Source organism: Mustela nigripes, chromosome 6, assembly GCF_022355385.1.
Source record: "Mustela nigripes isolate SB6536 chromosome 6, MUSNIG.SB6536, whole genome shotgun sequence".
NCBI classification, from domain to species: Eukaryota; Metazoa; Chordata; class Mammalia; order Carnivora; family Mustelidae; genus Mustela; species Mustela nigripes.
The window spans coordinates 54,831,629-55,306,015 of record NC_081562.1 but is presented as its reverse complement, the minus strand read 5'-3'; the positions used below and the strand labels follow the sequence as shown (position 1 = coordinate 55,306,015).

The window sequence follows — 474,387 nt, the reverse complement described above, 5'->3', positions numbered from 1 at the left end:
CAATTGCACTACTGGGTATTTACCCTAAAGATACAAACATATCTTTAGGGTAAAGATCCAAAGGGTCACGTGCACCCAAATGTTTATAGCAGCAATGTCTACAATAGCCAAACTATGGAAAGAACCTAGATGTCCATCCACAGATGAATGGATAAAGAAGATGTTGTATATATACACAATGGAATACTATGCAGCCATTAAAAGAAATGAAATCTTGGCATTTGTGATGACATGGATGGAACTAGAGGGTATCATGTTTAGCGAAACAAGGCAATTGGAGAAAGACAACTATCATATGATCTCCCTGATATGAGGAAGTGGAGATGCAACATGGGGGGTTAAGGGGGTAGGAGAAGAATAAATGAAACAAGATGGCATTGGGAGGGAGACAAACCATAAGTTATTCTCAATCTCACAAAACAAACTGAGGGTTGCTGGGGGGAGGAGGCTTGGGAGAATGGGGTGGGGTTATGGACACTGGAGAGGGTATGTGCTATGCTGAGTGCCGTGAAGTGTGTAAACCTGGCGATTCACAGACCTGTACCTCTGGGGATAGAAATATATGTTTATAAAAAATTTAAAAAAAATTTTTTTAAAAATGTCCAGAATAGGTAAAATTCCAGAGACAGAAAGTAGATTAGTGGTGGCCTAGTGCTGAGGAGTGTGACTGGGGAACACAGGAACTGCTTTTGAGTATGGAGTTTCTTTCTGGGAAGACAAAAATGTTCTAAAACTTAGACTGTACTGGTGGTTACACAACTGTGTGAACACACTAAAGAACACTGAATTGTATGCTTTAAATGGATGAATTTTATAGTTCGTGTATTGTCTCCTAATGGAGCTGTTAAAAAACAAAGTTTCCCTGTGGATGGGCAGTAAAAGGAGCATTTCTTGTGCTGTATTACTTGACCCACTAAAAAAAAAAAATAAATAATAATAATAATTGTTATGTCCTCTTGATGAATTGACCCATATTATTATTAAATGACAATTACTAATATTAAATTCTTTGCTCTGAAATTTGTGACTGATGTCAATATAGCCACTCGATCTTTCTTTTGATTAGTGTTATCATAGTACTTTTCCACCCTTTTACTTTTAACATAATGATGTCTTTATATTTAAGTGGCTTTTTGTAGACTACATATAGCTAGGTCTGGCTTTTTAAATCTAACCCAGTAATCTCTGCCTTTTAATTGGGATATTTAGACATTTTCATTTATCACAAATATTGATATGGTTTGATTTAATATACCAACCTGCTATTTGTTTTCTTTTTGTCTTGTCTGTCCTTTGTTGTCCTTTTCCTCCTTTTCTGCTTTATTTTTAGATTAAGTATTTTTTATAATTCCAGTTTATCACCTTTGTTGGGTTTATTAACTATAAATCTTCTGTGACTAGTAGGCGTATATATACATTTCAGTGGCTTTTTAGATTTATAGCATACATTTTTAACTTACAAGTCTACTTTCAAGTGAAATTATACACTTCATGTATAGTGGGGACACTTAAAATTGTACCTTCATCTCTTCCCAGCCTCTGTAGTATTGTCATATATTTTATTCTATGTATGTTAAAAACACTAAATATATTATTTTTCTTTTAAATGATCCATTATCTTTTATTTTTTTAAAAGAGAATTTTTATATATTTTTAAAGATTTATTTATTTATTTCACACAGAGAGAGAGCTGAAGTAGGCAGAGCAGCAAGCAGAGGGAGAGGGAGAAGCAGGCTCCCCGCTGAGCAGAGAGCACAATGGGGCTCAATCCCAGGACCCCAGGATCATGGCCTGAGGTGAAGGCAGACACTTAACCAACTGAGCCACCTGGGTGCCCCCGCCCATTATCTTTTAAGTAAGAGATTTAAATAAGGACGAGAGTCTTATATTCACTCACATATTTATCATTTCCAGGGCTCTTTCTGTAGAAAGATTTCTATTTAGTATAATGTTCCTTCTCCCTAAAGGACATCCTTTATAATTTTTTTGTAGTTCAAATCTACTTGTATGACATTTTTAGCTTTTGTATATCTCACAAAGTACCTTCGTTTTTTTAAACATATTTTTGTTGGGTATAGAATTTCGTGTTAACATTTTTTTTCTCTGCTATTTTGAAGATGTTACTCTATTTTTTTCTGTCTCCTATCATTTCCCAAGAAAAGTTTGCTGTGTTTATTTTAGTTTCTCTGTATGTATCTTTTTTCTCTGGTTTCTTTTCTTTTTTTAAGAATGTATTTATTTATTTGAGACAGAAAGAGAGCAAGCAAATGAGAGGTGGGCAGGGGCAGAGGAAAAGAGAGAAGCAGACTCCCCTCTGAGCAGGGAGCCCAATGTGGAGCTTGATCCCAGGACTCCAAGATCCTGAACTGGGCCAAAGGCAGTCATTTAGCAAACTGAGCTACCCAGGTGTTCTTTCTCTGGCTTCTTAAGTATTTTTTCTTTATCACTGGTTATGAGCAGTTTGTGAGCTGCCTTATAATGTGGAGTTGCCCACATTTTTTGGTGTGTGTGCTTGGTGTTCATTGACTCTTTTTTGGCTCTGTGGGTGTATAGTTTTCATCAAATTTTGAAATCATCACTCCAACTACACCTAAATTAGGCCAGTAGAAGTCATCCCACAATTCACTGTTACTCTGTTAATGTTTTCTCCCCAGCCTTATTTCTGTGGCTATGTCTTTCAGTTTTTTATCTATTCTTTTACAATGTCTTTTTGCTATTAATTCAATGCAATGTGTTTTTCATCTCAGAGTTCTAGATTTCTTCTGATTTGAGTCATATGTATAATTTCTATGTGTTCTTCACATGTTCAGCCTTCCCTCCAGTTTATTGAATATATGGAATATAGTTATAGTAGTTTTCATGTCTTGTTTAATTATATCAGCTGTATCATTTCTGGGTTGGCTTTTCTTGATTTTTTCTCATTATAGGTCTCATTTTCCTGCTTCTTTACATACTTGTAATTTTTTATTAGGTGTCAGACATTGTAAATGTTACCTTGTTGGGTGTTGGATATTTTTGTGATCCTAAAAAGATTCTTGAGCTTTGTTCTGGAACACAGCTAAGTTACTTGATCATAGCTTAATCCTGTTTGGTTCTTGCTCTTCATCTTTGTTGGGCAGAACCAGAAGAATGTTTAATCTAAAGCTTTTTTTTTTTTTTTCCCAATACTGAGGCAAAAATTTTCTGGGTTTTCTACCTACTGCCATGCAAATTTTGAGGTTTTTCTATTCTGGCTAGTGGAAAAGGGGGCTACTCCCAGCCCTGTGTGAGCTTGAACATTGGAGAGCGTTCCTCTCAATCACACACGTGCTGATCAGTAGCCATCTGAAAACTTGAGTGGATCGTCCATAAATCTCTAGACATGGGATAGAGCTTTGAGTGCCATTCCCTTCTGTCCATTATTTGCCCTGCAGACTTGAGCTCCCTGACCTTCCCAGACTCTAAGATTCTATTTCCTTTACTCTGGGAGACTGCTGAGCCCTATGTGGGTTCCCCTCCCTCCAGAATAGCTTGGAAACTCTTATCTGCAGTACTCCTGGGCAGTCACAGGGCTTCCTTTATTTTTCATCTCTTCAGGACCAGTCCTTCATTACCTGATGCACAATGTCTTGAAAACTGAAAACTATTCTTTCATATATTTCATCTGTTTTTTTCCCCCCAGTGTTTTAAGCAGGAGATTAAACTCAGTTACTACTACTTCATCTTGGCTGGAAGCTGCAAATAATATTGGAACATTTGGAGAGTTTGTTAAAATGACATGTATCTTGGGCCATACTCCAATCTCAATGATTTACAGGTGATAGCAGCAAGACAAGGGTACATAATTTTGCAGTTGTACATTAAAAGTGTCCCAGGCATTAGATAGACAAAGTTAAATTAGACAAAATACTTGTTTACAAAAGTTTATAATCCAGTGCAAAAGACTAGTTCTTATGGCATAATGTATTAGGTATACTGTCTATAAACAGTGTGTTATGGTGCATGCTTTTGAGGAAAGGCATCCAAGTATAGCCCTATGGCAGCCAAGGGAGGCTTAGCAAATGTTTCCTAGAGGAAATAAAGGAGTGAATTTGGAAAGATAGGTTGGAGTTAATTCAATCAGTGGAAATAAGGGGAGAGAGGACCAGGAGGCAGGGACATGACAAGTGGAGAAACTATTGTTATGGGGGCTTAGAGGTACAATGTTGCAGGATACATTTGGGAAACTGCGAATAGTGTGGAATGTTTGGATCAACATGGGAAAAGAGGCAGTCTCCAGTGCTTCCTTCTGTAAAAGGAAACTCCTTTATCCCTAACATTTATGATTTTCTGTGCGTGTGTATGTTGGGGGCAAAACTCATTTTAATTAAGATGGGTAGAGTAGTGAAGCATGCAATATTAGATAGGTCCAATTTTCTCACAAAGCTGAATGTATGTCTGATTAATTTATCCATTTATTTGTTCATCAAAGGTTTATTAAACACCTGTTTTACATCAGGCTACATCAGGGCAACGGATCCAGAAATTTTTAAGATTTTAATTTGAAAGTATTTTTAAATTGTTTTAATAATTATTGTCTTAAATAATTGTTAAACAATTGTGAAACATATTTCACTTACCATAAAACCTCATTCTGAACAGGATCAATTTCAGAAAAACAATCAGTGACTGCTTTGAGAGGAAATTTTCATCTTAGCTGAGGGCAGCACATAATACTGATCATAAGTGAAAACTCAGCACTAAATACCAAGCACTGTTGTAAGCACTTTTTATAAATTAACTCATTGATCCTTACAGAGATCTTAGTACTATTACTTTTTACTTCTTTTAACCACTAGGTACTCTTTTGGCAGTGGTCTTTCCACGTATTTATTTTACCAGTGACTATGTGTTACACTACCACAAAAAAAAAAAAAAAAAAAAAAAAAAGAAAAAGAAAAGAAAAGAAAATTTCAGAGACCTTAAGAAATAGAGGTGGAGTCACTGAGATGGTTAAGCATGGTAGGAGTAATTATTTTCTGCCAAATGCGAGTGTTTCCAACTGCCAAAGAATTGTTCTAGGGAAATGAGTCAAATGGCAGATATGGCTGTATCTCCCCAAACTAGTGCAGTGAACTTGATTCTCTTTGAACTTTGTCTACCGACACGAATAGCAACATCTTCCTAAAGGTAGGCTTGAAAGAATGCCATTATTACGCCATCCCAAGTGTAGTTTAAAAATAAATAGTACTAGAAACCAAAGAGTAAGCACATGCACGATTTATCATTTCACCCTCATGGAGTCCGCAAATATCTGGAACAAAATTTCCCTAAGGTGGCCAACAGAAGCAAGATGATAGCTTCTGTTCTGAATGTTTGAACAGAAAATTACCACTTGTCTTCCTAGACTTCCTCCCGCATTCAGTGGAGGACCTGAAAAACATGGTTGTCATGGGCCACGCTACATTCTGTGAGCTGGAGACAGACGATGACTCTCCTGATGCCTCTGGATTCACAGGAACAATGATTTGGGAAACCTCAGTGCTCCCTTTGCCTTGCACATTCATATTTTCTCCCACATTCTATGCTGAAACCAGTGTAGACAGGATCCCAGCTAAATTATGTGTATTCCAGATGACAACTCTTCTGATGCTTCAGTCTACCTCTTCATGTGATATTCCAAGTACTTTTTCCTAGAGAGGAACAAGAGAAATAGACACATAACATTCCAAGTCTGACTGACGATTGAACTGAAAACAGATAGCTGTGAATTCAGCTTTCTTATCCCAGGCATGACCCAGACTTCTGAGACTATGGTAGGATTTGGGGGAGGGTCTGGGAAGATGACCAGCATCCTTGCTATTCTGGAAGGAGAACATATGCTAAGGAGTTATGTTATACATCCACGGCTAACAAGCTAGATGGGGAAAAGCTTTGATGCTGTATTTAAAATTCAAAAGAGTACATGCTAAAAGGTTGAAGACTAAATTTACTGTAAAATGGGTGAGGTTGCAGTTACAGAGTAACTATTTGAACAGTGCTTTACAATGAGGAAAAATGGCCGAGTGAATTAAAATCTCATGGCAGTTTGTTTAGCAGGCTTTTTTTTTTCCCCACCCCCCTTTAGCAGGCTTTTTAGATACGGTTGCTACTCATTTGATTGATTCGTTATGTTAGGAGAACTGGCTGAAAATCTATGATGTATATAGAAAGAACAGGTATAAAATACTTAAGAGGCATAAAATACTTAAGCCAGCCCATAGATCTACAGTTTAGTTGGGAAGATTAGATGCACCTGTGTGAAATGCAGAATATTGAGATAGTCAGGAATCCTGGAACCCTTGGGCATGGGAATCATTTTCTTCCTTCTCCACCACTATAAGGACACACCCTGGAGAGCCACCAAAATACCTGAGGCCAATGGAAGTTCCTAGATGCTTGCCACCCCAACATCATCTTTCTTTCCTATTCATGGACACTAAACACAGGTCTCAGTCCACATCTCCTCCTCATTCAATAGCTCCTATCAATGTGTAAATATTTTTTTATCAACATCCTCCTTTATTTTTTGCAAGTCCTTTTCTATCGGCTCTGGGAAAATTAGTCCTTTCTCTCTCATTCTTTTTTCTCCCTCTCCTAATTTCCAGCTACATGCTCCAAATTAAACCTAAATGTGGCCAAGACTTAAAATAGGAGTTATGATGGCCTGGAAAAGTAAACTAATAAATTACAAGTAATTTTTTAAAATGCCATAAAATTCCCAAACCTTTGAGAATGGCTTTATTATCTCAACCAAAAATCCATGTATTTTCTCTACGTAGATACTGTTTTCCTCTCTAGCACCAGCAGCCAAATTAAAAAATAAGTAAATAAAAATATATTCTTATATATTTCCTCTTTTTATTTGCTTACTAGAATTAGAACCACCATTTTTCACAACAGATGTATTGAAATGTACCCACAGAATTCATCCTTTTAAAGTATATAATTCAGTAGCTTTTGGTATATTCACAGAGTTGTGCAACCAACCACTCTGCCTGATTTTAGAACATTTTCATCACACAGAAAGAAACTCCTTATTCGTTAGCAGTCACTCCCCATTCCCTCTCCTCTCGTCTGTCTCTATGAACTTGCCCATTCTGGATATTTCATAAAAATAGACTCATATAATATAGGGTCCTTTTGTCTAACTTCTTTCACTTAGCATAATGTTTTCAAAGTTCATGTGTCTGGGACATTGAGGGAGGCACGTGATGTAATGAGCACTGGGTATTATGTAAGACTGAGGTTTGGGAATTTTATGGCATTTTAAAAAATTACTTGTAATTTATTAGTTTACTTTTCCAGGCCATCATCACTGACCTCTACCTCTGAAATTAATAATACACTATATGTTAATTAATTGAATTTAAATTTTAAAAAATTGAAAAAAAAAATAAGGTTTATCCACCTGTTCTATTCCTTTTCATGGCTAAAGACTGTTCCATTGTAGGGGCATACCACTTTGATATTTCCAGTCATCATTCATCATTGATGAACATTTGGGTTGTTTCCACTTTTTGGCTATTATGAATAATGAATGCTACTAGGATCATTCATGTACAAGTTTTTACAGGAACATTTATTATCAGTTTTCTTGGGTAGATACCTAAGAGCAGAATTGGTAACTCTGTTTGATGTTTTGCGGAATTGCCAGATTGCTTCCAAAGGGGAAACACGGCTAGTGGGTGTGAAATGATATCTCATTGTGTTTTGTTGTTGTTGCTTTTTAAGTAGGTTCTAAGCCCTGCGTGGAGCCCAGTGTGGGGCTTCCACTCATGACCCTGAGATCAAGACCTGAGCTGAGATCGAGAGTCAGACACTGAACCAACTGAGCCACCAGGGGCCGCTCATTGCTGTTTTGATTTGCATTCCCCTAATGTTGAAATGACTATGTAAATCAAGCATCTCTTCATGTGCTTATTGGTCACTTGCATATCTTCTTCAGAAAAATGTTTATTCAAATCCACTGCCCATTTTAAAAATTGGGGTTTGTCTTTTTCTGTTGAGTTGTAAGAGTTTATTACATATTCTGAATACAAGTTCCTTATCCAATTTGTGATTTGAACATATTTTTTCCCATTCTGTAGGTTGTCTTTTCACTTTCTTGGTAGTTTCTTTTGAAGGAGACAAGTTTAAAATTTTTTTTTTTTAAGATTTTATTTATTTATTTGTCAGGGATAGAGGGAAAGAGAGCAAGCGAGCACAGGCAGACAGAGAGGCAGGCAGAGGCAGAGGGAGAAGCAGGCTCCCCACCGAGCAAGGAATCCGATGTGGGACTCAATCCCAGGACGCTGGGATCATGACCTGAGCCGAAGGCAGCCACTTAACCAACTGAGCCACCCAGGCGTCCCGACAAGTTTTAAATTTGATATAAGTCTGATTTATTTTTTCTTTTGTTGTTTGTGCTTTTGGTGTCACCTTTTTATAGAACACTTTTGGCCTTCCAGCTCCATTAACTAACTAAACAGACTTTTGAGAACAGGCTTGTGAACCCAGTTGGTAATTACAATCTCTTTGGAAAAATATACCTACAAGACCAACAAGGATGGTTCTTTCCTGTATATAATTATGGTGCAGACATGAGGCATTATAAGAGTTCAGAGGCTTGTGAGGCCCTTAAGCTAGAATGGTCAGGAAAGTCTCTGGGGCAGGGAAGGGACTTGAGGGGGTCCTGGAATATAGAACAGATAAAGCCAAAATAAAGTCAAATTATCTATCCCTCTTTTAGCTTGAGCTTAGAATACTTGAGAACTTAGTTGTTCAGATCAGTCACTGAAGGCTACCATATCTGGTGCAAATGAGGAAAATAGGAAAGGAACAGAAAACTAGGTAACATCAATAGGCAGCCATAATACCAATAGGCAGCCACTGAAGACCATGCTGGTGCCTTCCCCCCTTTATCAAGATCAGCTATATTTTCCTTCTGGTAGCCAAGATACAAGCCTGTCTGAAGGCTGCAGGGCCATGCAGGGCCATGCATAGAGCAGAATCAAACCTGGTACTCTTAGACCATTTTGGTGGAAGGATGACTAAGGATAATGTGAGGCAAAGGCCTGTCATTCCAGGGAAGGCTTTGAACAGACAAAAAAGCCCTGAGCCTACTGAGATTTAAAGCGATAGGTTAAAGCGTTTTGAAGAGGTTAACCTTACGAGGTTATGGCAGCTTGGAGGAAATCCCACGGAATGAGGATCAAGGATGGCGGAGGGCTGAGTCTGAAGCATGGGGGTGAAGTGGTCTGTTCTGCCTGAGAGCAAGGAGTTAGACACAAATGTGGGGCGCCTGCCTGGCTCCGTGGGAAGAGTTTGTGACTCCTGATCTCGAGGTTGTGAATTTGAGCCCCACACTGGGTTACAGAGATTACTAAAAAATAAATAAATAAACTTAATTTAAAAAGCAAACAAATAAACAGACACAAATTTCACTGTTTGCCTTTTGGTTTGTATGGAAATGTCCCTGTCAGAACGACTGGGTCCAAGCAGCAATGAGCAAATATCGTGAGCGCCATCTCTCCCTCTGCCTGTCAGCATCTGAGAGAATAAGGAACTGTTTGCCTCTCCTTGTCTCACTGCCAAGACTTCTGCTGCCTCCACAATTTGTAAAAACAGAAATTATATCTATCTAAACATTTTATATCTCACTATCTCTGCATTTCCTGTTCTATTTGACCAGTGACTCTCCTCCAACACACATACCCCTGTCCCCTTTGGGAGTCCAGTAAATATTTATTGATGAGGAAGATAATCACTAAAAATATGTTCCCATCACTGGGATCTATCTCTTGCCACTCAACTGTTCTAAATCCGTGAGAGCCGCTTCAAAGATGTGTTCCCTTCATGTAAAAAAAAAAAAAAAAAAAAAAGAAACAAAACAAAACCGTAACTTTCCATTCCGCCTTCTCTGAATCTGGGAAGACTGATTCTGAGACAGGATCCACTTACCCATCCACCCTGCTGCTGGACCCAGGGTGAGAAGTTGTCTTTCAGGTACTTGGTTCCAAAACCCAGAACCCTGTTCATGGGGTGGTTGTCGATGGCAGTGAGCTTGGCCGTGACATCTATTGCAAGGGCAGCCTTAAAGCCCCGAGCTCTGACCTCTGATTCTCCCCTGGTGTCCACACCCCTTAAGAAGTGGTCCGTGATGGTCTTGAAAACAGGGTAGGACAGCTGGTCCTGGAAGTTGTTCATTAAAGCCTTGTTCTTCTTCAGCTGTGTACAAGAAGAGATGCGATCAGTGAGCAGCCTGGCCCCAGGGAGCAGACCTGAGCTCTGCGGTGGCCACGCGCACACTCAGTGAGAAACCCTTGATTCCAGTCATACAGAAATTTCTTAGTGAGCGAGGACTCCATGTTTCCTTAGAAGTCCTCTAGTTCTGTCTCTGGGGAATGCTAAGCTAAGCAGGTTCTCAATAAATATTGTTTCTAAAAGGAATATTCTGGGGGTGCATCTGTTGTTATATAAAGATTCTGGTGGAGCAATGTTCTTGATGTGAGCCCAGCCCAGTACCCCCAACTTTTGTGATACACAAGGGGCCTGTCTGAATTACAAATCTGAAGCAAGAAGAGCTAGTGTTCTCCCCAGCAAGAATGGACTGCTTTTGACCAGGGACCCAGTGGAAGCAGCTCGATTCAAACCCCAGTGGGTAGCTGGAAGCCTGCGCTTGCCACAACAGTAGGGAAATCAAATGCCAGAAAGAAATATCTTCCACAGAGGGCCCTGGCCTGTCCCAGCCTTGCTCCTTCGGGTGGCCCCTGCCTCTGCCTGGCCTCTCAGGCAGGGGCTGGAGGAGGCCTCGTGGGCTTTTGGGGATGAATGGCTCCTGCAGCATGGATGGAGTGGCTCTCCCCATCGTCACTGTCCTGGCCTGGTAGGAACCCCCACCCACACAGCAAAGTCAGACCGTCTGTGTGTTCCTACCCATGTCTGCTACTGGGGAAACAATTATGTTCTCTACATAAAGAATGTAAAGTATCACCCCAAATCATCAACAAAAGGGAGATTTTTAAAAAGTAGTGATTTATGGGGTGAAAAGGAAAGCATTTCTCTCCCTCTAACCATGGAGGTCGGCTTCCTGCCACCTCCCGTTTCTTGCCTCCAGGACTCAATGCAAGTCACCATTTAGGGAGGCTGGGAAGGAGGAGGCCATGAGAAAGCCACAGAATCTTCAAGCTGTAAAGAATCCTCAAGGATTAGAGTAGGTCGTTCCCAGTTCAAGTCCTGTGCTGCTGGCTGGTCATTGGCATCTCCTTGAAATTTTCAAGAACCTCATTCCTTGTGAACAAGTCGGTCTTGAGTGCTAGAAAGTCCATTCCTAGAATGGGGCAATCAATCGTCCTGTGATTCCTATCCACTGATGTTAGTTCTGGAGAAACATAGGCAGGCATGTTCGATGTTCTTTCTCTGCACTCCTGTTATCCTCTACTTGTGGACCTGTAGCTCACACACCCTGTTCTCTTTTCTTTATGCTATGTCCCTGGTTCTCTCCGTTTCTCATTCTGTACCACCCCGATCACGGTCTGCTGGGCACACCCCTGACAGATGGATGGGGAGAGGAACTGCTGAGCATGTCGGGACAGGGGAAGTCTGGTCGGCCAGTTAGTGCTTTTCCCCTCCTGCACAAGCCCCAAGAGGCCAGACTTCCTCCCACTGATCCTGGTAGGACGAGGAGATGGGTCCACAGGCCAGTCCCTGACCAACACACCCTAGAAACTACTCGACAGTCTATGGGGAACCACACGAAACTCCCCTCTGATGACAGTGCGGTCCTGCTCCCCAGCTCTGTATCTGAAGGCACTCTCACTCCTTCCAGACTGGAATGATGTAGTCTCGACTTCTAAACAGCAGGAAGGCCAAGTTCTCCAAATAACACTTTACCCGCCTCCCTGGCCAAATTGCTGAGAGAGACCTTGAGCAGAGAACAGCCTGACCACTTTCGGGGGAGATTTCGGGAAGGACTCCAGCCTTGGAGCCAAGCGTGGGACATTAATATCCAGACTGCGGGGCGAATGCGAGAGTCTGAACTTCCCCAAGGATCAGTTACATGGGGAACTAGATTCATAATTCTATTCAGCAAATTTTAATTTATTGGTGTCTTTTCTTGCAATAACAAAGTTACATTTTTCATTTTCAAAAATTCCAGGGAGGCTCCAGAAGGTTTACTTATGTTTTCCAAAGTGATTCATTTTTGAGATGCTGCCAGCATGAAGAATTTTCACTCCAAGGGAAATAAAATTTAGGACTAAGTGGAAACCAGAACTTGCAAAGGAATACAATCTGGAGTACGATTCCATTCTCTGTCCCAAAGCGTGGGCACAGAAAGAAATCACTTTAGTTCAAGAAGCTCCATACCTCTCTTTCCAACTGATCCCCTGAATATTTCAGCAGCTCAACAATTTTCGCTATTATCTCTTCTTCTCCATCTGTTGGGGGGGAAATTCCCGTTATTTATTTTTTTTAAGAAAAAATATAATCTTAATTTTTTTTTTTTCTCCCCAGGGACAATACGGGTAGCCAGCTTAGGGACTGAGGGAGACACGTGCTTCATAATTCTTAGCAACTTAACTCTTACCCCGCCTTGTCTGACAAGGCACAAACTACTCCAGCTACCATCTCCTACAGACCCCTCCTTTCCTTTCTTCTTTTTTCCCCTCAGCGCCCCACTTCTCACCACGAAATGCATCATATACTGTCTTGGCCTGGTGGGAACCCCCACCCACACGGCAAAGTCAGACCCTCCTGCACAAGCCCCATGAGGCCAGACTTCCTCCCACTGATCCTGGTAGGACGAGGAGATGGGTCTACAGGCCAGTCCCTGACCAACACACCCTAGAGACTACTCAACAGTCTATGGGGAACCACACGAAACTCCCCTCTGATGACAGTGCGGTCCTGCTCCCCAGCTCTGTATCTGAAGGCACTCTCACTCCTTCCAGACTGGAATGATGTAGTCTCGACTTCTAAACAGCAGGAAGGCCAAGTTCTCCAAATAACACTTTGGCTTTGAAGATGTTATTTCCACTGCTCAGGATCCCATCTCTGAAGATATTCAGGAGAACTTTCTCTCTGGTCTGTAGGGCTCTCCTTAGTAGACGGTGATTTTTCCATGTGGACACCATAAATTCCATTTGGTTCATATTCCCCCCTTTGTGCTGCTAGAAACTGTAGAGCCAAATTTGGGGCTCCCATGTGAGAGAGGATACCGTCTTCCTGGCCTGCATTTTGGGAATTAAACTCATTCCTAAACCCATCTTCTTTCCCCGCGAGTGTTTTCATTTTCCATTATCTTTCAAGTGGGATTTATTTTCTCTTACTAACAATGTAAACTTTGCTGTCTTTACAACCAGGTGGGGTAGAAATAAATAAAATGATTAAGTTCTCCCACCCCAAAGGCTAAAATGGCAGGTGGAGAGAGAGCCGGCTACAGTTTCTGTGGTGTAGATGTTGGAATGGGGGAGTGAGGGGGAGCAGAGTATGATTTTTCTCATCTCAAAACAAGCTACCCACACGGGAAAATGGCGGTTGCCCCGGAACAGGATCCAAACAGAGAAAAGCTAGTGACCGATCCAGTGGCACTTATCATTCATGCAACCATCTCTGAAGTCGTGGACTGCTCATGTTTGTTCCAGATAAGAGGGAAAGGGAGGCCAGGACATCGTCTGGCTACTTTCCAGCCAGCCAGTCCGATCCCAAGAACGAACAGCGAAAGGCAAGGTAGGCAGAGGTCTGAGACTCAGGTCCTGTGGGAGAAGCAAGAACGAGGGTCTTCATAGCCCCTGTGGAGGTTTTCTCTGATGCTGCGGCCCCTGTAACCGGGGCCCCAATTTCTCATGTACTTAGGGGACAAGAGCCTTAGCTTGAGCCTGGCGTGGGGTATCACTTCATGTCACCCAGACAGCCAGGGGATTGCAGGAAAGTGGAGACACCTTTCTTCTCAGTGCACCCAGAGGGAACCCCTCTCCTCCAGCTGCTCACTCTGAGCCCCGCAGCACAGTAGGATGCAGGCAGACCCAGCGCTCTGCTTCCAAGGTGGGGAGGTGCCGACACCAGCTCCTGGCATGTGGGCACACTGACCACCCAGGGGGCCACCTCTGCCTCAGCCCCTCTGCTGCAGTTTGGGGAAAGGGAGCCTGGAGCAAGGACAGTCGTCCGGGAGGGAAAGTAGGACAGAACATCTCTTCCTGGGGCACTTGGTTGTGCTCGCTTCGCTTCCAGGATTCCTGCCCCTCTGATGGGAACTGCGGTCCCAGCTCCCACTCTGGTTCTGCTGGCAATGGACCCCGTCTTGGTCACTACCTCTGGGTTCTGCTTCGTGTGCTGCCCCAGACCTGGTGACTGACGATGCCTTGCTTTTCCCCAGAACTCCCGGCAGTGTTAGAAAACCGCGTGCGGTTCCATCACCAAGTAGACCATCGCCCTGGCGTTGCTCACCGGACTGAGTTGAGGACTGCTTTGCCCTCTGTGGGCAAGGTGCCCACTTTCTACTTCCTCCCCTCCCTCAGGAGGAGGATTCTCTTTGTACTTTGCAGTGACCCTGGCCCACTGCTTCAGTGTGTGGCTGGCGCGCTCCACCTGTCCGGGGCTGGTCTCTCCAGGGCTAAAGGTGGGGGCCTCCAGCACAGTGCTGTCGTGCTTTTGGTCCAGGGCAGCAGAGAGGCCTCAGAAATCTCTGCCGGTTAAATCAGAGATGCCCGTGCTGGCTACAGACATTGGCGCTCATGCACCTCTGCTCACCAAACCCTCCACCTGACCCAAGTGTGCGGAAGGAAGTTCCTACCTTTCTTAGTGCTGGTGGCTTGAGTCTGGAAACACTGGCCCTGGCGGCGGAGGAACTGATGAACAAAGCTCCCTTTGGACTTGCAGCTTTCTACCAGGTCCTGTTGCTCTTCGGGCGGCCAGGAATAAACAATTTCGGCAACGCGGTGGGCAATAGAAGCAACTTTGGGGTCCGCAGCTGAAACCAGACCAAACAGGGCTGAGTGGCCCTTCCCAGGAGAACTCTGCCTAGCTCACTGGTATCCACAGTCGCCCCAAGTGAAAAGGCCCGCCCAGAGGAAGAGGAAACTGCTGGGCCAATAGGGTTCTTAGGGGGTGTGTGGAGTATGGGGGGGGGGTGTGGGCTGTGGGGTGTGGGGGGAACCCATTCTTCAGAAAGCACTGGGAGTTGCCTGGCAGAGGCTGGGGTAGGGGCGGGGTGCACCAAGGAATGATTGCCGACTTGAAACAATAGCCCTTCTGCACCCTCTTTTTGAAGTCTTTTAAAATTAGGGTTCCCTTTCCCTTCTGTAAGGGAAGAAACACAAAAGAAAGTGCTTAGTTCTTTGTTTGAGGGAATTCTCATTATGCTTTTATTATTATTATTATTATTATCCTTTATACCTTGGAGAGTGGGTCCCTATGTGCAGAGGCGGGCAGTTAATAGTCTGACAAGCCTTTGGGGGTTGGACACTGGGAAAGAGAAGAGGAGAAATATCCCTGTTCTCAGGCCATATTCATCACTCAAGCCCATTATCAAGTGAACACTGACGTCTCCTTGCTCTTGCACATACGGTCATGCGTCTTCTCTCTCCTCCCCGTCTAATGGGAAACATCCATTTCATGCCAAACCGGTAAACCAGGATACATGAAGTGCGCTGTGATCCATGCCTTTTAAGCATTTATCACCCAGGAAGAGAGTTATGTATTTGCACACGTAACTACGGAATAAAGTGTGTGAGGACAGTAAGGTTCAAGTGGCAGTCGGCCCCTGAATGTCCTCGCCTGTAAGGGACCAGTCAGCTCTGTCTCTGGTCCAGGATGGGGGCTGGTGGGGGTGGGCAGGTGGTATTGCCGAGTCATTTGGGATGAACATTTTCATTGGTGATTTGTCACTAAGTTCTTAAGTTTTAGAAACCTGTGGAAGCTCTGTCTCTGACGCCATATGGAATGAACGGGATATTTGAAAAAATGCTACTATTCAGTTCACACACTTAAAGAAAGGAACAGAGTGGGGGTTTGGCTAGAAGGCTGGCATGTCCAGGGGAACTCCTGGTTTGTACATCAGGGTGGTGAGAGAGGCAAAGCCTGGGTCCCAGGAGGGATAGTGTCACAATCGTAGCTTCGATATCCTGTAGGTGATTTCTGACCCTCTTGCCCTAGATGCTTCATGGGTGCTTTGGTTCTTTCCCTTCACGCTCTGGTCATCTCTGGAAAGCCATGGGAATGAATGCTTCATCCACAATGCCTTCCTTTAAAGAAAAGTATAATGGTTTTCTTAAAAAGCCACATTTTTCATGCTTGGCCCATCGGCTTCAAAAACAGATGAGAGAATCTACAGAGAGAAGACAGAGTCAAGGAGAAAAGGACCAATGCTTCACAATCAGACCAAATATACAATTTTCACCTTACTGCTGCCCAAACAGCCTCCTCTGGAACACTGGCTGTGCATGACCCCCAGCAGGGAGATGGGAAAAGGCTGAATCCCAAAGCCAGTGGGAGCCTTCCCTTGTGTCCGCAGAAGGTGGGAAAGGAAAGCTTGTGTTTTCTTCCTCTGTAACCCCGGGCAGCCTGTCTGCAGGGGTCAGAGCGGGGCCCATCTTGCACTCAGAGGAGGCAGAGAAAGGCCTCAGAGGCGGTCCGTCCTCATCCCCCAGCCCCCATTTCTGTGGCAGGGCAATCAGGAGACCACTGGAGGACATGGAAATAGGCACTCTGACTCGCCTTCTTATGGCGTATCCACTTCTATGAACTGGGAGACGCGGGGTGAGGGAAACAGGTGACTTATGTGTGGGTAAGAGGATAAGCAAACACCTTTCGACTCGGAGGAACCGGCTCTCGTTGAGGCTCCCATTTTAAAAACCTTAATTTTAAACACGGAGCAAAGAAACGATTCCCTTCTTCTTAGAGCTGATTTCCTCTGATGGGCCGGGAAAACGGGATGGGGGAGGGAGAGGACGGGAAGGCCGCCCCTCCTGTGGGGTCTGTCTGGGGGAGGGGTCACGGTAGCGCTGAGGAGAGAAAGAGAGCACGGCACCGTTGAGAGGCTGCCAGTCAGCCTTTGGCCTGAGGCATTTGTGTGTTTTTAATTAAAAAAAAAAAAAAAAGGAATTTATTTATCTGAGAGAGAGAAAGAGAGAAAGAGAGCGAGAGCGTGGGTGGGGGAAGAGGCAGAGGGAGAGAGAGTCTTCAAGCAGATTCCAGGCCGAGTGCAGAGACTGACCCAGGGCTGGATCTTATGACCCTGAGCCCAGATCAAGAGTTCCACGCTTAACCAGCCGAGCCACCCAGGCACCCCCGGAGGCATTTGTTTCAAATAGAAGGGGTAGGGCATTTCTCTGTGATTGAGACAGCTGTTTCCTTCCTGGTATTCATTTCTTCATTCTTAGAAAGACCCCCCCCCACCCCCACGAGCTGTCACAGGCAGCTGAACAGACTCCATTTTCCAGCTTGCCTTACATTCAGGAGTCGCCAATGAGATATAAGAAAAGTTGAGCACGGGTTTAGGAAGGCTTTCTAAAAGGGAATGGAATTATCTAGAAAGAAGACACCCTTTTGTGCCTCCCAACCCCCACTTGCTTCCTCTTTTTCCAGCTTGGAAATGTACAGTTGATGGCTGGAGTCCCTGCAGCCACCTTGGAATACAAGGGGATTTTGAGGTTGGAAGCCACTAACCAAGGGATGGCAGAGTAAGACTCTCTTAACAATGGTTGGAGCTGCTGCATGAGCCCTGGGCTGCCAAACTTTCGTCTTCTCTTATGGGTGAGAAAAAATCATCTCTACATTGTTGAAGCCACAGTTATTTGAGTTTTCCATTCTGTGTATCCGAACCTAATTCTACCTGTAACATTCCACATGTAGCAAATTCTAGCTGTGGACAAAAGAAGGGTTCAAAGTCAAAGAACCTGGTTTTGTATTGACGCCCATTTTTCTACCTCCTAAGACCTCTCACTTCTAGACTTTGATCTTGGGACATAAGATTACAGTTCTCGATGGGGCCTGGTGTCTAAGTCCTGGACATGGCAGCGAGGTCTGTGAACCCAGGTGACATGACTGCTACGCTCTGATTTATACATGGCAAGATAGAAATAGAACGTGAGGCTTTCTTGAGTCATGTCCAATGTAAAACCACCTAACCACCCACGTAATTCACCAAACCAGAAAGCGGGCAAGAGAAAGGTGGGCAGGAGGATACACTGAATGTTAAGTGTCTACAGCAAGGGCTCCCTAGGAAGGAATCGTTTCTGCTATTTCTGAGAATCTCTATATAAAGATTTTGAAATTTTAGTAAATAAAAGAGGTTGAATGACACTTTGGCACTATGGAGATAGAGTGTCTTTTAGCTCAGGAAACCAGAGGATTAGAGTCTGTAAATGCTCTGTCTGCCTCTCAGTGAAGTCCAAGGGAGAGCAGAGCAGAAAAGCCTACTGAGGTGTCTCCAAACTGTTAAGGCCCAAGAACTCGGCTACCATCTCCAGCAGGAGCTTGCTGTACCACTGGGGGTAGGGGGGGGGGGGAGAGGAGACGTTCCCCAGGAAATCTCACCCCTAACTTCTGTTCTAAAATGTTATTAGTCTGTGGGACTTACAAAAGTTTGGGAAGTAAAAGTTTCCCCTATCATTGTGAGTGATGGAAAACTGCCATATGTGGGCGGATTCCCCAAGTAAACCGGGACAGTCACACATTCTAAAATTGAGACATTACTGCCACCTGTTGACTAATTATTGACACGATAGCCCAGCAATCAAAGCCCACAGGAGAGGGAGTTTCTTCCAAAATCTGGGCAGCTGGCCCTGGGTATTATTGAAGGGGAAGAAGATGCTTGTGCCCAGGTTTGTGGATGAAGGGCAGCTTTCTCTGCTGAAGCCCTTCATGAAAATGCTTTATTCAATATAATGTATTTTGTTCCACTGAGGAAAGGTTTTGTCAACATGCTTCTCAGCTGGGGCACCTGGGTGGCTCCGTAGGTGAAGTGTCTGTCCTTGGCTCAGGTCATGGTCCCAGGATCCTGGGTTCGAGTCCTGAGTGGGGCTCCCTGCTCAACAGGAAGTCTGCTTCTCTCTCTCTGTCTCTAACTTCCCCAGTGCTTGTGGTCTCTCTCTCTCTCTCTCTCTCTCTCAAATAAATAAATAAATAAAATCTTAAAAACAAAAAACAAAAAACCCAGGAGTGCCTGGGTGGCTCAGTCCTTAAATGTCTGTCTTAGGCTCAGGTCATGATCCCAGTGTCCTGGGACCATGCCCCGCATCAGGCTCCTTGCTGAGCAGGGAGTCTGCTTCTCCCTCTGCCTTCTCTCCCTGCTTGTGTTCCCTCTCTTGCTCTCTCTCTCTCTGTCAAATAAATAAATAAAATATTTAAAAATACAACAAAATGAAACAAAATTTAAAAACCACAAAAAAACCCCTACAAAATGCTTCTCAGTTGTTGGGTTTTTGTTTTATTTTGTTTTTAATAGTCCCTTATACTTTGGAAAGTATTTTTGTATGTAGCTACCTGATCTTTCCATCCACCACCCGAAGATGTAGGGAGGGTGGGATACCCCAACATACAGTTGGAAACAGAGGTCCAGAGAGGTGGGTTGACTTACCTCAAGAAGAACGGCAGCCTGAAGCCCCCTTCAGGGCTCTTCCTTCCATCCTGGTCTCTGGCACAGGTGATCAGGACGTGGGGCAGCAAGCCTATCTCTAGCCAGCAGAGCCAGACACCAGTCCTGCCACCCTTCACTGACAGCCTCCCACTTCCTACTCAATCTCGAGAAAAGCAGGGCAATTATTACTGAATATCAAGAAGTTGGGAAACTGAGGCACAGTGGAGTACCCTGCATCAGGCCACATTACCAGCTGGGAGGAGATGAAATACCACACATACAAGGAAGGGAAAGATTTTCCTGTGGGAGAGCAGCGGCCCCCAAAGCCTACCTTCCTGCTCTGTGCGCGGTCCCACGTTGGTGAGGGACCGCGACCACTGCTGACTCTGAGGACCACCCTGACGTTTCACGGTGGCACCCTCCGGAACGAATACGGCTGAGCTCTGTGCATCTTCCTCCTTCTCGATTACTCCAAAGAATGTCCTCCAGGAAGACTTTTTCTTGGCCAGGTCTAGGGGCTTCTCCCTGGATGGAGAATTTCTGCAAGGCCATGACACCTGTGTCCATGATTCGTTTGCTGACCAACCCCCCTGCTCTTTGATGGACAAACTTCTTGTTCTTAGCAGCTTTGGCGAGAAGATGGCAGGGGTGTTCTTGAAGACATGGTGTTTGGTGTAGAAGGCCAGAATTTTGAATTCTATGCTGTTTGTGTCATCATCGTCCAGGGGGATCTCCTCCAGGTCACAGGAACTGGCGGTGCACATGGTGGGCCTGGAACAACAAAGTCCACAGTGACCTCTCCCCTGTGGGTGCACTGCTCTCTGGGGGTCAGGAGGCACAGGCGTGGAGCTCCACCAGCATTTACTGAGAACCTACTCTGTGCAGGGAGGCAAGGAGTCCTCAGAAATGGAAAATCCAGGATTCTCTGTGAAAGATGAGGACAAGAGAAGGTACACAGACAGCTCCGCACAGAGAGAGTGGGCGAGGAGCTGAATCAGAGGTGCAGATAGCCTGTGTGGGGAGGAACAGACAGCTCCCAAGAAAGGGCAAGCCAAGTCTCCTCGACAGACTGGAAGGGGTTATGCAGGTGGGTGGGACAGGGTGGACAGAGGGCAGACTCTGGTTAGTCTAGAATGTGTGTGAAGAGTGGTGAGAGAGCTGGCAGAGCATGCTCTTTCTGAAGAGCTGGGGCTGAGGGTTGTGGAGGGACAGGAAGTGACATGGCAGTAGGGCCGACCATGGGGGCCTTCGACTCTGGGGCTGAAAGCTCTGCATGGTCTTAGTGGATCTGTCGGCACACCTCAAAAGGAGACCTAGACCATGGGAAGCAGTTAAAGAGCTTCTTGGGGAGGGTAGGTGGGCAAAGAGAGAGGCTGACTCAGCAAAGGGAAATATCTGGGGTTCCTGACTCTTCCCACTCTCTTCCTTCTTCCTTTATCCTCTGCCTTGGCTTGTTGAGGTCTGAGTCCCACAGATCTGCTTCAGGTAACTGAACTTAAGTAAAACTTGAGGGCTATTGTGTGAGGTGGGGGTCATGACTGCTTTGCTCCCTCCTCCCTTCCGTTTCCTCATACCCACTTCCTCTTCCAGGACTTGACCATCTGACAATCTTTCTTTTCTCACCATCTCCCAATGTCATGGTCACGATGCACCACAGTGAAACCTTTCTGTCTGGAGTTACTTCAGTATCTCTGGAAAGCATATGCTCCTTCCCGTTCTTCCACCTCCGTCCCCCTCCACCCGACATTCTTCCCCTCTCCTGCCATGTGGTCTCACAGGCCATCAGTTTGCCCCCTCCTGGTGCAGGTCTTAGTCACCCCCATTAGGATCCTTGCCCAAGTTTGTCTAGGTTTATTCTCTTCTCCTCAACACAAGATAAGCCCCACAGGGCAGGCATGTCGGTATGTTTTACCTCAGCCATAGGCCCCCTGCCTACAATAGGGACCACAATCATTTGACAATGATTGGTGGAATTTTTTTGCTATTCTGAGAGACTGGGCTCAGTTCCTGGCTCTGTCACTCTACACCTCAGTTTATCATGTTTAAATGGGGATGATAACAGTACCATCTCATGAGCAGTACCCATCTTATGAAGATTGAATCAGTTAATATTTGTAGAGCATTTAGAGTAGAACTTAAGTGTTTGGACAAGTGCCTGATTAAGTCTTACAGTAAAGAATATTTATGAAACTCACTTTGGGCACCACCGTTTTAATTAAGCTCCGAGAGGATTATGGATGGTATGGGGGAGTGCAGTATTTGGAATGAGAAGTTGGGTTGAAGAACTGCTTTTTTACTTACTGGCAAAGGGATTGAGGCAAATCACTAACCTCACTGAGGTGTAGTTTTCCTATTTATAAAATGTGATTCATATTATCTAACTCATTGACCATGGAGGAGGACAAATTACAAACTGTGAAAATTCTTAAAACAAGTATTGATCTGTACAGAGTAGTGGTTTATCTGTTGGTTTCTTGAGTTAGATAATCTAGTTCACATCCTGGCTCATCTGTTTACTAGCTGTGTGACTGGGTGTATTTCTTAATTTATTTGGGTCTCCATTTTCCCATCTGCAAAATGGGGATTAAAAAAAATCTGCTTCATCAACTTTGTATGTGGATAAAAAGAATTAGTGTGTGTAAATCACTTAAAATAGTGCATGGCAGATGATAAATGTTCCAGAAATATTGGCATCCATTATTTATTACAATTATATTATTGTAATAGGTTACTTTTTTTGTTAAGTAAATATTAGCGTTTATAAAAGCGAGCTCATCAGCGAGCTATTCAGTTAAAACTAACTAGTGACATACAAATATTAGGTTTAGTACAAAAGCCACGCTCTTCCTATGTTCCTATATATACATATATACACACACATATGTGTGTGTATATATGTGCATATGTATATAGTATGTGTGTGTACAAAGTATATAAAGTATATATTCTGTAAAGTATGAAGACTGGGACTGGGACCTGGCCGGCTTTCCCAGCACCCAGCACAATGCCTGACACATGGTAAGTTCTCCAAGAATATTTTTTCAATGAATGAATGAAAAATGATTATAGAGCTTCCAGATAACATACAGGACATCCTATTAAATTTGAATTTCAGATAAACAAATATTTTTTAGTATAAATATGTCCCCAGTATTGTACAGATCATGTTTTTTACATGAAAAATATATATTTGTTTTTTTTATCTGAGATGCAAACTAAACTAGGCATCTTGCATTTTTATACGCAAATCCGGCAACTCTATGAATAAAAGATGTAGCTTAGAAATAGTGAGAACTGAGACCCACGTAAGCGGCTCCTCCCCGAGGGAGCAGGGGAGAATGAGCAACCTGAGACAAGCAAGAGAAGGAGCCAGAAAGGGTGAGGCTGGAACAGGACAGCTGGTCAGAACTGGGGCAGCAGCCGGGGTGTGCAAGGACCTGTGCCCAGGAAAGAGCCCAGAGCTGGCCTGTGTCAGGACAGAAGTGAGGTTTTAAATGTGAAGCTTCCTTTACAATTGGGCAGCCCGGGACAGCTCTAGGCAGGAAATACACTCGGGGTCTGCAGGAACTCCGTCCTGGGTGGGAGGGTGAGCCCACTCTTCAAGCCGTACTATCTATGCTTCCAAAGACACCCGCACTCTTCTAACGTGGTGGGAAGACTGAAAATTGTGTGTGTGTGTGTGTGTGTGTGTGTGTCTGTGTGTGTGCGCGCACGTGTGCACACATGCACATGTGTGATACTGAAGGGGAGAGGAAGGGTCTGACTTCTTTAAGAAACAAGTTTCTTAATGAATGCTGATGCAGGAGCAACATCAGAAAAGGGGAAAACCAATGAGGTCAAGATGGAGCACACGGTCTTTCCATTTTGTGAAAGAGGAGATTTTTGTCCTGTGCCAGGCATGGAAAGGAATGGAGTACTTGGCCCCCACTGTTGGGGGCCAAAAATGAGAAAGACGCAGAAAGAACTGCAGGGCTCATTCCTCTGGAATGGCCCGGATGAGGCAAGCCCACCGTGGGGTGCGGTGTGGGGGTGTGCTGGGACCAGGGCCTGGAAAGCACTGGGCTAGTACCAAACAGTGGACAAGTCAAAGAATGGGTTCCAACACTTGAAATGCTTTTAGCAAGCGTAGGGTTTTCTCCCCCTACTGATCTTCACTGTACACCAAGGGAGAGCTACTTGTTAACTTTGTAGCTAAGTCTTACTTTAAAGCAGATGGGACAGTTTATCTCTGGATAAACTAGTGGGTCCCTACTGCTCTCTGCCATGCCTGTTGAAAGTAGAAGTCCAACTTTTGGGTTTATGGAAACTTACACCATAAATGTTATGCACATATATGGAAAAGAAGCCCGGCTTCCCCCACCCTGACCCCCCCACCAGTGGATCTGACCCAGAGTCTGGGGAATCTGCTGCCGAAGAACACCTGTGAGGCTTATGCTAACACTGTGACTCAGGGGACACAAGCCTACGCCTTCTACCCTCTGTTCACATCCTCACCAGGAACAGACGACGGCAAACCTACTTTCAAAGGCAAGGTCACCAGGCTTTTTGGGTTGGCCTCTATTCCCTCTCTCATGGATCCTCTCCCTGCCAGCCTCCTAAGTGGCCGAAGTACCCCCAGGGTCCCCGCCACCTGGCCTTGGGGCCACCTATGGAGCTGGGAAGGTGGAACCTGCTGGCAAGCTCCTTCAGCTGTTATCACCAGCCCCGATTTGGGGATTTTTAGCAGTGGATTTGCTTGTTGAGATCAGATTTCACCTCTCTTCCCTGTGGCAGGTTATGGAGAAGCATGCGTGCTTTGGGGTTCCAGCAGAGGCTGCCACGATGAGTGCCCAGAGCAAATTGGGCAGCATTTGACTCAGCTGGCTGTGCCCAGGCCCGGCGGGGTGCGGGGCAGGGGGAGGGGAGTCACAGGCACAAGCTCAGCAGAACAGCTGACTTCCACTGCTCTGGACAGATAGGTGAGGCTCAGCTGTCACTCATGCCCATAGACATTCACCCCCAAGGGGGTCTCCCAGACCAGACTGTCAGCTAAATTATGTCTGGCTGCCCTGAGCCTCCGGTCAGAACCCTGGGGCCCTTCGGGACCTGTCTGTCTTTTTTTCCTTCCTCCCCAAACTTCAGACTTCCTAGTATCTCCATGTCGCTCCCCAGCTTGTCATTTCTGAGAATGACCCATTTTTTAATCCTAAGGGTGAAATGAGGTAACATGTCTTAATTTTTCCCACCAGAGAAACTAAACTGAGAGTGCCTCAGGGCACATTAGTGATTAAGATGAGGGGCCTGGACTCAGAGAGGAGGGAGCTTTCTAGAGGGGAGAGAGAGGGCTTGCCCATTTTAGCTGGGGCTTGTCCTCAGGGAAGCCAGTGGGGGTCAAGCCAGAGCAAGACTACTTTCCCACCAGGTGCTCGGAACTCTGGGTGCAAAGCCATGGATTCCTGCCCTCAGCCCCATCCCGGCTCTGGGGGACGGAGTCAGCATCGCCACGGGTTCTTGGCCACCCACCTGCGGTCATGTCATCACACACGCTGTCATACACTCAATGATAGAGGGCTGCATAATATTAAAAAACGAACCAGTCAGTTATGGATGCTTAACTGCACTCTCTCAAACCTTCTGTAGCAAGGAGAAACGAAAGAGAAACCTCATATATCTTTTCTCTCCTTTTCCTGGAAATAATCCCATATTCTTTGCTGTCATTTTGCTTCCCGAGACTAACATGATAAGAAGTTTCTAGTAAACCCGGTAAACCTCTCCTCTGCTTAGATTTGCCTCCTTAGCAAAACCAGGACTGAAGACCCAACCAACCGTGTCCTCCTGAGAAGGCTGAGAACCAGGACTGGCCCTCCTTGGTCTTACCTGGGAATGGGGCTGGCACAGGTTTCCCCCTCTTCAGGGAAGGTGGCTGCAAGGAAATTTCTAGACCTGAGTCCTTCTCCGTGAAACTTCAGAGGAAACTTTCACCAGGTCTTCTTGGCTTCTCATGTGACCAAGACTTCCATGGGCTGTAGCTTCCTCAGGTTGAGGACCAAGGCTGAAGTAAGGCTCGGAGAAGGATGACCACTTCCTCGTTAAGTCCTGCCCCCAGCTTTATCACTGAAGGAGGGGCCGACCTTTGCCCATGTAATTTGACTCGAGAAATAGTTCTGCATCCTTTATCAGAACCTAACGCTGCCCTTCAGGACGATTAGGTGGGTGTTTCCCTGATAGTTCTTTTCATTCTGTACGTTTCATCAGTTTAGCAAACGTTTACTGACCACCTAGTAGAGAACAGCCTTGGCTACGTATTTAATCTTAGCACGGAGAGGTAGGTGTTAGGATTCCTATTTTATGGATGAGGAATCAGGCTCGGGAAAGCAACATCTTTTGCTAGTGGTCCCTGTCAGTGGAGCTGACAGCCAAACCCTGGCCCTCCTAGCTTCCCGTTATGTATTTGTTACCCCTCCTCTGTAATTCAAAGATGACATTCAAATGGGACCACTGGAAAAGCCTTAAAAACAGGCTTTAACCCCAGCTATAGAAGCCACACAAGTTCATTTTTTCCCCACAGTTTTAAAGATGGAGTTCCCTATGTATATGAAAGAAGAGAGTTAAAAATGATTTCACATTCTACCCAGATTGTTGACTGAAAGAGACATTTATGGCTATATGTGTGATCCTGAAAACTCAGGAGCTGGCCAGGGGAACATGAAGATGAAGAAGTGTGAATGGGGAAAAAGGAATTAAGGCTAATTGCACAAAAGTGAAGGAAGAACTGGCCGTTTAAATATTAGGCAAACAGATCCCTGAGAAGCAAACGGACAGGGGTTATGGGAAAGTCAGATCTTTGGGGACTCAAGAATGTTAACCCAGCAAACTAGTATTTACAGAATATGACATGTGCATGCCAGTCACCTCAAGGGGTAACAAAATACTAAGAATGGTTTTTCTTTTTAGAAAAACTTAGTCGTTTTGGGGCCCTGGCATGGCTCAGTCAGTTAAGTGTCTGACTCTGGATTTCCACTCAGGTTGTGATCTCAAGGTTGTGAGATCGAGCCCCGCGTGGGGCTCTGAGCTCAGTGGGGAGTCCGCTTGAGCGTCTCACTCCTTCTCCTTCTGCCCTCTCTCCTGCTTGTACCTGTGCACACACCTGCACTTTCTCTCTCTCTCAATAAATAAAATCTTAAAAAAAAAACCTTGTTTAAAAAAAAATCTATTCATTTGAAACATTTCAAGAACCAACAAATGCCTATCATCAATAACTAAATCAGATAGTAGGGGCTTGAGTTGTTATTGGTTTTCAGAGTTGTATCACTTAGTGACATTGGTCGCAGAAACCATTTACAATCCCACAAGGTCTTGGCAAGGTTAAGTACAAACACAAGAAGGGGAACTTGCACAGGGAGGCAAGCTCATCAAGGATAGAGACCGTCCATTAATCATTACTTGGCCAACTTCCATACCCAAAAGCTAGCACATAATAGGGAAGGGATTTAGTACATGTTATATATTAAAAATTAAAAAAAAAAAACACAAAAAACCAAAAAACCAAACCCACTTTTCTCCTGATTCTAAAAATACACATAGTGTTATAGAAAACTTGTAAAATGTAAAATAGCATATACATAAATTAAGCCCATCATGATCCTGTCAGTTGGTAAATGTTATTAAAAATTTGGTGTATTTCCTTCTATGACAATAACGTCTAACTACCTCTCGAGCGTCTGCCCTGTCCACTCCCTTCCCTTTCGCACCACTTCCTATTATGCACTGATGGGGAGGCACCCTGGCCCTGGACAAAATGACCCTTTGCCTGTCTAATCACAGCCAACTGGATGAGAGGCGGATTGCCTATTACCCAAGCTGGGCCAGTTCAATTCCATAAGCTGGAAATTTGGAACTATGTTACTGGGATTCCAGCCAGTCTCTTCTGGGTGTTTTCACTGGGAGGTCATGCTTGGGTCCCACACAGCGGAGGAGTAAAAGCTGGCAGACAAAGTGATGGAGGAACTAATCAATCAAGAGAGAACTGGGGAGCAATAAGGTCCCGGGGAGTAGGAGACAGTGCTGCCTGGTTCCTCAGAGCTCTCCACTTGCCACCTGGGGGTTGGAAGATACCTTTTACCAAAGCATTTTTTTAAAAAATTCAGCTAATTAGAGTGTTTATTTCAACCAGAAGGATTCCTGAACAAATACAATGTACATGGTTTTACATAGTTAAGATGTTATCATAGCTTTGTGACTTTCATTTCTTTAAGTAAGCTGCGTGCCGAATGGGCTTGAACTCATCACCCTGAGATCAAGAGCCCGGTGTTCTCCCAGGTGAGGCAGCCAGGTGCCCCTTCTGACTTGCTTTTTGCATTTAACCTCTATCATAAGGTTATCTCCACACCAACATATTTTGAAATAGAATTTTAAATGGCTGCGTTAAGTCCAGGGAATGGCAGCACTAAAATTATTCCGCCAGGCAGCTATTTGCCAAATGTTCTGTTTATTTTCATGTGTTTGCCACTACAAACGATGTTGCCGAGTATAGTTTTGTCATCTTTGCCCGTATTTTGTATTGTTTCCTGAGGAATGATTCCTAGGAGTTGAATTATGGATGATGTTTTTTTTTTTTTTTAAGATTTTATTTTTTTATTTGACAGAGATCACAAGTAGGCGGAGAGGCAGGCAGAGGGAGAGGGAGAAGCAGGATCCCCGCTGAGTGGAGCGCCCGATTCGGGGCTTGATCCCAGGACCCCAAGATCATGCCCTGAGTCAAAGGCAGAGGCTATAACCCACTGAGCCATCCAGGCGCCCCAATGATGGCTATTTTTGAAATTGTTACATTTATTTTCAGTTTGCCTTAATCTTAGATTCTGGAATTTGTTTAAATTATTATGGGAACTATGTCCAAGGGAAAAATCCCTATGTGTTTGGAGGTATGGATAAGAAGCTCACCCTCAGGAAGACGCTGGGGTTTTTGCCCATCTCTGTAAGTGAGCATCAAGTGAATACCAAATAAGACTTGAAAGTCCAGATGAGTCCAGACTTTGGAATGGACACCATGTTATTCTGGGGCTGACTCTCATCTTTCTTTCAATCTCAGTGATGAAACTGGATGAAATGAAGCAACAAAGGAGCACAACTGGTTCAAATGAAACATTTGAGGGGAAAAAAGGAGCAGAGGAGAAGCACCATTTGTTACAAAGTCTATCTGTGAAGGGGTTCAGACTAAAGTACTTCAAAACATGCCACTTTGGCCCCCAGGAGTATTTTGAGCTGAGAGCAATTAAGAAGAAGCCGACACAAGAAAAAGTCTGCCTTCTGCCTGATTAAGAAGGATGATTCTGAACCACAGGAGACTACACCAGACTCTTCCCAGCCTAGAGCTGGCACGAGAGGAATCGACAGAGAAACCTTACTACAACAACTCTAATCTCCCATTAGTTTCCCCATATATTTACCTGCCCAAGGTTTACCATCCCCAAAAGCCCCAAAGCCCTTTTACTTTGCCACTTCTGTACAAATTTATTGTCCCCCCTCAGCTTTACTGAGGTGTAACTGACAAATAAAATTGTAATACGTTTAAAATGTACAACATCTTGATTTGATATATGAAATGTATTTGATACATATGAGAGAATCTTCATCACAGAGTTAATTAGCACATTCATCACTTGAGAACACGTTAAGTTCTCTTAAATTTTGATATTACGATACAGTCTTATCAGCCATATAGTCACCATGCTATACATTAGATCCTCAGATCTTACACATCTTATAACACACTTTGTAACCTTTAACCTCCTATTTCCCTACCCCCAGCTCCTGGCAGCACTCTACACTGTCTCTGTGAGTTTCTTCTTGTGTTTCGGATTCCACATATGAGTGAGGCCATGCAATATTTGTCTTCCTCTGTCTGGCTTATTTCAATTAGCATAATGCCCTCCAGGCTCCTTCATGTTGTCACAAATGGCAAGGTTTCCTTCTCTTTTAAGGCTGAAAATATTTTATGTCTGTTTCTTGAGTTAACTTCACATCGTTTTCCATAGTGTGTGTTCCCAGTTGACGTTCCCACTAGCAGCCCAGGAGAGTTCCCTTCTTCTCCACAGCCTCAAGGGCATTTACTACTTCTCGCCTTTTTGATAAGAGGCAACCTAGCAGGTGTGAGTTGATACTTATCATGGTTTTGATTTGCATTTCCTTGATGATTAGAGAATACAAGCACCTTTTCATGTGCTGATGGCTGGCTGTAACTCTTCCTTGGCAAAATGTCTGCGGAGGTTCTTTGCCCATTTACAAAACTGGCAGTTTCTGTGCCATTAAGTTGTGTGAGTTCCTTGTACAGTTTGGATATTAACCCTTTAGTGGACATTTTCTTTACAAATGTTTTCTCCCACAGCATACACTGACTTTTCATTTTGTTGGTGGTTTCCTTTGCTATGCAGAAGCTTTTTAGTCTGATGTAGTCTCATTTGCTTATTTTTGCTTTTGTTCCCTTTGCTGTTAGTGTCAAATCCAAAAAAATCATCACCAGGACCAATGCCAAAGAGTTTAATTCATGTTTTCTTCTAACAGTTTTACAGTTTCAGGTCTTACGATCAAGTCTTTAATCAATTTTGTTAATTTTTGTGTGTGGTATAAGGTAGGACTCCAGTTTCATTCATCTGCAGGAAGATATCCTGTTTTCCTAACACCATTTATTTGAGAGACTATCCTTTCCCTATTGCATATTCTTGGCTACTTTGATGAAAATTAATGGACCTTATACACATGGGTTTGTTTTTTGTCTTTCTCTTCTGTTCCATGGATCTATGTATTTGTTTTTAATGCCAACACCATACTGATTTGATGACTACAGTCTGTAATATAGTTTGAAATCAGGAAGTGTGTTGCCTCTAGTTTTGTTTTGTTTTTCTTGCTCAAGATTGATTTAGCTCTTTAGAATTTCGTGTGGATCCTTACAAATTTTAGGATTATTTTCCTATTTCTGTGAAAAATGCCAATGGGATTTTGATAGGGATGGCACTGAATCTGTGTATGACTTTGGATAGTATGGACATTTTAACAGTATTAATTCTTCTCATCCATGAACATGAATATCTACCCATTTATTTGTGTCTTTTAAAATTTCTTACACCAATGTTTTATAGTTTTCAGGGTATAAATTTTTGTCTCCTTGGTTAAATTCATGCTTAAGTGTTTTATTATTATTATTATTATTTTATTAAAAGATTTTATTTATTTGACACACACAGATCACAAGTAGGCAGAGAAGCAGGCAGAGAGAGAGGAAGGGAAGCAGGCTCCTCGCGGAGCAAAGAGCCCGATGCGGGCTTGATCCCAGGACCCTGGGATCATGACCTGAGCCGAAGGCAGAGGCTTTAACCCACTGAGCCACCCAGGCGCTCTGTGTTTTATTATTTTTGATGCTACTATAAAATGGATACTGTAAATGGACTGTTTTCTTTTATCATTGGTTCATTGTTAGTATATATAAATGCAACTGATTTTTGTGTATTGTGTTTTGTATCTGAAATTTATTGAATTCATTTAGTAGGTCTAACAGGGTTTTTTTGGCGGAGTCTTTAGAGTTATAATATGTCATCTACAAATAGAGATGATTTTATTTCTTCCTTTCTTGTTTGGATATCTTTTACTTCTTTCTCTTGCCTAATTGCTCTGGCTAGGACTTCTAGTATTATGTTGACCGAAATGGCTAGAGTGGGCATCCTTTTTTTTCTCCTGATCTTAGAGGAAAAGCTTTCAGTTTTCACCACTGAGTATGATGTTAGCTGTGGGTTTGTCATGTTTGGCCTTTATTATGTTGAGGTGTGTTCCTTGTATAGTCAGTTTCTTGAGAGTTTTTGTCATGAGATGAATTGACTTTAGTCAAATGTTTTCTCTGAGGGCACCTGGGTGGCTCAGTGGGTTAAGCCGCTGCCTTTGGCTCAGGTCATGATCTCAGGATTCTGGGATCGAGTCCCGCATCGGGCTCTCTGCTCAGCAGGGAGCCTGCTTCCCTCTCTCTCTCTCTGCCTGCCTCTCTGTCTACTGTGAACTCTCTCTGTCAAATAAATAAATAAAATCTTAAAAAAAAAATGTTTTCTCTGCATCTACTGAGATGGTCATACGATTTTTATCTTCCATTTTGTTGTATGGAGTGGTCGTATTGATTTGTGAATATTGAAACATCCTTGCATCCCTGGAATAAATCCCACTTGATTATAGTGTATTGGTTCTTTTAATGTATGATTGAATTTGGTTTGCTAATATTTTTTGAGGGTTTTTGCATCTATGTTCATCTGGGATTTTGGTCTTTAATTTTCTTCTCTTGTAGTATTCTTGCCTGGTTTTGGTATCAGGGTAATGTTGATATTATAAAACAAGTTTGGAAGTATTCCCTTGCCTTCTATTTTTTGGGAGACTGAGAAGTATTGGTATTAATTCTTTAAATGTTTAGTATAATTTACCAATGAAGCCATCTTTATTATCTTTGTGGGGAGGTTTTTGAGTACTGATTCAATATCTTTACTAGTGGCTCTTGGTTGTCTCTCAGAAGTTTGTGATGATCTAAGCTTTGTTCTTAGTGGCGCCCAATAGCTGAGGGTGTGCCAAAGCCTGTCAGTGTCCCAAAGGGTAGAATCATAGTTTGCACCTAGATGCTGGCTGATTGGAAGCCAAACCCTTAGGCAGCAGCTGGGAAAGTATGTAATTAGAGTTCTTCCAGTAGAAACTGGGAGGTGGGCTTTTTTGCCTGCTTCCTTTGCACAGGATCTCAGTGTACAGCTGTGATGGTGGGCACCCCTGCATGCATTTAAGAACTTCTTCATTGGTTGCTATAGTCCTGTGGGATCTGTGAATACAAGCCCTGTTGGCTTTTAGAACCAGGTGATCTGGGGGTCCATCCTTTGGCTGGCATCTGCAAAAGCTGGGGTGCCAGATAAGTTCCTTCCAGGGAGATGCTGGTGATTTGGAGTGGGCTAGAGGGAGAAGGCAGAGGCAAGCTATGTTGGCTATCAAAGCTGGGGGATTTGGCAGCCCATTCCTCAGGTGGCAATCTTAAAAGTTGGGACACTAGATATGTTGATAAGATTCTTCCAAGGAGATACCAACAATTTGGTTTTACTATTGGAGTCAGTAGGAGGGAGGAGGCAGGGGAAGTGCCCATCAGCTCTTTCAGGCTCTGGGAAGGATTGCAGTTAGCACTTAGATGTCTGCTAATTAGAAGCAAGACCCTTGGGCAGCAACTTGTAAAGTATAAACTTTCCTGGGTAAGACTCTAAAGTGAGAAATTTTGCCTGTTCCCTCTGCTCAGAGCCCTAGGGGATGGCCACAGCCAGTGCTTACATGCCTATTAATAATGGCTTCTTTGTTTGCTATAGTTGTGGAGATGTATTGTTCTTCTGTTAAGATGCTATATAAGTCCCAAGTTCTAGCCACCCCTTTGAGTTACTCATCACTGAGTTTCTCCCATGTGTATGTAAGTTGTATGTGTTAATAAACTTATATTTATTTTTCTGTTGTTAATCTGCCTTTGTCTAATTTGCAGGGTCCCAGGTGAAGTTTTCACCCTCCTCTAAGTTATGGTTAGAATGTATGAGTAAGTTGTAAGTTGTGGTTAGAGTTATAATATGTCATCTACAAATAGAGATGTGGTAAGTTGTGGTTAGAATGTATGAGTGAAGACAAAATAAAGGAATTAAAGTGATAGTCTTGGGGAGTTGTTATGACCAGAAGGAAGATGGATGGTGGTTACAGAGATCACACTGGCACAGAAGCAGAGTTTAATTGGGACAGCAGACTTAAACTAACTTGACTTTCACTAAACATTCCCAACAAACAAAGAGAACCTTGTACTTGATGCTAATGTCATCTCTAAAGTCAAAGGAAGCAATGGTGATAAATTTTGCCTACACTTGAATGTTATGCGTGGGAGAGAAGAACTGGTTAGTCTACTAGAAGCAATGGGAAACTTGGGAGAAAGAATTAATGTTGACCCTGGTGTAGAATTTAGTGATCATGAAGATAGAATTCTGGCCTAGCCAAGCCTGCCTTGTAGACTAAAGATAGGCATGCTTTCATGGCCACAGGCTCCAACAGGCATCACGGTGGCATCTGTAATTTACTGAACTTTTATCAGTGATTAACTCAGCTATGTAATAATTACTAGTTATGCCCATCTTACAGATGGGGAATTTGAAGCACAAAGAAACTGAGCAAAATTGCCCAACATAACACAATCAAAAGTGGCGAAGTTGGAATTTGAGGGAGCCTAGGTGGCCAGGCTTCAGAGTTCAGGAACCTAACCACTGAAACTGACTGTCTTCTTCATACTTACTGTATAGACCTATCCCTGATCACTGATGTTTTTCAATCACCTTTTTAATATTTTTAAAAATATTTTGTTTATTTATTTGAGAGAGAGAGGAGAGAGATGAACAGTAGGGAGGAGGAGAAATAGACTCCCATCCAAGCAGAAAACCCTATGTGGGGCTTGATCCTAGGACCCTGAGATCATGACCTGAGCTGAAGGTAGATGCTTAACCGACTGAGCCATCCAGGCTCTCCCTCTTTTTTTATTTTTATTTTTTAATTTTTTAAATTTTTTAAATTTTTTTATTTTCTTGAATCACTTTTACTGCTGTTGAGCTGTATGGGGAAAAACAAGAAGATTTTTAAATTGACCAAAAGATATTATTGCATATCTTTTCAGTGGAATGCTGGAGCCCTTGGAGATTTTTTTTTTTTTAAGATTTTATTTATTCATTTGACAGAGAACACAAGTATGCAGAGAGGCAGGCAGAGAGAGAGGAGGAAGCAGGCTCCCTGCTGAGCAGAGAGCCCAATGCGGGGCTTGATCCCAGGACCCTGGGATCATGACCTGAGCCGAAAGCAGAGGCTTTAACCCACTGAGTCACCCAGGTGCCCCGCCCTTGGAGATTTTTTGATTTTATATCTATGCGCACCTTTGCAGGCTTTCCATCAATTGGGTTATTTTACAACTCAGTAAGACCAAAGCTGACTTAAAGAAGACTGATAGTAACAGCAAAGTGTTCTTTCCATTAAAATGCAGATGGTTTCCCAGAGGAATGGGGCTCTTGATTGTCCGAGGGTATTGACCTGTTTTTCCAGTTTGCCTCTGTTTGTCATTGATTCCAGTATTCCTTAGCTGACTATAAATGGGTCACAGTTTGAGTTCTCCCTTGAACTGGTTGTAATATTATATCAGTTCCACCCTCCATTAATAAGGTAAATACAATATTTGACATGTTCTTTTTTATTATGTAGGAGTTGACAAAGGTTCTCTTTGACCATAATCTAACCAGACTCATTCTGAGCTCTTTATTGACTAAGCCTCAACCTTGGCCCGTAAAGACTTGAATGGAGCTCTAACATAATTTCCAAGAGCACATGGCCTCATCCGTACCTTACAGTGGCCTAGCTAAGCTCCCTTAGTGTGCTTGCCCAGCAAACTCAAGAATCACAAAAGAACTTACTGTTTTTTCCAGCCAACACCTGAGCACAGGGCCCCTGTCTGCTGTCTCTGTGGGAGGGTTGGAGCCCAACCAACCCAGATGGTTTTGCATGGACCCAGCTTTCAGTCTGTTTTGAAATTTTTCACTCTCTGCAGCTCACTGGCTCTCATTCTCCCTTTGAAATACCCATTCATCCCTGAGCAAATCCAAGTTTAGTACAGCTCACACTGGACTCTTTTCCCCATGGCAGTAGTATTCTACTGTTTACAAGCTGTCCTTACCACTTTACCCACGGTTTTTTTTTTTTTTTTTTTACCTTGGAAGAAATTATCTCCTAACATTGGTTAAATCAATTCATTCTCTGCACCTCATGTTTCCGTCAGACTCTTCTTTGATTGTCTAATTCATTGAGAGGCATTTGGATAGAGATCTCAGGGTGTTAGCATTGACTGTTTTTAACAGATTTATTGACCCATTTAGAAATAAGACAGTATCATAAGGGCTCTGGCTGTATAGGCTAATAGGTTGGAGCTGAATCCTGATTCTGCCTCTTATTAGGTAGGAAGTAGAAGGGAATCATCTGGAGAAGGAAGCCAAGACAAGACATTTGATTCTGAGGCTGAATGGAAGTTCTTGCATGAGCTCTCACTTTAAAAGAACACGTGTAAAAGGTACCCAAAGGAGTTATTGTTAAAAAGTTACTCTGTCACTTGTTAAAATGATAAGGTAGACAATATTCAGGACTAGGTAGAGGGACCCTGCGTTGAGGTTTTGCAGTAGGAGAGGGGGACTGGGCTTAGCTTTGAATCTGGCTGGGAATAGTGGGACTTCCTAGCCAAGGAGCAGGGTGGAGGGGTCAGTGGATAGAAAATTGCAAGAAGAAGAATCAGGGATAAGGAGGGGAATCTGGCTAAACCAACCTGATAGGATTCTTGCTGGAGGCAGGCCAGGGTGGCCAGACGTTCCCTGGGGGATGGTTGGAAATGAAGGATCTGGTCAGATATCAAGGGTGGGGGATTCTGGCTAAACCAACTTGGCAGGATTCTTATAAAACTGGGCTCTTGGGGAACAAGCCCAAGGATGGGGCCTCTTTGGGCCAGAGGAGCCTGGCTGGGGTTCAGTCAAGAACAGAATCTTTGTCAGTGGCTAGGACAAAAAGCAAATACAAAGGAGTGGTACAGGCCTGGAGTGCCAGCCTGCCCTGAAGTTCTTGAAAATATTAATGACAAAAGATGGGGCACCTGGGTGGTTCTGTAAAATGGGAAGGATCAAATTTGTACTTATCTCAGAGGGTTGTTCTGAGGATTCAGTGGAATGTAAGTGTAAATATATGATGCTTCCAAAGGTGTCTGGCTCATAACAAGTGCTATTCTAAGAAGGACATTGTCAGTGTCCCAAAATGACATGGTCACGATGGTGAAGGGTGCTGTATCAGTGTGACAGGAAGAACAGTGAAGGAAGGATCCTCCTCTTTTCCCCCTCCGCCACCTGTTCCAAACACTCACACCACTCCCTTAATATGAGCAGGGATCATAGTTTTGGATTCTTGCCTAAGTTGGAATGTTCTGATTCAGACCTTTGGGGTCTCTATCACTACACAGTAGAGATCATTTAGTTTAGGGCCCTCATTTTATCTTATTTTATTTTTTACATATATTTTAAAGATGTTTATTTATTTATATGACAGAGAGAGAGACACAGCAAGAGAGGGAACACAAGCAGGGGGAGTGGGAGAGGGAAAAGCAAGCTTCCTGCTGAGCAGGGAGCCCGATGTGTGGCTCAATCCCAGGACCCTGGGATCATGACCTGAACCGAAGGCAGACGCTTAACTCCTGAGCCACCCAGGTGCCCCTAGGGCCCTCATTTTAAATATGCTCAAGATCAAGTAGGAAATTAAGGACCAGGGTCCTCCAGCCCATGTCCTCTGTTTAGTTCACTCCCCACCTGCCTCCTTCCGTGCATTTGCTTGCCAAAATCTTTCAAGTCCCAGCTCAAATCCCACTTCTTAGAGGCCTCTTCAGATCCCCCAATGAGAACTAGTCTACCCTTTCCCCAGAGCTACACCATAGCAAGTTCTGAACATTTTTAAATGATACTTACCAGTTTTCTTTGTTTTAGAGTTCATTATCCATGTTTCTGTGTTCATCTTGTTGACCTGAAGAGCAAAGAGACAACTTACTCAGCATGGGCCCTGAGCTCTGCTCACATCAAGACCATCAGGAAATGCTCATCAACTTAGTCATTAAGGTTGTGTAATGTGGACCATTTATCCTAGAAGGGTGACGATTTAAGGGGAATGGAACTCGGTCTCAGGGAGAGGGAGGATTAGATTTAACTACTTAGCCCCGGAGAGCAGAATGAGGACTGGGGGCTGGGAGTCACCAGAGGGCGGATATGATCCAGCTGATTGGAGAGAATTCTGCACATGACAGTGCTTTAATGAGGACATGGGAGTCTCATGAGAAGTGAGAGCCCATCAGTGAACTTATTCAAAGAGAGGGATCCCACTGTCAGGGATGCAGTAGGCAGGAATATAGGCTACATCCCTGAGCGTCCTTGTTAGCTAGCTGTGTTTCAGCAACACTAAAGATCTTGGTGCAGTGTTAGGGTCCACGTGAGTCCCAGACACAGCAGATGGGAGGGGTGCCTGGTGCACTCACTGGTTTGAGACCGAGCCTGGCAGACCTGGGTCCAGGGATGGCACTCAGGTGCCTTCTTGGCTCTCATGAGCCCGGTGTGCTAAAGGAGACTATCTCCACGAAAAGCCAGCTCCTCTCCCCACTTGCTGTGTTTCTTGCAATATCCCTTCCATTGCGTTTTCCTGTCCTGCTCACTGCTGTCCCATGCACTCAGAAGGTCAACTTCATGCTGAACATTTACTACAGTGAAAAGTCCTGAGTGTCTCCTGGTTGTATCTTGAAACCTTGCAGCTTAGTGTCGGGTCACTGCATTATTCAAAACGTATCAAGCCCTTCCACCTGGAGGCCCCAAACCCGTCCCTTCTGGGCTTTTAGACTTGAAGGTACAGTTTTTCTGTTTCTTCTTGCCATTCCATTTCATTTTCAAATTATGGTCCTAGCTATTTCTTTCCTGTCTGGGTCCTGGATAGACTTCTGTAAGCTTCTGGCTTACAGAAAATCAAAAGATTTTCATAGGCTTCTCAGCATTTAGTAGGTACCCCTCTGGTGTTGCTCTCAGGTCCCTGTTTTCCCCGTTTTTTTTTTTTTTTTTATTTGACAGACAGATCACAAGCAGGCAGAGAGGCAGGCAGAGAGAGAGGAAGGGAAGCAGGCTTCGCTGCGGAGCAGAGAGCCCGATGCGAGGCTCCATCCCAGGACCCTGGGATCATCACCTGAGCTGAAGGCAGAGGCTTTAACCCACTGAGCCACCCAGGTGCCCCTGTTTTCCCCGTTTTTGAGCCTCCTTTCCAAGATGTCTCCCTAACTGCTGCAGGTATTGATTGTGACAGTCCATTAGGCCCCATCCCCTAAGGTCTACCTGGTTTTCTTTACAACACAGTTTTGCTTCCTACCCTTGGTCCTGAGCTCTTCTGCCATCTTGCCTCATTCATAAGGCTCTTGCTCAGAGAGCCCAGGTCAGTAGAATATCTGCTGTTCATCAGCCTGATTCATTTACAGTCTCAAAGTATCTGCCTGCGTAACATTCATTTCTAGGCAATACCAAACTTAAGAGTGGGGTTCTATTTCCAAAGTTCGTTTGTAAGGGCCTTGTTTGGAACTCACATTTTCCCCCTGCAGTAATGTTCCTCATGGTGATTAGTTTGCCAGGCCCGTCCAGGAGAGCCTGTTGAACGTGCAGGATTAAAGCTAAAACACCAGGACCATAGAATTGTTAGGGGTAATAATAGTCAGACAGAATATAGTCACGGTGTAGAATGGTGTTTCCATGGGGAAGTATTTTCAGAGTTCTCACTCGGAATGCTGGGGTGCTTTTAACGGCCTACAGTTAGACTAAGCATGCCCCTTGCTTCCATCTTAAAAGAAAATAAAGCCACTGCCATTTATTGAGGAATTACTACGCAGCAAGCAGCGTAAACTCATTCTGTGAATTACATTGTTTCATCCTCACATCAACAACAATGGAGCCGCATAGGTACTGCTATTATCCGTCTTACAAATGAGGAAATGGGAGGCTGAAAGAACTGATCTTGGTGACTTTGGACAGGGATTCTAATAAAATAAAGTCTGGTGAGTGCTAGGAAAGGCACAGGATTCTAGAAGATATAGTGGGAAGAGAATCAGGTGCGGGTGGTGGAGAAAGTAAAGACTGAGGCTGGGAAAGGTGGAGGCACGTGGGAGTGGTACGTGTCGAGGCAGACTGTCAGTGCACAAAGGTCTTAAAGGTTGTATATTCTCTTCCCCAGTGACCTCTCTTTGGCCAAGAAACACTGAGATCCGTAAGGCCCTGGAAACAACACAGAATAGCCACAGACTGCCCAGAAGAGGAAAGAGTGGCCAGGGGTGGTTTCTGTCCTGGAGGTGATCCTGGATGGTGGGGTAGAGTCCTTCATGGCCCTAGCTGCTCCTCTCTCCCGGTGCCAATGCCTGTGACCTTGTGGTGTCTTTCCATCATTACTAGAATGATCTGCCTTGCCTTTGATTCTGGGCTAAGTTGTAAGGCTAAGCCTTTACAATGTCAAAGCCAAGACTGAAGCCCAGGCTTGAGGGAGGTTTGTCCATTAGAGCTTGCTTTCTTAGGTACTGTTCAGTAGCCATGAGAATATATTCAGGCCTGCCTACTGAGGATGAGAGATATATGGAACAGAGTCGAGTTCTCCAGCTGGCACAGAGAAGACTAGCCTCGATCCCCTAAACTCCTACACACACACACATGGAAGGCCAGCCAAGATCAATAGAGCCACCTGGTCTATATTAGCTGAACCTTGAAAACTTATGAAAAATAAGGCTTTTTTGGTTCTTGTTTTGAAAAACTAAACTTTTAATTTTGAGATAAATGTAGATTTCCATGCACTTGTAAGAAATGATAAAGATCCCAGGGCCCCTGGCTGGCTCAGTTGGTGGAGGATGTGACTCTTGATCTTGGGATTGTGAGTTTAAGCCCCACGCTGGGTGTAGAAATTACTTAAAAAAACAGAAAATATAAAAAATAAATAAAATAAAATCTTTTAATAAAAAGAAATAGTAAAGATTCCATGCACCCTTTATCCTCAATGGTGACATCATGCAAAACTATAGTATAGTATCCTAACAAGGATATTGACATTGATAGAGTCAAGATACAAAATACCTTGATCATTATAAGGATCTTTCATGTTGTCATTTATAGCCACATCCCCTTCCCTCTGGGTCCTACTCCCTCCATAACCCCTGGCCACACCTATTCTATCCTGTTTCTATCATTTTGGCATTTCAAGGATGTTACATGAATGAAACCATGCAATATGTAACCTTTTGGAACTGGATTTTTTTTCACTCAGCATAATTCACTGGAGCTTTACCTATGTTACCACATCTGTTGATAGTTTATTACCTTTTACTACTGAGTAGTGTTCCAAGGTCTGGGTGGACTACATTTGTTTAATCATTCATCTGCTGAAGGACATCTGGGTGGTTTCTAATGTGGAATTATTATGAATAAAGCTGCTACAAATATTGGTGTACAGGTTTTTGTGTAAATATGTCTTCATATCTCTGATATAAATGCCCAGGAGCTAAATTTCTGGGTTATAATGGCATTTTAGTTTGAAAACAAACAAACAAAAAAAAAAAAACAAGAAAAACACCTGCCAAATCCTACCATTTTATATCACCACCAGCAATATATTAGCAGTCCATTTTCTCCGCATCTTTGTCAGAATTTGGTATTGTAATTACTTTTTATTTTAGCCATTCTGGTGGGTATGGGATCATTTTTCATAGTGGCTTTAATGCATATTTCTCTAATGTCTAATAATGAAGTGTTTATTTGTCATCTCTATATCTACTTTGGGGTTAGGTCTTTTCATGTGTTTTGTGTGTGTTCTAACTGGATTGTTCGTTTTTTTTTACTGTTGAATTTTGAGAGTTCTTTTTAAAAAAATTCACATAACGGGGTACAGATCTATGAATCATCAGTCTTACATAATACACAGCACTCACCATAGCACATACCCTCCTCAATGTCCATCACTCAGCCACCCCATCCCCCTCCTCAGCAACCCTCAGTTTGTTTCCTGAGATTAAAAGTCTCTTATGGTTTGTCTACCTCCTGGTCCCATCTTGTTTCTTTTTTTTTCCCTCCCTTCCCCCATGACCCCCCATCTTTCCTCTCAAATCTCTCATATCAGAGAGATCATATGATAATTATCTTTCTCTGACTGACTTATTTCACTTAGCATAATACCCTATATTTTATATATATATATATATAGAGAGAGAGAGAGAGAGAGAGAGAGTATATATACCTTATATATATACCATATATACCCTATATATACCATAATACCATAATACCTCTCATGTCATTGCAAATGGCAAGATTTTATTTCTTTTGATGGCTGCATAGTATCTATATCTATATATGTGTGTGTGTATATATATACACACACACATACATACATATATATACATATACATACATACATATATATACACATATGTGTGTGTGTGTGTGTATAATCACAGATTCTTTATCATTCATCTGTTGATGGACATTTAGGTTCTGTCCATAGTTTGGCTATTGTGGACATTGCTACTATAAATATTGGGGTGCCTGTGCCCCTTTGGATCCCTACATTTGTATCTTTAGGGTAAATGCCCTGTAGTGTGGCTGCTGGGTCATAGGGTAGCTCTATTTTCAACCTTTTGTGAACCTCCATACTGTTTTCCAGAGTGTTTGCACCAGCTTGCATTCCCACCAACAGTGTAGGAAGGTTCCCCTTTCTCTACATTCTTGCCAACACCTGTCATTTCCTGACTTGTTAATTTTAGCCATTCTGACTGGTGTGAGGTGATATCTCACTGTGGTTTTGATTTGTATTTCCCTGATGCTGAATGATGTGGAGCACTTTTTCATGTATCTGTTGGCCATCTGGAGGTGGTCTTTGCAGAAATGTCTGTTCATGTTTTCTGCCCATTTCTTGATCAGATTATTTGTTCATTAGGTGTTGGGTTTGATGATTTCTTTATAGATTTTGGATACTAGCCCTTTATCTGAGATATCATTTGAAAATATCTTCTTCCATTCTGACAGTTGTCTTTTGTTTTGTTTTGTTTTGTTGACTGTTCCTTTGCTGTGCAAAGGCTTTTTGTCTTGATGGAGTCCCAATAGTTCATTTTTGCCCTTGCTTCCCTTGACACTGGGGATGTTTCTAGGAAAAAGTTGCTGTGGCTGAGGTCAAAGAGGTTGCTGCCTGTGTTCTCTTCAAGGATTTTGATGGATTCCTGGCTCACACTGAGGCCTTTTATTTGAGTCTGTTTTTGTGTATGGTGTAAGGAAATGGTCCAGTTTCATTCTTCTGCATGTGGCTGTCCAGTTTTCCCACCATTTGATGAAGAGACTGTCTTTTTTCCATTGGACATTCTTTCCTGCTTTGTTGAAGATTAGTTGACACTATATATATATATATGTATGTATATATACACACATGTATATATACATACACATACATGTGTGTATATATATATACATATATATGTGTATATATGTACATGTGTGTATATATACACATGTGTATATATACATATATATGGTATATATACACACATATATGTATATCTATTCATGTATACATGAATAGAACAGAGCCACACAATTGATATTTTGGGTGTATTTTAGTCTGTTATAAGAAACTGCCTCCCAAAATTTTAAAGAAATATATACACAAAAATAAGGGTAAATATGATGAAGGGATGGAATATGACTGTAAAGATGAAAATTTAAAAAGATTCTAAAAAAGAAATTGGTAAGATGAGAAGTTGGTTGAGAGAAGATTAAAAAAAAAAAGAGGAAAGAATACAATCAGGCTGTAGACTAGAACAAAGCCATGTGCTCCATTTAGGGTATATTTTGATCTTTTAGAAGAAACTGTATCCCAAAATTTTAAAGAAAGAAAAATCTATATGTATACAAAAAATAGGGTTAAATACAATGAAGGTATAGAATATGACTATAACAATGAAAATTTTAAAAGATTATAAAAAAGGTATTGATAAGATAAAATAGTTAAAAAACGTTAAAGTAAGAAAGAGGAAGAATAAAAAAAGAATAAGAAAAAAATAAAATTAAAAAAATTTAACTTTGAAAGACAAAGAATCATGGGAAAAAAGCCATGAATTCTATGTGTTGCTTTCCCCTAGCTCTGGATCTCCACAGTTCTCATTGATGAGTAAACTCAGTCTTGGTTGGATGCACTTGCTGATCTTCTGGGGACGGGGCCTGTTGCCATGATTCTCAAATGTCTTTGCCTGAGGTAGAATTGCACCGCCCTTGACAGGGGCCAGGCTAAATAATCTGCTCGAGTTCACTCTCAGGAGCTTTTGTTCCCTGAATGCTTTCCATAGAGCTTTGGAGGACGGGAATGAAAATGGCGGCCTCCCAATCTCTGGCCGGAGGAGCCGAGAGCTCAGGGCTGTACTCCTCTGTACACCCTTGGAGAAAAGCAGTCAATCCTTCCTATCTCCCTGGTCTCTGGCTGCGCTCCGAGCTCACCTGGCCTGTGACTGAGCATTTCTGTCTCTGGCACAGGGCCCCATTTGGAGTCTCCAAACTCAGCAGATCCCTGCATTAGAGGAGGAAGGTGAGTCTCTCCAGATCTGCCATTTGTGGGGTCCCTGCTCAAAGAGCAGTAGCCCGATAACACTGTGGATCACGGTTTAAGGTAACTCAGAGCTGAGTGCTCGCCCCTTAGCTCCATCTCTATAGCAGGTTTCCCTGCTTTGATACCTGTAAGCTCTGCTACACTCAGACACCCCTGATCCTTCTGTGACCCCATGGGTCCTAAAACCACACTGTCTCCATGAGGGTTCCACCCAGGCTTATCCTCTGGAGCAATGTCCCTCAGTAGAGCTGACTTCTAAAATTTCTGATTCTGTGCTCTACTGCTCTACCACTTGCCAGGAGCCAGCCCCTCCCACCATGGTCTCTCTTCCCATATGTTGCCTTGGATTCACTTCTCCACACGTCTGACCTTCTAGAAAGTGATTGCTTTTTGGTTCCTAGAATTGCTGCTCTTCTTCTCTTTGATTGCTTGTTGAGTTTGTAGGTGTTCAATGGTTTGATAACTAGCTGAACCTCTGGGACCCAATGATACTTAGGTCAAGGCCTGAGCTGAGATCAAGAATCAGACACTTAACAGACTGAGCCACACTGATGTTCCTGTACTTGTCTTTTTATCTTTTTTTTTTTTAAGATTTTATTTATTTATTTAACAGACAGAGATCACAAGTAGGCAGAAAGGCAGGCAGAGAGAGAGAGAGAGAGGAAGAAGCAGGCTCCCTGCTCAGCAGAGAGCCCGATCCAGGGCTTATTGCACAGAGTAGAACTTGCAGCATCATGTTGAATAAGTGATGAGAGTGAATATCCTTGTCTTATTCCTATCTTGGGAGGGGAAAGCGTTCAGTTTTTCACCATTAAGTATAATTTTGCTGTGGGCTATTTGTAAATGCTCTTATCAAATTGAGGAGTTTCCCTTTTATTCACATTTTTTTCTGAAAATTTTTATCATGAATAAATGTTGAAATTTGTCAAATGTCTTTTCTGCATCAATTGATCATGTAATTTTTCTTCCACAGTTGTTGATATGGTTAATTATACATATTAACTTTTGAATATTGAAAAAGCATTAAAAAATTTTTTTTTTAATTTGATGGTGGGGGGAAAGGGAGCGAACATGAGCCAGGGGGAGAGATATAGGGAGAGGAAGAAGGAGAAGCAGACTCGTCACTGAACAGGGAGCCTGACACGGGGCTTGATCAGGAACCCTGTGATCATGACCAGAGCCAAAGGCAGACGCCCAACTGACTAAGCCACCCAGATGTTGATGAAAGAGCCTTCTGTTCCTAGGATAAAACTCATTTGACTCAGGTCAGGATCCCAGGGTCCTGGGATCAAGCCCCACATCGGGCTCTCTGCTCAGCGGGGAGCCTGCTTCCCTTCCTCTCTCTGCCTGCCTCTCTGCATACTTGTGATCTCTCTCTCTGTCAAATATATAAATAAATAAAAATCTTAAAAAAAAACCTCATTTGATTATGGTGTATAATTCTTTTTATGTATTGCTGAATTCTATTTGATAATATTTTGTTAAGGATTTTATAACTATACTCAAGAGGAATATTGCTTTATAGTTTTCTTCCTTGGTCTGTTTTTGGCATAAATCAGACAAATTGGGAAGTGTTTCTTCCTCTTCTATATTCTGAAGAGATTGTGTAGAATTGGCATGAATTCTTTTTTTTTTTTTTTTAAGATTTTATTTACTTAATTGAGAGAGAGACAGAGAGCACAAGCAGGGGGAAGGACAGAGGGACAGGGACAAGCATATTTCCCGCTGTGTGGGGAGTCTGATGTGGGGCTCAATCCGAGGACCCTGAGATCATGACCTGAGCAGAAGTCAGATGTTTAACCAACTGAGACACTCAGATCCCCAGCATTAATTCTTTAAATATTTAGTAGAATTGTTTAGTGAAACCATTTGGGCCTAGGGATTTTTTTTTTAAATTTTAAAAATATTAATTCAATTTCCTTATAGTCTTGTGGTTATTCACATGGCCTGTTTAATTTTGGGTGCGTTGGGGTAGTGTGTAGTGTGTGTGTGTGGGTACGTGTGTGTGTCTGTGTGTATTTAGGAACTGGTCTATTTCACCTAAGTTGTCAAATTTTATGTACGTAAGATTGTTTGCAGAATTCCCTTATTGATGTCCGCAGGGGGCATAGTGATAGCTCCTGTTTCATTCCCAATATTGGTAATTTGTGTCTTCTCCCTCTTTTTCTTTGTTAGTCTTGTTAAAGTTAGTCAATTTTATTGATCTTTTCAAAGAACCAACTCTTTTGATTTTCTCCATTGTTTTCAATTTTATTGATTTTTGCCCTTGTCTTTATATTTCCTTCCTTCTGCTTGCTTTGAGTATATTTTGCCTTTTCTTTTATCTAAGTCCTTGAGGTGGGAGCTTATATTACTGACTCGAGACTTTTCTTCTTTTCTAATGTATGCATTTAGCGCTATACATTTTTCTCTTAGCACTGCTTTACTGTGTCTTTCTTTCTTTCTTTTTCTTTTGTTTTTAAGAGATTTCATTTATTTATTAGAGAGAAAGTGAGTGAGCATGAGTGGGATCAAGGTCAGAGGGAGAAGCAGACTCCCCAAAGCAGAACTTGATCTGGAGACCTTGGAATCATGACCCGAGATGAAGGCAGATTTAACAACTGAGCCACCCAGGTGCCCAATGTATTACATTTTCATTTTCAACCGGTTAAATGTACTTTTTGATTTCTCTTGAGACTTCTTCTTTTTTTTTTAAATTTAAGATTTTATTTATTTATGTGACACAGAGAGAGAGAGTGCACAAGAAGGCAGAGTGGCAGGCAGAGTGAAAGGGAGAAGCTGGCTCCCTGCTGACCAAGGAGACCAATGCAATATGTGGCTGAGACTTCTTTGATCCATGAATTATTCAGAAGTGTGTTGTTTAGTTTCCAAGTATTTAGATATTTTCCTAATATCTTTCTGTTGCTGATTTTTAGCTTTGTTCCATTTTTTATAGTTCCTTTAAATTTGTTGAGGTTCTTTTTTTTTTGTCCAATATATGATTTATCTTGGTATGTGTTTATTGGGCATTTGAAAAGAATGTGTATTAGAATATATGTTCTGCAGTCAGGTCAGGTGTTCTACATTGGCTAATGTTGGAGAGTTCTTCTACACCCTACTGATAATTTACTTTAGTTGTTATATCAATTGTTTAGAAATGCTGGAGTTTCCAGCCACAATCATGAATTTGTCTATTTCTTCTATCAGTTTCTTCTTCATGTATTTTGCATCTCTGTTTTTTTGCTGCATACACAGAATTGCTATGACTTCTGAGTGGATTGACTTTTTTTTTTTATCATTTTATAAAGTCCCTTTCTGTCTCTGGTAATTTTCTTTGCTCTGAAGTCTACTTTATCTGATATTAATATAGCCCATCTTGCTTTCCTTTTATTAATGCTTGCATGACATATATTTCTCCATCCTTTTACTTTCATCTAAGTTATTATGTAGATACTGATATTTATCTATATCATTATTTGAAGTGAATTTGTTGTATATAGCAAATACAGTTAAGTAGGTCATATTTTATTTTATTATTATTATGTTCAATTAGCCAGCATATAGTACATCATTAGGGCACATCATATTTTAAAATCCACTCTGCAACCTTTGTCTTTTAGCTGATCTGTTTTAACCAGTTGTATTTAATGTATTTATTTTTGTTTTCTATTTGTTCTTTGATTTTTGTTTCTCTGTTTACTTTTTTCTCCCTTCTTTTGGGTGAGTTGAACATTTTCCCATATTGATTTATCTATAGCATTTTTGAATCTATCTCTTTGTCTAGCCTTTTCAGTGGTTGCTCTAGGTATTATACTATATATACACAACTTATCATGGTCAACTGGTATCATTTTACCAGTTTGAAGCATAGAAACCTTTTTACTCTTCACATCTGTTTCTTTTCTTTTTAAAAATTATCTTAAATATTTCCTCTACACACATTAAGAACTACATCTGTGTTATAAATTTTGCTTCAACCATCAAACATAATTTTGAAAACTCAAAAGGAGAAGGAAAGACTATTGCATTTGTCCATATTTTTGCTTATTATATACTCTGTTCCTTGCTTCATGGTATTCCAAGTTTCTTTCTCTTGTTTCCTTTCTATTTAGAGAATTTCTTTCCAACATTGTTTTAGGATAGTTCTGTTGGTAACAAATTTTCTTAGTTTTCCTTCATCTGAGAATATCTTGATTTCTCCTTAATTCTAGAAGAATATTTTTTGGAGGTATAGGATTTTGGATTAACAGTTCTAGTCCTTTGCCACTTGAAAAATATTTCACCACCTCATTTTTTTTGCTATAATAAGCAAAAAAAAAAATGGTTTCTGGTAAGAAATCTGCCATTCTAATTGTTTTGCCTCTGTTTTTCTCTGGCTGATTTCAAGAATTGTCCTTTGTTTTCAGTTTTCAAAAATTTGGCTATGATGTGTCTGGGTGCACATTTCTTTGGATTTGTCTTGTTTGTGGTTTGCGCAGCTTTTTGAAACTATAGGTTTACGTCTCTTGGCAAATTGGGGAAGTTTTCAACCCTTATTTCTGTGATAATTCTTTATTTTCTCTTTGCCTTCTTCCTTCTCTCCTCCTGGGACTCGGACGTCATGGATATATGATCTTTTGTTTCTTTTGTTATGTCCATGGGTTGAGGAATTCCTGTATAGTTTCCACTGACACCATGGTGGAGGTGATTTTATAAATCTGGGTGATGGTGAAAAATCCAGACCCTCCACTAGGCCTCCTCAGCAGGAAAAAGAGGGGCTTCTCTTTACTGCCAGGTGGAGAAGAAAGCCCAGGCTCCTTCCATGGTCTGTACCAGGGATTTGTTCAGTCCGAGGTCAGCCTTGTTTCCAAATGCCAGGTAGAGATCTGGAGAGACTGAGAGCACAAGCAGCTTGAAACATCACTGTTAAATGGATCCTACACAGGCCAGTGAGTCCTAGCTCTGGCTCATTGCTGTGCCAATGACCCTGCTGCTGTCTTTCTCTCTTATGAGATAAGCCCTAGGTGCATTAATTTTTTCCTTATGGTTAGGTGAGGTCTTTTTTTCCTCAATGTCTCTTAACTTTTGAAAATGCATTTTTCTCTTTATAATTATCTTGAGGTTGTTTATACATTTTCACAATTTGGTTTCCTTTAGCAATCAGGTTTTTTTGTAGGTATTCAACTAGTTCTTTAATGTACAAGCCTAGCTCACTTTACCCTGACCCTCCAGATCTTGTAATATTGGAAGATCTGAATTTACTCCTTAAAACCCTGTGACTTACAGAACACAAACACAATTCGGATTTGTTTTACCTTCTTTCTCTTTATATTTACTTTGGAGAATCCATAGGGACTACCAACCAAATGTGGGTTTTCAGGATAATGTTTATCAAATGTCTAAAATTTAGCACATATTTATAAACTTGCTAAAGTATATTCTTTTTAAAAAAACTTATTTTATTTACTTATTTGACAGAAAGAGACAGAGCAAGAGAGAGAACATAAGCAGGGAGAGTGGGAGAGAGGCTTCCTGCTGAGCGGAATCCCCGGACCCTGGAATCACGACCAGAGCTGAAGGTAGATGCTTAATGACTGAGCCACCCAGGCACCCCAATTAAGGCATATTCTTACTGAAGGCAGGTGCCGCATTTATAATAAAATAGTTATGAGGTGTTTTTTGGGAGGAAAAGTATTATGAAATTGAGGAAATTGAAAAATATATATGTAGACTTTAAAAACATACGTTTATCTGAGCTCCATCTCCATCTTTCTTTCTCCATCCAAAATTACAGTGGAAAAAAAAATAATAAAGTGGCTTAAACCCATAAAGACGAAGAGAATTGGAGGGGAAATAGGAGTAGAGAAGAGATGTATTCACACCTGGGAGACAAAAGGTGTTTTGAAGGATAGTAACCAACTTAGTAGATAGAAATGGCTGAAACCCAAGTGCCTGTGGAAAGGAAGATTGATGAGCAGCAAGAGATTTGTTCCCTAGAGCTCCTTGAAGGGTTCTGGAATTGGAGGTACTAGCCAAGTGGAAGGAGCAAGGATGAGTCATGGACTCGAGAAGAGGGAGATGAACATATTATGCCTGACCCACACCTTTGTGGGACAACCTCTCTCTAATCACTGTAGATCAGGGAATTCCTTCTCTGAAGGAAATGACCAGAGTCAGTGGCTCTGGGCCATGCCAGCTGGTGAGTCCCTATCATCATTCTGTTCCCACTGTCATGCCAGGCTTACTACACAGACCTAGTTCACCAAGCCCATCATGCTGGAGATCAGAGTGAGAAGTCCATGGAAAAATTCAATGGCTCCAGAGTAAATACTCACACATAATGACAATTAGGAGGGAGGTGTGTATGTTCTAATGACAGAATGACTCAACACCTGATCACACTTCTGGCCACCAGGTGACAAATCTGATCCAACCACACAGCCTTTCCACACAACTACCTGGTGTCTCATTTTTAAGCCAAGGATCATCAGACTTTTGAGAGACACCACCGAAATAAAAGACTGAGAATGAAGTGTAGGTATGGGAAGACTATCAATTAGAAGAAAAAGGAAATGTTGTAAGGAAGGGGCAAAAATTTTAAAGAAAAATTATAAGTATCTTTAGAGAGATGAGATGATATTGCAGCCATGAAATAAGAATGGATGTCGATAAAACAGACAAAAACAGAGAAAAGCAGAAAACACAAGAATGAAAAAGATTAAAATGATCAGGGATGTCTGGCTGGCTCAGTTGTTGGAGCATATGACTCCTGATCTTGGGGTTGTGAGTTTGAGACCCATGGTGGGTGTATAGACTACTTCAAAATAAAATCTTGGGGTGTCTGGGTGGCTCAGTGGGTTGAGCCTCTGCCATTCGGCTCAGGTCATGATCTCAGGGTCCTGGGATTGTGCCTCTTTTGGGGGGCTCTGCTCAGTGGGGAACCTGCTTCCTCCTCTCTCTCCCTGCCTCTCTGCCTACTTATGATCTCTGTCTGTCAAATAAATAAATCTTAAATGAATAAAATAAAATCTTAAAAAAGAAAAGAAAAGAAAATGATTAGGGTAGAAATAAAAAAATTCAACAGAGTTTGGGAGATGGAATTGAGGAATTCTTGCATAGAATAGTAAAAAAAACTTGGAAAATAGGACACTGGATTGGCTCATTCCTCTTTTACAACCCACTTTTCTCTTGTCTCTTTTCCATTCCTAGAGTTCCTTGTAGTTAGATTTGCATTTTGACACATTTCTGATCAATGAGTTGTAAGTGTAAGTCTGCAGGGGATTTCTAGACATGCCACCCTTCCTGCTTCCTCCCTTTCCTTTTCATTTCTGCCTTGAATGTAGAAGTGATGCCTGAAGCTGCAGCAGTTATCTTGTGGCCATGGCTGAGAGGCCAAGAGAGTTCCAGAGATCTTTGCCCTGAGATTTGTAACCCTCTGAAATAGTACCAGTCTAATCACCTCTTGACTTCCTGTGTGAATAAAACAAAACAAAACAAAACAAAACAAAACAAAAACAAACCCTAATGTGTTAAGCTGTTTAATTGGATATTCTTTTACTCCTAGCTGAATCAGATTCCCTAACACAGAGAGAAAAGTTCAAGGAAAATATCTGGAGTACCCGAGTGGCTCAGTCAGCTAAGTGTCCGACTCTTGGTTCTGGCTCAGTTCACGATCTTGAGGTTGTGAGATGGAGCCCTGTGTTGGACTCTGCACTGGGTGTGGCACCTGCTTAAGATTCTCTCTCTACCTTTCCCTCTGCCCTGCCCCTACCTGTCTCTAAAAACAAAACAAAACAAAACAAAACAAAACAAAACAACTAGACTATCTGTTCAAGTGGTCCAATATTCAACTGTTAGGAGTTTTGGAAAGAGAAAACAGAGATAATGGGTGGAAAAAAATTATCAATGGAACAAAAGAAGAAAATATCCCAGAACTAAGCTTTCATATCTTGAAACAACACATTAGCCCAAGTCCCTAAAAATCACCAGGATGTAGAATGGAAGTACTTCACAGTTTGCTTTCAGATAAATGGAGCAGAGGTCAGGAGACTGGCTTTACTACAATAAAAGAATGTATCGTAAGAAGAATTAACATTGCATAGATATTTGAAAGTTTGTCAGTAAGCATTAAACTAAAAATATTATATTTGAAGAAGATAGGAATTGTGGAAACATGGTAGTATCTCAGATATCTGTTTAACAAAGTGATTTAAGTTTGGGTGTTTGGTCCCTATCTGGAAATTGCCATGTTTTGTATCAAAGTTTGGCTATTTTGAAAGACTATGCATTTTGAAATTTTACAGACATGATTCTGATCCCAGTTGCGTGGTGAAGACAATTTCCTTAACTTCTGCACCTGCTTTCTCATCAGCCTGTCTACCTTAGAGGTTATTGTGGGGACTAACGGGAATTCTTCACTTAGAACTCCTGGCATGGACCTGGGGTTTCTTTTTTAAAGTTCTTACTTATTTTTGCAAGAGAGAAACAGAGAGAGGGGATGAACAAGGGGAGAGGGAGAGAGAGAGGGAGAAGCAGACTCCCTGCATGTGGGGCTCGATCCCAGGACTCCAGGATCATGACCTAAGCCAAAAGCAGATGCTTACCTGGCTGAGCCACCCAGGCACCCAGAACTGGCATTTCTTAAATGTTAATTTCCCTTAATGATGTTTCTTAAATTGAGATTCTACCTGTATACACGCACCACAGCCTTCCATTCTTCCCTCGTCTTAGTTTGTAAGAACTCGAGTTACCCAGGTTGAGGATTATCCAGTCTGTTTGTTCCCTAACTGGGATTCCCCAGCCCTGAGAAAGTTGTAATGAGGGTCTGTGAGTTACCTCCAATATTCTAAAAGTACTCCAGAAATCATACATGTTCTGGGTATAGAAAAAGGAGCTTTCAAGTGCCTTGGCCTTTGTCTAGGATGTAAACTTATTGTGGTTACTCCAGTTGCTTCATGATGACCAGAAGAACCAGTGGGCATTTATACATTTCACAATTAAAGACAGAAAAGTTATTAGTTAAATTTTTAGAGCTGTCATTTGGAAGGCAATGTCTTAAAAATTCATGGAATTTACGGGGAAAGCCGGGAGGAGGGTAACAACTCTTGGGCAGGAAGGTCCACAAAGATTAAGTAACTTGTTAAAGTTAACACAGTGGGTTAGCAGCACTGCCAAGCCTAGAACTGATTTCTCCTGATGTCTAGTTGATAGCATGTTTCACTACTAACAGCTCTCCAGACCATCTTATCTTCCCCCCACTGTATGTATGGTGACAGATGTTAACCAGACTTACTGTGGTGATCATTTTGCAAGGTATACAAATATTGACTCATTATGTTGTACACCTGAAATTAATATGATGTTATATGTAAATTACACCTCAATAAAAAAAAAATACTGCCTCAGAAACTTGAAACTCAGGATGTTCGATTCTCCTATATGCTTGGACCCCAAAAATCACGGGAAGGAAGAAAGAATTCCTGACGCTTTGTCATGATTTACAGGCACAACCAGAAATTTCTCGTTTCCTTTTGTCAATTAGAGAAATTTATACCTTAGAAGATTTTAAATGCTTGGCTACTTCAGAGAAAAAGAAAGTTCTGTCGCTTATCTATATTGTTTTTGTGCCTGTGAGAAAACAAGGGGTTTTCAGCCAAGGCAAATCAAAGTAGCTGATAATCCCATGAGAGAATTGAGCAGGCAGTGAGTGCGGAATATGTACCTGCCTGGAATCTTGTGCCTCCGATTAACAAGCAAAGCAGGAAGAAAACTGCTTGGATGAGCTATGACCACAAGGTGGCGCCACACACACGCTTGTCAAAGCTAGCAGTTTTTTTTTCAAATCTGGGGGATTTCCCCTAACTTACTGAAGCAGGAAAAAACAAAAACAACAAAAATACGGGTAGGTCCAGTACTTTTCAGCTTGGAACAGTGGGACTGAAAGGAGATGGTTAAAAGCCCCAAAGAAGTTGCCCTCTTTAATTGCGTGGCAGAGAAGGCACTTGTGTCCTTAGAGTTCGCTGGGTAAATAAGGAGCCTGCTGACTCCTCAAGGGAGTGCAGACTCAGGAAGTGACTGGCTCCAGCAGGAAAAACCAGAGTTACCCTGTGAGGGCAAATCACTCTAGGATTAGGGCTCCAGCCTCCTTGGTCCTTTGGGTGTACTCCTTTAGGCCTAGCTCTCTGACCTTAGGGGAAAGGCAATTTCCATTTCTATACCGGGAGCTAATTTCCTTTTGTTGTTCCCTTTAGTTTATTTTCCTCCCAAGAATTGTGAATTCTCAACTGGTTGGGACCTGGGAGGAGGAGATGGATGGAGCAGTGAGCCAACCGTGCCCTTTCTTCCTTCCCACCCTTCCCTACATAGGAACCCCCCCACCCCACCCCTCTGCCCCCGGCATCTCAACCTGCCCCTTTCCTTCAAAGGAAAAACGGAAATAGTACGTCCATGCCCATTGACATCATGGATTTTCCTGCCAGTCCTGATTTAAAATATCTTGAAAGTTTGCTTTCAAAGGACTGCTTTGTGCTTAAGGAGAAAATAAAACCCTATGCCTCCTACCCTAAAGCTTTTCCTGGTACCACAGAAAACCACCTGAGCTGTCTGCCTCTGGCATCTTTGACACCAGACCAACATAATAACACCCAGGCCAGTTCCTGGCATCTCTGCTGATTTAACAATGACTCCACCAGGTTTCCTCACCTGCAGCAACAATCCCCCAGCGCCCCTACTCCCATGGCATGGACTCACACCCAGACACTGCTTGGCTGCTGCTTCAGAGGAATCAATGTTCCAGAACATTGGTTCTCATATCTCAGCATGCATCAGAATCACCTGGGGTGCTTGTTAAGACAGATTCTTGGGCCCCACTTTCTGGTTTAGTAGGTCTGGGGTGCAGTAAAAAAAATTTTGTGTTTTTACCAAGTTCCCTTGTGAGGCAGATGCTACTGGACTGGGGACCAAACTTCTAGAGCTGCTTTTTCAGAGAACAGAGCTGGAAGGGGGAGAAGGAGCAGCAGTAAGAAGCCCAAGGCTGTTGTTTGGGCTGGTCTTTGGCCCCTGTGGCGGAGTCAGTTGGGAGAGGGCATGTGTTTCAGACTGCGGAGGCACCAAGAGGGCCTGACCTCTTGAGATGCTGTGAATCTTTATTTTTTTTTCTTTCTAGACTAGTGGTTCTGAAACTTGGCAGCACATGGGATCCACTCTGGGAACTTTAAGAAAGAATCCCTGACAACTGGCCTCCAGTCCCAAAGATCTTGCTTTAATTGGTTTGGAGGGTACTTTGGGCATTCGACCATTTGAAAGCTCCTTAGGTGTTTCTGATGTGCAGCCTGGGTTGAAAAACCTCTGTTCTAGGCTCTCCCCTCATATTTCATATCGAATCTGCCATGAATGGAAGTACCAATCATTGGTCCTGGAAACTTCCAGATCCCTCACCTACCTCCTTACCTCTGCCCACCTTCAAGCTGGAATACTCTTGCAAATCTCTGACTTTTGAATTCCTATGTTTCCTTCAAAACCCGGTTCAAGTATGTCTTTCATCGTGGAGACTTTCTTGGATTCCCCTGACAGTTAATTGCTTCTTTTCCTATCTCCTTAAATACTTTGCAAGCACTGGAATTACAACCTTTTTGTTTGTTTGTTTTACTGTATTGTAATTATTTGCTTTTCTATCTTTTCTCCTCACTCCATCGTATACCCCTTGGGAGGCTTAATAAAAACCACAACTGAGTGAATCCCTTGGTTGGAGATAAAGTTTGAGGTGCAAAAGGACTGGAGAAGGAAGTTTACTAATTTTGACTCTGTTCAGCAAACTGAGTGCCTACTTAGGGTGAAGTTCTGGTGGGTGTCTGGGAGGCGAAGCCAAGCGAGCGGAGTGAACCTTGCCTTAAGGGATTTCTCCTCAAGTCTGGCATCAGTTTCTGATATGCACTCTGCTCTCAATTGAGAGTCGCTGAATTAGGGTGAGACCCCGGGCTAGGTGCTTTTAAAATCGTGGACGCGACCATTTCCGTGACAATTCTGCTGGCTAGTATTGCTGTCCCCATTGTATGGATGAGAGAACTGAGGTTGAGCAGGTAAATGGCAGAGGGATGCAAGGACCAAAGCCACTCTGCTTTCTGATGGGGTTCTATACCTCTTCCCTCCGGAGGATCTGGCTGTTTCTTGTAGACACGGACACGGTCTTAGTAATTTTTGTACCCCCAGCACTTGGCACAGGGCCTGGCATCAGCAGGTGCTCTGTGGATGAGGGCCTACCTGAACCGTATGACCCTCCGCCACGTCTCTCTGTCATCCAGGGGGACATGGTGTTGGTGCTGACACAGTTAAGTGAGATGCTGCTGTTGCCACTCCAGGGGGCTTCACAGCGGTCAACAACCAGCAGCTGGTTCACACATTGCGTGAGAGCCCTGTCGCCGGCAATCTTCTGCCTGCTAATCACTGTGTCACAGTCTAAGCGTTCAGTTACCTGCTGCCCAGGTCAGGATGAGAACTTCCGGTTCCGGATCTGCCATCTTTGTTTTCTTCCGCCATATTCTCCGGTCTCGGCGCAGTGGACAGAGTCGCTCTCTGTTTTTTTTTTTCAGCTGGGCCCTCTTCGTGGCAAGTGTTTGTATGGGAGATAGGTCAGAAGCATGTCTTCTGCCTTCCATGCGTCTTGAACAACAGCACAGTAAACCGGCTCCACTTGCCTTCCTGCGGGGGTAGATCCCAAGCGGAGTTCATGGGGTTGGCTCCATAAAGCCATGGAAGTGGCACCCGTGGGCTTTATGGAGCCAACTGCATGCTTCACTGCTGAGAGTGCTTGCTACCCGGCTGTGTGAGCCCAGACAGATCGGTGTGAGCCGCAGCGTGACCGCTGGGAACCCGTTCTGTTAGAGGTCTCCCATCCCCCACTTCTCCACTTCCTGTATTACTACCCTCCCCTCCATTCTAAAACCCACTGCCCAAACCTCTTCTCTCTTAGGAGGATTGCTTTATAACAGAGTTCCACTTTTATTATTTTATTTTACATACGCAACAGATCTGTAAGTTAGGTTGGGTCTAATTCTGCCATCGTGCCGTTTGCTCTTTTAGCCATCTACTCCCTCCTTCCCCCTCTCTTGTCTTTTATTGGATTAATGAAGTATTTGTTAGTGTTCTATTTTATCTCCTCTATTGGCCTTTTGGGTTTTTTTTTTTAAGTATTATCTTAAAAATTATTTTTATTTTTCTTTTCTTGATTTTCTAGAGAGAGAGTGAGCGAGTGCAAATGCAAGGAGAGGGGAAAGGGCCCCAGGGAGGAGGAGAGAGAAATTCTTCAGCTGACTCCGCAACTCAATGCAGAACCCGAGGCAGGACTCAATCTCATGACCCTGAGATTATGACCTGAATGGAAATCAAGAGTCTGATGCTTAACTAACTGAGTCACCCAGGTGCCCCATCCTCCATTGGCCTTTTAGTTACAACTCTTTGTTTTATCTAGTGGTTAGTGAAAATATGCGTCTTTAGCTTATCATAGTGTGACCTGAATTAATATGATAAGACTTCATGTGAAATGTAAGGATTTTTTTTTTTTAAGATTTTATCCATTTATTTGTCACAGAGAGAGATTACAAGTAGGGAGAGATGCAGGCAGAGAGAGGGGGAAGAAGGCTCCTGGCCGAGCAGTGAGCCCGATGCAGGGCTCGATCCCAGGACCCTGAGACCATGACCCAAGTTGAAGGCAGAGGCTTTAACCCACTTAGCCACCCAGGTGTTCCAAATATAAGGATCTTATAACAGTATGTTTCTATTTGCCTCTCTCCTCTGTGATGTCAGTATGTGTTTTGCTTCTGTGTATATTACAGAACCAGGAACACACTGTCATTATTTTTGCTTTAAAGAACCAATGTATTTTAAATAAATCAAAAGAAAAAAGTGTTGTATTTCTGCCCAGTATAGTTACCATTTTTGGTACTCTTCTTTCTGTATTGTAGGTCCAGGTTTCTATCTGATATCATTTCTCTTTGGCCTGAAAAAGTCCCTTCAACATTTTTTTTTTTTTAATTGGAGAGAGAGAGCATGAGTGGAGTGAGGTGGGGAGGCAAATAGGGGCAGAGGGGAAGGGAGAGAGAATCTTTAGCAAGTTCTACGCCCAGTGTAGAGCCTGATGCAGGGCTTCATCTCATGACCCTGAGATCATGACCTGAGCCGAAACTGAGAGCTGGATGCTTAACTGACTGAGCCACCCAGGCAAGAGTCCCTTTAACATTTTTCATTGTGTAGATCTGCTGGTGATAAATTCTTTCAGCATTTGTTTATCTAGACATATCTTTATCTTGCCTTCCAATTGTGTTTGTCTTGTTTAAGATATGTTGAGATTCTTGAATCGGTGGGTTGGTATTTTTCATCATATTTGGAAGTCATTACTTTTTTGAAATATTTCTTCTTCCCCAATTTCTCTCTGATTTCCTTCAGAGACCTCAGATATGCCTATATTAGATGGGCTAATATTGTCCCACATGTAACTGAAGCTCTGTTCTTTTTTTCAGTTCTTTTTCTCTGTGTGCTTCAATTTGGTTACTAATATTCTGTCTTCAAGTTTACCAGTCTTTTCTTATGCAGTGTCCAATCTGCTGCTAAGCCTGTTGTGCATTATTTCAATTACTGTACATTATTAAATTATACAGTTCCCATTTTGTTCTCTTTTGTAGTTTATCTGATAAGATTATGTCCATCTACTCATTCCTTATGTCTGTTCTTTTCCTTTAAATTCTTGAACATACTCATTTTTGTCATTTTAAAGTCCTTGTCTGCAAACTCTATCTGTATCGCCTCTGGGATTCTTTCTTTTGAATCTTTGTTTCCTTCTTGTGACATGTCATCTTTTTTTATTACATGCCAAAGCTTATAGATTTTATTGTCTTCCTTTTAAAAGTGTTGGGTTTGTCTTGGCAGGCAGCTGGCTCCTGGTAGGCCAACTTGATGCCGCTGAGCACCAGCCTTTGGCTTTGTTAAGATGGGTCCAGGGCAGCCCCCCTCCAGAGCCAGGTGGCCCAGCAACTATGGTGCAGCTTCTCCTGAATCTCAGTTGAATGTCCAGAGCAATAATTATGTTCTCGCCACTCACTATAGCTGCTGAGAATATCAGTGTCTCTCCCACTGTGTGATCTCTGTCAGGATGCAGCTCCCTAGCACTTGTTTTTCCCTGGGCCTTGGTGTTTCATTCTGCACATGTGCAGCCAAAGATTCAGGTAGTCCCCACGTGGGTTTCTGAGTTTCTTCTCTGTGTATCTTTCTCCTCTCTAGTACTCTGCCCTGTTGACTTCAGCCCCTTGGGGAACCCACATTTTTTTTTTTCCCTCCTGCCTTGGCTTGGGTTCTACCTCCCTGTGCTGTGGTTTGGAAAGCCCCCAGGCAGAAGGCCAGAGTGAATGTGGATTTCACCTCTTTTGTTTTTCTTCTCACAAGGTTCCCATCACTATACCATCTGTAGTTTAGTAACTGAAGAGAGCTGTCTCATATATTTTGTTGAGTTTTATTGTTGTTTATGGTGGGTGGGTAAGTCTGATATCCCTTACTCTGTCATGAGGATGCTGCAAGTTACTCTGTAGTTAGGTGGATGTTACTACTCTATTTTATAGTGGAGGAACCTCAGGTTTGGAGTCTATAAGTGCCTTGCTCCAGATTGTACCAGAACCAGCTGAGTAAGTGGTGGTGCTCAGATTGGAGTCCATGCCCAGATTCTAGAGCAGGGTTCTTGATCTCACTTCCTCTTTTTGCTTCCCATTTCCCTTTTCCATCTTGTTCCTCTCCAAAGAGAAGATACAGCAGTCTCTTATGCTCAGATCTTCAGTTCTATCATATTTCACATTATTTCTCATTTTTGTGGCTTTGAACCTTGCTCTTCTTTATCTGGCAAATTCCAAATTTTTGATATTCACCCTCACTTGGTGCTTCTGTTTATGTCAGACTATCTAGCCATGTTTTTTTTACTTATTTTCATATTTCCTCAGTCCCAAGCACTGTGCTTTCACATAGACATCTTTTCATTAAGTGTCGACTGAGCTGAAGAAGAAATTAGTTTTATGTCATTCATTTTCCACCCTTACCTGCTGTGTGATATTGAAAACAGTACTCAGGGAGACCTAGATGGGGAGCAGAAGTCTGTAGGTGTCAGAGAGAGGCCCCAGAACCTGGCTGCCTCTCCACACGCAGCCTGAACGGAATCCTCTGTGGATATGGGTTGTCCGCTGATGATTCATGCATTTCTTTATTGTTCTTGGCACACTAGGATTAGTCCACTGTCTTTTCTCTTCTCTCTATACCCTTCTTCTCCTGGGAACACTTCTATACATGTCCCTTTTATTATCCATCTTGATCATGCCACTAAAGTCTATCCACTTCATTTTACCATTACATTTTTCCTACGTTTCTAGTACAGTCTAGAATTTTGTATGAAATTTCCTTATTCTTGCTCTATCTTTCTCTTTTCCCCTAGTTTCAAGCTCTTCTAGAAGCCTTTTTGTGGTACTTTAAATTCCACCTTTTCTATTCTGATTTCTTCATCCTGGTCCCTCAGTTGATTGCTTCTGCTTGAGGGATTCTGGGTTTCTCTTTTAAACCCTTTGATTTCAGGGCCACTTTCCTTGACACTTCCTCATATCATTTTCTATCGTGTCCACCACTGCCACCCTGGAAGGATCAGAGGCCTGCCCTCCCCTTGATCTCTCTTCTTTTACTTTGTTGTCTCTTCTTGTCCCATGAGGAATTTACCCTCTTCTTTATACCTCTGCCAAATGTCTAGTTTTTGAGAAGTGAATTTTGGCTATTACCTTCATCAGTAAAAATGGGAGCATCATTTATGTCGCATGTCACAACCTCTGTGCTTTTTTTTGGGTACATAAATAATGTCAACTCCCCTGGCTCATTTCCATTTGATAACTGTGTAGCCAACTGTTGGCATGTGTGTTTAAATAAACATTTTGTAATCTTATGCCCTTTCAACCTGGGTTATTTGTTGGCGCACTTACTTTAGATCATTCATTTCTTTTTTTTTCCCTCAAGAACCAGTGGAAATCTTCCTTTTCTCCCCTGACCCATACACATCTTGTAGTGCTTTGGAAGGTGGTTATTTTTACAGATGGTTTTTTTTTTCTTCACATTTCTTTTGGGGGTTATAAGGATTTATTTGGGGGGATATGCATATCTATGAGGTGGATAGTTTTGTTTCTTCAATTCATAAGCATCATTATGTATCATCAGATCAAGATTCCAGAACTATTTAGAAAATTCCCATTATAAACTAAAAATAAAAATCTTATTCCTTTAAAATTGTCTGGTAAGGAAACCCACAGATCTGGGTCTTCTTCATGTTTCTGTAGAATGATCTGCTCTGAACGTGTAATATCCAGACTACTACTTGTGCAAACTTTTGTCCTGTTTATCTTTCCTTAGAGTCCTTTAAGTGGTGGTTAATTCTTGCCTTCTTTTTAGTGGCAATTTCATGCTTCTACGTTGAATTAGTGTTTATCCTGTTTTTGTGAAATTAATTAGTCTTTGAAAACTTTTAAATTTCTTTTCCTTTGTTTCCTTTTTTTCCTGCCCACTCCTCCAGGACTTGGGATCATGTGTAGTGAGTTGGCCAAGTCTCTCTATCACTTTCAATTAGCTGTTCCTCCTTCTCTAGTTCCTCTTTCATGCACTTCACAGAACTTTCCCCCTGCAGTCAAGCTTCTTCTTCTAGGTACCTTTTCTCCTAGATATCTCCTCAGTGCCCTGATCACCTTGGCCTGGCTTTTTTCATCAATCCCCTTTTATTTTTTTGCCACCACTAGCTGAAATCGATCTTTTTTACTTCCCCCTTTCTCCCTGATGCTCTGCTAACCTCAAGTCCCAAGTAGCTTTCTTAAATCCATTTGAGCAGATGTTCCTACCATACCTTTCATTTGCACCTTTGAAGCCAGCCCAGTTGGTCCAGTGTCCATGTTTTTATGACCCATTCCTGCACAGTCTGCCCATCCTTTCTCCAACAAAATTTACATAGCTGGCTATGGTTTTATTCTCAACACCTGAATGATTGATTTCATGTTACACTCAAATGACTTCTTGGGATTTATCTTCTGTAGGTTTTTATCCTGTATAAAAAGCATAGGAGAATATTTCAAGTTTTCTCACAATAGTCAGTTTCATATATCCTCAGTCTAAATCCCATAATGGTCAACTCTTACTGGCTCTACCAAGATGGTTAATACCTCACCAAATCTCATTAATTGGATCATAATGTATTTATGAAGAAGGTCTTTAGATCAAACCTGACCTGGAATCACCAGAAAGTTCCTATAGTATCTTGACCCCTTTTTACTGATAAAAGTCTCTAAAATAAATCCAATTTCTTTGGTGGTCAGTCTAAACTTCATACTTCTTACTATTTATTTCTAGGGAGGTCTGCAAATCTATACTTTGGGTTGAAAATTGAAAATCGGGTTTTCTACCACAGGTCTCAAGACCACAGGGGACTTTAGAAGACATTGAATACAAATTGGCAGGTTAAACTTGTCAGCTGAAGGACATGATCGTTGACCACGGAGCTGTGTCATACTCAGAGGAAGAACTGTGGCTCTCTGATGTGGGACCCTAGCTATGGGCCTTTGCTCTCAGGGGTCTGCGTGGTGTTGGGCATTGGAGGAATGGACTCAAGTCTGATTGTGTTGTCTCCTACCCATGTGACCTTGGATTTGTCCCCTGACCTCTCTCTGGCCTCCTAATATTATTCCTAATACTATCTAAGATTACTACTTATGTCACTTATTACAATATTGTGTTAATGTTACTGCTAATGTTTTCTGTGATGTTCAAGTGAAAGGTACTTGGTCATTTTTTAAAGTTCCACACCAATCTTATTTTTCTATAAAATTTGTATGGAACTTTATTATTTTAAAGTTGAGCCATATTTACACAACAGATAAGGAAACTGCAGTCAGAATAGGCTAAGTGAATGTTAAAGCAATTAGCAACAGAGGTAGGAATGGACCCCAGGCTCCTGCCTCTCAGGGAAGGGAGTGGAGGGAGCTCAGAGGATTTTTGGAGCTTCTTTGAACAGGTGAACAGGTGAGTAGGTTCTGAAAGCAAAGGACAGTAAGACACGACAGTAAGAGGCTATTTATGTGTGTCAGGCATTGGGTGAGGAGAGCAGAACACAGAATGAAGTCTTTCATAAGTGAGTTACTGCTTGGCCCTATTCCCAGAATGCCTACTAAGCTGAGACTGCCCAAGGCAAGGAGCCTTCGTTCTTCCACAAATCCTTAGATATTCTTTTAACAAATGAGTTTGTGTGGATGGTAGGGAATGCTAAGGAGTCGGAGGAGGTGAAGTTTTCTTCCCTCAAACCAGAAGAAGTGCAGTCAGTGGGACATGCTGTGAGGGTGGGAAGGAGGGAGGGAGGCTGGAAGCAGGGCATGGGGAGAGGCAGCGGTAGGCCGGCAGCACGGTTCCATCCTTGGCACCATCTGGGCCTGGCCAGGTGGATAGAATACCCCTCTGTCTTAAGGGGATGGATTCTTTGATGTCAGCCTCCGTCTCTCCCTTAGCATGTTCTAAAGGTAGAGCACCTCTTTTTAGGCCTGTGGGCTGGCTGCTTCTAACGTCCTCTAGTTAAGACTTTCCCTGGAAAGTGATGGACTGAGACATGGACAGACTCAGGAAATAGGAAGAGGAGAGGCTAGAGCCCCCACAGTTTGGTATTTTTTGTGTGGACCACACAAACGTTTGGTGTCTCTGGAAAGATCCAACCAGTCTAATACCCTAATTCAAGGCTATCCCTTGAAATTCCCTGAGAGAAAAGCACAGGAACCGATGCTGAGCTCTGCCTTGGGCTGGAAAGGACCAGGGTCCTGCTCTAGGCTTCTGGCCATCATTACTCTGGCGGGACTAGAGAGAACTACTCTGGGGGCTGAGTGCCACAGTCTTTAATGGGATGGCAGGCTCAGGTCCAGGGCTCCAAGCCCGCTCAGAACTCCATGCCAGGACTCTCCCCTCCCTCTTATCTTTGGATGGCAATCACACAAGACCAAGATGTTAAACTGTCACTAATTTCCTGACCAAGTCATCTGGTATATGGCAGGGCCCCAGGCATCTGATTCTATGACTTTGAACCACCTTGACCTTATTTGTAGGTTCAGACCCTGAAAGCACGGCATGTAGGATCTGCTTTGCCCCCCACCACCAAACCTTTGTCTTCTGGTCCTTCATCCCTACCACTTTATTAAAACAAATCCCCAAAAATCCCCAAAACTAAGAAACCAACCAAACGACATTGACAAAAACCAAATGAAACCCCCCTTTAGAAAAGGAAACCCCAAACATCATTCTCATCAACCACTCCAGGGGGAGGCTAACTTTCTGTCTTCCAGAAAATGATAGAAACATGCTCTTCAGAAAGCACCCAGCACATGAATCACGGATCCTCCCACGACTTCAACTGCATGAAAATAGACACTTCATCTGCTTCCATTCCTAGTTTTCCTGCCCAGAAGTCATTATTCTTTGGTGACATCAGAACTGGTTGTTCCAAGAAGTGGTTGCTGGTGAGGGCAGCAGGAAGTACCAGCTGGTTGGACTCCTAGGCAGGCTGGTTCTGAAATGTCCCAGGAGGGCAAATGCTGATAGCCAGGACACACCCTTAAGATGATCCAGTTGAACCCCTATCTACTTTTTGTTTAGAACCAGAGAGGGCAATTTATCTGCTTCTAGTCACTCCATGAGTGGGCAGAGAGATGAGAAAGAGACAGAGTGTGCCGTGTCCAAAAGTTCCTCCAGATTTGACAGTTGACAAGCTTTGGATCAGGCTGCTGCCCTTGTTATATAGGTGGGTTCGTGCTCAAGGGAGCGGGACAGCTGAAACATCACTTTGCAGGGGAAAGAGCACAACGCAGGAATCAAATAGATGGATTCTCAGCAGGGGCTCCCCTGCCAGCCCCATATCAACAAGGGCTGGAACTAGACCAGGGATCGGCAAACTGCCCCAGGGGCTCCATCTGGCCCTCTGCCCGTTTTTGTACAGCTGGTAAACTTAAGAAATGGTTTTTGTGTCTTTAAATTATTGAGAAAGAAATTTAAAAATGTAACATTTTCACTACACATGAAAATGATATGAAATTCACATTTTAGTGTCCATAAATAAGGTTTTATTAGAATGCAGCTGGGTCCGTTCTTTTACACATTGTCTGCGGCTGCCTATGGGCAGTGTCTACTTGCTGTCCCTTTACAGAAAACGGTTACTAGTCCCTGGACTAGATGACTCTGGAAAGACCTTGAGGGTCTCATATTCTAGGTAAGGTAACACATTTGCTTTTGGCAACACCCCCTCCCCAACTTTAGCCAGAGTTCTCCTTGTGAATCTCCAAGTGTTCCTCCCACTTGCTGTTGGGGTTGGATTCAACCCGAGGGAAGCAGAGTTCCAGGAGGCTCTGGCTTGAAAGCCTGGGCTCTCATGAAAAGTAGGGGGACAGAGAAGAATGAGAGGAAGGTGACACTGGTCATGGAACAGAAAACCATGTCTTAGTTTAGTCATCAGGCTTGTATTTTGATCCACTGAAAGCTGAGCCGGCCGAGTGTTGCACTTCCCTTCATGTTTCTTTCTTTCTTTCTTTTTATTTTTTAAAGATTTTATTTATTTATTTGACAGAGAGAAATCACAAGTAGACGGAGAGGCAGGCAGAGAGAGAGAGAGAGGGAAGCAGAGAGAGAGCCCGATGCTGAGACTGAGAGCCCAGATGCGGGACTGAGCAGAGAGCCCGATGAGGGACTCGATCCCAGGACCCTGACATCATGACCTGAGCCGAAGGCAGCGGCTTAACCCACTGAGCCACTCAGGTGCCCCTCCCTTCATGTTTCTAAACGCTCAGACTCACAGCAGAATTTCTGGCAGGCTGGAGATGGGGACTAGCCATTGGGAAGGGTCTTTGACAGAGTAAACACTGAGGAGGGGAAAGGCCTTTTTCTCCCGAGTTCCTTCTTCTCCTCTTAGCCTTCACGCGGTAGACCAGGTCAGGAGACCGGAGTCTGGGGAGGTTCTAGCCCCGCAGCCTGGAGAAGAGCCCTGGTTTAGGCTCTGCCCCTGTGGTGAGAAGGGTCCTGTGGCCCGGCTTCTCCCAGCCTCAGACCCCAGCCTTGCTCCTTCATGGCCTGTCTTGAGTTTGTTGACCGTGTTCTGTGCCTGGAACTGCAGGGCAAGCTGCTCCACTTGGGGCTGTTTCTTTAACCAGAGAAGCCACGCCGTTGTGGAAATGCTTCCAACTACAACTTGTGGGCAGCTCTTACTACACGGCTGCAGCTCAGCTCCCATTGTCATAGGAAATTCGCCACAAAAAATGGCTTGGGAATTTCTTCTTCTCTCCTGTGATAGAAGATATGAAGATAGAGGGATTGTGCATGTGCATATGCGTGTGTGTGTGATGGGCACAGGGCGCTATCACCACCCCTGGAGGAACAGCCAGTCCCAAACTCACAGAGTTTAGGGCAGTTTGGACCCGGTTTCCATTCAGGAATCTCTCCTACACTTCATCTGACAAGCGACACTGAGTCTCAGTACTCCCCCTCCCCGCAAAGTGCTCCTCTCTCTTTGATGACTTCTATCATGTTCTCCTCATCCCTGACCTAGCCTGTCACACAGGCCTGGACCTCTCTGGCTGAAGATCTGATTTGTCACAATCCTCTCCACCCTGCTTGCCTTCTTGAAGACCCCTCCCAGGAGGCATCTAGGTGTTGCAGAAGGAACACGAGCTTCGCCAGAGGTTTGAATTTTGGGCATTGAGCTGTGTGACTTTGGAGAAATTACTTAAATTCCCTGTGTCTAGATAGAAAAGGAAAACATGGAGCACCTGGGTGGTTCAGTGGTTTAAAGCCTCTGCCTTCAGCTCAGGTCATGACCCCAGGGTCCTGGGATCAAGTCCTGCATCAGGCTCTCTGCTCAGCAGGGAGCCTGCTTCCCCCCCCCTCTCTCTCTCTGCCTGCCTCTCTGCCTGCTTGTGATCTCTGTCTGTCAAATAAATAAATAAAATCTTTAAAAAAAAAAGAAAAAGAAAAAGAAAACATGACTTTATAGCATAGTTGTGCTGATGAAATGAGATAAACGTGTAATATGTGTGGTACAAAGTTAGCCCTCACAAAAAGGATTTACATCCCATCCCTGCCATGTTGGCTTTCTTTTCTGCGTTTCTTTAATGTAGCTTCCAGAACAGAATGCAATAGTCCAGATATGGTTTGAACAACGCAGAGTACAGTGGAGCCATTTCATCCCTATTTAGGACAACAATCTTCTTCTTCTAAGGCAGCCTAATGTGACCTTGGCTTGCGTTGTTGGTATTGTTTGAGATGGCCTCACTACTGGAAGAGCAGTCCTGGGTTGGGAGTCAAGACATCTGCATTCTTTTCCAGTTCTTCCATTCCTTTTCCTGACAAACATTAATTGCGCTTTCATTGTGTACCATGGACCAGGGGTATAGCAGTGAACAACACAGACAACCGCACCCCAGTGAGGGAGCAGGCAGAGTACAAATGGTGAAATGTATAATACAGTGCCAGGGCAGGATAAGAACAATAAATAAAAACAAACCAAATCAAACAAACAAAAAACTGGCTAAGGGAATGAAGGACTCCTGATGCTAACTCGTTATAGACTCAGTAGAGCAAAGAGATCGAAACAGATCTCTTCAAACAATGCTCAGAAGAGCCCCCTGGGTTTGGGAAGGTGCCTTTGGGGTCTTTACTGGTTGAGGTCAATTGCTGGGAAAGGGTGCTGTCTCATCAGACCTTTGCCTCTACTTCTACACAGAGCAGTACCAAAATGTCTTCACCTGGCCTCTGTGTAAAATTCTCATCAACAAAAACATTCTGTTATTAAAAAAGAAAAAAGCTCGAGATCCCCTATATTGGATAGTCTCTGTGTTCTCTGCTAGCTCAAAGACTGTGAGAATTTCTAGAATTTTTTCATTTGAACTGCGGCTATACCAGATCTCCCTCTTTGGTCTAGCGCGTGGTATAAAATAGCATTTACATCTATTAGTGTGAATTTTTATCTTCTTAGTTTTGGTCTATTGATCTGGTAGGCTGAGATAATTTTGCGGCATGAATTCTAACATTCATGTTTCTTCTGAAATCTTATTTGCTTTTTATATCTTCATCCAGGATGTTTATATAAAAATGTTGATTAGGATGAAGCCTGAGGCAGAGACCTTTGGTTCTTTAACAGACTATGAGGTTGATCTAACCATAATCAATGGCCTTTGAATTTTCTATGTTCAAATGATTATAGACCTGAACATCATAGTCGCCAGCCAATATTTCCTCTTCTTACCTCAATGCGATCTCATTCTCTGTACATATTTCAGGGCTGCTATCTATCAAGGTCTGGGATTGACCCAGGGGAAACAAGATAAATAAGACACTAGGGGTTCGCAGCTAGTAGGCGAGATGGAAATGCAAACCAATACTCATGGCCAGATAATGAGGGCCGGAGGACGACAGGAATCAGGTAGCTGAGAGGAAGTGCTCAGCTTTGCCTGGAAATGTCCAGGGGATTTTTTCAATTAAGAAGTCATCTCGGGATGATCTCGTTCAAAAAAGGAACCCATGAGAAACGTCCAAAGTCAGATGAAATCTAGATAAGTGACACCGATGGCAACTTTCTGATCTAGGTACTCAATACTTGTTTCTTGGATCTAATTTTTAAAAGGGGGAGCCATTATCTAATAGATCAGGGGGATGAAATCGAGGTCGGAGGGGATGGAGGCATTAGTTGAGGGCTGTAGGGAAGCTGACTCGGGCAGGAGTGGTGAGAGCACAAAGGAGACATCAGGGGCAAGAGAGTCGGGGCTTGTTGAAAAAATAGAGAGGAGGACTGAGGGAGAGTGAGAAGTGGTTCAGCATTCTGGATTTTTCTATCTGAGGCACCTTTTGGTGCTATTACCCAGGACCATGAGGAGGAATACGTTCCAGGTTCACAGACTTGTGAGAGATTTGGTGGAATATTATTTTTCCCATAATCTTTTCCCTTCCAATTCTTTGATTTCAGATTTCCACCACTCACTGCTTACTTAGGAAAGGATGGCTTCTGCTGCGTGCCAGGAGCGGAGGGAGAGCAGTGGAGATTTCCTTTCTCCCCCTAGGGACGCTTAAACGGCAACACGCCCTCTTCAACTTGACCTGGCTGCATCCTTCCTAAGCTTCTGCTTCAGTTTCAAAGTGGAAGGAGTATTTACCTGTCACACACTTCTGTTAGGGTTACTCATTTATTCCGGTCTGCCAGGAACTTTCCCAGTTTTAATAACAAAGTTCCCATCTACGATGAGCCCCTTTAGTCCCAGGCACATGGGACGGACGGTAGGTCATCTTAGATGTACTTGAGGTGCGAGGCATGCATAGCATGTGCACAAAACATCCTAGGTGGCCTGGGGTAGGAAATGTAATTTCTGGAACACAGCATTGCTCGTAAGTCTTACCTGCCCCATGAGAGGTCCACGGGGGTGCGAGGCAGCAAGGAGAAGCCAGGGTGGCTGTGTGTGTTGTCCCCATCGAAGTTACCCCAGAACAAAACAAAACAAAACAAAAAACAAAAGCTTGAGCAAAGCTGTGGGTGGGCTGCCAGCTGACCCTGCTGAGCCAAGCTCCGCCCCCCACTTCACTTTTCTGAGCACTTAACTGAATGGAGAAATTGAACAGAGAAACCCAAGAAGACACAACAAAAGGAGGAGCTGGGCTCTCCGTCTCTCACAGAAGCTTCCTGGGAGCTCTCCCCACCCTCCCCACACCTCCCGGTAGGCTCCCTGTCCTGGAGAGACCACTTACTGCTGTAGGAAGCTGAGGGAACAAAACAGCCAAAGACAGAGTCTCCTATGAAAAAAAAAATGTGGGGTCCATAAAACCAAATGACCATCGATATCTGGAGACAATGGTGGGCAAAGAAGGCATGTGCGGGGTTTTATGTCGCCTGCACTTACACACGCTCTCCCCGGGGAGGGATGCAGCACGGTGACATCCCGACTCTCTGCACTTCCTGTATGAAGCATAAGAGAGCCTTTGGCAAATCGACTCCGAAATTTATCGTTCAGCCCCAATCCAGCAGCCCCCTGGCACCCCACCCTCTACCCCCAACAAAGGTTAAAGAGTTCCCACAGAGTGCAAGAAAGGGTTATTGAAAACAGCAGGGTTTTTTTTTTTTTTTTTTCCTTAACTTCAGCACTTCTGGTAAATCTCTGATCCAGCATCTAGTGGTTAACCACTGATACAGGAAATGACATTTAACGTTTTTATCACTCAGCCAGAAATGGAAGAACAAGGCAAGTCTGTGTTTAGGGAAGATGGATGGTTGCCCACCACCTTCATCTTAAAGGCACACCATCTCTTTTTCTGATCGCTGGGGTTGTTGGCGGCTCACCCGCCCCTCGGCCCACTGGCTTCGCTGGCAATCAAGCGCGAATGTCTGGAGAACAGTCAGTCACAGCCTTGCCGCTGAGGATGGGGCTCCAATTGTTGCAGCCACGAAAAGCAATCAGTTCCCCTTTCTCAGGAACCGTTGCATGTGGGGCCGGCAGGAAATGAGTGTGGATGCCGGGGGTCCAAGGCACTTGGAACCACAGCATCAGCTCCAGGCGGTGGTGGGGAGGGGGGTGGGTAAGGAGGGAAGCACTGGGCCTGGGGCCACCTCTTCAAGGTGAGACTTTGAACGGAGCCTCCAACGTAGCTAAGTGGAGGACAGTCCTTGGAGGGTTTTTAACCCCCTCCGAGGCAATCAACAAAGCAAGTGTTGAACACCACAAACCACAGCGAGAGAAATGACAGTGACATTTGGTTTCACTTGCAGTTTCCCTGGGTCACTGGGTTCTTCTCCATTTCTCGTTGCCCTTTTGGGACGAGGGGCTTTCAGTGTAGCTGCTAAGGGGATTCCTCGGAAGGGCATGAAGGACAGCCACGAGAACAGGGCTAAAGCGCTAACACTGGTGAGTAGGACTGGATTCATGAATTTTACAAGCTCAAGTCCTGCAGGTACTCAGGGCTGAAACCAGCAGGGTTTGAAACCCAGTGTCTATGTTGCCAAAGCCATTTACTACCTAAGCCCCACCTCCTTGCCCAGCCTCTGCCACACCTGCTGGGCAGAGAATCAGGAGCCTGAGGGGTCTGACCCTGGACGCCCTGGTTGGGCTGGGAGGGAATCAGTTACTGCGTTGTTGGCAAAGACCACTGTATCCCCATAATAATTAGGGCTCAAATTCTCTGATAAAATCTCCCAGATCCCTTCCTTCTCTTACTAGAGACTAGCATGATCCTGTTTTTTCTGACCTTGGCTAATTGAATTTAAAAAAAAAAAAAAAAAAAGGAGTGACTTGGGCACAAAATTCTCCCGCTCTCTGCTGTCCTCTCGCAAATGCAACTCCATCAGCACAAGAAGGCAGGATGGTTGAGTGGGTGAGCTCAGAGAACATGCCAGGTTGGTGTTTGCTGCCCAGTGCCCTGCCCAGGAAACCACGCTCAGTATTTGTTACCCAGACACATCTCCGGTGCCACACAGCCCCTTTCTTCTCTGCACAGAGGACAGTGTACATTCGGAAGGACACGTTTATTTTCAGAGCTCTTTAGGTTTCTTTACCTCTTCGCAACAAGGTCACAGATGGGTAAACTGAGGCTCTCAGGGGCAGTGAGTGGTCCTCACCTCGAAGACTTCTGGAAAAATGCAGAGCTGAAATGCAGGTGACTTGCGGGGAGTGGTCAGTGTCTTCTGGTGGGTGATATACACCCGGGCCTTGCATGTTCTCTGAACTCCAGGAATTCCAGTCAACCCAGTGGTGCCCATCTCTGGCCACCTGCTAGAATCAGAGGCAGGAACTTACAGAACACTCATGTATGGACCCACCTGAAGAGCTCCTTGTTTAACTGGCACTCACTTTTTAAAAAAGATTTTATTTATTTGACACAGAGAGATCACAAGTAGGCAGAAAGGCAGGCAGAGAGAGAGGGAGAGGCAGGCTCCCTGCTGAGCGGAGAGCCTGATCAGTGAGACTCGATTCCAGGACCCTGAGATCATGACCTGAGCCGAAGGCAGCAGCTTAACCCAGGCGCCCGACATTTGCTTTTTTTGATAAGGTCCCTTGGTGATTCTGATGCACGGAGTAGACAGTCACTGATCTAGACAGAGGTGCGATCAGCTAAATAAACAAACATCAAAACTACAACGCAGATTACTGTATGCACTGATTTTGACAAATACAAGTTGCTATGGGATCATGGAGTCAGGGCCCCTTCCCCAGCCTTGAGAGAGTTGGGGAGATTTTGTGAAGTAGGAAGCCTCAGAGCCTCAGAGGCTCAGATTTCGAGAACAGGAATTAAGCAGTTGATTCTGGGCCCGGGGTGGAGGGGGTGGGAGAGGAGGGTAAGAGGATTTCCAGAGAGACCGAGAAGCATTTTTCGGGTCCAGGAGTGAAAAAGAACAAGACACTCATGTGGGATTGCAAGTAGTTCACTGTGGCTGGAAACAGCCAGGTGGGAAGCCCAGTGATAAAGCCAGAGGAACCTGGATGGCTCAGTTGGTTAAGCGTCTGCCTTTGGCTCAAGTCATGGTCCCAGGGTCCTGGGATTGAGTCCCACATCGGGCTCTCTGCTCAGCAGAAGCCTGCTTCTCCCTCTATCCCTGGCTGCCACACCTCCCTGCTTGTGCTCTCTCTGTCAAATAAATAAATAAAAGCTTAAAAAAAAAAAAAAAGCCAGAGATGTGGCCAGGGCTAGCACCTGAAGGGTATGGAAGGCAATAGGAAGAACTTTGAACTATATCTTGAGGGAGAAAGGGAGCTAATGAAGAGTTATAATCAAAGGACTGGGATCCGTTTTGCTAGAACCAGCTAGGAGAACTAGCTGTGGTTGTGTGAATACCAGAATCCGACTGTGTGAACACTAGATAGGAAGGTAACTGGGTGGAGGTAGGAAGTTAGAATATGCTTCAGTGAGAGCTTCCTGAACTACGTTTGTGGTTATGGGGATAGCAAGAGGAAGGCGGATTTGAGAGATAAGACAACACAGAATCATTTCAACGTGGGGAGTGAAGTGAGATAAAAGTCAAGGATAATTTTCAGGCTTTTGTCGAGGGCAGTGGGGTAGATGGTGGTGCTGTCCCCTGGGCTGACCATGTGGGAGGCTCTCCATGCAAATGAATGGGATTAGCCTGCCAGCGGCTCATAGAGAGCCCTAGAAGCTAGCCAGGACGGGATAAGCCTCGGCTGGCAGCTGAGGGTGGGGAGGGGGGTCTATGGGGCTGACTCGAGTCCCCCCAGGTGACTCAGAGCTCCTGGAAGCATCAGGAGAGGGTATATATCTTGGTGAAAAGAGTAGGGCATCTGCTGAATTCTTCATAGCTTGTCAGCCTATCCAGATTCTGGTGTAACCTGTCTCCCTCACCCCTCCCCGCCCCCACACACATTCGAGATGCTTAATGCCCCAGCTAGACCAACCCCAGACACTGTCCAATGATACTCACCAACTTCCATTTTCTGTGACCTCTGGCTTCATCTCTATTTTCTCCTTTAGAGGAAAACCTTCTGACCCCCCCTTGACCCCCATATAGGAAATCTTCTTTTTTTTATTTAATTTTTAAAGGATTTTATTTATTTATCTATTTGGGGGAGAGAGAGAGATTGAGAGCGCGAGCTAGCGCACAAGCAGGGAGAGCAGCAGGCAGAGAAAGAAGAAGCAAGTCCTCCATTGAGCAGGGAGCCCAAGGTGGGGCTCAATCCCAGGACCTGAGCCAAAGGCAGAGGCTTTACTGAATGAGTCACCCAGGCATCCCTAAGAAATCTTTTAATGACACAAACACCTAAAAATATCCTATGTGATCCTGGTCCCTGTAAGCTCCCTGTAGACTCTATGTCTTCCCTCTCCCAGAAGTTTGTTCCCTCTAAAGACTCCCCTTCATTTCTTAATGCACATGCTTATGTGTCTCCACTTCCTACAGCCCGCTGATGCCCCCTCCTTTCCCCTGCTTTGTGGGCTGTCCTCGTCAGTTTGGGCTGCTATAACAAGTCACCATAGACGGGGCGGCTTAAACAATCAGTGTTTATTTCCCACAGTGCTGGAGGCTAGAAGCCCAAGCCCAGGGTGCCACCATGGTGGGGCTCTGGTCAGGACCCTCTTCGAAGTTACAGACTGCCAACTTCTCTCTGTGTCCTCACAGAGAGGGAGACAGAGCTCTCTCGCGTCCATTTTATAAGATGGTAATCCCATTCACGATGACTCCACCCTTGTGATCTAATTACCTTCTAAAGGCCCGCCCTCCCAGTACCATCACATAGGGGCTTAGGATTTCAACACAAGAATTTGGGGGGACACACATTCTCAATGTAGACTACACCCTTCCTCCTGTGACCACCCCTTTTGATTCTTTGTCTTCTGATCTCCCACCCTGTGCCTCCAATTTTCATGCTTTTCTTGGGCTACCTGCCCATCCTGTTATTCCACAAATGCATCAGAAAGTTCTGCAAAGATGTCCGAGTCAGCTCCTATGACTTTTACATTGATTATTATGATTGCTTAGTGTCAAATATGACGGCATAAGGGAAGGTGCTTTGTAAATGGTAAATCACCAAATATATGTGAAATGATGAAAACAGTAACAGGCTTCGAAGGTTTCTGCTTGTTTAAAGCATTAGAGACAAAGGTTGAAGAATAATGAGAGTATATCCTAAGCTGCCCTGAAAACTGAGGGACTACTGAATTGATCTTTCATAATTCAGATTCTAAATTGAGATGAAATGGAGGAATTCATATAAAATTTCGTTTGCCACTGCTGCTCTCCTCATTCATAAAAAAACTTCTTCTGCAGACCATATACAGGTTTGTTTTTTACTGTTGTCCCCGCTACTTGGAGTATTTTAATCCAACACACATGCTTTGAGTGTCTTATTACGTTCACTCATTCACTGATTCATTCACACTATATTTACTGAGTTTTACTATGTGGCGGACAATATACCAAGTAGTAGAGATCCAATGGTGGGCAAAAACTAGATAGGCTTCATGCCCTCATGAACTTATATCTTAAGGGTGAATATGAGGAGGAACAGTTAAAATAGTCATAGAAAGAAACTGTTAATTGCTAGGTTATGCTGAGCACTGTGAAGAAGACCAGGTGCTCTGAGAACCCATGATGGAGGGAGTTGACCGAGGTTGGGGGAAGACTTCTCCAAGAAAGTGGTGCTTCTGCTCAGATCTGAAGGATGAAGAAGTGTTAATTGAGTGAAGCAGGGGGTTTGACGCACAGGCCAAGATGTGGAGAGGCTTGAAGGTGGAGGGTAATAGGGAATATGGCATAAGCAGCTGGGAATGGGCAGACGGTGTGGGCTCTGTGGGGGTGTTAAGGATTTTGGTTTTGTTTTTAATCTTAAGGAGTGGAAATCCTCAGAAATATTTTAATTGAAATGGTGTGAGGTTTGCATAAAGGTAAATAAAAAAAATCCTAGGTCCATCCTCCATCCTCAAGAGATCTTGGTTTATGGAAGGAATTCAGTTCATGAACCACTATGAAGCCATGGTTTCAAAACCTTGATAGAGTTATATACACAGAGCTATGGAAACATAAGGAAGCAAGGTTTATTTCTGGGTGAGGAGCGGTCAGAGAAAGCTACAGAAAAGAGGTAATATTTGAACTGGGGGTTGCAAAATCATAGGAATTTTCTGGGTAATAAGAGGTGTGGGAAGGGAAGCAGGGAGAAACAGCACATTTTGGGAAGAATACATTGCATATGCAAATACCCAGGCACAAAAGAGTGATACAGATTTGCATAAAGACCAGTTATCTGGCGGGGATGGAACCAGGGTGCTCTAGTAGTCATTAGGTATATTTAGCAATATTCCACCTCTCTTTCCTTTGGGTCATGTAATAGCCTTCACTTTCCACCAGGCTAGAGTTTAGATGCGGCTAATGGAAGTAAGCGGGGGGACATCTCTTACTTCCATGTAGAAGATTTAAAGCTGGTGCCTTCTTTGCTACATTCTCTTTTTCTTTGACCATTAACAACGTTCCAGAGAGTAGATGCTTTGTCAGACTGTGTCCTAAATGAAGCCAATGACAGTGGTGAGAGAACCATCAGCTAACGTGCTAAGGACACAAGGATGAGCCAGAGACAAATCTCTGTTGTAAGCCACTGGGTTTGGGGACCCATTTGCTTCTGTACCATAACTTTGTTTATCTTAACAATACGAGGGCCTTTCAAGAACTGTGAAGGGTCTGAGGTTTTATATTGCTTGCAAGCTAACAACTACCGTGCCAGAATTACATGGATGCTGGCAGAAGAGATGAGATTCTGGAGTCAGAGATCAAGGATTTTGTTCCTCCCAGCACAACTAGAATCATGAGCTTCATTGTTGCACTGGCTTTCCTTCTTCTGCAAGTCCCATTGTGGCAGTGAAGAATGCCCCAAATGAATGTTATTCTTGGTGGGTTGTGTCATAGATGAAGAACCCCAAGCTTAGGAAACTCCAATCTTTTATAATGGACTGCCCAACCTTTGTCCTGGAATTCTTTGTTGTACTGGAAAGTAAACAGACCTTCTCTCCACTCTGGAGGGAATCACATTCTGTTTTCCAAAGCAGCTCACCACACTAATGTTCCAGAAAGGATGCTTGGAACAACACTGCCCAGTTCTTCTGTTTGCAAGGAATGCAGAAATGTGGGAGACCCATAAAGAATTGTCTCCTAGCAATATCTTTGGATAAATGGAGGAAAATTAATATTGGAAGACATTTGGAGCCCAACCAGTAAGGGTTTTGTACTTTGAACTTCATCTAGTAGGCAATGGGGAACCATCAAAGGTTCTAAAATGTAGTATGGAGAAGAGAGAACGAATTGAAGAAGGAGAATACTAGAATTAAGAGAAATATTAGGGTTAACTGTGTAGGTTTGGGAATTTTAAGATCTGAAGGGAGCGAAAGCCACAGGATTGGGCTCAACCTGGATAAATTCTCTAACATTCAAGGCTCAGATCAAAGAACATCTTATTTAGTAGCTTAAAAGAATTATTTTTATTATTATTATTTTTATATCTTTTATTTTATTATTATTATTATTATTATTTAAATATTTATTTATTTGAGACAGAGAGAATGTGAGTAGGGGGAGGGGCAGAGGGAGAAAGAATCCTCAAGTAGACTCTTCGCTGAGCATGGAAATTGTTGCTGGCCATACTCCCAGGACCCTGAGATCGTGACCTTAGCTAAAACCAAGAGCAGATGCTCAATGGACTGAGCCACCCAGGTGCCCCTAACAGAATTATTTTTAAAAGCAGAAGCTTTTTGTCAAAGAGGTTGAGTGCAGACTTCCAACCAATAAAGACGGCTGCAAGGAGGTATACTTTGGTTAAAGCTATAAAGGGAACTCTGGAGCCCCGCTCCTTGCCTCCCCACTGTCCCAGCAGACACCCAGGGACTCCTCTCTGGAGCCCTTGGGAGCCACAAACCACATTGCAAATCCACCTTTCTTTTCCCAGTTGGTGCAGGCAGGATTCATTGTTCCTTTCTCTCTGTTCTCTCAATAATTTGATCTTATCACCAGGGCAGTGTTGATCACCTTGGCATGTGGTTGTGGAGAGCATTCCTAGTCCTCATGTGTGTATTTCTTTGTGCCCAGCACAGAACCCATCCCACTGGAAGGCTCTTGACCAATGTTTAGAGTGATGGTAAAAATATATCGATGAAACCAATAAACAGAGAACTACAGTTTTGGGTCAAGCTTTGCATTTTAAATTTAATGAAATATGGTAGACAATTCCTGAGATCCAACCCCAGGCAAATAAGAACCAAGGACATAATAAAAGAAAAGGATAACTCTTTCCGTAGTTAAACAATTTTAGTTTTAGTTTGTTTTAGTTTGTCTAGTATACCAACAAATGTTTACTCAAGGCACAAAGAGCTTTTTCTTAGAAAGGAGACCATAGTCCAAATAAATAACATCCTCCAAATTTGACTGAGAAGGGTGCCAGACCTTCCCCAAGTATGTGAGTCCAACCAGTCACCTGTGTTTTCAACAGGGAGGAAGGGAAGCCCTGTATTTACTTTGCTGAGATCTGCCCACAGAATATTTACTTTTGAAGAAACAGAATAATTAAAGAAAGGGCTGAATATGTTCTATCTAACTTTTATACTATGTGAGCTCAGCAGCCACTGGCGCCCAAGTACTTACCATTTCAGAGTTTGTAGCTGTTAGTGAACAAATCCATATTACTTCCAGGTAGAATTTCCATTCTACCATGCTGTGCTTCTGTCCTGGCCATTCTTTGTCTGTCTGTCTGTCTGTCTGTCTGTCTGAAAGCTCAGCCCTGAGTTCATGTGAAGGAGGGAGGGAGGGACAAACCCAAGATCCCCTTGTGAGGATGGATCCAGGGTCTGCGAGAGCTGAAACTTTGACAGTTTTTGGAGTAATTTCTAAGTAAAAGAATGCAACGTTAAGAATGAAAAGTGAACACTTATTTAGAATGAGAATAGAAATCATCACAACAACATTTTTAGTAACTAACTACTGGACATGCCTTTATAATTTTATTTAAACATTTATTTTAGCTATATAGTCTGTGTTTTCATATGACAACAATTTTGTTGTATTTTCTATAGAGTGAATAGGCAGATTATTCAGTATTTTATCTAGCAGATTTAATGAAAAAAAATTATTTTTATTACTGATAACTTAGAAAAATTTCTTCTAGCTTCTTAACTTGTGATTGGTAATGCCAAGAAAATGTTTAACATTGCAGAATTTGGCAAATCACTATCATGTTTCTTTCATATAGGAACTGGAAGATTTCAGGGAATTTGAGATTTTCTTGTAAGTTTACATCTTAAATACTCTTTGAATCAATCACATCCATGTCCTCATTTTTCTGGTACATTATGCATTTTATGTCATCATCATCCATGCCAGTATTTTGTGTCAAATCAGCAAGAAAGTTAAATCTTTTCTCAGTGTATTCCTATGATTCACTTTTCCTCATTAATTGGATTATCAAATGATCCAAGAGCTTATTACTTATCATTACTTCTGCTTGAAATGTATTCCTTCTCTCCTCTTACTGACTTACTGCTTTTGGTATGATCTAATTTTATTTATTTTTTGTTACAATTTGCTTCTTGATGTTAGGATAATATCTATTGATTTTATTACTCATCTTTATTGTTTTTAGCTTATATTTCATTATTGTTTTCATCTGAATATTCTCATAGTTCTTTAAGTTTAGTCATAAGGGTCTAATTTCTCCTTTGTTGTAATGTATTACAACATTACAAAACATCTTTGGATGTTGGCGGGAAAGAGGAAACAAGTTGGATTATGACCTTAACCTAGCACCCAGTTTGAGCCAGCAGGGACCTTGGGCGGGTGAGCTGGGAGTTTCACGGGGGTTACTTGTGAACATAAATACTTGTTGGAGGTGGGGGCAATTAATTTGGGTTGGAATTGCTACTGACTTGTCAAAGCAAACCAAAGAAAGGGAATATCAGGATTGGAAACCAAGATGAGGATGTCAGAACAGAAGTGAAGTAGATTCTCCTTAGTGAGTGAGAGGGATGGTTTAAACAAGAGGCAACTACTGTGGAAAAGGCAGGCTGGTCAGGAAGTCATGAGGGAATGCTAGAGGCCACAAGAGGGTGGTTAGGCTGGAGTATATTCAAGATGGGAGCAGAACCAGGATTCCTCCAGCAGTTGGAAGAGGGCCTGACAGCATTGTAGTCACTGGGGTCTTGTTGATGGTGGGTGAGGTTTTTTTTGGGAAGTCCCAGGTAAGAGAAGATTCCTTCCTTCTTCATGAGGCCGTGAGTAATGTGGAATCCTAGATTCTCCCGAGGGTCCTAATGGGCTTGGTTTTTCTTTTCTTTTCTTTTTTAAAAAAGATTTTATTTATTTATTTATTTGAAAGTTGGGGGAGGAGCAGAGGAAGAAAGAAAAGAACCAAGCAGACTCCACCCCGAGGGCAGAATCTAATGGGGGCACCATCTCAGGACCTTGAGACCCTTACTTGAACCAAAACCAAGAGTCTGGTGCTTAACCGACTAAGCCACCCAGGTGCCCTGGGCTGGGTTTTTCTAAAGAAGCAACAATGTATAATTAACCATGAATTTTGGAGTCATTTAACATCTTATCAGCTAATTCCCATTCTACAAAAATTAGGATAATAGTACACATTTTGAAGATAGATACTACAAAAATCTTATAAAATAATATGATGGTGAGCATAATAAATTCCATAGTTGAATAATCTAGAATGTATGTGGATTGTTAAAAGTGTTATAGGTTTTTTTTTTTTTTAAGAATATATTTATTTATTAGAGAGAGAGGGAGAGCACAAGCCAGGGGAAGAGGAACAGGAAGAGGGAGAAGTGGGCTTCCTGTTGAGTAGGGAGCCCAACATAGGGCTCAATCTGAGGACCCTGAGATCATAACCTGAGCCAAAGGTAGATGCTTAACCGACTGAGCCACACAGGCACCCTGATTTTGCTGTATTTTCATTAACTTAATTATTATTTCCCAAATGAAAAGAATGACCTAAGATTGAATTATCTCAGAAAGGTCTTAGAATTCTGAATTTCTGCCCTGGCCTGTTTGCTTGTACTGCCAATGCTGTGTTACATACACATACCCATACTTTAAAGGACATCATCAAAAAATAGAGCCAGGTCTCTGACCTAATTCTAGAGTTTAAAGAAAATATCTGAGTTCTGATTCCCTCAACTTTAAAAAAATTTTTTTTAAACAAGTAGATCTCTGTTACTAATGCAGTGATTCCTGATTTTGGCAATGAGTCTGTTTTAGTTCTTGGTGTATTGATGCTCATTGGTTCTAGTTTCTTGGATTGTTTTGTTAATATTGCTCAATTTTCTTTTATGCCATTATTTGAGTTTATTCTTTTGATGTGCTCTCCTGTTATGTAATCACAAGTTCAGCTGCAAGACCTCAGGTGTTCCATCCTCTCATGAAGAAGTGAGTTGACTCATTTAGAGCATGTTCTCCTGAAATTAAAGCCAGGAAGATGTGTTGGACAAAGGTGTCCTCTTATACTTCTTCACCTTCCACCTTTCCAGTGTGTGTGATAGTTTTACCTTGAGAAAGTAAGGAAATAGGAGCAAAAGTTTCTATTTGGGACATAAACCTAGGTTACATTAGACCAGGAATTGCCCACAGAATATTATTAGGCATCTTTCCCTGGAGAATGGTGAAGGAAAAGCCTTCCTGATCATGTTTGTTGTCGATATAAAGTCTGCTTTGGTTTTGAAATCAATGATGACTCATTTAGCAGTGATTTCAACCTACTTATAGAGACCCAATTCCTCCAAAAATTCCCTTCCTGAAGGCACAGGAACCTCAGTAAAATAAACAAATGTATCCAGTAACAACTATTTCTCAATATCTCTGTTTGGATCCAATGAAGGAACCAGCCCGTGAAAGGTCAGTCCCTTTTCTGATAACATGATCATGGACAGAGGGACCCTCCACATGCCGGCTGTCCTCTAGCTAGCAAGATGATGTGAAATCACTCAAAGTTGTGAGCCCTGCTCACGGTGAATTCTTTGGTACCCATCTTGTTTGGTTAGATGATACTTTAAGACCCAACCTGGTATTTATAACTTCTTCCATAAAAAGGAGGCAAGCAAAAGAAAAGAGAGAGAGAGAGAGACAGAGAAAGAAAGAAGGGAGGGAGGGAAAGAAGGAAGGAAGGGAGCGAGGAAGGAAGGAAGGGAGGAAGGAAGGAAGGAAGGAGAAGGAAGAGAAAAAGGGAGGAAGACTGGTCTTTCAATGGCCAAGTCATAACTTGAGAAGGTCATTCGCTTTATCATGCTTCATTTGTCCTGAGCAAGTAATACCAGATTAGAAGAATATTCTGCATTGTGTCCTGAGTGGAAGAATACAGTAATACCCTTTCTATATTTTCCCTTTTTTGTTTGCAACCCTCAATGCCCTATCTTTTTTAAGTGGCTGGTGCTGAGTGGCCAATTTAATTAAACCACACAGGAGGACAGGGAGGATTTGGATAAGCCATTGTGCAATAGTATGTCATTGTCACCATGGGGGCCATATGAGAATGTGGATGACTCATAGCAAAACTGATCTATGACCAGGAAGCACAAACCTCCTGCCAATGAAGTATCAACTGAATAGGCTCTGAATACTGAGAGATGCATTATAATTAATAAGAACAAAATTAAAATGACAGCAAACAACACATTTGACTTCCCACCATGATTTCTTGTCCTGGAAAATAATATCTCCTACAGAAGGTGAACCAGACTGGAAGGAGCCCCTCTCCAGGTGAGAATGTAACACCTTCCTCAGGCATGTGAATAGTAAACACAGTGCATGGAAATTTTAAATGGAACAAGGAACATGTGGCTCTCCTCACATGGATCTGTGGCTTTTTGCCATCTCATGTCTTATCAGCGAAGCTTCTATTGCAAGAGATGGAAACAATCTGAGAAAGAGTTTATTGCTGATGTGACAATCCCAGACTCCAGGGGCTACTAGTTACCACAGTGCTGTCATCACACTCCCTTTCTCTCTGTGCACAACCTAGCTCTGCTCACCTTCATCAGTCATCATTCTCAGAGGCTTTCCCTTTGGGGTTGTCATGATTACATAGCTCTAGGCCTCCCTTTTTCTCACCTTCAAACCTCGGGGTGGGGGGGAAGACATCAGGTCACTTTTCAAGAAGTCTCAGTGAAAGTCCTATTTCATCTCATTGGTGCCATTGTATTATATGCTCATTGTGGCCAAACCTGCAATGCTTTGAGTGAAGAAGTGGGTCTTCCAACAAAAAGTTGGGGCTGTTGGCAGAGGAAAGGAGAATGAATGTTAAGGAGGCAAATAACAATTGTCAATCTGTGAAGCCAGGGCTATTATTTCTAGGCCCTTGTTTTTGGACAGCCTCTGAATTTCTTATCTGGGATAAGTTCAGAACACATGAGGTAGAAAAGAAAGCATGGGCTTGGGGCGCCTGGGTGGCTCAGTTGGTTAAGCCGCTGCCTTCGGCTCAGGTCATGATACCAGTTTCCTGGGATCGAGTCCCACATCGGACTCTGCTCAGTGGGAAGCCCGCTTCTGCCCACGCCCCTGCTTGTAATCTGTCTGTCAAATAAATAAATAAAATCTTAAAAAAGAGAGAGAGAGAGAGAGAGAGAGAGAGAGAAAGCCTGGGCTCTTTCCTGAAGGCTGGTTGGCAGCTAGACTAACTCCAAACTCCTGCTCCTCTCTTCAGCTGACACTGCCTACAGGAGAAGTTTGGTATGAGTGGCAATTTTGTAACATGCTTCTTTCTGATACATGGGGAGAAGTATGGGTGCAAGGGTTTTCCTGCAATAGCAGGCATATAAGAAAAATTGGTGTTCATATGATCTTTCTTTCCCATCGGGTGTTTTGTTACTCATCAGAGGCCCCCATTTTAGCATCTAACCATTCCCAGACCAGTAAAGTTCTATGCTTTTTCTTTCCTCCCAATCCTTGTCCCCAGATGAAAGGCAGAGGAGCCACCATACAGGGAATGACCTTCTCAAGGAGGAATCTGGCAGTGGTTCTTCTTTCTGGTTGGCCAAAAGAAAGTTTTGGGCTATTTGATTTGGTGATTACAACAAAGCAGAGGGAATTGACTTTTGCTCCCTGTTCCTTGAAAAGAAACGAATAGAATAATATCATTGTTTTCTTTGAGCATTCCATAGTTTTGAGAGAGGTTTGGTCACTGTTAAGCCCATATATATATATATACACATATGGGCTTATATATAAATATATATATATATAAATAAATATATATATACATATATGGGCTTATATATAAATATATATATATATATGAAAGATATATATTCATATATATATATGAAAATGAATATATATATTTCACACGAAGACTGACCAGACTTTGTGTAGAGTTTCCCTTGATTTCTTATCTCTTAATTAGGTTCTTGATGCAAGTTCCACTGGATGGTTATGGCAGCTATAAAGACCTTCCTAATGAACAGTCATATGGCAGTTGTTGGCATCTTTAAAAGAGCTACAGGGAAGTGCAATAGGCTAACACAGTGACACTTTAAATTTTTATTGATTGTACAGCTGTTTGATCCAACTGAACTACAGTGGTGGCTAATGTGACCAAGGGGGATGGTGCTAGAATGGGAGGAACTAAGAAGATCCTATTTGAATTGTTCTCAAATCTTCATCCTATATTCACTTTTGGGAATATTTCTTCTTTCTTGCCAAGTATTGACAACTCCTTCTCAGAAAACCATAACACAGCCTTCCTGGAATTATTAAGATGTGTGATAGCATGACTTAGAGATGCTGTGTCCAGTTAGCCTCATGATGCAATAACTAGACTGTCACCCTTTTCAAGAAATAAAGGTGTAAAAATATCATCTATCAAAACTTCAGCCTGACAATCAGGCTACCTGAGGAAAATTATTGGTTGTAAATCATCCCAGAAGAGGATGAATTCATTCCATCATCTGGAGGGAGACTAATCATGAGTCTGTGTCATTCCAGAGAGATAAGAATGTATGGAACATATTCTTTAGTTTTTAAAATCTTCTATTAAATTCCATTTCCAAATTTAGAAAATTCACACATGTTCTCTATAACTAGTGAAATACTATAAAGAAAGAAGGGAAAAAATTAATCATCTCTCTCAATGTCTTTGCATTTCTACCTCTGCTCCTCTAAGGTAACCAGTGAAGACCTGTTGTGTAGCTTTTTACATCTTCCCTCAAGTTAACACACGTATGTATTATTGTGACTTTTAAAAATTGGGATCACACTGGGACTCCTGGGTGGCTCAGTTGGTTCAACATCCGACTCTTGATTTTGGCTCAGGTCATGATCTCAGGGTTGTGAGATTGAGCCCCATGCTGGGTTCCACATTGAGTGGGGAGTCTACTTCTCTCCCCCTACACCCATGCTCTCTCTCTCTCTCAAATAAATAAATCTTTTTAAAAAATTAAAAAATAAGATTACACTGTATACAATTTTATGCAAACTTGATTTCCTCACATAACAGTTTGCTACAGATACCCCTCCAGATCAAAATAGCCAAGCCACATTTTTTCATAGCTTCATTGTAGTCCATAGTATAGATCTATCAGCATTTACTCAACCTCCATTTGATAAATACTCAGGAAGTTTCTGGGTTTCCACTTTTAGATATAATGCTGCAATGAATATTCCTTTTTAAATAGATCATTATGAACTAGTATTCCTTCTTCCTGCCCCACAGGACCTAGTCTTAAAGGTGGGGTTGCTGGGTCAAAGGTCATGTGTCTGTGAATTTTTAAAAGCTATGGTCACCTTTTTTCCCAAAAAGTGTGGTAATTCCATTCCAATGGCAGTGTGTGAGAATGCTTGCTAGCACAGAATGTTACAGGTTTTTAATTAAGCAATTAAGAGAAATATTATCAATCCGAAGGGTGGGAAAAATGGCATCTCCTTATGACTTAGTGGGATGCTACTTTGTACTTGGAAAAGGCTCTCTTACCCCTTTTACTGGGGGTAAGAGAGGGGCTGGTGTGGATCTCTTTCAAGTCTCTTGTCTTGTTCCTAGCTTTTTGCTGACTATCCCCCTACACTCAGTGAGGCCTGTGAAAAAATTAGGTAGGTGTCAGCTTGCTCTGTGACTAGAGCTCACTGGTATTCTCATCTGTCAAATTAGCTCACACATAGCTAACAGTTTATGAAAATTTGAGTGGTTTCTCCTTATCTCTCTCCATGGCAGATTCCTCCTCTTGACTATGCCAGGGATGAAAGAAGCCATAGGTTATTCTTTCCTAGGGAAGTGCTTATCACTTTCTGGAATTTACTTTGTTTAGATTTGTGTCCTAGCCTCTCTGATGAGTTTTAAAGCTATCATTAGTGGTTTCTTTAGCTGGTTCTCTATATTAGCGGAAAAGGATGATCTCTTGTGACTTTCTACATTCTAAATGGAGGCCTCATACTTGGGAATATTTTTAAAAATGGTGCTACTGGAACCTGCTCATTAGCCTCTTGCTAATATGTTTGTCATTTTTAGGGTTTTGTGATAGAAGTTTAACAATACCAAATGACTGACCTTAAATCAGGAAATAGCACCGGGAAGCTGAAATTCCAGTCTTTGAAGACCCTATCACCTGTAGTCATGAAGATGGGGAGTCTTCTAAGCTGGTATTTGTCCTGACCTCAATGGCATACTTAGCAATGTTGTGTTCCTGCTGCTCACTTTCGCAGTGGCCTCTGCATGAACATCTCTACAGGCCTTCCAGGGTCTGTTGACTGGCCTACTCTAGCTGAAGGCTGAATGGTTGACTCATTAAGTAATTCTGAAATCAGCCATTAGGTCACAAAATTTTAATGAAAGTAGAAGAAGAAAAATAGCATATCCTCTTAGAAGTTCATTCCAGTCAAGCCATAGATACCCTCTAAGAAGTGTTGTCATACTGTATATCTCCCTCCCCACCCTCACCCTTGGCAAGGTAGCAAATTCTGGGAAAGTTAATAGCTTGGAATGTTGTGTTTGATAACATTATATTCTGCTTTAGTAACAAAGCTCCTTGGAGAAAGTTGAAGTTGAAGACAAAGCAATAGACTATCAGTTAAGATTAGGTTTGGCTGTGTGTGACAAAAACCCCAAGATAGCAGTGGTTTACATATGATAATGGGTCATTTCTCTTTCAGACAGAAAAGCCTTAGTTCTGGACTAAGTATTAGTGCTGGACTAAATCTTAGTCCAGAACACTGTTTCATGTCAGAGACCCAGAATCCCTTTATCTTATTGCTCAGCTATGTGGGACCTTGGGCTCATGGTTCAAGATGGTGTCACCCACATTCTAAAAAACAAAAACAGAAGAAATATAAAGAACCTGGGGAAAGAATGCAGGTAAGCTATCTCTTAGAGAAGGTTCTCTAAGGCTGTTCAATGCATTCCTACTCATTTCATTAACAATAACTTTTCCATATGGCAACACTTAGTTGAATAAGAGGTTGGGAAACACAGTCTTTATTGCAGGCAGCTATTTGTCCAGAGAAAAATCAGGAGTTGTGTTACCATAGAGGAAGAGGAGAATGTATTTTGGGAGTCAACTAGCAGTCTTGGTTGTGAATCAACTTTCTGGGGAAGAACACTATAGAGTTCCAGTCTAGTCTTGGATCTTGAAACCATTTTGAGGGGGAGAGCACTGAATATTCCAATAACTGCCCCCCTTTCCTATTAACTACGTGGGTCTATAGAACCAGAACAGTGGTATGTTCAGAGAAGAGCATCCAAGATAACAAAAGTACTAAAAAATCATGCCACATATGGAACAGCTGAAGACACTGAGCTGCTTTAGCTTAGAGGAAAGAAGAGTTGGCAATGACACAGGGTTTTCACATATTTGAAATACTGTCTTGGGGAAGGTCTGGATAGACCTGGATGGCAGAATCTAGCCAGTGGTTTGATGTTACAACTAGAGTAATATGAGTTCAACATATAGAGGGAAATTCTAATCATAAGAAGTGTCTCAGAAGGTGGTAAGCATACTTTTATTGTCATCTGCCGATCACTGATAGTTGCTGAGGACAAAATAGTCAGTAAAGAAGGCCTGATTCTTGCCCTGATGACACCTACAATTTGGTGAAGAAGACAGAAATTGATTATATAATCACACATAAATATAAAAGTACATCATAAAGGGTCTTACACTATTGGCTCTGGGAGAAGCAAGGGACCGTCAACTATTTGTAGACCTCATATAGAGATGATCTGTGCTCATGCGGGGTCTCAGCTAAATGACTTGTGGTCTCTTCTGGTTCATTTCCAGAAATGTGTTTTAGATAGTTCTGCACTGGGAAGAATGGAGGAGATTTAACTTGGAGGGCCAACTGAATTCCAGAGCTATGGAACTGTCAAAAAGGACTTTCTGAAGTTCCACACTAGGTTAACCTAACTAAACCAGATTGTGCTAATCTTTTGATAGAGCAGGTTGGTGGAACACATGTAAATTCAATGACTTGAGAACTTGAAGACTTGAAATAGTCAGTTTTGGAGATTAAAGACCCTGTAAAATTTCTGAAATTTCTGAAAAGTTTCTGAAAATTCTGAGAAGTTTTCCCACTGAGGACTTAAAAAAAACAAAACAAAACAAAAAACAAACAAAAAAAACCCCAACTCCCTTTGCCCAAGAAAACAAGCAGGAAAGAAATCATAAAACTCTTTTTCAGTTCTCCCAATGTCTAAATATATCAATATACAAAACATGATAATTTTATGAGTGAAACAAGTTATACATAATGCATTTTTATGTTCCTAAATGAACAGCATGACTTTATATCTGTAAAGGGCACTAAAAATAAGTTTTGCATATATTTCAAACCCCTGCCCCCAAATTTTCTTTGAAGAAAAAAAATTTTTTTGTTTCTCCATGGTTTAAATTTTCTGAATCTAGTCTGTTCCTTTGTTCTTGCTGCCTTGTAGCTTGTGTTCTATTCCTGTAAAGTTTAGTGGTATGAAATTAACTGTTCTTTTAGCCTAACTGATGTATAACGTTTAACTCTGTATAATGCCTCACATTTGCCTGTTAGGGTGTCTAGAGAGCTAAGGATTGGGGATGATTGTTCTGTCAAGAATGTTAGCCAAGGTGGGCTGCTCATTTCTTCCCAGCTTTAGTTTCTGTGGTGGCCTGCCAGGCACACTGACATGCAGCAAGTTTATCCAAAGGACTCAAGAACCATACAGCTAGAGAGTAATTTGTCTTCCTGACATCCCTGGGAGGCACTCAGGCAAAGAAGCCTGTTACCTCTGTGGGGCATTGGCAAGAGGATCAGCTTGGAGTCCGGACAGAGTGGTTGGGGGCCAAGAGTCTTGGGCTGTGCCATTCACTCTGTGGGACCATGGACAGGTCCCTCACCATCACTGAGCCCTCTGTTTGCTCACTGAAGGATAAGGGTGGTAGACAAAAACTCCATGGTCCTCAGAGGTTCTTCCAGTCCATGAATCTATTATCCTGACCCCACAGTCCAAAGTTAGAAGGTCAGAGGATTGATCTAAGGTTATACAATAGATTCATGGGAGCATTGTGCCTTCCTGGTTCTGAATGGCACTGCAGTCTTTTGGATAGATGTGGTTTATCCAGGTAAACATGCTGGAAAATCTCAGTTTACCATGGGAAGGAGTGAAAATCAGTCTGGGGAAAAGCAGGGTTGAGGGAAGAGTAAGTTCTTCCAGTGCCAGAAGGATTCTGTGACTTCATAGTAACCATTTCCATGCCTACTTTAAGCTGTGTCACCTTGATATCTTTTAGGGAGTAGAGTTGGAGAAGGAATGGTCCCTCAGTGTCTGGTGCTGTTTTGTTGGCTTATTTCCTTCAAAAGCCTTCCCTTGAAAGCCTGGCTTAGTTTGTAATATGCCAGCTTGCTCCTGGCTTTGAGCTATTCCTGACCAATGTAATAATGCCTGGGCTACTTTCCCTTCCATGGTGATGAAAATGGGCTGAGTTGCTGGGTGGCATTTCTGTCCTAGTGGCATAAGGGTCCTTGGGGCTCCTTTGCCCTTCCAGAAATGACTCTGAGGGCAGTATTGCCAAGAGGCTGCCAGGGAGTCTGGCCTTGTTTTGTCTCCAGACTGGTTGGCAAACCCAAGAGGCTGAGATGAACATCTGAATTTAGGAGTGCTTAATGCTGATTTAAAACTTAAGCTGTGTTCTTGGAACTAACCTGCATCTATAAACTTTTGAGTGGATTGCAATCAATATGTAAAATGAACATACGTGCTCTTTCAAAAATGACTAATCTCCACTCAACCACACTATTTCCTTTCTTGCTGCCCACATTCTAACACCACAAGGGTGGTTCTATTTATTGTCAATAAAGGCACTTCTTAGATTTCTTAGATCTGAAAATGAAAAGAAATGCCTCAGTTTGTGTATGAAGTGATGTGGGTTATTATGCATGCAGAAAGTAATTTTGAAAAATTGGAAATAACCTAAACTTCCATCAAGGAAGCATTGATAATTTATGGTAATTCACAAATAAAATACCAGGCAACACTTTAAATGATTATATAGGTATCTTTGTTGATAAAGAAAACTAGTCTGACATGTCAAATAAGGAGTTTTAGGGGTGCCTGGGTGGCTCAGTGGGTTAAAGCCTCTGCCTTCAGCTCAGGTCATGATCCCAGGGTCCTGGGATCGAGCCCCTCATCAGGCTTTCTGCTCAGCAGGGAGCCTGCTTCCTCTTCTCTCTCTCTCTACCTGCCTCTCTGCCTACTTGTGATCTCTGTCAAATAAATAAATAAAATCTTAAAAAAAAGGGAGGGAGGTTTAAACTTCAAAACTATATGTAATAGGTAATCCTATTTTTGCAAAAATGGTAGGTATGCAAATGTGTAGTATATATAATTTCTGCATCTATACTATAAGCGTTGAGAAAAGTCTGGAAGAGGGGACTCACCTAGGCATCTGTAGTAGAGGGACAAGAATAAACTCTGGTGTCCACGTGGCCTTAATATGTTTACTACATTATTTAGGTATTGTCTCTGACTTCTGATGCTCTGAAAATTTAAACAGTGGCCAATTATGGGTGATGGAATATGAGTGATTTGTTTTCTGCTCACCAGAATGATTTTTTTTCCCTACAACGAACATTTATTACCTCTGTGATAAAATAGTAAAAATAAGGAAAAGGGATTCAGGAGAACATTCTTTGCCTGGGATGTTTTGGTTGACATTAATCTGAGTCTTATTTCTAGTTCAAACTGTTGAATCAACATCCTCCCCTTACTCCTTTTTGGCTCTAAGTTTCATATACTCCATATATGATTTTGCATAATCATATCCTTTTCCAAGTAATGGGAGATGTCTTGACACATGGCAGATTGGGCAGAAACTTCCAAAAAAAGAGTTGTTCCTTCTCCATTTGGGTGGATAATACTGATCTGGAGGGCGCAAACATTGTCTGGGAAGCCAGAGGAGAAAACCAGAAGTAGCCCAAGAAGGAAGACAAGGTTGATAATGTGGAGGTTTAATCATCACTGTGGAGAACTGAATTACTGTTCTTAATCTTTCACAGCATTCAAAGAGAATTAATCCTCAACATCTTTGCTCTGGGCTTTGTGGTTGCTTCCTACCCCTTCACTCTGGGTTTGGTCAAGAAGAATGTTAATGCATGGGACTTGCCAGAGGCTTGAAAAGAGCCTGTGCATTCAGACTGCTCTTTTTATATATCAGTGACCAACCACTAGAACTTCCTCCAGGTAGCTGTTGCCCAGCGAGCCTGGGCCCCAGAATAAACCAACATGCCTATGGCCATATCTATGGTCTGGAGCCAAGTATAGCTGAACGGCAGCTTGAAGCAGAGCTCCCCAGTCTCGCCTCGTCTAGACCAGCTGCATCACAGTCAGTCTTGCAGTCTTGCGAGTATGAGACTAAATCTTTGTTGTTTTAAGCCACAGAGATTGGGGGGTGGTTTATTACGTAGGCTTATTGAGGTACTAGCTGACTGGTGTACTGGTCTGCGTTAAACAGACTCTCTTGAGTCTCTGCTGGCTAAAAGGGGATTTCTGGCTGCTTTTGCATAATAGGTATTCAAGAACTATCCAGAGATGTTATGATGATAACCTGGGAAGGAAAATAATATGGTCAACGTGACTTCCCATCCTTGTTAACCAACTGCCACTATTTTTTCTTCCAGGGAAAATGTAGCTTTCTTTACTTGGTTATAAATGCATTCCAGCCTCATTTGAGCTCTTTAAATTAAGGATTATGTTGCTAACATTCTAGCTCTCAGTCCATAGTAATTCAGTCTGCTGTTAATGCCTGACTAGTGAGTGAGTTATTACGAACCAGCCAGGAAGCCCAGACTATACCACGGACTCTGTATTGTCTGTCAACCCTACTGTTTTTCAGAGGACCTCTTTTCTCCCATTTTAGCCTCACTGTTAGTGTGGAGCTCATGGTAGACAATGGTAGCAGAAAACTCCCAGACATGGTGGCAGGCAGACTGGATGTATTTTGCTTTCTGTCCAAGAATTTTGCAATCTGGGGGTTTCCTGGAAGCCAGGATTGCGTTTCGATTCCCAAGTGCAAGCGTTATCCAGATTCACCCTCTCCTTCTGTGCTTGGCAGGAAATGTAGAACTCCCTTGGATGCTTGCCTCACGTGCCATCAATTGTTAATGCTCGTTAGATGGTGACAACACAGTTCCAGGGAGGTGGGGCGCTCTCGAGGAACACAGACTTAGAGACATGAACAGGGAGAGGTCATCTGACAGCTTTCCGTAACAAGGAAGTGAGGACCAGTCAAGGGCTCAACCCAAAGCCCACCCAGAAGTTTTAGGGCTGGAGCTGGGTGCTGGCAACGCCTCCCCACACTGGCTTCTCTTGGTTTCCATAGGTCTCTACCTTTCCTATTTTCTCTGAGAGTGAATTTGCTTATGGGGCTCACTCTTTAAATCAATGAACTTAAAAAAATTATGAAAGTCATAAATTGTCTGTGTGGGCAGTTTGGAAAATACAGAAAGGAGCAAACAAAACACGAAAATCACCTGCTATCTCACAACATAGACATCGTCACTGCTGATGTGCTTCCGTATTACCCGACCACACAGTCTGGTGTTTGGCATATGGGTCATTTCATTTAAGAATTTTGTAGGGGGCGCCTGGGTGGCTCAGTGGGTTAAAGCCTCTGCCTTTGGCTCAGGTCATGATCTCAGGGTCCTGGGATCTAGCTCCACATCGGGCTCTCCGCTCAGTGGGGACCCTGCTTCTTCCCTCTCTCTCTGCCTGCCTCTCTGCCTACTTGTAAGCTCTGTCTGTCAAGTAAATAAATAAAATCTTAAAAAAAAAAGAATTTTGTAGAAATCATTTTTATTACCCACTTCGTATTCTTTAATAATCCTCAATTTTAATTACTGAAAAACAGTCCAGTGTTACCTTTTCCACTATATTTGGATGTTTATTTTTCCTCCAATTTTTACTGTCATAATGTTGTGACGAGAATTCTTTCCTGGACGGGGAATAAGAGTTAACTTTTAAAAGTTCCAATATTGCGTAGTGAGGTGGGCACAATCAGTACATTGATGTTAACAAATGAGTTTATATTACATTTTTGATAAGCACTATGGCAGTCATTAAACACTTTCATATGTTTTGAATAACAAATTGTTATATTCCAAGGAAATAATTTGAAATATAACCAAAAAACCTATGTTCAAAATTTCCTTTGCAACATTTTGTTTTTAATAACAGTGAAAGATTATAAAGATAAATTCCCCATATCAGACATTTAGTTCAATAAATGATGGTATATTCCTCTGATTGAAAATGGTACTTAGAAGGGTTTTAAATAATAATGTAAAATGTTGGTGTCAGTGTAAAATAATGGTACAAAATTGCGTGTATTTTATGAGTTTGAAACAACACACACAGGAGAGAACTCTACTAAATATTAGTGAAAGACTGAGTGAGTGATGTTCTTCCCCTCTTCTCTGTACATTTTGCATCATCTTAAGTGTATTACTTTTATAATCAGGAAAAATTATGTTGTCGTTCTTTATACTCACATATTAGAGATGAGGTCACTTCCAGGGAAGGAAGGTATGACTGGTCTGTGAGGGTTCTACTTCCTTCCTAACAAGAAATATTCAGAGCATGGTAGAAGTCATATCCCAGCACTCTCACCCCTATAAACAAGATCAGTGCCTCATTGTGTAAGGCTTAACTTGATCTGACCTCCGGTTTTGTTTTCCTGAGTATATTTTTCTATTTTTCCCTAATTCAATTTTTCTAGCTTTCAGACATTTCAATGCTTTCTCCAGAATGAACAAAAGCATGTATGTTGGGCTTAGCCCCTAAATTTATCTCTTAATTTTTTTTTTGTTTCAGATTTCAAGTAATTTTATTTTGCAAGTTGTGTGTGTGTATGTGTGTGAGTGTCTGTACAATTTTGTTGAGATACAATTCACATACCATGCAAGTCACCTACTTAAAATGTATACTTAGTGGCTTTTAGTATGTTCACGGAACTGTGCAACCATCATGGGAATCAATTTTAGACTGTTTTCATCACCCTGCCAAAAACCTTGAACCTCTTTTTTTTTTTTTTTTTTTTTTTTTTAAGATTGTATTAGAGAGAGAGAGTCAGCATGAATCAGTGGGGCATAGGGAGAGGGAGGAGAGAATCTCAAGGGGAATCCTTGTGGAACCTGACATGGGGCTCGATCCCAGGACTCTGAGATCATAACCTGAGCTGAAACCTAGAGTTGACACTTAATGACACCACCCAGGTGCCCCATCCTGTACTTCTTAATAGTCACTCCCATTTTCTCCAGTGTGCTCAACCCAACCACCCTGGGTAGCCCACTAACCTACTTTCCGTCTCTATAGATTTGCCTATTCTGGACATTTTGTATAAATGAAATCATTCAATATGTAGCCTCTGGGACTGGCTACTTTGACTCAGCATAGTGGTTTTGAGGTTCATCTGTGTTATAGCATGTATCAGTACTTAATTCCTTTTTACTGCCAAATAATATTCTATTATAAGGATTTAATCAGAGTTTATTTACCTCTTCATCATTTGGTGGACATTAGATTGTCTCCACTTTTTGGCTATTATGAGAAACACCGCTGTGAACGTTGCATGCTAGTTTTTAATGTGAACATATGCTTTCATTTCTCTTGGGTACTTTGTAAGAGAATGCGATTGCTAGCTCATGTAATAACTCTATGTTTGACCTTTTGAGGAGCTGCTGTAGTGTTTTCCAAAGTAGCTGCACCATTTTCCATTCCTGCAACAACATATGAAGGTTCTGCTTTCACCACACTGTTGCCAGGGCTTGCTATAATCTCTCTTTTTGATTATAACCATCCTAGTGGATATGAAATGCTATCTCATGGCTTTGATGTGCATTGTTCTGATGATTAGTGAGTATGAACATCTTTTCATGTGCTTATTGGCCACTTTTAGATCTTTGGAGAAATAGCCATCAGATCTTTTGTTTATATCTTCGTTAGCTTATTAGTCTTTACTATTGAGTTGTAAGAGTTCTTTATATTCTAAATGTAAGTCCCTTATCGGGTATATGATTTGTAAATATTATTTCTCATACCGTTGGTTTTGTTTTTGTTTTTAATGTTTATTCAAGAGAGAGCGAGCACGCATGAGTGGAGGGAGAGGCAAAGGGAGAGAATCCTTACGCTGACTCCCTGCTGAGAATGGAAACCAATGCAGAACCCAACGAGGGGCTCAATTTCGCACCCATGAGACCATGATCTGATCTGAAGCCAAGAGTCGGATGCTTAACCGACTGAGCCACCCAGGTTCCTCACTGTGGGTTGTTGTTTTTCTTTCTTGATGGTGTCCACGGCACAAAAATTTTTAATTTTGGAGTCCAATTTGTCTATTTTCCCCTTTTGTCATTTGTACTGCTGGTGTCGTTTCTAGGAAGGCTTTGTTTAGCCCAAGACAGTGAAAATCTACTCTTACATTTTCTCCTAAAAGTTGTGTATTGTTGCTCTTATATTTAGGTCTCTCATACATTTCGAGTTAATTTTTGCATATGGTGTGAGGAAAGGGTGGCTATGAACTAAATTGCGGACCACAATTCATGCCAAAGCCTGGACCTCCAATGTGACCACATCTGAAGATAGGGGTTTTAGGAGGTAATTAAGATTAAAAGATGTTACAAGGGTGGGGCCCCAATCTGATAAGACCGTGGCCTTGAAAGAAGAGAAAGAGAGAGATTTTCCTCCACCATGTGAAAAGGCAGCCAGCTGCAAGCCAGGGAGAGGTCTCACCAAAATTTGACCGTGCTGTCACCCTGATCTTGGACTTCCAGTCTCTAAAGTAGAATGTAAGTTCCTGTTGTGTAAGCCACCCACACTACAGTATTTTGTTATGGTGGCCTGAGTTGACTAACAGTGGAGTCCAGCCTCCTTCTTTTGCATGTGGATATCCAGTTGTCTCCGTGCCATTTGGTGAAAGGACTATTCTTTCACATTGCCTTTTCTTGGCTTCAGTTGCTCTTAAACTAGCTCATGACTGAGAATGGAATCCAACCAAATTATCTGTGAGCAGAGGAGAAACAGTGAAATAAATAACATCATTCCCCTCCTCAGTTCTTAAGTAGATTAGGACCTTCTAGAATGTTGGTCTGAAGCTTTGTCTGTGCCAAGCACAAACTTTTCAAGCTCCCTTTCTTTGCCAGCATTTGATAGTACCTTGGTAACCTTGCATCTGTTTCTGTTGGCAGGATAAACAAGTGAGATTAGCCACATAAGACTCCAGCACCTCAAGAAAGGCTGTTCTCCTGTTCTGGAGTTCAGCTGGTGCTACTGTGAGGGGCAAGTTGGGGGAGGGAAGGAAGGAGGAGCCAAAGAGGACATGTGGACAAGTGAATACATATTTACTAACAATTTTAGTTACAAACCTATAGATTTTTACAGAAACCTGAATCCCAACCAAAGAAAGAAAAGCTTTGTTTATCCAGTTCTTTTTCTTCATAGCCCCGGGCCAAGTTTAATTCCTGCTCCAAACCAACACTGAAAGAGAGAGAGAAAAAAAAAAAAAAAAGCAACAACAAGAAGAAACCCTTTGGCTCCCTGCCGCACACAATGGATTCATTGATCTGAGAACAGACTAGTTCAATTGCATGCTTTACCTTGCTGCTGGGAAAAATACAAAAACCTCCTATAAAAACATGGTTTGTGGGAAAAGGTGGGATTACCCAAAAAAGCTTTTCTTTGTTTCTGTGGATACTCTACTCTACAGAGCTCGAGTTGTGTAGTGAACAGGGCATGGGCTTAAAGTCTGGCCTTGTAGGCTGTTCCTGGCTAAGCTACTGATCCAGCCAGTGCGGGCATACCCAGAAGTCTTCTCAGGTTACCTGCAAAAAAAAAAAGGACACAAGCACAGTGATTCCTCTGTAGGACAATATATTGGATTTCTACCCTTCCGCTTTCAAGGATTCCATGGTGAACCCCCTGGAGACACAGAGAGGAGGAATCTTCCTTCTACTCCTCCACTCTTTGGATTGGATAGAGGACTGAAAATTAAAACCAACAAGGCTGACACTTCTGTGCAAATCTCAGTTAGCAATGTGGCCGGGGTCCCCAGTGAGATGAATAATTCTAGGGGGGATTTTCTGTTCACAGCTTCAAAGCTCAGATGAAGTTTGCACAGACCTTTTTGTTCAGGGCATGGCATACCATGGGAATGGTTCAGATTTTCAAATTCTACATGCATTGGTATCTTTGAGAAGGAAAGCAAAGAAACTGACAGACACAGCCCCAATGGAATCTGTCCCCTCTTCCTGATGGAGGAGACAACCTGGCTCAAACTGCACTTGCTTTGTCAAAATACCATTTCTGGAAGCTGACATGGCTTTGGGTCACAGCCCGCTACGAGAATAGCCTTTCTGTAAGATTTAGTAGGTCTGGGTGTGCTTTGTTGCCCCTTCTTTGTGACATCATGCATAACTAGATGTGAATTCAATTCTTCTTGTTGCTTAGGAGATGGGCAGAGTCCCTAAAGTCTGAGAATGTTACAATAGGTGCTAAAGAATTCCACATTATGAAAAAATATCAAGTTGGCCCACTATTGCAGACATGCTAAGAAATGGTTAAAACCCAGGTCTGCTGGCATTAACAGTCACCCACCGGCAAACCTTTAAAAAGAGTTGAGGGTTGCCTGGGTGGCTCAGTCATTGGACATCTGCCTTCGGTTCAGGTCATTGTCCCGGGGTCCTGGGATGGAGCCCCACATTGGGCTCCCTGCTTGGCGGGAAGTCTGCTTCTCCCTCTCCCATCCACCCTGCCTGTGTTCCCTCTCTCGCTGTGTCTCTCTAAATAAATAAATAAATAATCTTTAAGGGGGGGGGGGGTTGAGATGAAGAGCCAGGAGCGAGGATACCTTTGGAGGCAGCTCTTAGAGCATTGTGCCCACTCCCACCCAGGGAAGAGGAATGAGGGGCCTTCCCTTTCCAAGAGAGAGAACTCCAGGGTAAGAGGCTGCAGAGAAATGAAGAGAGAGAGAGAGAGACTGCATGAGGTGTGATTATACGCTTAGACGACGGTGATGATCTCATTTCCTAGATGCTTGATACAGGACTCATGTCAATTTAAAGATTTTATTTATTTGTCAGGGAGAGAGAGAGAGAGAGAGTGAGTGCACAAGCAGGCAGAGCGGCAGACAGAGGCCAGAGAGAGAAGCAGGCTCCCTGCCGAGCAAGGAGCCCCATTCGGGACTCAATCCCATGACCCTGGGATCATGATTTGAGCTGAAGGCAGTGGCTTAACCGATGGAGCCACCCAGGTGTCATGATGGTCAGTTTAGACCTTGTGAGCCTGCTTTTTCTCAGGTTGACCAGGACCCCTCATGGCCTCTTGAGAAGGTCAGGCGCCCTCTCGTCTGGAGGCCCTGCTCATGCCGTACCCATGCCTTTCACTCCCACTCCCTTCTCTGTGCGGAGTCTACGTTCTTTCCAGTGTGTTTTATTCCAGAGATTAGATCTGCATCTGTGATGAACAATTTTTTGTCTCATTGCTTTTCTCTCTTTTCATGTTATTTGCTTTTCTTAACAGAGGAAACTTGCAACTTCAGTTCAAATTTCCTTTAGCAAAATTTTCCCCAAAGATAAAGTCCTTCTCAGGAGACTACTTGGAACAGGAATCTAGGAGCTTCCTCTTCCCTTCAGTGTGTGGGCTGAGTTTCCTGTTTGCCTGTAAGGTGGAGCCGGCCTATCCCCCAATGGTTCTGGGAGGAAAGGACCCTCCAGGAGGCCTCCCCCCAACTTCTGTTAGTGGAGCCTCACTATGAACTCTGATCAGCCAAGCCCGAGAGTAGCTGCATCTTCTCCTCCCCCGCCATCCCTATTTTTGCCTTTTCAGCCTCAATAACCAGATTCAGTATTGGTTCCACCACGAGCCTAGAAATCACAAGCAAAGACCTAGCCTCCTCCCTGATTTTTGCCTATCTTCTCAGTACACCCTGCTCTATCGTAAACAAAATCTATATTAAAGGTGCTAACTGTGAGCATGGCTTCGAGAAAGCTGGCTTCGAAATGGGCCAAGAGTTCCTTGTTAGGCAGCCAGATAATGGGCGACAGTGTTTGAAGTCGTACCAAGTGTCTGGTTAAAGCAGAGATGGCAAGATAAAAAAACCTGCCTTAGAAACTGGGAATTGGCAGGTGCTAGAATTTTTCCCATGCTAAGCTGCACATAAAGGAAACTAAACTGGTCTGAAGGAAGGAGAAGGGATGAGGGCAGAGAAGACTGGCTCCCAGAATGCAGCTCCGGGTGGGGTCCAATGCCAGTGGGGAGTTAGGTGGCAGAGAGCGGTGGAGCAGGAAACTGGGTCCCCAGGGCTGCAAGGAGACTCTCAACCCCACACACAGAGCTTAGGCCTGAAGTATACCGAGAAAGGAGGCTTGTTCAAAAAAGGCCTATACCAGGCAGGAAAGCATGGCAAAGCATGGTGGACAAAAACAGCATTCAAGACTCACTCGGCCTTGCAGTGGATTAGCTGGTGACCTTGGTTAAGTTACTTATCTTCTCTGCCTTGGTTTCCTCAGTTTGGAAATGGGACTGATAATAGTACCTGCCTTCTAGGTTGTTGTAAGAATTAATTGAGATACTGCCTCTCAAGTGCCTAATGGAGGACCTGACACAGATACAGTTGTCAATAAACAAATGTGGCAGTAGTAGCAGCGGTGTCCCCAAGGGTAGTGACTAGAATGAGCCATTCATTAGTCTGGAAGAGGGGAGGGCTATATTGACAAGGAGAAATAATAAAACTAAGTCGGATTTGGTAGCAAAGCTATGATTTCCCTCTTCATGGGTAGCTAGCATCCTAAAATTCCTTGCAGGATGGAAGAGCAGATTTCTGCCCAAAACCATTGGCCAATAAGTTATGATAATGAATCTGGGATAGCCAGCTGAGATGGGGGTCAAGTTCAGAGTCTAGAGTGAAGAGTTACCTTTAATTCTTGGAAGCATGTAGGTAGAGAAGAACAAACAATCTATTTTTCAGGACGAGTCCCCCATAGTGATTTTTTTTTTGCCCATGGATAAGGAATGTGGAGATGCACATTCCTTAATGCACAGACATTAAGGGTACAAGTGTCAAGCATTGTTCTCAGTTTTTACTGTCCATTAGAAGCCCCTCAAGGCCTTGTTCGGACAGACTACAGGGCCTGAACATCCACAGTTTTTGTTCTTTGTTTTTGTTTTTTGTTGTTGTTGTTTTTTAAAAATGAATGTTTTTTTAAAGATTTTATTTATTTATTTGACAGGCAGAGATCACCAGTAGGCAGAGAGGCAGGCAGATAGAGGGAGAGGTGGAAACAGGCTCCCCGCTGAGCAGACAGCCCGATGCAGGGCTCCATCCCAAGACCCTGGGATCATGACCTGAGCCCAAGGCAGAGGCTTTAACCCACTGAGCCACCCAGGCGCCCCTGGTTTTGTTTTTAATATGTTCTCTCACATCTGTTCCTCTGTTTCTGTTCTTGCTATGTATAGAGTACAATATCATTCAGGGCTGTTAAAGACTTCATGTTAAAATTATAACTTAAAAATTCAGTAGGTTGAATGTTTGACTCTTGGTTCCAGCTCAGGTCCTGATCTCAGGGTTGTGAGATTGATCCCAGCTCTGTGCTCGGCATGGAGTCTGCTTCAGATTCTCTCTCCCTGTCTCTCCCACTCACCCTCTCTGTCTCCCAAATAAATAAATAAAATCTTAAAAAAAAAAACCACAAAAAAACAACAACAATTTCCCAGGTCTCTATCTCTCTTTGTACCTTTTGGGAGCAGTCATTAAATTCACTCAAGTTTCTTTTTTTTAATATTAATAATAAGTAAATATATTTTTAAAAGATTTTATTTATTTATTTAAGAGAGAAACACAAGTTGGGGGAGAAGCAGAGGGAAAGGAACAAGCAGACTCCCCGCTGAGCATAGCGCCCCATGCAGGGCTCAATCTCACAACCAACCCTGAGTTTGATGATCTGAGCGGAAATCAAGAGTTGAACACTTAATCGACTGAGGCACCCACTCTCCCCAAATTCGTTCAAGTTTTGAAATTCTCTGATGTTACTTAAAGTTTTATGTGATTTTAAGTACCTTGAGAATAGACATGTCATAAAACTCTGTTTGTTTGTTGGCGGATTATTATAATGACCCGTAACTGATTCCATCTGAGAAAATAAAAACAGGACTTTAAGGTAAATGGATGGGTTCAGAGACTAGTAGACCTCTTGAGTTTATGAGAGATGAGTTTCCTGTACTAAATATTGTATTGATTAGTGAGGGCTGGAGATTTCAGTGGGGTGCAGGGGTACCAGGCAGACTGGGTTCAGCCACTCACCACGGACAGAATCCAGAGACAGAGAGAGGAGCTGTGGTGAAGCAAGAAAATAACTTATTTCCATGAGGTCAACATGAGGAAGAGAGTGGACTAATGTCTCAAAGACTATCTCCCACCACAGTTCTTGATTCAGTAGTGTCCCTGACAGAGTTTCTAGGAGTGTTGCTGGTCGGAGCACCATACTCTGAAAACCACAGCTATGGAGTCAGATGAACTTGGTTTTAAGTTTCCCTCTTAACTACTTTTATACCTTAGCCAACTCACACAACCTCTGTGAGCTTCAGCTTTTCCATTTGTAAATAGAATAATAATACTTACCTCTTGGACTTGTTTTGAATATCAGTTAAAAAAATATGAAAAGTGCCTAGCACTTAAAAAAAGTAACTATGAATGAGTGGATGGATGTTAGGGACTAACATAGCAGGAGTGGGAGGCTTAAAGAGCTGGAAAATCTGCGACTAAAAAGGGCATTAAGAAGCAGGGCGGGGAAGCCAAGCTGTTTCCTATTTGGCTCCCGTCTGCTCCTGCCATCATGGTGGACTTGGGAAGGGATGGGGGTTCGCAGGAGGCAGAAGGGCCAAAGGCAGCTTTGGAGCCCTTTGGGACTTGGCTTTTTTCAGCAGAATAGATATTTCTGGCTGGTTTCTCAGCTTTGCAACTCAAGGCAAAGGCACATCTAGAAGTATTTTGAAGGCAGAGAGAAACTCCACTGAAGGGTTGATCGTTTCCATCCAAAGCTCTCAGGGCTGGACTTGAACTCTCTGGAGAACACTGTGGGTGCAGGCTTTGGGCTGGGGCTTGGAGTCTCTTCTGCTCAGAATGTTCTTCTCCTCTGGCCCCACCTGTGGAACTTGTAGTCATCCTCTAAGTTTCTTTGTCTCTGTGAAACTAATGGCCCCTCACAGGCAGATACCTTGTCAGGATCTCTCTCTCTCTCTCTCTCCCACCACTGTGGGCACTTCAAAGCACAAACTTAACTTGTCTTTATATGCGTTTTGTGCTCTCCCGCAAAGGACTGGCTCCATACGTGTCTGGTAACTTATGGAGGGAGGAAGGAAGAGAGGAAGAGAGGAAGGGAGGAAAAGAGGAAAGATTTGCATCTTAAAACTGAAGTTTCTAGAATGCAAGATTGATATGCTACTCTTCTGTTGCTTCTTCCACACTTTCCTCCGTGTCTGAATATGTCAGTAATTCAAGAAATCCTTTACATATGTTTCTGCTTTTAATTAGGACTTGTGTCACCTGAATTTGGATTTCGGGTGTGCTCAACAACTTCTAACTTCTTCGAGTTTCCTCCTTGCCCTCTGTGAATGTTTTCTTCCTTTACTATTTTTCACCCGCTCAAGGCTTTATTTCATTCTCTCCTCTCCCAAGAAGAAATTAGTATATTGAACACCAAGCTAGGGGCACAATGAATAATTTTCTATTTAAATTTTACTTTATTTTATATTCTTAGATGTTATCATTACAGCACTGAATGATGCTAAGAACCTACTTGTAAGCGGGGAGCTCTCCTCTCCCCATGCTCTACCCAAACCATGAAGGGAGAAACCCTGCTAACAAATTTGCTCCCCTGGAGAACAGCTACAGCTCGTGCACCTGTCAGCGAGGGCCGCCATAACAAAATACCACAGACAACATAGCTGGGTTAAACAACAGACATTTATTTTTTCTCCTTCTGGAGGCTCGAAGTCCTTGACCAAGGTGCCAGCACTTTGGTTCCTGGTGAAAACGCTCTTTCCGGCTTGCAGATGACCCCCTTCCTGCTGTGGCCGTTCCTCTGCCCTGTATGGGGTGGAGGGAGAGAGCACTCTGGTGTCACTTCCTCCTCTTACAAGGACACTATGTCTATCAGATTAGAGCCCCACTGCTAGGCCTTTATGTAACTTCCTCTCCATACAGGCCCTGTCTCCAAATATGATCACACTGGGAGTTGGGGCTTCAACATGTGAATTTGAGGGGGACACAATTCGGTCCATAGCACCGTGGTTGCTCCTTTCTACAAGAGGAGAGAGAGTTAATTGGATGACTGAGAGCCTGATACATTCACTGGGCTAATTTTTAGGGGCCAGGGGTAACGTTAAATGGGGATGCCTGCTCCCCTGGGCCCTCTCTGTTGAGACTCAGAGAGCTGGCTTTGGGCTTATGGATGGTACTCTCTGAGCAGGGCAGTGACTAGACTCAGGCTGCCCCAGCCAGACCCCTGCTCCCTCTTTTACTGCTTTTCAGCCTGCTGCTGGGTGGGTCAGTTAGGCCCGTGCTGCTCTGCAGATCTGTCTGTCTGCAGCTCTGAGGAGTGGTACACCTCCCTCAACTCTAATTCGAGCCACGTTTGCCAATGGGACCTTATGAGCAAGCCCAGTCCTTGGAGATTTTCAGCTACATGATGGCTGTATTTTAAATTGCACCCTTCCACATCCTAGCTTTTCCCGTCTTCTGACTCCGCTCCTTTCTCTTTTCTCTACAACACTTTTCCATCCTCTAACATTCCTCCAGTTGAGCGCCAAGAATCTTTTAACACACTTTCAAATGGCTTTCTGAAAAAAGATACGCTAACTGAAGGGTCAGAGCATTGTTCTATGGAGGAAGGCAGGGTCAGATTAGCTTAGGAAATAATGCTCTTCAGCACAGTTGGGGGAGAGTCTATTAACTGTCATCCAATGCCTAAAACATGGTTTTGGAGTGGAGGCAATACAAACAGGCTCTGTATCTTTGGCTCAAGCTATGCGGGGAGATGGTGATGATGGTGGGGAATATTTACTGAATCCTTCAACGGGCCAGCCAGCATGCTGAGTGATTTACATGCATTTTCTCTTCTAAGTATCCCTGTGATGTAGTAAACACCATTCACTCGATTTTACAGTTAAGGAAACTAAGGTCCAGTGAGGTTAAGTGACGAGCGTGGAGTCCAACTCAGGTTTGACGTGTGTGATGCTCAGCTTAAGAAAAGCATATTCTAACCATTAGAGCTGGCCCGCAGTGGAGTGGAAGGATGACCACGTGGTCTCTTTGCTGGGAGCCTGATCCAGCAGAGGCTGGGTGACCATCTGTTAGGGCTGCTGCAGAAAAGAGATCGATTTAGACAATTTCTGAGTCTCTTTCCAACTGTAAGATCTTATGGAAACTTGACAGGCGGTCCTGTGGGAAAGGAATTAGGTTTGTTCTCGTAGCTCTGTTCAATAGAGTAGTATTTCGGAGGCTTTTCCATCTAGAAATCCCCAACGTCAAAGGCAAGTGAATGGAGACTCCTGGGAGGTCAGGGGCCTGAGCTGCAAACATTTGAAAAACAAATGATCTGAACTTCAGATTATACATGAAAATATGCTTGTTTGTTTTAAGGAAAAGTATTTTAAATTTTTGAAAATCTTTTTAAAAGAAGAGATGTTCAACACAAAGCTTAAATTCCTCCCCAATCCCCCAGTAAATCTTCATTTCAATTTGGCTCATCAGGAAAATATGCCATATTTATGAGTTCACAAATCCCCAGCACAAAGCCAAGTCTCCCAGGGGAATCTTTTGTCTTAGTGTGAGAAGTAAAGCAGTAGTGCTAAGACCAGTGGGGAGAAGTTATAGGGCGGCTGATGAGATTTCATCCCAATGCGAGTGGGGTCTTTCTCAGAGCTGCAGAAGTCCAGCAATGGAAGGGACTCTCAAAAAAAAGTAGTAAGGGGGCTCCTGGGTGGCTCAGTGAGTTGAGGCCTCTGCCTTCAGCTCAGGTCATGATCCGGGGGTCCTGGAATCGAGCCCCGCATGGGGCTCTCTGCTCAGTGGGGGGCCTGCTTCCTCCCCCCTCTCTCTCTGCTTGCTTCTCTGCCTACTTGTGATTTCTCTCTCTCTGTCAAATAAATAAAATCTTAAAAAAAAAAAAGTAAGTAAGCAGCAACTGAAAAGTTTCCTAGCACAGCTGCGTCAAGGGTCTGGGGAAGTTAACAGGGGACTCTGCTTTGGGAATGCTAGTGTCAGAGCAGGTTCACAGCCATGGTGAAAGGAACAGGTGAAATGTATGCTCTCTACCACTTAGAAAAGTTTTGTGGAGAAGCCATTACCAGAGTCACAACGACTAACATGGTCTTGACTATGTGCCAGGCCCTATTCCCAAAGCTTTAACATGTCATTTAGTTCTGAGTGACCTGTATTATCATCAGCCCCATTTTCCAGATAAGGAAATAAAGGCACAGGGAAATTAAATAAATGGACCCAATGTCTCACAGCTGCTAAGAAGCAGGGCTCGAATTTGAACTTGGGCCATCAGGAGTTAGGGCCAGAGCGGGCTGTCTCGGTGCCCTCCCTGTCCCCTACCACATGATGTCACTTCCTTGGTTTCAGGCTCTGACCTAGAAGGGATCTTGTCCATGGGGAGGCGAGCTGGTGAGTGGTCAGGACATCTGGACTCTAGTCCATACCCTGCCACTAACCAGGTGACCCTGGAAGGGTCACTTACTGTTCCTGTTGTTTTTTTATTTTTTTTTCACATTCTAATTCATTATTTCTGAGCCTGCCAAGGAGACCATAGTTTTTTGTTTGTTTGTTTGTTTTACCTGTCTTTTACTAAAACCCTGGGAAACTGTGCCACCTGACGTAGGAGTCTCGCTGTGCTACCAGTAGAACTGAACTATAGTAAAAAAAAAAAAAAATAAAGCAAAGCAAACAACTAAAAAACCAAAAGGCCAAAAACTGACTAGGAGGTGCCTCTTTCTCCCTTGGATTTACATTTCTAGCAGGTGGCATCCGGCCCTGGGGGGTGGGGTGCTCTAGACTCTGTAGGGAGTACGTCTTTCACTAGACCATGGGTTTGTTCTTCATGGCTCCCAGCAGCAACATTATAATAGGATTTACTGAACTCTTACTCACTGTGTATTTGCAACTTCACAAAAATACGAATAGATTGTGTCCAGATGGCCGTCTCGTTTCCAGTTTAAATGACCGCATGATGCATTGATGTGGGACAGTGGCTTCAGCTGTGAATCATTTCTGGGTTCCCCGCTGCTATAGTGAGATGAGGAGGAATTTTCGGGATCTCCCAGGGAATCTCTGCTCTAATGTGTCTCTCTCCAAAAAAACACTGGAGGCTGGGGGATGGGCGAAATAGGTGACGGTCATTGAAAGGACACTTACTATGATGAGCACTGAGTACTGTTGTATAAAATTGTTGAATCACTATACTGTACACCTGGAATGAATATAACACTGTACGTTAGCTATACTGGAATTAAAATTTAAAACTTAATAAAAGAAAACACAGCAATAATGGAGACAGAAGAGGCTCCTGAGACCACTGAGACCGTTCTGTTGTCATAAAGCCAGGATGGGTGAGGCAAGTGCTACCTAATTCTTTTCAGGCCACTCTCTCAATCATGAGAGGATCTCACAGGAAAATTGGGCCACCAGAGGAATCTTACCCTCATCTCCATTTCACCTTCTGAAGACTCACCTCCAAATGAAAGTCAAATGCACCAGGACTTGATGTTTTCAATCTGGAAAATTCGCCCGAGTGACCTGAGGGTCTTAGGCACTTGTGCTTGTAGGTGGCCAGAGAAGGCAGCATGGATCTGATGTCCCTAGAAGATCTTCCAAGTGGCTTAGCAAGACTGGAACAGCTCAGAACAAGCCGTCTGCTCACTTGTACATTCTGCAAGCACGCCTGGGGTACCTACTTGGTGGAGAGACATAGATGGATATATGTAGTTATCTTTCTGTTTCTCTATCTATCTATCACCTATCTAGCTACGTCTAAACACATAGCTCATAGTATGGCTAAGTGTATTCCATAAATAAAATTCGGTACTACAAAGAGACAAGTGCAGTATCAGAGGTGGGCTCAAAGAGCCGTGGAGTGAAGGATGGCCTGTCTTGAGCAAGACAGCAAGGGGAAAGGGCATTCTGGGAAAAGAGCATGAAGGAAGTAAGGATGAAGAAATAAAGAAACACTGAAGAGCCGCCATCACTGTGTGGCCAGTGCACAGGGTGAGCTTATGGAGTAAGGAAAAGTATTTGTGGCTGGAAAGATTGGGGCAGCTCATGAACCTGCCCCAGTGGTTTGTCAACCGGGCTTAGAGGTGGGAATGAAGGCAGTGAAGAGGGGAGAGACTGAGGGTGGATGGGGTGAATTGAGGAGCTCAGGGAGTGTTAAATGGGAGGAAATGAATATTGAGAAATTTATAAAGGGATTGTTAATAATGCTCTCAGCTACCTGCGTTGGATACATTCTGTAGGCCAAGCAATGAGGTAGGTACTCCATTCACATTTAACACTCATAGTCACCCAGGGTGCTGGGTCCTGTAATTATCTTTTATTTTACAGATAATGAGACTTGGGATATAGAGGTAAAATAGATTGCCTGAAGTCACAGATAGTGAGAGAACTGAGTGTCAAACCCTGTCTGTCTTATCCAAGGGAGAAATAATTCAAGTCAAGAAATGAAAGGAAAGGAGAAGAAAGCCAGTTTACTTGTCTCAAGTTATTTGTCTATTTCATGCGACAGTACTCATTTTTAAAAATGTTTTATTTGTCCTAGATGACCTTTCTTTCCAAAATCTTTGGTAACATTTTCTTCTTTGACTATACTTTTTCTTATTTCCCTCTCTCTGCAACCAGTCGTACAGGTATACAGTTCATTGTGAAAATCTCTTTAGAATGTGGCTGTATGGGGGCGCCTGGGTGGCTCAGTGGGTTAAAGCCTCTGCCCTCGGCTCAGGTCATGATCTCAGGGTCCTGGGATTGAGCTCCACATCGGATTCCCTGCTCAGTGGGGAGTCTGCTTCTCCCTCTCTCCCTCTGCTCTTCTCTCTGCTTGTGTGCTCTTGCTCTCACCCTCTCTCAAATAAATAGATAAAATATGAAAAAAAGAAAGAAAGGAATGTCAATGAAATGCCTCATCACCACCATAATCTGGTTTTTGCATCTATGTGATTTATCAATAGAGTCAGGTTGTTTAGTGTATGAGTCCATCTTTCTCCATGAGCAAGAGGAGAAGAAAAGTTTGTGGTTGCATATGCATGGCTAATAAAGGTGTCCTGTCATGGGACTGCTCTGAGAACAGCGTACCCTCACTCCTTCATGAGCTCCAAGTCCTCTAAGGTAGATTTAGGCTTTCATTCATAGACTTTTACTGCAAACTCCAACAAAATATGTTTTTAGGTGTGGAGGAAATGGATTGAAAAGCTCTTCTTGGTCCACACTGTGGCTCCTCTATCCTACCAGCAGCTAGGGACTTCTGCTGGTTAGCTGAGTGGAATCCAAGGGCAATCGAAGGGCAATCCAAGGGTAGAGGCCCTGGAGGAAGCCTCTTTGTTCCCCTCTCACCATGATAGTGCTCACAAGGGAAGGAAAAACTCAACATAATTCTTCTGCATCTCTTTAGAAGCTGTTAGAAAGGCCTTCTAGATTGGGTATCCTTACATGTACAGCGTTCACAAGACCATCTATATAGCAGCAGAAACAGCTGAGTTTCTCTCACCTCTAGAGCTGGGTCAGTCTGCTTGGCTCCAGGTCCTAAAGTCCAGGACAAGAGGAGCAGAGGAAGGCACTCTGACGCTATGGGAGAACCACAGAAACCACTGCCAGGATCTGAGACATGAGGCCTCTCCTTAGCCACTCATGAAGCAATGCAGCAACTCTAGAGGGGAACGACACCTGTTATAACCTAGTCTCTTGCTAGTGGACTCGAGGGGCTCTGACTGGAAGGGGCTGAGAGAGTTTGGCAGAAAACTTAGAGACAATGAGTACAGATAGCACTTTCAGGGAATTTTTTTTTTTTAGAAAAAATGGTGAAGAGAGCAAAGGAGAGGGCAGTAAGTGGCCAGCGAAGTCAATGGAAGATTTTTTTTTTTTTCAAGATAGGAAGTATGATAGCTGCTGGGATGTACAATACAGTCACAGTATCATTATGGGTATATCTCAAAAGCATAACGTTGAGTAAAAGGCAAGTGCAGAATAGAACATAAGGTATGACATAATTTTATTAGAATGTAAAATATTTTTAAAATCCCCATCATTTCTTTATGAGTATATATGTAGCCCATTTTTTTGACTAATCTAAATTGTTTATTAGATAAGAATTTTATAAACATCCCTGATATTAGTAGTATGGTGGAACTGGAGATTGTGCATTCTCCAAGCTACACAGAGAACCATGGAGGACATGGTGGCACTTGACACCCTTTCCAAGGCCATGGCTCCTGTGACCTGCAAACATGAGCCCTCAAATCTCCCTGTGCGTGTAGACTGGTTTCATGACCCACTGGGTGTCAGGATTTCCCCTTCTTCTCCCCCTTCTCCTCCTCCTCCTTCTCCCCCCACCTTTTTTAAAGTAATCTCTATACCTAATGTGGGGCTTGAACTTGTAACCCCTAGACCAAGAGTTATATACTCTACACTGACTGAGCCAGCCAGATACCCCAGGATTTCTTCTGACAGCTTAATGGAATGAGTCAATGAGGAGAACCTCAAAGAATTTGTATGTGCAATCTTCTTCAGCCAAGTAAGAGGTCAGGGCTCTCAGAGTCCCCAGTGGTACCTAGCTCGTTCCTCAGCAACAGACTGAAGGCTCCGAGCAAACTAACTGGTTAACATCATGATGGACAGGATTGCTGTAGGTTGCACTCGGGTGCACTTGAGTCCGGTATATGACATAACTTTGCCTGGACTTGTGTCCCAGGGTGTGTGCTTTATGGGTTTTGTGGAGTGGAGAGCTGGTGGTACTCCCTGTAACACCTGGAGAAGAAAACACATTACATGGGATTGATTTTTCTTCTGTAGCTCTCAAATGAGATTGTAAATGCCTATCTTGCTTACCTGGTGGTAGCAGCCACATGGAAAGCCATAGTGAATATTTTTTAAAATATTTTTTCAAATTTTTCTTCATGGGACTGGTTGCCTAAGGAGTGGAGGGATCAGGGAGGAACACACAGCATTACATGTATCTACATGTTGTATTTTTTTATACAAAAAAAAAAGGAAATAGAATAAAACATAGTTAAGTGTTAATAATTTAAAGATTTTTATTTATTTATTTGACAGAGAGAAATCACAAGTAGACTGAGAGGCAGGCAGAGAGAGAGAGGGAAGCAGGCTCCCTGCTGAGCAGAGAGCCAGATGCAGGACTCGATCCCAGGACCCTGAGATCATGACCTGAGCTGAAGGCAGCGACTTAACCCACTGAGCCACCCAGGTGCCCCAAGTGTTAATAATTTAAAGTAGATGGTGGATACACAGCTATTTATTTTATTACAGTCTACATTTCTCTCTTTACATTGAAATACTAATGTAAAACAAGCAAGTACAAGAATATCATCATCACCATCACCACCAACAACAATAAAGACATCTATTTCCCCTTGGGAAATTTCAAATATAGGTCTACCAAAATATTGGGGTATAAGTTATGAATTCTTAACATCATTTTTTCCTGCCCCTTGATGCTGTGAAAACAAAAAGTTCGTTCAATGCAAATGAATGAAAGGGTTACCAATTAGTTAATGTTTTGCCCTCTACCATCTCTTTTCCCACTTTAAGGGAGTGTTCTGGTGTATGGAGGTGATTATGGAAAGATGGAATGATAGTCTTTCTTTCTTTCTTTTTAAGGATTTTATTCACTTATTTTGAGACAGAGAAGGAGGGGGAGAGAGTGCATGTGTGTGAGCGGAAGGAGGGGCAGAGGGAGAGGAAGAGGGAGACAAGCAGATTCTTCTGAGCCAGGAGCCTGTCTCAGGGCTCAATCCCACAACCCTGAGATCATGACCTGAGCTGAAATCAAGAGTCGGATGCTTAACTGACTGAGCCACCCAGACATCCCCAGGGGGTGATTTTCTGATGACAGTTCACATCAGTAGAATATAGTGAATATACCTGTGCATTTTATTTAGAGCAATGTTGACAGGTTCACACAAATCATTTTGTAGAGAAGTAAAAGCTATGGGCCAAGGCCTGGACTGAACCACATGACCTCACCACTGGAAAACACGAAGTTCATCCTTGTGGGTTTTGTTTTGTCCCTAATAAGCATTGGGAAGCACCCACAAGAACCCCTTGTTCTATAGTCGAGCCTTTGCCTTGAATTCTCTAGAGTGCATGCACGTGCTAGATAATGCACGTTGGAGGTTGGAGGATTCTGTGATTTTCAAGGGGACACATAAGGGGACACAGGAAAAGAGGTCCACTGGAGAAAGCCTTTTATAGTTAATCAAGATGCGACTTGGAGTACCTAACTTTTAAAAACAAGTCAGAAAACAAGCTAAAATACCTCTGCGGGCATAGATTAGGAGGAAGATCTGGCAGGAAGAGCAGACACCTGTTCCTCTTTCTCTGGCCACTTATATTTTCTGAAGATATGGTACAAACCTGGTATATCTAGTGGACCAGTAGAAGAATGGTCTAGAGAAACTAGTTTCATTTCAATATAAGGAAGTTTTTTTTTTTCCTTCAAATACTAGAATGTATATGAGGGCACAAAGCTGCCCCATGTATGAGATCCAACTTTAAACAGACCAAGCTGGGGCGCCTGGGTAGCTCAGTCATTAAGCATCTGCCTTCAGCTCAGGTCATGATCCCAGGGTCCTGGGATTGAGCCGCACATTGGGCTACCTGCTCAGCAGGGAGCCTGCTTCTCCCTCTCCCACTCCCCCTGCTTGTGTTCCCTCTCTCACTCTCTCTCTGTGTCAAATAAATAAAATCTAAAAAAATAAATAAAAATAACAAATAAACAGACCAAACTGGGAGCCTCCCTGTCAATGATGTCATGAGTGGTTTCATTTGCCCCTGGGAGGAGGTTTTACGAGAAGGTCTATCTGCAAGGGAAGCGGGCTGATTCTCTGAACTGGAGGGGCTCTGTTCCCAGTTCTCACAGCACTGTCTCCTCTCCCTCCCATCACACAGGCACCAGGGTGGGCAGGTAGAGAGCATGAATGTCACAATCTCTCCACCATCATCCTGCAGGGACATTATGTAAACAGATGAGCCTACCATAGCTCTTCCTGAACTTTGGGAGAAGAGTCTGGATTCAGTAAAATGTAATTAAATGCTCATCCCTGGATACCCGTGGGCAAACTGCCTAACCTCTTTGAATGACTTGAGATAGCTAAGAAGGAAGAAGTAAGACACAATGAAGATGATGTTTATACAACCCCCAAACTGACTTTTAGGGTTTGGCTCTATTTCTTTCTGATAGGGAAAAGATTTTAGAGCCAGGCGAGCAAATCTGACTTCTCATCTGTCACATCTGATCTGGTTGTTGAAAGGACTGAGATACCAGCCAACCCTTCATGACCTGTCTCATCAGGAGCTTTAACTGTCAGACACGCAGTCCTGGCCCAGGTCCACAATGGAAGGTTGGAGCATTTTTCCTGAGCATCGCTCAGGATGGAGCCCTTTGGAAGGTACCAGCCAGATGTCCAGGCGCATCCAGCTGGTGGGACAGCAGCTGCTTTGTTGTTCTGCGAGATGAAGCAGCATTCCTAACTGTGGGGCTCAGCAGTCAGGCCACAGTCATTTAGAGGCCAAGTCAGGGCAGAGTCACATGGAGGACGACAGCACCTGTGGTGTCAGGGGAGGCTCCACTGTAGCTAAATTCTTCAGCAGTTCTAGCCAAAGTTTTAAAAATCCCTCCCCTTCCCACCCTACTCTTTGTTAATTGGAACCACACAAACTTCCACCATATGTTACATACATCTATGCCCAAGAGGAGATGGGAAGAAGGTGGCATGAAACGGTTTTCTCCTGGCTCCTCACCTTCTGCAACACCACTTCCCGCTGAGGCCAGAACCATGTGAGACACTCCTGCATGTCACAGAGGAGGACCTGGGAGCATTCAAAGATTGCATCTCCTGGAGCCTCATGGATTGATGAAGACACTGCCTCTTATGCATCTGATTAGCAGAAACACACAAGGATAATGAAAGCTAGTTTTCATTGAGTATGATTTTCAAGGCACTTCTGCACAATGTGATGCCAGTCCTTTCCACTCAACAACATCCCCATTTATAAGCAAAGAGCCTGATTGGGTAGTTGAAGGACTTACAGAAGGTGATGGGCTTCGAGACGGTGAAGCCAGAACTGCCAGGATTCTGCCTCCAGATCCCTGTTCTGTCTGTTTCCACACAGCCCACCTGCTGTCTGGCAATTTCTGATACTCAAGGGGGTTGCTCGGGTGGTAGCTGTAACCAGGACATCCAGTGGTGGGAACCTAAGGGGGATCCAGTCCCAAGAGCTAGTGAGGCCCCCTGCCAGGCTTTCAGCTCTGAGTCTACCCCATGGTCACGATGCTCACTTCCTCACTGCTCCCAAGAACAGAGCTTTGTCTCTCTCGTTTATCTGTGGATCTCTGTCACCTTGAATGGAGGTACCCCAAAAATACTTGCTGAATTAATTTGGTGCACTATTCTCTCTCCCAGAAGGTTATAAGGGAAAGCGACCTTGTTGTGGTCAATGTTGTATCCCTCCATGAAGGGGAATATGATAGTGAATGTTTTGATGGCTTTGCAGAGATAAATAAGCTTCCAATCTCGGTTCCTGCACTGATAGCCTTGGGACCTTAGGCGAGTTACTTAAACACCTCAGAGTCTTCATTTCATTCTGTATAAAATGTGGAACACAGAAGTGTTGTGAGGATTAAAGGAGATAATGAGTGATGGATGTTCAGCTTTCAGATGTTGAACACTTTGGTTTTCATCATGACCTTGAATCATAGATTGCAAGGCTGGTCATTGCATGGAGGAAAATGAAGCCACCACCTCTATGCTATATTATCCTTATGTATTTGAGGGCATTGTTGGGATTTATCCCTCATGGAATGTCAAGGTTCTTCTGCATACCACTACATGGGACATGCTTTCAAAAATTGTCCCTCTTCTCCGTGGTCATGTCCCACAGCATGAATCTATTTATTGGTAGATGTATGAGTTCCATAGGTATTCCCATCAAAATAGTTAATATTTCATGGCTTCCTTTTAAGTGGATTGTCCTGTTGACAAAGCAGAGAAAAATAAGATATATTATAACTAAAGGTATATTTATTTACCTAGGACAATGTATTTAAGTAGGACTTTTTGAAATTCCATTGGGGACTTCATACCCAACCCAAATAGCACAGATTTTCTTTCCTATTATTGCAGAATCCTAATTCACTCAAACTATCCCAGCTCTGAGGCTGTTTGGACTCTGTTGCCTTTAAGTCTGATTTTTGAGTTATAATTACTTGCATTTGCTGTGTGTCTTTATAGTTACCAAATAGCCTCATTGACATGACCCCATTTAATCATCAGGGCAAGACATAGTGAGGCAGTATTATCCCCATTTTATGGATGTAGAATGGGAGGCCTGTGGAGGTTTGGTGAGCTTGTCCAAGGTCACAGCCAAGAAGTAACAACTCTGTTGAACTGGGAGGTGAGTTCTGACTCCTGAGTTTGGCACATAACCCTTCATACTCCTGCTGTCCCCCTCCACTGTCATCAAAGTCCCTGGCATTGGCTATGACAGAGGGTATGTGTACAGCCGAGTCATTATCTATTTTCCTGTATTCCGGTGCCTCCTGGTTGTCACCCATAGTTTTTGCTAGCTGTTTCAGCCACTTCCATGCCCCAGGTCTGACTCCAGCCAACTGATCCTATTACATCCTGCAAAGGAATGTAAAGGAACAGACCTCTGTGTTTGGGCCTGCTTCCCCTGTAACTTTTCCAAAGATCCCTAACCTTTTGCCATGATTGTGGCCTCTCTTTCACAACTTGGAAGGTCCTCTTCCAATACCTGCATTTCCCTGGTGCAGCTGACAGACCATCCATGTAGGTCGAGTGATTTTCGCCTCAATTGTAATAAAAATTTGAATTATTCATCAGTATAGTAGCTGTTAGACAAATGCCCAATTATTATTCATCCATAGCTAAGTAACCTCCTGCTCTTTTTTGGAGCTGTGACAAACGCAGCCCTTCCAGAACTGGCACAGGGCTCAGATCAAGAATGCTTTGTGTCTTGCTTTAACCAGGCAAGGCAAAGCAAGGCAGCACTGTCTGCTTGTGCCTGCACCTCCTGCCTCCCCTGTCCCCCATTGTGATGCCAGCCTAATGGCCTGGACTGAGGAAGCCAGCCCGGAGAGGGGAAACTGAGACCTGCAGTATTCAGGTTGGCAGCTGCAAGACATTGTGCATGGCTCCCGGTTCACTTGGCAAAGGCTTGCCTTGTCGGATGGAACAGCCGCACTGGGCCGTTTGCCAAAGGAGCAACTGAATTGCAAACGAGGTTATGGAAAGTGACTCTTGATTAGATCAACTCTGTAGCTTTTTTTCCTCCATAAGCCTTGGCCTCCTCCCTGCACCTCCCTGCACATGGTCCCCTGTGGGCGTGGGTCACTAGGAGGGCCGATGTGAAGGAGGAGTGTCCCGGGTGCAGCCCAGCCACTTCCTCCTCTTCCCTTCTCCAGGCAAGCTCCCATTCCCTGATCACCATTCATCAGGACCTTCACACCCACCCAGATCCCATGGGGTGGGGTTCTTTCCTGGGAAGGACACCTTTCCAGGGTTCAGTGGTTTTCTACTGTTTCCCCTCAGAATTTACCAGGACGGAAATGTTGGCCAGACTCTCCAGGCTGCCATCCAGCACACTGGGGAGATGTCCCAGGTTCCCTGTATCTCATTCCCCTGGCATCCTGAAACCTTCAGGCATTTCTGGTGACTTCCATATTATACCACAGCCCTTTCTGTCCTCTGCAGACCCCAGGTAGCTCTCCCTATGCCCTGTCATAAGCATCTTGCACCTTTGATCTTAGGTGTCCAGGCAACCACTCCCCTTCCTGTGTTTTCATGCTCCTTCCTCACCCTGGCCTTCTCCCACCCACAATCATGCCACTGTGCCCTATGCACTCTCACCTCTCAGTGCTAAGCTTTGTCAAACCACTCTTCCTCCACCCTTGTCTTCCTTGTGACCGGCTCTCCCCTAAGGAACACTACACATGTAATTTCCTCCACTGTAGGTTTTCCATTCTTCCATTTCCGGATCATGTCATTTCTCTCCTCATTAACCTAAGTAGCTTTCCACCTCACTCAGAGTAAGAACTGAATTCCTTACAATGTCCCTGTGTGATTTGCCTGCTGTTATAATCCAATGACAACAAATCCTATTATTTTCCATCTTGTCCCTCTCTCCTCTCCAGTTGCACAGGTCAAACCTGATCCTGCCTCAGGGCCTTTGAACTTGCTGCCTTCTCAGGCTATAACATTCTTTCACCAGATATTCAATGTCTCCCTCCCTCCCTCTATATGCATCCAACGTATAGTAATGTCCTGGCTCACCATCATCCCACTACCCCAGGTTTTCTTACAGCACTTATTATCCTAACATACTGTGTGTATGTGTGTATGTTTGTGTCATCTGCTTCCCTCCATTAGAATATAAGCTCTGTGAGAATAGGGATTTTCTTTTGTTCACAAGCAATGGAGTACTATGGACTGAGTGCTATAGATTGTGTACCCCAACCCCCAAATCATATATTGAAGCCCTACCCATCTGTGGAAGGCTATATTGGAGATGGAGTCTTTGGGATGATTAGAGTTAGATGAGGTCAGAGTTGGTGCCATTATAAGAAGAAACACTGGAGAGCTTGTCCTCTTCTCTGCCACGTGAAGACACAGGAAGAAGGCAGCCATCTAGAAGACAAGAAGAGGGCACTCTCCAGAACCCAAGCATGCCAGCAACTTGATCTTGGACTTCCAGCCTCCAGAACTGTGAGAAATAAGTTTCTTTTATTTTAGACCTCCAGTCTATTGTACTTTGTTATGGAGGCCTGAGGACACACATCAGTGTCCCGTGGAGCAAGGGGCCAGGAGAAGAGAGCTGGGGATCTGTTGTTATTGGTTAGCTTCCAGCTGCTGCTCCCACCCTTACATGAAGTCCTTCTCATTTAAGGTCATTACCTTCCTCTTGTCCTCCTCAGTGCATCACCCACTGTCTCCCTGTAACTGTTTCATGGATGACTTTGGAATCTGGCTCCCTTCTTCCTCTTGGTCCATCTCAATTTTTAATATCCATACAGGTGATCTAGCTTTTGCAAACAGCTTCCTCCATTTCAAGGCCTCCTCAGCTCCCCTGCACTTCCCCCACCCACGGGAACTTGTTATTCCCACACTGACAGCTCTGGCCCAGAACTCTCAGACCCCTGGGTTTCACGCTGTGACCAGAATACCCATCCTCCTGACTCTCCCAACAGTCTTCTTCCCACTACACATGCTCTTTGACTTTGCAGAGACTTCTTGGCCATTGGCCCTTCTATTTCCACCCAGTCAGTAGGCTCTGGCGTTGTCACAAATGACTGTACCCTTTATGTCTGCCACTTGATGAGGTGGGTGGGGGCTGAAACCCAACCTGCACTTTGGTCCCTAAGCTTCCTGCCCCTGTGCATGGGGGCAGGGCAGCGTCCCTGGAATCAGGAGCACCTTTACCTTCTCATAAAGAACAGGCCATGCCAAGTCATGTGCACATTGCATGTACCCAGAAGGGCATTTAACAGAGTGTTCACAGAGGCACTGTGGAGGCTGCAGCAGCCTTGATGTACCCTATAGTGGACAGCTGTCCCAAATCTCTTGAACCCTTTCTATACTTGACCACTTTCTCCACAGTGCAAACACCCAACCCCCCTGGGGGCACAGAGGGGAAGGGAAACAAAACACACTGTGAAGATCCTAGCCTCCCTCACTTCTTGCTGCCAGGGGTGGTGATTTAGTTTCCACCAACCGAATGTACCTCCAAGAGATATTGACTCAACGCTGAGTTATACAGAGAAGGCAGAGCAGGGGCGTCTGTTTTTCCGGGAGCGTGGTGACAGAGGGGGTTTCGTTCTATAGTTGGCAGCTGTGGTGGTCGGCTTCTGAGCTAAATCTTTGTGATGATGGTGGAGGCTCAGTCCCTGTGATGGGCCAGTCCCACCCTGTGTGGGGGGCGACATTCCTGGATGCTCAGCCAGAGTCTGTTTCTTTATATCTCTCAGTGATTTTTTGGAGCTATCTATATCCCTCTCTTTTTCAGCCAGCTGGAGTGAATTCTGTTCTAACTAGAACACGGGCCACCATGCATACATACCCTCCTGGCCTCTCCCTTCCCCATTCCAGCCCAGGTCCTATGATCCTCTAAACTCCTTGCCTCCCCCTTTCCCCTTCTGCCCCCTGCTCCATTCTTCCTCTGTACCCACCCAGTGAAATACCTACCCCACTCTCCTCTCCCCCTATACCCAGGCAGCTGGCGTGTGTGTGTTGGTGGGGGGATCACATGGCCATGCAGACTCTCACCATTTGTGTCTCTGCCTCAGCTGGGTCTCCATTGGTGCCCAGCAGAGCTTTCTTTCCCATGTCAGGTCCATTGCCCATTCTCTTCAACAACAACTCAAACCTTCTACCATTCTCTGCATCCTTGGCCTCTTCATTCTTGGCAGACAGCCCTCTAACTTTCTATCCCCTTCACCCCTTCACCCTATTGCTCCCCCAATCTTAGCACCCTCCCCACATTTTCTCTAGTGTCAGAGTATATGGCAGCCATGCTCCTACTCAAAGGCAACCTCATTGAGATCACTCTGACCCTGTCCCCTTCCATCATCTCTGGACCTTGCTTCATCAGTCACCACCAATTTGCTCCTGCATCTTCTACCTTTCTCTTGCCAAAAAAATAACTCAAGAACATTTAGTTAGTTTGAGTATCAATTAATTAGTTTGTATGCAAGTTATTTCCTCCTATGTGAAAGAATCTCTTCTTATTAAAAAAAAAAAAAAAAAGTAGCTCTATACCCAATGTGGGGCTCGAACTCACTACCCCAAGATCAAGAGGCACATGCTCCACCAACTGAGTCACCCCAGGGATCCGTTCTTAAGCTGAGATAAGGATTTATACATAAGAGTGGGAGATAAAGAAAACACTGCAGATGGTCTATATACAGTAAAGCTTGTTTGCACTTTTTTGGGGATAAACTGGTTAAGTCATCAAAGATGGCCTCTGTCTGGGCCTCTTGTCCTTGATTAGGTCCAAAGGGAGGTGGGAGAAGACCATCTAAGTTTCTTATAGATTTTTGAGAACACTTTGAAAGTCTGGCTGAGGAACACATGTTCCAGGCTCTCTCCGCACAATGTCTGCCAGCGTTCTGCCATGCGTTCCGCTATCCCCGTGATGACTTCTCACTCCCTACTGGATCTTTCTCCTGAAACTCTCATTGCACTCAAATAATTTCCATTTTTTTTTTAAAGATTTTGTTTATTTATTTGACAGAGAGAGATCACAGTAGGCAGAAAGGCAGGCAGAGAGAGGGGAAGGGAAGGAAGCAGGCCCCTGCGGAGCAGGGAGCCCGATGCGGGACTTGATCCCAGGACCCTGAGATCATGACCTGAGCCGAAGGCAGCGGCTTAACCCACTGAGCCACCCAGGCGCCCCAATAATTTCCATTTTGAAAGAAATTACTCTCCCTTGCCCTTCCCCTACTAGTGTTTTCAGACTTCTCCGCTACCTCACCTCCTTTCGCCCCTCAGTCCAGACGTCTCTGTCTTCTGAACCCCACCACTCTACCATAACTTTCACACTAAGGTCGTTCATGACCTACCTATCAAATGCAGGGGACATTTTTTAGTTGTCTTCTTCCTGGATTTTCTTGCTCCCTTGGACTGCTTACTCCTGGGACACTTCAGGGTCCTGGTTCTTTATATGGACATCCATGATCACATAGAGTTCAGAGGTCCCTCCTCTTCACATCACAGACTTGGATGCTGGCTCTCCCCAGGATTTTTCTTGGCTGGTTCTCTTCCCTCTGGACTCTAAGTATCGTCACTGTCATTTTTACAGCTAATGACTATGTGCTGGTTGAGTCCCAGACCTGCCAAGTACTGCTAGAAAATTATACAGAAGAAGATTATAGTCAGGGGAAGGGAGAGGATTTGTTTTATCCTAAGACAGAAATGCTAACACTTCAATGGACTCCTGCCATTTATTATCCACCTTTCACTAGGCAGTTCCTCACATGTTTAAGGGAGGTGAACAAGTTTGCCAAGGTGACAGTGGAGCGGCACAAGGTGTTACTTTCCTTGAACCCCTCTTTCTGTTCTGCATGAGAGACCTCATAATAAAGACGGGGAAGTGGCTGCCTTTTGGTTCACTCTATCCATCTGTCGTTTCTTGGGTTCCTCTGTAAATATTGATACTGGTTAGACCCATTGTAGGCATTGGGAATATTCTCTGCCCCTGGAGAGTTGCCATCACTCGGATAGGTGACTGGGCCTCGGGAATGGCAGCCACCTCTTGTGTCCACAATCAGGACACCCAGAGCTATCTGTCTGCTGTTGAAACATAATTGAGGTGTCTTGCTGTGTAACATGAGATAAAGAGAATCCTTATGAGGCTTTTGTTGTAGTTTACAGTTTTTGTAACAGAATTTATCTGGAGCTCCCTGGAGGCAGCTGGAAGGACCTGAAACTTTTTGAATGGCATCTTCTCCCCAAGGAACTACTAGTGCCCCCTCAGACTGCCCCTTTCCCAGAACCAATTATCTCTGCCATATCAGGGCACTCACCCTTTTGTTTGGCATTTTCTTGTCTCGCATCATTCCCTGTACATGGCTTTCTCCTTGAAGGCCAAGGCTTTGGAGGTTACACGTGACGTATATGAGACATGCATAGTGTGAAGAGATGCAGAAGAGGGAATCCAGATCCTGAAACAGAAAGATCACGAACTCTGAATAAGGCACATCTGTGTGTGAGTTCTGTCTTGCTGTTTATAAGGTTGTGTAACCTTGAGCTACTTACTTATCCATGACTGTGCTTGGTTAACTACAGTATGAGAATGCTAATTCGCTTAGGCGCATGGTGGTTGCAAAAATTAAGTGAAAATCACAGGTGAAGCACTTGGCATTGTTAAGTGCCCCCAAATGATAGCTGTTAGTATATCATTAGTAGGTGCTTAATAAATATTTCTTGCTTCTATTGCTTTCTCCTTTTTCCCTGGAAAATTCACTCAGTCTTGTGATTCATCTCTCATATCTACAGAGTGCAAATTCCTCTTCTTTGCTCTCCATTGGCTGCATCCTACACTTGGCCATTTACTGTTGCTAGTGAATATTGATGCATGTGTTTTTATGTTTATGGTTTGTGTCCTAAACTCTAGTGTAAGGTTCTGAAGTAGGGATCCTATTTTATAGCTTTTGAATCCCTACTGCCCTGCACAGTGTCCCAATCATAGTAGGTGCTCAGTAAATATTTGCTGACACCAGTGAGTAACATTCTGCCTTAGAATATAATCAGTTGCATGCCGGGGTGAAAATACTCCCTTACCCTTCACTCTATATTCTAGGCCCAACCCTGCTCTCCACATTCCCTTAGATGTAGCCCTGACCCCACCCAAGCTGGAGTCTGCTGTGGTAGCCGAGGCTGGAACAGATTGCTGTGCAAATACTTGGCAAAGTAACAATCTATTTGTGGATAAGCAGAAATTGGCTGTATTCTCAGTAGAGTTATGAACTGTCACTATTAACACCCATGAGTCACTAGCATCATGGTGGGCTGAGTGATTTTTCTGCAGCCTTCTAAGGCATATTATACTAAAAATGCCACTGTCCATCTGTCTAATCAGTGCCTGTTCCATTGATGTCACAGATATTTAAATGAACTTTTTTCTTCATGCCCAAATACACAGTGGCTTTATGTAATTCCCAGACCCCACTTGTGGGTGAGGCTGAGGTAGCCAATAATTTTGTTGTTGTTGTTTCTTTTTATGGTTTCCAGGAAAAGAACTAGTATGCTGGGAGAAGTTAAAGAGGGAAATAAGAAATAAGCTAATCCTGCACTTCTACGCCCCAAGCCAGAGCATCAGCGCATCAGCCTCACATTCTAGAAATGGAAGCAGTGAGGACTGGATGAAGTTGCAGACGGGTAGAATGGCCCTTAAGCCAACAGACTTTCAGTGCTGGAAAACTGCACATCATTGACTATGTGGCTCCATGTCCACTTGCTGAATCACTCATAAACTTACCTTGTGACCAGCTTTACCTCAGGACATAGAGGAAAGGGAATTCTGGGAAACGTGGCTCCAACTTGGCTAGGCTGACACAGTATGAAGCCACCACAGTTAGTAAGCTTGATTAGCATCCTGGGAAAAGAAAATCCTAGAAGAGAGAAAGAGAAAATATCAGTCATATCTCTCATCTATGAAAATAACTTTACCCTTTTGTAATTAGCAATCTGTGGGTAATACTTGGCAATGGTGTGAATATCCTGATGTCCAACACAGTTTACCCAGTAGTCTCAGGATCTGCTGATGATCCTGCCCAAATCAATTTTTGCAAATTGCCTGAATTGACCCAAATGTGTTCAGTGGGAGCCCCTTTAGGCCAGGCTCTGAGACCCTTTAACATGATTCTTGGTCTTTGTATACTTTGTATACTTCTTTACTTTGAGCAAAATAAGAGATCCAAGGCCCAATTTATGTTTTTCTGGCCCCAGACCTTGGAACAGATGTTTCTTCAAGGAACTCTGGTCTCTTTTAGTGGGGAATGGTATTTAGACAAGATCTTGTTGCTAGGTGTGCTCATTGCTATATGTGTGTTATTATACCTCGGCTTTATCAATGCAAGTAATAGAAAATATATTTTTTAAAAAACTGTGGGATACCCTGGTGACTCAGTCAGTTAAGTGACTGCCTTTGGCTCAGATCATGATCAGTTTCTTACATGTCTTGATTCTAGTCTCTTATCCCTATGTACTCTTGCTTCACTTACTCCAAATATTTCCTTTCTCTTTTTCTTCTGTGCTCTTTCATGTCTCTAAGCCTTTCTGTTTTCCAGTCTTCCTTTGAATTCCTTTCCCATTCTTCACTAGAAAACTCCTATTCATCCTTCAAAGCCCAGGTCAACTGTCATCTCCTTGATAAAGTCTTTCTTAACTCCCTCAGTAGAACTACTCATCCCTCTGGGTTCCCATAGATTTTGTGACACCATTACAACCCTACAATAGCATTCATCAGATTGTGCTAAAATTGCTTATTTTTTAATCTATCCCCAGGGAGTCATTTTATGCACCTGCCCATTTCAAGCACTGTGCAAGTTATGTAGTGAGTGCTAATGAATATTTGCTTTATGAGCAAATAAATGATGAGCAGTTATTCATCACTCCAGTTTCTGTTTATATACAATTTATTATTTTCTTTCTTTCCTCTGGGCTTTCCTTTTTATAGGATGCTATTGTATAGATCTAACAATTCCATAAGTATGACCAGGCTTATGAACATTTCACAGCTTATGACCACCCAATCTCTAAATAATTTCCTTCAGCAGATGATGAGTAATCTAATTATTGAATTTTAGAGCTGGGAGAAATGTAGAAGAATCACTGGATCCCCTCCTTCTCCTCAAAGGAGGATTTGAGCTTCTGTTTCCTGAAGAAGGCAAGAAGACTGTGGTTTTAAAATCTCAACATCAGGGGTGCCTGGGTGGCTCAGTCGGTTGAGCATCTGCCTTCAGGTCAGGTCATGATCCCAGAGTCCTGGAATGGAGTGCTGCATCGGGCTCCATACTCATCAGGGAGCCTGCTTCTCCCTCTCCCACTGCCTGCTGCTCCCCCTACTTGTGCTCTCTCACTGTCAAATAAATAAATTAAATCTTAAAAAAAAAAAATCTCAACATCAGCAGAGTGCATGATTTGCCTTTCAAATACATGTTGGGCAGTGCTTGAAATAAGCCACCGTGATTTTGGACTGTGACATGGGTTGGGTGACATGGGGTGATATGGGCCGAATTTTAAGGTAACAAAGTAGGTCTTTCCAGGTCACACAAAATGCAAACACCTTGTCAGCAATATCCTCACCACCTGAAAAGTTCTTTGATGGACATAGTTGAGGGTGTTTTACCTACCTATCCCTTTTCTTTTTCCTATTTCTTGCTCTCTCACATTATTACGATTTTAATAGTCATCACTACTATTAAGTACTAAGCTCTTATGTTATTCATACTAATGGGATTCAGATGAAAATAGGGGTTCCTCCCTATTATCTAAGGATGATTTATTCAGTAATTTAAATAAATAGTACCCCCCCACCAGAATCAGTTTGTATATGTGTTTTTCCTGTTCTCTTTCCCCTCTAATATAAAGTGATAAATTGTTACTCAAGTCCCATAAAAGAAATGTCTTAGCAGTTTGGAGTGGGGCTGATGTGTGTCCTGTATTAGGGAGCACCTGTTGTCATATATCTTTAATCTTTAACCAAGTTGGTAGTGCTTACTCTGAAGAATAGTACAACCTGGAAAACTGCCCAGGGAGATGGAAATTGAGATTTGCATTTAGCTTAGGATGTAATTTATTCAAACAGGTCCTGTGCCAGACTCTAGAGAGTCCTTAGAACATGGTCCTTACCTTCATGGAGCGAATTTTCTACTGGGGGAGCAGAATAATAAAACAAATGATTGATAAAAAAAAAAAAAAATTTTTAAATGTCATGAAGGGAGCCAGTAAAAGGATACATTAAAGATAATAAGGAGGACTTACTCTTGATAGGTTGGTTGGAGATGGCTTCCCTTGGAAGTGATATTTACGTGGAGACCTGAAAGACAGGAAGGGGCCAGCCAGATGAAGAGCAAAAATGTTCCATGGATAGGCGAGAGCCTATGGAAAGGCCTTAGGCAGCAGAGACCGTGGCTCTTGAAAAGGAATTGAAGGAAAGGAAAATGGCGAGGCTGGAGCTTCATGAAAAAGGGAGAGCGTGGAATAGATCAGGTTGTGGCTGAAGAGGCAGGTGGGGGGGTCAGATCGTGCCTTGGGGGTTACCATTGGTGTTTGTATTATATTCTGAGGGTAATTGGAAGACATGGTAGGGTTTTAAGTGACCGGGTAGACCTTTTAGGATGGTCGCTTTCAGTGCTCTCAGAAGAAGAAATAAATACATATTTAAAAATCAAACAATACTAAAAAATGTATAACTGACAATACCAATCCCCTCCTATTACTTGTGCTCCACAAACTCCTTTCTAGACTATATGGGTACCTTGCTGTATCCCTTAAAGGCCTGTGTATCCTATCGTTTATTGACATTCAAGAGACAGTCCCTCATGCACAGGTTAAAGCTTCATGTACACAGCTGACTTTGTTCTTGGTGACTAGGAGGCCTCTCAGGACAAGGAACACACAGTGAACCAGCCAGATCAGTGTTGGAAGGTTACGTCTGTGGGGACACTCTGTTTCTCCAGGGAAGAAAATTCCAGTCTCTTGCCAGAGAACTTGCTTTTGACTCCTGTTGTTCTGGGAGCATGGCAGGGGACGGGAGGTGGGCTGGGTCGGCCTCCTACCGTAGAACATACAGAATTTCTATTAATTACCTGATTTTCAGCTCTGAATCTCACACTTGCCTTCCTTGGTCACTGGTGTCCAGAGGTAGAACAGCAAGCTTCAGTGCCTTAAAGACAAAGGTTCTAGTCTCCTGGCTAGTTTAGGGTAGAGTTCTGGTCACTTTTACCCTGAGGATGGGCAGATGGGGAAGAATAAAGAAATATGCTTATGAAATGGTTTTGAGATGCTCATAAGTAGAGCTATGACATATTTAGGTAAGTGTAAGCATCGGGCCCTGAGATGAAGTCTGGTCTGGATAGAGAAGCCTGGAGTCATCAGCTCTGGGGGGTATTGAGAGCCATGGAAATAGTACCCGTCATTCAGGACAATGTGGAAAACAGTGAGATGAGGCCACAAGATCCAATCCTGAGGCACTCCAGCAGGGAAGGAGGGAGCCGAGGACCAGGAATGAGGGAGTTGGGGGGAGAGTGGGTGTTCTTGGTCCAGAGTTAGGGGAGGGAAAGGCTTTCTTCACTTTGGAGAAAAGCAATAGCTGAGAACTCAGTGTCCATGGAGAGATGAGTGGATAAACCAAGCATGGTGTATATAAACAATGGAATATTATTCAGTCTTGAAAAGGAAAGGAATTCTGACCCATGCAACAACATAGATAAACTTGAAGAAGTTCTGCTAAGTGCAATAAACCCATCACAGAAAGGATAATTACTGTATGTTCCCATTTACACGAAATACCTAGCATAGTCAAATTCATTGACGTTGAAGGTAGAAATGGCAGTTTCTGGGGGTTTTGGGAATGGGGAACTGGGGGCTGGTGTTTAATGGGCTCAGGTTTTCAGCTTTGGGAGATGAAAAAGCTCTGGAGATGGGTGGTGGTGATGGTTGCAGTACAATCAGAATGTGCTTAAAGCTACTTAGCTGTACACTTCAAAATGGTTAAAATAGTGAATTTCATTTTACCACACTTAAAAAAAAAAGAAGGAAATTAGACACTACCAGGTCATCCTAAGTCCAATGATAAAATAAAAGGAAGTGATGTGGAGAAAAACAAACCCAAACTAGTAGCTGAGAAAAGGCAACAGAGCCCTATAACCCCATTTTGTTGATTGAAGGTGGTCCCCCAACCCCACCATATGAGATACAGTCCATATGAGAGTGGTTGTGGTGTGGGGAGAAAATGAAAGGGGAGAGGAGAGAAAGTGGGGAGGGCGAAGGTATGCAGAAAGACAGAAGAATAAAGTGGGGAGAAGGGGCAAAGACTGGAGAAAAGCTTCTGGGTAGAGGCCCGACAGCCAGGGAAAAGGACAAAGGCAGGCCAGCACACACTCCTGGGACAAGGACAAGGATGTTGGTCCCACAGAGCTGAGCCACACAGCTGGAGAAGGTCCAGGCAAAGTCAACTGGAGCAGTGTTTCTCTAGGCCTGCAGGGCCCCATCTGGCAAGTTGTAGCAGATGAATAAGACGTACTTTCACTCATGTGGTCACATGTCACATCAGGCTTTTCATATGGGGTGTCATTGTGGAGATAGTTTATAAGAAATATACAGGGATGTACATCCGAACTCCATCACTCCTCCAAACTCGCAAGGAAATGCATTCGAAGCATGGGGTTGCTGGGCTCCGTAGCAGAGACTTTTTTTTTTTAAGATTTTATTTATATATTTCACAGAGAGAAAATATATAAGAATATTCTCCCTCTCCCAGAGGGAGAGGGAGAAGCAGGCTCCCCGCTGAGCGGAGAGCCTGACGCGGGGCTCCATCTCAGGACCCTAAGATCATGACCTGAGCCAAAGGCGAATGCTCAACCAACTGAGCCACTCAGGTGTCCCATAGAAGAGACTTTAAAGAGACAGCCTTGATTTTTCTAAAACACTTATTTTATAACACAGATAGTCCTTCCTTCTTTGAGGAAATTAGGAAGTAAAAGCTGGCAAAAAGAGGAAAATTAAAATCTCCCCCAAATTCTACTCCCTGGAGATAACCACTGTTATCGAATTGATGTACTTCAAATTCTATGTCCTGGTTCCTTAAATCTGAGTAGGCTGGTGAGCGCGTCAGCCGATAGGGTACAGTAGAAGGGAGGCTGTGTGATTTGGGGGCGAGTCATAAAAAGCCATGCAGCATCTCCCCTGTGTGAAGGAACACTCGCTCTTAGAGCCCTGAGTTGGCTCTCAGAAGTCCAACTACTCTGACTCATCTACCAAGCTGTGAGGAAGGCCCAGCCCCATGGAGAGGTCACTGTTGGACACATTTTTATAAAAAAAAAAAAAAAGAAGAAGAAGAAGAAGAAGTCATCCTCCAGTCCCTGCCCTCTGCCCCCGCCAAATTCTTGACCTACAGAGCCTGCGAGATTCATCAAATGGTTTATGCCTCTAACTTGGGGATATGGAGATTCAGGACACAGTTCTACAGAACTGGAACACCCCATAGTTCAGTTCCCCTTCTCAGAGACAACAACCATTACCAGCTTCTTGTGTACTCTATCAAAGGTATTTTATTAATACTAAGTCACATGGTTTCCTTTCGGTATATTTTTAGTACGATATGGCAGCCTACCAGACACTTGGTCCAGCATTTTCATTTTTTAATTTAACAACGTGTCTTGAAGATTCTTCAGTTATACAGAGGGAGCTTCTTCATTCCTTTTTAAAGAACTATACTATTTTATTTTATTATTTTTATTTTTATAAGACTTTATTTATTTATTTGTCAGAGAGAGAGAGAGCAGAAGCAAGGGGAGTGTCAGGCTCCCAGCTGAGCAAGGAGCCTGATGTAGGACTCGATCCCAGGACCCCAAGATAATGACCTGAGCCCAAGGCAGACGCTTAACTGACTGAGCCACCCAGGCATCCTTACTATTTTATTTTTTAAATGAGGAGGAATTCACATTTTTATTTTATTATTTTTTGACATACCTATTCAGCTTTATTATGTCAGAGTTACAGACTTGCTGGTGGTGGGGAGAGTAACAACGATCTTTTATCTTTCTCATCAGTTTAGTTATTACTTGTCTTACTGGTTTAGTTTCTCTCTCTTTTTCTAAACTGAAGTGGAGTTGACACACAAAGTGACATTAGTTTCAGGTGTACAATATTGTGATTGGACAAGCCCGTGTGTTACGCTGGGCTCACCGCAAGCGTGGTCACCACCTGTTACCATACAGAGCTATTAAAATAGCACTGACCACAATCCCTGTGCTGTGCGTTCCTCCCCTTGACTTAGTCAATAACTGGAATCCTGTACCTCCCACTCCCCTTCACCCATTTTGCCCATTTCCCCCATCCCCTCTGGCAACCACAAGCTTATTTTCTGCATTTATGGGTCTGTTTCTGCTTTGTTTGTTTGTTTTGTTTCTTGGACTCCCCATATAAATGAAATCAGATGGTATATCTTTCTTTCTTTGTAATAGTTTCTTATATAGAGATTCCATAATTAAAATAACAAGCCCAGGGACGCCTGGGTGGCTCAGTTGGTTAAGCAGCTGCCTTCGGCTCGGGTCATGATCCCAGCCTCCTGGGATCGAGTCCCACATCGGGCTCCTTGCTCTGCGGGGAGCCTGCTTCTCCCTCTGCCTCTGCCTGCCATTCTGTCTGCCTGTGCTTGCTCTCTCCCCCCATCTCTCTCTGATAAATAAATAAAATCTTAAAAAAAAATTTAAAATAACAAGCCCTATTTTGATGGGCGTTTAGATCATTTTCAGTCCTTTAGTTTTGTAACCAGGAGCAACTGCTGGGGTGACATTTGTAATTGTGACATTGACAAGTTGTTCTCCTTGGGGGTTATTCTGGTTTTCATTCCTAATGGAAATGCCAGAGTTTGGGTTTCCTCAAAAATACAGTGCTTTGTCTAATTTTGTTTTAAATATCTTCCAAAAATTGATAGGAATGATGTTACTGCAGTTAATTATTTTATCACTTATTTTGTTATGAGTAAAGTTGAATATCTTTTCATAGGATTAAGAGTCATCTGTATTCCTTGTATTTTTTTCTTCCCCTGTGAATGCTCTGTTAGTATCCCTTGGCCATCGTCCTAGTGGACTATGGTCTCTTTACTTTTTATTCGGTGAGCTCTTTATTATATAATAAAGACATTAACCCTTTGGCTGAGATGTAAACTTTAAATAACTCAATTTTTCTTTTTGATATCCTTTTCGGGAGCAAAAAATTAAAAAAATTTGAAATGTTGTCAAATTGTTCAGTCTTTTCCTTTAAGCCTTCTGCGTTTTACAGCATTCTCAGTTTGTCAGTTAGGAGTGCAAGTAAAAGCAAAAGTCTATATACAATAGCTCAAGTACATCGGATTTTTTTATTTTTCCTATCCCATAGCGAAAAATCTAGGATTGGTGGTTATTAGCATTGGTTCAGCTACTTAACCTTGTCAGAACCAATGTCCCTTATTCTATTCTCCTAATCTTTCCCTTCTAGTACCCAGGTTATTTCTTTCAGACTTTCAAAGGGGATGGGTGCCAATATGTTTGTCCACTTTTTTTATTGGGAAAGCTAAGAGATTTTTCCAGCAGATTTCCACTTATCTTTCATTGGCCAAAACCAAGTCACATGGCCACCATTGTTGCAGAGGTTGCAAAAGTGGAGAAGAACCCTGCCATCATGACCCATTTTGGGGGGTTGGGCGTATTGCCCCCCTGAATAGAATTGGAGTTTTATTTAGCCAGTGAGAAGTGGGGAAGTGAGTGTCAAATATAATGGACAGACAACTCAGTGCCTGACACATTAGAGAGGGCTTCCCCCACTACAAGATTATAAAAATAATTTCCTCATGTTTTCTTCTAATACTTTTAGGACTTAAGTTTTTCACATTTTAATCTTTGAGGTACTTGGTTTTTATTTTATTCTTAATTTTAGAATACAGGTATAATTTTTTCCTGAGATGACTTCCCACTTGTTTTAACACTATTTATTGAATGATTCATCTGTTCTTCACTGATTTAAGATTCTACCTTTATTGTATACAAAATTCCTGTGTATATTTGAGTCAAATTCTTGATTTTCTAGTCTTCTAGTCTACTGATACATTTATGAACCAGCACCATACTTTTTTAATTAGCTAAAATTTGGCAAAATAGACTTCTTTCACTGTTTCCCCCCAGAATTGTCCTGGCAACCACTTTGTCTAGTTAGAAAAATATTCTGTTCATATTTTATGAGGATGGCATACATTTTAGGTTAATTTAGAAAGAATTAAAATCTTTGTGATGTTGAGACTTCCTGGGTAAGAATAGATATGACTTTTCATTTAAGATTTTTGGGGGATTCCCTAGTACCATTTTACACTTTTCTTGCATATTGTTTTTAGAGTTACTCCTATGTGTTTTACCTTTTGTTCTCATTTCAACGTGATCTTTTGTCCCATTATAAATTCTAAGCAGATGTTGTCTATGGACAGGAAGACTTTTGATTTTCAATATTAATTTTGTACCTGGACAACTTCAATTTCTTATTATTTATAATAATTTTTAGTGGATCGTAGTGGCTTCTCCAGGCAATTATCATAGTACCACCAAATGCTGCACTTTTCCTTTTTTCTAGTTGCCTAATTTATCTAATACTTAAGGAATAATGTGTGTGATTTTTTTAGAGAGAGGAGGAGGAGAGGCAGAGGGAGCGAAAGAGAATACTAAGCAGGCTCCATGCCCAGTGGAGAACTGTATGCGAGGCTCAATCTCATGACCCTGAGATCACGACCTGAGCTGAAATCAAGAACCACCCAGGTGCCCCCAGAATAACAGTAAATGGATATAGAAATGGTGATAGTTGACAGCCTTTTCTTCTTCATGAATTTAGCAAAGAATGTATATAAATTTATGTATATTCCTTTATGTATGTGTCTATGCATATGTAATGTTCTCAAGGAAGAATCCATATGTTATTATAAGTGTTTTTGAATGATGCCTTTTTAGAAACCCTATTTTGAAAAATAAAAGTAGGATATAAGCCTCTGAATTTTAGATTTATTGACCAGATGGGGTATATTCAGGCAGCACAGAGGAGAGGTTGGTGGAGAAAAGATATCTTATTCAGACAGTAGTGTGATTATTAAGCTTATGAGGGTCAGGGGAATGTTTTCAGAATGCAGCATGTTGCAGTAAAACATGTTTTTATTTACTGTCAAATGGGGTCCATTTCTGTATTGCCCAGATACTTAATTGGAAGACTGAATGACTGCTCATAATGGGAGGTTAAATTCATCTTGCTGTATTTTGAAGTTACCTCACATTCTTCCACATATCTGCAATGCTCAGATCTTCCTGGAAAGAAATTTTTTTTCTAATAAAAGTAACATGTACCCAAAGAATACAAAAATACTAACTCCGAGGAATACATGTCACCTGATTTGATAGCAGGCTACAATAGCCAAATTATGAAAACAGCCCAAGTGCCCATCAGTGTCAGTCAGTGAAAGACAAATATCATATGATTTCACTCATACGTGGAATTTAACAGACAAAACAAACAAGCAAAGGGGAAGGGAAAAAAAAAAAAAGAGAGAGAGAGAGAGAGGGAGAAAGGGAGACTAACCAAGATATAGACTCTTAACTATAGAGAACAAACTGATGGTGACCAGAGGGGAGGTGGTGGAGTGATGGGGATTAAGAGGGGTACTTGTGATGAGCACCAGGTGCGATGTATGGAAGTGTGGGGTCATTGTATTGTACTCTGGAAACTAATGTTACATTGTAAGTTAACTAACTCAAATTTAAATAAAAACTTTAAAAAATAAAAAGTAATGTTTTCATTCATGTTTGTTTTTTTGTTAGCATCCTTAAAATCTGTAGAGCCTTTTGTAAAGTCTCCTTTTTGATGCAAAAACAAATAAAATTTCTGATTGATGAAGGAGAAGAACATAGAGAATATAGAGGGAGAAAATACCATATTTTATCCTGGGGAAAGTTAATGTAGGCACAATAACGCTGCCTAAAGACTAAGGTCTCTCTTGATGGTCTCCAGTTTGTGGAATTAGTGCATACTGTTAATACTCTACTCTTTGCAAAGAGGCAGAATGCATGCTAAACTGTCGGGTTTGGCTTTGACACTTGGGACATTGCCATAGGGTTAAATGTTATTTGCTCTTTCCTGGAGGGAGCTTTGAATGGGCTGGATACCAACAGCAGCAGCACAGGATGAAGAAAGAACCACTGTGAGTGACTGTGCACAGGTGTCAAAGATGGAGAGGAGCGCGCAAGAGAGTCAGAATTGATAAGGATCCCTCATGCTTTACCGTCACTCAAGCTCTCCAGAGAGTTCAAAGGATGTTACCATATGGTCTGATTACCTCTCCCAGCAACTCTGGACCATAGGTAATGAGTAGAAAGGAAGCTCTCATCTCTGGTAGTTAAATCCTGGACGTTGAACAATGAGAGCCCTGTTCTTCTAGCATTCCCCCGACACTGTACAATGGAAATCCCAGTCTTCTCTGAATTCCCTCTCCAGGTGAGATGACACCAGCCAGGACTCCTCTTGCCCTCCTCTTAGTTGAGTCAGCTTTGGTTTCCCTCTTGTGTTAGAGAAAGTGAATCCCACACTCTTTTAAGTCACAATTGACAATACTGGCTTTGTGGATTCAGCGATCTTACCAGTGCCTCTCTTGATGAAGGGTGAAAAGTGATAAGTTAGAAACTGGACTTGTTGAGCTGGCTTGGCTACAAATCAATGACCCCAGGCAAACAAGCCTTATCAACTTCCATTAGATCAATTCTAATCCCTGAACTGTGTAATTCTTCCCAAGCTATGGTCATTCCCATAGCTCTACATGCAGAGAAACATTGAAAAGTAAACTGCAGGTGTCTGGATAGGAGATTTGGGGAGGGATATGTCACTGATAGATATCAGTTTTGGTGACTGTTAATAGTGATGTTCATTATATAGTTTTAGAGTTTCTGAAGGAGCTCAAGTTGTTTCTTTTTAGAAAAGTGAAGTGAGGGGGGGAAAAAGTAAAGTGAGGGAAGAAGGAAAAAGAAGAGGAGTAATTACCACGAATTTAGCTTCTGAAGAAGAGAGATGAAGGTAGTATTTATCCGCTAATTACATTTGTCATTTTTTAATTAACATACAATGTATTATTTGCTCCAAGGGTACAGGTCTGTGAATCATCAGTCTTACACAATTCACAGCACTCACCGTAGCCATACCCTCCTCAATGTCCATAATCCAGCCACACTATTCCTCCCCCACCACCACCCCAGCAACCCTGTTTGTTTCCTGAGATTAAGAGTCTCTTATGGTTTGTCTACCTCCTGATCCCATCTTGTTTCATTTTTTCCCTCCCTACCCACCACAACTCCTGCCCTGCCTCTCAAAGTCCTCATATCAGAGAGATCATATGATAATTGTCTTTCTCTGATTGACTTATTTCACTTAGCTTAATATCCTCTAGTTCCATCCACATCATTGTGAATGGCAAGATTTTGTGGTTTTTGGTTGCTACATAGTATTCCATTGTAGATATATACCCCATCTTCTTTATCCATTCATCTATTGATGGACATCTATGTTCTTTCCATAGTTTGGCAATTGTGAACATTGCTGGTATAAACATTTGGGTGCATGTGCCCCTTCAAATCAGTACATTTGTATCTTTAGGATAAATACTCTATAGTACAATTGCTGGGTTATAGGGTATCTCTATTTTCAACTTTTTGAGGAACCTCCATACTATTTTCCGGAGTGGCCGCACCAGCTTGCATTCCCACCAACAGTGTAGGAGGGTTCCCCTTTCTCTGCATCCTTGCCAACAACTGTATAGTTTTCTGTGTATCCTTGCCAACAACTATCATTTCCTGTCTTGTTAATTTTAGCCATTCTGACTGTGTGAGGTCGTATCTCACTGTGGTTTTGATTTGTATTTCCCTGATGCCAAGTGATGTTGAGCACTTTTTCATGTGTCTGTTGGCCACTTGGATGTCTTCTCTGAAGAAATGTCTGTTCATGTTTTCTGCCCATTTCTTGATTGGATTATTTGTTCATTGGGCGTTGAGTTTGATAAGTTCTTTATAGATTTTGGATACTAGCCCTTTAGCTGATATGCCATTTGAAAATATCTTCTCCCATTCTGTCACTTGTCTTTTGGTTTTGTTGACTGTTTACTTTGCTGTGAAAAAGGTTTTGATCTTGATGAGTCCTAGTTGTTCATTTTTGCCCTTGCTTCCCTTGCCTTTGGTGATGTTCCTAGGAAGGAGTTACTGCGGCTGAGGTCGAAGAGGTTGCTGCCTATGTTCTGCTCAAGGATTTTGATGATTCCGATCTCACATTAGGTCTTTCATCCATTTTGAGTCTATTTTTGTGTGTGGTGTAAAGCAAAGATCCATTTTCATTCTTTTGCATGTGGCTGTCCAATTTTCCCAACACCATTTGATGAAGAGACTGTCTTTTTTCCATTGGACATTCTTTCCTGCTTTGTTGAAGATTAGTTGGCCATAGAGTTGAGGGTCCATTTCTGGGCTTGCTATTATGTTCCACTGATCTATGTGTTTGTTTTTGTGACAGTACCATACTATCTTGATGATTACATCTTTGTAATAGAGCTTGAAGTCTGGAATTATGATGCCTCCAACTTTGGTTTTCTTTTTCAACATTCCTCTGGCTGTTCAGGGTCTTTTCTGGCTCCATGTAAGTTTTAGGATTATTTGTTCCATTTCTTTGGGGGGAAAAAAGATGGTATTTTGATAAGGATTGCATTAAATGTGTAGATTGCTCTAGGTAGTATAGATATTTTCACAATATTTGTTCTTCCAATCCATGAGCATAGAACATTTTTCCATTTCTTTGTGTCTTCCTCAACTTCTTTCATGAGTACTTTATAGTTTTCTGAGTACAGATTCTTTGCCTCTTTAGTTAGGTTTATTCCTAGGTATCTTGTGGTTTTGGGTGCAATTGTAAATGGACTGACTCCTTAATTTCTCTTTCTTCTGTCTTGCTGTTGGTGTATAGAAATGCAACTGATTTCTGTGCATTGATTTAATATCCTGACACTTTACTGAATTCCTGTATAAGTTTTAGTAGTTATGGAGTGCAGTCTTTTAGGTCTTCCACATAAAGTATCATATCATCTCCTAAGAGTGAGAGTTTTATTTCTTCTATGCTGATTCAAGTGTCTTTTATTTCTTTTTGTTGTCTGATTGCAGAGGCTAGGACTTCTAGAACTATGTTGAATAGCAGTAGTGATAGTGGACAGCCCTGCTGTGTTCCTGACCTTAGGGGAAAGCTCTCAGTTTTTCCCCACTGAGAATATTTGCTGTGAGTTTTTCATAGATGGTTTTGATGATATTGAGTATGTACTCTCTACCATTACACTGTGAAGAGTTTTGATCAAGTAAAGATGCTATACTTTGTCAAATACTTTCTTAGTGTTTATTTAGAATATCATATGGATCTTATTATTTCTTTTATTATTGTATTGTATCATACTGGTTGATTTGTGGATGTCAAACCACACTTGAAGCCCAGGAATAAATCCCACTTGGTTGTGGTGAATAATCATTTTAATGTACTGTTGGATCCTATTGGTTAATATTTTGGTGAGAATTTCTGCATCTGTGTTCATCAAGGATATTGGTCTGTAATTCTCCTTTTTGATGGGGTCTTTGGCTGGGTTTGGGATCAAGGTAATGCCAGCCTCATAAAATGAGTTTGGAAGTTTTCCTTCCATTTCTATTTTTTGGAACCATTTCAGGAGAATAGGTATTAATTCTTCTTTAAATGTTTGGTAGAATTCCCCTGGGAAGCCTTCTGGCCCTGTTTGTTGGGAGATTTTTGATGACTGCTTCAATCTGCTTACTGGTTATGGGTCTGTTCAGGTTTTCTATTTCTTCCTGTTCAGTTTTGGTAGTTTATGTCTCTAGGAATGCATCCATTTCTTCCAGATTGTAAAATTTGCTGGTGTTATAGTTGCTCATAGTATATTCTTACAATTGTTTGTATTTCTTTGGTGTTTGTTGTGATCTCTCCTCTTTAATTCATGATTTTATTGATTTTGGTCTTTTATTTTTTCTTTTTGATAAGTCTGGCCAGGGGGTTACCAATCTTATTAATTCTTTCAAAGAACTACCTCCTAGTTTCATTGATTTGTTCTACCGTTCTTTTGGTTTCTATTTCATTGTTTTCTGTTCTGATCTTTATTATTTCTCTGATTCTGCTGGGTTTAGGCTTTCTTTGCTGTTCTTTCTCCAGCTTCTTTAGTTGTAGGGTTAGATTGTATACTTGAGACCTTTCCTGTTTCTTGAGAAAGTCTTGTATTGCTATATACTTTCCTCTCAGGACTCTTTGCTGTGTCCCAAAGATTTTGAACAGTTGTGGTTTCATTTTCATTTGTTTCCATGAATTTTTAAATTCTTCTTGAATTTCCTGGTTGATACATTCATCCTTTAGTAGGATGCTCTTTAGCCTCCATGTATATGAGTTCTTTCCAACTTTCCTCTTGTGATTGAGTTTCTAGTTCCAGAGCATTATGGTTTGAAAATATGCAGGGAATGATTTCAGTCTTTTGGTACTGGGTGAGACCTGATATGTGACCCAGGATGTGATCTATTCTGGAGAATGTTCCCTATGCACTAGAGAAGAATGTGTATTCTGTTGCTTTATAATGGAATGTTCTGAAGATATCTGTGATGTCCATCTGCTGCAGTGTGTCATTTAAAACCTTTATTTCCTTGTTGATCTTTTGCTTAGATGATCTGTCCATCAGTAAGGGAGGTGTTAAAGTCCCCTACTATTATTGTATTATTGTTGATTTTTATTTTGTTTCTTTGATTTTGTTATTAATTGGTTTACATAATCAGCTGCTCCTATGTTAGGGGCATAGATATTTAAAATTATTAGATCTTCTTGTTGGACTGACCCTTTAAGTATGACATGGTGTCCTTCCCCATCTCTTATTATAGTCTTTGGCTTAAAATCCAATTTACCTGATACAAGGATTGTCACCTCACTTTCTTTTGATGCCCATTAGCATGGTAAATTGCTTCCCACCCCCCACTTTAAATTTGGAGGTGTCTTTGGGTACAAAATGAATTTCTTGTAGATAGCATATCGATGGGTCTTTTTTTTTTTTTTTAATCCATTCTGATACTCTGTGTCTTTTGATTGGGGGCATTTATCCCATTTACATTCAGGGTAACTATTGAAATATATGAATTTAGTGCCATTGTATTGCCTGTAAGGTGACTGTTATTGTATATTGTCTCTGTTCCTTTATGGTCTGTTACTTTCAGGCTCTTTCTTTGCTTAGAAGACCCCTTTAAATATTTCCTGTTGGGCTGGTTTGGTGTTTGCAAATTCTTTTAGTTTCTGTTTGTCCTGGAAACTTTTTTTAAAAAATATTTTATTTATATATTTGACAAATAGAGAGAGAACACAAGCAGGCAGAAAGGCAGACGGGGAGAGGGAGCAGGCTCTCCACTGAGCAGAGAGCCCGATGTGGGGCTAGCTCCCAGGACTCTGGGACCACGACCTGAGCCGAAAGCAGAGGCTTAACCCACTGAGCCACCCAGGCGCCCCTGTCCTGGAAACTTTTTATCTCTCCCTCTATTTTCAATGACAGCCTAGCTGGATATAGTATTCTTGGCTGCATATTTTTCTCATTTAGTGCTCTGAATATATCATGCCAGTCCTTTCTGGCCTGCCAGGTCTCTGTGGATAGGTCTGTTGCCAATCTAATATTCTTACCATTGTATGTTACAGACCTCTTGTCCCAAGCTGCTTTCAGGATTTTCTCTTTGTCACTGAGACTTGTAAGTTTTACTATTAGATGATGGGGTGTTGACCTATTTTTATTGATTTTAAGGGGGGGGTGTTCTCTGGCCTCCTGGATTTTGAGGCTTGTTCCCTTTGCCAAATTAGGGAAATTCTCACTATAATTTGCTCCAGTACATCCTCTGCCCCCCTCTCCATTTCTTCTTCTTCTGGGATCCCAATTATTTTAATATTTTATGGCTTATGGTATCACTTATTTCTCAAATTGTCCCCTTCATGGTCCAGTAGTTATTTGTCTCTCTTTTTCTCAGCTTCTTTATTCTCCATCAATTGGTTTTCTTTTCTTTTTTTTTTTTTAAAGATTTATTTATTTATTTGACAGACAGAGATCACAAGTAGGCAGAGAGGCAGACAGAGAGAGAGGAGGAAGCAGGCTCCCTGCTGAGCAGAGAGCCGGATGCGGGGGCTTGATCCCAGGACCCTGAGACCATGACCTGAGCCGAAGGCAGAGGCTTAACCCACTGAGCCACTCAGGCTCCCCCATCAACTGGTTTTCTATATCACTAATTCTCTCCTCTCTGTCATTTATCCTAGGAGTAAGAACCTCCATTTTTTATTCACCTCATTAATAACTTTTTTTATTTCAACTTGGTTAGATTTTAGTTCTTTCATTTCTCCAGAAAGAGATTTTATTTCTCCAGAAATGGATTATCTAGTATCTTCCATGCATTTTTTGGAGCCCAGCTAGCACCTTGATAATTGTCATTTTGAACTCTTGTTCTGAAATCTTACTAATGTCTGTATTGATTAGGTCCCTAGCCATCAGTACTGCCTCTTGCTCTTTTTTTTTTTGTTGTGAGTTTTCCCACCTTGTAATTTTATCCAGATAAGAAGAGATGAATTAGAGAACAAAATACTATAAGTGTAGCAATGACCCAGAAAAATATACACTAACCAAATCTGAGGAGACCCAAAACCAGAGGGAGAAGGAAGGAGAAAAAAAAAACCCAAACAAAATATAAATATAGATATAAATATAAATATACAAATATTTATATTTATATAAATATAAATAATATAAATTTATATAAATATAAATATATATAATATAATATAATATATAATATAGATAGATAGATAGATAAAATGACTTGTGAATAGAACAGAGCCACACACTTGATTTTGGGTGTATTTTGGTCCGTTAGAAGAAATTACCTCCCAAAATTTTAAAGAAAGAAAAATTTATATATATACAGATATAAGAGTAAACACAATGAAAGGATGGAATATGATTGAAAGGATGAAAATTTTAAAAGATTCTAAAAATGTAATGATAAGAAGTTGGTTGAAGGGTGCCTGGGTGGCTCTGTGGGTTAAGCCTTTGCCTTTGGCTTGGGTCATGATCCCAGTATCCTGGGATCGAGCCCCTCATCAGCTCTTTACTCAGCGGGGAGCCTGATTCCCCCCTCAACTCCCTGCCTGCTTCTCTGCCTATTTGTGATCTCTGTCTGTCAAAAAGAAGTTGATTGAAAAAAGGAAAAAAAAAAAGAAGAAAGAATATAAGCAACCTGGAGACTAGAACAAAGCCATGCACTAGATTTAGGGTGTATTTTGATCTGTTAGAAGAAACTGTATCCCAAAATCTTAAGAAAAGAAAAACCTATATGTATACAAAAAATAAGGTTAAATATAATGAACAGGTAGAATATAACAATGAAAATTTCAAAAGTTTTTTTTAAAGGATTTTATTTATTTATTTGACACAGAGAGAGAGATCACAAGCTGGCAGAGAGGCAGGCAGAGAGAGAGGGGGAAGCAGGCTCCCCGCTGAGCAGAGAGCCCAATTCAGGGCTTGATCCCAAGACCCTGACCCCATGACCTGAGCTGAAGGCAAAGGCTTAACCCTCTGAACCACCGAGGCACCCCTCAAAAGATTTTTTTTTTAAGATTTTATTTATTTATTTGACAGAGAGAGAGAGGAGGCAGAGAGAGAGAAGATGAAGCAGGCTCCCTGCTGAGCAGAGAGCCGGATGCAGGACTCGATCCCAGGACCCTGAGATCATGACCTGAGCCAAAGGCAGCAGCTTAACCCACTGAGCCACCCAGGTGCCCCACCCCTCAAAAGATTTTTAAAAAGGTATTGATAAGGCAAAATAGTTTAAAAAAATTAAAATAGGAAAAAGGAGAAATTTTAAAAAATAGAATAAGAAAAAAATAAAATTTAAAATTAAAATTAATTTTAATTAATTAATATAAATAAATAAATAATATAAATAAAAAATAAAAAATAAAATTTAAAAATAAAATTAAAATAATTAAAATTAAATTAAATTAAATTTAATTTAATTTAAAATTAGTTTAATTAAAATAAAAATTAAAATAAAAATAACTTTGGAAGACTAAGAATCATGGGAAAAAAGCCATAAATTCTTTATTGCTTTCCCTTGCTCTGGAGTTCCACAGTTCTCACTGATTAGTGAACTTGTGCTTGGCTGGATGCTCTTGCTAATCTTCTGGAAGAGGGGCCTGTTGCAATGATTCTCAATAGTCTTTGCCTGAGGTGGAATTTCACTGCCTTTGCCAGGGGCCAGGCTAAGCAATCCATTTGGATTCGCTCTTGGGAGCTTTTGTTCCCTGAATGCTTTCTGTACAGCTTTGGAGGTGGAGAATAAAGATAGAGACCTCCCAATCAGAGCTTGGGTCCCCACTCCTCAGTGTGCCCTCAGAGAAAAGCAGTCAATCACTCTCATCTCCCTGGTCTCCAGCTGCACTCTGAGCTCACCTGGCCTGTGACTGAGTGTTTCTATCTCTGGCGAACAGCCCTGCGGTGCTCCCATGCCACTCCTCCCGGAGGAAGAAGGTGAGTCTTCTGGGATCTGCCACTCTTTGAGTCCTGGCTCAAAGAGCAGTGGCCCAACTGTTCCTCAGATCATGGTTTAAGGTAACACTGAGCTGAGAGATCCCCCATTGGCTCTGTCTCTGCAGCCAGCTTCTCCACTCTGACCTGGGAGCTCTGCCACACTTAAGCACACCCCATCTTTCTGTGACCCTGCGGGTCCTGAGACCACACTGTACCCATGAGGGCTCCACCCCCTGCTTAGCCTTTGGAGACATGTCCCTCAGTGGAGCAGACATCTAATAGTTCAAATTTTGTGTTCCCCTGCTCTACCGCTTCCTGGGAGCTGGCCCCCCTCCCCGCAGTCTCTCTTCCCATATGTCACCTCGGGTTCACTTCTGCATGTCCTACCTTCCAGAAAGTGGTCGTTTTTCTGTTCCTAGAATTGCTTCTCTTCTCTTCAATCTCCTGTTGAATTTGTAGGTATTCAGAATGGTTTGGTTCCTGTCTAGCTGAACTTCTGGGACCTGATGATATTTAGGTCTCCTACCCCTCCACCATCTTGCTCCTTCCCCCTTATATTTGTCATTTTTATAGTTGTAGCAAAACAGTGCCCCACATCTTGAGATAAGGATTGTGAGTAGTGTGGTTGCCCAGATCATGACTCTGGATCTAGAGCTTCTAAGAGTGAGTAATTCACTTCACAGAGGAGATACAAAGTCTCTAGCAGGACTTCTTAGACCATTTGTTTTTAAAATGAGTGTAAAACCTAGTTCCTGTGGATATTGTAATTTATTCCCACTTAATTAAACGGTATTGGATATGAAGGAGAAAGTCTAGAAGGGAATGGAAAGGATAAGGAACAGAAAGAAGAAGTTCTAGAAATAGCAGAATCACCAAAGTGTAATGCAAGTCATCTGGAGTCATCTTATGTATGTATGTAGGGGGAGGCAAACAATAGCACATATATTTTGGAGTCAGCAAAGACAGCATGGAGGTTCCTCACAAAGTTAAAATAGAGCACCTTACGAGCCAGCAATTATACTATCAGGTGTTTACCCAAAGGATACAAACATACTGATTTGAAAGGGCACATGCACCTTGGGGTTTATGGCAGCATTATCAACAACAGCCAAATTATGGGGGCGCCTGTGTGGCTCAGTGGGTTAAGCCACTGCCTTCGGCTCAGGTCATGATCTCAGGGTCCTGGGATCAAGTCCTGCATCAGGCTCTCTGCTCAGCAGGGAGCCTGCTTCCTCCTCTCTCTCTCTGCCTGCCTGTCTGCCTACTTGTGATCTCTCTCTGTCAAATAAATAAATAAATAAAATCTTAAAAAAAAAAAAACAATAGCCAAATTATGGAAAGAGCCCAAATGTCCATCAACTGATGAATGGATAAAGGAGATCTGTAGCTCTAGCTTACTCTATCTATCTATCTATCTATCACATGCTTTACTGTCAGTCAAGCTCTCCAGGGAGTTCAAAGGATGTTATCGTATAGTCTGATTACCTCTCCCAGCAACTTTGGGCCATACATAATGAGTAGAAAGGAAGCTCTCTGGTAGTTAAATGTTGGACATTAAACAATGAGAGCCCTGTTTTCCCCAGACACTGTGGAATGGAAACCCCAGTCTTCTTGAATTCCCTTTATATATTATATTATATATTATTAATATATAATAAATAACATAATAATTAATGTATTATAATAATATAATGTAATATTAATAAGTAATATATTATATAATACATATATTATATACACATTATATATATCATGGAATATCATCCAGCCATCTGGAAGAATGAAATCTTTTTTTTTGGTAGTAATATCCTTGCCTTATTATTTTTTATAGTGACATATTTTATTGTTCATGTATTTTTCCAAGTATATAGTCCTAATTTATCACTCTTTAAAGTGCTTAACTACAACTTCAAAGATTTGTCAAGGACAGAAAATAACATTAATCCCAGTGTTTTCAAGTGTCTGATATTTTGAAAGGCTCCCATTTTATCTCCAATAATACTTTCTGCCTTGAAGTCTACTTTATCTAATATTAATATAGTCACATCAGACTTCTCATGCTTGCTGTTGGCATAGCACATTTTTCTAGTTATTGATTTTTAATCTATCTGTGTCTTTATATTTTAAGTGTGTCCCTTATAGACAGCATAAACTTGGGTATTGCTTTTTGTCCATTCTGACAATCTCTGTTATTTATTTGAAGTGTTTAGTCCTTTTACACTTAGTGTAATTACTAATTTGATTGCATTAAAGTCTATGTTTTGTACTTCATTTTCTTTTTTAAACTTTTTAAAAAAGATTTTATTTATTTATTTGACAGAGAGAGATCACAAGTAGACAGAAAGGCAGGCAGAGAGAGAGAGAGAGAGAGAGAGGGAGAGCAGAGAGCCCGATGCGGGACTCGATCCCAGGACCCTGAGATCATGACCTGAGCCGAAGGCAGCAGCTTAAACCACTGAGCCACCGCGGCACCTCTGTTCTTCATTTTCTATTGGTCCCATCTATTTTATTTTTCTCTCTTTCTCTTTTCTTGGTTTCTTTTGGATTGAAAACTGTTAATAATTCCACTTTATCGGTTAGCTTTTTTTTTGCATTTTTAATAGTGATTGCTTAAACATTACAAGATATATCCCTAACTTTTCAGAGTCTTAGAATTAATATTGTATTACTTCCTATCAAATGTAAGAACCTGATAACCATATAGGCTCGCTTACCACCTTTCTACTCTCACTTATGTCTTAGCTGGGATATGTATTACATTTCTGTATGCTATAACCCTCCACATCCCAATTCTATAACTTTTGCTCATCTCATTTTGTTTAAAGTTTTGCCATTTTAAGCACTAGTCTATCTGACTGTTTCTGGGACAAGAGTGAAAACCAAGGCTTAGTTTATAGCCTCAGTGAACTCCTTGTTTCTGAACTGTCTGTGTGTATTTATAAATTGCTGAGAAGCCTACAGGAAGCCACTTTATTGGAACACCCAATTACAGCCTTTCAGCTAATAAACTAGGTTTATTCATCCTCTTTTTAAATTTATATTGCAGTGAACATCTAGTCCCCTTCCTCTCACACAAACCAGTTCCTTGTATTTCTTCATGCAAAATCAAATATTTATGGCATGCACTTAATTATAAAACTTTGGCATCAAGCTGCCCATAAAAGTAATCTTTTTTGTGTTTTTGCATTTCCTTCTGAGACTATATTCTTATGCATTTTCTGCTTTTAGGATCTGTTTTTCCTAAGACTAAATTGTCTTCTCATGTATGGTACTTTTCAAATCTGAATGTGTGAACATTTTCCTCTCTTCTTTTTGTCTTCATATTTATGCTGTTGATTGGCAACTTTTGAGGACTGTTTTTTATTCTTTGCCTCTGATTCCTTTTTGAGGTATTCTCCTGACTTTGTGCTAAAGACAATGAACCATAGAGAAGCTTGCTAGCTATGTCACTGGGTGGTTCTGTGACTTCAGGTCAATCACTCATTTCTGTTGAGCTCCAATTTACATGAGATGATTTAAGACTCCTTCTAGTTCTAGTTCTAATATTCTTTGTTCCCATAACTTGAGCTGTCCTAGCAATATTATCATTTGTTCAAATACACAAAACACAACACACACACACAGAAAAGTACATGCAAACACATATGTACAGTTGTCCTTTCTTTTCTCTTTTCTTTTCTTTTTCTTCCTTCTTGTTTCTTTTCTTTTCCTTCCTCTTTCCCTTTCTTATTTAATTTATTTGAGAGAAAGACTGCCAGAAAAGAGGAGAGGAGCAAAGGCAGAAGCAGAAGCAGACTCCCCACTAAACAGGGAGCCTGATACAGGGCTTGATCCCAGGACCCCAGGATCATGGCCTGAACCAAAGGCAAATGCTTAACTGACTGAGTCACCCAGGCACCCCTACAGTTGTCCTCATATCCTCTGATACTTCTGCTTTTGGCCATCCTCAGTGTTAGAAGTTGCTTCCAGATTTTTCTGGATTCTCATCCCATATCTGGCTGCCTGGTCCTTGCCCTTCAAATACCAGTGTTTACATCCTTAACTCTGGCTTTTACCCATTTCAGCTAACTGGTAATCTGTACAACTCTGCTCCTGGCCTTGTACTCTGTCTCTGCCTGCTGAATTCACCAGAGTTTTGCTCCTTAGTCCCCTCAGCAGACTCTCTCCTTCCATGTGGCCTCACCTGGGATGGTGGACTTCTATTTTGCCATATCCCTGGCCCTTCTCAGTATACAAATGAACTGAACTTCATTCTTGTGGATGACAGGATTCCTGAGAAAAGACCATGGAAAAAGTCAGAAAAAATTTATGAAGTCAGTAAAGAAGAGAGGTGGAGGTGGCCCAAAGTGAAATTATAATTAAGAGGAAGTTTATTTTTAGTACCCCTCCAACTCTTTTTCAGATACAATTTCCTCTCTTTGACATCCCACATTTCAAGACACCCAGTGCTCTCCTACTACACCTTGCTGCCTTAGGAGACACCAGTGGCACCCTCCCTTGGTTCCTGGCACTCCAAATTCCAGATCACTGCCAGGTCCAGCCTTCCCCTCCAGCCAGTTACTTGTCCTGTCTCTCCTCCATAAGAGCCCTGTTCTCTACTAGCCAAATCAAGAAACGTTGGTATCAAAGGCTGACTGTGGTTTGAAGAGTTTCCTTTCCTGGATAACATGGAAAAAAGAAAAAGAAAAAGAAAAAGGAATAAGAACATCTTATTTTGAAATCAAGTTCTCCTGCTTTCTCTCTGTGTGAACTTAACCAAATCTTACCTTCCCTTGAGTATCAGTTTCCACCTTAAAATGAGGGAAAATATTTTTTTCATGGGGTTGTCATAAGAATTTACAAATATAGTGTATGTAAGCACTCTTTCTAAGTACTATGTGAGAATGAAGATTTTTATGCAGGATTCAAAAATGTTTCTTAGACTCGCCCTATACATCATGAATTGGGAAAGATTTTGGTTCCCTTGACAAAAGAGATCTAGACGGCCTCAATACTTCAGTTGCTTCTTTAAATTTTTTTTTTCCTTGAATAATGAAGGGCAAAAAGAACAAACTATGAAGAGAGAAGCTAGGTAAGATTTGGCAAGTAGAGAAAATGATGTTTTAGACAGGAGATTCCATATCCACCTATCCAGTTTCTGGAGAAAGGACCACCCAGTTGAATAATAATGTATACTATTTATTGAACATCTGAAATGTGCCAGGCACTTTATATACATTATCTCTACTTTTCAAAGAAATCTTTCAGAATGGTAGAGAAGGAAATGCCTACTCAAAGAAGATGAGTTTTCCTTTCTTTTTATTATTTTTTGCTTTTATTTTTCTTTTACTTATAATGTCCCATCTCTGCAGGGGGTAGAGCCAGATTCCAACCCCACCCCGCCTCATACCAAGGCTTGTGCTCTTTTCAACAGACAACCCTGATCTTACTTCCCTGAGGAAGCTTACTGATCCATCTCAGAAGATACACACTGCCTGGGACACCTGGGTCTTCTTCCAAATATGTTCAAAAAACAAAAAAGCAGACATGTCTCAAAATAATTTGGGGTTGACTGGTTCGAAGGCCCTTGGGCTAGACCTGTTCCGGCTGCCCGAGCAGCCTCTCTGGAACTGGGGTTTCTTTGGAGCACCCAGTAGGGAATGTTCTCTGGCAAGTCTGAGCCCATCCAAAGGTTGGCACCCAAAATTATAAAGCGAGGGAGGCTAAAGGCACAGCACATCACGACACTATAATTATTTGACTTTGGCGTAATTCCTCCTTGATGGCTGATTATGCCACACTACCTGTTTGAAATGGAAGGAGCCTTTGCAGGTAAGTGTAGAACAGAAGTGGATCTTCTTCATGGCACATGTCTTAGCCAAATGGCCTGGTCATGTCAAATTTGAGTCTGAGTCCACACCTTTCATGGGAATGAATTCAGTGGTCCTCAAGGGTGGCTCTCTCTTGCTTGTGGTCAGGTGTCCTGCCATCACTGGCACTGAGGTAGTATGTGAAGATGGCCGCGGTGGTGAATGCTGGGAGCACTGGGAGAGCATGGAGCATCTACTAGCAAGGGAACTTTATTTGAGTGTCTAAAACCCTGATTTCACCTAAGCAGGTTAAACCACAACCAATAGAAAATCTTTGGTTTGGGGGATAAAGTCATCTCTGGAGTGTTCCATGTCTAGGTTTCCCTCAGGTGGGAATCAGCTTTGGGAGCCTGTAAGGGAAAGGAAAGGAAACAGCTCCAAACTGAATAGCCCAAAGCCGATTTCGAATTCCTTGGAGAATTTGCATTCATCTACTGATTTAACTAACCAATGCCAAGCTGATGCAAATGGCATGTGGAGGCTTTTACTAGGAGGCAGAAGCTGGGGGAGAGGAAAGGCTTACAGATTGCTTTCTAATCTTGGGGGAGGCTCCTCTGGGAGGTTGACAGAGGAAGGATGTGCTGACTTCCCAGATGGTTTTGCAAGGTAATCTACCCTATTTTGGTCAAGGTCTTGACTCAGGGTCATGTGTGTCTTGAGGAGGTCAAGTGGCAATTCAGTTGATTAGAAACAAAAGGTCAACACCTCTCAGCAGTTGTCACTGGGTGATTTTCCCACTTGGAATTCCATAGAAACAGAATTACAGAATTGTGCAGTGTGTATGAGTTGGGGGGAGGGTTTGTCAGGCATAAAAAAGGAAAGGGAACTAACACTTATGTGCTAGGACTGTTACACATTTTCTTCACTGAATCACTTCAATGTTGCGTTGAGGAAAAGAATTCTTTTTTCTTTTTTAAGATGTTATTTATTTATTTGGGGGGGGGGGAGGAGCATGCATGAGAGTGAGGGTAAGAGCAGAGGGAGAGGGAGAAGCAGACTTTCCTCTGAGGAGAGTGGGGCCTGATCCCAGAACCCCAAGATCATGACCTGAGTTGAAACCAAGAGTTGGATGCCCAACTGATTATGCCACCCAGACACCCTGAGGGAAAGAACTCTTTAAGAAACTGAGCCACGCTCCTTTAGTGAGTTGCTTGAGATAGTGATTAAGTGGGACTAGACCCCAGTAGCAGGCTTGCTGTTTCTCCTGTTGTTCCATGTGAAGATTCTTTTCTGACTGGAAATGGAAGACTCTCTAATTGGTCAGGCACATTCTTCCCTTTTCTAACAGAAAAGCAGGAGTCTAGCAGTGAGCCAGGTTTCTAGCAGCATCTCATAGCCGGACCTCCTGGTTTCCTGAGCAGCCAGACATCTGGAGCTTTATCATGTGGCCCCCACCTCATGTTCGAGCTCTCTTCAAACATAATGCTCTAATTTCCCAGTCCCCAAACTGAACCCAAATAACATTGTTTTGTGCACCTATGAGCTGAGCCAGGACTTCCTTAGCAAGTGGGAGAAAAACAAAATCAAGGAAACTCTCAGACCAAGTTTAAATGGAACAAAACCTACACATTTCCTAAAGCTATTGAACTGAACAAAACCAGATCAAAATATTCTCAGTAAACCTGAGTCAAGGCAATATTTCCCTTGGGTTGAGTCCATTGCCACAAGTAAATATCACTGAGTGCTCAGGTGCTCCGCAGGGCTGAGGACTTGGCCCACTGCGGACTCTGAGGTGTGTGTGTGTGTGTGTGTGCGCGCGCGCGCGCACGCGGGGCGGGGTGCTGGCTCAGACAGCTGTGGGGTGTGGGAGGGCTCACATGATCCCTCACCTGACCTGGCCTCTGACCCCTCCTCTGTGAAGTGATGGGGTTGCCCTCATTCTCTGGTGTCCAAACTAGAACAGAATAAAACAGGAACAGCAGAAACTTTTCAGAAGGTAGCTTTTTGGAGAATTATGATGTGTGGAACTGATAGAGAGCTGTTCTGGGTGAAGCAGTGGTTGGTGGCTCAGTGGTTCCTGAGTAAAGTATAAAATTAATAGCAGGCAACTTTGTGCCAGGCATGTTTCTAAGCCCTTTCTCTGTAATCTGTCATCTACTCCTCACCACCATCCTTTTGAGGTAGGGACTATTATCAGCCTGATCCCAGTGCTACACCTGAGGAAACGAAGACACAGAGAGGGTAAGTAAGTTGCCTGTGGTCACACAGCTAGTGAGAGGAAGTGGGGTGGGACCAGGCATCCTGACTCAGCCTTTGCTTAACCAGTCTGCTCTGTTGCTCTCATACCAGGTGGGTTGGGCACTGGTCTGCCAGAGACCTAACATCAGAATGGAATAAACCAGGAGCTTGGCACCAGCGAACTCAGGTCTCTCTGTCTTAGGACTCCTAAGGAGACTGGCAAAACAAGCTAGACCCTGAAGCAGACAGATTCCTCGGGTGGACAAAACCACCGTCCTTGCCAGTGCTGCCCCATGTCTGGGGCCAGTTTTGCTCCTCACGCAGCCGGTCGCACCTTGCTCCCATAGGCTGCTCTCCCAGGCCTAAGACCCCTGCCTGAAAAGTTTGCTTTGCCTGTAGCTGCAATTGGCTGGAGTTCTGAGACCAGAGGATCCAGTGTGTAAGGTTGTTCACTAGGAATGAGTGATTTATTTTAAATCGGTTAAGCGGCTGCCTTCAGCTCAGGTCATGATCCCAGGACCCTGGGATCAAGTCCCACATGGGGCTCCCTGCTCAGTGGGGAGCCTGCTTCTCCCTCTCCCTCTGGCTGCTGTTCTGCCTACTTGTGCTATCTCTCTGTCAAATAAATAAATAAAATCTTAAAAATAAATAAATAAAATAAAACCCCTCTAATATGTCTCCCAAAAGGATGCCTGCTCCACAAATTTGAAAAAGGAAAGGGAAGCGGGATTAGGAAGTGCCAAACGGCGAGAAGTGTTTTGCCAGCACAACACACAGAAGAAATCATTTTAAAACACACTCTGAAGGTGGTTTCATGACAGCAGACATGTACCACCTCTCTATCTTTTATGTGTGAGTGACGGACCCTGCCCGCTAATGAATGACCATCTTCCAAGACAGTCGTGGGTCAAGTACAGACAGGAGACGATGTTCAGTGCCTGTGATGTCTGATTTTGTACATAACAGAGTTGCCTTTTTTCCCGGTCTGCAGCTTCTCTTTTCATTTTCTTAACGGTATCTTTTGAAGAGCGAGTTTTAATTTTGATGAAGTTCACTTTGTCCAAAACATCTTTTTTTTTTTTTCTATTATGGGTTGTGTTTGGGGGGGGGGGTTCATATTTTTTTTCAAGTATAGATTTTAAAAAAAAAGATTTTATTTATTTATTTGTCAGAGAGAGAGAGAGAGAGAGAGAAAGAGAGAGAGAGCGCACAAGCAGAGGGAGCAGCAGGCAGAAGGAGAAGCGGGCTCCCTGCGGGACTCCATTCTCGGACCCTGGGATCATGACCTGAGCGGAAGGCAGATGCTTAATGACTGAGCTACCCAGGTGCCCCATGAAGAGGTTTTTGATCATGGTGTTCACTCTTGTTGCTGCCCCAGAGAACAAGCAAACTTCTTGCAGAGCAGATTGGCCCCAGGGACCAATTTTCTAGGGAGGACTTCGCAAAGGAATACACACCAAAGAGAGAGGCTAGTTCAGTTTTACATTAGGGTCAGAATCTCAGGGCTTGATGGGCGAGAACGGATGTCTTGCTACTCAAAGTGTGGTCTGACGACTAGCAGGTGTCAGGGTCACTACTGACTTCCTTCCTTTGGAGGAAGCAAGAAGACGACTCTGATGTGTGGTTCTTCATCCACTCATTCCACGGTATATTCAGTCTTAGGAAAAGCACAGCATTGCCGTGTGTGAGTACTGTTAACACAAATTCATCATCAATTATTCTGTCAATTCTGTCAATTATACTTACAATTTATAAGACCACATGGTCTTTTTTATACCCAGATGAACAAACTGATGTTAGCCTTGAGAGTGAGGGGAAGAGCAGAGAGAAGACCATCAGAATCACCTGGAGAGCTTGTTTAAAAATTGCTAAGTCCCCTTCCCTCACCAAAGTTTTTGGTTTAGTTTATGTGAGGAACTGATAATCTGCATTTCTAGCAATTCCCAGGTGATGCTGAGTTATAAAAACAGTAGCTTCAGATGCATTACTAGCACCTCAGGAAATATATGGACACTTACTCTTTGACACTGTTCTCCCTCCATATGGAATATAGGGCCAAGTATCACCAATCCATGGTCACGGAAGACAGAGTACCCAGGACAACTTAAATATAGATATGATCTGATGGCTTTCAAACGTCTACTTCCCAAACTTACATCTGAGTTGCTAACCAGCAATTTCATTTGCTTCATTTTCCATTCTTTTCGTTTCTACCCACCTCTGAGGACAGATAGTTCTGGATGATCGTAGGATGTTTGATACTGAAATCATAAGCGCCTACTGGTTGGCAGGGGGCCCCACTGGCCAGTGTCACGGAGACATTCGGAGCATGGGGGTGGGCTCTGAGCTGGATGATGACCCTGCAGGTCACTGTGCTCCTTAGCGGAGTCCTGGGCCCTACCTCACCTGCAGACTCACATCCATGATTTAGGTAGGATTAAGGAACCGTTCGATTGTGGGAGGACCTTGGAATCACCACCGTCCTCAGTGAGCTGATAAATCTTTGGCCCAGCACAGGACCCAGGCATCTCTGGTCGGAGTTCCTGCCGGCACATCTCCCCACCTGGGGCAGATGCTCAGACTTGAACTTTCTGACCCTTCTGGTGCCGTTTGTCTCAAGACTGCCTTGCAGACAGCTCTATGACAGAGGCTGCCTGCCAATGAAAACCAGGACTGTACTTTATACCGTAATTGAGTGGAGACAGGATTTACCTCATTGGCATACCTTCCCTGTATGACTCCATTTCACATTATTAAAAACAGAGACTTGGTCCTTTTTTTTTTATAAAAAATTTATTGAGATGATGCAATTATAGGCTTTTCTTTAAAAATTATTTGCAACTCACTGGCCCTGAGAAAAGGCATTTGTTTTTTGTTTTTGTTTTTTTTTTTTCTTTTTTATTACATTCATTTGATTCAGTCCCTTATAAACCCCACACCTCATAAACAAGAGATTAGAAATTAAACAAAAAGAAAAAAAAAGAAATTCTAGATTCGTTCTGGTTTGCAGGTGGTTGCAGTCACAAAGAGAAATCGTCGAGAATGTTCACTTGGCGTGTGTGAAAGATTCGGGGAGTTTGTAGTTGTTTAGTGTTGATGCAGATGGGGCCAAAAGAGTATCAGGTTAGTCTTCTGTGGTTTTTAGACAGGCAGGGATTATTGTCACCCTCCTCCCCTACCATGGCTTCCTTAGATCGCTGCCTTCCTTCCAGACTTCTGCAGAGAAGAGGAGCAGGGGATGAAAACTTACTAGCACCGAACGTCAGGGCAAAAAAACCTGCCCTTTGTTCTTTGGGGATTTCCCCAAATCTTTTATCTTCAACTTCTTGGGTGGGAATGGGTCCAGTGGGGGTCTGGCCAGGCTGGATTCCACTCCTCATTCTGTCCCTGGCATGCTGTCTGCTCCCAGGGCACCATCCTACCTCCTGGACACTCAAGTCTCCCTTCTGGAGAAGGGAGTGAAATGTTTCAAAAATGTACTGACTTAGAGCATAGACAGTGAAAGGCGGAAACAGTAGTTACTTAGTCATTTAGGTGGATCCTGTCATAGCCATTGAAGGTTTAGCTAAAGCTACATTCTTATTTGGGCAAGACACCAGTGTAAAAAGACCCTGGGTAAGAGGGTTCCAAACACACTGTTGAGAGGAGAAAATCCATCAGTCTGTTATCCCCTTTTTCTGTGGGGATGTCCCCCTGAAAGAAAGAAAGAAAGAAAGAAAGAAAGAGGAAGGAAAAAAGAAAGGACTCAGGACATTGGTGACCCTGCGTCAGGCAAGAGACCAAGTTGCCTTGGGACAGAAAGAGAGACTGTTCTGCCACATGGCCAGTCCAGCCAATAGCCACTGACCTCCTTTGATGGAGAAGAGGCAACGTGGTGAACCCAAGATGCAGGCAAGAGAAGGTGCTAGAGAATTTCTAGCTGGAGATACAAGTGAGAGTGACCCCCCCAGATACAGATGAAGCAAGCTTTCCCTGCTCTGCGGTGCTCTTCTGCAGAGCCCTTTCTCGATTTCTGATCTAAGCCAAGCAGTCCCGGGACAGCAGCAGGGAAAGGCCAACTATTCAAGTCACAGACATACTTTTCACGTGGTCCCAGGTGAACGTGCCATCAGCCCCAGCACTTGGTGTTGAAGTAAGGAATTTCAGCTTGGATAGAGTCTACAGGTTGAGTGGACGCTCTCGGTGGGCCGGGACTGTGCCCGATTCCTCTGAATCCCTTCCAGGGTCTATCAGGTGCTTCGCGACATCCGAAGCAGGGTCAGCATGTCCTAAGGCATCCCTGGGGTCAGCAGCGTGGAAGCACCGTGTCTCTGGTGTCAGCACTGCCCACTTGTTAGCTCAAAGCAATGAGAAGGACGTTTGCCTAATTTAAGGGAGTCAACAGAAAACTCTTATTGGGAATGTATCTGGGTGGGAAATGAAGATCATATTGGAATTAGCACCTTCTATTCTTCAAGCGACTGAAGGTGTCAACCTGTCCTACGTATTCTTACAGGGTACTGCTTTAAATACAGAAATCCTTGGGGCCAATGGGAATTTCCCTCCCTAATTCAACTGTAATATTCTTCAAACAGTGAAAGCCCGGGTCCTTCTATCAGAATGAGATGTTCTAACCTTAGGGAAGAGCCCCACCATGTCCTGTCTCTGGTTACATCGTCATATAAAGGGCCTCAGTCAAAATGCACCCTCTCTCTCCAGCGCTTACACTCAACAGCCTTCACAACACACCAGATACTTGGCTTAAGATCTCCAGGTGTGAGCCAACACCGGTCATTGTAGAGACTGGAGTGACCGCTCGTGAAAGGTATCTGTAGCATGCTGGGGCCAGCTGAATCTCACCACCGTTCAAGCAGATGAGACCATACCCTTCCTTCATCAGTGGACCCTCCAGCCTCACACAGCAGGTCCTTGACTTGACCGCAAGCCCAACCTTCTGGAAGGTAGAGTTGGGGGGAGTGTGTGACAGCAGAGGAGGCTGGCTACAGCCACGTTTCTATCTGCGGTTCGTTAAGAGGCAGGAACAGAGCACAGATGAAAAGCTTTGAAGGGCTCCCTGATTCCGGTGCCTCCGACCCACAGTCAGTCTGTCCTTCCTTCTCCCCAGGCTGGGGTTCTTGTCAGTACGGGTGGGGTTGAATTCCTCCTGCCTGTGTTCTTCCAACCCCCACCTGCCTGACGTAGTCAGAAGTGGCTTGGGGAGACACCCAGGGCTCTGGCAGCCTCCCCCTAGTGCTGCCAGTGGTGATGCTGGGAGTGTGAGGTGCTCACCCGAGTTAGTAGAGGAAACAGAGGAACGGGGCAGGGAGGGGGGTGCTTTGTAAGGCGGGTCTAATCTTTAGGATTAAAAAAGACTGTCATCCTAATATTGGATTCTGAACCTGGAAATGGGAGAGTCAATCCAGGTGGCAAGACAAGGAAAAAAAAAACACCCTAAAAAAAAGCTCTCCTAAAACAGCTTTCTAAATATATCTGATATCATCAAAAGTACTATGGGGTGGCACTTCCCTCATTTTACGAGATACTGCGGACCTGATTTAGAGGTGAAAAAGAGCCACAAATGGGTCCAGTCTGAAACACAGCTATGAAAGAAGAAGAAACAAAATAGGTAATGAGTCTGAGGAGTTTCTTGTCTGCCCTGGCCTGGCGAACACCGGGAGCAAGTGGCTGTGTACATCAGGGCCCTCCCTCTCAAATGCCCTGGATCTTGTGGGGACCAGGAAAAGTTAAAAAAAAAAAAAAAAAGGCTAGGAATTGGGAAAAAAGACAAAACAAAGCAGGCGAGGGCATAAAACTGACTACAAATGGCCTCTGGATGGAACAGAGAAGACCTTCTCGCTCACTAGCCTCAGTCACCTGCCCTGGAAGCACAGATCCCCCCCTGCAGCACAATTTCCACCTAGTGTCTGACCATCAGGCCCTTTGGGGTCTTTTTGTATTTTCTGCCTTGCAGAACTTGCAAGTTAATCCCATGATGCTGGGGCCTTCTGAATGACGCAGCCGCCTTCTGTCCTGAATCTTCCGTTCCCGAGGAGCCACCAAGTCCTGGGGTTCTCGCAGCCATGTCGGGGTGGGAGTAGGGTTTGGGGGTGGGGGCAGCCCGCTGGGCTGGCATGTCTCTTCCTGGAGGACCGCAGCACCTGCGAGGTCTGGGGCCTCCCTCCAGTAGGTAGCCAGATGCCGGGATGTGGGTTTGATTTGGCAGCGCTGGCTGCAAAGGACCCAGGCCACAGATGGCCTTTGGGCGTCTGTAATGCTCAGGACTCCAGGAGAGGCACAATTCTGCTAAAAGGCATCTGAACCTCAACAGGAGGCGGGGAGGGAGGACAGACGGGAGGCTGGGAAGGAAAGAGCGAGAGGGAGAAAAAGCTCTCCTTTTCACTTTATCTTTTTTAAAAGCCTCTTTTTTTTTCTTTCTTTCTTTTTTTTTTTTTTTCTAGCCAAGACCCAATATTAACAGGCACAAATCTGATCTACGTGGCAGGCTGAAGAGGAACCTGAAACCCTTTGCAAGTGTTCTCTTTCCTGACCAGCTGGGCTTGCCGCACTTTGTGAGATTTGCAAAAAATAGATATATATAATAGATATATATTTCCATAGGAAAACAACCTCGGATGTCTTCCCCTGTATGAATGATGAAAAGTCAAACTGCATGGTCTTTAAAAAAAAACAACACCACAACAAAACAAAACACAAAAAAAGAAACACCATGAAATTAACAATAGGTGGACGGGTGAGGGTGAGGAATTACAGATGGAGAGGTTCCACATGAGGAGAAAACAGAACCAGGAGTCCCAGGCTCGTGCCCTCGGCCAGAATGCCAGCCCTGCCTTCGCTGGGTGGTTTGTCTAAGGTGCTCTGGGGACCCTCCCGCTATGCGAGACAAGTGTCACTCCCACTCCCGGGTCTCTTCCGGTTCAGCTCTCAGCCCGCCTGCTTGCCACGCCTCCAGGGCCCTCGTGGGCAGGGGACCCCCGGCTGCCGGCCCCCTGCTGAGGCCGTGGCTTGGTTCCCTCAGCACTCATCTTCTTGGTATATTTGTTCATCCAGCTCCTGGGACTCAAGGTGCTCCAGACGGTCCGTTCGGCCACTCATGATTTCATCAGGGGTTTTCATAAACCTTTGGAAGAGGAAATGGAGGGGTCCAGAGATTATACTGTCCTCACGTTGGTCCTCCCCTTGAACTCTCAACTAAAAGCAAAGGCCCCATCACCTCAAACAGCAGGAGAGCTACTGAACCCCGCCAGTAACGCTCACTTACTGGGAAGAGGTGCCCCTTTCTCTGACAGCCTGAAAATGGCCAGAGAACTATAAAACAAGTCTAGGAGACAGCACCCATGGAGGTTGTGTAGTGCCCTGTGCATGGCCATGCGAGGGAACCCTGGCACAGCCCACTGCTTCTTATTTTTAGAGAGTTAGATTTTCCAGTGACCTCTGAGAGCTGTAGATCCATTTCCACCCCAGACTGTGAGCCTGGGGAATGGTATGCAAAACCTGCATTTAACTCAAAGGATACAATTAAATGTCGAATGGAAAATTTTCATAAGAAGACAAGTTAGTGGTGCTCTTGGAAATTAGAAAGTCAAAAAGAAAGAATCCTTTTCAGTGTTAACACTGATCCACCCAACATGCTAGCAAAGAATCCCCATTAGTCTATCTTCCTCTGTAGCCGGATGCCAACGGCAAGCTTTATCTTCTTGTTGGAAATAACATCAGCAACTCATTTGACCATGATTTTCCCTGGTTCAGGAAGGCAGCCTGGGTGTAGACTGTGTAGCCTCACGAATGGGAGCACCCCTTCCACAGCTCCACTCGGGGCCCGCACACTTTCCCTCTCCAGACACTCTGCTATGCACCAGACAAACTGCCTGAAAATATACTTTTCCTCTTGTCACTCCATGTTCGAAAGCCTATGATGAGCACTTCTCAGATAAAGCCAAGGACACACACTCTTCAGTCTGCCCACCTGAGCTCTCTGTCATCTCTACCCAGGAAACTCTGGGATCCCACTTCTTTATGACCAGGAACCCTTTACTCTAACCTGGCCACAAATCATGGCTCATGCCTTCCTCCAAACCTTATCTGGCCTTCCCTCTTGGCTCCTTTCTCTGAGCCCTGCCTCCTCATCAAAGAGCCATGTAATGGCTCTGGTCCCTACTGAAATTTTCCTTCTCGAAATGCCTACACATCCTGTGAAGAGCACCAACAACTGAACACTTGACTACACACTAGGTTTCATACCAAGAGGCCTTGATTCTGTGGCAAGTCTGGCTTCCAACACTCATTTCTTAAAAAATGACCAACTCTTCTCACTAATAGCACTATTCTGTCCTTTTCTAATTGTCGAAAATCACTCTTGGAAGCCTATGAACTTTCCCACTACCGCTTCTCTTTTTCTGCCCTTTATTGCCGAACTTCTCAAGCAGTAGGATTTGTCAAGTCTGCAGTCCATCTTATCCATTCATGTCCTCATGAAAACTTCTCCCCACCATCTGAAGTCACTAACAAGCTCCTGAGGCCGAATCCACACATGGGCTATCTTTGGCCTTGCAAACTACCCCTTTCTTCTCTTGACTACTTTTCCATAATAAGCTTCTGATAGACCATATTGGGCTTGTCAAGATACATCTACTGAAAACCCCCATAAGATATAAAACACAATTATATAGAATGCAATCCTCTCCTCTCTAGAATCTTATGATGTAGTTGTGGGAAGAAGAACTTCACATGTACAATTATTGCAAATGCAGTGTGGTTTAGGGTCAAGGGAATCCAAGAAATGATGGAAGAAGATAGCTCTGTGTGTTTGAATAGCTGAAGAAAGCCTCATGAAGGGCAGGACACTTGAGAAGGACCTAGAGGGGACACATATTTTTAAAAAAGCAAAAGTGAAAGGGACATAAGTCTCTGACAGAGGGAATCACACTAGTGTTGTAGGGCAGCTGGTAGGGTGTGCGATGAATTTGGAAGGCAGGAGAGTGGACCAGAGGTAGAAAGGATTATGAATGAATCTAGACGTAAACCATAAAAGTCTAGATAGGGAAGCAATAATAATGCGTTTACTGTTCTTATACCTCCCAAATTCTCACGCAAGTGCTTGTCATTGGTAGACTCCGACCTGGAACCTGCTGGTAAGAAATCTTGGGAAATGTGGTTTCTAGTCCCGACTAAATAGAATGCAGTGGCAATGGAATGGAAGAGCCAAGGACAATCCAGCGCAATGACTAACCTGGATATGGGAAGAGTCACTGATAACTCTAATGTCAAGGCTGGTCACTTAGAATAATGGTGACGCCACTGATGAGTAAGGAGAATTCTGGATGCGGGGAGGGGGGGTTTCTAGTAGGTGAAGAATGTCTGTCTTGACTCTTTCGTGTTGTGGTATTTCGTGCACATGTACTATGAGAAGTTCTTGGAAATTGAGATCTGGACTTTCACGAGGATTTTAGAGCTGAATACGGAGTCTAACTATTAAGGGATAAGTGAAGCTGTGTAATGGGATCATTTCATCCAGGAAGAATAGGAGCCGAGGCCCAAGTTTAGGGTGAAGGATGACAGGAAAGCATCAGGAGAGCCAGAGAAAGGAGGGTTCTTTTTTACTTCATTCCATTCTCTTCCCAACTCTTGAATAGCCTCTTCTGTTGTTTTTCAAGGTCTCAACTGCTTTCCCTCTTCCTAAGTTACCATAGCTCCCACTGCTAAAATCTAAATTTTTTGCTCTTTCCAATCTATCCCAGCAGGCTCGTCTACTCATACCGAGTGCCACTTTCTACCTGTGCGCAGAGAATTCCAAATCCATCTCTCTAGCCCCATCTGAAACTCTTTTTTGTCCCACCTGCTAAACCCATAACCTAACATCATGAGTGTTGATTCCACCTTCTCCCAGCCTTTCCTGGGTCTCCCCGTGGCCATTACCACCAGTGTTAATTACCACCACTTCTACCTCTCCTGACTGCTCCTTTAGATCCCTTCTTCTTCCTCTTCTAATTCTTTCTCCTCTCTTACATAGAACTTGGAATTACAGTCTATGTGGTAGGTTAAATGGTTGGAACTCATTAGCTGTGAGGAAGTCTGGAAAGAGGAATGTCTAGTGCAGCAGCTCTCAGACTTTTCTGATTATAATGCATCGTTAAAAAAAAAACATTTTATATCATGACTCAGCACGTATACACATATACACACATACCCCCCAAATTTTCATGAATTATTAGTCACTCTTATTTCATGTGATACCATCTGATATTTTCAACTCTATTCTACCCAATTTGGTTCTATTTCATTAAAAAAAAAAAACAGTTGTGACTGACTCATTAAATCTATTTCTTGATTCATGAATGGGTCACGACCTGCTCTTTGACAAACACTGGTTCAGAACCCAGCTTATGGGGCTGGGAACCTGGAAGCCTAGATTTAATACCTCAACAATGTTACTTTGTTTGTTCCTTTTAACTTAGCTGGATGTTAATGCCAGATGATACTATTTGATCACTGCATTATTTTAAAGGTGAGTCAGATTATGTTTACTTCATTTTGGCTTTACTCTAATATACAGACATAAGTTAAAAAAAAAAAATTCCCCCTAAAATTCTAACAACCCAGCATATGGTATCCAGTTTGTAGCACGGAGGGCTTTGAGTGTCACATAGGCAGGTAGAGATCTTAACAGTCTCCCTCCTCCCTCTTATTTAAAGAAAACAGTATCCTCCCAAAAGAAGGAAAGGAGAAAAAGGAAGTTCTACCTGAACAAAAGCCTTTGTCCTGGCTCCTTCCTGATAATGTTTAGTTTGTAGTAGTGGCGCAGGGCTCGGGACATTTTCTCATAGGTCATGTTTGTTCTGTTCTGTTTGTTCAAAGGAGGAAGAGAGAAAAAAAGCACAAAGACACAGTGAAATCAACCTCAGAGAAGACGCTGGGGAGCTATTAAAATAAAAGCTCTTCAGCTGCTGCTGTGGCCCTGCCGGTTGGGGAAAGCTCCCTCTCCTCCCTCTGCTGCCTCCCAGGCCACCCCCCACCCCTCCACCCCCACCCTGTGCCCATCCCCTCTGCTTTCACACACCCCGCCAAGTCTTGGAGCCAAGACATGTCCATGTCCGAAGGTGAATCACCTTTTGTCAGAATCACCTTTAATGCCAGATAAAGTCTTGGCCCCGAAGCTAAGGAAGCATATCCCAAGGCAACCTCCCTTGTTTCCTTTCCCAAGCCCAAGCTCTGCTCTGCTCAGTGAATTTCCTGGAGTGTCCCCCCATCTGTGGGCCATCCTTTGCCTCTGACCCACAGAGAATTCCTTCTTTCTTTTTCTTTCTTCCTTCCTTCCTTTCTTTTTTTTTTTTTTTTTTTTTTGTTGTAGTGACCTTTCTCCAACTTGTGTTTCTGGTTTATCATTTTAAGGAAGAGATTTGTGGTTGTAGTTGTTTAAATTCCTGTTCTGGAAGGAAGAATACAGAGGTTCCGAGCCCTGGAGGGTCCGGGCACAGTCAGGAGCCGAGGCAGGATTTTTCTCCGTGACTCACACACTGAGGAGTCTCTGAGTGGGGCCTTGCCGTATTTGGTTACGGCCTACTTCAGGTCCTCCTCCACATGGCCCTGGGGCCTACCCGAGGGACTTGAGGCTGGCAACCTCTGGTGGGGCTGGGCTGTGCCCTCCTCTGCCCCCTCTCACTCAGCTCACCTGGGGGTGTGTCTTGCCTGCTTTGTCCCGCCCACATCTGCCGGCCTGTGGTCAGCCTAGACCTTAGTGACTCATTTGTTTTGAGTAGGATACAGATGTATTTATTTAAATATTGTTTTGAGGGGAGAGACTCTTTGCTCTGGGTCCCTGTTTTCTTTTCCTTTCTTCTCCTGTGGTAAGAACACTTAACAAGACATCCATCCCCTTGACAGATTGTTAAGTGTGTCCTATAGTCGTGGTAACTCTATGTACAAGGTACAAGGTTATATAGCAGATCTCTAGAACCTACCCATCCTGTTTCATGGAAACTTTACACCCATTGATGAATACTCCGCCTTTCCCCCCAGCCTTTGGCAACACCATTCTGCTCTTTGGTTCGATGAATTTGCCCATTTTCAATAGTTCCTACGAAGGGACACATGCGATGCTTGTCTGTGACTGGCTTATTTCCCTCAGTATAATCTCAAGATTGCTCCGTGTTGTAGCCTGTCACAGGATTTCTTTCCTTTTTAGGGCTGAGTGATATTCCAGGCTATGTATACCCCATCGTTCTTTTATCTGGTCATTCACAGTGGACACTTAGGTGTTTTACATCTATGTACTTTGACAGTTTTCCTAACTAAAAAAGACTGCATCTTTTAATTCCTGTCCCTCTTTCCAGCATGGAAAAGTAGGGGGCAAACAGTTCTGGCCTGTTTGCTTTTTAAGGGGATTCTGCAGAGTCGGAGGGTAAGCATTTCCACGGAGAAGGGAGCTTTTGCAGACATGGGAATTTCTAACCGGGCAGGACAGAAGTGACCCTTCCCTATTGCCTTGTGAGTCCCACAGCTCTGCGGAGCTCCCCTGTACCCCAGCTCCTGGCGACATAGGGGTGGCAGGGCCAGCTCGAGGGAATGAGATGGAGGGCTGCTCCCAGGGTGGCCCTATCAGACTCAGGGGGTGTGAAGTGAACTGGCCCCTGGCCTAAGTAACCAAATGGAAAGTGGTATCTTTAATTATTTCCTTCCCTTTGCAACTGTCTAATTGTTCACCTGTGAGAGATAAACTAAATAATGAGGGGCACACCGAGGAGGGAGGAGCTAGGCAATTATCCTCCTACCCAGAAGATAAAGTCTTTTTTCTTTTCTTTTTTTTTTTTTTTTTGGGCACTAGTTGGCAGAATACATAGCTGGTACCCTTTTACCTTATGGTTTCCCCATAGTCGAGCCAGTCCATTGGGATCCACTATCCGGAATATTTTGGATTCTTTGTCCTCCCATCGGATGAAGTTTTCGTACCGGCTGTCAGAAAGCAACTGATAGACGTAATCCCAAAGCAGTCTACAGTCTACAGAGGAAAAGGGCAAAAAACCACTTTTGAATAGGTTTCCTGTTAAGGCACTAAGAGCAAGAATCAGAAAATAATCAAGGAATCCCTTCTGCCTTTTGTGGATTGGTGGTCTTTCTTATTTCACGGTGAGGAGACCAGGGCCCAGAGAGACCTGGTGGATGGTGCAGGAGAAAGATGACCTTTGACCTGTAGAGGTCTAAGAGACCATCCCCACCAACTGCCTCCCTCCACAGATGGGGACGCCGTGACCTGGAAGAGGAAGCACCTTGTCCAAGGTCATGACCAACGACTTGAACTTGAGCAGAGCTCCCATGAAAGACAGAAAGCAAGCCAAAAGAGGGGTAACTCTGGGTGGGCGTGGTCCAAGGGCGAGAAGAGAGCCCCAGAGTTCCAGGCACGCAACATGGTCTGGTTGGTGGAGCTGCATGATTACTCTGGGGTTGGAGGCCGTATGGACAGAGACAAGAAGATCGCGGCAGGCTACCAAGCAGCAGAAGAAGAAGTGTGCTGCGTGAAAGGCTGTGGGGAGGAAAACTCTACAGTTTGCTACGACTGGGCGCGGTGGCTAGCATGGTTTTCAAAAGAGGACAGATATTTTCTCATTACGGCCTATTTGGGAATTCTTTAAAATTGTTTTCTCATAATGAAATCAGGGTAGAAAGGAACCAAAGTAAAAAAGAAAATCACTTTCCCCATTTGGAGGACTGACATTCTGTCCATCACTTGGTCAGGCCACAAGTATTTATTAAGTGAGTTAATACAGGCCAGGCACTGTGCTGGGCCTCGGCTTGTGGGTGTGGGTTGGCATATTAAAAAAAAAGACACAGACTGTACCCTTTTCCCTTGTTCTAGTGTTTTCTGGATGTGCCGAAATGGTATGTGGTTTGCCCTCTGGCAGCCCTGGAGAGGTGGATGGAGGCAGACGTGTCCTATCTAGGTGTGCTTTCTGGACCAGCATCCAGAGGAGAGTAAGAGGCTCTGATTTCCAGGGGTTCACTGCTGATCCTGGGTGCCTCGGCAGGCCCCAGCTGGAAGGGCGGGTAGTGAAGGATCAAGGAAGGAATTCTGTACGTGGCTCAGCATCTTCCTTGCACCCTTTCTAATCCTTGGAGGCCCCAGGTGCCTGGGATTCAAGTTCCGGGTCTCTCGCATGACACCGTGCTGACTTCCTTCTCTTGGGTGAGGCCTGGCACACCTGGAGGGCAGTGTCTAATCGAGACTTGGACTAATTCAGAGCCAACATGGTCACCTCCCAGGGAATGAAACACACCCTTCTCGGGAGCCTTTGTACAAGGGCATTGAGTCAGGTCACCTTGGGCGAGTTTCTTAAATCTCCCTGAGGTTGTTTCCTCATATACGAAACAGGAATAACATGTCTTTTATGGGATTACTGCATGAACGATGGTGCAAGTGAAGGGGAAAGTCATGAACACAACAACAACGCCATGTACCGGCTGCCATGAGCAGGACCGTGCTCATCCTCCACCAGCCTGGCTGCACTCGGCCCTGGTGCCCTCGAGGGAGGCAGGTGCCATTGCTATTGCTATTTTATGGATGAGGGATCTGGGGCTTAAAGGGCTTGGTAATTCACTCCAAGGCCACAGTGAGTGAGTGACACCTGTGGGGGTCCAGGCTCTGCACCACTCTTCCTGATGGTTAACAGATAAATACTGTAAAGTTTTTGGACTTTCCAGAGCTGAGTTGCAGTCTGTTCAGCGCAGCCTTGCTGCAACCCAGCCTTTTCTCTGAATGGCAGAAGGAAATGTGGCATTTTCGAAGAGGCTTCATCTTTCAAGAAACTAACACGAAACTTAAAATGACCATAGCCTTCCCCCTCACTCCCAATTATCTGGGTCCAAAGATTAATGGGATACACAAGTTACTGTATTTTAGAACAGGACAAACTGTTCTCTTCTTGAAGCAAAGACACGGCATACTCGGGGAGCTGAACCCCATTCTGGTGACAGAGGCAGCCGGCCATTCCTCTTACCCCCTGTCAGCCAGGGAGGAGAGAGCAGGGGGGTCATAAAACACCTGGAGAAGTCAGCGTCACACTAGTGCAGGCTGAGAAGAATCTAGCTCATTATGAAGGCACTCGTCGCAGGATGACTCTAGTTGCTAGGCAGTGAGATCGGCGGCGTGTCTTAACCCTCCTGTCCCCTCCTGGTCTCACGACATTTTTACTGCAGATGGAACACAGGACAGAGCTGTGGACTCAGTGTCTGTCCTATTGTCATATGGCAGACGTTTTAATTTCCCCTCCATCACTTCCACTGGGAAACGTCTGACAAAACCAAACATCCTTACACAAAATGCCAACAAATTAGAAGGAACAACGAAGGGGGTTTGTGTGTACAGCTCCTCTACTGCTTCTCCACAGGGAGACCACGTCCGGGGCAGAGAGGCTGGACAGCACCTTTGGATTCAGCTGGATTGGGACTGCGAGTCTCTGAGTCTCTGGAGTATTCACTTGACTAACAATAAAAAGACTGTCTTTAGCAGTTTGATATAAAGAAACCGTGCCCACAGGAAGGTGAGGAACATATGGCTACTCCCCTCACCTCTCGGCCCACTGGGGCTAAAAGCATGAGGTGGACGGTCCTTCCATCCCCACGCTCATGTGCGCTTTCCTTGTTTCTGCGGCTTCTGTCTTGCTCTGGTGGTTCACTGCATTTCCCACACATGGGAACCAGACCATTTCTCCAAGTAAGGGCTTAACGCGCCCTGGGCTACCATGCTGGCTTTTCAGAGGCCTCAAACTCGGAACTTTATGTAAATCATTTAATAAAAGAGATCTCGAAAGTTATCTGCTCTTTGGTTGGTGAATGAAGGGGAGGGCTTACCAGAGAACAGACTCTACCTATATGTTTCAAGAACATTTGATTCTTGCAAACTTTTCCCTCTCATAAATGTGAAAATAACCCCAAACAAGCTGCCAATTGATCACTCTAAATGACATTTAAACCAGCAAAGCCAACGTTAGCTGAGTAATAAAAATATGTTGACATTCAAGACATATTGGATTACTCAGTTACTAATAGAGGTAGCAACAGGAATTCTGTGGCATAAAGCAGTTGTTTCAAACTCAGAGTATAAATGACTTTTATAACACTATTGATTGTTTTGTTTCTTTAGTTAAAAATTATTCCAGATGATAAATATAAAGGACTGACCACAGAAGATTTCTTTTTTCATTTTCTTTTCTCTCTCTCTCTCTTTTTTTTTTTAACAATTGAAGTTCAAGCCATTGGGGTTATTTTGTTTTTTAAGATTTTAAGGAAATAAGAGGCAGATCCTTTTTAGTTCGCTAGATCCTCTGGAGGTTATTTCCTGCAATTTTTCAGTTCTGTTGAAATCTACATTTGCACAGATACAATGTTCTCTGATCACATATATATCATATATATACACATATATTACTATATGATAAAACCCACCAAATTCTATAGATACAAGAGTATCCTATTATAAAATGCCTGACCATGCATGTGAAAAAATTCATGTTACAAGGTATTCATTAATTTTAAGTGCATTTCTCTTAAACTAAAGGGTCTTCTGTATTAAGGCACGTGGGTATTTTAAACAAATGTCCATTATCTGGATTGTCTCTTCCATGAGAGGGAGTTTAGAAAAGGGTTTAGCTCCAGTGAAGTGCCATTTTTCAGCTGCAGAGAGAACATTCTCTCTCTTTCCTGCTGGGTGAGGTACCTTGGGTATCCACAGCTAAAAGGCATTGTAAAAAATCCCTTCCTGTGGTTAAGGAGAAATATTTTCCCTCCCACGTCTGTCTTCTACCAGACTCATTGTACATGCTACCGGAGCAGAGATTGCAAAAAGATGGGCAATTCACACATAACCAACATGGTTTCTAATGAAAAAACCATGCCAGACAAAACTGAAGTTTAAAAATCTGAGTGGGCAAATCAGGTTATTGACAAAGGGAATGTTTAATGATGGTGGTTAATCAAAATTTTGGGAAAGCTTCTGAGAAAGTAATTTTATGTTGTTTCAACTGCCCAAATGGAATTTTAAATGAAGGTCTGCCAACTGAGTTCTGTGGGTCTGATCATCAACTCATCAGACAGTAAGTGTCCCTGTTTCATTTTTTTCAATTTACTGAAAAAATTAATACATTTTTGTCAAGTTCAGCAACAAAACAGGTAAGTAAAATACAAAACAGAAAGCTGCTACTCTGCTTTATAGCAGTGGCTCTAAACAAGGGGCAATGTGTTTCAGTAGGGAAGGAAGGTATTTCGCAATGTCTGGAGCTAATCTGGGTTGTTGCCACGGGGCTAGAGGATGCTACTGGCCTCTAGTGGGTAGAGGCCAGGGATGCTGCTGAATATCTTAGAGTACCTAAGTCAACCTCCTCCTTAACCTCAGAGAATCATCTGACCTGATGATCAAGAGTGCTAAGCTTGAGAAACTCGGCTTTTAGAAACACAGGCTTTACAACATGCACAGCTCAGTCCCCCCGCCCCCCCCCCCCCGCCCCCCACATCCCCGTCGTGTCCTCAACTCTACATCAGTCATTACCTAGGAGCACAAAGTTGGGAAATCCAGTGCAGCCAACTCTGTGTCGATACCCAGAGGTGTGTTTACAGTGTGGGCAGTTGTTTGTGCTCTGCTGAGGCTTAGGAAAACAGACACCATATGTACGGGACAGCAAGATGTACAGGGAGAGTCTAAGGTGGGGAATGCAGATCTCAGCTTCCTGACTCCATGGGGGTGAGGGCAGGGCAGGGGGGCGGGCACAGGGACTGTAACTGCCAGGGAGGCTGGCCCTTTGCATGTCTGGTTTCATGAGTTGTGGAGTAACAAAACAGGTAAGTAACATCCAGATAAAAAGTTGCCACTCTGCATGAGAGCAGTGGCTCTACACGAGGGGCAATCTTGCCCCGGAGGGAAGCAAACGCTTAAAGCTTCAGCCCCCAGCTGGAACCTCGCAGGGCCTGGCCCCTGCTTGGCTCAGGTGGGGGCAGCCTGGGAAATCGCACCCCTTCCTCCTGGCAGTCACACTGTATTACAGAAATGTGTGTCCTTTACACAAACTGGAATTTCCAGTCTCCTCAAGCTCCTTCTATTATTTTCCGCTCCGCCACTGTAGCTGTTACCGTTTTATCGTTTAAAAATGCTGTCCTGAGACTTCCTTCTCTCTTAGGGCTTTTTGATTTCTCAGTAGTTCACAGTGAAAATAAACGGCAGTGACTCAGCCAGTGTGAGAAGCTGGAGCCACGTGGGACATTCCTGAGCAAAGCCTCCGAGGGGAGAGGGAGCGCAGAAGTGAATCTCCAAGGAGATAAAGAAACTAGAGCACCTCGAAGGGGTGCCCTTTGCAGGCCACAGGCCTGCAGGGTCAATGCCCCGGCCAGCTCCGGGTGGGTAGTGGGGCTGCTGTACCTGCTCTTTCCCGTCATTCTCTGCAGCCCTGTAGCAGAGCAAAGAGAAACAGGACAGAGAAGGGACCTTAGTGCTTGGTAATTAGCCGACTGGTGCTGTGTATTTACATATTGTCTCATTAGTACTCCGAAGCACCTGGAAAATGGGTATTAGTATTCTCATTATGATGGAGAAGAAAAGCAGACCTCAGGAACAGTCAGCACCTTTGCTAGGACACAAGGACTGGATTCTATTCCTGCTTATTCCCAAGTCCATGCTTTCCCAAGGGCCCACACTACTTCCTGGGGAACACTCCAGGCCAGCTGTTGACTGGGACCCTGCGTCAGGAGCCCTCTGGGGTTGATGTAGGATGTGGGATAATGTAGCTCTTCTAGCTGGTACTGAAACCCTGGGCCCCTTTGGTTAAAGGAGACATCCCACAGTACTGTCCTTTCCTTCCTCAAAACAGACACGGACATACCTGTGGGCGAAGGTGCACTTATGTAGGTCCGCCTTACCACCAAGGCCCAGGGAGGAAGCTCATCACTGTCACACTAAACCCTTTAGTCTTCTCTTTTATAATGTCTTTTTCCCCTCAGGGCTGCTCCTGAGGCTCATTAAAAAAAAAAAAAAAAAAGTCCACGAGCTTCGTTTGAAACCATGTCACCAGCACTCAATACCGCTCGGGAGGGAGCAGGGATGGAAGAAGAGGAAGAGGAAGGAATGACTTCCCCTGGTCCTCGAGTTCCCGGGGACCCACCTTCAGCTGCTTACTCTGGAGTCTCAGGCTTATTTTTCCTCAACTGATTGAAGATTAGAGGCTTCCAGGATTGAATTTCTGTGCCTACAGAACTCACCCAGTCAGTCCAACCAAATCAGGAAAGTACATCGTTTTAGTCAGGTGACAAAGAAACTGGACAGGAGACTCCATGTTTCCTTGATTAGGATCCTTTTGTTTCTGCTGAAAACGTAACCTTGAGAGATAATAAACTTATTTTTGAAAGTCCTTTTAAGGATCTGAAAGACTGCTATGACGTGTGTGGCAGGAGGGTTGGGAGTGGAGGGAGCACATGCTGGGGGGAATTTTAGGTCTTATCCGCAGCAGGATCAACCAAACAGTGGTGTCCTCACAAACCATGAAGAAGCTCGTGTTTGCAAAGAATATCGGGAGACTAAGCAAAAGTTGTGCGATAAGCACCAGAAGAGAAATCGTCTCTGTTTGGATGGGTCATGGACCTGGGACAAGCAAATCCGTTCAGACCTCTGAAGTCCCCAAGTGTGCAGCAAATGAAGGAGTAGGAATGGATTATAAACCAGTTTGCTTCCTTAGCATATTTTTGGATGAAGACCAACGAGGGGATGAGCAGACAGGAAGTTTGGTAACTCAGGTTTTAACGGAATGTTAGAACTTTAAGAGAAAGCCAAAACAACTTAAATTTTTCTTTTCTTAGCTGTCTATTGCGAAAACCAAAGTAGGAGCTTATTTGGTTTGACAGCATAAAGTCAGGGGGCTATTGCCTTAGGTCAGCAAAGATACAAAATGTGGCATTTAGAGACACTATACCTATCACCTAGGAAAATGCCTAGCACAAAGAGAGATACATGATCAGTCTGGAACAAATGAATGATTTAACTCCACCATCCAAGTATGCAAAGAAACAGTTTCTTTCACTTAGCTATATTCTACTTTTGTTTACGATGTTACTGGAACTACTCGGGACTGGTCTGGGAACAGCTTACAGTCTCCTCTCTTATATCACTTGTTATTGTTCCTTCTACGTGTTTGAGGCTCGCCTCATCCTCTAAAGGGCAAGGAATTCCTTGAGAGCTGGGACAGCGTTTTCAACTTCCACACCCTCCAATTTGCCTACGATTGCCAGCATACGGTACCCACTGTAGACACGAGTCCACAGTGTCGCAGAACAGGGGGCAGCGAATGCTTCCTGTCATGTTGTCTGCAAATATTTCGACTCTGCTGGCTGTACCATCTCTCCTGTTGGCACGCAAGAGCAGCCACAGACACAAAGTGATCGGGTGTGGCTGTGTGCCAATAAAACTTGATTTACAAAAATAGGTAGTGGCTGATTTGGCCCATGGGCCCGAGTTTCCAATCCCTGTTCTGGACTCCCAGGTCAGAAGGAAACACGTGTCTTGGAAAGAACACTGGACGAGGCTCCAGGCTGGACATTGGATGTGCCCGAATCTCCTTTCCTTCATCCGTACAACCCGCTTCTGGCTTTGAAATCACGGACCTCTAAGAATGAATGTCAGTATATACTTAAAACATGACTCAGGGCATCACCCCGTGCTAAGCCCATCACCTTATGGTGTGCGCTGCTAACAGACTCTTTGGATGTGAAACACATGGGCAAGGCACAGGCCAGTAAGACTTTTGTGGGCGAGAAAAGGGCTAGAAGGTTCACAGATGCTATCCTGACCCCTACTTCCTACCACCGCCCCCCCCCCCCCAAGCAATAGCCTCATGAGCATAACAAACAGAAAACAGGCCCAGAAAGAAGCAGTTTGTTCACTCTTACCTACACCATTGGCTTCCCAATAAAGTTTGAACATAGGGGTCTTGTTTCATTGTGTTTCATGTTAAATTTTCTCCCATAAACTGTGGCTATTCTAACTTATTAACCTCAACAACAGTTCTTCTTATCCATTGAAAAATAAGGGGATGCCTTTAGAAATAAGTTACATGTTATATTTAAATAGATCTAATCTGTGGTTTGTATTTAAGCCATTACCTCCGAAACTTCTTTATTGATGATTTTAATTTCCTATAAGGCCTATAAGGCCAATACCTAAGCAAACTATTGTAGCTTTGCACCTCTAAATTGTATGCTACATCTCAATTCTGAGAAATTAAAAAGTGAGGGAAAAACAGAATAGATGAAATAGGGAGAGATTTTTAATGGACTTGGATGCCCAAGATTTATATTTCTACCTGTTCAGGATTGCCAGAATTTTAAATTGTACATAGGAATTACCCAATGAGCTCGACCCTTCTAAACAGAATTTTACAAGAATCTGAGCTGTCCAAAATGACAACTAAAAGGGTAGGAGTGAGGGGACAGGGATATCAGGAGCCTGGAGTTGTAGCAAGGAGGGTTAGAATCAAGACCAAGTGTTGAATTCTAGACTTTTTACCCTTCCCATTTTCCCCTAAAGATGATGGATTTGGTTAAATCCGATGCTGGATTTGGTTAAATTAGTTAATACTTACATCTGGAGATTTTTCAACCTTTGAGTGTATCATTAGAGGATTAATGATGAATAATTTGAGGGGATTCTCTCACCCTGAAGGAGTTAATGCATTTCCCAAAGAAAAGCCTAGATTCCCCCTTTTGTGTGTTCTTGAGAGAGCCTGGGCATCCGTGGGTACCAAGGTCCATCACTGGGCTGGTATGATAGTTGACAGAGTGTCTTTGATGAGCCTACATCCATCACTGAGCAATTTTGACATTCAGGAATAATATTTAAAAAAAAATAGTTGCACAATTTTTAAGAAACTAATATTCTAATATTTACAAATCCACTAAACAAGGGAGAAATAACTCTGAATGTCTAAATAACATAACTTTTCTGATATATGGGCTTATCTTAGATTCCTAGGAAGTCTGTGGTAAGATGGCATGACAGAGGAGGTGGACGGGACAGAGGAGGTGGACGGCTTCCCTGGCTCGGGAAGCCAGGTTCCACGAGGGCAGCCCTACCAGCCGCGGCCAATGGCACAGCCGTGACCGTCCCATTGAGCCCATTACCCAACCCCTATTTGACCTTTGCTTTCTGTGGCTCTGTCTCTTCCATGACTTCCCCAGTTCAAATGACCTTCCACATAAGAGGCATATTGCAATACTAAGAGCTGTCCTGAGAATTATAAATAAGTAGACAGTATCTGCAAAACGTCTAGTCCTGTTGTACAGACCAAGCAAGAAACAAGACAAGAAAGGCATGTATAGACAGGAAAGGTCTGGCCTGGGAAACACAAGACAGGTCCTTTATATTCTTCACAGTAATATCCTGACCCCATCCTCTTTTTTCTAACAATCTGCGGAAATTCACATGTTTTGCCTAAGGTGTCTGTCTCTTTATAAATCCCCTGATTTTTCTTCTTTTCTTTTCATGGTTTCTTTTTTTAGATTGAAAACAAAACCAAAACCATATATACATACACACACACACATATATAAAGGCAGAGAATCCCAGTGTAGTCACCGCAGCTAGTCTTATTTTATGTACACCACCCCCTCAAAACTCACCCCCAGTGCTGTGAGGATCATTCTCAATCAAATCTCGGACACAGATCATTTCATGTTTCACAAACATAGAAGTCCTACTTCTTTGGCATTTCATTTTCTGGATTCAACATTCCTGATGTAAGTGATTTGGGACACTAAAACTGAGGCAACATTGGAGGTACACTAGGAGCCAGAGAAACATTTAGAAACCAAGAATTTAAACAAAAAAGGGACAATGAGTCAAGACAGAGGCAGTTAATGTTGCCTGTAGGACTCTGTGCTGTCATGCTGTTAGGAACACCACTCCTTCCTGGGGCTGGCCGGAGCTCTGTCCTCGGGTGCTCACTCATGGAGGAAGAGGGCACTTCTTGCCTTGCCCTGACCAGGTCTGACTTTTCCTGTCTCCGTGCCTTCCTTCCGCTACTGAACACATAACCACCTTCAGCACTGAGCCACGTCCCTGCAAAGCCTCCCTCCATTCCTCTGGTCCAAATTTCCTTCTCTCTGCTTTGCTCCCACAGCACTGAGTTATCCTAATACACAGTCAGTGCTCAATAAGTGCTCATGCACTGGATGAATGGGACACAGGACGGACTTCATTCTGCCTTATAGCTTAGTAGGTGGTTTTCACATCGGTCTCTCCCATGAAATTTTAAATTCCTCAAGGAAATAATTGTGTTAAAGCACTGCTCTGTCCTCCTACTTCCTCAAGCATTTACCTGTGCGTAGTGGGTGTTTGAGAAATGTCTCACGAATGGAGAGATGCTCCAGGAAGAGAGTTACCCTGGCCATGTGGCTGGAGGGTTAAGTGTCTGGAGAATGACTTCATGTAAATTACGGGCAGACTAGCACAAATACAACGTGTAGATTTTTTTCTCTGGTTTCCACTGGTTTCTTGTCTTAGGGAAGCAAATGTGGGCTTGTCATCATAAAAGTAAAAGAATTCGGGAGTGGTTTCCTTCGTCCAAATGACCCAGCAACACCTGCCTCCAACACCATAATCGTGTTTTTCTCTCCCACCTTCTCCCAAGGTGAAGGCTACATTGAGTTACTGCCCATAGGATGGAATTACAGGTCTGAATCGGAGACAAAGGTTCTTTATGCTGTGTCTGGTCATTAATTAGCTGCTGGAAACGTCAAGACAGGGCCATTAGCATGCTCATAAACCTTTTATTTTAAATGTTTTCGCTTAGCCATGATTCTGATGTGACTCTCCTTGTACACTGGACGTAGGACATTTGTTTCTTAACATTTCTGAGGCTCATTAACTACTCCATCCCAGCGGCTCATTAACTAGCCCATTAGGGATTTCACTTCATTCAGGCAGAAGCCTCCACTTGCCCTCACAGAGCCTTTGCGGGCGCCTAATTGGGAATGGTGTGAGGCCTGCTGCAAGGCCGGGGAGAGAGCGAGGCTTTGTCAGGTCCCCCCGGACGATGGATGGGCGGCGTAGGGATGCGCTCACCTACCTGCTATTCTCCCAATGGGCATGGCGTGCTCCTCGGGCGGGGAGACGGACACCATGATGTGGTTCATGTAGGCCAGGTCTTCCCGATGCGAGAGGTTGATGGGCTTCCCTTCCCTATGCAGCCCGTCCTCGGAGAGCCTGGACTGTTTGAAATCCACGGAGTGCCGGGGGTTCAGGATCAAGGGGTGCATGATGGGACTGGGCATCAGCTGGATCACACGGGTGCTCTCCTGCCGGGGGCTCGACGGCTTCTGGTGGGGCTCAGAGGACGGCGGGCAGTGGTTATTCTCCATGGGAGACACTGACAGGGGGTAGGACTCCTGGTGGTTGTTCTCCTGGTGGAGCCTCGGCCCCTGGGCCCTGTCGGCCGGGGAAAGGCGGCGGATCATGTTGTCCAGGGGGGACCGGAGGGGCCGCTGCTCGGGGTCGGGAGAGGGCCGGTGATTGGCTGTGACAGGTGATCTAGACCGGTGCAACAGTTCAATGGTGGGGGGGTTGTGGTGCACGTTCTCCACTGGGGGCCGTGGGGTCCTCTGGACACAATTATCTGTGGAGCAGAGGGAGAGACAATCACTGACCCCAGTGAACTGTCAGGAGAGGGACCCCACCGCGGTTCGAAAGAGAGTGAACAGTGAGTGAAGCCTGGGCGTGTGCCGGACAGACCGTTTGTCCCTCGAGACAGAGTGTCTTTTCCACTGCTTAAAAAAACAACTGAAGTGCGCATACTTGAAATTCTTTTCCTACAGTAGACAGGCTAAGAATGTCCACAAGCATTCCATTAAGCACTTACTAGTGACTTGTGAGCACAGGGATGCCAAACCTGTGTTCTTTAGCTTTGGCTTTGGTTACTTGACTCTTCAACGTGGCTTCTGGGGTCCTTAAGGGTTTCTTTCTAGAAGCTTTCACTGACTTACATTTCCACAACTAAATGTATATATTCTCTACCTCTGGGACGTTGTTATTGGTCTTAATGATACCATTATTTCTACTACTACTAAAGTAGCTACTATATCCTTGGTACTGGGTTATGTTGTTTAGAATGTATCATACTCCTCAGTAGTAGATTCTAATACCAGTACTAGTTCAAACGTGATAAAATGGGAGGCATAAAGAAATTAAGCAACTTACTCAAAGACACACAGCCAGTGAGGGAACGAGACCCAGACTCCAGTAAGATTCTAGAATCTAGGTACCCATTATAGTATCTGCCACTTTGCTATACGTAGAAGCCAAGGGGAAAAGCGATGGGAAAACCTGCTTTAAGGATGGACAGTGGGTCTCATTTACAGACTGGCAATCTTGTACTTGAAAGAAGCTTTAGGATCACTTGGTTTCTGAGTGCACAGACCCTGCAAAAGCTCAGAGACAGGCAGAGGTAAGTAAGGAGAAGGAGGGAAGGACATCTCCAACCCTGCCTCCATCGTATGCCACTTGAACTTTCAAGCTGGTGACAGCTGAGCAGGGACAGCATCGGGAACAGAAGCAGTCCTGTGGGCTGGGTTGTGGGTGGGTTGGGGGGGGCTGGCACACACGTGGCTTTAGGAGTCCCTACTTAGGGGGAGGAAAGATGAAAATCTGCCTACAAAAATGGAGTTTTCTTCAGTGCCTCCCCCTCATCCTAATGAGGTTTCTCTGGCCACATCTGTTCCCAGAGCTCTCACTAAAGGATGCACATGCTTTCAGGTCTTTGTTCTGGTCCAAGATTTGTCCATGACTCTGAGTAAAGCAAGTCAAAGATACCTCTCTTTGTCCCTTATGACAATATCTACATGAAGAACACATAAATGGACTCTAGGACTCTGACAGGGTTAGTAAACAGAGACTGAGCTGGTAGTGTCTTAAAGTTTTACACATGATTAACAGAAAAATGAGGACTCCTCTGGATCCCAGTTATGTGAAACAGTGAATGTGTCATTCACGATCACTAAAAGAGCATCTGCTTGAAGGCAAGGGTTTATTTTGTAACTGCTGTGTAACCTGCTGCCAAGAATTTAGAAGTGCTTACCTGTTGGAATAGCTATCGGTGGGAGACTGGCTTAATCAATGATATTGTATCTCTAAAAAATGGAGGATCAGGCAGGTATTAAATGGAATGAGGAGTGTCTTAATATTCCGCCAAGGACTGGTCTCCAGGTTCTATGATTAGGTATACAAAGCCAGGTAAAGTATTTTGGTATGCTACCACCTTTCTGTGATAAAGGAGAAGCAAATTCCAGTTTCCAGAATGACACAATGGCTTGTATCAAACTAACCTTCCTACATACAGAAATGATGGAATCCGGATACAATACATTTACAAAAGTTATTTGAAGGTGCTGGAGAAAACTGAACAGCATTTTATTCTTGAAAGAAGAGAACCGCACAAGAGAGATCCAAATTTATATAGCCCTGGGGGTTTTCCCCAGTCCCTGTAGCAGGGGGCAGCTGGAAAATGAACCAGAAGTTGTGTAATCTATCAGGGAATAGAGTATGGGCTACCAGAATGGCAAAAGATCAAGAAAGCAAATCCTATAAAGGGGAGAGCCTCAGGGAGAATACAGAAAGTTCCCTCAAATCCCTAACATGTGCTCCTGTACAGCATATGTGCAAGGTGACCTCTAAGGAGCTCAGTGGAAAGCAACAACTGTATGGCTGAAAGATAAGAGCAGGAACATCAACTACTGGCCATTGTACTGGAGACAGAATTGAGAATTTGAGTCCTAGCAACAGAGGCTCTGCAAACACCTCGGGATGCCTATCATCCCAGAACAGCCACACCTTAGGAGTAAAGACTACGTCCAGGTCAAAGGGATTTGCCTGAGGACTATAGGCAAAACTTAAATAGATCTGCCCTAACCAAATGTTAGACCAAGCTTCTACAAACTCAAGGTGACTGGCTAGTCGTTTACCTGCTAGAGCAAACCCCAACATTCTTCAGAGGAATATAACATAATCTAAGTCTCTACAACGTATCATCTATAACGTTCAGTATTCAATAAGGATTCTTGGGACATGTGAAAAAAAACCCAGAAAAATGTGGCCCATAATCAAGAGGAAATGCAGTCAACAGAAACAGACTCTAAGATCACCTAGATGTTGGTATTAGCTATTAGAAATAAGTGTAATCACTTGAAGGAAATGATGGTCATAATGAGGTATAACAGATGGAGACTGTCAGAAGAGAAACAGGAACTTAAGAAGAAGACTCTAATACTGAAAAACACAATATCTGAAAGGTTGGACTGGATGTACTCAACAGCAGTTTGGAGATGACAAAAGGAGGGGCTAGTAAATTTGAAGACACATCAATAAAAACTAGAAACAAATAAATGAATAGATCCTCAGTGACCTGTGGAACAATATTAAATGGTTTAATGGACATGTAATTGAAACCCAAGAAGGACAGAACAGAAAGAATGGGACCAACCCCTTCCCAACAACTCCCCACAAAAAAAACCCCAAAACTGAATAATGACCAAATGCTCTCGAAATTTGGTAGCAACAACAACAACAACAGGAAACTTAAAGATCTAAGATGCTCAGCAAATAGGGATAAATACAAAAGCTACATCCAGGCCTTCAGAGTCAAACTGCTGAAAACCAAAGATAAAGAGAAAATCCTGGGGGCACCTGGATGGCTCAGTGGGTTAAGCCTCTGCCTTCAGTTCAGGTCATGATCTAAGGGTTCTGGGCTCGAGCCGTGCATTGGGCTCTCTGCTCAGCAGCGAGCCTGCTTCCCCTTCTCTCTCTGCCTGCCTCTCTGCCTACTAGTGATCTCTCTCGCTCTGTCCAATAAATAAATAAATAAATCTTAAAAAAAAAAAAGATAATCCTGAAATCAGTCAGAGGGGGAAAAAAGATACACTGTGTACACAGGAAAAGCTATACTAGTTGTGGCTAACTTCTTTTTTAAACAGCTAGAGAGAAAGCGAGAATGCATGCAAGCATGTACACAAGAAGGATATGGATGGAGACCCACAGACTGAAAGGGAATTAAGAGATACATCAATCATCTGCAATGTATAGACCCTTGTTTGATTCAAGGAAACTGTAAAAGCACATGTGAGGTAGTTGGAGAAAATGTAAACATTAATAAGACATTTGATGATATTGAAGAACTGTTAGTTTTCAGGTGATATGATAACTTTGTGATTACAATTTTATAAAGGGTCCTTCTCTTTTCAGACCTGTACTGATATGTTTACAGATGAAACTATGTATCTGGAATTTGCTTTAAATTAATTCGTGATCCTGAAGCAGAGAGTATGGGCACAGAGGAAACAAGATTGGTCATGAGTTGATCACTGAAGCTGGTGATGGCTACGTGGTGGCTCATTAAGTAATTTCCTCTAGTTTTGCCTAAGTTTGATATTTTCCACTATAAGAAATGTTTTTCCTTTTTTTTTTTTTAAAGAACTCAGTCAACCTTGCAAGGATAAAGATTAGGATAACAAGTACTAAATTCTTCACTTAAACCCAAATGCAAATAAATGCTTACAGGATACGGTCACTGATTAGGCCCATATAGTACATTTTAATGCCTGAGATCATGAGCATGATAGAAATGACCTACCATCTTTTGGGGATGAGGGCAAGTTTTCTTTCCATGGCTATGACGGACCTTAACTCTGCTGTCCCCCAAAACGAATTTATCTCTTCTCTGTCACAGAACACGATCATGATAAGCAACTACCTAAGACAGCTGTGTTTTCAAGTTTTGTGCATTTTCTTCTAAATGCTATTTACAGACTATCTCCCTTCACTTAAAAGCTTATTAAGGTTTAAAAATGCTTAAGGTTGATGAAGACCATGTACCGAAAAACCCTATTTCCTGAATCCATTTCCTGTCTTACAAATTTCAAAACAGACACAGGCGTTGGCCAGGAGTCTGGTCACGTGAAGGCTCTCTTTGATGTGTCGGGCTTCAAGGCTCAGGGTATGGGTGTGCACTCGGGGCAAGCCTTAGGAAGTCGGGGTGGACTCTGAGAGGAAGGATCTCCATGCCAAGGGTAAAAGAGGAACTGATGTAACGTCCTGGAGAGATTTCACTCTCTGTTCCTGCCCAGATCTTTGGGAACAATGAAGGAAGGAGACAGAGCTCTGGATGATCCAACTCAGATTTTACTTTTGACTCAGGGTCCAGGCAGGAACAGGACTTGGAGAAGCTTGATTTATTTACTTCTCTGCAGACACCACTCAAAGAGGAAGTACTTGATGAAGTTGATAACATTAATGGTAGAGAACTGGATCCAAGGGTATTTAATTCCAGGCTCCTGGTGGTCTGGGCACAAGCACTGTCAAGGCTGAAAGGCCTGCAATGAGAGCTTCCCGGCTTTGTTTCAGTTTGCAAAGCATGCGCCCACGTACGGAGTAGGCGCTGACGTTCCTACCCTGCTGCCCCTGTTATTAGAAGTTGGCAGCAGCATGTGGAAACTTATGAGACCAGAGCCGGCAGGCAGAGAAGCTCCGGACACAGGAAATGCACTGAGCGGACAGTGGGTGCATTAAATCCCCCAGATGTAGGAGTCTTCTGTCTAAAACAAGAAGATTTTTTTGGTCTGGCCTTGATGTCTGGGTTTGTTCTTGGTGAATTGCCCAGCTGGAGAGCTGGGAAATTATCCACATTGCCCTTGGTCTGAAGGTCTTGATATGGGAGGGAAATGCGCAAGAAAGAGGGAGGGTAAAGCCACGCGTGAAGTAGTCAGTGTGGGCATGGAGAGAAGTGGGGAGAAGGACCTCGGACTACTAGGCAACCCGTTCTGGTTGAAAGTGTTTTCTAACCCCCAAACCCTTCTCTTTGTGGGCCTCTTTTAGATACGAAAAAAAAATCCTTTCTTGCCACGAAACAGCCCCAAATAAATTAGGGCTTTCAGTGTGAGGATTGCAAAAAAGGATGCCTTTTCTTGTCTTCTTTCCTTTTGCTTATTAGGAAAGTTTGTCTATTTGAAAGTCATCAAAATTTGACCCAATTTAATCAGGTTGTAAAGAATGAATAACTAGTAAACTTAAACCAACAAAAACTGCCTTTGGTTAAAATCGTGGGCTTTAAGTAGGAAATATCCAGGGTAGAGCAAAGGCTCAAGCTTCTAACTCACAAAGAAGGATCACATTTCCCAGGATCACATTTCCACCACCTCGCTTTCCCTAAGGCCATGGATGGTGGGAAGAGTAGTTAGTCCGGGAGATGCAAATCAAGCCAGCAGGTAATTTACTCATCGGCCTCAGTCCACCATGTTCCACATTCTTCTGGAAGGAACCACTTCCCAGCATGAATTTGTAAAAGATTAGTGGGAACCACAAACAATACAAAGAACTAAATGCTCTAGGCCTTCAGCTGCAGTTCAGAACAGACTTTCTACACACACTTAGGTCCTGTCCCCAACCTGTGATGGGGTGAATTGTGCTTCCGGCCTCATCCCACACCCCTCAATCCATATGCTGAAGTCCCAACCCCCTTGTACCTCAGAATGTGACTTTATTTAAAATAGGGTCATTGCAGATTTCATTACTTAAGCCAAGGTCATATAAGAATCAGGTGGGCCCCTCATTCAATATAACTGGTGTCCTTACTTAAAGAAGAATTTGGACATGTAGACAGGCACAGACTGCATGGTTGGAAGGGGAATGTTTTGCCACACAAGGATAATATTTTGTAATATGATATCAAGGATATCGCAGTCTAATGGAGAAGGCAGACACATTAAAAACAAAACAAAACACACACACACACACACACACACACACACACACAAAAGGCAATAGGTGCTGAATTAAGAGTCCATCACAGGGAGTACGCCATGTGAAGGTGAAGGCAGAGATCCACCAGTCAAGGAACACCAAAGATGCCTAGCAAACCACCAGAAGCTAGGAGAGAGGCCCAGAACGGATTCTACCTCCCAGCCCTCAGAAGGAACTGACCCCACCCTTACCTTGATCTTGGACTTCCAGCCTCTAGAACTGTGAGACAATACATTTCTGTTTAAGCCCCACCCCCTTACGGCCGCCAAAGCACGCTAATACACCCCCAGCTCTGCCCCACGCTCCATTTCCATGAGGTTCCACTGAGACCCTCCAGTGACCCTCTGCCTGCCCATTCGGCCCACGCACTTCAGCAAGTTGCCAAGGTCCCTGCATTCCCTGGAGGGCCCAAGAAGAACAGCACCGGGGCCTGCAGTCTACGATTCACAGATATATGAGCTCGTCACCAATAAACCCCAGGTGAGCTCCTGGTTTTAGAAGCACTTGCTGAAAAACGGGCTGAAGGCAACAAAGTGGGTGACTTGCAGGACTCTGCATCTTAATCTGTATTCCTGGGGTGGGGGGCGGGCGGGGGGAAGACAGCCTCCCGGTGTTCTAGCCTCGGCCAACAGCTCAGTGCCAGAGAGCCCAGGAGCAAGTCTGCCCGGCCTCGGTCTCAACAGGGGCCGCGCAAGAGAACTGAATGAAGAAATCAATGGGCCCGATTTCAAATGAGCCAGTTAGACCTGTGGGGTAAACCTTGTGAATCATTTATAAGGAGGGGCTCAGGGTGACAGAGATCAGTGGGAGCCCTGGAGAGGGGAAAGAGCGAGATCACAGAGGGCTTCCTGTTCTGGAGGTGAACCCAAACTGCCCCAGGCCCCTTATCTCAAAGGGCTCAGACAGCACTTCCCCAGGGGAACCAGGAAGTTTCTTGAAAACTTCCTGGCTACCTGGGGAGAGTTAGTCATGCATATTAGGGATCTCTGGCGCTGAAACTTCTGGCTTCAAGGAGCTAGCTAGCGCCTGGGCTAAAAGCAGCCTCTATGGGACTGGAGGAAGCCAGAGGAGGCAGGAAAGTGAACGGGTCCTCCCTGAAGCACACTGAGGCCCCCTTCTAATGGATGAAGAGGCTCTGGCCATCAACCCAGGGCCCCCACACTTTCCCATCACAATGAAATGCCACATCTGGGGACAAGGGTCAGAGGGTAAAAGGTCATACTGCCCCAGACTCTGAAATACAGGAAGTGAGGCAGGAAGAAGAGGCCCTAGAGAGGCGTGGAGGAGTTAGAGTGGAGTAGAAGTGGGGAGCGAGGGGAAGTGGTGGTACCTCGTGCCCTGGGGAAACAGGAAGTCAAGATTAGGGCCTGGTCTTAGTCTGCTGGAACCTCATTATCTCCAGCCAGATCCAAGAATGCCTGAATTGAAAGTGGGCACAAAAGGTTAATCTTAGGGTTCTTGCGTGTGAGAGGAGACACACGTCTCCCAAAAGGGTCATGGAGGGCCTACCGTGTGCCAGGTACTGCAGGGTACCAAAGCATAAACACTGCTCCTTTTCAAAATGGCTGGGCCCCAAGCTGGGCACTTTTGATGTTTTCCCACAGAATGGAACAGAGGGACCTGGTTCATCCATGAAGGAGAGTCCTGGTATCACGGCCTGGGTAGGCAGCGGGCCCATCCGACTTCCAGGACGCACACATGCGGTGTTTGCACAAAGTGCACTTGGTCACGAGAATGGGAATAGTTCGGAACACTGGGATTGGAGGTAGGAAATAAAACCAACCACTGCACAAAAACGTGAATATTCTTAACACTCCTGAACTGCACGAAAGCTTGAAAGTGGCTAAGGTGGGAAATGTTTTGTGTCTTTAATCACCATTCAATATTGTTTTAGGTTTAAAGACAAGACGAAGGAAAAAATCTCAACCCAACAATGGTGAGAGATACCAAATAATGGTAAAGAATAACATTTAGTGAGTACTTGCTCTGTGACAGCTATTGCTCTGAGGGCATTTTCCATACTAACGCGATTCTTGTATCAATCACATTCAAAAAGTACTGACATTATCCTTCTTTTCTGGGTAGAAACTGAGACACAAGGAAGTTAAGTAACTTGCCTAAAGTCACACAGCCAGTAAATGGGGGAGCGGGGATTAGAACCCAAAGCGTGTGTGCGCGTGTACACACACAACCCCCATTATGCTCTCTGGTTCCATCGTGCATTATAAGACTAACATCAATGTCAAAGCCCGGCCAATGGCCTCCTTGACTTTTTGTTTTTTTTTTTTTTTTTAATATTTTATTTATTTATTTATTTGACAGACAGAGCACAAGCAGACAGAGCGGCAAGCAGAGGAAGAGGGAGAAGCAGGCTCCCAGTGGGCAGGTAGCCTGATGCGGAACTTGATCCCTGGACCCTGGGATCATGACCTGAGCCAAGAGCAGACGCTTAACTGACTGAGCCACCCAGGTCCCCCTCCTTGACACTTTAATTGTCAATATGATCCCAGCAAGACTAGAGATTCAAGGAAGTTTTTACAACCACCTGTAACAGGTTGCCTGGATCAGCTCCAAACTTTATCTACTCTGGTGTCTCTTTAGCAGCTATACTGAAGGATCAGCTCCCAAGGAGTGACCAGCACCCAGCTGGTTCCCAAGGGGGAGGACAGCCTCTGCTCTCAGAAGCCAGTGCCAGACTCTGAACTCACATTTCTCATGGGCTGAAGTATTTTCTTTACCGTAAGTCCATTCATTCAGAGGCAGTCACAGATTCACAGTGGGTTAATTCACTCCGAATCAGCATGAGTTTTTGACACTATGAATGGCAGACGTACACTGGTGTCTCCAAAGTCATCTTTGATGGGGCACCTGGGTGGGTCAGTTGCTTAAGCGTCTGAACTCTTGTTTCGGCTCAGGTCATGATCTTGGGGTTGGGAGATCGAGCCCTGTGCTGGGCTCCACGCTCAGTACAGAGTTGTGCTTGGGACTTTCTCCCTCTCCCTCTGCTCTTCCCCTGCGTGAGTTCTCTCTCAAATAAATAAAATAAATTTTTAAATTTTATTTATTTATTTGACACAGAGAGAGAGAGAGATGGAGAGAGCACAAGCAGGGGGAGTGGCAGGCAGAGGGAGAGGGAGAAGCAGGTTCCTTGCAGAACAGGGGAAGCCTGATATGGGACTTAATCCCAGGACTCTGGGACGATGACCTAAGCCAAAGGCAGTGGCTTAGTCAACTGAGCCACCCAGACACCCTGAAATAAATAAATTTTTAAAAAAGTGATAATTGACCTTTTTGCTAGTCTGTTTAGATTTGCCAGGTTCCAGTACCATGAGGCAGAAAAATTATAAGCAGGTTTGCTGGCATCTGCCATACCACACCCTGGTCAGGGGACCTGGCTTGGCCTCTTAATCTCCCCAATTCCATTCACTGCTCCGTATTTTGTCCTGTTTTCAGGGTGTTTGCACAAAACAGATGAACAAAAATGTTATTTTGGTTGGCTCATTCCTGCTGCAATGGAATGAACATGGGCATGAGAGCTAAGTGGACCCAGGGCTAAGTCTCAGTTTTGCTACTCGGTAGCTGTGTGATCTGGAGGCTCTTAGCTTTTGTCTCCTCATCTGTAAAACCGGGATAACAGTACCTTCTTTATAGGGTAGTTATGAAGATGAAGTGATCTGGACACCTAAGAGCTTAGAACAGGGCCTGGCACACCATAAATATTAGCTATTACTTTGTTCCTACGAAGCAAATCCACACACCTCATCTTCTTTAATTATCTCATTAAAATTGTGTAAGATTTCCTTCCTCCAAAGCAGTCTTTGGGCACTTGGATTTGGCAGTAGAGGGGATTGGGGATGGAGGGGAAACATTTCCCTCAATAAAGCAACCCCAAAGATGAAAATCCCTGGGCTATCGCAGAATGCATGGCACCTCCTTGCTCCCCACAAAGAAATGACTCCTCTATTCTCTGGGCCATTTCCATGTATGGCTGGATAGAGAACTGAGGTCTGCTGTTTTGGTGCTTGAAGGTTCTCACTATCATCTCACTTATGATTTCCATGTCCACCAAGTGACAGAGCTCCCCGCCGAGCAACACATGTGTCTTCAAAGGGTATCCACTGTTGCAGAAACAATCATGACACTGCGTGTGTGAATATTTCCAAATGAAAGTGATTAAAAATCACCTCCCACTCTCTTAGATAGACACATGAGAGGGTGTGTCTAGAGAGCTGATGTATATTATAAGGGGGTCCCCCACAGGGGTCCTGGGATGAGAGCATAGGATCAACACGACTCTTGTTCCTTCGCTCTATGGACTGGAGCCTGTCCAGTCCGACAGGATAACTCTGTGGAGCTGGCCCCATTTGGAGACTAGCTCAACTGGAAACATATTTTGTATCGCTCAGTGAGCTTTTAGGGAATCATATGCAAGTAGCTTTAACACCAGTAGGGCTACTGGAGATCGAATATATACTTAGGGGCCAAACCTTTCTTGTAATTATTCCAAAGGAGCTAGAAGTAACTGATTTTAGAATCTAAGGTGTCAAAAGCAGTTGATATTATAACTGTGGGTGACAAAATATATTTATTTTATCATCATTTGCTGATCTGTAATTTCTAAAGATGTTTTACCTCCTCATTTTGGTGAAAGAAACAGTATCATTTTTTGGTTTTGTCTCCTTCCTATAAAACTATCTACCTAACATCTAACTCATTCATATTATGCAGATAAAATGAGGCATAACAATAAAAGAAAAGGAATCCACTTGGATTTTGGTCATGAGATAAAGGGATGGTGCCAGTCTTGGTTTGACCACTAACAGGGGTAATATTACCAGCAGGTCCCAGGAAGGTGAGACAAGGGAGGACGGAAGAGATGTTTCACCGATTCTGAGCAACACCAAGCGAAACACACTTTAGATTTTCCGGATTTTAGTTGCCCAAGGCCCTAATGGTAGGTAGAGAATGGGTCCATTCATCTTCCGATCACCCAGAGAGACCCAGACTTTGGAGGGAATGTAGGATTTGGGAGTGTAGGAGATCTGAGAACATTTGGTCTAAGCCCTGTCTCACAACTGGGGAAACTGAGGGCCAGAGAAGAGAAAGTCTGCCCTTACGCTTTGTTCTGGCAGAATAGAGGATTCGAGCCTGGTTTCCCAACTTCCAAACCCCATCCTTTAAAAAATATGATCGAAGCTGACTGTGCCTGCCAGGTGGTCTGGGGTGGTTCTGCTTTGTGCCTATTGCCTGGCTTACCTGCTGGAGGAATCCTGTCTCCCTGCCACAGTGGCTCGGTATGGGTGAGAGATTCCAAGGCTGCCTTCCTTGTAGAATACTGCATTCTATTCTCAAAAGTCAGTTAGGGAAGAGGGTGCCCATGCTGGTTCTCCTAGACCTGGGCGGTCAGTGGACGACTGCTGCACCCCAGGCACCACACGGTTTCAGAATCGTGTACAACACAGAGATTAACGACTGTTTACAAAAGAAAGGGTAACTGGCTTTCGTGGGATAGCCCACCTCACCCTTCAGAGTCTGGAGGGGAGCCTCGAAGCCACGTCCTGGCTCCGGGCACTGCCACACGGCTGCCTGAGAGGACGGTGAGATTTCAATGTCAGGCACTCACAGGGGCTGCGTGGGGAACTGCTGCTAGATTCAACAAGATATGTTTGGACTGGGATCTCAATTACCATTGTGAAATGATGAAGGTCTGAACCGGTTAAGTCAGTGGCCGTGATGAGGGGCAGTCGCGGGGAAGGGGGTAAATGAGGCTTTGTCTTTGCACACGTCCCTCCGCATGCCTCACTGGGCCAGGCCGCCGAGGGGCCACGTCTGCTCTCCTCTGGAATGTTCCTGCTCTCCTTCCTGTCATATTAGCTCTGTGTCAGGTCAATGAGGGGCCACGTCTGCTCTCCTCTGGAATGTTCCTGCTCTCCTTCCTGTCATATTAGCTCTGTGTCAGGTCAGTGGCAACACACTTTTACAAAGGACTGTGCCCCCAGTGATGTGGAACAGACCCCAAGGGACAGCATATTCAATGTGTATAATCTCACGTTACAGATTTTTTTTCCCCCCAGGATCTTTCTGTACGTTCACAAATGTCCATATTAGTGTTCTACCATTCACAAGGAAGTGGCATTAATTCTACAGACCGGTCACGTTGAGCTGGATAGTTTTTCTTTTTGGTGGAGAAAAAGGAATGAGGTGGAGGTTTCTGGAAGTAGGGACCTCGTACTGGCTGATTCTCCTCTCTGAAGGGTCCCCTTGTCATCACGGGTAGTCGGGTGACAGGTGGCCTGTGCATGTCACCTCCGTGCCCCGCACAGCTCTTCTCCGCTGATACCATCCAACAAAGACCTAAACTTCCTTTCTCACGTGTCCACCTGCTCACCTGAGAGAATGCGCCGTGTCTAAACAGGCATGGATTCTCCGGTCTTGAGTCCTGGCTGATGGCTTTAAAGAATGGTCTCTGAGAACATGCTACTTTTAAGAACCGGCTCTGAGGCTGAGCTCACTGGTCCCCAGGGTGATGAAGCCCTTGACTTTGGTCTCATTAGCATCATCCTTTTACCTACGGAGTCACCGCCACTGACATCCTAACGCTCGAAAGCATACAAAGCTTGTTACGGCACACGAAGCAGCACATCTGTATTTACTTGGTCTGAGGGTAGCTCTGAGAGTCAGCCTGGCTTTCTCTATTGATTAGCTCCTGCAAACGAGAACACCAACAAACACCTACTTCTGAGTCAATTCAAGGCGGAAGCATGTGCAGTGAGAGACCGTAAGCTTCCAAATGCATTTGGGAATAAAAAGAGGACTAGGAATTCCAAATGGGATTTTTTCTTTTTCTTTTTTTTTTAAAATAATGAGTACAGGAGAGAGAGACAGGAGGACAAGAAAAAAAAAAAAAAAAAAGCCCAAGCCCATCACACACCTTTTGTATCCAAGGAGGCAAGCTACATAATATGATTCTTGCCTTAATGTCAAGCTTCAGTAAACCCACCTCCTCTTTTCTGGCATAGATGTTGGCTATTATGCAAGCCGGAAATGTACATGGCAGGAAGAGTAAAAGAACAGAGAAACCGAATTGGGGGATGGTGGGAAGGGGAGGCAGCTGCTAAATTAAGCAAGGGTAAAGCCGGGGGAAGAAAGGATGAGAGAAACAGGCAGGGAGCAGGCAAGAGCCACTCGTTTATTCTCCCTCACGAAAGCAAGGGGGCCTGCTGTGAGCCACTTGGCACAAGGAAAGGATGGCGGTCGCCCGGAGTCAGGCTCTCTTTTGTGAAGTGTTAATTAAGAAAACAAATAACTTCTCATTTTTTAATTTGCCAACAACAAAACAAAACAAAAATATGGGCCCTGCTCTTGAGGAGGCGCAATCAATGTAAGGAAACACCCCAAGGAACCAGGCTTGGAGGCCCCGAGAAATCCGGTCCTAAGAGAAAGGACACATTGAAAAGTGTTACTCTGTGTCCCCAGGTCTGTTGTTTAACCCAGCAGCATGCAAATGATCATCACGCTTCTCGGAGGCACGAGGCATCGCTGCACCAAGGAAGATTTTGAGAACCTAGATCTGCACTCAAACACATGCTTTGGAATGATGTCCAGAGGCACTGTTCAAGTCTGGTCTTTTGTTTCTGTTTCCTACCGGTGTCTTTAGGACTGCTGGGGCTTACCAGGCACATCTGACGTAGGCACCTAGGCTGGGCACATTGTAAGAAACCGCCTTTGGTGCACAAAGCAGGAACCCCTGGTCCACCAGAGTTCACGGGCTTTGAGTCTGTCTTGCTCCCCCAGCTTTTATTACACTCTACTCACAAATTTTCAAAGACCCCCCTCCGCCATTACTGTCCTTCATCAAAGCCCTCTCCATTCTGGGTGCAATATAACCGGCTTGGACTAGCTTTGCAAACGCAAAATGTTGATCGCTGTTGAAATGGGGGAATGGCTCACAGGGGTTTATTTATTTCATCCTATCTATTTGGGAGAAATCGCTCTTGTTTGACAGTTTCCAGAACAAATGTTGTGGGTGGGTGGGGGCGATAAGCCTGATAACCCAATTCATCTGAGGCCTCTCTTACTTCAGGGCCTCACTCCATCCTACCTGTTCTCTCTGCTTGAAGGGCTCCCCACTTCATCCTTGCTCACCAGAACTCTGCTGAAGCCTCCAGAACCGCCTGCTTCATGAGGCTGACCCTGATGCTTGGGCCGGGACCTAATTTTCCCTCCCACTGACTTACAGCTATGCTCTGATACTCAACCTTGTAGCTCATTTCTTTAGGACAAGAAGAGAACCAAGAGTCCCTCTCTTCCATCTCGGCGTTTCCCTTGGTGTCTTCTATATAGCGAGCACTCAACACATGTGGGTTCAAGGACAAATGAATGACGTGGATAAGAACAACTTATCAAATAAACAACGGCATCCCTTGGATTGTCTAAACCTCACGCAAGGAAAGGAAAGCCTCCTCTGGTACCTTCTTCATGGTTTTGATGCAGGATGACTTCTGGCTGTGTGTGTATAGAGTTTCCAGGATGGAAGAACGGTGAGAAAAGAATGCGAGGTTTTCTCTGCTTCAGAATATGCTGAAGGAGTTCATAGAGCACATCACCTGGAAAGAAAAAGGAAAGAGAATTAGAGCAATGGCAATATTTCAGTGAACAGACTGAGCTTCGACCCTCTGGGTGGTGCTGGACTGAAGACGTACGGCGAGCCAGGTCCACGTGCTACCCACCCCCCTGAGCACACGGGGGACACTCAGAGGGTTGGAGGGATGTGATTGTTTTTTTTCACTGGACTTTTGAAACTGTGCAAGTAATATATGAAAAAAGTTTTAAAAACTTTTTTAAAGTTTAAAAAAAAACCAGAAAGAAAACAAAAATCACCCATAATCCTATCGCTGAGAGAAAAAAGTCCTATTCCCACCATCCATCTATGGTTTTAGAGTTAGAATCAGGCTTGTCCTAGTTTTGTATCTCTCTTTTTCCTGCTCCACTAGCTTCAAAATGAGGGCCCATCACGGGGATGCACCAGACTTTACTGGACATTTCAATGATTCCAATTTATTGCTATTATTCTTGTGAAAAAATATTCTTTTCAATCTTTGCTTGCATTTCAGATTAACTAAAGAAGGATTATGCAGTCACTAGTATGAACATTTTTAATGTTTTAGAGAGCTCTTCCAACAGAAAAAAAAAAAAAATTGCCTTTTGAACCCACCCTAATCCCAGGCAGGAAGAGAATGAGGACAAAAAAAATGCACAAGTCCGGTCAGAGGAGCTAACTAGTGAAGATACCCTCTAAAGAACTGGCACATTCTGGGATGCTTACCTCCTTTAAAAATACACACAGGCATTGTTCCAAAGCTCTACCGTCTCCAGAAGATCATCTCTAGATGTCAGCCCCTTGAGGAGGTTCGTAGGGGCTGGTCTGAGCTAGGGCCCTCTGTTCTGATATATTTGGTATTTAAAGTGTCCACTGAGTAGTTAATTAGGGGGAAAAAAAAAAGCCCAAACCACAAAAAAGTCCCCCCAAACCTGCCATGGTCTTGTCCCACCCCTCTGGCTTAGATCCAAGTTCAAAAATGCAGGTGGGTGATTAATCTTTAAAATACCACAGGCTTTTCTGACTGTCCCCCTACGCCCTTCCACATACAGATATGCAATCAGCAATTGTACCAAATAATGGGCTTTTGTCTCTAATTTTAGCCATTTTAACAGATACTTTAATTAAGAACTTAATTTAACTGCATATTTTGGGCTATTGCTAAATTATTTTTTTCTTTTAAATTCTGTATGAACCTGAGAAACGCTCCATATTAATTCTTTTCTTTCTGCAGACCCCTTGTACCGAATAAAGTTCAAGGATGTTCTGTTCTAAGTGATTCTTTAGATGCCTTGGTATCTTTATTTTGACTTTGTTCCTTCCTCCACCTTCGAGTTTGGGTGGTATTAAGTATGACTTAGTGACACTATTTATTATTAGGATTCAATAAAGCAGAAGACTTTAAAGAGCTGAAGGCAAGCATGTCATTTGGGCATTTCCTGATGATGACATGAGGGAGAGGATGCAGAGGGGTTCCGCTCCAGACTTGGAAGAATGTTCTAGGGAAGGTAGAACCGTGGCACACACGAGTGCATTTTCTGAGCTGGGAAAGCTTGGAGCACTTCTAATCTGAACCTAGTAGTCATGGTAATGTCGTCTCTGACGAGAGGATACAGAGCCTGAAATACAGTCCTATTTTAATGATTCATATTTTAATCGCTTACAAAAATAAGTCCCTAATCAACACTTTGTTTCTTTTGGTGTAGTGTAATGTCTTCCTGAACTTTCCTTAATTTACATGGCCTCACACCCGCTGGGTTTTATCCTGTGGGTTTGAGCAATGCTTTATTTCGGTAGTACGCAGAAAGAGAGAACGCAACACTGAAAAATGTGTTCCTGATGATTAGTATTACTAAAAAAAATGGCCAGTAATTAGTGCATCCATTTTGGAAGAGGAGGCCAGGAAATATAAATTTAGTGTCTGTGAGGGTGTTCAACTTTGCTCGCTCAGAGAGGCAGGCTGATGTGGGGAAGACACAGACTTGCAGATGTAGGCCGCTCTGACCCTCTGGGCCTGGTGACCTTGAACATGTCCCTAACCTCCCTGTGAAATGCAAAGGCCATCTACCTTCCAAGTCTGCTGTGTGGGTTCAACGAGGGAGTGTGGTGAAGCCCCTAGAGCAGGCGTGCTTTCTGCACGTGTTACGTGCCACCCTCTCCTCAGGGGTCACTCCTGGGGCTCCGGAAGCTCCGCTGTTTGCTGAGTCAAGTCCAGGCAGGTCACTTCTGTTTTGTGTTTCCATTTCTCTAAGCACATCCAGAAAGCGAGGCCACAAAGCAGAATGGGGAAGAGTCTAGGCTCTGGAGTCAGACTAGGGTCTTAGGCATGTCCTTTCCCCTCTGGAGGCCTCAGTTCCTTGGTCTACAAAACGGCCATGTTAACAGCATCTGCGTTATAGAATCCGTGTGAGGAAGGGATGAGCTCATCACAGGGCTTAGCAATCAGCAAGAACTCAGCAAACAGGAACTGTTTTTGTGACCTCCGCTCTCCCTGCCATCATCACTGTTCTTATTGATATTATGACAGCATGTAGGACAGACCTGTAGACCCTTAAGGTAGTCTCTTAAGGAGAACAAAGGAGTGTCTGGGTCATGGTCATTGTTCTGTTCCCCCTGCAGAAAGGTCAAAGGTTAATCGAGGCCATCTACCCATCTTGGCTTCTCTGCACCCCTCCTGCTGAACTCTTCCCCTGGGCCTGGTGGGCAAGCCCCCAGAAAGGCTGATAGGCGACCCCCTCCCCCGGACTCTCTCAGTGCTGGCTCTCTTCTGCCTCTCATCCCAAAGCTGGCAAAGGGAGCCGGGCAGACAAGGTTCATGTCTCAGTGTGCAAGAGAAAGCAGGGGAGGGGTGAACCAAATGGAATTCTGCCAGTTCCTTCCCTAAACCATAAGCCCGGGATGAGAACTAGTGAGATAACATTCCTAAGTGCCACCTAGGATGGCTGACTAATGGGTGTGAGCATGGGCAAAAGGTCCCACGTCCCAAGCCAGGAAAAAATTGATTCTGAAGACTGTAAATGATGGCCATAGATGGATCAGTCCATTCACAGACATATGTTTCCTCGGCAACCAGGGGCTCAGTTGGGGAATGTGGCTGGCTTACAAAGGCATCAGTACTATGGGGGAGAAACCAACTTACGGTGCACAGCCTGGGTATGTGTGGTTGGCAGTAATAGTGTGTGCCTGATAATAGCTTGGAATCTTAGGAAGGATTCTAGAGGTTACTTAGATCGACTCGAACTTGTGTTCAGTAGAAGTCCCCTGCCTCCCCTTCCCTTGCCAAGAAGTAGCTTTGGCTGAGTACTTCCAGGGATGGGCGGCCGGCCACAAACACAAGCAAACCATTTTTGGACGGCTCTAGTTGATAGGAAGTTCTTCTGTTGAGTTGGAACTTGGCCTCCCCTGCAAACTCGTGTACCTCAGTTCCTAGTCTTGGCTCTGGAACAACACAGAGCATGTGTCTTGTCTACAACAGTTTTCTAAATAAATAAAGACGTGCCCCCTCTCCCATCCTCTCCCATCTCTACTGCCTCCTATTCCCTCCAGCCCCAAGGCTGTTCTCTGGGTACCCTTGAAAATGTTCGTACCTACACGGAAGAGCGCATCTAAAAAGTAGTATTAACAAAAAGATCTCTGGAATAAAAAAAGATTAAAAAATAAGTTACATTTATTTGCTTGCTGAAAATAAAGAGCATGAGCCCTAGCACTGTATATCTAACTTAGCTGATGACCACTGGCTTGAATTCAAAAGGCACTTGTCAAAAAATTCTTGGCCCATTTGATTTGTGGTAAATCGTCTCTGTCTTCCCATAAAAGCAATATCTACTGCTAACTGCAAAAGTTGCAAGGGAACCAAGGCTCCTGTTTAAGGGACAAGACCTATTGTTGGTTTCTCTCTGTATCTTCATGCACACGTGCATGGTTCACGTTGACACATATATGTACAGAGTGGGGGCTCCCAGGAAGCTAGTGAGTTGCAGGGCTTTCACCCGCATAGACTCCTGGGAAGAGCCCTAAAACCATCCGTGTCCCCCAAATTATAAGCTTCAGGCCCCATGAAACCTAGCTATCCCCCCGGGTGCGTGCACACACACGCACATGGATGAACACGCACCTCTACAACACAGAAACCCACAGACTAAACACACGTGTAATTCTGTAGTGGTGATCCCGATGTGAAAAGCCAGGCATCCACTCTGGGAATAAGAAATTCTATTATTGTATTGTGATCTATTTCGTCGGATAGTTGCAAGACTGAACAAACCTGCCACAAGTTGTCTTATCAATGTTCCTGGTGTCTCTGAAGACTGAGAACAGACAGATGCTGTTGGAAGGGGTGGTGGGGTTAAGGTTTCTTTCCTTCTGAGGAAAGAGCCCGGGCTCTGGGGCAAGAGGTCCCAGGTCCCCCTTGTCAGCTGCAAGCCCTCAGGCAAAAACTCTTTCTCTGTGAGGCTTAACTCTACGCTTAGTGAAACATTCTTTTGTCTCAACCGAGAATAATACCACAGACTTGGCAGGGCTGATATGAAGATCAAGTGAGATGATATGAACAAGCACCAGCCCCACGTCTGCGATAATGTGGGCTCAATAGATGGCACCCCCTGTGATCTGGTAATTATTCACAGACGTGTCTCAAAAAATCTGGAAACCATTTGCTTTGCTTCAACACTTTTGTATTTAAAGCGCCTATACAAGTTTCATGAAGTCACATTCATATGTATTGAAAAAGTGTTTTCCCGGCTGACATCATTTCACATAGACATTTCTAGCTCAGTCTCTCTCTCTCTCTCCTAGTTCACAATTGTATCTTCAACCCCTTTCTACGGGATTCTTCCCTCTGGCATTTAAACATTGTCCAGTTTTTCCTGTTTTCTGCACACACACACACACACACACACACACACCCATCTCTTGTTCCCATCTTTCCCTCCAGGTACTCCTCCTGGTTCTCTGGTCCCAGCACAGCTAAGCTCAGCCATGGAGCTGTCCAACTCTATTCTTGCCACTTCCCTCTGCTTCTACTGCTGACCTCCTTGTGGTCAAACCAGAGGGCAATGGTCAGTACTTGGGGACTCTGCTTTTCAGCAACGTTCATCAGTAGTGTTCACTATCAGCCTCCTTCTAAAATACTTCATGGCTTGGGACATTCCTACCCCTCCTGGTTTTCTTTCAACTTCCTCCAACCCTGTAACAGTAAGGCTCCTGGTCTCCCACTAGTCTTTCTCTCCGGTAATCTCATCTACTCCCATGGCCTCTGTCAGCCCATCCACGCTAAATCTACTCAGGCCAGGCATTTCTTCTCAACTCTAGAACCTTCAGTTATCTCCTAGATACTTCCCTCTTGCATGACCTACAGATACCACACGGTTAATATGTTGAATGTGAAAGTCTTTACAACCCACATGGTATTTCCTAGTACAGTGAATGCCCAGTTGTTCAGACCAGAAACCCAGGAGTCATGTTTACTTAACTCCTCTACTTCTCTCATCTAACATCTAATCAGTCACCAAGACTCTCAGACTCTGCCTTCTATATGCTCCTGGCATCCTCCCTCTCTCCCTGTTGATCCCATCTTACTTCAGGTCACCATCATTGCTCTTGAATGCCAGCCAAGTCAACTGCCCACAACCACTCTTCCCCTTTGCCCTTTGTTGTGCCAATCTCTGCTTAAAACAGTTCTATCTGTCTATATCATAACCTTTAGGTCCCGAACATGATCTGCAAGCCCCTGTATAACCAATAACTATTGATGAATAGTCATCAAGCCACAGCATATTCTCCAAGATTCTTTAGCAAGTCCCATACTGTGGGTGGCTTGGGCACTTCCTGTTTTTACAATTACAAATAGGATTGCTAAGGGCATCTATCCCCACCCTACCCCCGCCATTAGACAGTGTCCTTGGGATACTTTCTTCAAATGGAATTATCAGTGAAAGAGTCTGATCACTTTTAAAGTTCTTATGCATTCCCTGTTCTGTCGAAGGCTGGACCTATGCATGGCATCACCTACAGGGCTACCCGGGGCCCCTCCCCTGGGGTTTCACTATGTTTAACTTCTCAAGTTCAGTAGGATGAAAGCAGAATTTTAACATTCTTAATATTTGCATTTCTCAGGTGATGACTTACTGTGCACATAACCTCATGTGAAGATTATCTGAAGTAATACATTCTTAAATTTGCACACTCTTCTCTTTTCTCTCTCTCTCCTGTTTTAATTCAGATTTTAATTTCCTTTTGACCAAATTGTTAACAAAACAAAACAACAGTGCGAGGGTGGGAGAGATACGTTTCAGATTTGTCATCATATTCTCTCTGCTGGGTCCTTTCTGCCCATGGTAGATGTTCAGGATGAAGTCCAAGGCCTCTGGTCCTTCCGGTAAATTCAGCAGTGAGAATGTCAAGGCAGGCACTGGCCCAGGGAGATCCTGCTGGTGGCCATGACAGGCTCCTCCAACTGGGCAAATGCTTGGTTTTCCATCTCTGTTTAACCTTATTTTCTGAAAATTCCATTCAATTCACTTTTGCAGGCTGATGAAATGACAGGCCTTTTTGTTAAATACAGAGTGCCTCTGTAACTACAAACATAAGCTAGTCTTCTACTTAGGAATAAGCATCTGGGGTTTAGCTTGATATCTGTGTCTGAGACACAGAGATCCTGAGAAAAAGGGAGCTGGTTGTGGGAAAATCTGAATATTGTCTTTAAGACAAGAATAAACCAGTTAGGAAAGAGATACCGTAGGACAACTGCCTTTAGCTGGATGCGGAACATAAAGAGACACTATAGAGAAACAAAACAATAAGCCTGTGAGGAAATAGGAATATTGTAAAATAAGCATGCGCCATATTAAAGGAAGTATGTTTCAGACATTATAATATCACACCGTACGGCAGAGGGGTTGGTCATCACCACCGTTTCACCAATGGGAAAAGCGAAGTGCTAAGAAATTAAATGACTTTCTGTAACTGACCTATCTAAGCATTTCTCTGATGTGTGTACATTTTTTTCTTCCTTTTTTTTTTTTTTTTTTTTTGCTCCATTCACAGACAATGGAGAAGAAAGAGCCAGTGCTGGGTATCTCAACCAAGGGTCATGCCTGCTGCAACTCCCACACTCCTCTGTGACCCATCCCCTCAGATTCTGCACCTTGATTCTAAAATAGCCTGTTGACCAGACATTCAACCCAGCAAGTGCACCTACCATTGCTTAATAGAAATGAAAAAGCAAGTTGGTCCAAGGAGGAACTTTAAGAAGATAAAGATCAGTATTTTTCACTCAACCTTGAAAGAAAATTTCAGTATATTTGAAGGTCACAAGCAAAGCATATTCCCAAAAACAAAGATTTTGGTGCATTGGAGAGGGAAGAAATAATTCGCAGAATTACATTCTGGCATGTTAAATGACTGATTTACTTAGTAAACCCATTATACATTTTTTGTTTTTTTGAAGGAACTTTGAAAATGGGCTTATTTCCCATGTTTTGGCAACAACAAATAGTCTAATATGAATTAAATTAAGATAACTTTTGGATTTTGTTGCTGTTGTTCTCATAAAAAATGCGCACATAAATCCATTCCACCTCAATGTCTTATACTGGATAACTCTAAGTAAGAATTAATATCAACACTAATTTGTCTGTTCTTTCTTATTCATGTGTTTTCTCAAGTTTCAAAGTAGTCAAATAATCAAATACCCCTTTGAATTGAAATCATCCCAGGCCATTTAAGGTACTAACTGCTTAGTAGCTCAAAGAGTAGGTAAAATTATCCTGTACACGTAAAATTTTATAAAGTTACAGGCACTTCACATTTATCCTTTAGCTTTGCAAATGTTATGAATTCACCATCTTACATCTTTTAACAGGGAGGATATTCCAAAGACAATATCCCATTTATCTTCAGCCTTAAGATCTTCAGTTTGGAGATAATATAATTACTTAAAGCACATTCTGCATGTTCCCTGCTTTATTATAGAGTTGAAAATGGAGAACTTATGTCCTGGAAATGGATGAGATAAGTGCAGTTTGTCAAACTGGCCAAAGAATGTGGAGTTCAGAGAGGCTACCATATTTGGACCTAAGACATATTAACATTTCAGGTAATCATAATTCACTGGGTCCCCTTCCTTCCTCTCTACATTTGAAATGAGTTGTGTTGAGGAGAATGTTATTTCCATATACAGAGAGCATAATTCTGGGGAAGGCCAGGCAGGAAACAAAGCTGGGAAGAAGCTATAAACATCCATTCATGGTGACGGGGCAACCAGATACTTTTGTTTTATTTCAGCAGCCCCATGACTAGTGCGAAGCTGCTGCTGATTCATCTTGGGCAGTAAAAAAGATTCAAAGAAAAACAGAAAGAACTGGGTGAAGTATAAGTTTTACAGGGCATACAGGTTGAAGGAGATCAAAGTATTTATTCATTGCCTATGGGTTAGGAGGTTGTGCTGTTGAACAGAAGCTGAACACTGTTTCATGCTTGAAGCTGGGCTGAAATGCTAAGAGTAGAAGGAAGGTCAGGATCCATATGGTAGAAATTCCCATTTTATGGAAGAAGAAAATATGGGCCAATGAAGTATTGTGACCTGTGGAGAAGCCATGTAGAGAACCTGGGCCTCAGGACATCTATGACATCAAATGCTCAACCAGAAAGTCCACGTCAGGAAAAATAGTGGCAAATGTGCATCTGAGAGCTAAAAAAGATTTTCTATCTATACCTTGTCTCTACCTAAGGGGAATGTTGGCAGGTAGATCATGCCTTCGTTACCCTGCTATGTGGCCACATCACGAGACGGTCTTCTTAACTCTTTCTTGGCTCTGTTTCCAAACCCTCTGACAGCATCCCCCTGTTCTATGGTTAAGTTTTCTTGCAGTCACCACTGGCAGGTATCACCTTGAAATTCTGTCCATGCTTTCTGGTAGATGCATTAATTAAATCACCTTCAGAATACATTTCTCTTACTCCCAGCTCAATGTAGTGGGAATAATGCTCCCATCTACTCTTCTCCACTCTGGCCTGGCTCTGGTCTCAGAATTCCAACTGCAGAACAGAGCATGTCTTTTTGAATGCCGTAGCATCCCTTGGCCAAAATGAGTCTTAGCCCTTTCTTCTCATGAGCTCCTCATCTTAGCTCATCATTCTGGCCCTGAAGTCCTATTATTTTACTCTCCTTGATCTTGTTCTGGATTTCAGTTTCTCCAAATTAGTACTGTCACAAGAACATTCTAACTAGGTCTCTTGTTTTTAGGGACCCTATGTCCACCCCATGCACCGATGGCCAAGGTCTGCTCCAAAGGGAGAGCTCCAATTCTATTATTCCCCTGATCAAAACCTTCTAGTGGTTTCCTACTATCTGCAAAATAAAATTCAAACTTCTTGACTTGGGCTTCAATGGAGTCATGTGTTGGGTCATCATTCAATCAATATTTGTTGAGCACCAACTGGATACCATGCACTGTGCTAAATGCTGGAAGCAAGTCAGCTTAACAAGACACAGCCCTTGCCCAAATAACTTCCTACTCTAGGAGAGGGACGCGGAATAGAAAGCAATCACGTTTAACATGGGTGTGTGTGTGTGTGTGTGTGTGTGTGTGTGTGTGTGTGTGTGTGTGAAGAGCCATGCCGGAATTAGGGTATGCTCTGTGATAAGAGGAACAGCACCTATCCCAGGCTGGGGTGGGAAGAGGTGGAGGAGAGGAAGGCAGGGGGCAGTCAGGAAAGCGGGGATCGAATCAGGGAAAGCTTTCCTGGAAATGGTCAGCAAAACGTCAAATATGAAACGGCAATCAGACAAGCTGGGCAGGGGTGATGAGTGATGAGGTACAGTGTTTTAAACAGAGGATCGAGTTTGCATGGCCTTATCTCTAAACTCCATTCTCTACACCAATTGATACAGTTCTTCTTTAACACCTTTACTTACCTCTGCCTTCAGTTGCCTTTCCAGGCTTTCAAAGTCTGGCTCCACCACCACACCCTGGAGATTTTGTTTGACAAGCCAGCCAAAAATCACCTCTGCTATCCCTGAACCTCCTCAGCCCATACTTTTATAACTGGAGCATGGATTTGCTCAGTACATACTCACCAAGTGAATTTCTGCTGCCTCTTAACTGGGGCCTAAGCACCCCATGACCAGCCTAGCGCACTGACTTCATCTGGCCTCCCGCCTCCTGCCTCTTCCCTTCATCAGATGGACTACTTCACCATCACTAAGCTGATGCTGCTCCAGGGACCTGGAATGTTCTTCCCCGGACCTCCTCAGTTCTACCCATCTTTCCTACACCACATGAACTCATTCCTTCTTTCATAAGCTCCATCGTAACCTGACCTCTCTTCCCGCTACAGCTTCCTTTACCTTTAGGTTCAATGTAATCCTCTCTCTCTAATTGGACTGTGGGATCCTGTCCACCTTCCGCATGGCCCACTCTGGCAGAGACCCGACAATGGCAAGAGACGACTGGGAAGCTGTTGCCCATCTTTGCTTCCAGCTTTGAGCGGAGAGGATCTGGTTTCTAAAGTGGGCAGAGGTCACTAGGGAAAAAAATAAATCAGCAACAAAAAGGAGTACCTGAGATATGTTGGGGGCGGTGGGGAGACTTATAGACTCATAGAGGAAAGCCAGGTGAAGGGCAAAGTCAAATCCTATCAAAATGCATCACTGTGTCTTCCCCTGTTTGCCTTACATGAATGGTTTTTCTGGAACACACTAAAAAGAGTTAAGAGATTCTTTCCTCCAGAGAGGTGACTTTGCCCCTTTAAGTATACCTTTGTGTTTTCATGAGAACAGACAAAGGAAGTATTTTTGCTTTAAATTAAAAGGAACTATTTCGTTTCCTTTGAGGTTAGTTTTATTTATGTCTATGGTCGTTCTAGTTTTCTTATTCGGAGACGACAGAAAGAATCAATGATTTGAGACAAAATGTTTCAGGTATGTCTTCCACCATTCCCTGGCAGAACCTCAAAAGTGATCTGTTTTTCAGAGATAATAAACTTTGAAGTTTCAATAACATCTCTACTTTTGGGGGAAACTTCCCTTTATCATTTCCTCCTATCAACGGTCTGCGGCAATTGGGAAAAGCGGGGGAGACACTGGTCTGTATCCTTATCTCACCCCCTGTGATGGTGACGTTTCCTCGTGACGGTTAGTTTATTAACCTCTGGCAGGCCTCCAGGAGTAAATAAGGGTTGAACATCGTTGGAGCTATGCCAGGAACTCATGCAGGATCTTTGCCCTTTGTCAAGACAAAGAGAGTCTCTGCCGGACAAGTTACATCAAAATGGGCCACAATGAGACTAGAGAGAAGGAGGGTCTGTTGGTACTTGATGAACTAGCCCCTCAGGGGGTATAAATCCCAGACCAAAGGTCCACGTTCACATATGGAGTTCCCAAATAACTATTTTCTAAATATCCTAATGTTTAAGAAATGAAATTAGAAAGCATATTTGAAGTCTTACCTAGGTCCGCAATACACTTTGCAGGTACAAAAGCTCTTCACTGAATCGAATCTTCCCATGGAGTTTTAGAGGCCCTTATTTTGACAAAACTGCCTAGTTACATGAGCCTGAGAAGTCTTCCACATGCACTTTGCAGGATTTCTATAAGCTACAAGATGCAACACTTCACACAATTCAGTACTTCAAAGGGTGTCACTTGAAGCCCTTTGAGTTTATTTCTAAGCTTGCCGTAGCTCCTAGGATCTCCACCTCTTCCCCCATCCTTACCTCCTGTTCCCTCATGTCTGTTCTTCCCACTCCATCTACCTTAGCAGGGCTCAAGCCCCTTCTCTTCTGTCTTTGGTTTTCACTGAGCAGCTCACCACCCAAACTCACTCCTAAGCACCTCTTTCAAACGTTTCAGAATCAGAAGCAACGCAGAGTGAAAGGGCTGGAATGCATTCTCTTCTTGATTTGGTGGCCACAACTAGATCCCTTAAGTCCCAGTGTCTGTAGGTCCTAAGTAGGTTTCTTCTCCCAACCTTCAAATTTTCCCCTTGATTTGGAAGTTCTTCCTCTTTTCCCCTCAGACTGACTTATATCAGCAGGCTCTTTCCTCTATTAAGCTGAGGTCATCGTCTTTGTGTTCCTGGTGGCCTACTGTGGGGATTTCTTGGGCACGGTGAGTGGTAGCAAAGACCAACCAACGGCTAACAGATTGTCCCTGCTGAGCACGTGTCAGGGGTCCAGACTCTCACCTGAATGAGGAGATCGATAGCGAAAGTCCTCTTTGGTCAGCAGCAGGAGAGCTTTGCCATTCATTTCAAACGTGTTGCTGTCAATTGGTCTTAAAGAAAACTCATTTTCAGCCCACTTGAGCCACTGGGCTACGTCATCCCTGCTCCAGTAAACTGGCTGCAAGCCTGTTGGAGAGAGAGCAAGGCAGAGAGAGGGAGGGAGAGAGAAAGAGAGAGAGAGAGAGAGGAGAAGGTCTTGTCAGTTAGACAGTTGGAATAAAGGGAAAAGCTTTGTGAATGGTTAATAAAATTGAGGGTCCATGTCTGAAGAGCCTTTATGTTCAACTCTGAATCCCAAGTTAAAGCTCAAGATTTATAAGTACCAAAGTGTGGTATCCAATTAACTATTTATTTAGAGGCAAAATAAGACAAATCCTTTTTTACGTCTTCAATGGACCCTAGGTCTTGGTGCCGGGTCCTTCTTTGTCCAGCCCCTGACGCTGTCTTGATCCCAGGGATGCCCTAAAGCTGAGGCTCTTCGGTGGCCTGAAACACGCACGGGACTCAGAGTCATGACAGATATCAGTGTGCTTTGGAGGGGACCTTAGCATCACAGTTGAGCTGATTGTCACCCACTGTCCTTTTGAAGTGAGAATGTTCCAGAGCTGGGCTTGACCTTTGAGAGCTGCCAAATAATGAAGTGTTCCCTGAAGCTTCTTCCAGGAAGAACAATTCACTTAGCCTCTGGGAAACTATCAGGCTAGCCTCTGGGAATGAGAGGGCAAAGTGAGGATAAAAGGTCTTCTGCCTTTTCATTCTACTTTTTTGATGTTAGAACTTCCTGGCGGGGGTGGTACTTGGACTCTGAGTAGGACCAGAAGTGGGCCAAAGGGAGGGCTGCAGCTTAGGTTAAGAGGGTAGCTCAGGCTGGATCTTTCTGGATGCCTGTGAGTCTATATTTTTATTTCATTTTGCTGTTATGAGAAATCTTTGATATATCATTCAAGTGTTTTAGAACAGTGGTTCTCAAAGTGTGATCTCGGGACCCCTCAGGGTTCCCAAGACCTTTTCAGGGTGTCTATGAAGTCAAAACTCTTTTCATAACAATATTAAGAGGTTACTGACTTTTTCCCACTCTCATTCATTCAAAAGTATATAGTGGATTTTCTAGAAGCTATATAACACGTGATATTGCAGTGGACATGAGAATCCAGCCATTTTCTATGATGCCAGACATTAAAGAGACTAGCAAAAATGAAACACAATGCCACTTTTCTCGCTAATTTTTTGTTGTTCTGGAAGATATATTCATAAATAGATACTTAATGCTAATATAAGCTTAACTTACTAATATAACTTAACTTACTAAGTATTTTTTAAATTCTCAGTTTTAATTTCCAATACGGTAAATATAGATAGATAAAATCCATATGAGTGAAGCTCCTTGGGGTCTTCAATAGTTCTTAAGAACTGAAAGCAGTCCTGAGACCAAATGATAACAAACGTGTTGGAAGAGGCTAGAAGCTCAACATAGCTTCATTCTTTAAAACTATATTGCATGAATTAATAGTTCAAATACAATGGAGTCAGGGTTTGCTAAGAGGAGATTCGGTCTCCCCAGTAAGTTACTTAAACTTGCTAAGGAGACTCGAGTGTGCTATCAAAGAGCCCTTTAGCTGGATCCTGGAAAGAGTCACCTTTTCATCCTTAAGCATCAGAAAGAACTGTCTGGTCTACTTGGATGGGCTGCTTTTCCTCCCTGGTGGACAAGGGAACAAATAGCTCAGATCTCTTGGAGAAGGTCCAGGGCCTCTGGGCATGACTATTGGCTCTGTCTTCCAGGTGGCTGCTCCCCTGCAAAGTCTAGTTTTGAAGAACGGCAGCTGGCTTCCTTGAGCTCTGGGGAAGTCCTTTCTAAAGCAGGCTATCGTGTAGGGCACCAAGAAAGAACTATGGGCGCTGGGCTCATCAGAGAAGGGCATTTAAGAGTTCTTCTTGTTTTGTACATTTAATAGTTTTACATTAGAAAAAAAAAGTGTCATCATAAAATAAGAACATGTAGCATGCTCCTGCTCTATGATCTTGAGACTAAAAGACAGCCACTAACGAGTTCAAGGTTTTGTTTCTGCCTCTTAACTGTGCCAAGAAGTAATGCCTATTCAAATGGTCCTTGGATATAAAAGGTTCCCCCACTCTTTCCAGTGACCTTGAAAACATATCTGGAATTGCAGTGAAATGGGAGTGGCCCTGAGATGGTTCTGCAAGATCTCAATTTCTGAACCGGTAAAAATCCTTAATGTTTACTTCCTATCATCAGAGGTGTCACCTTTGAACAGGAACAGCACAGTGATTAGTGACTTCTTACTAGAACGTTCCCTTTCCCCTCCTTCACACAAACAGCATGGGTACAACCAGATACTGGGATCCAAGTGTGAGGTTCCAGTGAAGCTTGGCCTAGGAAGGAGCCTGGTCGTAGGTGGGCCACAGAGCAGAAGATGCTCAGTCAGAAACAGGAAAAATGATGGGGTAGCTTATTGGAAGTGTGAATGCCAGAGCAAATACAGAACCGAATCCCACTCAGGAGGGGAAATGAGAGTAAAATGCTGAAGTGTCTGCAGAGATTCACTGAACCGGAGGGAGGCGGGTGAGAAGGGGGTGGGGGACACAAGTAGTAATTTGAGGTTCTTTATATTCTATGGAAGAAAATACTCATGAGTAATCTTTTCCCTAAATACAAGAAGAGTCACACACTCCAAACAGCCTTGCTGGTGAAGGGCAACAGTTTCTCTTTTCACTTCCCATTAATGTCTCCCACAGCCCAGTCCCTGAAGCCTACGCTGCGGAAACCCCCTCCCAGGGAACCGACCAGAGTGCTGCTCTGGGCCGTGTGCAAAAGGGACCCATCGAGTCACCATCAGTCCGGTGAATACCAAGGCAATCCTAGCAGGTTTACAAAAGTGACCCCAACAAACCTAGCCACCTGCTCAAGGCCTGCCAGGACACTGATCAAAGTCACTACTCTTCCTTTAGCATAAAGAGAAGGTAGATACATTTGCCGAGCTTCTGGAAAGAGGCTTGATAAACTATGGTGTTCAAAGTCAAGTTCTACTGCTGTTTCCTCTTTAATTCACTAGAACGACTGAGGAAAAAGAAGCCCCTTTTCCTCGAACCTAATATCTCTAAGGCCTGGGAATTACAGCATCTAAATGGAACAGAGCCGTGGACCCAGAGGCAACTCTGTCTAATTAGGACCATTTAATTTGCTTAATAGTCATTTATTAAGCACATCTATCATCTAGCACTCTTGAAGGACTTTATAAATATAAGTTCATTTAACTGCATTGCTCACAGCAATCCCACGAGATAGGGGTTTGGATCAGGGAACTCTGGCTCAGAGTATGGAAGGGATTTGCCCAAGGTCATAAGGTCAGGGTAACGAGAGGGGCTGAGATTCGAACCCAGGCAGTCTGGTTTCAGAGTCTGTGCTCTTATCCCTCACGTTATGCTTGCACACGCATTTCCCACCCGGAGTCAGAATTCAGATTGATTTTCAGTATCTATTAGGGATTCAGAGAAGACTGAGTCAACTGAAACCTCCTCATCCCAGACTTTGATCCTGGGAGGCCTTCTCCAGTTACCAATAGACTAAAAATAGAGCAAAAAAAAAAAAAATTGTATATCTCTGGAGAAGTAGATTTATAAATGGGAAGAGGAGGGAGGTGTAGGTGGCCCTCTGCTTTGAACACATCCAGGAATAAAGTGCTGCCCTCATTGGCTACTCACGGCTCACTGGCACTGGTCTTGAAACTTGACATGGCTCACCACGGCTAACCTAACAGAAGCTGCACAGGCAAGGTGAAGGAGAACTCTCACACAGAACTGCCCTTATGGTTTTCTCTTGCGACGTTAACTCAACAAACCTGAATCATACTGATGTTACTTATCATTAGTAAAAGGAAGAGAGAGACCCTTTTCCTGTGCCTCTGTCACACTACTTCCTGTGCACATTATAAACCGATGAGAGCATACTAAAACCTGCATTTTTTTTTTCTTTTTTTAGATTTTATTTATTTATTTGACAGACAGAGATCACAAGTAGGCAGAGAGGCAGGCAGAGAGAGAGAGAGGGAAGCAGGCTTCCCGCTGAGCAGAGAGCCCAATGTGGGGCTCCCCAGGACCCTGGGATCATGACCTGAGGGGAAGGCAGAGGCTTTAACCCACTGAGCCATCCAGGTGCTCCAAGACCTGCATTTTTAATGTCAGTGCATTTCAGAGCAATTTGAGAACTTTGTAGAGAAGAAATGAACTGCTGTGATTAAGAAAATTCCCAAGAATTCTACTGCATTTTTTTTTTCAAGTAGGTTGAGTGAAGTTCATGGTGTCACACCCTTTAGTGACATCCAGGCCCTAAATCTCCTTCTAATGGTTCTTCGAATCCATGGTCAGAGGAGCAGCCACTTTCATCAGCACATTGTTAGCCCGATTTCAAGCTCTCTGAGTTACATTTAGACTAATGATGGAAAATGCACGGGGAGTCTGGAAGCTGGATTTAACCCCCACAGCTCCCATTAGTTAACAGCTGATTTGGGGCAGTTTCTCTCTGGCTCAGTGGCTTCCTCTGTAAAATGAGGGACTCAGAGTACATGATCTCTGTTGCTTTCTGGGTTAACATAGTCAACACCCTCCCATGGCATCTGACTCCGAAAAACCAAAGAATACAAACAGCTAGGACCTTTTTTCTACCGAACTACTCCCTCCTCACGATGACGACCCTGAGATTTTGAAACTTCCTGAAAGATCTTCTGAGTCTCGGAAAACAGATTAAGTTATTTTAAGTAGAGTGTGGTGCTTAAGAGTGTTTTCTTCTATTACGGTTCTTGGAAAAGTTCTAAACCGGCTCAGGCAATAATAAACATGACATTTTGACTAGGTGCTTTCACATGTATGACTTCACGTGATTCTCACAAAAGCTCCGTGAAATCTCTCATGTTCTCATTTCAGTTTAACGGAGGAGGAAACAGGGGGCTAGGAGTCACGAGGCGATGGTACCGGTCTGAATGAAATTCAGTTCAAGCTCTTCCGCTACAGAATGCATTCATCAAAAACATCCTTTGTCCCAAACTGTCTGTGTAAACGGGATTTTGATGCTGATTCTGTGGCTGATAGGACAGAACTGTAAAAGAGGAGAAGAACCCTGGGGAAGGAGTTAGCCCAACTGCCACCCATCTTTATGAAGCCGGGAAAAATGAAGAGGCTGAACCACGATGAAGCTGGCCCAGGTTCTGTTTCCAGCTTCTCCATGCTGTGTCATAACTTGATTCAGTGACATAGAACAATTTCTGTAACCCTTGACATGAATGAGGAAAAGTTATCACTTCCTTGCTTAGTCATCTCGCCTTCAGATTAAATGTCCTAAACTGGTCTAAACATAACCTCTCTGCTGTAGTTTTTAGACCCTCCGACCCGCCCACCTCTACCACACAGCAGATTTAGCTCCCTCCCTTTAAACATAGTACCGGGGAGTTAGACCAGAACCCTCTTCCCCCAGGGAATATGCTTCTATTGATAACAGTAGCTACCAGTTGTTGGGCACTTAGTCTGAGTATTTTCTACAAAGATTCTTATTCTCGCGTTATAAATGAGCAAAAAAATGCGGCACACATCACCGGGCATGGTGGATCCAAACCCACATGGTCTGGCTTCACGGTCCCAGCTCTTCAAACCCTGCCGCACCACTTCTCAAGGACCTCATAACCACAGCAAATCCTTACAAGAGCTTACTGTGTCCAGGCACTGGTCCCAGTGCTCTCTGTACAGAACTCACTGAATCCCCACAGCAATAATGTATGATAGAAACAAACACTATCCCCATCTACAAAGGAGAAAACTGGGGCTCAGGGAACTGAACTGACTTGGCCAAAGTCACACAGCCAGGAAACGGACAAGCCAGCTGTCCGTATATTATTAACCACCTGCCTCTCTGTCTAAGCTTATCTGGTACTTTGGCAGGACATCAAATTAAAGTCCTGACTTAAAAAAGAACCAGAGAACAGTTTCGGTGGTTGCGTGAATTTCCACGGTGGATACGCATGCAGGCACGGAGAACCAGAGCACTAGTTCCCAGCTGTATGAGCTCAGACAAGTTACTCAACCTCTCTGTCTCTCACTTGCCTCGACTGAAAAATGGGGACAAATTCCAACCCATGAGTAGGTACTACGGAATCACGGACAATGTGCTTATCAAATGTGAAGAGGCCACAGAGTTAGTAGAGAATAAGATTATACAAATGACAATACGAAACACATAGGACGCTGTGTGGAATACGGCAAGCATCTAATACATACTAGTTACTCTGAACCACTGTTCTCATTTTTGCTTGCCCTTCCTGGCACATACATAGCTGGTGTTTGGAACCCAACCGTACGAATGCACGTCCATCAATAGTAGATTTCATCTTGTTACTTGTACCATCATTCCAGCATGCTGCAGTCTCCCAAGACTTGGTTCTATTTCTAGTAACAACCACACTTCACAGCTTCGCGTCATCTGCAGCTTTGATATGTGTCTCACCTCAACAGGTTCCTGACAAAATGCTGAGGAGGTGTGGGCTGGGGTGGGAGCACTCCGTGGACCCACCAGCCACCTCCTTGCAGACAGACACTCATCAAGTTATTGGCTCCTTTCGGGCGCAAGTGTTCAATGATCAACCCACGTACACGCTCTGGTAGCTGGATTACATTCTGCCAGCTCTGCCAAATAGACACCATCTAAAATTCAATGAAATGCTTTCTTCGTGTCCATAAATATGTAACTGTAGCCTCACTGGAGAGGCTAGAGGGGGGAGAGAAGGCGCGGGTGCTTGGCTCTGAACGGACAACTTTTTCCTAAGTGCTCACAACATGTATGTTTCAAAATCTGTCCTGAATTTCATCTGGAAGTCAGACCCTGCTAGCTGTTTTTAGTCGGCGCCTACACCCTCTTTTCCTTTTCGATTGTGAATGATCAGGTGAACAGTGGCTCAGATTCTTTCTTTCGGTACCTCTTCGGTTTCCTACAACCCTCAGGGTTCACCGTAATGGCCTGCAGTGAGCTCGGCCTTGTAAGCCCTGCATTCTCCTATGTCATTTGTCCAGGCCAAGAGTCTTGAATTTATTTAGAACAACTTAGATTCACTTTTACATCAATTCTCCCATATTGGGCTTTAATTCCCTTATGTCAGTGTTTGCCATTCTTGTTTCAGTCTGACAATCATCCTCCTTGATGGGAGAGAAAGAAGAAAGAGAAGTTGAACAGTTTGGTTTTCTCTTTGCCTCTTGTCAGTGTCACTCCATCCGCCCCAATCAGCATGCTAGTACTGTGCTTATTGTTGTTGTTGTTTCTTTAAAGATTTATTTATTTATTTGAGAGAGAGCAAGGGAGAAAGAATAGAGGGGAGGGGCAGAGAGAGAGAGAGAGAGAGAGAATCTCAAGCAGGCTCCCCGCTGAGCACAGTGCCTGCTACGGGGCTCAGTCCCACGACCCTGAGATCACGACCTGAGTTGAAGCCAAGAGTCAGATGCTTAACCAACTGAGCCACCTGGGCGCCCCGATGCCATCCTTATTCTTAAACCCACCCACGACATTCCTTGTTTCCTCAAGGAGCTTCCATGGTGAATTTTCAGCTCACTTAGTTTTAGCCTTCTAGGTCTAAACGGCTCTTGTACGTTTTCCTTTTCAGTAAGTTTGTCTTCCATCTAGTATACACATCCTTTAAAATTTGAGCTTAGCAGGTTGGTACACACAAAAGAGCGGGAAGACAAACTGGCTTCATCTTTCTGACAAACAATTTGGTGGTAATGTAAGAGCTGTATCAATGTTAACGTCTGAGAAGCTACCTTAAAACTTTAGAATACAGAGAAATTGTTCATGCACAAAGATGTTCACTGAAGTGTTCTTTTTACTAGTAAGAAACTGGGAACATCAGTAAGGACTAGTTAAGCAAACCACAGACAACGTCTCTGATAGAAAATTAGGCGGCCAATCACTGAATGTTTTTAAAGAGTATCTGTTTGTATGGAAGATTATCTGTTTGTATGATAATCTCAAACAAGGCACAGAAAAATATCACCAGGAAACATCAAAATATTAATGGCCAACGGTTACACCATAGAATCACAGGCAATGCTTACTATCTCCTTTTCATTTTATTTCCCAATTCTTTATATTAAGCCTGCATTACTTTTTTAAGAAACCTATTTAAAATTTGAGCTTCCAGAGAACGTCCCCACTACAGCCTCATCAGCTCCTTCAGCTGCCTTCCTCCTCTCTTGTCCCAGTAAGTGCAGCTCATGTCAGAAGTTCATTTTTTCTCTTCTTTGCTTTTTTTTTTTTTTAAAGATTTATTTCCTTACTTGAGAGAGAGAATCTCAAGCAGACTCCCCATTGAGCGTGGAGCCCAGTGTGGGACTTGATTTCTCAACCTTGAGATCATGACCTGAGCTGAAATCAAGAGTTGGGTGCTTAACCGATGAGCCACCCAGGTGCCCCAGAAGTTCACTCTCAAAGGCACCCTGATTCTCTGAATTGTGTGTGAGCACTGTGGATCAGGACACCACAGCTACCTCTCCTCTAAATGTCTGAAGGCACATGTCTGAAAGATCATGTCTTAGATTTCTCTTTTCCGATTCTAAGATGATGTTTTCCTTCTCAGCAGAAGTTCTCATCATTTCTACTCTGCCAACTGATTCTTCCTCATTTGCCAGACCTGAGGCCAAATTCCAAGTGTTCCTTATCATTTCTTCTACCTTCTGGAGATAGAACTGCCGATTGTTAGATGCACCTGTTAAGAGTTAAAATGTGCACGCATGGAGCTGATGGGGATGGCTCAGTGCTTCTCACATCACACCTGGCGTGCAGTGGTCCCCCAGTGATGGCAGACCATACAGAGATCCCCAACCCACCTCTGGGCCAGCTGCGCAGCCTGTGACTGCTACCCCTCCCCGACCTGACACCATTCTCATCAGGCGGGCTACTCTAGCTCTGAGAAACTCTTTGCTATCACCATTCGTGGCCACATCCGTGGCATCCCACATCTATTCTGTGAGGGAGTTAAGGCTACCACAGCTGTACTTGCTGATGCAATTGAAGCTCAGAGAGACAGAGGGACTTTCTCAAGGTCACAATGGGCGTAGGACCAGAACTCCAGCCCCAGGTCTTCCGTATTAATCCAGTGAGCTTTGTCCGGGTTGAAGGATGCAATGATGGATATAAAAATCCCTTGCAAAAAAAAAAAAATCCCTCTGCAACACACAGTAACAATGCAAGGGCAGTAGGGATAATCAGTCATAAACTCAACTTCTCACGGCAGGTTTGATTTAGCCGTAGATCCAGAACTTTGAGCAGTGCCCAGAGGGCCCTCTCTACCCTCTGCAAAGGGAGTTGTGGCAAGTAGGGTTTACCTTAGGATAAACCCTCCAAAGTAAAACCAAGAATCATCAGAGCCCTTCAATCTGCTTCTCAGAGCACTTTCCAGGAGCCTCTTCTGCCTCCCTTCCCTCCCTGACGGCCAGTCCTCCAGGCTTCTACACTGGTCTTCGTCTTGGAGGTAACTCCGAAAAGCCCAGCATTCTCAATTCTCTGGGTCTGCCTTTAACCTTGGAGCTGCTATTTGATCAAAACTGCTTTCAGTACACAAATTCTGTCACTAGGGAATTAAAAGTTCCAAAACATTTCCTATTTTTGTCCTCAAGGTTACCCTGTTTCTCAGCACTGAGTATTTAAATAGAGGTTAGAAGGTTCTACTTATGTCTTTTGGCCCAAATCCCAAAAGCAAGAATACTATAGGTTCACGTTTAGATCCAAAGTCATAGTCAATTCCCTTGAAAATACTTTTATTATAGACTTCATTTGTGATTTTTTTTTTTTTTTTTTTTTTTTTTGCTTTCACTCAGTTTTATCCACAAAAGGGTTTTATCAGCAGACCTGTTGACAGCAAAACTGGCCCAGAGCCTGCCACTCATCCTCACAAACATGACTTAGGAGTCCTTTCCATTTCTGCTGTTGGGCAGCAAGCCCAATGTGGTGAGAGGCATGTAATATTTTAGATAAAAGCTTGGGTTTTGGACTCAGTCCTGAGTTCAAATACTGATCCTGCCACCTACTAGCTCAGTGGTTTTAGGTAAGTTATACCTCTAAACCTGTTTCCCCAGATGTACCATGAGGCCAAGAACAGTACTTAACTCCTTTGGCAAATTTAAGTATGAAACGAGAGAACCCATATAAAGACTGGTCTGGAACACTCCAAGTGCATTTAGAGAGGTTGAGTAGGACAGATACTGGATAGCAGGTTAGTTGCACTTTGCCACACCTGTCCAGGAGACCAAAGTGTTTTCTGCAGCCCACTGGGGCTTCAGAAACCAGAGCAAGGGTTCTCGCAGGCGGTGTGAAGGTTCTGGCAGGAGCTATGGGGCCAGGACAAGGCTTTGAGGAGGGGGCACTGGCATCGTCAGTGTGCATCATGGGTTGGGAGGATGGCTCAGGAGGAGATGAGAGAAGGGTCTGGAACAGATGAGAGACTGGAGGAAGAAAGCCCATTGAGGTCCTGGACTACAGTGAGGCAAGTGAAGCGCTCATTTTGGGTGCAAAATTTAAGGTAGTGCCCCAAACTTAGTAAGAAAAAAAATAATAACATATATTTTGGGAAAATTTTTAAATTTATTTTAATGCATTATTAATTGCATTGAAATTAATTAATATGTTATTAATTAACATATTTTAACATTAATATAATTTAATTAACATTAAAATAATAATATTAATAATATGCATTAAGTAATGCGTATTATTTTAATGCATTATTGAAAAAATCAGAACGAATGCAAAAAAATCAGAATGAACAAAATATCGACATTTTAACTAAAGTTCTATTGAAAACAGATGATTGCGCACGTAGTGTCAATAGAGAGGGGCACAGATTAGATTTTCTTACATTTCAGAGATAATGGACCCCTTTGAGAATTCAGTGAGAGCTACGGACCCTCTTTTGAAATGCACAGGCACAAGCACGCAAATATTTTCCTGCAATTTCAAAGTTCGCAGACTACCTCAAGTTTATGTAGGGACTCCTGGATAATAGGGATAGTTTTCTTCAGCCTGGCAAATACAAAGGTGCCTGACAATAGGTACTGGCAATTCAGGTAAGAATAACAAATAGCATGGAGGACATGGGGAGTTAGAGAGGAGAAGGGAGTTGGGGGAAATTGGAAGGGGAGGTGAATCACGAGAGACTATGGACTCTAAAAAACAATCTGAGGGGTTTGAAGTATTGCGGGGGGGTGGGAGGTTGGGGTACCAGGTGGTGGGTATTATAGAGGGCACGGATTGCATGGAGCACTGGGTGTGGTGCCAAAATAATGAATACTGTTATGCTGGGAAAAAAAAAAAAGAGCCAATTTCGGTGTGAGAAGAGAAACACACATACATCTCTCCTGATATCTTGGTGGGGGGGTAGAGAAGAGAGGCAGGAAGGATGTCCTCGTCTCACTCCAAAGTGTGCATGGGGCAATGGAATGGGAAAGGCGACTTTTGGGGGGGGGCCACTTCCTTAAGAAACGTGCACAGTTGCCCCTAGATATGGAATGCCCCTTCCTCAGGTATTTTAGAAATCGTGGCTAACATATCACAAGTTTTTATTCCTACCAGTGAAGAGTAATCACTGCAAATTATTTTAAGTTATGAACAGTGAGGCACCTGGGAGAGGAGAGACTTCACTGAAGGAGAGATGGGACTGAAGGACGGATTTCTACAGGAAAGAGGCAATTAAGGGCGGCATTTCTGACACGGCAGGGCAGAAAGATATTGCTGATCTTTATGCACACTTTTCAAGAGGGTCCATTTTTAAGAGAGGAAAAAAATATTGGAAAAGAGATACGAAGAGTTGAAAGGCTCCTCCAGTAGATTTAGGGGGCAAACTGAAACTGCTGGGAAAAGCGGGTGAGAAGGTTTTCTAATCAGCAGTGGCAACGGAGGCGTGTGGAGAACAGAAGGATCTCGTTGGATTTGCATGACCCACACCACACAGATGATCTACCACGGGTGTCTGAATAAAGAAGAATGCATGTCCTTTCTTTGCCCCTCTTGCTCTTTTAAACCACACAGGAAAATGGCTTGTGCAGGCCACAGTCCACAGAACAGTCCTTTGCAAAGTGTAACAAGAGCAGAACTCATTCTCATTCCGGACGGGGCCTGATGGGCCCTGTCACTGGCATGGGAGAGGCTTTCTTTTGTGCAGTTCAGCTGCGCCTGGTCCCTTCCCTCCCAAGTTCTCTTTATTCCAAGGAAACTTAAACAAGCAGGCTGCCTTTTCTCAGGATGGAGACAGTCCCTATTATCACCGAGTCCTGTGGGGTGACCAGGAGGCTGGGAGGGAGGGGTGGGGGAGGAGCCAGGAATAGGGAGCCTGAAAGAAGCCTTTAACTTTTTCAAGGCTCACTCCACAGGCCTCGGAAAACACATCCTCGGCCCCAAAGGCAGAGGAGAGCAGGGTTCGAGCAAGCTAAGGGACTTGGAAGACAGTGCTTTTCTGGAAAATGTCCTCTTTTCAGGGGAACTCTGCCTCCTCCTCCTCCCCCACTTCTTCCGTCACTTCCTCCCTGACACTTGAGAGAATGATTCCAAGTGTTTCCAAGGTCCCATCGGCTGCCTTTTGGGGCCCCATCCGCTCTCCTTCCCCAGGCCGCCTGAGCCACAGAGGAATGGGCACAAGGAGGGGCCCCCAGACGGCACAACAGAGGAGGGTGGAACCGTTTCAACTGCCTCTGGACAGCTCAGGAAGATGTCAACAATCAAACTTGGGAAAGCAGCTTCTATTTAAAGAGAACGGTGTAGCATGTGTGTGTGCCTGTGTCCGTGTGTGTCACAGACTCCTCTCCACTTCTCCCCTTGTCGCTTCTGTGCTAAGGATCTTCATGGGGAATGGCGGTTGTATAGTTATCCATTAAAAAAGTTGTCATCTTTCTTCTCACCCGTTCAATTCCCTGGTATCCGAGGTGTGACGGTTACTAATCCTCTGGTTTTCAGGGCTTAAGACGGTCACTGGGGAGTCGGGAAAATGAAACAACACAGCAAAAGCAACCCCATGCCACCTTCCAGAACAGCAAGCACACTGCAGTCAAAAGGAGACTCTCTCTTGCTGCCCAATATACTTCTCTGTGTCTCTGCCATCTGTCTTATCCACAGTTCAGGTTATTCCCTCCACTGGACAAAGGCATGAAGGCTTCTGGGAAGAGGAGGCTAGTGGAGGGAATGCCCTAAGTCAACAGGATCAGTAGAATCCGTTTACACCTTACGTTGGTTAGGTAGTCAGATGAATGTGTCGGAGCCATTAGCGAGGACCCTCATGTTTTAAGGACAGCAGGGCGGTGGGCGGGGGGTGGCTGAAGCAGCCAGGAGGCAGAAAAGTAGAGGCTCCAAAGGGAAGGAGATTATGTCCACTTTCACCTACAGATGTTTATGATATAGGACTCTTTTTTAAAGATACTCTTTATTTTTTTAAACTTTTTTAAAAATTTCTTTTCAGCATCACAGTATTCATTGTTTTTGCACCACACCCAGTGCTCCATGCAATCCATGCCCTCTCTAATATCCACCACCTGGTTCCCCCAACCTCCCACCCCTGACCCCTTCAAAACCCTCAGATTGTTTTTCAGAGTCCATAGTCTCTCATGGTTCACCTCCCCTTCCAATTTCCCTCAACTCCCTTCTCCTCTCCATCTTCCCTTGTCCTCCGTGTTATTTGTTATGCTCCACAAATAAGTGAAACCATATGATAATTGACTCTCTCTGCTTGACTTATTTCACTCAGCATAATCTCTTCCAGTCCCGTCCATGTTGCTACAAAAGTTGGGTATTCATCCTTTCTGATGGAGGCATAATACTCCATAGTGTATATGGACCACATCTTCCTTATCCATTCGTCCATTGAAGGGCATCTTGGTTCTTTCCATAGTTTGGCGACCGTGGCTGATTAAAATGCTTTAAAGTATAGGAATAGAGGGAACATTCCTGAACTTCATAAAATCTATCTATGAAAGACCCACAGCAAATATCATCCATCCTCAATGGGAAAAAGCTTGCAGGCTTCCCGTTCAGATCAGGAACACGACAAGGATGCCCACTCTCACCAATCTTGTTCAACATGGTATTAGAAGTCCTAGCAACAGCATTCAGACAACAAAGAGAAATAAAAGGTATCCAAATTGGCAAGGAAGAAGTCAAACTCTCTCTCTTTGCAGATGACATGATTCTTTATATGGAAAACCCAAAAGACTCCACACCCAAACTACTATAACTCATACAGCAATTCAGCAATGTGGCAGGACACAAAGTCAATGTACAGAAATCAGTGGCTTTCTTATACACTAACAATGAAAATACAGAAAGGGAAATTAGAGAATCGATTCCATTTACTATAGCACCAAGAACCATAAGATACCTGGGAATAAACCTAACCAAAGAGGTAAAGGAACTGTACTCGAGGAACTACAGAACACTCATGAGAGAAACTGAAGACACAAAAAGATGGAAGACCATTCCATGCTCTTGGATCAGAAGAATAAACATTGTTAAAATGTCTATACTGCCTAGAGCAATCTACACTTTTAATGCCATTCCGATCAAAATTCCACCGGTATTTTTCAAAGAGCTGGAGCAAATCATCCAAAAATTTGTATGGAATCAGAAGAGACCCAGAATCGCTAAGGAAATGTTGAAAAGCAAAAATAAAACTGGCGGCATCACGTTACCTGATCTTAAGCTTTACTACAAAGCTGTGATCACCAAGACAGCATGGAACTGGCATAAAAACAGACACATAGACCAGTGGAACAGAGTAGAGAGCCCGGATATGGACCCTCAACTCTATGGTCAAATAATCTTTGACAAAACAGGAAGAATATACAGTGGAAAAAAGAGAGTCTCTTCAATAAATGGTGCTGGGAAAACTGGACAGCTATTTGTAGAAGAATGAAACTCGAGCATTCTCTTACACCGTACACAAAGATAAACTCAAAATGGATAAAAGACCTCAATGTGAGACATGAATCCATCAGAATCCTAGAGGAGAACATAGGCAGTAACCTCTTCGATATTAGCCACAGCAACTTCTTTCAAGATATGTCTCCAAAGGCAAAGGAAACAAAAGCGAAGATAAACTTTTGGGATTTCATCAAGATCAAAAGCTTCTGCACAGCAAAGGAAACAGTCAACAAAACAAAGAGGCAACCCATGGAATGGGAGAAGATATTTACAAATGACAGTACAGACAAAAGGTTGATATCCAGGATCTATAAAGAACTCCTCAAATTCAACACACACAAAACAGACAATCATGTCAAAAAATGGGCAGAAGATATGAACAGACACTTCTCCAATGAAGACATACAAATGGCTATCAGGCACATGAAAAAATGTTCATCATCACTAGCCATCAGGGAGATTCAAATTAAAACCACATTGAAATACCACCTTACACAGGTTAGAATGGCCAAAATTAGCAAGACAGGAAACAACATGTGTTGGAGAGGATGTGGAGAAAGGGGAACCCTCTTACACTGTTGGTGGGAATGCAAGTTGGTGCAGCCACTTTGGAAAACAGTGTGGAGATTCCTCAAGAAATTAAAAATAGAGCTTCTTTATTTATTTGACAAAGAGTGTGTGCACACACAGGGGGAGCAGCAGGCAGAGCAGGCAGAGGGAGAAGCAGGCTTCCCACTGATTAGGGAGCCTGATGTGGGGCTCGATCCCAAGACCCTGGGATCATGACCTGAGCCAAAGACCGACCCTTAACCGACTGAGCCACCCAGGTGCCCCAGATGTATGACTCTTTTAAAGGAGATTCTACTTCTGCACTGGGAGAGGGGTGGGCACTTACAATACAGACAGATGAGAGTGTCCTGGGTTCTGGTGACAGGGCCCTGTCTGTTTTGTAACTTGGACTTGAGCATCCGAAAAGCAGCTGAACAGAATGAGCGGTGCATCCCTGACGGCCCGAGTAACGTTTGCTCACAGCGTGTGGACGCTTCCCTAAGGCTGGCAGAGCGTGGTCCAGGCGAGGCCTCCAGGTGCGGGGCAGGCTGACCTCCTCTGGTCCTGCTCTTTAGAAAACATGCTGTCTACTTCTGTTTCTTGGCAAGAACCATTAATTTGCTGGAAACAAGAAAATCGGCCTTTAGCTCCTTTATTAGAAAATAGAAATCAAATCCTGTGTCTGTCGCCTACCAGCACAGCAACTGTAAGGTAGGTCTGTGTCATAATCCTTGGGACCTGCCAACGTGACCTTATTTTTAAAAAGATCTTTGCAGATGTAACTGAGTTTTGGAGCTGGAGATGAGATCATCCTGGATGATTCAGGTGGGACATAAGTCTAATGACAAGTGTTGTTCTGAGAGAACATGGGGTGGGGGGCGGGCCCAGAAGACAAGGCCGCGTGAACACAGCGGAGACGGGAGCGACGCAGACAGGGGCCCACTTGGTTTCCTTCCTCACAGGCTCCTCATAGCCACATGTTGAGATTTCCTTGCCTCTCTCCAGTATTTGTCACTTTCTCCTGAGTTCTCAAAAATCACTTTCTTACTTCTCTTGGCTCTTGAAAAGCTTTCCAGTTTTCCACCTTCTGTCTCTCTGAAACACCACCTCTTGTGCGTATACATCTTGTCTTCCTACTACCTGGTTCTTTACTTCTGAAGGGATTATTCTTTCATTTTTAATTTTTTTCATTTGGTTTCCTGAGTTCTGACATCTCCTTTCTAAGTTTTCCTAATTCTGATTCATCTTGTCATCGCCTCCCCCCCATATTTTATGCCATTTTGTTATCGGATTTTAGCTCTTTTGGATGGCACGTTACAGTGCTGAGTGGCTTCAAAGCCGCGTCTCTTTGGCATACTTCCTTTAGGAGTGCTATTCTTCTTACTTTCTTTTATCTCATAAAAACCTTGTGTGGGATTTGACCTCACTATTTCTCTGTTGCTTGCTTTCATGTGAAACTGGTTTTCCTGAACTTTTAGAACAAGGTGTGCTCCAACTTGACATAGCTCTCTCTTCTATGGTGTTGCTGCAGTGCTCTAATATATGGAAGCCTGCTCCTGGAAATTTCCTCCTTCTGTTTCCTTTTGGGGACCTTTTTGCCTCAGTCTCTGTTGTCCGTCTGCGATTCAGCTTGCTTTCACTGCCGCAGCCTCTCAGTGTGGGGTGGTTCTGGAAGGAGGACCTGGGTGGTGCATTCCTGAGTCAGGAGATAAGAGTGCTCCAGACCCTTTGGGCCTTACCCTGGGGGTCGTGTGCACACACTGCTCTTGGCATCAGTGAAAGGATCCTTACTTTCAGCTGTTCCGCTCACACCGACCCTCACAATTCCCAGTGAGCACTTATTGGCTGCTCTGGGCTTTTCCCATCAAAAGCCACACTGGATCATGGGTCTGGCTTGTCAGCAGTTCTACCCTGGTCCGTGGGCTCTCGCTGTGCTATGGAGCTGCTCTACTCTGTCCTGTGGCTTCTGGAAGTCCACGGCTCCCATGCCATCTTCTTGACTCTTGTCCCAGAACGCTTCAAGTTTGCAAGGACAGCATCCCTCTGGTATCTCGTAAAAGAGAGCACCCATCCTCTTAGACTCTGGAGGAACTCTTGCTGGGTTTCATGGCAGTAAGTGAGAGAAGTGTGGTCATTGCTCTGAGGGGTCTCTGGCCACATCAAAGGGAGTCACAGCCCAAAGTGCAGGAAGCACAGAGACGGGATTCAGAGGGAAGACACGATCAAATGACTATAGCCTCCACGGGCAATGGATGTCAAGGCAGGGACTACATGACTCCTTCCTTCCTTCCTAGTAATTTATTTGGGGGGAGGGAACAGAAGGAGAGAGAGAATCCTGAGCAGACTCCCCACTGACCATGGAGCCCAATGCTGGGCTCGATCTCATGACCTCGAGATCATGACCCACTTCTTCCGCTGAAAGCCCTGAAGAACTAGTCCAGTGGACATACAACTTCCAAATGGAAGAAACGTCTAGTGGAGAACAGCGGCAACAACAGCAGTGATGACAGCACAAAGACACCCAACCTTTCCCAACCATCCTTCCACACCTCCTACAAGAAGTCAAGACTGACCGATGGTAGAACTACAAGAATTTAAAAAAAAAAAAAAAAAAAAAAAAATTCACAGAAATTTGACTGACTCTGCCTGGAGGCTAAAATCTCAGTACTCCTAGATCCTGGTGAAGCTCTCCCCAGGTGAGCCCTCCTGCCCCCGTGATCGGTGACAAACTGCAGCTCAGAGAAACAGGGAGCTGCTGTCAGGCACAGACCGCCCACACAAGCCCAAGGAGGAGCTAGTCGGCAGCTCCTCTCAGAACGAGCCCCAGAGAGCAAGCACGCCCGGTCCCAGAGCCTCTGCAGGTGCCACAGGCCTCGCCGTCAGCTTGAACCCGGCTTCCCTGCTTTTAAAAGCCTTCTTTCTCTGCAGAGCTGTGTTTGGAAGAGCTGGCTCCTCCCGGACACACCCGTCTCATCAAAGGATGCTGCCACGTGATGATCATTTTTCAAAGTGGCTTTTTAAATGCAGCCCTTGGAAACTTTGCAAGAAATGTATTGATTTGAAATGCTCAGGCTGAATTATTGAGCTCTGGCAAAAGGAAATAAATCTTTCCCGTTCTCTGTGTCAGTTGCCAAGTGCAGCTTCCAGGAAGCAATGACTGTCCTTTCTGGAAATGGAGCAAAAACTCAAAACATTCTATCACCTTCCCTTTACTTCACCCCTCCCTCCCCTCCCCCGCCTGCCCGCCCTGGTCTTCTCTTGCAATTCACTGACAAAAGCACTTTACATTCATTGCTCATTTGCCTGAATAGGCAACCGAATTAGTAATGCCCAAATTAGTAATGCCTGGCTGAGGCAGCTTCCTACATAATGAGGCCTGATCGTTTTGGCAGACCTGGAGGCCCACGGAAGGCAAGCTCGCAGCACGTCATTGGGTTAAACACTCTTCCGGTTTTAGAACCCAAACTTCCCTTACAGACCTGGATGTGTGGAGTAGAGGGTGTATGTTCACTGATGCTAGCGATTAACAGACCCAAGAGCCAGAATTGGGGTGGGAAGGAGGGGAGAGTGTTCAGGAAGCTGGGGGTACAGGGATGCTGGGCGTGTTCTAACGCACACGCCAGGATTAACACAAAAACTTCCTGACATCTGCCGTTTCTTTCATTTCGGTCTGGGGTGATCATCTCACCTGGCCAAGTTCCAGGGGAATTCCCATCACTGCCATCAAAACACAGCTTGGTCTCATTGTGCTGAGGGCTCATCTGTCCATCTCTCCATCCACCCACCCACTCACCCATCCATCTGACCCATGAGGCACCCATTATGGATTGCATCTTGTGTAAGGTATAGGGCCTATCAAGGTGAGGGACAGTGGGTTTTCAAGTCTGTTGAGGAAGCAAGAACCATCAAGAGACCCTGACAGGCCCAGTGCATTAGAGCAGGGCCAGCGAAGACTTTCTGAACTCAAGGATCGGGTTACAGCTTTGTAGGCAGAGGGATCGAAAGATACAAAGCCCTGCACACACGAGAGAGCAAAACCAGTGTGGGAAACCAAGTGGTTTCAGTAAGACAGAACTCAGAAATGCAGGGGAACGTGCATTTACAGGAGGGGAGGGGAGATGCTTTATAGGCATGGCAGACTTGATTTGTCCCCAACTGCCCTCGTGTTATCACCAGTCCAACTGCTGTTCAGGTCTTTCCCATGGCAGAGAACACCAAGTCCTTCCCCCCACTGTCCAATCCACTGGCAAATGCTGTGGGCTCTGCCTTCAAGGTGGATTCAGAATCTGACCACTTTGGCCACATCTGCTGCTGCCACCTTATTCCCAGCCACCCTCAGCTCCCACCTGTGCTTCTGGCACAGCTCCCTCCCGGGTCTCCCAGTGGCCCCCTAGAGTCTATTTCCCCTAGAGTTTATTCTCAACATACAGGCCAGAGGGACCTGCTCTGCCACTGCTCTGCTCAGAATTTATATGATGTCATTCCTCCACTGAAAATCCTCCAGTGGCATCCCATCTCACTCAGAGTTAATGTCCAAGTCCTTAAGATGACTTTTAGGGCCCTATGAGATCTGACTTCTGTCTGAACCTATCTCCTTCCTCCTTTCCCTCCCTCATTCTCTTCCAGCCATACTGACCTGTTTGCTGTTCTTTAAACATACCAGGCACATTCCTACCCCGGGGCCTTTGTACTTGCTGTTCCTTTAGCTGGAGTAGTCTCCCAGATAACTTCACTTCCTTCAAGTCTTCCCTAGACACTTCACATGAAAGTACACATCTCTGTTTTCAGGCTCCTCTTTATTTTCTTCCTTGTTTTTTTTTTTTTTTTTCTTTAGCATATATCACTATCTGATCTACATAGTCTTCTTTATTTTTCATTTTCTTCCCTAGAGTATAAACAAATCCCCCCTTACCCGCTTGTTATTTATTTATTTTTGGTGTTCACCAGATCAAAGGATAGGCCTATAAAAAATTTCAAATGCAATCCTATTCTCTGGAAAACTATTTAAATGAAGCAAATATTACCATCATTAAAGTTATTTTATCTTGACATCCAGTCTCTAAATATGCTTTCGAAAAGCCTTTGTTATGACTCCACGGGTAGACTCCTGATTACATATATTTTGATCTTTATTGTAATTAGTTACAAAAATCCACGACAGCGGGGAAGGAACTGTTCTGATGACTGCTCTTTCTCTAATACTTCAAGCAATTTCTGGCACACAGCAGGTATTCAATAAATATTTTTGAATGAACGACAAACGATGCCCTGAGAAGGAGAGATGGTGTAACCCACTGTGTAGGAGTGGGGCTATACAGCCAGGCTTCCTGGGTTGGAATCTTGGCTCCCTGACTTACCAGCCGTGTGATCCTGGGCCAGGGACTTACCCTTTTGTGCCTTGGTTTCCTCAATTTTAAAAGTGGGATAGAAACAGGACCTACCTCGGAGAGCTGGGAGCAGCAAGTCCATTACACTCAGAATAGTGCCCAGCACAGACCAAGCACCTGATAAATGTTAGCCACGATGAGCAAGGGCCTTGTCTGCTGGACTAAGGACTTTAGACTTATCCTCAGGCTACTTCGAGTCATTGAAGGATTTTAAACAAGGGAGTAACATAATCAGATCTTGTTTTCGAAGGATCACTCCAGCTGCAAAGTGGAAGATGAATTAGGACAGAGCAAGACTGGTACAAGGAGATCAGTCAGAGGCTGTCGTAGGAATGGAGGTGGCAGATATTGTTAGCCTGAACTGAAGCAAAAGGAATGGAGAAAGGGTGGGCTCAAGATATTAGGGAGGTCAACAGAATGTGGAGGTTAACTGTGTGGAGGAAGAAGGCCATGACAAAATCCAGGCTTCTGAATCCCCCAGCTGGAGAGTGGTGCCCGTCCACACCTTCCCGCTCCCAAGGAGGAGAAAATGTATTCATTTTTGTGGGCTGTGAGCCATGGGGCAGCCGGGTGAGAAGCCCAGCAAGCAGTCCTACACATGTGTCTTGTACTTAAGGGAAAGATCCAGGCTAGATCGAAAAAAGGTTTAAGAGAGATCATACCAGTGATTACTGAAGCCACTGGAGTAGATGAGATGGAAGGAAAACATTTAAGTAGCAAACCATTTTAAACAGGTGTACCCCTGAAGGACGAGACAGCAATAGACAAAGTAGGGGAGGGTGCATCTCGCCACCTAAGACGGGGGTCTCAAGAAGCAGTCAGACAAGTCACAAGCCAAGACAGAGTCGAGATGGGGAATAGCAAGACATGTCCAGTGGACTGAGCATCTGGTGACTCTGGCCAGAGCAGAGGTCAGCATGGGCTGAGGAGTTCATGGGAGGTGAGGAGATGAGGGGCAGGGGTGCATAACTCTTTCAAAATCTCGGCTGTGAAGGAAAAAAGAGACAGAGTGGTAGTGAAGGGGATATAGAATTCAGGCAGGTTTCTCTGAAGGTGGAAGGAACTCAATCCAACGGAGAAAGAATATGGAGGTGGCAGAGGGAAACTGACTGGGGAGGCTGGGGCAGAGGAGGCTGCACTCAGGGGAAAGGAGCAGGAAGACATTAGGAAGGACCTGGTGCCTTGAGGGGAGCAACTGTAGGGCCTGAAGGCAGATAAGCTAAGGGTGGAGGGGAGGGCTGAGGACCGCAGACTGGTGGGAGACGGGTGGCGTTGTAGTTTAGCAAACGTGACTCTCAACTGTGACACAAGCCTCAGGGAACACGCGAGCACTGACGAGGGGCACTCGAAGGCCTGAAGAGCAGTGTCCATGTGAGGGACGTAAGGGATGAACTGTGAACAAAGGGAAGCCCACCCCTTCTCTTCTGGAAATGCAGGCTGTAGGCTTGGAGATGCCAACCTCCACACTGTAACTGTTGTGAAACCCAAACCACAAAATTATTCAGAGAGAATATACGGTGTTCTCAGAGAAATCTTCCTTAAGAGCCATTCCCATTGCTTCTTTGATGAAAAACCTTCAAGACTCTCCCCTGAGGCATACAGAACAAAATAAAAACTCTCTTTAAAGATGCATTCAACACTTTAACCTGCCCCCTTCCGCTCCCAACACCCTTTGCCTGACACCCTCTTACACACCTGGCCTGGTCCAGGCTCTCCCCACGATGCCTTAGTGCACAGGCTTGCTTCTTCTGGAGTCCAGATTACCCCCACCCTGGCCTGCTGAAACTTGCCCCTCCTTTAATGCCTGGAAGGAAAGTCACTCTTTCCATGAAGCCTTCTTCCAAAAATGTCTTTCCTCCTGTCTTTTTGCTTCCAGAGCACTCTGAAGCTGTATATAGAATTTCCAGAAGCTGTGTGAAATTGGATTTATCTGTGCTTATGTCTTTTTCCTTACTAGGCAGCAAGCTCTGAAGGCGAGCCTATTTGTGTTTGACTTTGTGCCCCTCAGGGAACCCACCTGGTAGGTGTTCATGGACTTGAGCTGGCCTGGGGGTGGGCCTACGTGTACCATTTGCAGCCATGGAAAGAGCTGGAAGACTTCTTGACAAGTACTCATGGTTTGTGTCTTAAACCTGAATAGATCCTGTCAGTGTGTCTTTCTGCTAGAAAAGCATATTATTGGTTGAATAGGCATTGAGCTCATCAGTGGAAATTAGTCCTTGGAATTCTAGTATTAGGTCAGTAGAGCACATTTTAACGTCTAATCGCCTGACCTATTAGCTCCCCCTCCTTCCTCAGTTTTCCTTGTTTGGCATCTTAGGGACATTTTTTCTTTTTCTGATGCACTTCGTCATTACCTCCTATTTCTTTAACTTTGTCCTACCATACAACAGACACAGGAGCATCATGCACGCAGGACCTCTTTTGCTTGCTTTTAAGAGAATAATTACTGAAAGGGTATTTGCTTCTGGCATTTAAGGGAAACAAATACATTGGGATTTTACCATATACCTGGTACTTCAGAGACACTATCTGTTTGATCCTCATACCAGCTCTGGAAGGTGGACATTACTGCTGTCTGTCCTTTTACAGATGAGAAAATGCAGGCCTGGACAGAGGACACTAAATGATTTATGAAGATCCTGAGTCCAGTGAACGGCGGAAGCAAGACTCACCGCCCAGCTCGTCTGACTCCAGAGCTCGGGTCCTACAGCTTCCCAGTGCCGGATGGTCCTAAAGGCTGCAGAGCACAACCCTCTCCCCACTGAGGATGGTCATGGTACACGCCATCTCTGACTGGAACTTTGAACATCTCGATTTTAAGTGGGCTGTGAGGTCAATGGAAGGATGAAAAGAAGGTGGCATCTGGTTAAAGCTTCCATTGGCTACAGAGAAATATCAAAGGAAAAGCAGACACTGCTCAATTTGAGTGACTTAATGCTTTCAAATTGTCAAGTGCAACATGGACCCTTTCGTCAACACCCCCTACCCTTTCTAACCCGGACCCCCGCTGTGTGGTGCCCCACCATCCTTTGGCTTAGACAGAAAAAGAGAGCTGACTGCAGGCACACAGAGGGTCAGGGACAGGGAAGCCAAGAAAGCTTCTTCCCCCTGCTCAGTAGTCTCTGCATATCTTGAGATCTCTCATCTATCCAATAAAAAGTGAAAGGGTCAGGTAGCTGAGGACCAGGTCTGATGCAGCGATCTTTCTAAAACAGAAAGCTGACTGTATTAATGCTTTGCTTAAACATTTCCAGAAGCTTCCCAGGGCCTTTCTAAGCTCCTGCTTAACTTGTCATGCCGCCCTCTGGCTGACCCAGCTCCAGCCACATGGGCATGCTTGCAATTCCCAGGGGCACCGTATTCTCTGGCCTTTGCACAGACCACCCCCTCTGCCGGGATTGGGCTGCTTTTGTTTTCTGCCTGGTGAAACGTATACACTTCAAAATTATAGTAAGATTTCTTGGGGTCACCATTTTAAATGCTCTATCACCCCAGGAAGGCCGGACATGTCATTGTCAGAAAAGGTGAAGCGTAGGCAGGGGTGGGGAGGGGGCAGAAATGCTAATGAAACTGCCCGTTCCATCATTTTTGAGTTTCAAACTCAGTGACAGTGACGGGAATTTATTTGTTGTATCTGGTCCACAAATAAACCCAAGACTAAGTCACCACTCTTACCAAGCCCTTCACGTCTGGATGTCCTTCTCCTCTGAGCTGAATCATGGGATGTGGATACATGACCTCACACCTGGTAACAAAGGGCTTTCTACTTTATCTCATTTGGCTCTCCTAATAACCAGGCAGGTCAGTGGTGCACACGTTACTGTTCATATTTCCAGCTTAGCAACCAGAAGGGAAGGAGGCTAACTGGCTTGCTCAAAGTTGCCCGACTAGGATTAGAACCGAAGTCTCCTGGCTCTTGGTCCAGCGTTTGTCAAATATACCAAGCTCCGAAAGTCAAGCGGGGGACCATGGGTCAGTATCCTCAAAGGTACTGTCCATGCTCATCTGCCCATTTACAACCAGGCACTGCGGGACCATTCACCTCAAAGGGTGACCATACTCCATAGGGAAATTATGGGCATCCGGGAAGCGTGGATGAGGAATTAGAGGCCTTGTGCTTTTGTCCTGGCTTTGAGCCTGTGTTCGCATCTGTAACATGGGAATCACTGTTTCTATCATGCCCGCCTCGCAGGGTTGTCATGAGCTCAAATGAGGCAAGGGACAGGAAGGTTCTTAGGCATTACCATTAAACAGTAAGTAGGTATCCTACTGGTGACCAAGCATATGACCTGAAGGACTGCAAGAGAGCGGGACTGCATTCTCTTCTGATTCTGGATTTGGTTCTCTGCTTCCTTCTCCTTTAGCTCTCACTGGGCTCTAGCTCTCTACTTTCTGAGCTGAACCTGGAGAAGCAGTGCCGGGGACCCTGCCCCCTTCCAGGGCTACCTCGGATGGCAGTCCTCCTGCTGGACACAGGGCAAGGGCAGCAGGGGGAGGTGTTCTGCCCCAACTCTTCCCCTGTGATGTATTCTGTCCTTAGTCACCCCTTCCCTCCAAGCTTGTAGAACTGAGTTCTTGGTTAAAGTCTCCACATTGTTTATGACATTTATTTTTCTACATCAGGCTTCCTTCAAGGAAAATGACAGAAACCACATCTCATAAAACCTGAGCGAGAGCTGCACAGCTCAAGAAAGAGGGCTGTTGACCTGAGCCATTATCACGTGGGTGCCAAACCCCTGTCAGTCTCCTCTGGGTGACGGTGTCAACCCCTGGCTCAACTCAGGACACCTCAAGAAGTCGGACACAGCAGGGGAGTCTGGCTGGATCTGTCCTACACTTGGAGGATATTTACGATATTTCGTATTTGCCACACTGGCTCTGAAAAAGACATGCTGGTCCCCTTACGGGCGTAAGCACAGATTTAATCACCTATAGTTTAGACCCCAAATACTGAGGTTACTTTATTTTTACAAGGTTTGGTTAATAATGCCAAGAAAGGATAAAATATTTAAATTGGTATGATCCTGGAAAATCACGATGGACATACACTTGGGCTCCCCTAAAACGGATTTGAAGATAATCAAAAAGATACAACATAAAAATCTTTTAAATACATGTTAATTTTTCTTTGGTTCTCACGTGGGCCATTCAGGCTGAGCTGACAGAGGTTCAGGGCTCCCATTATAAACATCAGTTGTCATAGTACAGGGTGACATGTAATGTGCCAGTTAATAACAGCTTTACAGATTCATAGAAAATCAGATAATAGACATTTTACTGTAACAGGATCATGATGGTTAAAAGAATCGATGCATTTTTCCAAAGGAGCTCAAGTCATTTCTAGGAAATAACTCATGTTCTGTGAGAACAGAACAGAATTTACGAGGAAGTGCTTAGTACTCCCAAGAAGAAAGTGTGTTTAAGGAAAAAAAAAAGGGGGGGGGGACACCAGGGCCCCAGTGGAGTCACTTGCCCCCTTGATAGCAAACCAGGACTTAATTGCACTTTTAGCTTCTCCCATGACTGTGACTTTTAACTGGCCTTTCCAGAACTACCAGGTCAGCACCAGTGAGGTCATCTACTTGATAGGATCCCAGCCTTCCCCAGGGGAGGGTAACCTTGCTGAACAACCCCACTCTTTGTTAGAAACTTCCTTTTTCTATCCCCTTCTGCCTATAAAAGCCTTCCATTTGGTACAGCTCCTTGGAGCTCCTTTCTACCCACTAGATGGGACGCTGTCCAGCTCATGAACCGATCAATAGCCAGTTTGATCTTTACATTTTCTCACTTGAATTTTTGCCTTTTAACATATTTGATGGCAGTGGTGGGACTCCAGGAGACTTCTGACAGGTTTGAGGACAGTAAGGAATGCAGCTGTGGTACCCACAAACCCTGGGTCCTATCCTTTTCACCATTTCCAAGGGCCATAGATAAGTTCCTTTCCATTCTGAGCTCCCCTCTCCTTGAGTCAAGCTCCTAATCTAATTGGCTTTCTACTCTGCAATTCCCCTTTTTGTGAACCGAGTCCAGTCCACAGTCTTCACTTTTGGGGTTTGCTGGTTCAGTCTTTTCCCCCACTTGCCCCAGTTCTAGGCTGGGAATTGCTGGTAGCACATGCAGGGCCTTCTGTGGCCCAGGTCATGGTAATATGTTGGGGTCACTGCAGGTGTGTTAAGGTGCACAAGTTTGTTTGTCTTGTTTTGTGTAGATAAAGGCTATATTGTCAATGGGGAATCTTGGAAGCCAAAAAGGCCAAAAATTGGTCAGCAGGGGTCTAGTGCTTAAAAACTGTTAGAGTGCTTGCCACCTAACACAAAGACTTCCATATTAGGATAAATTAGTCATAGAAAGTATTAGATTGACAGTAGGTCATCTGCCAAGCTCAAGAAGATGTCTGTGCAGTGTGAGATGCTGCAAAACACCAGTCTCCAAACCAGAAGCACATACCTTTTATATATTAGCTTGGCTCTGAGAGAGCCAAAGGCTTAGCCAAAAAAAAAAAAAAAAAAAAAAAGAGGACAGAAAGGGATCTTTAAATTCTAAGGAGATGGGAATGCCACTGTCTGGCAGACCTGCTTATTTTATGTCCAGAAACTATAAGCCATAATAGATATCTACAGAAATGGCAAAATCACACTAAAAACAACCTAGAATGACAGTGGCAAATGTTCCCATTAGACAAGATTGTTCATTTAAGGAGCACAGTTGTAAAAAAAGGTTCTTGAATTAAACAAATAGAACAGGATACCTATTTTAATAGGTATGCGGAAGCATCAAAAAGCCTTCAAAATTCCAAAATTGCTTCTTTAAAAACTGTGCTGCAAAAGGCTAATGAAAAATTAAAGACACAAGAGGTCTCTAAACCAGACGATAGTAAGACTGACATGACTCTTACTGATCCCTTCCCCCTCATTTCCCTGAGTTCTCATGGTCTAGTAATTCTCTCTCTGAACTGCCCTTCCACTCTGAAGACTATGAGACAGTTACCTTTTAAGATAAAAACCACCTGAGGTCGCAGGCCATCCTCATCAGACATTTCTCACTGGTTGGTCAAAGGCTGAACGATGTGTTCCTAGGGAGGAGTGTCCTAAGTTTTTTGTAAGAATTGAGCTTCATTATTGGGGCCTAAGACCTTGGGCTGCAGATCTTGATCAGCTGGTGCACATGCTGGTAGGACCTGGTGAAGCCCCAAAACGGATATAGAAAGCAAAAAGCCAAAACACCAAGGATGACATTCGAGATCCTCCATCTTCAATGTGGTCCCCTCCTGGACTAGAAGAACTTCACAATATAACAACAGATCTTCTATTTTTAAAAAATCTTTTAAAGATTTATTTATTTATTTTAGAGAGAGATAGAGACAGCACGCGCAGGAGGGGCAGAGGGCAAGGGAGAGAGAATCTCAAGCAGCCTCCATCCTGAGCACACCACCTACTTCACACCACCTGAGCACACCACCTACAGTCTTCTAGGGGTCCATTAAAAAAACAGACCCAGAAATCGATGTCTCAATTCTAATCAACTGGGATATTGGGAAAAGAGGTTGTTCTCAAAAGTCTTCTGCAAAGTCTCCCACAACAACTCAAATACCTCCATATTAGCCTCTGAAGGAGGCCCCCAGATGGGTCCCTACTAGAGTTGAGAGGACTCCAAGGGTAATTCCTACTTATTACACCAAGAATCCCCTTAAAGAGCCTAGAGGAAGCTAAAATTAAGACCCAAATAGACATTTTCCCAAAGAAGACATCCAGATGGCCAACAGACACATGAAAAGACTCAATGTCACTCATTGTCAGGGAAATACACATCAAAGTCACAATGAGATATCTATCACCTCACACCTGTAGGGATGGCTAAAATCAAGAAGACAAGAAATGTAAGTGTTGGCAAGGGGGTGGAGAAAAAGGAACCCTCAAGCACTATTTGTGGGAATGTAAGTTGGTATGGCTGCTATGGAAAACAATATGGAGATTCCTCAAGAAAATAAAAATGAAAATACCATATGACCCAATAGTTCCACTACTGGGTATTGATCCAGGGAAAATGAAAATGCTAATATGAAAAAATATATGCACCCCTAGGTTTAATTCAGCATTATTTACAATAGACAAACCATGGAAACAACCTAAGTATCCATCAAGAGATAATGGATAAAGGAATAGATGTACAGACTATATACAGACTGGAACATTACACAGCCATTAAGGAGGATGAAATCCTGCCATTTGAAATAACATGGATGGACCTGGAGGGTATTATGCTAAGTGAAATAAGTCAGAGAAAGACAAATACTATATGATTTCTTTCATAAATGGAATCTAAAAAAACAAATAAGCAAAAAGCAGAATCAGAACTATAAACACAGAGAGCAACCTGAGGAAGGGGTGGGAGGGCTGGACAAAATGGGTGAAGGGGAGACACAGGCCTCCAGTTACGGAATGAGTAAGTTGCAGGAATAAAAAGCAGAGCACAAAGAATATAGTCAATGATATTGTAATAGTGATGTAATGGGACAGATGGTCACTATATTTGTGGCAAACACAGCATAATGTATAAACCTGTCAAATCACTAACTCGCACACTTGAAACTAATGTACCATTGTGTGTCAACTATATTCAAATAAAAAGAAAAAAAAATAATGGGAAACCTTCCCAAATTCTGGCAGACACCAAGGCTATGCTTTCTACTTTAAACCCCACTGTCCTAGGACAACACAACCCTCAAAGTGAAAAAGAAGTTTCCATAGCAGGGGTACCTAAGCAAATTCAGAGAGAATTTCTATCTCAACCGGTACAAATGACTCTGGGACCTTCCCCGAAAAACATCCCTTTTTTGCTATGCTCTTTGGCTCCAGTTAATCCATTAGGTAGAGATTTCCTTTCTAAGTTAAAAGGGCTGGTATGTTTTGCTTCCTGTGGAGACTTCACCTTAGAGTTCCCTGGGCAGCCTGAACCTGATCTTTTATGTTCCTCACAGTGTGTCCTTGACACAGAAGAGGAAGAATTTCAACAGAAGTCCCCGATTTAATCAAGGTGCCTGGGAATCTGTGGGCTACTTCTAATACTGACATTAGGAGAATAAAAAGTGCAGAGCATATAACTAAACCTCTTCCCAAATTGCCTCAATAACCATTAAAGCTTGAGGGCATCCAAGGCCTCACAGCAACAGCAGAAGACCTCACTGTCCTGGGGGTAATCATTCCTGGTACCAGCCTCTGAGCGTGCGACTCTTGCTGTACAGAAACCTAATGGACGCAGATGGTGATTTGTCCAGGGCTTGAAAGCTATTAACAAGATAGTTATTCCCAGTTTCCCAGCTGCTCCCAACCCCAATGCCCTTTTGTCACAAGGGCCAGCAGACCTTGGTTCAGCCTTTTTTTGGCATCCCTGCAGATCCCAACAGTCAATATTTGCTTTTACTTGGAACAATCAACAGTATGCCTGAACCGTCTTGTCTCAAGGGTTCACTGGGGCCCCTTCTTACTTCTCTCCCCACGACATCACTGAGACTTAAGGACCGTCCAATTCCCTGTGAAACTGACCCTTTCACGATACGTAGACCATCTCTTGCTATGCTGTTACCAAAAAAGCATCCAGGACAAGTTCCATTTATTTGCTACAGCAGTTAGCTGAAAGGGGCCATGAAGTCTCTACGGAAAAATTACAACGATCTCTGTTCATTACCTAGGTCATGATCGAAGCACTAAAGAAATTGAGCTATTTCCAAAAAGAATGGAGCTAATTCAAGAATTCTGTAGGCCCACAACCGAGCAAAAGCTTCGTGGATTTCTAAGCCTTGTGGGTTATTAGAGATTGTGGGTTCCCTGCTTTTCTCTATGAGTGTCCCCACTCAAGAACTTACTACAACTTCAGTCCTTGAGCAGTTTCCTTGGGAGGATAAACCAGAGCAGGCCTTTCTAAGAATAAAACAAGTGTGCATGAACCACACATTCCAGAGCTACCTTCCTATTCAAAGCCTTTCCCCTTACTCGTGCACCTCATAGATACAGAGCCCTGGGAATGTTCACACAAGGAACCCAGCAGTAAGCACACACCGATTGCCCATTAGAGCATTCAGCTTGACTCAGTTGCTCACCTATCCCAGCTGCCTTAGGCTACAGCTGCTGCTGCAAAGTTAGAAGCCCCCAGCACCTTTAACCAGAAAAAATGACATTTATTTGCAAACCCCACACCCTGTCCAAAGTCTTCTGACCTCTGAATTGATTCAACATTTCTCTATTACAGACTAACCTCCTAGGAGATCCTTCTGCTTTCTCCACTTAATCTCCATCTTAAATGCTGCAACATTCTTCATCTTTCTATGTTACTTCCTCTACTGGACAAAGGTAAGCCCAACGATTCTGAGGCAATAATGCCCCATTTGGGGACACCATGTCCTCATTTACGAGACATCCCTTTGACCAATCCTGATCTAATTTTGCTTCTTGATGGGTCATACTGTAAAAATGAGAAAGGGATTTCCCAGGCTGGTTATATTATTACCACCCAGCATGAAAAGGGTAAGCTCCTGTAAGTCTTATCACTCCAAAAGCAGAACTCCTTGCCCTTACCAGAGCATATCAGTTACCAGAAGGACTGACTGTAAACATTCACACTGAGAGCTGTATGCCTTTGTGGTCATCCATGATTTGGGGATGTTATGGAAACAACAGGGTTGTCCTTACATTCAGTGGGGCTCCAATAAAAAGTGGACAGTAAGTAAACGACCTTCTTGCTATTTTCTTATTCTCTGAAACTGATGTCCTCAAAACTAAGGCTCATACTAAAAAAAAAAACTGAACCTGAGTATCAGAAAAATGCTCTCGCTGACTTGTAGGCAAAGGCAGCAGCAACAGAATCTGGAAAGATTGTGGCGCATGAGGGTGCAGTCCATTCTGTTGCCGCAAAGAATGACCCTTGCCACCCTGATGTCCTTGCAACATGGCAAATCTGTTCCTGAATCAGAGAAATCACAGTGGATGAACAGTGGTTGTAGATTGAATGAATAGTTGGGGCTACGGAAGACCTGAGATGGCCACTTGGTTCTTCCTAGCTCCCTGGCAAACCTCATTTTTCTTTTTCTTCTTCTTCTTCTTCTTTTTTTTTTTTTTTTCCATTTTCTCACCCACCATGGAATGATTTAAGATGACTCAAATTACAAACAAACATTCATGGGGAGACTTCTAAAAATGTGAAGACAGCTTATCACCAGTGCCAGACCTGTCAGGTGCATAATCTGGGGAAAACTATTTTTATTCCTAGGTTCCAAACCTCCTCCTTCTGGATCCTTTGAATATTTGCTACCACTTACTATGGGGTATCAATGTGTCCTTGTTATTGTACATGTGTTTCCCAGGCGGGCTGAGTCTTATCCTGCTGCAAGGGTGACACCCTCAAAAAGGCAAGGAAATTGTTAGAAAATGTGTTTCCCACTTGGGGTATAGCTTCCACAGTCTCCAGGGAGCCAGGACACTGCTTCAATGGGTGAAATCACTCGCAAAAACCTTACAAGCTTCTTGGAATTATCAAAGTCCCTATCACCCTCAATTATCAGACAAGGTCAAGAGAACTAATGGTGTCCTCAAACTTTAAAATCTCTAAAATTTGCTAAAACCATTGGCCTCCCCTGGCCACAGGAATTGCCTCTGGCTTTCCTGACTATCTGCACAACCACTTCGGGAAGAAACTCACCCCACAGAAAACAGTCCCAGGTATTTCAATGTTTATTGGTATATAACCTTCTGCTTCTTGTCCCTTTTTATCTCATACTAGTATAACTAGTTACTGTGTATTGAATGTCTCATGCTAAAGCTTGTTTTCAACAGGTTAAAGAAGCTTTACTGGATCCCAGTTCAAAGGATCCTGATGGTCACAGTCTGGTTGGAGCCTGGCGACTTGATATTCTAGAAATACCATCAGCAGAAGAGAGTTCTTGACCCACATTCGAAGGAAACTTACCAAGTACTCCTGACCACCGAAACTACCATGACACGAGAAGGCACTGAGTCTAAGGTCCACATCTCACAGCTAATGAAGGTTCCACCTGACTTCTGGTCCCACAATGACCCTGGTACCTTCCAAAGTAGCTCACATCAAGATAGACTGCTTCCACCTGACACCGATCAAAACTTCATACTTTAAACATGAAACTCCTTCTTCTCTTTCTTTCCTTCATTCTGACCTTGGCTTGGAAAGATAAGGCCATCATCTGTATTTCCCAGGACATAGATAGTGGGAGCAACTTTTCAGGCTTCTGGATTTGTCTCAAAGATTCCAACCTACCTATAATACTAGAGACTTCCTCATCTTCCCTGTGAACTTGTATTCCCAATGTCACCACCAGCTATAATCGACTCCCTGCCAATAGTCTCTTATTGAATTCAATTTTTAAGGCCAGAAATTCAGTGCCTATTTTTTACCTTTCTCTAGTTAAACTGTATTGACCCAATTAGACACAAACTTCTACATAAATCTCACATTTGTATCCCCACATTCTCATGATTATCTAAATCAGACCTGCCCCCAATCACAAAAAGATCCCATCAGCAGCATCCATCTTTCTAAGACATTGAGAACAACTCTTTATTTCAGGCTAGGAGCTTTATTTCCTGAATGGATGGAAAACCCAACTGACCCCTAGCTTGAACGGGCAAACAAAACAATCTCTATGAGCAAATCCTTACACAGTACCACCTTAACAGGAAGAGTTTCGGCCCCAATAGGGCTTCACCCTATCTGTGGTGGTTATCATTCCCCTTGGGCCTATGGATACCTAGATGGCGTATAAATGGGCAATGCCTCTTGGGGTTATCTAACTGTTCACAAATGAACTAAGATATCTCATTGGTCAACTCCCCTGAATTTACATCATTGAGTTAGAAAGGACCTTTTTAAGGCTTTCAAGATTCAGAGTTTGCTTCCTTTGGCAGGCCCCTACTTCCCTGGTTAGGAGTAAATGTAAACGAGATGATGATCAGGAACCTTTCCTTAACTCCTGAAAATATTTCAGAGTCCATTTCTAAGACAATAGCTGCCCCTGCCCTCCCAAATCCCTAGATTCTCTGGCCAAAGTTGTTCTCGATAATAAGATAGCCCTTGATTATTTTTTAGAAGAGCAAGGAGGTGTCTGTGCTGTGGCCACTGCCACCTGCTATACCTAAATTAATACTTCTGGGGAAGTTGAAACTCCATTACATAAGCTCAATGAGCACGCCACACAGGCTATAAGAGGTAACGGCTTCAACAGGGTCTTTCTTTGACTTACTTGATTTTGATTGGTTTGGGGTCTCAGTGGCTCGGAATTGTGCTCCAAACACTGTGAAGTATCCAGCTTACAACAATCACTGTGGTCTGTATTCTCTCAAAAGCTTTAAATGCATGTTTGCAGCTGCTAACCCACCAAGCAAATGATCTCCACCTGAGTGGAATGTCAGAGCAATGAAGAGAATGACCGACGAAAAGAATCTGAACCTGAACCTGTGACCTGTGAATATCACAAAGATTCAACAACAAAAAAAACCCATCCTGACTGGGAAGATCACACAGGGGATCAGTAAAAGCTGCAGGAACTACAGAGAGGTAGCTAGAGGGGTGCTGATGCCCTAAATTTTGATGACATCGCTTAGGCTGAGAGTCTGATCAAAAGGGGGTAAACGTTTTTTAAAAAAAAGGAACAATAGGGCCCCAATGGAGTCACTTGCCCTCTTGACAGCAAACTAGGACTTAAATGAAGTTTCAGTGTCTCCCAGGCTGTGATTTTTAACCAGTCCACCTGGAACTACCTGGTCAGCACCAATGAGGTCATCTGCTTGATAGACTCCCAGCCTTCTCCCAGAGGAGGGTAACCTTGCTGAAACAGCCCACTCTGTTAGAAACTTCCTTTTTCTGCCCCCTTCTGGCTGTAAGACTTCCATTTGATACAGCTCCTTGGAGCTCCCTTCTATCTGTTAGATGGGATGCTGTCCCACTTATGAATTACTAAATAAAGCCAATTTAATCTTTAAATTTACTCAGATGAATTTTTTTAACAGGTGCTATAGACTCGTTAGTTGTTCTCATCATTAATTGTTTTTATTTCGCAGGTGTATTTCTTTGCGTTATTGCTGTTGCTGCAATCCCGTGCCTGAGGCCCTATCTACTAACCATACAGGCTCTCCTTAAATGGAGTGGAAGATTTCTCCAGCCTTTCCTAAATCCAAGGAACAACATGCAACTCTGGATGGGCATGTTACAAGATGAAATCTTTTCAAGGTCATGTTCAGGAGGACCTTTGATTAAAGGAATTTGGGCTGGAATTAGAGTTCTCAGCTCTGATTTGAAGAATGAAAAAAAAAGAGGGGTCAATGAACGAGAGAGGGAGAGAGAGGGAGGGAGTCAGAGTCACACCACACACCACTTAGCCACAAGGACAGAGCTTCTGTGCTGTTTCATTAGAACATGAAACCTATTCTGTTGACTATGAGTCCACTGTGAGCTGAAAAGAAGTTAGTTCACTTCCTTAGCATCTGGGGTCCCATAATTCTGAGTCATGGCCACATTAACTCTGCTACGGAGAAAGCAAGAGCTTTGGCAGCAGAGCCAAGCCCACTGTTCACAGTGCCTGGCGCTATCCAGCAGGGAAGCAGGTTTCCCTCTAGTGCAGGAGAGCAGGACTGGGTGTCCTTGGGGGTGCGCTCAAAGAGGAAGGGAGGGAAGGGGACTTTCTTTTCAATGCTTGTGACTTTCACTGTAGAACTCAATTCTCCTCAGTTGGGAAGAATGGAAAATTCTGATTCCTTGAGCCACTCCTGAAACAATGAATCCCACCACCCCTGGAGAGCAGGTTGGCTCTGGCTGTGGGGTCCAGCTGGAGAGCCCCGCCTGGCTGAGTGGTTGTTCACAGGGCAGGAAAGGGAAAGGGCAAAGGGAAAACGTTCACAGCAGTGAGCTGAGGGGTGGGCTCAGAGCTCAGTCCCCAAGGGCTCCCAGGCGGGCTTCCTGGGGGCCCCTGAATGTCAGGGAGCCCGAGGGCTTGCTCGCTCGCTTGCCCCGGTGGCAGGAAATCACTCAGCTATGAGGATAAAGACCAGTCGGGGTCCCTGTGCCGCTTTAGGCAGATTTCTCTTCCCCTTGTGGGAGAGAAGCAGATTCCAAACTGCATTCAAACACAATACAGTCTCCAGCAAGGAAGAAATGAAACCCTTTAAATCTTCAGTCCTTCACGTTGTTCCCTCCCCTGCTGCTTTCAAGCTCCACAGAAGCCTTTTGTTATAGTCCCAGGAATGTGTACTTAATAGAGAAAGTGTGGTTTTGCAGTTGCTGTGAGAGAATACTGGGGTGGGGGGGCAGACCTGCCTCCTAGAAGATTCTCTCCTGATGAGGGGGAAATTCACCCAAAGACTGTGTATCCCCAAATTTCTCCCAGAATGAGAGGCAGGAAATAATGCCGGAGAATCATTACATGTATCTGAGTGAGTGCGTTAACAATGAGAGGAGGAGGGTTCCAGGGGCTCTGCTGCATTGGCTGCTGTGACCAGAGTGGGGGGAGGAGAGCTGAGAATTATACCCGTTGTCCTTCCCTAAGGGGACCTGTGATCTAGTGTAACAGCATGAGGCCAAAATACTGCAAGGAATGAGAGGTGGAAGGGAAGGACCTCAAAGCGGATCTTCACCAGCTTACTGGTGATTACATGAGGCTGGTATCAGGTTCACACAGCCCACTCCTCCAGAAAGGGGAAAATCTAAGATAGCAAAAAAGGAAATAATAAAAAGTATTCTGAAAAAGTGGAGAAAGCTTCCTTATAAACAAATACCTCATTACAAAATATTTTACTTCACAGGTTTTGTGTAAATTTAAAGTCGAGTAACTCCAAGGCTTACTATCCGTTGGCAGTAGGACACTTTCCTGCCGCACGCGTGTGATTTCAAAGCAATGCTTTTAGACACGGTTAGCCTTGTGCAAGATTCTCAAGTAGGCAAATTTCATCCGAGCATCCCACTCTTTGTGTGCTTCCCTTGGATGATGGCACAGGTGTCACGGAACCATAGGAGAGCAGAGGCTTTGGATCAGGTGGCTCTGGTGTAAATCCCATAGTAGCATATGAGCTGGGTGGGACACTTCGTCTCCTGTCTTCACTTCCTCACCTGTGAAAGGCAGATCTCAACTCGCAGGGATTGTGAAAATTACACATGTGAAAGTGCTGGGGCTTCAGCAAGCATTCCAAAATGTTACCTTTCTTTTCTTTTTTCCACCAAGGAACCTGTGCCTAGAGATCTACACGTCCCCATTTCCCCTTGGTACCCCTCCCCCCTGCGGTGCCATTAAATCACACCTTTAGGAAGAGATATAAAAATGACTAATGCTTAAGTGCAAAGACCACTCAGAGCTTAATGAGCCGTCTCCCTGGACAATGGGCACTATTTTCATTTTTTAATTTAATTTTATTTTACTTTTACCAAAATCCATGCTGAAGGAATAAGCTGCTAAGGGTAGAAGTCCAAGCACCAAAGGAAGGGCCTGGAAGTATTCTGAAGGCAACAAGTCTTCTCTGAAAACTCTGTAGCCACACAGATAAGCAGATAACTCTAGAGGTGAGGTCACCATGGAATGTTCCAAAAGACACTGCGGCTTAGAATATCACCAGCCTCTGCTAAACCACCCTTCCTTTTCCTACTGATTGCACACTTCATACTTGTTGAAACAGAGGATTTCTCACTTTTAGTTGGATTCTAAATGAGTCCCATAATCTAGATACAGCCTCGAGGAGCATGAGGGTAAAGGGAAAAAACTGGCTGAGGTTGTGCTTATCTTATAAACAATGCCTGGGCAATGATCAGAGCTGGAGAAGAAAAATACAGGGTTCCAATTATTTGTCTCTCAGCAATGGATGTTTTAATAAATGTCATGCAACTAAGAGTTTAAAGAACTTTCTGACAATTGGTGTTGTCGAAAGGTGGCAAGATGACCTGAGAGACAAGGAGGTCACATCCGCAGAAGTGTCTGGGGCAGAGGGGTATGGCTGTGACTCAGCAATGCCCCAGGTAGAACGTCCACACTGGCAGGGGTAGACTAGATGACCTGGAATGTCCGTCTAACTGCAGGAGTATCACTATCCCTCTATGAAAGCAGCACCAAAGGAAAGAGAAAATAATAACTTTTAATCTTCTAGAAGGTCTAGGTTATTACTAAAGATGGATTTCCAGCTTTCCAGGTGAATCATAATCAGAGAAAGGAACATCGATGTGTAGATCTTTCTAATGGTGATCGTCATATAAGTTTTAGCTTGGATCCTGCCAATTAGAATCTCAAGATACAACAGGTATTTCTGTTTTCGTGTGACTTATCTCATATCAATTCATACTTACACTTTCCCTCTGTGACTTTCAACGCCGCAGGTTGTGGCACACCGAGGCTCAGTTCTGAGCCGTACAGTCCCAATAAAGATGTGGATCCTTACACATGTAGCCTTCATTCCCAAGTACCCTCAGCTCCTTCGAGGTCTTCGGCAACACATTGTATTACTGGTCTTCTGTGTGCTTTCTTAACTAAAGCACGGTTTTCTTCATGGATTTATGGGTAAGGGTTTTCCACTTGAGACAAGTTAATTCCTATGTTACTTATTTATTTTCATTCCTCCTCTTTTACATCTTCATATCTCCTTTTCCTTCACATCTCTTCAGTAGCTCTCCTGTATTCATTTTGTGTCTTTGCTTCTCATTTTACTGTACTGTTTTCTTCCTTCGGATCTTCTCCTTCCTCCTTACTGACCGTTACATATTTTGTCATCCCTTTATCTGCAGTCTCTCTTTCACCCACTTCCTGTCATTTTAAAATAGATCATCTAGCTATCAATGATCCCCAGAAGACACATTTCTTTATTCATCCTTCCTCTACCAAGCGCTCCTTAATTTTCTGTGGGTACTCTGCTCCTTTGGGTTCCCTGACCCCACTCCAACCTGTGTGTTGGTGGGGTGGGGGATGGGAGAGTCGCTACCTACACAACACCAAGCAATTCTCCAGACGCCCAGCCAGGTGTCCGAGAATTCAACTCAATCCGGGCACTGTTTATCCAGACAGCACCAGACTCCACAGGTTGAGGGCTCAGTCCTACAAGATTGCCCTCTAACCTCACTTCCAGATGCGAGTCACCAGCTTCTGTTGTTCCCTGTGCTTCTGACCAGCTGGCTACAAATCACAGGTTCCCATAACCCTCTCCTTCCTTGGTTCGATTAATTTGCTAGAGCGGGCCTCAGGACTCCAGAAAATATTTGACTTATTAGATCACTGGTTTATTATAAAAGGACCTAACTCAGGAAGAGCCAGTTGGAAGAGATGCACAGGACACAGTGTGGGGAAGGGGTGCGGAGCTCCCGTGGCCTCTCCAGGAGCACTCCTCTCCCAGCACTTCCTGTGTTCACCAACCTGGAAGCTCTCTGAACCCTCTTCTTCTAGGTTTTTATGGAGGCTTTATTACACAGGCATGGTTGATTAAATCATTGGCCACTGGTAATTGATCTCACCAGGCTCAGGGAAGAACTGAAAGTTCCAACCCTCTAATCACATGGCTGGCTCCACTGGCAACCAGCTCCCATCCTTCTGTGCTTCCCAAAGTCACCTCATTCCCTTAACAAAAGGAACCGTCATTGCTCTCATCATTGACGAAATTCCAAGGGTTTCAGTTCTATGCCAGAAATGGGGACAAAGACCAAATATATATTTCTTATTATAAATCACAACATCACACCTACTCTCTTCTGTGATTTTCTCTTAGTACCTTCCTGCCTGCTATTATCCTCTTCAGTGTAGCTTTCTAGTACTTCATCAGGTCCTTTTTTCTTCTAATGGTATCCTATGGGGGGGTGGAATGGGTGGTAGAGGGAGGAGGGGGTATGATGGCAACTGTGGAGAAAAGTATAAAATTCATGTTAAAGCTGCAGCTATTCATATGGCAACAATGGTCTGTGGGGCCTAATTCTGCTCCCCCTGCACCTGTCACATAGACGAGATTTTTGAACTGTGCTATGTACACCATCTTTATTATCAAATGTTTGAGAACAATTAAGCTTGCTTCCAAAAAAGTGATTTATACTGAAAATTCTTGGAATGCCTTATAGGTATTCTTTTTTAAGCTCATTTTATGTTTCTCTTTCCTGATCCTTTCCTTGATTTATGGGTGGGTATATCATTGATGATAATTGGGCAACGGGGCTGCCGGGTATAAAAGGGAAAAATATATGCTCTTAACACTTTAGAAGAACGTGCTAAGGTACCGAAAAAAATGTAGGTCAAACAACTGGTTTCTCAAGTCCGAGAAGTAATTCCCATATTTGCAAAACTTCTTGGGGCAAGAGAAAAGGTGATTTGATACCACCTCCCCTTATTTTTTCTAAAAAGGAAACAAAATCTGTCAGTCCAATGAAATAGCCATTGCCCTAGTGACAAAGATTCCCTCTAGACAGGTGCATCCTGTTTTACTGGGAAGGTAGGTAGTTTCCATAGGTACACTGAAGTAAAGATACCCAATTTTTAAATATGATATGTTCCTACCTGCCAGTGAGTAAAACCTGATGTGGCTGATTTGGTTAGTCTTTACATATTATTTTATTATGTGACTGTCCTTTCCCTTCTCCTCCAATCTTCCAATGAAAGGTTTTTCATGTCTGAGGTTTCAAGGTATAGCCGTCAAGGCCCTCACCAGCAGCTTCTCCTGCCCCACCTAGCGAGCTCTGCAAATGCAGAGGCCCCACCCCGAGCCAAGGTTTCCTAATCAGAAGCCCAACCATGCACGTGGTCATTGAAAGCCCATGAGGATCTGTCTATACTTTCCTTCATTCTAGCCATTTTCTCCACTACTGCGCATTTCTGCATGTGCTTCTTAAAAAGTGACAGTTGAAATAAGCTCTCAAAATCCACCTGCTCTCTAGTCTGTATTTCTTTTCTTTGAAATCCTTTCAGATTGAAGCTAAGTAGATGCCTGCTTCTACTACAATTTCTAACTTCAAGTCATTTCTATTGAGCTGTAAAAGGCAATACAATGACATCAACTACATCAGTTACGTGGGAACCATATTGCCTATTTGTAGATTAATGGTAGAGCCTAAATTTACCTGGCAATCCGAAATTGGTGGGCTTCAGAATCTGCCTCCGTCATTAAAACCCAGAATGACTTCTAGAAACTTGAGACCCCTTGCCAGTGGGAGAATTCTGCTCATTGACTTGACTAGTGGGATGCTGTCAAGTGATTATTATACTTCCCTGCTTTCCTCTAAGAAACGTTCAGCGTGTTCAGCAACATCAGGTCACAACTTAAGGTGGATTCTCAGGCTCAAAGGGTGAGCTCACAGGGTTGAGCTCTCAGCATCTCTTGTAGCTGGCTGGCCACAGGCAGGATGAACACCATGTATGTGTGTTAAGTTAGAGTCTTGAAGCTTATTAATTCATCCCTGCATTGGAGGTGCAACTCTCTGGCCAATTTTCCAAAATAACAAAGGTATTACAACTTATGTGAAAATGTATTAAAGCTTAAATTTTCCTTGAGGACAAAAGCCTCCTCTTTCATGTTTTATTGTCTATTATCTATAGTGTTTAGCACATTGTCAAGCATAGGAAATTTTTTTTACATAAAAACCTAAGATAACTGCTTCATTGTCACCTTACGTGGCATGGGACAAAGGTGTGTGGGGCTATCCACCATCTTTCTCTGCTGCTTAGCTTCCTCTACAGTCTCCAGCTACCAATGGATGGGCTTCTTCAACAATCTTCATCAATACTATGAAGTTCTTATGTTTTAAACTTTGACCATCTTGAAAGTCTACCTTAGTCTGGAGTGTAGATAATTGAAACTCCCCTGTTTGGGGACCCAGAACAATACCACTCGATTGGTTCTTACTCTATATCTTTCACTTACTTGATTTCAAAGATTATTCCTCAACTTGACCTTTTGATTACACTGTTCTACTGAGGGGCTACTGTGATTTGTCATGTCCCGAAAGATCAAATTCAGTGAACAAGTATAACGATTTTAATTCATGGTGCCATTTAATGCTTACTGCTCAGTGAGGTCAAGATGATATGTCTTGTTTACAGAAGAAGAACCAAGATCCCAGGAGGTCCAAGGTGCCACGGGTAACAGTCATGGCTGCTCACTGCTCTTAGGGATAAAGGCCTCCCTCTACCTTGCCATCTTTACCCCTTACAGTTCTGGAATGTGCCACTCTGGTTTTCCACAGCCAATTCACCAAATGTCAGTTGGCTGGCCTTTCAATTCTTTAAAGACCAAATCGTCTCATCTCAGGGCTTTCACGTGTTTTCCCCTTCCCAGAGATAATCCTGCCTCTTCTTACCCCAGTTAACTCCCACTAAGCTTTTAAGTTTCCTCTTCAATGTATACCATAGACTAGACCAAGTTTGTGTGCTTTATGCTTTCAACACAGCCTGCCAGCCTGTATTAACACACTCATCCTTGAATGTAACCATATACATAAGTCAGGTCTGTGTCTAACCCGGCTCGTATCCCAGGTGTCACCAAACCTCAGCAGAGGAGTGAAAAAGGTACAAACCCATAAGGAGACAGCATGGGAGAAGAAACAATGGCCACTGAGAGAGGTACACGGAATGTTCGAGGATGAAGGACCTCAATGTGCGAAAGGAATCTATCGAAATGTTCGAGGATGGAAAGCAGATGGGCTGGTCTCGGATTAGGCAGAGTGGAATGGCTGAACCCTACCTGCCTGCAGGGGGAGACACCAATGAGAAAGCCGGTTTTCCTGACAGATTCGCAAAACACCTTGGAAATGAGAGAGACTCCAAGTTCCTCGGAAGGCAGGAGGAGGGCAGGAGAGGTTACCAATAAAAGGATCTGTGGCTTGACCGTATTTCAATCTAACTCAGCTGAGTGGCAGCGACTCCTGGTAGACAATAGAACTTGCTTGAATCAGGCTGAGTCAAAGAGCACCAGGCTCACCAGAGATCAAGGAGTAGGAGAACACATTTTTGGTGGAAATCCGTATACTGAAAAGAACGCAAGCTCAAGTCCTTTGCAGCTTGGCTCCTTACATGCAGAAGACCACAGGATTTCTTCTGGGGCAAACTCACTTGCCCAAAAGACTTCTGGAGTCTCCTATGAGGCAGCCAAATTACCAACCAGCTGGACCACCACATTTGGACGCACCAGGCAGCAAGTCCTCTGTGCACTGCCAACTGCCTTTTTGAATAAACACCCAAGAGCTGCCGTCCAAATTTTTAAAAATCACAAATTGAATGGTGAAAAGTGCTAGGAAGGAAAACAGCACCAGGTACAGGGGAATGAGGGCGGGTGCCATTTTGGAAACAGCTATCAGGGAAGCTTCTTCAGGGAGGGGATATCTCAGCAGAGACCAGGATGAAGTGAGAAACTGCTGTGGGACTATCTGGGGGGAACAACCTTACAGGCAGAAAGCAAGTCCAGAGGACTGAGACAGAAGCACAGTTAAGAGAGTTCTAAGAATAGCCAGACAACGGGTGTGGCTAAAGAGGAATGAACAGAACAAAAGGTGATACAAAATGAGGTTAGAGAGGTTTCCAGAGTCTGGATCATACAGGGCCTGGTGGTTTATACTGAGAACTCAGAATATCTCTAAATGCGACTAGAAACCACTGAAGGTTTTACAGCAGTGAAATGACACAGTGATTTCTGTTTCGCAGCAGACTACTCTCCTTGCTGTGCAGGAAATGGACTGGATGGCTGGTGTTCAATCCTGGTAGGCCTCAGTCTCCCCTAGTACGGTGTAAGCAATGTAAAGGCAGGGGCATATGCGCCTCGGTCCCTGAGAGATACTTAGTGTCTCACAGAATATCGCCATCATGCAATACATTATCTGTTGAAAGAATGAATAGAATAGCAAAACTAGGACTAGATACTAGTTATAAGATTCCAAAGGCCCTGGTCCTTCTAGTATACTAACCAGACTTCCAAAAAAGATAAGGATACCTAGCAGAGAGTCTTGCAAGAATTTCGTACAATTCTGATGAAGAGCGTGATGTTCTTCTACTACTACTGATCATATCATCAAGGTTCAGTCTGTAAGTATTACAACATCACCGTGATCTATTTTAAAGCAAGAATGGATTGAAAATGGTGCTAATTAGCATGTATAATGACAGTTCTCTCTCTGTTTATAACACATCCCAGTTAATCCCATTCTATAATATAAAATCAAATATAAAATCCCAAGTAAGTCATACTGCAAAACACTTAGCCCCTATTTTTCTGAGTGTCGCAAACTAAGTTGCTCGTTTGCATTTCCCTATGTAAAGCTTTTTCCAAGGCATTTTTACAAAGATATCTTCCCTAGCTTTTGTACGTATACTGCAGGCAGCATCATTCATTATTGGTAATTCATCATTTCGAAGATCAATACCTAATTCATGAGGACAGCTTATCCTTACAAATAAATCGCAAAAATCTGCAAACTTCACACATTCTAGAAACAAAATAAATCTAAAAACCTGCTGCCTTTTAACTTGTAGGAGTTATTCAGTCAACAAACATATTGAGACTACATGCTGAAAAATTACAAAATATTGTGTATACAAAGATGAACAATGGTCTGTGTCTTCCAGGAGTCTAGGAAGCAGGCTTCTTAGTCAACAAAGTTCTTCCTCGCTAACTATAATTTCTTTCATGCTTCCCTAATTTGCAATGTGGACCAAGAATACAACCATAATACCCAACCTGGAAATACGCTCAGTTCACTAGTTTACTCTGATGTTGGAATGATCATTTCCTACAAAGAAAGCAAGAAATAACACCAGCTTGTGGCAGAAGTTTGGGAAGGGCAGACTGACAGAAACTCCAGCTGAATCTAGTATACTTTAGAAGTGAAGGCCACATTACCAGCTAAACCAGGAACACTCGTAAAGAGGAGTTTCCTATTAGGAAACTCGTAGAGACATGGACTTGAGCTGGGGCAAATCCAATAATTAAGAGACATCTTTCAAGTAATTGTTTACTGATATGAAAACAAAAAGAAGACAGGGGTCAGTTATTTTCATTGTACCACAAGGCCACAAGGAGTAAGAATGGGTCTACAGGTCACCAGGGAAAACTCAGGCTAATTAGAAGACCAAACTTGAGTTTGGGCTATGAGAGCTGTGAAGGAAACCTACAGAATTCCCAACATTGGAGATATTCAAAGCTAAGTTAAACCCAAGAGATGATTGAGGAATGATTACCTTTGTTCCAGTGCAAGCAAACAACAAAACAATCCACTAGAGGTCCAGAGTAGGTCAAATGAACCTAAAGCTTATTGGAGAATTTTGTGCTATGGCTCAAGATAGGTCATCCCGTGGTATATACTCCAGACAATTTTCCCTTGGTGTAAGCAAACTACATCACATAACATAGTCAACTGTGTCTACCAAGGACAAGGATTAATTAAAATTCTCAGTCCCTAAGTAATAGCTGAAAATAGACGTGTGTTGTACTCACAGACATGTAACATTGAAGAGTAACACAGCTATGTTTTAAAGTCATATCTAAAGAATCAAATCCAGAACCTTTAGATACCTTTCAGATTCCTCTTAATGCTTCCAGACAGAATGTCCCTGTAGGTACCAGCCTCATTAGAAACCTAAGCAGTCCACTGAACCATGAGGTTTGACTTTGTAGAAGAACCTGCTGATCACAGATGTAGCTTTTACCTTCTGGAATATGCTGCCCAAGCGAGACTCTTGAGGCTTCTGTACACTTGCAATTTCTTACCCTCCTAGACTCTGAGAAAGTAGGGAAGGGCCATCCCATCCTTCCCGGCAGCTGAGGTTTGGAGGTTTCAGTGGCTCATGTTATCAGCTCCCTGCAGTGTCCTAACCAACAGGAAGTTTCCCCAGAGTTTCCATCACAGGAAATTTCCTGTGAGGAAGCCCTGACTGCACAAACAAAGAGTTCCTTAGCTCCCCACAGAAGCTGCAGAGGCGGCTGAGGCGGTGTGGGCAGAAAGGGTGGGTGTGAATAGGGGTGGAAGGCGGCAGGGGGTTGAGGGGCAGACAGCATGGCAAGAGACGGAGGGGAACAAAGAAGTTATTTCACTTCCCTTGGCCTTGGATTTGTCAGAAAACTGCTTACTAACTGGCACGTGTTGGCATTCACCTCTTGGCCAGCAACGTCACCCCAGGCCAAACTGAACTTGGAGAGAGAGAAGACACAATGTGAGTGCAGGTTCTACTGGTTGACCTCCGCCCCTAGCCTCTCTGAATCTATTTCCTGGCTCTGTACAACATGGGGCTTTGTGATGATTAAACACGATAGATTAACATAAACACAAACACTAGTAAACTGTGAGATTTCATACAAATAGAAGGTAGTACTAACTAGTTTAACCATAGCAACATTTTCATATAGCAAATGCCTGGCTGGTAGTAGGTTATCTACAGAACAGTGAGGTCTCTCCCTGGGAGGACCATTCAATTTCCCAGTCTTTGTCAACACAATCTGAATTAAAGAGAGCACCAGCTGTGGAAATGGAGCATTCTGATTACCTGGATTTTTTGGCTATATCAAGATTCATTAAACAAGCTTTTATTTTTCCAACCCTAGAAACATTTTCAAAATGTAGGAAACTGGTTTAATTAAGCCATAATCATGGAGTTGCCTCTTGAACTAAATCAGATTTCTTTAAAAAAATTTTTTTTTGCCTTTTTCTTCTAAAGACCAAGGTCAGAGTTTTAAAAAGAAAGGTCAGTTAAAAGGTCTATTTTGTTCTCTTCTGGTTATGTTTCTTTCCTCACATATTTGCCATTCTAATGTGGGGAGTGTCCTCAGAATAACATAAAATAAAATCGAATGGGATGAGTGAGGACAACTTTTCAATGAATGCAGCTCACTTTAATTTCACCCACATTTTTGCTTTTATCTTTAAAACCATGACGTAATTGTACTGCTGAAGTGTGTAGACTATACACTCTGACAATGTCTGCCACAAAATACTTCTGCCTTTTAATTCTTTCTGGCAAGCACAGGATCACCTACTCTTAAAGAATATTTTAAAATTTGAACCCCATTTTCAAGATGATTTCAAGATGATTCTGGGGGCTCAGGTTATGAAAGATCGATACCACTGCCTTTTGATTCTGGGCCTATTCTGAAAACAGGACTGTACTTACAGGGTTCCAAAATAGAAAAGAGGCAAACCAAAAAATAAACCCCCCACAATTTCTGAAGAAATGGGAGCCCCCAAGATGGAAACTAAAAAATGTGACAATGCAGCATGTAGGCCAAGTGACAGGACCAGACCACACACATACAGTCGGTAGAACACACAGACACATATTTTTAATAACAGATCATTTGAGCTGGTTGGTATGGTATTTTACAATATAATATCATGAGTGTCTTTTAAATCCCACGTTAAAGTTCTCCCTGGGACCCATCCCCTAAAATCAAGTGGATTCAACTTCCCAAGCCTCTGTTAAGTACATACCATGCCCCAGACAAGGCCACTGTCCTCAAGGAGTCACCCTCTAGTGGGTGACGCATACCCACAAATAAGTATTATACAGTAATAAATGCATGTCTAGCAATCAGTCCTGCGTATGATAGGGGCTCCATCTGTCAGGGCAGAGCAAGAGGGACAGACGGTGATACAGTCAGTGCAGAGAAGGCAGGCGAAGTCCTCGTGACCCAGAGAATGGCGTGGGTCACCACTGCTGGAGATCCCTAAGGACTCATCCCCAGTCAGGCACAAGCTGCCACCAAGCTGTGACTGATTCTGGAAGTCAAACATAAGCCCCGCTCTCCAGAGAGGACTCCATAAGGAAGTAACAGTGCACTTGGATGCAAAGCAAAAGCTCTATAAAACCTTCCTTAAATGCAAATCACAGAAGCAGAGGGTGAAAGGCCCCTCAGAGCCTTTCTTTTCCTCTGAGTCTAGCCAGAGCCACACCTAAGTAATCTCCAGTTTGTAACGGTGACAGACTCAAAGGAAAATGTACGTAACACTCTCAGCGTCTGCTTTGGGTTAGGCACTTTTCTATACATTATTTGATTTCATCTTCACACCAGTCAGGAGACAGAGGACTATTTTTCTTTTTTTTTTTTTTACTCCCCAGGTTAGACAAAGAAGCTGAAATGTGGAGAGAGAAAATAACTTGCCCTCTATGCAGCAAAGGATTACACAGCTAGAAACTGCCTTGAAGGTCTGAGTGCTGACGTCTCACCTGCTTACCACAGTGCTTCCATACCTCAGTCGGGATGGAAAAAAGTCACCAGCTCCAAAGCCTGGACACCAGCAGAAATGAATGGTCCTGAGGGCACTGCAACCAGTTGGTATGGCTCAAGAAGAGGTGGGCAATTCACGCAGGCTTAGCAGGGAGGGACAGAAGCACGAGAGGACACACATGTGACAGCGCTTGTTTTTAGGAACCCTAAGGGAAGCTTCTATGGCCATCAGGGAGACCGGGCACCAGTGACCTTGTTGTGCATCAGACATTTAGTTCACTTGGAAAACTGTAACCTGTGTTAGCCCATTCTCCCCTCAGGCTACATGGATAAAAATGTCTGTGGGTAGCTGTCTCCTCTTCTTCCTCTCCCCTCCCCCCATGCCTTTAGTTAATTGCAGCTGTGGTCAAGGGCCTGCAGCCAAAAGTCCCACAATGCACTGCTCCACAGGAAGTTCCCAAGATCTCTTCCTGAACAGGAAATTTCCTGTGGTCCAACAGACATTCCTCGCAGCGTTTATCACTCACATACATTTGTTTTGGCAGATACTAGGTCTTGGGTAAGAACAACAAGAAACGGTTGGAGGGAAAGCTACCTCAGGAAAAAAAAAAAATGCAGTTATTGTCAGGAGAAGAAAGTGTGACTGAATTAACTCCCATCTCAAAGGAAAACAAATACTACCAGAATGGACTCGAGAGATCCCAAACGTGTGAGAATGTAAATACCACTCACACATAGAGCTATGCAACATTTCGATTTTAACTGCAACTCAAAAGTGAAGCTATGCAGGCTTTTAATTTTTTTTTTTTATTTTTGTGGGGGAGGAGGGGTGCAACTTCAAAGCATTCTGTCAATTTTACTCAGTGAAATTTGGTTCTTATCGGCATCATGGCCACAATGCAATTTAGATTTTAAGCTTTCCTGCCGTTTCCTGAGACATGTGCCCTACTGTAACTTATTTCCTCACTGCACAATCCTTTCGATGTCTGACACCAGCATACCCTCTCCTGAGTGGCTCACAGGCCAATATTCCACATTTTGTGTGGCTTCTCTGGAGCAGAGTCTATACTTTTGGAGGCTACAGTAGGTAATAGGAAAAAAATGCGAATACTCAGGCGTTTTCCTTCCTAACTGGCCTTTCTGACTCCTATCTTATAACCCCCCTTCACACAGTTCCCAAAGTATTCTTTCTAACACAAAGAGGAATACATCCTTTCCCTGCTTAAAGCCCTTCAGTGGCTTCCTACAGATTCGGGGGTGAAATTGAATTCTTCAGCTTAGCACAGGAGGACCATCTTTCCAGTTTTATTTTCTATCAATTCCCTTTGACTCCAGGCACCAGCTGCTGGTTGTTTCTAGAACCAACCATGCATCTTCATATTTCTTTGCCTTCCTCAGACTCTTCTTTACTTTTACTTTCCTTTGTGACATAGCCTTTTTTTTTTTTAAGATTTTATTTATTTATTTGAGAAAGAGAGAGAGCACAAGTAGGGTTGGGTGAGAGGGAGAGGGAGAAGCAGGCCCTCCGCTGAGCAGGGAACCCTACTAAACAGGGCTTGATCCCAGGACTCTGAAATCATGACCTGAGCTGAAGGCAGACACTTAACCAACTGAGCCAACCAGGTGCCCTCCCCCCTTTCTGAAGATTTTATTTATTTGAGAAAGAGAGTCCCTTGCGACTCAGCTTAAACATTTTCTCATTTCCTAAGTCATTTGCTCCTCCTCTGTGGGCCAATGACATGAAGTGTAAACCCAATCACCCTATATTCTTAATTTGCTGGTTAGTTATCTGTCTTCTCCAAAGGGGACAAGTTCCTTGAGGGCAAGAGCTATTGTACTATCTTATTTGTCTTTGGAATCACAGTAGATAGTTGATCGGTATTTGCTAAAAAGCGAATCTTCTGAAACCTTTGTATGGTAAAAATGATGGGAATGTTCTTTTGTTTCTACCCTAAACAGATCACACAAAACCATTTTGTATCAGGAACAGTCTACCAACTTCATAATGCAGTCTTAAAGACTCACAGAGCTGAAATCCTTTCCCTTAAATTATGTCAACTTGAAATACCCACTCCCTCCTGTATGAGAGATCTGTGCATCACATTAGTCCTACTGATTTAACATGGGTTTTAGCAGTAGTGAAGATACTTGGCTGGGTGCCCCTACGCCCTATAACCTTTCCAGCTGGATTTGCTTAAGCCCCTTTCTGAAAGTCCAGCTCCACCCAGACTCCAGGCCCAATCCTCTTCTTTATCAAGAGGAAGCTCCAGACCAGTTGTTCGGGGAATCAGTAATGAGTCACGACTGCTGGCTTTATTCGGCCTTGCTCGGTCACCCGGAAGAAAGTCTTTGCTGTCATGGGGTTCCTTATCGGGGTTTCCCACCCAGCTCTATCTTCCAGTCCTTCTCCATAACACAAGTCCTACAACTGAATCCCAGTTTCTGTGGCCCGGTTTCTGCCCTCTGCTTTTTAAAAATTTTTTTAATTTATTGTTATTTTTTACAAACATATAATGTATTTTTATCCTCAGGGGTACAGGGCTGTGAATCGCCAGGTTTACACACTTCACAGCACTCACCATAGCACATACTCTCCCCAATGTCCATACCCCACCCCCCTTTCAAAACCCCCCTCCCCCCATGCCCTCTGCTTTTTAAACTCCCATTTCTAGAGTTCATGTGAGACACCTCCCTACCACATTCCCCAGAAATGGGTGGTCCTGGGTTTCCTCCCATTATCTGCTGTTGAAATGTCCCTAATTGTCCCCACTCTGTGGGCACCTGTGCATTTCTTAAAGAGAAGATCCTTTCATTTCTCTACTACCTGGACTAGTGCTAAGCACACCATATGAATAAAAATACCTGTGCCGGAAAGAATGAATGGCCTCTCCAAAATGGAGCTTTATTCATGGCATGACATGGACTTGTTAGGAGCATCAGAGCAGAGGACCAACAAATGATTTCTAGGTTCTTACAGGATAGAAAGCAGCTTTCATCAAAGCAGGGACATCTAAATTCCTCTCAAGTCCTCTTGAGAGATAAAGCCCTATTTCAAGAAATTATCCCTCAGCGCTATTTGTTTTCCTAAAACAAAGGAAAGAGAAAAAGGAAGTTTTAGCAAGGAGACCCATCAGGGCACAGGCTCAGTGCCTCGAGGGTTCCAGCATGGACACAACACAGGAGAACTCTGGTTTCAGTGATAGGTGATGGAGAATTAGCGCCACCTCTGAGACAGTCAGTGTTCTTAATGCCCGAGAATACTCTGGGAGGGCTGGACAGCTGTTTCCACTGTTTTAGTCCTACGTCACTGGGCTGGGAATCAGAAGGTCTGGGATCGAACCCTTCCCCTGCTATTGACTTGCTTGATGCCCCTGGACAAGTCCCTTCACTGTGGAGTCTCAGTTTCCTCCCCGGTGGACTGGGGATAACACCCCCCAGCCTGTGGGTGTCAGGAGGGCTAGAGGTGATGATCATTGTCACAGGGCTGGTGCACAATGGGGCAAAGATGAATATGGCACCTAACAGATGAGCACCAATCTTGTCCAAGCACCAGAAGATGATCCAGTACAATGTGCTTTTCTCTTTTTCCTTCTGGTATGTACGTAATAGCTTACAACTCAATCTGTCCATTTGTCTTGAATGTAGCCTAACTAGTCTGGTCTTTTTCATATAAGTTTCATACATAATGGACTTTCCTTTTTTACAGGACAGTACCTGGACTGCAGATGGAGGCGTCTTCACTTCATCTGCGTGAAGTGGAGTCTTTATTTGGAGGCAAAGGGTAAAATCTGAAGAATGTGGCCAAGGCCATTTGAACATCATCAGCTGAGGGACCGCACTTGCTGTGGCCACGTGGGCCAAATTCACCATGTTATTTTTCTAGGCCTTTTGAAGCTGAGCTAATAGATAAGGGTGAAAGTCTCTTTGCCTATTAGCTCACATGCAGTGAGTCCTGACTGGGTGCCAGGCACTATGCTAAGACGGTTTTTAGACTAGCAGTAATTAAAGCTCTGTCTAACCTGCAAAGGCTCCCGATTGTAGCTCAAGATGTTCACTTTGGCTCTATAAAGTCTCCATGTGGTGGCCTGATTTCCTTGGAGTCACTACCAAGGCCAGAACAGCTGGGGTTCCTTTGCGAACACAGCCCTGGTTCCAAGGACAGACAATTGAAGCAGGATGTTTTGGGAGGCAGGTCTTGTGCTGGGGTACGCCGACCACCAGTGAGTGGACAGAGCTCCTACTCTTTGACTTTGGGCCTTCTCCAATTTATCTGTGCTAAAATTTACAGTTTAAATATACTCTGCTTTAACTGCTCCTGCCTTATTTTTACAAATATTACACTCTAAGGTTCAATTTGGAAGAAGCAATCTTAGAAATTTAAAAAAAAAATCATAGATGCAGCTCATATCCAACAAAACAATTAAAAACACACATACACACTGATTGCTCTTAGACCACCGGCAACTAAGGAGCCTTAAACACTGGAATGCTATGCAGATGACACAGTATTTCTGCCATCTTCTACAAGAGCACTGTGGACATTAAAGAAAAGTTGTTTGGGTCAGTTCAACAGTCACAAAGTAAGTTGTGTAAGGCCATTTATTAAGCTTTGTGGATGGCTACAATGAAAGTAGAGGACACGATCCTTTTCTTTGAAGCATTTACTGCCAAATGGGAAAGAAAAAAAAACAATAAATGTATGCATAAATAGCAAATACCACTGATGTCTGCATGGAAAGATAACTAGACGCAATTTGTTTCTGGGAACCACCAAGCAAAATAATGGCTTTCTCCTGCCAAAATCCAGGCTTCTAATGATACCGATGCCCGCAAATCTAGGACTACTGTTTTATCTTATATAGCCATACAAAATGGGCGATGGTATAGCATAAAATTAAAATAACCTAAAGGGATTAAATACTTCGAGGCAATGAAACCCACAGGTATGAGAATCAGGTGCCTAGAGTAGAACTGCCCTCTTTGCTCACCAAGTATCTCTCCTTCAATTCCACAGCTAGCACCAGGAGGCTATTTTTAATTCCCAGGCTTTAGGAGGCTGAGTCTGGTTAGAATAAGATATCTGAGTATGGAGGCAGCAGTGAGGCACCAAACGCCCGGAGCTTGCACTAGAAAAGTTGCTTGTGCCCAAGCAGCTGGGCTGAGAATGAAAGTGCTCCTGAGATTTCCCCACCAGAAGGGTCAAAAGAGTCCTAGGCTGACAGGTCAGACAGGGGCCGGATTTGCAGGTAGCATCTTCCCTGACTTTGAGCTTAGCCAGTGTCCAGTTCCGAGAGCTATTTTAAGTGCACTGTTAAAGCTGCTTCTATCCTCACACCCACAGTGAAGTCTAGGATGGAGAGGGAGGGAGGATGGGGGGAAGGCTGATTGATTGACTGGGCTTTACTGCTCCTTCCCTGATTTCCGTGGGTTCCCATTGTGCTTCTAAGAAAGCAGGATTCAGCAGGCGTCAGTGCTCTGGGCTATATTTATACCCATCCAGCTGCCCAGTTGCTGAGCTTTTCACAATTACAAACAGCAGGAGAACAAGATGCCTTCCAGAGGGACCATTTTCTCATGGTATTTATTCTAGATTTCTCTGGGATGATCTCAGCATTCGTATCTTTTTGATGAAGGGGGTTGGGAGAAGGAGAAGAAAAAACCCAGAGTTGGTTGGCACAGCTCTCCGGTGCCAATGCAGAAGACTGTTATTTCTTCCAGGCATAAAAGGGGAAAGGCTGCCTTCCTCCCTGGGCTTTATTTGCCATTCAGCCAGGTTTATACCTGGGAATCAGACTTCCCAGTCACACAGCGCTATACAAGGTCATTGTGAGGAGAGGTACATATTCATTCCCTGGCTTTATACCCGACCACCCCTGCTTGAGTCAAAACAGAGCAAAAGGTAACAGTAAGAGAAGAAGGGAGGCATTCCAGTGCCTGTGGAATCTGACTTGGATTGGATTCTGGCTACCACCGTCCATGAGTGTGGTCTTGAGTACTTTATCTGAGTTCTCAGAGCCGCATCTCACCTAATAGTCCCTTAAGAGAGTTACTGTTGGTTTTGAATTGAGGCGGCACGTGGAAGGAAGGAGAGGCATGTGCTAGCTTCCTTTAGCTTACGTCTGAAACACCTTCTGCAGCCCCCGCCAGCCCGGTCCGGGACACAACGTCCTCTGGGCCAGGCACCTGTGGTGAACAGCCAAAGCCATGCAGACAAGTGGTTAAGCGAACAGGGGAGCGCCACCACTTCCCGGCAAGCTAGTCTCTTCTGCTTTCACTTTCTTCATCTTAACAGAACCTTCTCCACAGCCCCGATGAGGAAGTGCTTAGGACAGTGCCTGGCACCAAGTCTGCATGGAGTAAGGGCTACTGTTGTTACAAAGTTCTGATTATTCTCCACTGTTCCAACACCAAGTATAGACAGAACCTGAAGATAAATGTTTTATGAATTATAAAGGAATAGTCCTGGAAATCAAGTGTTAAAATTTGGATAAGGTAAAATATTCGTGAGTATGAATCTGCTCATTCTGCAATTTTTCATTTTCCATCACCCTCCAACCCCTCTATGATTTCTATTAATTATTATATAATGTAGACTTCTAGAATCCTATTAGTCTATAAATTATTCTTCTAATACCACTGTTTCAGTTAAACAAAGGGTTGCTATTAATTCTCAAATAAAATAACCATTTGGAGCCTTTCAAGTCACTTACATGGAAATAAAATGTAATGCTTTTTTTAATTTCCTCTCCCTTAGCCACAAATAAGGGTTGTCGGGTTTTACAGTAGATGAATGAATACTGAACCCTATTAGCAGATAACCTGAGTCTGAACAAGGATTAATGTAAATGCCATCCCTCCTAGGACTGTATGAGTCCCGTTTAGGAGTGTGGGTCTTGTCTAAAGTAAATGCTTAGCTGATTCTGGCCAACACCTCACAAACGTCTGCCATTGGGAGGTCAGAAATAGATGCACATCTATCCACAAGAACCTCTTTTGATAATTCTTCTAGTCACGTAAAATCTGATCTAAAGAAGAGAGCAAAACAGCATAAAGAAACAGAGTAATATTCTGCCTAAATGTTCTGTACAGAAGGAGGGCCAGGAACAATGCCTTGGTTTCTAGCTATGTGTATATGTATGTGGTTGTACTTCCTTCTTTGCTGTGTATATACACTTTGGTTATTGTGTGTATACATATCCTTTATATGAATGTATGTATGTATACACACACACATACTTGTTTCTTTGTTGCATGTGTATACTTTGCTTATCGTCTAAGCTCCCAGAGCTGGCTCCTTTGCCATCTTCCTAAACCATCATCTACGTAATTTCCATCAGTGATGTGACACCACCTCCCCACCTCCAAGAGTGGTTCTTGAAACATCTCACTTATCTTTTCCCCCAGAGAACTGGAGCTGCATTATGTACTTGGAACCCACCCTTGAAGAGTCTGATCTGGGGTGGGAAATGTAATCTTTTTTAAAAGATCATCAGGTGACTCTGTTTTTTGTGCAGCTGGGTTTGAGAATCACTGGCTAGAACTCCTGGAAGGTCTGGAAGCTCTATCAAGACCACAGCATGTGATAATAACAGCAACAACTGACATATGCATAGTGCTATGTACTGGGCCAGCCATGATTCTAAGAGTTTCACTTACGTTAACCAGTTTATTATTGCTTCACGTGTTGATTTTGTTGGTGTAAAGACAAAACAAAAACCTAATTGGGTGTTACCCAGATTCGTCCACTGATTTGTTTCCTTCAAGAGGGCATAGGAATCCAAAAATGAAACTACCTGTCCTTTAAGTAGAACCTTACAAGACTTGTATGCAGGAAACACTTGAGACACAAGCTGCACCTGTCTAAGGGTAAAGCAGTGATCATTAGTAATAATAATTTCAATTAACAAAAAACATCTTCCTGGGAAGCTCTAGTCTGATACACACAGAACATATATACTTTAGACAATCTCCCCATGGCAGAGAGACTGTCAGAATTCATCAGTCTTTGAGGAAGTTAATTTTAGCTCTGCTCTCTCTCCCTAAACTTCTCTGAAATAACAGCAAAAAAGATTTTTAAGAAAGCGCAAGGACTAAAACACCAGGAGAGGAGGTAAGAGCAAGAAGGAGAAGGAGGGTAAGGAGAGGAACATGAGGGGAAAAATAAACCAGAAACTTGAAAGCAGATGAACCGATGGTAATTTATATAGCAGACCCAAGAAAGGGGAATCCTAAGCTCATAGTAAGGAAAGCCGTGACATATCCAGGTTCACAGGACAGGAACCCTCAAAGGCCTGGACACTGGTGGGCACTCATAACATCTAAAAATCAGGACAGTTGAGTCCCCACTCCTCCCCTCCCATGGCAGAAGATTAGAAGTTTACGTGCATGAGACAATAAAAGTTAGTGACTTGAGAAAGAACTGAAACCAAAATGGCAAGGTGGAATTAACTGAAAATTTATAGATGGAGGAGTAAAAGGATGTGTATGTGACAACTGCTAAGATTCCCCCCCAGCCCATCTCCTCCTACTGCTCTCCTTGGAGGTTGGCAGCTTCCTGGACAGCATCTGTCTCTGGGGAATGGGAGGGAGCAGCCAAGGACAAAAGACATGGAGCTATTCACGACAGAGGTATCTAAAAGAAATACCCAGACTTGTCACCTTCGTGGGCAAGCCCACTCATGCACGCAGAACTTCTCACCTGTGTTCCATCCCCTCTCCTATGAGCAGACAAGCAGAGGTCATTACATGTTTGGATGTAAAAGAAAACGCAGAAAGCAAAACCATCCAGCCAAAAACAAACACACAAAACCAAAGCAAAGAAAATAAAGAAATAAAAAACAAACAAAAAAACCCAAAAAACAAAACAAACAAAACAAAACAAAAAAAAAAACAGAAAAAATGCATCACGGAGAAAACAGACAATGTAGGGAAAATAAGTAATAATTATTATTATTACCCTTTCAGACATACAAGAAGATGTTGTAACTATGAAATAAGAACAAGATGCTAAAATGAGGAACATGTCCAGAACAATAACAAAAAACCGCACTTGCATATTAAAGGTAAGATCTTGGGGCGCCTGGATGGCTCAGTCAGCTAAGCATCCGACTCTCGATTTTGCTCAGGTCATGGTATCAGGGTCCTGAGATCGAGCCCAGCGTCCAGCTCTGCACTGGGCCTTAAGATTCTTTCCCTTTGTCCCATCTGCACTCCCTCTCGCTCTCCAAAAAAAAAAAAAAAAAAAAAAAAAAGGTATGATCTCAGGAATATAAACTCACCAGAAGAAGTAAAAAACAAAGTCAAGGAATCTCCCAGAGATTCAAGTATAAGCAGCAGGAAAATATCTAGAAAAGATAAGAAAATCATAGGACCAACATCTTCATAATAAATAATGGGAGTTTCAGGGAAAGAACAGAGAAAACGGGAGAAAATTTCCCAGAACTAAAGAAAATGAATGTCCAGACTGAAGTGGCCTGAATGGATGAACACAGACCCACACCAAGGCATGTGACAGTGAATTGAGAACCCAGAGGATAAAAATATTCCCAGGACAAACAAGGAAACTAAAAAAGTTACACACAAAGGATGAAGAATCAGAAAGGCATGGTCTTTGCCACAGCAGCACTAAAAGACAATACAATGGAGCACTGCCTTTAAAATTCTGGGGGAAAATTATTTCCTGCCTAGAATTATATACTTAGGCAACTTATTAAGTCAATTATCAAGTATGGGGAGAGAATAAAGATATTTTCAGACATGCAAGCTTCACAAATTTTACTTTCCCTCTAACGCCACCCCACCCCCATTCCTGGGGAGCTACTAGAAGTTGTCCTCCATTAAAGGCAGACAATAAACTAAAACAAGAAAAAGCATGGAACTCGGGAACTGGAGTCAAACTCAAAGAGGAGGCAAAGCGAAGAAAGGTCCAGATGGCAGCTGAGCACCAACCCAAAGCCGAGACCGGAGGAGGTGGAGGGCTCTGAGAGGCTCTGCTCCAGGATTTGTAACACCTACTGTATCCGAGAAAGGTGAATTGGCAGCGAGTACATAAAAAACTAAGTAGAAAGTACATTAAAACTGTAAGTATGTGGTAAAAATACCACCCTTATTAACTCCAGGGAAAACCAGAACTTACAGGAAAGGAAAAGCAATCTTAATAGAGTACATGAGTCAGATGTAATAGCATTTATATAATCATAATATGTAAACATGTATAAATACTGACCTGTCCAAAATTATGGCTACTGGGATGCTTCCGTGGCAGGGCTGGGGGAAGGGGGTAAAAGGACAGACTGTCACTTGCCACAGTAGGATAAGGACAGATCATGTCTAGAACTGAAAAACAAAGAATAGTAACATGAATGTGTGACTTAAGAACTGGAGGTAAATGACAAAAGAATCAGTTAAAAGATATGAGAGTGGCTGCCTCGGGTGAGCAGGAAATCAAGAGTGGGGACACAGAGTCGGGGGCCACAAAAGATTCTGTAACGCACCTTATAAAAATTTTAGCTCCTTTAAACTCCATAAGTAACAATACGATAACCATAAAAATCACATAAAGTTTATCAGAATGGAAATGATGGCTCAGAGGAGAAGGGGCCAAGGACCACGCGCACTAGAGGCTAAATTTCCATTCCGTGCGATTATACGATTCCTTACGTAATCACGACGTTGCCACACGTCACTCTGCTTTTTACAATTTTTCTAAGGTAGATGTATTGGTCATACACAGTGGAGGGGGAGAGAAGTCCCTATTTGCGGGCAAAATATTACGGTTATTAGTCACATTAAAGTCTTAGACATTCCATACTCAAAAAAAAAATCAATTTTAAAGCTTCTGAGAATAATACTATGTAGTATTAACATAGCCCCATGCTAAGCACATACCATTGGGGTCCCTAATCCCGTGGAAGTGATGTCAAATGAACTGCCTGGGGACCAAGGAACAATTTATTTTTGGTCAGCCTTAATCTCTTAATGAGGGATTCTTGCTGTGTTGAAAGGGAAAAGCATGATGAATGAGGGCTGGACTCCTTGTCAGTGTTTTCTTACTGTGGTTTTCTTTGGCGATTAATGTTCCAGGGTGCTGGGGTAAAGGAAACCTGCTCAAGAATGAAAAGTGGGATTTCTCACTGGGTCCTGTAAGAGAAGGCCTTTTCTCTTTCCTTTGCTTCCTTCTTCTTTTCTCTTTGTTTTTGGTTGGATTTGACACTGGAGGGACACAACTGCTAATGATCTATACAAGAACCTTGGCATTTATTCAAAGAAGCAATTTTATAGAGCCCTAGTAAAACAAATCTCTGTAACCCTGGGGCTGATTTCAGTAATGGAAAGCACACTGGCCCAATTCTAGTTCCGCAAGCAACTCGCTGTGTGATCTCAAGCAAGTGGCCTAACCCCTCTGATCTCACTTTGCAGGTCTCCAAAATAAAGAACAAGTCCCAGCCTTTTTATCACCCAGAAATCACTCACAAGAGACCCGCACTTCTGTATAATGTGAGCCCCACAATGTGATTTAAAATGTTTTAGTCCCCACACACACACCTGCCTCCCCATTTCTCTTTTCAGACACATAGGTGTCTGGGGCCATCACTGGGCTAGAAAATACCTTAGGGTCTTTCTCAGCTCTTTCAGTTGGTAACATTGGCTATCAATTATATTGGCATTGCCAGCAACAGAAAGATTCAGGGTTTCAAATAGGGCGTGGGTCATGTGCCCAGGAGAGTACTAGAGGGGGCCAGCATCTGCTCTGCTGACGTCAATGAGTTCCCTTTAAGGTCACAGTGTTCCCAAGAGCTCTGATTAACCCTGAAGGCTGCAAAAAGAGACAACAGGCACGGACCTGTACTTTCTCATAGTGGAAGAGCCTTTGGAAAGTCACCTGGTTCAAAACTCCCCCACGTCTCTCTTCTCCAAGAGACTTGCCCGTGATCACCTGCCTGCTGAGGGACAGATCTACTGTCCTGACTCTTGACACAGAGTTGCTCTTTCACTTACAACTGAAAATTCCGCACAAAGGAAACAGGACAAAGCACCCTGAAGTCTCTCCTCTAGAGACAAACCGAAGGTTCTCAAAAGGCATCAAATTTGTCCCTTCAGAAATATCAGGAATCCTACTGATGACCCACAGTGAGGCTGTGGCAAGGAAATCTACAAATTCCTAGCATTTATTTTTGAATCCTATCAATTCAGATGCTATTTACAGTTATTTCATACTTGGAAGTTCCGAGAGCAGTCTATAGATTTATGTCTTTAACTAGGGAAAGGTGGGAAAAGAAATTAAGTTGTACTTAATTGATACAGATTTCATAGGACAGAAAATATTACAAAACATGGGATTCAGGCATAGAAAATATAATAAAACACGGACCTGCTATGAAAGGACCACAACGAGAGAATCACCCTGTACTCCCCCAAGGAAGTAATACACCATGATGCTTGGTGCATAATGCCTGGAATAATCCCACGAGCCTTGGAAATGCAGGTATATTTTTAAAAACAAGAACCCTAGCCCATTCTCTGAATCCCTAGAACAGCTTCCACCTTGTGCTCCAAATCCTCCTCCCCTTGCTGGATATATGGTCACTTTTTGTAGCCAATGGTTGAATTATGCAATCAAACCTGCTAAAACAAGCGCCCAAAATTAGATGCCAAGCACATAAGGCATGCTATTGGCAGAATCCTTCATCTGGTTCTCAAGTTCCCAGCTAACTCCACTGTCCAGAATTACTCAAGAGTTTAAGCTAGAGGATTCTGAAACGCGTGAGCGACGTGACTAAACACAGATGCAAAGACTGACACAAGCCAAATGCAAGGCTGCTTGCTACACTGGGAGCCAAGAAATTGACTCCATGGCTTAGTGACATACTTTGACTCTGAGGAAGACGACAGATGAAGCCTGATGTATCTCATCTTCACAAAAAAGGGAGATATAGTAAGGAAACATAATATTAACATTGCCATTATTCACTAACAGTAATGGCAGAGGTGGCACTGGTGATGATGGAGAGAGAAGAAATGCATTCCTTAATCGAGTCAACAAATGTTTATTGAGCACCTCTTCAGGGAAGGCATTGCTCTAGCTAGCAGGCATGCAGTCATGAATAAACAGAGTGAAACCTCTGTTCTTAAAAAGCTTGCACTCTGGTCAGGAAAGACAGACAATAAATAAATAAACAAGTAGAACGTATACTATGTCAAATGGCGGCAAATTTTATGGAGGGAAAAAAATGTCATGGAAAGGGTATGCTGGTGAGGGGCTAAGGGTTGCTACTCAGGCCTCACATTTGAGCCAACATCTAAAGATGTCGGTGAGGGTGTGGGCCATGAGAATATCTGGAAGAAGAGCATCCCAGACATAAAGAATGGGAAGTGCAAAGGCCCTGAGGTAGGAATGTGTGGGTTCTAACCTTCCATCATATCTTGCCAGACTTTCTGTTTACTGGCTCCTAGCAGGCCTCTCTGCTTTCAGGCTCTTCCCTCCCTTCTCACACTCTCCCTCCTCTTATCCCTCCAGCAGCCAGAGTGATCCTTTAAAAAATCAAAGTTGGACTCTGTTGGTCCTCTGCTTAAAATTCTCAGCAGCAAACTAAAAACCAAACTCTTTACAGCGGCCTTCATGGTCCTCCCGAATCCTCCTGCTCCCACCCCTCCTTCCAAACCCAAATGTCCCTCACCTGCCAGACATCACTTCGACACACTTGCTTCCTCGCTGTGCCTTTGTAACACATCGCAGGCCTTCGTTGCTCTCCGTGCTTGGAATACATTTAACCCAGAGAACCACACAGCTCACTAACTCACTTTTCTACTTTGTTAGCTGCTGCTTTTCAATGGTATGGAACGAACCTGGCATATAGCAGGTATTCCATATTTACCGAAATAAAGAGGCTGGCCATCTCCTTTCTCCCCAACTACACCATTGTAGTTGGTGTCGGCCAACACAGGGGAAAGAGCACAGACAGACAGACTTGGGCTGACATAGATGCCCTGTCTCCTGCTGGGAGGCAACGCCAGGCCCCCAACTTGCCAAGCAACCCGTCTCTGGTTTCATCAACCACTCTCCCATTTCCTTTCCTGCCACCCCTTCCATGTGGGGCCTCTCTGGGGGAAAGATGGAATTCTGTGGAGAATGCCCGTCACGTTTCAGCCTGCCCTCCTACAGCTATATTTATACATGCCTTTCTTCTAGTTTCAATGCAATGAACCCATCCTCTGACTGAACACAAAAGAACACCCCCATTCTTATTTTGTATCTCATTTTCTCCTATTTCTGCAAGACCTAGTTCCATCGGTCACCCCTTATTTCTCCTCTATGTCCAGCTCTCAACTCTTACAGACAATTCTTCATAGCCGAACGCCCACCACGGAACATACAAAACCCTCATTCACCACAGTTGTCCCCAGCTCTTCTCTGATCTATTCCATTCCATAGCCAACCGAAGAGACACCTACCGTCACTTTCTCCCCCTTCAAGCTCACGAAAGTCAGTTTTCCACCAGCCTCTCCCCACCTCAGAAACTGTTCCAAGCCACTGGTGACTTTTCCCTTGTGAAAGCCAGGGACATTCTCTGTCCTCATCTTACCAGACTTCTCGTAGGACTTGGCTGCTCAGGATCACCCTCTCCTTCCTGAAACTCACTTTCCCCCATCTCTCCATCCTCCTTCCCAGGGTGCTTCGTTAGAGGCTCTTCCTTTCATCTTGCCACCTTAGATGATGGCGCTCCACACAGCCATCTCTTCCTGCTGCTTTCCCTCACCCTCCTCATCTGAGCTGTCACTCAGCCTTTCCCACCGAATCAACTTAATATCACTTGGATATTTCCCAAGCACTCCAGCCACACTGCTGCTGCCCTGGTTTGGGGCTTGGAGGATTTTTTCTCCCCTGGATCAATCCGACAGCTTTTTACCCCATCCCATCCTCTACGTTGCTATCCATGAAAGCTTTTAAACATAAATCTGATCGCTTCTCTTTCCTATTGAAATCCCCTTGAGTCACTGCTACAATTTTCAGGGTAAAATCTAAACACCTTAGTACGACATGCCCTAAGTCCCTCAAAAACTAGCTCCTACTTCTTTCTTCACAGATTTGTAATTATTGTTCTACAGTGATGTAGAACTGCCATATTTTTCTTGGACACAGAAATAATTTAATTGCCTTTCTTGGTCAACACACTTGAGGCTAACTTATATGTAATTTTATACACATACAAACCAAGGTGGCTGTTCTTTTGATGTTATGGCTGTTAAATTATTTTTTGAGAATTTTCTGAAAAGGTATTTGGAGAGAAAGAGCACGTAGGCAAAAAAAGCTATCCCCTTCTGAACTTGTTACCATGAGCATTCTATAATGGATTGAGTCCAAGCATTTCCCAGCGATCCCCAAATCCCTCTTTCTATTACATTAGTGAACACTGTACAGAGTCCATTTTAAAATGAAAATAAAATATAAAAGCCATTATCATAAGTGTTCCTTAGGAGAAAACACACACACACACACACATATATATACTGTTATGGTCAAAGAATAAAGGATTCTCTCTCTCTCTCAGTAGATTTCAGATGTATTTCAGATGTTTTTCCAGGTTAAAAACTCCTCTCAGGCAAAACTGCCATTCTCCTTTCTCTCTTTTGAAAGCACTGAAAGTATATTAATTGATTAACTGTCTGTTTACCACTACTGGTCCAAGAAGACTTTTTCCAAAAAGCCTATCGGGTTTTAGGTTCATCATGAGCACATAAGCAAGTGAAAGAGGGTAGCGGCTAAAGATTTTTTCAGGAAAGCCAAGGAGCACATCTTGATTTCAGCAAATAATCTGACAGTGTATCTTGACATTTTCTTACGGGTTAAATTGAAATATAGTACCACTGCACACATTTGCAAAAATGATGATGTCATTTATGGCATACATAATATACGGCATATAAAAAGAGATTTATATGTCATAAAACACTACATAACCACAACATACTTATAAAGTCTTCCTACCTGGAAGACAGTTTCTAGTAGTATGCCACAGGGCTCTTTCACTGATCCTGTCCCATTCAATCTTTTCCTTCTAAATAATTAACATAAAGCCCTATAGGGACTACTCATCTAAAGTGACATAAAGTAGAAGAGATTCTCAAGAGGAATGAAATAAGATCAAACTGCCTCAGCCAACTTAAATGAAATTTAATAGGACTAAATGTAAAGGCATCTATCTGACTTAAAAAAAAAAAAAACCCACAGAAGTATAAGGGAAGAGAATTCTGACTTTGGCAACAGTCCAAGTAAAAATGATCAATGTGAGTAAAACATCGATACTGAAATGCTAACTTAGCCTTACATCACACTGATGAAATAATCGCCTATTTATTCATTTGGCAATTAGTTTTGCATCTACTGGAAGTCATAGTCCCATTCCCCTCAGCCCCATCAGTGTGCAGACCACATTTTCACACCAACATTAGTAAAACTGGAAGAACAGGGACAGAGGGGGCTCAGGAGGAAGCCCAGAATGGTAAATGTCCCAGGAGGGCTTTTCTCAAGTGAGAAGACTGAAAGGACAAGACAGTCATCTTTGAATGTATAATAATGAGGAGGGTGGTTAGCATTTCTTAGGGATCTAGACTATTGGTCAGGCACAGTATAATGTGCTCTCCATTATATCTTAATCCTATCAAGTTGCTATTATTTCTTATTTTACCAATGAGGAAAAGTAGTTCCAAAAAGATCATACAATGATTCTAAAATTCAACCAGCTGGTAAGCGGCAATGGTGGGAGTCAAATCCATACCTGATTCCAAAGTTTTGTCTCTAGAATTAATGCAGAAGGAACATGTTCCATCTGGTCCTGCATGACAAAAGCGAACCAAAGAGCAAAGTGACAATGAAATGAATTTCAGAGAAGTCTCATCACATCCGGAGACATCTAAGAATGGGGTGGAAAAGGGACAGTGATGTGCCCTTCACTGACCATATCCAAGTTCAATGTCCTGCTGCATCTAGGATGCTGTTGAGACATTCGTGACTCAGGTGACAAGTTGAAAAATATCATCTCTGAGATCCTTTACAGCTCTTAGACTTACTGATATGTAACAGATATTATTAAGAGCCATTTTTTAAAAAGTATATAAATATTTCCAAAGAGTTAGATGCCGCCCATGTTAAAGAGCCAGGCCCAGCGTTTTCTTGGAGTTGGGCATGGCCACTGTTTCATGGCATAGGTGGCTTCTTAGCATGCTAATAGGATTTGGAAACAAAACTCATTGTGCACAAGTTGCTAAAGCCTCCTCCATGAAAGCGGGGCAAAGGGAAACAGTGTACTGACATTCTGTGTGCTGACCTGGGGAGTGCCAATGTGGAACCACTTAACTTTGCCACGAAGACAGATTCCCTGGGACATAAAACCAAAATGAAACATTGTAGTGTGTGATTATTTACAATCTTATGCTAGACTTCCCAATTTTTGTCTGCTCAGCATCCACACAGCCCTGTGGGGGTTGGGGGAAGTAGTCCCAAGATTGGCAGGGCTTTCGCACTTGTTCCCTAGTTCAGAACCAGGGCCAATCAGATGCACCTGCCTCAGTTTTTGAATCTTAAGGGAGTGACACATCCCCAGGGACGGTGGGGTATTATTCACAGCATTGGTGTCGGCCCAATAAGCTGTGTATCCAGTGGCAGCCACGCTATGGTGGTATTTCTAAAAGCACGGTCCCTGTGACATGATCTTGGCTGAGCTCTGGCTGCTGAACATGCTTTGCGTCTTTTTTTTTTTTTTTTAATTGAGCCAATGAATTACCTAATATCTTTCCAATGAGACCTTTTTTCTAAGTTATCCATAACTTTTGCTGTTGTGTTTTGCAAGCAAGAACTAGCACACTTCTAATAGCATTACATCACAGAATGAGTTGGGTTAAATATCTGTTCTTCCCCCAATGTAGTAAAAAAGGATACAAGCTACTGAACCTAAAACCTTCTTCTAATATGCACCCAAGATGTATGCTCTTCTAAAAAGCTTGCAACCCAGGGGTGCCCAGGTGGCTCAGTTGGTTGGGCACCCAGCTCTTGATTTTAGTTCAGGTCATGATCTCAGGATCATGGGATCAGGTCTTGTGTCAGGCTCTGTGCTAAGCGGGCAGTCTGCTTGTTCCTCTCCTTCTGTTCCCCTCCCCCCCACTCTCATGTGCTCTCTCTCTCTAAAGTATACAAATAAAATCTTAAAAAAAAAAAAAAAAAAAGCTGCCATCCCAGCAATAGAGATAATCTCAACTTTCAAAAAATCTGCTACATCTATTAAACTAGAGGAGATAACAATTATACTTCTATTAATTAACTGTGTGATAAATTATGACTCACAGACTGGTTCGTTCATTCAGCACATATTATTGAAAGCCTCCTCTGTGCCAGGAAGAAAAAAAAAGGAATGACTCCTAAGTAACCCTTTTGCTTTTCTTGGATCCACGTAACGAAAAGCAGGGAAGGCTGAAGGTAGGACATTTGTAACATTATAGGCATAGAAAAAAATAAATACATGCAAAACCTGTTAAAAGTCATATCATTTATTTGATGTTGCATCATACTTGACTTCATACAGACCTTACCCATGTGTTTAATTACACAGCCAGCACAGATGGGACTCACTGGTCACTGGTCACTTCCCAGCAGTTCTCTTTACACTTTTTACCTCCACGAAGGATTCTCACGAAGTCCTCAATTGTAACAGCAGGAACTGCTGTACCAACCAATTTTTGAGTAAGAACCTGGCCACCTGGAAAACCTTAGAAATGAAGGGTTCAAAAGATCTGTGTTTTCAAGGTAGTACCAAGCACCAAAGGTTACTGCACGGATTATTTTAACAACTCCGGGGAAATTTTTCTACATTATATTATATATTTTCCTTCTGGCAGAAAAGAATAAAAAAAATAGCAGGCAGCTAAATGGTTGCATCACTTCAACTACTGCCATACCTCTCCTAGAAATATTTCTATCTTGATTCCCTAGGTAGAAAAGTAAGTGGGTCTGAGTGGGGAGGTTATTTTTAGCACCTGCCTTCTTTTTTGAGAAATTCGTTCCTTTCTTGATGTGAATGATTACCAAGACCAGCTTTCAACTACAGTTTTAGATAAAAAATGAGCACATCACAGGAAAAAGTTAGAGGAATTTCAAATTTTTAAGATGGGCACTCAGCAAATTTGGTACCAAGTTCTGGGGAAGGGCTTGTGTGCTAACTTCCTGCCAAAAATATTTGCTGCAGCGATTCTCCAAGAACCATAAAAAGTACAAGTGATAAAACTGCAAATCAGTTCTGGGATGATGAAAGGTTCAGTTTTAAAGGAGGTCTTATTCCGGAAAGCACATACACATAAACACAGAGATGCGTGTGTGTATACTTGCCGGCGGAAGTCGCTGGGCCCAACTTTCGTGTTTGCTTGAAGCCCGAACCTATGAAAATACCAGCAAAGTACTGAATCTAGTTTTGACCTATTCAAGGCCTAGATATAGGAAGAACAACAGCCACGCTCACATCTGCTTCCAAAATAAATCCGGTTTTGGCTGTTTCGGAGATAAAATAGCCACCAGCCCAAGTCTGACAAATGTGACAATGTTCGAGAAGCTACAGTAAGGGGATAATCCCACGGCTGGATTCCCTGAATGATGTTCTATAAAAGAATGATGTGTCTGAATCTCTGAGACCCTTCACCTGAGTTCACCCACATGTACGGCTCCAACCTCAAAAAGAGAACTGGGCTTTAACAACCACACAGGTCAAGCCCAGTGTGCCTAACTCGGCTTGAAGTTCAGTAGTATGGGAAAGAAGAGGCGTTTTTAGAAAGGAAAAGTAAGAACTCTTTGACCCATCAGGGAACTTATCTTCCTCTTTTTCCAAGCAGGTGTCAAACAAAGTCAGGCGGCGTTCAGAACGATCTGCTTCCACGAGGAGAAGGTAGCACCTAGCTTTTACTCAGTGGCTCAGCCTGGTCTGGGCAATTCAATTCAGCATGTATACACAACACATCGAGTGCTGGGCACTGGGCTGGGCCGCAGAAATCTAACACTGCCTTAGAGTTTAGGATGAGTACTAACCAGACCTCGTTTTACAGCGGCGGGGGTGGGGGGGCCTTTTGGGGCAAGGGCAAACCTCGCCTCAAGTGACTGACAGCAGAAGACAAGGTCCTATTAGAGACAGACGTATGTCAGGCCTGGCTGTGTAGACAGGCGCTGAGGGCTGCTCAGGAAGATGGCATCCTTTACAGTATTTGCCACGTGCCAGACATTCTACGATGCACTTACTAAGCAATAACCCACGTAACCCCCAACTAGGGTATCCAATAGGTATGGCGATCCTCCTTTGGGAAGAGAATGAGGGGACATTCAGGAAAATGAGGAGACACTGTAACATTCAGGTGTGCAGGGCTCCAAAGCCTGCGGATTTTCCTTTTTTTACCCAACAGTTAGATTTTTCTTTCTTTTTAAAAGTTATTTTATTTATTTATTTTTAAAACATTTTAAAAATTTAAGTTCAACTAATGAACATCTAGTGTATTATTAGCTTCAGAGGGAGAGCACGGGGATTATATAAGACTGATGAATCACCAAGCCTGGGCATTTTCTCCTGTTGGACACAGCCTGCCCTGAGAGCAGATGTTTCAGTGCAGGTAAATAAGACTCTCTCATTCATCGGTACCTAAGAGCTCTACGGTGAGCTCAACCTGGTGCTCCATTCTGGGGGAACGCAGTGGTGATCAACAAGACACAGTCCCAGCCCTTCTAGAACTCGTGGTTCAGTCCTGAGGACAGACTGGGAGTCCATGTGGTAAGAAGGGAGGTTGAGAGCGTGTGGAAGGCGCATTTGGAGGCACTGGGGAGTCCTCAGGCATAGGTGACTTTGGCTGAGGTCTAAAGGACCTGGTTTACCCTGACTGTATCGGGCTACATCGGGGGTAGGTGGTGGAATGGGGTGGGGAAGGGCTCAGCGTAGAGAAGGTATTGCAGCCAGAAGGAGGAGGAGAAAGAGTGCAATCTATACAGGTCAACCAAAAAAGGCCCAGGACGCCTGGAAAACAGAGAACACAGAGCTGAATGTACAAAATAAAGCTGCAGAGGTGAGTGGGACGGGGAGCGGGCAGGCCCCTGCGGGTTGCTGCATCTGTCCTCTGTAGGGTGGGAAGGTCCTGAGGGATTTCAAGGGGAGGGGGGAGGGGACAATGGAAAACACAGGCCCCCATTTACATTTCAACACAATAAACCCAGGTGCCAAGTGGCCAGCTAGGGACAGATGTGATCACAATTTCCTAAAACAAAAATAACCCTACACAAGGCTAGAAAAAATTACAGCAGAGAAAGAGGAAAAAAAAAAAAAAAACTCTACCCCTAACCCTTTCACCTAGAGAGAACCACCAGAACTATTTTCCTGCATTTCCTTCTGGTCTATTCTAATGGACTTTTTAAAAATGGGATTATTTTGAAGGGACACACTGGTATCCTTCCTCTTCAATTCTATTTGACGAACATTTCAATAACATGATTTTTAATGGCTGCATAATATTCCAGCATAATGACCTGTCTGCCTCAATTCATTTAACTGAGTCCTTGTGGTTGGCTTCTCCTGATCTGTACAGGTGTGTATACAAATCTTTTGCGAGCATCTGCGATGTTTCCTAGTGACAGATTTTTAGAGATGAGATTACTGAGCCAATGTGTTCAGCCAAGGTTCTTGACCCACACCTGCCAAAGTATTTCTACAAAGGGGACGCTCAGCAAATTGTCTTTTTGTTCTCAGGTCACTGTTGAACTTTTTCTTTTTTAAGATTTTATTTGTCTATTTAACAGAGAGAGACACAGCAAGAGAGGGAACACAAGCAGGGCAAGTGGGAGAGGGAGAAGCAGGATGAGGAAATCGAACCCAGGACCCTGGGGTCATTACCTGAGCTGAGGCAGACACTTAATCACTCAACCATCCAAGCACCCTACTGCTGGCCTTTATCTCACTTACACAAGTGTGCCTCCTGTGTGAGCTGCTGCACACTTACATACGTGTGCCCATCCCCCCAACACCACCACCACCCCCCGGCAAACTAGATCTGCATTGAGATTTAATGTTCAAAATAACCTGCCAGTTAAGAAAAACAAAATTTGGTACATTATTACTTCTAGGGAATACTGTTATTTATTCTTTGGCATGTTAATTTTAATGCTCCATCTAAAGAAGAAGTCCGGTCCCCACACTGGGACTTCTTAGTGCCACTATGCCCTAAGGGTTTTGTCCTGACAGGCTTGTCTTCACCTCACTGCAGATTCATTGAATATATGCAGTCAATTTCCATCACCCCATAACTTCCTGGGTGTGGTCCTGAGCTCCTCCTTCCACATGCCAAGCTCCCCTGCTGAGCCTGGATGGCTGAATCACTGGTGGACTGGTTTACAAACTCAGGGCTGGTAAAATCATTGCCTTTGGGCATCACCATCAAGCATGGTTAGTAGGCGTGAAGCCTGGTGCTGTGGCAGAAAGTGGATTAAACCGTTCCCTAGAACTCCAGAAACATCGGCAGAAGACAGATCATCCTAGCTTAGACAGATCTGGAGGACTACAGGCAAGGAAACCAGACTGGTGCAATGAAGCATTCCGTAACACACCGAGGTACTCACTCAATTGTGCCCAGTGCAGGGATTCCCAGTACCCCACTAACTGTTCACAGACCATTTTTTGGGTGCTAGGCCTGAATGGTTTATCAGGTTCTTCTGTCGTTTCAGCAGCTCCCACAACAGGGATATTGATAAACGTGAAAAGACTTGACTCAGGGAGTGATCTGAGCAAAGACTCCGAACTAGGCCAGTGATGGTGCCTTCTGTACATGGGTGATGGGGGGTGGTGGACAAAGTCCCTCTCTAGACTGTAAATTCTACAAACCAAAAGGGCAGATGTCTGTCCCTGTTCATCACGGTTTCCACAGCACCCACCATCCGCCTGGCACAGGATGGGCGTTCAGTTAATATCTGCTGAAGAAGGGAACACAAACTTACATAAAGCTATTTTAATAAGTAATAAAGAGAAGTGTCTGCATTTCATTCAGCGTATAACCCCAGCACTCATCATGGGGCCTGCCACAAAATAAGTTTGGTAAGTGTTTGTTGCGAATAGCTAAGTCTTCTCCCTACAATTAAATTACCAGGATTAGGAGCCAAGGGAAAGAGACTGCCACCCACTGCCACCCACTGCCTCTGCCACCCACAGCTTACAGTCCCAAGTTCATGGCCCTGGGAACATCAGCCTTACCCTTCTGGACCCCCGCGTTTTCCTGTACTCTCAATCATTAACAGCCAAATTCTCAAACCATAGCTTTGACGAGAGAAAACAAATAGCCCTCTGCTACAAGGTGTCATACAAGGTCGAGACTGCATGTGGATAGGAATTAAAGATACAGCATACACTGAAGGCATCTAACCCTGCCCTCTGCAGAAATCATGTCTTCATATGCAAAGTTCCTGATCAGACACTCATTAACGACCCAATGGTAAGAAGATGGATGCCTGATTCCCCAGTCTGCCCCCACGGAGCCACAGTCCTCTCCTGGATCATTCACAATTCCTGGGGCTGTCCAAACCAGCACCCTCCCTCACTCAGAGGTTAGCTAACAAGTGACTAGCTGTTCCCCCCCCCCCCCCCAAATTCCTTCCAGGGGCAGGGCTGTGGTTACTATGTGGCCCTCCTTGGGGAACTACACTTGGAATCTCCATGTATTTTCCCAGATATATTTTTATGCTGGAAACGATGGTGAGTTGAAACAGGTCCATCAGCAAGTACATTATGTCAGACAGATTAGGAGTTCCCTAGGGGCTATGTGAGCTAAGCAGACATGTGAACCCCATTTGTTTACATTTACTTATCGTGAAGGGAAAAACATGCTCCGGGTACTAACATCATTTGGGGATGCACATTCTAGGATGCAGACTGACCCTACAACTTCACACCCCTGCAGGGCCTGGGGTGAGCAGGTATATGGGATACCACAGTGATATGAAGAAGCAGAGTCCATCAGCTGGCCCCAAACCCTGCCTTTGACTCTTGGAGGTCTGCCCACACAAGCCCTATGTCCCATTTGTAAACTTCTCTTGGGGTGGGGGGCGTGGGGAGGTTAAAACACAGGATCTAATGGAGTTCCCCAGGTGGTGGGCCACACTTCAGACCAAAATGAAACCCAGGCATTTCGCTGCTGGGAAGAACATCTCCCAACCCTGGGCATGAAACTGCTCAAAGACTTCCCACCCTCCTTCCTCATTCAACCCTTCCCGTTTCATTAAAAGCAAAACCAAACACACAAAACACCTCTCCCTTCTGGGATTGGCCCTCTTCTTCTTCCATCAGCCTTGGGCCTGGGTCCTGCTCCATCGGTCCTTCCCCTTGGCTCTCTGGGCTCCAGCTCTGTCTTCATTCCCGTGACACATCTGTGGGTCCCTGTTTTCTTCACGCTATCTCCCGTTTCTCTAGGGCAGCACCAGCAGCCGCAACAGGTCACCCACAATCACAGCAGTGGGCCACATTCCCTCTCCCAGACCTTCCCCAGCAACGGTGGCGTTTGCCACGCAGGACATAGGGCGGCTGTTCCAGAGAAGCCTCCCACGGATGGCTTTCCTTCCCACTCCCAGGATTCAGATAGGTTGGTTGGTTGGTTGGTTTGTGGGTCTTTTCAGTTTATTTATTTGTTTGTGCTTTGAAGGGAATGAAGCATGCTCTCCTTATAAATATGCTGTTTTCCTCAAATGCCCTCCTTTTCCCGCTAAAACCTTCTTTCTGAAAGCCCTACAAGCCAAAGCATAAGAAAAGTGCTCTGAATATCAGCTTAACAGGACTCCGCCTGTATACTGAGCCTCAGTATAGTCTCCTTTAAAAGCGCTCACTGCTGTCAATTATCTCTTTGTTACAAGCCACATCAAAACTAGCAGATAGCAACAAGACCATGTATACTTACATTTTGAACACAGACAATGCTAACCTTCTAGAACTGAAACTGCACAATAAGGAAACCAAGCTCTAAAATTCGAACTCTGTCCTGTTCATTCTGCTATCACTTCAAGAATGTTTCCATTTTCCACTGGAACAGTCCCAACGCTGTTGATTCTCAGGCAAAAAGATCTTTATTAAAAAAACTAAATATATATAAATATATATTGCCCTTTTGACGCTTGCTGAGCTAAACAAAAATTGTATGTCAACAAAGTGACCTTAAGACATAGAAATGACAAAGGAAATAAGATCAAGATTTCTCGTACTTAAATCTTGATCAGGGGCCTTCCTAAAACCAATCTTAGAAGCAGCATTATGATGTGGGCCACCTAAAGATCTTCCAACATCGTGATCCTAAAATAAAAATCTTTAGACTTTTTTGTTAAAGACAGACCACAGAGAACTGCGAGACTTGAAGCTTAAACTGAGCACTATCAGTATTAGGTGTTCTTTTTGTTCTTGCAAAGTTTGGTAAAGAAATATTCTAACGAAGTGGTAGAAAGAAGCTGCTGGTTTGCATTAGTCAATATCAAGTTCATAGTTGCCTTTTATAGGAAATGTGCAATCACTTACTTCCTTGACGCACAGTGGGTTTAACACCCCCACAACCCTAGGAATAAATTCCCTAGAAAAGAAACTTCCCTTTGGGGGAGAGACTGGTCCCCTTTAAGTGTATACAACAGAAATCATTACCCAAATCACCAAGCACCAATCCTTCTGAGGGCTTGGTTACGAAGAATCTCACTCCCAAGGGTACCTAAGCTAAGACACCGGCATAGACCTGACCGCGGAAAGCCGTGTTCTCTACTCTGACACCTTTGACGGTTGAGTCATAAGATTCCCCAGGGAAGAGGCACATGAAATTACCAAATTACATAATTGTTCTTCTGAATTCACAAATGTTCTCCTGTGGTTTAAGATAAACCAGTGCTGATTCTCCAAATTAATAACTTTTTGTAACCAATGCTCCAGAAAAAATGAACTCTTCTGCTGGCTGCCCAGCCTCCAAATTTTGGTTGTTACATTCACAGATTAATCTCTAATAGAGATGACTCCTACCTCCTACTTTTTAGGTGTTTGAAAGCCTGCATGCACACGATCACAGCATTATCACGCCTTGGATGGTGACGGGGTTGGCAAACTATACTCTATTCCACTGGCTACCATTTTCACTGCCAGTGTGTCATACTCGGGGCTTTCTGTATCAATGGATGACTGACTATCAGAACTGGTGAGAATCAAACAATCTGGAAAATAAGGACTTCCAAGGCAGTGTAAGAGCTGGGTCTGAAGACCAGGTTTCCTGACTCTAAGTCACACTCTTGCTCCACTATCCTACAGTTCTCTGCCGTAAAAGCCTGTTGAAAGCTGTATGAGTTGAGCTGGAATTCAAGAGAACAGCATGCATACTCTGAAGAGTCTTGATTTACAGAGGAAGTCAAGTGGCTAAATGGGGCATGTCACCAGTTGTATCAGTGGAAACTTCAGGAACAGAACTCCACCAGGAAGGGGAACATACATCCATATTCCTTGATTTCTTCCTCTCTATTTGCTGTAAGCATCCACTTTCTCATGGGAACCTAGAGCCTGGTGCATAGGGCTGTCCCGGGCACCATGTTGATCTGTTACCATGGATATCCCTCTGGTAACATACAAACCTGCCACCAGTCCAGACACACAAGTATCTCGTTCTGACTCCCAGAAGGATTGCTCTATACCCCCGACTCCCACCAGCTTCAAGTTTGCATCTACTAGGATTTAGCTCTAAAGGGTTTGGAGATTGACTTTTAAATGTCATTAAAAATGTCAATAAATGCTCATTGACAAGGAAGGACGTAAAGGAAGAGGTAGCTGAGGATTTTAAAGCAAGCAAGTTAGCATGTAGCAACTTCTTCCTACGTTTGAGTTATGGACTCAGTTACTATATTATTTAACAAAGGACAGAAAGTAAAGTGTGGAGGGGGACACCACTGGAGCTACTATTAAACACTCATTGATCATCTGCAATGCACTGTTTACACAGTAGCCAGCTCATTGCTGTAAACTGTGAGATGTTAAAGCATTACTTGGTGTTAATCCCTATAAAGCCTGGCTACATTTTCAGACACTGGAGTTCCTATATGTGTCTGGCCGATGGCAGTGCTGCCACGATCAGTCTTTAATGGGAGAGACAAATGGACTTGATGTTGGGCATTAGTTAAAGCATGTCAGTGTCACTTTGGGTCTCATGCAAATCCACTGGACCATCCAGGAGATACAATGTAGCCATGACTTATTCCTTATTCATGGAAGTCAAAAAGGCTTTCTTTAGCATCAAAGCTACATTTGTAAGTGAAACCTCTATATCTGTCTAGAAGAAAGTCTATTTTAATTTCCCCTAGATCTTAAGATTGTGACAGGGCAGGTGGAAGGAGGAGGGACTCTGGTTTACCATTATGCTGATGATGGCTAGGTAGGGCTTTCCCCACTGGGAATTCCCAGGAGTCATGGGACAAAGGCTGGAACTACCATGTTTATGTTCAGAAGCCTCAGGCTTTGGGCTGAGCCAGGATCACACAGAGCCTTAGAGTCCTCTGGTTTCCCATAAGATGGGCAGAGACAACTCCAGCTTCCAAAAAGTACGAGGTGAACAAAGAAGGTGGAGCTTCCTTTCTCTGCATGCCCGGAATCGAAGCTGGGCCACTGCCTCAGTCCCCTGGGGTCTTGATGGTACAGCACATGGGAAGACACAGTCAACCCCCAACATCCAAGGCCTGGGCATCTGAGAGTTCTCAAGGCTCAGTAGGCTTTGTTCCATTTCCCCACATCGGCTCGCTTACATATGGTCTAAGGAGCAAGGAATATTAAAAAAGAAGATCCAACTCAAACTTACTAATTAGCAATTTCTCTTTTGAAAAATGTGAGTGGAAAGGATATTGAATTTCATCTACCCGTCAGTCACCCTGCTCCCTTTGGCACCTCTTCAGCTCCTACAACTCCTCTGCTAATATGATCTTTCTCCTCACGTACTCCCCCCGCCCCTTACAGTGCAGCCTGACAGCGCCAAGTTAGAGAAATGGTCAGGGACTCGCAGCACTGGGGATGCTAAGAGAGCGCAGGCCCGCTCTTCTTCCAACCCTCCTCCCACCTCTCATTTCCAAACAAAATCAATAGTAAGTCAGTCTCTTCCACATCACCCCCTACTTCCTCACCAGAGGAGTGAAGGGGCATGTCAAAGTATAGATTTGGTCATAATGTTTCAATAGTACTTTTTTTTTCTTCACACTTTAAGTCTAAATGGGGAATATATTGAATAATGAAGAAAAAGAACGTTTTCAAAAGACCCCCACTGGCTGCTGGAGGCCAATGAAAACATGAAATAAGTGATTTCATTTCTCTACAGGAGGGATGACCCCATTTCTCCCCTTACCCTGAGCTCGAAACACCACCTACGTAGTGTTTTTGCTATATATGCCAAAGAATAACTTAGTACTTTGAATCTTTTATTATTAAGTGCTATCAAAATCCTGTTTTCCCCCTCAGATTTTCTTTTGGGTATCACTTTTAAATATAAGTGAACTTTAAAAATATTTTGGCTTTAATTGAAAAATAACTTTCAAAATCTATATTCCTGGGGCACCTGGGTGGCTCAGTCGGTTGAGTGTCCGACTCTTGGTTTTGGCTCAGGTCTTCATCTTGTGGCTTGTGGTATCGAGCCCCGTGACAGGCTCCATGCTCAGTGGGAGTCTGCATGAATATTTTTTCTCTCATCCCTTTCCCCACTGCTGTGCTCTCTCTCTAATAAATAAACAGATGTCTTTTTTTAAAAAAATCTATATTCTTTGGGGAAGAAAAATGAGATTAACAATGGGAACAAGGAGGAGAAATTCTGGAGCTATTTATATTTACCAGAGTAAGTGACAAATTAGAAAACTTTGGACTTAAACAAGAGGACACATACTATAAGCTTACTTGTACAGAGGAAAGTTAATAAAATCAAACAGAAATCAAGAAAAAAACACCATATCTTCTGTGAAGATTTAAAACATATTCTTACAAATTTCTGAGATATTTATCTCTTGTGATTATTATTCCACTAGACACAGGAGTCTCAAGAAACACGAGTTTTGTTGAATGATTATCCAAGTTTCTGCTTTCTAAGATTGAGTCCTTGTATCCCCAGCACTGAGGACAGTCTTCAATCGATGCTTGTTGAGTAGAACAAGATTTGAATTGACTTCAGAACAACCCCCGGCAGCCACACACAATAATTCCAAAGAATTTCACAAGGAAAAGAATGCAACGTGGCACTAGTCATTTTCCTTAGCTATCTGAAACATGACCAGCATGGCCATTCCTGTCCTAACTGATAAGGTGTGGTCAGAGCTGGCCAGTGAGGTCCCAGGCCAACTTGGCCCTTGGATGAATCTGAATGGGCTTTTTTCCAGAGGTGAAGGGCACGGTCATGTTTGCTCAGTTTATTGCCCACGTATAATATTGTCCACAGGGTTTTCCATGAATACAAGAACCTGCCATTGCAGGACCAGAAGGTCAGTGCTGTTTCTTTTTGGGGGCCTGGGACAGGTTGGACTTTGCTTCTAAGCACTGAGGTCAACTTAAAATGGTTGACAACACAGCTGGGCTGCCAAGACGGAGGACAGGTTCTGGAGCAGATCAACTTGGGTTCAAATTCTGGCTCAACCACCAACCAGTTCTGTGGTCTTGCCCAGTTTCTGTATCTATAAAGTGAAGATAGTATCACCTACCTCTCGGACTCGTTGGGAGAATAAAGTTAATGAGACAATTTATGAGAACACTAGGAACCCACAGCACACACCCAATAAATAACAGCTGTTTACACAATGCTTAGCCTGTCACCATTTTGCAACTGTGATTTGATACACATTATCGAATTTTTCTAATACCTCCGTTTTCTCAAATCAAAATGCTGAGAAAACATGCTTCAAGGCAAAGTCACTAAGAGTCCTTCCCTCATACCAACGGAAACTGGAAGAAGAATAAGTCCTTAAATTACAGACCAGCACATACTAAAACCTGACCGGTGACCTGCCAACATTGCGGCCTCTCTCCTAGAAGCCTATTTGGACAAACATACCCATGATGGGAATGGCTTCAAGGAACAACCATTTGGAAACCTGCTGAGCACCCCCTGGAGCAGCTGAGAGAAGGTAAATCAAAATCCTGAGACAAGTTCTCTTGAGGAAACCGCCATATTCAACCCAGGATCCTAGTTATTTTTATGTCAGCATTCACTCTGCTACACCCAAAACCAAACTGTTGCAGCAGACATACTGTGTACTCATTTTTTTCCTGTTTTTATCAGGTATGCTAATAAAAAATACCTAGATTTTTGATGCAAGTTTCTTCACCAGTCAGGCTGTTAATACGGTGACTTGTCCTTCCTTGCTCTTTAGAATAAATCCTATATACAACCGCCAGAGGCCAGGACCTCTTAAAATTGCTTCTACAATGTCAGAATTGGATACAACTTATTAAAGTCATAGAGTCCAATTTCCCCCAATTTTACAAATAAGAAACTGAGGCTCATCATGTTTAAATGGTTCCCTTCAAGCCACGGAGCTACTGAGTGACAGGAGGATTGAACCCTGGCCTCCTGGCCCCAAGTTCAAGATTCTTTCTGTGGCCAAAAACTTCATCCTTTGGACTCCCCACAGAGTCCAAGCATGTGTACTCACAGAAAATCTGTAATAAATACTTGCCAAATTGACTGTCAAAGTCTCCAATCTTGCTCTTTCAGCCTAAATATTTTATTTCAATCCCCAAAGATCTCAATCATGCCTAAATAAAGAGTGCCATTTGGCAAAGCCTTTGGAGGAGTTTACAGAGTGTTTTTGAAATTATAATGTAATTTCCTCACAAAGGTATGTAAAGGGTTTTGCTGTACCCATTTCAGAGATAAGGAAACTGAGGCCAGAAGTTAAGTGACTTGTCCAAGGGCACACTGCTCATCGTCTACTGCTAGAGCTGGCACTTGAACTCGGACATCTGGTTCTAAAACTGTGCCATTTCCCTTCCTTAGGCTAAGACTAGTTAATTCTGATCCACAAATGATACAGCCATCATTGTTTCTCCTAGTCTGTTCCACTGAAAAAAGAAAGTTACTTCACAAGGCATCTTCATGTCAATGTAAAAGATGCAGGCTGACTGAACCACAGAAGGCGATGCGTTCAGGTATAAGGACATCCTTTGCGTCAGTGCGGACCTTCATTTCCTCCCACAAAGCAAAGACTTCAGACCCAGCTCCCCAGACCAGAACAGCACTTGCATGTACCACGTACAAGATTTGAAAGGCCAGCCCAAGGAAATGCCTGCATTTTTTTCTTGTTTTTTTTTTTTTTTTTTTTACCCCATTGCTAAAGACCTCTTCAATCACTGTTTGTGTCGGTGGGGGAAAGAAAGAGGTCATTTCTGTGAGTCTTAGCAGCATGGGGCTGTGACATAACCTGTAAGGCCTCCATGTAGGTCAAGGATGGGCGAAGCCACAAAGCAAGGCAGCAAGACATGTTCCAAACCTCCTTGCCGGCTGCTCCCGGGAGCGGTTAAAGATAGAGATGGTGGCAGCTAATGGCGGGGGTGGGAGGAAGGGAGAGGAAGAAGGCTGTGAAGGAAGGTGCGGGGGGACGGATATAATCCAGCATACAGAAACCTGTCAGGATGGGATTTATTTTTGTTCTGTGAGGGAGTATAATAGGGCTTTGCCTGTACTCTCACTAGCTGTTTTGAAGTGAACCCGGCTGGTATGTCTTTAATTTGTCATTTCATTATGAAACTGTTTCCCTTCCAAGAAGCCTTCAAGTCAGGAAGCTCTGTCTGCCCACACAGGAAATTCCTTTGCTTCAACTTCCCCAAAAAGGAAATTTCCCTCAGAAGTGAGCCCAGCATATGCCTTTGAGCAGAGCTGTTTCAAGAAACTTTGGCAGCCGAGTCCTGAAAACACCCCTGGCTTTCTGCTGCTGCTGGGATGTCGGGATAAACAGTTCGGCTCTCACCCCGGGGGGTGGGGACCCCACTGAAACTGGCCCTGGCCCACCCCTTCCTCCCTCTTCTTCATTCTCCTGTGCCCTCTGGCCCCCCATCCTGTGTAACAGTGAGAGGCTCTAACTCTCCAAGAGAGATTCAGTGCCTTCTCTTCACGGAGAAATGGGCCCATCTGTAGACCACCCCCACCCCAACCAAGCACACATAAACACGCTCACAAACAGGCCCCCACAAGCATCTAGGGGTGCTGCAACACAAAAGCACCCCTCTCTCTCTCTCTCTCTCTCTCTCTCTCTTTTTTCTTCAGTTAAAATGTTCTTAGTTTTAACAGATTTGGAAAATCTGGACAACTTGGTTTGTGTGCAGGGGTGGGGCGATATCGGAGCAAGGGATTCTGGTCTCACTCTAAATATTTTATTTTTATGTTTCCCACATCTTCCCAGTTTTTTCATAAATCGCATTTGCTATCATGAACACTTACACAAGGAGGGCCCCCTGAACTGCATTTCCATAGCCGTACTTACTAAATGAAGGCACAGCTTATTTTCCCTTGTGGGCCTACTATGTGCTAGGTACTGCTCTAGGTGCCTGGGAGAAAACAGTATACAAAATGGGCAAAAATCCCTGTCTTCCAAGGTTTAAGTAGTTTAAAAAAAAAAAAAAATCAGATCTGGCCTTTGAGATGAAGCAGTATTATCATGGCATAATTTACTACCTTTGCCTGAAATCAGAATAATGATTCTCTCACAGCAAAACAGGAGGTTTACAACCTGGAGCAAACTGGAGCAAAACACTTACTCTTGTTTTCTCATGGTCCCACACACTGACTTGAGACCTGTCACCGAAAAGACTGCAGTATTTCAAAGGAAGAGGGTGCAAGAAAATAAAAGAGTCTGTTAGAGCTTCTAAAGCACGTATGTTGCCCAATTCTCTTTTATCAAGGGTGGTAGATTTTTTTTTTTCTGCCCAAACTTCCCCCAGTGAGTATTTTAAGGAAAACATGGACGGGAAAAATATCTCAAACCACAGCCTTGTAAAACTAATCTCTCAGACATATTGTGAATGACTAAGTGGGTGAGTGCCCGGAGCAGCTGTGAAGTGAATAATAATATATAGTATTTTCTGAAGCTTCTTAGCAGAGAGGCATATTAGCTGGAAACTGCCAGACGCTTAGTTAAGTTTTTAATTTTCCATTTCAAATCACTTGATTAAAAGAAAAAAAAAAAAAAACTGAGTGTGTGTGTAAAGGAAACAACACAGAAACCTAACGCACAAAAAGAGGGAGTGGGATTGAACTTTGAACCCGAAGAGCAGGGACAAAGAGAGACACAGACAGATGAGGGACTGAGACAGCCCTGGGTCCTGCGGATTCGACTGCACTAGAATGGCAGAGAGACAGAATCTGATCTTATTACGCTATTACTGTGCCAGGACTCTGTAAGAGATATTGTTTACCAGGAAACAGAGCGATATTTAAGGGACTAGTGAGAATCATATAGTTCACTGAAATCTGAATATACTAACCCTGAGGTACTGGGGTTGTGGTAGATATTTTCCGTGGAGTGGATTTTTAATTTTATGTTAGTGAGTTATTTTATTTTTCTAAAATCCATGAGGTTTTAACCACAGTTGAATCTCATAGGGGGACCCAATGTTATTTTTCATGTTCATAAAGAGAATGGTCTAGGGAATAGGCCTATATTTGGGAGGGAGAGTGTGGAGCGGAGTCTGAGGAACCTGCTCTGCCAACTACCAGCTCTGTGACTCGGGCCAAGTTCCTTAACCTCCTTCAACCTGACTTTTCATCAGTGAAGTGGGGATAACAAAACTCGCCTCTGGGGCTGTCGTGAGGATTAAATGATAAAATACATGTGAGAAGTGCCATCCATAAGCACTCAATAAATGGCAGATATCACTCCGTACACAGAGCTATGAAGGATCTTCCTCCCAAATTCCACACGCCCAGTTACTTAAACAAGTCACACACCTCTGGCTAGCTCCTTTAAACTCTCGGCAAGTCAAGATTTTCCTGACCACTTCAACTTGAGACTTGGATTAACAGGCCCTTTATAATAGGAGCATGGTGTTGGTGTTACAATCAAACACTCAGTCACTTCAGAGGCAAAGACGTTTCGGTTAAGAATGGCTGAAAGTCTTCAGGTTCAGATTAGAAATTCTCTCATCCTCTCAAGGCAATGAAGACAACTTGCATGTTCTCAAGGTGACCATGTGCCAAAGGAGGTCCAACTTGGTTCGGTCAATACCGACGCTGGCAATGTCTTGAGACCAACAGCCAGACATGGTAAATATCAGATTACTCATCTTGGTCTCAGAAATCCAGGTTCACTATGTTTTGTCTAAATCCAGGGGCCTGGATTTTCTACCCAATTTTACATCAGTCTTCTCCATGAAGAAGGCCAGGCCCAAGCAAAATTATGGAGTTTTTCCTAACTCTCTACCCTCCCTTGACCTCCATGCCGGCTGTGGTTCTTCTATTTCAAAAGACTCAAGAGACCTGATAAACTAATTTTCGTTAAGATATCAGGGACTTAAGGAGTTAATTATCACTCTCCAAGGTACTAACTGTTCTCCTACCAACTTAAACAAAAAAGTAGAGCTTGGTGGAAATAATGCCTAATCCAAAAGGAATGTATCTTAACAGTGGAACTTCAGACATCATGGTAGCTCATTGCCCTCTTAAATCACTGTGCCTGGGTGACCCCATATCCTCTGTCAAAGCATAACACTGGCCCAGTTCACAACTATAAACCCTCTGTCTTAGAGCCACAGTAACATCATTGGGACCATTAAGAGTTTAGAAGGCCAGCCACTCTCTGACTCACAATACTCCTTTAGGAAGCGAAAAAGTAGGAGACAGGAGGAGACTGCTACACAGCTAGATATACAACGTCAGTGCTATGAAACCCAGTCATATTTCTTCGCTTTCTTTTCCTGGATCACTTTGAGTAATAGGAATCACTCCAGAAGCTCTGTGAGGCAGATCTCTGGAATAATAGTTACGAAACTATATGAACCAAATATACATATACATACATGCTCACTTGAATTCCTCTGAAGTAAAATTTCTCTTTGCCTAAGAATCGAAAGAAAAAAATTTTCCCTTTTACAAGGTCCAAACAAATTTTACATCTGTTTAGATTTTTGTGGGCCTCTGAAGTTCCTCTCAGCATGATCAGAGAACTAAAAGTGTAGTTTAAAAGGACATTTATAACCCATGGCTCTCGAGCGAGGAATCTCTCTCAGGGAATTTCTGCTTTTGTGTTTCTAAAAGACCTTTGAATAAAATCCCAAATATCTGGGTGAATATTTGATTCATGGCCAAATTTTAAAGGCAGCCAGAGTGCCGCGCAAAACGCCTGACACAGAGCTGTAAATAGGGGAACGAGAACTATCGGTCTAGGGTGGGGATTTCGTGAGAGGGCTTCACCACCAGCTCGCACAAGAAGTGAAAAGGGTAAGTGTGGGAGTCAGAACTATGAGAACGCTGGTGTGGAAGAAATCAGAATGAGAAAGAAAAGAAACCTTTTTTTTCTTCTCCCCCACTTTGTTCACTTGTAGTAGGAAAATCTGCCCAAGACAGAGGAACCTTCCACCCCATCAGAAAAACAGGTCTGTGAACTCGCACCGCCTTTGGGCAACTTCCTCAACTAAGGCATAGGAGGAGGAAGAAGAAAGAGTCATTTTATTTCCTCAAGAGGGCTGGCACCACGTCATCTGCTCGTATTTATTTCTTGACAATGAGTTCCTAATGTTGGTGACCTGAGAGCTCCTTAAGGAGGCAAAATAAAAGCACGCATCAGCTTTGCTCAGGAATTACTGATGCCTTGGGCAATTCTTTTCTCTTAGATCCTATACCCCTTCTTCAGACCCTGAGGCAGTTAAGTAGATGCTCTGAGTAAGGAGTTCAGGGCCCCTATTTAGAAACAGTTTCTTGGGTGTGAGTCTTCATGCCCATGGGATGGTGTAAGTGTCACTGATTCTCTTTGCTGGCTGGGGCGGTTGGAAATGTACTTTAAAGCTCAGCATCAAAGCCTTCACTTTAGAAGCTGAAAGCCTTCATTCCCTTGCCAACTGTGCTTTTTTTCCCCCATAATTAATTAATGCAGTATTAATTGTGCATGTGCTAGGAGGCTGGCCAAAGGAGGACAGCGTGGCCCTGTCCATGCAGATCAGCCGGCTTTGTCAAGCTGAAACCCAGTGGGCATCTACAGAGGGCGCAAAATGCAGATTGCCATTTTTACAGGTTACAGGAAAGGCAAACGTGCCTCAAGTTGCAGAGGGGATTCCCACAAACTGTGCAGTTGGGGTCAAGTAGGTAGTTACCAGAAGCCACACCTGTGCATAATACACTGGGCAAAGAGCCAGCTAGCTCACAGTTCTCAGGGCTATGAGAAATAGGGAGCAGGCCTGAGATCAGAGAGAAGGTTCCTGGGACCCCCATGTAAGGGGCGAGTGGCCGCAACAGCCTTCAGAAAATCTGCTGGGGAACTGCCTCCATACCTGATCTCGACCATGGGCAATGGGGGTAAGTGTCCCATAGTACCAGGCGTTGAGAATTTCCCTATTTCCTTGCAAGAGGGCATCTTCACAAGTCAATCACAGCTACAGCAGGGAACAGTTTCCTGTATCACTGAAATACCACCATTGAACTAAAATTTGATGTTGAGTTCTCAAAGTCAAGTGAATGATCACGATACTTAGCGTCTATAAATAATGCTCCACTGCTAATCTCCCTTGTATTTCTCTCTGTAATCAGAGAACAAATGAAATGTTTGGGCTGTGAAGGACCAGGGGAATCATATACTCAGGCTACTCTGCTTTATGTACACAGAAACTACAATCCTGGGAGAAAGAACAGATTGTTTGGGATGACCCCTGCCCCCTGCAGGGAGCACGGTGGGCCAATGCTCAGAGGACCAACCCTGGACAAGTGCACTCCCTATTCTATTACCCTGTGGTAGACTTTCCTGGAACATACGCCGTGTTGGTAAACTGAGGCACTGAGATATCATACAATTTTTCTGAAGCATGTCAGACTAACAAAAGTATTAGGAAGTGAAAAACTTTATTTCGTGAACTCATTATTATAATCTCTGAGCACATCACCTTTCCTGCTGTTTTAATCATCTGGGAGGTAGATCATCCCTTTTTCACTTAGTTTTTTGTCTAACATTCCAGAACTTATAGAGGTACCTGAAAATATATTACAAATAACCATCTGCATAGAGGACTGAATCTGAACATTTTTCTTCTGCTTCTTCACAACTTAATTTAGTTTATGTCCCTCATTCTATCCCTTTGGCCCTCCTTGTCTGTAATTTATAAAAATTTCCTTTGAATTAAAAAAAAAAAAATCAAGCTGTTAGCTTGGATTTTCTCCTTCTAACCAACAGCTTTTTTTTTTTAAGATTTTATTTATTCATTTAAAGGTTTTATTTAAATATTTTAAAAAGATTTATCTAAAGATTTATTTATTTTTAAAAAGATTTATTTAAAGATTTTATTTATTTATTTGAGAGAGAGACAGTGAGAGAGAGCTTGAGAGAGGAGAAGGTCAGAGAAAGAAGCAGACTCCCCATGGAGCTGGGAGTCCGATGTGGGACTTGATCCAGGGACTCTGAGATCATGACCTGAGCCAAAGGCGGTTGCTTAACCAACTGAGCCACCCAGGTGCCCTAATCAACAGGTTCTAACCATAACTTCTATCAGCTCCTAATGAAGCAGCAACCAAGTGAAGTGACAAAAAGCCTAAGCTTTGGGCTTCGATCTGGATTTAAATCATGGCCCCTTCACCCTCTCTCTGTGTGACCTTCAGCAGTGATTTACCACCCTGAGCCTCAGCTACAGATACAGACATAATCTACCTTGCACCATTAGAGATCATTCAGTGTAACATACGGAATGGTCCTGGCGCCTAAAAAGTGCTCAATGAACAGCAGTGACAGTGATTCCTTTTCCCATACATTACTGCCCCAGAAATTCTTTTAGAGTGGCATCTTATCCACAGTTGGCCTCAGAACGGCTCCTAAGGAGAAGCAAACTGGCAAATGGGGTATGACCACAAAAAGAGAAACTCACTGGCAAAGATAAGCCTGGAAAACAAATGGGTGATTAAATCTTAATATTGTGACTTCTTAGGGGGAGCTACTACATAGATTGCCTGCTACTCCTGTAATTTTTCTTAAGATATTATTATCCCACGACTTCAAGACTCACCTGGGTGCCTTTTTTTTTTTTTTTTTTCCTTACTGATTGTTAGAAACCTTCACCCTTCTCAGTGAACCACGTCAGCTCATGCTCCTATCCCAGAGCAGAGAATCCAGCCTCCTTGAATTGCTGAAATCAAGCATTTCCTGCATAGCCCCACCTGGGTTAGTCTTTTGCTTCCAGGCATCTCATCTGCAGCCACCACACATCTCCAGCTCTTTATCCAGGACCTAGATCTGCAATCTGCATTTCTATTACTGAAATCCTGGAGCTCCATTTGAGGCTATTTCTATCCATGATCTAGAGGAAACAGAAATAGAGTCTAATTTCAAAGGAATGGAGTTTAATCCACCTACCCGAGATGGAAGCAGGAACTATCAGGGCAGGGTAACTAATTATTCTTGGGAATTTACAGACAGCACGTGGCCAGAGCCAGGGACAGTTTCCATCTCTCAAACACTGCTCTACCTTGCTTCAGAAGGGATCAGAAGGAAGAAGCCCCAGAACACATGTGGACGGTTCAGGCAACTGACACAGGATCCCCCTATGGCAACAGTGAACTCAGTAACACCCACATGTCTGTGGCAACTTTCACCTCCAGAAAAACATCAAGATGAGGTGGTCAAAGTCAATCCTGTCAGAAATCCCAAGAGCCTGGGCTGCAGATAAGATTTAACTTGGGCGTCGGGGCGCCTGGGTGGCTCAGTGGGTTAAAGCCTCTGCCTTCGGTTCAGGTCATGATCCCAGGGTCCTGGGATCAAGCCCCACATCGGGCTCTCTGCTCAGCAGGGAGCCTGCTTCCCTTCCTCTCTCTCTGTCTGCCTCTTTGCCTACTTGTGATCTCTGTCTGTCAAATGGATGGATGAAATCTTTAAAAAAAAAAAAAAAAAAGATTTAACTTGGGCATGAAGCAAAATGGGAGAAAATACCTGTTACCTGAGAATGGAAATTTTATCCTATTTGTATAGACTCAGCCCAAAAAATGTTTTGTGATAATGAAGAGGACAAGAGGAGTAACCTAGGAAAGCCATTTCAAGCCAACATCACAATGAATCTTCCTCATGTCTGTCTGTAAGGATTGTGTAGCCATATATCAAATTGGCCACGGAACTTATGAACAGGGGCCCTAAACATGCCAAGAGAAAGACCACGGAGCTCCTGATGGTTGGGAAGTCTGAGGGGAGACAGTTGAGAGGAGACAGAAGAAATGGGAGTATCATTTATTTCCTGTTGTTCAAGTCGCCACTCAGAGGGCTGACTGGTTCTCATGGGCTCTTACTTCTAGATGGCTGCCTGTCTTAGTCTGTCATCATCTCTCCATATTGGTCTAGAATAGCGTGGGATGTCTCTGGGGTCACCTCAATAACCCACAGCACCAGGGAGGGACCACCAACTGCCAAAAGCTTCCAAACATCAACTTCCGAATTCCAAGGACATGGAGAGCCCTTCCTTCCCCACCCCCCCAGGACCAAGGCGCTTTGTCAGAGCTTCTGCCGGAGGAACTGCCTTAAATGTACACAGAGCGCACGGCATGAAATGCAAAGTGAAAGGAAAGGTCAATAGACCTCTGGTTATATATTTAAAAGGGGGGGGGCCTCTATAAATAGCTGCATTTATTGAAGCTGCTTCCTTATCAGGAAGCATGGAGCTAGGAATTAACGTCTGCCTGCATCGGAAATTCTTTCAGACTGCAAGCCCAAAAAGGAAATTTCCCTTCCAAAGCATCCTGGCTGTTCTCTGGCGGGCTGTTTTTTCTCCTCAAGCTGTTTGAAGCAGCTAAGCAGGGCTCCGTGCTGCTGGAAAAGTAGAAAGCCTTCAGGCATTTGAGTGTGGAAAAGTGGAGGCACCCAAAGGAAGGCTTAGGGGAAACAAGATCTAAAACACGGGTGGCTGGCCATCTTTGTTAGAAGTCCTTACTACTCTGTCAGATGCTGACTGAGAATTAAATCTTCCCCATGTCCTTGCCTCAACTCTGCTGGTGACGTCATGACACGTCACAGGCAGCTGTGCAAGGGGAGGCCATTTTTGGAATACTGATAACAACAGAGGACAGGGGAGGACTTGCTAGGTTTGAGAAGAGTAGGGAAGGCTCAGGAAGGAAACTTACAGACTCCGGCAAGACCGATGAAGAAAACCATGCCAGAGAGAGGTAAAAAGAGTGGCAGGTAGGAAAGTGCCTTGAGAGGAGAACTTAGCTCCCAGAAATCATGGTGGTGTTAGAGGATTTATCTAACAACTCATTTCCAGGGTGACTTAGGGAAATCAGTTCAATGCCATGTAGACAAAAGTCTAGCCCTTTCTTTAGTGAAACAAACAAGGACATACATGCTTCTCTTGGCCCTTGAAAATGAGGAAGCCACCCCCTACCCAGGCTATTTATCAGCTTGGGAAACTGAAAGAGCTCTAGCGAGTTGCTGGCCACTGTTTGCTAGGCACTGTGTGAGGTGCTACCCTGATCCTTATTGCAAACCCTTACGAGTAAGTGTATTAGACCATGAGAGTTTTAGAGAAGTTAAATCATCTTTGTAAATGAAAGAGGAAGCCCTGGAATGCAAACCCACTCAGGTAGGTCTGTATGAACCCCAGCCCTTCCTACTACAAGGCCTTTTCATTTGGAAAGGCAAAAAAAAGCAGGAGGACCTGTTCCCAGGTCATTCCTGGTGAAATGCCAGGGGATTTGGGGACATGGCTGAGCCCCACTCCTGGAGCTGGCCCTCTGAGGCTTTCACGGCCAGCTCTATCCCTCTGGTTGCAGACAGAAACTAAACATCAACCTGAGCTCATGAGAGCGAAGAGAGAGGAAGAGTAGAGGCGCGTGGGCAAGACCAGAATGACTTATTCATAGTGACCACCTCTGGTTCCTCGTGGAAGCTGACCTGTTGAGGTTCAGCTCAAATGAATGGCCAGGTGCACGACCAGAGCCAAAGCACTCCTGGTCTCTGCACCCATGGCTGGGCCAACTCCAAAGTCAGGGCGGCTGCTACTTCCAAGGCCACAAGACTCTGTCATTATGTGTTCTCCCAAGAAGTGTCAGTGGTGACTTCCAAAGTAGATACCGCATTTGGCTCTGCACAGGCTTGGGTCAACCTGGACAATTCGGGGGGCCTATCGGAACCATAGTCAATTCATCAATAAAACAGACTTCGTAACACCAGCTTCAAAGACTGTTGCATGACTAAATGAGATAATATATAGGAGCACATGCTGAAGCTTGTAACAATATAAAATACGAAATACGATTATGTTTAACTCCCATTTTTGCCTCTTCTTAGGGAACAAAATTAACTTGCAAGTATATAAAATGGTGGGTTGCTCTAGCTAATTAGGAAAGTGAGGCACTGCATCTCTTTTCACTACCCTAGTTCTAATATAGCCTGGCTTGCCATGTGACTGTCTTCAACTCAGTTACTCTGCTGAGAAGGCAAAATCACCAAGTGGGTGAGCCGCGAGGTAACGTTTCCAAAGGAAGGCATTAAATTAAGTTATTAAACACACACAAGTAGGAGTAGTAACGTAAGAATTTTGAAAGATTCACAAGGAAAGGAAGTAGAGCCAAGGGACTATTTCTGGTGTTCTGATTCTAGAAAACTGAGCGGCTATTATGGCTATTTATTAACCTGCAACATCATAAACCGTAACCTTATTAAATATGATGAATGAGTCCTAGGATATGATTTTTAAATATCAATTCACGGGCAGTTATAAGGCCAAACCGGCACCGCAGAATGCCGAGTCTCCGGGCAAAGCGACACCATCAACCTGTGATTAGAGGTGACTCTATCGGCTGCATCCGAAGTGATTATGTGAGAAGGAATTTAAAATAAAGAAAAGACACTTAGTGATTTAAATTCTGCCTACATAAGTCTGAAGCACACTTTCTATGATCAGATGGGCAGCCCTAAGCATCGCTGTCAGAGGCTGAGTGTTTCACAGGGTTGATACCTCCTCGTGAGGCACCCACGGCGGCCCTCTCACCACACACACCTCCCTCAGGAATTTACAAGAAGGTGGTCTTTGGGCAGACAAATTAGGAAAGTCTCCTGGCCAGGGGCACCCAGGTGGCTCCGTCGGTTAAGCGACTGCCTTCAGCTCAGATCAGGATCTCAGGGTCCTAGGATTGAGTACTGTGTTGGGCTCCCTGCTCAGCTAGGAGTCTGCTTCTCCCTCTGCCCCCCTCTCTCTGCTCATGCTCTTCTTTCTCTTGAATAAATAAATGAAAAATATTTAAAAATGAAGTATGGAAGGAAGGAAGGTAGGATGGATGGATCTCCCCGTCACATCATGAGGACCCTTGTGAGAATGAGGCAAAAGACTTCACTGGCTGGGGGCGCCTGGGTGGCTCAGTGGGTTGGACCGCTGCCTTCGGCTCAGGTCATGATCTCGGGGTCCTGGGATCGAGTCCCACATCGGGCTCTGTGCTCAGCAGGGAGCCTGCTTCCCTCTCTCTCTCTCTCTGCCTGCCTCTCTGCCTACTTGTGATCTCTGTCTGTCGAATAAATAAATAAAATCTTTAAAAAAAAAAAAAAGACTTCACTGGCTGGAGAATCAAGAGGGAGCTCCTCTTGGCACGATCGGGGGTCTTTGGTCCTTTAAGTGTTTTCAAGGTACAGTGAGAGGCTTTGTTCCCATTAAGGACTAGAACTTTGTGTGTCCCACCTACCTGCTGTAATTGTTACACTTTAGTTCTTCTACCCTCAACCTTAAAAAGAAGTCAGTACCCTTTGCAGAAGGAGAAATGGATATAAAGAGGAAGCCCTTTCTGTCTTCTCCATAAGCATATGGTGTCTGCTCTCCTAGTGAAACAGGCAGGTTCCAGAAACCCGCTGCAGGACCACTGACGGGGCCCGGCTTGCACGTGTGGGCAGCGAGGAGGCCAGGCCAGAATGGCGTGGGGCTGGCCCTTCTCCCCTGGGCTCTCCTCCTTTCCCAGGCCTAGACTACCCCACCCGGTCCTAGTAAGTCCTTTGTAATCACCACTTAACACTTGGCTCCATTTACCACTTTGTTTTTATCACAGGCACAGAGAAGGAGAGGCATTAGTTTCTACTTCTCGATAGCTTGCTAATTTGTCACACTCTGCCTTCAGAATAAAAAGGTGAGAAACCCTCAGTATGAGGATCTTCACTATTACAGGCCCTGCCTTCCCTCCAACCAGGAAAGGATATATTTTGACTTAAGAACGAAAAGAGAAAAAGAGTTAAGGGAGAAGGTTTATGTGGAGATCAAGAAGGACAATGGTTTGGAAAGAAGCGACTTTGAGGCACACAGTCTGGAGAGTATCTCTTTAAAACAAGCAGCTAAAAATGCTTTCGACCTAGCAATACCATAAATGTCCTGCTGCTGTCTTGGCTTTCAGATTCTTCCCCGTACTTTCCATGAGCATTCCATTGGGAATTGTCTGGAATCCCAGATTAAAACAGCAATAACCCAATTCCCTTGTTAGAATATTTATTTTCTTTTTGGTTTGGAAACCCAGCTGGGACGCATCTTCCAAGTATATGATGCAGCCTCAACCATCCTGGGGGGCTGCGTGAGACGTTTCTCAAACAGCTCGATGGGCAGCTGAATCCTGGAATCTGAGGAGGAGGAGGGCAGCTTGGCCGCATGTGGAAAGCCCCAGCTGAGGACAGACAGAAAGAGCCTGGGAGCCTCCATTTTCAGAGGATTCAGTCCAGATGTCGGGACCAATGGGGCTCAGAGTCAGGCTGCCAGAGAGAAGGCATCACCCTGACCTGAATCCATACTCTAACACCTGATTATATTCTAAGGGCGGCAGGGATTTGCTGCAGTCCTGTATTTGATCATTATATATGTGGGAACCCATCCATCCGTCCATCCATCCATCCATCCAACCATCTGAGGGACATAAGCAAACTATTCCACAACCCACTGACCGGTTAGAAGATTCCAGCCATAAACCATTTCTGCCACTACAGCCACATCAGTGAATACCAGCAAAGTGTCAACTCTGAATTCATCCATCTATCCAAAAAGTATTTATAAAACACACTTACATAGTGGCATAATAGATAAGAGTGTAGGCTCTGGAGTCAGAATGGAGTTTGAATCCCGACTGTACCCTTTATTAACTGTGTGACCTTGGCAGGTTCCTTAAATTCTCAAAGCCCTAAATTCCTTATATGTGGCCCAAATATTAAAAGAATATCTACCTTACACGTATTGCTGGGTGAATGAAGCAAAATAATTTACATAAAGGACTCCACACAGTGCCTGGACCAAGGCCTGCAAAGCAGGGGTAGGCAGCCCAGCTGAGGCCCGAGAGGAAACCGTCTACTTCAGAAACAGTGCTGGCATGGGAGACAGTTCCAAGTACGGAGAAGGACTCCCTAAGTGAGCTCATGACAGTTCAAGGTGAAGAGGGCCGTTAAATGTTCTCTTTTTGCAGCACAACACTGTAGAGTAGGGAAACTGGGTAGTACGATGACTGACTCATGGTCAGCCAGCTAGTTTAAGAGTAGAACTAATAAGGAGTGAAGATCTTCAGACTAGTTAGTCTGGTGTGTTTCTCCGTTTCTTCTGCCACCGTGACTACCTATGGGGGAGGCATAGGTAAAAGGGCTGTGGTAAAAGGACTTCCAAAAATAAAGGCATCCAGAGGCAAATCAAGAGTCAGGGCCTCCTTGGGGGTGGGGGGATGTCTCAAAACAAAGGGATTAAAAAGCTATGAGAGAAATCTCTGTTTAGGACAAGTGTTCACACATTTTTCCCCCTTTACTTGACTTTAAATTCTGTAAGGACAAGGAGTTTGGTCTGTTTTGTTCACTTCGGTATTCCCAGCACCCACAAGAGTGTCCAGTGCAGCACAGATGATCAGTAACTATTCGTGGAGTAAATAAGTGAAGGAGACTAGATGGCAGGGGTGTTCTGCCTGCACGGCATGAGCCTGTTCGATTTGGAAGTGATTATTCCTAGAGTGAATGTACTGGACACAGGACAGCCTCTGGAGGAAAGGATGCTATTACCTGACTCTGGTTTCTTTTCCAGTCCCGTCTACTCCTCTGGCTCCCCATCGCTCCCGTTTACCAAGGACAACAGTGCCCGCCATCATGATCCTGGCACGGCACGGCTACAGTCCCAATCTCACCTTCAAAATTTCATTGTGGAGAAGGTGGGAGAGTGGTGCTCTGCCCTTTACCTGCTTGCACAAGGTGGAATGTGCGGACTGTCATTTGTAGTAGCTTTGTAAATACTGACTGAAGCTGAAGCTGAAGCTGAAGGAAGGGTTCTCGTAGCACTCAGCTCCTCTGGGTAAGCCCAGCTACCCTCCTCATTGGAGGAGAAGGGATAAGCCAGCAATATTCCCCTAGGACTTCCCAGCAACACAATCACCTGATTCCCTGAATTCTCACGGCGAACAAAGAGGAGCCTACATCCTGTCTCTTTTTATTCTCTACTTTCAGCAGGCTACCTTCTGGCTTCTGAGGAGGGATGGAATAAGAGGCAGCAAATATCCCGGGGAGCGTCCCCATGCCAGAAAGACAGAGCAAGCGCAACCATGTCACTGCTAAAGTATGAGGAATCAGCCAGGGAAGGGCCAAGGTGACCCCCTGTGTCTTCTACAACCTGGACCTGTGCCCTCAGGACAACATTCAAGTCAGAAAATCTGGCATTTTCTTGGCCACTGAGATCCGGGTGGGAATCAGGTGACTCATTCTCCCCAGCTGCCCCATCACGCTGTACCATCTAGGCTGGGTGGCAGCACAGGAAAGGAAGACAAAAAGGAAATGACAGGTGTTGGCTGCTTTGGAGGCTGGCCCCGAGATCACAAGTGGGTTGGCCCTGGTGCTCTGCCAAGCTGCAGTTGAGGACTGGGACAGGGAGCCGGGAGAGGCAAGGGACGGAGGCGATCTAAGAGAGAAAGGGGGAAAGAGACGCAAACTGATCAGAGCCACAGGGCCAAGGCCGGGCAAGAGAACAGGAGAGGGGAGGAGAAGAAAGGACAGAACAGGAAGGCCATATCCAGGCAGGAAAATGAAGGAAAGAAAAGCAGCCCGCATGCATGGAGGAGAGGGGCAGGCTCTATAAAGAAAGGAAGAACACAGCCTAAAAGCAAAGCAGGGAGGGAGTCTGACTCAGGAACTGCCCCAAATTTCCCGCCCATGAAAATACTAAAAAGAGGAGTTAAGTATGAACCTAGGGAGACGGAAAAACTTCCCCCCAAAAGTTCCCTTTGCTTCTTAGGAGATCTAGTGGATTCTGCCATACAGTACACATTTCCAGATGTTGGGGGTAATGCGGCAACAGGGGACAGGAGTTTCAAGCTTCTCGATGGGCTGCAAAGCAGCTTCGCAAAGTGGACCCCGAGTGACAGTCTCAGAGCTTGCCCCTCTCCAGCCCCAAGCCCCACGCCCCACCCCTGCCCCGCCACACACACACAGTCGCGCAGTCGGTCCTTCCCCTGTCAGTCAGTCCATCCTTCTGTCGGTGGCACAGGGAATCCGTCCTCCCACCCCCGCGCACGCGCCGACAGACACTCACGCAGGTGCGCGGGCAGGCGGATCGAGTCGTCCTCCATCCTGAGCGCTCGGGGCACTGGAACATGAAGCGGAGTCGAGGAAGCGTAACTCGGCACTGGGCTCTCGGGAGGTGTATATGAAATTCGTTCCTGCTGTTAAAAAGAAGGGCAGGAAGAGAGGAGGGGGAAGAAGACAATGAAGGCTTGGAACTGACTTGGGTGTGAAAACAAGGAGAGGGGTGGGGAGCAAAGGGGGCATTTGAGGAGGGGGTGGCCCAGGCTCCACAGCAATCCCTCTCACCCCTCTCCAGCCACTCCATATACTTAGTTGTCTTTCAGAGCTCCAGCATTTGGGATTTCTAACAAGGTTCTGGAAAGGCTGAACATCGGGCTTCTCCTTCGGACTGGGGTCAAGAGGTGTCCATTTCCCCCTCTCCACACTAGTGATTTGTTCAAGTGCAGAGGAGAGAGGAGGTGGAGGAAATGAAACGGCATGTCCAAGAGAACGGCTCTCAAAAATTTCTTGTCCAAGTCCCATAATTTATGTCACCCTGCATTAAAACAACGTTTCCTCTTCTCTGGCAACATCCCCAGCTTCTAATACAAATATGATTCTGTACTCAGACCCAATGAGAGGTGAGCTCAAAGTGACGGCTTGTAAGTTCTACATTTAGTTCATAAATCTACAAGCAAGATTCTTCTCTGATCCACCTACCTCATTATAAACCAAAAATACCCAGTTTAATTTCTTCCTTCATAGCAGGGAATATCTGCAACAGTAATGGCATCTCTTGTCCCTTCATTCTCCAACTCAGAATGGATACTTTTCCTTCCTTCTGAAGTATTTCAGAGCTCCTTCAAGAACACTCTGCATTTAAGGCAAGTACTGCTTCACTGAAGATCCTGACTCAACTGACAAGGAAAGGGGGGAGGGGGACTTACTTCTGCAGATACACTGTTTAAATTCAAACAGACAGTGTTTGTTGGAGCAATTAAAACAACTGGAAGGGATGGGAAGGATTATTACCAGGCTTTAAGTTAAAACACAGCGAATAATGGCAAGGAACCAACTATTATGTTTAGCGAGAAGAGCAGTGCAATTTGCATCTTAGATCAATTACTTTGACTTAAAGTCTATACATAAATAAACGGAACTTCCATTCTTTTTGTGGTTCAGCTGGGCAAAGTAAAGTGGGACATACAAGGCCCAAAAATTAATTGGGGGAGAAAGACCAGTAAGATGCCATTAGGAATACAAAAAGCAAGAGCAAAAGAAAAATCACAGATGAAAATAAAGCAAAGGAGGTGTTTATGTTTTGGAAAGATGGTTCTCTAACATTTTATATTTCATCAAATGTGCAAAGGGAAGCAGGGGAGTCCCCCTGGCTCTACAACCAAATTAAAGCTTCTCTTCTGCTCAGAGCCTGGAAAGTTTGGTGGTTGTGGTAGGAAGTTTCGATTTTAAATGAATATGTACATATTTCTGTAATTTCCGAATGGAATCGCTAGACCTTCCCTGAGGCATCCTCTGCCAGCAACTAGGGCATTTGGAATATTTCCATTTAAACATACATCCTAAACTCTCCTCATGAATTTCTTAATTAAAGGCAGATGCACATATCCTAGATTTCATTGCTATATCAATCAAGATGGCCAGTGAAAGGTCACCCAGGGCAAAAGCTTCAACTTCATTTTTCTGGAATTTCATCAGTCACACATATTTTGAGCACCTCTAGCTTAAGGAGGAGTTATACTTTTTGGTGTTTGGCTTGGGGTTTTGGGGGTGAAAAAGGCAAAGACATCAACACACCTATGGGAAACATACAAAATCTGTTTAAGGGTTTTTCAAGTGAGATGGGCTTTTTAAGCATTCTAAACACAGTCTGTTTTTCTAGTTTAACAAATTCTCCACACACTTCAACTCTCGAAAAGAGAGGGGGAAAAAAAAAACCCAGTCCCAATATATGTCTAGATATCTTATCTGCCGTTAACTTTATTCCCAGAAATAGCTTTGTTTTGTTAGGGTTTTTGCAGAAGTGAAACTGTTGATGAAGAAAACATAGCGCAGCCAAAGAGTTTTCAAATGGCATGGCACAAGTGCGAGAAAAAAAAGAGATGGCATTTCATAATGTGATGACTGTCTCTTAAAGCAAGGAGAGACTCATCAAATCCTGCAATTGGTCCCTGGGATAGGTCTCATCATCCCAGCTCCCTCGCCCCTCACCAAGTCCATCGAGGACAAAAATGGAAGAAACCCAGCTCCCCATATGGATTTTACTTTGTTTCCTGGAAAATCTACCTCTAGCCTACTGGTAAGAGTCAAGCTAGGTATCACCTTTAAAACGTATGTATTCTGACTTGCTAAATTATCACCACTGTCCCTTCATTTCACTGTCCTTTCTCAGGAGGATCCCCCCTCTCCATTTCACCCCCATGTCCAAACAATTCTAGATGGAGACAGATTCTAGATTCTTGTTCTGGAAGACAGTTTCTACTCAGCAACATTCCATGCAACACCATAAGCTTGGGATGGGAAGCTCTTTTTTAAAGGTTCCATGAAGAGATTTGTCAGTAGTAGCAGAAGAGAGGGGGTGCCTTGTCTAAGAGTGGGAAAAGCGAAATGCACTTCTAGGACCTTGAGCAATATGCTAGCAGCCATTACACACCTATCCTGACCCCGGTTCAGCAGCCAGGAGAGCATTCGTGGGACCGCAGAAAGGACACCATGCAGGACATGGGCTCCTTTCCTAAACGGAACAAAACACATGCCCGGGAATCCCACACCGCAGGCTTATCTCCCTTTGTCTCTCTTTTTGTTAATTTCTAGGGAGACTCACACAGTTCACATTGTTTCATCTATTCCTATAACCAGACACTTAACAGACTATCAGCAATTAGAAATAGGAAACAAACACTATATCAGATGGAAACATCTAGACAGAGAGGCTCAAGGAGGGCAACATCTAATTTCTCAAATGAAGGAAACCTCTTTATCCTCACAACTGCTTCTGGGGTCCAACCCTCAGCAAAGGGAAGCGGGAACACCCGCTTACAGCTCATTCACCTCAAAAGCAAATTGTCAGTCGGATGAAAACCAGAGGTGTTTTATTTTAACAGTACAGAGGGGATAATGACTTTCCCAAGAGGATTATAACCACTGCTCTAATTAAATTAAAATGCTACAGACAGAGATATTAATGCATTCAAGTGTTGTTGGGGGATAAACTGCCGGCGGAGGTCAATGGTGTGACTGAAAAGGCCGTGATGTGGTTACATTATTGTTTAGATGCTAAAAAAAATAAAATAAAATAAAATAATAAAATAAAATGTGCTTCTCTCAAATTTGCAGACACAACCTATCAAACCAACCTACAGAACAAAAGCAAAGCATCGCCATTTCTGAGACCAATTGTAATATCTAAGGTGGGGGGGGGGGAGCAGCACAAAGCTCTGAAAAGAGAAAATAAGGCTAAAAATAGTTTTAGGCAAGGGATGAAATGTAAATTTCACTAACCATTATAGAAAGCTTTTCTTTTCTTTTCTTTCTTTCTTTCTTTTTTTTTTTTTTTTTTTTTTACTTTAAATGGAAGACGGAGTAGAATTGCTGCAAGCATTGAATTACCTGAACCAAAATAGGTTTATTCCCTGTCCTCTTTCCTCCCCCAAACCATGAAGGGCCAGTGAAGGGTACCCATTGGATTCTGCTCATTTTTAAATCAAGTGCTTAGGAGCCTGTGACTACCACATAAAATGAGCTTAAGGATTTTATGCTCCGTAGAAAAATGGTATTTTCTCCCCTCCTCCCCACCCCATGGTTACATATCACAGAATAGAAGAGTCAAAAAATGAATATTCTTATTACCAAAAACATCTTCCCTTTTCAAAATTATTCAATACAGAGCCTCTATAAATCACTGGGATCCCCCTGGTGCATTTACACATTTGTTTTTACACCATTAGTTCTTTAAAGACGCTGAAGGGTTGAGACACTTAGAGCCTGTCGCTAATTAAATATTAACTTCCTGGAAATAAAGATAAAGTGTTTCTGGAACTGAGAGACACAGAAGCAAAGTCTGGTTGTACTTAAAAAAGATGGTTTACAGGTCATTTTAAAGATTCCTCTAAAGCGCAAGTGTCCTGGATTTAGGCACTGTTTTTCCCAAAATAGCCCCCAGCCCCACTCGGAATGCCAGATGACCCCAAGGATGGTTTCTGAGGCCCATGTACAGTCCTGAGGAGGAAGAGTGCCACGAAAACAGACAGGGAGACCATCTCTCAGGGAAATTAGGGTAAAAACTCTACAGGTGCCTTTGCGTCCTGCTACACTGAGTGGTGCCCCTTTGCTGCACTGAAACTGACACCTCCGCCAAGATGGCAAACAGCAGGGCCCGAGGTGCAGTGGGCAAGCTAGTAACACCCAAGCTTTGGAGAGAAAGAGCTCTTTTTCACCCTGCAGGCTTTCAGGAGAGCTGCCGGGGAAAGCTGATGCTTGCCACCACAGTTTGTCTTCTATAGACGGAAGAGAAAACATGTCTCCCGTAGGAAGTGACTTACTGAGCTTCGATAAACTGAAGTTGGAATGCACAATTATTTAAGTCCACTCTTCTGGCTGCAAAATGATGCAAGGGGGTGGCTAGAGCTTTTATTAAATAAGTTTTCATTAACCAGCAAAATCCCTATGTCACCCCAAAACTGAGCAAGACAGAAACTGGAGCGGCACAGTTTTCGATTCGGTGGATGCAAACAGACGTGCACAAGAACCTGAACTAACACACTCTCGAGCGCCAATTTCTTGCACTGAAAAACTGTTGAATATTTTGTTCACCCCCAAAGGTAGCGAGATCAGCTTGGAGAACTTGGGGAAAGATGCAAACGCCTATCTGCTTTGCTATATACACACTGTACCCACAGCACAGGCCACGGCGGCTTTGGCCTTTCTCCAGAAGGAAGCAGTATGCCTTAGGGTCTAGGATCTACTTGGGGATCCACTTCAGAACTCTGACGGGGAGTCTCTTGGAGGCTCCGAGAGACATCTATCCCAGTGGCCCGAGCAGGCCCTCCTCCTAGTGCCTAGCTCCTTTCCTGAGAGAAACATCCCTCTGGGTGCTGGGTCACTGGATTTTTCAGCCCGATGGGTCTTTGGCTTTTAACATGCTTGCAGTCATTTCATGGGGGAAAACAGTGGGGATACCCTTGCAAATGAGGATACGTGCAGCTGCACTCCTAGTCCCTGTGGCTCTGTTCTTATTGCCCAGATACCCATTCAGCCCTTGGAACGGGCTGTGGGAGGGTGTCTCCAACAAACCACATACACACCGATGGAGAGATCTTCCTAGGAGCCCGGCTTCATGGGTCTACGAAAGGCTCTTGCCTTGGACATCTGAGCAGATGAGTTCAGGACCTGAAATATGCATATTCCTGTATATTTACAATGGAAATAGCCCCCTTCCTCACCTTCCAGGCCTAAAATCAGAAGACAGCGTATCGTGTCTGTCATTCAGACTCAATTAGTTACAGCATCTCTCTTTTTTTTTTTAAGGTTTTATTTATTTATTTGACAGACAGAGATCACAAGTAGGGAGAGAGGCAGGCAGAGAGAGGGGGGAAGCCGGCTCCCCGCTGAGCAAAGAGCCCGATACAGAGCTTGATCCCAGGACCCTGAGATCATGACCTGAGCCGAAGGCAGAGGCTTAACCCACTGAGCCACCCAGGCACCCCTAGTCACAGCATCTTAAGTCTTCCCTTTGCCCAGAACTCTGTTCTCCATGTACAGCAAAGTGAATAAAAAGAGGCATGAGCAATGGGCCCCACAGTCAAACATTGCCATAGAAGATCACGAGGGTGTTTTATTCCTCCGTGGTTGTTATGAATACTTCGGCATTCATCAGGCATCCGCTAGCAGCCAACACCTGTACTAGGGGTCATAAATTCTGCCACCTCAAGTCCTCAAATTTCCAAAACAGTCCCAATATTTAAAAGCCTGTACCACTTTACCCATACATATACATGGGCCCTCATAATAAATACTTACACCCTTCAGAACATATGTGCCAATCTTGGTTGGAATATACAGTCACTGGAACCATCAGGAAGGGGAGCTAACACTCAGGGAACACTTGGAATGTGCTTGCCATGAAGCCTCTATTTTAGACTCATAATAACCCTGCCAGGAAGGCACAATCGTCTCCGTTCCACACAAGGAACCTGACCTGGAGATCGCAGCGGTTCAGTGATCCTGTTGAAGTCTCCAGCTCATGAGAGAATACGACTGGTATAAAGAGGAGAAATAAGATACGACATTTAAGTAGCACCAGCTCATCCGTGGTAGCTCTACAACTTACGGGGAATCCCCAGAGAGAAGGTTGTAAGACCTTCTGGAACCCCCAGAGAGAATCCCAAGGTCGTAAGGGTCATTGCAGACAGAATCCCAAGGTCATGAGAGTCATTGCAGACAGAAGTCCAAAGTCATAAGAGTCATTGCAGAGAGAAGTCCAAGGTCATAAGAGTCATTGCAGCTCTGGAAGATTCCATTGCTTTGTGCCCTTACTCCTCACAGAATCGTGTGGGGCTCCTGAGGGTCATGCCACAGAGCCACCTAAGCCAGGGTGCTGGCTTTCTGAAGCCTGTTACTTATCCTAGTGGGAGCACAGATGGAGAGAGTAAATGCATTTAGCTGAGGAAGGGACGAAATATGACATAAGTGAGAAGTTCTCAGGCCTCTGAGCAGAGGGAGCCATTAGGATTCGTCTGGGTATTACCTGTGGGACACAATCTACAGGACCATCAGGGCTTTTGCAGATTACTTGTGCATATGATGGCTTAGAAATCTCACCTGAAGTCATTTTTGAGTAAAAGGATGTTACTTTTATCTCCAAGATTTTCTTTAGCAACAACAAAACACATTTCCCTACTCAACTGCTTTCGATTTATCTAGTGAGCAGCAAATCTAAAGGAACAGGTGGGACGCACAGGAGTGGTGAGGAGGAAAGGCCCTGTCAACATTTACTCATCCTAGGGTGAGAATACCAAGAAGGAGCTCAATCTATCTCCAGACACTGGAGCGGCCACAGTCCCATGATGCTTCTCCAACAGTCTGAAGAGACAGACTCCATTCTCTCACATGAGGAAAGCATAAAGGCGCTAAGGAGCCATGTGGCCTGTGGAGAAGAAAGGATTTAAAGGGTCCTTCTAGAGGCCTTCAACTATGGGAAGGACTAGCGCGAAGCAGAGATATAGGGCTTCCCCGCAGCATCTCCGAGGAAAGGGCCAGCCACATACACACCTGTGTGCTAGACATATGTACAGAGCGTATTGTTCCCCCTCAAGCCAGGTGAAGCCAAGGCTTGAAGGTGACTGCACAAAGGGTTCCTACACTGGGAAGGAACTCAAGGAGAACTGGAAAGATGCCTTAGGACTCCAAGATGCTGTCCTCTATGATCTTATATGCTCTGGTGAATCAGAGCCTATTAATTACAGTGTGGGCAGAACAGACCTAGACAAAGCCTGACCACCACAGTCACCTCCTCTCTCCATCAGAACTCCCCAAGTTCCCTCACAGGATTCAAGCGTTCTGCCAAATATTATTAGAAATAGCACTAGTGTCTAGAACAAGGAGCCGCCCCTCTAAGACAAGCACCAAAGCAAAAACAAAAGAACAAAACAAAACAAACCTCACATAGATTTCTTTATTGTTCCAATTTAAAACATTTTAATTAAGATCCTTTCCAACCCTGAGATGGTATGAATTTCTTTCCCTTTTTCTCCCCTGAATTTCTTAAGTATTTCTGACATGAATCATAAGCAGTAGCTCAAGCTGTGATTCCTATGCATGCCAGGTTGTGGTTTCCAGGGAGGTCTATGCTTAAAGGATGCTCGGCTCACTTGGCTGGAACCCAGTGCTGATGCAGGTGAGGTGGCAGGCTTTTGACCTGGATGGGAAAATTAAACGCGTGCACTCCATGGCCCCCCGACTGCCCCCCGCCAAGTCCTTGCCGTGATGGAGATGATGGCTTTCACTCTGAGCGGAGATTAGGTGAGCTCACCAATGTACATCTTCGCTCCTGGAAACCCCACAAAGGGGCATGTCCTACTGACACTGGGTTGATCCAGTGTAAGAAAAGTGGTGCGACTTCATTTCTACACAACCAGCAGGTGTGATCTCTGCAAAAAATCAAGTCTTGCTGTTGGATTTACTGGGAAATGCCCAGCTTCGGATTCACCTTTTGAAAAGAGGATCACTAAATCCTTTCTTCCTAACTAATTCTAACAGCGAAAGAAACAGGTACTTAAATTCACAGCAGCTTATATCCTGGGCACAACGAAGTGGCCAAGTTCGGCTCTTGATTAGCTGCTTTCTCCTCCATTAATGCCATTTCCCCTTAATGATTTGGCTATTACGATTAGCCAAGATGCGATGTCCCTGCCTGGGGCTAACGGGTAATGAACTGAGAGATCTACTATTTAGTTGTATCAAGGGCGCCATTAGGTAGGGCTTCGCAATTCCTCCCCCCAAAGGAGAGATACCTTCCAGCCATGTTCCACCTGCCATGTGACACTCTCCCAGAGCCCTCACGGTGCCCCTGGGATGGGAGCCCAGTCCCCTGCGGTCATGGGACCTGAAGACCTGGGCCAAGAAAGATGGCGGGTCAGACTTGTGCAGAGCCAGAGGCAGAATACACGGTTAGTGCACAGGTTGTTGCTTCAAACCTGTGTGTTAACCGTTTGTCCCTCCTCCTCTCCCACCTGCTGCCTCGTGCCTCATAAAACCTTCCCTGCTCCCCTAGGCAGCTTTCTTCTCTGTTTCGGAGAACCACTCTGGGCTTTGCTCATCTCCACTTCTTTCTTGAACGGATGAATCTTGGAAGTCTCGTAAAAGGAAGAGAGAGAAGGGGAGAGAGAGAGAGAGAAGTTATGGCCTGAACCCACAACCCCAGCTGTCTGGCTGGGGGTAGCTGAAGGGTGGGGGTGGGGGGCAACTCAGACCTTCTTAAAAATGAAAAAGCCTTTTTTTACCCTCAGACACATTAGGTTTTAAAGACTGGATACAACATGCTTAGTGAAATAAGTCAAGCAGAGAAAGACAACCATCATATGATCTCCCTGATATGAGGAAGTGGTGATGCAACATGGGGGCTTAAGTGGGTAGGAGAAGAATCAATGAAACAAGATGGGATTGGGAGGGAGACAAACCATAAGTGACTCTTAATCTCACAAAACAAACTGAGGGTTGCTGGGGGGAGGGGGGTTGGGAGAAGGGAGTGGGGTTATGGACATTGGGGAGGGTATGTGCTTTGGTGAGTGCTGTGAAGTGTGTAAACCTGGCGATTCACAGACCTGTACCCCTGGGGATAAAAATATATGTTTATAAAAAATAAAAAATTTAAAAATCAAAAAAAATAAAAAATAAAGACTGGATACAAGAGCAAGATTTACATTCTCATTGAGATGACAGTAATCTAGAGAAACATTGAATAAATGAAGTCCAACAACTTCCTTGCTGGATCTGGTCCCTTTCCAGCGAACCAGGAGGTACCCGCACCCCACCAGGGCTCAGTCTGTAAGGCAGAAGACTGGGGTCCCAGCCCCTACCATGGTCAGACTGAACAAATTCCCTTGCTCTCCACAGATCAGATAATTCCTGGGCTGCCTCAGGCAGAGAAATAAATATAAACAGAAAAGGCCCTGTAAACTATACCTAGAGTAACAAGTGCAAATTAGATCTGGAAAAGATTTATATCTCTGGAAAATGTTTACCTCCAAAATAATCTCAACAGAACGACGTAAGAGCACCATACTTAAAAAGCAGTGTAAAAGAAAGAAGTCAACCTCTCCTCAGCGTTGCTGAGAGACTGCCATACCCATACCCAACCTTTACTGTCACAGAACATTATTTTAAGGATAAATGAGATGAAGCTTGTAAAATATTATGAGTTTCTTCAAACAAAGGCTCTCTATAAATGCAAGGCTTTATTATGACAGGGAATTTGAGAAGTCCCAAATAAAGCACTACTTTTTGTGTATGCTTTAAGAATTAAACCTGCCTTTATATGGTAACACAAGAGCGTAATTAAAACCAAGACAAGATTGACATGACCTAACTCTAGGACTGACTGAGGAATTAGGGCTGAATTGATCTCCCATCCCCCTCCTGCCTCTACACCTTTATAAAGTAACATATAAACAATCCTGAATACTGAGTACGGTGTGTCACACACCTGTGTTTCCTCTTTCAGAAACACTTTTCCAGAAGTAATAACCCTCATGGCAAGTATCTTCTACCTCTGCTACCCATGCTTATCAAAAACCTTAAAAATTCCCTGATTCTTAGACATGAGATTTCTGATAGGAACTCAGAAAAGGCATCTTCTCCTTTGCTGTGGTCATGGTTAGAAAGACCAAGGAGTTTTGTTTCTGACAATGGATTTCTGTGTGTCAGAGATGACAGCACTGATTATCAGAATATTAAACAGCTTGAAATAAGCAAAGTCCTATGCTACACTCTTGTAGCCCTGTTGTTCAGACTAACAATTTATTTTAATAAAATCCATGCCTTCATTAAAACTATTAGGGCTCCACAGTATATGAAAAATATGTCTGAATTTCCATATACTTCAGGGACTCATGATCAGTTAACAATTGAGGAAACACACATTCTATATCAGGCATTCTAAACCTTGGCTGCACAGGAGAATTATCTGGAGAAGCTTTAAGAAGGGGAAAAAAATTCTGGGGCACCTGAGTGGCTCAGTTAGTTAAGCATCTGCCTTCAGCTCAGGTCATGGTCCCAGAGTCCTGGGATTGGTCCCGCAACAGGCTCTCTGCTCGGCATGGAGCCTGTTTCTCCCTCTGCCTCTGTCCCTCTCACCTGCTCATTCTAGCTCATTCTCTCTCACAAATAAATAAATAAAATCTTTTAAAAAAGAGAAATCTTATTAACCAATCTGCTAATTGTCCTTCCCTCCTGAGTAAGTTTCTACTGTTCTGCCTTTAACTATAAAATGGAGATTATCAGTACAATTCAGGAAGTTCCTGACTGATGACTACCCAACCTACATGGGAACCAGGGCCCCAGACAGGTATGCCCACGCTGGTTCCTCTTCTGTCCCAACTGCCTCTGGAGTTTCCCCCTAAACCCACCATCAGGAAGGCTGTGGCTTCATTTTCTGGAGCTCCACAAGGAGCCTGTGTTCTCAGCACCAACGACACTTAAAGTATGCAGGAGGAGCAAGACAAGGTTAATGAAGGAAAAGCAAGAAGGAATGAAAACCCATTCCACTTCTGGCCTGCAGAGTAAAGTCTGTCTTTACGTGCCCAGACCCCAGACCCACTTCTTGCTCAAGAATGAATGTGCATCAAATAGCTTGGAGAATGGGGAGCCTCTTTTCCCCAGGTGAGGGGCACGGTCCCCATGATGGCAGTCAGGGCTACATTTGTGCCACTCTAAAGGGGTGAGTGGACCCCATCTTCCCCCCAAAGTAACCTTGCTACTAGTGGTTAGGTCTTTATTTTTGTACACAAACTATCACCAATTATAATTTGAAGAAATCGCTTGAGCAGCTGACTTCTTAATAAAATCTTAGAACCCTAAATTAGTAGAAATCTTGAGCCTGCTAAAGCTCTTTACCAAGATACTCTTCAATTACCAAAAGCCCTTCAATTACAGGCTGTTATATCCTCCTAACATCCCTAAGAGTCACATCACCGCAGCTAGTACAAACCCTAGTTGACAGATGTAGGGATTGAGGTGGAAGGGTTAACAAGATCCTCGAATGAATCACATAACTGCTCTGGAAGAAGTTAGCAGTCCTAAACTCAAAGATGTCATCTTTCTACAGAGTTACCTTCTGCCTAGAATACCTTTTAAACTCTTGGTCATCATGATAAAATCTGGGTGCAAAGTGGCCTGCAAGGGAAAGGGAGGCTTACTCAAGAACCTCGCTGAGTTATTTATTCATTCCTTGATTTAAGAACAAAACCAAATACAACACTCCTCTAAAACAGAATTTTCAAGTTTCCAAGCAATCTTGATGTTATTATTGTTTTATCTCCTCTTCTCTTAAGCAAAATACAATTCTGCAACAGTGAGAGAATCATGACAAGAATGTGACTTTAGCATCTGAAATCCAGTCAGGTGTTGAAACTACTATAGCGGATAATTCCCTTTGCATCTTTAGAAAGCAACTTGCAACCCAAGCTGTGAGAAAGCACATTGCAATACCACCGCCCGTCAAGCCTCAACAGGGGCGTCAACAACAGCTCCAACACAGAGCTGCCAACAGCCCAAATCTGGAAATAGGAAGATCTGGAAAGTTTAACCAAAAAGTTGAAAGAGGGAACTCTGAAAACCACTTGGCGCTGGGAGGGTTTAAACATGAGCTAGCAAAAGGCTACTATTTCCTTTACTTCTATGAAATTCCCCTTTAGTTGGATTTCTGTTCCTTGCCACAAGCAGATCAAATCTATGCTGATCATCACCAAGGTTTCTGCACCACGGGTGCATGCAGTTCTTACCTGGAAGAAAAGGAGCAGGGGCTGAAACAGACGCGAATGACAAAGCACTAATGGCGTTCTTTGTTGGCACGAGGACCAATGCTTTCTGAATGCAGCGAAAATGCATTTGAAAATCATTCTGATTAACACAAGCAAAGCTATCCTCTCAATTAACTTACTAAGACCCTTTCCAACTGTCAGTTGTCATAAACCCATCCCTATAAAAAAGCATAGCAACACAATGGAGAAAATACATCTATAACTTTGGAAGAATAGCAACTTTCCCTAAAGAAGTCCTGATAATACTTCCAATGGATCCCATTAGGACATTATCTAGACCAAGGCTGCCCTTGGGAATAAAGTGCAAGCTACACATGTAATTTTATCAATTTGTACTAGTCACGCAGAAATAAAGTGCAAGCTACACGTGTAATTTTAACAATTTGTACTAGTCACGTTAAAAAAAGGGACAGGTAAAATTAATTTAAGTAACATGTTACATTTAATCCAATGTATCCAAAATAGTCTTTTGAAATACAAATCAATACATTTATTGAGATACATTCTTTTTTCCCATAGTAGGTCTTTGGAATCTAGTGTCTAGTTAACAGCTCAAATCAGAAACCAAATTTTCACTGGAAATACTCGATCTGTATTCAGAGTTCACAAAATTTACAGTTGAAAAGGTAAATTCACATACCCAAGCTGTTCCAAACACACTTTAAAAGATTTTTTAAGAAAAATCAAGTACATTTTTAAATTCAAATTAATTAAAATGAAATAAGAATTCAGCTTCTCTGTTGCACTAGCCATTTCCATATATAGCTACTGCGTTTGTGGGTTAGATACTGGGACAGTGAGCACCCCACAGGAATGAGCAGAGGTCACAAGGTGTGATGCTCTCCTACGTCCTTTCAGAAATGTACTAGGATAGTAAGCACCCCACAGGAATGAATGGAGGTCACAAGGTGTGATGTTATGCCACATCCTTTCTGAAACATCATGAATCTCAGTAGACAATGACTACAGATGGCCTATGTTCCTCTTCTTGCATTTCTCCAATTGCAATGGTCAGTCATTAGAGTCCTCTAAACTGGAAGCCATTTACAGAGAAGGACAAAGGGGACAGAGGTACCTCTTGCGCCAGTACTCAATGATGATGAGCCCACTCAGCAGAAAGAACACAGAGGAGTTGGGACTCCATCAAGAGAAGTCTTTTACTTTCTTCTTCTTATCAATATCAATCTCCCTCTCTCGGTCTCTCTTGCTCATTCTCTCTAACTACCTAACAAACTTCACTGGGAGCTGAAAAACAAGTTCATTCACAACGCCACTTTGCAGCTTCAGCTCTCCTCCCCAGTACTAATGATCACCGTGCACTGCACCATTCCCTCATTTGGACATCCTTGAACTTGGCCACAATCTTTCTAGGCAATGCCTAGAAATATAACCCCCCTGCAATTTGGGTACTCTGTTTAATACTAATTACTTCTCCCATCTACAGTTCTGAACCGTAAAATAGAGGTTTTAACTTCTCAGAAGACACTTTGCACTCATCAGAGAACGATGCATCTAGTCAAGAGAAAACAGAACTAAAGTGGAAGTAATGCCCTATACAGAGTAAATGATACGATTCTAAGTTCCTGGAGAACAAGCTGGGGTCGAACCCGCACTCACCTGCCTGGTTGACTTCCTGCAGCAGGGAAAGCAGCAACTGAAAAGAAACACAGGTGCTCTGGCCTGGGACGGATACTCTGCCAGAAGGACATCCTTGCATTCCTCCCGCACACACCCCATCGCTTACTTAAGTCTAACCTTAAAGTTCTAACGCGACTTACATTTACCCTTCTACTGATTCCAGCCATCTGTACGTGTCTTCCCTTCCTCACAAGACTGAAGAACAACACAGGCATCAGCCCAAACAAACACTCGATATTCCCTGCACGCTGATTCTTCCCACCAGAACGACCAAAACTGCGAAAAAGAAGGGAGGGCAGACGTGCCTCTCAGTGTCCTCAGCTACAAAATGGAGACAATTGTGCTGACTGACTGATGAGGTTTTGAGTAGATCAACTGAGTTAAAATACACGAAAAAGGCCACGCAGACCATGTCACGTTCTCCTCGTGGAGCGGTTTCCACTACTTTCAGACCTAGGTTCAAAGACTAATGTTGCCTCCCTGGTCAACGAGAGCCACCAAAAAACTCACATGTCTTGTAGCATTTCATGTGTGCACAACAGATCACTAGGAAGAGAACAGACAGCGTTTTCCTTGTTGAGACCAGAAAAAGAAATCAGCCTCATTTTCAGAGGCTGGCCTTGGGTGTGTTACACCTGAACTGTGGGACACATGGGGTAAGGTGAAAAGCTGCATGTGACCTGGAGTGTCTTCACACCTAAATAAAAACACAGCTGTCGATCACCTTCCAGCTCAATAAAGATGCTAAGACAACTTTTTATAGTTGAGTGTAGATTTTCAGCTCCATCATCGCAACTCGGAGCTTAAACCAGTTCCCTCCCCTCCATGGGCTCAACTGCCCATTCAGGGCTTCCTGTCCCACCTCTCCTCCTGTCTCAGGCCAAGCCCCCCAGCCTGTGCACGCTTGCCCTCCACAGCAGATCTGCCCTTGAGTCTGGATCTGGGTATGGACTTGACAGTTTCTTGTTTCCAGGATGATGGTTTGCGGGTACTTGGACTTCCATTTTCCTGTGTCTATATCCATATTGGTGGCCTACTTCACCTTCACCTGCTTCTTAGATTCCCAACAGCACACTAGAGCCCCAGACCCTCCCACTCACCCAGGAGGAAAGGTTGTCATTAGCAGACAACTCCACGGGAGGAGGGACTTGCCTGGTCTGTTCCCCTTGCACCTAGAACAGTACCAGTGGGCTGGCAATAGGCTCTCACTGTTGGATGGATGGATGGATGGATTAATAGATGAATTAAATGAGTCTCATTAGATAATCACTTCTTGGTACCAAAACAAACTCATCTTTTGTCTTGTGTTCTCACCTAGGGCCACCTAGTGACTTACTGATAAACTTTTAAGTTTAACTATCTACCTAAGAATCTTGCTACAGGCTGTCAACACTCCCTCATCTCCTCTTACTTCTCCTCTCCAGGAGGCATGCTCACCGCCCAATCATCCAGCTATCTGACTTGTTTTTAGGCCTTATTCCCGGTGGTTCCAAGGTCCTGGAACACCTTACCTATACCATGGTCCCATCACATCAACTCTGCTGCCTCATAAGACAGACCTTTTTAATGTGGTTATAGTTACATCAGTGATACCATCCTTCCCCCAGAATACTTTAGAAATACCTCCTTTAGGACTTCCAGAACCAAGTTATAATGATATTTTGCTATCCTTTGTATCCCACCAAAAACAGTTTCATGTACTCATCAGACTTGAAGCAAAATAACTTTGGCTATTTCCAAAATTTAAATCCCACCTCAAGGACCAAGGTTGTTCATTACTCTATTATCTACAAGATGTTCCTCTCTCACAAAGACTTTAAAAAAGTGGCGGCGGGGCGCCTGGGTGGCTCAGTGGGTTAAAGCCTCTGCCTTCGGCTCAGGTCATGATCCCAGGGTCCTGGGATCGAGCCCCGCGTCGGGCTCTCTGCTCCGCAGGGAGCCTGCTTCCTCCCCTCTCTCTCTGCCTGCCTCTCTGCCTGCTTGTGATCTCTCTCTGTCAAATAAATAAATAAAATCTTTAAAAAAAAAAAAAAAAGTGGCGGCAGACTCTGTTTGTGCTGTTGACTCTACGACCCCAAACCCAGAGCCTGACACCCTGTCAGAGGTGAAGGAATGAGTGAATGATCTGAAGACTTTCCTCAAAGTTTTTGATTCAGTGAATACCTGCCTCATACTGCTAGGTGTTGAGAACACGGAAATGAGTAAAAAAAAAAAAAAAAAAAAAATTAATATTCTTTTTAAAGATCTTAAAGTCTAGAGGAGGAAAAAAATAAAACTTAAGGACAAAGGAATAATATTTGTCAACTCTTACCTAGCAGGCACATTTACTATTTCACTTAAATTTCCCAGCAATCAAATTAAATGTGACATTTTAGCCCCCATTTTAAAGACTAAAAAACTGGGATTCAACAATGTCCCATAACTTGCATAATGTTAAAAATTCTGATTTCACTAAGAGGTAAGTTCTTTGTACAACATTATGCAAGTTACTTAAACTCCACAAGCCTCAGTTGCTTCACCTACAAAATGGGGTAAATAACACTGGCTCTAACTCAAAAGGCTGGGAGGACTGAAGGACACAAGACACCAGAACCTAGCACAGGACCCAGCACATGAAAAGCAAAATAAATATCAATGACAAACGTACACGTGCCAAAATTGTGGTAGATCTTAGAGACATACAGACATAAGGACATGGTCATTTCTGAGATGGCTTGGCGGCTCCATCTGTGGTAGGCTCACAATATCACATGATTACACTTAATTATCACATAATTACATCAAGGACTGTATGATAAAAGAGAAAATGATCCTGGAAAACGATTATCTATTAAAGGAATTAAGTCACTTTCATGTGCCTTTGCAAATCACCTGTTTTTAAGCAAGGAAAAAAAAATGGGGAAAAAAATGACAGGAAAATGGAAATCAAAAGAGTCAGTTGCTATAAAGATGCTGCAACAGAAGTGTCCACCGCCAGGTCTGCATGTCCTAGAGTGATCGGGTCATCCATCGACCTGGATTCGGGAGACAGTCCTAGAGAGAGATATCGGGTAATTTCTGTAACAAGATTTTCTATGCTCTACTCAAAGGGAAAACATGCATTTGATTCATTTTTTTTTAATGATTTTATTTAGTTTATCTGACAGAGAGACAGACAGCAAGAGAGAGGGAATATAAGCAGGGGGAGTGGGAAAGGGAGAAACAGGCGTCCTGCTGAGCAGAGAGCCCAATGTGGCGCTTGATCCCAGGACCCTGGGATCATGACCTGAGCTGAAGGCAGACGCTTAACGACCAAGCCACCCAGGCGCTCCTTGATGATTTTTTTAAAAAAAGATTTCATTTATTTATTTGAGAGAGAGAGCACACACACACCACCAGGGCTAGGAGATAGAAGGAGAGGGAGAAGCAAGCTTCCCACTGAGCAAGGAGCCCAATTCGGGGCTTGATCCCGGGACCCCGGGACCATGACCTGAGCCGAAGGCAGACACTTAACCTACTGAACCACCCAGGGGCCCTGATGCATTTGATTCTTCTGATGAACATGTTAGCGACAACAGCTAAAACATTTTCGGCTGTCTGCCACAAGGACAGTCAGCTTTACCTACATTTACAGATCAACTTCTGAGTGTCATCGAGCATGCGAGTGGGGGTACACAGGGGGCCCAATAATGCACATATTCCATTTCTTATGCTGAGGTGACTGGCCCTTTGCAAATGACACCTTTTCCCCAGCTGCTTCCATCAGCATTCAGGGGCAGCGTGGCCTAGTACGAGTTGTCAGGAGGAACAGCCCGGTATAATTATTTAGTTAGCACCCACTCACTGCGTACTTACTCTCCTTTACTTGGAACACCTTTCCTGCAATCTCTAAAATTAACAGAGGGCAAAGAATGAAAACAAGGTGATAAGACAGGGAGCATGGTCCACGGGAGAGGGTGAAGAGAAAGTAGAGGGCTAGGAGGTCATTAAAATATATTCGGTGCCTTTGATGTGCCAACACTAAGATATTATAAAACCTCCTGGTTTTATAGATGAAGAAATCCAGTCTCACCAAGCTTAAAGACTGAGCTTGCCAATGACATGCAACCAATGGTGCTAGAATTCGAACCAACGTTTGCTGGATTCGAAAGCTGTCATCCCTTTACGTCTCCTCCCCGCGATGAGGAGTGAAGGAAAGTGGCATGGCGGGCTCATGAAAGGCAGTAAAAAATACACTGGAAAGTGTTTGCAAGTTCTAGTGTTTCACGTGAAGACTGTACACGTGGAGTTGGACAATTTAAATAGAAGAGAGCACATCCTGAGAGCCGGGGTAAGGGGCTAAGGCCCGCTGGCAGGGTGTCCAAGAGCAAGGCTTGTTCTAGGTCCTTCAGGGGCAGCAAAAGGAAAGGCTGTCTGTGTATCAGGTGCACCCGGAGAACCATCGCAGCTGCCCGCCCACGCCGTCCCTGGCTCAGACAAAGCGGCGCATACAAGCAACACCGCCTAAGATGGTAGGAAAAGCCGAGGTGGGAAATGACGGGTGGAAACACCCTCAGTATGTCAAAAGGTTCATACTTAAACGAAAATGTCCTCCCGGTGCGCAGAGCTGGTTCAAGGGGATGGAGTCCATTTTCTCGCTGCCCTCCCCTGCTTCCTACTTCCTGCTTCTTTCCTCATGGTGAGTTTGAGCAGACAGGGGCCCCAGCCATCAAGACCAGCATCCTCATTTTTCAGATGAAAAAATCTGAGACCAACAGAAGTATTTGAAATCACACTTCTTGTTTCAGAAATTAGGTAGTTATCAGTTCTTGTTTTCGCTTTTCACCACGTACTGTCGGAAGGAGCGAAAGGGTAGACCAACAAGAGAAAAAAAAACAAAGCCAAAAAAACCCCCCAAGAAACCAGAATTTTACTTCGTAGACACAAAGCTGTCCCTACTCATCTCGATTTTCCCTAGTTCCATGACTGTGTGCCTTGAATCCTCTTCCATCAAGAGGCCTGAAAGGTCCGCTCTGCGTCACTCACAGACTCTTGTCTGGGTCATTTCTCAGGCAGCTGACCAAGGCTGAAGTTAAGGGTGGTGGAAGGATTTCTTTTCATTCAGGGCTACCTGCATGGGTCGCCTTCTTGGATGACCAACTATCCTGGTTCCCTTGGAGCTGAGGGGGCTGCTGGGATGTGGATTTGGCCACTAAAAAGAGGAAAGTCCCATGGAAACCAGGACAAATGGGTCCCCTGACTGCCTGCTGTAGGCCACATTCTCAACTGAGCTATTGGACTGGACAGAGAAAACACACTTAGCTGGAAGTTGTAGCTCATACGACACTCGCAAAATGGTTGCTAACATTTCCAGTTTTTAAGAAAAGAAGCAGGATGAAGATTAATGACTATAAAGGGCTTTGAGCCCTTGGGGAGGAAGGTATTCTCAAAGTAGGAAGTGTTAAGTCCATAAAAGAAACAATATGAGAATGCAGTGGGGCTTTTTCATACCTAACAAGTATGACTAAACCTCTGAACACTTCCTGTTCCGTCCCATGTTTTTCTGAAATTCGCTTTTCCTTATCGGCCAAGAGGGTAGGAAAAAAAAAGTTGTTCTCTCTTCTCTTCTTCAGAATAACAGTGGGGAATTTCAAAAACCTCCAAAGGCTTCTAAAGTTCAGCAAGTGCTTGCTTTCATAGAGAAATATTCTGGAGAAGAAAACAGCACTCATTTTTCCCTGTAAGCATCCTAAATTCTTGTGACATGTAATCTGAGGTAAGCAGAAAACCATCTGATCAGAAAAGATCAGTTCTCACACTTAAGTAGCACCCATTCATTCAACCATCTAGTGATCTTTTCAATCAAAAATGTGGTGTTGTGCGGCGCCTGGGTGGCTCCGTCGGTTAAACATCTGCCTTCAGCTCAGGTCATGATCCCGGGTGTCCTGGGATGGAGTCCTGCACTGGGTTCCCTGCTCAGCAGGGAGTCTGCATCTTCCTCTCCCTCTCCCCTCACTCCTGCTCTCTCTCTCTCATATAAATAAATAAAATCTTAAAAAAACAATGTGTTGCTGTTAAACACTGTGCTAGTTGCCGAATGGGGAGAATATATTTTTATTTTATCTAGCACCCAGCATCCAAAAGATCAAAAACTGCCTTTTTGGACTTATTTCTGACTGTCCTCAGCACAGTGGAGGAGAGGCACCCTAACATAAACCTTCACACCCAAATATTTCTCCCCGGCAGCACTTCCCATTCCCTAAGAGTAGTGCCATGGATGGCTATCTCACTCTTGCCTTTTCTGGGTCACCAAACACACTGGAGGTGCTCAGCCTACAGAGGGCAGAAAGGATGTGAGCCAAGGAGGGGGTTACCCCTGGGAGCATGTCGACAGGTTTCCCTGCCTGGACACATATTTGTAAAAGGCACATTCTCCCACCTTTTCTGATGTCTTAGAAGCATGATGTGCACAAGATAAAGTAACGTTCTAGGGAAGGGGAAACAGAAGCCCTCTGAGGGTCCAGGGGCCCAGGGGGAGGGCTTTCTCTCCTTCCACTTTCACTTTAATGGGCTCATGGTTGTACCATCCCAAGCAAAAGGGGGAAATCAAATGGAGCTCACTTCACTCACATTCCTCAGTGAAGACAGCAGCCACTACCACTGTCTACACCTGGAGGATGAGTCTAAAGGATTGAGAAAACGGGGTGACGGGAGAGCAGGGCTGGAGCAACTGTCCACTCAACCACATGACCAGTTCAGGCAACAAAAGCTGCCTCACTGAAGAGTCCACAGTCACTGAACGCAGCTTAGAGCCTGGGACTGCGATAGACCTTCGGTCTTTGGTGAGAACTTCCGGTCCCGCCTACGTGCAGGCCTCCTGGGAGTTCTCTGGGCCTTAGTGACTTGTGCCTTTGTGCACACTACAATTGGTTTCTTTGAGCTTGGCAACCCCGGACCAGGAGTCTTACTGGACTTCCTCTGTTTATACAAGACTTGTCAAGCAGGTTATGCTGCTTTTCTGCCACCTTTCTTTCCAGATACCTCTAAAATGCCAAGCTACCAGGAAGCCACTGAGGAATAGGGTTTTCTCACCATGATCCCAAAGATCTACAAAGGCATGCATAGACCACAGGCTTTGCTGAAGGCCTGCTGCTGTTCTCTTAAATGGTGGAATATGTTTTTAAGGATTGCAAGGGAACGGTTGTCAAAAGTGAGGTCAAAGTCAAATGCGCTGTGTTTCCATCATTACTGCTGGCCTCTTTCCAGAGAAAGTAAAATGCACCCCTTGAAGCTGGCAGCAAGTCCTGTGGTTGCATCAATAATAATTTTCACTTGCACAGAAAAATCCCCCAGTAGCACATAAATGTTCATGAACTCCCCTCTCTTATTTTGCAGCACTAGAAAAAGTGGTAAAGAGAAATTAAAGGCCTCCGTGAATCAGCAAAAAACCTAGGGCTAGAACCCAGGACAGCTAGTCTTCCTGCTTTAACCCACACATCTGGCACACACCACTGGGAAAATGGTTATTTTTTCACAACAAAGAGGATGACCTTCAAATTCAAGCATGTAAAGTAAAAAAGATCTTAAAAGACACTTTTTTTTTTTTTTTTTTTTTTGGTGGAGAGGAGAATCAATAGAATAGTAGTCTAGGACACAGTTCCTTCCAGAAGTCAAGATGGTATCTAACCAAGGTCAAGAGTGTATCTACCAAGAGTTCAAAGACCACTATCTTCCCCATCATACAAGTCGTTCATATTGAGAGGGCCTCAAGATCAAGGAGGAAATCCCAATTGCCAGCAGTCACCCCAGATAGGACTGGAAAAGGGCTCTTTCTGTTATATCTCCTTTTCCATTCACAGTACAAGAGGTGACCCAGGGAGTCACCCTCTCAGATCCCAGGACAGTCCATTTATTAGGCATGAACTCACAGCTACTGCTTCACAAACTGACCCCACCTGTTTCCAGAGAGCTGCCTAACAGCTGTATGGACCTTCAGAAAGATTCTTCAGTTAAAGGTACAACACCTTTCAACCCGTCTCTGATCCTAATGCTTCCACCCATGAGTGCACTCATGAGTACACCCAGAAGATCAAATAAAATCCTGAACACATGGGCAAAGTCCAACCAACAGCTGCCCCTTCTAGGCCATGAACTAGCACACCTGGTCGTCTGGCAGCTGTTCTTTCCTTTAGCAGATCTTACCTGCCTAAACAGGAAATGGTGATAAGCCTAAAACGAGTTCATGTTCACTACTATGGTTTCTCACACTTGAGCAGAACCCAGCTGAGAAATAGAACCTTAAAACAAAACAAAAATAAAAATAAGTAAGATACAAAATGAAAAGAAACAGAACTTTCAACTGTTAGAGATGGGTTCCAAGGAAGGTCACAGAGCCATCAAAAATAGGAGAGATAAAGTCTGTCAAAGTGTTTTGTAAACTATAAAGCCCAACATACAATATTACATATTATTATTTCAGTACTAAATAATGCTAAAAGTAGAATATGAAATTATAATGAAACGTCGATGACAACAGTCCAATAGCAAAGGGAACACAACGGCTTAAGACTTAAAGAAGTCAGGTATAGGTTGTTAGTTACCATGCAAAGAGGCTCAATTTTATAAATCTTTTAAGTGGTTTACACATTTAATAAACAATAAATAAGTTTATATAATTTCCTGTAATTGTATAAGTCTATGACCCAATCTGGCCGTAATAAATCTTAACTCTGAAGGGAGTCTCCAAGGAGCCTCAAGTCCAGCCCTATCGCTTCTATAGCTGTAGAGTAGATAGTCTAATCTTTTAGGTGTAGAGTCCTCTCTTGTGAGGCAGACTAGCGCTTACTAGTGTATAATACACCCGTAACTTATTCCACCATGCTGAACGGATAACCAGACGGGAAGAGGAATGGGTAGGCCAATGGAAGCTTTTATATAAGCCCCCTTCACTGAAGCACGAATCACCAAGTCTTACCACTGGAGATAGGGCTTTCCACTGCCAGGGTCCACTCCTGGGCAGCCACTGAGGGGTATTTGGTGCGTGCACCCTGTGAGCACCAGTGGGCTGGCAAGCCTTCAGCCTCTTCCCCACGCATGGGACGCAGCCTATGAGAGACATCTGCCATAATGCTTTCTTCACTCTTCATAAAGATGTAAAAGCCAGGTTCAGTCCCCACACTTTTAATCAAGCCTTCGAACTGAAAAACCAGCTCCAAGTAGGCTTGAGGCTGTATTTTCTTAGCTTTTTCTTATTTCTCATTCTCTGAGTCTTTCTTTGGCACAGTTACCCCTTAAAGGACTTCTTAAATGACAGGGATGAGGGAGAGGAGGAACAAAGCACTGGAAAATGCCTGAAGGGAACACAGTCACAAGTTACAGGAAGTTCGCAGGTACACTGCCCCTGTGAGGGAGAGGGCCTTCAAAGATGGATTTCTCTGTGCGACCCGTGTCACAAAAGCTAGTTCTGTGAGATGTGCAGCTGGCTGGTGCATGAGGACAAACAGCCTCTGTAGTCCATGGGATGTGGGCATGACTGTGTTGTAGAAGGCTTCTTCCGTGCCTTTCTCTCTGTTGGTAGTCAGGTAAACTCCGCATTCAACAACCTGTCATCCAGGATGTGGGGTGTGTGTTTGTGTGTGTGTGTGTGTGTGTGACAGACAACCCCCTCAGAGCTACAGGGCAGGGCCTCTGCAAACTGGCATCCTCCTCCCTCTGCCCACCCATAGTTTATTTAACCTCCGTAATACAGATTAGGTCTCTTCCCTGACCACAAGTGCAAATCTCGGCATGACATTGACTAGCTGTGTGATTCTGCATAAGTGACCTAGCCCCTAGATCCCAGTTTCCTTGCTTGTAAACTGGAGATAAAGATACCTGTCTTGAAAGGCTGTGCAGACTGAAGACATCATGTTTGTGTGTGTGTGTCTATGGCTCCTACCTCTGCATTATACAGGATTGGGCGCACAGGAGGTTTTGTTCTTCCTCTCCCCAACCTAATGACTCCTATACTTAATCCTGAAGTTATTTGTATTTTTAAATTATTTTGTGCTTATATATTATCTCTCCACCTAGACTATGAAGAATCATGTCGGGCGCCTGGGTGGCTCAGTGGGTTAAGCCGCTGCCTTCGGCTCAGGTCATGATCTCAGGGTCCTGGGATAGAGTTCCACGTCGGGCTCTCTACTCAGCAGGGGACCTGTTTCCCTTCCTCTCTCTCTGTCTGCCTCTCTGCCTACTTCTGATCTCTCTCTGTCAAATAAATAAATAAAATCTTTAAAAAAAAAAAAATAATCATGTCATTTTAATTTTTCCTATCCACTGTATTAGTTGTGCACACAGTGAGCATCCAGTGTGCCAACTGTAGCCTAGGATATTTCCCCCACATCCAGTAATATCTGGTAGTGTTTCCTGAGGAAACTACTGTGACTTCTGGATACAGCCAATCTCCCTTTGGTCCCTTGAACTCCTCATTCCCCCTCACATTCCCTCTGCCAGGCATATCCCTCTGCCATCTGGAATGCCCTTAAGAACTTTCATAACTCAAGTTATCTATTCATCTGATCACTTCTTGAGTACATTTCTCTTGAGAACACTTCTTGAGTACATAAACATCTCCCGAGTACATACTAACTATGTGCCAGTAACAGGCACTGTGAATCCATACTTAGACACAGAAATGGTAAGACGTGATTCTTGCCCATCCTTGAGGCAACTGGAAGGAGTCAGATGGGAACATAACAAACACTGAAAATAATAGGGTGTACCAGAGGCTAAGATTGGAGGAAGTGATAATTCAGCCTAGCAATACTATTCTGAAATTTTAAAAATATATATTGCCTTGAGATAGACCTTCAATGCAGTGAACTTTGTTGAAATAGTAGGCAAAAGGGAAACCCCATCATCCTGGTCTGTAACAGAACAAGTCAACACTTGGTGAGGCAGATGTCCTTCCAAAGACAATCTCAGGATTGCCAAGTCCTTGTCAGTACCTTTCCTCCTGGTAAGCCACATACGATTTACAACAAAAGAATTTTCCTGCAACTCAAATTTGGAATTCTGACCAATCCATTCACACACATATTCACAGCATAGGATGTAAGTATTCACCCCCGTCGATTCCTGGCAGGGAACAGATCCTGGAGGAAAGATGTGCCCCAAGGTGAACTTGACAGGGAAAATGGGCAGAGATGGGGTTAGTAGCCAGTTCATGATAGAAGAAATACAGGCTCATAAAACTCCACTCTTCCCAAATGGGAAATTGGAGGACTCAGGGGCAGGGGGATAAGAATTATCTGTGTGGCTGCGGGAGTAGCTCTACCAGAAACCTTGGTGTAATACAGTAAGAGAGGTCTATCCTACACAGCTTCAATGATAATGCCGAGGGTCCAGTCAAAAGCCATTTGGGAAGCCTGCAAAGGTCTCCTGCATGGACCACGCAACCAGACAAGCCCCATATCTAGATACATATCTACTACAAATACTTTAATAAACTGTCTAAAAATTTTTCCAAGTTAACACTTATGTTCCTACTTCCTGAAGGCCTCTCGTTAGTTCTCAGTTCCCCCTCCCCTAACTCTTCATTCTTGTCACCAACTCAACTTTCCACTGATACACAGAGTGGAAATAAAGGTTCCATCTTTGTATCCTACTTGCCAGCATTGGGAGTAGCAGGCACAGAGTATCAGCAGCACTAGCAGAGTAGCTGGCACAGAGTAGGCCCTCAGCCAATGTCTAGGTAATACCCAGCCATGAGGAAGCAAAGAGAAACAATGAAAACACAGATCCTTGAACTGTCACAGGGTCTACAGACTCTCCCCTTCATAGGCATTCTCCTGGTGCTGACTGGCACAGATCTACTCCATGTGACCAGCTCCAAATGATCAAGGAACATGCTTTGCATGGGAAGGAACTTCCTTCCAAGCCCTCAGAACACACTCCCTCTCTTGGCACTGCCTACTAGGACGGCTGTACGTGGAAATCTTAAACCTGGCGCTAAGACCTGACCACATCGATGGTGCCAAACTAGCCCCTATCAAGACCTGCAGGAGGGAAACCCGAGCTGCGGGAGTAACCAGAGACAGGCCACTGACCTGCTTGCGATCTGGATGCAGTATTACTGGTTAGTTGCAAGTATAAACCCACTGTAACTGGCCAATACGTGACAACCAGCTTCCCTATAAGACTGAGAGTCTGGCGGGTTGACCCCGGCATCCCTTATGCTGCAGGCTGGGTTGGGAGGGAGATGTTGAAGGTAGTGACAATATCCTGGGTCAGGGACACAGTGTGGCTTCAGATGGCCTGGTCTCCCTCTAAGGAGCCCAACCAGGGTTAGGCCTTTCCTAGGGGCTTCTGACGCAGAGCTTCCTAGGGCTCCTGTTTTTTGTGTTTGTTTTTGTTTTTAAAGATTTGTTTATTCATGTGAGAGAAAAAGGAGAGAGAGCAAGCAAAGGGAGGGGCAGAAGGAGAGGGAGAAAATCCCAAGCAGACACCCTGCTGAGCGCAGGGCCCATCATAGGGCTCGATCCCAGGACCCTGAGATCATGACCTGATCTGTAACCAAGAGGCAGTTGCTCAACCAACTGAGCCACCCAGGCACGACTGAGGCTCCTGTTCTTAAAATGGTGACAGGCATTCCAGACAGCAGCCAGAGAAGCAAAAGCTCTGTAGACCCATGGCGACTCCCCCTTGGCGTGTGTGCTGCAGCTGGAGGAAGGAAGAGCAGAGGGGAACCTCACGAATGTGTTAGTCAATGAGAAACCAGGACAGGATGAAGAACCAGAAGGGAACCCTGACGCCTAAATCTGGTTTGACTTGAAAGGATGACTGGGTCCATGCAATAAATGTCCACCTGACTCCTATTGTATGGCTGGTACAATCCTGGGACCCTGAGGCAAAGAAGACCTTCACACTCCAGAAGGTCACACTTTATGACAACCGATACATGTGTATTTTCTTTTATCTAGAATTTTACTAACTTTGTTATATTGTTTATGAAGAGCAAGACAGAATGAGAAGGATGTGAGAAGGGAAGGATAGAAGAAAAAGGAAGCGAGAAGTAAGGCAGGAAGCAAGAAAGGGGGAGAAGAGGGTTGTATTAAAAGTGATGACCCTCGTAAAGGGCTCATTCTATTCATTGTTATGGGGAGGGGGGTGCCTATCACTACATCACCCTAGTCTTGACTGAACAGTTGTGATACAGCAGATAATATTCTAAAGGCTTCTCATGTATTAATCAATTTAATGCTTACAACCTAGTAAGAGGTATTAGTATTTCCATTTTACAAGTGAGAACACGGGGGTACCAAGAGATTAGGTCAGCTTTAACTAGCCAGTCACACAACTGTCAGGTGTGAGTTCTGGGATGCAGACCCAGGTAGTCTGATTTCAGAGCTCACCTTCTTACTCCTTACATGTGTGGCTCCAGAGGTAGGGTCCTTAGAGCCTGGGAACTTTCAGATGGGCAAATCTTTGCTCTCTATCCAGTCCTACTAAATCAAAGACTCCAGGGGACAGGCCCAACAAATTGTGTTTAAAAGCCCTCTAGGTAATTCTGATGAACAGTCTGAGCACTACAGAATTAATTACAGTACAGCGCTTCGCCAAATAGTGGCTCAATTAAGACAGATGATAAAATCCCTCTCTCTCTCCAGCAGTGCAGTGGCCTGACCTGGCCATCGGCAAAGGTTAAAATACCTGGATCATCCATTCTCTGTTTAGGGAGTGGCCTAGGCCGGGGGCTTGGGAGAACAAACTCAAATTCCTTTCTTTTCAGAGAAGTCAATCTGGCTTCTCAGACTGTATCTACACTTGGATGGAAGAAGGCTAGGGGTGGGTAAGAATCCTTGCATGTTCTTACAGTGGTTGAATTCCTTCATAGCATCCCCACATCAGCAAGCTGCAGTGGGGGTGTCCCTAGCAAGCTGCAGTGTCCCCAAATACCTATCCTTAGACAAAAAAGAAAGCTGAAAATGAAAGCTCTGCTCTAAGCATGAATTTGGCTCTGACAATACATAGCAGGTGGATGCGTCTGTTCTTTGGGCTAAGTCAGCTCAATCATTCAAACCGGTTACCCAGTTCGTGGCTTCTCGAAGCCCTACTGCTTCTCCCTGGAGCAGCTCAGCTCTTGGCCATTTCACTGTTCATTAGCACCTCTACGGAGGATAAGCAGGGGAGAATAAAAGGTGAGGACACTCAAACCCGTCAATTTTTCTCCTTGTTAGCAGTTCTAGTGAAGACTTGGTAAGCAAAAAATTGTTATTGGCTAAAACGAGATGCTGGGATTTATCTACGGGCTCCAATTTTCAATATTCTCCCTGCCCCTAATTATCAGATAGAGTCAGAACAGCCCAAGTTGACAGCGTTAGCCCAGTCTACAAGTGAACAGAAACACTACATTCAAATTCTAGAATTTCTACAGCAGTGACCTAAGGTATCTTCTTACCTTAAATTAAACCTCTTAAAAATGCCACAGTCATGGGCAATTTTGATCACAGGTAAAAAGGCTTATATCCATCACATTGGACACCCATGTTAATTTTTTTTTTAAAGAATGTATTTATTTATTTGAGAGATAGAGAATGAGAGAGAGAGAGAGAGAGAGAGAGAGCATGAGATGGGAGAGGTCAGCGGGAGGAGCAGACTCCCCACCGAACAGGGAGCCCAATGTGGGACTCGATCCTGGGACTCCAGGATCATGACCTGAGCTGAAGGCAGTCGCTCAACCAACTGAGCCACCCAGGTGCCCCCCATCTTAATTTTAATAATGGAATTTCCCCACCCAATACCACTTCCCATGACCTCTTTACTCAAACAAGAAAGACAAAATTCTAACATGAAATAGGCAGCTCCTAGTCTAGGGTGCCAGACCATTATGCTGGACATCGAACCACTATCTTGCTTACTTCTAAAACAACTTGGCAAGAAATGTTTATCCTGATTTTATAGATAAATGGGTTTAGAGAATTTCAGTCCCAGAGTTCTTAAGTACCAGAGCTAAGATACAGATGTAGAGCTGTCTTCCCCCACTCCCCCGACCTACCACCACAAAACCTATGCTCATGGCACCCCACCACTCAGTAAGATTTCTTACTTCAATCTAGAACTCTCTTTGTGACAATGCTCTCAAGGCTCATTTACTGGATGGCTGTGCTAACTGTTCTGATTTTTTTTTTAAGATTTTTTATTTATTTGAGAGAGAAAGAATGAGCCTGAGCACAGGAGAGGGGCAAAGACAGAGGGAAAAGCTGATGTGCTGTTGAGCAGGGAGCCCAACATGGGGCTCGATCCCTGGACGCTGGTATCATGACCTGAGCATCAGGCAGATGCTTCACCTACTGAACCACCCAGACACCCCTGCTCTTTCTGACTTTGAAGGAGTAAAGGCCATACCTGAGCCTGCTTAGAGCCCCTCACAGTATTTTCACATGTGTACTCTTGCCCCTATCAGCCCTAATACAAATAATACAAATAACCACCCACTCCCACCCCTTTGCCAAATCCACACAAATGGCCACTAGCTGTTCATAGCTTCTGATTAGTGGGAGACCAGACATTTCCTGTCTGGCAGAAGCCAGAGGCTTTGGAGGGCGAGGAGCTTGTAAAAGACGCCTTCACTTCCCAGATGAGTCTGGGCCAGCAAGCGTGCCAGGCTGCTCGAGCGGCACCAGCCCAGGCCCTGGAGACCACCACACGACTGCTTCCTACTTCGGGGAGGAAGGAGCCCCATGGTCCAGTGCAAAGGCAAGGAAGAAAGGTGGACGTGGGTCTGTTAATAATCCAATCCTGTTCCTGCCCCTGTCCCTTTCTCCAGCCCCACACTCCCAGGATGTTAGAGTCTGAACTTGCTTTTCTCCTCCCCCAGCCTCACTGGTGAGACAGCTCCCTGGGACCCTGCCCCGGGACGCCAAAGAAGACACAGCACCTGGAGTCTCCCATGGCAAGAAACACCGAGGCCCTCTCCGTGCTGATGAGAAAGAAAGCCATTGTTCTTCAGTGGCCTGTGAAATTACAGACAGGCTTGCTTTCTTATTTGTCAGCGAGTCCTGCCTGGCCATCCCCGGTGAGAGAAAGACAGGCTTGCGTTACCTACTCTCAGTGCAGGAAACACTACAGAAGCTTGTCCTTAGGGGAAGAAAAGTCGCTTCACTCTCTGATCATGGCACCTGTCTCTGTCACACTGTGGACCTCAAAGATCAGGATATTTTATGGGTCTCAGGTTTGCTGGCATTTTTAATATGAGTTACATTGCCTGGAGATATTATAAAATAATTTGGGGCAAAGACCATTATTTCTTCGCCAAAGAACAATACGACTCTGGACAGAAAGTCAGTGCCTCCTACCTTGAGATGCAGGCCTCCTGTCTGGTGCCAATGGGTCCCAGGCTCCAGGAACATGGCTCCCCATGGCCCAGGCTTCTGTCTGCCCTCCCTTGCTCACAGGGCGGCGACCTGGTTGGTCCTTGGGTAGCTTCCATAACCTTCATTGAATCTGGTCTGTTTCTACTTCTGGAGGTGTCAGAAAAACTGACTGCCCCCATGATTACCCTAACTGACTGGATGAAACACTAAACACATTCTGCACAGCCTTGACAGCTTCAGGAAAGAGAGAGAAACCAGATCCTGGGCAGCTCCTGTCTGAATGACTCTTTGTGAACCATGGGTTCCACCACAGGCCCTCGTGGAGACTGGGCTTGAGGGTCAGGGAACCCTAAGACCAACTCCTGCTTATTCTGAAATATAGTACTGATGTCAGGCTGGCTTCGTGTGTGTCACCGTGCAGTCGCCCAGGGTCCCATGCTTGTGTGAGCTTGCCTGTGCTTGTTTCAGTGCTCTCCTGTGGCCGTCCCCAAATTCTTCATAATTTCTGAACAGGGGGCCTTGCGTTCTGCTCTTGCAGTGGGGCCCCACAATGATGTAGGAGGTCCCCCGCCCCCCGAGCCCTTTAAATCCCATCAGAGAGTCACTCCAGTAAGTCTGGGGAGCTGTGCCAATAGATGCAGGGTGTGGTCAAGCAGGGTGTGAGGCTCTGGGCTGGTGGGGGTAAGGTGTAGAAGGAGGACAGCTCCCTAGAGAGGAGGGCACTGGGCAGACGACAGAGAGCACAGGGTGCCCAGAATGGGGTGACACTGCCAATGGGATGGCAGCATCAGAAATAGCTTCTCAAACACACACACCGAGTACTGCTCACTTGGGAGCCCGATTTTTGGGAAACTCCCCAAATCTATCTCAAATCTTTGATCATGGGCCTCATTTTCTCGCTCTGATTTATACATAGTCTGACTTTTTCCCAATGTTTCCCAAGCTTGTTCTAAAAGTTGGCATTCTATTTGTTTGTTCTTTTCTTTTCAGCTTGAGAGAAATTTGCATGAGATGAACGTTGCTGAGATTGAGAAAACTGCATTTCCAGGCTGTTCACTCTCTGCCGCAAGTCCAGGCTCCGTCGGCTAGAACGGGCTGCTTGCGGCCGTCAGCCCGGGTCAGACACCACCGATCAGGACCAGAGCGGGGAACAGCTGGGTCACTCATAGTCTGGAGTCTGTCTGGGTACACTTCCCTGTGATTCTCAACAACAGCAAACTTACAGAAGGGCCCTAGTGATTCAGATGGAGCTGGGAGACAGAGACCTGTCTCAAGAGCAGTCCTGTGATCACTGCCAGGCATGGGAGGCGGAGCCTTTCATTAACATTCTCAGACATGACAGAGATGGACGGACACTCCTTACTCTCCAGCGCTCACGCATGCGCATACCCACATACACACGCATGCGCACACACCCTCGTGCACACGCACACACAGCAGTACAGAGCTATACTGCAGGAAAAGGCAGCTTGTTCCCTTCAAAAGGACGGTCAGGCTCTTGAGTATAAGTAAATAGTCCACAGCACCCTGCTTGATCCTCCAGTCTCTCCTAATCCCCAGGCATAGCCTCCCCTCCAGAAAGAACCATGAAGTCAGCAGGAGACAGATATGCTTTACGGGCTCTGCGTCACACAGCACTGCCCGCGCATCCTAATCGGTGATGAAAGAAGGGAACCAACGCAATTGCCACTGAAGCTGAAAACGTAGCCCCCATGGCTCCAGGTCTGTTCTCTCTTGGGAAGGCAGAGCTGGTTGGCTGTTTCTTAGCAAAAGGAAGAAAATGGAGCAGGGCAGACACTGCTGTATTTGCAGTGGAAGAATGACATTCGTGTCCATGGTGCAGGAAGGGCAATGACAGGCAAAATGAAGGTTTTCCCTGAGGCTCAGGGGAAGCCATCCACCTGTGTGCACGGGAGGCCAGAAGGACGTGTTCAGATGAGTGTGTGCTGCTCGCCAAGCTGGCTCTTTCACTTGCAGGAACAAAATCCACCTAATTAGATCAGAGAGATGTGGAATCTGCACCTACTCATAGGTTGGGATAAGAGGCTGAGCGGGTGATGGGCTGTGGACAACTGTCTGGAGGCCACTAAGGTGTTCTTAAAACTGGATGACGCAAACATGTAGTTGAATACACAGATCTGGGGGAAAAAAGTAAGCAACACCTAACACAGCCCCTTAATGGCTATTTCAGTCACTGTGTAAAAGAAAAGTATGGAACTTTAGAGCTGGGAGAGTGATCGACGGTCCTCCTAACTGGGCCCCTTACTGCAGATAGAGGACTGGAGATGTCCAAGGCGGTTAACTGCTAGTCTGAGTCATCAGTCTTCCTGACCTACCTCAGAGCATTCCTAGAGCAAAGGATGAAAGAGAGAAACCAGTTCCGCTCTGCCCACATCCCCCAACGTCAGCCAAAATTCGACCAACTTCTATCAAATGCTAATATGAACGCCAGTCTAGAAGCTGAAGCAGTCTGAATGAATCCCACTCATTTAGGTCAATGGGGTGGCATAAGTCAGTCCCAGTTCACCAGATCCCAGCCCTGATTCTCTACTTAAGTGGGTCCAAATGGTCCTCAATGCAAGGGTAATATGCAAGATGCTGTTTCCTTCAACTTTTCAGTATCAGACCCAGAGTGCTCAGCAAACTCCTTTTTACCAAGATCACGGACTCAATGCAGCTTGGTCAAGGTCGCCATTCTTCCCTGGCTCTTCTAGCTACATGAAGAAGGAATTGCTGAATATTTATTGATTATTATAAGAAACCTAAGAAAGAGATCTGATAGAAGTTCTTTGATTGGGTTACTTTTCTTCGATCCCCTCTTATAAACCAGTTGTTTTTTCTTTTTTAGGGAACTCAAAGCCTTTACTCCTAAAGGCCATATTGTGTCATCGTGACCAAAGTCACGATGCTGCCACAAATTCCCAATTTATGATAATCATAGTAAAGAAAACTGCTCAAAAACAAGGCAAGCGGTAGCCTGACCTTCCTTTATAAGGTCTGCTCACTGCCAGCAGTGAGAGAAAGTGCTGATTCGGGAGAGAGCCAGGCACAGCAGTAAGGACCACAGCTTACATGGGACGGACCTGTGTTCATGGCCCACGTAGGGCACTTTTATTAGCTGTGTGACCTTGGGTGATGTGAGTCTTGGTTTTCTCATCCTTAAAATGAAAATAACTACATGAAACAAGTCAGAGAAAGACAATAGTGTAGGATCACACATACGAGTGAATCTTTAAAAAAAAAAAAAAATGAACTCAAAGAGAACAGACTGGTGGTTGCCACAGGCAGGGGTGAGGTGGTGGTGGGGTGAGGCAGGGGGGGCTGTCAAGAGGTAAAATGTCTGGTTATAAAATATATGGGCCCTAGGGATATAATGTACAGCACATTATTTACCATGCCTTATTGTATATTTGAATGTTGGTGAGATGACATCTTAAAAAGTTCTCATCACAAGAAGAAAAAAGTTCCTGTCTATGTACGGTGATGGATGTTAATTTACTGTGAATCACCATCTCCCAATGCGTACCTATAGCATACCATTACGCTGTATACCTAAAACTAACACAATGTCACATGTCAATTCTATTCCAGTTTTTAAAAATATAAAAATTAAAGAAAACAGAAATCCCATCACCTACTTCTTAGCATTGTTCTAAGGATGAAAGGAAATACAATCTTCCACATTCGAGAAACCCCTCAAAACCGTAATCCCACATCTCACACCCTCCTGCCATACTGCCCAAGAACAAGGCCTTGTGAACTCACTAGGATTGTATCTGTACTCACCTGCAAATTGCTTCTTGTTTTTCCCTTCTACAATCCCCCTTCCAGAGCTGTCAGTCATCCTCTGTGCCCTACAGCCCTCACTGCCTCCTACCAGCCTTCCCTCCACTCCAAGTACATGGCACCTGCCCTGTGTTCCAGCCCAATTCAAAAGCCCCCACCTTCCCCCACCCAGGAAGTCTACACTGACCTCCATGCCTGGAATCAGCGCTTACTCCTGACCGTCCACAGCACCCTGCCTGCGTGTCTCCCAGCCCCGATCCCTTTTTACCACGAGTTATAAACCACCCACCTCCATGATGGTCTCTACCTCTGGATTGTAAGTTGTATCTTTTCCACCTTGGGTTCCGTGCCTCTTGAGCCATGTGAAGCCATGCGTGTCATAGGTAGTCCATAAAGTCTTACTAAATTATTACTTAATTGGCTAATTGGTTTCAGCAGGCCCCTAATAAAATCGATGCTCGGAGGGAAGAAGTCAGCCCGGGTAGTTAGGCAATTCATTATCACAATATCTTTGATTAGTCAGCAATCACCTTGGAAGGCACAATGGCTCGAGGCGAGCCCGAGAGGTGTCGGGCTTGAAGCTGGTCCCGTTTTCCCAGGGAGCAGCAGCAGCCCTGTGTGTATGCCTGTACCCAGGGAGCCTGAGCCGGGCAAAGCTGGTTTCCTCTTGCCTTCCCTTCTCCATATTTCTCTGCTCTTTCCCTTATCACCTCCTTTCTCTTATCTGCAACACAAATTCATCATTCATTCAGTAAATATTTAGTGAGTACCTACTGTATACCAGGCACCCTTCCAGCATTAAGAACAAAGCAAAATGATGCCACTAGTTTACATTCCAGTGCAGCGCATCTCCAACTTCGGGGTCATCCGACTCATCTGGGGATCCTGCCAAACAATAGAATCAGACTCGGGGGACCTGGGGTGGGGCCAAGCACCTGTATTTCTCCTGCGTTCCGGGATAATGCTCGTGCAACCTGCACCTGACCACATTCTCGTGGGGGGTTCTAGACTAGAGCACTGGTTCTCAAGCCTGGCTGCACATAGGAATCACCTGGAAAGTTTTATAAAATGCTGATGCCTGGGTCTCTGCCCCAGAGTTTGATTTCATCATTCGGGAATGGCATTAGGATTTTTAAAAGTTCCCATAGTGATTATAATGAACATCCAAGGTTGAGAACCACTATTCTAGTGGGAGGTGTGGATAGAAAATGAAGAAAATAAAGATGAACACTATGAAGAAAATAAAGCAAGTAAGTGCAACAGAGAGTGAAAGAGTATATTCTTTTATATAAGTTAATCAGGGAAGACCCCTCTGAGGAGGTGATCTTTGAACAGATACCTGAAAGATATGCAGGAATAACCCATACAGTTATCTGGGGGGGAGCTCTATATAGACAAAACAGCACATGCAAAGGCCCTGAGGTAGGACTCTGCTTGGAGTGTCTGAGAAATAGAGAAACTAAGATATAAGAATGTTCAGGAGAATTTATTGAAATGATGGTTCACAAATGTACCAAAATAGTTAATCTGTTCTTAATGGGAAGTCTAGGTACCCAAAGCCTGAAGGAGTTCAAAATGAGTAACGTTTTAAACTTAAAAAACACTCTGATTCTAGGAAACATCTGGAGGCAAGGGAAATGCACATGACTATGTTAAATCATTTAATCATCATAAGAACTGTACCAGATAAATCTCATTATCCTCATGTTAGAAATCAGTGACCAAAGGCTCAGAGAGGTATATCCACTTGCCCGTGACCTTAAAAGGGTGAGATTAACTCCAGTCAAAATACTGTCAAGATCTGTTCTCTTCCCGCTATACACATTAATCATCCATCAGGCTGTTCCCCCTTATTCTCACTTTGCACGTGGTCCCTGTCACAGGTAGAGTAGGTGGGAGAGGGAGGGCACGTGTCAGAAGAAGGAGGCAAAGGGTGAAGATGGGAGGGAAGAAAAAGAAGATTCAGGAAGTAAAAGAGGCAGAGAGAGGGAAAAGACAAGAGCAGTGCTCAAGGACAGTGACGCCCCCACACGTGTCTTCAGCTCCTGACTCTTCACAGCCAAGCCCCACAAAAGCCCTGCGAGATGGTGGGAGGGCTCGTTTCACATGTCAACACGGCTGGGCCGGTCATATGCCAGTCTAGATGTTGCCATGGAGGTCATCTTTAGATGAGATGAACATTTCTATCTGTGGGCTTTGAGTAAAGCAGACTGCCCTCCGTAATGGGGGTGGGCCTCGTGCAATCAGTCAGTGGAAGGCCCGAAGGTAAAACAGACTGAGGTCCCCCGGAGAGGAGGGACTTCTCTTCCAGCCTGCCTGTGGCCTCGCACTGCAACATCAGCTCTTCTCTGGGTTTCCGGCCTGCCGGCCTGCCCTCCAGATTTTGGACTTGCCAGCCTCCCCAACGGCATGGGCCAATTCTTTAAAATAAGCCTCTGGGCACGCACGCACGCATGCACGCACGCGCACACACACACACACGTGACTGGTTCTGTTTCTCTGGGGAACCCTGACTGACACGGACAGCACCCCCCAGTACCATCACCCCCACACGGGGGTCACGTTTCTAGAAAGCGATGGGACTACCCTGGCTTCTGGCTCCTTCCCTCCACACAGGGCCTCTCTCAGGACTGGCATGTCACCCTAAGTCTCAGACAGATGCTAAAAATCTGACCACCCAAGGAATGTTTTAAACAGCTCTTCTCTCCCTTAGCACAGACTGAATGGACGAAAGAGGAAAGGGCACACAGGCAGACAACAGGGATGTGTTGCCCTCTGCCAACAGCCGATGAGACTACTGCCCCTCCGACTTCTGGGACCGCGCAGAAGGGCTCGTGTGTGCCAGAGTTCAAACCTCCCCACCTGAGGATCAAGCAAAACGCTTTGTTTTTATGAGGCTTCCTTGATGGGCTCGAAAATAATGATGGGAAATTAACACAACCACAGATGCCACGCTAAAATTCCAGGACTCAGAAACACCGAGAAAAGGCTGGAGCTTGCTGGAGCCTTGACAAAACGGGAGACAGAAAGCGGAAAAAAAATACAGAAAAGTAATTCAGTAATGCCGGTCCACCCACGGGGGAACGTTGGGAAATACCACACAATTCTTCCCCCAAAAAATGCTGATCAAAATACGGACGGGTTCAAAAATAAGGCTGTTGAAGAAAGCAAGGAAATAACGTATAAATCACAACTTGAGAGGAGTAGTCCTCTACATTTTATTCATTTTTTAGTCATTAAGAAGGTGCTCCCGAAACGACCCAGAAGCCATTGTTCCCTTTGCATGACTGACATCTTGAAAATGCTTTTGGGAGAAGGGTTTGGAAAGCAGGGGGAAGAGCGTGGATCTCCCCTCAGAAAGCAGCGACATATAGGAACAGTCTCGTTCCCTCAAAAAGGAACTTAGGACCAGAAACAATCTCTACCCACCAGCGTCTCTGTGAGAGTACAGAACAGGGGGAAGCAGGATCTATGAAGAAAAAGGAACCAAGGCTTTTTAAAAAAGAAAATTAAAAAGCAAGTTTCTGCACTTAAATGGAAGAACTTCTGTTCCCTCCATGGTGGCGAGAAATGAATCTCACAGGTGGAGACCCTCCCAGGAGTGTTGATGTGTGGTGTGACCCTCTCCCCGCACTGTCCTTACCCAAAAAACTTTCTCCATGAAAAGAGGGAATGACTCTCACTCCTTGAGAATCAGCTCTGGAAACTGAGATGTGTGGTACTGGTTCACTCCATAACCAGACAGGAAAAAGAGTTAAAAACACTGAGGAAAACAAGACTAGTAGGCAAGAGTCAGTGCTAAAATCCTGGAGAAGTGTGGGTGGGGAAAACAGGAGAGACACAGGAGAATGCAGAGCAAAGCCAGGCTGGGTTCTCAGGGGAAAGCCAGATCTCCACAAGAATGGCCAAGGTCCTTCCACGCAATGTACACAACGCCATGGGTTAGTAGCGGTTACTCTGCACGGTGCTATGATTACTTAACGATGTTTGCTGTGGTCCTGGATTGGCAAAGGAGTCCCAAAGGTGTGTCATGCCTGGCTGAGGCCGCTGACCCTCCAAGCCCGTGGAGTTGCTGTGTCTCAGTGGGCTACCCTGTTGTCTCCAGAACCTAGTTAAATGCCAAGGAGGTGGTGGGTTTTTGGGTGTGACCTAAGGGGATGCCACTAACTGTCACGTCCTAAGGGGCCCCTCTAGAACTTTTCCTTGGTGCTCAGGAACTGTGACTGCCAGCCTTCTGTCACAGAATCAGAGCTTTCCAGGAAGGGCAATACATTCCTACCTGTGACCTCATTAGCTTGGATCAGCTCCTCGAATGCCCTAGCTATCAACTAGCAGAGCACAGGGCCCCAAGGCAAGGGTATATTTTAATAGTAGCTGTATCTCATATTTCAGATACTTTTCAGCTTATAGTATGTTTAAAAAAATTGTTAGGAGCAAGGGGCTCGGGGCTGGGGGGGGCAGGCACCCTGCCTGGATTCAAATCCCATCTCTGTAACTTTCCTGCTGGTTTCTCACTGCAAAGTCATCATGAGGAGAGTAGCTACCACCCGGGCTTGTTGAAGGATGGATGTGCAATAAACAGGTAAGGCACCTCGATCAGTACCTGGAATACAGGGACATGCAACAGACGCAGATTGATGGCCCCCCCAACCCTGCAACAGATTCGGGGATGGGGGCTCAGAGAGGCGAAAGTTCTTTCCTGGTAACAAGGAGAGCCAGGTTCCAGCAGAAGGCACAGAAACACACATGCACAGATCTGCTTGTGCACACGCTGTTGAGAAGGGATGGGTGAACTGGGGTGGATGGTGGGTGAACGTGGGTATCTGAGTGACCCAGGAAAAGCTTTGGAAGGGGATAGAGTACTACCCAGGAGAAAAGAGCACTCCCAAAAAAAGACAGAGCGGGCATTGCTTCTACAGAAAAATCAAGATTTCCCTTCCACGGCCTAGGCCAGGATCAGCCAAATGCTTTCCTAGTACGTGACTAATAGACTGCTGATCTCCTGACGAAAGAATACTCTGCAAACCAAGTCTGTAATGCTACCCACACGGCATGCAGAAAGCTGTGCTTGGCTGTATTAGTCAGAGAAACACAACCAATACGAGTGTGTGTGTGTGTGTGTGAAGAAATTTATTTTAAAGAATTGGCTCATAACGCTTGCAGAAGCTGGCAAGTACAAAATTTGCAGGGTGGGCTGGCAGGCTGGGAACCCAGGCAGCAGGCAATGCTATAGTTCAAGTCTGAAGGCAGGGGCTGCCGCACTCCCTCTTGCTCAGGGCAACAGGTTGGCGGGGGTGGGGGGTGCGTTGGCGGTGGTGCTTGGTCTTTTTGGGCCTTCAACTGATTGGACGAGACCCACCCACATCATGAAGGGCAACCTGCTTTATTCAAAGTCTACCAATTATAATGTTAATCTCGTCCACAAACACCTTCATCGAAACATCCAAAATAATGTCTGACTACAAAGCCAAGCACCGCGACCCAGCCAAGTAAATACAGGTATCCCCCACTTTCCAAAACTTCGCGCTACACCACCTCACTTTTACAAAAGACCTCTGTTAGGACCTGTCTCCACTAACCAAATGAAATCTGAAGAGGATTTTCCCTTTTACGAGAAAAGGAGAAAAATGGAAATCGCATTCAGTGTTTGCTTTGCAGCAAGCGATTACAAAAGCAGAATATCCCAAGCAATGAGAGGGACCCCACCAGCTTGTGCCCCAGCAGCCACACTCAGCATCTCAGCATCAAGTGGCCGCAGCTTTGAACTGTGTCTGTGAGCATCCGTACTTGATCTCAGTTTCTTTCTGGGGTCAATTAGCAAGATGTACCTATATCCTAAGACATCAGAAAAGCCTGAGGGACGTTATATTTTGGGTTTGGGAATACTCAAAACTTTTTCCATAAAATTAATGGTACCTACCCCTTCACATTACATCATTTCAGCTTAAGAAGGTTTTTGTAGGAACGCTCTACTTTTGGATAGCAGGGGAACCTATATGTAAAATTGACCCTCCCATATGCCCCAGGTATTCTGCCTTCAAAGAACCCGTATCACAGAAGATTATGAGCTAGCTCTCCAAAGAAAACACAGGATGTCTACATGGACTTTCAAAAAAGAAAAAAATGAAAGCACGGGAATAAACTTCATGAAATTTAAGACCATGGCTTGACTTTCAAGACTGGGTGGGAAGGCAGGGCTGGAATGGGAGGGATGCACAAAGGCAGGGCGGTAGTACTGGGAATGTTCTAGTTCCTAAATTAGGTGGTAGGTTCAGAGGTTTTCATTTTATTGTTATACTTTGTAACTCACAGAGCTTCTTATTGTATCTTATTGTATACTGGACCCACCACTCAGAGCCATAGGGATAATAGATATAGAGGGAGATAATCTCAGATGTTACATATAAAGAGGAGAAAATTGAGCTTTCAGGCCATGGAGCGAGACCACTACCTCAACAGAGCCCTTCCCGATCACTCCTGAATAGAAATCTCTCCTTCTCCGATCATACCATCTACTTCATCCGTGAGCTAATACCACTAAGGTGACTTTTCACACACTTGGGCCTCCCGTCTTCAAGTGGATTTTAAGTCCCTTACATTTTGGGGAAGTTTCTTACAGCCGTTTGTATCCCCCCCCCCCCCCCCCACCCGCCGGCCCCCAAGTGTGGTTGAATGTCTGAGTAACTTAAAAAAATAAAATAAAAATAAACTCCCTGATGGCTGAAAAACAAGGTTTGTGGGGTGGGAGTGAGGGCGGGGGCAAAGGTAACCAAAAGATGTCAGCAAGAAAGCAGAGCTGCCTGAGCAGCCCCGGGGTCCCAGTGACGCAGAAAGTCCGAAAGACTCCAAAAGTTGGCCTGAGGGGTGAGAAGCCAGGCAGGGTCACACATCCGATTTTCACAAGCCTGCAGTGAGACAATGCCTACCCCACTTGGCATGATGCTATATACAGGCCCCAGGCTAACAAGGATGACACAGCAAGGCTCGCGGAGGGGTGCCCAGCAGACTGGTGAAAATCTCAATCATCTGTGACGTGCAGACTGCGAGCAGCCGGTGGGAAGCCCCTCCTAGGGGCGCGGTGCTACAGCCCCACGGCTCCTTAAGAGAACACAGTATGGCGTGTGGCACTTCCAGCAAACTGCCCACCTTTCAGCAAGTTTCCTGGCTGGTCAAGACAATAGCTTGGAAGACAATGGGACTCCCCAAAATGGCCAACAGTGAGGACTGCTTTCTGGGTCTTTGAATCCCTTATCCACACTGTTAATTTTTCTCATCAGGACTCCTCAACCCTAAACTTGAGATGTTCCTATTTGTCCCAGGCACCCCAGCTCTGACCTCTTCTAATTTCGGTGATGTGAGGTCAAGGGTGCGTGTGAGAGCGTCCTCTCACTGGAAACAAAGGTTCACCTGGAGAGCAAGTTACAGCGTTTGATGTATCCACGGCACAGAGCGGAGGAAGAGAGAGTAACAGATGGGATAACTTCTCTACTTGCCAAAGTTCACGGAATAAGGCTGAGAGAATCATAAACACAACTACTGGATAGACTTCAAATGGCTTATAAATGGCTCCTGGTAAGGTCACATTCTAAGGTCTAATCTAAAAGGAGGGGAGACTGAGATGAGAATTACTGTAACCACGTTCTAGCCCAGCCTTGTCAATAACAGGTGACTATGGCCATGTAAGGTGACACGACCCGCTCAGTGACACTTCAGGTCACAGGAAGGTCACTGGCAGAAGTAGAACCAGGTCTCCCCATGCCACGGCCACTGCTGTTTCCACCATGCATTCTAGGAGAGATCATTTTACCCACCTGCCACATCCATGACTTGGAATTTGTATAAATTGGCACTAACTCAAAGACAGGCCCAGATTAGAATACATAAATCTACATGAAGGATGTTGAAGAGCAGTAATTTGGGGGTGGGTGGGGAGTGGGGAGAATGATCATCTCCTTACATCAAGAGAAGGAAAAATCATCAGGGGCTAAACCAAACTGAGAACACTTCCGAGGACCCACCACTCACAGCAACACGCTGGTTCCAACAATTCCAAAATTCCTCACGTATCAGAATTCTGATAACAGAATTCTCAACAGCAGCCTGTTGTTTGGCATGAGAGGGAACAAACGAGAATAGGAAATGGATCAATGGAAATGCAGTGCACGACGAGAATGCGAAAGTCTGTGTCCAGCTCACACAGAGAAACCCTGCAATCCAGTCAGGGTGAGGTCCTCACCAGCCTGCGCTGGCTCTGGGCTCAGGAGATCACCTCTCCAAGAAGAAGCCTGACGGCCACATCAAACATGGGAATGGCTAGTGAGCTCACACCTCGGGATTCTTCTTTTAAGACTACCCGTTTGAGAAGCAGGGAATGAGATTTTTTTTGTCCCCTCACCAACACATTTTTTTCGTCTTGAGCCTCTTTGACACAACTGCTCCTCTTCTCGAGTCTGAAATGGAGTACTTCTGTTTACTTCCGTATGAGTTCCCTGAGGTCTGATTGTTGATGTCTGTGCAAGTCAGTGATTAGCATTCTGACTTCAGTTCCTTCTTCACAGTCAGCCAAGGAGCCCAAGAAGTTGGCTACAGCCACTCCCCAGGAACAATAGGCCCTTTCTACAAAATACAGGTTTGTCTTCCTTTCCAAACACCCAAGAGTTGGTCCTCTGGCAGAAAGGTCTACCTGACTGTACAAAATGTTCACTGTGGAGGAGAAAAACCAACTTGAGAAACCAACTTGCAGGTCCTCTGTCCAACAAAGTCAAGGCTTCACCCCTAATTCCATTTATAGAACTCGAAAGGTAAACTGTATGTCCCATCAGAAAGCAAACAGATACACCTATGGAAGCCATCGTTCTGGAACCGGGCCTGGTAGAAGCAACTGCCTACCAGAGAAGCAAGCTGTACGGGGATTCTCTCCACCTGTCCATTTCAGAATTCCTTAGTGCTCAATTAATACTTAAGACTTGGTCTCAGGGGGCGCCTAGGTTAAAGCCTCTGCCTTCGGCTCAGGTCATGATCCCAGGATCCTGGGATGGAGCCCCGCATCGGGCTCCTTGCTTGGCAGGGGGCCTCCTTCCCCCCCAACCTGCCTGCCCTCTCTGCCAACTTGTGATCTCTGACAAATAAATAAATAAAATCTTTTAAAAAAAAAAAAAAAAAAAAAAAGACTTGGTCTTGGATCTGTCCTGCTCTCCAAAGTCTTGTGGGCCCTACTGTCTCTTTAGCACTTGAACTCGGGGCCCCAGGGCACTCAGTGACTCTCGATGAGACCTCAAGGGTAAGGAGGGCTCCCCACCCCAGAGGCTCTGAGGATGTCGATTCACTCTTTCACCAAAGAAAAAAATTTAAAAAGCTGAAATACACCCCATTGGACTCCCTCCTCTTTGAAATTTTTCTTCAGGACTCTTTGCAGAAAGACGATTATGCACTTGTGCTTGTTTTCCCAGCAAGAAGACACAGCGTTCGGTCCCTGCTCTGCCCTTTCACGAAATACTTTGTGCATCAGTTTTTCCGCATGTACACAAGGACGGTAAGAACGCACCCTGCTTTTCTCACACGGCTATTATCAGGATGGAACAAGATAACAAAAGCAAATATTTTAAAAGCTGCTTTATAAATGAAAGGCCCTGTTATTTTCATTCCTTTCCCCAACGTGAACGTGGGGTCTGAGGACATCAAGAGCTCAGACAAAGGGACATGGGCAGAAGGAACATTTGCTTCTTATCATCCCTGTCCCAAAGAGGTCCTCCAAAGATTTATAAAACCATGGAAGCGGAGGGGGTGGGGCTCCCACCACGACAGTACATCCCTAAAAACTATTCTGGAAAAGACCACAGGTTCAAGGCTCTCACTTTCATTTACCCCTATTAAAAGGACTTCAGCAGTAGCAGCTGGACGGACTCCCAGCCTGCCTTCTCTTGGTGAGACGTATGGAGATGGCGAGAGAGCTTGGTGGGCTGATAAAGGTTGGTCTTTGCTACACTCCAGGCTTCCCCTGAGAATATTCAAGGTATGAGGGAACCCCATGGTTCAAACAAATTTCCCTCAAAAGTTCCATCCCCATGGGACAGTTTGGAAGGTGAAATTATTTAGATTTGGAGAGGACTGCTTGTTTGGGAAGAGGTGATTTTCTTTTGAAACTTTGTTTTACCCTTTCATTAATAGGCTTGTGTTTTAGGACTTCATGTCCTTAAGTCACACTACAACAGACCAGACCAGACTAAATCAAGTTGTTTTTTTGTTTTTTTTTTTTGGCTAGTCAGGCCAAGAAGAATCGACTAGTCCAAAGCATGGAGCCAGGAGCCAGTTCACTACAAAATTGCTCCATTATCCCAATGCAGATTATCTAATCTAAAACCGCTCAAAAAATATCTGAAGGCCAGGGCAGAAAATACAAATAAAGGAGTCAGATGCTTGAAACACACACACATGCACACATACCACCACCACCACCACTAAAATCTCCAACTGATTTACACACCAGGAAAACTTGCTTTTCAGAGAGTCTTTGGCTGTTTTAGAAAACATGAACCAACTTCACCCAGTGGCGAATCCTCATGAACTGTTTCCCGGAGCTGGTGTGTCTGGGCACTAGCCCATGCTGTGTCCCATGTTTTATAGGACACTCTATGGCTACCATTTTTAGCATATTCTTAACTAACATACCCACAACAACAGGAAAATGGCCTGTGATGGACTCCCCTTCCCCTTCTTTTGCTCCCTCCTCTCTTCCTTCCCTATATAACCCCCAGGCTACTGTCCCTTCAAGGCCTTTAAAGTCCACTAACTGATTTCCCAGCGCTTGTCCCTTCCTCCCTCTTCCCCACTCTTGAACGGTTCCTTCGTGAAATCAGTTTGTCTTGAGCACTTACTGTGTGTCAATGCTCTGCTTGATGCGAGAAATACAATAAAGAACTAAACAGTCCCCGGTCCCTGTTCTCAGGTGCCTACCTTGTGATGGCGAGACAGACAAAACAAAGAATAAACAGACAAACAAAATATCTGCAAGTTGTAATAACTACTAAGGAAGGGACAAATAAGAGTCAGATTAAAAACAACAGGAGGAGGACCCGAAAATACTCTGGAGTGACCAAGAGGGCCTTTCTTCTTTATTTTCAATACCTTAGAAGTACACATATTTTAAATGTGGACTCTTAGACTCACAGGGCAATTACCTAGCTCTTTCTAAAATTTCCTTTTAATCTTAAAATAAAAAGGAGTTACATAACTGACATCATTCAGTCCAGATTCCTTCAGGAAGCTCTCCTGCTCAACCCTCTTGCCTGCCAGGAAGGAAACTCATCTCCCAATGGGTAGTTACAAGGCACTCCGCTAGGCTCTGTGGATCGTTTTGAAATATCTCCCACAACTTCACAAGCATTTCCTTCTACTCAGTGTTCTTGGGAAATTGGCTGGTGGGGAGAAGGAAATTAAAAAAAAAAAAAACTGATCTACTCAACAAAAACCTGACAGTAGATTAAAGTCCCACAGAGGGAGAGAGTGTGTTTTAAACTTCTTGGTCTCATTCACATTGGCTCACCCATAAGTAGTCTTATGATTTTTTTTTTTATATTAAGATAACAAAGGCAGCCATTCTATTCCCCAAATTTCTCTAACCTTTTCTTTTAAAACCCATGTTCTCTACATCTTCAATTATTTTTATCACACTTCTCTTCAACTTCTATATTTATACACACTCTTCTAAAGAGTGACTAAAACAGGAAAAAATAATAAGGAACTGACTAATGCAAAGGTTAGCAAAAGGGTTATTTTCCTTGAAACTTGTATTATTTTTAGTATATTTCAGCACTTTTTCCCAATCAGCTTTTAGTCAACTAAGGACTCCTAGGTTTATTCTTTCAATACTTGTACCAAGTAATGTTTTCCCTTTCTGTCTCTGAAAATTCGGGGTCCTCCTTACATGATCACTTTTTAAGACTCCTAACTAAATTCATTTTTTCAAATTCTCCAGAGTCATTTCTGACATTTCACACCTTAGAATATAAACTGCATACAGGCAGGGACTGTGTCTTTTTCCTGGTGAGCTTCATGAAGAAACAAGTTCTTTATGGACCATTTACATAGGCTCTGATGGCCATGCCGAGGATGGTTTCTGAGGCCAACTCAGCTTTGTTCTTCAAAATGTAAGTTTATACTGTTTATGAAAGTCTTGTTTGAGTTCTGCTACCAAGAGACCACAGGCAGATCCCCTGACATGCACCAGGTGCTGCCATGTTACACCGACATGAAGTGCCTCAGTTTCACTGGTCAGCTCTGCCAAAGAGCACCACTCAGGGAGTCAAGACATGCCTTTGGAACTGTCCTCTCACCAAGAGGCCAAGGAGAGGCCTGGAAGAAAAATGGACCTCTGGCTACAGAAACTAAAAGCACGGAGACTCTTGAGTCTTCACAGACAATGGAGGGCACCAAAAAGAAGGAAATTCTGACACAGGCTACAACATGGACGAACCACAAAACACAGGCCAAGTGAGTGAGGCCAGCCACCCCAAGGCAAATACTGTAGAACTCCATTTATGAGAGGCACCTAGGAGAGTCAAAGTCGAAAGGAGAATGGGGGCTACCAAACTGGGGAGGGCAGGGGGCAGTGGGGTTATTGTTTAATGGGTATGGAGTTTCAGCTAGGGAAGAAGAAAACGTTCTAAATGTGGATGGTGGAAGACGGTCATGCAGCAGTGTGACTGTACTTAGTGATGCTAAATTGTACACATAAAAATGGTTAAAATAGTAAATTTTATGTTATTTTGCTATAATTTTTAAGTGGAAAAGATGGGCTGAGAAAAAAAAATAGGTAAAAACAGAACAACAACAACAAAAAAAATAAGAACGTGAAGACAGGGGTACCGTGGACTTGATTTTGTTCACCAACTCTCAGATTCCTAGAATGAGGGGATCTCCCTCAAAAACTTAACATGGAAGTTTTAGCACTAATGGTGGTAAGCTCTGCTGTCCACGGTACAAACTGAGAACCTCCAATGTCCCCCACCTCATGCTAGGTACTGGAAGGAGATTAAAGTTAATTATAAATAGTCTAAGGAAGCCTACAGAGAATGAGACATACACTCAAATAACTATGCGCTATGCTGATTTGAATTGAGGTTTATAAAAAGAAATTCAAATGTAGTATAGGAGAAAGGACAATAAGTTCAAGAAAGGTTTCCAACATGAGTTCAGGGAAGGCAAATTTATAAGCATTTAATGAAGGAAGTTAGATACATGACCTTGACCTACTTTCACCTTTGCACCCGTTCCAGCCAATGAAGTGGGGTCCTCAGTATGGTCTAACGTCCTCCCAGCTGGAGGACTCTGCCATTCTACATGTTATATAATCTGAAGGACAGCCACAACACATTTGGGTGTTTGACTGGATCTCACCCAGTACAATATTTTTCCATTCTCTTGACCACCATCTGTTGCTACTCAAGAAAAAGTTCAATCATCAACAGACCTCTGTATTTTACTTTTTTCTCTATACTTCTACATTTTAACCTATCTTGCAGGATAACGCTCTAGGTTTCCAGAAATATAGAAGAAACACACACAACTAGGTTATTTTACTCTAAAATATCAGTTTCTAATGCTCAAATCAAATTGTACACATGTCTCAACAAGATCCATCCACATAAGTGGTTTTAGAGAATGGAAAATAGACCTTTTCTGTCTTTCCCAGGTCCTTGGTGTTTTATGAAATAACGCAACGCATAGTGCTTAACTGAAAATGAACATTTTAAATGAATTAAAATGAACAAGCTGCATTTTATCAACTCTGAGGACTCTGTAAGTTTCATTTTTTGGGTGTGTATGCGGCAAAAGTGTTATTAATACATGCAAATCCCACCAATCCTGGTTTCCTTCAATTTGTCCCATATGTCTTGAGAAAAAAATGAGAAAGCCTGGCTCAAGCAGGAAAGAAAGAACACTGTCCCTCCATTTTATTGATACACTTTCAAAGGAGCAATCTATTACAACGATCCCTTTGCAATATTGCAGTGGATTAAGCACCTGACAAAAGAAAGGAAGAATTCTCAATACGGGTAGCATTATGTGAAAATGGAAAGATTTTCAGAGCAGGATGGTAGTAGCTTCTGGAATCTGCCTTCAGGTGTTCAAACCTGGGCATTTTCTGTCTGCAAACCTTGGGCAGGTTATATAACCTCTCCAGCCCTTGATTTCCCCACCCATTAAGTATTTCGTCAATACCGATACCTAGCTCAGAGCATTGCATGGAGAGCTGAATGAGCACGTAGCAACATAGAGCTCTTTGTGCAGTATCTGGAATGTAGTAAATATTTAGAAAATGCCAATTTTTCTTTTACTGATCAACTTGTATTATTTTGTTTTTTTTTTAAGATTTTATTTATTTGACAGACAGATCACAAGTAGGCAGAGAAGCAGGCAGAGAGAGGGGACGGGAAGCAGGCTCCCCGCTGAGCAGACAGCCTGATGTGGGGCTGGATCCCAGAAGCCTGGGATCATGACCTGAGCCGAAGGCAGAGGCTTTAACCCACTGAGCCACCCAGGCACCCCAACTTGTATTCTAATTCCAATGCAACCACTGGCCACTTGCAACCTTAGACATTTCACTTAGCCTTTGGAGATGGGAGGGGGCATTTATACTTTTCATCCCAGTAACTTATTTATATTATAACTGGAAGTTTATACCCTGCAGCTATTTTGCCCATGCCCCTCCCTCCCTCCCCTCTGGCAACCCACTAGAGTTTGTTCTCTGTAATTTTTTAGTTAGCTTCTTTTGTTTATTTGGGGTTTTGTTTTGTTTTGTTTTAGATTCCATACATAAGTGAAGTCACATGGCATTTGTCTTTCTCTGTCTGACTTACTACACTTAGCATAGTACCTTCTAGGTTCATCCACATTGTCACAAATGACAAGATCTCATTCTTTTTTATGGCTGAGAAATATTTCATTGCCCACATACATGACATCTTTTTTATCCATTCATCTATCCATGGACACTTACATTGCTTCCATATCTTGGCTATTCCAAATAATGCTGCATCAATGCAGGGGTGCATGTACCTTTTTGACTTGGGGCGGGGGGGTATTGTTTTCTTTGGGTAAATATCCAGTAGTGGAATTACTGGATCATATGGTATTTCTATTTTTAATTTTTCATTTAGCTTATTTGAAGCCTCTTGGTTCTCCCTACTTCTATCTTACCTTATAAGGATAATAGGGAAAAACTGGGATAAGACCTATAAAGAAAGTTGAGCTACAGGAAAACATTAAACTCCCTTACTAGTTTGGAAGGAGCAAGCTGCCTTGTGTGAGATGCCTGGGTTGGGAGGCACATGGTAAAGAGCTGATGGCCACTTCTGGCCAAGAGCTAACAAGTAACTGAAATCCTCTGTCCACAAGTGCTAAGTACTTTAGCACTTTTAGTAATTTGCCAATAAAAGTAGATTCTGCCCCAGTCAAGCCTCAGATGAGACCATTGCCGTGACTAATACATTAATTACAGCCTTGTGATACCCGAAGTGAATGACCCAAATAAACTGTGTCCAAATTCCTGACCCCCAGAAACTACACGAAAGTAAACATGTGTCATTTTAAGCCACTAAGTCTGTGGTGATTTGTTACATAGACATAGAACGCAAATATTAATATGGAGATAGGGAATGCAGGGAGATACACGTGGTACAAAATACACACACACACACACACACAAGGAAGGATTCCTAGGATTAAGCATCACTGCTGTAGTGATTTAGGCTTATGGGAGCACTATGGCAGGAAAGGACAGTAAAACCAAGGACAGATACTATAACAATCTTCTCCACAGTAATGGGGTATGAGAAAAAAAGCAACATAGCTTTCTGTGGCATTTCATCAAACAAGTAACAACCAAAGGTTTTGTTTTCAATTTATTTTCAAATTAGGTAAGTCAGCCTTTCTGGAAACCAAATTGGGCAAGAGATTTTTGTCAAGGTCCAAATCCTCTTGCCAAATTGCATTACCTTATGGGCATGATTGGAAACCTCCCGGGATTTAGTTATGGGAAAGTTTCACAAATGAGACACCCAGATTGGACAGCTAACATGCAACTTAGTTCACATTAAATAAACTGACCCAGGCCAGGAGATCAGAAAAGCCTTTTGGTAAGATGTGGGTTCTGAGTTCATTTTCTATTTAAACACTCTAATTTTCCAGTCCCTCTCACAGATGCACACTCTGCGCCACTTAGCCCCTCATCCAATGCTCCCTCCTGCGGCAACACCCCTCTTCCATTTTATCAGAGTCTCCACTCAAAACTTTGCCCTTAAATTCTTCATTGGTCTAGGGCCTTCTTCAACATTTTCCAGAGAATCAGGGAATTTCAAAAGTAAGAAGGTTCCTTTGAGATTTCCTTGTCCCATTCTCTCATTTTACCAGAAAAACTGTGAGGCCCACGGAATTCAAATGACTGGTTCTAGTTTAGAAGCAGAATCTTTTTACAACCTTTAAACTATTTCTTGCGAACAGAGAGGAGGAGTACGTTTCCCTCAAAACCTGCTCTTTCATCTTTTCCTGCATCTGTCTGCTCTAACGCCTGCAGCCTTGGTAAGCACCCCCTTTCCCAGGAAAGCATTTCAGTGAATTACCAACTATGAATGGACGAGACCCCAGGTAACCACCCTGTGTCTTAGAGGCTGACGTGACCTCCATCATTCACAAAGCTTCTGCCACTGTCAATCCCCAACAAACTCAGCTGAGTCATGGCAACAACAACAACAACAAAACGATTGGCCCCACTGCTTCAGGGATGAGCTAAGGCACAATATAATCATGTTATTCAAGAAGATTCACCAACGGCAGCTTGAAGAAAAAGACAAGAAGGAAAACGATGTATTTAAATTTAACAAATATTTACAGAGGTATCGCCCACAATTTCTCCGTAATTTGTTTATCGATTTAACAAATGCTAAATATCACTCATGTTAATCACTTCGCTATTGGGAATAAAAAGATGACGTAAGAGAAACAGCCTCTGTCCTCAGGGAATTTACAGTCTAGTAAAGAAGTCAAATATTTAACAATGATGATAATAACAGAGAACCTTTTACTGAGCATCTACTAAGTGCCAGGCTGGTTCCCAGGGCTTTGGAAAAGTCAACTAACTCCTCTAGTTGTCACTGCAACTCTGTGAAGTAGGCTCAATTTTTTTGATATTGAAATACAGCTGACACTTGAAGTTACATGAGTTTTGGGTGTGCAACAGAGTGATTCAACGTCTCTACACCTTATGCTCTGCTCATCGTAAATGTAGCCACCATCTGTCACCATAGAGCACGATGACAATACCACCGACTGTGTTCCCTTTCATCCCCATGACTTACCCACTCCATAGCTGGAAGCCTCTAGCAAGGCTCTAAAATCCCTATTTTTACTCTCAAGAAAAGTAAGGCACAGAAAGATTGGGTTCCTTGCCCAAAGTTCCATTCACCATTTCAAGAAATATTTGCTTACTGTGTTCCAGGCACTGCTCTGGGCGCTGGTGATACAGCAGTGAACAAAGGGGACCAAAGTCCTCATTCCCGTGGGGCTTCCATAAGAGTGGAAGGGGACATATTTGAAGTAAAAAACAACTAGAATCAATGTCAGAGAGTGACAAGGGCCCTACAGGAAAACAGAGCGGTGAAGGGGACAGAAAGGATTATTTAGAGGTAGTTGGGTCGTTGCTATTTCAAAAGGGTGGCCTTGGAAGGCCTCTCTGAGCAGGGATCAGAGGTGTGTGCAAGCACCAGAGGGAGGCTCTTCAGAGCCCACAGCCTAAGTGCCTTGCTTACTGCCTCTCCTCCAGCGTCTCTTCCATCAACGTCTCTCCTCCGCATGCCATGCAAAAGAGGCTGCAGCCTTGCCTTTGCTTCTAGCAAACTCCTTAACTAAGCTTTATTTTCTCTTTTGATTATCAAAGTAATGTATTCTCACTGGAAAAAAAATAGGTTTAAAATTGGGTTTTCATAGAAACGTCTATTCTCCCAGATGCTGGAGGTTCATTGGCCAAAAACAGAGGGGTTCTGGAAGTCTGACAACACCAAGTGGAAGAGAGAAATGGAAAAGGCCCTGAACAAGGATTCCAGAAATTCAGGTTCTGGTCCTGGATTTGCCTTTAACCAAAACCTACCTTTGCAGGCCTATTATGTTCCCTCCCGGGGCCTCAGGGTCCTTACCTCTAAAATGAAGGAGGTCAATTAGGCAGTAGGACCACAAGACCCTTGTGAACATTCCACAAGTGGATGATTAAAAACAGAAGTCACTGGGAATGTGGGGAAAGCCAACCGAGCACACTAAGGACTGCCAAGCACACGAGTCCCCAGAGCTGAACCCACAGCCAGGTAAGGGGGCAAGAGGAGTGGCTGAGGTTCCTGCAGCCCTTCGGGATGCCCCCAGGTCAGCCAGCACAGGAGGGAGAACGAAGGGTAGGAGGGGGCCACTAGGACCTCAAGGCACCCTACCTGGCTACCAGATGAGGACAGTTACAAGTGTGTGTCCTGGGAAACTCCTGGGGCTCTGATTCCACATCTCAGGGGACCTGTCAGATGAAACCTGATTACACTGAGAAAGGATAAGTGTTGCTGACAACACGAGCCCTTCTCCTCCTAGCTCAAACCATCAGCATTCTCTCCACCTCGTGGAAGAGCCCCCTGGAAGAGCACAACTGGACAGGATCATTAATACAGCTCCCTTCTGCTGGGGAACCCTGAATCCAGGGAAAGCAGAGAGCGCCCAGGACAAACTCCCCTGCCTTGCAGGAAGGGTCCCAAAGTCAAATGAAAGAATTCCAACTGCTTTTTTTTTTTTTTTTTTTTTTTTTTTACTAAAATAAGGTTATTTACTTAAAAATGATACATTGGATGTAATCTATATATAGAACAAAGCAATTAATGGTAAACTTAATAAGGCACCTTTTAAACCAGATGCTGTACAAAATACATTTAGTGTGTTACATATCAAAGATGAATCTGTATTTTTGGTGTTTTACAATTGCATAATAAAACTGTTTTTAACCGTTCTTTCAATGTCTATGTACAACTTCCCTAATTAAGCTATAATGATATTTTCATTTTATACAATATATACTACATTTTAGTTTTTAAATGGGCAAGGACAATGGTCACTAAAAGGGCTTAAATAATTCCACTGGAAGCATAGTACAGAGCACGAGCTAAAATTACAATATTTAATCCTTTGCAAAGCAGTATTCACATACTTTCCTTATGGGATGATCATTCCATGTGGCTTTGTATGCTGCTGCCCGAGATTTAATTCGGCCTTTGTGGGGACAGTTCCCATTCGTTTCCTCGTCGCTCTTTTCCCCAGCTTTCTCCATACTGTTTGATCCCTGTCCGCATCTGCCACTTCACTATTCAACTCTCAGAGTGCTAAGTAACCTAGGCTAGAGAAATCTCTATTTCAATCCCCTAGAATCTGCTCACACCACAATAATTTTTTGGAGATTTATTTATCTATTTTAGTGAGAGAGAGAGTGAGAGCGTGTGCTAGGGGCAGGGGCAGAGGAAGACGGAGGGAGAGAATTCTCAAGCAGACACCCTGCCGAGCACAGCCCTACATGGGGCTTCATCCCATGACCCTGAGATCAAAACCTGAGCCGAAACCAAAAGTCCAACATTCAACCGACCAAGCCACCCAGGCACACCTCCTACCACACTAATTTTTCTAAGAGTCCTCTGAACCTGAGCTCAATCTGATAACATCATGAAAAGGAAGGACAATGTACTTCCAGTTCATGACAATGAGTCTAATATATGCAATTGAAGTTTGAAAATGCCAGAAAATTCAGTGTTTCACAGAGGCCTGTCTTCAGTATCTTTTGACACATTTCAGCGAAATTCAGTACACAGAAGTTACAGATGACATACACTAAGGGACATCCACCATCTCTGCATGACCATTTCCCCATTTTGCTTTTTAATCACATGGTGAACGAAGGGAAGAGAAGCACAGTGATACATGGAGCCATAATGAACATCGAGCTGGATTCTCTCCCAGCTCCTTAAGGAAAGGGAGCATGGTATTTCCACAGGGAAGGAAAGGATACGTCTTCTAAGGGGGGAGACAGGATGAACACACATAAAAATCCATGTGGATAAACAATTATGACTTTGCAGAGCTAAAATATGAAAGCAGAGAGAAGGCTGTAGCAAACAGAGACAACAATTGGGGGGCGGGGGCAGGTTTCACTGGGAATGTTTCTAGAGAAGGAGGTTTTTAAAGCCCTGATTTGAAAGTAAGAGAGAGCCACATTTAAGCAGAGGTGCCCCACTGTGAACGTGATCATCCTCCTATTTAACCTTTGCACTGAATGATATTAAAAATCTATTAAGCCTCTCACTGGCGGCGTGTCCCACCCAGCCAATCGTCCCTGCTGCGCCTCGGGCCAAGGTTTCAACGGACCTCACCAAAATGCCATCTCAAATGGAACATGCCATGGAAACCATGATGTTCACATTTCACAAGTTTGCTGGTGAGAAAGGCTACTTAACAAAGGAGGACCTGCGAGTACTCATGGAAAAGGAGTTCCCTGGATTTTTGGAAAATCAGCAAGACCCTCTGGCCGTGGACAACATAATGAAGGACCTCGACCAGTGCCGAGATGGCAAAGTGGGCTTCCAGAGCTTCTTCTCACTAATCGCAGGGCTCACCATTGCATGCAATGACTATTTTGTAGTACACATGAAGCAGAAGAGAAAGAAATAGGCGATATTGAGCACCACTCCTACCCAATGAGAGTTCTTCCGAAGGGTCTCTTAAGGAATCTGTCACACAGCTTCCCTCTGTATAAAGGATTCCATTGGCAGTTGGGGACCCTCAGAAAATTTACAAATAAAATCCAACCCCCATTTGAGAAGCAGAGAAAGAAAAGTCAGATAAGCTTTTGATTTTTATATTGTTTGCATCCTCTTGCCCTCAATAAACAAATTCCTTTTTTAGTTCCTCAAAAAAAAAAAAAAAATCTATTAAGCCTCACATAAGACAGCCCTTTTGGTTTCACAACGGCCACCTGACTGACACAGCTTAAAGGATGAACCGAATCCTTTTTATAAAAGCAACACGAGCCCAACATTCAAATAACTCCATAGAAAGCTACTTTAAATGCATTACTGCATATATAACCCTCATGAAAACCCAGTGTGAGAGCCAACAATCACTGGCCCATTTCTTAGCTGAGGAAACTGAGCCTCCAAGGTTAAATAACGTGCCCAAAGTCACAGCAAAAAAGGGGCAGAAGCTGAACTCGAACACAGGCAGATCTAGCCCACTTTAAAGGCTACTGAGTTCTTAACCACCCTGCTAGGTAGGTAAAAGAATACAAAGAAATCACATCTCCAGAGATGAACCTAAAATAAAGACTTTCCAAAAGTCATCCGAAATAGAACACTGTATTATCCCGTGGCACAATAAAATGCATTCTTCTACCACCATCCACTCCAATGAAGATTTTATTTGGTACAAATCCATCTGGTCTTCCCAAGGGCATATGCTGGTGTGGGCAGTGGCTGCACGATCCCTCTTGTTAGAAGGAGAAGTGGTCACAGAGGACTAGCTGTTTTCTCTGAGGAGAGAGACGCCTGCTGTCCACCAGCCCCCTCTGGTCCTCTTCCCTGAAATCCTCACTCCCTCTGCTAGCCGCCGAGTCTCTGAGAACAGATGGTCAGGGATGGGTGCAAGTGAGGCCGTCATCCCTGTGGCTTCCCCCAAGCTCCATCGCTAGAAAGCAAATAGAGGAAAGCAACGAGGGAAAGAGATAAGACAGAAGAAGAGCACTGGGGCTAACAACCACCAGAAGGAGAAGGCAAGCTTTCCCCAGTGTGTACTTCTGCCACCCCTAAAAGGGAGTTATCTTGGTCTAGTCTCTGGAGGGAAAAGCAGGATTCCATGACCACAGACTATTCCTGAAGCCTAACTTACGTGAACTCTACCATCCAAGCACCAGGCTAACAAGGACCAGAGGTAAGTAGTGTCTTCTCACCTCTGGGTCCCTCTTAGCCAAATGGATGTGCCATGAAGAGGAATGGTTAGGCACGTCATTAAGTACCAGAGACCCAGATGCCTAGTAGTGGGACTAAGTAAAAAATGACTTTGGTCTATCTACAGTCCTCAAAGATGAAGAGACTCACAAAAACACAAGCACATCTGACTTCCCATCTGCCCACACTTAAACTGCGTACAATGCATGTTTTCGTCAAAAACCAACCACTTTCCAGGGCCTGTGTGTGCCATATTTCCCATGCTTCTAAGTTCCCTGAAATAGTTCACACTATCCACCTTCCTAATCTACCTTGTGAACTCTTCTTACTCATGTTCTGATGACCAGATCCAACACATTCCCCCCATCATTCCCAGAAATCTTCTCTCCCGGACAATGGTAAGCACCCTTTCCCTATGACCTAAGTGTTCTATAGCACATATCACAGTGCATTTTAATTCTCCCCACCAGATGGGAAGTTCTTTAGGGGCAAAAAACTGACCCAATCAGACACAAAGAAGACTGGGCTCATGAGAACATAGCTTTCCCTTCAAAGAGTTTAATATCAGATAAAATCAACAAGGACCAACTGCACCAAGCCTATGTATAAAGAAAGTACTCACTGTGTGCCCAGAATTGTTCCAAGTCCTGGGTGGGACCAGTACGATGGTGGAAGAAACAAAGTAAAGATATGATGGAGTCTTTGTTCATATAAAGCTGACCTGCTACTTCTTCACACCAACTAAAATAAAAAGCACTGAGGATTATCTTTATTGTGCTTCCCACAAATGTTCCTTCAGTTCATAATACTCCTGCTAGTTTCTAAAAAATGAAGTCATATACATAGAGTCATCTCTCGTATGTGGACAACTGATGATACGTGCAAGAATATTTATAGCAGACACGTTCACCGTAGCCGAGATCCTAGCACCAATGTGAACGCCCATCAATGGGAGAGTGAATGAGTCAACGGAGCAAAATCCCCGTGGAACATTATATAGCAGACAAGGCAAATGAACTACTGTGGCATGCAGTAATATAGACGGATGATAGCAGTGACAATATTAAGTAAAAAAGATTACACACAGTCTGATGCCCTTTTCACATATATACAGTTTATGCCTTAACGTTTTCCATTTTAGGAGCACACACAGGTGAAAGAAAGCGAGCATACAGAAAGGACAGCAGGGAAGGAAAGTTGCACACAGGGTTCAGCTGACGGTTACCTTGGGGAAGATCAGATGCGAGGAAGAAGGAGGAAGGAGAGAGGACTGGACGCAAGGAGGACCATCATGGGGTCCAATGGAGGGTATTCTCAAGGTCCTAGCTTTGGTTTCAGGGGATGGGGCTGGGCTGCTCATTAGATCACTTGAAACAGACCAAAATATGAAGATAACGTGTCATGAAGTAAGGATTGTGATTAACCTAGTTCCTTGCATATTAAGACCGATATCAAAACAAAAGAACAAAAGAACAGGAATATTAGAAGATGGTGCCTGAATGTATGCAGAATGTACAGGTGTCCCATAAAGGAGTGAGGAGGGCAGAGAGAGGACGGCTCCTGCCACACCTCCCCACTAACTGATTTCCCCCAGCTGCCCTGTGTCTAGGTTACCAATTGAAAGGAGGCAAGACATATGCATCCACACGTTCCAGCGTCAATTTGCAGAGCCCTCTTTTCCCTCTTGGCATTTGCTGGAAGAACTCTTGCTCCAGAGGACACCAGACACCCTTCATTTACCTCAGCACCACAAAGCACGGGTGGACCGGCATTAATTTCATCTTTGAATATTCTGACCCTCTCCCAAGTGCATCATAAATTCACGCGTGCGACACTGAGTACATGGAGCTTCTGGCGAGAACATTGCTATATTTGCACGTGAAAATCAATCAGGTCTATCTTCTTCCACGAGTTATACTAAGCAGACAAAGCTCTCTCTGGATGGTTTGGGCTGCAAGCCCCAGAGAAAGCGTGTAGCAGATGTCTGAGAAATAGACAAAGGGCGGGGAGGGAAAAGTCTCCCAGTGGGAGACAAATGACTCCGGAGAGAAACGTGCCCCTGGAGGGAAACGTGGTCAGCCAGGACACTGAAACACATCCAATGTCTACAAAGAATATGGCTAAGGATGCCCAAATCTCCAAACACCCTCAGACCAAGCCCCTAACCTGAAACTTCAGTTGATGGCAGTTTATTTTTTTGTTTTATAAAAAGCTAGGCAGTGAAATGTTGGAATCAGAAGGGCAAATTTTCTTTGCTTACCTAAGCCCGCCTGTTAGCATAACTGTGGGCATTTCTATGCCAGGATGACTGCAAACAATCAAGTCTTCTTCTTGGAGAAGACTAGAGGAGAGCTAGCCATGGTTTAAAGTAAAACAAAGTTAAAAGTACTGCACCGGGTCTTTAAATATTCAAAACCCACCTAATGAGCACAGTAAATGCTCTGAGTTCCCCCCCTCTCCCCCCTACAGCGGGGTCCCTAAATTTCAAGGGAAGGAGGGGCTTCCTCTATTTATTTTGGCTTTTGCAGAGACCCTTGAAGGACAGAACCCCATATTATGGTCCTCCCTTGCCCTCGAAATACAGGCATTCTTACTTCCATACTTCAGAATGTCCTTCCACAACTTCAGCAAACACCCCACATTTTCCTGCCTGGCTAAGTCTCGGGTCTCCTTCCCAGTAAATAATCTTGATGAGACCTTGCCAGAAAACATTTCTTAATCACATATTTTCTTTGTCTAAAAAGAGTTGTAGATGTGATAAGTAACCTTTGTTGCCAGGCCTTCCCACACTTTGAGGAGCCCCAGGTCATTTAATGTGAAGCTTGGTTTGCTTCTTTGAGCTACCACCACTTACACTTTATTTTGCAGCCTGTATTTAAACCCTAGATCAATGAGCATGAAGTAGAAAACTGTGGTTATGCCCCCTGACCTTGCTGTTTAAATATACGCAGTCTTGACCAGGTGATCACAAAGGATTCTTCTAATTAGCCCCTAGGGATACAGAGGCAGGCCTGGGGGGATGGGGGCACCTGGGGCTGTAGTTATTCTGGAAGGGCCTCTATGTGCCACCACTCCCTCCCCAAGTTCCAAGTTGCCCTGAAATTTTTTGCATTCTTTGGCCCCAGATCCAGATAGGAGTAAAAGGGCTGATGCCACCTGGTTTTACCTTCTGCTGTCTAAGAAGGCACATGGGCCTTGTGGGAGCTGCTGGGAAGACTAGCGAGACAGGGCGCTCATCCTGCCTGGTGACTGAGACTCTGTAAAAATGGATCCCTCAAGGCCAAGGGAGAAGGGACTAATGGAAAACCAAACAAGTCACTGGACAGCCATAAGACTAAAGCAGGAATGATCAGGGAGCCCAAACTTGACTCTTCATGGTTGCCCAGCAACGCGGCCGTCCTTCCCCTGGGAGACCCATGCTCCCAGGGTGTGGAGTAATCACGTTATATTCTTGGTAAGTTCATGTATTGGTTCTCCAACTGCTTCCCTCAGCAAGTTCACAGGCCTTTAACCTGAAGGGCTTTTCAGCAATGTCCCTGAAACCTTACCTGTCACTCTTCCTCTATATATACCAGCGGCTTCCATGAGGTGGGCTGCTTTCTTTGCCCAAAGCATCCCCCCTTGATGCAGGCTTCCCTAGCCCACCCTGATATGGATAAGACTGTGGCCCTGGAGTCTAACAGCCCAGAATCTAAGGGGGTCCCTACCATTTCCTTGTCATGTGACCCTGGGAGCCTAGGTCACATGACAGGTATGAAGATTAATTGACCAAAAATACCTGTAAAATACTTCAACGGTACCCAGTCCATGGTACACGAGCCCCATGTCAGCTGCTGCCATGAGGATCATTATTCAAGCTTACAATGAACTTTCTCCCTCTTCTAAACCCTGAGCACACCTCTGCATTTGGCACTGATTACATACTGTGCTCAGATATTTCTTATCTTCTTCTACGCCTGTCTTATCTCAATTAGGCCACAAGTTCCTTAAAGGTAAAGCCTACAGTCCCTGCGGGCCCTTCTTTCCCTGTGGTGCCGGGAGGTGTCTTAAACGCAGGAACACAGTAAATGCTTGAGGACTTTCTGGTAGAAAGGAAATATGTGAATCAACAGCTATCGCCCCTGCCGACTCAGTGAAATGTCTACCGATGTTTAGTCTGACTGTGGCTGGTGGTGTCTGAAGGAAGACTGACAAACACTTCATATGTATACAGAAAGACTGTTTCTTTCAAAGCCTTCTTTTAACGGCTGAGAAGAAAAACACTGGAATCACCCACTTTTGTTCCATCATCCAAACATAAAATCTCACTTCATCTTGTTACGGAAAAGATTAAGACAAGAATGTACTCTAGTTAGCTATTATCTTTAAATCAAATTTAATAGAGACCATCTTCCCTATGCATTCTTTCCCTCCTATTTCCCGTATATATATTCATATGTACATGAAAATACATGTGTGTGTGTGTGTGTGCACTGCTGATTTCTATACATTGACTTTTTACTTCCTGGGTTTAACCCAGAGAAGAAGAAGTGTTAAAAAGTCACAAGAAAAAAAAAAAAGAAGTTGCCACTTTTATTTTACCCAGAAAGAATCAGGAAGTATCCAAGATCTCGAGAGGGAACCTACCCTGAAGAAATTAGAGTTCTTATTATTATAGAGAGATAAGGGTCTGAGCCCTTAGGGGTTTTTATACTTCAAGGGGTCTTTTAAGCAGCCTAAATTTTCAGTTTTATTTTTTTCAGGCACGTGCAAGGTGCAATTAAGCATAACTGATAAACAAATCAGCCAAAAATGATCACCAAGTTCACTATCAATGTATTTCGGATGGTTCCATTTACCCTGCTGAAAAGTTGGACACCAAAACGTTAAACATTACAAACCACTGCAACATTACAAACCACTGTTAAAGCCAGCTTTAACAATGAAAAGAGTTTGCTTGGAGAGATGGCACACCCCGAAAGCCCAGCAAAATCCCACGAATCTCCTTCCTCCCACCCCCTCAGGAGGCTGGTCCCAGGTCCTTCTCTTCATCGGGTCTCTCAGCTCCGCGGACGCCACATCGCAGGGCCCCCAACACCCTGCCTAGAACAGCCCCACCCACACTTGGGCCTGGGTCATTCTTCCTGATTGCCCACTGTGTTTGCTTCAGAGCGCTCAACATAATTACCTTCTTTTTATCTTACTTACTTTTCTCTGTCTCCTCACACAAGAATTTTGGCCCCCTGGTATTAAAACCTTACAGGTCTTACTTTTATAGGCCATACCCTCAAGGTCTAAAACACGAGGTATCCTATTTGAATGCTAGATATTAGTGAAATGACATGAAGGAATTACTCTTAGCTTTGTTAGATATAATAATGACATTCTATTTCTTTTTTTTTTTTTTGTCTGTTAAAGACACATACTTAAGTATTTATAGATGATATTACGTGAGGAATTTATACTTCAAAATACCAGGATGGAAAAGGAGTGAGGAGTGCGGAAGGATATAGATAGAGCAAGGTTAGTCATGTATTAGGAACTGTTGAAATTGAGTGGTAAGAATATGTAGCTCATAATACTGTTTTCTAATTTGGAATATGTGTGGAGATGTCTCTAATAAAATCTTAAACCTACATGGAAAAATGGAACAGGTTAATAGTTCATTATATTCAGTTGAATATTTATTTGATCTTAAGATAGAGAAAGGCTTTCTAAGTAAAATCTCAAAGGGGAAAAAACCCACAAAGACTTATTTTTAAAGCAGAATAAAATGAGAGGTTCATTTAGTTTAGTTTTTTAAGCTAGCCATGATTTAAAGCAAGCCACAGATGAAAATCCATCTGACGTACTGGCTTATCTACCATAAAGGAAAAGAAGTTTTATCATCTGTAATTAATTTGTACTTATTACAAGAACTTTTGGGTGTATACATGATGCTCACATTCCTCTTGTGTGAATATTAAAAGGATAGTAAGTAAAATTATTTGGTCACAGTGCTCCTAGAACTCTATACCTGCAGGCCCAATTCCCTTAAGTCACTCTGATTCAAAGTCTGTGACAAACGACCACCTTTGTCTTCTACCCATATATCAGTATGCACCTGTGGAATTAATTGTCAATTAATTTTATAACACAGTGTTTGGAAAGGTCAGGCTTTCATCTTTATGTACACGTTCACAGAGTAATTAAAGAGAAGCCTCTTCCATAAGAGGAGCTCAGCAAGGAAGTCTGGGAGGTAACTCTACAAAATACATACTATTCTACGGATTCCCACAAGAACATCCGTAACACACACACGCACACAAAAGGAACAACAGTTCTTAGTTCTTTAGGGAATTTTCTTTGGGCGGTCTGCTTCTGAGTTTCCATCCTGGTAACATTTCTAGAAAAACCAGCTTGAAACGCAGGCTCACAGTTTGCCCTCAGTTTCTTCAGACATGAGAGTTACAGAAACTAATGGACTTAAAAAGTGGTTCTAAAGGAAAGCTGATGCCTGCCTTCCTCTTCCCAATCCTACTTTTCTGAACGTATATATGAAGTAGAGTACTAGAGTAACAGAGTCTACTGGTATATAAATCATGGCCAAAAATGGAGAAATAAATGATTAAATACATTTCTAGAGAAGGAATGAGTAGATTCATTTCTTTTTTTTTTTTTAAGATTTTATTTATTTATTTGACAGAGAGAGATCACAAATAAGCAGAGAGGCAGGCAGAGAGAGAGAGAGAGAGAAGCAGGCTCCCCGCTGAGCAGAGAGCCCGATGCAGGGTTCCATACCAGGAGCCTGAGATCATGACCTGAGCCGAAGGCAGTGGCTTAATCCACTAAGCCATCCAGGCGCCCCAGTAGATTCATTTCTTAAGAGTTCTTTTTACAGTTGTTTTTTTTTTTACAGTTTTATTTGACCTTAGTTGCATTGTGATTTAAATATCTTATCTATAAGGGAGGCATCAGTATGAAAAGTGTGGCTAAGTCTTGGTGTTATCTGTGAAATTAAAACAGTCTGGTAGAAATTCAAACAAATTTCATGAGCTTTTGTCTACAAGGCATTACTGAATTTAATTGAGGCATAATTCTAAAATTAAAACAATGAGCCTTGACGATCAAAGCGTAAACAAAATATACCATATAGATTTACTCACTGATTGATGGTCTGAATCCTTTAGCCAGGGGTGGGAATGAGCATCATATCCTAGGCAGGACCTTTCATTCCTAACTTCATGATTTTCTACATCACGGGACTTTGTGGTTTATGATATATAAAAATAAAAAATAGGCAAAACCCACCAGAAAGGGACATTAAATCTCCTAAGAAGTATGAATAGCTAACTTTAGCTATGTAAATGACTAAGGCCACAGAACCCAAATTTTTAGCACATTATATAGAAAACAAAAGGTGGGGCTGTGTCTGCCACTCAGTATACGAGCTGAACAAAAATTATCATGAAAAACAAAGGAACCCAGAGGACTTGATGGTACTCCAGCCACTGTCGAAAGCAGATCCACATGGCTTATAGCTGCCAACGCCTGACAAAGATCATCCTTATCCTCCAGCCATGGGGCAAGGACACACTGGAAAGAAGTTAAGTCTACTAGACTAAGTGGGATGCAGAGAAGAGAGGCTGGCATGCAAGCTTCCAGAAAAGAAGTCAGGTTCATCCCTGTGCCACCAAAAAGCATGGACCAGACCTGGAGGACCCTTGAGCCTCCTAATTACCTAGGAAGAGTATTCAAGACTTTGCAAAACAGAACAGCAATAATAGTAGCATGGAAAAGCATCAGCTTTTCAAATAACAGTCCTGAAATAGAAGGTCTGAACTCACTTGTAGGAATGAGCCACTCTCCACATCCTTGCAGGGGAAGGACACAGGCTAGAAAGATGGAGATGGGGAGGCTACTTTTCGTTGAGGTCCTAACACATGGCACAACCATCTAGGAGACCACAGGAGTGTTCAAATTATAGCCAGGAGGAGACGAAGATCACCAACACTGTTGGGGAAATGCTCTAATTACTTTCCAAGCAGATCACTTTGCTGCCAGAAGGACAGCAAAGTCTATCACCTTAGCAAACACTTTGCTATCTGTTCTTCCCCTCGCGTGAGTCTTCTATGGAGGGAGTTAATCCCTAGTTGCGAGAAAATCAATGTGTTCAGGCTGAGTCAAATTATATGAGAGATGCTCACCATGATACAGAGTCCCTATCCTAGCCGGACGTGGAATATGCATCTTTTTGGATGAGGTCAGCTAGAACACCATCACTAACGGGCAAAGGGGTTCACAGTCAAAAACAAAGAAAGTCAAATATTCTACCGTCAAAGGTAGTTTTGAGATAAGAAAAATGTATACCTTAACGATACTAAATAATATGCACAGGGCAACTCTGAAATTTGGTTTCTAGCTTATCGATGGACCTGAAATAAATTGATTGCCCCCAACAACTATAGGGTTATTTCTCTAGCAGCTACCATCTGAGGGGCCAGCATATTTCCATTTGCTTCTCATAAGAACAGGGGATTTTTTGAATCATCACCCAGCTGACTAAAATGCTCCCAGAAAGCATAAGCTATGGGGAAGATTGAAATCCCACCTGCATCCTTTTGGCATTCAGAGGTCAAAATGCCCTTAGAGCCAGAGAAATATCAAATTGGATGTCTCAACTTTTACAGAGGCAAAAATACAAACCAGGAAGGCTGAGTATCTCATCCAAGGGCACCACTAGTCCTACTTCCCAGCTGAGTGCTAGTCCCACTACATCATGACGCCAAACTCCAATGAAATCAATGAAAAGAGATGTGTAAACTCAAGAAGAGTAATATGACGAGATGTGTGAAACCCAGGCAACGCCAAAGTGATCGATGCCAATGGGAGGGTGGCCACTGTCTTAGACCATTCACAAACCCTAGAACAAGAATGTTTCAAAGGAAGGAACTGTCCATTTCCCTAACTCTGACACCACGAGAGAGACATGGTCTCTGAAAGACACACAAGTTATCAAATGTTACCAATGAGGGAAATTCTTCATAAATACGCTATTTCCCTGGAAGAAAAATGAGAGAGTGACAAAATAAAGTCAGCCAAATCCCATGACGGCCCCACTTAAATATAGATTTATAGACTAGAAGACATCAAGACAATTTAACACGCCCCAGGTAAATTCTGTGGTAAGACCACAGGGAGGGAGGCCTCAGACTACAGAAAACAGGGAAGCGATGAGAGGAGACACAGCGCAAAGGAGTACCAAGCTTTACTCGGGAAGGAATGTTGTTGTTTTGTTTTGTCCTTTCTCAAAAATGCCTGCATCCATCCATCTATCCATCCAGGACTAAGAACTAACCCTACCTAGAACACCACACAATTACTGAGAGTGGCTGTTTCTTCTCAAGCACCCATGTGACCTTTGATTGCGATGCTGATAGCCGAAGAGGTGAGTAAAGGGAAAAAACTAATCCTTCGAGGCATGACCTTTCCCAAACGTGCTCAGCCCTTATCTCCCACACATTGAGACTGTGTTGAAGATTACACACACACACACACACACACACACACACACACACACGTCCCAATCGACAAGAACGTTCTCTTTTCAACTCAAATGTTATCACTAACTCATATTAATTCTCTGGTCTGTATGGACAATGACAACAAAAAAAGATACAGTCAGAGTAGGAAAAGAGGCCATCTCAAGAAGAGGAGAAACACGCTCCTTTCAGCAAAAGGAGACAAAATGGGCGAGAAGCAGGTGCTGCCATGTTCGTTGCGGTGAAAACAGCAGAAACAGCCAAAGGGAGCCTCTCATTGTCAACCACCGAGATCTGCTAGTTTTGTTAGCTAATGAAACCATGTAACAAACCCATCTAGAGCGAACATATGGTGGACTTCCTCCCTGACCACAAGAGGTTGCTTTGGGTTGATGTCTGATCGAACAGACTTGGGTGTTTATCACGATCGTGGTAGAGCAGCACACATTCATAACCTTAAAATAAGAGTCGGACATGCCAGGTTCTCCTTCAACCTCCAGAGCCTCAAAGCACTCTGTCTTTTTGTTCTCTTTTCTTGCCTGAAGTTTCCACAATAATAACATGTGCAGTACCCGGTCATTCATGAACCTTGTCCTTTAATTTATGTAGCCACAAGCACACATCAAGCCCTGCACACCAGACACGATTCCAGGCGCTGGGGTTACAGAGATGCGCTCAGAGTCCCGCACGAGTGCAGGTACCAAAGCAATGATGCTTATGGTGAGGAGCAGGATGCCATAGCAGACTGTCCGAGGGACTGTGGGGTGCTGAGACATGGCATCCCTGCTGGAGGAAGTCAGAAAGGGCCAGAAAGGGCCAGGGTGACCATGCTGTGAAACGCAAGGGAAGAACAGGTGTTCGTCGGTGGAATCGGACAGAGGTTAACACCTACCAACATCCACAGCTCTATAAGGCAGGCATGCTATCCTCACGGCAACTCTGAGTAGGTGCTTACTATCCTTGTTTTACAGTAAGGAAACAGGAAGTTAAAAGATGTTAAATGATTTGCCCCGTGACGTTACAAACTAAATGGCACTAGGCTGACCCTGGGAACACAGCGAGCCTCTTGAATCAGAGGCCTCGTCTTCTTCACTATGGTAATTCCAACAGATCTAGAATACCACAGGTGCTCAGTAAGTATTTGTTCAATTAATCTGAGTCACCGGACTCCAGATCCCATGTTATTTTGGCTACATCCCAACAAATTAGCCAAGAAACATTCGGATACACATAGACTAGCTGTCCACCTGCTTAAGAAACAAGAAACAGGTCTTCATGTAGGGTTATCATTTCAGGCCGAAAGCAGAAGATATGTGTGTGTTCACGTATGTATGTATATATGTTTCCAGAGAGTAGGGATGTGTATGCTACCTTACTCAGAGCCAGGAGAGAACTTGGATTTTCAATAGTGGTTCAGCTTCGCTTTGCAATTACTGGCAGAGAGAGAGAGGAGGGGGAGGAAAGAAAGGGAAGCTTCCTCACAAAGCCAGACTCATCTATCTTCTTTCAAAGGCAGCAACTGGAATTGACCTGCGATAGCTTTTCCTGTCTTGGAAACATCCAGAGAGCCAGGGAGTCTTTGTAGGTAGGAGCATATGATAAGGGAGACCTCCTTTTAGTTCATTTTGTTTCGGATTTCAGTTTAAGCTAAAACTCAATTTAAAAACCAAACCACTACAACTCATGTATAACTTAAGATTCTGAATTCACAACTAAAAATAAAAGACTCCATGTTGTTCCAGGCATAAGCACACTTCTAACGACCGGACTACATCTGACAATACTGCAGAGACCCATCACCCTCAGAGTCCTGCAGAGTCTTAGGAACTGATGAGAGGGATCTGGGAAGCATCAGACACAGAGCCAAGCATGGAATTAATCAAATAACATATTCTGTTTTTCATACGTTCCTCATTCAGCAATGATTTATTATGGAACACCAACTCTCTACCCAGCCCTGTGGTCACAGGCAACATCAAGATGAGGCCCTGAGTTAATGGGCTTATTGTCAAGAGCTAGATACCAAGAGGCAATCCCAAGATAACGGGATGAAAGTTTCAAAAGAGGTGTTCTGAGCGTACAGGAGAGGGACAGCTCCTCCAGACCCAGGGGGTCCAGGAAAAGACTGCTGGGGAGTGAGACCTGAGGATGAACAGTCAGCTGGGAGAAGAAAGGCAGAGAAGTTTCTCAGGAAGAGGAAGTGGCATGAGCAAAGACCTGGAGAGGAGAGGACGGCCACTTCCTGGGAGTGGGTAAAGAGAGTCCCCGGAAACAAGATGGAGACTGACCTCACACGGTAACAGGCCTTGTTGAGGTTAGCTGGGCTTTCACCTGAGGGCAACAGGGGGCTATAGGAGCCATCTGGGAAAGCGTGATGACAGGGGACCGAGGGCAGGGACAGCAGACTGAGCAATGTCTCCATAGCTCCTGCATGCCAGGCTGAGAATAACCGAGAAGGGCACGGCATCTGTATGCTGCTCACATCGTCCAAACTAGTGACAGCCCCCGGTCCCCTCCAAGCCATCGCCCAGCCAGGCCCACTCCATACTAACAAGGAAAGTGACACGAACAAGCACCGAGCAGCCAGACACTGTGGTGAGAAACACAGCAGCACAAGGAGCGAGATAGAAACCTTCTGCTTGCCTTTGAGGACCTTTTCTTAACAGCCTTATTTCATTTAACCATTTCTAGGTACACCTAGCTCCTTAACTACATTTTTCTAGTAAAAAAAAAAAAGCCCCATGTCTAAGCTTCAAATTAACATTTCCCTTGAATGTACAATGTGTGCTAACTAACTTTAGAGGGCTGCGTGATGTTTGGAAGAGTGTTTTTCAAAGGACTGAAACATACAGATGTCCCTGCTCAGTGATACATAATACTTTTCAAATCTTTACCACTACAACTAAAGGACTTCCAAGGGCTTTTTGTTTCGTTTGCTTGCTTGCTTTATTTTTGCCCTTTACAGCACAAGTACGGAGAGCGGTCTTCTACAAGGTCCTCTCTGAATGCCTTCTGGGATCAACGTAAAAACACCTGGGAGCTGCAGGTACTTTGGGGCACCCGAATACCTTAGAAAAAGATCCCACTGTTCTTGCTTCCTGTGCTAATAAACTTTTACAGGTTGGAAAACTAGGCTCACTGCTGTGGCTACTGCTAGGTCTCTAACTATAAATAAATGCGTGCATGCAGAGAGGCAAGGCCTGCCAGGGAGCTGATGGAGGCCGAGCTGTACCTACACAGCCCATCATACATCTGAGGCCTTCAGGAAAAGGCACAGCCTCCCTCCGACATTAGGAGGGCTATGACCCTCATCAGATTACCACCAGGCTCCTTACCACTCGGAGCCTGGCAGGGACACAGTCCCAGGCTCCCTGAGCATCTGACCAGCTCCTGGCTGCTGGAGAACATGGGAGAAGGGAGAGAGGGGAGGCTGAGCTGTGTCCCTCCCACCATCCCGAGCTCCATCATCACTCTGTGAGACGGACGTTCATGCGCTCCTGGAAAAGAGCAGCAGGAAGCAGCTGGTTCCAAACGCAGGGTTGCACAACCAGGTCATCGTGGGGAAAACACCAAAAACAAACCTAAAAAAATCCCCCAGGCTCAGAGCCACAGTGCACAGTTTAGCAGGACCAAAGAAGGTGCTGGACAAAGGGTGTTTCCGTTTTCTCTGGCTTCCTTCTGCCTACCTTCATTACATGAAAAAGACGGTCTCCTCCCTGGATTGTAAACCCTCGAGGGCAGGCACTCCAGAAGACCACTTTGTAATTCTTCAACTTGGAGATATAACATTACTTGACAAAAATCCTTTATTAAAAACAAACAAGCAAAAAAAAAAAAAGAAAGAAAAACCCAACTATTTTTTCACTTTAGAAACCTGAGCTTCCCTTCCTAGGTCACCAGCTGGCCATGTGCTCTCTGGCCAAAATTCCTGCTTTCCCTCTTCCTCCATACACCCCTTTGAGCCACCTATAGCATTCTGAATAGCTATGTCCCATGGCCTATGGAGCTAGCAAGCAAGGAGTTCCCAAAACACAAGGCAAGAAAGGAAGGGAGTGGACACTCTGGCCATGGGAGCAAATGGTCTTTACTGGTTGCTGGATTCCATGCATTGTACTTGCTGGGGTGGTCTGCCAGCCCCTGTGGTGCAAGCCCACGAATACATCGAATGTGCTTCACTGCGACCTTGTACCTTTTAGAGCAAGGTGGTACAGAGGCCATTTTTTGTAAGTAAAGACAAATTGTCTGGGATGGATTTGCATTGGCAGAAGAAGAAAAACAGCACCTGCTTCAACCGAATTCCATAATATGGCTGTTCCATTCCTGAATTTTCTCCCTGAACTGTACTCACAATAGTCATGAAATCACTGCCAAATCCCAGTTTAGAGACCATGGGCCATCGTCTGACCAGGCAGGGAAAGAAAAAAGGATCATTTCTAACAATAGTCACCGGCAACAACTGGCCAGGATCAGACACAGGACCATTAAGGAAGAAAACAATGGAAAATGGAATACAGCAATGAAATGCAACAAGCTCTCTTATGTAATAGATAAACCCATGTATCTGGGGCAATACAACTACACCGTGTGGAGGGCTGGGAGGAAAAGCACTGATCTGTGAAGGAACGCATTCACTCGTTCACACGCCATAACGTGCTGCTCATCACTGCCCGTCAGACGCCTCGCTATTTGAACTTTGTATGGCTACAAAGTTCAAGAGCTGATCTTACTGCCTTTTCACACGTAGCGCTGACTCTTCCAAGTCTCCTCTCCATTCCTGAGGCAGCACGAGGTTTACTGTGCAAGCAGCAGCTTCCTTTTGATACCAAGGCATCCTTCCTTTTATTCTGGGCAGCGATCGGAGCCTTGTCTCCCACACCAGCCCACTGTCAGTAGCTGCTTTCCTCACACGTGTCCCCACACTCTCGCTCGGCAGAGTGCACTCTTCTCACACCCTGCCCCCCATCCCCTCGCACGCGCCCGCCCCACCTGCTCAGAAGGCTGTCCCTTCCTCGGTGGGGACCAGCACCCCCTAACACACACATCCTGGAGGGCCGGCATGTGGATACCCGGCCTCAGCAGCTGAAACACATTCCCGTCCCCTTCTATAGCTGACTGCTCAAGTTCAAGGTTAGTGAGTAGTGCCAGATTTGGGCATCTGTGAAGTCCTCTGGTCATTATGAGGCTAAGGGAACCAAGAGGGCTGTCTTATCCCACAGCAACAGGATGCCAGGAACGTCTGTCCCTGGTTAAGTCAGACTTTCCCACCAAACACCTAGAGTGGGCTCTCCCAGTGTTCTGAGCCACCCCCCTCATCCCGTTCTTCCCTCAGCTCGGGGACATCTTACGGCCACTCTCAGGCTCAATACTGCTGAGTGGCCCCTTTCCTTAAGACACGGTAACTCTGTAATAGCGAACCTTTCCTACCAGTGACCGCACCGTGAATATGTGGTAAGGGTCAGTGAGATTTCAATAAGGCAGTTGTTTGCCAGGGGTAGCATGGTTTATGGGCTGGGCTCTGCTGCTGATTCCCTCTTAAACTCTCCTTTAGCTCTGCATTTTGGTGAACAACGCTGTATATTACATGCAAGCTTTGTTTCACCCCATTAACGGAGGACAATTGTATTAGCCATATGAGTCTGAGTTCCCATGTTACTTAATTGCTACACTGCTGTGTTAACGAAGTTAGGAGGGGGTTTGGCAAGAGTGTAGATCACCTTCATGTTCAGATATTTGTGGTTTTATTTTTTCTTTTGCCAGCTTGCCTCTCTGTTTCAATTGCCTACCATCTGCCTTTGAACAATCTAAGTGCGAGCAGATAGATTTTATTTGGAGGATGAAATGCTTTGAGCTCATCCTAGAAAAGCATTTTCATATACTGGTGTTCAGGGGATTTGCTGTTTAATAGGATGTTGAAGGCAATTCGGTTTGGGGTGGGAGACGGTACTTCCCATAGTCAAAGTGCACTATGAAATAAAAACCCTGTGATCATATTTTTCGGCAAAAGGAAACAGGGTGGTCAAGGGGCGCTCATGAACCTCTCACCTTAAGATGAGCCCTGAAACACCCAATGGGAGTGTAGGTGGTGAAACAGAGGAGTGGATGATGTGTCATGTATACAGTCTATTTCCTGCTCCACTGTCCATAATTCACTCTGGATTTTTAAAAAAAAGTCCAAACACGAAGCATTCAAGAGCTTCTGAGTTTGTGATTTTCTTTTTCTGACCAAAAACACGCAAATGAAAAGTAGATATGCTCACTTAGTTCACCTGGTTGATACAAAAACAAAAGCAAAACAGAAAAACTTCCCACTAATTAGAGTGATGTGACTTGAATCTGTTATTTTGAAAATAAAGTCTAAAATAAAACCAACGACTGAATTAAAAATCAGTAAGCTGGCTGGGAGTCAGAAGACCAGGGTTCCAGTTGGAGCCTAAATTCCTAAAAACTATAGCTCTAAACGTCTACATTCTGTTATTCTAACGGCTCTCCTCTGAATTACAAGTGCTCTGCAGTCAGAACGGTTGGATAGACATCACGATGCTGCTTGTTCCCATCCTTTAATTGTGACAGCGGACCCAAAGCACCACACAGCACATCTAGGTTGAATGAAAGAGTCCAAAGAAACAAGGCTTCCAACTGGAGCCTTCTTAAACAACTCTTGACTACAGCAGCAGCCTGGAGCAAGAATCCCCAGCTCCTCCCCCCACCACTAACCCCCACTGGCTCCCAAGTCTGAGCTGGTAAGTCCTCATGGTTTTGGAAATTGCTGCGGGGTCTAAAGCTGAGTTCCAAAAAAATCAACAGCTCTCTCCTCCTTTTCAGGACCACGGCAATACAAGCGGCAAGGGAGCACTGGGGATAAAGAGGGTATGGTTCCTGTCCTGGGAAGCAGAAATCCACAATAACTTTTACGATTTGGGTTATTCCCATCACGTCTTAGAAGCAAAGCCCAGCAGGAAGAGCAAGAAAAACCCACAATCTCTGCTCCCTCACCTACCCTCTCTAAAAAGCACACATGATTTTAAGAAAATGCAAGTGGCTCTTTCTTTTATTATACATGACTAAAATCCCAAAGAGAACATTTTGGGTTTTTTGTTTAAAGATTTTTTTTTTTAATTTAAACAAGCATTTTTTCAAAGATTTTATTTATTCATTTGACACAGAGAAAGAGAGAGAAACAGCAAGAGAGGGGCTACAAGTAGGGAGAGTGGGAGTGGGAGAAGCAGGCCTCCCACTGAGCAGGGAGCCCAATGTGGGGTTCTATCCCAGGACCTTGGGATCACAACCTGAGCCAAAGGCAGACACTTAACAACTGAGCCACCCAGGTGCCCCTAAAGATGTTATTTTTAAGTAATCTCTACACCCAATATGGGGCTCGAACTCACAACCCTGAGATCGAGAGTCACACACTCTACAGACTGAGCTAGCAGGGCATCCCATGAAGAGAAGATTTTTAAAACCCAACAAGGCAAGTTTCAAAGCGCAAGACTTAAGGAAGCATCATGCTTTAGGTGGAATAAAATTTCACCTACTCACCTAACCATAATAAAGCTATTAGAGGCCACTTCTCACTTACAAAGAGGGAATTAGCATGGATGTCTAACCAGGTCTTAAAACTGATCCTATAAGCCACCTCCCTAAATCTTCTCCCCATTATTTTTAGAAGAGTGAGAACTTCTCTGCTTTCATTCCTAAAATGATGTTGCTCTTTGATGGAGGATGACTCAAACAGAATTCCCTCAATTCCTTCCATCTATTCCCAGAACAGGGTATGTTGCAAACAGGATGAAACTATCCTTATAGCAAGAAATCTTACAAATGGGTAGTGATAAAGCGTCAGAGGATATGGCTACCTCAGTAAAAGTCTGAATAGGAAAGCCTATTTAAAGAAATGCAGTTTCGCTACTTAAATACAGCATGGCACGCATTATAAACTGTGCCATAAAACCAGAAAATTATAATTCCCAATAGGCTAAAACTGCAAAGTAATAGATCACCAGCACTGAAACTCTTAACATACAGAAATTAATTAGTTGTTGTAATTAAAGCAATAATTATAATAATTTCTAAATCCACTATTTAAAAAACTTTAAACTGTTTTTCAACCTAAGTGAGACCTACATAAGTTACCAAGAAGAGAGTAACTTTTAAGCTTTTACTCCATTAGAACCTCATGAACTATTTCTCTCCATAAAGCAGGAATTATTGTTATACCAAGAGCTGCCCCAAATCTACTTTTCTTCCCCAGTTCCAAAGGGCATGCTTGATCTATAAGTTCCAAAGGCTCACTGTTATGTCCATTTAGCAAATTTCAGGAACGAAAACTGGTATAATTTCGAATTAACAGGAACATCAGTGCTCCCCAAAGAACAAGAAAAAATTACAGGGAAAAAGGAAACAAACCAAGGTGAGCAAACCAAGGTGAACCATTAAGTACTAAAACAGGACATTTGGGGAAGGAATGTGATTGGGTTTGAATCATGAAAAAGTAGAAAGGAGAGCACAAGAGGGAGTGGCCGTCGGAGCCTCAGAGCCGCAGTCCTGGAGAGGGATGAGCAAACCTGTTTTGGGGGAGGTCACATCTCAGCACCTCCTATTTTAAAGGTTCATAAGCCAGACATTATATGAGGGAGGGTGACGCTTCCCATTTTAGGGAATATGAAGGAATGCTTGATGAAATGGAGGAGAAACAAGTTAATCTGATGGTAACAAAGAAAGAGAGGATTCACATCGGAATAGAACAAGGAAAGTGCTCCCCAAAATGTCTTTACTGAGGTGAAAACAAAGACAGAGGAAGATGAGGAGGGAACCAGGGAGAGGTGGGGAAGTGAATGGTAAAGCTAAGCAGGCTAATAATAGAGACAGAAGGAAGTAGTGCACGGCAGGAGATAGAGATGCAGAGGAAGGAGAGCGGGCGGGTGAGCCTGGGAATCACTGGTAATTACCCGACTGCACAAGAGGCAGCACAGACGAGGCCTTAAAAAGGAAAGAGGAAGAAAAGGAAAAGTCCATCTCCCCACCCCTGCACACCTCCCGCCAACAGTACTCACACACACTTCTTGGGGATCAGACTTCAAACCTACTCACAGTGCAGGCCTGAGATGGTCAACTGTGGGCCTGATGTTAAAGAATTCTACTTTGTGAACAGTATTCGGATGTTCTGGGAATGCGTGTGGGTTAGACATGGGGCAGGCACTAAAGTCACACCCAGAAAAGGGGCAGCAAGTTTACTGGTAACTCTTTAAGGGTGAGCGTGCACAGGCATGGATGTGTAGACACCAAGACCCAACTTCCAACCTCCCACAAAGTTGCAGAGGGTCCTCAGGGCCCAAAGACATGCCCCGAGGCCACTCTAGGAAGCCAGAGGCAGGCCGAGTGCAGGAGCACATGGGGCGGCTGCCGTCCATCTTCGAGCACAGCACCTGCAGAAGGAATGATACCGCTGGCCCATGAGGTCCAGCAGGCAGGCCTGAAGATGGCCGGGGAGGAGGCGTACACTGGCGAGGTGTTTGTTTAACAGAAGGAGCACACCTGCCTGGGCGATTGTGCAATCTGATCCCAGGGGGAAAATTTCTTCCTCATCTCCACTGTGATCAGATTCTGCCCTGAAGCATAAGGCTTAAGTGTCCTCGCAACTTTTATCCAGAAGAAAGAAAGACAGACTGACTAGTCCTTCTCAATCCCAGCCAGGGGTTGTCGAAATGGAGCAAGTTCAGAAGAGCCCTAGGATGTGGGGGTCTCTGGTCACCGGAAGTGTCAACTTTGCCAGGCGGGCTGTTCCTCAACACCCCTGAACGCACATGATTTTATTTTCAGTAAAAGTGATCTGTTAGAATAGAACGGTGTACCTTTTTGTAAGGCTTGCCACGTAAATGAGAAACAGTGAGAAGTCCCTTATCAGATCACATCTCACCATGTAGGGTTTGGAAAATATTGTAACATCTTGGGTAGGGGGAGAGGGGAGCCCCTCCCACACTGCCCTCCCCCCCACCACCCCACCACCCCACCACCCCACCACCCCCACAATCGCATGGGCACTTGTTAATTGCTTTCCTTTTCTATTTCAACAGCTCATTCAGAAAAGCGCCCTGACATTTTTTTGCAGGCAGGTCAATGTTCAAGCAACTTGAAGTGAAAACAAAGACTGATGGCCTAACACAGTTGTGGGGGTTCAAAACTTTGTTCTTGAGCAGGTTGCTAGAACAAGGGCTGTAATTCCTCATAGACCTACATGGGGGACAGGCCCTAGATTAGACTACAGCACATTCGTTATCAGGAACCGCGGGGCTCATGTACACCAAGCCCCGAGTTCCTGTGCGCCCCGAACAGTAAGCCTGGCACTGGGTCTGGTGAGGCTGGAAGCAAAGGAGAGGAAGTGGACAGGAAGGAAACAGCCTCCAAATCGACAGCCTTGACTGTGGAGACACTGGGTGAGGACAGCAGCGGTGGGAGGAACCTGACAGCACCTCTCCAGCCTGGACAGCACGAGGGGCACGAGCAGGGTGCTCCTGGGGGTAAACCCTTGGTGGCCACCCCCACCCCAGCAGCTTTGTAAATATATGTTTGCACTGGGACCCTTGCTGGGACTCATTGTGGCTGTAACAATTTCCACCTTGCACACAAGGCCCCTTGGAGCCCAATCTGGAAGAGGCAAGGGAATCCTCGGGCTGCCAGGGGGGACAGAGAGACCCAGAAGGAAAGCAGGATGGAGACATCCCCTGCAGCCGAGATGAGATCAAGGCCAGGAGGGCTGGCCGGCAGCTGCAGTGTGGATCCAGAGGAGAGAGCCCCTGGCAGGCAGCCAGGAAAACCAGGCAGGTGTCAGTTTGGGGAGCCGTGAAAGAACCCTAGCTTGGCTCTGGGTGGGTTCAGAATGTGGAGACTTTTCACATATCCTGATGCCCCCAATCCCAGCTGCATGTTAATGGCAACAGGAAGAAAGAGGAAATGAGCCATCTGGGCTTGTGGGGAAGGTCTAGGTGTGTCTGTTTGTATCTGAAAATACCTGACTTCTCCCGGTTGGTCCGTTTCACACGTACCAGAGTACCAGATTGTTCATAACCCTAACACTGATCTCCTAAGAGCTTCCTTTTCGAGTAAGGAGCACAGAGTTCTCCACTGTCAACAGAAATGGTGAGGCTATCCCACCCTCCGTAAGAAATAGCTCCGAGTTGTTTTTCTAGTCCCACGGTACACTCAGTTGTTCTCTCCGGTTTAAGTCCCCCAGGCAACATGTTAGGAGTAAACTAAGAGCTCCAAGAAGATGAGCTTCTCAGATAAGTTGAGAAGAGAACACGGGATCAGGAGGAGAAGGCTTAAAAGAGCTGACCCAAGTAGAGGGTCAGATTCCTTCTGTCCTTGGCAAGGCAGTCACAGACTTCATAGAAGGCTCACGAAGCCGGGCTGTGCTTTCTGGCTATCTCTGCCAACCAGCTAGCAGAGGAATGAAGTGAGGGGCCAATGGGCAGCCCCATGCAGCAGTGATCAGCCCCTGGTTCCCAGAGAGCCACAGCCAACAATGTCAAGACTGCACGTGGCTGCAACGCATGGCTATCACCTCTCTCCTGGGCCCAGGAGCACCCTGAGCAAGCAAAGAAAAAGGGCACATGGGTGAGCAAGTTTACTTGTCTGGGGCTATCCATGCGTCTCCCTTCGCATCAGAGCTACAGGTTCTCCAGCCTCTTCTCCAGCTCTCTGTGTTCTTTCTGGAAGGTGGGCAGGCAAGAGGGAAAGAGTGAGTGGGTCCTGCATGTGTGTCTGCCCAGTGCATGCATCTCTCGGGAGCACCTTAGGTATGGGGAGTAGCACTGTGGTTAGCCCAGCCATGCGGTCCTATCCAAGGTGAGGTCTCGTCCTTTCTTCCTCTACCTTCAAGAGCTATTTGCTCAGGATTTCGACCAGGCAAGGTGTTCATCTCACACTTACATATATGTCACAGATCCTAGTGTCCACTGAGCCCATAACAGAAGCTTAGTAAATACCTGCTAATTTTTAAAAATCTGTTCAGCTAACATACAACAGACCTTCCGCAGGCCAAGCACTTAGCCAGACACTCAGAGATACTAAAAAAAAAAAAAAGAATCCATCAGACTCCTGCTCCCCTCATGGGCTTTCACTGTAGTTAGAGGATGACAAGCAAACACCAACAGGATCACAGCCAACATCCAGCATGTTCAATGGCTTGTAGGACGTGGTGCCTGTCAACAACAGAGAAGGCTTCAGAAATGGGCTTCAGATGACACACTGGCTACTAGGCAGAAAAGGAATGAGGAGAAGATTCGAGAGATTAGGTGCATTATGTGTTTTGGGAGAAGAACAGGTCTCTGTTGGGAGATAACATGGAAGGGGAGGTTGGAGAATGATTCTAGAAAGGTAGACTGCCCTGGGCCTTCCATGATGAAGGCCTGGGCTCCATCCTAAACTGCAGGGTTAAAAAGGGGCTGATATGATTAAATTTTGACCCGCAAAGAATCATTCTGGGTTGGACTGAAAAGTACAGGGAGTGGCAGTAGGAAGCTGAGATGGCAGACAAGTGAGAAGTCTGGGGCCAGAGGGAAGACAGTGCCAGTGAGGACGGAGAAGGAACAGCATGAGAGGGACGAGGTGTGCAGTGGGACACCAGCTTGCCTTGAAGCCCGCAGGAAATAGAACATCTGCATTCCGGAAGCCTGGGATCCAGCAACCTTGAGAAGCAACAGTGGATGAATCAGTCCATGGGCCCCGGACCACAGAAGGGCCCTCACTCACGCCCCTTAGTCCTGGGTGGCGTTTGTGGCAGCACTGGCTTTAAGATGGCCTCTGATGAATGACAGAGAGGTGACTTGGCAAAACTACTCATTCTCTATTTCTCTTTTGGCTGTTGTCCCCTGTGATCCGTATCCTGAACAGTTCTAGTTAGTTCGGTCTTTATGGTACAAAATCTTGGATGGATTCTTTCACAGAAACCTCTACTAAGAGAAACTACCATCTTCTCTCACATTAATCCTGCTCATCAACTGCTCCTGACAGTTTCTGACCTATGTAGGACATAGATAAATAAATAAAAACAATAATAATAAGGCTTTGCCAGGCTCACAAACTGATCCAGTCAGAGGATTATAAGAGACACCTGTTTAACACAGCAGCTGTGAACACAGCAGAAGCATGGCATGCTAGTAACAAGAAAGGGTTCTCATGAAAATCCAAGAGCAGCAGAAACTGGCACGGACCAGTGTTCAGCTTTAACACCTGAATAGGAAAAGAAGTTCAAGTAAGATCAGATACCTAATAGGAGCCCTGCCTTTGCTGAACTTGGAGACCCAAAAGCTACTTCCCTTCCTGGGAGGTGACGCACCCACCCATCGAAGGGTTCTCAAGGTGTAAAGCAGCTATGAACATACGTAGGATCTTTTCATAAACACACTGAAGCTTTTAGAAGTTTGCCTGACCAAACACCTCTTCATTTCAGCCAGTGTCAAAGACAAATCAGAACACAGCTCACCGTAGCATGTGGACGCTAACATAGGAGGAAATAAACAACACGTAAAATTATCTGTTCACTTCATTCACCACTGTACACACACACACACACACACACACACACACACACACACAATCTACCAACATATAAACACCACAAGGAAACTGCTTTGTAGCTCTAATACGTATACATTACCTTTTTAGACCAGACCAGGGAGATGCTCCTAGGAACAGCTTGTTAACAGCCCCTCACATTGCTGTTTAACAATCCGTTTATAGCCTATCAGAAAGCCAACCCTCCAAGGAGATATATTTTACATCTAGATGTAAGGTTTTCTTGCCACAAGGCTGGGTTTTGTGTAATCTTTCACTCCATAAGCTAGAAAACAGATTATCCCATCCTTTCTGTGACTTACGATCATGTGAGCATGCCCACACGTGCTTATGCACGGGGTCACAAAAACAAACCCTTGGAATAAAAGCAGAAAGATGCCCAAGGAAGCGCAAGCCATACTGTATGGTCCTGACCAGAACTAAAAACAGCATCTAACTGCATAGTGTCAGCCACCCTCTCTCTGTTCTCCCGAGATCGTGCTCATTCTAATCTCCAGGGTGTGTCCCTAAGCGCAGGCCTTCAACAACTTTCCGTAGGAACCTCTCCCTCACCCAAAGAAGCTACTTTCTAGGGCTTTGGTGTATGGAGCATTCTTTCAACAAATTTCAACTATACAGCCATAAATGCACATAAATGAAAATAAAGGGTGAACATAAAATCGCAAATTTTCCTCCAAAGCCTAACATCTGTACCCTGGGGACACTAGGACCAGCTGAAAGACCGCCTTTCTGGCAACTGGTATACCAGAAACTCAGACATGCCAAACATGGCCAACTGCCCAAAAGGCAGCCAGCTGGACTGACACTTGGTTCACCCTGCTTGGGGGAAGTGTGCAGCCAAAACTTCCCCAAAAAAGCATAATCTTGTCAGCATGGGCCCCACTTGGGAGTCCCAAAGGGATTAAGAGAACCCCAGTACAGGACCCCAAGAAGAATCACACACACCAATGTGGGGGCAGATCTGTGAGGTGAATTCTTTCTGATAACCCCCTTGGCATGGAGCCTGGCAGGCCACAAGCATGTCCACCAAGGTAGAATTAACTAGATGTGCCCTAGGCTCTGCAGGCTGTCCTAAAATGGACCCACATAAGAAAATGGACGTATTGCAAACTTACTTTGACCTGTAACCTAGATCTGACTGACTCGAGAGGCAACAGGACCATCTTCTCATTCACCCACACCTCCTCCATGGTAAACCTTAAAATACCACAACCGAAATGGAAATGTATACAGAACCATCCTTCCCTTAAATCAGACTGTTCAACGCGAGAGCTAACCACAAAAGCACATACAGGCCTTCCTCCTAGTTTAGAGAAGCTCCATTTGGCCATTTTACCGAAGCGTACTGGACAAGACAAATTCTCAGAAGAGCCAGCTAACGTTAACACTGACTTGCGCCCTTGGGCCCATCTCTTTCCTCTCTGCAGGAACCACAGGGCCTTTCAGGGATCTGCATGGCTCCCTGCCTTGTTGCCTTCATGCATTTTCAAGGGTCTTTTCCTTCTGAGGACCTATCCACCTAGTTCACTGTGCTTCCAAGAGATGAGCAATAAACATCCTGCCATTGAACCAGAGCCTCCTGGTTCATTCTCTAAGGTAATGAGCACAGAAAAACCAAAGTGCCAGGAAGGGTGGGAATAAGTAAGACATATTCTAATAGGTGCCCTACTTAAGATGCAACCCAATGCTGAGGTCCCTTTGCCCATCTCCCTACCTGTGTGGGTGAAGGTTAAAGATTCCCTTCTAGCATACTGAAAAGGATTACAGGGTCACCACTCTGGCCTTCCTGTTTCAACAGCCCCCCTGGATTCCACTATGTCAGTCACTGAAGCACCTAACTCTTGATTTCAGCTCAGGTCATGATCTCGGGGTCCTGGAATCGAGCCCCACATCAGACTTCTTTCTCAGCGGGGAGTCTGCTTCTCCCTCTCTCTCTGCTCCCCTGCCAAAACAAATAAATATTAAAAAAAAAAAAAAAAAAAAGCTGCCTCTGACCTACAGGTGACTTCTGCCTGCAGAGAAGTGGACCTTCAATTCCTAACCCACAGCCAAAAGCACAGAGCTGCAGAGACACAAAAAAGGTGTAATGCAAAATTCAGAAAGCCAATCTCTGTTTCCCTAGCTTTCTGGGGGTAAAGACGCTTACCTTTCCAATTCATATGGTTCCTCCTTACATCCCATCCTAAAGTATTCAAGTCAGCAGACTAAACGGAAGGGCTAAATGGCACAAAGTCAAATAAGGAGCTGGCCACCTTCCAGGGGATCTGGGATGCAGTCAGCCACCTGGGGTCACTCACTCCTCCCAGTCACAGGGAAGAGGACACTCCCAGACCAAAGCTCTCCATTACTCCTATTTCAGTCCCAAACGAAGCTCTCTCACCCAGTTCACCTCACTTCAAGCACAGACCACCTCAAAAAGCACCAAGTAAGACCTGCTATCCCCACCCCCATTGCTGGCCATGACTGTCAGGACCCGGGAGTGAGGAGACCCATAGGTCTCGGCTGTGCAAAGCTCCTGTCCAGTGACCTCATGACATGGATTTTTAAAATCTCCCAGATCTCAGGTCAAAAGGACACAGCAACTGCAAAAATGCACCAGGGATCCAAACCCTCAGATTCTCATGTCCCAAAACCAGGTGGGCCTACTCTGTGGCAGGAAGCGGGGCACAAGTGCACAACAGGCCCAGGGAAAAGAGAACTCCTTTCTGTCCCTCCAGTGGCCCCGTCCAGGATCACACATCTGTCCATGCAAAGTCGTAGTCGGACCTTACAGTGAGTCAGAAGGTTATGCGGTCTCCTCCCGTAGGACTCTGATTCGAGGGTCCAGGGCAGTGTGGGAAAGGCAACCAATCTAGAAGCAACAATGAATAATGAAGGAACTAAGGTGGAGAAAAGTCTCCTTCCGTTGGCTGAGCCCTTCAGAACAGTCCAGAAGAAAGCTTAGCAAACTCCTGCTCCCCTTTCTGTCAAGCCTCTGTTCTAGTTCCCCTTGCCCACCCCAGTGCAGATGTGTTGATCTGAGTGTGAATTAGTAGTCTCTGGACCATACAAGCTCGAAACTGTCTCCTGACCTGGATTCTTCATCAGGGAGCCCAGAGCTGCTCGAGCCACACCCGCAGCCAGACCGGCAGAGTGGAGCCCTCCCCTTGCTTTCCCACCTCCCAGTCTCCCAGTTACCCAGCCCTGCCACCAGCGCCACACCCAGACCCACACTTTCACTAGGGAACAGGGGAACTGTTAGGGAAACGGGGAACCTCAGAGACAAACAGACTGTTCTGTGGGGCTGGATTTTTTAATTTGTTTTTATTTTTTTAATGATCAGGCTGATTTCTACCTGCAGCTCAATTCTTCCAGGAAATAGTTTAGAGTCAGCATCTCATCTTTGGTTACTATTTCCTCACATAGAGGGGATGTGAGTGGGGAGGGGTTACTGCTTGTTACGGAGATAAGTCTTCAGAAAGATACGGTTATGTGGCCCCTTGCAAGCCACGGGGGAGGGGACACAGCAGCTGCGTAGAAAATCACAAACTTTCACGTGTGCTTTCCAAGAAGGAGGGCAGAGGAACGGCTTCTCCCCACACCTCTGTTCTTTCTCTAATAGACCCAAAGTGCCATGGGGTTAGCAGAAGAGGCAGCCAACGTTCCCTCCATTTGGCCTCACAAAGGGTCATTTTCCAGCCTCTGTGTCATCTTCTCATCTAACATGGATACACGAAGGAAAACTCCGGAATGCATTCAGGTCCACAGTTAGGAGAACAGAGCTACTGAAAAGGGACACTTCAGTCCCTCAATATCTAAAAACAAAGGTTCCCTCATGCCCCCAAAGTCACATATTTGGCTTTCTCCAACCATTCTGTATAAACTTCCACCGAGAGCAATCGACTCCCGCTCTTGAAACTGGAAAGTCCGCCCCCCGCCCCCCAACAGCAAACAGTGTCTGCTCTGTGGTCAGACAGACGTGGAAATGCCTGTTCAACAAAAGCAGACTTAAGAAACGATGCCCTCGCTCGAGTCGCGCCCCGGTCGCAAATAATAAGCAACTGTGTGAACGAGCGGATCCCTGAATAGGTCTGAATACTTGAGGGCTGAGTAATAATGCTAGTTAGAGTCACTGGACAGTACTTCCAGGCTTAGGTTTGTTTTGGGGTTTTTTTTCCCCTTTTCTTTTACCTTTGAAACTTAATAGAACTGTCCCAGCTATTCCTTCAAAACGTCACTGTGAGATGCAAAAGGCCTCGTTATTACCCTGTCACTGCAGCTGGCTCATCACTTCTATTGCTGAGGCTGGCATTCAGTTCAAGTGAAACCGAGAGTTGTGCTCAACACCACTGAGCGACCCCAGCCCTGCGAGATACCCGGTGGGAGAGCAGCAAGCACGTTTGCTGGGAGTCAGCCCACTTAGGGAGCCCAGATTTCAGGAGGCGCTACCGACCAGCCACGGGAGCTGAAGCAAGCTGGGAGTTGACCAGCCCACTTAGGGAGCCCAGTTTCAGGAGGAGCTACTGACCAGCCACGGGAGTTGAGGCAAACCATCCACATCTCTGGTCACCATACCAACTGGGTCATATAGGCCCGGGACCAGCAAACCTCTAGCTCCCTCTAGATCTAGATTATTAGGGAGGATACATAAAGGGGAAGAAGAGTTAGCTGTTTTTTTGTTTTTTTTTTTAACAAAGAAAGTCACCGTGTTATGAAAGAGAGGTATTTTTATTATCACTTTAGATGAGTTACCAGGTTGTAGATGAAGATTGATAAATTCAAGTTCAAGAACCAGGACCCACACTCAGGCCTGTCCACTCCAGTGTCTGTGTTCTTCCCCCAAAAGGGCTCCACAGTATGGCAATGACTGGTCCCCTCTTCCCAGAACTTACAATCATCTTGAGGGAAATCGCCTTGACAGATAAGAACCAAAGAACATCAGACAGAGTAAAATGCCAAGCAAAGGGGATTGGAACTGCGTTGTAGCGACGCTGACATCACTGAATGCACTCACCCACCCTGCTCGGGACAGCAGGGCGATGCGTTCTTCTCAGGTCATTCAGGAAATGAGATCGTTTTCCGTATGTCTGACTCCCACACACAAAGGGAAAATACCCCCAAGGAGTACACAGGTCTGGTGAGCGTACAGATTTATTGGATAGCTCCTTCCTGTCTTCACTGGGGAGTAACATATTTTTCATAAGTCATTCATCCAGATAACTGAAGCGTAGCCTCTTAAAACTTCACATTATTTTTATGCCAAACATTTTTGTTGGAGAGCTTTCCAAAATGCATTACATTTTCTCACTTCCTAAATCTCATAACTTAAAGCTTGTCTTTAACTTGGAAGTCATAATTATGATCATTAATAGCATCAGTCATTGTGTGGTGCCATACAAATGGGTTTAACTCTATAGGAGTCCTTGCGAAGAAGCCACGTGCTGCGAAATCCTGTCTGCTTTTTACCACTCTCCCCATCTCGCCCACACCCACCACAGTGTTAGAGGGACAGGTTCCTAGGGCAGAATACCGGATTCTGACTCTGGCTTGGCTATCACAAACAATGTGATCTCGGGCATGCTATTTAAACGCCAAAGGACCCTGTCTCCTCGTCTGTTTCATGAGAAATTTGGGTTGTGCTCTCTCAGATTCCCTCTTATTACCTCCTCACATCTCCCTCTCTGCTTTCTTCTCCATACCTGCTCTGAAGAAAGGCTTCATTAAAGTTGTTCAGAAGCCAGATTTCATGAACTCAGAATTCTGTCTTCGTTCAAGTAAGATAGAACAAGGCCACTGTGGTCAGGCTACCAGGAAAGAGGGGAAAGAAAAGATTCTTCCTCTGGTGGTGTGGGACAATCAGGGAATACCTGAAAACATCTCTGATTCCTAGAAATCATACAGGATTGAGATGTACATGAGAGATGGCTTGAGAAAAACTTGATGTTGGGGCACCTGGGTAGCTCAGTGGGTTAAGCCTCTGCCTTCAGCTCAGGGCATGATCTCAGGGTCCTGGGATCGAGCCCCGCGTCGTTGGGCTCTCTGCTCAGCAGGGAGCCTGCTTCCACCCCTTCTCTGCCTGCCTCTCTGCCTACTTGTGATCTCTCTCTCTGTCGGATAAATAAATAAAATCTTTGAAAAAAAAAAAAAGAAAGAAAGAAAAACCTGATGTTGATGGTTTGTGTAAGAAGTTTCGGGGCGGGGGGGAGGAAGCTGTGGAGAAAAAAAGAGACTGAGCAGGGAGTGATGCAGACAGAGGTGACTAACCCAGAGGCTGAGACTGGGCAGGATGAGAGGACACAGTGCAACCTGTCACCCATGGAATGAAGGCATAATTAGGTGCCAGGGAAAGAAGAAAAAGGCAGAGAGGGAAAGGAAAGGTTTCTGAGAACATGGAGGGCCTTTTCAATGAGACCTATCAAAAGATAGAAGATCACTAGAGAATACCAGAGATTGGAAGAAAAATGGAAGATCTGGACACTGGGTTGTGTGGTGTGGCCATCTGGCTCCGTGAGAGGAAGAGCAAGGAACAATCCACCTTCAGGGAGACCCAGAACAGGAAGGAAACATTTTTGCTGCCCTATTTGTGCCTCTCACCCTGGCTCATGGGAGGCTCCACCATCTCATGTCACATCATTTTCCTAATTTTCTTCACAAAGATGGCCGTACCCAAGAACACTGTCATGGAGAACGCTCTGGAATGGTAGGGCCTTAGCTTGGCCACGTATGGCATCTGAGATCTTAGGCCAATGTCACTCAAACACTCTGGACTTCAGGATCCTCATTTGTAAAATAGGGAGAAAAAGAGCATCTCTGAGAAAATTGTGAAGAGTAAGGAAGATAACGTAGATCGAACACCACACACACACACCAGCAGCCAGTCGTATTCCACATGTGACGGTGGTGGTGGTGGTGGTGGTGGTGATAGAGAAGGTGGGAGAGGAGGAGGAAGCAGAAGAAGGGGAGAAAACGTAGGAGCAATGACCACTAGAACAACTGGCGAACCCCTTTAGTTACCCAGAATCAGGAAAGCTCCAAAATGCAAGTGTTACAGTTTTCCATAAACATAGTCCACAGGACTGAGAGGCAGCTCTGCTCCTCTGGGAGTCCTCACGTCACGAACTTGGGCTAAAGCCTTCCTTATTCAGCCCCTCCCACCGTTTCCCCACAGTCTGAAAATTCCAGATCATTTAGAGAAAGACCACACTGAACTGTACATTTTCACTATCTGAGAAGAAAGGTTTATCAAGCAAATTAACAGAGCAAATAATACATTCGTAGTAATATTTTGACACTGAGGGAACAGTTTCGGGCAAGCGGTAGCACTCATTTCTAACCAGCAGATGATGTGGGACACAAGTCATTTCTGCCTCTTCATTGGGGCTCATCCTGAGACAGCCCGGCAAGCCACACTTCATCAGTCTGGTTCCTGTATGTTCAGAAATAAATCAAAATGTGTTGGTTGTTTAATAGGCTATAATTCTAACTTCTCGCCCTGTCTAGTCTTTCTCGGCCCCAAATACTAGGTTTGGCAGGGAACGGTCTTTAAGTGGGGCCTCTCCTGGCGTGGGAACCCTGAGTACACTCACACTCATTCTATTCAACAAATACACACAGAGATTGGTGTCTTACACACGTCTAACAACAAATACAGCAGTGCCGGACTCTGCCTGAAAACAAACTCCAGTCTTTTCTCTAAAGTAGCATTCACAGGGAAAAATATGCCGTTTGTATACCTCGAACCCTAGGGGGCTTCATTTAACACTGAGCCACTCAGCTGGGAGAACCACACCAAAGGGCAACTTTTTAAAAATGGGTAATAAAACGAAACTGCTCTTCCCCCCAGTTACTCCCAACAACCCTGTGCCTCCTCGCCCTTTACCTTCCCCAGTAAAGTAAAGTAAACACAGCTTAACGGAGATGCACAGACTTTCTTTCAGCTCTGTCTTCCTCTGGTACCCACACTTGGGCTCCTTCTTCCCTCCGCTGACCCATGTGAAGGAAGTCCGCTACTTCTCTAGGAGCAGCTGTCACGTTTTTAGCTGTTTGGGACAGGAAGCTTACTACACACAAATTAGGGTATACGTTTGGCCGCCCCTGGAGAAAAGAGCCTACGGCCCACTCAAGATTTCCTCGGAAAAGGACCCCGATAACAGGCTCAGTACCCTCGGTTCAAAGCAGAGGTACCAGACTGCTCACAGGCTATAAAAAAAGAGTTGCTGCATCCCGCCCACCCTGTCTTTGGCCGTACCTCCAAAGGGCTCACAGCAGGATCTTGAAAAGATCATGGCACATCTACGCCCACCACAGCTTTATTCCCAACAGCCATGAGATGGAAGCAATGAAATCTCCAACAGATGAATGGATTAAAAAAAAAAAAAATGTGGCATACATGTAAAACAGAATAGTATGCAGCCTTAAAGCAAGACAGAAATCCTATCCCATTCCACGATGCAGGGGAACCTCCCGGATGTTACAATTACCAAAGGAACAAGACTATAGGATTCCACTTACATAAAGTATCCTAAGTGGTCAAAACCGTAGAAACAGAAAATAGAGCGGAGGCGACCGAGGCCGGCAGGAGGGGAGAAGGGAAATTAGTGTGCAGTGGGTACAGAGTTTCCGAGCTGCAGGATGAAAAAGTTCTAGAGATCTGTTGCACAACAGTGTGAATATACTTATCACCACAGGACTGCATGCTTCGCAACGGTTAAGATAGTAAATTTCATGTTGTGTGTTTTTTACAATAAAAAAGACTATTGTTGCAAAGAGTGGTACAAATCCAAGTCCGTCAAGCCCTTCTTCCCTGATCCCCTACTCCTACTACTTCCTCTTCTCACATCCAACAATATACCCACTGGGCCCAGTGCTCCCCCCACACACATCTTCCTTGGCACATACCTCCGTGCCCTCATACCAGCTGGCTTGGGATTAAAATGGACCAAGCTAGGAAGTGCCAGAGAGAGTGCAGTCTATTGTATCGAATTTCCTTGGCCTTTTATAGGGATGCACCATGGACCCAGGAAAGGCAGTGCAGGGGGCTGAGAACGAGGCTTGTGTTGCTCTAAAGCTGGCTGGGTCGCCAATTAGCTGAAGCAAGCCATTCCCTTCTCTGGAGCTTCTCTCTATAAAAATACAAGCTGGCCCAGGTGATCTCTGAGGTCTCTGTTCTGAGAGCCTAAATAAGTTCCCCAGTTCAGTTGTCCAAGAAACTGGGGAAAACCAGAAAGCCCGCTAATCTGAGTCTTCCCAAGTGATTCTTAAGGCCCTTTGTCATCTTTTACTCAATTGCCTTATCTGTTTTGATACACAAGCTTTTTTAAAAAAATTTTATCAAAATAATAAAAATAGTATCATCATACCAACTTATAACCATTTTTGGACAAACATCCAGAGAGTGCTCTAGGCCTCCCTGAGACAGCAGCATGGCCCTATTAAAGACTTCACAGAAGCTAACAGATGAAAAGTGTTAAGTCACCTCCTGGTACACAGGGACAGACAGAGGAAAGGGCGCTGACCTCCTCCCATGCCTTGCTTCAAATCAGCAAACATTACTGAGAAACAGTTCTGTGCCAGCTGCCAGGCTAGGTACTGGGACACACAGATAACCATCGCTAAACCCAAGGAGCTCAGAGTCCAGTAGGGAAGACCTGGAGTGTCCCAGTTAGTAGCAAAATAAAAAGAGATTTCTTTCTGCTGAGAAAGCCAACTATCCTGGAGAATAAAGGCACAGGGAGGGCAGGGAAAGGGGGAAGGGACAGGTAGGCCACCAGGTCTGGTAACCTGGACAACCCTTACTAAAGCACCACGCCAAGAAGCAAAGGACTGTGTTGGCTGGGCCATCACCACTTTCCACAGCAAGTCGGCTGAACTTAAAACCAAACAGGTGACTTGAAGGTGAAGGCCGATAATGGAAAGGACAGCCTCCTCCTTTCTCCCATGACCTGCACAGTCAGCCTCTCAGTCCTCTGAAAAAAATTATTTAGTTTTTTTTTATACAATCGGTTATCCCTGTCCTTACATTTGAGCCACCTCCCTGGTCAGCAAAAGGAGGCATTTAAACTCTCAGATGAGAGATGTCGGTACACACACGGGGCAGCCCAGTACAGAAACGGTGGGGCTCCCTGCCAGTTTGGGTAACCTTGGGCTAGTCAACCTGTCTTCTGTGTACAATGTGTGTCTGATATTCCCTTCTCTTCGGTGATGAAAAGATGCCTACGAAGCGCAAAAGAAATATGAAAAGTGCTTATCAGGCATTCGATGTCAACCATCACCGGGGGAACGATATACACAAAGGCGTCACGAATTGACTGATTCAAAAACTTTCACCTTGGAAGCTGCACCTAAATTGTACACTAGGCTTTTCTAGAAGAACAGACACTGCTCAGAAGGCAACCAAGTGCTTCCTTCTGTGGCTGCCTCTGGTCAGGCTCCTCCGTGCTCCATCACACCAGCTGCTTGTAAGGAATGGGAGCAAGCGAGGACGGTTTCAGGAGTGGAGCAGAGGAGTGAGGGAAATCTCTCCACACAGGGGGAGCCTTCCGCATCCCATGTCTTCGATACATCAGACTCGTCAGCTCATCCTTGAAAGCTTCTGACATTCCTTCTCTGCTCCACAGAAAAGTTATTGTTTACTGGACTCTAGAAGCCATCCCCGTTCTTGCTTGTGGGTTACCAGCAAACATTTTTTATTATGCAGTCACTGTACCACATTCAAGGACTAAATGAAACACGGCACACATCACCAGAACATTTTCAGATGACCCGGAATAATCCCAAGTCCTTGATCTGCAGCACTTATTATCGGAACACCGTGAATTCAACAAACTCTTTGGAAAAAACACACTTCACGTGTGTGCCCCTGAACATACACACAATCTAAGCCGACCGTCACATACTGGCTCCGTGAAGAGCCATTCAAATAAAAGTGATACTTTCGTTACTCGTGAAGAGTATTCAATCTATTTTAATTACATAGAAATACACAGTCATGAAAAGAGGCACCTAAAAAAAAAAAAAAAAAAAACTGAAAGGATAAGCAATAAGGCAAAAAATGATAAGCAAACTGTGGCTGCAATTTTTATGTCACATTTAGGACAGTGTTCTGTCTGGGTTTGGAGAGTGATTTCATACGTCTGTGTAAGAAAAGGGGCTGCTGAACTCTTCCCACTAGAGTAGGATGAAATGAGCCACTTAGTAGCACTTCTGCCTGCAGCAAACAAGAAATAAGCCCATCAGAACAGTGGGGACATACCTTCTCTTTAAGAGAGGTATCAAGAAAAGTCACAGAGAGAATTGCTTTTTGTTTGTTTTCATCCAAAAATTACGGCCCCGTAGTTGGTCCACATCTTACTGATGTGGAATTTATTGCTATCAAACTAAATACAATTTACTGATTTAATACCCTATTATTTAGTTACCTCCGTTTGTGTTATGAAGTATCAAATTAGATTATCCATACCGTGCTCATTGTAGAATCTAATTTATACAGCAACAGAAACTAGTTTTGAAGTATCCAACTACCTTTAAGTTACCTTTAAGTGACCCTCCCCCTTCCCCCCACCACAGCCAGAGACATTCTGCTGCCTCCCGGGTATCTACAAACACTGAAGCCCCAAAGTGCCACTGGGCATTTTTGTGAGGCAAAAACAAAGAAACCCAACTCACTTTTTTAGTTCACACTATCTTTACGCGAAAATCCACAAAAATCTCACCTGATGAGAAACACCAAAACCTGAGACTAATTATGAAAACTAGTAAGCAAATCTAATGAAATACTGTTTCCCTTCAACAGATCCTATTGGAAAAGCAGTGTTGAAACAGAAAAGGTTCCTCTAATTCCCCTGAGATGAGGAAAATAGGTTATTTGTTCATTGTTTCTGCAGCGTCCATGCAATGAGCCCATATTAAATGGGCCAAGCAGAAAACAAACAAACTTCAGTAGCTTCAGCCTCTCACAGAAGCAGAACGCTTTTCCACCTGGGGACTGATGGAACAGTGAAATGAACAAAGTGCACAATAAATGCAGCCATGGGAAAAATAATTGGGAGAAATAGACAAATCACCCTGCCTCCTCACGGTGGCAAACTTTACAACTTTTTAGAAACAACAAACCACAGCACCACCAGCTCTATAGACACATACATATAGACATATACACACGACTACTTGGAAGCCAAGTACAGTGTTTGCAAACATCCACCATCCTGCATTTACAATACTGCAAAACACCGCCAGAAAGCCGGGAGGTTTCTACTCTTCGATATCCTCTGCACTGTCAAACAGGGAAGGTCATTTTGTCTGGTCACTTAGATAATTCTCTCTGTCCCTCTCTGCATCACAGGAGTTTTCTACTTTGGGATTATTCAACTTTCACATGCATGGGAGTAAAATAACCATTCGACAACTTATTTACCTCGGTTTAAAAAAGAAAGAGAGAAATTCATTGTGCAAATGCCCAGTAAAAGCTGACACCAGGACTGTCTCTCCGACAGTGGTTGCAAGTACAATCAGAAGAGGGGAAAAAATCCAGTCTGATCTGACCCAGGCAGTCCTTGGGGTGGGGGGGATTGCATCCCCAACGGGGGTTGAAGAACTTTTTTTTTTTTTTCTTAAGGAGACCACCCCTCGGGAACAAAAGTTACATTTCAGTCACATGTCGGGAGTAGGAGCAGGAGCAGGGTTTTTTTTTTTTCTTTCTTTCTTTCTTTTCTCTTCTTTTTTTTTTTTTTTTTTTACAAAAAGCGCACTAATTACGGGGGTGTTTTACAGTTCCAAAGACCACTCGGGTTCCTCCTGGCCAATTGTGACGGGCACTTAATTGTCAAAAAGAAAGGGGATGGGGAGGGGGGCAAGGAGCCGAGAGGGGGCTCGGCGTGGGGAGCAGCAAGGTTACACCAAAGGGTACAGCCGCCGTCGCGAGCTGCATCTCCTTCCCCGGCGCCCCCCAAATAATTCCCCGCGACCGGAGCAACTGCCACAGCCCCCTCGGAGGAGCCCAGCCCGAGTGCCCCGGCCGGTGCAGCTCAAGGTTTTCGAGCACAGAGAGGGAGGGGGAGAAGATCTTTACCTTAATGCTACACTGAGCAGGAGTCTCAGACATGTCTCACAGCGAGAGAGATCAGGAAGTTCTCAGTTTTTTTCCACTTTCCTTTCCTCTCCCCAACCCAGAAGCGCTCCACGGCCAGCCGGACGCGGTCATTTAAGAAGTTTCTTGCAGCATCTCTCCCGGCAGCCGCCCCGGGGGTCTGCGAGCGCGCGGGGCGGGGCGGGGCGGCCGGCGGAGTTGGGTGCGCGGGGCGGCGGGGGCGTGGGAGCCGGGCCCGGAGCGCGGCGGCGGGGTCTGCAGGTCGCGGCGCGGCGCGGCGACCCGGGGCGCAGCCCGGCCGGCCTCCCGCTCTCTCCTCCCACCCGCGGCCGGCGCCCCCGCCCCCTGCCCTCCCGCCGCTCTCCCTCGCTCTCTCGAATGTTTTCCTTCCTGGAAGAGAGAAACTGAAAGGCAGAACTGAGAAAGCTCTTTGCTCATTGATCTTGAGAGTTTCAGTGCAGAAACTGACGTGAATTCCCAGCACTGAGCTCTGCCTCTTAAAGGAGCCACCAGGAAATAAAAGCTCGGGTTACAGCCCGGCATCGGGGAAATAAAAGCCGGGCGGGGGGAGGGGCGGCGGCGGCGGAGGGAAGCCGGGGGAGCGGGGCCGCGCGAGGCCGCGGCCGCCGGCGGAGCGCGCGGCGCAGCGCGCCCCCCCACAGCCCGCGCCCGCCCCGCCACCAGCGGCGCGGCCCACGCGCGCCCGCCGCGAGCCCCTCCGCCGGCCGGGGAGTCGGGCTGTCCGGGCGCCGCCGGGCGATCGCCCGCTCTAGGGAGACACGTTGGGAAAAAACGTTACGCTGGGGCCCCAGGAACCACCAGACGGGTTTTCGTGAAACGCCTCCCACAGTCCCCGGCTCCGTCCCTTAGAGACACCGAAATGCAGCCGGGCTCTCCCCCACACACACACACCCCGCCCCCCTGCCCGAGCGCGGAGGCGAGGAGAATCAACATCTAGGAAGGGGCATTCCGGTCAGGACGCGGAACCCCGAGGAGGAAATAAAACAATAGCCTTTGTTCTGCTTCTCGACCGCTGCCTCTTTAAGAGAATCCACCAGGAAATGGGAGATCGGGTTACAGGCTGCACACGGGGAAATGTGGGAGAGCGCGAGCGCCCGAGCGCGACGCCGCCGCAGACAAAGCCGGGCGGCCGCGCCGCAGACGCGGGGGACGGCGGGCGTGGGGGGATTCCCCGCGCCGGTGGGCGCCCCGGGAAGTGCAGGCGCCGCGCGTGCCCGCGGGGGGGCGGGGTGGAGGGATGAAGCGGCCGCCGCGGGCGCTGCCCCAGCCGAGCACGCGTGCTGGGGAAGGGAAGGCTGCGGGGCAGTTCTAGCAAAGGCGGTTGAGTTCCTTTTCCTGACAACCCCCCCCACCTTCCTGCCGTTTCGAAATCCGCTGTCCATTTAAAGAAATAGCGGCCGCCACCAACCGAAAGAGGTGACTCAACGGCGAAGTTGACAGGACGTGTTCCTGAACAGAATCCCCACTCCCAGGGACCGCGTCTCTGAAACCGTCATTGGCCGGTGGGATGACCCTGGGGTGCTGCCAGGGGAGGAATATTTGGCTGGAAAAACAACCGAGGGGAAGTAAAAGCCGGCGGGGCTGAGGGTTCTAGCCTTGAGCACATGTGGTCTGATCACTGTTATTTTTATTGTCATTCACAGTCTCTTAAAATGCTCTGAAGTGGCTGCTGCGAAACACTGAGAACATAATTACGTTTTAAATTCTAAGCGCTTCTGATACACACAGGGGTTTAGTGTGTGGATGTGTGTTATATCACAAATATACAATTACAGAGATGTACCTAATGTGTGTATATCTACGTGTAAAACAGGACGGATTTCCCAGATCCCTACCCTACAGATTTTTTCCTACTCATTTATCTTCAACTCTCCACATTATAAAACGTGTTCAGATCTCTTCATGCACTCATCGGGAAATTCTGAACCAGAACTGATTAAAAGGGGTTAGAGTGAAAAAGAGTCCTATTGCTGGAAAGATGGGAATTACGGGGTTTTGTGAGCTTCCAGGGATCTTAACAGTTTTTGTCACCCGTAGTCCTATCTTCCCCAAGAGACTGCATGTCCACACCGACTCCTCTGCCTTCGATCACCTGCCACCCACTTCTATCCTTCACACACAAAAACCCGACGCACCCTCCCCCAGCAATTATCTATCTGCCTTTGATCCCTCTACTAATGTTGCAGACATTGATTCTGATGTCCCATTGCTGGATTAAATCCTATAAACCTCTGTATCCCTTACTTATCAATAAGATTCTCGGCAACTCAGCTTCTGTAGAAGGTGGGGAATGGTAAAAGGTGGGTACCTATCTCATAAGATTCTTGTATTAAATGAGCAAATATATACAAAGTGCTTATTTACCTGAGTACTTGCTACATATAATATGTGCTCAATGTTAGCTACAATTACTTAACCTCAAAACTAAGTTTAACTCTCAGCTTCTATTTCTATCTCCTCTTTACCTTCTCCAAGTGACTCAGAGAAGTAGTAATTTGAATTAGAAAGTATGTGATTCCGAAGCAAAACAACAGTTGTGGAAAACTGTGCATTTAGACCAGAGGCTGGCAATCTCTTTCTGTAAAGGGCCAGATACAAAATATTTTAAAGTTTGTGTGCGAAGAGGCAAAACTGAAGACATTATGCAGATACGTCTATAACAAGACAGAAATTAAATATCCTCATTATGGACAAAAGGTATAGTAATAATGGTAATCAATTCTAATAATGAAAGGAATGGGATTCCTTTGGGAGGGGGAATAATATTTTACTTAGTTGAAACCAATTCAGAGTAAGGGTTCTCTATCATCAAAACTAATTGTTTATATCTTTATCCGTTTTTCTGTTAATGCTGATCTGTAATGAAATTTTACATATTTCATTTTTGAAAATATTTTTTCACCCCATAGGTGCTGACAAATAACCCATGAGCATATGGTTTTACTTAAGTGTATTTGTTGCTTAGAAGGCATTTATACAATTCTATTAAAATTCTATTAAGTTCTCTTGATACTTCCCCTCCGCATGCAATTACATTGCAGGTTAATCACTTTCAATGGAAAATTAGGTGGAAATGCTCAGTTGCACAGTTAAGTGGATTTTAAGTATGGAAATTTCCTTTTCACTTGCATCATAATCCACAAACCACTACTTCGGAAAAATGTAACTGCTGAAAATTTGTGTTGGAATGGAGATCTTGCTTCTTGTTTTAACTTTTGATGGCATGGGAAGTTTACAAAGCAGCTCGAGATTATTTGTGATTGCAACAGTGTTAGTCATGTCAAAATGATCTAACTGCAGTATATACTTTACACATAGCTCTGTTTTGCCTTGTGGTTTTAGGTTGAATTAATGAAAAACATCGAGTCTGTGGCCAAAGCTAATTTCCAAAGACATTCAGTGTTCAGTAATCATGGTTGGGAGAAGTTTTCACTTATTCATTCCCACTTGTCAATTGTTTCTCTATTCCTTTTCCTGCATCTTTGGTAAATTGGATATTTTTTTCATATTCCATTAAAATTCCTACATTGTCTTTGTAGCTTTTCTCCTGTTAAATATAGCGGTCCTCTAGAAATTACAGTTTGCCTCTTCAGTTACAACAACCTATCTTCAAATAATACTATTCTATTTTAAGAATATATAAGAAACTTACAACAGCCTAATTCCATTTATCCCTCTCTCATATTTATGATATTGGCATATATTTTACTTCTGTGTTTTATTAAATCCACCATACGTTGTTGGTAGGGGGGTTGATATTTTAAAAATTATGTATATATGGGGGCGCCTGGGTGGCTCAGTGGGTTAAGCCACTGCCTTCAGCTCAGGTCATGATCTCAGGGTCCTGGGATCAAGTCCCGCATCAGGCTCTCTGCTCAGCAGGGAGCCTGCTTCCCTCTCTCTCTCTCTCTGCCTGCCTCTCTGTCTACTTGTGATCTCTGTCTGTCAAATAAACAAATAAAATCTTAAAAAAAAGTTATGTATATATGAATATAATGAAGGTACTGAAATATGTCTTTTTTATTTGTCCAGATATTTGTCCTTTCTGATACGTTTTATTTCTTCCTGCAGCTGTGGCTTCATTTTTCTCTGGCCTCGAGAACTTTCGGCATTTCCTGCAATACTGTCTATTGGTGATGCAGTCTCTCTCAGCTTTTGTCTATGTGAGGATGTCTTTATTTCACATTCACTTTTGAAGGATAATTTTCAGTGTATATAAAATTTTAGTTTGACAGATTCTTTTTCCGTTTGGCACTTTAAATACATGATTCTATCTCTGTCTCCATTATTTTTTTTATTAAAAGTCATTTGTAGTTCATATTTTAACTCCCTGTGTACAGTATGTTTTTTTCTCCAGCTGCTTTTAAGGTCTCTCTAAATTTGGCTTTCAAAATTCTAATTGTGATGTGCCTAAGTGTGGTTTCCTTTGCATTTATTCTTCTTGCTATTGGTTGCAATTCTAGCTTGGGAAAAGTCTCTTCTGTTACCTTGCTGAATATTGTTTCTGCCCGTTCTCTCTCTCCTCTCCTTTTATTACTCCAGTGGTACAAATATTAGACCACATGATGTTGCGCCATAGATCTAAAATACTCTGTTTTGTTTTACTTTTTTTCCTCCTTCTCTTTCAATTTGGATACCTTCCTTCTATTTATCTCTTTTTAAATTTCTTTCCTCTGTATTCTCCACCTCTTAAGCCAGCCCATCTAACTAATTGTATTTTTTATTTTTAGCATTTCCATTTTTTACACTCTCCATTACTTTTCTGAAGTTGCCCATATCTTCATACATGGCTTCTTCCTTTAGGTCCTGTAGCATTTTTGTCATACTGTGATAATTCTAAAATCTGGACTATTTCTTGGTTAACTTGATGTTTTCCTTTCTTTTATTTTAAGATTTTTATTTATTTATTTGAGAGAGAGAGCTCAAGCGGTGGGGGGGGGGGGTGAAGCACAGAGGAAGAGAGAGAAGACTCCCCACTGAGCAGGGAGCCCCATGTGGGGCTCCATCCCAGGACCCTGGATCACAGTTGACTGAGCCTCCAAGTCACCCTGATGTTTTCCTTTCTTGACCATGGGTTACATTTTCTGGGTTTTTTATGTGCCTTGATATTGTTTATTATGTGCAAATATTGTTTTAGAGCTCTTATTCTCAGCTTTTCTGCTCTGCTTGATGTCTTCCTGAGCTTTAAGCCTTGGAGGGCGATCTCAGTTCTCCCCTGCTCCCACTCTCAGTCTTTCTTAGCTGACTGCCTGGAGGGCCAGGGGTCTTCTCTCAGCCCTTTTACCCCTCTATAAGACTTTATTAGTTGAAAACCCAGTGTATCTCTGATCATTTCTCCCAGGTTTCTGCATGGCCCTTGTTTGTTGTGGTCCCACCTGTTTGTGACAATCACAGAAAGAACTGTGAGGTAGTATAGTTTCTTCTGTGCCTATGGCTCCTCTGGGTTCTAACCTATGCACTGTCCATGCACTGCCATCAAAATTAGCTAAAAGTTAGGCTGATTTCTCCTTACCGTCATAGACAGTGAGTTACTCTTCCCTCCACTTCAGTCAGGGGTGAGAACACTGCATCTCTTTTCTCTCATCTGATGGATTGTCATCTCCTAAAATTTAGTTCACTTAGGTTTATTTGTCCTCTCATTTCTCTGATTTAAAAAAAAAAAAAAACTAGAATTATGTAGATTATTTGGTCTGTATTGGGTGTAGGGAGTAAATTATGGTCTCTTGTGACTTTCTATGTACAAACTTGAAGAGAAGCCCAAATGTCTAATCTTTATTCTCCAAAAGAATGATGGGGAGGGTCAAGACCAGGGAAGAACATTAAGAATATATGGAAGTGGATGTGTTTAATTTAGAATACAAAGCCATTATCCTAATACAATTTTTTAAACAAAAACTGAAAATGACATTTTATTTTTTTAAAGATTTTATTTATTTGACAGAGAGATCACAATAAGGCAGAGAGAGAAAGAGAGAGAGAAGGAAGCAGGCTCCCCGCCAAGCAGAGAGCCTGATGTGGGGCTCGGTCCCAGGACCCTGAGATCATGACCTGAGCCAAAGGCAGAGGCTTAACCCACTGAGCCACCCAGGCGCCCCCAAAAATGACATTTTAAAGAATACAAACTACAATAAGAAATATCATCCATCTGTCTCTAAAAACTAGAATTCCTTGACCTAATGGACATACTTCTTTAAGAGGCATTTGTTAAAACTGATGGGGTGGGAAAGAAGAAGAGAAATGTACATACTTATGCAAATAAGACAAAGATTTTGAAATCTTGAGAATCACTTCCCTGAACTACTATTTACTTTATTATATCAGTCAGGGTGCAATCAGAGAAGCAGAATCATGTGGATATGTGTGTGTGCACTGTATTTTTTATATATGTGTATGTATGTGTGTGTATATATATATATAAATATATATATATAGTGATCCTGCTTCTTGCATGCTGACTAATATAGTAAAGGAAATATATATATGGCAGGCAGTTGGGAAGAGCAGATGGATGTAAAGTGGGTGAAATTAAGAACAAGATAGAATTCAAAAATATGATCCCATGGAGGATGGACTGATACCCATGTCATTGCCTCTGACTTTGATGGCCTGGGTGTCCAAACGAGTTGGGGTCCTTTGTCATGGAACTAAACACACACATACATGCACGCACACACACACACACACACACACACACACACCTGGCCTAGGAGTTGCAAAAAATTAAGGAGGACCTTGGCAAAGGTTGATCAGTCACAGACTCAGCTGCTGCCCCCCACCAATGAGGTGAGGCAACAGATAAATGACAACATGTGGGAGCCTCAAAATGTCTGCTGCTTAATTTTCACCCTACAAATCACACTCTCTCGCAGACCACCCTAAGGAAAACATACAGAGAAGTGAATTCTGGAGATATAGATAAACCTAGCCACGTGCTCATGTTACAGTCTCACTGCCTATAACAGCTTTCCGGGAGCCCCCTCTGACTGTTATATTCTGGAATTTTTCAGTACTCTGTCACATCTTTTCCGATTTAACCTTCAAACTATTCTCTTCCGTATGCCTTCCCTCTGTGGTTTTCTGATCTTTCCTATTAATACCACAATATTATCAAGCTCTAACTTAATGAACCTCAAAATAATTTTCGACGTGCTGCTCTCTTTTATGTCGTGTAATTGCATATTGCCAAATCTCTCTGTTTCATTACAGAGTCTCCTCTATCTCTCCAGTCCTATTCCCAGAAGAAGTGACTCTTCAGTTTGGATTATTGCCACTTCTCTTTTCCCACCATCAAACTTCTACGGTTCATCAATAATCTCCTGAATTTTTTATGTCTGCTCAAATCTCTTCCTCCATTACAGTTGTTTCCCCTTATCTGCAGGGGATACATTCCAAGATGCCCAGTGGATGCGTAAAACCACAGATAGCATTGACCCCTACTATGCTACGTTTTATTCTTATATATACATACATGCCTATGATAAAGTTTAATGTATAAACTAGGCACAGTAAGAGATTAACAACAATAACTAATAATAAACTAGAACAATTATAGTAACATACTGTAATAAAAGTTAAGTAAACACAGTCTTTCTCATAATATCTTACTGTCCTCATCCTTCTTCTTCTTGTGATGCTGTGAGATGATAAAATGCCAACATGATGAGACGAGATGAAGTGAGTGACACAGGCATTGTGAATTAGCATGAGGCTACCACTGACCTTCTGATGAAATGTCAGAAAGCGGATCATCTGCTTCCGGACCGCAGTTGACAGAGGGTGACTACAACCGTAAAAAGCAAAACCATGGATGGCGCGGGTGGGGGGGCTACTGTATTCCCATTTCTATCTTTATGTCTTGTCCTGTATTACTCACATTTCTACCCACACATGCAAACTGTGAAACTATTTGTTTTCTGTCAAGTAGTACCTGAAATTCACTTCTTTCATAAATCAGTGTCACACTATATAAGCAAAAGGTATCTGAAAGGTAAAGAGTTGGAATGCTGGAGTGCATGTATTACATGAAAACTGTTCACCCATCCCCTCATTATGACCCAGGAGGGTTCAGGAGACACTCCCTTCATCAAGCTTTAAAAAATGCATTGATGAAGCAACCACCATCATCCGTGTACAGTTTTGTATTGCCATTCCCTACAACCCATTAATGCTATCATTAAACCAGGATCCCTGAATTCAGTGGGGATGGTGGGATACTGGAGTGATGGGTGCCAAGTGACATGACCTAATGATCTTAATTACCAGAGATAAGGGAAGCATGGTTGCAATAATGGACAGAGCTAAAGGGGTCATCAGAATAGTTTGATCTTTGGCATTGGCTAATTTATTGTGATCTTCCTAGGATTCAAATATATAAACACCCTATAGTGTCTTACTTGATTTGTATATACCAAAAAACTCAAGTTTGGGGGAAAGAAATCTGGCTTGAATCCCCGAACAGATAGCCCTGGATCTGACTCCCAGGCTTGATTCAGTCTGGATCAAGTAGATGCAGAGCCCCTTAAATTAAGACGAGGCGAGACTCCTTGCAGAAGAATCCTGCTACACTGTAAACCTCCCACCCACCTTTCCCCAAAGACACTTGTGGCAACTTACTAGTATGATCGTATGTTAGGGGAGGGAAAATAACCAGAATTTGGGGTATTACTGTTTACTGGCTCTGAATTATCTCTGATTGCTGGAATCCCAAATATCACTGTGGTGTGAGAGTTTGTGAAGGGCCTAAGAAGTCAGGAAATAAATGGAATTTCGGCTTAAGCCCAACTCCTAGTGGACCTGGTGAAACCCACCCCCAAACCATGAGTATTTTCCCAGTTCTGAAATGCAGAGTTGCAATTTACATATTCGGCAAATGACAGAATCCCCACATTGTTCAAACCCCAAATTATGGAGTGAGGGCTTTCTGTCCCTAAACTACTTTCTGTCCCTAAAACTACTTTTACTTGCCCAAATAGTAAAGCAAAGGCAAAACAGCATTCTCAGAACCGTGCCACCACAAAGGCTTTCAAGAATGGACTTGTGGTGGTTTCTTCTACATTCCCATTTATTTCATCTGTTTGGCCTGTGAAGAAAAGCTAGATTTAGGGGAATGATGAGAGATTATAGTACACTTAATCAGGTCATAATTCCAATCACATCTGCTTTTCCAAATGAAGTTTCCATATTGGAGCAAACCAATACAATTCTTGGTACTTAGTATGCCACTCTTGATCTCATTAATACTTTTTCTCTTATCTCTCCTAATAAAGACTACAAAAAGCAGTTTGCTTCCACTGGTGGGGCTAACAATGCACTTCACTGTCCTATCTCAGGCTTTCATCAACTCGACAGCCCTCTATCATCACCCAGTCTGAAAATATCTTTATCGGCTCTCCATTCCATAAAATATCATCTTGGTCCCTTATACCAATGATAGCACATTGATTGGACCTGACGAGCAGGAAGTAGCAAGTATCTGATGAGTAAGAAATAAATTTCATGGAAGTTTGGGGACCTTCCACCTTAGTGATTGCCTCCTCTGTTCTGGGGCATGGTCTGGATATCTCTTCCACGGTAAAGAATAAATTGCCATACTTAGCCCTTCCTACTTCAAAGACAAAAAGACATTTAGTGAGTTTCCAGTTTTCGATAGTGCCCAGTGAGAGAAGGCTCTGTGAGAGGTTCAAGCTGTGCACCAAACCCTCTGGCACTTGAGCCCTCCGATCCAGAAGACCACTGATATTTGAAACGTCTGTGACAGATGGAGGTATTGTATGGGGCCCTGGCAGGATCATTGGTGAATTACAGCACAGACCTGTATTATTTGAAGCAACACTATGCCATCTTCTAAAGATGACTGTTGTCCTTTGAAGAACCAGCTTCTGGTTTGCTACTGGACCCTGGGAGAGACTGAATAATTGACTTTGGACTATCAAGTCGTCATGGAACCCCGACGGCTCATTTTGAAAGAGGCATTGTTTGACCCACTAAACCATTACACTGGGCACATGCAGCAGCACTGCGGCATGAGTGAAAGTAATGTATGTAAGACCAGGCTCAAGCGGGTCCTGAAGGTACAGGTAAGTTGCATGAGTAACTGGCTCAGATTCCCGTGGTTCTTATCCCTATTAACTGTCTCCTCTGTCTCCATCCACACCTCTGGCCTCCTGGGAATTTCTCTGGGTCCCACTATTCTGAGGAAGACAAAATTCAGGCCTGGTTACAGATGGGCTTTCAGGGTACACTAGCAACCCCAAAAGTGGACACCTGTTGCACCACCACCAGATCAAGAGAGGTCCTAACGATATTGGTTATGGAAAATCCTTCCCGGGGTCTGAAGTGGGTATAGATTTGCCTTTCCTGCCTGCAATGCTTCTGGCAAAATCATCTTCTGTGAACCACAAAATGTCTCATTCATCCTCATGGCATTCCTTTCTGAACAGAAAAGTGATTTTATACCAGATGAATGATAACAATGGGCTCAAGCTCATAGAATTCACTGGGCTTATCATGTTCTCCATCATTTTGAAGCAGTTGGCCTGATAGGTTTGGGGAATGGCCTTTTGAAGACTCAGTTGTGGTGCCAGATGGATGACAACACTTTTCAGGGCAAGAATAATGTTTTACAGGTTGCAATATACGCACTGAGTAAGTAACCACCATATGGTGCTTTTTATCACAGTTCCAAGAATTAAGGGATGGAAATGGGACTGTTCTTCTTATTAATAACTCTAATGGTCCACAAACAAAAACTGTGCTTCCCATTCCCTCAACTTTGTGTACTGTTGATTTAGAGGTCTTAGTCCCAAAGGAAAGGTGCTTTCAGTAGGGATACAAAAATGATTCCAGCAAACTCGAAGCTGGGACTGTAACGTGGCCATTCAGGCTTTCTCATGCCACTGAACCAACCAGTGAAAAAAAAAGAAAGTGGCTTACTATATTAGTTACTTGGTTGATCCTGCTCCTCAGGGGGAAATTGGGTTGCTACTACATGATGGGGGCAGAAGGGGACATCTCCAGGGACACCTCTTATACTCCTGTGTGCTATGAAGAAAGTCGACAGAAAGCCACAACAGCCCAATACAGTAGGACGGCAAATGATACACATCCTTCGGGAGTAAAGGTTTGGGTCACCCTCAAAGAAAGCCAACCGCTCACTGAGAGCAGAAAATACTAACTGGGTACAAAGGAGGTTGTAAATAGCAGCCATGACCATGTGAGCAACTGCGGATATGAGGATTGCAGTATTATGGGTATATTTTTTCATTTTCATTTTCATTTTTTCATATTCATATTATGGGTATATAAATATAGTCATACCTGTCTGTAGGTATGCATACACACCACTTTTTTCTTTTCTTCTCTCCCATTCTTCTACTATATAACACAACATACTGACTTTGTACATTACTATGTAAGTTACAAGATACCAAAGAAGGAGTGCAATCCAGCTATAAAACAAATGGACATCATCCGAAGATGGATCTCATTTTTGTGTATTCTTTGGGAAAGATCAGCGCCTTGTCAGCTGTGTGAGGGGTAGTTATATCTTCTTTAAGTGGAAGCATGATTTTGCTAATTTCTTCATTTGGAAGCAGTTAAAAGAAGATGTATAGCTATTCTAAATTGCGCTGTTTTCCAGAATTCCCTTTCTGTCATGGCTCTGAGTTAGCGTTGGCTGAAAGAAGAGCCTACATGAAACCTGGGAGGTAGAAGTGAAGTAGTAAACACTGCTTTCAGAAGTTTGTTGCAGTTAGATATGGTGATGGATAGATGCGTAATTCCCTGCTGGTTCCAAGCTTGTCCTCACTGTCCTGAAATTCCATGAGCAGTGCACAGAGACCACAAGTTTCCATAGACCTCCTGAAGAGTTCCCTTTGAGTGGCCTCACTTGGGCATCTGAACAGGATTGGCCTCTTAGGTTTCCCCAAAAGTTTCAACTGGTCCACCTACGCCATTGTTTATAGTTCATTGACTATTGACGGTATGGTCCATGCAGGAAGGACATGATAAATGCGTGATTTTTTTTCTTTTTGTTTATCAATGAATAATTAATTCTCTGTTATCTTCCCAAAGTGACCTCTTAGCTATTTCCCCAAGTATCTAAACTCATGGATTTGAACATATTTGATCTGTTTTTATGCATTGCAATCAGTGAACTTAGTGATGTTCAAATTGTCCATCTTCGGCCATCTATCGAGTTCTGATATATCATATTTTCATTATCACTTACTACAAAGTATTCTAAAATTCCGATACTATTTCTACAAAGTATTCTAAAACTCTGATACTATTTCTCCTTTGACCTATGCATTATTTAAAAGTATGGTTTCTGTGCTTGCTTCGGCAGCACATATACTAAAATTGGAATGATACAGGGAAGATTAGCATGGCCCTTGTGAAGAGTAACATGCAAATTCATGAAGCATTCCATATTTTAAATTAAAAAAATAAATAGATAAATATATAAATGTATGGTTTCCTTTTAAATATTCAAGAATGCAAAATTTTTACTAATTTTAACTTATTTCTAATTGACAGCTTACTTAGTTGCATCGTGCTTCAAAGATTACTGTCATTTGAAACCAATATTTTGAAATTTGTTGAGTTGTCTTATGCGTCCATGTATAGAGATCTACAAACTTATTCTATAAAAGGCCAGATAGTAGATATCTTAACCTTTGTGAGCTGTATTTTTTCTCCACCTTATCAGTTTTTACTTTATATAATTTGCTATTTTATTAGCTACACATAAGTTTAGAATTTTTATATTTTCTTCTTGAATTGAGCTTTTAAAAAACTATTATGAATCTCTCCCTTTATACTTAATAATTTTTAGTCTTAACACCTATTACTTCTGATAAAAATAGAGCCACATCAGCTTTCTTTTGGTTCATGGTTGCCTGTTACATCCTTCTTTGTCTTTTTATTTTCAAACTTTACTTGTTTTCCTATTTTTGGTGATTCTCTTAAGCATTGAATAATTAGGTTAAAAAAAATTCTTTCTGGCATTATCCACTTTTTTTTACTTAGAAGCATACTTGATTTGTATATTGGGATTACAGATTTATCTGAATTTGTTTATACTAAACAAATGTCTACCTGTCCCACTTTTTCTGTTTCTTTTTTTTTCTCTTTTTACAGCAGACACAGTAACCATCAGTAAATATTCCATATGCTGTCCTATCTAAACACTTGCGTTTAGGGGAGGCAACATGAACAATCTGGAGCCATAGAAATGAAAGTGGCGAGGCGCCTGGGTGGCTCAATGGATTAAAGCCTCTGCCTTCAGCTCAGGTCATGATCCCAGCGTCCTGGGATCGAGTCCCACATCGGGCTCTCTGTCCTCCTCTCTCTGTCTGCCTGCTTGTGATCTCTGTCCGTCAAATAAATAAATCTTTAAAAAAAAAAAAAAAAAAAAACTTCTGGGAAAAAAAAAAAAAAGAAAGAAATGAAAGAGGTCTATGCCATTTCTGGTCCGAAGCTGGGAAGGGTGGGTTTGGGTTCTCCACACCTTCTTTTATCCAGTTGCAACAGCTTACGACATGCTGGAGGGCAAGACCTTTGTCAGTCAAGTTCTTCAGTGACTGTGCAGAGCAGATTCCCCCAACTGCCTGCAGTGGTGTGTAGCGAGAGTGAGAGGGAAGCTTGGATGGTGTTACGTCTGTGAGATGCTGAAGTTTATTGATCATCATAGCATAAAATAGCCCACTGTAACCAATATGTTATCTTAAAATCTTTGGAATGATTGAGTCATTTTTTCCCCCTTTTTCATTCCCCTTGGTTTGTATTTGGTCTGTTTTTATTTATTTTGTGTTTAGTGTGTATGTATGGGGGTGGTTGTATGTGTAGATTTCCATTACTGTTTGGGAGCCTAGCATAGCGCTGAAAGTATGTTTTCTTCTGGTCCTGTTGTTTTATTTGTACAGCCAGATCCTTCAGAGTGTCTAGAGCTCATGCTGCTGCAAGGAGAATCACTTCTCCTTTTTCTTGCAAAAACACAGGTGCCCAGCGCCAGTCTCCAGGAACACACACCAGGTTAAGCAAACCTGCTCTTGTTGGCCAGATGTGTTTCTGAATTCAAATACTTTGGATCTAGAAAAGTAATAGAGTGCACCCCTGAATTAAATATTTAAATAAATCAGCTGCCAAACATATGAGTATTCAGAGACTAGGGTAATTACAGATAATCAAATAGCCTCCAGTGCTTCACATCAGTTTCTGCCACCAAATGGGTTATGTAAAAATTCATTTTCCAAGTTATCTGGATTATGAACAAGGGAATCTTGACCTGTGTCTCTTTAAATAAGCTACAAAGTAATTAACCAATTTACTGGTTTATTGGTGATATTCTAGTTCTGAGAATCAGTTCTGGCCACTTTCTTGACATTAGTGTTTTCCAAGGCTCATTAGCCACAATGCATTTCATATTGTCTTTTTTTTTTTTTTCCTTTAAAGATTTATTTATTTATTTTAGAGGGTGGGGAGGGGCAAAGAGAGGAGGGGGAGAGAAGCCTAAGCAGACTCCGTAATGAGCACAGAGACTGACACAGGGCTCGATCTCATGACACTGAGATCATGACCTGAGCCAAAATCAAGAGTTGGACCCTTAACCGACTGTGCCACCCAGGCACCCCATTTTATTGTCTTTTATTAGCAATATCGAAATTACCACATGGAAGCCATTTCCTGGTGACCCCATTTCAGCATAATTTTTACTGATTATAAATTTAAATTTTAGATACAGAATTTTAAGGATATTTATTACATCATCATGCTTTCATACCAGACCAGCTGAAATAGTGAAAAGATCTGGAAGCCACAGTGTATAAAGGATTCTTGAAGAAACTAAGTACATTACGAGGTTGAAAATCATGGAGACTATCAGGTATATTAAGAACTTTTAGAATATTCAACAGAACTTTAGAAGCCTCTTATCCTGACATTCCGCCCAATAAAGAATCCTGTCCTGAAGTCACCCCAGTAGTTAACCACTGCTGTCTTCTGGAACAACTTCTGTCTTCTACTTTTTAAGGCATTCCTCCACATTATTTAATTGCTAAACTAATAGGTAGCTTTCCCTTATACTGAGAAGTTTCTTCCTCTTACCCACACCCAGGACAAACACACACACACACACACACACACACACATACACTCACACTTTGTTTTCTCCAGGATAACTATACCCAGTTTCCTCAAACCTTGAAAGAACAGAAATGTTTAAATTGCAAGTTTCACAACTGAAATCCAGAAGTGGAGGGGACAAAATGATAGAGTCAAACTCACAGTAAGAAAGAATTTTCTGAGGGGTGCCTGAGTGGCTCAGTTGGTTAAACATCTGCTTTCAGCTTGGGTCATGATCCTGGGTCCTGAGATCCTGCCCTGCGTCAAGAGGGCGTTCAACGCAGGTGGGGGGTGGTCCGCTTCTCCTCCCTCTGCCCCTCTCCCCCAATACTCATGCTCTCATTCTCAAATAAATAAATAAGATCTTAAAAAGAAAGAAAGAAAGAATTTTCTGACAAGTTTTTCAGTAATGAAGCATACTCCTTTCCAGTGTGGGCAACATCTCATTTTAGCAGACATCTAGCAGAGTAGCGGACCATTTGATCTGAAGAACTTTCTGCTGTGAGAGAAAGGCATGCAGACCTCCGAGATTGTCCGAGATTGTCCCCACTTCCAAAACTGCTTCAATCTTTGATTCTAAAAGGTTGGGAAATGATGAAACAAAACTTCTTCTCCAGTTCTCTCTTCTTCCCCTAATGAATCATTAACTTCACATTAAATCATCCTTCCTAAGAAAAGTTCTGAGTTTGTTATACCCAGCTGTCTTTTAGTCAGTGTGAACTTCTTAAAAGGCAACTTTTACAAAATTTCCAGTGGAGATGCCAAATATTGATTTGTGGTTGCCAGATAGAATGTGTGTCCTGTTCTAATCTGTAGTGAAGTATGTTTCATAAAGCCAAGTTGGATTCCAAAGAACATTTTTTTGTATTTTGAGTTGGTATAGACATGACAGTATGGCTTTATTGAGGTTGACTCTTTTCTCATGTGATACATTATGGCTTTGTTGTCAAAAATACGTTGGCAATTTAAAAATAAAAAAGCTTTAAAAACAAAAATCTTGCTAGAAAAGGCAGATATACTGTAAGAGACTTAAAATTGCACAGAAATATATCACAAAGTGCAAAAGCTTCTATACACAAATCTCACTCTACGCCAAATAAAATTCTATAGAAGCCTTATTATATGACCTGATCTGGATTGGGTATTGGTTGACAATTGATTAACTGCAAAAACTGCTTAAAATAGCACACACATTTCAGAAGCCTGTATTTTACCTTAAAAGATGTAAATACTGTACATGTGTTTTGCTTTAGGGCAGAAGTTTTAGATTTTGAAAACTTTCATTACCTTTTTGTTTTTAAACATGGGTCTGTGGATTACAATGGCACATCTTTCTTTCGTAAACTACACCCATAATTCCTGGTTTATGATTTCTTCCTTGAGTTTCTTTAAAGTGAATCAAGGACTTCAGATCACATACAAAGTAATTCAGTGCCGAATCCTAGACTTTGCATTTTTCTTTTTCAACCTTTTATATTTGCCTCCCCACAACCAAATCAACAGCTATTTCAAGTACTCAACCCCTTTCTAGGCTTTGCATATCCCGAACTTAGTATTCACAGAAACCACAACTCTTTCTCTTTTTACACAGCGTCATTTTGTTCAATATTTAATTAATTTAGATCATTAAAACAACAAGTACAATGGGTAGAAACCAGTCAGGGAACAAATAGGAGTGCTTGATTTACACAGAACCTAACTGGAGGGAGAAGATGTGCCCAGAGCACACTAGAGAGTGTCTACCAATGGCTGGTATGGCTATGCTATGGGCACGTGGTGTGCTCTGGGCACTAAAACGTGTGCACCATGTTTTATGGAAGGAATGAGAAGCATGGGCTAGCCCAGAGAGCATGTAAAGAGGTGTTTCTTTAAGAAAGCTACTCTAGTGTCAAATGTGCCCAAAAATACAATGCAGGGGTTACTGGAATGATCATGGCTAGCTCTACGGTACCTTTGCGTGAGATAGAAAAAGGCACTCCCCCAACGCAGGGTTTAATGAGGGAAGTATAGGCTAAATTTCAGCCTCCATTCACCCCTCTGCATGGTGACACTTGGGTGAGCCTTTTGGGTACGACCTATGTAACCAACCTATGTACGACCTATGTAACCAACAGGGTACGACCTATGTAACCAACAGCCTATGAGGGTACGACCTATGTAACCAACAGCCCTGGCTCCTGGGTACGACCTATGTAACCAACAGCCGACCTATGTAACCAACAGCCCTGGCTCCTGGGACAGAAGATGCATTACAGCTTGGGGAAGGGAGATGGGCTGATCTGTATGCATGCATGAAAAAGATGGGGCAGAGAAGTAGGAAGAATGGGAGAGAGCTGACTTAGAAGGTAGGAAGACTTCAGTCCTGGGAGAGATTTTGTGACAACTAATAAGACTGTCTTGCCTAGCCAACCTGCAGATTGTTTTACTTGTGGGAGAAAATTCTTTTAGCAGAAAGGCAAGTATAGTCTCTACTCATTTTACCATGGGTTTCAGGATTGCTCTCAGCTCCACCCACCAGCTACTCCACCAGCCCTGCTACTCCACCTCCCCTGCTACTCCACCAGCCCTGCTACTCCACCTCCCCTGCTATTCCACTTCACTGCTACTCCACCGACCCTGCTACTTTACTTGCCCTGCTATTCTACTTCTTCTACTACCACTGCTCCCAATTGCCTTAAGAAGGTTGCTAAGAAGATCACTAAGTCTGTGGACTTTCAGAATTCTTCTTACTGACCTTGGAGGCTTTTCTGCTCCATTAAAAAATTTGTCTACCTATTAGTTGATACCTGGAGCTCCTTTCACAGATAGGACATTTCATTCTAGAATTCATTATGAAAAACAACATGAAAAGGCATGGTTGACATAGCACATCGTAAAGTTTATTCATACTCAAGTGTTAAGAGTCAATGAATTAACAAGTATAAATGACTGACATGGAAAAGAAATTAAAAAGCAGGTCTCTTAAAGCAGAGTGGGAAGACCAAGAAGAGGGTACTATGGAAAGTAAACTAAAATCCCTCAGTTCTGCAGTCATATTCGTCTTCAATGGAGACGGACAGAGAGAAGATGATTATAAAATTGATTTGTCTCATTTATTTTGCTTCTTGGCTTGTGTTCTCTCTTGCCTTTTGGTATTAGATCTCAACCTTTGAGTTCTATGACTCCACGAAAACTTCCAATCAGCCTTGAAGATTTTTTTTTATAAACACAAGTATTATTAAAATAAGGTAGCTAATTATAAGGCAGTTCATTTACTGAGCATCAGTTTATTTTTTTAAACTACAGAACTTAGACACTGAAAGGGATGGATCCTTCTTCTTTTTACTCTCAGCACCTTGAACTCTCAGCACTGCCGATGCCTAGGTGGCCTAAGTGCTTGTCCCCACCCTGTCATCTGTGGTTTTTAGCTTAGCTTCAGTGCACTTCGTTTCACTCACTGTTGGAATAGTGGAAGCCATTTCACCACTGTTCTTACATTTTATAAAATCAAATGGTTAACCGAACACTTTCTTCCTTTCTTTTTTTTAAATGTTCTTTCTTAGAATTATATTTATTTATTTTATTATTATTATTTTATTATTTTAAAGATTTTATTTATTTATTTGACAGAGAGCAGTAGAAGGAGAAGGTAAACGAACACTTTCATCATTTGAAACAAATAATCACGCCTTGTCACACTGATTATCTTTTAAAAACTCTTTAATGCCAACAGGTAAGAATGTAGCTCTTTTTCCTCTCTCATTGGAATTCGCGTACTTAGAGCAATAGATGGAGAACATCCTTTGTTCTGGGGTTCTCACGCTTTCTAGGTTCTCAGTCAGAGGGCTGGGTACAACACAGAGTACAGGGCATCATTTAGGTCTGGGATGAGACCTGAGTATTTGCATTTCTAACAAGTTCTCCTGAGCTGCTGCTGATGATCTGGGAATAACACCTTGAAAATCACCCCAAACACCTCACTTCATGCTGAGGAAACTGAGTCTTAGAGAACTGAAGCGATTGGCTCACAGTGAACCAGCCTATTAGTGGCAGCATCCTGGCCTTCTGACTTTCATGAGCTAAACACGTAAATTTTTGTTTTAATGTTATCAACTGACTACATTACTCCTTCCTTACGGTTTTGGCACCTGTCAGGATCTCAAAGATCATTTTGCCACTTCTCTCTACTAATCTTTATAGTGAAGGCATTCTGAGTGAATTCTCTGGACTTGCCCAGAACCAGTCGTGTCACCCCCACCCCCCCGCCAAGAGAAAGTCCCATGCCTCAGTCTTGGTTCATTTTCCTTTGGAGAAAAACTTTTGCTGAATGCTTAAACAGCAAATTCTTGGTAAAACTCCCCAGGTTGCATTTCGGTTTGGGGAAGATTCTTTTCTCTCTCCCTTCCTCACTCCCTCCCTTTCTTTTCTTTTCTTCCTTTCTTTCTTTCCTTCCTTCTTTCTTCTTGCCGAGTCTAATTGCTTCAGATAATTGCTTCAATCTCCTGTTAATAAGTTCTCAGGCAACCTTGAGAAATCTTGGCCTTCCTTCACACAGCTTCTGTCGCTGTTGTTCAAAAGAAATAAAGCTGAAGAAGAAATCTCTTATGATGTGTAAGTATATTTTCTGATCAGTTTTGATTTTAGTCTCTATTTGGTGGCCTCCTTTGTTCTGTTCGCCGCTGCTTTCCCATCAGGCTCTCATCTCTAGAGAAGCAAAGCCCTTGGGTGCCTTCCTTGCTCTGTCTCCTCGCCTTACTCTAGTTTTCCATGGGAGCCTCTCTCCTGTGCCCTTATTATGCATGGAATCTCTCTCTTCCTTCCACTTCCTCCCTTTAATAATTTCTTACCCACATCTCTTGACTTTCAGTCAGTGGGCTTCTCTAGCTTATCCACTGGTTGACATCATCCTTGTCTCTCTTCCTGCTTGAAACCGAATTTTCTCAGATTGTGCACTTCCTTTCCAAATCTCTTTGGGAGAAAGTATGAGGGGGAGAAAGGAAGATATGGATGGACTGAGCACCCTCAGATCAGTTCTATTAGCCCTGTTATGTCAGAAAACTTGGTGTGGACAGGTGAGTCACTTGGCTTCTCCATGTCTCGCTTCCCTAGCTGTGACACCCAGACAGGTCCATCGAGCCAGGTTGCCAATTCCTGTGCTGCCAATGAATTGAAATTGTGTAAACAGACTGAAGCAGGGCTAGGGGAGCTGGGGGATCTGTGCAATGGCCAAAGGGCTTTCCTGCTGCTGGGTGGGCTGTGTGGGCGGGGGGGGGGGGGGGGGGGGCTGTGAAATGCTGGCCAGGCAGAGTTGCCAGGTCTTCTCGTGTTTCAAGAATGACTAGATTTTTAAAAACTGTGAGCTCTCCTTTTTTTTTTTTAGTGTGGATCACTGATTCACGTAATGAACCAAACAAAACCCATCTTGTCTTTGAGCCTGATTTGGCCCAGGTTGCCAGTTTGTGATGTTCATATGACATGGGACCCTTCAGTTCCTGGCAAGTTCATGACACTTCTCTGTACCCTCTTTTTCCTTCTGTAGCTAGAAGCAGAAGACGGAGACATCTAGGAGGTGGCTGAACTACACACATACACACACACACACACACACACACACACAGGCCTGGCTTTCTGAATCACCAAATGGAAGAAAGCCTCCAAGGAGCAGGAACACCCATCCTGGCCTGTGATGTCAATAAGAAATAAACTTTGATTTTATTTATGGTACATGTTGCCAGCATGTATTTGTTACCACAGTGAATACAATCCTAATTAACACACACTCTTATCTGTGTTGTTCTAAGGATCGAAGGAAGTATTATATGTAAAACTCTTAAAGGAGTGTCTGATATATAATAAGCATGAAGTGTATGTTAGCTAGTCTTATGATTTAGAATGGCCTTTTTTCCCCTTTAAACTATTTTATTTATTTATTTATTATTGTATTATGTTAGTCACCATATAGTACATCATTAGTTTTTTTTTTAAATCATTAGTTTTTGATGTATTGTTCTGTGATTCATTGTTTGCATATAACACCCAGTGCTCCATGCAATCCGTGTCCTGCTTAGTACCCACCACCAGGCTCACCCATCCCCCCCATTCCCCTCCCCTTGTAAAACCCTCAGTTTCTTTCCTGTAGTCCATAGCCTCTCATGGTTCCTCTCCCCCTCTGATTTCCTCCCCTTCATTTTTCCCTCCTGCTTCTAATGTCCTCCATGTTATTCCTTATGCTCCACAAGAAAGTGAAACCATATGATAAATGACTTTCTCTGCTTGACTGATTTCACTCAGCATGATCTTCTCCAGTCCCATCCATGTTGATGCAAAAGTTGGGCATTCATTGTTTCTGATGGCTGAGTAATATTTCATTGTATATATGGACCACATCTTCTTTATCCATTCGTCTGTTAAATGGTCTTTAAAAGTAGCCTTGGGCAGGTGATCCCCAACTTTTGTCTTCGCAACTTAGAACATTGTACTAGAAAACATCCTGAGGGTCAATCAATCCAGGTTTTGTCACTTTAGAGATAAGTAAACTAAGTCCTTGAGAGGCCAAATGTCTTGCCATGAAATCACTTTGCCAGTAGTAAGTACTTTAGTATGGGTTAGTGGATCTATTTTACCCAGGAAAAAGCCAGCTGCTATAGGAACGGGATTGGAGGGGGAGAAAGGGTGTAGATGCTTTTGGAGCTGGGTTATTCCTTGGAAAGGAAGGCCTGGGATTGGGGCCCTTGGCAGCCAAAAAAAGGAACAACGGATACCTGGTGAGCGGCGCAGAAGAGGCAAGGTTGAACTACACAGTAACATTTCATCTCATTACCAAATACAATGATTCATCCAAAGTTGCTTAGAAAAAGGTAATAAGGGGCGCCTGGGTGGCTCAGTGGGTTAAGCCGCTGCCTTTGGCTCAGGTCATGATCTCAGGGTCCTGGGATTGAGTCCCTCATCCGGCTCTCTGCTCAGCAGGGAGCCTGCTTCCCTCTCTCTCTCTGCCTGCCTCTCCATCTACTTGTGATTTCTTTCTGTCAAATAAGTAAATAAAATCTTGAAAAAAAAGAAAAAAAAGAAAAAGGTAATGAATGTACTTTGGATAGTTATTAGCACCAGGTCCCTTCTCTGCAAAGGACCCCAGAAAAGGCCCTGTGGAAGAGGCGATGATGAGGGCTTCTGGCTCCTCTACCCTGGCTGACCGCAACAGACCTGTCCACCTCAGCCGTGCTGGGCCCATCTGCAGCTTCTCTTAAAACCGACGTGAAATCGGCTCTCTGGGAGTTTGTGTTAGCTGCCAGAAGCTGATTGCTCCGTAGCATTGTGCCTGGAGGCAGCTTTATGGCCTGGGAAAAGCCATGCACAGGCCAAAATCAGAGAACAGATATTTTGAAGACGTGAAAGGATCTGGTCTGTAGAGATAAGAATGGAGCAGATATTCTGAAAACACCAAAGAACAGAGGCGTGTGGCTCCAGCACACAAGGAGCTCTACCCCTGGCCTGACAGCTCCTCTCAGCTCCACCCCCCTTCCTGGCCTTTGCTCCCAGAAAGCTGGATTCAACAATGTTTTCGAAGGGCTCTCTGTCCTTAAAGATAGAACTGCCTTTTAAAAATCTGAGCTAGCTGAGTTAGTTTCTGACCCTTCCATCAAGCAAATCTCTCAACCTTATTTGTTTACTTCTTGTCAGGTAACCCAATAAAGGCTCGCCTCTGCCCAGAGGGAAGGAGTTACAGAAGTAGCTGTGGCTGCTGTCTTCCAGGTTCCAGTTTTAAGAGACGGGATGTGATGCTCTTTTTAAGAGTCTAATTTTCTACAATCATCTTAGGAGTGATTGGAATTGACAAGGTTGAATTTTTCATTTTTCTACCATAAGAGATCAAGTAAATCACATTTTTAAATAGTATCCTATTCAGAATTTTTGAGGTGGGGGAAGGGGTTGAAAGGGAATTTTTCTTCATGATAATAGTAATATTAACATAAATTATTAACATACTATTAACATAATATATTATAATTAACATTATTAACAATATAAATTATAAACATAACAACAATATAACATATAAACATAAATGTATGTTCATTGTCAAACCTTTGATCATATAACTAAAGAAAAGAAAAAAGTTTAAAAAATAAAATCAGTTCTCCCACTAACAAACAACCATCATTAATTTTAGGATAAAATTCCAACTATGATGAAAATATGATTACATTGGTATCTTGAATTATCCTCAAAAATTCCTGCAATTTTACTGGTTCTATTCCTATATATTCATATATGTCTGTGCTTATAGACATTTCCCCCCAGAGTTCACTGAGAACTAGAATTTGATTCAGTGGGAAATACTTTTGAAATCAGATTTCTTTATTCTTTCCGATAACCAATAAATGTACTTGCTTTATTCAGTTCCTTTGTTCTTTAGGAAATGAAATCGTTATGTGATAAAGATACTGTGCATGTCGTAGAGACAGGCGATTTTAACCATGTCCTTAATTCTTCGTGTTCTCTCACCTGTTTCTTATCAGCAATTTAATGGAAGCAAAAATTTTTAAAAATTTTTTTTAGATTTATTTATTTATTTGTGAGAGAAAGAGAGCACACAGAGGGAGAGGGCAGAAGCAGGCTCCCCGCTGAGCAGGGGCCTGATGTGGGGCTGGGACCCAGGACCCCGGAATCATGACTTGAGCCAAAGGCAGATGCTTAACTGAGCCACCCAGGTGTCCCTAGAAGCAAGTTCCTAGTTGTCCTCTTGTGTTTTCTGTTAAGACACGAAATCTAAAATGACTTCAATTCCAAAAGCATCTTCTTGGTCACTCTAGAATCAAGATCTGTTTCATCCCCTTCTTGTTCTTGGCTCTCCTTTCTCTTACTTCTGTTGATTTTCCAAGATCAGATAATTCATTCTATTTTCCCTTGGGTCTAACGTTTATTACCTTTGTTCCTCTGATCATTTTCCCTTGTTGGATTTAATGGATTCTCTCATTTTATTTGTCATATTTTTAAAATGAATTATCCTGATCCCTTGTTACTTTCTATTCACACCATGGATTTATTTTTTTAGTGAAACTCTACTCTTTTAAATAATCAAAGTAGGAATAGAGCTATAAGCTGTGAGTGCTTCGCTTTCTTGCACACATATGATTTTTACCATTAGCTTTACTTCTCTCTCTGTTTTCCGTGAATAAAGGGGATACAGTCGAAATGCTAAATTTTCTAAAATCTAGTTGATTCTCCATTGTGGTTTTTCTGAGTTCTTTTCACTCTTAATTCCAAACTTTTTTGGAGGGGTCCTTTTAGGAAGACAACATTCTCTTAATTGGTTGCCAGGCCCTGATGTTCCCAGTCTGCTTCATCATTTTAATCAGAACTCACAATTTACTTGTTATGCGAACATCTAGCTCAAGTTTTTCTGGAAGACTAAAGGATTACCTACTTAATCTGATTACACTTGACTGGAAATCATCCTAACTGAATTTCAGAACTTTCAGCTCTTTTCAGCAGTGGTGACAAGTGGAATATAAGAAAGTCCTTCAGGATTCATTCTGTGAACAGATATTTATGGAACTTTAACTATGTGCTGGGCACTGTTCACCTATGAAGAGGATGGACATGATGCCTGCTCTCAAGGAACTCATGGGCTCCTGGGAAAGAAGAACAGATGTGTTGCAAGGTATGGTGTTAGCATAAGTGACGGGGGCAAGCACAGTTTTAGAGGAGGTGGGGAATGACAGAGAAAGGACACGTGTGCTAAGACTTGAAGGAAGAGAAAAGTTAAGTAGGGAGGAGGGTATTTTAGACAGAGGAAAGAACTGAAAAAAGGTTACAGAGGCATGACAAGGGATGTTTAGGGGACGTCCCCAAATTTGACATATCTGGTGATGGCGTCTGCGCTCCCGGGGTGTGGGGGGTTCGGGGGATATGGGAGAACATGCAATCCGATTAGAAATGGTTTGTGTGCCATGCTGAAGGGTTTGCACATTGTCCTGGAGTTGCCGAGAATTCCTGAGGAATTTTAAGCAGACATGTTAACGATCAGATCTGGGATCTGAAGGAGTGCTCTCCCAGTGGGGCATGCCAGCAGGGATCATGGGGTCAGTTTTCACAGGTAGAGAGGAGGTTTCTCACGGGAGCTAAGCCTACCACCAGGGAAGGTCAGAGGGACCAGCACCACCCACCAACCCTTGAACGTTTTCCTCTTTTTCTCCTTCTCTGCTCTTCTTCCTCTCCCCACAGTCTCCTCCCTGCCTTTAACATTCTCTTAAGCTCTTAAAACTTAAACGGGTTCACAGATAGTCTTTTTTAAAATGTCAGTAAAAACTTCCTGATTTAGTTGTGAATGCCTTGTCTTTTTCCCTTTATGGCTAATGTTAAATTACTTACTGGCTGAATTACCTTTCATGGATGCTTAAAGCTCCTGCTTTCCCTTCTGCCACCTGAAATTCTTTATCACTGTCCATTATTACCACCAAAATGGGGAGGGGGGGCGCAGAAATTCAAGTAAATTGATTTTACTATTGACTTGTGGTCCTTGTAGTGAGTTTATCAGTAGAATATAAAAGCTACAAGTGACCTTAATGTTTTTCATAATGTCTTCCAAACTTAGGTTATGACCCATAGGTAGGTCATGAAATCAGTTTAATGGGTCATAACATGCATTTAAAAAAGAGGAAGAAACAGGACATAACCTGATAGAATAGAAAATACCAGAGTGCCCTGAATATACTAAGGATCGATATTGTTACATGGAACTTTTATTTGTCATAGCATAATGTTTATTCATGCAGATAATATAAAATACGTGTCTTACTGTGGGTTGTAATAAAAATTAAAATTTTAAAAATAAAAAACAGTTTAAAAAGGTTAGAAAAAGACTAAGATCAACTTTTCCCCCCACGCTGATGATTGAAAAATTGAGAAACAGAGAAGCTGACTCGTTCATGTCCATGATTTCGTGGCTACTGCAAGATTTGAACTTAGGTCTCCCAGATAGTCTGCTCTTCTCTGAACAAAAGTTGATGAACCACCTCACGTAAGGATAGGACATTGAGGATTTCACTTACTTAATTTACCCTTGAGACCACATTGTGAAAGAAAATCAAAAGTTCACAATGTGTTGTTCTCTTAATATTTATGAGGAAACACCATGGTTTTTTTTTTTAATTTTTGATTTTTGGGTTTTTTTTTTTTTTACTTTGTATTCTAGATGAGCTCTAGACTTTGATAGGTTTGATGCCTTCATTATCCTTTTTTAAAATTCTTTTTTTGTGGATGATTTTGATATATATTCATATGTATATATCAAATAAAGATAATCTAGCTCTTACCGGTTCTCAGCTGAATGGCTGAATAATTATTTAGGTCTTCTCTCCCATATTCCATAACCACCTTGAAAAATAAACATTTCAGAAGGTTTAGAGGCATTTTTTACTTTTATTCAGGAAAACATCAGGTTCTTCTAGCTTTAGGATTCTACTGCTTTAAACTTTCTAATGAATTTGTCTAGATTTTCTCCTCTTTTTTTCTAAGAAATTAAAGTCTTCTTTTTTCTTCACACAGTATTCTGTGACTTAGTTTCAGCGAGGTATAGAGGCACAGTAAAGAACGCTGAATTAGGAATCAAGAGACCTAGGTCCTGGTCCTTCTTGTCATCCAATTTATTGTTTGAATTTTAGCAGGTCCCATAACATCTTTGGGCCTTGGCTTCTTCATTCGAAAGTGAGTCTAGTTGTTGTAATCACTTAGTATTTCCTAATCGTGTGGAAGTTATAGATTTATTTCCAAATATGAGAGAAACTATTGCCCTAGAAATTTGCACATGAATATAAAGAGACATGTTTTTGTGTAAAATTATATGAAGTTCCTGGATTTTTATAACCCACTTATAGATTTACAGTTTCAAAAACCTGCTTTAAATAACTTCCTATATGTCATACAATTCTCTACATCTCCTCTTTCGAACTTCCTAAGGAATTTCTGATTTTGCTTCCTTCCTGTTTCCTTAAGGATATCCTCAGAGTTCTAGGACTGCTAAGGCTGACTGGACATGTGAGCAAGCTAGACCGTCTGTCTCATTTTCTCTCAATCTATTGTCTTCACTCATCAGCCCATCTCATGTAGTAACTCAATAGTGTTTTTTTTGAACAGTGACAGGAACAATACCTCCTTAAAATCCACTTCCCATCTAGGAACACTTTATTCATTCATTCTACAAATGTGTATTGAGCAATACACATCTTTTTTTTTTTTTAAGAGATTTATTTATTTGAGTGAGAGAGGGAGAGAGAATGAGAGAAAGAGCATGAGAGGGGGCAGGTCAGAAGAAACAGACTCCCTGCCGAGCAGGAAGTGGGATACCATCCCAGGACTCCAGGATCATGACCTGAGCCTAAGGTAGTTGCTTAAGCAACTGAGCCACCCAGGAGCCCCAGTACTGAGCAACTTCTTGAGTCAGGCACTGGGTTCCATGTTGAAGATATAATGACAAATAAGATGGACAAATGCCATTTTCTCAAGAGGCTTACATTCTACTGGAGAGATTGACCAAAAAAAAAAAAAGAAAGAAAGAAAGGAAGAAAAATGTTATCAAAGAAGTTGATAAAATCACCTCCAATTCAATGAAATGTGTGGACTTTGAGGCCAGGTTGTCAGAGCTAAAGTCTCACTTCATTACAGTTTGTACACATCAGCCACCACTTGTGTGCTCCTTCAGATTCCCTAGCTTCACTCATCTCCAGGGTCTTTGTCTGTGAAGAGAAGGAAAACCGATTTCCCCTCTACCTTTGTAGGTTCACTGACCAAGCCCTTCACTTAAACTGGTAAGAAACAGATTAGCAAGACACAGAGGAAGAAAGATCTGGTTGCGTACACATGCGTGGAGACTCACAACAAAATGAAAACTCGAGGAGGTAGCTAGATGATTGAGGCTTTATATACTATCTTAGTCTAAACAAATGAAAAGAGGTTTGAACTTCTGGGTAGGGGAGGCAAGTTATAGAAAAGAGAAGGAAGAAAATATACAGTAAGTAAGGGTTGTCTTGTTAATGTCTCTCAAGAGAGCTGTCTCTGGGTATAGCTCTGTCCCTGGTAAGAGACAGCTTTACAAATGGAAATTTCCTTTTTAAATGTAAATTTCCTTTACAAAAGGGAAAATTTGTACTCTATTTTTAGGTACTTAGGAGGAGGTAAAGAGCTTTCCTCACATAGCTTTCCTAGCAATTGCCTTTAACTCGAAATAATCCATGTGACAAAGAGGCATAATTTGGGGGTGGGATATTCTGATATCTTTCCTTTTGCCCATTGAAACTTTTTTTTTTTTTTTTTTTTTTTTTTCCGGGAAGGGACATTTCTGTGGAAACAAAAAGGAAAACAAAGGTAAATAAATGAAGAACATTATAAACCCAATTTTGGACCAGGTGAAGTCAGTCAAAAAGATTTCTAGAGGTTGAGCTCGGAATATCTTTAGATGGTAGGGTAAGGATGGCTGTGATGTTCCAGCTTCCAGTTTTTCTGGTTTGTGGTTTGTAGTGTGAATGTCTTTAGCAGTGGCACGTACATTAGTGTCAAAGACACGGTTATATTTCAGGGAAGAGCATGGAAACATCTTTCATTTACTTGTGGAGCCCTTTTAGATGTTCTTCATAAGGATCCGGGAAGTCGGATTTTAGTTCTCAGTGGCGCCAATTCAGAAGGGTGAGAGAAAAATTGGAAATGTTAATTACTGACAAAATGTACAAAACAGCAGGAGCCAATTTACAAGGAGGTGAAAAAGCTCAATGGGAGCAAACATAGAATTCAACAACCCACAAGGATGTGCTATATTTTTTTATTGGAACATAGAATTTCTCTCTACAATCGCTCTAATTTCTATCAAAGATAATCAAAGTAGGATTAATTTGCAAAATAAATCTAGTCTCATTAAACTTGGCCTAATTATTTGCATAAGCACAGCAAAAATAGTAATTGATCATTTACGCTTTTTTAAGTCTGCTTTGCTGGAACTTTAAATAAGTGAATGTAGATTAGACTTTTAAAAGCCTCTTGAGGGTAAGAAGCCAAGTCAAAATCTTGTCATCAGTCTTCATCTGCAATCCTTATAGGTTTGGGCGAGTTCCTTCTTTCTTGAGATTTCCAATATATATGAAGTTTCCTGGGCCTGTTCAAAGCTATCTTCTTCCTTAATTACAAGGCCAGAAACCCAAAAGCCAGATGGATATTCCAAGAGGACCTCATAAGCATTGACTCCCTATAGTCAAACTTAGTTCCTTAAAACTGGTCATATCTGATTTTATGTGCACCATTCTCAACTATGACATTCCAGTCAAAGCCTTGTAATAGTAACCCAAGTTTCAAATTGTGTCATGTTTACAAGGAGAACAGATTCTTATTAAACTTATGCCAATAATTAAGTTACCATGAAAATAAGGCTATTCAAAGAGAGTTTCCAAATTCTGGAAGAATCCAGTAGGAAGAAAAAAGCAAATATTTCACAAAGGTATACTTTAACATGTTGCTGTAAGTTACCGATAGCTTAAGAGGGATTCTTTAAATCTGGAAAAGGAAACATTAAAGAACCGGAGATATTTCAAACAAAAAGGCCATAAAAATTATAATCATGCTTATCAGTTCATTTAGTTCCATGAAAGTCATTCCTGTTTTGTTGGATTTGGGATTAGCAATTTTATGAATTCATCACTTTCTCCATTGGAGTTTTGTGAATCCTTACCCAGTCCAGTGGTATGTTATTAAAATTATCAGAATCTTGTACTTCAGACTACTTGCCAGAGTTTTTCCCATGAATCTCCTTGAAGAGGAGCATTTTCACTTTTATTTGATTGCACATGCTTTCAGAAAAACTAAGAGTACAACATTAATTGTATGTGAATGACAAAAGAATGTAAAATGGCCATGGTTAAAGATCTGATGAAAGTTCATTATGGTGCAACTGACAAGGAAATTTGGTTATTTCTGTGGCATACATTCTATAATAACTGGAATTATGACTGATATCATTACACAAGGACATATCATGGATAGTAAAGATACTGAAAAATTTCTAGAAACTTCACACCATTTCGGAACAATTTATATGAATAGTATATATCCACACAAATATAACTAAAGAAGGGTAAAAATCACTTCCTTTTTTAAAATATTTTATTTATTTGAGAGAGAGAGTGCACAGCAACACGAATGTGGGGGTGGGGGGGCGGGTAGATGGGAGGGGAGGGGCAGAGGGAGAAGGAGAAGCAGACTCCCCATTGAGCAGAGAGCCTGCTGATAGGCTCCATCACAGAACCCTGAGATCATGACTTGAGCTAAAGGCAGACACCCAACCAACTGAGTCATCCAGGCACCTCAAGAATCACTTCTTATTTGACAATGTTTCTTATGTAATTTAACATACCAAATAAACCTAATTGGTTTAGGGGACCCTGTGAATCTCAGTCAGTTAAGCAGCTGCCTTTGGCTTAGGTCATGATCCCAAGGTCCTGAAATCGAGACCTGCACTGGACTCCCTGGTTGATGGGTAGCCTGCTTCCCCCTCTTCACCATTTGTGCTCTCTTGTGGGCACTCTCTCTCAAATAAATAAAATTTAAAACAAAAACAAAAACAAAAAGACCTAATTGGTTTAACATCTTTCTTTTACAAGTGAGAGAACAAGTCCTTTAAGATTTTCCAAGTGCCCTCTGGGGAGTCTCAAAATTATCTTCAGGTTAAACAACAACAACAAAAAAAAAACCACACTCCATTTAGAATTTGGGGAAATTTTGTCAAAAATGTCAAAAGATTTGAACACCTGATTAAATACAATCACTATGAAACAATGCTTAGTTATCTACTTAACCAAAGTACCAATAAGAGATTTCAAAGCAAATATGGAAGGTCACATCCTGTAAAAAAGTCTTAGTGCTTTCAATATGAAGTCTCAGTTTTCCCAAGTAATCAAAGACATGACAAAGACAACATAAAGCACAGGAAATTATTATAATAAGACACAGAATCTGTTCTTTAGGCAGATTACTCAACAGGTAAAGAAAAACCTTTTACAGTATTTTATTAAGAACAAACCAGGGTTGTCTAGGTGGCTCAGTGGGTTAAACCTCTGCCTTCGGCTCAGGTCATGCTCTCAGGGTCCTGGGATTGAGCCCCGCATTGGGCTCTCTGCTCAGCAGTGAGCCTGCTTCTCCCTCTCCCTCTGTCTGCCTCTCTGCCTACTTGTGATCTCTCTCTCTGTCAAATAATTAAATAAAATCTTGAAAGAAAAAAAAAAGAACAAACCAGTAAAGTGAACTCCAGTTTTGTAAATTTTGTATCAGCACACTATGGGAATTAAAATTCATTTTAAAACCTTATGATAAATACATTTGATTTTAGATAGCTTAAACACATGAGACAAGATTTTTCTCTTTCCTTTTATAACTTCCTTTATCTATACGTTTTTGTCCTTTATTTCCCTCTGCTTCATCTGAAGCAAACTTTAAATAAACTTTAGGATGAAATTACTCTCCTTTTTTTTACAAAAAGGCATCTTTCATCTTTCATCCCTTGCCTAACCGAAAACACCTTATTTTCTTTGCACAATTTGCATGCAGAAATTTTTTCCTCCATCCTTATTATTCCTAGCAGTTTATTTACATATATTGATTAGAATTCTTAATCCTTGGTAACTTTAATTCCCAGTGAAAACAAGGAAGCAATTATGAATTGTGTGTTACATATATATCAGCATTCTGTAGTAAATTAGCAAACTTATGAATACATAAATAGTATACTTTTTAGAAGCTATGTTATGTACTATGTTTCCTCATAGTACAATTTTTCGAAGTGATAAAAAAACATGTTTACTAACAAACCCAAAAATCTGTAGTCTGTCTGTAATAAGACGCCAAAAATAGATAAACTGATATTTAGGAATTAATGTTTCAGTATTTTATCTTATTTCAAAATGATCTAGATAGTCAATGAATATACATCATTTAATTTAACTTAGTATTACATTAAAGGTTTAAATTACTAACAAGATATGGAAAACTATTTTTAAGCAGAAGGGTTCATTTATAAATTTTATTCCACTCCAGTTTAATTCACGTGTTCTTAAAAATTATGCTTGGACTGTTCATGAAAGTTTCATGAGATGTTAAACAAGTCAGCCATCATCTAAAGTTATTTTTTGTTAAGAAATTTTGTAACATATGGATGTCAGGCAAATATTAAAACTCAAAGAAGTAAAGAAATGCCTTAGAATGGATTTATAATTTTATAATCTTAAACAACAAGTAAAGATAATTTAATCTTGAGATAGAATAAAATTGTATGTCTGCATTGTATTTAACAGTGACAACTTTTGGGGTACCAGGTGGTGGGTATTATAGAGGGTACAGATTGCATGGAGCACTGGGTGTGGTGAAAAAAATAATGATTACTGTTTTTCTGAAAATAAATAAATCAATTTAATAAAAAAATAAACAAAAACAGTGACAACTTTTAGGACATAACAATTTTTATTTTATCAATGATATTAAAGTAGCCTACTTTATCAAAGATTACCCAAGATCATATGGGCTTGAAAAAATAACCAAATATTTGGGTTAGTTCCCATTTTTCTGGCTGTTTCAGGAATACTTAATTTATATAAGTGCTTATTTCTTTCTAAATAACTTAAAACAGAGCTCTTTTATGAGTTCTAGTTAATACAATCCAGAGGTAGAAAAAAAACCACATACACAAAACATACATAGGTAGACATACATAAACATTCAGACAGGCACAAATAAGAATCTTAGAGCATTCATTTAAAAATTTTATCCATGAGTCAGAAAACTAATATAAAACTCACTAGTTTATATAAGAGTTGGCTCCAAATTATGTTTCTGGTAGTTGGGTCAAGTTTCAGTCACCTGCTCAGTCATAGCTAAAACTTTTTACCAATATTTGTGAAGAAGACTTTTGAGATTTTCATTTGCCCTTAATAAATAATTTTACAAAAGTTGCATACTAAATTATGGGAAAGGAACCCTTTATAAAGATCAAGTAGCAGCTTGTTTAGAAAAGGCCTCTTCTTTGTTTTATTTTATTTTTCAGGTCTAGGCAGTTGTAGGTGATTGCTTTAGCTAAAAGTTACCTTCTTGTATATTTACATTTTAAGTACATTATAAGATTTCCATCTCTAAGGGACAGAGAAAGGATGTAAGTTTTCTCTCAGAAGGATTTTAATGGCATATTTGCTGAAATCTAGGGCATTTACTATTTAAGTTTTAAAATTTTATTTTAAGTATAGGACAGTCCGATGAATTATTTGTGGTGGAAGTCTAAAATACACTCATGTAGGGCATTGAATGGGAAGGCCTGGAGCTGATGTCATCGGATTGCAGAGAAAGGAACAGTAAAATGGCCTTGCTGTGTGTTCTTGGGGCCTTTGTTCAAGCTATTTCTCAACTATCAGTATTTACACAGGCCTCACAAAAAGTATATTTTGCAGTTCTTAACTTATGTTTTAAGTCTGATCTCCATCTTCTCATCTCGTAAAGGGAGTTTGTTTATTTTTCTATAGGCCAACTAAGGGACACTTTTTCCTTTTAATCTGTTCTTTCCAAAGATACAAATTGGGTATTTGTTTCAGGGTGAGAGAACTCTCTTTAAGAAAGTCCTAAAGGCAGGGGAACCTGGGGGGGCCAGTCAGTGGAGTGTTTGACTCTTGGTTTCGGTTGAGGTCATTATTTCAGGTCATGATCTCAGGATCATGACTTCAGGTAATGAGACTGAGCCCTGCATGGCGTCTGTATCAGGCTCTGCACTGAGTGTGAGTCTCCCGACAGATTCTCTCTCTCTCCCTCCCCCTTTGCTCCTCCTGGTCTTTGTGCTCTCTCTCTCTCTCCCAAGCAAATAAAGAAAATCTTAAGAAAAAAAAAAATCCTAAAGGCCGTATGTGACAAACCCATAGCTAACACTGTACTAAATGATGAAAGACTAAAAGGTTTTCCTCTAGGATCAGGAACAAGATGAAGTAGAATTGCTTACTCAGCAAGTAGGACTCAACAAGGATCTTTCTTTCAACATAGTACTGGAAGTCCACAAAATGCAATTAAGCAAGAAAAAGAAATAAAAAGCATAGAGATTGGAAAAGAAGTAACAATGCCTCTCTTTGTGGATGACGTGGTATTATACATAGAAAATCCTAAAGACTGCAGCAAAAAACTGTTAGAGCTAATACTTAAATTCACTAACATTGCAGGATACAAAATCAGCAAACCAAAATCAACTGGGTTTCTTTACACTAATAATAAACTATCAGAAAGAAAAATTTTAAAAAACAACCCCAATTACAACTGTATCAAAAGGAATGAAACAACAACAACAACAACAACAACAAAGAATAAAATCTTAGGAATACCTTAACCAAAGAGATGAAAGACTGGACGCCTGGGTGGCTTAGTCCGTTAAGTGTCTGCCTTAAGTTCAGGTCATGATCTCAAGGTCCTGGGATCAAGCCTCACATGAGGATCTCTGCTCAGCAGGGAGCCTTCTTCACCCCTCTCCCCACCAACTGCCTCTCTCTGCCTACTTGTGATCTCTCTCTTTGTCAAATAAATTAATAAAATCTTAAAAAAAAAAAAAAGAGGTGAAAGACTTGTTAACTGAAAAGTATTAAGACATTGTTGAAATTGAAGACACAAATAACTGAAAAGATATTCTGTGCTCATGGATTAGAAGAATCAATATTGTTAAAATGTCCATACCACTCAAAACAAAAATGCAGATTCAATGTAATCTCTATCAAAATTCCAATGACATTTTTTATAGGGATAGAATAAACAGAACCATAAAAACCTCTGAATAACCAATGCAATCCTGAGAAAGAAGAACAAAGTTAGAGATGTATAACTTCTGATTTCAAACTATATTAGAAAGCTATATCAGTCAAAACAGTATGGTGTTGGTATAAAAACAGACACATAGATCACTGGAACAGAATAGAGAGCCCAGAACTGAACTCATGAATATATGGTCAACTCATTTACAACAAAGAAGCCAAGAATATACAATGGAGGGGGGAAACAGTCTCTTCAATGAATGCTAAGGGGAAAATTGGACAGCTACATGCAAAAGAATGAAACTGGACCACTGTCTTACACCATGCATAAAAAATCAGCTAAAAATGGATTACAGACTTGAATGTAGGCCATAAAACTACAAAACTCCTAGAAAAAAACAGAGGTGGTAAATTCCTTGACCTTGCCTTTGGCAATGATTATTTGGATTGATGCCAAAAGCAAAAACAACGAGAGGAAAAATAAACAAATGGGACTCTACCAAGCTAAAAAGCTTCTGCAAAGCAAAGGAAACCATGAATAAAATGAAAAGGCAACCTACTGAATGGGAGAAAATATCTGCAAAGGATAAATCCGTTAAGGGGCTAATATCCAAATTATAAAGGAATTCATACAACTCAATAGCAAGAAAAACAATCTAATTAAAAATGGGCAGAAGAGCTGACACATTTTCTGAAGATATACAAATGGCCAACAGGTACATGAAAAGGCTCTCCACATCACTAATTATCACATAAATGCAAATCAAACCTCATTGAGCTATCACCTCACATCTGTTAGAATGGCTATTATCAAAAAAAATAAGTGTTGGTGAGGGTAGGAGAAAAAAATGTGGATTCCTCAAAAACTTGAAAATAAAACTACCATATGATCCAGCAATCCCATTCCTGGGTATTTATCTGAAGGAAACAAAAATCACTGTCTTGAAGAGTGCAGCATTATTTAAGATAGCCAAGACATGGAAACAGCTTAAAGTGTCCAACAATGAATGAATAGACAAAGATAACATGTAATTATATACATATGTGTATGTGTATATATATATGTATATACAATGGAATGTTATTCCACCATTAAAAAGAAGGAAATTCTATTTGCAACAACATGGATGGGACATCAGGACATTATGCTAAGTGAAATAAATTGAACAAAGAAAAGACAATTCATGATCTTACTTAAATGTAGAATTTAAAACAACAACAAAAAATGACAGCAGACGGGTGGTTGCCGGGGTGGGGGTGGGTAGGCAAAATGAATGAAAGTGGTCAAAAGATATAAATTTCCAGTTATAAGATAAATAAGTCCTGGAGATGTAGTGTAAAGCATGGCAACTATAGTTAACAATACTATATGGTATATTTGAAACATACTAATAGAATAAGTCTTGAAAATTCTTTTCATAAGAAAAAGCAATTTGTAACTATGTTTGGCAATGGATGTTAAGTAAGTTTATTGTGGTAATTAGTTTACAATATATACATATACCAAATCATTATGTTGTATATCTAAAACTAATATGTCATATGTCAATTAGAGCTCAATTAGAAAATTAAATGCCAAAAAAATTCATTTAGATACGAAGTCCAAATTGCCAAAGGTATACCTATTGCAATGTGACCCTAAACTAATAAGTCTTTTATGTCCTTAATCATGGACACAAAAGGCATCCCCAAAGAGTGCAAAAGATGGAACATACTTCCCATCACCCTGAGCAGCCCCCCGCCCCCCCAGGACCCAGAGTTATTCCCAAACATAGCTTTTGTGTTTTTTTTGTTTGTCTTTTTGTTTATTTTTTGTTTTTTGGCTTTAAAAAAAATTTTTTTTTAGCAGGGGAGGGGCAGAGGGAGAGAGAGAATCTTAAGCAGGCTTCATGCCCAGAAAGGAGCCCTGGGGGAGGCCCGATCTCACAACCCTGAGATCATGACTTCAGCCAAAATCAAGAGTCTAACGCTTAAATGACTGAGCCAGCCAGGAGACCCCCAAAGATAGCTTTTGGATCAAAGACCTTCATTATCACAAATAGTAAGGAAACTCTGGTCTTCCACAAAGGTGCGATACCTTTATTTATTTATTTTTAAACATTTTTTATGAGAGAGAGAGCACGTGCAAGCAGGCGGGGAAAAGGCCGAAGGAGAAGGAGAGGGAAAATCCTCAGCAGGTTCCACGTTCAGCGCAGAAACCGCTGAGGGTGTCAACCTCACAACCCTGAGATCACGACATGACCGAAATCAAGCGTCAGATAATGAACCGACTGAGCCACCCTGGTGCCTCAATAAAGTTGAAATGCTTTTAATCACAGGCCTGCTAGTCTGTCACATGGAATAGGTTATACTGGGGTGGGATTTCTTTTCCTGGACAAACAAGCAAATGAAAGGAAAAAATGACAAAGTCCTCACATGGACTGGGACCTCTCGTTAAGACCAATTCCCCTGTGGGGCACCTGGGTGGCTCAGTGGGTTAAGCCTCTGCCTTCGGCGCAGGTCATGATCTCAGGGTCCTGGGATTGAGCCCCACATCACGCTCTCTGCTCAGTGGGGAGCCTGCTTCCCCCTCTCTCTCTGCCTGCCTCTCTGACTACCTGTGCTCCCTATCTCTCTGTCAAATAAATAAATAAAATCTTAAAAAAAAAAAAAAAGACAAACTCCCTGGAAAGCTGGAAAGGTTGGACAGGCAATGTTACCTGTTCACTTTTTATACTGGGTTTCCTAGTTACCAGCTGCAGATCTGACAACCAGCGCAACACCCCCAGTCCCCAAGCTGTCAGAGACCAAGTCGAGTACCTCAAGCTCTCAAGACACAGAACAAAATGGAAGAAGACCCTCTTATAATTTTCCTCTTCCGACAAAAGATACACAAGACAGAGGAGGCTAAGTGTTAATAAGTGATGGGCACTCAAAATTAAACTGACAAGAGTCATAATCCAAAGAACGAACTCTGATTTTTACCTTTTGCTAACTCTGTCAGAGGTGCTAGATCCCGTCTGCAGCCTCTGGAGCACTAGGGTTTCCCAGGCATCCCCTCCACGGTTGCCAAAATCGTAGAAGAGGAAAATTGTTTTCCCTTGTCTCCTTCTCGGTTCACTGACTGGATACCCAAATCAAACTAATAAGAAATGGATTTGCAAGAGGAAAAATAATTTAAATATGTAAGTATGTGCAATTGTTCATTAAGAAATGAAAACTCAAGGAGACAGCCTATAATTGAAACTTATATACCATCCTAGGCTAAGCCAAGGAAAAGGGGTTTTGGCCTGCTGGCCAGGAAGGACAAGTTACAGGAAGGTGAGGGGGAACGAATGTCTCCTAAATGAGGGTTGTCTTATTACGTGGGTAAGAATTTTCTCTGTAAATATCTCTGTTCCTAGAAGGTGACACTTTTACAAATAGAAATTTCCTTTACAGGGGCCCCTGGGTGGTGTGGTCAGCTAAGTGCTTTCAGCTCAGGTCATGATCCGAGGGTTGGGTACTCAGGGTTGTGAAATTGAGTCCCACATCAGGCTCCACGCTCAGCAAGGAGTCTGCTAAATTTCTCTCTCCCTTTCCCTCGGCTCCTCCCTATTTTCTCTCTCTCTTCTCAAATAAATAAATAAATCTTTAAAAACAATACATTTCCTTTATACATGTAAATTTCCTTTATCAGTTAGGCAGTTAGGGGAAGTATGAAACTTTTCCTGCTTCTGCCACTTCTCAATGCCTTTAGCTCAAAATAATCCATGTGCCAAAGAAGTGTATGTTGGGGGAACATATTCCGGTACCCCCCAACTTCTTCTGCTCTAGCCACCAATGTGACAGGCAGCTCTTCTAGGTTCTGATAGACTTCATGTGGACCAACCCAGCAGTATCTTGCCTTGTGTTCACACTGTGTACCCGCTGTCTTGTGGCTGGGGGTGTTCTCATGGGTCCTAAGACTTGCTTGTGCGTTGGGGCGCCTGGGTGGCTCAGTCTGTTAAGCATCGGACTCTGGATTTCAGCTCAGGTCTTGATCTCAGTGTTGTGAGATCAAGCCCCAGGTCGGGGTGAGGCTCTGCACCAGGCGTGGAGCCTGTTTAAGACTCTCTCTCTTCCTCTGCTCTCCCCTCCTCCCTGTCTAATAAACAAGCAAGCAAACAAAGATAGCTTTTATCCTTCCTTTGAAATCCGATTCCAGTAGGGAAAAAAAAAAAAAAAGACTTCCTTGTGTGTTGGGGTACTTGGATGGCTCAATCAGTTAAGTGTCTGCCTTTTGGTTTCGGCTCAGGTACTGATATCAGGATCATGAGATCAAGCCCCACACTGGGCTCTGCACTCAGCAGGGAGTCTGCTTGAACCCTTCTTACCCTTTCCCTCTGCCCCTGCCCCCAATGCTTGCACATACTCTCTCTCTCTCAAATAAATAAATAAATTTAAAAAAAAAAAAAAAAAAAGACTTGTTTGTGTGCAAAGACACAAGGTAGCTAATGCCCTGTAGGGTAAACCTCTGACCAAAGAGATAGAGCTGTCCTTGAAAAAGCTCTTCCCTCATTCTATCCAGACAGAGTGTCCCGAGATACATTTATACATACAGCTTCTCAGAGATGGTCAGGCGAGATCAAGCGATCAGTTGCCCTTGATACCATGCAGCGGCTGGCACTGGGAGAATATGTCACTTTGTATTGGCTGTCCCTCCTTAACTGACTCCCTCATGCTGTCCTGAGATTGTACTGACTAATTCTGTAGGGAGGCATATGGTTTTCCTGAAGGCTCTGCTTCAGGGAAAGCCAGGATAAGACAGGCTTCTTAAACAAATAACCTCTCAGTGCCTCAGTTTATCATTCGATAAATGTAAGGTAAAACAAAAGCCCCTTATGGGGCTGAACAGTAAGCAAATCGATCTATGTAATGCTCTTAGTAAAGTGCCTGATACCCAGGATGTGTCACACATGTGCTAATTTTATTATGATATATTCCCAGTGCATTGTTGAGCCACTGAAGAATTCTAAGGAGTCTATTGTGACCTGGTTGACATTTTAATAAGTTCTCCCTTGTGCCCATGTGGGAAATAGATTAGAGGGAGACAAGAAAACATGTGGAGAGACACCTGTGAGACCATTGCAATAGTAAGGAGAAGAGATTTTAGATTTTAATAATGTAGAATTGAGTGGTAGCAGTAGAAACCAATAGAAGTGGACTGATTCAAGAAATATGTCAGAAGTAGAACCTGCAGAACTCTAAAAATAGATCAGACACAAAAGTGAGGGAAAAGGAGGACAACCGAAGAAATACACGGCTCTTCCTGCCACATGGAGGATATGGTGTGAAGCTGGCCCTTTCTCTCCAGATATGAAGTCAATTCCCCTCCATCCTTACATGAAGATTTAATATTCTTCTTCTTTCACTGGGATTGTCTTGCTGAAAATCTTGCCTGTTCTTCACTCACTCCTCCAACGACTGCCACCAAAACAGTATTGTCTACTGCTGATTTTTACCTGTGACCCCTTCCTGTGGCCCCTGAGATGGAGTCTTATGGTAGAGAGCTTTCATGTTGTGCTCTCTCGAATTCCCGACCTCTCTTCCCAAGTCTCCAGCTCATTCACCTCAACTCAGACACCCACAGCCTCACCTACTCCTAAGACGCCATTTTCTTTCTTTCTTTCTTTTTAAAAGATTTTATTTATTTATTTGACAGGCAAAGATCCCAAGTAGGCAGAGAGGCAGGCAGAGAGAGAGAAGGAAGCAGGCTCCCTGCTGATGTGGGGCTCAATCCCAGGACCCTGGTATCATGACCTGAGCTGAAGGCAGAGGCTTTAACCCACTGAGCCACCCAGGAGCCCTAAAACGCCATTTTCATTCCAGTTGGCTGTATTCTTTCTCCACCTTTCTTCATTCAGTCTTAACTCCCTCACTGAATGCCCTCAGCAACAGAAAAATTACGCTTGACTTCTCAAGACAATCCTGTTTATCCCTACTCACCCTCGTTTCAGTAAAAGTCAATGGACCCTTCTGGTTGTTGAGGCTAAAATCCTTGGAGTCTTTCTACATACTTTCTTTTCTCTTACCCCACATTCAATTTCTCTGTAAATCTTGACTTGTACCTTCAAATTATATCCCAAGTTCAACCTCTTCTCACCACCGCAGCTCCCAGCCTGGTCCAAGTCACTGTATCCTTCCTCTGGATAATTTCAATAGTTTTTCACTGGTCTCTCTGCTTCTGCCCTTGCTCCCTGAAATCTGTGCACAAGACAGTGGCCTGGGGGAATCCTGCCAGAACATTCAGATCATGTTATTCTTCTGATCAACACCTTTCAGTGGTTTACCCATCTCCCCCAAAGTAAAATCAAGTGTCTTTAACCCCTCCTAACATCTGGCCCAATTTCCTCTGATCCTACCTTCGACTAGACTCCATTCATTCCACTGCAGCCTCATGACCACCCTTGCTGTCTCTCAGGTACACCAGGCATGCCCCCAACCCAGGACCTTTCACTCACTCTTCCTCTGGATGGACAGGTGATCACCCTAGATCCCTCGGTGGACAATTCTTTCACCTCCCTCCTGCCTTTGCTCAGACTCTACCTGCTCAGGGAGGTCTTCCTGACTATCCTCCATCTTCACCAACAATGACCCACCCTCTTTCCCTCCCCAGGTTACTTTTCTCCAGGACCATCCTACCATATTATGTATATTAACCCCAGATGAAAGGCACCCAGTTCCCATCCTCTGCCCATCCTCTGTTCTTACTTACCAACCAGCTAAATTTCCTGTGAGCAGAAGCAGAGTGGAGGTGGCAGGGATTTTCCAAGTGACTCCCTCCTCATATTTTGAGATAATTTGGGGTTTTCTCAGTTCAGTTTCTATCAATCGCATATATAGTTTTATTACCTACGTTCTGTCAACTAAAAAATATCAGAGCGCCTGGGTGGCTCAGTTGTTAATCGTCTGCCTTCGGCTTAGGTCATGATTCTGGAGTCCTGGGATGGAGCCCTGCATCAGGCTCCCTGCTCCTCTGGAGGCCTGCTTCTCCCTCTCCCACTCCCCCTGCTTGTGTCCCCTCTCTCGCTGTCTCCCTCTGTCAAATAAATAAATGAAATCTTAAAAAAAAATCATTCTACATTAACTTCACGATAACATGACCCCAAGTTATACACCAGTGAGTCTTTACAGGCCTCCTTTGGTTTTACCAGTTTGCTTGCTGTCTGTATCCTGTCCATAAAGACAGGAATTTTTATCTCTGGCACTTAAAACACACCTGGCACATAGTAGGCCATCAATAAGCATGTGAATTACTGTTGAGTGAGGGGAATGGCGCATGTTCCTGACATATACTATACATGACCCCCCTGTTTTCAGAAACTAATAGAAACAATTTCTTAATCATAATGTCAACAAGACCATAACCTAAAATTCATACCTAACACTTCAGCTGACTATAAAATACCTTCACACACATTGTTTCTTTTGATTTTCACAATAACTTTATATTCCAGTTTTTCACAGGAAGCCTAATCTGAGAGAAATAAGGTGTTTTATTCAGAAGTCATGGGAAAAGCAGTTTTAAGGAGATTGAGAGATTTGCTCCAAGTCCACGCTAGAGAACCAAGATTCAAACTTGTGTTATCCTGACCGCAAATATGAGGCAATTTACATTCCAATATCCCAACACTTTGGATCTGTATGGGATCACTTGCCTACATATTCCTCGACTCTATCAGGAACATCTGTCTACTCTCTCTGGCCAACTAGGCTCGGGACTCAAAATCCAGTTGATCAGGTTTGCTTCAGTTCTTAATAACCTTGCTAACCTAGCAAAAGCGGGGCTGGCTGAATGGCTCTGCCTTGTTGAAAAACCAGGATTAGGTAGTCAGAAAACACATGTTTCCAATACGGCGCATCTGCAAAAATATGGATAAAGATTCAGGCTGTAAAAACCTGGAACCAAAAACTATAAATCTCAGTTTATCTAGAATTGTATGAAGATAGGGACTTAATCAGGTTTTGGTCAAATCGTTTAAATATATCCTCCTGTGGCCTTTACGTTACCATGTTCTCTTCAAGAAATAGTTTTTCTCATTTCTTCTCAATTCTGAGAAAGTCCTGTGTTTTAAGCAGGGTCCAAATCTTCGTATAAATGGCTATTGAGGACCTACTACTTAAAAGGCACAAGGCTATCTCTTGTTTTCCTGTTCATCCATAAGCAAGTGTTTAGCTTTCTTTGTAAACATTCATTTCTCTCACTCACCTATCTCTCCGCTTCCATTTTCTCCCCCATCTTCCACAACCCACTCCCATTCACAGAAAATTCATAATTATTAAGGGCTCACTTCGTTTTTTTCTTCCCTTTTGGCTTCTCTCACTTCAACTACAGACTGCTTAGAGTTCAAAATCCATTCCTTTGTACTATCACAGATTGTAAATATTCAAAAGCTGATGACTAAGGGAAGGGAGAGGAACCCCATTCATGATTTGAACCAGAGCAAGGGAGCAGATGCTATCAAACGCCCCATTTTAATGGCCTATGAGAAACATGACTCAAACCGGTTTGGGTGCAGTCTGCACACATCAGAGAGGAGGAGAAGGACTGCTGAGTTGGCAAAGGGGTTGTAAATAAAAGCTGACTTTGGTTTGGCACCTGTAATTACACCCAAGCCAAAGCTTGCATTTTGATTGTCTCGAAAGAAAGAAAGAAAGAGGAAGAAAGAAAGAGAGAGAAAGGAAGGAAGGAAAGAATGAAGGAAGGAAGGATGATAAAGGAAGAAGATAGGAAGATTAATTTTTTTTCTTAATGGAATAGACTCATATTATTTCCTTATAGAATTTATTTTAACCTGGAACTTTGTTTTCCAGAGGACATCTATGAAAATGGTAGGGGAAAATGGTGTAATTACTTAGACTCTCATAGTAAATGTCTCGCAGGTTTTATAGGAACCATTAATTCCAATACTGAATTAAAATTTGAAGTGATTAGAGGAGAAAAAAATCCCTCTGCTCAAATCTGCATGTCATATCTAGAACTAGTGTTTGGTTAGAAGTTACTAGGTACAAAATATGTTGAGTACTGTAGAGAAGAAAATAATTTTTTTCCTCTACTCTTCTAGGTAGAAGAGTCCTCTACTCTTCCTCTACTCTTCTACTCTACTCATCTGGCTGCCCACCCTGCCAAACTGAACTAACAAGAAAAAGATTAACAAGAGGAAAAAAACTAGATTTCTTTACACACACACACACACACACACACACACACAGAGGTATATGGGAGTTCACAAAGAAATGAAAGTGTAAGGCGGTGGTCAGATGATTAATGTTTATACATCATCTTAGGTGAAAAAGAGGAAAAGGAATTTTGAACTTCTGGGAGGAGGAAGAAAGTTGTGGGCTGTTGAGGGGAGGAAATACATGGTAAACAGGTTTATCTTCTTATGCAGATAAGAGTATCTCAAGTGATAAGAGTTGTCTTTTGGAGTAGCTTTTCTGCATCTGCTGGTTCTCAACTACCTTTAGATCATAATTATCTATGTGCCAAATAGGCATATTTCGGCATGGTGTATTCTGGTACATGGCGGTATTAATGGTTAACGCAGAAAAAAGGTCCTGTCCTCAAGGAACTTCATAGCCTAAAAGGAAAATAAGATGTATGAAAATAACTATAGCACAAAGCAGAAGTGCTTTGATAGATGTAAAAAGTGCTGTAGATGCTAAAAAAGAAATGTAGAATTTGCTGCTATTTAAGAGATTTTAGGTTTTGTAAAGAAGGTGACACCTTAAGAGCAGGTAGAATTTTCATCTCCGAGAAGTGAGGAGAAAAATGGCAACCACAGGGACAGGAAACTTCAAGAAGTGTTTTGTGATAGGTGAATAGTCATATTTGGTTGAAGGGTATGTTAGGAGAAATGAATTGAAGGAGAAAGCAAGTACCAAGTCATAGGGTATTTGAGGCAGTTTGAGATGTTTCATTTTTATTCTAGAAGTCCTAAGGAACCTCTGAATGTTATTGAAAAGAAGGTTGACATAATCATAATAAGTTCTAGAAAATTCTTTGATATCAGGTGGAGAATGATCAGAGGAGGTGAAACTTGAGTCTGGGAATATAGTAAAGAAACCATTATGTAACCTAGGACCTGGACAAGGTGAGGAAAATGACATATAATATAGGAAGTAAGTTCGGAGGTTGAATCCACATGATTTGGCAACTGCTTAAGTGCTTAACTACATGCTCAGGAGAAAGGGAAACATGTGGTAAGAGGAAACGTCTTAAGTTAGGATTTTATAAGTGACAGACGCCCAACTTGATTCACCCAAGAAGTTAAAAAGGAGAATTTATTTGCAAAATTAGGTTAGTAGCCTAACTTTGGGAATGTTAAAAAGGAGACAGCAGATCCCAAATGGAGTCACTGTGCTAAACCCTATGTCAGCAAACCTTGACTTAATACCATTTGTCTTAAGAAGGCAACCTTCAAGTCGCCTGGGTGACTTAGTGGGTTAAAGCCTCTGCCTTCGGCACAGGTCCTGGGATCAAGCCCCGACTTGGGCTCTCTGCTCAGCCGCAAGCCTGCTTCCCTTCCTCTCTCTCTGCCTGTCTCTCTGCTTACTTGTGATCTCTGTCAAATAAATAAATAAAATCTTAAAAAAAAAAAAAAAAGAAGAAGACAACCTTGCCTGAAACAATGTATTCTTTGCTCATAATCTCCCTTTTCGCCCCCTTTCCTCCTTTAAAAAACCTTCCCTTTTCTACAGCTTGGGGGAGAGGAGGTTCCTTTTTATTGCTAGATGGGATGCTGCCCAACTCCTGAATAACTGAATAAAGCCAATTATATCTTTAAATTTACTCAGTTGGATTTTTGTTAATTTAATGGGAAGGACAGAAATAGAGTCAAGCACAGACAATTGAGTCAAGGTCTCAGATCATTCTTCCTCCATATCCTCTTTTGAATGTAGCCTTTATTCTTCTCTACTACAGAGAGGCTCTCTCCATGCCTCTGTGGATCATCACCACAGCTGAGCACCTGTAAAAAGATGGCGTCTTCTCCTGGGCCAGTTTGGGCTTTTCTAGGGATGGTCACTGATGGAAAGGCTTGAGTTATGTATCCATCTCTTGGGCCAGTCACTGGATCGGACATCCAAGCTGCTGGTTTTGGCAGCCCCCACTAGAAAATCACAGCTGGGGCTATGAGAAACTACTGGAGGCATAACAGAGGGGAATTTCTTGAGTGTGGAGACATCTCAGCTACCTCAATGGGGACATAACACAAAGGACAGAGGGATACAAATTGTGACAGGGGTTCTGGGATCATGTTTGAGAAGATGATATCTGCAAGAGATAAAGAAATGGGTTTGAGTAAAGTAGTCCATTTAAAAAAAAAAAGTCTTATTTTTAAAGTATATCAGGCCATCCATGTGGCATTGTGTGGGAGGCCCTTAGAAATTGGGTTATTTAGGGGCGCCTGGGTGGCTCAGTCAGTTAAGTATCTGCCTTAGCTCAGGTCACGATCCTGGGGTCCTGGGATTAAGAACTCCACATCGGGCTCCCTGCTCTGTGGGGAGTTTGCTTCTTTCTCTCCCTCTGCCTGCTGTTCTTCCAGCTTGTGCTCGCTCTCTCTTTCTCTTTTACTGCCAAATAAATAATAAAACCTTCTTTAAAAAGAAATTGTGATATTTAGTTTTTAGGAGAAATTGGTTTTGAAACTATAGATTTGGAAGTCATTAGCACATAGGTTACAATGAAGCTAAAGGGATAAGATTGTTCAGAGAAAGTACTCAGAGAGGAGGTTGGAGGGCAGAATCTGGGAAATTTACATCATTTTAATTGTGGACCTACGGGGATAAAATGACAAAGTAGAGGAGCACCTGTGTAGCTCAGTTGGTTAAGCATCTAACGCTTGGTTTCAGCTCAGTTCATGATCTCAGGGCCCTGGCATCGAGCCCCTCATCAAGTTCCATGTTCAGTGTGGAGTCTGCTTGAGGATTCTCTCCCTCTCCTTCTGCCCCTCCTCCCACTCATGCACTCTCTTTCTCTCTCTCTCTAAAATAAATAAGTAAATCTTTAAAAAAAAATGGCAAAGCAGACTGGGAATGAGATATCAAATAACTGTTCAAGGAAGGGAAATGGGTAAGAAAGTATTAAAAAAAAACCCAAGAGTTATTTTCAGGTTCCATTTTATCTTCTTTGAAGTAGACAAGTTATTTCTGGAACTCCTATTATGGTTAGTGCTCTTTGTCAGGGCACAAAGGGAGATAGAAAAGAGACAGAAGGCATAGGGTGCCTGGGTGGCTCAGTCATTTAGGCATCTGCTTTCAGCTCAGGTCATGATCCTGGAGTCCCAGGATCGAGTCCCGTGTCGGTCAGGCTCCCTGCTCCATGGGGAGTCTGTGTCTCCCTCTGTCTCTCCTCTTGCTCCTTCTCCCTCTCTCTCTCGCTCACCCTCTCTCTCAAATAAATAAATAAAATCTGAAAGAAAGAAAGAAAGAAAGAAACAAACAAACAAAAGATATGGATCCTGGGTGCCTGGGTGGCTCAGTTGGTTAAGCAACTGCCTTCAGCTCAGGTCATGATCGTGGAGTCCTGGGATCAAGTTCCACATCGGGCTCCCTGCTCAGCAAATAAATAAAATTAAAAAAAAAAAAAAAGATACAAACAGAAGACTATTTGAGAATGTGAAAATGAGGTAGGGACAAAAATGGCTATGGCTGGCCAGCACACTGATAATATTTGTCCCATTTGCTGCCTTTGGCGTATGCACCAGAAGTCTCCATGAGAGAATGAGGGGAAGAACTGAATGTGATAACCCATGAAAACATTTGCTTGTCAGCTCGTTTTAACTGAAAATTACATAAGGGACATACTGCCTAATGAATAAACGAGTGATTTCAAAGAACGATCGCCCTCCTGGCTCAGAACAGGGCTAGGCTGGAAAATATCATGTAATCATTGTTGCTATTTAAAGAAAACAATCCTCTTGTCAGTTTGGGTAATAATTCATTTTGTTTAGACTTTCTTTTTTCCAACTGAGTTTCTCTAGGGAATGATAGCAAATCAGTAAGAGGTCCTCATGTAGTGAAAGGGTCACTGTATAAGAAGGTAGGAAACCAAGATATGAATTATGAACACCACTTTCTCCTGTCCTGGCCTCTGCCCCGCTGTGCATACAAACTTGTACATTCCAGCTCTGCATCCTTAAAAAATAAATCACTTAATCTCTGTGTTTCAGTTGTCTCAACTAAAAAAAAAAAAAAAAAAAAAAGGGAATGATAATACTTCATTGGCCCAAGGACAGGGATCTGTGGATGACTTCTTGAGTTTCCTTCTGCTATGGTATGATCCCTCATTCATGGGACATGTGTGCAAGGGATACAAGGCTAAAAGGATTTTAGTTTTCCTGTCTTCAAAGAGCCTACTGTCTGGTTTGGGGAAACAGGGATCATACAATTACAATTTGACACAAAAGTGCTATCATGGGATGCAGCTGAGATATACAGAGGGCTATGAGGACTAGGATCCCATGTCAGTCCAGGGAAGTTAGGGGACTTCCTTAGAGGAAGTAACACTTGAGTTGAGCCTAAAAGGGGTTTCCATGCCAACAAAGAGAAGAGGGGTTCCAGGCAGAGATAAGAGGGCATGGGTTTTTTTGGTTTGGTTTAGTTTTTTAATGCTTTTATGTATTTATTTGAAGGGGTGGAGAGCAAGCCCAGGCAGGGGGAGGGGCAGGGAGGAGAGAATTCAAGCAGACCCTGCGCTAAGCTCAAAGCCCCATGTGGGACTCCATCCCATGACCCTGAGATCATGACCTGAGCTGAAACCAGGAGTCCATAAGCTTAACCATCTGAGCCACCCAGGTGTCCCAGCACATGATTTTAAAAGAAGATGCATTTTGAGGATGAACAGAAATTAAATTCATATTACTGGGATATAAAGAACAAAGAATGAAGCTAGTGAAAATTCAGGACTGCACACACAGACACACCACTAACCAAAGCAGTTACTGAGCCCTCACTGGTTGAAGGGCATCCAGGGGTCCCCACCCCTTACCCATAGGGGTTATATCCTAAAATCCCTGTGGATGCCGGAAACCATGGATAGCACCCAACCCTATATGCTACGTTTTTTCCTAAACCTATATATATATACATATATAAACATATATATGTGTGTGTATGTATGTATGTATATATATATATATATATATAGTGTCCAGCCTAGAACACCCGAGGTTGAGACTATGGCCAATAAAGGAGTATATATATATATATATATATATATATATATATATACACATATATATATATGTGTGTATATATATACACCTATGATAAAGTGTAACTTGTAAATAAGGTGTAGAATAAATAAACCAAGAATAAAATACAATTAAACAATACACTGTAATAAAGGTTACGTGAATACAGTCTTTGTCTGTCAAAGCTTATCATACTGTACTCATCCTGCTTCTTGTGATGATGTCAGATGATAAAATGCCTACATGCTGAGATGACGTGGGTGAATGACGTAGGCAATGACATGTAGCATTAGGCTGCTATTGACCTCCTGAGGAATTTCATCTGTAGGGGGATCCCCTGCTTCTGGACCACAGATGACCCTCCATGGGTAACTGAAATGCAGAAAGGGAAGCCCCAGGGAAGGGGGGATTACTCTGTGCTAGATGCTGGCTCAGGAGGAATGACAGGATCTTGGAGAAGGGTTTAGGAAGGCTTCATGCTAGAGTCAGAAAGAACAGAAATAAAGCTGTGAGAGAATCCAGTACAGGCACAGTAAAAGTCTATGAAAGACAGTGGCTTGGGGGAAACAGAGATTTAGGAGAGAGAATCAACCCTTCGTCTACTGAATAAGGCATAAGGAGAGAGAAGAGTAAAGGATCAGGTCCAACTTTCCGACTTGGGAAACGGAGTGGACAATGGCGGTGTTTCCTGAGATAAGAGGTACTGAAACAGAAGCACGTTGGTGGTAAAACATGAATTTTGAGCACCCATGTCTTTCATCCCACTTTTGTTTTATGGATGCAATGTCATGCTCCGTATTTCTGAAGGTACTGAAGTACTTTTGTTTGTCTTCTGCTCATTTCTCACTCTTGCCTTTTGCAGACTCTGGAGTCTCTACTTGGTGAGTCTCTGGAGTCTTGACTCATTTCTGGGTTTATTCCAGACAGGGTGACTCCTTTATTGGCCATAGTCTCAACCTCGGGTGTTCTAGGCTGGACGCTATTTTGCTCTGATCACCAGTCACCTCTCTTCCCCCACCTCCTTACTTGCAGAACTTTGTTGGAATCTCTTTTCCTCTCATGGCTTCCGTCTTACTCTGTTGGGCTGAGTTGGGGAATGTCCACACCTTTCTACTTCTTTACTATGGTTTTAGTGTGTTTTTTTGGAAAAAGGTAAGTGGATATGTTCCATCTGCCATGTTCAACCCGAAGCTTCTGAATTTGATCTATGATAGGATATGTTTAGTAGCTATAGAACATCTAGGTAGAGATGTATAATAAACAAATGGTTGTATGCATGGACTTGGAATTCAGGAGGCAAATCTAAATTATAGCTAAAGACCCAGAGTTACTGGTATAGAAATGATGGGTGGAGATGAGATCGCTTCAGGAAAGCACAGAGAATTAAAAGGGAATGGGAATTAAGCCTCATGCTAGGGACCATCAATACTTAAGATTATTGTTTTTAGGATACAATATTCCTAGTATTGTAGTTAGGGAGAATAACCATGGTGCAGAACTTTTCCCGTAGGGATGAGGAGGACTCAGATGGGCTCTGTGAGCTCAGGAAAGTTGCATTTAATATGCACTAAAGGTGTAAAAGCTGTATGAGATGAGTAAGTGTAACAGGGGTTGGATAGGAGTTCCTAAGATGGAGAAGATAATCAAGGGTGTCACTAGTTCTAGTTGATGCTATCTGACTCGTTTGGTGCTGGGCCCATTCTTATGAGCCTGCTGAGTGATGACTCCCATGATCTGCTCTCCCATTCTTTTCTTCTGAGAACATGGCTTAGATGCAAGTACCATTGTTCAATGAGATATGTCTTCATAGTTTCCACACAGTGGATATTGATCGAGGCCTTAAAATATGCCAGACTCCCCGTGAGGTGCGGGGGATATGAAAATACATAAGATAACATTCCTGCTCTCAAAGAACTCAGATGTATGCAGAGATTGTTCCTCGTGCTCCAGCTCAGTGTTGCTAAGTGCCATTACTTTATTAGCAAAGGGCTTGCCATTTGCTTTTAGGGGAAGTTTGGCCATCCCTCATATGGCTAGATATGGAAGGTCTTATTTTGGTGTCCAACACGACCATTTTGTGTCCCTGGGTCAGCAAAGCGTGAGGGTTTTGTTTGTTTGTTTGTTTTTAAGATTTTACTTATTTATTTGACAGACAGAGATCATAGAGAAGCAGGCAGAGAGAGAGAAAGGAGGAAGCAGGCCCCCTGCTGAGCAGAGAGCCCGATGTGGGACTCCATCCCAGGACCCTGGGATCATGACCTGAGCCAAAAGCAGAGGCTTTAACCCACTGAACCACCCAGGCACCCCAGGGTGGGGATTTTTAAAATTCATCTAAAGAGTAATAGAAAGTTGCCACTTGAATCCAACATAGCACAGGGTCTGGTGGACCACGAACTTTCACTACAGGTTAGCTTATTTCTGTTTTTCATTTTTAGTATTAAAGTATTAGTCATATGGAAGGCTCCTAAGACACCACAAGGCCCAGGGTAATAGCACATATCAGAGAGGGCCAGTAAAAGAAAAGGTTGTTTGCCAGTAAATTTCAAGATAAACACAGTAGGCAAAGAAGTCATTGGTTTAAAAAAATACAATTAGTCGAAGAACAATCGTCTTCCTCACAAATGTCAATGTCCAAACCTAGATGAATTCTTTTAACCTGGAATTTTAGCTTCTGTATCTCTAATCTCAGTTTTTTTCTTTTTAAAAAATTCCCGTGATTTTTATCTCCAGGAGAGAAAGGGAAAAATAAATTAAGCAGAAAATAAAAATGTAGGTCGGTGAACGGGTGAGGAGTGAATTAATCTCAAGTATGGTGCTTTATTACTATTACTTAAACTAATTAAATTTGTAATTAACCCGATAATAGCAGTAATGGGATAAGAAGAAGGGAACTGGACCACTTCAGATGACTTTTCTAGCTGAGATGAAATTTCGATATTTATTTATTTGAGAGTGTGAGCGGGGAGCAGGGGCAGAGGGAGAGAGAGAGCACCTTAAGCAGGCTTATGCACAGCATGGAGCCCAGCATGGAGCCCAGCATGGGGCTGGATCCCATGATCCTGAGATCATGTCCTGAGTCCAAATCAAGAGTCCCACGAGCTTAATGGACTGAGCCACGCAGGCCCCCCACCCCCCAATTTTTGTATTTATTCATCCATTCAATCATTGATCCATCCAATCCACAAATGCACTCAGCATGTGCCAGGCATTGTGCTAGGTGCTGGGACTACCCAGATGAACTGGTCGCCTCCTTCTTCTTAGGGAGATATCCACTAATCAATCACTAGATGAATTCCCACCAAGGAAAGTTATAGGGGAGCATGTGGAAGATGAATGGTCCTGTGGCAGGTTGCTCTGGTTTTAGTCCAGTTAGCTGGTGCTGCCACCTGCTGGGCATTTTCTTTTCTACAGCTTTTAACCGGAGGCCTGGACAGAGAAATTAGAACGTCCTTGGTGGAGAAGGCTTCCATCTCTTCTCTTTACCTGCTATGCCAGGCACTTTTTCTCGATGCCTACACCTGTTCTTTTACCGCCCCCCCCCCATTTCCCCCCATCGTGGCATCAACCCTAACTCTTCCAGAATTGCAGGCTCCTCGCTGGCTGGTGTGCTGAGTCACCGGCCCAGGATGCCTGTGGCAATTGCCTCACTTCTCTCTCTCCCCCTCCCAGTTCTGCTCCCGAACTTCTGTTTGAAGGATTTGGTCTTCTCTGGCCTTCCTCCCACTGCTGTGAGAGTTAGTTTCTTGCCAGAGCACTGGTGGTTGTATGCCTGGGTTGCTTAACAGGAGCAGGAAGAGGCCAAAGGCCTTGGCACCAAGCACTTCCACCCAATTTCTAACTTACTTCTGTGTAGGGGAGTGGCGTTGTGGGTGGGGGTAGTTTCCTTACTTCCTCATGAGTAGTCTGGTTCTGGTCCTCTGGGCTGCTTCAGAATGCTGAGCAGAAGTCGGGGCTCAGGGGATTCAGCATTAAATAGGTCATTTGCTTTGCATCATCAATTCTTGAAGTGAGTTAAATGCCTTCGGGGTGGTTTCATCATTAAAGAGGAGCCCAGCGGTACCAAGTCCACTACAGACTGCATGGCCTCTGGACTCATTTGGCCCTCCTTCCAGCCAGAGGGTTCCTATGAATTGCTAATATTTTGCCCAGAAAACACTGATCTACTTAATTCTTGGACCACTTGGCGTGGCACAAAATCATGGAGACCAAACTTTTTCTGATTGCTTGTCATCACATCAAAAATGATTCTGGATTCAAGTAGATCAGAAGGACTGTTGGAACATTAATCCTTTTGGGAAAAAATGCAATGCTTACTTTGTACTTTTTATCCTAAGTTCAGTCACAAAGTGGAAAATCTACTCAAGTGTACACACACATTATTTCTAGCTGACGGATACCGCCGCGAAAAGCTCCTCTGGAGGAACCCCACATCTGTCCTTCTTGACTCTGAAATTTTAAGAACATATCTGGAGCTCAGTGACATGCATTGCCAGGTGAGAAAGAAGGCCCGAGTAGACATGGCACTAAGCAATTTCACTACTGAATCTCTTTGCAGATACTCTAATTTCTTGGTTCTTCACTTTTCCTTTTTTAGCTTGACAGACCATCCCGGCAACTTCTCGAGCTCAGCCATCATTCTGATCTCTTCTCAGACTCCACTTTATCTTCACCTTTCCTCTCCCACACAGCCTGGAACACTCCATACTTGACTTGTGGTTAGAAACAGCCCAGCCCAGCCAGCACCAACTCCCTCTCCTTGATCCTGCATCTGAGGCTCAGGTGATTTCCGTGAAAAACGTTAGTGTGGAACCTGGTAGGGTTTCCCAGCGCCCCATCAATGCTCCATCCAATAGGTAAATGCCTCCCACAATTAAGTTATGATGTCCAATGTGTGTTTTTTTTTCCCTCTCTCTCTCTAAGTAAGCTCTACACTCAACATGGGACTCCAACTCACAACCCTGAGCTCAAGAGTCCCATGATCCACTAAGCCAGTGGGGCACTCCAAGTCTAATGTGTTCTCAAAAACAAAAGAGGACCTGAGGAAGGAGAATGAGGAAGCCTGAAGGTAGGGAGCAATAAGAAATGATTAGGCCAGAGACAAAGAGATCTGGAGGCATGAATGTGGGTGGTATGGGAAACAGGAAGGCGTGGGGACATGGGGTACACAGCGAGTGCGGGTTAGGTAGAGAAACTCTCAGAGTAAGGGATATTAGCAGGGAAAGGGAACTTCGACTCCCTGGGCTGAAAGTGGGACTTGAAAATTAGGACTCAGAAACAGTCCAGCTCAAATCTTAATTCTTCAGTACATTCCACAATGTGAATGATTTATTTTAAGGCACTTCTCCCCTCCCCCCCCCGCCCCCCCATTTCACTATAGTTCATCACTTTTACCAGAGGTGCAGAGTTAAGGGGACAGGAGAGAAGTGAAAGTCTAACATTTCAGAACGATATGCACTTTTTTATAGACACTTTTGAAAGTATAATTTGAAATGTAGTGCTAAACTGAGGGGATTTTTTCCCCTTCTCACATCAGTTTTTTCTTTTCACATTTTTGTTTTCTTGCTTAAAATATATTAGGAAATTAGAACATGCTCCTTGTTTCGAGTCAGATAGTATTAAAATCCATAAACCAAAAATAAGTGTTCTCCCCTCCTTCTTCAAAACTACCCATTAAAGAGCTGCTGATGGTTTGATGTATTATTTTCCATTTTCATAACATACATAAAAATCCCCATTTTTAACAAAAATAAAATAATAGACACTCACACCATAACTTGCTTTTTAAAAAATAATATATATTGGGGCACGTGGGTGGCTCAGTTGGTTAAGGGTCTGCCTTAGGCTTGGGTCATGATCTTGGGATTTTTCTTGGGTTTTTTCCATCGCCTCCATAATTAATTGTGCAATGAACAAATTTTTTTTCGTGTAGTAGGGGCAATATTTGGATATTTATGTGGGTTTTTAAAAAATTCTTTTTGCTTATCTCTTTTTTTCCCACCATTCAAGGAGTGTTAGGTTTTTTAGAACTAAAGATACAGTTTTAAAGTTCTTGAAAATAACTCTGGAAAGTCCATAGCCGAGAAAAGGGCCTTAAAAGCTACGGCTTTCAATTACAAGAGCCAGGCACTTGAGAGAGAAACGTATTTTGTTTTGTTTTTTAAATCCCCAAAGTCTGGCTTGAACTATCCAGAGCCAACACCTGGAGGACCAAGTACCTAATATTTATACCATAACCACAGAGAGGAGTATGTGATGTCATAAAAGGGACGTCATGCTCCGAAGGTAGAGCTTCACCAGCTCTCAGGAAAACAAGGATTGTGGGATGAGCCTAGTGTGGGTTCCACACTCAGGGAGGAGTCTGCTTCTCTCTGTCTCCCTCTAACCCTCTGTGCACCCCCATGCAGTCTCTCTCTGTGTCTCTGTCTCAAATAAATAAAATTGTCTAAAAATAATTTATATCAGCATATTAATTCTACAAAATATTTCAGGCTTTGGATATGCAGTTTTTTTTTACCCCATCCTCACTGTTAGATATTTTTCAAGCTATCTCTGGTTTTTCGACATTATATATATTGTCAAATATTTATACACATCTCTTTGCATTCTGGTTCCTTTGCTTTTAAAGGATAGAATCCTAAAATTGGGATTGCTGTGTTAAAGGGTTTGCCCATTTTTAATTTATTAGTTGCTGCCAGGTAACTCTTCCAAAAGATTTGGGAGGACAAACCTTGTGTTAGCACGTGATGGCTTATATACACATTTTAATGATTTCTTTATAACTGATTCCAGCTTAGCTCATGACCCCCTCCCCCATTTTCACTTGTATCCTGATAACTTACTCTGTTTAAAACTCAGTCTCCTATGAGTAACTCACCCTTCAACACTACAGTTCCAGTTCTTTTGCTCCTGGATAGGCTCTGAATTGGAAGGGTACTCATGTGTTCAGATCACAGATGTAGCTATCCATGTTGACCTTTGGCACTGCTCTGTCTTTGCTGATCCTGGCCACGGGCCCTGGTTGTCACATCTCACTTCTGTAAGCTCCTTGTCCTAACCACAAAGATGCATCTGGTGCCCTCAGCTTGTCCGGCTCCTTCTCAGGGGGGCTGGAATTCTAGCTCTTTCCCTGCATCATGCTGGGGAAGACTCTGTGAGAGTCTTCCTGGGTGGAAGGGTTGCCTGGGTGGCTCAGTCGATGAAACGTCTGCCTTCAGCTCAGGTCATGATCCCAGGGTCCTAGGATGGAGTCCCTGGTGGGGCTCCCTGCTCAGCAGGGAGTCTGCTTCTCCCTCTCCCTCTGCCACTTTCTCTGCTTGCGCTATCTCACTCTTGCTCTGTCTCAAATAAATAAACAAAATCTTTTAAAAGAGAGAGAGAGACTGTGTGAGAGTCCCTCAGGGCCTTATAGCTAGCCCCAGTCCTGATCCTTGCCTCGCTCAAGCAGACAGAAGGCTGCTCTCCGAGGTTAAGTCATTCAGGTTGTCTTTGAAGTCAGGCAATGGTTCTGTTTGCTCTGGAAACTCTCAAATGTATTTTAAGCTTATTCTGCTTTCCTAGAGACTGGATCTTCTGGGAAGTAGCGGCAGCCCAGGCTCCCGCCCCCACCCCCTCCAGTGATGAAGCCCTCAGCACATGCCTCCCACAATCCTTGTTTTCCTGAGGGCTGGTGAAGCTCTACCTTCGGAGCATGACGTCCCTTTTATGACATCACATACTCCTCTTTGTGGTTATGGTATAAATATTAGGTACTTGGTCCTCCAGGTGTTGGCTCTGGATAGTTCAAGCCAGACTTTGGGGATTTAAAAAACAAAACAAAACAAAATACGTTTCTCTCTCAAGTGCCTGGCTCTTGTGATAGTTCAAGCCAGACTTTGGGGATTTAAAAAACAAAACAAAACAAAATACGTTTCTCTCTCAAGTGCCTGGCTCTTGTAATTGAAAGCCGTAGCTTTTAAGGCCCTTTTCTCGGCTATGGACTTTCCAGAGTTATTTTCAAGAACTTTAAAGCTGTATCTTTAGTTCTAAAAAAACCTAACACTCCTTGAATGGTGGGGAAAAAAGAGATAAGCAAAAAGAATTTTTTAAAAACCCACATAAAAAAAAATAAAAATAAAAAATAAAAAAAATAAAACCCACATAAATATCCAAATATTGCCCCCACTACACGAAAAAAAATTTGTTCATTGCACAATTAATTATGGAGGTGATGAAAAAACTTTTATTTGGAAGAATTCCAAATAAAAGAAGAATTCCATCTTGGGGAAGAAAAACACTTAAATCATCCTGGGGTGGGGGTGGGTGGTGGGTGAAGATTGAGATCCCAGGGACATGTTATAACAAAAGTTGGTTTCCAAACTACTATGTAAAAGGAAGGAATTTGTTTGCATCAGTGAAGGAGCAGGGAGAGGAGATTGAGGCAGAAAGAAGTCAAAGAAAGCAGGACGATGTACACTGCAAAACGTGACCCATTCTAGGACTTCCTAAATTTCCAGTATAATTCTGTCAATTGACAAGAAAAATGCTTGGTCTAAGTCTGTACAGTTAGTAGTTACACTGTGAACTCAGCATGATGTGGGGAGAAACAGATCTAATGCAAGGCGACCGAAAGTGTCCCATCACCGTCAAAAGTAAAGCCTGCTCCACATACAGCGCCCCGCCCCGCCTCCCCGGCCCCGCCCCCCGTTGCCCCTGGCAACTTACTGCCTCTGCCCTATTATTTACTATTCTGGGTTTCCTCTTGTACTTTCCTCTTCTGTGCGGGTGCTGTTTTCAGACCTTTACGCAGTGATCTGCCTTTCCTCCTTTGCTGCAAAGGAGCACCAGGGAGCCACAGTCGCCCACAAACCTGATTCCAGGATCGTTTAAAAAAAAAAACAAAAAAAAAAAAAACAAAAAAAAAAAAAAACAAGAAAACCCTCTTAATTTACCTCCGTGAGACGTTTTTTTCACTTTCACTTGAGTCTCCAGCAAGCCACGCGAGATTGCGCATGCGTTTGACCTACCTTACGCGCGAAGCTTTCTCTCTCTCTCTCTCACACACACACACACACACACACACACACACACACACACGGGCATATTTGATATGTATATTTGATAAATATGGTATGACTCATTGCATATTGCATGTCTCAAGTGATATATTATTAGTGCATACGCAGATACTGTATGTTGCATGTGTGTATGTGTGAGCTTTAAATATATATAACACGTATAGAAATCTTTCAAATAATTATGGTTATATTTATATTTTAACTATTACGTATAAATACACACTTGGTTATTAACTGGCTGCCCTTAGGACCATCCTGAGCACGGTGTCACATTCAAAAGAAACAAATCTCATTCCAAAATGATCTCTGAAGATAGTGTTTTTATTTAGATAGTTCTTAAAGAGACAGAGACCAGAGAACCACATCACCTAACACATGTCAAAATTTCGACAACCTCTCCTTAGGCACCTCCTTTTCCCTAACTTTTATTCGCCTGGGAGCAACTCAAGTATTTTTGTGCCCATGGTCAGGAACGCTGATCGCAGCCTTGCTTTTCCCTCCAGATCTCTTTTTTTCTCATCTGCCTCCTTTCACTTCCAGGATCTTTTGTTTCCTCCCACACAGCTCTTATTTTGTGTAGATAGATCTACCCCTTCTCCAAGCTTTTTAAATTCTGTATCTACACCCACTCTCCACCCTTCCTCTCAAATTAGGTCGACAAAGTCCTGTGGCTAATATCTAATCAGCCTGTTAGAGGCAGGAGAGGGGAACATGTTTTAAATTCTTGTATTTCAAAGAAATATGTTGTGGCCCTGAGTACACGGATTACTGCACCGAAGCTTGCTTTTTGCTGGATATATTTACCTTCCAGAGAGTTCTGGTGGGCCAGGGCCCTTACAAGAGTAGCTGTTACATTATTTGAATACCACCTCTGTTCTAGCAGAGAGGGACCCAAACATTTCTCATTTAAAAACTTCAGGGGGGCGGGGGATGCTGTTGAGGGAAGAAAACTGTCTTTGTTAAGCATTCTGTTTGGAAAAAGTTAGCCCCTGGGGTCTGACCTTAGTGACCTAGCTAGCAGTGGGACAAAGAAAAGTACATTTCCCTTCAAAATAAAGGTAGAATTTTGAGTTTTAGAAGACAAAATTTAGAAGAATTTTGAGTTTTAGAAGGTGAGAAGTTAGGAACAGATGGGAGAAAACAGAGCTAAGCGATATTAGCATTAGTTCAAATATAATTACATGCCAGGCCCTGTTCTAAATGCTTGACTTACATTAACTGGTTTGATTCTCAAAATAACAGTAGGAGTTGAGCATTATTATTATTATTTTCCCCATTTTCAAGTGTAGAAACTGAGGCACGGGGACATTAAGTAACTTAACCAAGTATCAGGGAAAAACCCCAAATGGCAAAGAGCGACAGACTTGCTAGCGACACGGGTAAGCCCCCAGCAGGTTAGCACCCATCATTTCATAGGTGCCGAAGTGGAGACAAGACTGAATGGATGGAGCCAAGACGGTCTGCGATTCACAGTGCAGCAAACAGCAGTAACATCAGTGTGGCTGCGGGGTTCCTGCCCCTAAGTCCCGTGGGGTAGTCATGGGCCCAGAGGACAGCTACTCACACAGTGGGTCGTGCTGCCTGTGAAGAACCCTGGGTCAAAGGCTCAACACTTTTTATAGGGGGCGAGTTGTAAAGTACTTAAACTGTGAGCGCCCAGACCGATTTAATTTCTATGTGACTTGCTACAGAAACTACTGGGGTAAGAGGATGATGAGGGGCTGTAGTTTGGTGCCCTCAGCAAGGAAATGCAGAGACTCCTGGGATCCATGGCAAACTGCCTCTCCCAACACCAAGATCATGGCTAGGAGGTGATGGGATGAGAATTTGAACCTGAGCAGTCTGGCTCCCGAGTCCACACTCTCTGCTCCATGTGGTCATCCTGCACTGAAGCCTAGTATTGGATTTTAACCACTCAGTTGTTTTATGGTGCATGGCAATATGAGCTCTGTTTTAATGGCCACAAAGTGTAATAAAGCATTCACACACAGCTTTAAGTCAGCTGTGGTTTGGACGTGAGGGGTTTGGAGTGCCGTCTGTCAGAGTGACAAATTGTTTCAAAGGAACAGCCAATATCCCAGGAGGCAAAATGCAGAATGGAGAGAAAGAATTCAGTAGGAGCAGTGAGAAGTCCTGCAAAGGCTTCCTAGAGATATTGGGAAGGATGTGACGTATTCCAGCTTAAGTGGGACTGGATTGTGAGCTCATTTTTATTAAATCTTAAAGTGCAAGATGATCCTACAAAACTGGAGGGCTTGGGGACTTCCAAGGGCTGGCACCTGGGGAAGGGACCGATAGATGAATCAATAGATACATGATAGATAATAGGGAAGGAAGGAAGGAAAGAAAGAATCCCATGACATTCACACTGCCAGCGGGTTACCACAAGCCTGGGAAGGAGCAATCATTATGTCCATTTTACAGAGGAGGAAAATACCGCTCTGGATGGTAACTTGCCCAACATGACACAGAAAGTGTCAAGAGAAGAAATGTAATCCACTCATTCCTAACTCTAAAACCCAGACTCTTTCCAGTCCACCACACTGCATGTCTAACCTGGGCAGGAAGGAGAATGTGCAGAAAAACACAAGTGATGGGTGAAACCCATCAAATGAAAGCTAATCAGACAGCACTAGTGCTCCCTACCGTGTGGGACGGTACGCTTCCACCGGCTGCCCCTGAAAGCTGGCAGTTTCCTCAGGTCCAGAGACTGCCTCTATCCCTTGCCCTTTTAGAAGATTTAAAAGGATAATTTACTCCACCTACTTCTGGATAAAAGAATGATGTGCTTTCTGGGTTATCTAATTATAAATATCACAATAAGTCTGTGTTGCATTAAATGTAACATAAAAACTAAGACACAGTCTAATTCCAGACGTGCTGAGATGTTGACAGTGGGCATCTTAGAACTGACCAAATACAGTATTAAAAGCAAACCAGGCAGGTGGAAAGATGCCTAATACTTAAGTTTTTCCCTTTCTCGGGGTGACTGAGTAAAATGTTTTTTTCCTGTGACTGTGCTAAAGGTTGATTTTGTTTTTGTTGCTACGGGATTACTGATGTGTGAATTGCAACTCCTACGGTGACGCCTACACACACGTGTGCAGGGCACGCACAGAGGCGTGGAACATCTCCTGATGTTCTGATACCAAAAAATTGGTATCAGTGGTTGCTCCAAGAAAGAGAGACTAAAGGTCAGGGGCGAGGGTGAAATTTACGTCTCAATGAATAGCTTTTGTATGGTTTGAGTTACCATGTGCCCATTTGATTTAAAAGTTGCCCATGTGCACATTTTGCTTCTTAAGACTCCTGTGAGAACAAATAGTAGGTAAACAGGATTGCCATTGACAGCAACTCCAATAGCTAGACTCTGATTCATCATGTCATCTATCCCTGGACCTCACTTGATGGTAAATATTTTTTTAATATCATGCTTCCTGTGTCCTTATGAAACCATTATCAATTTTTTAAAGATTTTATTTATTTATTTGAGAGTGAGAAAGGGAGAGAGAAAGAGAGAGAGCGTGAGAGGGGAGAAGGTCAGAGGGAGAAGCAGACTCCCCATGGAGCTGGGAGTCCAACATGGGACTCGATCCCGGGACTCCAGGATCATGACCTGAGCCAAAGGCAGTGGCTTAGCCGACTGAGCCACCCAGGCGCCCCGAAACCAGTATCAATTTTAAGGTGGCTGGAGACACTGAGTGGATTTCTGTCAAATTAGATTTAGGATCCCTTTTCATGTCAGGGGATGACCTGTATTGTGGGTCACAACTTTTTTTAAGACCTCCTTAGAGAGTCTGTCTTTTCTCATAAGACAATTCCAGGTGAAGTAGAATGCCCTTGAGTACCACTTCCCTACTCTTTGCACGTACTTGACTACAACATATTGACAAAAACACATGTTCAAAAATACTGTAATTCCAGGCGCCTCAGTGGCTCAGTTGGTTAAGCTTTGCCTTTGGCTCAGGGAGTCTGCTTCCCCCTTTCCCCCTGCCCTTCCCCTGCTTTGTGCTTTCTCACTCTCTCACTCTCTGTTAGATAAAGAAATCCTTTAAAAAAAATTTCAAGGAACGCCTCGGTGGCTCAGTGGTTTGGGCTGCTGCCTTCGGCTCGGGTCATAATCTCAGGGTCCTGGGATCTAGCCCCGCATCGGGCTCTCTGCTCCGCAGGGAGCCTGCTTCCCTCTCTCTCTCTCTGCCTGCCTCTCTGCCTGCTTGTGATCTCTGTCTGTCAAATAAATAAATAAAATCTTTTAAAAAAAAATTTCAAAAATTCCTGAACTCCTAGTATTACAGCCCTTTTATATGTAACATTCAGCAGTTGTTTTCAATTAGGGATCATTTTACCCCCTGCTCCCTAGCAACATCTGGTATTTCTGGGGGACATTTTTAGTTGTCATAACTGGGTAGGGGGGTGGTAGTGGGGCTGCTAACTGGATTCTAGTGGGTAGAGACCAAAGATGTTACAATGTACAGAACTGGTCCTCCACAACAAAGAATTGTCCAACCGAAAATGTCAGTAGCGCTGATGCTGATGAAAACATGCTTCAGAGTTTCCTCATCTTATTCAAGGCAAACGTAATCAGTGCTGGCCAAGAAGGGATGAAAAGCAACTGTCAAGGGTGGAGGGTGGGAGGGGAGAGAGACTGCAGTGGTAGCAGTGGGTCACCAAGTGGTTTAGTGCTTTGCAGATTATAAGATAATATATCTTATAATTAAATCAAGATGATCCAATCTTTCTGGCTGGAATAGGTATTAGTTGATCTAGTATTTTTACAGTTGAAGAAAACTGATGCTCTAAAATCTTGTGACGGGCACGGCTGACCAAAAGCAGAACTGTTCCCAGAAGCAGGGACTCCAGACAAGTGAAACTCAGTGAGAGAGGAAGAGCAGCGTACGAAGAAGACCAGGAGCCGTAGAGGTGGAGAGACGTTGGCAGAATCACTGGCCACAGTTCACATTTGGCTGAGGTAATAGAAATACAATCTTTTTCAAAGTGTTCTATCATGACAAAGCGGTGAAGGCTTAGGGTTTTAAAATGACTTCAAATTTTAGCAAACCTAAACCATTAATACTTCTTTTAAAAAAAAGGTTTTATTTATTTATTTGACAGAGAGATAGAGAGCACAAGCAGGAGGAGCGGCAGGCAGAGGCATAGAAGAGAAGCAGACCTTCCACTGAGCAGGGAGCCTGAGTGGGACTTGATCTCAGGACCCTGGGATCATGACCTGAGCTGAAGGCAGACGCTTAACTGACTGAGCCACTCAGGCTCCCAGAACATTTTTAAAATAAATCAAAGAAACAAAAGTGTGCATCATATGCATATGCACTGAGGATGCAGTGAAAACAAGTAACACTTTTTAAAGGGCTGTGACTTCAGCTTTCAACACTGTCTCAGAGCTATGATGAGCTGGTCTGAGTCCTGAGAAGAATCTCCTTCAGGGAACTAGACTGACTAGACTAGCTCTCACAACGAGGGTGGTGAATAGGCTCCACTTCACTCCATCTCTTGTCAGCTGGTAGTGGCTTCTTGAAGCTCTACAACATCAAGGGCCCTGTGACAGAAGCAGAACTTGGCGAGACAGTGTGGTGTGTCATGATACATAACAATGTCTGCCATGGGCTTGAAGATGGATCATGGTGGAGATATTGGACATTTCCTGACCTAAGACCAAAGCAAGGTGAAAGAACTCTTCTAACTCAGTCTCAGAGATCGAACTCAAGATCTTACCACTATGATGAGATGAAGAGCCATATGTACTGTTTAAAATGAAAGTAGAGGGGCGCCTGGGTGATTCAGTTGGTTGAGCAACTGCCTTCAGCTCAGGTCATGATCCTGGAGTCCCGGGATCGAGTCCTGCATCAGGTTCCCAGCTCACAGAGAGTCTGTTTCTCCTCTGACCTTCTCTTTGTTCATGCTCTCTCTGTCTCTCTCTCAAATAAATAAATAAAATATTTAAAAAAAGAAAAAATATAAAATGAAAGTAAAGATTTTACAAGAAACAGCAAGAGGCAGACAATGTTTATTGATGCCTACTCACTCTCCAGGGACATCTTTTTTTTTTAAGATTTTATTTATTTATTTGACAGAGAGAGAAAACACAAGCAGGCAGAGTGGCAGGCAGAGGGCGAGAGAAAAGTAGGCTCCCCACTGAGCAAGGAGCCCAATGTGGGACTCAATCCCAGGAGCCTGGGATCATGACCTGAGCTGAAGGAAACCACTTAACCAACTGAGCCACCCAGGCGTCCCTCTCCTGGGTCATGTTTGGTTAATTTCCCCTTCATGGAACAAAGTGCAAATGAACCCCTACCAGATGCAAATCAAAACCACAGGAAGCTATCACCTCACACCTGTTAAGATGGCTGGACTCAGAAAGACCGGAGATAACAAGTGCTGGCCAAGATGTGGAGAAGAGGGGACCCCTTGTGCACTGTTGGTGGGAATGTAAATTTCCACTCTGGAAAATGATAGGGAGGTTCCTCAAGAAATTGGAAATAGAACTTCCACATGAACTAGTAACTCCACTTCTGTGTTTATAGCCAAAAGAAAGGAAAATAAGATCTCACAGAGATAATCTGCACTCCCATGTTCACTGCAGCATTACTCACAATGGCCAAGTATGAAAACAACCTAAGTTACATTGATGGATGAATGATGGGAGATCATCTAAAGAAGATGATGCCAGAAAGCAAAACGAAAAACTTTGATTCTTTTAATTAAGCATGGTTCAGAAATTTCAGGGGACAGAGATCTATTAAGAGGTATTTCTCCAGCTCCTTTAATTCTCTACCTCATGAAGATATTCAGTAATATTGAGGTAATACACTAATTTTGGTCTTCTGCGAGGAGATAATGGTTCCAACATCGAAACAGTTCTGAACATCCGTTGGTTTGGTCTTCTTGGCACACACAGAGGACTTTGCACGTAACTCTTACCTGACAGAGATGACTGCTTTAGACATGCATCGAGGGAGCTGTGTGTAATCCTTACTTCATGAACATAACAACCAAAAAAAAGGCCAGTAATAAATGCTAGTGAGGATGTAGAAAAATTGGGGCTCTGTGCATTGCCGGATGCAATGTAAAATGGTGCAGCTGTCTTGGAAAACTGTGCCTCAAAACATTAAACATATAATTACCGTATGACCCAGCCATTCCAATCCTGGACATGCACCCAAAATAATTGAAAACATATGCTCACACCAAAACCTGAGCACAAATGCTCATAGCTGCATTATTCATAGTAGTCAAAAAGTAGAAATAACCCAGTTGTCTACCAACTGATAAATGGATACCCAAGATGTGCCATATACGAGGAGGGAATTTCCTCTTTCGGTTAAAAGATACCTTAGGACACTTTTAAATTTTCTGATGGTCAAATGATCCTTTATTGAAATGTCTTCCTTTGTTGTTCTTCATTCCGCTGCACCACTGTTGATGTCATCTATGATGTCATGAGGGTGGCAGCCATCAACATTGTTGCCCACAGACTGGGCAGTCCCCAGGATCTCATTAATCGTTCCAGAGAGTTCTTTGGCTAAATACCGGTGCCACATCTGGCAGGCAATGTTGACAGTCTCATCAAAAGTGATGCTGCCACTGTGCTCCACGTGTTTCTGCATCTTTCTGTCCTTTGGTGATTCGCTCATCAGGGTAGAGGCAGAAGGTCCCCCTTCAATTTGGGCCTGTTGGTTCTGAGTGGTCAGTTTCACCATCATCCCTAGATCCTTCCAATCACCAGTTGGTTGCCTTGGTGAGATCATCACCAAACTGTTCTGTAGACTACCCCAGAAGGCCGAACTTGAGGGCCAGGGCCTATGTGGCACTGACTTCCCCACCAGTGCACGTCAGGTAAAAACTGATCTCATCAAGGTTGAACTTAGGTGGCATGGTGGAGGCGGCTGGCGTTGGATGAACCTGGATTCGGATGGCCCAAGACAGTTGCACATTCTCCTGCTTCAAGCCAAAAGCCAAAAACTTAAATTTTAATTTTAAAATTAATTTCTCAGGGCACCTGAGTGATTCAGTTGTTAAGCATCTGCCTTTGGCTCAGGCTGTGATCCCAGCATCTTGGAATTGAGCCCCGCATCAGGTTCCCTGCTCAGCTAGAAGTGACCTCTCCTGCTCCCCCTGCTTGTTTCCTTACTCTCTCTCTGTCCAATAAATAAATAAATTCTTTACGAAATTAAGATAATCTGCTCATCTTTTTTCCCCCAAAGTTGATTTCCCCAACTTCTGACAAAATATTAAATTATTACAAATATTTCAGGCCTACTAAAAATGAAGGCATATTGTTTTGAAGTGTACATAATTTTGAATGTATGTATTAAATCAAACATGTTTATTAAATTACTCAGCTCTCTATATTTATGGGTATTTTTTATCCTACGTATCAAAGGGTAAAACACATTAAAATGTCCCACAATTGTGTTTCTGGAATTTTCTCCGTGTGTTTCGATAGTATTTGGCTCTGTATAAAGCTATATAGTGTTTATGAATAAAATCACATGACTCATCATGATACAGCTTTATCCATAAAATGGTGGTATGGGGCCCACTTACTGCTTTTGCCCTACGGTATATTTTATTCAATATTACTTTTCGCTTTGTTTTTATTTTCCTTCCTTGAGGTATCTTTGCCTATCTGCTTTCTATTTTTTTTTTTTTTTTGTCATTTTGGCTTGAGTATGTTTTGTAAACGGCACAATTGTATGCATCTGGATGTGCATGCGTAAGTAGGTATGTAACCAATCTGAGAACGACTGTCTTTTGCTAGGAAATTTAAGAAGTTCAGCCCATTTTCATTATTATAAACGTACCGGTTACTATAGCATGTTACACATATGTTTTGTTTTTATTCATCATTGGTTTCTGTATTACAATTACAACAGATAGACTGTGTTTTGTTTTGTTTATAACTTCTTCAAGAACTTTCAAAATTATCCAACTGTCTCTCAGATTTTCAATGGAATAAATCACAGGAAAAAATGAGTACATTTAACAACATAGACATGAAACCGTATGTGTTTAGCATTGAAAAACATCACAAACTAAAGGATAATTGGCAAAGTATTTGCAACAAACATGATGGATACTTGCCCTATGGATGAGATCATGAAAAACTGGATACAACGGTCCAAATTGTACTTAGCTACAAGAAACAGAAAAGCCTACCATGGTGGCTTCGTAGGTGAAGGGACTGTTTTACTCAGGTAACAAGAAATCCCATAGGAATCAGTCCAAACTCCAGATACCACAAATGTCCAAGGCTTAACCCTTCTGACTCTCACATTCTTAGCATGTAGCTTTTATTTTTCTGGTTTCAAAATGACTGCTGTATCTCCCTGCAGTTCAAGCAGGAAGAAAGCAGAATGTGGAGAATGTGCCAGAAGACTTATTTCTCATGTCAACAAAAAAGGGTAGAAATCAAAATTTAGCTTTTGTCCCCTCCACAGTGGAGTCAAGTAAGGAAGAAAAAGGTTGCAACTGGAGATTAGGCCTGCCAAAATACAGTATCAGCCACATAGACACAGAAAAGAAACAGACAATGCATAAAATTAAAAAAAAAATTAAGACATAAAAGTCATCCAAAAATAATCAAGTTCAATAGTAATCAAAGTGGTTTTTGAAAAGCTGGCAGTTTTCAAAAAGTTCTTTACCCTTTGACCTATCCATTTTTATTCCAGGGCTCAGTCCTAAGGAAATAACTATAAACACAGACAAAAATTTGTCTTCTAGATTGCTTATCCGTGTTTTAAAGAACATTTTTTTAGTTGGCTACGATCTGAGTATTTGTCTACGCAGGTTAGCTTCTGGTAAGTTGCAAGGAGTGGATGCATTCTCCGTTTGTCCTTTGTGTTGCAAGAATGTAGGCAAAGCAGAGAAAGAACAGAATCATCTCATCTGCCGCAAAGCCAGGAACAGGACACACAGACCTCAAGCAACACTAAAAAGCTGTTCTGATAAAAAGCAGCTCTATTAATCTTGTTATCTCATCCCTTAAGAGTAGCTGTCTGTTGCTTTCTAAGCAAGGCGATGCTATTGGGGCGAGCGAACTTCTGTTTCTGCCCCTTCTGCTTCTAGTTCTCCTTCCACTGGCGTCTAACTCAGTTTCTAGACTCTCAGCTCTCCACAAGCCTCTCTGTCTCGGCGGTTGCTTACTCTTGCCGCGTAGTCTTCCAGTATGTTTCTCCTTACTAAGGCTCTCTGATTCGGGAGCTCTGTGTGCCCCACTCAATAAGGAGATTGACATTAAACACAGACCAAATCACGCTGCTTACAAAAGGGTTTACTCTGTAAGTATTAATGCTCTTGAAAGCACTGCACAGATTTCAGGCCACTGTCTTACAGTCTTTTGTAATTTTATTTCAAGTTTTTCCTAAAGAAGCAAGCCATGATCACTACAGAGCACTCAGGGAATACAAAAAACATACAAGAGAATGATAATAATCCAAAGATAATAATTATTGACATTTTAGTGTTTTTCTTAAAGCCCTTTGACCTGAGATCATATATATATATATATATATATATATATATATATATTTTTTTGTTTTTTTCCCCTGATTTGGGGGGGGGGGGGTTCTATTATTTAAATGACCAAAGATTAAACTATTTGTGACCAAATATAAAAATGAACTAAATTATACACATTTGATTATGTGCAACATGGCAGATCCAGTATGACCAAAAACAGGGCATCAAGCACTTTTAGTATCTTTCCACTTAAAATACAACTTCAGGCATTCAGCCCCATCCACTTGTTGCTTTTGCTTAATGCTGATCTGAACCTTACCTTGAAATGGCATATGAAAACGAAGTTTGCCAGGAGTATTCATGGTGTAAACGGGAAGACTAGGGACCTGTTTGACCTATGTAAGGGCTCTCAAGGATGTTTAAACACTTGAACAGCATTCTTAAGTGTTTATATACTCATTAATTACTAGTTTTCAATGACTCTTCTCTGTTCATTAGTTTGTCAAGTAGAGCAAGGAATAGGGAGAGAGGAAAATAAGTTTACATTCTGAGGTATGCTTCATAATCCCAAACCAAAGCACGGTGTCTAGTGTTTTCTTCACTTGTCTTAATGGTCCAGGTAGTGTCTAGAGTTACTAAATAAACATTTGTTGAGTGAAACCAAACCAGTGAGTCTTCAAAATCACATTTAAGATGAAGAGCATAACTCGAGATTTAACTCTCTTGTCCTCTCCTTTAGGAAGCACTGCCTAGTTTCCAACCAAATTTTACATTCCTTGATTACATTTCTCCTAACATGCATCATGAAAGTAGATTCTATTATAACTTTATTCTCAATTCATAGTGTAATATTTAACCCCTAACATTTTCTCAGTGGATGTTTGTTGGTTGAGTGTAGGCATCATCTTGCAGGTTAGTGGATACTTAAAATTTTTAGAATTTTAAAATTTGATACCACATTTTTTTATTCTCCATTTCTTTTAGGGCATGTTATTCTGCTTTTGGGAGGTGGTCATTACTGTTATGATTACATGAAGTCACTACACTGGGTGAAGCAAGACACGAAGAGGATCTTTCCAGGCAGCTAAAATAGTTATCAAGAAAAACCTTCATCAAGATCAAAAGCTTCTGCACAGCAAAGGAAATAGTCAACAAAACAAAGAGGCAACCCACAGAATGGGAGAAGATATTTGCAAGTGACAGTACAGACAAAGGACTGATATCCAAGATCCATAAAGAACTCCTCAAACTCAACCCTCAAAAAACAGATAATCACATCAAAAAATGGGCAGAAGACATGAACAGACACTTTTCCAAAGAAGACACACAAATGGCTAAAAGATACAGGAAAAAATTTTCATCATCATTAGCCATCAGGGAGATTCAAATCAAAACCACATTGAGATACCACCTTACACCAGTTAGAAAGGCCAAAATTAACAAGACAGTAAACATCAACTATTGGAGAGGATGTGGAGAAAGGGGAACACTGTTACACTGTTGGTGGGAATGCAAGTTGGTGCAGCCACTTTGGAAAACAGTGTAGAGGTTCCTCATAAAGTAAAAAATAGAGTTACCCTATGACCCAGCAATCGCACTACTGGGTCTTTACCCCAAAGATACAGATGTAGTGAAAAGAAGGGCCATGTGCATAGCAGCAATGTCCACAATAGCCAAACTGTGGAAAGAGCCAAGATGCCCTTCAAGAGATGAATGGATAAAGATGTGGTCCATATATATACAATGGAATATTACTCAGTCATCAGAAAGGATGAATATCCATCATTTCCATCAACATGGATGGGACTGGAGGAGATTATGCTGAGTGAAATAAGTCAAGCAGTAAAAGTCAATTATCATACAGTTTCACTTACTTGTAGTACATAGGAATAGCATAGAGGACATTAGGAGAAGGAAAGGAAAAATGAAAAGGGAGGAAATCAGATGGGAAGTGAACTAGGAGATACTATGGACTCTGGGAAACAAACTGAGGGTTTTATAGGGAAGGGGGTTGGGGGGGATAGGTTAGCCCAGATATAGGTATTAAGGAGGGCACGTATTACATGGAGCATGGGGTGTTATATGCAAACAGCGAATCATGGAACATGGAACACTACATCAAAAACTAATGATGTACTGTATGGTGACTAACATAACATAATTAAAAAAAAGAAAAATGATACAGGTAGATCTATATGTGCGGGCAAGCTATATCTACAATTTAGAAACTTTGTACAGGAACTAAGCAAAACCACGTTGTATCAACATTATAGGGTAGAAATAAATTCACATTGTCACAATTAAGCTAATCTATTTTAATATATTCTGTAAGGCAGACTTATCCTTAATTAGAATGCTTTTCAATCTTTTCATCCTTTTCAAGCAGTAAAGCTTTTATTAAGCAAAGAATATAAATTTTTAACAAGGATCTAACATTTACTAAATGTTTTTAAATTCTCTTTCCTCAGATTCTTAATGCATTTTAAGCTTCTTATTTGGCACTTTTTGACCAATCAATGGCATAAAAGGTGAATGTGTTTGTAACCTCACAAAAGAATGAACACTTGGATAGAAAGAACCATTTTCTTATTAATATGTACTACCTTTATCCTATATTAATACATTTCTCATAAAAGAATCATGATAATTTTAATAGAACCAAAATAGTCTCATTTCTTTGCAGAGAATCACTGCATAATCACCCTAGACAAGGCAATACTATAGGAATAAAGAAGCGATGCCAGGGCTTGGTAGCAGTGGTTGACTACAAAGAAGATTCATGGAGGAATTTTTAGGCTAATAGAACTGTTCCGTATGATAGTGGGATGGTGGAAAAATGACTGAATTTGTCAAAATCCGTAGAACTGTATATCATAAAGTGAACTTCAATGTATACAATTTAAAAATATCCACCACGGGGCACCTATCAGTTTAGCGTCACCCTTTAGCTCAGGTCATGATTCCAGGGTCCTTTGATCCAGCCCAAACTGAGTCCTGCTCCCAGCTCTTTGAGAAGTCTGATTCTCCCTCTCCCACTCCCCCTGCTTATGCTCTCTCTCTCTCAAATAAATAAATTAAGTCATTAAAAAAATGACTTAAAGGACACCTGGGTGGCTCAGTTGGTTGAGCGACTGCCTTCCGTTCAGGTCATGATCCTGGACTTCCAGGATCGAGTCCTGTATCGGGGTCCCGGCTCCTTGAGGCATCTGATTCTCCCTCTGACCTTCTCCTCTCTCATGCTCTCTCTCATTCATTCTGTCTCACATAAATAAGTAAAATCTTTAAAAAAGAAAAAAGAAAAAAATTACTTGAAAATGACTTAAAAAAATTAGGGGATCCCAAGATGGTATGCAGACTTTGACAGATGACTCTAACTGGATTACAAGGGGAAGGGGATGGGGGAGAAGGAGCTCACTAAATAACTTCGGTAACCACTGTTTGGACTGGGAATTGTAGGGTTAAAGACAAAAGATGCTATATGTAAACACTGTTCTCCAGTTAGTAAATTTGTTCCTCATAGGGTTATAAGTTAACAATTCTGAAACTGTTTTACATGTAAAGTAAGCAATAATGGACACACAAGTAACAAGATGGTGGAGATTGGGAACCAAATTTCCCACTGTCAGAGAGGGAAGTTACAGATAAGCAAAGGGAAGTAGAAGAAACCTTACGGTACTAGATTAGAGTCATTAACTCATATTTATCTTTAAATACATATATCTCGTACATCTCCATATTTAAATTATTAACATATATAGCATACATGAGTATGAATTTGTATTTAACTTTAAATATATTAAATATTTGAATTAAATACATATTTTATAAATTACAATTTAGGAATTGAATTGTATTTAAATATATTTAAAGTTAAATATGAGTTCATGCTGATGTATGATAGATATGATATATATTCACAGAGATGTGTATAGAAATAATGGTTGCTTGTATAAACATGGGTTAATATATTTTATATATGTTATTTATATATAACATATATTCTATATTATAATAGATATATAAATAATAGGTGTATCTCTACATATTATATATTATAGTAGATATAATAAGATACAGAAATAATAGAAATGTGTAGAACGATGAGTTAATATTTTTTCATATATTATTTGGAATATATTATTTATGTATTATATTATGTATGTACTATAATATGTATTTATATATTATATCATAATTATATGTGTTTTATATATCTATATGTTCTAGCTCTGCTCCAGAGAGGGCCTAGAAAGTGACACTGAGTATAGGATTGCCAGAGAAAATAAAATGCAAGATGTCCAAGTAAATTTGAATCTCAGAAAAACTTAATATACCCACTTTCATAAAACTGTAATGGAGCAAAATATCTGTGGAAGGGTAATGCCAGGGAACTGGAACTGGGTGGCTGGCGACGGAGGGGAGGAAGGCTGCTTTTCACCACACACCCTTTTACCAAATGCATGTGTTTCCTACTCACAAAATAAACAATTCAACAAGCAAAACCTTATAGGTGCCTCAGTAAATAAAGATATTTTCTAGAAATTGGGAGAAAAATAACATTTTAAATCTTCGCTGCTTTTTAGAGAAAGCTTGTACAATTGTACTGTAAGCCTCAGGGTCCACTGTTCTCTCTCCATGAGCAGTGTTCTCTGCCCTTCTGCAGACAGCTCGTGGTCTTGGGCAGTGTAACCTTTCCTTCCCAGACCTTCTTCCTGACCCAGCAAAGGGAGACAGCCTGAGAATCTGGACGGAGAGACAGGAAAAGGCTGTGCTCCCGGGGATAACAGCCATTTAATCAAAGTCTCCCCTTGAGTTTGAGAAGTGAGACTCTTATTCTCAGCTGTTGACACATGGAAATCCCTTAATTAAACTCAGCCTGGGTACCGTGCCAGTCAGCGCAGGCTAGCGACAAGGCAACATGCTTTAAATGAGGTAGAGGAAACATTTTTTTTAATGGAAGGAATAATTAGCCTGAGAAATTCACTGTCACAGAATCGCATAGAGACAAGGTAGCTCGCTTATCATACCCTGAAAAAGAGAAAGACAAAGAAAGGCAAGCTTTTAGCACTGCTGGGGTAAGAATGGCCTCGCAGGGACAGCGCAAGACGGGGGGAAGCTTCCCAGGTCTCTTGAGGCATATGGTAATCGTCAGAAAGGAATGCTGAGGTCAAGAGAGATTTCCTCCCCATGAGCAAGAGCAAAAAACTGTAGACCAGCAGCACCCTGCGTGGGGGAAGTGGAGGGGACCGTCTGCCTCCTGCAGGTTTGGGCAGAGTGGGGAGCCAGAGATACTAGGAGAGAATTAAACAGTGTAACTAAACTCCTCCCTTGGTAGAAATCCCTGCAAAGGGAAACAGAGTGTAACAGCCTGATGGTCCCACGTCCAGGTCAGCAGACGCGGCACAAGGACCAAGCTTTCCTCCATGTATAGGGACTCATGCCCTCCTCACGAGAGCCTTCTGTGCAGAGGACAAGGTCCTTAGTTCAATATGAAAGTTACAGGGCTGAAGAGCAGAACTCCTGACTCCTAGGCTCCAGTCTTGTTTCTTGAACTGCCAGAAGTCATGTAGGAAGATGTCAACTTTATCAAGCTTCTCCACGTTCCTGTCCCCCTTCTCTGCTCTCTTACCTGAAGAGAGAAGTTCCTCACCAAGGGCTCAGATCTCACAGCCTTGGTAAGGATCGGCTGGAACTGGGCATCCTGCACTAGTGTGTGGGCAACAGGAAACAACTTAAAAACAACCCTCACGTAGCTCAGAGAATGCACTGTCTGAAGCACCCCTTTAAAACAACCACCACCACAACCACAACAACAACAACCACAACAACATCAGGTCTTTGGTACTGTGGTGAGCTTCAGCCACGGACACCTTTTCTTTTCTTAATCAATCAATCTTTCTTTCTTTCTTTCTTTTTTTCTTCCTTTCCATCTTTCTTTCAGGCTTTATTTATTTATTTGACAGAGACACACACACAGAGCGAGAGAGAGAACACAGGCAGGGAGAGTGGGAGAGGGAGAAGCAGCCTCCCCACTGAGCAGGGAGCTAGATGCAGAGCTCGATCCCAGGACTCTGGGATCATGAACTGAGCTGAAGGCAGATGCTTAACCACTGAGCCACCCCGGTGCCCCAAGGACACCTTTTCTTGTGTTGCTTTGTCAATGCTTTTATACGATGTTGTGTGTCATGTGCTGTTGACTGGCAAGGTCATGGAACACTGCACTCTTGATGACAAGCCACCAGGTCTGCCCCTGTGCAGCTTCAGAGTCTTCTCTGCAGCGGGAAAGGAATAGGAATTGTGAAAAGGGATACAATGGGGGGGGTGGGGGTGGGGGCGAGATGTTCTACTGCTTCATGATGACTCCCCTGTGATGTCTCTCCCTTCTGTGTGAAAGGCTGGGTGACCGATCGTCTCCTCTACCTCGGTGCACTGGAAAGAAAGCTTGAAATCAATACACTTTGTTTGAGTTCTGACTTTGGCACTAGTATTCTTAGTATAAATTACTTATTACCTCTAAAATTTTATGTCATCATTTATAAAATATCATTTAAAATGGCACTTGACTGGGACACCTGCGTGGCTCCGTAGCTGAAGCATCTCTCTTTGGTTCAGGTCATGAACCTGGGGTCCTGGGATGGATTCCTGAGTGGGGCTCCCTGCTCAGTGGGGAGTCTGCTTCTCCCTCTTCCTCTGCCCCTCCCTCCCCTTCATGTGCTCTCTCTCTCTCAAATAAATAAAATGGCTATCCACAAAGATGTTGGGAGGAATAAATAAAGGAATTAAAATTGCTGCCAAAACCATTTTTCAGTAAGTGCTTCATCTGAATGATATGGCATCTGAGTCTTTTTTTAAAATATATTTTTCTAAAGATTTTATTTATTTGACAGAGAGAGAGAGATCACAAGTAGGCAGAGAGGCAGGTGGGGGTGGGGGGGAAACAGGCTCCTCGCTGAGTAGAGAGTCCAATGTGGGGCTTGATCCCAGGACCCTGAGATCATGATCTGAGCTGAAGGCAGAGATTTAACTCACTGAGCCACCCAGGCGCCCCATGGCACCTGAGTCCTAGCATCACCCTTTTACAAGTACCTAGATTTGTTCTTATCAAAGACAGTTTCCGACTGTTACAGGTTTGCAGTGGAAAGGAATACCCCACAGAGATGCCTAAGTAAATTTACAAAGGGTTTCGAAATATTTAGCAGGAAATTTCAGTGATAGAAGAAAATGATTGTTCGGGGAGGACCTAGTATGTCACTCCTTGTATGTGTGACCTGTAAACCCTTAGGAAAGAATCAGTTACACTATGGCATTTTGATACTTCTATGTTCAACAAGTGTTAGTTAGCAGAGTTAATTTATTAGTAATCAAAAAGGACACAAAAGCAATTTCTATTTGCTTATAGCTTGGTGGCTTTTAAATTCTTATGCAAAAAAATACATTCTTATCCATTTTAATTAATCTCATAGAAATTTTCTTTTCAAATTAAAAAAAAAAAAAAAGACTCCTCTCCAACATCCTTGAATATCTTTGACAGAAGACAGTAATATCCCCTTTCTCTTAAAACAATATTCGTTTGAACATATTTGGCTAAAAACATGTGAAACTCCCAAATGAGTTTCCCTTAGGATAATACAGAAAATCATACAGTTTGAAAACTGTCTGTTAAAGACTCTTGGGATTTAGTAAAGAGGAGAACAAAAAAATGTCTAACTTTCCTTCTGGCCTGACTTCCTGTGATCCCTAGTTTCCTAGCCCAGATGGTAAAGACACAAAAACACCATTGTCTGGAGGGTCACAACTTCTCAAGCTGTTTCTGCAGGCTCGCACTTAGCATCGAGCACAGGATCATTTCTCCCACTCTTGCTTTTTGGGTTTCCTGCAGCCTTGTGTCCTGTCCTTGCAATGTCCAAAGCCACACATGTGCTCATGGGCTCCATCTAGTGGTTGCTTCTCAAATAATTCAAGACTGGAAATGTTTTCTAGGTGGGTTCTAGGACATTTGATCCAACCTTTGTTTTGACCAATGGAACAATCTAGACCTAAGGAAATGAAGCAGAGCATGCTTGGCACACAGCTTGTTAGTGGTGGAACTGTAGCTCCACCCCCGAGCCCCCTTTCTCAGCTACATTCACTGTGTTCCCACTCCAACCTGTCCCTCGTCCTCTGATTTTACCCAGGTACGCACTGTCCAGTGCTGGCAGACAATGGGCTACTCTCCAGGAAGATAAACATCCTGACATTCAATTCTAATGTGAAAATAAGCAGGACGCATAAAAAAGGACATTTGAAATGATTATAGATACAGCAATAGAAAAAGTTATGTACTTCTGTTGGATGTATGTAAAGGTTAGTATGCTTTTTTTTTAATTTTTAATTTTTTTTAGAGATGGGGTTACAGTGAGGGACAGGGGAAGAGACTCCCAAGCAGAGGTCACTCCCAGTGTGGAGCTAGACGTAAGGCTCGATCTCACGAGTCCGAGATCATGATCTGAGCCGAAATCAATTGTGGGATACTTCACCAAGCAAGCCACCCAGGTGCCCCGGGTTAGTATGCTTTAAAATTCAACAGAAAGCTTTGTAGAATTAATGAAAGACACAGCAGACTTCAGTGTAGGAAGAGTCAGTGGAGGAGATGGAAACCCGTTATCTTCCCAAATATGAAGGAGTAGAGAAGATGGAGGAAGTTCCTAGGATGGGACATTTCAGGAATATGGAAATGCATGAAAAAAAGCATTCATATGATAAAGAGGTTGGTTGGAGCCCACAGGCAGATATTGGGGATTTTTAAAATAATTTTTCTTTTATCATACTTACTGATAGATTGTTAAAGTGGCCATGTAAGTTTTGACATATGTTTACACCAAGAGAGCCATTGCCACGGTTGAGATAATGAACATATGAATCACCCCCCTCCCCCGCAAAATTTCCTGGTGCCCTTGGTGATCCTAAGTTTTCCCTCTGGTCCCTCCCTGCTCAGTCAGTGATCTGCTTTCTGTCACTATAGATGAGTTTGCATTTTCTAGAATATTAATACATTTAGAAGTTTTGTTTTAAAAGAACTTCAAACTCAAAAAAATTGTAAGAATAGCACAAGAATCTCTTTATATATCCTTGGTCAATTGTTAACGTTTGCCACATTTGTCTTATCATTCTATCTGTATACTTGTGCGTATCACTGTTATTATTTCATTTCTGAACCAGTTGAGAGCACTGAAGACATGATGTCCCATTACCTTTTATTACTTCCAGGTGTATTCCCTTCAAACAAGGACACTTATATAACCAGAGTGAAACCATCAAGATCAGGAAATGAATATTGCTATAATATTGCCATCTGCCAATATACCCATGGACCCCTTTCAAATTTCAAAAGGCATTTCAATAATACTCTTTATAACTTCAGAATCCAACCCAAGATCATGTGTTGTATTTAATCATTACATCTGTTTTACTCTCCCTCAACCTGGAACATTTCCTCATTTTTTCCTGGTCTTTCACAACCTTGACTTTTTTTTTTTTTAAAGACAGCAGGCTAGGGGTGCCTGGGTGGCTCAGTGGGTTAAAGCCTCTGCCTTTGGCTCAGGTCATGATCCCAGAGTCCTGGGATCGAGCCTCATATAGGGCTCTCTGCTCAGCAGGGAGCCTGCTTCCTCTCTGCCTACTTGTGATCTCTGTCTGTCAAATCAATAAATCAATAAGTCTTAAAAAAAAAAGACAACAGGCTACCTACTCTGTAGTCTGTCCCTCACTTTGGGTTTGTCTGATGTTTTCTCATTATCAAATTCCAATGATGCAGTGTTGGCTGGAATTTCATTGAAGGGGTGCTGTGTTTTCTGTTTACCAGAAATAACTTAATGTGGGTTTATCCTGTTACTGATAATGTTATATTTTATCATTTGATGATGATGGTGTTGACTAAGTTTTTCCACTCTAGTTAATTAGTAAGTATTTTGTACTCACTAACTTAATAAGAGGGAAATATTTTGGGGAGCTCTTTGAGACTATGTCCATATCCTCATTAATTGTTCACATGCTGGTTTTAGCAACCAAGGATTCTATTTGAATTAGTTATTGCTGGGATGGTTGCCAAGTCGTGATTTTCTAATTCCATCATCCCTTCTATATGTATTAATTGGCCTTCTATCATAAAGTAGAATTTCTCTTTTTTCTCACATTTATTTGTATTATTTATATCTGTAAGAATTCATGAATTTTGATTTTTTCAATGGATCATAACCAGTTAGTGTCACTAATTTTGATGCTCAGGCGGTCCCAGATTTGGCCAGAGGGAGCCCCATTACGCCACATCCTGTGTCCTCCAGGCATGTCCTCCGGACTTCTCTGAGTGCTTCTTTACTTCCTGGCACATAATTTCCAGATTCATCTTATTCTTGTCCTGTCCTAGCCCTGCAGTCAGACATTCCTCCAAGAAGCCAGAATTGGAGATGTGGATGCAGGATGCTCATGGTAACTGGGGCGCCATTGCTTCTAAGCCCTTCCGAGTGAGCGTGACTAGGACATATGACACATCAATGCATGGGTATCTACTTCTACATCATCTCTTTCTCTCTCTCTCTTTCTTTTTTTTTAATTTTTAAATTTCTTTAGAGGGAGAAAGAGTGCTAGTGGGGGAGGGGAGGGAGGAAGGAGAGGAAGAATCATAAGCAGGCTCCACATCCTGCATGTAGTCTGACTCGGGGCTCGATCTCATGGCCTGAGATGGTGACCTGAACCAAAATCAAGAGTCGGATGCTTACCTGACTGAGCCACCCGGGTGCCCCTCTCCTCTCTCTCTCTTCCCCCATCTACCTCACCATCATGTTATCTATCTTAAAAAGCCAGGCCTTCAGACCAGTACCTCCAATTCCAGTCCAGCCCCACAGCTTCTCCCTTCCGCGCATGTGACGCCTTTCTCCAGCGGCGGGAAATGGCCCGACCGGCCTCCTATTCACTCACTTGCTTAATCCTCTTGCCTGAAACTGACCTCCCAGCGGTGCCAGCCCTCCCCTACCACCCAACTCTGAAACAGGGAAGGCGCAACAGGAAATGGGTTCTCTCTTCTCCTTCCCCATTCTCTCCATGCACAGTATTTTATTTTCTCTATTAAATATTGCCCCAATCTGTTCTCTCGCCTCAGCTCTACCCCCACTGCCTGAGTTCAAGCCTTTGACAGATGCTGCTGCTCCAGGTCTTGCCTCCAGTGACATACCCTGCCCATAGTGGCCCTGACGATCTTTCGGAATGCAATGTGACCCATTATTCTTCTCCTTGAAACTCTCCAATGACTCCCCATTGCCCAGGGAATTAAGTGAAGCTCTCCTACCCTACCATAAACCAGGCCCGGTCTCTACCTCCTCTGTCATGTTTGCCTCCCCCTCCCTTGGACCTTCAGTAGAAATGAACTTGTGCCATTGGTAGCATAGACCACCATTTCAGCATTGTGCTTCCATGATTCAGCAACTTCTGCTCCCGGACTTGCCCTTACAAATCCTGTGTAGATGTTTCTGCTTCTAAGAAGCTTCTCTTGACACCCTTTCTCAACAGGTAGTTGCTCCTTTCTGCAGTCCTATTCCTTGTATGAACATAAATGACTGCCCGGGTCACTCTCCGTTGTATGTATTTTATGCACGGCTGTCTCTCCTACCAGGAAACCAGTCCAGAGGGCAGGAATGGACTCATTGGCCACTGTAATTCTAGGATCCAGCCTAGTTTCTGCCGTGAGCTAGATACTTAATAAATGACATGGCAAAGGAGAATTTAGGGGTACGGCGCTCTTTTGGCTCGTGGATGCATGAATCCAATCTCTGCCTCTGTTGTCACAAGGTCCTCTTCCTGTGCGTCTGTGTCTTTCTCCTTGGAAGGACACCAGTCATATCAGATTCAAGGCCTACCCTATCCAGTGGGACCTTATTTTGACTTGATTTTCTGTCAGGACCCCATTTCCAAATTAAGTCACAGGGGCAGGTTCCAGGCGGACTTGAACTCTGGGAGAAAGGGCACTAGTCAATCCAGTACACCCAGCTTTTGCTGGGGGCAGTGGGGAGTACCCCCTCCGTCAGGACCCCTCCCTCTTTATGTCACATGTCAGGCCTACCCTTGTCACCGGGAATGTCACAGCCTTCCCTGGTACCCCCCAGCTTCTCACAGGGAAAGGAACACTGGGAGAAACCGTTGTCAAGGGTCACTCGTCAGACCTCATACTCACATGAACTGCTAAAAGAAGTTTCCTTCGAAGGCGCGTGTGAAGAACAGAAGCCCCACTCAGAGCTGGCAAGGAGTGTCTCAGGAGCAGCATCAATAAAAGGAGGATTAGAACACGGCTGTAGAGAAGGTAGCAACCTTGGGCCCAGATGAGAGGCTCCTCCAGCAATTGGATAAAGTAATATTCTTAAAGAATCTGTTCAGAGATGGGGATTGAATACAGTGGTCAGCTGCTCCACCAGCCAGCCTGCCCCTGAGATCTGAAGTCGCAGAAAACATCAAGAACTGAAATCAGCATGGACTTTCCCTTGGCCTCCGCAGACAGTCCAGTGACCGAGGGACTGGTCCGGCGGAACCCTCTTAGAGTGTTTTTGTCTCCGTGGGATTTTGGGATTACCCCTAAATCCCAGATCATGCTTTCTAGTACCTCAGACTGCTCCTTTAAGAGGCAGAGATCTGTTACCGGCTAGTAGAAGGCTGTAAAGGACAATGCAGGGGTTGGGGGAGGGGATGGTTAGTGGTCAAGATTGAATTCTGCTGCTCAGCCTCTCCGGTCCCCAAACCTCTACCCACCCCCCAACCTGGCAGCCGCCCAGGAGTATAACGTCCCCTGTCGCTTACTGCTACCATGAATCCAGGAAATGGGGGTGGGTGCCTTCTGATTTCCCACTGAGCACATGGAAAGTGACATTGCAGGGGTCCAAAGCAGAGAACATTCTAAATCATTTGAGAAGCTGCATTTCCAAGGCATTTGCCAAATGAATTTCGGCAGTAGCAAGAGCAGTGACAGCAGCAGTGGTTCCCCAGAAAAATCCAAAGAAGTGTTGGCCTGTGCGGTGTTAACACCATTGTCCCATGAATCCTTTCCAAAGAAGGCTGGAGGCAGGTGGCTCCCTGCCAAGGGCACTGAGCTGCGGGGAGAGGAAGGGTAGGAAGCAGTGCTTTGTATGCTGCTTGCTTATCGAGAGTGTGCTGTTTCCTGTGTGCAGGGAATTGTGTGGTCTCTGTGGGGCACTAGGAAGCCTTGGAGGAGACCGTTCATCTTACCGTCCTGCTCATCATTGACTTAATGCTAGCCTTATTCATTTCATTATATATTTATTGTGTATTTACTGCATTCTGGACCCTATGCTTAATCATAATCATAAAGGCTCACAGAGAGCAGTAAGGCTGCCTCTGTCCTGGAAACGCTCACAGCCCGCCATGGCATTGAGATCAAGGCCCGCAGAGCACCCACTAGACAGGCTAGGCAGGCACGCAGGAAACAGAGAAACAAAGTTCACTTATTTTGTTTTAAAAAATGGTAAGCATCCCCCTCCAAAATCATACAGTCTTCTCATTGTAAGAAGACTGTTGTACCACATTGTACCACTGTTATTGTTTAATTTTTAGGACAAATTCTTAAATCTGTAGGTTTTAAACTGGGCTGCGAGTGGCTGTGAAAAATATATACACAATTAACTCTAACACAAACAGAATGTGATCAGTACTGTAAGGGAGTGCCAGAGTGCCGAAGCATTGAGTCCCACAGGGACCCCAAAAAGTCTTTCTGGAGGAGGTGCTAATGGAAGTGGACTTTGATGGACAGGTAGGAGGGGTTGGAGTCTGTGGTTTCTAATATCATTCAAGGTCTTTCCGACTGATTCGCTGTGTGGTGGTGCACCGAGTGGGGAGGGTGGTCTGGACAAAGGGACTGCTCTGGGAGCAGAGAGGCATGTTGGGGGAACCCAGTTTTTCTTTGTGCTTGGAGAAGAAGGCACAGGGCACGTCAAGGAACTCAGAACCTGCATTGGTCTAGTTTGGTTGCAGCTGCACGGGTTCTTCGTGCACCGCCTTTCCCCTTTACAGTCTCAGGAACTGTTTCCAACAGGAAAGTCTGGATAGACTACTTTCCTTTCCAAAAGGCAAGCTGCCCAGGAGTAAAGCCTGGCATGACCTCCCTGTACTTGACCTGTTAAGGTAGAGAGAAGTCACTCGATGGCTTTCTTGCTTGATGTGCCGAGCACTGGACTCCACTGTCAGTATTCCTAAACCGCTTCTGTGTACGTAGAGCTGACCTTCAGAGGATGACATCTGAGCTTGCAAAGCTGACTTTCCTGTACAAAGTACAATGAGTTCCTGATGGTGTCCAGAGCTACAGACATTCCTGTTCGTCTGTGAGCTGCATGACTAATGGGCTTGGCCTCATTAAGAATGAAGTGGGCATATGAGAACATTTGCCAGGGCATCAACTGGTTGGATGGAGGAGAGCCACCCGTGAAAATATCCCAAAGCTTCTTCCTGGTGCAGGGTAGACTCTAGTTCAAAGTGTGCTCTTGTCTGGGGTGCCTGGCTGGCTTCGTCAGAAGAGCATGGGACTCGATCTTGGAGTCATGAGTTCGAGCCCCACATTGGGTCTGGAGATTACTTAAATAAAGACAACTTAAAAACAAACAAACAAACATAAACCAAAGGATGTCTTTGTCCTCAGCACTTTATGCATCATGGTGCAGATCCACACGCCTAGGCCTAGCTCCTGATGTGGCATTGTTCTTCTCTGTTCTGGAGAATCCCTGCCTTTCCCTTTGGGGGCTTACATGTTACTGAAACTCTCATGTGCATTTTATTCATGAGGTTATGATGGCTTCTTCCCATCCAAATTTATTTCCTCCTTGATCTTATTCCTTCTGCCCTATTTCCATTAAGGGTGAAAGCCCAACATCTACATAAGGCAATTTATAGTAACCCAAAGGGTTCAGTTCTTTTTTTTTTTTTTTTTTTAAGATTTTATTTATTTGTCAGAGAAAGAGAGAGAGAGAGTGCACAAGCATGGGGAGCGGCAGGCAGAGGGAGAAGCAGGCTCCCCACCAAGAAAGGATCCTGGTGCAAGACTCCATCCCAGTACCCCAGAATCATAACTTGAGCCGAAGGCAGATGCTTAACTGACTGAGCCACCCAGGTATCCCTTGAAGGGGTCAGTTATAGGAGTCATGTGACCTGTTGACAGACATTTTGGGTAGTCACGGATAAAAAGGGAAGTAGGCATCAACCTACAGTAACAAACTCAACAGAGCGTTTTAAAGATGAAGACAGTTTGTGTTACTTTTTAAGGAGTTTGAAGATAAAAAATTTGCAAATTTAAAACATACTTCCACCCGGCTCCCTCTTGGGGACTTGCAAACAGAGTTTTGCAAGATGACTCTGGCTGCCAGTTAGGACAGGGGAAAAGTGTGAGATGTGAAAACCTGTTAACTGTTCATGGACCAACATAAACTGAGTCATTGGGGGCGGGGGAGTTCATATTTGCATTTCCATGATACTGCTTAACTCCACTCCTCTTTGAATATACACATTGACTTTGGATTTATGTAAGATTTTCCAAACGTTGTTGTATGTGAATGCAAAGACGGGGGAAGAGAAGCTGATTTGGTTTTAAGAAGCCAAATGTGTGGCCATGGCCTCTCTCAAAACTTCCTTCCTTACTTTTAAAAAGAGGAGATTGGGCTAAGCATCTTTCCATGTTTAGCCATTCAAGATTAACAGGAGAGAATGCTATGTAGAAGAGTAAATACAGTAGATCCTTGAATAACATGGGTTTGCCCCGCACAGAGCCGTGACATGTGGACTTTTTCCGATCATGACGATAAATACTGTAAATGTATTTTCCCTTCCTCATGATTTTCTTAATAGTATTTTCTTTTCCATAGCTTACTTTATTGTAAGAATACTGTATATAATACATGTAACATAGAAAATATGAGTTCATCGACTGTTTGTTATCGGTAAATCTTCCCATCAACAACAGTCTATTAGCAGTTAAGTTTTCAGGGTATCCAAAAGTTATTCGCAGATTTTTCAGCTGTACGGGGCGGGGGGGGGGGGTTGGTGCCCCCAATAGCCATGTTGTTTGAGAGTCAGTCATAGTGCCCTGGCACCCAGTATTGACTTTGATCCTCACAGCTGTGCGAGCCGAATGAGATCATCTCTTTTCCCCAGACCTCACTTCATCTGTAAAATTATAAGATTGGCCTCTATATTCTTTATAGCCCCTCAGTTGTAATGTTTCGTGGTTTTCCTCAGTTAGGGTAGAAGTCTTATCCTTCCCTTTGGTGCTTTCGACTCCTGCTCTGGGGGGAGCGGAGAGGGAGCTAGGAGAGGCCTCTACTAATCACTAATTTTCCCTCAGTCCCTCTCTGCTTTGTTCTCTCTCTCTTCTCCCGCCCTTCTCTCTCCCTTCCTCTCCAGCTTCCTCTCCTACTGTTCTTCCAGAAAACTGGGGAAGTTTCCACATAACTGACTTTGCAGGTCTAGCTTTCCACCAGAGAATCCTGAGACCTGGATATGGGTGAGGAGAAGGGTAGAAATGCTTAGGCCTTTGCCTTGTTTGTTTTTGAAGACAGTTTCATAAGCCCTGTGACTTGTAGGTGATTAGGCTCTCAGGGCTGTCAACACTTTGAGCCTTGCATTGCTTAGGAATAGGTTTGGCCGAGAGTGACACAGAGAACCTAAAGTAGCAGCGGCTTTAAAAACCAGAGGCTTATGTTTTCCTCAGGCAATAGTCCAAGGTTTGCAGTCCACAGCTGGCTCGGCAGCCATGAGCCATGAGGTCCTCGGGATCCCAGGCAACTTTGGCGCCCCCGTCCCACTCTCCCTGGGTTGTAGCTCTTGACCTTTTGATCCACACCAGGTAATATGGAGGGAAAGTGAGGAAGGGGCCTGGAAACTGCCACCCTGCACTTATGCTCATGCTCCACTGGGTGGACCACATGACCACACCCAGCTGCAAGGGAGGCTGGGAAGTGAAGCCTCCTTTCTGGGTGGGCAGGTGGCCAGGTATCTGGGCAAATATGGAGGACTCTTAGGGGTGCCTGGGTGGTGAAATCAGTTGGGATCAGACTCTTGGGTTCAGCTTAGCTGTGAGTTCAGGGTCATGAGATTGAGCCCCAGGTGCTCAGCAATGGAGTCTACTTGAGGTTCTCTCTCTCTAGCCCCTCCTCCCACATACCTGCTTGCTCTCTTGCTCTCTCTCTCTCTTTCTCAAATATATAAATAAACCTTAAAAAAAAATGAGGATTCCTGTCAGCTGGGGGGAAGGGAAAATGGATATTTTAGGGTTAACCAACCATCTCTGCTACCACATCCCTATGACCAGCAAGTCTGGGATATATTCCTTCAATAGAGGGGAGGGGAATGAGTCCCGGGATTTCTAATATCCAGCATCCTTTAATTTCTCTTCAATCTTTCTTATCCTAAAAGACTCCCGGCCACTCCTTCTAGGCAGTGCCATGATCCAAGGACTCTAAGCCCACGTCTACATTGCGTGTGTGGAGTGCCTGCTCCATGATGGGCACCGTATTAGACGCGGGGACCAGAAAGGTAGACAAGGTCCTTCCCCTGAGGAGTCTGCAGTCCAGCAGGCAGAAGCAGACATGTAGGCCAGTTGCCCTTAATTGGTATAGAAGCACTGATAGACGCTTGAACTAGATACAGTGATACAAAAAATACAGGTACAGAAAAGAAGCAGTTAATTCTAACTTCAAAAATAGATGGGGGAGGGGTAAGGAAATACTTCATAAAGGAAGTCTCCATTAAGTTGAGTGTTTAAAGTTAAATTCCTTGAATGACAGGAACAGGGCATCCCTATCTTTTCTTCCTTTTTAATTCCTCTTCCATGACTAATATATTTTGCTTGCAACCACCTGTATGGAAATAGAACTTGGCTGCTGTCAAATTAAAAATACAGTATTGTTGGGCGCCTGGGTGGCTCAGTGGGTTAAGCCGCTGCCTTCGGCTCAGGTCATGATCCCAGGGTCCTGGGATCGAGTCCCGCA

General features: G+C 43.6%; 3 protein-coding genes, 1 non-coding gene and 1 pseudogene across 7 annotated transcripts; 2 read left to right on the top strand and 3 right to left on the bottom strand.

Moving 5' to 3' along the window:
• Positions 1–4,480: 4,480 nt before the first annotated feature.
• BCL2L14 (BCL2 like 14) lies at positions 4,481–25,521 on the bottom strand. The gene is made up of 6 exons (XM_059404753.1): positions 25,412–25,521; positions 19,887–20,326; positions 14,771–14,947; positions 12,346–12,416; positions 9,940–10,206; positions 4,481–5,651 (listed from the first exon to the last, which is right to left on the bottom strand). The coding sequence occupies exons 2-6, from the start codon at positions 20,317–20,319 to the stop codon at positions 5,613–5,615; spliced, it is 987 nt and encodes a 328-aa protein (XP_059260736.1). The 5' UTR covers positions 20,320–20,326; positions 25,412–25,521; the 3' UTR covers positions 4,481–5,612.
• Positions 25,522–155,614: 130,093 nt separating this feature from the next.
• On the bottom strand, positions 155,615–387,941 carry ETV6 (ETS variant transcription factor 6). 4 transcript variants are annotated; one of them, XM_059402612.1, is made up of 8 exons: positions 387,713–387,941; positions 295,326–295,455; positions 200,516–200,680; positions 188,203–188,337; positions 173,016–173,561; positions 161,778–161,920; positions 159,666–159,766; positions 155,615–156,046 (listed from the first exon to the last, which is right to left on the bottom strand). In XM_059402612.1, the coding sequence occupies exons 1-8, from the start codon at positions 387,743–387,745 to the stop codon at positions 155,941–155,943; spliced, it is 1,359 nt and encodes a 452-aa protein (XP_059258595.1). In that variant the 5' UTR covers positions 387,746–387,941; the 3' UTR covers positions 155,615–155,940. The 4 variants fall into 4 exon arrangements, with proteins under 4 accessions (XP_059258595.1, XP_059258596.1, XP_059258597.1 ...); XM_059402613.1 differs by having other exon boundaries at positions 295,326–295,452; XM_059402614.1 differs by lacking the exon at positions 200,516–200,680.
• On the top strand, positions 349,942–350,557 carry LOC132020609 (protein S100-A10-like). The gene has a single exon (XM_059404751.1). The coding sequence runs from the start codon at positions 350,031–350,033 to the stop codon at positions 350,322–350,324; it is 294 nt and encodes a 97-aa protein (XP_059260734.1). The 5' UTR covers positions 349,942–350,030; the 3' UTR covers positions 350,325–350,557.
• A 12,140-nt stretch (positions 387,942–400,081) lies between the features above and the next one.
• LOC132020994 (U6 spliceosomal RNA) lies at positions 400,082–400,187 on the top strand. The gene has a single exon (XR_009405182.1). It is a non-coding gene; the product is annotated as a U6 spliceosomal RNA (small nuclear RNA).
• A 53,131-nt stretch (positions 400,188–453,318) lies between these two features.
• Positions 453,319–453,793, bottom strand: LOC132020286 (large ribosomal subunit protein uL11-like; annotated as a pseudogene).
• Positions 453,794–474,387: the final 20,594 nt, after the last annotated feature.

What these genes read in the sequence shown, in the direction of transcription:
- LOC132020609 (XM_059404751.1), top strand. Translation starts at nt 350,031, where the DNA reads ATGCCATCTCAAATGGAACATGCCATGGAAACCATGATGTTCACATTT.
- ETV6 (XM_059402612.1), bottom strand. Translation starts at nt 387,745, where the DNA reads ATGTCTGAGACTCCTGCTCAGTGTAGCATTAAG. An exon ending in CCGCCTGCCCGCGCACCTGC is followed by an intron (nt 200,681 to 295,325) that starts GTGAGTGTCTGT and finishes TCTCTCCAACAG; the next exon opens with GCTTGCAGCCAGTTTACTGG. An exon ending in GCATCAAAACCATGAAGAAG is followed by an intron (nt 173,562 to 188,202) that starts GTACCAGAGGAG and finishes TCTGCTCCACAG; the next exon opens with ATAATTGTGTCCAGAGGACC.
- BCL2L14 (XM_059404753.1), bottom strand. Translation starts at nt 20,319, where the DNA reads ATGTGCACCGCCAGTTCCTGTGACCTGGAGGAGATCCCCCTGGACGAT. An exon ending in ACCGCGCACAGAGCAGGAAG is followed by an intron (nt 14,948 to 19,886) that starts GTAGGCTTTGGG and finishes GTCTGGTTTCAG; the next exon opens with CTGCGGACCCCAAAGTTGCT. An exon ending in GGGATCAGTTGGAAAGAGAG is followed by an intron (nt 10,207 to 12,345) that starts GTATGGAGCTTC and finishes TCTTGTACACAG; the next exon opens with CTGAAGAAGAACAAGGCTTT.